The sequence below is a fragment of the Musca autumnalis genome, unplaced genomic scaffold, assembly GCF_047663935.1.
Source record: "Musca autumnalis isolate F117 unplaced genomic scaffold, ASM4766393v1 scaffold_3, whole genome shotgun sequence".
NCBI lineage: Eukaryota > Metazoa > Arthropoda > Insecta > Diptera > Muscidae > Musca > Musca autumnalis.
In genome coordinates, this window is record NW_027411866.1 from 183,084,878 (window position 1) to 183,661,593 (window position 576,716).

Here is a 576,716-nt window from a genome sequence, read left to right on the forward strand (position 1 = left end):
AATTTCAAAGGCGAAAAAGTCTATTTCCCCGTCGTTTCCCGACTATAGTTTCTTCTAATGTTTTATGCGCTTGAGTCTCAAATATCAGATTCAATCATAAAAAATTGCGCATATTTGCGCCATTCCGAAAAAATCTAATTTTTCTCAACTAAAATATGAAATATTTTTATATGGAATTGCAAGGTTTACTCACACTAAATTTTGTTCCGCCTTATAACCTGGACTCTTATTTAACAGACAAAACCAACCCCTATCAAATATGTTTGCATTATTCAGAAACATTCACGGCATTTCTCATGTGAATTGAGAAAAATTTAATTTAAGTAAGTTTCAAAAAATAAAATTTGGAATGAAATATATGTGTATGGGACTATATATACATCTGTTCCGATTTGTTTGAAAATTGGCTCAATGTTTTTTAGGGTAGTTCCGGTTGCATGTGTCAAATTTCAGTGATTTTGGTGCATTTTTATCTTATATCAGATGCGAATATATATGGAAGCTGCATCCAAATCTGGACCGATTTTCATTATTTTCTATAGGATTAATCCTTGTACAGAAGATATGCTTTGTGCAAAATTTTATATCAATCCGACTATAAATGAGCTTTCTAGGGCTTTTGATCAACTTTTAACACAAGTTTCCCCTCTGTGAGCTCGTAAAATATATCATTGGTCTGTTCGACCTTTTCTTCAGTGGGAGCATGAGCGCAAATAAAGCTGATGTTGAAGAATTTAGCTTTTATTCGAATTGCAGCAAGTCTTTCAGTCACTGGGGTGAAGCTGGATACGAGATGTTTTAGTCTCCGACTAACTATAAATCCGCAACCAAAGTCATGCTTTACGTCATGGCAGCTATAATACAGTGCGTCACCTTTAGGTGTTGTTGTGACGCCGTTCCCAATCCATCGTATTTCCTGTATGGCAGTGATATCGGCCTTGTATTTCACTGTGCAATATTTTTAATGTAATCTCGTGCAAACAATTTAAGCTGAGGATTTTTTAAAAGTACAGGCCCAAACGACATAAATACCTAGTTGGGTTTTGTTGTGTCAGATCCAGTTTGGATTTTACGGCCCCATCTAAACATGGTTAAATATTGACTTTTTAAAGCAATTTTAGGCTAAATCTCTGAAACCTATGTGAATCTTCATCTCATCTCTGAAGCAAAGTTTTAGATAAGGGCACGAATAAAATATTTGTAGATGTAATGAACTTGAAAAACTACATTTATTGCCTCACGTTTTATAAAATATCGAACATTTCCATAATTTGAATACATTTCGCACCATATCTCCAAAACTGTTAAATTGTTCCTAATGTTTTCTTCTGGAAACATATTCGCTGGAATATAATACACAACTCTTCAGAAAATGTCATTGTTGTAAAATGTCTCTATCACGTTGTTTTCAGTATATTTTTGAACGACGATTTAATACATGCGAGAACAAACTGTAGATGTGAACTGTGTTTGAAATACGTGTTGTACAAGATATGATATAAAATACCGCTGAAACAACATGAAGTAAGCATTTTAGAGTTTCAGAATGTTCTGAAGAATTGCTGAGAACTTTATTTGGAAGGTTTTTGCAAAACGTTACTTGGTTCAACTCCCAATCGTTTAGCTGACACTGACCAGAATTTCAGCAATTATGTAATATTTTTTATATTATATCGATTTTCATGCCCTAGATGAAGTTTTTCTCATGTGTCTGTTGAAAAGATAAGTTCTACTAGTTTAGGGCTACAATATTGCCCAAGACAGAAAGGCCAAATACCTAATCGTTTCTGAGATAAAGGCCCGATTAATGCAAAAAACTGTAGTTTTAGCCCGGTTTAGATAACACCATAAAATCCGAACTGGATCTCACAGGACAAAACCCTGCTAGGGTTTTTGTAGTCTCAATATGTACTTTCAAAAAATGTATACTAGAAGTTGTTTGCATTTTCAGTGTTGCATAGTGTTTTTCAAGTACGTCTGTCAATGCGAAGACTGCACCTTCTCTATAAAGAGTGCGAACATACCAGGTGCAGATTCGCAGATCATGGTCCTTAAAACGTTTGCAGGGTTCATCAACTTTATAGGGGTTTGTTTTTCTTTTCTTTCGTTTTTTCATAGTAAGCTGTTTTTTTTTTCTAGGGGAGGGTTACTAACCCGACGCCAAAACGCAAGTTTTTAACGTACTTATGGGTGAACGCGCGGCACATGTTAGCTCACTACCTTTAACGGGTGTTAAAGGCAGTTCCCCAGGTGACACCACGGAGAGGTCAGTGTCCACTTGAGATGAAAGAGGGACCAAGATAAATCCTGAGCTTTGCCATGTTAAAACCGGTCAGGACCGTTCCTTGGTATCTTCCATCCCCTACGTCGTTAAAGATTAAAATTTCCAAAATCATTTCATTGATAACAAAAACTGAGTTTTTATTTGATTAATGAGGATTAAACATGCCCCTGATTTCCCATACTTTCGATATAGTGTAGGGGGATGAGTTGCGATTTCTCATTGAATAAAAGACCTCCATACAACTAACCCATTCCACAAAAACTTCAGCCCATTATTCTTCGCAAATGTTCTAATCTGATACATCGCAACTGAAACTCTTTCTTAATAATTTCCCAAATTGATTATTCCCACCACGAAGGCATTCAAATCTCAAATAAGATTAATGCTCTGGCACAACACAACAACATGTTTGGCCAACAAATGTACCGGCAAAAAGTTATGATGCCTAAATTGCAGAAGGTCAACGTGTAGAAGGCATAACTTCAAGGCACGAAAGCGCCGCCACTTTTTTTTTTGGAAAATACACATAAACAAATAAACAAGGGAAGTGTCCTAGACAGACATTTATATACAAAAGGAGCAATAACAAGAAAAATAAAAAACAAGACAGTTGCCTTTGTCCCTTTGTGTAAAGACAATCAGACAAGCCAGTAACAACAACAACAAAACAACATGACACTCATTCACAAAATGCTGTCAAACAGAAAAAAAAATCGTTCTGGAAAATTATGAGGGCCATACAAAGGAAATTCTACGAAAATGTCTTATGGTGGTCTTAAAAAGTGTATGTGTGTGTTAACTTTAAGTGCGTGTTTGGCATTTGCGTGAAATAAACAACCAAGAAGAAGGTAAAATCAAAGTCAACACTTCCTTTAATTTGCTCCTTCTTATTTTTACTACTACTTTTATACATATCTCACACGAAAGGGAAAACTTTACTACCCGCCTGAGACGGTAGACGGAATCATAGATAAAATGAAATTGAAAGACAAAGGCAAAACTCATAAAACAAAGATCTGCTGATGTGATAAGAAAACAATAAAATTGTCGAATAAGGAAGACAATACCACGAAAGAAAGCTCCATCCTTCCGTCTTGTCCCGTGAGCATTAAAAGGAAGCAATAAAATCTGATACAACAAAGAAGATATCGAAGCTACGAATTGTTCCTTAAATATTTGTTAAATATATTTGCTGGTCTTTTCTATTAGTAAAATCATTTAGAAATTATTAAGTTGAAAAAGTTTTACACCGGGATTTATATGTTTGTGCTATTGTTTTTATTCGTGTTTTATTGATTTATGTGAAGATCATTAACTTTAAATTACAATGACATTTATTGGTTTTGTTTTTAAAAGTGTCAATAAAATACTAAAGGGGTGTTACTCTCCTTGGGTGTTATGTTAAATATTGTACCTTAATTAAAATTCAGATCCAGATAAAGTTTCGGATATTCAATTCATATTGGCGGAAATCATTGATCTATAAAATATTAAATATAGATAAAAAGTATAAAATACATACATATTTACCAAAATGATTGTCTCGACAATCCCGCGCTAGAGTTCGCAGTTATAGTTTAATACAGACAAATTTTTAGTAAGTAAGTATTTTGAGTATGTGAGTTATTTTTGAAAGACGATCTCTCGACCTTTCTATATATGGGATTACGTTGATGTTCGTGCTCAGATAACAGAGTTACAGCCTAGTATATACAGAAATTCCACAGTTGTATTTGTGTGAATAGTAACCATAAACGCGCTAGAGTTCGCAGTTATAGTTTAATATAGACAAATTTTTAGACGAAGTAAGAATTTTGATCAAGGAAGATGACAACAATTTTGGATAATGAGAGGATAGTTTTTAGGCGGTGACCTTTCTGTGAAAAATATCCAAATTACATTTTTGGTCCATATTTATACCCTACACCAATATGTGGAAGGGTATTATAAGATTGTTTTGGGAAAATTCATGTAACAACGCGAAATATTCGTCGGAGACCCCCCAATGTGGTATACCAATCTTCATATCTCGACGAGATATAGCGATTTTGAGATCCGTCCGTCCGTCTGTCCATTATAAATTACTAGCAAAATGCCCGCTACTTCGTATGCGGAAAAGGAATAATATTCAAATAAACAATATTTAATATGGTGAACACTGAAAATTTTTATGTACTAATACCTATTTGAATTGATATTTTATTTCTTTGAAGTACTGTTCGTACACGTTTTGTTCGAATCTCAAAAAAAAAGACCTCTACACTTCAACAGCGGCCTACATTTTAAATTTCAGTCCATGTTTTATTAGAAAGGTATGAGTATTTTGAAAATTTTATCTACATTTTCCAACCGAATTTTGGAATTTGTGATATTAAAATGTAGAAAACCGATCGATTCCCCGGTCAGGCAACATCAAGGTTTCAACGGTGGCAAAATACCCCTCAGTAATGTTGGCGACATTTCCTGAGTATTTCAGCCATTTAAAACTTCTCTACAAGTGGTGTCGTAAGGCACGCCGTTCGGACTCGGTGATAAATAGTAGGTCCCATAACATTGAGCTAATATGAAACGGGGTGCACTCAATGATATGAGAGAAGTCTCCCTTGTCCCGTCTGGGATGTTTGTGGAACAATTATTACATTATTTTGAAACTGAATTCGTGTTAACATAGAAACAATAGTACATTATTCAGTACAATTTTTAGAATCTACAACCTTAGTTCATTTGTTACAGTTTTAGCTCTACTTGTTCACCCAATGCCAATGGTATTACATGTAGAAACCTTTCATACATTTAAAGGTGGATTTTAATAAACATTCTGATCCAATCTCAACAGTGATCCTCACAACAAATTTCATTTATCGATTCACTCAATACCAGTGCTTCAATATTTAGTATTACTTAATACTTCTAGTACATTTATTGTACGACCACTTCTAACAATGAACTTAACAAATAAATAATATACCAGAATTCCACTCCTATTCCTTAGCCCAATACCAAATTTATTGCATTTTTTGTACTTTTCACACACTAATTATATAATCCCAGCTTCATTGCTACACCAACGTCAAATTTAATACCATTTAGTATATTTCGTATTTCTCAGGCCCTCAGCCCTCAGGCTAATTTCAGAATTTGTATGCATTTCAAAAAATCCTTATCTAAACACCAACACCATCCCTCATACAACAATTCGAAATTCCACCTTTATCCCTTTAAGCAACGCCAAACTGGTACCAAATTCAGTACTTATAATATGTATAAGTTAAAAAACTACTGGGTGACTTAGGGGATGGAAGATACCAAGGAACGGTCCTGACCGGTGTTAACATGGCTAAGCCCAGGATTTATCTTGGTCCCTCTTTCATCTCAAGTGGACACTGACCTCCCCGTGGTGTCACCTGGGGAACTGCCTTTAACACCCGTTAAAGGTAGTGAGCTAACATGTGCCGCGCGTTCACCCATAAGAACGTTAAAAACTTTGGTTTGGGCGTCGGGTTAGTAACCCTCCCCTAGAAAAAAACAGCCTACTATGAAAAAACGAAAGAAAAGAAAAACAAACCCCTCTAAAGTTGACGAACCCCGCAAACGTTTTAAGGACCATGATCTGCGAATCTGCACCTGGAATGTTCGCACTCTTTATAGAGAAGGTGCAGTCTTCGCATTGGCAGACGTACTTGGAAAGTACAAAGCCGATATTACTGCCATACAGGAAATACGATGGACTGGGAAAGATGTCACAACAACACCTAAAGGTGACGCACTGTATTATAGCTGCCATGACACAAAGCATGAGTTTGGTTGCGGTTTTGTAGTTGGTCGGAGGTTAAAACATCTGGTCTCCAGCTTCACCCCAGTGAATGAAAGACTTGCTACAATTCGATTTAAAGCAAAATTCTTCAACATCAGCTTTATCTGCGCTCATGCCCCAACCGAAGACAAGGACGAACAGACCAAAGATATATTCTACGAGAGCTTAGAAGAAACATATGACCGTTGTCCTGCCCATGACATTAAAATTGTTCTAGGCGATTTTAATGCCAAAATTGGAAAGGAGAATATCTTTGGACAAACAGTTGGGAAATTCAGTCTACATAGTGAAACATCAGACAATGGAATGAGGCTGATAGACTTCGCAGCGGCAAAAAACATGGTAGTTAGCAGTACCAGATTTAAGCATCTCGATATTCATAAGGGCACTTGGCTGTCTCCAGACCAAAGAACAATAAATCAAATTGATCACGTTGTGATAGATGGAAGACATTCATCGAGCGTGTTGGATGTACGATCGTTCCGAGGAGCAAACATAGATTCGGACCATTACCTCGTTGCAGCAAAGGTACGTACCCGTCTAAACGTTGCAAATAAAGCACGGACAGACACAACACGAAAGTTGGACATCGCCAAGCTGCAAACACAACAGATAGCCACAGCATATTCCACTCAACTGACCCAATTGCTTAATGATAGCGCTTCTCGTCCCGATAACATATCAGCACAATGGCAAAATATTGCCCACTCCATGCAAACAGCCGCAAAATCAGTACTTGGATACCAGAGACCTCCACCAAAGAATCCTTGGTATGACCAGGAGTGCCGTGCTGCTACCGAAGAAAAAAATGCGGCATATAGGGCTACTTTACAATCAGTAGCAACGCGTAGCGCACGAGAGAGGTATCGGGAGAAAAGGAGAGAGGAGAAACGTCTTTTCCGCAGGAAAAAGAGAGAAATGGAAAAGAGGGAGTGTGAACAAATGGAGATGTACAGGAGACAGAACGAAGTCCGAAAATTCTACCAAAGAGTGAAGCATCAAACTGATGGCTTTGGTACAGGAATATCCTCCTGTAGAGATCAACAAGGTAATTTGGTAACTGATACAGATAGTGTGCTCAGGATATGGAAAGAACATTTTTCCAAACTGTTGGTATCCGATAGCAGTGAAGACGGCGAAGATACCACAGATCCAATCCCAGATGATGGTATTGAATGTATACCGCCCAGCCAAGATGAGGTAAGGACAGCAATAAACCGGCTGAAGAATAATAAGGCGGCAGGAGCAGATGGCCTACCAGCCGAGCTGTTCAAAACCGGAGGCGACACGCTGATAAGGTGTATGCATCAGCTAGTTAGCACCATCTGGCAGGAAGAACGCGTACCCGACGATTGGAACGTGAGCATCCTATGTCCAGTCCACAAGAAGGGTGATAAGACTGTGTGCTCCAATTATAGGGGCATAAGTCTGCTCCCTATTGCATATAAGATAGTATCTGGCATATTGTGTGAGAGACTAAAGCCTATGGTCAGTGAAATTATTGGACCCTATCAGTGCGGCTTTAGACCTGGCAAATCCACCATTGACCAGATATTTACCTTGAGACAAATCCTGGAAAAGACCCAAGAAATGCAGATCGACACCTTCCATCTTTTCGTCGATTATAAAGCAGCATTCGACAGCCCTATACGTTCAAAGGTGTTCCAAGCCATGTCTGATTTTGGTATTCCTGCAAAGCTCATTCGACTTTGTAGAATGACATTAACTGAGACGAGATCCTCAGTTAAAATTGGAAAGAACCTCTCCGAAGAGTTTACTACCAAAAGAGGTTTCAGACAAGGAGACGGCCTGTCGTGTGATCTATTTAACATCCTACTGGAAAAGGTCATACGAGACGCGAAGGTCAAAAGAAATGGAACAATATACACGAACAGCCACATGTTACTGGCTTATGCCGACGACATTGACATCATGGGTCGATCGGTAAAGGAAGTAACTGACACCTTTGCAAAAGTCGAAAGAGAATCTGCTAAAGTTGGTCTGGCAGTAAACGGCGTAAAAACCAAGTTGATGGTATCGACGCGTAATATGTCCATAAACACCGCACCATCTGTGAATGTTGGTACCTATAATTTTGAGGTAGTAAAGGACTTCGTCTACCTCGGCACCGCCATAAACACAACAAATAACATCAGTTGTGAAATACGAAGAAGAATAGTGTTGGCTAACAGATGCTACTTTGGGCTGAGTAAGCAGTTTAGGAATAAAGCCACCTCTCGTCAAACAAAAATAACACTGTACAAAACACTGATACTACCCGTGCTAATGTATGGTTCCGAAGCATGGGTACTTGCTCAAGCAGATAAGGCAGTGCTTTGTGTGTTTGAGAGAAAAATTCTACGAAAGATCTATGGGCCAATCTGTGTTGACGGCGAATATCGGCGTCGTATGAACATCGAGCTGTATCAACTATACAATGACATCAATATAGTTGAACGAATCGAGATACAACGATTGCGATGGCTAGGCCATGTTATAAGAATGAGTGATGATGAACCCGCTAAAAAGGCGTATAAATACGGGCCGCATGGAGGTTCTCGCAGATCTGGAAGGCCAAAGCTTCGTTGGAGCGAACAAGTGAAACGAGATATCACAAAGCTACACATCCCAGATTGGGAAAATACAGCAGCAAACAGAGAGGATTGGAGATTTTTTCTTAGTTCGGCTTATGGAACAAATGTTCTGTAAAAGGCCAGCTAAGTAAGTAAGTAAGTAAAAAACTACTTCCTTTTATCCAAAACTAAATCCCAATCGCAATTTAGTATTTTTCGTATACATACTAATTTACACAATAATAATTGGAACCAAATTCTTTGCCATTTTGTAATTTTCGTACACTTATTGTACGTATATCCACTACCACATCTATATCTCAACCCTACACATCAAGAGGGTGTATAATACCAAACTTGCGAATTACATCTCTATTAATAATACCATTAATATTTTTCGTATGAAAGTACGAATTTCAATAACTATCTCCAACAGTAATTCCAAATTTCAGGATTCCACCCAATCCGTCCAACCAAAACTAAATTGTACCAAATTTAGTACCATTTAGTACTTTTCGTAACCATAAGTACGAACTTCCAAAACTATCTCAATCCTACACTCCATCAGTAATCTTAATTTCAAATTTCAGGATTCCAACTCTATCCGTTCACCTAAATATAAATTGTACCAAATTTAGTACATTTAGTACTTTCCGTTCCCATAAGTATGAATTTCCAAAACTACCTCAATCCTACACTCCATCAGTAACCTTAATTCGAAATTTCAGGATTCCAAAACTATCCGTTCAACTAAATTTAAATTGTACCAAATTTAGTACCATTTAGTACTTTCCGTACCCATAAGTATGAATTTCCAAGACTAACTCAATCCTACACTCCAAACGTAATTAAATTCCAAATTTCAGGATTCCAGCTCTATCCGTTCACCCAAATACAATTTGTACCAAATTTAGTACCGTTTACTACTTTTCGTACCCATAAGTAAGAATTTCCAAAACTACCTCAATCCATCACTCCATCATTAATTTTAATTCCAAATTTCAGGTTTCCATGTCTATCTAAATCCAAATTGTACCAAATTTGCTACCATTTAGTACTTTTCGTACACATAAGTATGAATTTCCAAAACTACACCCATATCTCAATCGTACGCTTCAACGGTAATCTAAATTCCAAATTTCATGTTTTCAGCTCTATCCGTTCACCCAAATCCAAATTGTACCAAATTTAGTACCATTTAGTACTACTCGTACACATAAGTACGAACTTCCAAAATCATTTCCTTATATCAACACCACTTCCCAACCTTGATTTCCATACCAAATATGAACATTGTAGCTATATTCGCTCAAAATATACAATTGGTATCAAATTTAGTAACTTTTCGTACACTTATAGGTCGAATTTCCAAAAACCCGATGGTATATCTTTCTAACTCTCCATCAGTTACCCTCATTCCAATTTCAGAATTCTAGCTCTTCCCGTTTGCCTAATACAAAGGGTACCATATTTAGTACCTTTTAGTACCTTTCGTACCCTTCTAGGTCGAATTTCCAAAAACCCAGCCTTATCTCACCCCTACACACCGACAGCAACCCACAGTCAAAATTTCAGCTTTCTAGCTTCAGCGGTTTCGTCTGGGCGATGATATTTCAGTCACTCAGTCACTCACTCACTAAGCTCTTTTATATATATAGAATAGATAATTTTGTATGGAGGTCGGGTTCATACCAGAATAGATCCCTATTTTTATTGGTGATGATCGTGAAATATTTAGCGGGTGAAATGGACCAAAAACATAATATTTATACAATTTGTAACGGCTCTGTAGGTCGTAATATTATTCCGATCAACGCGAAATTTTAAATGTGGTAAGATTATATGAAAAAAGATGCTTGCAGGTTGAACCACAAATTTTGTGTGAAAATTATGAAAATTTTTAATATTAAATATAATATTTAATATAGATGTATGGATTTCCTTTGAGTTTTAGTTACTTTCCAAGCATGTGCAAGAATCGCCACTAGTACCAAATTAAAGCCAAGGGCCTGTAGATTCTAAAACTGTTTAGACTTTTTGCGGATATTTGGGTTTTGGCAGTTATGTCCAAAATGTAACACTGTTTTTAGGTGCTGGATTTATATTTATCAGTAACTTAATTATTCTTTCTTACATTTTTGTTCGATATAATGTGTTTTGTACTATTAGTTATTTCTTTTATCATTATAACTTGGAACCGAACTGAAAACTCGTGAATAAAAAATAAATATTTTTTCTTGCTTGGGACACCCTAATGTTGTAAGATGCCAAAATGTTATTACAGGTAATTCTGCAGAAAAAGGTGATTAATTCTTATAAAAACCGAAACACGGATGGTAACTCTATGGAGGCTGAGCTCAAAAGTGGATCGATATCACATTTCTTTTTAAGGTGATTTTCTGAACTATGAGTATTATCTAGAAAGATTTTTGTCACACCTTCTCATGTAAGTGTCACCACTGTGCGTTAGTTGTAACGAAGCTGCGTGGCGGATATTTTCATTCGGAATCCATGAAAAACACCAAACTGTTGTTCATTTGGCAGTTCATCTTGAAAATGGTCAGCGGGTTTACTTTACAAACCAAACTGCATTGCAACGGGCAGCATCACCACCACCTACAACATTGACCGCTTTTTTTAATTTATGTGAAGCGGATACATTTGCAAGAGGATTGTTGTATTCAGAAGTTCCAAAATATTATACATGGAATAAGTCCCTGAAAGTTTTTCAAAGGCGTAAACAAGGAATGCCAGTTGAAGGTCACCGAAATGCTTTTTCAACCGATGCATTAGGACGACTTTACACAGTTCATCCCACCCATAAAGAATGTTTCTATTTACTTTTACTGTTGATCAATGTTCGTGGGCCAACATCATTTGATAATTTGAAAATAGTTCATGGAGTTATGTGTGCAACATTTTGTGATGCCTGTCAAACAATGCATTTACTTGAGGATGACACTCATTGGGATGCTACGCTTGCCGAACCATCCATTATTGCTCCACCTCATCAGATTCGAACGTTATTTTCAATAACAATGGCAAGATGTAGTCCATCAAATCCACTTGAATTATGGAGAAATTATGCAGACTTTATGTCTGATGATATTTTGAACCGATTGCGTAGAACCACTTCCACTCCGTATTATTCAATTACATCGTAAATCCACAATAAAGCATTGATTATGATTGAAGACATTTGTCTTGCAATTACAAATAAAAGATTATCACAATTGGGCTTGGTATAGCCAAACCGTCCAATGCGCGATATCTTAAATCGAGATTTGCAACGTGAACATAATTTTGATTTAAAAAATTAGGTTCATTTGTTCAATCAAATTTGCCAAAGTTGAATGAACAGCAATGATACAGTTACGACACATTGATGCAGGCAATGACCAAAAATAACGGTGGATGCACCTGGTGGAACAGAGAAAACATTCCTCATTACAATAATTTTGGCAACTATTCTATCCCAGAATGAGATAGCTCTGGCTCTTGCTTCATCTGGAATAGCTGCCACATTGTAAGATGGTAGTAGAACAGCACATTCAGCACTTAAGCTGTCTTTGGACATGAATTTCAATGAGAATCCCACATATAATATCAGTAAGACATTTGGAATGGCAAAAGTTTTGCAATAGTGTGCAATTGTCGTATGGGATGAATGCCCAGGTAAAGAAATTAATGACCAATGTTATCGAAGCCACTATTTTGAATGGAAAATTTAAAGGTGTAGAGGTCTTAATTCCACTTATTCCAATAATACCAACAAACATGCCTTTTGAATTTGAACGTTTGCAGTTAACGATTCGACTTGCCTTTGCTAAAACAATCAACAAATCACAAAGAAAATCATTGCAAGCGTCTTGTTTAAATTTAGAAAATTATTGTTTTTCACATGGACAATTTTATGTAGCCTGTTCACGGGTAGGGAAACCTTCTGATTTGTTTGTGTACGCAACAAATGGAAAAACCAAAAACGTTGTTTACCAAAGAGCTTTACAATAAATTAATTTAAAAGAGAAACCATTTTTGTGTATTCAATAAAATTGATCCATTAATTCGATCACATTCATTTCGATTTCTTTAGCGCCTGGATATTAGTGATCGTTCACATGTTTTCACATGTTCCATCAAACCAACTTGGATTTCGATATTTGTATAGGTTTTCTCCTCGGTGAAAACTTTGCCACTACCTTGTACATACAATGACCTCGACAGCTACAGCTTTTCCTATACATCTTGTATTAGACGCAGAAAAACAGACAGTATATGATTTATTGATACCATTCACACACGAGCTATATTATATTTATAACATTCTGACAGAATGAAAAAAAAACAAACCTTACAACTAATATCACACAAAGAAATTCTTTCGAACTATTAGCATATGCTGGTATATAAATGGCTCTATGGGGAGCCGTTGTATGAATGCGTTTATCCATCAACTCTTTCGAAGAATTTCATAAACACATATTAGGTACATAACCGTTTAAGATTACTCTCACATATTCTCAAAGTAAAATATCTGCTTAACCACAAACACTTAAATAAGGAGAAAGCTTGTCACTTTACTTTTAGTATATCTACCATCAAAGAGATTAGAGCAGAATAAACAACCATTCAACCATGAAATTTGTCATAATCAAAGATTAAAACAACATGCACACACACACATGTATACATATTAAAAATTTATTCACACGCACACATGTGTAGGTACATTCATGGGCATATAGAGACACCAGCTTATTCAGACAGGATACTTTGTATATTCACACTCACACAAACACATACTTTAACGCCCATTACAACGGATGACCTTAAAAAGGCGATTTCCATCATAATCGTGTGCATCCTGAACATGAACTAAGCGGCATAACAATCATTGAAGTCTATGGTTGGGGAGAGGTTGTCGACGGTGCCGGAGGCTTTGAAACATGTTATCATTCAAAAGCATTCACACCGTTCAAGAACAGCATAAAGCACAAGATGTTAGAATAAAATAATATAATGAGGCGTACAAAAAGCAAAGGGGTATAAATAAAATAAACAGAATTTATGTAGACGTTTTTTTCGATATTGCATTAATGATATAGAAAATGTATAAACTATTTTTTTTAGGAAAAACTGATCCTTATTAAATCATAATTTCATATCTGGTGAGTAAGTTTTCGTTATCACTTTCATTATACATACGAATATCCAGAGCCGTGTTTGACTTCAGAAATGATTTCATGATTGTTTTTTCAAATAGTCGAACTATACAGCGTTTTATTTATTTATACCAGATTGTCGAGGCTGTTATATGTATGGTAAGGTGTTTCTAAGACAGGAATCGTGCTATGATCGATACCGCATACTGTGTACAGTATAGTCTCGATAATCCGGACAACGCGGTAATCCGGACACTAGAATTTTTTACATTGTAGACTCGGTAATCCGGAAATCTCATATTTTTCTTACCTCGATAATTCGGACATCAACACTTTTTTCCTATATTGAGCTTTAGATTCATACGAGGGCAGTTCGGAAACTTCTTAGCCTAGCACAAAAAGCGCGGTATAAACAGAAAAAAAGTTAAGTGTTTTGGAAACTTCCATCTCTGTTATGAACACATGTTAAATTTTGTTTCGATCTGGCAACTCTTTCATATAGAAACAGGTGTTCAAAAAAGACGCATCCGCAATTTTTTTACGATGGAAAAATTAGAAATGCGTGCTGTCATTAAATATTTACATAAAAAAGGGTTATTTAATTTTGCATGAAGAACTATAGATGAAAAAGCTTTCTGCAAGATTGGTGCCACATTTGTTAACAGTCGATCAAAAATGCATAACAATGAATATTTCTCAAGCTTGTTTGGATCGTTTTAAGCGAAATAAAATGGATTTTAAGCGTCGTTGCATAACTGTTGATGAGACATGGATCCACCACTATACTCCAGAGACAAAAGAACAATCCAAACAATGGACTGAAGCTGGAGGAAGTGCCCCAAAGAAGGCAAAAACAATTCAATCGGCTGGTAAGGTTATGGCAACGGTTTTATGGAACTTCAAAGGTATTTTATTGATTGACTATCTGCAAAAGGGTAAAACAATAAATTCAGAGTACTATTGCAACCTTTTGGATCAATTAAATGTACAAATTCGAGAAAAACGTCCTGGCTTAAACACAAAAAAATAATTTTTCATCAAGACAACGCACCAGCGCACAAGAGTGTTTTAACAATGGCTAAAATCAACGAATTAAAGTACGATTTGCTTGACCACCCACCTTATTCTCCTGATTTAGCTCCCAGTGACTTTTACTTGTTCCCAAATCTAAAAAAATCCTTGCTGGCTAGCGTTTTACCTCAAATGAAGATGCAATTACAGTTGTATACCACTATTTTGATGACCTTGAGGAAAACTATTTTAAGGGATAGAATTGCTAGAAAAGCTTTGGACTAAGTGTATTGAAGTTTCAGGAGATTATATTGAAAAATAAAAATATTTTTGACAAAACTAACTATTCTCTTTCATTCTCTCCTCGTACCAGGGACGTACGCAGGGGGGGGGGGGGGCACAGGGGGCCCGGGCCCCCCCCCGAAATGGTTTGGTAGACCAAAAATTTCTTTAGCTACTGTAACAGATAATTAGCTTTTTCTTTCTCATAAAAGAATTTTATGTTTGGATATTTCAAATGAAAACATAAATTTTCTGAAGTTTCTGTACAGAAAATGTACTTCGTTAACAAATTTTGTAAGAAATAATTTCGATATTTTTGTTCGAAAATTTTTAACTTTTTGCTTGAAATTTTCAAATTTTTCTGTATTATAGTACGTTTATATATAACCGGATTTAACAAACCCACTGGGTTTCAAATGTCAATTCCTTTGCTTATACGTCAGATAAATCCTCATTAAGAAGGTTAACCCTGCAAAAAGCTAATATAAACATGGCCTTACGGCTTTATGCCATATCGTTCCAGTATAAAAAAAAAAAAAATAAATAAATAAATAAATGAACTCGGAGTTCCGTAATGATTACACTCCATCTCTGCTAGTTCATTTTTGAGGTTTATGGTATCCTGTATCAAAAAATATGACGAGTTCAATATTGTGGGAAGGGAAGTGCATGAAATGGGGTTTTCGTGAACTATATATCGAAAACCAATAATATATTTATTTCGACAAATTTGTTGTTCACATTCTTTATGGTATTGAGGTAATACTGGGTACCACGGAAATAATATAAACAACATTATGTCCAGCTTCAAATATTAAAATTTGCGTATGGTAGATGTTTGCAGAAATAATTGTTCACAATTTTTCCTTCAGCTTGTAGGGTTTTCATTTGATCGGTTTGTTGAAATCTGATACCTCTATTCCTTTTTTAATTTGATTATATATTTTTATCGTCTTCTAAAAGCTCTCAGATACAAATTAATATTTAATAAAAATCCTTTTTTAACCGAATTGTTCGATTGTGGAATTTGTTGCCTCCTAATATTAAAACGTTTTCGGTTTCTCAGCAGACTTTCAAAAACCAGATTAATATATTATTACAACGAACTTCCTTAAAAATACTTATCTGTTCTACTTCTGTCTATTTGGATGAAAGCCGGGCGCGATAACTATCGAAAGGAATGACTCTTAAATTGAGATACACTTGCTTAATGGACTAATTCGGCACATTCAGAAACACTCTCCTTTTGCGCTATGAGCAATAATTCTTGCATTTAAAATTTTTTTCTTGGGTAAATATTATGTAGGGTTATCCACACAATAGCAGTAGACAATTTTCGATTTGAATTATTCCATGTCGGATGTATTCAATGTATAGAAATAACTTAAAAGATATTAAAATACCTTGATATATTAAAGTATACCAAATTCCAATTAAAAGGTTTATAAGATTTTAATATGTAATGTATGGACGTCAAAGATTTGTCCACTAAATACTTTTTGAAAAATGGATCTAAAAAAGGGCGATATCTCGATATGCATTAACTACTTTCAGCATAGAGGTTCTCCAACCAAAAAAATTTCAAAAATCCTTATTATAGCCAATATTCTTAGAAATTAAATTAAGATCTTCGAATACTGAAAATCTAGCGAAAACAATTGCGGATATTACAAATTCTGAGATATACTAAAATGTGAGCATATGTGGTGTACAACTTACAAATACCGATAACCATACCGAACGTGGTCTGATATGGTAATTTTCAATAAAAAATACACTGTGCAACATTTTTAAGGTGATCTTATGCAAACAATTCGAACTGAGGATTTTTTGAAAGTACAGACCCAAACGACAAGAAACCCTAGTTGGGTTTTGTTGTGTCAGATCCAGCTCGGATTTTATGGCCACATCTAAACATGGTTAAATATTGAATTTTTAAAGAAATTCGGGGCTATATCTCTGAAACCAATGCGAATCTTCTTCTGACCTCTGAAGCAAATTTGTAGATAAAAACAAGAATAAAATATTTGCAGAAATAGTGAACTCGAAAAACTACATTTATTTCCTCAAATTTCAAAGTTTATTCAAAAATTCAACAATTTTTATACATTTCGCACCGTATCTCCAAAACCGTTAATTTTTTTGAATACTTTCTTTTGGAAAAATATTCCCTGGAATGTAATACACAACCCTTTAGAACATTTAATTGTTGTAAAATGCCTCTATGCCGTTGTTTTCAGTACGTTTTTCAACGACGATTTAATAAAAATATCAATAATGTAGTGAAATCCGAAATTTAGAGTTTCAGAATGTTTTAAAGAATTGTTGAGAACTTTATTTGGAAGATTTTTGCAAAAGGTTACTTGGTTCAACTCCCAATAGTTTAGCCGATACTGACCAGAATTTGACCAATTATGTAAAATTTTCTATATTTTATAGATTTTGATGCCCTAGATGAAGTTTTTCTTAAGTGGTTAGGTGGATAAGTTCTACTAGTTTAGGGCTATAATATTGCCAAAGACAGCAAGGCCAATTTCCTATTCGTTTCTGAGATAAAGGCCTGATAAATGCAAAAAAGTGTAGATTTAGCCCGGTTTAGATGAGGCCATAAAATCCGAACTGGATCTGACAGGACAAAACCCTACTACGGTTTTTGTAGTCTAAATATGTACTTTCAAAAAATGCATACTAGAAGTTGTTTGCATTTTCAGTGTTGCATAGTGATATCCAAGAACCAATACATAATATATATTACTCTGTACCAAATTCCAAAATTGTATTTCAAATTTTTTAAGCTCTCTCTTCATTATTTTATACACCTTGTCTCAATAATTGTTAAAAAAATCGACTAAAAGCCTTTAAAATAGCGCTATGTATCTCTACCCAACATTTTTAAATTTCATGATTTTTGGTCATGTTGGGCCCCCCCCGAAATGAAATCCTGCGTACGTCCCTGCCTCGTACCATGTTCCAAATTTCAAGTTTATATCTAAAACATTCTGAACTCTCTCTCTCTCTATTGAACTGTTATACTTTGTGTCAATATAGCATATAAATTCAACTAAAAACAAGTAAAAAAGTATCAGTCGGCTTTGCCGACAGAGATATACCCTCAGCCTATATATATTGAAATAATTTTTTCCCAAACAACGTATGTATTTAGGGGTTTTTAAAAATTTTGGGAATTTGAACAGACAAAAATGTTCATTATGATAAGAGATCAAAAGTTTTGCGGAGGAGATACTAAAAGGAATGGATCTACATTGACCTTTATGGAAGTGGATCTCCAGCCACAGGGGTGCCATAGGGGGTTTTTACAACCTTCGGGATGTTTGCTCAAGAAGTATGGACTTGCCCCTGAAAAAAACGTATACCATCGTAATTGAGGCAGCAAATGCTAGTTGCTTCAAAAAAATCAAAGTGAATCGATAGCAGGTCTTAAAGTGAACTTATCCGGAAATTTTGTGTGGGAGGTACCGGATGGAGTGGACAAATATAGTCCGTATTCGAACCTGATCTATATTTGGTAGATGTATTAGGATGTGTAAAATATGGACCAAATCGGCCACTCCTTTCAAGAGTAACCGTACGAACAAATTTTCCGAACATTTTTGAACTTTTGTGGGGGAGGTACCTGAAGGAGTGGACCGAACTATGTTTGGACCAAATATTACTAAGGCCAAATTTTGGACCGAATCGACAACTTTCAGGCTATTTTCTCAAGAAGTATGGACTTGCCCCTAACAAAACTTGTACCGTCCTATGGAGGGCAGTGAATACAAGTTGCTAAACCAAAAATCAGAGCGATTCGAGAGATGGCCCTAAACTGAACTTTTCAGAAATTTTGTGTGGGAGGTACCCGAAGGAGTGGTCCAATTGAGTCTATATTAAAACAATATCTAAGTATGGTACACATTTTACGATGGGCAAAGTAGGGACCAAATCGGTTACTCCCTTCAAGAGTTATCATGCGCACAAATTTTTCGAACATTTTCGAACTTTCGTGGGGGAGGTACCGGAAGGAGTGGACCGATATAGCCCATCATCGAACTTAAACTAAGCTTGGGCAAAAAATTACGAAAGCCAAAATTTCATCCGTTCGAGAGTTATCGTGCGCTCCAGCCAGCCAGACAGACAGACGGAGGGAGATTGCTCAATCGACTCCAAATTGTGTGAAACACATTTCGTCCAAACATACTTGGGGTCTAAAACCATTATTTCGATGAGGGACATTTTTCCCGTATGAAAGTGTATATACCCTCGTTAGCATAAATGCTGAGGGTACAAAAACTTTAAAATAGCGTTATATAACGCTACACAAAATTTTTAACTTTTATGGTATTGTCCAACTTTATGTATTTCTAGGGATTTTTGGCAAATAGTTTGTCGAACCGAGATTGGTGTAATATAGTACTATGTGTTGCCTGCCGAAGGATACAGAAGCTCCATTCGTAAAATTTCAAGCATTGTTCCTATTCACATCAATACAGTTCGTGGTGGTGGGTATAACAAATTCGGTCCGGCCGAACTTAACGCCATTCTTACTTGTTTTATTTTAGTTTACGTTGTTTATACCATACACCACTATGTGGGGAGGGTATTATAAGTTGGTTTTGGCCAAAAAGTTTGTAACGCATCGAAATAATGGTCGTAGACCCATACTTATATATACCAAAGTGAATGTCTCGACGAGCTGAGTCGTAGTCACGCTACAGGTCGCAATTTTGATCGGATCGTCACCAAATTTTGGTTGTTGATGAGGGACCCGGAGGGGAAGAAGCCCTTACAGGCAAAATTTCAAAAAATAAAAAACAGGCTGAGCCCGGCTGGGATTTGAACCCACGTCCTTGGAAACATATCAAAAAATGTTGTCACGGCGTGTTAGCGTTCAAAGCCAAAACTCATAACATCAAAGGCAGCGCAAAAAAGCGTTTGCCGTGAAGAAAATACATTTCTGTGGCCAAGTATCCGCGTAAATGTACAAAACACATTTGCATTTGAAAAACGATAAGTTCTAGGACAGAGAAGCCATTACATAGTCGATACGTCCGAAGATTTGCTTTACCACCAATGAAACCAGGTAACGTAATTTGGTGACTATGTGGGTTCGAGTCCTTGGCTTTCCTTTTTCACTTGCAAATAATTTCCGATCATCAAGCTTAACTCTAAACGAGAAAATTAATAAAAGAAGCCTATTGATTTTGGTGATGGTCGGCTAATATCCAGGGGTGGAATGGGCAAAAAACTTATTTGGATAAAAAGTCAACTTTTTATTTCAAAGTGAATATCTCCCCATCGATAAGAAATATACCAAAACCTGCTGAAAGTAGAAAACATCATCTTTACAACGATGTATAGTAGGTTGTCGTAGGTGGTTAAACAACGAAGATATCGATAATACAACCCAACTTTTCATTTTTGCTATTTTAATTATAATGACGAATATCACAACTTTGAATGGGAAACTTCCAAAATCAAAGTCTGACTATGAGAAGAACAAAATATTACCTTTACATTGGTGTAAAGTAGGTTGGCGAAGGTGGTCAAACAAAGGAGATACCACAATAGTCAGTAATGCATCCAATTCATCCATTTTTTATCGTAATTTTGATCGGATTTTCACGAAATTTTGGTTGCTTATGGGGGAAAGACAATTAAAGAGGTATATTATGTTTGGTGGTAGTCGGATTATATTCCCTAAAGAAATGTTTACCAGTGAAAAGCTTATGCACAGGGGTAGTGGTGTAGGGTATCACATGGTCGGCCCCCTTCCAACTTTAGCCTTTGCTCACTTGTTTTTATTTTGTTAACAAAAAACTCGCGTGCCTACGGTGAGCATTGAAAACAAAACTCTAGGCTTTGTAGTCGGACACACACGGTCTGTGCCACCTACTCACTACTTAGTAAGCAGTGAAATAAGTAGTTTTGCCTTCTTACATTACTTTGTAATGGATTACATAACGACTAATTATCCGAATTTTAGCTGGGAATGTGTGTGTGTGTGCAATCGCAAAAGGCTCAAGCACAAATATATGTATGTTATTTTTTTTACCCTTTACCATAATATGGAGGGTATAATTATAACAGGAACAAAACATCCCTTGTAAAAAAATTGGACAGTACAGATCCAGGTTTTGGTATAGTCCTCATATTAGTATACCACACGATTTAAGCTTTTTGAAAATTTTAGTCAAATATCTCTACCGAAGTGGTTGTTTGGAATTTTTGGCTCCCAGAAAATAGAAAACTTCTTGCATAAAAACTATGCATATATTCAGGTTTTAGTATAGCCATTATTGTCTAATTTTATGTATTTCGATGGGTTTTTTGAGGTTATAACTTGGTATTTTTGAACTCTAAATGAAAAGAGAGCCTCCACTGAGAAAATTTTCCTCATTTAATACATTATACTCCTCCAAGAAATAAACCTTAACGTGGAGGAATAGCTGAGTATTTTCATAAGAGAAAGGATACTACATTTTCCTATTTTCTTCAATATAGTTCGGGAAGAGGGTATAACAACTTCGACCCGGCTGAACATTACACCGTTCATAATTATACCCTACACCACACAGTGGTAAGGGGTATTATGTCTTTGTGCATTTGTATGTAACATACAAAAGGAAACGAAATAGACCCACAGTTCCTTTTGGGGATATACATATAATATCTTTCTGAGTCGATTTATGCGTGTCCGTCCGTCTGTCTGTCTGTCCGTCTGTCCATGTATTTTTGTTCGCAACATACAGGTCGCATTTTTTGTCCGATTCAGCTGAAAATTGGGGACTACAACTTTTTTAGCCATAGGAAGAACGCTATTGCTTTTGGTGAAAATCGGTTCAGATTTGGATATAGCTCCCATATATATTTTCGCACGATTTCACGTATTTGATGCACCAAACACTCTATATAAATCCAATTTTGATGAAATTTTGAATGTGTGACTGAATTCGGTCTACAAATAAGAGTGCCAAATTATATAGAAATCGGGTCAGATTTGGATATAACTCCCATATATATTTTCGGCCGATTTCACGTATTTCCTGTACCACACACGCTATATATGTCCGATTTCGATGAAATTTGGAATGTGTGACTGAATTCAGTCTAGAAATAAATGAGCCAAATTATATCGAAGTCGGTTCAGATTTGGATATAGCTCCCATATATATGTTCGCCCGATTTCACGTATTTGGTGCACCAAACACGCTATATACGTCCGATTTGGATGAAATTTGGAATGTTTGACTGAATTCGGTCTAGAAATAAGTGTGCCAAATTATATCGAAATCGGTTCCGATTTGGATATAGCTCCCATATATATTTTCGGCCGATTTCACGAATTTTATGTACCAACACGCTATATTTTTCCCATTTCGATGAAATTTGGAATGCGTGACCGAATTCAGTCTAGAAATAAATGTGCCAAATTATATAGAAATTGGTTGAGATTTGGATATAGCTCCCATATATATTTTCGGCCGATTTCACGTATTTTCTGTACCAAACACGCTATATACGTCCGATTTGGATGAAATTTGGAATGTTTGACTGAATTCGGTCTAGAAATAAGTGTGCCAAATTATATCGAAATCGGTTCAGATTTGGATATAGCACCCATATATATTTTCGGCCGATTTCGTGTATTTTCTGCTCCAAACACGATATATAAGTCCGATTTCAATGATATTTGGAATGTGTGACTGAATACGGTCTAGAAATAAATGTGCCAAATTATATCAAAATCGGTTAAGATCTGGATATATTTTACATATTCACAGTGGTGTAGGGTATCATATAGTCGGCCTCGCCCGACTTTGATCCTTTCCTTACTGGTTTTTTTATTGCCCTCATATTTCCAATTTATTGTATGTTCTAAGAATAGAAGTTTATTAGTAATTATGCAGATTAGCACTAATTCTTCTGAGCATCAAATCCGAATTCTTGTTTTCAATATTAAGTAATATGACAAAATATTGTGTTCAAATTAATCAGAAACTGTAGTCTTCCCTGTTATACCCCTTGCCGAAGAATGCCAAATTTCCTCCTCTAATAAATTAGTTGTTTTAAAATATTAAAACAACAACAATAGGCTTAAGCCAGACTATTTTGAAAAAAAAAAAAACTAATATGTTTAAATTAATATTATATTTTACCCAGTGGTAATGGTTGACCCCGTCAAACTGTATTTGCTATTTATATTACACTAGCTGAACCTGGTGCGCTTCGCACCATTTACATTAATTACATTACATTTACATTAATTCTTAATGTTACCAGGTATTGTGGAAGTGAAGTCGTTTTTATATGTTGACTGAGTGGTACTTCTCTCTATCTATCCTTAAGTATGCATGTAAGTAAGTGGGTCACATCAACCAAGGTCTAAGACTTGTACACTATTTGTTTATAGTAAAAATCGCCAATATGATATTAAAACAAAAACATTAACTGTTGTACTTTGATCCTATGGTGTTACTTCCCCTGTCATTGCCTACTATACATATGTTACCATTCTATAGATATAATTTATAATAAATTTTCCACAAACATCCCAGGCGAGACAAGGGAGACTTCTCTCATATCAGTGAGTGCACCCCCATTCATACTAGCTCAATAATATGGGATCTACAGTTCATCGCCGAGTCCGAACGGCGTGTCCTAAGACTTGTAGCAAAGTTTTACATGGCTGAAATACTCAGGAAATGTCGCCAACATTACTGAGGGGTATTTTGCCACCGTTTGCCAAAATTTGATGTTGCCTAGCCGGGGAATCGAAACCACGACCTTCTGCGTGATATTTGATATTAGCAGGTCAAAGGGGAAAACTGCTCTCCCTGACCCCACCCCGCGTATTTTGTATGAGATGATGTGTACTTACTTCCAACATAATTTGACCAAATTTGGAGACTATATCGCTGCCTTTCTAAAAATATTCGCATACAAAATTTTCATTTATTGGAGGTGCCTCTGATTCTGATGCTATATCTCCAGATCACCTCTGAATTTCAAAAATTAATATGGCCTATTTTAATTTTAGGCGATGTTGTAATGTACTCTGATGTTGAGGCATATACAAACAAACAAACGTACATTTTTCTGTTTTATATATGGGGATTTCTGAGTGAACTTGGACACTTTTTCGAGATGAGATTTTTGATTTTCTTAATTTTTTGCTGTAATGATGCTGCTTATCATCAAAACATTTCAGTATATTTTCAGATTTTTTTGACTAACGGTTCCAGAGATATCACGAACCACAAATTCTGTAAAAACTATGTGCAAAGAAATACTCATAACTTCTTTAATATTTGTCCAAATAAAAAAAAAATTGTATTTTTTTGTTGTTTTATCAGCTATCTGACAACGAATGGAAAAAATCTTTGCACATTGGGCTTGGATGCAATTTTCGCGATTTAACATTTAAAATCAATTTTTATCACTGATTGTACTCTTCGATTTTCTTGAATTTTTTGTATTAAACTACGACTAATTACAACAATTTTAAGTCCTATATTTAACTTTGACCATTTAATATCTTAAATTCTAATCCTCTTTCGTATTTAAATTGTCATCATCTGGTGAAAATATCATTTTAATATTTGGTAGATTATTCGATTCGGGTGCCCATTCATATAATACCCAAGCTGTAGTCTTTTGATCACCAATTCAGTTAGTTTATTGTCCGGCTGGTACAATAACAGCTAAACCATTTTTAATATCGGAAAATTACTAAGTTTTTATGAAAGTAAAAAGTAAAAAACACATTTTAAAAATATTCCATAATATGGAGGGTATAATTAAATTTGTCATTCCGTTTGTAACACATCGAAATATTCATCGGAGACCCTATAAAGTATATTTATTCCTGATCAGGGTAAAATTTTAAGTCGATATAACCATGTCCGTCCGTTTGTAGAAATCAAGATACAGCTCGCAATATTTAAGATAGAGCTTTGTTATTTGGTATAGAAGTTTCTATTACTCCTAGGATGTTTGGTATTGCAAATGGGCTACATCGGTCCACGTTTGGATATAGCCCCCATAGAACGATACATCCCGATATTCGGTATTTTGAAAGTTGTGGTCTCAATATTACTCCGAAATGGCTGAAATTTGGTATTTAGTCTTCATTGGGGGTACGAAACTTTACACCAGAAATTTGTCGGTACAGGTCCACGCCTTCATATAGCCCCCATAGAACGGTACCTCACGATTTTCGGTATTCTGAAAGTTATGGAGATAATAATCCATTAAAATGGCTGGAATTTGGTATTTAGTTAGGGGTATTCAACTTTCCCCTCTAAATTTGTTGGTATAGGTCCACGCCTTCATGTAGCCCCCATAGAACGGTACCTCCCGATTTTCCGTATTTTAAAGGTTGTGGCCACAACAACAAACAGAAATGGCTGAGATTTGGTATTTACTCTACGTTGGAAGTAAAACCCTTTCCGAATGCATTTCGTCAGTATAGGTCCACGTTTCGGTATAGCCACCATAGAACGGTACCTCCCGATTTTCGTAATTGTGAAAGATGTGACGTTAATATCCCACCAAAATGACTGAAATTTGTTATTTAGTCTTTTATGGGGTTATAAAATGTTCCAGAAAAGGCTTATTAGTATAGGTCCACGTCTTCCTATATCCCCCATAGCAGCGTACCTCGTGATTTACGGTATTTTTACATTGTTTTATTTAACTTGCTTTGGTGTACGTTAAGTTCATATCTGGTAACTCATTTTTAAGACAGTTGCAGTTGACCAATCGAACTGAAACTTTGCACACTTTTCAAATATAGATGACAATACATGAATATGGAATCAAAACCAATATTGGTTCATTTTTATAGTGTTTTATTTAAATTGCATTTCGAATCTGGTAACTCAATTTTGACACAGTTGCAGTTGACCAATTAAAACAAAGGTTAGTCCATTTTACAGTATTTTAATGGTGTTTTATTTAACTTTCATTTCAAATCTGGTAACTCATTTTCAACACAGTTGCAGTTGACCAATCAAACTAAAACTTTGCACACTTTTCAGATTTGGATGATAATACATGAATATGAAATCAAAACCAATATAGGTCCATTTTTACAGTGTTTTTACGGTGTTTTATTTAACTTGCTTTTCAAATCTGGTAACTCATTTTCCACACATTTGCAGTTGACCAATCGAACTGAAATTTTACACACTTTTCAGATGTGGATGACAATACATGAATATGAAACCAAATCCAATATGGGTTCATTTTTTCCTATAGCCCCCAGATAGCGGTACCACGCGATTTCAGGTAATTTGAGGTTTTTATCTTCATTTTTGCGCGAATTAGCTGTAATTTGGCATTGGAATTTCCAATGATACAGACATTTACTCACCGAAAATTGTGAACATAGGTCCAGGTTTTGGTATAGCCCATTTATAGCGGTACCACCCGATTTCAAGTATTATGAGGATTTTATCTTTATTTTTAGGCCGAATCGGCTGGAGTCCCCAATGGTACAGAAACTTCTCCAGGTCCCGGTTTTGGTATAGACCTTATATAACGGTACTACACGATTTCAGGCATTTTGAAGTTTTTATCTAAAATTTCGGCCTAAATTGACTATAATTTTGTTCTCAATGGTCAAAAAATGTATTTACTAAAAAGTTAAAAATAACATGTACAAAGTCGTTAAGTTCGGCCGGGCCGAACTTTTTGTACCCTCCACCATAAAATAGTCTTAATTAAAATGGAATAATCCTTTCACAATTTTAGGTGGAACAACTTTTCGACAATGGATAGATGCCTACTGCCTCCCACTATTGCTTAAATTACACTGTGAACACAAATGTTGGGGCAGAGATAATGCCTTTTGGAGATGAAAGCCATTGGTGTGTGTATATTAAAAACCCCGAAGGACAGATGCGCCGTGAGTCGAACTTCCGTGTTATGGCGTGATGAAGTTTTTGCAAGAGACCCTGTAAGCCATCATGAATTAGCATAATATCTTTATTTGTTGTTTTTGTAGAGCACTTAAGCAACAGTGAACACAGATATAACGCTAATTCCTGATTGCCCACAGGGTCTCTAACAAAAATTTCATCACGCCATAACGCCATAACGCGGAAGTTCGACTCACGGCGGATCTGTCCTTCGGGGTTCATAATATACTCACCAAGGCCTTTCTTCTCCAAGAGGAATTTTCCGTGCCCCAGACTTTCACCTCGATTTTGTTGCACAGTGTTATCTAATCTAATCTAATCTAAAAAAATGTGTTCAGCTAGGTGAAAGGTACCACCCACGGGGCTATATCTTTAAATTTTTTGGCGGAAAAGTTTTATAGCTGCAGGGAACTTCAAGAGTCAAATTGAGGGTAGTTTCATCAAAACATGTTTGACGAATTTTTGTGAATTTTCGTGACCACCGAAAATTCCCGAAAATCGGGAGGTACAGTTATATGGGGGGATATACCAAAACATGGACCTATATTGACGATTATTTTTGAATAGACAAAGTTGTAGCTAAAATTCTCAAAATACCGATCATTACAGCTAGTACGGTTACAAATTGCAGCTAAAATTCTCAAAATACCGAAAATCGGGAGATACCGTTATATGGGGGCTATACCAAAACATGGACCTATGTTGACGATGTTTCGTTGTAGATGTTTTATGACCACTGAGAACTTCAAATGTCAAATTACAGCTATTTCGATTAAAAACTGTAGCTAAAATTCTCAAAATACCGAAAATCGGAGGGTACCGTTATATGGGGGCTATACCAAAACATGGACCTATGTTGACGATGTTTGGTGGAGATGTTTCATGACCACTGAGAACCTCAAATGGCAAATTGCAGCTAGTTCGGTTAAAAATTGTAACTAAAATGCTCAAAATACCGAAAATCAGGAGGTACGGTTATAAGGTATGGCCCCAAAACATGGACCTATGTGAAGATGTTTGGTGGAAATGTTTAATGACCACTGAGAACCTCAAATGGCAAATTACAGCTAGTTCGGTTAAAAATTGTAGCTAAAATTCTCAAAATACCGAAAATCGGGAGGTACCGATATATGGGGGCTATGCCAAAACATGGACCTATGTTGACGATGTTTGGTGGAGATATTTCATGACCACTGAGAACCTCAAATGTCAAATTACAGCTAGTTCGGATAAATATTTTAGCTAAAATTCTCAAAATACCGAAAATCGGGAGGTACGGATATATGGGGGCTATACCAAAACATGGACCTATGATGACGATGTTTCGTGGAGATATTTCATGGCCACTGAGAACCTCAAATGTCAAATTGCAGATAGTTCGGTTAAAAATTGTGGCTAAAATTCTCAAAATACCGAAAATCGGGAGGTACCGTTATATGAGGACTATACCAAAACATGGACCTATGCCCATATCCTTTGGGATATAAGTTTGTTGATCACTAGGAACCCTAAGTGCCAAATTATAGCTAATTCGGTCTGCAAATGTGGCGAATAACGTCAAAATACCTCAAATTCGGAGGTACCGTTATATGGGGGCTATACCAAAAAGTGGACCGATATAGCCCATCTTCGAACTAGACCTGCCTATGGAAAAAAGACGCTCGCGTGCAAAATTTCAGCACTCTATCTCAATTATTGCGGACGCTAGAGTGATTACAACAGACCGACAGACGGACGGACATGGCTAGATCGTCTTAGAATTTTATCCTGATCAAGAATATATATAGTTTATAGGGTCGCAAATGATTAGTTCGATGTGTTACAAACGGAATGACAAACTTAATATACCCTCCATACTATGGTGGAGGGTATAAAAAAAAATAAACAAATAAAAAATTTTAAAACAACTAATTTATTAGTGGAGGAAATTTGGCATTTTTCGCCAAGGGTTAAAACAGGGAAGACTATAGTTTCTGATTAATTTGAACACAATATTTTGTCATATAACTTAATATTGAAAACAAGAAGTTGGATTTGGTGCTCAGAAGAATTAGTGCTCCTGGGCATAATTACTAATAAACTTCTATTCTTAGAACATACAATAAATTGGGCTATATCGGTCCACTCTTTGGAATAGCCCCCATATAACGGTACCTCCGGATTTGAGGTATTTTGACGTTCTTCGCCACATTTGCAGACCGACTTAGCTATAATTTGGCACTTAGGGTTCCTAGTGATCAACAAACTTATATCCCAAAGGATATGGGCATAGGTCCATGTTTTGGTATAGTCCTCATATAACGGTACCTCCCGATTTTCGGTATTTTGAGAATTTTAGCCACAATTTTTAACCGAACTATCTGCAATTTGACATTTGAGGTTCTCAGTGGCCATGAAATATCTCCACGAAACATCGTCAACATAGGTCCATGTTTTGGTATAGCCCCCATATATCGGTACCTCCCGATTTTCGGTATTTTGAGAATTTTAGCTACAATTTTTAACCGAACTAGCTGTAATTTGCCATTTGAGGTTCTCAATGGTCATGAAATATCTCCACCAAACATCGTCAACATAGGTCCATGTTTTGGCATAGCCCCCATATATCGGTACCTCCCGATTTTCGGTATTTTGAGAATTTTAGCTACAATTTTTAACCGAACTAGCTGTAATTTGCCATTTGAGGTTCTCAGTGGTCATTAAACATTTCCACCAAACATCTTCACATAGGTCCATGTTTTGGGGCCATACCTTATAACCGTACCTCCTGATTTTCGGTATTTTGAGCATTTTAGTTACAATTTTTAACCGAACTAGCTGCAATTTGCCATTTGAGGTTCTCAGTGGTCATGAAACATCTCCACCAAACATCGTCAACATAGGTCCATGTTTTGGTATAGCCCCCAAATAACGGTACCCTCCGATTTTCGGTATTTTGAGAATTTTAGCTACAGTTTTTAATCGAAATAGCTGTAATTTGACATTTGAAGTTCTCAGTGGTCATAAAACATCTCCAACGAAACATCGTCAACATAGGTCCATGTTTTGGTATAGCCCCCATATAACGGTATCTCCCGATTTTCGGTATTTTGAGAATTTTAGCTGCAATTTGTAACCGTACTAGCTGTAATGATCGGTATTTTGAGAATTTTAGCTACAATTTTGTCTATTCAAAAATAATCGTCAATATAGGTCCAGGTGCCACCGTGGTGCAATGGTATGCACGCCCGCCTTGCACGCAGAAGGTCGGTGGTTCGATTCCCCGGCCAGGCAACACCAAACATTTTTCAACGGTGGCAAAATACCCCTCAGTAATGTTGGCGACATTTCCTGAGTATTTCAGCCTTGAAAAACTTCTCTATAAGTGGTGTCTTAGGACACGCCGTTCGGACTCGGCGATAAACAGTAGGTCCCATATCATTGAGCTAAATATGAATCGGGGTGCACTCATTGATATGAGAGAAGTCTCCCTTGTCCCGTATGGGATGTTGTGGAACAATGTTTTTTTTTTGTTATAGGTCCATGTTTTGGTATATCCCCCCATATAACTGTACCTCCCGATTTTCGGGAATTTTCGGTGGTCACGAAATTTCTTCACAAAAATTCGTCAAACATGTTTTGATGAAACTACCCTCAATTTGACTCTTGAAGTTCCCTGCAGCTATAAAACTTTTCCGCCAAAAAATTTAAAGATATAGCCCCGTGGGTGGTACCTTTCACCTAGCTGAACACATTTTTTTAGATTAGATTAGATTAGATAACACTGTGCAACAAAATGGAGGTGAATGTCTGGGGCACGGAAAATTCCTCTTGGAGAAGAAAGGCCTTGGTGAGTATATTATGAACCCCGAAGGAGAGATCCGCCGTGAGTCGAACTGGCGTGATGAAATTTTTGTTAGAGACCCTGTGGGCAATCAGGAATTAGCGTTATATCTGTGTTCACTGTTGCTTAAGTGCTCTACAAAAACAACAAATAAAGATATTATGCTAATTCATGATGGCTTACAGGGTCTCTTGCAAAAACTTCATCACGCCATAACACGGAAGTTCGACTCACGGCGCATCTGTCCTTCGGGGTTTTTAATATACACACACCAATGGCTTTCATCTCCAAAAGGCATTATCTCTGCCCCAACATTTGTGTTCACAGTGTAATTTAAGCAATAGTGGGAGGCAGTAGGCATCTATCCATTGTCGAAAAGTTGTTCCACCTAAAATTGTGAAAGGATTATTCCATTTTAATTAAGACTATTTTATGGTGGAGGGTACAAAAAGTTCGGCCCGGCCGAACTTAACGACTTTTTACTTGTTTTTTGTAATATAACAAACAAAAATTGTGTTGACAAATTTTAAAAAAATAAGAAAAAGTAGTAATCATTCGAATCCTACTACTAAACAGAACTTAAAATTTTTTTAATAATCGTTGTTTAATACAAAAAAATTCAAGAATATCGAAGATTACAATCATTGACAAAAATTGATTTTAAATCGCCAAAATCCCATCCAAACCACTGTAAAAATTTTTTTCTGTTAGTTATTAGATAGCTGATAAAACAACAAAAAATACAAAAAAAAAGTTTTCTATTTGGACTAATATTAAAGAAGTTATGGGTATTTCTTTGCAAATAGTTTTTACAGAATTTGAGTTTTTCAAGGCGCGATATCTCTGGAAAGGAAATCAAAAACCTCATCTTGAAAAAGTGTCTGATTTCACTCAGAATTCCACATATAGATTTTTTGAAAAACAAAAAAAAAATCACTTTCTTACAAATGTAACTTAGTCCACTTTTGCATTTCACTTAACGATGACCTAGTATAATCTAGCAGGTATTTATCTGTATACACCCGCAATAGTGGATACATATCTAAATAATACCAACAGAATACAACTTTATGTTTGTTTTGATTTGTAAACTTGGTCGGAAAATAAACAGAACAGGACTTGCATTCAAACAGCTGTTTTCCCCTTCTTATTTGCATTGCCCTCAATGCGCAGACGTTGTGAGAGCTGAATATGGTGAGAGGGTAAATGTTGGATATGTTTAACTAAACTCATCTTAACTGTGAAGGTTACAACTGCATACAATGGGAAAACCCAATACAAAGAGAAACATCAAGTTTATTGAATGAATTGTAAAATCTTGTCGAATTCTCATACAAACTCGTCGAATATCCATCCACATTCAAAGTAACACCCAAAATTCAATGTTCATAATAAGTGTGCATGCTAAAGACCCCGTTCAGTTGCAAACGGGACTCAAAACGATGTGGTCGTCTAAAGGAAAAGAGCGCTTAAACAAAAAATTGTTAATTGAAAAACTGGTGTAAACAAAAGAAGTAATTTTAATTAATAATCATAGAAAAAGAAGTGAAAATTAAAAAATAATAAAAAATTATATGTATTTGTTTGAAAAAAATAAAAAAATATTAAAAACCCAAGTGTCAACGAAAATGTATTACCTTGATCTATCATAACGTCATATGTCCTTAGTTGAAAACAAAAAAATATGACAAAATGATTTCCTTATAAATTCATCATCACTCATGAGCTGCTAATGCTTCAACGTTGAACATAAAACACAGGTGCTTATCTCTAATTTATGATGTTAATGCTTGCTCGTGTGGATTTTAATGTTCACATGTTGGCATTGTATTCACAATAAATAATTAATTTCAATGAATTGCAATAAGAACAATAAGGATAACTGAGTGATTTTTAATTTCTGGAGAAAAGTTTTTATGAAAATACGGAATTTGTATTTTTGTTACACTTCTGAGAGAATAGCAAGAATAGAAAAATCAAATAAATTTTTAAATGTGTTCTTTTGAAAAGTATCACTAACCTTCAGCAAATAACTTCTGTTTTGAGAATTTATAAAATTTCCTGGTAGGATTTTTCGTAATCCATTACTAATGAAAATGAAAACGTAATTTATATCTTTGCTACGTTTCCGAGGGATAAAGAGAAAAAGATAAATGAACCGGTTTCTGAAAAGTATCACTAGCTTCCGACATGCAACGACTTTTTTAAGAATTTATTAAATTTCCTAGTAGGATTTCTTGCAATTCATTACAAATTAAAATGAGAATTTGTTGATGCTCAGTTGGTATAAATCTGTTGAAAATGTAAAACTTTCATACGACAATCATTGAGTGTTTCCCGGAATGTTAATTATATTTCTTGAGAAAAATTCATTACTAAAGTTTGTTTGAAGCACACAACATTACATATTCTTTAAAAACATATAAAATCCTTTAAGATAAGGAACTGGAAGTTGGATACGCAACGAAATATATTAACAAAGTGAAAACTGTAAATGACAATTAGTTAATTAAGGATCGAAATGATTAAGCTCTACATCAATACTGTATTAAGATGTCAATGCCTTCAAGCTTTCTCTTTTTTGGAAAGCAATATAAAATATTGGTTGATTGTGTTGAAAATTACAGTGATGGACAAAACAAAGCGGTATAAATTCTTATTCGACTTACTCACCTTTCTAAAAGATATGCTCATCTTTTATTCGTTTAATGCCCTCAATTGCTATGCGAAGTTATCAATGGATTCATAGATATTTCCCGTGTAGTCAACATTTTATAATTTGAACTCACCAAAGATTTTGTATGGTTAGTCTTTGACAATATACTAAAAGTTTTTTTAGTCCTATATAAGAACATTAAAGGCGAACGGCCTCTGACCGATCTTTATTTCCATAGTATATTGAGGAAATCGCTCTAAAAATGTTACCTGTTCATTGATGTGACTTAAAAACCAATCCTACAAATATTTGTGAAAATCGGGCCAGATTTTGATATTGCTCTAATATGCATATTTGGCCAATTATATGTAGGTAATTTGGGCTCCATAATATAGCCAATATTAAAATCCAAGCCAATACTCACAAATCTTTGTAGGATTCGTTTTTTAGCCACAACAATAAATTGGTAAAATTGGGGTGCGGGTTAACGTAAACCGATAGCCGTAAATTTCATATATAAGGGTTTTTGATCTAATGAAAAAAATAGGTGGGAGGCCTTTCAAAAAAATATTTTTTGGCCGCCCTAGGCTGGTTATTTTTTTTTTTTCGTGCACCCACTCTCCTCGGCAAGACTATGCAACAGTTTTCAGGTCATGGTATTCGTTCAAAACTTTTATAGAATCCCTATAATATAACTTTAACCTAAGGCATTGGGTCCCCAATATTTACAGCCATGCTTCACAAAATTAAAAATAAAGCTTAGAAAAATTTTAGAGACCTTTGCAGCAAATGGCCCACGTCTGTCCACTTTTTGGTATAGCCCTCATAACGGGTGATCCAACAAAAGGTACTTTTTTCAACAGCCTTTTTTTGACAGATGTGAGTCGTGTCACGTGTTCATTAGGTTATGGAATTGATTACATTTTTTCTCAAGAACGATTTCCTGTAGCGAGAATGAATGAACTTTTGCCTACTAATGCCTAAAATTACATTCATTCCACTTTACTATAAAAAAGGTTCCGCACAAACCACTTTGAAATTTTTTTTTTTTTTTGGAAGACATTCTATGAAATGAAACTTTTTCTCAAAAAAATTATTTCCAGTTGCACGAATGGATGCTCTTTTACCTATTAATGACTAAAATAACATTAATTCCACTAAAATTTAAAAAAAAGTCCAGCAAAAACCGCTTTTAATTTTTATGATATATGAAATAAAGTTATATATAATATAAAATGATATATATGGTATAATGCGGTGATAAAATTAGTGAGAAACAAACGGTAATGTCATTTTAGTTATGTCGTGTGCTCCTATACCTTGTATTCAATTAAATATCTGCTTACAGTGACTTCAAAAAATTTTCAAAAGTTCTGAAAAATAAAAACTTTAAAAGCTTTTTAGGCGGAAGCTTCTTTTATTGACTCACTTTATAATTAAGAATTTATGTAATCTTAGGTAAACACTAATAAAAATATAATACAGGGTTATGAGGTTGTAAAAAAAATCATAACCCTAGTGTTCAAGTTAGTTTTGTTTAGTACTGTTTGACTTTTTATCATGGGAAAGCTTACCCCTCTACAACGTTTACAAAGCGTTCAATTTTATTACGAAAATTCGCGTTATGTGGGGAGTGTGTCTTGGCCACAACTTAAAGAGATTCAAAAGCTGCCACTTCATCCAGAAAAATAACGGTTTGTGTGTCGGTGGAATCGTCGGACCCTATTTCTGCAAAACGATGCCGGGTAGGACTTCATCGTCAATGGCGACCGTTATTGCGCCGTGAAAACCGACTATTTAATGTCTGAAATTGAAGCTCGTAATCTCTGCGCCATTAGGTTTTAATAAAACGGCGCCACTTCCCACACATCACATCAATCAATGGATTTTTTGAAAGAACACTTGTGTGAGCACATTTTGGACCAGTCGATTGGCCACCAAAATCGTCTCATATCAATCTGTTAGACTTCTTTCTGTGAGAATATGTAAAGTCAAAATTGTATGCGGATAAAGCCGCTTCGATTCCGGTCTTCTCCGGGAAAACATCAGACGTACCATTCGTTAGTTACCAGTCGAAAAGCTTGAACGAGTCATTGAAATTTGGACTCAACGGATTGACCGTCCGAGACGTAGCCTCGGCCAATATTTGTTAGGCATAATCTGCAATAAATATCATCGAATGTTCTTTAAAATGATAATAACATTCCCCATTCAATTTGATTGTTCCGTTTTTTTTTTTCAAATGGATCACCTTTTATAAGGCATACTCCGATTTCAAGTATTTTTGCGTATTGACCGTATTTGCCAACTTATTTCGCAAATGTTGCTATTTTGAGTTCTTTTTAAGTAGAACGGATTTACTGGGTAAGGTTTAGTCCACATAAAATTTAAAACTTTACGCAAAAGACAGTTCATGGGTAGGTATCCGATAATTGCGGAATGTTTGCATAAGGTAGTACTCTAGGTCAATATTACGTTGGTACAGATTTTTCAGGATCTGGTTGATACTTCTTGAGAAAATTTCAATTTTGGCTAAAATACAGATTGAGACCTGTTCGTGGAGAATTAGTATATCTTCAGCCTTTAGGCTAATGAGGGTATACTCACTTTTTAATGCAATGAAAATATGTCTCATCGAAATAATGGTTTTAGGCCCCAAATAGGTTTGGACGAAATCAGTTTCATACAATTTGGTGTCAATTTAGCCATGCCCGTATTTTCAGATATTTTCGCTAAAATGTGCGCAAGAGAAAAGCCTCTCGTGTCCCTTCGGATATGTGTATGGGAACATATGTATGTGGTGCACAAGATTACTCTCAAAAGGAGACTCTGACTTGATCCAAACTTTGCACATAGTAATATTTCTAGCAGATATAGATCAGGTTCGAATATGGACTTTATTGGTCCACTTCTTCGGGTACATCACACTCTAAATTTCAAAATGTTTGGCACAAGTGCAGTCACCGAGAGGTCGACATTGATTAAAATAGTCGTTAAAATTTTTGCGGGGGCAGGTCTATATTTCCTGAGATATTGTCCCAAAAGCTTTAAATAACTTTGCCGACACCAACTGAAATGGCCGATGAACACGAAAACTTACGAATTGAGAACGCGATTTGGCCAAAACTTTGTACATTCTAAAATTTCTTCCCAACGTACATCAAGTTCCAAGTAGGTCAATATTGGGAAATATTTTCAGGTACCTCCCTCACACAAGTTAACAAATTTGCTTAAGGGCTGTTTAAGAGCTCTTCGAGGATCGTTTGCAAATGATTGCCAAAAGTACTTCTTTTGATCCCGTTTACAGTGATATTATGTGTTTAGTGGGCAAATACATACTTCCTGTTATAATGGTCCAAAAGCTCTAAAAAAATATCGCGTCGCGTTAAATGAGTGATTAACATTGCTCAAAGCAATGCGCGCCGTAATATTTCTTTAACACTTAAATCATGGTCGAATATCGATTATATCGGGTCACTTCTTCGGGTACCTGACACACAAAATTTTGAAATTGTTCGAAATGAGGAAAAAACAATCTGTGCTGGGTTTGTTTCTTTGAATTATGTCACATGATAAGGGTATACATATCTCTGCCGGTAGACACAATGCTGTCCTGACTTCGTTGTTAGTTTGGTCGCTTACCCTATATACCAAAATTAATATCTCGACGAACTGAGTCGATCTGGCTATGTGTGTGGCTATGAGCATTCCAAAAACACAGTCTGTTGTTAATGAATGTGGAAAACTTAAAATTTAAAACAATGCCTAGTACGTTGGCGTATTTGGGTAATCAACGGACATATCGCAAAAGTCGGTAACTCAATTCGGTTCGTCACCAAATTTTGTGGGATGATGGGAGTCCCAGAGAGGGAGACGGCTGTTGATTTTTGTGATGGTCATATAATATTTAGGGGTCGGAATGGGCAAAAAAAACTAATGTGGAGAAAAACTTTTGTTTTTATGTTAATATCTCCGCTTCTAGTAGGGACATTCCAAAAGCAAAGCCTAACAATGGAAAAAGATCACCTTGGCATCGTCACCATTTTTCCAAAGGGAGAGCTTGATTGTGAAAGAAGACCATCTGAATTTTAAATTGCTACCAAATTTGTGGCATTGATAGTAATAAGAGTTATTGCCAAATGCACTTAAACGGTGCGCCTTAACTAATTTTAAATGGAAGGTGCTTACACCTGGAAAGTTTTTGCAGATTCTGAAACTACAATGCTCATAGATGAGAAATATCAAGAAACAAAAAAAAAAAAAAAATCGCCGGAGGGATTTTCAAATAAATCGCGATTTAAGTTCACATTTTTAGGGGTTCTTTAGGTTTTCACGATTTTGCTTGGAAACCGCGAGTCCTATGTAAATGGGCCTAAAGAAAATGTTGTAGCTGCAAAATTTCTCCACAAGATTGACCTTCATGATATTTTCGTCGATTTTACCGATTTGAGATATAGAAGTTCAATTTGAGACAATGCACTGACTGTATCGCCTCCTTATAAAACAATGTCATTACTGCAATTTCCCAAATTAAACTTATATATCTTGAGTATGGTACAACCTAAAAAAAAAATAACTCATCCAATCTTGTAGAGAATTTTCCCAACTTCAACATTTTCTTTAGTCCCATTTTGATATGACTTGCGGTTTCCATGCAAAATCTTGAAGACTTAACATAAAAAACTAAACATTTGATCTGAACCTCTATATCTCAAAAATGGTAAAACCCACGAAAAACCTAAAGGTCATTCTTGTAGAGATTTTTCACAGCTACAACATTTTCGTTAGACTCACGCAGAATCGTGAAAACCTAAAAAACCCTAAAATTTCGAATTTTGATCGAGATTTATTTAAAAATCCCTCCGGCGATTTTTTTCTGTTTTTTATTTTTCTTATCTATGAACATTGCTGTTTCAGAATACGCGAAATCTTGCGGTTTTCATCAAAAGTTAGTGAAGGCACACTGAGCATTATATTGTTTTATAAGGAGGCGATACAGTCAGTGCATTGTCTCAATTTGAACTTCTACACCTCAAAAACGGTAAAACCTACGAAAACATCATAAAGGTCAATCTCATGAAGAATTTTCACAGCTACAATATTTTCGTTTCCATTTACATAGCACTCCCAGTTTCCAAGCAAAATCGTGAAGTTAAATCGCGATTTATTTGAAAATCCCTCTGTCGATTTTTTTTTTGTTTCTTGATATTTCTCATCTATGAGCATTGTAGTTCCAGAATCTGCAAAAACTTCCCAGGTGTAAGCACCTTCCATTTAAATTTGGTTAAGGCACACCGTGACATTCGTTTTGCTATTTTTTACCTTTAAGAACGTTTTCTACAGAGTTACATCTTGGAAATTGGTTATTTACTTAAATTTTGATTGGTTCGTAGACCACAACCCGAGAAAAATTTTAAAAGAAATTGGACCTTGCCGATTTTTACCTTGCAGATGATGTTTGATATATTCTCTGTGTTCACAATTTTTATTTTTTAAGACAAGGGCTACAACTTTGCCTCTGAGAGTAAATCAAATTTAATTACGGTTTGGAAGATATGATCCTGACAAAATGATGCCTTTTGACATCAAAGCCACAAACCTTTGGAGGCGAACCACGCATCTTCTCTTCCTTGGTCTTCTATTACACTTCGGTGTCAGAATATGGGTAATAAAATACGACTCAAAAAATACGCACAGTGATACTATAATTAATGTATCGACAAGCTGAGTCGATCTGGCTATGTGTGTGGCTATGAGCATTCCAAAACCAAAGCCTGTTAATGAATGTGTAAAACTTCAAACGTACAACAATGCAAAGTAGATTGGCGTAGGTGGATAATGAACGGAGATATCGCAAAAGTCGGTAATTCAGCCCATGTTTTCAGTTTGGGATTTCAATTCTAATGGCGAATATCACAGCTTAGGCTGGCGCATTCCAAAAGCAAAGTCTGACAATAAAATTAGAAAATTTTGTAATCACGCTACAGGTCCCAATTTTGATTGGATCGTCACGAAATTTTATATTTCCGCTTCTAGTAGGGACATTCCAAAAGCAAAGCCTATCAATGGACGAAAAAAGATCACCTTGGCATCGTCACAATTTTTCCAAAGGGAGAGTTTTATAGTGAAACTAGACCATCTGAATTTTTAATTACTACCAAAATTGTGGCATTGATAGTAAAACATCAGAGTTATTGCCAAATGCACTTAGCTAGCCCAACTTTAAAACTTTGAATTTTTGTTTGCAAAGCTTTCAATCATAACCAAGTATATGGTCGACAGTTGTTTAATATAAAAGTATCAATTATTTAGCGAATATCTCCGCTTCTAGTTGGGGTATTCTAAAACCAATACTGCCAATTAAAGAAGAAAATATCATCGCTATAATGGCGGTTGCTTGGAGTACTTGGCCAAACAACGGAGATATTGCAATTGGACGAAAAAAAGATCAGAGGCATTTCAACATTGGTCCCAATTGCTTTAATAAAATTGGTGAAATACTAGAGATATAGAAAAAGACGCTCAGGTATCCCAATTCCCAATTGGTGGTACTTTTCCAGGCTGATATCTCCGCTTCTCTTTGACATGTGCCAAAAGAAGAAAATGATAATGGTGTTCGATTTTTCCAACAGCAAAAACAATTTTTTACGTGCCTACGTGAAAATGTACAGACAAATTGTGGAGAAAAGTTATTATACCCCTAAAGAAGACTGAATTCCTAATTTCAGCTATTTCTGTAGGATAAAGCGGCTAAAAGCCCCAAATCACGGCTACCACTGACAAATTTCTGGGGCAAAGTTTTGTGGGCCCAAAGAAGTCTTATTACCAATCTTCAGCCATTTCGCTGCGATAATTAGGAGAAAGAAAAAATCACCGATGATACAAAGTTGACTTATGGGATAAGTGCCAGTGTTCGAAATTACGAACACCGTTTTCCGGAAAAACGAAAATGCGAATACCAAATAATGTTCGTCAAATATCAGAGTTATTTCGATAAATAGTAAATTTTATTTTAATATTTTGAAACTTTTTTAGAGAAATGTATATCTGCTTTTATTTTGTGTATTCGAAATATGATTTCGAGAGAGCTGTTATTATTTTGGTTCAGTTAGCCGTAAGTCATCTGATATAAAAGCCTTAGCATCACTCTAAAAAATAATGTTTACCCGTGAAAAGCGTATATAAAGGGGTAGTGATGTAGGGTATCACATAGTCGGCCCCGCCCCGACTTTTGCCTTTGCTCTGTTGTTTTAATGTGTATTATTTTCTATCAGAAATTGTGTCTAAATTCCTTTGCCCAGAGTGGTAACAATTATTACTACCTTGGCGATAAGCCCATTTTATCATGTCGAGCTAACAAATTAGTTCAACATTGGATACCCCTGTTCTCAAAATATGATTAAACTAACACCGTATTGATGTTATTTTCATGATATTTTATGAAAACCAAATTGTTAATCAACATCTTTGTTGTTAATGTTCTGTTTGTAAATATTTAATGTGTTTTGTTTTCTACACACACCATTCACCAAGAATGGTAGTCATTACCCCGGTGACAAACCCATGTTATCTTGTCAAGCGAACAAATTAGTTTTACATACTTTATAGTTCATTGATACGACTTTCCTTTTTGTATGATTGACATTTCTGTCATCTATTGACTTTTAATATAAGAAACAATTGTCTTAAATTGTCTCCCTTAACAAGTGACATTTAAAACAATGCCAATTTAAAGTAGAAATTTAATTAAATTCTATTTAATCGCAGTCCTATTTCTATCTGCCTTGTCTTGATGGAAAATAAAAGATGTTGTTGACGAAGGACCAAATAAAAAAGAAATAAAATAAAAATTAGAAGTGTAAGAATTGGTGTAGCAAATTGAATGAAAATATCTGAGCAGATATTTGTCATCTTTAGACATTTTTACAATGTGTCTTAAATTAGATTACAAAAAGACAGTTTTAGTTGTCTGTGGGGAATAAGCTAAAATGGAAACTATCAAAAATTGACTATCGATTTATGTTTAGCGCAAACATATCGCCGAAGCTCAAAATCACCTTTTTTGTTAACCCCAACTCCTCAATTCCACTAAGCTTATCATCAGAATAGTTTCGAGACTTTTATAATTATATACTGGATTTAGTTATGAGATGATATCGACGCCTCCAAACAATAGTATGCTAAGTCGACTTAGCATGTTTTCAAGTTCTTTACATTTTTATGTTTAACATCCTTTAACTTAAATTCTGTCAAATTTTGGTAATAATCGGACAATCCGAACAGAAGTTATAAACAAATATTTACTTAGCGTAGTAAAGACGGTCAAAGAAATTTCCAAACTTTTAGAGCTTGTCCTGCAAAACTCACTGTTCAGAATTAGCAAACTATTATTTGGAGGTGTCGAGCGTCCTTTAACTTAAATTCTGTTAAATTTTGGTAATGATCGGTCAATCCGAACAGAAGTTATAAACATATATTGACTTAGCATAGTACTGAAGTTCAAAAAAAATTCCACACTTTGAGAGCTTCTCCTGCAAAACTCACTTTTTAGACTTAGCATACTATTATTTGGAGGTGTCGATATCTATGCAACTAGTTCCTCTTTGAAGCTGAAACGATCGTTTGGAAATATTTGTTCAAGGAGTAGAAAAGAATTAGTCTTTTAGACCCTCAGCCTATGAATGTACAACAAAACAAGTAGTTAATAAATATATGTCCTGGACCAAAGGAAAATGCCGACAAAATTCCAGGAATTTTATGTAATTTGATACTTTATGTAAACAAACAAACACGTGGGTGGTACACTGAGAAGATATGTATGTATGTGTGAGTGTGGGAAATTCTTGGAATTCCGTCTGTCCGTCCGTAATGTAAACAAATAACACGTGTTACCATGAGGCAATTCTAGGAATTCCGTCCGTCCGTCCGCGTGACCGTGGGAACTTTTTGGAATTCCGTTTGTCCGTCCGTCTGTCCATAAGCATGCTCAATTATGCTTAAAATCAACGTGGGTGGTCCTCTTTGTCCGTCCGTCTGCTGACCGTGGGAACTTTTTGGAATTCCGTTGGTCCGTCCGTCTGTCCATAAGCATGCTCAATTATGCTTAAAATCAACGTGGGTGGTCCTGTTTGTCCGTCCGTCTGTCCGTGGGCATGCTCAATCAAGATTAAAATCAACGCCTGTACGTCCGTTTGCCAGTTCATTGATCTAATTTCCCAAATACACCACAACAAATTGAATTATTTGAAATGGAAGTTATGAAAGTCTTCTTCCGTATTAAATAAAACTCGAATTATCCGAAAACGTTATAATCTTTATTTCGTCAATCAACTTCTTCTTTTTAAGTCCAGCACCAAACTAAACTAAATCTTTTCGTTTCCATAATTTTATAATTAAACTTAAAGTTGCTCTGCAGCAGCGAACAAAGCTGATCGTATTAAATATCCACAGTTGTCCGTTGATCGTTGGTGGCAAGTGCTGAGTAGACGGTTTGATGCTTAGGATACATATTTGGCTGTTGGTTAGCTGAAGTACGTTGGCTGATGAAATGTGGCGTGATATGGCGTGTGTGCAACGTAGGCACTTTTGGGTGGCGTGTGTTCTACGTTGCCATTTTTGTGATAGTGGTAATGACCGTTACATTATTGTATGTTGCTAACTCCTCCCTCCTTAAGTGTCGGCGTCCCGCTGACCATAGGATCGCCGGGCGTTATTTCGAGTTGTATTTTTGGTAGGTGTAACTTTTTGTTCTGTTGGTACCAAAGCCATCCAATACATATCAATATGGTACACATAAGTGCGAGGTTCCCTCCGAACGAGTAATCAAGCCTGGTATTCAGTTGTTTCAGTCGATGAATATTGCCGGTACTGACTTCGTGAACATATTGTATATCCAGTAGTAAGTCATCATGGGTTATATTGGCGAGAACGGGGGGTAGAGCCTGAATATTTGATGATTCAGTACTTGTGTAGGTGCGATTCTGAATAACTATTGATTCGTTAGAGAGTCGAAGTAGATAGGTTCCATTTAGAAATACAGGCCCTCTTGTAGTTTTTACTTCCCCGTCGAAATTTGATACATATAACACATCCTCATCCAGTAATTCAATAATCTTCTCTTGAGTAAGTTTATATCTGCATTTTGCTGATCCACCCTTTAAAATTTGATTAACGCAGTCATCTTCTGTTAATTTGACGACAGAGGATCTACTGCACACGGTGGAATTATTTATCGAAAAACAGTCAGTTTTGATACCATAAGTTTCCGCTTCATTTATAAGAACCTTATTGAAACCTAAGTCGATTTGTTTTCCTTTGGCAACGGCCGCTCTAGTGATAAGTAGGTTATAAACACTTCTTCCAATTTTTGGCATAGATAGAATGTATAGGAAGTGTGACCCGTTCGTATAGACAGAAGGTGTTCCGTATTCAATGGCTTCTATGATGTTTCCATATGGTAACGTTTCTAGTTCGTCTAGGATCCTTTCGATTTCAGCTGTATTGAGGAGGTTTGTATTGACGATGCCACTTTTGGCCAATTGACATGCTCTAACGAGATCATTAAGTTCATCCTTTACAACAAGAATTTCGTTTATTGTATTCTGCTCGATAGCGTTGTAATTTCTGCCATTTGTTAGGTTGTTGAGCCTGTCTATCATCTCGTTTACCTTTCGAATGGCCTGGTCTGATTTTTGTTGGAGGTTTCGATTTATTTTATATTGCTCATTATTATTGTCCACAATATCGCCTTGACTCTTGAGAATAGCATCCCAGTCCGATGCGTCTGGATTTCCAGCCAACCACTTCCAAGCTGACCCAATCCAATTAATGGACCGTGCCTGCCTCTTATGCCCGCGCGTCAATTCGTTTAGCCGTTCACTTATCTTCGAGAGATGGTACAAAATGAAGCTCCTATTGTTGCTTGGTGGAATGTGCCGCTCAACCATATCCGATATATTAGCCACTATATTCATGTACGATTCCAGATCAACCACGTGTATCAGGCGGAAGCTTCCGTCAAGTATCCACCCATTTCCAACTTTCAGTGACACCACAGATGTGTTATACTGGAATATTTGAACAGCAGTCGTCAACGTCAACAGGTTAAGGACCCAAAATAGGAGTTGTTTAAAAGACATGATCAGCAGTGTAGGTTCTGGAAAGAGCATTAATCAATGTAACTAAGGCAGGAATAAGGTGTGTTAAATGATTAATATAATTTTTTCGATTTTCTAGTAGATACAGGCATTTTCATAAAGTTTTACTGATTTTATATTTTTTCGTTTTTCATATATTTCTTTGATTTCTTGAGACATGTCTTTTTCTCGAACTTGCCATGGGGACTTCGTATTATGCCGGTTTAGTCGGGAGCAGGCATGCCTCCCCCAACCTACTAGGGTACGATTTATCCATCCCACTTACAGGAATGCTCTTGTTAATGACAATGTCTTTTAACTATTATTATTCATTTTATTTTTTCAATTTCATTTTTTAGTTTGGTTGTATATATTCCTTTGGTTTCTTGAGCCATGTCTTTTTCTCGAACTTGCCATGGGGACTTCGTATTATGCCGGTTTAGTCGGGAGCAGGCATGCCTCCCCCAACCTACTAGGGTACGATTTATCCATCCCACTTACAGGAATGCTCTTGTTAATGACAAGGACTCTTAATTATTCATTTTGTTTTTTCTCAATTTCATTTTTTAGTTTAATTGTATAATTTCTTAAATATAATTGCATCATATTTTCCATTTTTTTATTTCAAATATTAATTTCTTTATAATATTCTTTTTTTATCATACTTTCATTTCATATCGTATTTTCTTATTTTGTGTCGTTTCTGATTTTGTTTGATACAAATTGTCAAATCCCTCACCGAACTTCCTTGAGAAAATTATCGGTTAATTTTGCAAGTGGCTTGATTAATTATTAATATTTTTTATGTGCTCCTTGTGAATTTTTCTTCCACTTTTCGTCAGGACGGTAACCCTATTATTTTTCTCAACAATCTCCTTTTTGTAGACAGCTTTATTTTTCCCTTTGATGGTCTTAATGGCCACGTTAATAATGCCCCCTTTTTTATATTTTTTTGGAGTCTGCCTACTCCTGTTCATTCTGGTATTGCGAACAGCCATTGTCTTTTTTAGCAAATGCCTGAGGTCGCTATTGACTTTCTTCTGTTGGGACAATAGTTTCTCAAAATTAGCTTCCCCAAATCTATTAAAAAACACATCCCGCGGTCTTTTTTTGGTTACCGAATGTATAGTGTTATTATACCTATCAACACAAATCTCAACAAGTTCCTTAACTGACAGGTCCGGATATTCCTCCCTTAAACATCTGTAAATTTCCACTAACGTAGAATGTAGTCTTTCAACTTGTCCATTTACTTCACTTCGTTGAGTAGGTGTAAGGTATAACGTGATTCCTAGCGATTTTATAAATGATTCTACTAAAGGACTGAGGAAGCTGCGTTCATTGTCAGTGACCAGGATCTTAGGTACCGTGAAATAGTGTAAGATTTTAACTACCTTTTTCCTAACCTGGAGTAACGATCTATCGTGGATACTAAACAATTTCGCAAATTTCGTGAATTTATCAATACACGAAATAAATTTTTGTCCTTGAATTTCCATGATATCCATATGCAAGATCTCGCATGGGCAACTAGGATTAGGAGTCTCTTGGCGATATATTCGATGAGGTCGGCGGTCGTACTTGCATCGATTACATACATCACAAGTGGCAACATATTTTTTAATACTGGACATCATCTGCGGAAAATAGAACTGTTCAATAATTTGGTCCTTGTTTTCTCTGTAATTACGATGAGCTCTTCTATGTTCTGATTCGATTATTTGAAATTGACGTTCTTTAGACGTAATGTCGGTTACCAACTTTTGAGTAACCCTAATCTTGAATCCAGAAAAATGGTCGATATAGACTTCCTGCATGAGTCCTAATAGAACTTCCGGAATTTTAATACCATTTACAATATTCGGTCTGAGTTTTTCTCTTAGCGCACTGGTGAGTGTTTACTTAGTCCAAGTTGTTGATGATATGAAATGTCGAGTATAATTATTGTGTGGTTCTTCAACTACGACCATGTCGGATCCGATTCCTATTATTATTTGATTCTTGAAGACGTTAATTGGGGCTTCCACATGGGGAATTAAATCAGAGGAATCCTGATCTGCGCTATGAACAGTCCCACTTGTCGAGAACACATCATCTTGACCCTCGGATGCCGATAAAGTTTCAGATGTGTCGTTTTCCGTTGCAGTTTTAGTGCCCTCCGAATCCGAAATTACCCCTTCCCTAGCTGTTTCTGTGGAGGAGTTATATAAATGATTGACATGAGTTGGTAGCCTTGATAAAGCATCCGCCACATAGTTTGATTTCCCTGGTTTGTAAATCAACTCGTGGTTATACTCTTCTATTCTAGATTTCCATCTTTTTAATTTTGCATTAAAATTTCTATTCCCTAATGCAAATGTTAGGGGTTGATGGTCCGTATAAATTCGAATTTTTTTTGCTCCATACAAGTAGTTCCTGAGGTTATCCAGTGCCCATACAATGGCAAGCATCTCTTTTTCATTTGTAGCATAATTTTCTTCTGTCTTGTTAAGTGAGCGAGAAATAAATGCTATAGGTTTATCTTTTCCGATATCACCTTGTGATAGTACTGCTCCTAATGCAGTATTTGACGCATCCGTTGTTAGATTAAATGGTTTTTCGAAGTCCGGGAAGCATAAGACTTCAGCCGTTGTTAATAAATTTTTTAATGCATTAAATGCTGATTGGGCTTCTTTGTCTAGGTGTATTACAACTTTCTTGGACTGACTAGCTTTCACTTGAGCATATTCACCTCTGGTTAGGTTTGTAAGGGGTTTGGCGACTTTGGCATAATCACGAATGAACCTTCTATAATAAGAAGTCATTCCCAGGAAACTCTTTAACTCTTTCAAGTTCGTCGGTGGCAATAAATTTTTGATAGAAGCAATCTTTGACGGGTCTGGTTTTATTCCTTCTGAGCCAATAATATAACCGAGGAATTCCACCTCAGTTTTCATGAAGTGAGTTTTCTCTAGATTAACTTTTAAGTTGGCTTCGTTTAGCCTGTTGAATACCGTTTCTACGTTTTTTAAGTGGTCATCAATATCTTTTCCCATTACAATTATATCATCGATATATACATAGCAAATTCGTCCTATATACTCATGGAGAACATTGTCTATCATCCATTGAAAAATAGCTGGGGCGTTCCTTAGTCCGAAAGGTAATCTCAGGAATTCATATTTTCCATTTGCAGTGGAAAACGCGGTTTTTGGAATATCTCGCGGGTTCATTGACACTTGATGAAAGCCAGATGTGAGGTCAATAGTAGTAAAGTACTTAGTGTTTCCTAAATTAGCAAGTGTAGATGAAATATCAGGAATGGGGTAAGTATCGGGAATTGTTACAGAATTCAACCGTTTAAAATCTATAACCATTGTATATTGTTTGTCACCGTTGGGTTTGGGTTTTTTCGGCACTATCCAAATAGGCGAATTGTATGGACTTTTTGACGGTCTTATAATACCTTCGGAGAGTAGTTCATTTATTTGCCTATCTACTTCTTCTCGCATACAGACTGGATATGGGTAACTTTTCGTGTATATTGGTTCTTCTGTAGTCGTCTTAATGTCTGCTCGTACACTAGTGGATGCTAGTTCACTACCATCCAATGGTCCGAATAGGGGTTTATATCTATTTATTAGTCCTTCAATCCCAATCTTAACCCTAGGAGATAATTCATCATTTAGAATGTAATTTGCTTCATTTGTCATTTTTTCTTTCAGCGGAATCTGTAGGTTATTCCTTAAAATTAAAACGTTACGCTTTCTATCGACTACTGCATTCAGATCCTTGAGTGTATCATCGCCGATAATTCCATCGAAAGTTGTCAGTTTAGGTAAGACATAAAATTTTATCGGTTCGTTTATTCCTATATGTTTAAAAAATTGTCCTATTACTACTTGGTTAAGGTTTATATTTCCAGCCACAGATCGTACGCTTATTGGTTTACGTAAGACCTTACTTCCACGGGACAAATGGTGGCCGCAAAAATTTTTATTAGATCCTGTGTCAATTAAAAATTTCAAAATGTCCCCGGTATGTGTGGAGTATTCTATATAGGGTAGGCTTGAGGGCCTTCTCCCATAAAATTCTCAGAAGCTTTGTACTCAGGGTGAGCACTTTCTCCTGATTCTGTTTCGTACTCAGGGTGAGCATCTGCTTCTAATACTGTCTCAACAAGTTCATCTTCTTCGGCAGGGGTTTAAACATGATAAACCCTGGATTGTTTATTAGCCGATTGGAGCTCCGGTCCTTTCCTTTTTTCGAATGCCCTTGGGTTGTTCATATAGTTTACCTGACGTGACTGCATCGACCGGTCAATGTCCATTGGTTCCTGTCTCTGAAAACGTGGAGGTACTGGGGGTCTACTTTCATTGGCATACCTGGGTTTGTTTTGTGAGTAGTCTTGCTGCCATCCCTTTTTGTAAGAATTTTGGGATTGCCATCCTGGACGTGTCTGAAATTATTTAGTTGGTCGCGGTGGAGCTTGTCGATAGTCTGTATTGCTGGGTATCGAAGTCTTTACGATGGTTGCTGTATTCGTATGTAAGAGATTATTCCTCATAGACAAGTTTTCTAGTTCCAGACATGCTGAATATGCCTCCGGCAGATTTTTGGGCCTCTGGATTACTATCATTCGCGAGAGCTCCGGTTTAAGACCACGTATGAAAATGTCAAGAGACCTATTTCGGTATGTCTCTACTAGTGCGGTCATGGTTTCTGAACTGTACGACTCCGTTTTTAATTTATTAATTATCAGAGAGAGTTGACGATTGACAGTTGAGTAGAACTCGTCAATGGTCGATCGGCCCTGAGTCAATTGATTGAGTTGGTGTTCCAACGTTTGAATGTCGCGCTTGTCCGCGTAATGCAATGACAGCACTTTCTTTATTTCTTCCCAATTGCTGTCAAAAACATTGTAAGATATAAGAGCAGTATCGGCGGCACCAATTATTTTTTGCCGGATGCTCTGAACTATTGACCGAAAAATTGGTCTTTGTTTCACGATTTCGTAGTCTTTTAGGATTGTTTCCACCGAATATACCCACGATATATATTGCGTGGGATTTCCGTCAAATGTTCTCAATTCCTTTACATTGTCAGGCAACCGGTTGATTTCTTTCAAATCCTCTTCTGTTTGAGGGCATTGAAGGTGCCTTTCTTTTTCTACTGGTCGTCCTACTACGCTAACAGTTTCTAAGGATTTCACGCTTGCTTCGAGCTGTCCTATTTTATTTTCAATTGCCCTAATCTGTTCCATGAACATATTAATGGCTCCTGTCAAATTTGTTACGGTAGCCATTAGCTCCTCCATAATAAAAAAGTAAAGGAAAATTCACTTACCTTCAACGGGAGAAAAATGAAATATAATTTAAAAGCAAACTTTCTCAAGGAAGTTGTACAAATCACTTTTTGATTCTTTAACAATTTTTTTACGTTTACAGTTTGTGCTTTGAAAAAAAAAATTGTAATCTATTATTTTTAAATTTTTTTCCTTTAATAAATTTTTCGTAAATTTGGAAAAAAAATGTACACTGTCACTTATGATATTTTTCACTTTAACAACATATCCTTTTTTGATGTAGTTATTACTTCTGGTTCTCAAAAATTTTTTACATTTACGATTTGTGCTTTAAAATTTTTTATATATTATTTTTAATTTCTTTTCTTCCATAAATTTTTCTTTCGTTAGTATGGTATAAGAATTTTTACACTGTCACTTGTGATATTTTTTTTATTTTTACAAGTTATCCTGCAGTTCTACAAATCGCTTTTGATTCTTTAATTTTTACATTTACAGTTTTTTCAATCTATTACTTTCAATTTCTTTCCTTCAATAAATTTTTCTTTCGTAAATATTGGAAAATTTTTTACACTGTCACTTATTATATTTTTTCATTTGACAACTTATCTTGTTTTCTGATAGGGTTATCCTGCTTATCCCTTTTTTTTAATTTATTACTTTTAACATTACTTTTAATTTATTTCTTTCAATAAATTTTTCTTTCGTAAATATTGGAAAAATTTTTACACTGTCACTTATTATATTTTTTCATTTGACAACTTATCTTTTTTCCTGATAGGGTTATCCTGCTTATCCTTTTTTGCAGGTTCCTGTTCTCGGGCGCCAGTTATGAAAGTCTTCTTCCGTATTAAATAAAACTCGAATTATCCGAAAACGTTATAATCTTTATTTCGTCAATCAACTTCTTCTTTTTAAGTCCAGCACCAAACTAAACTAAATCTTTTCGTTTCCATAATTTTATAATTAAACTTAAAGTTGCTCTGCAGCAGCGAACAAAGCTGATCGTATTAAATATCCACAGTTGTCCGTTGATCGTTGGTGGCAAGTGCTGAGTAGACGGTTTGATGCTTAGGATACATATTTGGCTGTTGGTTAGCTGAAGTACGTTGGTTGATGAAATGTGGCGTGATATGGCGTGTGTGCAACGTAGGCACTTTTGGGTGGCGTGTGTTCTACGTTGGCATTTTTGTGATAGTGGTAATGACCGTTACATTATTGTATGTTGCTAACTTGGACTATGAGTTCGAGGCTGCTTGCAGGGACAAAATTATAGATAAGAAGATGGAAATTAGACATAAACCATTGCATTCTCTTCCCCCAGAAATATGCAACAAAAATATTTGTTTATTTCTTATTTATTAATAATCATTTAAATTCAATTATTATTGACATTTGTGATTTTCTCCATCCTTTTTAAAAGCTTAAGGATTCTGTTTCTGATCGTTTTCAAACCATGTGTTATATAGAATTCCGCCTGAATTTCATCCGTTATTCTTAACAAATATTTGTCTGCTTCGATATCCTTCGACTCCCTTAATGTGCTTTCCTTGAAGATTTCAGGAAGGATATATTGAGAATCCATATTGTAACAGTTTGAAAGTATGTTTCTGACTAATAAAATTATTACAATATATGTATGCATTTATAGATCTTAAATGTTAATGAAGAGTGAGATTTTTGTTTTTCATAATTTGTGTATTAAATTGCGGAGAAATGGGGTGATATTTAGATGTTGTGATAAAAAAAAGCAACATAAGCATATTTTCAAATTTTATTTCAATGTCAAGTTGAAGCATACTTTTGCCTCTATTTGATGTTCCAGCCACATTTCTTATCTTTGAAAAAGGTACAATAATTCATAATAATAACAAAATTGGATATTGAGTAATACTGAATGAAAAATCAATGATTCCTTCTTTTGTTTTAATGTAAACATATAACAACATAAAGTTGATGTCATACATAATAATGCCTCGACAATGATCATTGCTTCAATCGAATAGTCGCAGAACAATGCTTAAACAAAGCTTAAAGCAAATTCTATTCTTTCCCTGCATTCCCCCTTCAAATCCCTTAATCATAATGTAACCAGTGTTGCAGCATAATTCCATACTTTCCTCATAACTGTAATGAATAAAACATACACACGCACCCACATTTGTATGTTCCAATAACCCGAATCTTAGTTTGACTTCCAAAATAAACATATCTAAAAGATCTAACGAATTCATGTGGATCATTAATGTCATACATTCTTCACAACTGCAAAGATCCACTTATGTCCAAACCACTCCTACAATTCCATATTCAAGTCTTTGACGATTCCTAGTTTGACTTTTGAAATAAACAAATCGAAAAGAACATGAATTTCACAATATTGTGGAATTTATTAAGCATACATATGTTAAGTCAACTAAAAGTTCTTGTCGATTTCTTATTTGTAAAAATTGATTTTTCGCTATTCCCCTTTCCCCCTTCACTCTCCTAAAATAAACCTATCATCACTTTTCCATACACAGATGTAACGAATTCAACGTTATAATCTTAACATATTCCTTTTCAAGGTCAATGTGAAGACAAATATACATACATATCATACAAACGCTATGCCTCAACAATGGTCATCGATTTCTTATTTGTACACATTGGTTCCCCCATCCCCCTAACTTCCCTAATCACATTTGCATTCATATCCAAATCCATTGCAAAGATCAATTTGAAGCAACCAAAAATTCAATCCACCCTTCAATTCAATATTAAAGACTTTGTCGCCTTCATCGAATAATAATAATAAACAAATCGAAAAGATCGATCGAATTCATATTCAAACACAGCAGATAGGCCCAGCCACTTGTCGCCTTTTGCTTTCTTTAAAGGCGACAATTACGCCTGCTGATTTAAAGGAAAGGAAAAAGAACCAAACGACATACACACAAACATACAATAAAGCGATCGTGGCTGCTGATGCAATCCAAAGCAAAGGAAACATACGGCATACACACAAACATATGTACATATAAACTCATTACCTCAACAATGGTCACTGCTTCAATCGAAGGGCAACATTCATACAAACATATGGTTAATGGTCTAGCTAGTCTTAAAGCATTCGATGCTTTCCCCTTTCAGCCTCTTACTCATAACAAAGTGTTGCAACATAATGCCTCATAACTACAAAGAATCAAACATACACACGCACCCACATATGCTTTCATATCCCAAGCCATCCCTTCAATCCAATATTCAAGTCTTTGCTAATTCTTTACTTGACTTCTGAAATAAACAAATCGAAAAGATCCAAATGAATTCATTTGGATCTTTTTGATTTATGCACTCAAAGAAATTCTTTTTGAGTACAGTTTCATTCATTTTTATTTAAACCCAGCTGATGATGACTCATTTATTTCACAACATTGGGAAATTAGATCAATGAACTGGCAAACGGACGTACAGGCGTTGATTTTAATCTTGATTGAGCATGCCCACGGACAGACGGACGGACAAACAGGACCACCCACGTTGATTTTAAGCATAATTGAGCATGCTTATGGACAGACGGACGGACAAACGGAATTCCAAAAAGTTCCTACGGTCAGCAGACGGACGGACAAAGAGGACCACCCACGTTGATTTTAAGCATAATTGAGCATGCTTATGGACAGACGGACGGACAAACGGAATTCCAAAAAGTTCCCACGGTCACGTAATGTAAACAAATAACACGTGTTACCATGAGGCAATTCTAGGAATTCCAAGAATTTCCCACACTCAGTGTACCACCCACGTGTTTGTTTGTTTACATAAAGTATCAAATTACATAAAATTCCTGGAATTTTGTCGGCATTTTCCTTTGGTCCAGGACATATATGTATTAACTACTAAAACAATAACTAGTCCGGTCAAAATAGACATTGAAATAGCAAAAATTCCCACAAAGCTGAATTTTGGTAGAGAGCTAGGGTTTGCCATTAGAAGCAACGTCCTAAAAGTCCCCATCGATCCCATGTGCGCAAAAAAAATTATTCGGGGTCAAAGGTCAAAATTTAAGAGTTTTTAGGTTTTCGGATTTATTTTTTGAAAACGGTTGATCTAATCAAAAAGTGACTAAAGTAAATATTGTAGACAGAAAAATTACCTACAAGTTTGACCCTTATAATTTTTTTCTTAGAAGAAACCATTCTTGAGATATAGCTGTTCTAAAAAACACATGATTTTTATGCACTAATAGGGAAATATGCACATATTCAGACGAACCGGCTAAAATAAGCGAAGTAATCGGGTCTGTCCCCCAAAAAAATATATATTTTCTTGAAGAGCGAAATTATAGCTATCTTCTAACAACAAAATCGGAGTGTGTTTAGTAGAGTTATTCAATGTTAGAGTCATTTTTGCAAAAAAAGCCCATTTAACCCACATGCATAATCGAAAGCCCAACGGGAACAACCCCAACGAAAACTCTCCGATTTTTTTTCAAGTTTTGTCCGATGGTAGGGTTTGTTGCGCTGATTACGGAAATGTATAATTTTCAACGGTTGCGGATCCGGTTCGCCGGTTATTAGACCCGAAAGACCAAATTTAAAAACCGGGTTAGACCCGGTTCTACTGAACCGATTACTGCAAAGTGGATATCGTTTGAAAGCTTACGGAAGTATCAACACATAGTGTCGTTACTTTAACCGGTTCGCCTCATAATGTACTTACGCGGCTAATTTTTTATTTGACCTTTAGATCGAGATATCTCCAAAATGGTAAGTCGTTTTTAAGAATCATAAAGACCAATCTTGTAGAAAATTATTGAATCTACAACTTTTACTTTAGCGGGCTTTTGCTAAGTATTACCGTTTTTGAGAAAAATTAAAAAAACTGAATAATGCCTCCAAAAATGACCTTTGACCCCGAATAACTTGTTTTGCACACATGGGATCAATGGGGACATTTAGGACGTTGCTTCTAATGGCCAACCCTAGCTCTCCACCAAAATTCAGCTTTGTGGGGATTTTTGCTATTTCCCCCTTATACGCATGTCTATTTTGACCGGACTATAACAGCTTAAATGTCATGTAAACAAATGTCTATGTTGAAAGGTATTAGCATTTTTGTAGGTGAAGTTTCCAGCGTAAATTTTGAGTCGTCTCCCCAAGTGTCGGTCCCCAAGTGTTACGTTATAAAGAATTTCGACTGTAGTCTACAAAAACAAAATCCACAATCTTTCATATATTAAAAGATTACTATCTGGGAGTGGTTTTTGGAACTTTCTTTTTGTTGTAATAGAGACTACAAGAGCTACCTGCAGTAAAACCATGCACATTTTTAAGGGAGTTGTATGACGGACTAGACCCAAATAGTCCACTTGGAGTTTGAGAGTTACTCTTTCTGATAGTTATCTTGTCCACAACCCATTTTATTTGATAGCCGTAGGATTATTTAGAGCCTTCGGCCCATTATTTTGATAAATATGGACTTATGTACGAAAAAATGTAGCCTTATAAATAAGACAAAAAAGAATACCTTCGGTAATTAAACAAAATTTAAGCAGGTGGTTGTCGAATATACTCCATCATCGAACTTAATTTATGTTTGGAACAAAGTTTGAGCCAATGTATACCCACACACATACATATAATTGATTATCCAACGTTTCAAATTTCGCAGGAGGTTAATCTGCTCGATGTCCTTAAGCAAGGTGGGGTCCCTGACAATATCCAATGCTTTCAATTAGACGAACGCCACCAACACTGTCCTATCACACGGCTTGTTCTGGTTGAGTCCTCGACTAATATGTGTAGAGATGTCGTGTAACGCTGTTGTAGTGCCATGACGCTTATGAAACCAATACTGATGATCAGTAACTAGATAGCTCCAAAAGTCTCTGTTGCAGGCGACAAAGGCGAAATGGATCTGTACGATTCACGTTTGCTGGCATCCATGCCTGGCTGCAGTATAGAGACCACCCTGTACATTTTCCAGACTTCGGTCACAATGTGTGTGGCTAATGCCAGGTTGATTGATACCTTTCATGAGATACTTAACTCCTGGCTCATCCAGCTGTTTTAGCATTATCATGGATTTACCTTCCTGAACTATAGCATTGGGTGGTTTAGGGTTCCTTATGGCATACATGTTGTTATTGTTTTTGTAACAATATTTGATATGTATATGGTAAAACCCAAATTTCCTTTGCAATTCCATTTGAAAAAATTTAAAAAAAATTTTCTACGAGCACATCTAAAATTTTTGGCATATTGGTTAAGGAAAAAATTCTGGTTTCAAATCTGTTTGCGTTCACAAAATTGGACGATGCGCGCAAAAGTTATAGCGGTTTTTATTCTCATATGAAGAAAAAATATTTAAAAATATCTTGGTTGTTGTTATGAGAAAATGTATGCATAAATCGTTAACAGCATTCCATATATATTCGTAGATGTTTAAATATTTATTAAATTTATTATTATTTTCGCGGAAAATCAACGAATAATAAAAACATTTTGAAGTAAATCCAATCAAAAAAATTAAGCCGTGCGTGAACGGATAATACAAGATCACCATGTTATATACCGTGAAATAGAGGCATCCTTGGACATTTATTCCACCAACTAACATTTGATATTGTATGAACACCTCGCCGCAAATATACATTGTTCTAGTTAGATCCAGCAAAATTGGACAATCGTTCAAAAAAGGATCTTATGGAGCCTAAAAACCATCGCGGTGCTTCAAACGACGACGAATCATGGATCTATGCTTAGGAGCCCGAAATAAAACAGGAATCGACCATTTAGATCTTCGAAAGCGAGCCAAATCCAACGAAAGTTGTTCATGTAAGAAGCACTACGAAGCAAATAGTCGCCTCTTTCTTCGGCAAAACTGACCGTGTGGCGACTATACAGCTTGATAAATTTTGTCTCCGGGAAATTCAAAAAACGAACAAGAGAAGACGAATCATTCTGCATCATTACAATGCGAGCTGTCACACATCGATTCAAACCAGTGCATGTTTGACGGGGCAAAACGTGGATGGGTCATCCGCCGCACAATGGTTCTGTGAAGCGTCTACACAACATGAGCTATTTTATTTTTGCTCAGGTATTAAATTTTATGGAATTCCAAATTTAGTGAACTAGAACTTTTTTGGAGCAAGATGGAACAAAGTTCTCTTTTCAGAGAAAAATGCCCATATATACTTTTGTACCCGTCCCGTTCCGTCCGTTTAACACTTTTTTCAATTTATTGAAATTACATGAATAAAAATGTCTGTTTTGAGTATATGAGTTTTTATACGAGTTATATAAGTTTTATGAAAACCCAAGGAGAATTTTTTTAATTCTTGAAAAAGTTTTAATGCTTTTGTAATTTTTTTTTTACAAATTTAAAAAAAAACCGACATTTTTTCGATTTTTTTTTTAGTTTTTTTGGTTATTATACCCTACACCACTATGTGGGGAGGGTATTATAAGTTGGTTTTGGCCAAAAAGTTTGTAACGCATCGAAATAATGGTCGTAGACCCATACTTATATATACCAAAATGAATATCTCGACGAGCTGAGTCGATCTGGCTATGTGTGTCCGTCCGTCCGTCTGTCCGTTTGTCCATCTAAATCTTGTAATCACGCTACAGGTCGCAATTTTGATCGGATCGTCACGAAATTTTGGATATTGATGGGGGTCCCGGAGGGGAAGAAGCCTATTGATTTTGATGATGTTCGGATAAAATTTAGGGGTCGGAAAGGGCAAAAAACTTAGGTGTATAAAAAGACAACGTGTTTTTCTAAAGCGAATATCCCAGCTTCTATATGGGATATACCAAAAGCAAAACTTGACAATGAAAGTAGAAAATATAACCTTTCTGATGATGTAAAGTTGGTGCTCGTAGGTGATCAAACAACGAAGATATCACAATAGTAGCAAATAAAACCCCAATTTTCATTTTTGCGATTTTAATTATATTGACGAATATTACAGCTTTGGTTGGAAACTTTCCAAAAGCAATGCTTGACTATGAAAGTAGAAGATCTCGTCTTTACAATGATGTAAACTAGGTCGGCGTAGGTAACCAAATAACGGAGATATCGCAATAGTCGTTAATACATCCCATTTTCCGATTTTTTTGTAATCACGCTACAGGTCGCAATTTTGATCGGATCGCCACGAAATTTTGGGGGTTAATGGTGGTCCCAAAGAGAGAGAAGCCTATTGATTTCGATGATGGTCGGATAATGTTCAGGGGTCGAAATGGGCAAACACTTATTTGGAGAAAGGTCAACGTTTTATTTCAAAGCCAATATTTCTGTTTCTTTAAGAGGTATATCAAAAGCATAACCTGGCAAGGAAAGTAGATATAACCTTTATAACGATGTAAAGTAGGTTGTCGTAGGTGGTAAAATAGCAGAGATATGGCAATAGCCGATAATGCATCCCATTTTCCGATTTTTTTGTAATCACGCTACAGGTCGCAATTTTGATCGGATCGTCACGAAATTTTGGGGGTTAATGGGGGTCCCACAAACGAAGAAGCCTACTGATTTTAATGATGGTCGGTTAATATTCAGTGGTCGGAATGGGCAAAAACTTATTTGGAGAATCGTCAACGTTTTATTTCAAAGCCAATATCTCTGTTTCTTTAAGAGGTGTATCAAAAGCAAAACCTGGCAAGGAAAGTAGAAAATATCACCTTTACAATGATGTAAAGTAGGTTGTCGTAGCTTCTCAAACAACAGAGATATCGCAATAGTCGGTAATGCATCCCATTTTCCAATTTTTTTGTAATCACGCCACAAGTCGCAATTTTGATCGGATCGTCACGAAGTTTTTGGAATTTTATGCGAGTCCCACAGAGGAAGCCTATTTATTTTGGGGATGGTCGGATAATATTCAGGAGTCGGAATAAGCAAAAAGCTTATGTGGAGAAAAGTCAACGTTTTTTTTTCTTATGCGAATATTTTCGCTTCTAGTAGGAGTATTCCAAAAGGAAAGCTCGCCAATGGAAGAAGAAAAGATGTCCATTGGCGGGATTGACGCAAAGTATGTGGTCAAACAAGGGATACCACAATAGTCGGTAATGCATCCAATTCTTCCATTCTACAGGTCGAAATTTTGATCGGATGGTCACAAAATTTTGGTTGCTTATGGGGGTCCCAGAGGGAAAGAAGCATATTTTTTTGATTAAAAACCAAAATATGTTTGGTGGTAGTCGGATTATGTTCCCTAAAATAAATGTTTACCAGTGAAAAGCTTATGCACAGGGGTAGTGGTGTAGTGGTGTATCACATGGTCGGCCCCGTCCCGACTATAGCCTTTGCTCACTTGTTTTATTATTTATTTGTTGGTGTTTGACCATCTTTAATACATAGGAAGATCTAAAAACAACACAAACACTCATATTTGTATGAAAAATAGAACATTGGTGGCGTTTATTTAATTGGGATAGCTGTTACAATTTTGATTTTTCAAAATAGTCTGGCTTAATCCCTTTTGTTGTTTTAATATTTAAAACAACAAGTTTATTAGTGGAGAAGGTTTGGCATTGTTCGCCAAGGGGTAAGGCAAGGAAGACTAGTTTCGATCCACGCCACTGGATCTCATCAGTTCCCTTTGTTTCTTGTTTGTGGATATTCTCCACCGAAGTTATTTTTCAATAACTTCTTCAACAAGGAACTTTTTATACCCAAACATCAATTATACTTCGAGCTGACGATTGATGTTTGGGTATAAAAAGTTCCTTGTTGAAGAAATTATTGAAAAATAACTTCGGTGGAGAATATCCACAAACAAGAAACAAAGGGAACTGATGAGATCCAGTGGCGTGGATCGAAACTAGTCTTCCTTGCCTTACCCCTTGGCGAACAATGCCAAACCTTCTCCACTAATAAACTTGTTGTTTTAAATATTAAAAGAACAAAAGGGATTAAGCCAGACTATTTTGAAAAATCAAAATTGTATGAAAAATAGTTAAAAAAACTCAAAAGTTTATATTTATCTTGAATTTTTCTGCAACTACCAGACGAATTTGACCGAATTTGACCGAATTTGACCGCTTATAATTCGCCTGAAAACTGATTGTGTTATCTGTCTAGCAAAAAAAGAATTATGAAAATATCTCTATCCGTTCAAATGTTACAGAATTTTAGCCGTTTTCAGTGTTGGTACAGATAGTTATCGTGCAGCCCTTGTATGCACATATGTATGTAGGCCTGCATTGAACATTTTGCTACGACAGGAAAGCTAGTCCCCCACTTCTACTTCTGGTGCGATTCTACCTCAGTATCTTTAAACCATAACAACGTTGAAAGTTGCAGTTGTCATTGAGCTGAGTTTCCTGCAAAGCCGCGATCATGGTGCTTCTCCGACTAATGGAGGCAACTTTTTCTGTAATCACCCAGCAAAAATCCTCATTACAAACCTCCTTTCCCACCCATTATTTTAACAAGGACATGTCGCGCGAAATATCTGGTTATTTTGTAACCACTGAAATAAGTAGTCAGAATCTACTCAGTATCTACTTATTTCAGTGGTTACAATATAACCAGATATTTCGCGCGACATGCCCTTGTTAAAATAATGGGTGGGAAATGAGGTTTGTAATGAGGATTTTTGCTGGGCATACCTCGGAGTCCATTGAAATCAAATTGCAAAAATGGTGAATTTCAGAAGTTGCAACGGCAGCAACATGTGTTAGGTAATGCGTGTGCTGTTGCTATTGGGGTGGACTACGGGGGATACTCGTAATGGCGACGACATACTCTCTGTCGTTGTCCCTCACACAGACCAACAGCTGCGATGCACCCACTCCCGACATATATCGCATAACCAAAATCTGTTTTATTAAAACAGAACTTGCGCTCCTGCATGCATTAAAAAAAAAAATTTAAATATTACTGAATCGACCTAGAAATCGATGTTATTCGGAAACTAATTTAAATATTAACAAACGAGGCTTTCAAAAAGTTTTGTAATTTTCCCATGTATTGGTTATATTTATATTATAAATTATAACAATTTATTTAAGTTATTATAGAATATATGTTAATCATTCATATTGCTCTCAATACATAGGTATGTACACGCAAAAAAAACTGCCTCTCTAACATATGTCCCAAACATATTTTGCAGCAAACATATATATGTTTGCAACAGTCCCAAACATAATATATGTTTGGGTCTGCAAACAAATATATGTTTGGGTGGAAACAAATATATGTTTGGGTGCAAACATACATATATATGTTTGGGTGCAAAGATATTTATGTTTGGGTGCAAAGATATATATGTTTGGGTGCAAAGATATATATGTTTGGGTGCAAACAATTTTATGTTTGGGTGCAAACATTGTATATGTTTGGGTGCAAACATTTTATATGTTTGGGTGCAAAAAAATACAAACCCAAAAGGTGTTTGTTGCACCAGTGGGCGCTTACTGAGAGCAAGGGAGCGTAAAATTCAATGTAAAACACTTTGAAATGTGTGCTCACTTGCTCTGAGTAAGAACTCACTGGCTATCTCTAAAGTATACACACAAATGTTGTGGTTTTTTATTAAAAGGCAAAAGAACAACAAACACAAAGGTACATACACACACTTTAATAAAAGAAAAACTGATTGAAATAATTTGTAAATAGTCACACTTTTAAAAAGGAAAAATATCGTCTGCTCCGTCGGAAAAGGTCGTAAGTCCACTTTTTTTGGAAATCGCGTTTTTGTTACAGGATGATAGTACACGTCAAAACACGTCGTATGATACAAAGAAAATGCTAGTATGTCGCGTTTTTCTATATGTTTTGCCCTTATCGGAAAAGGTCGTAAGTCCACAAAACGTACAAATTTGAGTACGAAAAGGTCGTAAGTCCACAGGAAAATGTATACTTTAAAAGAATACTACAGCTAATGTAGTTCAGATATAATGTTTAACGTCATCCATGGTTGGGGTACAATGTAAAGAACTAGCCTACACCTTTGGATGATAATCGGATGATATTTGGCGGAGCCTTTGGACCAAACTTTTGAACAAAAATGTGATAATTTCTATATTGCAACGAAAATTTACATTTGAAATCTATTTTCCCCTATAAGCGAACTGATTATGAAAGATGGACTTCTGGCCTTTTGATTGATACAAATTGGGATGCTGTATGTGTTCAAATACCTCATATATTGAAAAAATTTTAAAAAACAAGATTTTTACTGTTTTACTGTCGTATATCTTACTTAACTTTATTAACTGGTAATTTGTGGTTTCTCGAGGGACATTTATTCACATAACGAGATTAGTTTGTGTTCTGAATTGAATAATACCTTCTAAGGGACGGGTAAGTGCAATGTTTATATTATTAAATGATTCTAAAATAATAATTGATTGAAGACATAATGGTTTTTGCTAACAAAGAGCAGTATGAATTTGGAATGGAATTGGACGATGGTGTCATGGGTCTAGCTTTCTATGGTTTTCACGGTGATTCTGAAAGCTCTTATGATAAACTTCCTAAGCCCAGGAAGATTCTACATGGTTTGCAGACAAAAACAAAAAACCCCAAACGAAGAATAAATACCAAATTTCAGCCATTTCTGATGAATATTGAGGCCACACCATCAAAATACCGTAAATCGGGAGGTACCGTTCTATGGGGGCTATATGAAGGCGTCAATACCAAACATCTTATGGTGGAGGGTATAAAAATCTTCAGAAATGTTGGTGTCGATATATAATTTTAACATACCGCCAAATAACTGATGACTTGAGGCATGCCGACTGTGTTCACCTTATTAAAATGTATCTTATATACCTGATGAAACTATAGCTATCGATATGTTGCCTTCTAATCTAAACACTTTCTTTCCAATAAGACCAAAGCTTCGTTAGGCATAACATCAGGTATTTCCATTGATTTGTAGCATATTTAAGAAAGTTGGGGTGGTCGGGTCTTATTGCTAAAATATGTAGCAGGATTGGAAAATGTATATAGCGCATTTAAAAAATAGGGCACAGGTGTAACCCGCTCCTCCGAAATTCAACAAAATATATAGCCTACTTCCACCATGGGACATCCCTGTGCATAATCTGAAAATTACATGGAATAAGTACTTATGGTCGGAGATTCAACAACAGTTGCCTCGCAAATTAATTGTCTGACCGATATTTTCATAACTTTAGCAAAAAAGCGTTTTTTTTTAAATATAGGGCGTGCCCCCTACCTATTTTCACTCCGGTTGTTCTTTGTATATTCTCTGAAATTTTCAAAAAAAAATCGGTTCAGCCGTTTTTGAGTCGGAACATACAAAGATTTCATTTCAAAAGTTTTGGTCCATTTAACCCGCTAATAATTTTCTCATCACCATGTTAAATTGCAAGCTTATTATTTGTCTTAAACTCAAATCATTTTTAAAATTTCGCTCCGATCGGAATATTACTGCGATCTACAGGACAGCTACAAAGTTGGGTAAAAAATTGTGTGTTTGGTCCGTTTCACACCTTTCGATCATAACCAACATCTAATGGGGTCACTTCTGGTCGGAACCCGACCTCTCCACAAAATTTCGTGACGATCGGCCAAAAATTGAGGCCTGGAGTTTTATTACAATTGTTAATGGATGGACGGACACACATAGCTAGATCGCTTTATCTCGTCAAGATATGAAAAAATGCCAAGGGGTGGGGGTCTACGACGAATATTTCGCGATGTTACGCGAATATTGGACAAAACAAACTTGTAATACCCTTTCCACATTGTTTTGTAAAGTAAAATATTTTATTTTAAAAACGTCCGTAAATTGTAGGAAAAGGTCGTAAGTCCCTACAAACATACAAAAACTGTACAAGGAAAAGGTCGTAAGTCCAAAGACATCCAATTATCTCCCAAACGCGTCGGAACTTTATCAAACAAAGTACAGGTATTGAAGCGGAATAAATAAACGAAGAATACTGCCTTTACCACCATAATAAAATCTTTAATACAGAAAGCGCTGGAATGTTTTTTCTTCCTCCTGAAAAATTTGTTGAGAGGGACTTAGTTGTGAAATAAAACAAATTGTCCTCATAGTTGAAATCATCAGCGGGGAATCGGCATCTAGAATCAAATGATTATGTAATGTAATAAATAAATATGGATATGCCATATTTCAAATATACATAAGTATGTATGTATTTACCAATATTAAATGCGATTTCTTCCTTGTCCAATAAAATAATTCTATTCAATTATAAAATGTATTGGGCATTTAATTTACTAAAAAGCACAATTTCTTTAAGAAAACACAAAACACTGATTTATTCACTCACTTTAACGTCTTGACTCTACAAAGGTAACTAAAACACTGAAGAAAGAAAAAAATATAATTCATATCATTTCTTCTTTTCTTCTTCGCCTGCGTTGGTTAACAACAACAAAACAAGAAACACACGAGTTTGACGCATACACGCCACCAAAGCCCCCTTCGCTTCTACGTCTTCTATTATACAATACACACAACTCTTTATTATAAAACAAGATTCCACAGCCGCGAGAGCACTGTTATTACTCTCGTTGACGAACATCCTCTCTCCACCCATGAAAAAAATGTTCTAACATAAAAAATATGTTTTACCCAAACATATCAAATTGAGATATGTTACAAAATGTTGCAAACATATATTTGTTTAGACCCAAACATATTATGTTTGGATCCAAACATATATTTGTTTGCAACCGGTCCCAAACATATATTTGTTTGTATCCAAAAATATTTCTAACATAAATTTTTCTGCGTGTATGTGTGTGAATTTAATTAAAAGCCATTAGTGCGATACAGTGATTATAAATACAGTATGTAAATAATCAAATATTTATTATATTCATTACAGTTACAAATTCAAAACATTATTGTGGATAATGGCGCCGCGCAGGATATACACACATTCACATATGTGGATGTGTGCATACTCGTATGAATGAATATTCATAATTACTAATTGTTGGTTCGATACCAAAGTGACACAAAACAATAGTTTCAATAATGAATGGGTGTTTATATTTTAGCTTCAATAAATCAGTTGGTAATTATTTATTATTATATTATTATTTTTTGAATATTAATTAAATTTAAAGCAAAGGATCTTATTATTATGACTGTAAATGCCCTAATGAAAGTCGTGTGGCAAGTGTGATTCGTTTTATTAGCAGAAATCTACAATAAACATAACATTTCAAAACCAACCCCAAACATTTTTGGGGTATGCTATAACAATAAAAATACTTTCATCCCAGACTGTCATTTCTATTTTGTTTTCTCTGAGATTTAAAAATTCCATACATTTTAACACTTCTTCAAAGGCAATAAACAGCAACTGTTTCATTTTCGCTTCGTTTTCTTGCTGCATAAACTGTGAAGTTAAAACGTTTCTCTTTATGTCCCTGTTAATGCTGGTGAAGAACGACTAATCACTTCATAAAAAGGAAATAAAAAAATTTTAAATTATCTTGTATCAAATAAAGACATAATAAAAACAATAACAGAGATTTTAAATAAATATCAGTCGGTCCATGCTTTGGACATAATATCAATTTGGTGCCATGGCACGTGAACGACATTCGAAGAACTTGCCTATGTTTGTTGAAATAAATAAAAGTAGGGCAAAAATTTGAATTTATTAAAAACGGACACAATCTTAAAATAGAAATGAAAAAATAAAGAAAAGCCGTTTTAATTTGAAATAAAATTTAATTTATGTATATTATTTTTCTGGGAGAAGGGGTACTCCTAATAGCCGTATTTTCAAAGTACACATTGGGCCTAAAACAAGTCAAAACAAATCAGTCAGGTTTGCTGATACTGCTGAATACAGCCTATGTACAGAAGAAGAAACAATAATAGAAGAAGTGAACCAAACTTCGTCTTTTCTAATTTCTATGTCATCGTCAGTTAATTTAATACATTTAGCTATCACGTCATAAGGGGTTTAGTTGAAGATGATACACCCCCCACAGACTTGGCCAAATATTTTTGAAAATTTGTGTGAGGGGTGTCTAGTTATCTAGATTCTCTAAAGCGGAGTTTGTCCACTTCTCATCACTTCGCTTAATGTTCCCAAGAGGTTTGGGATTCTTTGAGATCACCTTGCAAATTCTTGCTACTGCGTTTACTCCCCAGATGCAGCATCACTTATGTTTATCCTAGAATTTCTCTTAGCTTTCCTGATATCACTCTTATACTTATTGAAATTATAATGTTGGTGGCGTTTTTATTGGAATAGCTGCTGCAATTTTGTTTTTCAAAATAGTCTGGTCCCATTGCACAGTGGTGGCACTTACGTGGGAAGGTGTGACAAAAATACTTCTAAATGCTATATCGAACTGAAATTGTTATCAATGGGTCATAGTGGCCTAAAAACACTCTACGTAAATTATTGGGGTCCTCGGTCCAAAATTTCGCGTGTTTCCCATGAAACGAATCATCTTGAATTTAAGTATTTTACTGTTACCAAGACATTGTTCAACAAAAGTTGCTGTAATCCGGTACCAGGAGTTATTATTGTATTGTAAGCATCCCCACGAAACACTTTCAGTATTGGTCCATGATATTGGTCAATGATTTATATATCGATTTATTTGGGCAGATGTCAACCAAATATTCTAAGCGACTATATTCTTATAATGATCTCAGACTTCAGAACATTATCTTATAAAGAAATGTCGTATCGGTCCACTTTTGACCACAGCCTCCATATAGGGTTACCATCTTTTTTTTGTACTTTATAATATTTAACCACAATTGTCTGCAGAATTACTTGTAATAATGCATTTTTTTACTCAATGCGAGGAAAAATCTCCACTTTTTAGCGTGGTCCAACATTAGGGTGTCCCAAAAATAAAATAAATTATTTGTTAATCACTTTAACCCCAAATCTTTTTTTGCGAGTTTTCATTACAGGTCTAAGTTACCATGACCATAGAAATCGCTAATAGCACAAAAAACGTTATATTGAAGCCAAATTTAAGAAAGGATAATAAAATTACTTAAAAGTATTCCAAAAAATATAAATTCAGCAACTATAAAAGGGTGTTAAACTTTTGGTCATAACTGCCAAAACCACAAATTTCCGCAAAAAGTCTATACAGTTTTGAAATCAACAGGCGCTAGGCTACAATTTGGCACTAGTGGCCATTTGTTCGAATTTGTTGAAAGTGACTAAAAGTTTAAGGAAATCCATACATCTATATTAAATTATTTCATTTTTACCAATATTATAACCAAAATATTTGGCAACCCTTGCAATTTAGAGGAATTTTCATAACTAGAAGAATGAAGCTTAGGCAATTTACTAAATGAGTCGTCTTAGGTTAAGGCGTTAAAAATAGTCCTTTGTTTCATAAATTCGCTTAGAATATAAGTATTTTTTCTCATTTTTAAATACATATCGTCTGCTCCGTCGGAAAAGGTCGTAAGTCCAATTTTTTTGGAAATCGCGTTTTTGTTACAGGATTATAGTACAAGTCAAAACACGTCGTATGATACAAAGAAAATGGTGATATGTGGCGTTTTTCTATATGTTTTGCCCTTGTCGGAAAAGGTCGTAAGTCCACAAAACGTACAAATTTGAGTACGAAAAAGTCGTAAGTCCACAGGGAAATGTATACTTTAAAAGAATACTACAGCTGATGTAGTTCAGATATAATGTTTAAGGTCATCCATGGTTGGGGTACAATGTAAAGAACTAGCCTACACCTTTGGATGATAATCGGATGATATTTGGCGGAGCCTGTGGATCAAACATTTGAACAAAAATGTGATAATTTTTATATTGCAACGAAAATTTACATTTGAAATCTTTTTTCCCCTATAGGGAACTGATTATGAAAGATGGACTTCTGGCCTTTTCATTGATACAAATTGGGAAGCTGTATGTGTTCAAATACCTTATATATTGAAAAATTAAAAAAAAAATCAAAATTTTTACTGTTTTTACTGTCGTATATCTTACTTAACTTTATTAAATGGTAATTTGTGGTTTCTCTAGGGACATTTATTCACATAACGAGATAAGTTTGTATTCTGAATTCAATAAAGTAATACCTTCTAACGGACGGGTAAGTGCAATGTTTATATTATTAAATGATTCTAAAATAATAATTGTTTGAAATGATATTAAACTAAGAAGGCATCATGATTTTGCTAACAAAGAGCAGTATGAATTTGGAATGGAATTAGACGATGGTGTCATGGGTCTAGTTCCCTATGGTTTTAAGGATGATTCCGAAAGCTCTGATGACGTCAATACCAAACATCCTAGAAGTAATAGAAACTTCTATACCAAATCACGAAGATCTATCTTAAAAATTGCGAGCTGTATCTTAATTTCAAAAGACGGACAGACGGTCATTAGAATTTTACTCTGGTCGGGTCTTATTGCTTAAATATGTACCCAGGATTGGTGAAACGGAATCGTTCGTAAGTTTTATATATAGCGCATTTAAAAAATAGGGCACAGGTGTAACCCGCTCCTCCGAAATTCAACAAAATACATATATAGCCTACTTAAACCAAGGGACATCCCAGTGCATAATTTGAAAATTACATGGAATAAGTACTTAGGGTTGGAGATTCAACAACCTTTGCCTCGCAAATTAATTTTCTAACCGAAACTTTCATAACTTTTACAAAAAAAGCGTTTTTTGAAAAATAGGGCCTGCCCCCGCCCCCTCCGAAAATCAAAAAATATAAAGCCTATTTTCACCTCGGTTGTTTCTTGTATATTCTCAGAAATTTTCAAAGAAATTGGTTCAGCCGTTTTTGAGTCTATGCGGAACATACAAACATACACACATTGTCTTTTATATATAAGATTTCACACAAAAGTTTTGGTCCATTAAACCCGCTAATAATTTGTTTTAAACTCAAATCATTCTTAAAATTTCGCTCCGATCGGAATATTACTGCGATCTACAGGACAGGTACAAAGTCGGGTAAAAATTGTGGGTTTGGTCCATTTCACACCTTTCGATCATAACCAACATCTAATGGGGTCACTTCTGGTCGGAACCCGACCACTCCTCAAAATTTCGTGGCGATCGGTCCAAAATTGAGGCTTGTAGTTTTATTACAATTGTTAATGGATGGACGGACACACATAGCTAGATCGCTTTATCTCGTCAAGATATGAACAAATGGCAAGGGAAGGGGGTCAACGACTAATACTTCACGATGTTACACGAATATTGTGCAAAACAAACTTATAATAGCCTTTCCACATTGTTTTGTAAAGTATAAATATTTTATTTTAAAAACGTCCGTAAATTGTAGGAAAAGGTCGTAAGTCCCTACAAAAATACAAAACTGTACAAGGAAAAGGTCGTAAGTCCAAAGACATCCAATTACCTCTCAAACGCGACGGAATTTTATCAAACAAAGTACAGGTATTGAAGCGGAATAAATAAACGAAAAATACTGTATTTACCACCATAATAAAATCTTTAATAAAGAAAGCGCTGGAATGTTTTTTCTTCCTCCTGAAAAATGTATTGAAAGGGACTTACGACCTTTTCCGACGGAGCAGACGATATTCTTCTTCAAAATTAGTAATGTTCATGAGGCGTTTTCTCCTTAAGAACCGCGAAAAATGGAAAAAATAAGTTGAGTTTCGAAAAATTTGGAATGTTTTGAAGCTATTTGCATTTTTCAATTTTTGAAACGACGACATGAATTTTTTGATTTTTGTCGTTGGGCGCATCCACTGTGCGTTGTAGTAACTCATTTTTAGTAATTCATTCTTAACACAGTTGCAGTTGACCAATAGAACTAAAACTTAGCATACATTTTAGATGTGGATGAAAATGCATGAATATAAAAAAATTAAAATGGACCAATTTTTCCCTATAGCCCCAAACAGGGGTACCGCCGATTTGCTGCACCAAACACGCTGTATACGTTCGATTTTTATGAAATTTGGAATGTGTGACTGAATTTGGTCTAGAAATAAATGTGCAAAATTATATCGAAATCGGTTTAGATTTGGATATAGCTCCCATATATTTTCCGCCGATTTCACATTTTTGCTGCACTAAAAATGCTACATATGTATGTTTGTTTCTGATGAAATATGGAATGTGTGACTGAATTCTGCCAAAAAAATAAATGTGCCAAATTATATAGAAATCGGTTCAGATTTGGATATATCTCCTATATATATTTTTGGCCGATTTCGCGTATTTGCTGCATCAAACACGCTATATAGTACATATATGTCTAATTTCGATAAAATTTGGAATTCCGTCTAGAAATAAATGTGCCAAATTATATCGAAATCGGTTCAGATTTGGATGTAGCTCCCATATATATTTTCTGCCGATTTCACGGTTTCCGATGAAATATGGAATGTGTGACTTAATTCGGTGTAGAAATAAATGTGCCAAATTATATATGTTCGGCATATTTCACGTATTTTCAGCACCGAACACGCTATATATATCTGATTTCGATGAAATTTGGGATGTGTTACGGATTTTGGACTAGTAATAACTGTACCATATTATATCGAAATCAGTTCAGATTTATATATAACTCCCATATATGTATATTTTAAATATCCACGGCCCCGCAAGACTTTTATCCTTTCATTACTAGTTTTTTTAGGCTGTTACTTGGCATTTTGAGTTCCAATAGTAAGAAACTTCCCAACCACAAAAACTCGAGACATAGGTCCAGGTTTTGGTACAGCCGATAGCGGAATTTCGGAGCAGGTTGTTCAGAATTTCGGAGGAGGTTGTTCGGAATTTCGAATGAGGTTGTTCCGAAGTACGGGAGTGGTTGTTGTGAAATTCGTAGGAGTGTTTTCGAGGTTATTCAGAGGTTTAGAGGAGGTTGTTCGTAATAGTAAAATATATTTACTTTTTATTTTTAAAGTAAGCCCAGCTTAACCACAGATTTGTTGTTTTCAAATTTTAAAAACAACAAGTTTTTAAAGTGGGTGTAGTTAAAATTGATTTACTTTAGGGAAGGGCAGAGAATAATAACTATTCTGATAGTTTGCCGAAAATAACATCAAAAAAATCGTCCACGTATGTGTCTATTTTGGATTCACTTTGGCAGTTTTGTTGTGATGTGTGTATACTTTTTATACCCTCAGCATTTATGCTAACGAGGCTATATACACTTTCATACGGGCAAAATGTGCCTCATCGAAATAACGGTTTTAGACCCCAAGTATGGCTGTAGCGCATGATAACTCTCGAACGGATCAACCGATTCGGTCCAAAATTTGGCTTTCTTAATATTTTGCCCAAACTTAGTTTAAGTTCGAAGACGGGTTATATCTTTCCACTCCTTCCGGTACCTCCCCCACAAAAGTTCGAAAATGTTCGGACAATTTGTGCGCACGATAACTCTTGAAGGGAGTAACCGATTTGGTCCATACTTTGCACATAGTGAAATTTCTAGCAGGCTTAGATGAGTTTTCAATATGGGCTCAATCGGTCCACTCCTTCTTGTACCTCCCACACAAAATTTAGGAAAAGTTCAGTTTAGGACCAGGTCTCAATTCACTTTGATTTTTGTTGTAGCAACTTATATTCACTGCCCCCCATACGACGGTGAAAGTTTTATCAGGGGCAATACCATACTTCCTGAGAAAATAGCCTGAAAAGTGCAAAAAAACCCTATGATAAAGTGTATTGTGGTTGGAGCGCAAGATAACTATCGAACAGATCTGCCGATTCGATCCTAAATGTGGTCTTCGTAATAATTTGTGCAAATTTTGTTTAAGTTCGAAGATGATCCATATCGGTTCACTCCACTCTACCAGATATAGATCAGGTTCGAATATGGGCTATATTTGTCCACAACTACGGGTACCTCCCACACAAAATTTTGGATAAATTCACTTTAAGACCTGCTCTCGAATCATTTTGATTTTTGTTGAAGCAACTTGCACTCGCTGCCTCACTTATGATGGTAAAAGTTTTTTCAGGGGCAAGTCCATACTTCTTGAGCAAACAGCCCGAAGGGTGCAAACCCCCTTATGGCACCCTATGTAGTGGCTTGCCTCAAAATGGTCAATGTAGATCCATTCCTTTTAGTATCTCCTCCGCAAAACTTTTGATCTTTAATCCTAATCAGTATTTTTGTCGGTTCAAACGCCCAACATTTTTAAAATCCCCTAAATACATACGTTTTTTGGGAAATTGTTTCAATATACACAGGCTGAGGGTATATCTCTGTCGGCAAAGCCGACTGATACTTTTTTACTTGTTATACCCTATACCACAATGTGGAAAAGGGTATTATAAGTTTGTTTTGGTAAAAATTCATGTAACACCGCGAAATATTCGTCGGAGACCCCCAATGTGGTATACCATTCTTCATATCTCGACGAGATAAAGCGATTTTGAGATGTGTGTCCGTCCGTCAGTCCGTCCGTCTGTCCATTATAAATTGTAAACACGCTCCAGGCCGCAATTATGGACCGATCGTCACGAAATTTTGTATGGAGGTCGGGTTCAGATCAGAATAGATCCCTATTCTTATTGGTGATGATCGTGAAATATTTAGCGGGTGAAATGTACCAAAAACATAATATTTATCTAATTTTGTAGCGGCTCTGTAGGTCTCAATAATAGTCCGATCAACGCGTAATTTTAAATAAGGTAAGAGTATATCACAAAGGAGAAGCTTGCAATTTGAGATGGCGATCGGATAATATTTAGAGGGTTAAATGGACCAAAACTTTTGTGTGAAAATTGTGACAAATTTTAATATACAGCCTTTATCTTAATTCCCGGAAGTGATATTCCGCACAAGTGGGATATACTTGAAAGTGGAACGCTTGACCTTTCAATTGATGTCAATTATGTTGGTGTGCATGATTAGATAACAGAGTTACAGCCTAATATATTCCGTTATTTGTTTGTAGTGTAATAATAAACTCGCTATAAGTAGCAATTATACATCAATAGTCACGAAATTTTGCACCGGGTAAGAGTATAGGTCGAAAAAGATGCCTACAATTTTGAATGATGATCTGATATTCTTTAGCGGGTGAAATGGACCATTACTTTTGTATGAAAAATATAAACATTTTATTTGTGGTCGATATTTTAATTCCTTGAGGACATATATATTTCGCAAAGTAGCGTACATATGGAAAAAAACTACTGACCTTTCCTCTGATGTAAATTGCAATTAAGTGTTTGCTAGATAACGGGCCTACTGCCTAATATATAATGGGTTCTGTGTAGAGAACCACATTTTTATACCATGCTACATATTGTCTCTCCAAAAGTTTATGTAACACCACGAAATATTCGTCCTAGACCCCTTATTTGGTATGCCAAAATTCATATCTCGACGAGATAAAGCGATTTAGTGATGTGTGTCCATCCATTCAAAATTGTAAACAAACTTTTAAGGCCGCATATGGACCGATTGTAACAAATTTTTTAAGGAGATTGGGTTCGGGCCAGAATAGAAATGATTAGTTTTTGGTGATGATCCTGAAATGTTCACGGGATGAAATGGACCAAAAACAAAATTTTAACCAATTTTGTAGCGGCTCTGTAGGTCAAAATAATTACACGCAAAATTTAAACAAAGTTTGAGTTTATGATGAAGAAGAAGCGTACAAACCAACGTGAATATCAGATAATACTTAGCGGGTTAATGGACTGAAACTTTTATGTGAAATTGGTAAAAATTTCAATAACGTAGCGGTTAAACAACGGAAGTAGTAGTACTACATAAGTGGGTTTCATTACATTTTAATTTGTGTGAACTAAATGTTCCTTTCCTGCTACAAAAATGTCTTTGTCATGCTAGATAACTTTTTGGTTTTGGTCATAAGTATTATACATTACATCTCTGGTATTTGATAATTAAAATTTCACAATCATTGAAAAGAAGTTCCATGGAGAGCGATCGTCCAGGGATAGTGGTATAGGGTATCCCGTCGGCTCCGTCCGACTATAGACTTTTCTTACTTGTTTTTTAATGATATTTTATTTTTAATTTTTTATTTTTTAGTAAATAGATTTTACTATTCCGAACAACCTCCTCCAAACCTCACAGTCCATTAACAGACTGCAATTGCACAATATCTGGTCCATTAGTTTGCACACCACTGGCTTAGTGGGTCGCGTATTTCATTCGGTATGTAAACCAAGACTAGTACCAGAGTCCTTCCCAAGCCTACTTCCAGCCTCACCACAATAGTATCACCGTCACTGTAATTGTAAAGCTGAATTAAATTAAGATTTATCTGAGCTGCAATACATGTTCTTACCCCATTGGACATATGGAATAGGTAGTACTTAGCGGAATCTGTTTAGCTTCAGTAAGATATTCCGAAAGCTAATTTGTACCTCGGTTTTACTCTGTAATTATTTGCGCCATGTTCTGACGAAGGATAAACCCGATGTAGCTTTACAGGTTAAAGAATTTACTCAAGCTTAATAGAACTTAATGGTGCCTTCGTGTAATTATCCCAGAAATCTGCATTAACCCACTTAGCGCCGAGAATTTCTTATGCGAGAAAACTTAAAATTGTGTATAAAAATTATATTTTTGAGACTTTTTAAACATTTTTTAAAAACATGTATCGGTAAATTTGTGTTGCCGAAACACTATAGAAAAATACAATAAAAAGCATTGATTAGTTGGAAAATACTCGAGTGAGAAGGAGGATGTGTCCGATAGTTGTTTAGCAGAAGAAAAATAAATGTAATTATCTTTTAACATTTATATTTTGTGTTTATATTTTTATATCAAAAACTTTGTTATTTGTTTTTTAAAAAAAGGAAAAATCCCTGATGATGACTTTCAGTGAAAGTCGAAATATTGGAAAATAAAAATTATGTAAAAAACAAAACCCATTGTTTTTTAATTATTCTGACCTAAAGCCAAATAAAAAATACATGTTTAAAACAGTCCAAAGGTCAACTATAAAAATAACAATATTTTTAAAAAAATAACTTTTTTCTCTAAAACGTATAGTTAACTTGCAATCGGGCCTTCTTTTAAAAGTGCTAACAACTTTGGGGGGTAATATAGGTGTATTCTTATATGCCAATCCCTTAGTTTTTGATTGAGAAAATACTCTTACTACACCATGCAACACTAAAAATGCAAACAACTTCTAGTATGAATTTTTTGAAAGTACATATTTAGACTACAAAAACCCTAGTAGAATTTTGTCCTGTCAGATCCAGTTCGGATTTTATGGCCTCATCTAAACCGGGCTAAATCTACACTTTTTGGATTTATCAGGTCTTTATCTCAGAAACGAATAGGAATTTGGCCTTGTAGCCCTAAACTAGTAGAACTTGTCTTTTGAATAAACCACATAAGAAAAACTCCATCTAGGGCATCAAAATCTATAAAATATAGAAAATTTTACATAATTCCTGAAATTCTGGTCAGTAAAAAAATCTTCCAAATAATGTTCTCAACAATTCTTTAGAATATTCTGAAACTCTAAAATGCTTACTTCATGTTGTTTCAGCGGTATTTTGCATCATATCTTTTACAGCACGTATTTCAAACACAGTTCACACCAACAGTTTATTCTCGCATTTCGGATTTCAGTACCTTAGTGACATTTTTATTAAATCGTCGCTGAAAAATGTACTGAAAACAACGGGATAGAGGCATTTTACAACAATGATATGTTCTGAAGAGTTGTGTATAATATTCCAGGGAATATTTTTCCAAAAGAATATATTCAGAAAAAATTAACGGTTTTGGAGATACGGTGCGAAATGTATAAAAATTTTGTCATTTTTACATATATTTTGAAATTTGAGGCAATAAGTGTAGTTTTTCGAGTTCATTATTTCTCCAAATATTTTTTTTATCTTGTCTTTATCTACAAATTTGTTTCGGGGGTTAGAAGAAGATTCGCATTGGTTTCAGAGATATAGCCCCAAAATTTTTTAAAAACTCAATATTTAACCATGTTTAGATAGGGCCATAAAATCCGAGCTGGATCTGACACAACAAAACGCAACTAGGGTTTCTTGTCGTTTGGATCTGTACTTTCAAAATCCCCAGTTCGAATTGTTTGCACAAGATCACCTTAAAAATGTTGCACAGTGCATTATCCCTAACAAATCCTGACTTTATATGATTTAACATTTATGATAAAATTTTTATCGCATATTTAAATTTTTCATCAAAAGTCGAAAATTACAAAAAGTCGATTTTTTGAATAGCTTGGGTTTTAGGTCAATTGCGTGGAAATGCATAGGTCATATGAAGCTTTATAGGGCTTAAATGACAGATAACAGACAATTCTATAACAAAATATAAAAAACCCACACAAAATTAAAAGAAAAACAAGTAAAAAAGCATTAAGTTCGGCCGGGCCGAACTTTTCATACCCTCCACCATAAAATATTCTGAACTAAAATGGAATAATTACTTTTCATTCCTGTCCCCAACTTTAAGTGGGTCAGATAATGTTTATGTACATTTATGCTTCATTCGGGAGGCCCTTTTTTATGGTGCCTATATCTAACTATGTATGTCGACAATTTTTGGTGGGCTAGAAATTGGGAGGTACTGTTATATAGAAGTTATAATAAAACATGGACCTATGTTGACAGTTTTTGATGGGAGCCTTTAATGTCAAAAAACTCCTAATTCGGTTAAAAAATTTAGCTAGAATCTTCAAAATATCGAAAATCGGTACATAACGTGGAAACTTCAAATGGCATTAACAGCTAGTTCGGAGGTATCTGGGCTATACGAAAATATGAACTTAAATGAACCGTTATATGGGGGCTATACCAAAACGTGGACCTATGTCCACAAGTTTTGTCATATAAGTTTATTGACATTTAAGAACTTTAAATGTCAAATTATAGCTACATCGGTCTGAAAATGTAGCTACAAACGTCAAAACACCGCAAATCGGGGGTACCGTTATATGGGGGCTATACCAAAACGTGGACCTATGTCCACAAGTTTGGTTATATAAGTTTATTGACACCTAAGAACCCTAAGTGTCAAAATATAGCTAAATCGGTCTGAAAATGTAGCTAAAACTGTCAAAATACCGTAAATCGGGGGTACCGTTATATGGGGGCTATACCGAAACGTGGACCTATGTCCACAACTTTTGTTATATAAGTTTATTGACATTTAAGAACCCTAAATGTCAAATTATATCTACATCGGTCTGAAAATGTAGCTACAAACGTCAAAACACCGCAAATCGGGGGTACACGCAGAGAAAAAAATATGTTTGATCCAACAATTTTCCAAGAGCAAAATATGTATTGTTAACATATTGTTGGATTCCTCATGAAGTATTGTAAATCCAAAAATAGTTTGTGTCAACTGAACAATATTTCTCTCTTTTCTTCTAAAATTTGTTTCTCTTCTCTCGCTATTCGATGCCGTGTTGAAAAAACAATTTTGGTGAGTTGTGGTGTGTTTGTATGACATGCTGCCTTTACCTTTGTTTTTGTGTGTATGTACTTGTGAGACTCTTGTTTTTTATTTGTTTCTGTTTTGTTTCATTCTTCTTTCCTTTTCATGTTTGTTATGGTGTTTAATTATTCCTTATGTTGTGGTGGGTTCTTGTGGCTTTTTGTTTGTCTTTGTTGTCAGCCAATGCAGCAAACCATGTATTGTGTTCATCAATGATTGCAATATTATACGCGACATTTATATCCAAGTTATGCGAAAAGTGTATATGAGAAGTATATGCACTCAAATCAAAAATTTCTGGGCTGGTTTTCTGTATTGACAATACTTTTTGTAAACAAAATTAGATTATGATAGTTCCTACAATCGGTATTGTTAACGATTTTAACAATATTGCGGAAATTCGAAAGTTGTTTTTGTTTTCTATGTTTGGAACAAAAGATGGTATTTTTGGATTTGGATTACAATGTTTGAACAAAACAAATACATTTTTGGATCCAAAACATATATTTTTGTTCCAACAAAAGCGAAAAATATTTTTTCTCTGCGTGTACCGTTATATGGGGGCTATACCAAAACGTGGACCGATATATCCCATCTTCGAACTTGATCTTCCGACTGCTAAAAAAATGGTATTCCCCAATTTTCAGCGAAATCGGTCAACAAATGCGACCTGTATGTTGCGAACGGACGGACGGACGGACGGACATGCATAAATCGACTCAGAAAGTGATTCTATGTATATCCCTAGAAGGAACTATGGGTCTATCTCGCTTCCTTTTGTATGTTACATACAAATGCACTAACACATAATACCCCTTACCACTTAGTGGTGTAGGGTGGCGTTTAAACGAACAGTGGCTTTATCTGGGTTAAATGAACACTGTAACCCATATTACTCAACCCACCATGGAGGAGGATATTAAAGCTAAAGCCATGCAGTGCAGCTTAAGTTTTTGATTTGACCGAAGTGCCCATGTTAAAACTTAGTGGATGACCAAATTCAGAAGCATTAAACTTCCTGCCGAAGAAATCAGATTTGCTCGATATCGTCCCAAAGTATACACTTCCCTTGGGACACAGAGTGCCCCGTTTCTACTTTTCCAAGATCGTATCAGAGCTGAGGGTTGAGGCCGTTGCTCGGTATGGGCTGCAGAAGTTGGAGTGGTATTTTATACCTGTCTCGGTGCCTCACATGGGTGGACTCTGGGATGCAGATGTAAAAAGTTTGTAAAACTCATGCCTGATCACTGGGTAAATTAAAAATGTAGTTGGAAGTTTGCGACTGCTCCAGCAAAAGTCGACGCTTGTCTCAATTCGCACACCTTTCAAAGAGAACTACGTAACCACTAAATGACAGAAGAGAAAAGACAACCTTCAAGTCAATGACTTAGTAATAGTACATACTGACTCACTAGCTCTAAATGTTAATGAGAGTTTTGAAGTTGTACTATGTACATACAGTCCAGCCACCTCATGATTTTCCCTTTAGGAAGTCTTTGGACTCATTACTGATGAGCTACCATGATGATTTTAAATATCACGTGAACAAAACTCTGCATTCTTTATGTCATTTCATTCCCTGCAGCTCGATCATGCATTGATGACGTGCTTAGTTTGCGCTAGAGTTGGGCAATCTCGTTCAATTGAACGATCCGGATCACTATCTCGTTCAATGGACACCGGTATTTTCTTTGACAAAACTGCGTATACTTAATTTCACACGTTGGTTTTTATGATGTTACTCATTCGTTTTTGATCGAGGATAGTGAACCGGATCGTTCAATTGACCGAGATTGTCCAACTCTAGTTTGCGCTACTGTAGCAACTGCCTTGGCATGGGTCGCCATAGGCCTTTGTGATCGTCGAGCACGCGGTGCCACGTATGTAACAAAGGTCATATAATCTGATTCACCCTTTGATAACGAATAGCTCCTATTGGATGAAGAACACGACGCAAGCTCTCTTACAATTTTAATCAAATGTAAAGGTTAGGATGTTACTAGACCCCTAGCCGAAGATAGTTATGTTTACGTTGATTATAAGCCGGAATTGCGGTCTTACCAGAAAGTAGTATTGACAAGTAATCTTTAGGGTATTACTGGAATCCTCATCCGAAGGCAATTGTACTCGCCGCTGCTAGATAATACCTGTGCCTATCTGTTGTTAAACCAACCATGGCCTTCGAATACCATTTTCGGCTGTGCCATAAAGCGCATAATAGGGATATTGTTCTTTAAACCTACTCCTCTTACTTGAAGACTTCAAGCGTTTAACAGGCTGGTTCCTGTAAAACCATATTATTGAGGTTATAATAAAATGTGTCAATTGAAATTCATCGAAATATTCGCCAGAGTATATATCTGCCCGTCCTTCTGTCGGTATCCGCAGATGGAGATTTACAAGTTTCTGTAGAAGTTTCTAATTGAATTGAATTTGGGATATATCGGTCCTGAAGTTGTGGACTCAATATCCCAGCGAAATGCCTGAAATTTGGCATTAAATCTTCGTTGAGGATATACATCTTCCCACCTGAAATTTGTCGGTATAGGTCCACGTTTTATACAGCACCTACAGAATACTACCTCCTGATTTGCGGAATTTTGAAGCGTGTGGTCTCAGTATCTAACCAAACCTTCCAACCTGTAATTTGTCGGTATAGGTCCACATAGAACGGTTCCTCCCGATTTTTGGTATTTTTAAGGTCTTAGCCTCAATATACTACCGAAATGGCTGAAATTTCGCATTAAGTCTTCGTTGAGATTATAAAAATGTCCAACTGAAATTTGTCGATATACATAGGTATACGTCTTCCCGATTTTCGGTATGTTTAAGGTTGTAACCGCAATATTCCGCCGAAATGGCTGAAATTTCGTATTTAGTCTTCGTTTTGGGTATACAATTTTTCAACAAAAATGTGTCGGTATAGGTCCACGTTTTCATATAGCCTCCCTAGAAGGGTACCTCCCGATTTTCAATATTTTGAAGGTTGTGGCCTCAATATCCCACCGAAATGGCAGAAATTTGTTATTTAGTCTTGGTGCTGGATATAAAACTTTCCGCCAGAAATTTGTCCGTATAGTTTCACGTCTGCTCATATGGCCCCATAGAACGGTACCCCCGATTTTCGGTAATTTATTTGCTTTAGACACATTATTCAACCATTGGAGTTGCAAAACTTTCCACCAGATATTTCCCGGTAACCGTTGTTAAGTTTTAACTCGACCTAAGAAACTGAGGAGAATCCAAATAAGATTTTTCAGACTTTACATGTATTTTCAACAAATGCACATTTCAACTTGGTTGTATTCCAAAAACCTTAAATTGTTGCCGAATATTATAATATGCTCTTAACATAAACACCAACGCTGTTGTATGTATGTTATCCTTCAGCACATATCTTTACTATATCTAACCAATTTTATGGCCTACAATTATATTGTATTCACATCATAAATTAAAGTAATCTTTTGTGAAGTGTCTGTGATTGTCTTAAACATGAGTTTATGGCACAATTCTTTACAATTAGATAATGATGAGTACATATATGGATATATAAATATGTATGTAATTTATTAAATCCAATTCATTAGGTATATTCCCCCAGTGCCACTGTCTCTAACAGTGATATTCGTTGCAAAGCTGTAAAACAATTAGGAGGAAACCAAATATAAAAACTGTCCTCATCTTAAAGCAGCAGCTGGATGGCATGAAGAAGAAAAGGAAGAAAATCCCCAAAAACATTTATATTTCATGAATTGTGTTTGGTTGGCTCGTGTAGACGGCAATACCATAACAACCTAAAATATAAATTATTCTCAACATTGTGTTTTCAGCCTCTGGTTTTTCTTTAGTGGATACGGTAAGAGTAATGTTTTGTCACGTGCTCTGGTAATTTTCATTGTCGCACAAGTAAGAGAAGGTTAGCACAAGCGAAAAACGGACTTCCATTTAACATTATTTTGTGGGAATGCCTCCATGCGTTACGTGGTGTAATGGTGGCAATATAAAGTACAATACGAAAATTATAGAGCTTATTGTAACAAATCTTATTCTTAGCGAAACATTAAACTGATGATAAGGATAAACTCATATTTCACAAAAACATGGTCATATATTTTAAGAAAGTAAAACCCTTTATTATCATTGCTTATATTAAATTGAATTTTGTTGCTGTTTACTTTCTTTACTTGAAGATTGTTAAAGGTTTGGATTAATACAACGTGTTATAATATATAATCTATCTGAATTATGATGCTATTTGTGATTGATACATTGTTTAATTACGTGATTCCTGTGTTGTCCTAGATATTGAAATATATTTTCTTTAAGACAGATATAAACAAAATTAGCCATCAATCAAATACAACGTAGGCCGTCGGCATGGACCGATAAACAATAGTCTTATGGTGGCTACATCACTATTTGATTTGAGGTACCTACAATGGTAGAATTTTCTTCTAATGTTATGATACCGATTGAAATTTTGGATATTTTTGTTTTATGTCAAAAAAGTGGTTGAAGCATGAGTGAAAGTAGTAGTAGTAGTAGTAGTAGTGAAAGTAGATGATGGAACTATGTGCTTATTTTCGAATGGAAGAGCTCTACGCTTTTGCCAGGACTGCTGCGTCAGAGTATACGAGACGGTCCCGAAAGAAACTCGGCCCGTAGTAATCCGAATATTTGCAGCATACTTTTTTATAAGAAAGCTATTCGATAAAATTGTAGCAAAGCAAATTAAATTTCTGTTTCTCTCAGGCGATTTGAATTCAAAATGCAATTAACATTTAAAATTTGGTAGAAGTTCGAACGAATTTGCATTCGAATCGTCTTAGGGAAGCAGGTCATAAATCAGTTTAATTCGGTATCTTTGATTTCTTTGGGTCACTTCGCTTTTTGATTTTATAACGGAAAATATTGAGAAAACGTGGTTTCTTAGATTTTCAACTTTAAACGGGCATAACTTTTTTTCTACGGATTTTTTATTTTTTTAAAGGACAAATAATATTATTCGAACAAGCCATTAATTGTTTAAATCGGTTAACAAATGGCTAAGTTATAGTGATTTAAATTTGATAAACTCAATAAAAAAGGGGAAAAAGAAAAGAAAAATACCTTTCCTCGTAGTTTATGCTGTCCTACAGTTAAATTTTTTTATTCGTAGGAAAAAAAAAATACTAAAAAAGATAACTTTCGAAAGTGGAAAAAATTAATAAATTAGGTTGAAAAACTAAATGAGTTATGAAATTTTTTCTGTTTTAACTTATCGGTTTTTAGTAATACAGTGCTGGGTAGCGCACTCTTTATAGAGAAGGTGCAGTCTTAGCATTGGCAGACGTACTTGAAAAGTACAAGGCCGATATTACTGCCACACAGGAAATACGATGGATTGGGAAAGGCGTCACAACAACACCTAAAGGTGACGCACTGCATTATACTCGTAGCTGCGATGACGTAAAGCATGAGTTTGGTTGCGGATTCGTAGTTAGTCGGAGGCTAAAACATCTGGTATCAAGCTTCACCCCAGTGAATGAAAGACTTGCTGCAATTCGAATAAAAGCTAAATTCTTCAACATCAGCTTTATTTGCGCTCATGCTCCCACGGAAGAAAAGGACGAACAGACCAAAGATATATTTTACGAGCGCTTAGAAGAAACATATGGCCGTTGCCCTGCCCATGACATTAAAATCATTCTAGGCGATTTTAATGCCAAAATTGGAAAGGAGAATATCTTTGGCCCAATAGTCGGGAAATTCAGTCTCCACAGTGAAACATCTGACAATGGTATGAGGCTGATAGACTTTGTAGCTGCAAAAAACATGGTAGTTAGCAGTACCAGATTTAATCATCTCGATATTCATAAGGGAACCTGGCTGTCTCCAGATCAAAGAACAAGTAATCATGTTGTGATAGATGGAAGACATTCATCGAGCGTGTTGGATGTACGATCGTTCCGAGGCGCAAACATTGATTCGGACCACTACCTTTTTGCAGCAAAGCTACGCACCCGCTTACACCTAGCGAACAAAGTAAGAACAGACACAACACGAAAGTTAGACATCGGTAAGCTGCAATCACAACAGATATCCACAGCATATTCCACTCAACTAGCCAAATTGCTTAATCAAAGCACTCCTCATCCCGATAATATATCAGCGCAATGGTAAAGCATTGCCCACTCCATGCAAACAGCCGCAAAATCCATACTTGGATACCAGAGATCTCAACCATGGAATCCATGGTATAATAAGGAGTGTCGTGCTGCCACCGAAGAGAAAAGTGCGGCATATAGGGCTACTTTACAATCCGTAGCAACCCGTAGCGCACGAGAGAGATATAGGGAAAAAAGGAGAGAGGACAAACGTCTTTTCCGCAGGAAAAAGAGAGAGATGGAAAAGCGGGAGTGTGAAAAAATCGAGATGTACAGGAGCCAGAATGAAGTCCGAAAATTCTACCAAAGAGTCAAGAATCAAACTGATGGCTTTGGTACAGGCACATCCTCCTGTAGATACCAGCAAGGTAATTTGGTAACTGATACAGATAGTGTACTCAGAATATGGAAAGAACATTTTTCAAAACTGTTGGTATCCAATAGCAGCGAAGACGACGAAGATACCACAGTCCCAATCCCAGAAGATGGTATTGAATGTATTCCGCCCAGCCAAGATGAGGTAAAGACAGCAATAAATCGTCTGAAGAATAATAAGGCAGCAGGAGCCGATGGCTTACCAGCCGAGCTGTTCAAAACCGGAGGCGACACGCTGATAAGGTGTATTCATCAGCACATCCTCCTGTAGATACCAGCAAGGTAATTTGGTAACTGATACAGATAGTGTACTCAGGATATGGAAAGAACATTTTTCAAAACTGTTGGTATCCAATATCAGCGAAGACGACGAAGATACCACAGTCCCAATCCCAGAAGATGGTATTGAATGTATACCGCCCAGCCAAGATGAGGTAAAGATAGCACTAAATCGGCTGAAGAATAATAAGGCAGCAGGAGCCAATGGTCAGGGATATTGTGCGAACGACTAAAGCCTATGGTCAATGAGATAATTGGACCATACCAATGCGGCTTTAGACCTGGCAAGTCCACCACTGACCAGATATTTACCCTGCGGCAAATCCTGGAGAAGACCCAAGAGATGCAGATCGACACCTACCACCTTTTTGTCGATTATAAAGCAGCCTTCGACAGCCCGCTGCGTTCAGAGGTATTCCAAGCCATGTCTGAATTTGGTATCCCCGCAAAGCTCTTCCGGCTTTGTAAAATGACTTTAACTGACACGAGGTCCTCAGTTAAAATAGGAAAGAACCTATCCGAACAGTTCAGTGCTAAAAGAGGTTTCAGACAAGGAGACAGCCTTTCGTGTGACCTATTCAACATTTTGCTGGAAAAGGTAATACGAGATGCAAATGTCAAAAGAAATGGCACAATTTACACCAATAGCCACATGTTACTTGCCTATGCTGATGACATAGACATCATGGGCCGATCAGTAAAAGAAGTAACTGACAACTTTATGAAGGTCGAAGAAGAATCTGCTAAAGTGGGTCTGGCGGTAAACGGTGAGAAGACCAAGTTGAAGGTGTCGACGCGCAATGCGTCCATTGAGCTCGGACCGACTGTGGAAGTTGGTTCCTATAATATTGAGGTAGTAAAAGACTTCGTTTACCTCGGCACCTCCGTAAGCACAACAAACGACATCAGTTGTGAAATAAAAAGAAGATCAGATAGGGGGTGTAGCAATTTATGTAAAAGCTAATATTAATTCCACATTATTATTAAAATCATCCGTAGGAGATAAAATCGAATACTTATTCATTGAACTAAAAACATATAATACAAAAATGTTAATTGGTAGTGTTTACAGACCTAACAATACAATTCATTTTGTGGCTTTCCAAAACTTACTAGGAACTGTGACTCTGGGTTATAGTGAAGTAATCATTGCCGGAGATTTTAACTCTAATATACTTGTTGATCAACAGTTAATAAATAATATGCTCTCTCGGTTTACATATAACAAATAATAAAAACCCCACTCATTTTTCTTCTACTATAAACACATTACTTGATATATTTTTTGTCAACAATCTAACTAATGTGCTGCTCTATGATCAAGTATCAGCTCCCTGTTTTTCAAAACATGATTTAATCTTTATGACTTATAAACTTAATTTACCAGTGGAAAACCAAAAAATTTCGTTTCGAGACTACAGGAATTTAAATTACACTGATATAGATTCAAAATTTCTCCAAATCAATTGGGATCATATATATGACCTAATCATATATATGACCTAATACTCCTCCCGAACTTCGTTGCCTTTTGGCAAAAACATTCTTGATGCCAGGTTTATTGTATGGGTGTGAAATATTTGCTAATTGCGATTCACTAAGTCGTCATAAACTGAACGAGGCATTTAATAGCATAACACGTTATGTATATGGCTTAAGAAAAAGACAAAATGTCACACAATTCTCCAAATCACTTTATGGGGTAAACTTTGACACTCTTCTTAAAATTAAATCATTACAATTTCTTCATAAGGCTATTTTCAAAGAAAAACCGAAGTATCTCTTTAAAAGACTATTATTTACAAGACTATTATTTACAAGAAGATTATACCTTTTAGACGGAGGACCCTTGTGTCTGAAAGGCAATTTTTTATTGGCACTATACGTCATTGGAATGCTCTACCATCTGTTTTACAACGCATCAACAATGTTACTACTTTCAAAAAAAGGCTTCAAAACTATTTTTCAATCATAACATGAAACGTTTGGTATGATCATAATGTCCTTTCTGCTGTTTTCATTACGGATATGTATCTTAAACATTAAAATTTTTATTGTAATTCAATTTTTAATGCTTATTCATAATCATTTCATATATATTTTTTTTTTATCATAACTTTATTACAATTTATATATCCCCAATTTTTACCCTTATTATAATAGAAAAATTATGTAATTTTTAATGATTTTAACACACGGATATGTGATTATATTTACAATCCTGTACTGTAACTTATAAGACTTTTGTCTTGTTGTGCAGGAGAAACACAAAATAAATAAATAAATAAATATAAATATAAAAAAAAAAATTGTGTTGGCCAACAGATGCTACTTTGGTTTAAGTAAGCAGTTTAAAAACAAAGCCACATCTCGTCAAACAAAAATAACGCCCTACAACGTCAAACAAAAATAACGCTCTGGGTACTTGCGCAAGCAGTCATGGCAGTGCTTGGTGTGTTTGAGAGAAAAATTCTTCGAGATGCAGCGATTGCTTTGGCTAGGCCATATCATAAGAATGAGCGATGATGAACCCGCTAAAAAGGCCTATAAATACGGACCGCTTGGCAGAGCACGCAGAATTGGCAGGTCAAGGAATAGATGGCGCAAACAAGTGGATGATGAGATGAAAAGGCGCGGTGCGAAGCAACAAATAGAGAGAAATGGAGATCTTTTCTTAGTTCGGCCTATGGAACAAATGTTCTGTAATGGGCCAGCTAAGTAAGTAAGTACCAATATGGGGTTTACATTCACCTACACAATTCATCCTACTTCAAACATAAACCAAATGTTTATTTATTTATTAATACATTATATCTAGAATAATCGATTAGTTGTCAATAAGAGCCGTACCTAACATTTTCTGAGCGGCATTTTTGCAGAACACTTCGAAGCTGAAAAATGCCATCTTGCTATACTTTTATAGCGGTTCTTAAAATAAGGGACGAAAAGGACATTGAAGGAAGCGAGTTAGAAGATCGAAATGATCTAAGAAAATAATCCTCATTCGATTTGACTGAAGACAGTCATCTCATAAATAAACTAAAACTACAAAGATTAACAAAGATATAACGCTAATTTCAGATGCCTTACAGAGTCTTCAGCAGAAAATTCGTCACGCCATAACTCGGAAGTTCGACTCACAGAGAATCTGTCCTTCGGGATTCTTAATATACCAACCAAGGGTTTTCGTACCCAAAAGGAATTATCTCTGCCCCAGATTTTCACCTCCATTTTGTGTCAAAGTGTAATTGGCACATACACGCAGAGAAAAAAATATGTTTGATCCAACAATATTCCAAGAGCAAAATATATATTGTTAACATATTGTTGGATTCCTTATGTAGTATTGTCAATCCAACAATCGTTATTGTCACACTGGACTATATTATGTGTTCTAAATATAAATATGTATTGCCACTTTGACACTATAACGCTTTGGACCAAACATGTAAGTACGACAGTTTTGGTTAGAGGTAACAATATATGTTGTTACAATTCACAATAGTTTTGGTCCAAGTGGACAATAAATATTGTTAGAACTTACATTTGTTTTGGTCAGAATTAACAATATTTATTGTTGCAATAGTTTTGGTCAGAATAGACAATAAATATTGTTAGAACTTACAATAGTTTTGGTCAGAAATAACAATATTTATTGTTGCAATTAACAATAGTTTTTGTCAAAATGGACAATAAATATTGTTAGAACTTACAATATTTTCGGTCAGAAGTAACAATATTTATGTTTGCAATTCACAATAGTTTTAGTCAAAATGGACAATAAATATTGTTAGAACATACAATTGTTTCGGTCAGAAATAACAATATTTATTTTTTAAATTCACAATAGTTTTGGTCAGAAGTAACAATATTTATTTTTGCAATTCACAATAGTTTTGGTCAGAAGTAACACTACTTATTGTTGCAATGCGAAATGGTTGGAATAAAAATTGCATACCTACCTTTTTAATGTGTTACATTTAAAAAAATATAAAAAGTTTCATTTTATTATTTATTTTATATATGATTTTTAAAAATTTTAAATAAACCTGATATGAGATAATTTTAATTTCAATTGACGCTAATTTTATTTAGTTTATCAAAGATTGATGTGCAAATAAAGCATGTTGGTAAACTATTTATTGTGATTTATTCGGTCAGGAAAATTGTAAATCCAAGTCGTTAGTACAATTTGAAGCTAAATAAAAAAGAAAATATGTTAGAAATATCGCTTAGTAAAAGTACAAAAAGAAGATACTTACTAATTAATTTTATGCCCAAAACAAAATCGGTTGAAGAAATGTATTGTTGCACCAAATTACTGAATATAACTGGTTTAGAGAGTATTCTTATTAAAAATGTCCACTTCAGCTGTCGTTGATTAGTTTTATGTTTTCTTAACTAAATTTAAAAAGTCTGCAGCAAACCACTCCTTAACCCGCTAAATAAAAAAAATAGCATCATGAAGTTAGTTAAAAACAGACACACAAAACTACGCAATAAAATACAAGTGTCAGCAATAATCTTTTCATAGGTTTTCATTGAGCATGCATTGCAAAAATTATTAGACTGTTGCAACGCGCTCTTTATATTTTAAATTAAAATAGAATTCCGACAATTCGTTCACAAAAACTCAAATTAAGGAAAAAAACTATTTCTATTTTCTCTTCGTATAATAAGTTTCAACCACCTTTTTTGTTTTTAGCTCTCCACAAAACACACACACACATAACAACTTACATACGATAGTAGAGGAAGAGATTCAAAAGAGGTGGTGTCAAACAACAATGAACAATAGTATTGGTAAAATGGACAATAAATATTGTTAGAATTCAGAAAAGTTGAGGTAAAATTATCTATATTTACAATAGTTTTGGCCAAAACTACAAACGCGTGTTGTAAACATTATTCAGTACAAAAAGAACCCAAAAGGGATCGACGTTTTCAAGAAAATTTAATTTATTGTGTCAAAGATGTATGAATTATCGGAATTCTTCTTTAATATCTCCTTGCAACGCAAATTCTGCTTCAACCACCACTTTTATATTTACCGCTTCACAAAAACACATGAGAAAACCAAAAACAAAACAAAAACTACATGACAAAAGTAGATAACGCCATAAAAAAGAAAACACCGACAGTTTTAAAATAATAAAGAATTCAATAGATTTAATAATGTATGACACTTTTATTATTAGACTTTTTTTGCATTTTTGTCTTGGAATGTTGTTTTTCTGAGTTTATAATCACTAATGTTTTACATTTTTTGATCCACTTTCTTTGACTGCCAAACAAAAACTAATTAGGAACAAAGAACGCGCAAACACAAATAACTTCACCGGCTGCCACACATAAACTAAAGAGAGCAAAACAAGAATGCAGCGACTAGAATCCAGAGCAAATACTCAACAAGTTAACGGGAGAGAGTATAGTCAAAAATATGTATTTTTGAACTAATAATAGACATTTTCAATCCAAAATTGTGTATCTACTGAAAAAACAAAATAACAATACGTATTTAAAACTACAACAAAAGCGATTTTTTTAAAAGACAATATTTTTTGTAAAAATTCTAGATTATGATAGTTCCTATCAATCGGTATTGTTAATGATTTTTTCAATATTGCGGAATTCCGAAAGTTGTTTTTGTTTTTTATGTTTGGAGCAAAAGATTGTATTTTTGGATTTGCAATGCAATGCTTGAACAAAACAAATACAATTTTGGCACAAAAGTTGATATTTTTGTTCCAACAAAAGCGAAAAATATTTTTTCTCTACGTGATAGACATTTAAGCTGAAAACACATCCAACGTTTGAGTAAAGTTTTGTGTTGGGTGTTGAAAAAAAAAAAAACAACAACAACAGGGCGACGCCGACACCAAAGTCCAGCGTTGATCTGTTTGCCGGCATATATTTCAAATGAATTTGAATTTTTCGGCATCATGCCCAACAGTGTAAACGCGGCCACAACGACACAAAACTTTACCCAAACGTTGGATGTGTTTTCAGCTTTACTGATTTTCACAGTATGCATGTACGTTTCATGTTGCGTATACATATCATTTATTACTAAAATGTCTGCACATAAATTGCGTATACGTATGTATTAACCTCACATTGCATCAAGTTCGCTGATGACTTTAATTTGAGTCTACCAACTTCAACAAGTTCTATCTATCTATATCATGGGTGACCAAGAAGAGAACAGCCCAAAATGTGAATGTATTCAAACTATTGGTAACTTATGACTGTGTGTCAGTATGTTTTTATGCACGCAAGCTACAAAGCAAAAACAAATCAAAACATTATCTCTCTTTCGTACGCTCTTTCTATGCATTCGGGTCGTCGGTATGTGTGGGTTGCTATTGGTGTGTAGGGGTGAGATAAGGCTGGGTTTTTGGAAATTCGATTTGGAAGGGTACGAAAAGTACTAAAAGGTACTAAATATGGTACCCTTTGTATTCGGCAAACGGGAAGAGCTAGAATTCTGAAATTTGGAATGAGGGTCACAGATGGAGAGTTAGATGTACCAAAGGGTTTTTGGAATTTTGACCTCTAAGTGTACGAAAACTACTTAAAGTTACCAAATTTAGTACCAATTGTATATTTTTAACATATATACCTAGCATCTTGGATTTTGGTATGGAAATCAAGGTTGTGAAATGGTGTTTATAAAAGGAAATGGTGTGGAAAATGTGTACTCATGTGTACGAAAAGTACTAAATGATACCAAATTCAGTACAATTTGGATTTAGGTGAACGGATAGAGCTGGAAACCTGATATTTGGAATAAGGATTACAGTTGAAGTGTAGGATTGAGATATGGATAGAAGTGGAATCCTAAAATTTAGAATTAAGATTACTGTTGGAGTGGAGGATGGTGATATGGAGGTGGTTTTGGTTTATCGTACTTATGTGTACGAAAAGTACTAAATGATACTAAATATGATGCAATTTGGATCTGGTGAACGGATAGAGCTGGAAACCTAAAATTTTAAATAATGATTACTGTTGAAGTTTAGGATTGAGATATGGAGGTGGTTTTGGAAATTCGTACCTATGTCTACGAAAACTACTAAATGATTCCAAAGTTGGTAAAATTTTGATTTTGCATAAAGGACGGAGTTTGAATCCTCACATTTGGAATTAAGATTACTGTTGGAGAGTAGAAATGAGATATGGAGGTATTTGTGGAAATTCGTACTTAAAAGGTACTAAATTTGGTACTATTTGGATTTGATTGAATGGATAGAGATGGAATTCTGAAAATTGGAAATAAGATTGCTGTTGGAGTATAGGATTGAGCTAGTTTTGGAAATATGTACTTACTGCGAAAATAACGAAAAGTACAAAATTGTACTAAATTTGGGTGAATGGATCTAGCTATGATCCTGGAATTTCGAATTATTGTATACGGATTTATGTTGGTGTTTAGATAAGGATTTTTGAAATTTGTATGCATTTCTGAAATTAGGCTGATTTATTGATTTGGTGTTGGAAATACGAAAAGTACTAAATGGTATTAAATTGGACTTTGGGTGTAGCAATGAAGCTGGAACTATATAATTAGTGTGTGAAAAGTACTAAAGTGCTAAAAACTTGGTGTTGGGCTAAGGAATTGAAGTGGAATTCTGATTTATTAGTTATTTGTAAGGTTTACTGTTAGAGGTGGTCGTACAATAAGTGTACTATAGAAGTGTTAAATAGTACTAAATGTTGAAGAACGGGTATTGAGTGAATCGATAAATGAAATTTATTATGAGGATCACTGTTGAGATTGGTTCAGAATTTTTATTAAATTCCGTCTTTAAATGTATGAAAGGTTTCTACATGTAATACCATTGGCATTGGGTGAACAAGTAGAGCTGAAAATGTAAAATTTGAGTTAAGGTAGTGGATTTTAAAAATTGTACTGAATAGTTTACTATTGTTTTTACGAATTTGGTTTCTAAATAACAAAATTATTTTTATTTTTGTTTTCTATTCTAAACGATATAGTATGTTCATTTGAAAAGGTAGTTAAACGTATATACCCAACAAAATTGTTTTTATTTTTGTTTTATATTCTAAACATTATAGTAAGGTTTTTACACCCTGAGAATAAAAGGGCCCAAAATTAAATTTCTCAAAAAATGATCTTTTATATAGGGTAACATCTTTTGAATAAAGCTTTTCTACATTTTGATATCACAAATTTCCAAATTCGTTTAGAACTTCAGTTGAAAAAATTGGATAAAATCTTCAAAATACCCGTACCGTTCTAATAAAACCTGACTGGAATTTAAAATGTGGGCCGAACAAAAAGTGTACGAACAGTACTTAAATGAAATTAAATATCAATTCACTATTTTCATATTAAATATTGTTTATTTGTATATTATTCCTTTACCGCATACGAAGTAGCGGGCATTTTGCTAGTAGATTGTAAATGTAAGCAATATCAGAAACTAAAAAATTTTTACAAAAATGTTAATAACTATTACCTCAGCATATACATTAGCTACGAATGCGAACTTTGGAGATAGCAATGCCATATCTCCTCTGTGTTTTAATATTTAGATACGTGTATTGAATTATTAAATTCTTGGTATCCTGCTAGTGCCTCATTTATATTTGTAAACTTTAGAGGAACATTATTTTGTGAGGAGAACAAGCAACGAAACAAACAAATTCGGAAAACAAACAACACAATGAAAATCAAAAAGTTTTTGATTTTATATTAAAGCACTTTGTCTTCCGTGGTTAGCAATATTAATGTTTTTTGTTTGTTTGTTTTTTTATATTTAGGTGTTAGAGTAGAGGAAATTTCGAAGTCTCTTTCCCGGTAGCAGCTATGGACTTGCCAAAAAGTCCATCATTTATAAAATGTGAATTAAATTCTCTTCTTTTTTCAAGGAAAACATTAGAGATTCTTAGCATCTGATGTTTAATATAAAAAGTAAACAAGAATCAGTGGTTCTAGACGACAGATATATACGCTCAGCCAACGACTGTAAAAATTCCAAGATTTAGCGACCTAGATAGGGGACGGTCCAAGGAGGAAAATAAAAAGTAAAGAATAAATTAAGGTAGGCACATCTCAAGTTAAACTTTTTAAACAGAAATATTTCTGGAAAGACCTTTTTCTTATAATATAGACGTTATTAAGTTAAATAAATTCTTTGTTTACTTTATTAAAATAATTTACACACATTAGCACCTATGTATATTGAATTTTTTATATAAATACACACGTTGCGTACAACATTAAAGCTCAGATTACTACACTAATTGCCAATACTTCTGTGGTGCAGATGATGATGATGATAATAATAACGTTGTTGGTCATATCAAAAGCACAATTCAAACCGCACTCGCACACAAAGTAACCACCACGTATAGGTTAACACCTTTGAATGTGGAAAATAAAAGCAAAACAAAAATCAACAACTATGGCTAATGTAAATACAGTGGCACAGTTAATTATTATTTGGGCCAGACAACCACCATTATTTGTTAATTGCTTCGATAGTCGTTCAATAAAATTTAATAGAATACTACTTGCCTTCGAGTATATGTGGGTGTTTGCACATAAGACAAAACATTCATACGTACATAGAAACACATTGAGAAACAGAATTAAATGAACCTTTAGCAGAGGCATAACATTTGTAAATGAAATCACCAACCAAGACACTAACGAACATGTCAATATCGACGACAATCAAAGAACCAATTTGTTTAGCAAAGAGATTGGAAAGAGACGAAATTATTTTGAATTTATACAGACACAAAAAGAACAATATGTGTTAATTACAAATGTTAGTATTAATAATGACACTCAAAATGAAAATGAATTTTTACGATTACTGCTGTTTGAAGTCGTGTGTAGAAGAAGCTCAGGTTATGGAAAGAGCATTTTTCCAAACATTTGGTATCCAATACCAGCGAAAACGACGAAGATACCACAGATCCAATCCCCGAAGATGGCATTAATTGTATGTTGAGTAAGTAAAGACAACAATAAAACGGCTGAAGAATAAAAAGCCGCAGGAGTCAAGCTGTAGAAAAGGGGACACGCTGACAAGGTGCATCAGCTAGTTGGCACAATCAAGCAGGAGAAATGAGTGCCTGATGTATGGAACGTAAGCATGCTATGTTCCGCCCACAAGAAAGGTGATTACACTGTCTGGTCTAGAAATTCCAAGTCAATGTAATATTATTAGTAGCTAATGGCGATGGGCCTTGGAATATTTCAGACAAATCCTAAAATTCTTGGTATTGATAATGGGTAATGTCGGCCCATACGTTAGTTTATCCCACATAAAAGGGCGCACTTTATAAGGCACCATTATAAATTTCATCATACTACCACAAAGGTAGGGAATATAGGCCTTGGTTGTAACATTATGTGGGGACTGTACCAAAATATTGACCTCTGTTGAACATTTTCTGTAGAGAGATTTTCTACTTTCTGGGACATTCCGAATGCCAACAGACCAATCGATAAGAAAATATAGTGAATGCCTCAGAAATAGCTAAAACATGGAGGTATTTAAGGCCTACATTTGACCATTTTTCAAGGAGGATTCCAAGAATTCAACATAGCGAAAACCTAAAAATATTCCCAACTGTTTTAAGATTTCTGCTACTTCGTACTTATTGCGCGCATCATATCCTCTGAAAAGTTAAATTTTAAGTAAGAGTTCCATCATGTTGTCCAGTGATGGCTACTCCCACAGTTTTGAAATATTATACAATTATTGTGCTGTGTCCAACGTTTTAAGTTGATACATACATGTACTAGAAGTATTGTTGTGACCACAGCGATCCCATTTGCAGGGGAAGGTACGACCTTCCGATAGATCTGATTTTGTTTTCAACTGAGATTCATAGTGAGTTAAAAATAATGTGGCAAAAAATCATCAAAATGGGCATCATAGATAGGTAGAGTCCCCATGTAACTGTACTCCCCGATTTGATGTAATTTCAAGATTATCAGACAAAATTTAATTAGACTGAATTTTAATTTTTCATTCAGAGATCTGTGCAAAAAATTATCATTGTGGGTCCACATTGAGTAAAGCCACCCTTAAAACGTTGCCCCCCATTTGAGATATTTTTACCATTTTAGCTACAATTATCATTCGAATTTACTGAGATATCATATTAGGGGATATGAGGCAGTATAGAACTTATGTGTAAGATGTAAAAAGGTATCCGTTGGCTTTGCCGACATAGATGTACCTTCAGGCTACTAGAATTGATGAAAATGTCATAGCGAATACCGACTACTTAAACTGTCTACCAACAACAACATCTAATAAGCCTGATAATGTTAACCTAACCAGTTAACGAAACAATCGTCGCATAGCGGTTGATATGTATGTAGGACTTCGCTAGAAATCAATTTTTCAATGTAATTTCCTGAGGTCATAAAGCTCGATTAATTAAAAATCTCACAAATAATGGCCTTCGCCCTAAAAAGGCAAAACTGAAAAACAAAATCATTTTCCCCAAAAATTTTGTGTTTAGGAGGTTTCAAATTTTTTACCGACAAAAATATGTATTTGTACTCACACACAAATGCGTTGCGGAGGATGAAGAATGGGCTAACAATAGTCCATTTATAATGTGGTTTTCTCGTCGAATGGGGTATGTCCAGTCGTATTCAGGGTCTTCATAAGGATCCACTAAACCTTGCGAAATAAAAGACTAATTTTATCCCTTCCAAAGGTTCAATCGGATGTTTATTGATTTAAATACTAGTATGTTCTAATTAAATGAAATATAATAGAAATAGAGAATAGAGTTGTGCCAAAGGAACTATATGGAACTATCTAGTTCACTTCGCAGTTCCAATGGCCCACATTTTTTTTAACAAACTGTGTATACTTAATATCCCACGTTACATTTTATGATGTTACTCATACGTTTTGGAACTAGTACAAGGAACTAGGAACTAGATTACCCAACTCTACTTGAGAATGCTTGTATTGTTCTTTCAGTATTGACGATGTTCGTTAATGAACGATGAGCCTGATTGACAATCGGGTTCTGCGCTGGTTGTGGAGAAGAAGCTGGTTGGTGTTCGGGTTCTATGAATTTAGGATGATCGGGAACGTGTTCATTGCTCATAATTCGAATGACGACGATATGATGGAATTCGGAAACTCGGCTACGATGGTCCCTAACTCAGTTGATGATAATCGGGAACGACTGTATTATAGAGTTGAGGAATGACGATGAGAGTTGTCGCTGAACGGGGCGACGAAGCTGATGAAGGACAGAAAACCGAAGCCTCCGTGTTGGACAGAAAGGAACAGGAAACTGAAGTCTCTCTGTGTGGACTGGAATCCGAAGTCTCTGTGGGGGTAATATACAAGAATTTACTGTGTTCAATGTATCAATGGGACAGACACAATGGGTAGTTCCTTTCAAAAATTACCAACACCCTATCTTGGTGGATAGCAATCCCCCAGCAGTAGCAAGCTCAATTCAACGACGAAAACTGAAATACTTATAGTTCAGCTGGTATGAAGTGAAAAATAATTAATCTGCATTAATTACAGCAAGCGAATGGCTTCAACGCATAACTGGGATAGATGGATGTGCCGCTGAGTGTATGCTTCACAGCTACTATGATAGTAGGGGAAGAAGTAGGCATTGTTGTATATATGTAACATTTGTCACGTTACACATTTTGGAAGTGGATCTTATTTTTGTAGCCATTCATTTCGATAGATATCACGTCCACAATTCATTTCAGTTCGTCATCGTATAATTTAGATGGTTTGGACAATCATATCATCATGTCATTCACTAAAAACATGATATCGTTGTAAACGAGACCGCAAGGAACAGCTTCGGTAAATATTTCCAAATGATCCCCAAACAGACCTGTAAAGTACCTTAAGGAGTAGTCGATATGGCAATTTTTCGAACTTAAACTAAGTTTGACAAAATATTATTACATCCAAAGTTTGAACCAAATCGGTTGCTCCGTTCAAGGAATTTTGAGCATACCATTTTAGGGGAATTTTTTTAACTTCTGTGGCGGAGGTTCTGTGAGGATTGGACCAATGAGCACCATCTTCAAACTTTACCTATAAATTGTACCATTGCAGTATCCGATTCGAAATTTGTCGTGGACACTTACTTATTGCTTTCAAGTCATTTTCTCGGGAAGTAGAACCGTCGTAATATGTGCTCGAAGATCAACCTATTGCAAAAAACAATCAATGAAATGTAAAGAAGGTCTTCTTCTGCTATTTTCCGAAATTTTTTGTGGGAGATACCCGATTTAGTCCATTAATGCAATATGAATCGGCGTGTACTCATTGACATAAGAGAATTCTCTCGTGTCCCTTCTGTGGGGGAGTGAGTGGACCAATATAAAACTTGATATATGTTTGGACAAAATATTATGAGGACTAAATTTGGGACGGATTCGGTTGACCCGTTCGCTTCAGCCAATCAGACAAATAGACGCATGAACATGCTTTATACAAATTGCCTGAAACATATTTCGGGTCTAAAACTAAAATCGATAAAATGGCGACACATATATGGGGAACAATTTTTAAAACCGAGTTATCCATTTTAAATATATCCAATTTTTTTTTTTTTGATGCAACATAAATATGGTATATGGATAAAGAAAAGAAATCGTCATTACAAATATGTTTTTGTACCCTTTGCGATGATATAAGAAAAACTCCTGAAATGTCTCAATGGATTCGCGAAAAAATCAAATTTATTACCAAATTGTACGTATTTGAAAATTAAATTTTTGAAATAATAGAGCTTACGTTGTTGTATGTTGTGAGAAATAAAATTAAGCCTATGGCATGAAGGTCGGACCTATAATATTCATTAGGGCTATAACCAAAAAAATACCACCACATAGCCGTGTAGAGCATGGAAAACTATTATGAAACACGGTGTCAATTTTTCTCTATCGCGAAAAAAGTTTCCGCACCAAATGCATTGAAGTTCTGCAATGCATTTTTTAATTTTATCTGTCATAACAACATATTTGCTTTTTATTCAAATTTTTATTTTTTTGTAATCTAATTTAAAATCATTATCAAAGCGTTCTGGACCAATTTCTTCTCAAATCGCGCCATTTCGGACCACATTAGGACTTTTTTGACACTATTGCAATTTTTGGTTTTTCTTTATAAACTCGTGAATTTTATGTTTATATTTTTTTAACCTATCGGACCAGGGAATATGGGGTCATTTGAAACGAATTCGCGAAAGTTACAGGCCGTTTTTGTTGACTTTGCTTGTGAGAATCGTATTTGTTTTCTACAAAAATACAACACCAGTACCATGTGGGGAATTTTGTCCTAATAATGAAAACGCGTTTCTAAGACCGATTTTGTGAAAAAAATTCCCGCACCGGCCGTGATTACTAAAACCCTTTTGATATTTTTTCTACTTACAATTTTAAATTTGCTTTGTTTGAATAAATATTTGTAGAAAAAAACAAGTAAGAAAAGTCTATAGTCGGACGGAGCCGACCATGGGATACCCTATACCACTATCCCTGGACATCGCTCTCCACGGAACTTCTTTTCAATGATTGTGAAAATGTAATTATCAAATATCAGAGATGTAATGTATAATACTTATGACCAAAACCAAAAAGTTATCTAGCATGACAAACACATTTTGTAGCAGGAAAAGAAAATTTAGTTCACACAAACTAAAATGTAATAAAACCCACTTATGTAGTACTACTACTTCCGTTGTTTAACCGCTTCGTTATTGAAATTTTTACCAATTTCACACAAAAGTTTCAGTCCATTTAACCCGCTAAGTATTATCTGATCTTCACGTTGGCTTGTACCCTTCTTCTTCATCATAAACTCAAACTTTGTTAAAAATTTTGCGGGTTATTATTTTGACCTACAGAGCCGCTACAAAATTGGTTAAAATTTTGTTTATGGTCCATTTCATTCCCTGAACATTTAACGATCATCAGCAAAAACTAACCATTTCTATTCTGGCCCGAACCCAACCTCCTTAAAAAATTCGTTACAATCGGTCCATATTTGCGGCCTTAAGCTTGTTTACAATTTGTAATGGACGGACACACATCGCTAAATCGCTTTATCTCGTCGAGATATGAATTTTGGCATACCAAATAAGGGGTCTAAGACGATTATTTCGTGGTGTTACATAAACTTTTGGAGAGACAATATGTAGCATGGGATAAAAATGTGGTTCTCTACACAAAACCCATTATATATTAGGCAGTAGGCCCGTTATCTATCAAACACTTTATTGCAATTTACATCAGAGGAAAGGTCAGTGGTTTTTTCCATATGTAGGCTACTTTGCGAAATTTATATGTCCTTAAGGAATTAAAATATCGACCAAAAATAAAATTTTTATATTTTTGATACAAAAGTAATGGTCCATTTCACCCGCTAAAGAATATCAGATCATCATTCAAAATTGTAGGCATATTTTTCGACCTATACTCTTACCCGGAGCAAAATTTCGTGACTATTGATGTATAATTGCGACTTCTAGCGAGTTTATTATTACACTACAAACAAATAACGGAATATATTAGGCTGTAACTCTGTTATCAGATCATGCACACTAACATAATTGGCATCAATTGAAAGGTCAAGCGTTCCACTTTCAAGTATATCTCACTTGTCCGGAATGTCACTTCCAGGAATTAAGATATAAGCTGTATATTAAAAATTTTCACAATTTTCACACAAAAGTTTTGGTCCATTTAACCCTCTAAATATTATCCGATCGCTATCTCAAATTGCAAGCTTCTCCTTTGTGATATACTCTTACCATATTTAAAATTACGTGTTGATCGGACTATTATAGAGACCTACAGAGCCGCTAGAAAATTGGATAAATATTATGTTTTTGGTCCATTTCACCCGCTAAATATTTCACGATCATCACCAATAAGAATAGGGATCTATTCTGATCTGAACCCGACCTCCATACAAAAATTCGTGACGATCTGTCCATAATTGCGGCCTGGAGCGCGTTTACAATTTATAATGGACAGACGGACGGACGGACAGACACACATCTCAAAATCGCTTTATCTCGTCGAGATATGAAGATTGGTATACCACATTAGGGGTCTCCGACGAATATTTCGCGGTGTTACATGAATTTTTACCAAAACAAACTTATAATACCCTTTTCCACATTGTGGTATAGGGTATAATAAAATTTTCACAGGCAAAGTCAACAAAAACAGCCTGTAACTTTGGCGAATTAGTTGCAAATGACTCCATATTCTCTTGTCCGATAGGTTAAAAAAATATAAACATAAAATTCACGAGTTTATAAAGAAAAACCAAAAATTGCAATAGTGTCAAAAAATCCTAATATGGTCCGAAATGGCGCGATTTTAGAACAAATTGGTCCAGAACGCTTTGATAATGATTTTAAATTAGATTACAAAAAAATAAAAAATTTAATGAAAAGCAAATATGTTGTTATGACAGATAAAATTAAAAAATGCATTACAGAACTTCAATGCATTTGGTGCGGAAACTTTTTTCGCGGTAGAGAAAAATTGACACCGTATTTCATAATAGTTTTTCATGCTCTACACGGCTATGTGGTGGTATTTTTGATATTTGCATAAAAGTGCAAAAAGTTATAACCCTAATATTCATGTTATGTGCAAAAATGCGAAGAAAATATGAGGAAAAAAAAATTATATTATTCTTATTTTTATACCCTACTCCACAATATGGAAAGGGTATTATAAGTATGTTTTCCTAAAAAATCATGTAACACCGCGAAACATTCGACGTAGACCCTCAATGTTATATACCATTTTCCATATCTCGACAAGATAAAGCGATATAGCGATGTGTGTCCGCCCGTCCGTGTGTCCGTCTGTCCATTATAAATTGTAATCAAACTCCAGGCCGCATTTATGTACCGATCGTTGCGAAATTTTGTATGGAGGTCGGTTTCACATCAGAATAGATCGCTATCGTTATTGTTGATGCTCGTGAAATATTTATGGGGTGAAATGGACCAAAAACTAAATTTTCATCCGAATTTGTATATGCTCTATATGTCGCCATCATATTCCGATCAGCGCGAAATTTTAAATAAGGTGTGAACTTATGACATAGAAGAAGCAATTTTACATGATGATCAGATAGTCTTTAGCGGGTGAAATGGACCGAAACATTTCTGTGAATAATGCAAAAAATTTTAATATACATCTTATATCTTTATTCCCGGTAGTTACATTCCTCCCTCGTTAGCTATTTTTGAAAGACGATCTCTCGACCTTTCCATAGATGCCAATTATGTTGATGTACGTGCTCAGATAACAGAGTTACAGCCTAGTATATACAGAAATTCCACAGTTTTAATGGTGTGTATAGTAACCATAGCCACGCTAGAGTTCGCAGTTATAGTTTAATACTGACATAGAGCTACATTTACATTCCATGTTGCAAAATGTCGCAATCATGATAGAAAAGTTTTCAAATCATGAAAGAAGGATTCCCAGGTTTTTAAACTGTTAAAAATTACAATGCTGTACCGGGTCTTGAAGTTTTTGTGATACCTTTGATAAAAAGTAATGTAATAGTACCTCGAAATATTGGTCTCTTTTCATTGATCGATTCGATAAAAATAAACGAAAATTATTTCTAAAAATCTTTTAATATTGGTGTATACTTTCAACATTTAGGTCAACGGGATTATCAAAATAATGATTTTAGACCCCAAGTATGTTTGGACGAAATCCATTTCAGAAAATTTGGAGTCGAGTTACCCATTTCCGTCCGTCTGTGTGGCTGCATGATGCACACGATAACTCTCGAAGAATCACCCAATTTGGTTCAAATGTTAGGTCTCGTAAATTTTGTCCAAACTTAGTTTAAGTTCGAAGATGGACCATTAATTACCCCACAAAAATTCAAAATTGTTCGCTAGGATTATTCGCACGATAGTTCCAGAAGGGACTAACCGAATTGTTTCAAACTATGGATGTGGAAATATTACTTCCAGGCATGTGTCAGGTTCGAATATGGACTATATCGGCCCACTCCTTTCGGGAAAAGTATAGTTTAACAACTCTTCTCGAACCGTTTTGAATTTGTTTGAAACATGTTCGCCTTGCGGCCCCTTTTACGACGGTGCATTTTTTTGCCATACTTCCTGAGATGACGCCAACTAACCTGATTAGTGCCTAAGATAACCTTCAAAGGGAGAAAACGGTTTGGTCTTAATTTTGTACATCGTAATATTTCGTAGAGACTTGGATTACGTCCGAATATGAACTACATCGGAACACTCCTTCCTGTGCCTCCCACAAGTTCGGAAATTTCGTACTTTAACACCATTATGTTGCTTATGGGCACCTCTCGGATCGGGCGGAATTAAAATAAGTAGCCCTTGCGACTTTGCGCACAACGAGATATATCTTTCGGGGGGATGTCCATACTTCCCGATATATTTGTCTTGACATTTCCGAAATTTGTTTATGGGCACCTCTCGAATAGGGTTGAACTTTTTAACGTAGGTAACCCTTGGGGCCCTGAACAGAACGATATATAGCTTTACGGGGGAAGTCCGTACTTCCCGAGATATGGGTTTTGACTTTTTTACTTTTATCACCATTATTTTTAAGACTTATGCAATATAGGACTCGTTTTAAAGCCCACGAGGAGAACTTTCCAATGCCGCCAATAATTAATAAAGATAATTAGATTTTCTAATAATAATTTATTAAATTATTATACGTCAACATAATAAAAAAGTGTTCTTAAGTAGCCGGCCTTCAACCGGGTTTTAAGATTTTCTCCTATGGACAGGAGCAAAAGGGGGCTACGCGAACAAAACTTTCTTTTAAATTGTAAGTGTTCTTAAGTAGCCGGGTAATTAAGACTTTCTCCTATGGACAGGTGCAAAATGGGACTACGTGATAAAATTTTTTTTTTTTTAATTGTAAGTGTTCCTAAGTAGCCGGATTCGCCCAGGAATTTAATACAGGTGTAAAAATACGTCGCTTGCACTCTCCATAAGCTTGAAAACGATACCCATATTGCCCACGTTAGAATTGTAAAATGTCAAGACCCATATCTTGGGAAGTATGAACTTCCCCCGGAGTTATATATTGTTGTATTCAGGGCTATCCACTGTACAAATTTCAGTCCGATCCGAGAGGTGCCCATAAACAACCTAATGGTGTTAAAGTACGAAATTTGGGAAATATCAAGACCCATATCTCGGGAAGTATGGACTTCCCCCTTAAAATTATATATCGTTGTATTCAGGGGGCCATGGGCTATTTACTGTAAAAATTTTAGCCTGATCCTAGAAGTGCTCCTAAACGACATTTAAGCCCAACTTATGTATGTATGACCGGACGGCTAAAATATGTATGTCGCAATCATATAAAAGAAATTCCTTGTAAAATAGTGCACAGGTGTAGTGGATCAGAGTATCACCTGGTCGACCCTGTCCGACTATAACCCTCTCTTACTTATTTTGTTTTATGCTTTTAGAGGAAAAGTTGAAGAAAAACATATTAGAGTTCTTTCTCTTTTTCGTCAGAGTTTCGTGCAATAATGAAGATGTTACGTTGCAATCAATTTTTGTGTTATAGTTTACATAATGGCGAACATTTTTAAATCATTATATTAAATCACAAGGACTTCCAATTGTGGCATAAAATTAAAATAAAGTTAAAGTAAATATTACAACAATTGAAACACATAGAAACCGCGTAATAGTGGAAATGACATGATGCGCATCCGATTTTTAAAACAGCGAATCAATTCATTTTATTTGATGTACACTTTTTGAAATTCTTTTTGGCTACCACGGTATAGCATACATATGTTGCATATTAGGGTGCAAAAAACAGTAAAATTACCATAATTTCCACGAAGTACATTTACAATTTATGCGAAATGCGTTTAAAGTTATTGTTGAAAAACAAGAGTTCCCGCATTATAGTGCCCCAAATATGTGCTTCAACATATGTTAAATTCCTACGTAATTGTCCATATAACCATACAACGCTCAACTAACCACATCCCCTCCATTATATATCATACAATTTTATTACACTTTCTAACAAGGAATATCAATTTTCATCTAATGATTTTACAGCGCTATAATATACCCCATACAGCGGTACCTTCCAAATTGCCTTTATTTTTGGCAGTTGGGACATATTTTAGAACGAATTTGGAACACAAATTTCTAACATATCTTAAACTAATCTAAAATATACCTGCTTTTGATTACACGCAGAAAAATTTATGTTAAAAACTGCAGCAAACATATAATATGTTTGGATGCAAACATATAATATGTTAGGATCCAAACATATTATATGTTTGCAACAGTCCCTAACATAACATTTGTTTGGATCCAAACATATTTTATGTTTGCATCCAAACATATTATATGTTTGCTGCAGTTTTTAACATAATTTTTTCTGCGTGTAGTAATTAGCTTCTTTCATTGTATTTGCCAGGTTGAAAAAACTTATAACGTTAGAGTGTAATTGTTGCGGTAATAATGAAATCGGCTGAAATTCGATTTCCCATTTTGGTCGCTAGACAGAAAATTGTCATATAAAAGAGAGAACAAAATAGGGTTGGCTTTTTTCTATACTTAAGGTTTTCAAACCCCTTGCTTATCGTCACAAAAATTTGTATCGACATAATTTGACATGAACATAAAACAAAAATATGTATTTAAACTAGTTAAAGTAACTGTTGCAACTAAATTTTAAGTACGCATTTACATATTCCTCAAACTAAATTTAACACTTGCATATACATTTATTGCTTTGTAAAAAACAACATGGATGCATGTACGCAAAATTTGTTTAGTTTAAAAAGTTATTGACTTCTTCTTTGGAGTTTCTCGACCTAGCGCCGTAGTAAATTTAACTTTATTAATAAAACTTTGAAAAATTCATAAATGTTTATGGGTGTGTGTGTGGTCTTGTAAAATTTTACAACCAATGCGTAAATTTTTATGTACCCAATATAATAAAACAGTTTATATTTTTAACTATTAAGGCGATTTTTATTCGTTCTATGGAGAATTTTTAAAAAGTCCCATGATAATGGTAAGGCAAATTAAATGGCTATCATTTAATGTGATGGGAATTTGGTTAAATTCATAATGTGTTCTATTAACATGCATATGAATAAACTGTTGTATTTAAGATTACAATCTCTATTTAGAAATGAAATCATTTTATTACAATGGAATTTTAAGCATTGATCCATTGATAATGCCAACAAATGTAAATGATTAATGCTTCTTTTGCCCCCGGAAGACAAAAATCAAAATGTAAACGATTAATCAATTCATAAAAGAGAGGGAATTTTCTTCAATTTCGCAACAATAAAGGAATTAGGTTACCAATGAATGCTGCCGGCAATGGATGTTTCCTACTTGTCTGCACGTGCTAGTTTTTTTGTTTGGCTGAATAGATGAAGATATTAGGGAGTGGGTATTTTTATTCTGGTTGAATGATTGCATTGCTATGATGGAGCCAGATTATCCGCATGTATTTATTGCTATAGAATTGTCCTAATCATTTAATAATATCTATCTATTTGGTGTATTGTATGATGAGCTGTTGCTTTCAAAAGCATTTGAAATTTGAAAAATGATGTTTCTTAAATGTAGTCATTTGTATTTTATATGATTATAGTTGTCATCGAATTTATACCACAAAGGAAGGAGCATTTATTGTGTTCATATTTATCCCGCAGGAATTCAATTTATCATTGGATAATATTTTAAAATATTATTGTTTCATAGCAAAATATTTTCGCCTAATTTATTTTTGGTGACAAAAGTTGAAGTTTTTACAGTGAGCGGTGTTGGTGGGTGTCGGTAGGTTGGTTCCAGAAGAATAAAAAATGGAAAGTTTATTTAAATAAATATGTAGTTAGATTGGCAAAGATATGTTTGTTAAATATAAGTAGTCGTGTAAAAATTTGAACATGAAATATGTTAGTGATTTAATAAAATGTCGTTATGTTGATTATGTTGTCGTGGATGTTGATCTAATAAAATAATAAAAACAAACATACAACTTACTGTTCCAATCAGTACTTATAAGTTGTTTGCCTGTGGGCAACATTGGGCCATTGCACAGTGGTCCAACTGTATGGGAAGGTGCGACAAAAATATTTATAATCGTCGGATCAATCTGATTTTTTCCGTATATGCTAAAAATAAGAAAAAAAAATACTTTAGCCAAAAAGTCATCAATATTGGTCCAGTTTTTCCTATAGCCTCCATGTAGCGGTACCACCCGATTTCAGGTATTTTGAAGCTTTTATCTACATTTTCGGCCCTAATTGGCTGTACTTTGGTATTTGGGGTTCCCAATGATCAAAAACCTTCTGCGACAAAAAATGTGGTCTTCGTACAGGTTTCGGTATAGCTCTCATATTACGATACCTCCCTATTTCAGGTATTTTGAAGATTTTATTAACATTTTCGGCCCGAATTAGTTGTAATTTGCCATTTGGAGTTCTCAATGATCAAAAACCTTCTGCTCTAATAATTGTGGTCTTAGGTCCAGGTTTCGGTATAGCCCTCATATTACGGTACCTCGGTATTTCAGTTATTTTGAGGTTTTTATCTACATTTTCGCCAATAATTGTGGTCTTAGGTCCAGGTTTCAGTATAGCACTCATATTACGATACCTCCCTATTTCAGTTATTTTGAGGTTTTTATCTACATTTTCGGTTCGAATTGGTTGTAAATTGCTATTTGGAGTTCTTAGTGGTCAAAAAACGTCTTCGACTGGTATCGTGGACAGGAAAAGGAAACTAATTATTACATTTGAGTTCAGAATATTTCATGGTAGGGGATATAATAAAGTTCGGTGCGACCGAACTTTACATTTTTGCTTGTTTTTCATATTAAATGTAGCATCACACATATGTATATCAAAAATATACATATGTAAAAAAATACACTCATATGTAGATCCCAAAACAAAAATGTCTAAATCTTTAAAGAAAAAACGAAAACAAACAATTAAAACACAAAACAAAGAAGAAACTGAGAATACACTAATACGGCATATTCACTGAAACGACCATCGTCAGTATTTTTAATTTCACACACGGAAATGCAAATATATGCAGCTGGAACCAAAATTTTTTGTAAACTTGACACTATTTCGAACATTCTTCAAAAAATTTGGAGGGTGGCGAAGGATGGCGAAGTTAGTAAAACTCTACTTCAATTTTTAGGTCTTTGAAAAAAATCCACAAAAATGTATTATAAAAAATGTGATTTCCAGCACATTTTATGCGAATAATGTGTACAAAATTTTATGTACAAGTAATTAGAAAACCTTGTACTAAAACTTCCATTTCGAAGAAAAATAATTGTATCCTTTCAATTTTGAGTTACTTGTTTTGTAAGAAGTCACAACCTTACTGATGTTTTTAAAGTTTTAAGAGATCATACGTAAATTTCAACTTCTTCTGTTTTGTTTTGTTAAATACCGTTATAAATTACAAAAACAGTGCTGGAATATTCAAATATGATATGTTTAGAGACAATTAGCTGAATTGTCGCAGAGATTTGCTGATATCGATTTTTGTCGTAGGTTGGGACCAGTGCACAGTGGATCCACTTGTATGGAGAAAGTGGCCAAAAATATTTAGAGTGTAAAAATCAAGTCAATGCGCCGGTTACAGCTTTGTGCTGCTGCGAAGAGTGTTTTAATAAACCACGAGCGTAACATTCTCCCCCCTTTCCCCTCTGGAGGGGATATACGGTAAGATTTGTTTTATGCTGTTAATACAAAATGACATGAACAAAGGTCCCAATTATCTTATGATGCAAAAATAGGTTTGTGGAAACAAAACAATCTCCAAAACAACATAAAATCCAATCAGTTTAGCGGATTAAAAAAATCAACATTTTTGTCTGAAAATTGGTTAAATTATTAATATAGATCTTATAGCGTTCTTTCTGGAAGGAACGTACCGCCAACGTAAGACAATTTTGGAAGAAGATTTCTTCATCTTGCCACTGATACCAATTATGTTAATGTACGTGGTCAGATAGCAGAGTTATACGCTAATATATCCATAGAAACCCTATTCTTGGGCATCTTTAGTTAGCGGCCCACCATTTATAGTCTGGCACTAGATGGCAGCTGATTTTAATACTGAATAATCTTAAACCCATGAACTGCTTTGGAAAATTATTCCCGAGGTGGGCACTGGTGGGCATCATGACTAAAACCTTAGGTCAAATTTAGGTATATGATCGAATTGGCATTACAAAATACACTAAGAAAATATGCAGCTAACTAGAATTCCACAACACGCTAAAACACTATTTTTTAATGAAAATTAAGCTATTACCTCGTCCTTCAAAATCCACTATAATATTTTGCTATACGTATTAGTTTCGCGATATTTTGAATATATTTACATGCACTTTAAATATAGGTTGTACTCACAACAAAAAATATTAGTCAAATGTTCCGAACTTTGACGCTATTCTTAAGAAGATCGCGTTCGAATGAAACAAAAATTAATATATTTTTAAAAAGGTCCATGTCATAGCTGTCAAAGTTGCCAGATGTTGTACCAAAATTTTGACATCCATTTTTATATTTTTGGCCAATGGGTGGATCCACTGTGCCATGTCGAAAAATGTTTCAACCTAAAATTGTGAAAAGAAAATAATTATTCCATTCATTAATTAAGACTATTTTATTGCGGAGGGTATAACAAGTTCGACCCGACCGAACCTAATGTTTTTTTTACCTGTTATACCCTCAGTAAGCGAAGGCTAAAAATCAGAAATGTACCTAATCGACAATTTGCAATCTATTTAGCCCTGTCCTTCCCGTTGTATGTATAGCAGGTTGGTGTGCACGGCATCTCTCGCAATGGTATAGGTTCACTCCTCCGAGTACTTCCACCACAAAATGTCAAGGATAACCCTCGATGGGAGCATTCGATTTCGTCCAAACTTTGCACATTGTAATATTTCTTCGAGACACAGATCATGTTCGAATATATACTATGTTTTTTCAATTCTTCCGGTACCTACGACTTTTTTTTTGTAAAGTCCATGTCATGTCAGTAATCTTAATATAGCTCTACAAAAAACCTACCGCCAAACTAAATTGTGCGCCACGTATCTATCGAATGTAGTACCCGATTGGGTCGAAACTTTGCATATCGAAATTACCATCAAACTCAAAATGATATATATCGGATACCTACCATACACAATTTTTCGCACGAGAACAGTTTAGGGACTTTTGTCAGATTGGCATGAAACTCTTGTTTCATAATGTCCAGTAAAATGCCAAAAACTCTAAATAATCCTGCCGGCATCAACTCAAATGAAAACGACAACTCTTGATTTGAGTATCCGAGTTCGACAAAAGTAACCAACCAAACGGCTCATCAGACAAATCGCCTGTGGAGTAACTTCTCTGTCATCGAACTTTTTCTCCTTAAAATGCAATTTGTTTTACAGTAGTGGATATTTTTTTCATATGTTTTTTAAGGGCGTGGGTTCAAACCCCACCCTGGCTCAAGCTGATTTATATTTATACTAGCTGACCCGGTCCGCGTTGCTGGCCCGTTGTTTGGGTTCTCCGTGTAAACTTTAGTTATCTATCCAGCATTGATACAGCCATAATTAGGCACCCCTCTAGAAACTTCATAATATAAATGAATGTTTTGGCATAAATTCCATGTAATGGTATCCCCCAACATTAAGATATAAAATCTCTTTTATTATACCCTTCACCATAAATTGACAGTTTAAAGCACTTTGTCACCCACATATAATGATCGGTGCACGTCAATTAACATTGCTATATATTGGATTGTTGGTCTCGGTTGGGGTCGTAATTATTACTGCAGAGAATTGTCAGTATAGGTCCACGTTTTGATATAGCTCCCATAGAACGGTACCGGCTGATTTTCGCTATGTTTGAGGATTTAACATCATTATCACACCGAAATGGCTAAAATTTGGTTTTAGTGTAATTTAAAGAGGAGAGCATAAATATTCGTATCGACCGAAAGACACGCCTTTTTATTTGCGCTCGGTATGCAACAGTTATAGGTTCACGTTTTTATATAGCTCCCATATAGCAGTAACTCTCGATTTTCGATAGTTTGGAGATAGTCGTAAACAGTCTTGCAGAGAATTTTCAGTATACGTCCTCGTTTTGATATAGCTCCCATAGAAGGGTGACCCCTAATTTTCGTTATTTTTGGTGGATTTAACCTCTGGATAGTGACATCTCAAGTTATCGGGATTTTACTGTATTCCAAAATTTGGATTTGATCGCGCTATCCCACTTATTGTTTAGTGTTCAGCGTTTATAGCATTTTTTAGGCACGCAAAATTATGTATATTATCTGAAATAATAAATGTTTGAACATTTTGTGATGACCGCGATATTTCACTTCCGCGAAGACCATTCAGGGTCAAGACGGTAATTATAGTAGTATTGCAAACAATCTGTAAACAATACGTTCAAAAATATCATGGACTTTAAAAAAAATTGAAGGAGAACCTCCGGTCACTACACCTAGCCATATTAAAATAGCTCACGACCGCGCTATTCCACTTGTTCAAGCTAGTGTTCATATCATTTTTGTGTCACGCTTACTAAAATTATGTATATTAATTGAAATAATACATTTGTGAAAACTTTGTGATGACCGCGATCATTCAGGGAAAACAATCTGTAAACAATACGTTCAAAAATATCAAAGATTTCTGATTTTCTTAAAAACATTGTGGGGAGGACCACCGGTCACAATTCTTAGCAGTAAACAACAGCTTACGACCGTTCTAATTAATTGAAATAATAAATTTTTGAAAATTTTGGGATGAACGCGATATTTCACTTCCGCAACGACCATTCAGGGTCAAGACAGTAATTACCATAGCAATGCAAACAATTTGTAAACAATATATTAAAAAGTATCTTGAATTTCGCGGTTTTCTTAAACAATTTGTGGGGATGACCACCGGTCACTACACTTAGCGGGATAAAAAAATAGATTACGACCTATTCTCAGACCTAAAAACTTCACATACAAAATTTCATAAGATTTCCTAATCGATTTTTCCGAATTTCTATATAGTGACATCTCATGTTATCGGGATTTTACTGTATTCCAAACTATGGCGTTGACCGCGTTATCCCACATATTGAAGCCAGTGTTATAGCGGTTTTGTAGTCACGCTTACTAAAATTAGGTATATTATCTGAAATAATACATTTTTGAATAATTTGGGATGACCGCGATATTTCACTTCCGCGACGACCCTTCAAAAAAATATATAGCCTATTTTCACCACCGGTGTTCCCAGTACATTATCTGAAATTTTTCAAGAAAATCTATTCAGCCGTTTTTGAGTCTATTCGGAACATACAAACATACAAACATACTAACATACACACATTGCCTTTTATATATTAGATGAAAAAGTCAAATATCATTTTTATATTAATTTTAATTAATTTCTCGTTGGAGTCGAGCTTAACGACCGATGTTTTTGCAACTGAAAAAGGAAAGCTGAAGATTCGAACCCACACAACCACCATTATGTTGCCGGTTTCGCTGTGGGTAGCGGCTGATCAGATATATTGGCTATTATCACGGCGTGTTAGCGTTCAGAGCCAAAACTCATAACATCCAAAGGCTGCGCCAAGAGTTTGTCATGGACGTCATACTGATAAATGATCTGAGAATAGAGCTTAAATCCTCAAAATGAGGCTATACCCAAACGTGGATCTAAGTCCACAATGTTTGTTGGAAATATTTGGTGACTACTAGAACCCTTTTTACCAAATTACAGCTAATTTTTAGGAAAATGTGGCATAAATCCTCAAAAAAACGAAAATCGGAAGGTACTGTTAAAGGGGCTATAAAAAACATTAGCCGTTATTGTTCATATTCGGTCCATTATTACCCACAAAGAAAGGCTGCGTTTGTGCAAAGTTTCGACCACTGTGCAGCGGCTCATAATAATTTATTATAATTTTATCGGGAGTAGGTCCATACTGACTGAAATTATTACCCTAATATTGTAAAATCCACATGGCCAATATTAGCCCTTCTATACATAAATATGTTCCCATAACATCCCTGAAGGGACATAATATCCCTCATAACAATGAGTGCACCCCGATTCATTCTTTTTATCGCCGGGTCCGAGTGTCATGTCCTACGACACGATTGTAGAAAAGTTTCTCATGACTGAAAAACTCAGGAATTGTACGCCAGCATTACAGAGAGACGATTTACCACCTCCGAAAATTTTGATGTTCTGTTCAGAGATTTAACCTCAGACCTTACGAGTGTAAGGCGGGCATGCCTACCACTGCACCACTAAGGCTTCCTTCTATAGGTTAACCAATATCTGTGCACTTTTATTCCGGTAGAGGTTTTTATGAGAATTCTTTGCAGTCGTTGATGATTTCGATTCCGTCTTGTGTGTTGCTTGTGAGTTTAACATCCTGGCTGTCGTCGAATCTTGCCATCCCTACCTCGAAATAGAAGGCATTTGAGACGTAACACGCCATGCATTTAGTCTTTGTTATACTGGTCAAAAGAGATCGATTGCAAGTTATTAATTTCGCGCCGCTAGATCAGAGGTTTCTTCCACTGTGCAGCGGCTAATAATACGTTATTATAATTTTTATCGGGTATAAGTCAATGTTCCCATAAAATCCAGGAAGGGACAAGGGAGCCTTCTCTCACAACAATGAGTGCACGCCGATTCATATTGGCTCAATGATATGGGTCCTACTTTATATCGCCGAGTCCTAACGGCGCACAGTGGGTCAGAATATTTTTTTCCTGGTTAAAATTCTGTTACTTTTGATTTTTTTACTATTTTCATAAAAATATGAGTGTTTTTATGTTTTTTATTTATTCCTATTTATTAAAGATGGTCAAACACCAATAAATAAACTATAAAAATACCAAAAAAAAACCAAAAAAAAATGTTCAAAATTTAAAAAAAGAATTACGAAAAATTTAAGTTTTTTTCAAAAATTAAAGAATATACTCCTTGGGTTTTCATAAAACTTATCAATATTTGTCATCGAAATCTTTGACAAGTTGATGGTGGCTTAGAACGCTAAGACGCCTGCAACTGTGTCACTTGGTTGTTGGGGTCCCAGGTTCGAATCCCAGCCTGGCTCATGCTGAAATCATTTTTTTCCTTATTAAGGCGAAGGTAATTTTTTTAGAGTGATATTTTGAATTAAATCTCTTTCGAGTTGAGCTATTTAGACCTACTAGGTACATTGAAAAATTAGGAATCCACCGAAGCCCCACACATTCAACCACTATGCTACGTTTCACGGGTGGTTAGACCGATCATTAGGCATATTGAATGGTGTGGGTGGACGAAGGCTAAGCTTGGAAACTAGCATTTATATCACAAATCATTCGAAATTTGTATATTCGAATTATTTATTTATTTATTTTAATGTTAGTCATTTAATTCCAAACCTTTCCTATAGTCCGACTTGGCTGGTAACCCTATTTTTCAATGCTTTATTAGTCCCAATTTACATTAGGCGAGTTTACTTGCGGCAATTGTCAGTTTGTAGGTGAGAGAGGGTGCTGAGAGGCAAAGGGTTACCATATGCCTCACCTCTCTCTCCTACAAAATGACAATTGCCGCAAGTAAACTCGCCCAATGTAAATTGGGACTTACAGTAATTTGTTCAAACTATTTTTAAAGGCCACAATCCTACCGACCTAACAAAAAAACAACAAACACAATATCTGTTATACTTTTCGAGAAATAGCTATAACCATTGTGCGGCGTGTCTTACGATACCACTTGTAGAAAAGTTTCCCATGACTGAAATACACAGGAATTGTAAGCCAGCATTACAGAGAGGGGATTTACCACCTCCGAAAATTTGGATGTTCTGTTCAGACCTTTCGAGTGCAAGGCGGGCGTAGCTACCACTCCACCACGAAGGCTTCCTTCTATAGGTTAACCAATATCTTTGCCCTTTTATTACGGTAGAGGTTTTTAAGGGAATTCTTTGCAGTCACTGATGATTTCGACTCCTGCATTTTTAGGTGGCATTTGAAACGTAGCACGCCATGTACTTTGTCATACTGGTCAAAAACAGATCGCCAAGTCCCACCACCAGAACATTCTTCTTTGTAAAATCGTCCGTCTCTTCATGTCCATCTTCTGTTGTTTGGTTGCCATAGACTTCGAGCATGCCTTCCGTCTCTAGTTTGCTGCCGAATTCTATTACGTACACCGCCGCTTAGGTAAGGTGAAACATTGATAACACTATGCAACACTGAAAATGCAAACAACTTCTAATATGAATTTTTTGAAAGTACATATTTAGACTACAAAAACCCTTGTAGGGTTTTGTCCTGTCAGATCCAGTTCGCATTTTATGGCCTCATCTAAACCGGGCTAATTCTACACTTTTTTGCATTTATCAGGCCTTTATCTCAGAAACGATTAGGAATTTGGCCTTGCTGTCTTTAGAAATATTGTAGCCCTCAACTAGTAGAACTTATCTTTTGAAAAATCCACATAAGAAAAACTCCATCTAGGACATCAAAATCTATAAAATATAGAAAATTTTACATAATTGCTGAAATTCTGGTCAGTATCGGCTAAATTATTAGGAGTTGAACCAAGTAACCTTTTGCAAAAATCTTCCAAATAAAGTTCTCAACAATTCTTTAGAACATTCTGAAACTCTAAAATGCTTACTTCATGTTGTTCCAGCGGTATTTTGCATCATATCTTTTACAACACGTATTTCAAACACAGTTCACACCAACTGTTTATTCTCGCATTTCGGATTTCACTACATTATTGACTTTTTTTTGAAAAATGTACTGACAACAACGGCATAGAGTCATTTTACAACAATGACATGTTCTGAGGAGTTGTGTATTACATTCCAGGGAATATTTTTCCAAAAGAAAATATTCAGAAAAAATTAACTGTTTTGGAGATACGGTGCGAAATGTATAAAAATTGTGGAATTTTTGCATATATTTTGAAATTTGAGGCAATAAATGTAGTTTTCCAGTTAATTATTTCTCCAAATATTTTATTCTTGTCCTTATCTACAAATTTGCTTCAGAGGTCAGAAGAAGATTCGCATTGGTTTCAGAGATATAGCCCCGTATTTCTTTAAAAACTCGATATTTAACCATGTTTAGATGGGGCCATAAAATCCGAGCTTGATCTGACACAACAAAACCCAACTAAGGTTTCTTGTCGTTTGGGTCTGTACTTTCAAAAAATTCTCAGTTCGAATTGTTTGCACAATATCACCTTAAAAATGTTGCACAATGTAACCCAACAAAATTTGAAGGAAGGGGTTCTATGATATGACGTGATTTCATGGCATCTTTTGCATTGGTTCAAACTAAGTCATGAAATATCCGATCTTTTCATTAGCATTTGAAGCAATGCAGAGGAAGTTTGAAAAATCCGATCTTTTCATCAGCATTTGAACCCATACATAGGAAGTCGTGGAATATCCGATTTTACATGCATTTGAACCCATTAAATCGATCCAATAGAGATGAGTTTTGTGTTTTTATCTATACGATTTTTTCTAAATATATACAATTAATTATTTACAATAGGCTTGATGTTGTCGGAGACTCGAAATCACAACCAACATTGCTAAAACTCTCGTCGCAATGATAATGTCATTGCAAAATGTTGGTGAAAATGACATGCCGAAGAATTGGTGGAAATGACATGCCAAAGCATTGGTGAAAATGACATGTCAAAGCATTGGTGTAAATGACATGCTTTGGATCCAAAAATGAATAGCATCTTTTGGGGTCCACGCTCATATAAAGATCATCGATGAAGATGCTAAAAAGATGACATGCCAGCTCACTTGCACCCATGATTGAATGGCATCTTTGTCATCGAACATTTTGCTGGGAAGTTACCTTTAACTACGGAATTTGGGTTGCTTAGCTACTTTGTGTAACCTGTCAGTCCCTCTACTGGTATTGATCACCTCATAACAAAGTTTTTCCCTGGTGTAAGTTGATGGTGTAGTAGGGAATGCCCTGTTGTCACGGCCATATTTTCCCTTTGAAACGACATGGCTTCCCTTTAAGAATCCCCCGTCTTTTCGAAAGATTCAGTAGTCAAGCTCCTTACCAAATCTATTTCCTAGCTACTGTGTAGCCCTTTGGCTTAGAATTCTTGGAACAGTCCTCTTTTGCGTGAGTCTTGACGAAGTTTCCTCGCATCATTTAAAGGCGGGAAGATCTTGAAGGTTTTCTTTGGGAGATGTTACCCTATTTGTCGTTTCCGACGAAGTCGAAGGAGTGTTTTGATTTCCTTGGAAACATCGTTATTCTTTCTTCATGCATCTTTTTTTAAATTTCCTCTTTAGAGTAGGTTTCCACTACGGCTGTATGCAGATTGGGTCAAGATTAAACTTTCTTATGCCATCCTCCTCCCTTTGTCTGCCCATAAATTATGTGCATGTAACAGTAATTTCGACTACACATGACAAGTTACCTACACCTATGAAAGTAATTTTCTCACTATCACAACAAAAATGTGCCTCATCGATTTAAGGATTTTAGGCCCAAGGTATATTTGGATGAAATCCGTTTCAAAATATTTTTTGTCAACTCAGCCATGTTCATCCGTCCATCTGGCTAGGGCGCACGATAACTCCCGAACGGATCAACAGAATTGGCCCAAAATTTGGCCGTCTTAATAGTTTAGCGATTCTTTGTTTATGTTCGAAAACTGCCATGTCGGACCGAGAGCTGGCAAACTATCGACAGTTCGACTATCGTTTTATCGCTTTCGTAAAGCGTTTTTCACATCGGACTCCTAAACCATTATTTTTTAAAGATTTGGTGACAGAAAAACCCAACAGTTTTGGTGGCCGATGTAACCTTTGTTTTACGACAGCAATCAAAATTATAGTCAGATTATCGATAGTTTGCCAGCCCTGATATCGTGTACCTCCGCCACAAAAGTTCAAAACTTTTCGCTAAAATTGTGCGCATGATAACTCTCGAAGACAGTAACCGATTTTTCCATACTTTGGACATACTTTTTTCAATATAGTCAGGCTTAATCCCATAGTTTTTGTTTTAATATTTTATTAAAAAAATTTTAATTTATTAGTCGGAAGAAATTAGCTCGCTCAACTAGATACGTTTCTTCTTGAAAAAAAGAAACAAGGGAACTGATTAAGATCTGTGGCGAGATCTGAAACTACTCTTTGTGGCCCTGTATAGAGCGATATTATGTTTTTTGTGAGCAAGTCCATTCTTCCTGATATAATCGTCCAAAAGTTTTAAATATGAGGTGACCAACTTAAATCACGGGTATCGCGTCCACCCGTGATTTATCGAAATGAATGACTCCAAAAACAAGATCAACTTCCAAAATGGACAATTGGGTATATTATTTCAGGTACCTCCTACGCAACACTATTGAGGTTTAATAAAAATTCATATTTTTTGTCGTCAAGTTCGTACGTTAAAAAATGTCCACAAAATTCTGAAAACCCCCAAAATACATATTTTTGGGGGAAAAGGGTTTTGGTGCTGTAGCCGGTATTCGGTTTGTCCATAGACGTAAGTTTTAAATGGCATAGCCTGATGACATATCTCTGTCAGCAAAGACAATTGATACTTGTTCTTAAATTACTTACGACATACCTAAAGCATATTAATAGCTATTTTATAAAAGTTGTGAGTTGTTTATGGAAACATATTTTAGTAGTACATCCCACAATATTAAGATTAAGTAATTTTTTTTTTTAACCAAAACTATCATTTTTCATTTAATCCACTTTCTTAAGATTCATGTTTCCCTTTCCAATTACTACGATGATATAAGTTTTATATTAAAACGAACTAACGAACATATTGCACCAATTTGTTTATACACAAACAAATGAACACACACATAGACACAACTACAAATACCAAAAGACCAACTAACAACCAACAACATTGATGCTAAAATGAAAAGACAAGAAAAATTTCATAACGATTTAACGACAATTGAGTTTGTAGTTTATCGACTTAAAGATGAGTGGTGTCCCTGCCCGCAACAATATCGATCCAGCGACACACAATGCAACATACAAACTTATAGCAATTGGATCCCTCTCTATGAACGACACGCACTTGATGTTTTTCACGTTTAACGTGTTGTTATCGATGCACACGACACAAGGATACAGCTTAGATTGATGTAATATCCTTGTACAAGATATTCGTACAAATAACCCCTAACAAGGAAACTTTAAGGGGAAGGATAGTTAAGAAAGTGTGATACAAAATTGACTAGAGACATACACACAAACTTATACATGCATCTATGTACGTACATATTGTAATATACAAATATACTTATTTCAAGATGGGAAAGAAATCGTTTGAAAAAAAAAGAAAATGAAATTCAATAGATGTTAGTCCTTGTTAGTTGTATGTATGTACATATCTACAACAATGGTTGTTGACAGAAATATAGAACAGAACATTAAATAGATGCGATATAGAAAGACTCAATTCAACGGAAAAAAGAATTTGAAGGAAATATAATTTTGATTTTGTTTCATTGTCGATGGAAAGCTTATTAATAAAATTCTTAAGAAAAAATTTCACACTAAATTGTTGAATTGTGCAAAGGGTTTTTTCTGATGCCGTTTTGTAAGAAAAAATTAATGCTATTATTACGTATATTTTCTTTTAAAGACTGGATATCTATCAGGCAAACAATACAGAAATGAACATGCCGACAATTTCAATGTGGATTCAAAGCTTCGAATTTTAAAGCAACACTTCCAACACATTAGAAAAAAATAAATAATGTACTGTTTACTTTCATTTTATCCACAATTTTCGACGACCCAAACAAATACCAAAAATTAGCAGTCACGAATAAAAACTCCACATGAAAGTACCGCTGTAAGGGTCAACAAAAATAAAATACAAAATACGAGGGCTGCACGACAACTTTCGGTTCAGGCTACACTTTGTGTTGCCAGGCGCCATTTGGCATTTTTTTTTTTTTTGAAAGTTTGACCGTTTTTAACCCAAACCTACAATTTGACATACGAATGTGTGTTGTGTTGTTTTGCAGTGATTTGAAAAAATCACTTTTGCAAAACAAGTAAGAAAGGCGTTAAGTTCGGCCAGGCCGAACTTTTTATACCCTCCACCAATGGTTGTACTGAAGTAAAATGAAGTAAAATGGAACAATAAGTTTAAGTTCTATTATGAAGAAGACTGAATACCAATTTTCAGCAATTTCGGTAAAACAATGTACAGTAATATGGGGCTACATCAAAACGTTGGTCTATTCCTACAAATTTCTTTATATCCTCCACCAATGGTTGTACTGAAGTAAAATGAAGTAAAATGGAACAATAAGTTAAAGTTCGATTATGAAGAAGACTGAATACCAATTTTCAGCAATTTCGGTAAAACAATGTACAGTTATATGGGGGCTACATCAAAACGTCGGTCTATTCCTACAAATTTCTAGCGGAAAGTTTTTATACTCAAAGAAGACTAACTATCAATTTTCCGATATTTCGGTTAGATAATGTGGTTATAACCTTCAAAATAGAGAAAATCAAGAGGTGCGCTTCAATGTGGGATATAGAAAGATGTGGACCTATACTGATAATTCTCTCCTGGAATATTTTATTACCCCATGGAATACTAAATAACAAATTTCAGTCTTTCGGAGGGATATTGACGTCAAAATCGGAAAGTGCCGTTTATGGGGGCTATATCGAAAAGTGGTACTATACCGACGAATTTCTGTCGAAAAATTGTTGCCTCCAACTTAGATTAAATACCAAATTTCAGACAATTTGCTATTGTACCCAAAGTCTTCAAAATACTGAAAAAAGGCGTGGACCTTTAACAACAGATTTCTGAGGGAACTTTTTATACCCCAAATGAAGACTAAATATCAAATTTCAGCCGTTTCGGTGGAATATTAAGGCCACAACCTTCAAAATACCGGGAATCGGCAGGCATCTTTCTATAGGGGCTATATTAAGGCGTGGATCTGTACCGACAAATTTCTGGGGGAAAGTTATATACCCTATATGTAGAGATGGACAGTGGGTAAATACCCAATGGGTAAATACCCGGTAAATTGGGTAAATACCGGGTAAATACCCATTTGTGGGTATTTATTTGGGTATTTACTATATTGAATCGCCAATACAACATCTTACACCCAATTCTTGGGTATAGGTTGTGAAATCGTTTCAAAATGGATAGTTTTACAATACTTTAAACAAGTGGGTAAATACTTGGGTAAATACTTGCGTATTGGAGTCTCTGGGTCCATATTTTGATATAGCCCCCATATACCCGTACCTCCCGATTTAAAGTATTTTTTCACCTATTAGCCACATTTTACAACCACATTGGCTGTAATTTCGCACAGTGAGTCCTCCATGAGTATAAAAGTTCCTTGCAAACATTTGTCAACGTAGGTCCACGTTTTATTATAGCCCCCATATAAGGGTACCCCGATTTCGAGTATTTACCCAAAAGTGGGTAAAAACTCTTTAACTGACGAACCACCTGACGTAGACTAACAAAATATGGTTTAAATCATTCTTATATCAATGATATTAAAGGTATTGACAATGGAGTCCCTGGGTCCATGTTTTGATACATATATACATATATACATATATATAGAGAAAATATTGATAAACCAAATCGGACTTTGAAAAATTACGTATTTTAGTACTATAAACTAAAATATCGTCATTAGGATAAGTCATAGGTTCCTGATATTGTACGTGAAAATGCGGGTATAGTCTACGGCTATTGTCCAGTGAATATATCCGACATACGAGTCCTAACATCCATGATTTTGGCATGGTCCTAAATACTATAATGACGGCAGCTACTCCTGCTCTGATAAAATTGACTGAATATGGTACCCTTTGTATTAGGAAAAAACTAGAATTCTGAAATTTGCAATGAGGGTCACTGGTGGAGAGTTAGAAAGATGTACCAAATGGTTTTTGGAATTTCGAAATATAAGTGTAAGAAAAGTTATACAATTTAGAACCAATTGTATATTTTGAACGGCTTTAGCTAGAATCTTGAAATTTGGTATGGGAATCAAGGTTGGGAAGTGGTGTTTATGAAAGGAAATGGTACTAAATTTAGATTTGGGTGAACGGATAAAGCTGGAATTTTGAATTCTGAATTTTGGAATTAAGATTACTGCTGGAGTGGAGGATGGAGGTATGGAAGTGGTTTTGGATTATCGTACCTGTGTGTACGAAAAATACTAAATGGTACTAAGTTTGGTACAATTTGGATTTGGTGAACGGATAGAGCTGGAAACCTTAAATATGGAATAATGATTACTGGTGAAGTTTGGGATTGAGTTATGGAGACAGCGTTGGAAATTCGTACTTATGTGTACGAAAAGTACTAAATGGTACGAAATTTGGTACAATTTGGATTTGAGTGAAGGGGTAGAGCTGGAAACCTGAAATTTGGAATTAATAGTAGGTTACACTAGAGTTTTTTGCCGGTTTAACCACTTCATGAGGATTTATTGGACGTTTGTGCTATGGAATTGACATTTGACATTTAGGTTATAAGATTACTGTTGAAGTCTATGATTGAGATATAATGATGGTTTTGGAAATTCGTACTTATGTGTACCAAAAGTACTACATGGTTCTAAATATGGTATGATTTTGGTTTTGAAGAACGGATGGAGTTGAAATCCTCACAATTTGAAATATAGATTACTGTCGGAGTGTGGGATTGAGATATGGAGATATTTTTGGAAATTCTTATTTAAAAGGTACTGAATTTGGTACTATTTGGATTTTATTGAACGGATAGAGATGTAGTTCTGAAATTTCGAAATAAGATTACTGTTGGAGTATAGCATTGAGGTAGTTTTGGAAATAAGTACTTATTGTGTAAAAAAAGTACTAAATGGTACTAAATTTAGTACAGTTTGGATGTGGTGCACGTATCGAGCTAAAATTCTGACAAATAGATTTAAGATTACTGTTGGAGTGGAGGATTGAGATAGTTATTGAAATTCGTACTTTCCTACGAAAGGTATTAATTGGTACTAAATTTGGTATATGAATAGAGGTGGAATTCGGAAATTGAAAATTTGATGTTGGGAATCGAATCGCAGACCTTCTTGGTACAAGGCGGGTATGCATACCATAAATAAAAATAGGTGTTATTAGTGTTCCTTTTCCGCATACGAAGTAGCGGGCATTTTGCTAGTTTTCCTATATTTTACTCATAGAACCTTACTAGCAAATACCCGCTACTTCGTATGCGGAAAGGGCATAAAATATATATGAACTCTGTTGTGTTGTATTAAAACCTATTTTAAATACCAACATTTAATCGATTTAATTCCAAAAAAACATATCTGCCGTATCGCACCCCTACACAGCTACCATATTTTTTATTTCGGATTTCCAAAACTACGACCTCATATCACAGACATACACCAACAGCGACTCATATTGCAAATTTCAGACTTGACTTCTGGTTTTACTCCTTCACTTACACAGCATTCCCTCCCAATACGAATTTCCAAACACTAAACTTTCTCTCACCCCTTCACAACAACAATAACGCACATTCACAATTCAAGGTTCTAGCTTCAGCGGTTTCGCCAAGAACCCGAATAGGTTCGTAAAATTTTCGAAATATATCCCCATATAACGGTACCCCACGACTTAGTGTTTTTTAAAAATAGAACTAATCTATACTGTCCAATTTTCTTTACATTTGGACCTTGAATACTCAGAGGATATAAAAGCTTTATTTAAAAAATGTCTACTTCAATCCGCTTTTATTAGAAGAGGTATTTTGAAGACTTAGAGCATTTTGAAGATTTTATGCACATTTTCCAACCGAACTCCGAACTTTATCTCCAAGTTCAGAGTGATCTTCAAATATTTTTCCATTTCGTATTTTTTGTCCAAATTATATAATCCAAGCTTTGTTCCTACACCCAACACCAAATTTAGTACCATTTAGTACTTTTCGTTCAACTATAGTAGGTATTTCTCACTTTAACCGTTTACACAATACCAAAATGGTTTTTGTACCAACATGTTACCAAACTTTTCGTACACATAATTAAAGGTTTCAAAGCTTACTTCCTTATACTCAACATATATCCCGACCGCAATTCACTTTTCCAGCTTTATATGTTCCGCTGAAAGCAATTATATTACTATTTAGTACTTTTTGTATAAATAAGTGCGAATTTTCAAAACGTCATCCCTACCTCCACTCTAAACAACAATTGCTAATCTAATACCGAATTTCAAATTTAAAAATTCCACCCCTTTACAAAATCACAAATTTCTGTACCATATAGCAAATACCAAAAGGTACCAAATTTTGTACCATTTGCCACTTATCGTATACGGGTTTCCAAAAACTGCTTGCATAACTCACTTCTTTCGTTCACCTAAATCCAAATTATAGCCAATGTACTTTCATTTAGCACTTTTTCATAAGTACGAATTTCCAAAGTAACCGCAATCCTACACTCCAACAGTAATCTGTTCACGCAAATACAAATTGTATCGAATTTAGTACCATTTAGTACTGCTTTGTGCACATTAGTATGATTTTCTAAAGTTACCTCCATATCTCAATTCTAATTCTAACAGTAATCTTAATTCCAAGTTTCACTCACTACCATTTAGGACTTTTCGACCTTTGGTACACCTTTCTTACTCTTTATCAGTGACCCTTATTCCAAATTTCAGCACTATTCGTTAATTCAAATCCAAATTGTACTATATTTAGTACTTTTCGTGCACTTTTAGTTCGAATTTCCAAAAACCTTTCTCTGTTACTCTCCATCAGTGACCCCTCATTCCAAATTTCAGGATTCCAGCTCTATCCGTTCACCCGAATCCAAATTGTACTAAATTTAGTACCATTTAGTACTTTTGTTAATCTTCATCAGTGACCCCTCATTCCAAATTTCAGGATTCCAGCTCAATCCGTTCACCCAAATCCAAATTGTACTAAATTTAGTACTTTTCGTGCACTTACAGTTCGAATTTCCAAAAACTTTTCTTTGTTACTCTCCACCAGTGACCCTCATTCCAAATTTTAGGATTCAAGCTCAATCCGTTCACTCAAATCCAAATTGTACTAAATTTAGTACCATTTAGTACTTTTCGTACCCTAATAGGTAGACTTTACAAAAACCTTTGATTGTTCAAGATTCTAGCTCTATCCGTTCACCTAAATCCAAATAGTACTAAATTGAGTACCATTTAGTACTTTTCGTACACTAATAGGTAGAATTTCCAAAAACCTTTCTTTGTTACTCTCCATTAGTAACTCCATTTCAAATTTCAGGATTCCAGCTCTATCCGTTCACCCAAGTCCAAATTGTACTAAATTTAGTACCATTTAGTACTTTTCGTACCCTTATAGTTCGAATTTCCAAAAACCTTTTATCGTTATTCTTCATCAGCGACTCTCATATCAAATTTCAGGATTCCATCTCTATCCGTTTACCGAAATCCAAATTGTACTAAATTTAGTACCATTTAGTACTTTTCGTACCCTTATAGTTCGAATTTCCAAAAAGCTTTCGTCATCACTCTTCATCAGTGACCTTCATTCCAAATTTCAGGATTCCAACTCTATTCGTCAACCAAAACCCAAATTGTACTAAATTTAGTGCCATTTATTACTTTTCGTGCACTTATAGTTCGAATTTCTTAAAACTTTTCTTTGTTACTCTCCATCAGTGACCCTCATTGAAAATTTCAGGATTCCAGCTCAATCCGTTCACCCAAATCCAAATTGTACTAAATTTAGTACCATTTAGTACTTTTCGTGCACTTATAGTTCGAATTTCCAAAAACCTTTCTTTATTACGCCCATCAGTGGCCTTCATTTCAAATTTCAGGGTTCCAACTCTATTCGTTCACCTAAACCCAAATTATACTAAATTTAGTACCATTTATTACTTTTCGTACACTTATAGTTCGAATTCCAAAAACCTTTCATTTTTACTCTTCATCAGTGACCCTCATTCCGAATTTCAGGATTCCAGCTCTATCCGTTCACCCAAATCCAAATTGTACTAAATTTAGTACCATTTAGTACTTTTCGTGCACTTATAGTTCTAATTTCTAAAAACCTTTCTTTGTTACTCTCCATCAGTGACCCTCATTACAAATTTTAGGATTCCAGCTCAATCCGTTCACCCAAATCCAAATTGTTCTAAATTTAGTACCATTTAGTACTTTTCGTACCCTTATAGTTCGAATTTCCAAAAACCTTTCATTGTTAATCTTCTTCAGTAACCCTCATTCCAAATGTCTGTATTCCAGCTCTATCCGGTCACCCAAATCAAAATTGTACTAAATTTAGTACCATTTAGGACTTTTCGTGCGCTTATAGTTCGAATTTCCAAAAACCTTTCTTTGTTACTCCCCACCAGTGACCCTAATTTCAAATTTCAGGATTACAGCTCTATCCATTCACCCAAATCCATATTGTACTAAATTTAGTACCATTTAGTACTTTTCGTACACTAATATGTAGAATTTCCAAAAACCTTTCTTTGTTACTCTCCATTAGTAACTCCAATTTTAAATTTCAGGATTCCAGCTCTATCCGTTCACCCAAATCCAAATTGTACTAAATTAGTACCATTTAGTACTTTTCGTACCCTTAGAGTTCGAATTTCCAAAACCGTTCATCGTTATTCTTCATCAGCGACTCTCATTTCAAATTTCAGGATTCCATCTCTATCCGTTTACCGAAATCCAAATTGTACTAAATTTAGTACCATTTAGTACTTTTCGTACCCTTATAGTTAGAATTTCCAAAAACCTTTCATCGTTACTTTTCATTAGTGACCTTCATTCCAAAATTACAGGATTCCTGCTCTATCTGTTCACCCAAATCTCAATTGTACTAAATTTAGTACCCTTTTGTACTTTTCGTACACTAAAAGTTTGAATTTTCAAAAACCCTTTGGTACATCTTTCTAGCTCTCCATCAGTTACCCTCATTCCAAATTTCAGAATTCTAGCTCTTACCGTTTGCATAATACAAAGGGTACCATATTTAGTACCTTTTAGTACTTTTCGTACACTTCTAGGTCGAATTTCCAAAAACCCAGCCTTATCTCACCCCTACACCCCAGCAGCAACCTACACCCAAAATTTCAACTTTCTAGCTTCAGCGGTTTCGTCTGGGCGCTGATGAATCAGTCAGTCAATCAGTCAGTCAGTCACTCACCTCACTACTCTTTTATATATATAGATAAACTATTTTTTTGTATTTTAAATGTTTTATTCCACCGAAATGGTTAAACGTGATATTTAGTCTTCATTATGGGTGAAAACATTCCCACAAAAACTTATTGGTATAGGTCCACGTTTTGATAGCCCCATGATAGGTAAACAAATATATAAATAACTGTAGGAGAGATTAACCCATCGCACTCAGAATTTTGCATTTAAGTGCCCTAATTTTTCTAAACGACAAAAATAGTCCCTCTCGTTCTGCAATATGTTTGTAAATATGGAACTGGTACAATCAAACGCTAATGAAAGTATAGACCCCTTATTGATTGAGTGACTCAAACGAAATTACTCCAAATTTTTTAAAAGCGATTCTCGTTGGAAATTTGCAATACGTTGTTACATATTTTTATATGAAGTTGTAAGTCCAGCCAGAGACAACTTTTACATTTATTTTACCAAAATAAATAGTAAATTTAATAGAAATTTAAAGTTATTAAAACAAACACAAAATATTGTTCCACAACATCCCATACGGGACATGGGAGACTTCTCTCTTAAAGTTATTAACAACTTAAATTCACAGTTTTCACACCAAATCACTAATTTTTAATGAAATATATTTTGCTTTCATAAATTAAATCAAAATAAATACGATTTCTTGTTTTTTCACCATTCCTTTCCAGGTATGCGAATCGGATAATGGCAACTTTTTGGCAGCTAAAAACACTAAAGATGAATGTGAAATTAAAGATGAAATTGAATTAGCTCACAAAATGCGTGCAAAACTTGTATTGGCAGCTAAGTCAAAACAAAAAATTAATAAGAACGTCAATATTCCAAATACTTCAATGTAAAGGAAATACACTAAGGTATGTACTGAATACAAAGATATAAAAAACAAAATGCAATTCGTGACTGTTCTTTAAGACATGTAGTTCATTGTAGTTCTCGCAACTACATAGTAATATAGGAAAAACATTAATTTAGGTGCCGTTGTCACATGGGCTTTGAAAGGACAGCCTTTGTATGGTCACCTAACATAAATCCACTTTTTGGACAAATTCTAGCTCTTGATTTCAATATAAATACCAAGTGCTGTATTTACTTTAAGTTTACCATGTGCGTGTGTGGGCGTAAAAAGAGGTTGGTATTTGTTTTGTGGCTTTTTCATTAAATTTGTCTTTTGCCAATATTTGTGTACTTAACCTAGTTGGGATTTTTTTACTAGCCACTTGTTAGAAATTTTAAGACCTGTGGGTATAAAAAAATGAACTACGATTGTTGTTCCCTCCCTATAGCTGGAACCAAAAATAAAACTACAACAAAACAAATAAAAGTAAAGTTTCAAACGAAACTATACAAAAACGGCAACAGTGTACAATGAAACCCAAATGTCCAGACATACAAACGGCCATAAAGACAGATGGATGAATGGTCGGTCGGCCGACTAGATGATGGGTAGCAGTTTGTTATGTTATTGTCACAGTTTAGTATGACAACAACAACAGCAACAAAAACTCATGAATAAACAATTTACTATGTAAACAAGATTGCATGAAGAAGAAAACAGAAAAATGGCGGAAGAACTTAGAAACAAGAGACCCTGTTATGTATTTATGTCAGTGTTGCCTTAAGTCCTGCTTCTCCATGCTTTTTTATTTTTTTTTTATGCACGCACATTAAGGCAAGGCCTCATTCGAGGGTTAAAGTTACAAATTAAGGACTTGAAGTCCAGAGAATAAGAAGAAGAAACATTTTTTTTTTCGTTTCACATTTATTTGTTTATCTGAAGCGTGTAATTTAAATAAAGTGGTCAACAACTGAGACCAGGAAAAGTTTAAATTGATTTTGATGACATAACTGGGATGGATACTCAGAATTCTATTTAAAATGTTTGTGTGTGCAATAGAAAATTATATACTAATTTGTTAGATCAATTTTGTTCAGAAATTTGGAATTAAACTTGTTGAATTAATTAAAATTAGCAGCCACCGTCGTGCAGTGGTAGGTCTAGCTCAATAAATGTCTGAGTTCAATACAAGGGCATATTTTAGTAACAACGGTGACTAAAAATACGCATGGTGCCTCAAGGTAATGCCCTCGACATTTCCTGAGTATTCATTGAAATGTGCTTTTGGTTATGTTTTTGAAAAATTAAAGAATATGATTTTAGACGTTGAGCACTTGCCACTTATTATTTTAAGAAATTTTATACCCTCAGACTAATGACTAGAGAGTTGGCCGGGGCGTTTTGCGTGGTAGGAAAAACCCTTAATGGGCAATTCGCGTTTCTGATTCCTGGGATTGAACTAAAATCTCATTCAATAATGTTCGATTTTGCTGTAATATGACAATTTTATGAACCAGAAGTCCTTTTCACAAAAAATTATTGCACATATTAATGTTTTGGTAAGACCACCGTATAACGGTACTTACTGATTTCACACATATTGAAGGTTTTAGCTACATTTTACCACCGAATTACCTGTAATTGCTTGGAGCTTTTAGATCTCTATGTTAATAGGTAATCTTGTGGAAAGCACAGATGTTTATTAAAAACGCGTCTGTTTTTTAAAAAAGAATTTAAAGGAATATTTATTGTTGAAACAAAATTACGAGTGAAAGTTCTGATGAGACTGAAAAAATTATTTTTAAAAAACAAAAAATGTGTATACTATTTTAAACAAAGGTGCGAAACGCACCTTGAGCTTTCGTCTAGAGGGCGTTTCGGACGATGTTGTTGCGTCCGCTGCTGTATAGGCAGGTTTGGGTCAATTAATGCTCACGGTATCTTCTCTCAACCCAATGCGAATCTTGAAATATTTAGCCTTCCGATCAATAACTGCATATGGTCCTGAGTATTTCGGTTGTAGAGGTTTCTGCACTTTATCACACCTTATCCATACATGAGAACAGTTTTGCAATTCCTTTTGTACAAACGGTTTATTCTTCGAGTGATTTGAAGCCTTAGCAGGCCGTAACTTAGATAAATTATTTCTAAAGTTATTGAGTGTTTCCAAATGCTCGATCGGCGTAGAAATTGTTGGTTGGAAAAATTCGCCTGGAAGATGTATTGCTTCACCGTAAACCATTTCGGCACTAGACGCGCCAATATCTTCTTTAAGTGTTGCCCTTAATCCGAGCATTACAGATGGCAGAGCTTTTGTCCATTTTACGTTTTGGTGGCAAACTAAGGCGGCTTTCAAAGTACGATGAAAGCGTTGGACCATACCATTAAATTGCGTGTGATATGAAGTAGTGTGCTGAACTTTTGACCCAAGAAATTTGGTCATACCCATACGTAAATTGAGCTCCTCTATCTGTATAAATATTGTCGGGACAACCAAACCTTGAAACCCACGCGGAGAACAAATTTTCACAAACTGTAGCCGATGTAATATCTTTAATTGTAACCGCGTCCGGCCATCGAGTATAACTATCAGCAATCGTGAGAATATAACGAAACCCTTCAGATTGAGGTAATGGACCCACAATGTCAAGATGAATATCCGCAAATCTTCTGGTCGATATTTCAAAACGCGACAGTTGAGATTTTGTATGACGAGTAACTTTGCTTGATTGACAGGCTTTGGTTCATCTGCCAACGTCTTGATTCATTGAGGGCCACACAAATCGGTGAGACAGCAATTTTCGAGTAGACCGAATTCCCGGATGTGAAAGACCATGAATTGAATCGAATATTGATTTACTCAATTTTTGTAGGTATGTAAGGTCGATATTTACCAGTTGAGGTGTCACAATATATTTCAGTTTTGCTTCCTGAAATTTGAAAAGGTTTAATTTCAAGACTTGATTTTGATTATAACAGTTGACGTAGTTCATCATCATTTTCTTGTGCCAAATGTAGACTTGTATAGTCAATTGTGGATATATCCGAAATTCTGGACAATGTATCAGCAACGATATTGTCTCGACCAGAAATGTGACGAATGTCTGTAGTGAATTGGCCAATCAAATCCAGATGTCGCCATTGTCTTGGACTCGATTTATCAGGATTTTTATGGAATGCAAAACACAACGGCTTGTGGTCGGTAAACAATGTAAATTGGCGTCCTTCTAACATGTACCGAAAATGGCGTATTGCTTCATAAGCGGCAAGCAATTCCCGATCGTAAGCGCTGTATTTAGTTTGAGATGGGCTTAACATCTTAGAGAAAAACGCTAATGGTTGCCAGTTGTTGTCTACCAATTGCTCGACCACCGCGCCAGTGCCAAAATTTGAAGCATCTACCTTAAGAGCTAGTGCGGCATTAGGAATGGGATGTGAAAGTAATGCAGCATTAGCAAGTAATGATTTGCAACGATCGAAAGCTTCTTCTGATTCCTTTGTCCAAACAACTGGTCGCTTATCCTTTTTTCGAGCACCTTGAAGGTAAGCATTGAGTGGTATTTGAACTTCAGCAGCATTCAGTAAAAAAACGGTGATAAAAAAGGCCAAGGCTAAAAAATATCGAAGATCATGAATAGTCTTCGGTTCTGTAAATTGCTGAATTTTTTGAACTTTACATACTTTCAATTGGCATAATACCTTGGGAATTTAATTTTAATCCGAGAAAATTTACCTCAGATTGTCCGAACTTGCATTTGGTTTAAAACGATGCCGTAATCCTTAAATCGTTGGAGAACAATTCTTAGGTGTTCTAAATGCTCCTCCTGGTTTTTAGAAGCTATCAGTACGTCATCCCAATAGCAGAACTTAAAATCTAATCCGCGAAGAACATTATCCATTAGGCTTTGAAAACTTTGAGAGGCATTTCTTAATACAAAAGGCATTTTTAAAAATGCATACAAACCGAATGGTGTTACAACAGCTGTCTTTTTAATATCATCAGGGTGAATGTCAATCTGATGATAGGCGCGGACTAAATCCAACGTTGAGAAAACAGTACATCCGTTAAGTTTTTGGTTGCAGTCTGTCAATAAAGGAATGTTGTATCGATCCGGAATAGTTTTTTTGTTAAGACCTCTATAGTCTCCACAGCATCTCCAAGATCCATCCTTTTTGGGTACCATATGTAATGAATTGGGTGACGTAGGGGATGGATGATACCAAGCAACGGTCCTGACCGGTTTTAATATGGCAAAGCCCAGGATTTATCTTGGTGCCTCTTTCATTCCAAGTGGACACTGACCTCCCCGTGGTGTCAACTGGGGAACTGCCTTTAACACCCGTTAAAGGTAGTAAGCTAACATGTGCCACGCGTTCACCCGTAAGAACGTTAAAAACTTGGGTTTGGGCGTCGGGCTAGTAACCCTCCCCTAGAAAAAACAGCCTACTATGAAAAAACGAAAGAAAAGAAAAACAAACCCCTCTAAAGTTGACGAACCCCGCAAATGTTTTAAGGACCATGATCTGCGAATCTGCACCTGGAATGTTCGCACTCTTTATAGAGAAGGTGCAGTCTTCGCATTGACAGACGTACTTGAAAAGTACAAGGCCGATATTACTGCCATACAGGAAATACGATGGATTGGGAAAGGCGTCACAACAACACCTAAAGGACAGTGCGTCACCTTTATAGCTGCCATGACGTAAAGCATTAGTTTGGTTGCGGATTCGTAGTTAGCCGGAGACTAAAACATCTGGTATCCAGCTGCAATTCGAATAAAAGCTAAATTCTTCAACATCAGCTTTATTTGCGCTCGTGCTCCCACTGAAGAAAAGGACGAACAGACCAAAGATATATTTTACGAGCGCTTAGAAGAAACATATGACCGTTGCCCTGTCCATGACATTAAAATCATTCTAGGCGATTTTAATGCCAAAATTGGAAAGGAGAATATCTTTGGCCCAACAGTCGGGAAATTCAGTCTCCACAGTGAAACATCTGACAATGGTATGAGGCTGATAGACTTTGCAGCTGCAAAAAACATGGTAGTTAGCAGTACCAGATTTAATCATCTCGATATTTATAAGGGATCTTTGATCTCCAGATCAAAGAACAAGTAATCAAATTGATCATGTTGTAATAGATGGAAGACATTCATCCAGCGTGTTGGATGTACGATCGTTCCGAGGCGCAAACATTGATTCGGACCACTACCTTGTTGCAGCAAAGGTACGTACCCGTCTAAACGTTGCAAATAAAGCACGAACAGACTCAACGCGGAAGTTGGACATCGATAGGCTGCAAACACAACAGATAGCCACAGCATATTCCACTCAACTAGCCCAATTGCATAACGCGAGCACTACTTGTCCCGATAACATAACAACACAATGGCAACATATTGCCCATTCCATGCAAACAGCCGCAAAATCCATACTTGGATTCCAGAGACCTCCACAAAGGAATTCATGGTATGACCAGGAGTGTCGTGCTGCTACCGAAGAGAAAAATGCGGCATATAGAGCTACTTTGCAATCAGTAGCAACGCGTAGCGCGCGAGATAGATATCGGGAGAAAAGGAGAAAAGAGAAACGTCTTTTCCGCAAGAAAAAGAGAGAAATGGAAAAGCGGGAGTGAGAAAAAATCGAGATGTACAGGAGCCAGAATGAAGTCCGAAAATTCTACCAAAGAGTGAAACATCAAACTGATGGCTTTGGTACAGGCACATCCTCCTGTAGAGACCAGCAAGGTAATCTGGTAACAGATACATATAGCGTGCTCAGGATATGGAAGGAACATTTCTCCAATCTGCTGGTATCCAATAGTAGCGAAGACGATGATACCACAGATCCAATCCCAGAAGATGGTATAGAATGTATGCCGCCCGGCCAAGATGAGGTAAAAACAGCAATCAACCGGCTGAAGAATAATAAAGCAGCAGGAGCCGATGGCTTACCAGCCGAGCTGTTTAAAACCGGAGGCGACGCGCTGATAAGGCGTATTCATCAGCTAGTTAGCACCATCTGGCAGGAAGAACGCGTACCCGACGATTGGAACCTGAGCATCCTATGTCCCGTCCACAAGAAAGGAGATAAGACTGTATGCTCAAAATATAGGGGCATAAGTCTTCTCCCTATTGCCTATAAGATAGTGTCAGGGATATTGTGCGAACGACTAAAGCCAATGGTAAACGAAATAATTGGACCATACCAATGTGGCTTTAGACCTGGCAAGTCCACCATTGACCAGATATTTACCCTGCGGCAAATCCTAGAGAAGACCCAAGAGATGCAGATCGACATATTTCACCTTTTTGTCGATTATAAAGCAGCATTCGACAGTCCCCTCCGATCAAAGGTATTCCACGCAATGTATGAATTTGGTATCCCCGCAAAGCTCATCCGGCTTTGTAAGATGATGACTTTAACTGATACTAGGTCCTCAGTTAAAATTGGAAAGAACCTCTCCGAAGAATTTTGTACCAAAAGAGGTTTCAGACAAGGAGACAACCTTTCGTGTGACCTATTCAACATTTTGCTGGAAAAGGTAATACGAGATGCAAATGTCAAAAGAAATGGCACAATTTACACCAATAGCCACATGTTACTTGCCTATGCTGATGACATAGACATCATGGGACGATCAGTAAAGGAAGTAACTCATACCTTTAGGAAGGTCGAAGCAGAATCTGCGAAAGTTGGTCTGGCGGTAAACGGCGAAAAGACCAAATTGATGGTGTCGACGCGCAAAGCGTCCATAGAGCTCGGACTAACTGTGAAAGTTGGTACCTACAATTTTGAGGTAGTTAAAGACTTCGTCTACCTCGGCACTGCCATAAACACAACAAACAACATCAGTTGTGAAATAAGAAGAAGATTTGTATTGGCCAACAGATGCTACTATGGTTTAAGTAAGCAATTTAAAAACAAAGCCACATCTCGTCAAATAAAAATAACACTATACAAAACGCTGATACTACCCGTGCTAATGTACGGCTCCGAAGCATGGGTACTTGCGCAAGCAGATAAGGCAGTGCTTGGTGTGTTTGAGAGGAAAATTCTTCGAAAGATCTACGGGCCGATTTGCGTTGACGGTGAATATCGACGTCGTATGAACCACGAGCTATATAAGCTATACAAAGACATGAATATAGTTAAACGTATCGAGATGCAACGATTGCGTTGGCTAGGCCATATCATGAGAATGAGCGATGATGAACCCGCTAAAAAGGCGTATGAATACATGCCCCATGGCGGTGCACGCAGAATCGGCAGGTCTAAGCTTCGATGGAGCAAACAAGTGGATGAAGAAATGGAAAGGCGCGGTATTCCAAAAAGTCAAGCGAAAAACAGAGAGGAATGGAGATCTTTTCTTAGTTCGGTCTATGGAACAAATGTTCTGTAATGGGCCAACTAAGTAAGTAAGTATTTATACCGAAAAGTCATAAATATCGTTTGTAAAGACTATCGCTTATAGCGTCCGATTTTGGTCGGTCCCTTGACCGACGTTATAAGGGATTTCGACTGTACTTTCTAAAATGGCCAAATCATTTTTTAGGAAAAGGATTTCGGTTGTGTAACCGGTATTGTGTTCACACAGGCTGTGGGTAATTCAACTTGTTAACATTAAAAATAATAGAGTTATACACAATTTCACATTCAGCTTCGGCCACCATAAGAATTTACCATAATAATTATTTACGCCAAATTCCACACGTTAAAATTACCAAAACCACCACAAGCGACATGCGTAGGTCTTTTTCATTTCATTAAACAACAATGTTTACATTATTTTAAACATAATTATTTTTAATTGTTTTTAATTTTGCGGACAACCAACGATGCCACCACATAAACGAAAAAAACGTAATTATTACCAATTCATCTTCATTGGTGGCAGGTGAACAGTAACACCAAATCTGACAGCATGAAATGTTATAGGACATTTACATGTAATGACACAATCATGTTCACGCACAAACATACATACATGTACAAATCGATTGGACTTTCGAACCATGATGTGACTGCATGTGTCAAAATATGAATGACTATTGAGAGATGGTGATCCAACATGACACTAACTTAATTTCCCAAGAGGAATACGGATGTGGTAGTGTGTCGTTGTAGGATGCGGACACAGTTACACTCAAATGTAAATACACAACACACATATACATATACACATGTAATGTCCTAACTTCCCTTTTAAATGAACATTGACAATGTTTGTGAATATTCGATTTGTGACACGACACTCCGATTGCCTTTGTCCCTGTGTGTTATTCGTGTGTTTATGGAGTGTTCATTTTAATCTACACACACCCCCCCCACCAAAAAAAAGTGTTTGGTCAAGTATTACATAATATTGTTGAGAGTGCCATCATGTACCCATCCAACATAATGGTGTAACAGTTTAACGTTACTTTTGTCAACAGCAACAACATCAAACACAAAGGATGGGGAAGGTAGTCCCAACAACAATCCCACCGACTGTCACAGTATGATAAACAAAAAGTTCGAGACGCTCAATTTATATTAAGTGGCGGATTTGAGAAGGCCTCTTAATCTTAAAATTTCTCTACAGACCACGTACGACTAGACAAAAAAAATGGATAATGATGATGAATCAATGATTTTAAACTTTTTTCAATTTAAGTTGTTTTCTTTTTTTCATCTATATTTAAATATAAATCAGAGTTTGAGTTTGGAATTAAATAACAGTTAAAGCGAACACAATTTGCAATCTGTGGCAAAAGTTGTGTGGAGCCGATTTTATTACCGCATAAAAAAGTCATAAATACAAAATGTTTATGCTGAATACAAATTTTGTTTTGCCAATGAGGAAGCACGTTTTTGTAAAATCAATGGAATCCATATATTTCGCAGAAAGAGACACGATAAAGGATGAAATCAATCCCAAAATGTTTGTTAAAAAATCATTGCAATTTGTTTTAGGAGCATTAAATATTTCCTTATGACGAAAGAAATGATCCATGGTCTCTACTCTTTATTTAAACAAATTAATGAGTAAAGTCAATGATGGAAACTAAGGAAAGTCTGTTTGAATTTATTATGTCAAAAACGGATATTTTTAGAAATGTTTAGAAAAATATGGGAATAGATAAAATCTGGATGGTGGAATTTGATACATGTTATATGTTAAATTTTACACCAATTTATCAGCTAGACCACAATAAAACAAAGGGAACTGATGGACTATCAGTTAAACTGGCTGAGACTAGTGGCGACATTCTGATAAGGAGAACACATCGGTTCATTACCAAAATTTGGCTGGAAGAACGCATGACCAACCTCAGTCTCCTATGTCCCATACAGAAGACGGTTTGCATCAATGAAGTGCAAAACTAATACGATTATGCAAAAAACCTTAACTAGCGTAAGATCAGCAGTTCAAATAAGAAAGAACCCCACTGAACCTTTTAATATAAAAAGAGACTTCAAACAAAATGACAGTCTATGAGATATCAGATGCAACAAGTAAAAAAGTATCAGTCGGCTTTGCCGACAGAGATATAGCCTCAGCCTGTGTGGATTGAAATACTTTTTTTTCTAAAACAAACATATATTTAGGGGGGTTTTCAAAATTTTGGGTCTATGAACCGACAAAAATATGGATTAAAGCTCAAAAGTTTGCGGGAATATCGATAGATACCTTTGGTAAAAATGTTCAAAGGATCCTCGAACAGACCCTTAACCACACAAATATGTTGAACATTTGTGTGGGTGCTACCACAAGGATTGGACAGATAGAGCCCAAATTTGAACACAAACTAAGTTTCGACAATATTTAGATACCCAAAGTTTTGGCAAAATCGGTTGCTACGTCTTCGTCTATGAGATAACGCGCGTACCATTTTAACGAATATTTTCGAACTATCTTGGGGAGGTACCGGAAGGAGTGGACCTATAAGCACCACCTTCGAATTTCATCTAACATTTGAAGAAATATTATAATATCCAAAGTGTGGACGAACGCAGTATTCGGTTCAAGCTCTCCGGCCACTACATATGGTGCCGTAGGGGTTTTTTACAACTTTCGGGCCGTTTTCTCAAGAGGAATGGACTTGCCCCTGAAAAAACTTTTACTCTCGTAATTGAGGCAGAGAATGCAAGTTGCTTCGACAAAAATCAAATTGATTGGAGAGCAGGGGCTGGATTCGTGTTCTATGAAAATTTTGAATGAAAAAGATTTGCCTTATAAAATTTTTCATTTGACATTTGCCCATATTTACATTAGGCAATTTTCCTTGCGGCAATTGTCAGTTTGTTGGTGAGAGAGGGTGTTGAGAGGCAAAGGATTACCACATGCCTCACCTCTCTCACCTACAAACTGAAAACTGCGGCAATGAAAATGGCCTAATGTAAATTGGGACTTAATTTCCTTTATAAAACTTTTTATTTCAAATTTGTATAAAACAAGAAATGAGCCCCAGTTCTTGGAGTGAATCGCTCACTCCCATCAAGATTTATCGTGCGCACAATTTTTCCGAAAATTTTTAAACTCTTGTGGGGAAGGTAACTGGAGGAGTGGACCAATATGGCTTATCTTCGAACTTAAACTAAGTTTGCACAAAATATTATGAAGGCCAAATTTTGGACCGAATTGGCAGATCCGTTCGAGAGTTATCTTGCGCTCCAACCACTACACACGGTGTCATAGGGGTTTTTTTGTAGCTTTCAGGCTTTTTCTCAGGAAGTCGTCGTATGGTGGGCAGTGAGTACAAGTATCGTGCGCACAAATTTTCCGAATATTTCCGAACTTTTGAGGGGGAGGTACCCGAAGGAGTGGACCAATGTAACTTATCTTTGAACTTAAACTAAGTTTGGATAAAATATTACGAAAGCCAAATTTTCGACCGAATCGGTTAATCCGTTCGAGAGTTATCGTGCGCACCAACCAGCCAGACAGACGGACGGACATGACTCAATCAACTCCAAATTGTCTGAAACACATTTCGTCCAAACATACTTGGGGTCTGAAATCATTATTTATGAAATCATTATTTATGTTATTATTTATGTTATATTATTTATAATTTTGGCTAATTCGGTCAGCTTAAAATACCTATGTCTTCAATGTTTACCTTTCAGGAAACCTAACTGTCAAACTATAGTTAATTCAGTCTGCAAATAACAGTCTTCATGTGCAAATACCAAAACATGGACCTACATATATCCATTTTTTTCGTACATAGGTTTTTCCGAACACTAAGAACCCTAATTGCCAAACTAATACTAATTCGGACTGAAAATTTGGCTATGTCCACAATTCCTTGTAGATAAGTTTTTTGTGACCACCAAGAACACTAAATGTGAAACTATAGCTATCTGGGTCTGGAAATGTGACTTAAGATTTCAAAAAATCTCAAATGGGGAAGTACTGAAACATGGACCTATGCCCATAATTTTTGGTAAATATACAGGGTGATCCAACCAAAGGTACTTTGTTTTCAATAGCGTTTTTTGGACTGTTCACGTACAAATAGGTATGTAAAAAAGTAGCCGCTTTTAGGTTAAGAGACACCTAAAGAGATTCAAGAAGTGTATTTTCTTCCTGAAAACAACAGTTTCGAGTAGTTTGTCCGCTGGTAGAACCATCAGCCCATATTTCTTCAAAAATATTGTCGGTAAAAACGTAACCTTCAATAGCGACCATGATAGCCAACTATTTGATGCTTGAAAATTAAGCATTTTCCCCACATGACATTAATTAATGGATTTATTAAAAGAAAACTTCGATGAGCAGAGAATTTCATGTTTTCGGACGGTACATTGGTCACCAAGATCGTGTGACATCACACCGTTAAACTTTTTCCTGTGGGGGTATGTAAAGTCTGAAGTGTATGCGGACAACCCCGCTTCAGTACAGGCCTTGAGGTAAATTATCACGCGCGTCATTCGTGATAATGTTCGAACGATTCAGCGAAATTTGGGCTCTACGGACAGAAAGTCTAAGACGTAGACGCGCCAACATTTGATAGACATAAACTTAAAAAATAAATGCCAAAGAATAATCTTTCAAATGATAACACTGTGCAACACGAAAATTATTAACCATATTCTGACACCGCAGCGTGATAGAAGCCCAAAAAGATAGGACACGTGTCTCGCCGTTTTTTCGTATCTCATCAACTATTGCGGTTATAGGCCTCCAAAGGTTTGAGACTTTGATGTAAAATGGGTCATTTTGTCAGGACTATATCTTCCAAACATTTAGGAAATTTGAATTCATCTCAGAGGCAAAGTTGTAGCCCTTGTATTAAAGAACAAAAATTGTGAACACATATAATCCATCAAACTTCATCTGCAAGGTAAAAATCACCATGGTCCAATTTCTTTTAAAATTTTTTTCTCAAGTTTTGTTATACAGCTATCGAACCGATCAAATTTGAAGAAAACAAGCAACTACAAAAATGTACCTCAGATCTCAATAAACATCATTCTAAAATATACGAACTCTATAAACCGTTTAATATTCGAGAAAACAACCAACTACCATTATGTAGTAAAGGCATCAGTAAACAACTTTCTGGAACATGCAAAATGTCCATGAATGGTTTTTAATGATAAAAATAGCAAAACTCTTTTGAAAATATCCAATTTTTATACTTCTTTCTCCGATTCTGGTCCAAAGATATGCAATCGTCAAAAAATTAAGGATACAGTCAACTACAAAAATGTACCTTAGATTTCAATAAACAACTTTTTGGAACAAATGAAGATTCTAGGAACGATTCTTCAAGCTCAAAAATCGATTAGTTTAGATCATTATTTCCTGTTCAGGTTCGTAAGTAACAAACCAGTTAACAGTTTGTTATTTCCAAACCTGAGCATTCCCCCTGCCCTTTTAAAAATAATTTAATTGTTCGTGAATTTCCGCCCTAAGAATCATTCCTGGAATCTTCATATGTTCTAAAAGAATCATTTGAACTTGCCGACAAAAATGTGGATTAGGATTAAAGTTCAAAAGTGTTGCGGGGGAAATGGACCGACATAGTCCATTTTGCAAGTGGATCTTATTTTAGAGTCATATCTTGTTGATAGATGTCGCGCCCACTATCACGATCTTCGAACAGACCCTAAACTGCACTTAGGGAGAAGGTCGATACGGGCCATTTTAGAAGTTAAACTAAATTTGGACTAAATATAAGGAGATCCAAAGTTTGGACCTAATTGGTTGCCCCGTTCAAGAGATACCGTGCATACGACTTTAGTGAAATATTTTAAATATTGGGGGGAAGTACCGAAAGTTGTTGTCCATCTTCGAACTGAAACTAAGTTTGGACAAAAAATGACGGATTCCAAATTTTGGACCAAATCGGTTGATCAGTTTGAGAGTTATTGTGCTCTCCAGATACTACGCATGTTGCCATAGGGTTTTTTTATACCTTTCAGGCTGTTTTCTCAAGAAGTATGGACTTACCCCAGAAAAAAACTTTGCTTTAACCGAAATCAAAGTGATTCGAGAGCAGGTCTTAAAGTGAACTTATCCGAAATTTTGTGTGGGAGGTACCCGAGGGAGTGGACAAAGACAGTCCATATTCAAACCTGACATACACCTGGTAGATATATTATGATGTGTAAAGTATGGACCAAATCGATCACTCCCTTCAAAATTTATCGTGCGCACAATTTTTCCGAACAGTTTTGAGATTTTGTGAGGAGGTACCTCAAGGAGTGGACCGATATGGCTTATCTTCGAACTTAAACTAAGTTTGGACAAAATAATACCAAGGCCAAAGTTTGGACCGAATCGGCAGATCCTTTTGAGAGTTATATTACGCTCCACCCACTACATACGGTGACATAGGGTTTTTTTCAACTTTCAGGCTATTTTCTCAGGAAGTATGGACTTGCCCCAGATAAAACTTATAACGTCGTATGGGGGGATGTGAATACAAGTTGCTGCAACAAAAATCAATGCGATTCGAGAGCAGGTCCTAAACTGAACTTCTCTGAAAAGGAGGATCGATTGAGTCCATATTGGAACATCATCTAAATCTGTTAGAAATTTCACGATATGCAAAGTATGGACCAAGTCGGTTATTCCATTCAAGAGTTATCATGCGAACAAATTTTCCGAACATTTTCGAACTTTTGTGGAGGAGGTACCGGAAGGAGTGGACCCATATAACCCATTTTCGAACTTAGACTAAGTTTGGACAAAATATTACGAAAGACAAATTTTTGATATTTTTACGGCAATTTGTATGTATTTACTACTGCCAAAATATACTGAATCCAGTCATAACTTGGTAATGACATTTTTGCTGGGATTTTTACCTAAAAGAATTTGTTAGGTTTTAGCCACTTTTGTCAAACGAATTAGGTCTAGGTTGATAGTAAGTACTAGGTGTACCTTTTGAAATATGCTGTTTTTTTGGATTGTAAATGTAAAAGAAATGTTAGATCTATTTTTCTCCTCGGAATATGAACAAAATCGAGGTCGGAGATAGTTCCAACAAATAATAAAGTATCAGTCGGTTTTGCCGACAGAGATATACACTCAGCCTGTGTGAATTGAAACTTCCATCTATTGACAATATCGAAACCACGGATACCGATTTTTGGCCCTTTTTGGAATTTGCCGACAAACAATATATTTTGGTTCAAGCTCTAAAGTGTAGCGGAGGTTGTACTTGAAGGAATGGACCGACATAGTCCATTTTGGAAGTGGATCTTACTTTGGAAGTCATTCCTTTTGATATATATTGTGTCCACCGGACATTTCAGCTGGTCTGAAAGCATGGACTTTCGAGCGTTTTTACAGCTTTCGGGCTATTTTCTCAGGAAGTAAAATTTGAACCATCGTACACTGAAAGAAAAAGCTACGTAATATGAATGAAATCCTACGTTGTATCAATTAAATGTATCAATGAAATTGAATAAATGAAAAAAGTTTCATTGAGTTTCATGGAAGTAAAATTAACGAAGTTGTTCATTAATGCAATGAAACTCCTTCATTTATGCAATGAAACTTTTTCGTTAATGCAATTAAACTTTTTCATTAATGCAATGAAACTCCTTCATTGATGCAATGAAACTTCTTCATTGATGCAATGAAACTTTTCCGCTAATGCAATGAAACTTTTTCATTAATGTAATAAAACTCCTTCATTGATGCAATGAAACTTTTTCATTAATGCAATGACATACTTTCATTTTTATACCCTCAGCCTTTAGGCTAAGGAGGGTATATACACTTTGATACGATGAAAATGTGCCTCATCGAAATAATGGTTTTAGACCCCAAGTATGTTTGGACGAAATGTGTTTCAGACAATTTGGAGTCGATCTAGCCATGTCCGTCCGTCTGTCTGTCTGTCTGTCCTGCTGGCTGGAGCGCACGATAACTCTCGAACGGATGAACCGATTCGGTTCAAATTTCGGCTCTCTTAATATTTTGTCCAAACTTAGTTTAAGTTCGAAGATGGGTTATATCGGTCCACTCCTTCCGGTACCTCCCCCACATAAGTTCGAAAATGTTCGGAAAACTTGTGCTAACGATAACTCTAAAAGTAAGTAACCGATCTGCTCCATACTTTACACATCATGAACTTTCTACCAGACATAGATGAGATTCCAATATGGTCACAATAGTCCCACTCCTTCGGGTACCTCCCACACAAAATTTAGGAAAAGTTCAGTTTAGGGCCATCTTTCGAATCGCTTTGATTTTTGTTTCAGCAACTTGTATTCACTGCCCTCCATACGACGGTACAAGTTTCATCAGGGGCAAGTCCATACTTCCTGAGAAAATAGCATGAAAGTTGCAAAAAACCCCTATGACACCATGTGAGGTGGTTGGAGCGCAAGATAACTCTCGAACGGATCTGCCGATTCGGTCTAAAATATGGCCTTAGTAATATTTTGTCAAAACATAGTTTAAGTTTGAAGATAAGCCATATCGGTCCACTCCTTCAGGTACCTCCCCCACAAAAGTTCAAAAATGTTCGGAAAATTTGTTCGTACGGTAACTCTTGAAGTGGCCGAATTGGTCTATACTTTACACATCCTAATATATCTATAGATATATAGATATTATTCAGGTTCAAATATGGACTATATTTGTTGTCCCCTTCTTGTACCTCCCACACAAAATTGCGGATAAGTTGACTTTAAGACCTAATATCGAATCACTTTGATTTTTGTTGAAGCTACTTGCATTCGCTGTCTCAGTCACCATGGTAAAAGTTTTTTTAGGGGCAAGTCCATACTTCTTGTGCAAACAGCCCGAAGAGTGTAAAAACTCCCTATGGCACCATATGTTGTGGCTGGAGATTCACTTCCATAACGGTCAATGTCGATCCATTCCTTGTGGTATCTCCTCCGAAAAACTTTTGATCTTTAATCCTAATCCACTTTTTTTTCGGTCCAAATGCCCAACATTTTTAAAACCCCCTAAATACATACGTATTTTGGGAAAACCATTTTTCAATATACACAGGCTGAGGGTATATCTCTGTCGGCAAAGCCGACTGATACTTTTTTACTTGTTGTAATGACACGTTTTCATTTTTGCAATGAAGCTTTACGTTGGTTCAAAATCAATGACAAATTTCAATTATACAACATAGGATTTCATTCATGTTATGAACAAAAATGAAGTCAATGCTAAATATGTTTATTTCAATTTATTACAATTAGTTTTGACCTTTACTACAACAAGTCATATTTAATACCTCAGGTATTAATGATAATGATAGTATTGGGCGTTATCATCTGTAAGTAAAATTGACACAATAAACAAATTGCTAACAAATTGACTGGTTTTCTAAACCATAACTTACCTCCAACTTTTGCCGCTGAGTCATCCCCTGTGTACGTCCACGATGTTAGGATACCGCATTTTTTCTTAAGGGAGTAGTACTTCATTGGCCACGGACAGTCTCCGTTATTCCACTGATCATTGGATTTTCTTTTTTTATCTCAATTGCAACTATAAATGAAAATTAAAAAAAAGCAAAATAACGAACACATAAAAACTACAAAAAATAATTTAACCAATATTTGAATTTTCATTTCACATTATTAAACACTTCATACTTACTATCAGCGAAGTTAATTATCCTTTTGAATGTTGTTATCTGTAAGCAAAATTGAAAACCATAAAACAGTTTTTAGTAATTTATCTGGTTTTCTTTATCAGCGTACGTAAAAATACTTTAAATAAAATTTCCAATCGTTTCGTTACGTATTTTCCATAGGAACAATACAAAACGAAACATAACCCACGTTGGCCGAGCTTGCTGTTTAGTTTTGTTTTGTTTACATTCGTGAGTGCGAACAAAACGAAAAGCGAAAAGTACTCAACTCCACAAGAGCAGATAGAAAACGGAATAGTACTAAACACATGTGAATAAATCAAAAACGTTTGGTGGTTGATAAAATTCACTGTGGTTGATAAAATTCACTGTGGTATGGTGATGCTAACTTATAGGGTTGTTAAGCAATCACATGTGTGTGTGTGTGTCTGAGTGTGTCATTGACAATACGCACGGCAAACGTTTCCCAAAAATACTTCTTGTTTCGGTGGTGAATGAAACAACTCGGCAAAGCATAGCCGAAGTTAAATATCAGCAATCGTACGGTTTCCATCTTTTTACATTGAAAAGTTTGTGTTTTTGTTTTGGTTGTGAGAATGAAACGATTCAGAGAAGCTGAAAAGTTTGTGGCTTTGTGTGATTGGTACGGGAATCGTTTTGTTTGTTTCCGTTCATTGTTCTTTATAAACATTAACTTACTTTAACTTTCGCCGTTGGACAGAAAACTATACAACATTTTCTTTTTCTAGATGAGAGATGCTTCGTTGGCCAATGGTAATAGTTTCTCCGCCATTCCACTTATCTTTAGATTTTCTATTGTATGCTTCCATTACAAGAAAACTATAAATGAAAATTCACTTAAAAGAACAACTGAACACCTAAAAAATAATATTTACATTTTCTTTTCATGTTAAACGCATCACAGTTTTAAAAGTTGATAACCCCAGACGTAAAATAACTTTTTTCTTCCACACTTGACTGTGGTTTAGCGCAAACTAAAACAATGTTGTTGAACATCGTTTGATGTAGCTAAGAAAGCGGTGGTTGTTTTGCCAACACGTGGTTTTCTGCTTGTTAACCACAAATAAAATTCAATGAACGACAATACAAACAATAACAAAGAACAGAGAAGAGCATACTTTTTAATGTGGATGAATATTCATGCATACATATTTATGTATGTGATTCTATACATATGTATGTAGCCAATGTATAAATGTGTTCTTTTTATGATTGTCAAATTTTAGTTTGTTTAATAACGACAAAATAATTAGAAGACAAATTTTATAACTATAACAGATTTACAAAGAATACAAAACGCAAAAAGGAATTTCAAAAATGTTTAATTTATGTAATTAAACTTTTTCATTTATCTAATGAAACTCTTTCATTTATTTAATGAAACTGTTTCATTAATTTTTAAAGCAAACCAAACACATCGTATATATGAATTTTTCGCCTTTTTTATAAAGATGTTTGCGTACTAGTACATATATTTTTCTTAAATTTATAGAAATTAAAAGTTTCATTGCATCAATGACAAAATATTACGATGGCCAAATTTTGGACCCAATTTGCAAATCCATTTGAGAGTTATCGTGCGCTCCAACCACTACACTTGGTGCCATAGGGATATTTTCTCAGGATGTTTGGATTTGCCCCTGATAAAACTTGTACTGCCGTAATGGGGACGCAAATACAAGTTGCTACAACAATAATCAAAACGATTCGAGAGCAGGTCCTAAACTGAACTTTTCTGAAATTTTGTGTGGGAGATTCCCGAAGGAGTGGACCACTAGAGTCCATATTGGAGCCGCATCTATGTTTGGTATTTATTTCACGATGTGTAAAGTATGGACAAAATCGGTTACTACATTTAAGAGTTATTGTTCGCACAATTTTTCGGAACATTTTCGAACTTTTGTGTGGGAGATACTTAAAGGAGTAGGCCGATATGGTTCATCTTTGAACTTAAATTAAGTTTGGGCAAAATTTGGTTCGAATCGTTTAATCCGTTCGAGAGTTATCGTACGCACCAGCCAAACAGACAGGCAGACGGACGGACATTGCTAAATCGACTCCAAATTGTCTGAAACGGATTTCGTCCAAACATACTTGGGGTCTAAAACCATTATTTCGATGAGACACATTTTGCTCGTTAGCATAAATGCTGAGGGTATAATAACAATCAAGTTTGTTCGGAATAAGGTTTGGTAACATAAACGCATAATAAATGTTTATGTATGACGAACGAGAAACAATGGGAAAGAGCCACAATCATTCCCGTTCGATCGTCTAAAAAGCGTTAATGTTTTTCACAAGCTATCCTTCGACACAATGTTTTATAAATGGGAGCCAAATTATTTTTTTGTGTTTTCTAAAATTAGAAATAAATGATACTGTTAAACGTTGTTTCAAACATTGTATTTGGTTTGAAGAAGGTGCTGCATACGTTTGTATTAAGACATTCTGTATTTTACGCGGTTTTATTTCTACTCGAAAGCAATATCAGTCCGTTTGTATTTGAAAACACGAGTATATATTGAAAAAAGTTAACGTTTACGTGTTTTTGCAATGTTTATTGGTTGCTAAGTTTTCGTTTAGAAGGTGTTTATAAAAACAGAAAATGTTTATATTTCGCATTGGAAGAAAGCGAATCGTTTCGAACGCCATAAATAAATATGCTGCAAGTCAAATGAAAATATTGTTACGAATGTAACTGATAGGTTTAAGTTAATTTAGTTTAATTTCCGTTAATTTAAAAATTTAAATTGTAACGTAAAGTTTTATTACGCAGTTACTTTATTTAAGCAACAACAATTATCATGTAGAATTATCTTCATTATTCTAGATGTTCTTTACCTTTCATTAATGTGCTTTTGTTTTGTTTTGCCACAATCATGTAATTATTGTTTAGTTTGTTACTTCTTTATTGCACTTGTTTGTTGTTGTAGTTACGTCATTACTGTGCTTGTCGTCCAATTGTATTCCCCCATGTATGTATGTGAGTATGGTTGTTCGCTTAGTGCGAATGTGCGTCTGTGTGTTCACTGCACAGATTCGAGATGTTGCCAGATTACTGGATAATTCTAGACCAAGGAGACTGTGGGATATAAATACAGGGGAACTGGCAATGACGGTTGTGTTGTGTTTTAAGCGTTGAACTGAACAGATCGGTTAAAGAATAGCTGCGTGCTAACTAGGTTCCGAATAAGTGTAATAAAGTAAATAAAGCATTGTAGAAACGTAATCTAAAACGAACCCTGTTTTATTTGGTACAAATCGTACTGGGAAATAAAACAACGTCTACACGGAGATTAGTTAAATCTAATTCCGTAACAATATATTGGACGAGTAAGGCAAAAACTAACAATGTGGAAAATATGTTATATAACGAATTGAATAATAATCATCTATGGAATTGAGGCCCCTTTTCACAATGCCTGCACACATGTCAGGAAACATAATACCATATTTGTGTTACGCACAACCTGTAAATTATGCTTGGTTGGTATTTAATGTCGTTCTTCATAAAAGCCCAGCTAACAATTTTTTCCGAGGGCTCTGATATCAGATTTTTTCTGAGATTTTCTGAATATTTTTTAGAATTGTGGCCGATTTCTCTAATATTTTCCTAGAAATTTGACCGATTTTCTATAAGTTTATTTTTAGAATCTCTGCACATTTTCTAAAGAATCTTAAGAATCGTCATTCCGAATTCGTTCCGATTTCTAATGGAATTTCTAAGTCAATTTTTTTTCGTTTGATGTCGAAGAACAAAATGGCTGGTCATAAATTCGCATATACAATTTTAAAATTTTTTTAATATAAATGCTACATATAATTATTCAAGCTAGTGTTGATAGCTTCAACAAATATGTAGAAGTATACTTGTTCTACTGTTAATCATAAAATGATAACAACAGGCAAAATCATTAGAAAGTTTGAAATTAGAATCTTCCATAAATAGCACATTGAAAGAAAATTGTCTCTGAGTGGGGTTTGTTCTGTACAGTACGACACGTGGCGTCAGCATCAGAATTGTTTCCGATTTTTTCAGAAAATCTGAACTTTTCTCCGAATTTTTCCAGAATTTCTTTCCGAATTCGGACGGATTTTCTTAAGAAAATCTAAATTTTTCATCGAATTTTCCATAATTTTCTTCCGAATTCGGACCGAATTCTGTCAGAAAATCTAAATTTTTCTCCGAATTTTCCAAGAATTTACTTCCTAATACGGACGGAATTCGTCGCGAAACTCTAATATTTTTTAAGATTTTCCTTAGAAAATTCTTTCCGAATTCGGTGACCACGTCCATACAACTTTCGTACCGAATTCGGTACGAATTCGGCATCAGAATCGGATATTTTTTCAGAAATTCTGTCCGAATTCGAAACGAATTCGGAAAAAAATGTTAGCTGGGAGCGTCCTACCACAAATCTACTACACACCCACTCAACAGATGCGATTAGGTTTCACTCTTTCCGCACCTATTTGTTGTTGTCTTTGGTGTTGCTGTTAAAGCTCTTTGGGTCATTTGTTGTTCTATATCCATGTGACTACACACATACATTCATACATGTAGGCATGTAGGCATTATGTTGTAATACAATGTCTGTTGTTAAGCACAAAAAACATATATTTTCTTTATATTTTGTTTTGTTGTTTGTGTTTTGGTACTTAATTAAAAGATATGTACAATTATTGTTTTCCCTTCTCTGTTAACATAAGCGCTTAATAACTTTATCTGTTTACAAACATTGTATAGACAATACATTCATACAGACACGTGAAGTAATATCGTTTGTATAGCAACTACATACCACAGGGATATTTGTTTGGTTCTGGACTTGAAAGTATTATATAACAAAACATAGATATTTGGGCCTGCAAGTATTATATAACAAATTACTTTAATGCTTTAGAAAGAAACTAAACATTAAATGAGACGTAACCATATCATTTGGATTACGGTTATTTCAAATACCATGCGTACCCTTAGACTATTTTTTTACAGAAACTTAAGTTGTTGTTGATGACAACTAGGACATACTAAGAAATTCGAGATTGACGCGGATTAAACCAAAATATTGGGCTACCGCAGAGAAGCTTAACTTTAACTTACATCCACCAATTTGTTTAAAAATTAAAAAAAAAAATACTCTTTGGATTTTCATTCTTTGCTGTTTCCAAAAAGTTCTAGCCGATAAAATATGTTATAGTTTCCGAGAAGTGACTTTTCTAAAGAAAAAATTACGTATTTTCGTTGCCGACGAAAAAATTGGAGTTTTGGCCAGGAAAATCGTTTTCTGAAACACTGTGTTCCGTTGGTTTTGGTCCAATTGGTCCATTGGCGACAAAAAAGGGTTCGTGCTAGCTCCGACAGTTTTGACACAAATTTGCAACTAGTCAGCCCGGCAATATCGTGATCATACGTGAGGATTTCATTCCACAGTGTATCAGAGCCTTAGAAGTGGCAAACATACAATATATTTCCCATCCAAGAAAAAAAATTTTTTTTGAAATTCCTACCAACACCCAAATTTTTTATTTCATCCAAAAACCTTATACAGTATAGTCTCGATAATCCAGACACAACATGTTTCGGTGATGTAGGAATTATCGAATTGTCCGGATTACCGAGTAGTTACAAAAACATATAATTTCGTAAGTTAAAACTATTACTTCTTAATTTTACTACTCCAGCGTAAGTTAGGTGACATTCTCTGTGTATTGTTGTGATAACTCTGATAACAGAGTATTTGATGTCTGAAATTGAAGCTCGTAATCTCGGCGACATTTGGTTTCAACATAACGGCGCCACTTCCCACACATCGCACCAATCAATAGATATATTGAATGAACACTTCGGTGAGCACGTTTTGGACCAGTCTATGGGCAACCAAGATCGTCTCATAACACTCCGTTAGACTTTTTCCTGTGAAACTATGTAAAGTCAAAATTGTATTTGGATAAAGCCGCTTCGAGTCCGGTTTGGGGGGAAAACATAAGACGTGCCATTTGCCAGTTACCAGTCGAAAAGCTTAAACGAGTCATTAAAAATTGGACTCAACGGATGGACCGTCTGAAACGTAGTCTCGGCCAATATTTGTTAGACATAATCTGCAAAAAATAAATTCCATCGATTGTTCTTTCAAATAATAATAAACGTTCCTCTTTCAGTTTGATTTTTCTGTGTTTTTTTCTTTAATGTAAGTAGAAACATCTAAATGGATCACCCTTTATATCAAAGAATGATAAGAAAATGAGTCATACGATTGTTTTAAATAATTTCTTAAAATTTCGATACAAATAGTGTGATTTTCTAATATAACCAAACTGCAGGATCGCCATATAACCAAACACAAAAATATAAAACAACTTTGAATGTATTATTCAGGCTTAACTAAAGCCCGTTGTTTCTCTATTGGAGATTATTGAATGTTTGATTGAATTTTTGGGAATTCCATCGAATTTATACATAATTTCTTCAGAGTCAGCAAGTGTCGAGGGATTCCCGCTTAAAATATGGTTGACATTTGACATACAGAATAGTTCTTATATGCTGAGTCTTACAAACTAAAGAGAGAAGAGAAGAGTGGAGAGTTATTCGTCACAACAAAACATTGAAATGGCACGAGAACAACAACAACAATAGCACGCTTGCATTCTAGACGATGTGGCGCTCATATGCAGCCTAAGTAAAATTCACCGTTGGTGGTTTCTTATGAAAATATTCTTTCACGTATTAAATATTCCCGTTGGTATGTGTGACATTGTATTTACGCTACTTTGTTAAACTACACTAACTCATGTTTGCTTTACCAAGAAAAACGACATTTTTCTATAATTTAACGCACAAAAAAGTAGCCGTTAAGTTCTGCCTAAAGCAAGTGCTATCAACTTTTTATACCCTCAGCACATATGCAAAATATGCCTCATCGAAATAATGGGCTTAGGCCCCAGTTATGTTTGGACGAAATCCGTTTCAGACAATTTGGAGTTTATTTAGCAATGTCCGTTCGTCTGTCTGGCTGGCTAGCTGGTGCGCTCTCGAATCGCTTTTATTGTTGTTGTAGCAATACTGCGACCTGTAGCGTGATTATGGTTTCACTACATGCAATTAAAATTGTGGTATCCCTGTATATACTAGGCTGTAAGTATGTTATCTGACCACGAACATCAGCATAATTGGCATCAATAGAATCAAGAGTTCCTCTCCTAAATATAACTTACAGGTGTGGAACTTATCTTACAAAAATAAATATATAGCTATTATACTAACAGTTTTACCAATTGTCACACAAACGTTTTGTTCCATGTCACCCGCTAAATATTATCTGATCATCATATTAAATTGCAAGCTTCGTCTTTCTTGTCGTAAGCCCAAACCTTTCTTATAATTTTATTAGACCATCATTGGGACCTACCGAGCCGCTACAAAATCGGATAAAAGTTTGGTTTTTGGTCCATTTCACCCCTAAATATTTCACTATCACCACCATGATCACGAGGTACGAAAAATATTAGATGTCCGGATACAGAGTCTACAATGCAAAAACTTCTATTGTTGTCCGCATTATATGACATTTTATGGCGATCGGTTAACGTTAACCCGTTCCCACCCCGCGGTCATTGTTTCCTTAGTAACTTTTATAGGGCCAAAGTGCATTTTCACGAAAATTTCATAAAGACCACCATTATGATCCAATCCATAAAAAAACTTTACCAGTTTATTGTTGTGGCTAAAAAACGATATCTACAAAAAATTATGACGATCGGTTAACGATAACCCGTGAACCCTGACAGAGCTTTATTCATATAGTACTTTGTATGGGGTCCAACGGCGAATTTTCAGGAAATCGTTTTACAGATAACTATTATTTTTCAATCGATGAAATCATTTTATCAATTAATTGTTTGTTGCTAAAAAAGACGAATCCTACAAAAATTTATCGTTAACCGATCGTCACAAATTTTTGTGGAAATCGTTTTTTAGCCACAACAATGAACTGGTAAAGTTTTTTCATCGATCGAAAATGCACCTTTGGCCCCTATGGAAACAAAGGTCACGGGTTAACGTTAACCGATCGCCATAAAATTTCATATATAAATGTTTGAATATAATGAAAAAAATTGGAGTAGGAGTTAAAAATAACAAGTAAAAAAGTGTCAGTCGGCTTTGCCGACAGAGATATACCCTCAGCCAATTTGAAGTGAAACTTTCACCTACGGACAGATCGAATGTATTTAAGGTCTCTTCAAAAAATCAAAAATCTGGATTAGGAATTAACTGAACTAAGACACAAATGTTGAACATTTGTGGGTGAGGTACCCTTAGGGAGGACAGATATGGGCCATTTCAGAAGTTAAACTAAATGTTGACAAAATATAAGGAGATCTAAAGTTTGGACCAAATTAATTGCCCCATTCAAGTGATATCGTCATAGCATTTCAGTGGCATTTTTTAAATATTTGGGAGAAGTACCTGAAGTTTTGGGCCGGTATTGCCCCATGAAACTAAGTTTGGATATAATATGACGAAGACCCAATGTTGGACCAAATCGGTTGAACAGTTCGAGAGTTATCGTGTCTCCGACTGCCACATATAGTGACATAGGGGTTTTTTACACCTTTCATGCTGTTTTCCCAAGAAATATGGACATGCCCCTGAAAAAAAACGTTTACCGTCGTAATGGAGGTATCGAATGTAAATCGCTTCAACAAAAATCAAAGTGATTCGAGAGCAGGTCTTAAAGTAAAATTATCCGAAATTTTGTGTGAGAGGTACCAGAAGGTGTAAACAAATATAGTCCATATTCGAACTTGATCTATATCTGGTAGATATATTAGGATGTGCAAAGTATGGATTACGTAGGTCGTTCCCTTCAAGAGTTATCGTGCGCACAATTTTTCCGAACATTTTTGGATATGGTTTTTTTTTGATATGGCTCATCTTCGAATTTAAAGTATGTATGGACAACATAGTACGAAGGCCAAATTTTGGATCGAATCGGCAGATCCCTTCGAGAGTTATTTTGCGCTCCAACCACTACACACGGTGTCAAAGGAGCTTTTTGTAACATTCAGGCTATTTTCTCAGGAAGTATGGACTTGCTCCTGATGAAATTTGTACCGTCGTATGGAGGGCAGTGAATAAAAGTTGCTGAAACAAAAGTCGAAGCAATTCGAGAGCAGGTCCTAATCTGAACTTATCCGAAATTTTGTGTGGGAGGTACCCGAAGAAGTGAACCGGAAAGAGTGGACCGATATAGCCCATATTCGAACTTAAACTAAGTTTGGGTAAAATATTACAAAAGCTAAGATTTGAACCCAATCGGCTCATCCGTTCTAGAGTTATCGTACGCACCAGCCAGCCAGACAGACAGACGGACTGACATTGCTAAATCAACTCCAAATTGTCTGAAACACATTTCGTCCAAACATACTTGGGGTCTAAACATACTTGCTGAGGGTATAATAATTTTTTGGTTCACTTTAATGTCCATATGTCCGATTTCCTTGGTTCGTCAAATCTACCTCTGCTGCTATCATCATTCTATTTAATGAACAAAGAACTTCCTGTGAAATTTGTAATGAATATTAATCTTTATAAATATCATAACTATTTGTTCTAATAAAATACATATTAATCTTTGTTGTGCTTATAAATGCCTTTTTCGAAAATCAATTCCCTTGGGACAAATACAATTAATGACTATAATTCAGATTCTTTTTTCTGTTCATTTCCTTTATCGCCTCTCAGTTGACAATATTCAACATTTACCAGTTAATTTTTGTTTGTTGGTACAAATGAATAGCACAAACAATGTCTGACAAGAAAATATGGGATTTGTGGTTTCTTTTTTGTGTTGAAATCCCTTTTCTGGGAATTTAATTTCGGTGGTGGAAGTTGTCAACAGTTACGCTAAATTATACTTAAATTAATACCAAGGGATATTATTATTATTTTGCGATAGATAGGAGTGTTTAATGTCTGAATTAAGATAATACGATTGCTTTTATGTAAATCGGGTAGAGGATGGTAGAGATATTCAATTTGAAAATTGTCAAGAAATAGTCGGGAAACAAAATTTAGAATATTATAAAGAAAAATACATTTTTATTTTTGCTTAATTCAGCACGTGTAATGTAACTTTGTAAATTAACATTAGAATTAATTCAAATATTAAATTCAGTATTGAAGAAACATCAAAACAAACTTATTTATACATTATTCAAACATTATGTTTTAACTAATTTTGGAAATATTGTGAATTTTGTTTCAATATTTATGTTAAAACACACACTTACATGATGTTTATTGGATTTTTATTACACTATAGTAATAATATAAACATATTTCACATCTAACAAATCGGCAGAAGAACAATCAAAATATAATTGGAAACTAGTCAATTTTACTAGAAAATAATTCCTAGAACTATCACAACAAATAAATCTGCATTTACGACCCTATCGAAGACAATGAATGGACACGTGTAGTAATAACGACAACAACTTAGTTATGTATTTATTTTTCATATCAAATTTAGGAACGTGTTAACAACATTGTCAATATCGAAATACATTTTCATATTCCAAGAACAATATGTACACAAATTGTATAAATACTCAATTTTCGTTAGTTATTTGTATGCATGAATAGTCGATAAGATTTTACTATACAATTTACACCAGTTCAAAAAAGTGAAGTATAACAAGTAAAAAAGCGTTAAGTTCGGCCGGGCCGAACTTTTCCTACCCTCCACCATAAAATATTCTGAACTAAAATGGAATAATTAGTTTTCATTCCTGTCCCCAATTTTAAGTGGGTACGTTAAAATGTCAGGAAATGTACATAAATTCGGGAGGTCCTTTTTTATGGTGTCTATATCTAACTATGTATGTTGACAATTTTTGGTGGGCTAGAAATTTGGAGGTACCGTTATATAAGGGTTATAATAAAACATGGACCTATGTTGACAGTTTTTGATGGGAGCCTTTAATGTCAAATAACTCCTAATTCGGTTAAAAATTGAAGCTAGAATCCTCAAAATACCGAATATCGGTACATAACGTGGGAACTTCAAATGTCATTAACAGCTAGTTCGGAGGTATGTGGGCTATACGAAAATAAGAACTTAAATGAAAAATTTTTGTTGCAGAATTTTTATTGGCTTTTAAATTGGAGAGGTGTTGTGACCACTAAGAACTTCAAATGTCAAATTACTGCTAGTTCGGTTTAATATTGTAGCTAAAAGCATAAAATTACTGAAAATAGGGAGGTACCGTTTATCAATACATCGACCTTTCTCGACAATTTTTGGTGGAGAGGTGTGGTGACCACTGGGAATTTCAAATGTCAAATGTTCAAATTACAGATAATTCGGTTAAAACTTGTAGGTAAATTTCTCAAAATACCGAAAATCGGGAGGTACCGTTATGGGGCTATACCAAAACATGTACCTATGTTCATAATTTTTTCGAATATAAGTTTTTTGGTCACTAAGAACTCTAAATATCAAATATAGCTAATTCAGTCTAGAAATGTGACTTAAAACGTCAAAATACCTGAAATCGGGCTGTAACGTTATATGGAGACTATTCCAAAACACGTCCACTAGTTTTGTTATATAAGTTTATTGACACTTAAGAACCCTAAATGTCAATTTATTGCTAAATCGGTCTGAAAATGTAGCTAAAAACGTCAAAATACCGTAAATCGGGGGTACCGTTATATGGGAGCTATACCAAAACGTGGAACTATGTTCACAACTTTTGTTATATAAGTTTATTGACACTTAAGAATCCTAAATGTCAAATTATAGCTACATCAGTCTGAAAATGTAGTTAAAAACGTCAAAATACCGTAAATCGGGGGGTACCGTTATATGGGGGCTATACCAAAACGTGGACCTATGTCCACAAGTTTTGTTATATAAGTTTGTTGGCACTTAAGAACCCTAAATGTTAAATTATAGCTAAATCGGTCTAAAAATGTAGCTAAAAACGTCAAAGTACCGTAAATCGGGGGGTACCGTTATATGGGGGCTATACCAAAACGTGGACCTATGTCCACAAGTTTTGTTATATAAGTTTATTGACACTTAAGAACCCTAAATGCCAAATTGTAGCTACATCGGTCTGAAACTGTAGCTAAAAACGTCAAAATACCGTAAATCGGGGGGTACTGTTATATGGGGGCTATACCAAAACACGAACCTATGTCCACAAATTTTGTGATATAAGTTTATTGACACTTAAGAACCCTAAATGTCAAATTTTAGCTAAATCGGTCTGAAAATGTAGCTAAAAACATCAAAATACCGTAAATCGGGGGTACCGTTATATGGGGGTTATACCAAAACGTGGACCGATATAGCCCATCATCGAATTTGACCTGCCCGCAAACAAAAGACGCATTTTCCCAAAATTTTAGCGTCCTATCTCCATTTTTGTGGATGCTAGAGTGATTACCACAGACGGACGGACGGACGTGCACAGATCGACTCAGAATTTTACCCTGATCAAGAATATATATACTTTATAGGGTCGCAAATGAGTATTTCAATGCGTTACAAATGGAAAAACAAACTTAATGGAGGGTATACTATGGTGGAGGGTATAAAAATAGTTGAGTGATGATTAATAACGGATAGTCAACTTTCATATGAAACTGCCGAATCTAGAATGAAATTTTGTTTTTTGCATAATCGTTACTAATAGATGTGGAGTAGGTTTTGGAAATTCGTACAAGAAATGTACGAAATGCACTAAACTTAAAACAATTGTATTTCCAACAAGTAAGAAAGTATCAGTCATCTGTGCCGACAGAGATATTCCCTCAGTCAACCACCTAAAGAAATGAAGCAAACACAATACTTCTGACGTCTATAGGTTTTTTCGAGTTTTTGGGCCAATTTCTTTGGAAGTATGGATTCGACCCGATTTTTTTTCGTCAGCATACATAACACGTTGTAAACAAATTAAATACAAACCACGACGAGTCCTTAAATTGCCCTCTTTCTAAACTTTGTGTGGGAGGTACCCAAAAGAGTGGTTCGATGTAGTCGATATTCGGACATAATTCGAGGTTGTAAAGAATAAAACGATGTGCAATGTTTGATCTAAATCGGTTTTTCCCTTCGAGGGTTATCTTACGTACTACCCGTTTCAGTTCGCGCCGGCAGGCTTTTTTGGAGCGTTTAGGCCATTACCTAAGGAAAGATGCCCCATCGAAAAAGATGCCCTATCGTAACAGGGTCCGCAATAAACAACTTTTTGGAAAAACTTTCAAAACGAATCAAGATGAGCTCTTAAACTGCACTTTTCCCAAATTGAGTGTGGGAGATACCCGAAGGACGGGACCGATATATATCTTGCAGATTGGCCATTTTATTTGGTTTTCTTGGAGCTTTTATGCCATTATCTCAGGAAGTATGAACTTGGCCCTGAAACAAATTGTACCATCGCACAGTGGATCCAAACATTGGCCAAAAATAACAAAAACGAAGAATTTTGGTACAACATCTGGCAACTCTGACAGCTATGACATGGACCTTTTATATGTTCAAAATATCGTGAAACTAAAACGTATAGCAATATATTACAGTGGATTTTGAAGGAGGAGGTAATATCTTAATTTTCATTAAAAAATTGTGTTTTAGTGTTTTGTGGAATTCTAGTTAGCTGTTAGCTGTTTTTTTGTAATGCCAATTCGATCATATACTTAAATTTGACTTAAGGTTTTATTCATGATGCCCACCAGTGCCCACATCGGGAATAGTTTTCCAAAGTAGGTCATGGGTTTAAGATTATTTAAAATTAAAATTGCCAGACTATAAATGGTGGGTCGCTGACTAAAGCTGCCCTAGAATAGGGTTTCTATGGATATATTAGCGTATAACTCTGTTATCTGACCACGTACATTAACATAATTGGCATCAGTGGCAAGATGAAGAAATCTTCTTCAAAATTTGTCTTACGTTGGCGGGAAAAAAGCTATAAGATCTGTATTAAAATTGTTACCAATTTTCAGACAAAAATGTTAATTTTTTTTTTATTCCGCTAAATTGGTTGGATTTATGTCGTTTTGGAGATTGTTTTGTTTCCCCAAGCCTATTTGTGCATCACAAGATAATCGGGACCTCTGTTCATGTCATTTTGTATTAACAGCATAAAACAATTCTTACCGTATACCCCTCCAGTGGGGAAAGGAGGGAGAATGTTACACACGTGATTTTTTAAAACATTCTTCGCGGCAGCACAAAGCTGTATCCGGCGCATTGGTTTGCTTTTTACACTCTAAATATTTTTGACCACTTTCTCCATACAAGTTGATCCACTGTACACCGTAAGGTGGTCCTAAAGACAATATGCTGACAAATTTCTAAACGATCCTCTCGGATCTTAACTTCACTTTTTCCGAATTTTGTGCGGCAGCTACCCGAAGTATTATCTATGCCTGAAAGTAATATTACCATATCCAAAGTTATGGTCAATTCGGTTACTCCCTTCGAGAGTTATCATGTGCATCACTTTAGCGAAAATTTTGAACTTTTGTGGGGAAGGTACCGGAGGGAGTTTACCGATATGTCAAATCTTTGAGCTTAAACTAAATTTGGATAAAATATTACGAATGGCAAATTTTGGATCTGATCTGTCGCTTCGTTCGAGAGTATATCTATGTTTGGAAAAAAAAATCGATTTGTACTTTCGAGAGTTATTGTGCTCAAGATTTTAGGGAAACATTTTGAAGACTTGCTGGGGAAGCGTACAAAAAGTGGACCGATATGACTTAAAGTTTGGACAACATATTGGGAGATCCAAAATTTGGAACAAATCTGTTGATCTGTTCGAGAGTTATAATGCGCTCGAGCCAGACAGACTGATGAACTGGAACAAGTCGAATCCAAATTGTTTGACGCGGGTTTCGTCAAAACATTATTTCGACGTGGTACATTTTTATCGTTAGCTTAACGGCTGAGGTTACAATATCTCGGTGCACTTGAACCAGCGTTAAATGAAAGGAGCTTACAACTGGGAATTTCTGCGGATTCTGAAACAACAATGTTCATAGATGAGAAAAATCCAAAAACAAGAAATAATCGCTGGAGGAATTTTTAAATAAATCACGGTCAAAGTTCTTAGGTTTATTTTAGGTTTTCGCGATTTTGCTTGAAAACGGTAAGTCTTATCAAAGTGGGACTAGAGAAAATATTATAGCTGTGAAAATTCTCTACAAGATTGGCCCTTTCCCATTTTTGAGATATATAAGTTTAAGTTAGGAAATTTCAGTCATGACATTGTTTTATAAGGAGACCATACAGTCAGTGAATTGAAACCTATGAAAATATCATAAAGGACAATACTGAAGAGAATTTTCACTGCAACAACATTTCTTTAGTTCCATTTTGATAGGGCATGCGATTTCCCAGCAAATCGTTCTCATCTATGAACCACCAATGAACCCAGGTATAAGCTTCTTTCATTTAAAGTTGGTTCAAGAGCGCCGTGATATACAATACAAATTACAGCAGATTTTAATACAATAAAAACAAAGTTTGAGCTTGAAGTCCGTTTACGGTTGTTTTCAGCTACAAATTTGGCAGTAAACCAATTATCTAATGGGTTTTCGAGGCATACTCCACAGAGAACCCTTGATATCTCGTACATATTGTCCAATAAACATTTAATTTCATGTACTTCTAATAGATATGGGCCATTTTAGAAGTTAAACTAAATGTTGACAAAATATTAGGAGGTCCAAAGTTTGGACCAAATTTGTTGCCCTATTCAAGTGATATCGTCCTAGCATTTTAGTGACATTTTTTAAATATTGGGGAGAAGTACTGGAAGTTGTGGACCGGTATTGCCCCATGAAACTAAGTTTGGATATAATATGACGAAGACCAAATGTTGGACGAAACCGGTTGAACAGTTATCGTTCTCCCCGACAGCCACATATGATGACATAGGGGGTTTTTACACCTTTCGGGCTGTTTTACCGTCAAATGGAGGTAGCGAATGCAAATCGCTTCAACATAAATCAAAGTGAGCAGGTCTTAAAGTGAACTTATCCGAAATTTTGTGCGCGAGATACCAGAAGGAGGAGACAAATATAATCCATATTCGAACCTGATCTATATCTGGTAGATATATTAGAATGTGCAAAGTATGTATTACATTGGTCACTCCCTTCAAAAGTTCTCGTGCGCATAATTTTTCCGAACATGTATCAACTTTTGTGGGGGAGGTACCTGACGGAGTGGACCGATATGGCTTATCCTCGAACTTAAACTAAGTATGCACAAAATATTACGCAGGCCAAATTTTGGATCGAATCGGTTGATCCGTTCGAGAGTTATCGAGCACTCCAACAAATACACACGGTGTCATAGAGTTTTTTTGTACCTTTTTCTCAGGAAGTATGGACTTGCCCCTGATGAGACTTATGCCGTCGTATGGGGACAGTGAATACAAGTTGCTACAACAAAAATCAAAGCGATTCGAGAGAAGGTCCTAAACTGAACTTTTGCGAAATTTTGTGTGGGAGGTTCCCGAAGGAGTGGACCGATATATCCCATCTTCGAACTTAAACTAAGTTTGGAAAAAAATATTACGAAAGCCAAATTTTGGACCGAATCGGTTGATCCCTTCGAGAGTTATCGTGCGATAGAGCCAGCCAGCCAGACAAACGGACGGACATGACTATATCAACTCCAAATTGTCTGAAACACATTTCGTCCAAACATACTTGGGGTATAAAACCATTATTTCGATGGGACACATTTTGCCCGTATGAAAGTGTATATACCCTCGTTAGCATAAATGCTGAGGGTATAGAAATGGAATAAACTATTTTTGTTCTTTTTGCGAGAAATACAGAATATTTTTTCTTCAGTTTCCCCAATAGTCATATCAAATAACTCAGATTCGCAAGTACTACAATCCTATATATGATTTTTTGAAAAACCGGTTAGCGGAATAAAATTATAAGAAAATTTGAAATAGCACTGTAAATCTGGCTTCAAAATGTCAGCATCATTTAATGGTAGAAGCAGTTCAAATATTGAAAAGTGATACATTAGTGAGATAATCCTTATTTAGTTTGCTTCTACTTTTACTTTGACAGGAAAATCGAGAGAAGTGTGGTTTACTCAGAAATCGAGAGAAAACAAAAATAGAAATGTTGGCTTCAACCCATTTTTACCCATTTTTTAACATAAATATAGCCGCAGCTTCCACGCAAATTATGTTTTAAGGCCAATATTTTTTGCCACGTCCAAACACATTAATTTTATCCAAAAACATTTAATTTGCATAATATACAATCACAAGTCGCGTTTTCTATAAGCGTAAGCCTTGGCTTCAGCTATGTTAAATGTTCAAAAATATTGGTGATATACCCTCGTTAGCATAAATGCTGATGGTATAAAAAATATAAAATAAAGCTTTGGGCTTTATGTTCACTTACAATGCGGACATAAAACCCAACAAATTTTTGGCGTTGTGTTCGATATTTATTGGGCCTTATGTCCGGAGTTAAGGCGGACATAACACCCAATTTTATTTTGTGTGTTAAGTCCGAGGTCAAAACGGACATAACGTCCAAATTTAATTTTTGGCATTATTTCCTTGGGCGTTAAGTTAGGTCGCCTGTTCTTCAAGCCAACAACCCTACCTACCTAACAAAAAATAATAAACAAAATATTTGTTATAGTTTCCGCGAAATAACTATTACTTTCTCCGATCCAATTTTTTTGGTTTCCTTAGCTTCAATATGTTTACTATTGAATCCCATATCGACCTTTTTGTAGAAAATTAACTTATGTTGAAACTGAGGTATGGGGTACTGTAACTCGCGAACAGTTGTACTACACCATAACTTTTGAACGCATTTCGGTAAAATAAACTGTTTTAGCTCGATTCACCGATGGGTTTCTTAAAATAATAATTTGAGCGGAAGCTGTGGTTCTTTTAATGTAAAACAAGTAAAAAAGTATCAGTCGGCTTTGCCGACAGAGATATACCCTCAGCCTGTGTATATTGAAACAATTTTTTTCCCAAAATACGTACATATGTATTTAGGGGGTTTTAACAATTTTTGGCGTTTGAACCGACAAAAATGTTGATTAGGATTAAATATCAAAAGTTTTGCGGAGGAGATACTAAAAGGAATGGGTCGACATTGACCGTTATGGAAGTGGATCTCCAGCCACAACATATGGTGCCATAGGGGGTTTTTACACTCTTCGGGCTGTTTGCTCAAAAAATATGGACTCACCCCTACCTCACTTTTACCATCGTAATTGAGGCAGCGAATGAAAGTTGCTTCAACAAAAATAAAAGTGATTCGATATCAGGTCTTAAAGTGAACTTATCCGAAATTTTGTGTGGGAGGCACCGGATGGAGTGGACAAATATAGTCCATATTTTTACCTGATCTATATCTGGTAGATATATTAGGAAGTGTAAAGTATAGACCAATTCGGCCACTCCCTTCAAGAATTACCGTACGAAAAATTTTTCCGAACATTTGTGAACTTTTGTGGGGGAGGTACCCGAAGGAGTGGACCGATATGGCTCATCTTCAAACTTAAACTATACTTGGACAAAATATTACTAAGGCCCTATTTTGGACCGAATCGGCAGATCCGTACGAGAGTTATTTTGAGCTCCAACCACCTCACACGGTGTCATAGTGGTTTTTTGGCAACTTTCATGCTATTTTCTCAGGAAGTATGGACTTGCCCCTGATGAAAATTGTACTGTCGTATGGAGGGCAGTGAATACAAGGTGCTAAAACAAAAATCAAAGCGATTCGAGAGATGGCCCTAAACTGAACTTTTCCGAAATTTTGTGTGGGAGGTACCCGAAGGAGTGGACCTATTGAGACCATATTGAAACTTCATATTACTCTGGTAGAAAGTTTACGCTATACAAAGTATGGACCAAATCGGTCACTCCCTTCAAGAGTTATCGTGAGCACAAACTTTCCGAACATTTTCGAACTTTTGTGGGGGAGGTACCGGAAGAAGTGGACCGATGTAGCTCATCTTCGAACTTAAACTAAGTTTGGACAAAATATTACGAAAGCCAAAATTTGAACCGAATCGGTTCATCCGTTCGAGAGTTATCGTGCGCTCCAGCCAGCAGGACAGACAGACAGACAGACAGACAGACAGACGGACGGACATGGCTAGATCGACTCCAAATTGTCTGAAACACATTTGGTCCAAACATACTTGGGGTCTAAAACCATTATTTCGATGAGGCACATTTTTATCGTATCAAAGTGTATATACCCTCCTTAGCCTAAAGGCTGAGGGTATAAAAATAGGAAAAAATCGTTGAAGGAAACGAGTTTTTTTAAGTCAATTTTAAATTAGCGGCTTTACAATACAATGTAGAGTATAATGTTCAAAGAAGAAGTTAAAGAATACACTTCAAAGATGAAATTTCTAATGTATGATTTTTTAATATAACCAATGCATCAATCTCAAACGGATGCTGACATTTTGAAGACTGAAAAATTGGGTTTTTTGAATTTTTGGTATAATCGGGACGCGCAACTGTACTCGTTTAAAAACTGATTATGAGATTGTAGTACTCGCAATTACGCATTTTGTGATGTATAACTCGAGCATGTAGCCTTCAAAGGTTCACAACAATCTCAGCTTAAAGTCGAAATTTTTGTGTGTAAATTTTTTTAAAAAACCAGTTTTTTGGATTCAAAATTTACAAATGCCATACGATTTCAGTGGAAACCCGCGTGAATTTAGTTTTTTTACGTTCTGAATCTAACAAGCCTTTGCGCGTCTAAATTCATCCACTAGATCGACGGATATGATGCCCCTCAAATTTCGAAAATCTGCAAAAAATGTTTTTGAAAATATCGCGTATTTAAACGTGTTTTAGATGTGTTATTCCTACTTAGATAAATAGAGCGAAACGCATATTTAAAATGTGCGAAAACAGATATTGAAAAACGTTCGCGAATCCGGAGATATAATAGATTTTTTCTAAAAACTGAGTGCGATGCTACATCCACGTTTCTTGATGGATCGCATTGAAATGACATAGGATGATGTATTTTTTAATGGTGATCATTGAAATCGGATGCGCATAAAATGCAAATGCACTTCGTGGAAATTATGGGCATTTTACTGTTTTTTGCACCCTAACATGCAGCTGATGCTACATCGTGGTCGCTAAATGGAATTTCACAAAGTGTATATCACATAAGAGGGATTGATTCGCTGTTTTGGAAAGACGGATGCGCATCTTGTGATTTCCACTATTACGCAGTTTCTATGCTTTTCAAGATTTGTAATATTTACTTTTACTTTATCTTAATGTTATGCCACAATTGGAATTTTTTGTAATTTAATATAATGTTCTAAAAATATTCGCAAATAGGAAAACTATAAGCGAAAAATTTGTTGCAACGGAATATCTTCATTATTTCGTGAAATTTGGACGAAAATGACGAAGAACTCAAACATTTTTTCTTCAACCTTTCCTATAAAACCATAAAAAATAAAATTAGACTAACATGATTTTTATTTTTTTCGTCATATTTTCATTGTATTTTTGCAAATAACACGAATACTATAGCTCCAAACTTCACGACTTAGGTTTCATTTTATTCCTCACAATGTCTGGATGCTGCTATAATTTTTCTATATATTTTTCTGTAAGTATAAGCGGTATTACTTCAAAAATATGTTTGTAAATACGTGAAATTATTTAACAAATTTAATTTTTCGCGAATCCATTAAAACTTTTCGAATTTTTTTTGCAAATTCGCAAAGGGTGCGAATTAAGTTAACGATAATAGGATATAATAGCTTACTATATTAAGTCGCGATTTTTTTAGAATTTTTTCTAATTAGCATAATTAAATCGGTCATATCTTTTGCGCGCAACGATCAAAGTTGGTAACGATAACAGATTTGGAATGACGATTTTTTTCTTAATCTATGTACCAAAAATCATAAATGTAGTATCAAAAATTTTTTTGATTTTTTTGAAATGGAAAAGACGATTTTAGACATTTTTGCCGATATAGAAATGAAATATCAGTGACGACAAAAAATTGGGTTTTTGGACAGGAAAATTGATTTTTGCCCAATCTGTCGGAACTTTTTTTTTACTTTAAATGTAAGAAATTATTTCAGACAATTATCGCGGTTCACATTAGAACATACTATAATTTTCCAGACAATAACCCAAAGTTAAAATCAGTTAAACGTTCAGTCGGCTTTTCCGACAGCATGCCATAGAAGTCACTCTCACAGTCGATATCTCTGATGAGCTGTATCACTATCTGCGAAACCGGTCGGATAATTTGGTTGTTGCGTGGGAATCTCTTCAACGTTCCTTTTTTTCAAGTAATCTTCGATCACTTAGCTGAACTCCAACCAGAAATTAATAAAAATTAATATTTAAAATTATGTTAATACTAACAGGCAATATTTCAAAATTATTTTACGTTGTTTTTTCTCTGTCGATATGAGCTGAACATTGCCACAGTAATTATCACACTAGCAACTATACAGTATTTTCACAATAGATGACGGTGATCCGGGTATATTAAGTGGAGACAATAGTAACTTGGGTGTAAAACGTTTTTTGTTGAATAAACAAATACAAGGGAAATAATGAGGATCTAATCCAATCCAATTTTTCCACTAATAAATAAAAGTTGTTTTAATAAGATATTAAAACAACGCCTACGGGATTAAGCCTTATCATTGAAAAATTAAAAATAAATTATATATGTACCATTGAAGGAACTTAAACGTTTTAGCTTTGTTTCGGATATTTAAATAGATGGCAAATGATATTATGGTCAATTTTATTAAACTTAAAAACCAAAAATTAAGATAGTTAATCAATATTTTAAAAACGCTCAGTTTTAAATATAAACAGTTTTTTTTTCGTTTTATTAACCTACTAGCTCTCTCTTGTCATTTTCTGAACTTTGAATAATGTTTTTCAGCCTACACAATCAATTAATCAATTCAACTTTTCATTTTATTTTGCACTTTTCTATACCAAAATATAACCTTCATGCAGCAAATTTCATAAAACCAACAAAACTACAATCCTTCCCACTTACTTTTCATCCGAGAACTAGATGAATAACATTCATTATGTTGGCTTAACTTAAGAAGGTCAACATTACTTTGGTTTTACATTTATTTTCAAAATTTTCTCGTCTCTTACATTTCGTATTTGGTTGAGATATTTCTACTGTCGACGAAAAAAATACGATGTGACCAAGAACATTATTGCGGTCAACCATCTTGAAGTGATTGCAATATTGACATTGAATGATGTTGTTTTTCGGTTTTAGTCATTTATATTTATTTAGACATTTCGGTTTAAACTACCGAAACAATGGATGACCAAATAGAAAAGAAGACATTAACGCGTGCTCGGTCACTTGAGAAAAAAGGCACAATCCATAAAAATAATTGCTAATGTTTTTGGACTAGATTTAAAGGAAATTTTAATGTGATGGTATGTGGGATAATTTTTTGCTTGAATGTCTTTCTTGACTGAAAATAGTTTATAAGGATTTGCTGAATAGTTCAAAGTGTCGGACTATGAAAATAAAAGAAAATTGGTTGCTTATCGTTTAGGTTAAGTTTGAATTTCAAATAGTTTTTTTTGTTCAAAGTGTAAACATTTTTGAAGTTCTCTTTTGTTTGGGTTTAAAGTTTCCATTGATTTTAAAAGACGAACAATATTCTAATAACCTAAAACTTATATGCAAATTTATTAAAGTTTATAGAAAACTACGTAGACACTTAAGAATGTTTTTCATGACCAATATTATTGTTTTTTTATTTTAGTTTAATGTTTATTACTTTGTTTATGAAATCGAAATCAAATAGAATTTACTAAACCGTTGAAAGTTGTTTACGAACAGTTTGGTTTAAGTTACAAAATATACGTCAAAAATGCCACAATTTGGGAGGTACAGGTGCAGGAGGGAGCTGCATGGTGGCTATACCACAGCGTTGACCAATGTTCGTATTTTAAATGCAAAGGTGTGTTGCCAACTACGAAACATCAGTTTCTAAATATGGCTTATATCGCCCAGATTTGAGGTATCCGAACTATGGTTATATGGAACTATGGTTATATGGAGTTTGTACTCACATAGAACCCAAATATGATATCCCAGTAATGTCGGGTTGTAAATGTGGCTAAAAGTTCACAAAACTTTCAATCGCAAGAACATTTATAACTTCATGTGAACCCAGAGTGGCGAATTTTTTACAAAGATGTTTACTATCCAAAGATGTTTACTACAGAATTTAAAATTCACTATGGACGTTTGTTGAAAATAGTATTATTATTTATTTATTCCTTTTTACTCCATTGAGGAGCATGGGACCACAACAAAATTATTCCATTGTAATCTATTTAATGCTAAATGTTTATTTTCACTCCAACTTCGTCCCATCTGCCTAAACAGACCTTCTCAATGTATTTGCCGGTCTACCTCTTCTTCGGCTACTTTGTGGATTCCACTCAAGCGCTTCTCTGGCAATGTCATATCTACCCTTCCGTAGGGTATGATCTATCCATTTCCATTATCGTCTCCTTATTTCTAGGCTGACAGGTTCCTGTTTAGTTTCCCGCTACTGTGAACTTTTCGATATGGTGTTGGGCCAGAATATGCCCATTATTCTTCGCAGGCACCGGTTTATTAAGACTTGCAAGGAGTTAACCTCATTTGTCGCCTCGTTCTAGGTTTCACATCCACACAAAACTACCTATTTAACATTCGAGTTAAATAACCTCAATTTTGTTTGGCTGCAGATAATTTGGGATCGCCACACTTTTTCCAATGCACCAAACGCGCTGCGTCCTTTTTTCATTCAGCGAACTATATCTTCCTTACTTCCAACATTGTCATTTATTATTCTCCCAAGATATAAGGAAATACTAACAGTTTCAATTTCTTTACTGTCGATGATAATGTTTGATGTCATTGTTGTGTTAATGCACATCACCTTCGTTTTCCCTATATTTATCTTCAGCCCGGCTATAGTTGCATAGCAGTGAATGCTTTGTAAGTTTGCGGCCATTTGTGAATGCTTGTGGATGAGCAGACATATATCATCAGCATAGTCGAGGTCTAGCAGCCTTCCTTGAAGTCCCCCATTATATTCCGCAGAAGTTTCCCATAGCACTGTTCATTATTACGTCCAGTACGATATTAAAGAGCAGCGGGGAGAGAACTCACCCTTGTCTTACTTCTGCTTTTATGCTGATTTAATCGCTTTGCTGGGCTTCGTGTAGGATTCGGTACGAGGCATTATCATACAGGGATTTTATGAGGTTGATCAACTTTGCCGGAATTCCTTCGCAAATCACAGCGCTCCAGATTGAATCGTGGGATATGGTGTCAAATAATATATGAAACCTTATGACGATCGTTTAACGTTAACCCGTGCCAACCGCAGATATGGTCCAATCGATGAAACAACTTTACCGGAAAGCGGTCGGATAATACATAACTTACTGTTCGCAAAAAACTCTTATAGGGAAAAGAAATAGTTATATAAATTATGCTAACACATCCTTTTTTATACCTTCAGCCTTTGGGTTAATTACGGTATATGAGGGAAAGTCAAAAAAAATTAACATTGTTGAAGCCAAGGTTTGCACTGTTATAATTCGCGAAATATTGCAGTATACCACGAAATAGTTGGATCAAATAAAGTGTTTTTGATCAAAGCTCAAAAATGTGGCTAAAAAAGTTGAGTAGCGTGGAAGCTATGATCGCGTAATGAATAAAAATAGGTAAAAACATGTTGAAGCAAACGATTTTTTTACGTTGTTATTAGATTGGCGGTTAAACCGTTTAAATTACGGATATCTGTCCAAAGTAAAAGTAGAAGAATACAAAATGAAGATTACACTTCTAATATATCATATTTCAAAATTGTCACTACATCCACCTTTTCTGGATGCTGACATTTTGAAGCCAGATTTAGGTGTGTTTTGTATTTTTGATCTAACTGCGACGCGCATTCGGGTAATTCAGAAAACATATAATAGTATCAAAGTACTCGCAATTACGCATAATTTGTTATGTATATTGACTATGTAGCCCAAAAGCCAAAATTTAGTGCGATACTTTTTCGAAAAACCCTATTTTTTGGGTACAGTATATACAATATCAATTTGGGGGTAAAATGTTTTTGAAAATATCGCGGATTAAATCGCGTTTTCTGTGGATCATTTCCTTTTCAATGAAGAAACTAAAACATCACTCGCGTTTTTGCGAAGACAGTGGTTTAACAAATTTAGTGGCAAGGGAGCTTTATCCGATTTATCCCAAAAATAGTGTGTGATGCTACATCCACGGTTCTTGATGGATTTTATCGAAATAGGTTTAGATCGATGTATTTTTTCATGGATGATAGTGAAATCGGATGCGCATAAAAAGTGTATGCACTTTGTGCAAATTATAAGCTTTATTCAGTTTGTTGCACACTAAACTGCGGGCGATGCTACATTTTAGCGGCCAAAGTAAATCCTACCAAATGTGTACAAATTAAAAGAAAGAATTCACTGCGCTGGTAAACCGCATGCGCATCAAGTGATTTTGAGGATTTCGCGATTTACACGCATTACAACATTAACCAATACATTTTTATTTCAAGAGTATACCCCATTTAAAGGAACCCAACATTTATTTGAACGATACCCATATCTTCCGCTAAATGTTAGCGTGTATTCGAGATGTGATTAAAATAAACAAGTAAGAAAAGCGTTAAGTTCGGTCGGGCCGAACTTTTTATACCCTCCACCACAAATTTCAGCCATTTCGGTGGATTAATGTGGCCACAACCTTCAAAATAACGAAATTCGGAAGGTACCGTTCTATGGGGGCTATATGATGGCGTGGACCTATACCTATAAATTTCTGGGGGAAAGTTTTATAAGCCTAAAGAAGACAAAATACCAAATTTCAGACATCTCGGTGTGATAATGAGGCTAAAACGTTCAAAATATCGAAAATCTGGAGATATTGTATTATGGGGGCTATATCAACACGTGGACCTATATAAACATTTTAGTTTAGAAATGTTTCTTAGCCTCTGGAAACACAAAATACAAAGTTAGAACCGATTCTTTGGTCAAATGGGTCTAATACATTCAAAATATATTAAAATGACGCGTACTTTATATGGGGCCTTATATGGGGGCTATACCACAACGTAGACCTATATAACCCAACTTTGGTAGGAATATTTTCTGGCCTCTGAAGAGACAAAATAGCAAATTACAACCAATTCTGTGGTCAAATGGGTCTAATACATTCAAAATATATTAAAATGACGCGTACTTTATATGTGGCCTTATATGGGGGCTATACCAAAACGTGGAGCTATATAACCCAACTTTAGAAGGAATATTTTTTGGCCTCTTGAGACACAAAGTACCAAATTACAACCAATTCGGTGGTAAAATGGGCCAAATATCTTAAAAATTCAGTCATTTTGTATGGGGGCTATACGAAAGCGTGGACCTACATAGCCCGCTTTCAATACCAAAAGTCCTACGTAAATATAACATATTTTCCCAAAATTTCATCAACCTACGTCAATCCGTTCGGACGCTAGAGTGATTTTCACAGACGGACAGACGGACGGACATGGCTACATCGATGTAGAATTGCACGCTGATCAAGAATATATATACTTTGTGGGGTCTACAATGATTATTTAGAGTAGTTACAAACGTAGTGACAAACTTAATATACCCCCATCCTATGGTGGAGGGTATAAAAATGTGATTTTTTTTGCGTGAAATTTAACTAAAATAGAAGAATAACTCCGACCTATTTTTCCTACATTTTTTTAACTAACTCACAAAATAAATTTTAATAAATATTTTCTTTTACAAAAAGTGTATAAGGGGAATTCCAAGTGAAATCGGACAGTTCGGAGAAAAGTAATTTTTGATTTCAATTGTTTTTGGTTCAATTTATGATCCTAGCCAACAGAGCATTTTAGTATATTTTCAATTTTTTTTTGACTAACGGTTCCAGAGATATCGCGCCTTGAAAAAGTCAAATTCTGTAAAAACTACATGCAAAGAAACACTCATAACTTCTTTAATATTGGTCCAAATGGGACCATCTTTTTTTTTGATTTGTTTGTTTTTTTATCAGCTATCGAAGGAAATATTTAAAATAAAAATGCACAGTGGTCTTCAATGCTATTTTCGGGATTTAATATTTAAAATCAATTTTTAAACATGATTGCACCCTTTGATTTTTTAAAAAAAAAAATTATGTTAAACTGCGTTCAATTACAAAAATTTTAAGCCCTATGTGGTAATGGGATTCGGACGATTACTATTTTTTCTGAATTTTTTAAAATTTGTCAATACAATTTTCCTTTATACCTTTGTCCAAAATTTGTATTTCCTGTATTTTTGAAGCTAAGAGTGCATATTTATCATTATATATTATATATTTATCATAAAAAATAGAAAAAAATCAACAGTGGACTTTAATGGAATTTTCACTGATGCATTTTCAAAATCGAAAAATGACGCAGTTTTTAAGATGTTTGAGATAAATTCATAAATATAAAATCAAAACAAATATTTATAAATGAAACTTTTAATTTTTTTAATAAAATAATAAATTTTGGACAAAGGTATAAAGGAAAAATTGTATTGACAAATTTTAAAAAATTCAGAAAAAATAGTAATCGTGCGAATCCCATTACCACATAGGACTTAAAATTTTTGTAATTGAACGCAGTTTAACATAATTTTTTTTTGAAAAAATCGAAGGGTGCAATCATGTTTAAAAATTGATTTTAAATATTAAATCCCGAAAATTGCATTGAAGCCCACTGTGCATTTTTCTTTTAAATATTTCTTTCGATAGCTGATAAAAAAAAAACAAACAAATCAAAAAAAAGATGGTCCCATTTGGACCAATATTAAAGAAGTTATGAGTATTTCTTTGCATGTAGTTTTTACAGAATTTGACTTTTTCAAGGCGCGATATCTCTGTAACCGTTAGTCACAAAAAATTTGAAAATATACTAAAATGTTTTGTTAATCAGCAGCATCGCCACAGCAAAAAATAAAGGAAATCACAAACCTCATCTTGAAAAAGTGTCCGATTTCACTCAGAAATCCCCATAAATTTCTTCAATATATTTTTTTTCCACTAAACGGATAAGTATAGTTTTGGTTTCTTTTGAATCTTCGCGATGTTTAGATATTTTTTTATATATTTTTCAGATGCATAAACAGGTTGAATTTTATTAAAACAAGTTGCAAACTACCACTTGTTTGGAAATCTTTCCTAATTTCCGCGAAAATGTACTACTTTTTCACTTAAGTTACCTCTGTAAACATATAGTATGTAGGAAGCCATAAATTAACAATGTTTCTCGATATAATGAATAGCGTTTTAATAAGATTTTTTCTAATAATCAGAATTGAAACCGCCATAACTTTTGCGCGCATTATCCAAAATTAGTATCTCGAACAGATTTGAGAATGGGAATTTTTTCTCAATCCGTGTACCAAAAATCGTTCATGGAGTGTCAAAAAAATTTAATTTTTTTCCAATGGAATATTAAAAAATTCTGACTTTTCCTTATCGAAATAATGGTTTTAAACACCAAGTATGTTTGCATAAATCCGTTTTAGACAACTTGGGGTCGATTTAGCCATGTTCGTCCGTCTGGCTGGAGCGCACAATAACTTTCGAACGGATCATCCGATTTAGATCAAAATGTGGTCCTCGTAATAAAATGTCCAAACTTAAATCAAATTCGAAGATGTGACATATCGCTTCACTTCTCAACATACCTTCCCCACAAAAGTTCAAAATTGTTTGCAAAAAAAGTGCGTACGATAACTATCGGAGAGACTAAGTGACTAATGCCATACTTTACAAATTTCACCCATTCCTTTTTACTATGTCACCCATTCATTCGGGCAACTCCCAACCAAAATTACAACAATTTTCGAAGAAGCGCAATTTAAGACCTGTAGTGCGATTCTCTAACATTTTTTTTTTTGAGTTACCGATAAAAATCGGTAAAATTTTTTTAAGTCTGGATCGTTACCCCCAATGGCTTAAACTTCATTATTACTCCCTATTATAATGTGTAATGAGTAATGTTTTTCAAAACGAACTGACAGTGTTACAAAATTTTACTCATCGCTACCAATATCATGATTTCATCCCGGCGAAGGGAATTATCAATTGGCTTCTGATGAAGTTTAAGCCATTGGGGGTAACGCTCCAGACTTACAGTGGATCCACCCATTGGCCAAAAATAAAAAAATGAATGTCAAAATTTTGGTACAACATCTGGCAACTCTGATAGCTATGACATGGACCTTTTTAAAAATATATTAGTTTTTGTTTTATTCGCATGCGATCTTCTTAAGAATAGCTTAAAAAGTCGGAACATTTGACTAATATTTTTTGTTGTGAGTACAACCTATATTTTAAGTGCAAGTAAATATATTCAAAATATCGCGAAACTTATACGTATAGCATAATATTATAGTGGATTTTAAAGGAGGGGGTATTAGCTTAATTTTCATTAAAAAGTAATGTTTTAGCGTGTTGCGGAATTCTAGTTAACTGCATATTTTCTTATTGTATTTTGTAAATCAGATGCCATCTAGTGCCAGACTATAAATGGTGGGTCGCTGACTAAAGCTGCCCTAGAATAAGGTTTCTATGGATATATTAGCGTATAACTCTGTTATCTGACCACGTACATTAACATAATTGGCATCAGTGGCAAGATGAAGAAATCTTCTTCCAAATTTGTCTTACGTTGGCGGTAGGTGCCTTTCAGGAAGAGCGCTATAAGATGTATTTTAAAAATTTTACCAATTTTCAGACAAAAATGTTGATTTTTTTAATCCGCTAAATTTGTAGGATTTTATGTTGTTTTGTTTCCCCAAGCCTATTTTTGCATCATAAGACAATCAGGACCTTTGTACATGTCATTTTGTATTAACATCATTAAACAATTCTTACCATATACCCCCTCCAGAGGGGAAAGGGGGAGAATGTTACGCTCGTGGTTTCTTAAAACACTCTTCGCAGCATCACATAGCTGTACCCGGCGTATTGGCTTGATTTTTACACTCTAAATATTTTTGGCCACTTTCTCCATACAAGTGGATCCACTATGAATCGGTAAAATTAAAACGCAAAATTATGAATGAAAATTTCAAATAAAAGTTGACAACACTCTTGCTATCGGTAGAACTTTGCGACTCCTTTTTATTCGTCGCTAACTTACCCAAAGCATCGGTAATTACCGAAATTATAAGTATTCTAATTTTACCGACAATTGTCGGTAACTCAAAAAATGAGTTAGAGAATCGCACTACTGCTTTTTTTGGTGTGCACGACAAATTTCGTATTTCATAATGATAAAATGTGACTCATCGATATAATGATTTTAGACCCCAAGTATATTTGGACGAAATGCGTTTCAGAAAATTTTGGAATCGACTTAACAATGTCCGTCCGTCAGTTTGTTTGGCTGGCTGCAACGTACGATAACTCTCGAACGGATTAACCGATTTGGTTTAAAGTTTGGCTTTTATTTTGTTCGAAGGTGGGCCATATTGGTCCACTCCCTCGGGTACCTCCTTCACAAAAGTTCAAACTTTTTCGCAACAATTATGACCTCGGTAATTCTCGAAGGGACTTACTGATATGGTCCATGATTTGCACATCGTGAAACTTCTATCAGACATAGATCAATTTCGAATATGGACCATTTCTTCGGGTACCCCCCACACAAAAATGCAGTTTAAGACCTCCTCCCAAATAGTTTTGATTTTTGTGATAACAACGTTTTCGCTGCCCCCACTAAAACGGAACAAGTTCCACTTCTTCCGGTACCTCACCCTCAAAACCTCAAAAATATTCCCTAAAATGGTACGCGCGATATCTCGATTTGTTCCAAACTATGGATCCTATAATATTTAGCCCAAACTTAGTTTAAGTTCGGAAAAAGGCCATATCGGTACATTTCTTAGAGTACCTCAATATTTTATTTAAGCATAAGGTCTGTTTGATGATCCTTTGGACATTTTACCGAATGTCCTCTTAGTGTTCCTGTATACAGCGATAATATGTTTTTCGTGGTCTAGTCCAAGTTTCCTGATATTACGTCCAATGGTCTAGACTATATGGTGGCCAATTGAAATGACTGGTGGGCGCGATATCTATCGAGAGAAATGACTCACAAAATAAGACTCACTTCCAAAATGAACTATGTCGGTCCATTCCTTTTGGTACCTCCCCCGGCAAAACTTGTTAGCTTTCGTAAAAATCCATATTTTTGTCGGCAAGTTCATACGCCCAAAATTCTGACAACCCCCAAAATATATAAGTCTTTTTGGAAAGAAGTGATTCTATTCGCACAGGCTGAGGGTATATCTTTGTTGGCAAAGCCGACTGATACTTTTTTACTTGTTTTATCAGACCAAACAATTTAGTTTTTCGATCCAATACTAAGAGAAAAATTGTAGTCAAGACAATAACCTAGTACATCGCCAAAGCTTTTTTGAACATTGTTCATCCTTTATTTGTTACTTTATTGTCATATATTTATAAAATTCTGCAATTTTTTCGTCCACGGCGTATGATATATTATTTTTACAGATAGTATGGTAGTTATACGCTAGGGGGTACAAATATAATGAATTCACCGTGTTTCAGCAGCACTTTCAATGATTTGCTTCTAACTTTTATAATTTTTATCGATTTCATTCATCCAAAGTATGTACATTACAATCTTGACTACGTAAACATGCAAAATCTATAAAGGACATATCAAATCCGTGTATAGTAATATTGTATTTTTGCCGACGAAAAGAGATTCAGTCGTCCAATTCAAAGTCGGGAAGATCGATTTTCACAGTGGACATATGGTCTATTGGACTTTTTGTGCCCAGAACAGCCCAAGAATCAGAAACGCGAAGCGCTCATTAAGATGTTTTTCCTTCCATACAAATCGCCTCACCCTAATGCCGGTACCGATTCGAACCAAATTTCACACTTCGTAATATTTTGCCCAAACTTATGTAGTTTAATTTCGAATATGGGCTATATCGGTTCACTCCTTCGGGCACCTCCACCACAAATGTTCAAAATTTTTCTGAAAATTTGTGAAAACTATAACTGTGGAAATGAGCAACCGATTTGGTCCAAGCTTTTCACATATAAATCGCGTAAGACTATATCGGTCCCCACCTTGGAGTACCTCCCACACGAAATTCGGAAACGTGAAATTAAAGAGTCCTCTCGAATCGTTTTGAATTTGTTTCAGCAGATTGTCCTTGCGGCCCCCTTTACGATGGTACAATTGCAATGGCAAGTCCATACTTCCTGATATTATGGCCAAAAAGCTCCAAGAAAACCCTAAAAAAACAAAGAAGAAAACTAACTAAAATGGCAAATCCGCAAGATAACTCTCAAGGGGATTTTCTGATTGGTTCGAACATTGCACATCCTATTATTTCATCCAGTCATGTATCAGGTTGGAATATGGACTATATCGGTCCCGTCCTTCGAGTACCTCCCACAAAAAAATCGGGAAAAGTGCATTTTGAGGACCTGTCTAGGATCTATTTGATTTGTTTCACGGTCCCTATGCAACGGTACAATTTTTCCGGAGTAAGTCCAAAAAATAAATCTCAAACTTTTTCAAACATCAGAAGTTACTTTACTAAAATTGATTTGGTATAGCCTTACATTACGATACCTACAGAAAATCACAAAACTGTGTGCATTGTCACTTGTTGTTGCCAATTGTAGAGAAGTTTTTCATGGCTGAAATACTCAGGAAATATCGCCAACATTACTAAGGGGTATTTTGCCACCATTGAAAATTTGATATGGCCAGGCCTGGGAACATTCAGCGTGCAAGGCGGTTGCACATAGCTAATTCTTACAGGTTGTGGTGTAGGGTATCACATGGTCTGCCCCGTCCGACTATAGCCTTTGCTTACTTGTTTTTTATTTTTCTTATCTATGAACATTGTAATTTCAGAATCCGCAAAAACTTTCCAGCTGTAAGCTCCTTTCATTTAATTAAACCGGCTTAGCTTTAAACTTGTGCCAATTATGTAAATGAACGTTTTGATATGTTTGCTTCGTTGTAAGTCTTCTTCTTCCTTTATCATATTATGATCGTTTCTTTATTGTGGGTTACTTTAACAGATATATCTGTTACACTATTTCTGTATTCTCTAAATGAAAAATGTTGACCATTAATTTCATGCATTTCGTGTTGGATTGTGATATTCATAAGAAAAACCGTATTATAAATAGCATGTTATTATTTTAAAATGAAATGCTAAATCTATTGTGATTATAAAAACTCTTGTTCGCCGAATTAAATGAAAGCATTTAAATGGTTGTAATAGGAAGTATTTATCATTTTAATAAGCATTGTGAGAAACTTAACATAGCTTGGGGTATTTTATGTTACATATTTTTTTAATGCACTATTATGCGTATGATTTATATTAAATGTACAAATTTAACACTCATTCGCACCATTGAATCCATTTGAAATAGAATTTATGTTACTCCCATTAAAATCTCCCCAAGATTTTAATATACATTTGAAAGGAAAGCAGGCATCAATTGTATTTGGCTAATATTTTTTGACCGACTGGCTGACATATCAACACGCTGGAGAGAGGGCTGAAGGTAGAATCGAGAAATTCTGTAACCTACATTTAGGACGTATTGGAGACATAAGGCTCGGTAAGTCTAGAACTGTACTAAAAAGAATACACATTCTACTATATGGTGAACAAAGAGAGCTAGGATATTGATTTTATTTTTAATTTATATTAAAAGTACTGGAAAAGTTCTAAAAATGAATTTCGTACAATTGGTATTATGTGAAAGAATATAGATAGAATCTTCAAATTTGGCATAAAAACCAAAATAGGGTCAATGTTGTTGGTTGAAATATAAAGGTAGTAAAAATGGCACCATTTGTTATTTGTGATTAAATAGACTTGGAATTCAGAAACGTAATGGTGTGCAGCAATGACTTAACCAGTGGGTGGACAATGCGACAGTGCCCCATCCATATTCATATTTTTTAGACATATTTTATATATCTTACCCGTAAAATACATCAATATCTAATTGAATATCTTTTTTTAATTTTTTTTCAGATGTAAGTATCTTGGCGACGATATTACCGTTCGGGCAAGTATAAATATTTCAACAGGAAAATTCCAGATATTTCTAAGATGACCATATTTCATATTAGTCAAATAGTCATACCTTAAGGTGCTTATAGATGAAATAAATTATTGTAACAGAATATCGACAATTAGTATTTCAAGGGCTATCTAGATAAAAGTTAAAATTATATGCTGTGAAGAGTGCATTCATTATAAGAGACATATCGTCGGTGCCATGCTTAAGTGTTTTATAAGTCATTTTTGACTTTTTGAGGTATATGTGGTTTCTAGGGTTTTCGCGTATGCTCTTTTTGAATTTTTGGTCGGTGTTTTCCTATCTACTCTAGTAGAAATATCCACCTTTCGGCCCGAATGCACATATTCCTTGCAGGTATGAAATTAATATTTTAAAAACTTACAAATTTTCAAAGACGTTCCAAAAATCAGAACTTTAATTTTCGATATAAAAGGTTTGAATTTATTGAGGCAAAAGTTTGATAATCTTTTTGTCACATTGTTCCATGTGATTTTCAAAATTTTGCATTTGTGTGATATGTGTGGATATGGAACAACTCGACAAAAATTCTATTTTGAAAAGATTGTCTAAAACTTTTATATTCGACTAGATTTCCCTCTATCCTTTGGCAAATATGTTCTATATACTATTACTATTATTAATAAATCTAGTCAAAGTTATAAAAATTTTTCCAGTCAGATCCGAACTGTTGTGACGCAAACATTAAAGTGCGATTATCTCAAAACGGGAAAATGGCGTATGCACTTAAGCATGACACTGACGATATGTACTGCAGTCATTGGCACAATTATTTTGCCATGTTTGAAAGAGCGATGTTTTTGGCTTTTTGAAAAATATTCTGGTTAATCCTTTAATCCTTTTTCAAATTAGTTATAAATTTTAGCACTTCGAATATACTCTTGTATATTTTTAACGGATATAAAATTTCACTGCGTGGCATAAATATTTTGACAAAAATGTTCTATTAGTTTTTAGATATCAATAAATTAAAATGTTGTCGTGAAGAAAATACATTTTAGCGGCCAAATATCCGCGTAAATGTATAAAACACATTTGCATTTGAAAAACAAAAAGTTCTAGGACAGAGAAGCCATTGCATAGTCGATACGTCTGAAGATCTGCTTTACCACCAGTGAAACCAGATAACGTAATTTGGTGACTATGTGGGTTTGAGTCCATGGCTTTCCTTTTTCACTTGCCAATAATTTCCGATCATCAAGCTTAACTCTAAACGAGAAAATTAATAAAAAATCATTAAAAATCATCTTCGCACTAACAGGCAAAATTCCAAAAAAAAATTAAAATGTTTTATTTATACTTTTGATTACACTGTGCAAAATTTTTAATGTAATTTTGTGCAAACAATTTGAATATAGGATTTTTGGTGTAATATCCAGCTTGGATTTTTTGGCCCCATCTAAACATGGTTAAATATTGACTTTTTAAAGCAATTCTGGGCAATATCTCTGAAACCTATGTGAATCTTCATCTGACCTCTGAAGCAAATTTGTAGATAAGGGCAAGAATGAAATATTGGGAGAAATAATGAACTCGACAAATTTTAAGAAATAATTTTATAAAATATAGAAAATGTCCATAATTTTTATACATTTCGCACCGTATCTCCATAGCCGTTAATTTTTTATGAATATTTTCATTTGAAAAAATGTTCACTGGAATGTAATACACAACTCTTCAGAACATGTCATCGTTCCCAGCAAAAATACTCATTACAAATTTGCCTACTTTCTCATTATTTTAACATGGGCATGTAATAGGAAGTAAGTACTTATCTTCTGTCCACTAAAAAGTAGATACATAAGTAGTTACTCCCTGGTTACTTCAAGTCGTAACTACTTATTTAAGTACTTATTTATTTACTTTTAAGGGCCAAAAAATAAGTACTTACTCCCTATGACATGCCCGTGTTAAAATAATGAGAAAGTAGGCCAATTTGTAATGAGTATTTTTGCTGGGTTGTAAAATGCCTCTATTCCGTTGTTTTCAGTAAATTTTTCAACGACGATTTAATAAAAATGTCAATAATATAGTGAAACCCGAAATGCGAGAATAAACTGTTGGTGTGAACTGTGTTTGAAATACGTGTTGTAAAATATATGATTCAAAACACCACAAAAACAACATGAAGTAAGCATTTTAGAGCTTCAGAATGTTCTAAAGAATTACTGAGAACTTTATTTGGAAGATTTTTGTAAAAGTTTACTTATTTCAACTCTTAATAGTTTAGCTGATACTGAACAGGATTTCAACAATTATAAAAAATGTTGTATATTTTATCGATTTTGATGCCCTAAATGGAGTTTTTCTTATGTGGTCTGTTCCAAAGATAAGTTATACTTGTTTACTAGCTAGAATATTGCCAAAGACAGCAAAGCCAAATCGTTTCTGAGATAAAGGCCCGATAAATCAAAAAAACTGTAGTTTTAGCCCAGTTTAGATGAGGCTATAAAATTCGAACTGGATCCGACAGGACAAAACCCTACTAGGGTTTTTGTAGTCTCAATATGTTCCTTCTAAAAAAAAATATCAAGACAATCGAAGAGACAATCCAAGCCCACTGTGCAATTTTTTTTATTATATAGGTGATGAAAAAATAAAAAATACAAAAATAATTGCTCCATTTGGACCAATATTAAAGAAGTTATCAGTATTTCTTTGCACATATAGTCGAACCTCGTTTATCCGTAATGGATAATGAGGCAAAACAGGCAAAACAGTTTCTCATGTATTTTTAATAAAAAAATGTGGATTCCTGTAAGTATTTTATAAATAAAAGCAATTTTGAATTGATTGTGGAGTTCAAAAGACTGAACTTATTCTAAATAATAAATTTTTGGCATTGTCTTTGTCCATTTTGTCGACTGAATTATAATACCGGATCATAAAGATTTTCGCAGTTACGAGGGCGGTTCGGAAACTTCTTAGCCTATCAATGAAAGAGATTTGTTAGTTTTTCAAAAATATTTTTATTTTTCAATATAATCTCCTGAAACTTCAATACACTTAGTCCAACGCTTTTCTAGCAATTCTATCCCTTGATTAAAAGAGTTTTCCTCAAGGTCTTAAAAATAGTGGTTTACAACTGTAATTGCATCTTCATTTGAGGTTAAACGCTTGCCAGCAAGGAATTTTTTTAGATTTGGGAACAAGTAAAAGTCACTGGGAGCTAAATCAGGAGAATAAGGTGGGTGGTCAAGCAACTCGTACTTTAGTTCGTTGATTTTAGCCATTGTTAAAACACTCTTGTGCGCTGGTGCGTTGTCTTGATGAAAAATTATTTTTTTGTGTTGTAAGCCAGGACGTTTTTCTCGAATTTGTACATTTAATTGATCCAAAAGTTTGCAATAGTACTCTGAATTTATTGTTTTACCCTTTTGCAGATAGTCAATCAATAAAATACCTTTGAAGTCCCAAAAAACTGTTGCCATAACCTTACCAGCCGATTGAATTGTTTTTGCCTTCTTTGGGGCACTTCCTCCAGCTTCAGTCCATTGTTTGGATTGTTCTTTTGTCTCTGGAGTATAGTGGTGGATCCATGTCTCATCAACAGTTATGAAACGACGCTTAAAATCCATTTTATTTCGCTTAAAACGATCCAAACAAGCTTGAGAAATGTTCATTCTTATGCGTTTTTGATCGACTGTTAACAAATGCGGCATCCATCTTGCAGAAAGCTTTTTCATCTGTAGTTCTTCAAAATGCAAAAATTAAATGGACTCGATCATTTGAGATGCCCATGATATTAGCAATTTCACGCACTTTTATTCGTCGATCATTTAATACCATATCATGCACTTTGGCTACAATTTCTGTTGTTGTTGCTGTTTTTGGACGTCCACTGCGTGGTTCATCTTCAATGCTTGTACGACCACGTTTACATTTTTTTTAAATTCAGCAACCCAATTTTTTACTGTTGCATATGAAGGATCACTTTCACCTACAACATTCACCATATCATTATGAATTTCTTGTCCTGATAAACCTTTTTTATGTAAATACTAGGGGACTCGGCGAACTTCGTCTCGCAGTTTGTTAGGTACAGAACTTTATGGCTTTGGTTCAAACCTATAATACTATTATTGCTATCACCTTGTTCAATGGCAAATATTTCTTTGTTTTGAACTGTTTAGGACGATCTTTGAAGCAGATGCTATTAGACAATTGTACTTTCGACAATTGTCAGTTTGACGAAGAGAGAAGGTACTGAGAGGCAAAGTGTTTCTATTTTCCTCGACTCTCTCTTCTATAAACTGACAATAGCCGCGAAAAAATTTAGGTAACTCTAAATCGGGACTAAGATATATTTTTTAAGCAAATAACACGTTTTGCGATGTAAATAAAAATATTTGGTAGCGCAGCTGAAGCAAAATAATATCATAACGCCCTACTCGTTTCATAATCGTTGGTTTTCTGCAATTCTTGTTTCCACCACTGAACACGATATTTCACTCAAGCAATTGAATTTGAAATGAATGCTGAATATAGTGCTTATTTAAATTTGCGTTTTAATCAATTAACCCATTTTAACCTATTTACCCATTTTGATCCGATCGTTATCAGGTAACCACCTTCATCTGATTTTATACCCTCCACCATAGTACGGAGGGTATATTTAGTTTGTTTTTCTGTTTGTAACACATCGAACTAATCATTTGAACATATATTCTTGATCAGGATAAAATTCTAAGACGATCTAGCCATGACCGTCTCTCCGTCTGTCTGTCTGTTATAATCACTCTAGCGTTCGCAATAATTGAGCTAGAGCGCTATATTTTTGCACCCGAGCGTCTTTTTTTCCATAGGCAGGTCAAGTTCGAAGATGGGTTATATCGGAACACTTTTTGGTATACCCCCCATATAACGCTACCTCCCGATTTTCGGTATTTTGGGGATTTAAACTACATTTTTTGACCGGACTACCTGTAATTTCACGTTTGGGGTTCCCAGTGGTCACAAAACATCTCCACCAAAAACCGTCAACATAGGTCCATGTTTTGGTATAGCCTCCATATAACGGTACCTCCCGATTATCGGTATTTTGAGGCTATTAGCTAAAATTTTTAACCGAACTACCTGTAATTTGACAGTTGAGGTTCCTAGTAATCACAAAACATCTCCACCAAAAACTGTCAACATAGGTTCATGTTTTGGTAGAGCCCCTATATAACGGTACCTCCCGATTTTCTGTATTTTGTGGATTTTAATTAAATTTCTTGACCGAACTATCTGTAATTTCAGGTTTGGGGTTCCCAGTGGTTCCCAAAGTATATCCACTAAAAACAGTCAAGGTCCATGTTTTGGTATAGCCCCCATATAGCGGTACCTCCCGATTTTTGGTATTTTGAGTATTTTAGCTAAAATTTTTGATCGAACTACCTGTAATTTGACCGTTGAGGTTTCTAGTAATCACAAAATATCTCCACCAAAAACTGTCAACATAGGTCCATGTTAAGGTATAGCCCCCTATATAACTGTACCTCCGGATTTACACTTTGATATAGCCCCATATAAGGTTCCTTACCGCTTGAATACATTTTTTATGTTTTATACCTTATTTAGGTATCAGAGGTCACAAAATTGTGGACAGGAAAGAATATAATTATTCCGTTTTAGTTCAGAATGTTTTATGGTGGAGGGTATAAAAAGTTCGGCTCGGCCGAACTTAACGCTTTTTTACTTATTTTTTCTGACTTCTCTATTTAATGTGATCTCCCGAATTCTACTTGCACTGCAAATTCGGTATTGGATGCAATGGCTCTGGTAACATGGACAGAGCTATTCTATTAGTTGCCGTTCTTTGTGTGTTTCGGAAACTTGAAGTCTTGTCACAATAACACGTGACTGTTGTCGATTACTTGGTCACCCTATATTTAATTTCGACGTCAAATTAATGTTACAAACTAATTAACGATTAATAAGTATTTACCTACTTATGTCGCCGATAAAGAATATTTGTCAGATAATTCGACCAAAAAAATCTCCAGTACCTCCGATTTCTTGTTTTTGTTCAATTTTGAATATCATCCTTTTTCAAATGACATACATACAGTGTACCAACAGTACCAACCCTGTAGGAAATGTCAATAGTGAATCTATACTGACTTACTACTGACATTGTCAACAGTACTACTGACAAACTGTAGACAACTAATGTAATTTCCTATAGACATTTTGTATGAACGTGTCATTCGAAAGTCAGTACTGACAATGGAACTAGTATGTCAATAGTAAGTCAGTAGTTCCTGAGGAACCATGTGTTGACATTGGAGGTAGTGAGTCAGTATAGACATTGGAGGTAGTGGGTCAATAGTACCAGATTTTCAATACTACATTTTTTAGCTTATTTGGAACTTTTCATAGATAAAACAGCTATATAGTACGTTTAATAAGGAGATGATGCTACACATTTGTTTAAATACTATATTTCATTAAAGAATAAAACAAATAATATTGAAAATGCTAAAAATGTACAAATTGCGTATTACAGTATTTTTATCTTTTTAAATGGCTAGGCCAAAGATTCCACATAAGTAAAAATTAGTAAATAAAGACAATGTTTTCAAGGCTGCTTAAACATTTTAACATATAAATAATAAAAAACGTTTTCGTTTTATTTTCTTGTCCAAGTCGCACCAATGACTTGTCTGCTTAAAATAGTTCTTCTTCTGTTGCACTTAACGTTTTATCAGGTGATTTGCTGAATGTTGATATAGCATCTAGGAATTGGAAAGAATAAACATGTATAAATAAACATAAATAAAAAATATGTCCTTAAATTTGCTTGCCTATCACAGCTGTATAACATTGGCAAAATCTCACAATCGATTTTGCCAAATAATTCTTCAACATTGTATTTCATTATTACGTTTAGTTGCATTCAGCATTTTCAGCGAGACGGGACAATATATACATCAGGCTCCACAATCTTCTCTAAAGGTTCCACATATGTCTAATTGTCGAAATTTCACCACAAATTTTGTTAGTCGCCTCAGAATTCGTACTTTGCTATAGATTTGTTTATTTTTCACATGTCTTTTATATTTTCTTTTGCTCATACTTGTTATTGAAATTATATGCTTTAAGTTTTCACGATATTTTATTGATTTTTACAAAAACACTTTTTTCGCCAACCGCAAAAATTATTTTACGCTAAACAATTAAGAAAATTAAAAAAAATGCTTCGTTGCTATCATCTGTCAATATACACAATGCTTCTTCTTATTAAGGTAAAGGTATCAATAGTTGACAACCTGGTGACAAAGTGTTGACTTTGTCACCATATTAGTAGACAAAGTGGCGACATGTCAACACATGGCCCACACTTCCTACAGGGAATGTACATATGTATGTTTGTATGTATGTATTTGGCCGTTTGTAATTGCCTTCCTGCGGGAACTAAATTGATTGAATTCATACTCCTTTTACAGTGGGGGCATCATGTTTTTTGTATCATGACAGAATCTAAACTAAAGTATCAAAATATATCTGGTACAGCTTAAATATTATACCGCATACATCGGAAGTTTATCTTTCGAAGATGTTTTACCTACGGTTTAAAAGTATACATATATACCACAACTTCACTTCCAATGAAATTACCTTTATTTTTTCCACCAATCTTGTGGATTTGACTTTATTGAAAAAATATTTTTGCAAATTTTCGCGATTTTTTTAGGTTTTATCCTTTTCTGCCATGAGACCATTACGAATTGGTGCGAATTGTCAAAATCTGTTCAGCCGTTCTTGAGTTATAAGCGTAGTAACTAACATCATCCTTTTTTATATATATAGATTTAATGACAGCACGCATTTCTAATTTTTCCATTGTAAAAAAATTGCGGATGCGTCTTTTTTGAAAACCTGTTTCTATATGAAGGAGTTGCCAGATCGAAACAAAATTTAACATGTGTTCATAACAGAGATAGAAGTTTCCAAAACACTTAACTTTTTTCTGTTTATACCGCGCTTTTTGTGCTAGGCTAAGAAGTTTCCGAACTGCCCTCGTATTCGGTATAAAATGAACAAAAATGCTGTGTTTATCATTCCCGGATAATAGAGGTTTACGGATAATCGATTCATGGATAATCGAGGTTCGACTGTATTTTTTATACCCTATACCACAATGTGGAAAAGGGTATTATAAGTTTGTTTTGGTAAAAATTCATGTAACACCGCGAAATATTCGTCGGAGACCCCCAATGTGGTATACCAATCTTCATATCTCGACGAGATAAAGCGATTTTGAGATGTGTGTCCGTCCGTCAGTCCGTCCGTCCGTCCGTCTGTCCATTATAAATTGTAAACACGCTCTAGGCCGCAATTATGGACCGATCGTCACGAAATTTTTTATGGAGGTCGGGTTCAGATCACAATAGATCCCTATTCTTATTGGTGATAATCGTGAAATATTTAGCGGGTGAAATGGACCAAATACATAATATTTATCCAATTTTCTAGCGGCTCTGTAGGTCTCAATAATAGTCCGATCAACGCGTAATTTTAAATAAGGTAAGAGTATATCACAAAGGAGAAGCTTGCAATTTGAGATGGCGATCGGATAATATTTAGAGGGTTAAATGGACCAAAACTTTTGTGTGAAAATTGTGAAAATTTTAAATATACAGCTTATATCTTAATTCCTGGAAGCGACATTCCGGACAAGTGAGATATACTTGAAAGTGGAACGCTTGACCTTTCAATTGATGCCAATTATGTTGGTGTGCATGATCAGATAACAGAGTTACAGCCTAATATATTCCTTTATTTGTTTGTAGTGTAATAATAAACTCGCTAGAAGTCGCAATTATACATCAATAGTCACGAAATTTTGCACCGGGTAAGAGTATAGGTCGAAAAAGATGCCTACAATTTTGAATGATGATCTGATATTCTTTAGCGGGTGAAATGGACCATTACTTTTGTATGAAAAATATACAAATTTTATTTTTGGTCGATATTTTAATTCCTTGAGGACATATGTATTTCGCAAAGTAGCCTACATATGGGAAAAAACTACTGACCTTTCCTCTGATGTAAATTGCAATAAAGTGTTTGCTAGATAACTGGCCTACTGCCAGTGTAGAGAACCACATTTTTATCCCATGCTACTTATTGTCTCTCCAAAAGCTTATGTAACACCACGAAATATTCGTCCTAGACCCCTTATTTGGTATGCCGAAATTCATATCTCGACGAGATAAAGCGATTTAGCGATGTGTCCGTCCATTAAAAATTCTAAACAAGCTTAAGGCCGCAATTATGGACCAATTGTAACGAATTTTTTAAGGAGGTTGGGTTCGGGCCAGAATAGAAATGATTAGTTTTTGTTGATGATCGCGAAATGTTCCGGGGATGAAATGGACCAAAAACAAAATTTTAACCAATTTTGTAGCGGCTCTGTAGGTCAAAATAATAACCTGCTACATTTTAAACAAAGTTTGAGTTTATGATGAAGAAGAAGCGTACAAACCAACGTGAAGATCAGATAATACTTAGCGGGTTAAATGAACTGAAACTTTTGTGTGAAATTGGTAAAAATTTGAATAACGTAGCGGTTAAACAACGGAAGTAGTAGTACTACCTAAGTAGGTTTCATTACATTTTAGTTTGTGTGAACTAAATTTTCCTTTTCTGATACAAAAATGTCTTTGTCATGCTAGATAACTTTTTGGTTTTGGTCATAAGTATTATACATTACATCTCTGATATTTAATAATTAAATTTTCACAATCATTGAAAAGAAGTTCCATGAAGAGCGATTGTCCAGGGATAGTGGTATAGGGTATCCTATGGTCGGCTCCGTCCGACTATAGACTTTTCTTACTTGTTTTTATACAGAATTCGACTTCTTCAAGGAGCAATATCTCTGGAACCGTTAGTCCAACAAGAGAAAATTTGAAATATACTGAAATGTTATGCTGATGAGCAGCATCACCACAGGAAAAAATAAAGGAAATCAAAAACTAATTTTTGAAAAAGTGTCCGATTTCACTCAGAAATCCCCATATCGTCACCATAAACGCCCGAAGTCATATCTCCCAAAAATATCTAAATTATTTTTTTGATTGAATCTAATATATACGACTAAAATACATGATCTTGCAAAATGTCAAGCCTCTACGTTAAAAAATACAGGTCCTATTCAAGAAAATGCAATTCGGAAAATGGTATAACATTGCAGATTTTGTTGTAATGACGGATCCCAAAACCAAGCGTTTCCACGGTTTTGGTTTCATTACTTACTCCCATTCGTATATGATTGATATTATCCCATATACTCGCCTTCAAAAGATTAAAATTCATAAAACAGTTTTTCATTTATTAAGGTTTTTTTTGCTTCTCCTGTAAAATTATTATTTTGTTAGTTACGACTTTATGGTGACGATATACTTTTGAGAGTGCCTCCAACACAACATTTAAAATTTTTGTGCAAATGCGAAGTTTAGGGCCATGTCTAGGATCGTTTTGATTTTTGACTTCAGGTTATCTTAGGGTATCATATTACGGCAGTATCACTTCATAGAGTGTAAGTCCATACTGACGGAGATTATTATCCTAAAGCTGTAAAAACACTACTGCCTTTAACTAAAACGGGTCTTAAAGGGATTCCTCGATTTGTCCAATCATTGCACATGCTAATCGTTCTTTCAAACTCATGTCTAATTCGAAGATAGACTATATTTGTCCACTTCTTCCGGTACCTTCCCCACAAATGTTCATACATTTAGGCTTAAGAAGAGTTGTAGATCTGTTAGCGGACACATTTTAACATTTATCTCTGATAGTTTTAGCAGTGCATATTAAAATAATAATGGAAAAACAACCGATACTGGGTGTGCTTCTTTTAATTGTGTCACAGACTGAGCGTATCTCCGTCAGCAAAGTCGACCGATACTTTTTTACTTGCTTCATATTATTTTTACTTGTTTATATTTCCTTAAATTATTTAGGCATTAGCGAAAACATTATTACATTAAAACAGATTATAAGCTCTGAATAATCTCTTTCCACTCTAATCCTATTTATAAAAAAATGCCAGCTATCGTAATTATAGGATTTGTTTTCACAGTTGTGGGTTTTACATTAGTTCCGAAAATTTAAATTCGATAACTTTATCTCCACTAAATGAAAACGAAACTTTTTAGCCATCGTTTTCCACATCAACCTAAAAATTTGCTATGTTAGTTCATTTTGAAATTTCCACTTTTTAAAACCCCTTTCTTCACCATAATCTTCTTAATGAAATGAATAATAATATTTATGGGATTTAAACATCTGACCTCAAAAATTGCAGTTTCTTATGGAAATTATTTCCGTCAAGCTCATTTCCTAATTAATGATAATTTATTGTCTGGAAACTTTGTTGCTTGTAATTGTGAAAAAAAAAACAACAACGCATAACTAAAACCTAATGAACGTAATATTTCAATAATATTTCTCAGTTACGAGTAATCTCCCTTCATAATGACTACAACCCTCAACTAGTTAACTGTTTTTTTTCTGACAAGATGATTTGCATGTCTGAAGGGATTTGCAAAAGTTAACCGTTTCCTTTGGCCCAGACATTCTCACCGTCATTGTTGTTATGCTAATACCTCGTGGCAAATGTAGTTGTGCATTAGACGTAGTTTACTCTTCCTTTTTGAGTTATTGTTTGGAAATTCTTTTGTTTTTGTAACGCAAACTTTGTAAGAAAAACGAACAGCTTTTAAACGCATATTTTTCACATTTATTATTGTTATTGTTGCTGTTATTATTATTTTAATTCATTCGTTCGTCACTTAAAAGTTTTCTGCATCCGATTACTGTTGTTGTCGTTGTGAAAGAACGTTCGCTTGGGTTGGTCGCTTAACCTTTATATGCGTAAGGTAATGAAATGCTTATCGCTGTGTTTTCATCTTCTGTTGCCATCGTTTTTATAGTGGTCGACGACGTCTCTATTTTCCGGCAGCACAAACATGAATTTGCATTTTAATTACAATGTAATAATTGCTGTGAAATGTTTCAAAGGGCCAAAGATTTCTTTGCGGAGATTAATTTTAATTTTGCTTTATGTTACAAAAACAACAGCAAGAACAACAACTGCATCAACGACCAAAACCTTGTAAAACTAACACGTCAGGGTAGTGATGAGGATAGCCTTTTTCACCCTGACATCGAGTGAAATTAAAATCCTACAATTTATCCAACAATCAAAACAAAAGAAACAGAAACAACAACAACAACAATAATAGCGATGCCAAACGATAACCCCACAAGAGCCATCTTTTGATATAAATCAGAGATGTAGAAAAGGAAAACAGCAAAATTTGTAGATAAGAGAAACGTAAAAAGCACAAACAAATGTGAAAAATAAAAAAGCAATTTCAAAACAAAACAAAAAAACATTGCTCTTTTAAATTATGCATACGAATATGTCATTGTAAGATTGTAGGCAATTTTGTTCTCTATTTCTAAGGCCATTTACATTTTAGCCTTTGCGGATCCCAATGAAGAAAACTTAAAAAAAAACATAACGTATGGGGTTTGGCCTTTTTTCCTGTTGTGGTCATGAAAGCTCAGAGATCATATTAAATAAGTACGATTCACTTTATAATGTCCATGCGTTATTTTATTTATCTTGTGGGTTGTATATTTAAACAGCGTAGGCATTATATATATTCGTTATCATTCCTGACATTTTTAGTTGAACCTTTTCCCATAGTACCTATTGAGTGATTTAAATTACTGATTAAATTTGTTGACTCTTTGATTTGTTTTACTTTTGGAACACATGGTATTTACATTTCAAACAACTTTAAATGAAAGGAGTTTACACCTGGGAAGTTTTTGTGGATTCTGAAGCTACAAGTTCATACATAGGTGAGTAAAATAAAAAAACCTTTTTAAATAACACTGTGCAACATTTTTAAGGTGATCTTGTGCAAACAATTCGAACTGAGGATTTTTTGAAAGTACAGACCCAAACGACAAGAAACCCTAGTTGGGTTTTGTTGTGTCAGATCCAGGTCGGATTTTATGGCCCCATCTAAACATGGTTAAATATTGAGTTTTTAAAGAAATTCGGGGCTATATCTCTGAAACCAATGCGAATCTTCTTCTGACCTCTGAAGCAAATTTGTAGATAAGGACAAGAGTAAAATATTTGGAGAAATAATGAACTCGAGAAACTACATTTATTCCCTCAAATTTCAAAATATATGCAAAAATACCACAATTTTTATACATTTCGCACCGTATCTCCAAAACCGTTAATTTTTTCTAAATATATTATTTTGGAAAAATATTCCCTGGAATGTAGTACACAACTCTTCAGAACACGTCATTGTTGTAAAATGCATCTATCCCGTTGTTTTCAGTACATTTTTCAACAACAATTTAATAAAAATGTCAATAATGTAGTGAAATCCGAAATGCGAGAATAAACAGTTGGTGTGAACTGTGTTTGAAATACGTGTTGTAACAGATATGATGGAAAATACCGCTGAAACAACATGAAGTAAGAATTTTAGAGTTTCATAATGTTCCAAAGAATTGTTGAGAACTTTATTTGGAAGATTTTTGCAAAAGGTTACTTGGTTCAACTCCCAATAGTTTAGCCGATACCGACCAGAATTTCAGCAATTATGTAAAATTTTCTATATTTTATAGATTTTGATGCCCTAGATGGAGTTTTTCTTATGTGGTCTCTTCAAAAGATAAGTTCTACTAAGGTACTAAAGTTAAGGGCTACAATATTGCTAAAGACAGCAAGACCAAATTCCTATTCGTTTCTGAGATAAAGGCCTGATAAATGCAAAAAAGTGTAGATTTAGCCCGGTTTAGATGAGGCCATAAAATCCGAACTGGATCTGACAGGACAAAACCCAACTAGGGTTTTTGTAGTCTAAATATGTACTTTCAAAAAATCCATACTAGAAGTTGTTTGCATTTTCAGTGTTGCACAGTGTAAATCGCGGGCATGTTAACATTTTTAGTTTTTTTTTTTAAGATTTTAACGATTTTGCTTAAAAACCTTAAGTCCTATCGAAAAGAGATTAGATTATAGATTAGGTTTTACTTTTTTCAGATATAGAAGTTCAAATTGGGACAAATCACTGACTGTATCATCTCCCTATATGATTTTCTCTAGTCCCATTTCGATGAGACTTACCGTTTTCAAGCAAATTGTGAAAAACTAAGAAAAAAACTTAAAAATTTGCCTTAAACTTCTATATCTCAAAAATTGTAAAACCTAGGAACAAATCATAGCTGTCAATCCTCTAGAGAAGTTCCACAGCTACAACATTTTCTTTAGCCCCATTTCGATAGGACTTGGGGTTTCCAAGCAAAGTAGGGAAAACCAAAAACAAACCTTACTTACTTATTCCGGACCTCTTTTACCTTGCAGTGTAGAGGTTTTTGCAAAGATTTCTCCAGTTTACTCTGTCTTGAGCCGCAGCTTTGGCTGTTGTAGGTTCTATATTACCTGTTCATCCAGGTTTTCCTTCGTCTTCCTCTGCTTCTTGTCCCAGTGGGTCTAGATGGTAATCTTTTGGTAATCTTGTATCTGGCATTCTTGCCACATGGCCAAACCATCTTAGATTGTTTTTCTCGATTTTGTCGTTAAGGGGCTCGATTTCTAGGTTAGATCTGATTGTATTAATTTTAACCCTATCTCTCCTGGTTTTTCCTGCAACGCGGCGTAGGTACTTCATTTCTGATGTTTAGATTCTGTTCTGGTTTTTAGTTGTGAGTGCCCATGATTCACTTCCATGCGTAAGTGTCGGAACGTAAGTTAATTTGAAAACTGCTACTTTTGTTCCCTTTGCTACTTCTCTCTTACTGATGAAGTTTCGGTTGAGGCTATAGTAGAGATTTGCTGTTGCTGATATTCTACTGTTAAGATCTCTGTCGGCTTTCCCGTCTTCGCTTAGTATTGCACCAAGGTAGCAAAAATGTTTTACTTGTTTTAGGGGTTCAGTTCCGATGCGCAGTTGGTGTTCACATTTATTTCGGCTGATGACCATTGTTTCCGTTTTCTTGATATTAATGCATAGACCCCGTCTTGTCATTTCGTTTACGAAAATGTTTATATTTTGTTGTAGGTTATCTTGATTGTTGGCTAATATAGTCACATCGTCTGCATAAGCTAGCGTTGATATTTTAACAGGTTGCATTTTCCAATTTCCCATATTCAATGCCCGCAGGGGCATTCCTAAAAAGGGATGACGGGTGTAACGACCCCGCGGACCCCACGTTACCGACCATTGGCGGTATAACCCTAATATACCTGTGAGAGCCAACCCAAATAGCTGGTATCTGCGTTTTTACGGCGGACAAGGCAGTAGGGATGGCAGCGGGTGAGCCTATATTGGTCAACGGTGGCGCCCACAGACTTCCAAGAAGTGTACGCTCGTGCTTAGGCAAAAAGTTAATCCTGGGGAACCTTAATTGAGAGCAGCCCTCTCAACCAGGATAGGAGACAGTGGTCCAATCACTCACTTCTACGAATGCTAACTGAAGTAAAAAAATATCACTCGGATTAGCCGACAGAGGTATACCCTCAGCCAGTTTAATCTGAAACACTTTATTCCAAAAAAAAAAAAAAAAAAAACTTCATACGCAAAAATATGTGGATTTCCTAAAAGGATTTGCGGAGGAGGTACTTAAAGGAATGGACCGACTTTGTCCATTATGGAAGTGGATCTTATTTTCAATAGATATCGCGCCCACTAGTCATTTCAGTTGGTCATCGTCATCGACCAAATCGGTTGATCAGTTCGAGAGTTATCCGGCTCTCCAGCCACTACGTATGGTGCCATAGAGGGGTTTTACACCATTTGGGCTGTTTTCTCAAGAGGTATGGACTTGCCCCTGAAAAAACTTTTACTGTCGTAATTGAGGCAGTGAATGCAAGTTGCTCCAAAAAAAACTAAAGTGATTCGAGAGCAGGTCTTAAAGTTAATTTATCCAACATTTTGTGTGGGAGGTACCCGAAGGAGTGGACAAATATAGTAGATAATCGAACTTGATATATATCTGGTAGATATATTAGGATGTGTAAAGTATGGACCAAATCGGTAACTCCCATCAAGAGTTATCGTGCGCACATAGTTTCCGAACATTTTTGAACTTTTGTGGGGGAGGTACCTGAAGGAGTGGACCGATATGGCTTATCTTCGAACTTAAACTAAGTTTGCACAAAATATTACGAAGGCCACATTTTGTACCGAATCGGCAGATCTGTTCGAGAGTTATCTTGCGCTCCAACCACTACACACGGTGTCATAGGGTTTTTTGTACCTTCCAGGCTATTTTCTCAGGAAGCATGGACTTGCCCCTAATGAGACTTATACCGCCGTATGGGAGGCAGTGAATACAAGTTGCTACAACAAAAATCAAAGCGATTCGAGAGCAGGTCCTAAACTGAAATTTTGTGTGGGAGGTACCCGAAGGAGTGGACAGATTGAGTTCATATTGGTACATCATCTCAGTCTCGTAACAATTTCACGATGTGCAAAGTATGGACAAAATCGGTTCATTCCTTCAAGAGTCATCGTGCTCACAAATTTTCCGAACATTTCCGAACTTTTGTAAGGGGGGTACAGGAAGGAGTGGACCGATATAACCCATATTCGAACATATACTAAGTTTGGACAAAATATTACGAAAGCCAAATTTTGGACCGTATCGGTTGATCCGTTCGAGAGTTATCGTGCGCACCAGCCAGCCAGACGGTCATGGCTAAATCAACTCCAAATTGTCTGAAACACATTTCGTCCAAATATACTTGGGGTCTAAGTCCATTATTTCGATGAGACAAATTTTGCCCTTATGAAAGTGTATATACACTCGTTAGCATAAATGCTGAGGGTATAAAAATGTGAACTTTTACTGCGATATATTTAAAAATCCCTTCAGCGATTTTTTTCTTGTTTTTGGATTTTTCTTATCTATGAACATTGCAGTTTCAAAATCCGCAAAAACTTCCCAGGTGTAAACTCCTTTCATTTAAAGTTGGTTGAAGAGCACCGCGATTTGTAGAGGAAGACCATAAAATATTGAACATACTATTGTATGCCCATTCATATTAATTACTTAGATGGCTTTCATACTAAACAGAACGTCTTGTTCCATAAGCCGAACTAAGAATAGATTTCCAAACGCACCGATCTTTTGCTTTACTTCTCCAATTTTGGATGCAATGTTTTGTGATATCTTCTTCAACTTGGTCTTTCCATCGGAATTTTGGCCTTCCCATGGGGCGTATACCGTCGAGTGGCTCGTATTCAAATGCCTTTTTGGCGGGAGCATCTATATCCATCCTGCCGACATGACCAAGCCAATGCAATCGTTGTAGCTCGATACTCGAGTGTGCAGCTGTAGCCTTCGAAGTGAACGGACGTACGTACGCACACGCGCATTAAAAAAAACGAATCCCCGTGTTACAAAGAACAAATATAATATCTTTTAATCCCACGAAGCGATCCAAAAATAAAGTGTATTTGCGAAAATGTCATTTCTTCAAGTGCCAAACAATAATATCTGCAGCCAATGCTCAACAAAAATAAAATCTGTAAATTTTGTGAGATGTTTTAATTGCAATAGACAATACCATTTCAGTCCATGTTGTTCTCTCACAGAAATATCTTATAAGAGCATGGGACAACCAAAAAAAATGGAATGGAAATGTCATGCATGCAACGATGTTAAATCTCCAACAAGTACATGCATTTTTATAGGAAGCAGTGAAAATGAAACACAGCAACCAGATGAAAATAACGTACAACAACAAACTCCACATAAACAACAAAGGGAAGGGAATGATGATGAGAACAACTCAAGTAAACGGTTTAAAAACGCACAAACACCAAATTCATCACAAAAAACCCAAGAGATGTCAACACAACAAAAAGACACTGCAGAAATAAAGGCAGGAATGGCAGACATTCAAAATGTTTTAAAACAACTCGCGCTAAACGTGTCAACCGTAAGCACAAAAATGACCAGTATTGAACAGCACATTGCTGATATCAACAAAAATGTAACAACAATTTCTAATCAAATATCTGAACTCCAATTGAGAGACAGAGAAAAAACTGAGCAAATAAGTGAGCTTCAAATGAGAGACCAAGAAAACAGAAACAAAATAAATGAATTAAACACAAGAGTGCAAAAATTAGAGCAGAAAGCGATTAATAAAAATATTGAGATTAGCATTGTAAACAATGAGAAAATGGAAGTGAGCGAAGTGTTAAAGAAAATAATAGAAGATACTGGGATTGAAATAAAAGATACAGACATTGAGAGATCGTACAAAGTGAAGAACAAAAATAAAATTATCATTGAATTCTCTACGGTCAATAAAAAAAGAGAAATAATGGAAAAAATAAAGAGACATAGAATTGAAGTTGCACACTCGAGTGGGACGAAAAATGTCATCTATATAAATGATGAACTAACACCAAACAACAGGAAACTTTTATGGATGACAAAAACGAAAGCAAAAGAATGTGGATGGAAATTTGTGTGGATAAAACATGGAAATATCTACGCTCGCAAAAACGAAAATTCAAGCTTTACTAATATAAACAACACATCAGATCTAGAAAACATTACAAATTAAATAAAAAATATACAGTCTTTCAAAAAAGTTTCCAAATGAAAAACAGATGCGCAAATATTAAAGTGAATTTAAGAGAAAACGAAAGATTTTGTACAAATATTATAAAAAATACATTAAACATTGTTACACATATATTTAATCAAATTAAAAATAAACAAAAAAAAAACTTTTTGGTTTTTAATTATTCTCAGCTACAATGAATTACACAGAGGATATAATCAACAGTTTCAACGATATAAACCTGAAGTACTTGAATTATAACATGTCGATAATACAGTTAAATATTAGATCTTTAAGGAGAAACTTTTTGCCATTCATAGCAACTATTTCAAAAATAATTAATCAAATTAAAATAATAGTACTCAGTGAAACAAACATCACAGATGAAGAAAATAAATTTTATCAAATCGACGGTTTCAACTCAATTTTCCTAAATAGATGTGGGCGAGGTGGAGGTATAGCAATGTACATTAAAAGTGACATTAATTACTATCAGATACAAACTCAAACAAAATCAGCAGAAACAATGATCGTACAAATTAGAACACCGAGTAATACATGTGTAACAATCGTACCCATCTACCGACCACCAAATAAAAACATTAAATTATTTTTGCAAGAAATTGAGGAATTGGTAAATAGAACAGATCGGAAAGATAATTTAATAATAACGGGAGATGTGAACATAGACATAAAAAAACGTAATGCAACCACAATTAATTACTTAAATATTTTATCGTCAAACGGATTACATTGTATGATCACAAACTCATCACGCGAAGATAGTAGAAACCAAACAAGAACATGTATCGACCATCTATTTTGCAGATGGGGTAGGCAATTGACACAAGCCCACGCATCGGTAGTGAAAATGGACATTTCCGATCACTTTATGATATTTGGAAGTATAGACAATAACAAACCAAACGCTAAAACGAAAATCAACCAAACAACACAAAATAATGCAAACGTCAAAATAAACACCAATAAAGTAAATAACTTAATAAATAACACAAATTGGGAAGAAATCATGGCCAATTCAAGTAACACAAACGAACTCTTTAATAATATTTATAACACATTCAATCAAATCTATAAAAACTCAACATCACAACAGTCAAAGTTCAAAAAAAGAAACGCGTACGCATGGCTAAACGATCACCTCTTAAATTGCTGTAATATAAGAGATAACCTTTATAAAAAATATTCTCAAAACAAAAACAACAAAACCAATGAAAAATTGTACAAAAATTTCAATAATAAATTAAATAAAGCTATAATAAAAGCTAAAAACGAACATTTTTACAAGCAGTTTATTCAAAATAAAAACAATCCAAGAGGAACGTGGCAATTAATAAATGAGATTACAGGGAAAAAAGTAGAAAACTTAGATGAAAATATAAAAAGAAACTTTAAAGATGAAACGTTAAAGGACATTGCGGAAAACTTTGCAATAAATTTCAATGAAAATATTATAAAAATCATCCATCCATGCTCCATAGTTACATTAAACCCAAAAATAGGCAATACAATACAAAACTCTATGTTTATGGAATACACATCAGAAGAGGAAATCCACAACATTCTTAAAACAATCAACCCAAGAAAGAGTGCTGGGGTTGATAACATAAGATCAATCGACATAAAAAACAATGCAGATTCACTTACTCCTATCATTACAAAACTAATAAATGGAAGCATTCACGAAGGTATAATACCAAACATAATGAAGCAGTCAATAATACGTCCAATTTTTAAAAATGGCATCAAATCGGATTACAACAACTATAGGCCCATTGCAATACTGCCAGTAATTGAGAAGGTATTGGAGGAAATAGTTGTTAGAAGACTCAATGGATTCCTAAAGAAGTATAGCATAATAAGCAAGAATCAATTTGGATTCCAGAAAGGCAAAAACATCAACCAGCTTCTTGGCCACTTTTCAAATCACATAAACCAAAGCCTCAGTAAAAAAGATAGCTGTTTAGCCCTCTTTATAGACTTTAGTAAGGCATTTGACACATTGCCTCACGAAAAGTTAATAGATGTACTAGAAAAATGTGGGATACGCGGACAAACGCTGAACTGGTTTACAAACTACCTCTCTTGCAGATCATTCTGCGTTAGAGTGGAAAAAACAGACAGTCTCAAAATGGACACTATATACGGAGTTCCACAGGGCTCAAAATTAGGACCAATACTGTATATAATCTACTCCAATGAAATGATCCTACAATTGACGCGCAGCACAGCATACACATACGCAGACGACACAGCTGTAGTCGTTTGCAATAATTCATTGGAAACTGCAATAACGACTATTCAAAGTGAGCTGAATATTCTATCGAAATGGTGTCATGATAGTGGTTTAATAATTAATGCAACAAAGACCAAAATAATGCACATCAGACCGAGAAACATACCAAAGGCAAATATCAAAATAAAGTTTCATTCTATGAATTGCCTTCACAATAATCAACATCGCGACAATGAATGTGACACTAACATTGAATTAGTTCAAACCTATAAATACCTTGGAGTATACCTAGATGAAAACTTTAAATGGAAAACACAAGTCCAAAGCCTACAGAAGAAATTGAGACAAGCATCATACGCACTGTATCATCTAGGAAACTGTGCACCACATCACATAATGAAACAGGCCTACTTCTCCCTAGTGGAAGCCCATCTGAGGCACGGCATAACTGCATGGGGAAATGCAAGGAGTTGCAGGTTATTACAAACATGCCAAACAAGAATTGTTAAATCACTTTCCAAAAAAACACAAACGAATACGCAACTAACCTCCAATACAAAAACAACGAAGCAAATGTATAAAGATGAAAGACTACTCAACATACAGGAATTATACTCAATATCTATCATCAAAGAGTTTATGGAAAATGAAAACCTAGCTCAGAAATTAAACCACAATCGAAATACGCGTAGTAAATCTCAAGGAAAATACAAAGTCCCGACTTATAAAAATGAATATGGCAAATACTCACTATCTGTCACTCTACCCACCATCTTAAATGAACTGCCAAAGGAATTAATTGAGGAAACCAATACTAACAGCAGAATAAAATCAATCAAAAACTATTATTTAAACAGCTAAATTGAAGTCTACAGCCAAAATGTAAATAAGAAAATGTAAATTATATATATTTATGTATATTTATCACCCACAGACAAGCTACATACAGCTTCGTGGGTTTAAATCTATCATGAAATGTAAAAATGAGTATTGAAATAAAAAATAATAAATAATAAATAAATAATAAATAAATACGTTTTACTATATCCATGCCGTTCGGCTGGTAGAGCTCGTGGTTCATACCACGTAGGTATTTACCGTCAACGCAAGAAGAATTTTTCTCTCAAACACACCAACTTCTGCCTCATATGTTTTTGCAAGTACCCATGCTTCAGATCCATACATAAGTACGGTTAGTATCAGTGTCTGGTAGAGTGTATCTTTTGTTTGACGAGAGATGGTTTTCCTTTTAAACTGTTTGCTTAGACCAAAGTAGCATCTGTTGACCAATATTATTTATTTATTTTTTTATTATTTAAATTTTTGCAAAAGTGGCTGTTACGGCTCGCGTTGATGTACCTTTTATGTCTATATCATCTACATATGCAAGCAACATTACATCTTTATTGTTTATCGCGCTGTTTTCATATTTGGCCGTATATGGATTCGCATCTCGTATGACCTTTTCCAGTAAGATGTTAAATAGGTCACACGATAGACTGTCACCTTGTCTGAAATCTCGTTTTGTTTTGAAAGGCTCGGAGGGGTTCTTTCTTTTTTTTAAGTGCTGATCTTGTGTCAGCCAATGTCATCCTGCATAGTCGAACTAGTTTTGCAGGGACACAAAACTCAGACATGGCTTGAAACACCTTTGCTTTAATTGGGCTGTCGAACCCGGCCTTATAGTCGACGAACAGGTGGTATGTGTCGATCTGTCTTTCGTGGGTCTTCTCTAATATTTGGCGCAGTGTGAAGATTTGGTAAATTATCGACTTACCAGGTCTAAAACCGCATTGGTATAACCCGATTATTTCATTGACCATGGGTTTTAAACATTCACACAGTATGCTCGACAACACTTTGTGTGCGATGCGTAGGAGACTTATGCCTCTGTAATTTGCACAAACCATCTTTGTCTTGTGTACGGGACATAGTAGGCTGAGGTTCCGATCTTTGGGTATGCTTTCTTCCTGCCAAATTAGCTGATGCATACCACTTATCAGCATTTCGCCATCAGTCATGAACAGTTCGGCGGGAAGTCCATCAGCTCCTACTGCTGTATTATTTTTCAGCTGATTAATAGCTGTCATAACCTTGCCTTTGCTAGGTGGTAGACATTCAACGTTGTCATTTACGGGTGGTTCTGCGGTATCGTCATCGCCACCCATATTCGATACCAAGAGCTTCATAAAGTGCTCCTTCCAAATTCGCAGTACGATATCTGTATCAGTTACCAGATTCCCTTCGTCATCTTTGCAGGAGAATGTTCCTGCACCATATCCTTCAGTCTGGTGTTTTACACTCTGGTAAAATTTTCGGACTTCATTCTGACTCACATTTTTCTTGCTCCTTCTTTTTTCACCTGAAAATACGCTTCGCGTTTTTCTTTTCTGCAGCTTTACGACACTCCTGATTGTACCATAAATATTTAGGTGGAGGTTTTTGGTACCCAAGTATAGATTTTGCGGTAGTCTGAAGGGAGTGGGCTATTATGTCTGTTGTGTTTGCAGCTTCTCGATATCCAGCTTCCGTCCTCTGTTAGATCGAACTTTTGCCGCAACATTAAGACGAGTGCGTACCTTGGCTGCTACGAGGAAATGGTCCGAATCGGTGTTCGCACCTCTAATCGATCGGACATTTAACCCACTGGACGATTGTCTTCCGTCTATCACAATATGATCAATCTGATTTTTCTGTTTTCCCACCAAATATATTTTCCCTTTGAATTTTAGCATTAAAATCTCCTAGAACAATCTTAATGTCATGGCCAAGGCAGCACTCATATGCTTTCTCTAGGCGCTCGTAGAATATATCCTTGGTCTGTTCGTCTTTCTCTTCGGTCGGAGCATGGGCGCAGATGAGACTGATGTTAAAAAACGTTGCATTTATACGGATTGTGGCAATTCTCTCATCAACCGGAGTGAAACTTGATACGAGATTTTTAAGCCCCCGGTTTACCATAAATCCAACACCTAGCTCACGCTTCGTTTCATTGCGTAATCCTTTGTGATCTTTACGTCTGCCCAATTCCATCGCATTTCCTGTAAGGCGATAATAAACTGCACCAACTCTGTAGAGAGTCCTGACATTCCAGGTGAAGATTCGCATATCATGGTCCTTAATACTTTTGCGGGGGTCGTCAACTTTAGAGGGGTTTGTTTTTCTTCTTTTTCTTTGTTTTTTTTTCATTGTAAGCTGTTTTGACGGGGTTAGTTAGCACATGTTAGCTCACTACCTTTAACGGGCGTTAAAAACAGCTCCCCAGGTGACACCACGGGGAGGTCAGTGTCCACTTGAGATGATCAAGATAAGTCCTGGGCTTTGCCGCGTTAAAGCCGGTCAAGACCGTTCCTTGGTATCATTCAGCCCCTACGTCACCCCCATTCATATTAAAACCCAAAGTTAAAAAAGTTAACAAATTAGCGGTCTGCTTGGCCGAGAGTTAAGCACCCTCAGCTCTAGAATGTAACGGGTGATCCAACAAGAGGAACTTTTTCAACAACCTTTTTTTGACAGATCACGCGTGAGTCATGTCACGTGTTCATGTTATTTTTGTTTAGTACTGTTTGGCATTTTATCATGGAAAAGCTTACGCCTCTACAACGTTTACAAATCGTACAACTTTATTACGAAAATTCGCGTTATGTGGGGAGTGTGATTCGAGCCTAATTTTGTTCAGTGACGAGGCACATTGCTGGCTTTATAGGTATGTAAAACAGCAAATTTTCCACATTTGGGAAAAAGAGAAACTTAAAGAGATTCAAGAGATGCCACTTCATCCAGAAAAAATAATGGCTTTTGAGACGGTGAAGTCGCCGTACCCTATTTCTTCAAACTGATGCCGGTTAGGACTTCATCGCCGTAATAACAGACTATTTGATGTTTGAAATTGAAGCTCATAATCTCGGCGACATTTAATTTCCACAAAACGGCGCCACTTCCCACACATCACATCAATCAATGGATTTATTGAAAGAACACTTCGGTGATCACGGTTTGGACCAGTCGATTGGCCACCAAAATCGTCTCAAATCACTCCGTTAGAGATTTTCCTGTGAGAATAGGTAAAGTCAAAATTGTATGCGGATAATGCTGCTTCGATTCCGGTATTGGGGGAAAACATCGTGCCATTTGCCAGTTACCAGTCGAAAAACTTGTACGAATCATTGAATCTGAGACGTAGAATCGGCCAATATTTGTTAGACATAATCTGCAAAAAATAAGTGTCATCGAATATTCGTTCAAATGACAATAAACATTCAGTTTGATTTTTCCGTGTTTTTTTTTTTTCTTTAAAGAAAGTAGGTACCTCTAAATGGATCACCCTTTACAAATTATTGGCTTCTTTTATGATATTTCATAGAGAAAAGCGCTAAGAAACATTTCCTTTCTTTTTGATGATACAATCATTTTTAAAATCTCTTATATTTTTATAAATTAGTATTAACTAAGGATTTTTGGTGTTAATTCCGTTGTGAGAAGAAAGGTATTTTTTTCGTTTTTGCATGCCTTTAGTTGATCTCTCTATGTGATGTATAATCAATAATTAGCATGTTACTATGAACACTCATACGCAAGGATGCACCGAGATTTTCATGTAACATATCTTTTGATTTTTGTGTCAATTACAAATTTAAATATGTAACAAGTACCAAAGTTTGCTATTAGTAAACAAATAGTGATTTATATCAAGAGAATGTTAATATAAGCTTAAATTTCCCTCATTAACGTTACATTAGTTGCATTAATTTTAACCCACACATAAAAGCGTCAAGCAGTTTGACCCTTATTAAGTAAATAAATTGAAAATGAAAATATTTTGGATTGTGTACATATTACGTGCGCTATTTTCTGAACCACATGGAAGTTTTATATTAATCCCTTGCATAATGAGTTCCAGGTCCTTTTACTGTTTTCAAATAACGGGTGGCATAAAAAGGTTTAGCACCTTAAATACGTAGGCAAGCTAAATTACAAACTTATTTTTTATGGTACACAACATACAAAAATAAAAATACACACAAAAAATTCTATGGCAAACAGGTCGAGATTTACGTAATATACCAAAGGGTTTCATTAATCAATATCCTCATAGTTAATGGTCCCCCATGTACTAACCTATCATGGGTATTAACGGCAAGCATATATACATGCGGTAAAGCCTATTCACATATAAGCACGTCCCACCAACAACCAAAAAAAAGCTCATGCTCAAGCTATGCCATGGCAACTGAAACTGCCATACTTGTACCCCTTTTTTTGGTACATAAATTCGGAAGGAAAATATGTGGTTGAGTTTGTTGTTTTCAAATATTGGTTACTACCAATAATAGGAAGTAGATACCGGAACAGGGCGCGGGGGAACGTTAATGTTTGTTAGTGTATTATGCTGATTTTATGTTTGTTCAACTAAAAGTCAAATATCATTTCCGCTAAGTGTCGCAGTCACTAGCTCACATACATAAGCACACACACACAATCATACATTCACACATGTTTACCCACAGATGCCATTCAAAGGCCATTCACAATATAAATGATGCGAGTTATGTGTTCCTGTTCGTGTTTTAGTGTATTGCTTCGTTTTATTTTTGTTTTTGTTGGCTTTATCGTTGGCAATGTTCTCCTACCCATTATAGGCTTCTGTGACTACAAGTTTTGCGACATAACTCAACTCTTGCTGCGTACACAACAACAAAGTGGTGGTCCAGAATGAAGAATGTATTCAGAAAACATTAAAAAAATATATCATAAATTTTCCCGTTGCGATGACATCATGACATCATACAAAAAAATAAATTAGATTTTTTCTTTGCATAAGATGTATGTATCATTGTGTGTCGGTGATGATAATGTGTTAGATTCATGATGTACGTTGTTGTTGGCTGCAATGATGTTGTGTAGATTATATTCAACCATTAAATTTGTTCTGTTGTTTGCATGAAATAAATAATTTCTTGAGGGGAAACCGTCCATCATTAGTTTTCCTTTTAGTGTTAAACTATTATGGTGGGTCTAACATGAGTTAGGCTAGGTCAAACTTTATATGCCATCCACTATATAAAGTACAGAAATTCTCTATTACAATCAAAACCTTGAAAACACACCAAAATAATTAGGGTTTAGATAGGACGTATACATACATACATATATACATACATACATACATACATACATACATACGTACATACATACATACATACATACAACTGGTCAAGCGATATCACTGGAACATCTGCAATTTGGTCTTTACAGAAGCCAATGCAAAACATATTTAAACAGACAGGGTTTGTTCGCGCTACGGTCGCAGGTATAACAATATACAGCTGCTACATTCCACCGAGGTATGACATTGAGGAGTATGGGAGAATAGTGGATAAATTAACTAATGATGCTTCAAAATGGAAGCAAATCATTATAGCTGGCGACTTCAATGCGTGGGCAACAGAATGGGGGAGTCCAAGAACCAACGAGAGGGGTCGAGTATTACTGGAATCATTTGCCCGACTTGATAATGAATGATAATGAACTCAGGAACCAGTACGACATTTAACCGAAATGGCGGAAGTTTAATTATTGATGTTGCCTTTGCCAGTACTAGTATATATAGTCGTCTTTCCTGGCAAATTTTTATATGTGTATACCCATAGCGACCACAATGCCATAATAATGGATCTAAGTGAACCTGCACCTGCCGATGAAAAAGAGAAAGCGAGGTGCAAATAAATTCCCAGTATATTGGTGGAACCACGAAATATCTGAACTACGCAAAAACTGTATCCGAGCCAGACGACGATTCATACGAACTCGTAATAGAGCAGATAATGATTTACATCACCAGACGCTCAAAGAGAAGAAGAAGGAGCTTAAAGCTGCAATACGCCGTAGCAAACGCAATTGTTTCCTGTGCATCTGCGATGAGATTGAAAATCAACCCTACGGACTAGCTTATAAACTAGTGACCAAAAAGCTGAAAATCTTCAAAAACAGCGCACCCACAGAAGCTGCAACGTTGAAAAATATAGTAAACAATCTTTTTCCACGCCAAGAGGTAGCATCCTGGGAAACATTCGACCCCGGTGGATGCTTTACATTCCCACCTGTTACTCTCACGGAGATAATGACAGCCGTCTCAAAATTCGAGGATTCAAAGGCACCTGGATTAGACAACATTCCTAATGCTGTTGTTAAAGAAGTTGTTGGATGCTGCGGCGATCAACTGCTACAGTTGTTCAATTCCTGTTTGCAATGTGGATCTTTCCATCAATATGGAAAAGACAAAGGTTGGTACTATTGCCAAAAGAAGGGAAGCCTCTTGACACACCATCGTCATATCGGCCCCTATGTATGATCGATACATTTGGGAAGCTATTGGATAGTGTTCTACGAAATAGACTGCAAGAACATGTCGAAGCTACAGAGGGCTTATCAGAAATGCAATTCGGCTTCAGGAAGAATAGATCAACGGTGGAGGTTATAAAAACGGTCGTTGACATTGCAAGAACCGCAATAGATGGCAGGAGTTGGAAGAAGGGTACAAAAGAATACTGTGTGTTCATAACCCTGGGTGTTAAAAATGCCTTCAATACAGCAAACTGGGAAAACATCGTGAATGTCCTCATTCACCTTAACATCCCACCTTACCTAGTAGCTATAATTAAAGACTACTTTCGACAAAGAGTCTTAATATATGAATCAGACGAAGGAGTCAAAGAACAAAAAATCACAGGAGGAGTTCCACAGGGGTCTGTCCTGGGACCGCTGCTATGGAACATTATGTAAAACTACCAGAAAAATCCAATATAATCGGTTTTGCGGACGATATAGCTTTGGCAATAGTAGCAAAGACTATAGGAGATGCGAAAATAGTGTCGTTAAATCTTGGCTTAACTCAATGGGATTGCAATTAGCAGAACACAAAACGGAAGCCATCCTAATAACAAGCCGCAAAAATGTGGAGTATCTTGAACTGCAAATAGGCGACTGTGTGATAAGAACTGCAGAATGTTTAAAATATCTGAGAGTTATGATAGATAACCGCCTATCCTTCAAACAACATCTCGACTACATAAAGCTGAAGTCGGGTAAAACATGTGCAGCGCTATGTCGAATCATGCCAAATACGAGGGGTCCTAAGTATCTGACCAGAAAGATGTTAGCAGGAGTAATCAAAAATATAATCCTTTATGCAGCACCAATATGGGCAAAATCGTTAAGATTCAAATCGTACTGTGAGAAGATAAATTACGTGTATAGGCTTGTAGCACTTCGTGTGTGTTGTGCATACAGAACTGTATCCGATGATGCTGCGTTTGTTATTGCAGCAATGACGCCGATTGATCTGTTGGCAAAGCAAGCGGAACGCACGTTTGAGCTTCGTCGCTCAACGACAAATGCTAGTGACGTGGAGGCAGTCACAAGTCAAACCATGGAAGAGTGGCAGAGCAGATGGACGCAAAAACTAATACCCAACGTTGACACTTGGTGTAACAGACAACACGGCGATTTAAATTTCTATCTAACCCAATTTCTAAGTGGGCACGGATGTTTTAGGTCGTATCTATTCCGCTTTGGACTCGACAACTCGCCCTTCTGCCCGAACTGCGCAGAAGATGTAGAGGATCCCAGCCATATCTTATTTGTGTGTCCTAGGTTTAATGAGGAAAGGATGAACTTGGAGTGGCAAATTGGAAGTACAATAAGTGTAGAAAACATAATCCAGTTATTGTTGGAGTCCCCACAAAACTGGAATTATGTATGTGATTGCATTAAATCCATAATTTTGGAATTGAAGCGTCAAGATGAGATTCGGAGAACGATGTAAATACTAGCTGAGGTCACTAGTACCATTCCCACCCTACGAAGAAATGCTTTCTTACGGCGGTACCGTAGGGATTGTTGGAACAGCTATATGGGGTTATTTTACGGTGTTAAAGTCTCGCACACCTGGCATGCCGGGTTGCCAAAGTCTTTCGATGATTTTTTCCCACGAAAAAAACATACATACATGCATACATACATTCTCAAAAAAACATCTCCGAAGCGACACGGGAGGCTTCTCTTATATCAATGAATCCACCAAATCTTACTTACTTAGTTGGCTCTCAACTGAACATTTGTCCTATTAGCCGAACTAAGAAAAGATTTTCATTAATCGATCTTTGTTGCTTTACGTTTCCATATCGTGTTTTTCGATTTCGTCGTTCACATAATTGTTCCACAATTCGGTTTTTAATTATACGCCTTTTTAGCGAGTTTAGCATCGCTCTTATTAACGCATCGTTGTATCTGGATACGTTTAAATATACTGATGTACATATGTAGCAAATACAGCACGTGGTACATACAACATCCATATTCACCGTCAACAGATCTTTCGAAAAATTCTCTGAACCACACCAAGTACTGAGTTACTGCTTGCGCTGCGTTTAAACGTACCTTTGCTGCAACAAGGAGGTGGTCCGAGTCTACGTTTGCTCCTGGGAACGAAAGTACATCTAACGCGCTCTATGAATATCGTCTATCTGTGACAACGTGATCAATTTCATTTCATTTCATTTTTTTTTTTTTTTTTTTTTTTTTGATCTAGTGACAGGTGCTTAAATCTGCTAAATCTACTAAGTACTATGTGTTTTGCTTCTACGAAGTCTATCAGCCTCCTTTCATTGTTAGAGATGTCCCTACTGTGACTGAATTTTCCGACTGTTGGAGTAAAAGGTGGGGAATTTCCAAGTTTGAAATTAAAATCATCGAGAATAATTTCAATGTCATAGGCAGAACAACAGTCATATGTTTCCTCTAATCGCTCGTAAAATATATCTTTGGCCCTCGGCTCTAACCTCGGTAAGTCTTCTAGGACGAGCTGATTGGATCAAAATATTATCACATGTTCTAGGATACTTTTTTTGTTCTACGAGAAAAATTTGACATGAAGGAACTATGTTATTTGCTAAGGAATCGTTACCGTCTGTATAAATAACCAAAACTTTTACATGCTGCAAAAATGTTTCATTATTGTATTAACAAACTTGTTTCAATTAGGGTTTTATTAAAAAATCCTTGACGACAAGCAGATCCAGTTATATAAATGATTTAATCTGATTCATTTTCCAATTAAAAATATTTACCTCTAATTGTTGGGGCAAAGACATTTCTCTAATTACATCAATAGATTTGGCCGAAGTTCGCATGGTACATAAACATACTTTGTGCTAAAAATAGGTATTTTCCTCTTCCAGCTAATTAAATAACAAGGAAAAAATCAAATGTCCTTTCAGAGGATTACATTAAATTATACTTGTTGACTGGAAACTATAATAAACAAAAAGAGGGTGGATTTATTTAAATGCTTTACCAGGTGAGTGACATCTTAAGCCGACTAAATTGAAAATATATTAATTAAAATTTTTTTACCGGAAATGGTTGCTAGTCAGTATATTGGAAATTTGGTATACACAATAAAATCTAGAAGATCCCTATGGCCAAAAATACATTTGGCCAAAGATTTTAAAAGGGAAGAAGGTATAACGGAACAACGGTAAAACAGTTTATAAGTCATATAAAACTAATAGGTCTTCTCATAGGATACTCATATAAATTCCCATAGAAGACCAAAAGGTACTCACATAGAAGGCCAACAGATCTTCTTATACATTTGTTTGCCGAATAGTTGGCAAGATATCGCGCTTCGGAAATGTCGAATTCTATAAGAACTATATGCAAAGAAATACTCATAACTTTTCTTAATATTGGTCGAAATAGACAAAATGCTTTCTAGTAAAAAATAGGAAACAAGTAAGAGAGGACTACAGTCGGAAGGGGCCGACCATATACCACTTCTAGGGTTGTGCCAATTGAAGTATATTGAACGACCTATTTCACTGTCACCGGTCATTTGTATGAACAAACTACGTATACTTAATGTCACACGTTAGTTTGTATGACGTTACTCATACTTTTTTGAAATAGTTGTCCAACTCTAACCACCTCTTCTGGGCACTGTATTCCAAGGAAATTATTTTATATGATTGCGACACATCGTTTATTATTGACTGGCAAAGTGCCTCCTACTTCGTATGCGTAAAGGATATAAAAACAAGTAAACAATGGTGAATATGGAAATGGCCAACACAGAAAATTTTGTTGTACTAATACCAATGTTATTCAATATTTATTTTTTATTAAGTACTGTTCGTACCACTTTAGTTCGATTTTCAAAAAAAAAAAAATCAGTCGTATCTCACCCTTACACATCAAGATCGAGCCACTTTTTTGAGGCATTTTAATTAAGGACTTTCTGTACTTAGAAGTTAAAACATTCTTGTAAACAAATAAACCCAAGATCAATTTTAGTACCATTCAATACTTCTCGTATCCTTATAGTAGTATTTTCAATACAATTTCAGCCATTAGCTACCCTCATACCAAATTTGTACGCATTAAAAAAAACTCCTTATATTATCGTTCATGAAATTTCGTACACTTGGGTATGCCTCAAAAAAATTACCTTCTTATATCAAACATATACACCAACCCCGATTCTCATTTCCAGCTCTTTCAGTTCCCCCAGACCCAATTATAGTACTTTACATATAAAACAAGTGAAAAAGCCAATGTGAAGTGAAACTTTCACCTACGGACAGTTGGAATGTATTTAAGGTCTCTTCAGAATTTTGTGGCCCTTTTTGGACATTTGAACTTGCCTACAAAAATGTGGTGTAGGAATTAACTGCACTAACGTTGAACTTTTGGGGGATGTACCCTTAGGGAGGACCGATGTGGGCCATTTTAGAAGTTAAACTACATTTTGACAAAATATTGGGAGATCCAAAGTTTGGACCAAATTGGTTGCCCCATTGAGGTGATATCGTCCTAGGATTTTAGTGACATTTTTTAAATATTGGGAAGGAGTACCGGAAGTTGTGGACCGGTATTGCCCATGAGACTAAGTTTGGATATAATATGACGAAGATCAAATGTTGGACCAAATCGGTTGAACAGTTCAAGAGTTATCGTTCCCTCAGATCGCCACATATGGTGACATAGGGATTTTTTACACCTTTCGGGCTGTTTTCCTAAGAAATATGGACTTGCCCCTGAAAAACTTTTACCGTCGTAATGAAGGTAGCGAATGCAAATAGCTTCAACAAAAATCAAGGTGATTTGAGAACAGGTCTTAAAGTGAACTTATGCGAAATTTTGTGTGGCAGATACCAGAAGGAGTAGACAAATATAGTCCATATTCGAACCTGATCTATATCTGGTAGATATATTAGGATGTGTAGAGTATGGACCAAATCGGTTACTCCCTTCAAGAGTTATCGTGGGCCAAATTTTTCAAACATTTTTGAAGTTTTGTGGGCGAGGTACCTGAAGAAGTTAATTGATATGGCTTATCTTCGAATTTAAACTATGTTTGGACAAAATATAACGAAGGCCAAATTTTGGACCGAATCGGCAGACCCGTTCGAGAGTTATCTTGCGATCCAACCACCTCATACGGTGTCATAGGCGTTTTTTGCAACTTTCAGGCTATTTTCTCAGGAAGTATGGACTTGCCCCAGATAAAATTTGTACCGTCGTATAGGGGGCGGTGAATACAAGATGTTACAACAAAAACCGAAGCGATTCGAGAGCTGGTCCTAAACTGAAGTTTTCCGAAATTTTGTGTTGGAGGTACCCGAAGGAGTGGACCGATTGAGTCCATATCGAAACCTCATATAAGTCTGGTAGAAGTTTCACGATGTGCAAAGTATGGACCACATCGGTTACTCTCTTCAAGAGTTATCGTGCGCACAAATTTTCCGAACATTTTCGAACTTTTGTGGGGGAGTTACCGGAAGGAGTGGACCGATATAACCCATCTTCGAACTTAATCTAAGTTTGGACAAAATATTACGAAAGCCAAATTTTGGACCCAATCGTACGCACCAGCCAGACAGACAGACGGACGGACATTGCTAAATCGGCTCTAAATTGTCTGAAACACATTTCGTCCCAACATACTTGGGGTCTAAAACCATTATTTCGATGAGGCACATTTTGCCCGTATGAAAGTGTATAAGCCCTTTCTAGCCTAAAGGCTGAGGGTATAAAAATTAGTGCGAAGCTACTCCTAAAATTTTAAAAATTTCTGCTAACCGATTTACACTATAACAAAGTACTATTTAGTACTTTGTATGCATTTCCAAAGTCATCTCCATATTTTAACCCCACACACCAACAGTGACTTTAAGAACAAGTTTTTGAATTCCAGCTCTGTTCCTATATACGATAAAACATTTAGACATCTTTAGTACTTTTCGTAAATTTATGGTACGTATTTCTTAAAATACGCCAAAATACCAACGTTACACACCAATACTCAGCCTAACTTCGGCTCAGTCTAACGTTAGTTCAAACCTAAATTGTACGAAATTTAGTACTTTCCGTACCCATAAGTTCGAATTTCCACAACATTCTCATTGCTACACTCGAACAGTTATCTTATTTCCAAATTTCAGCACTCCAACTCAATTCGTTTACCCAAATCCATATTGTACCAAACTAGTGCCATCTGGTAACTTTCATACCCATAAGTACGAATTTCCATAACTTTTAATCCTTTACTCCAAAAGTAATCTGAAGTCCAACTTTGCAGATTCCAGCTCTAATTGTTCACCCAAATCCAAATTGTACCAAATTTAGTACCAATTAAAACTTTTCGTACTCATAAATACGAATTTATCTCAGTCCTACAGTTCAACAGTAATCTTAATTCCAAATTTCGAGATTCTAGCTGTATCCTTTCGCTGAAATCCAAATTTAGTACTTTTCGTACCCATAAGTACAAATTTCAAAAACCTCCTCAATCCTGCATTAAAACAGTAATCATAATTAAAAATTTTAGGATTGCAGATCTATGCATCCGTTTACCCAAATTTAAATTGTACCACATTTTGTACTTTTCGGGACATTGCTAAATCGACACCAAATTGTCTCAAACGGAATTCGTCCAAACATACGTTGGGTCTAAAACCATTATTTCGATGAAAGGCATTTTGCCGGTATTTAGCATAAATGCTGAGGGTATAGCTTGCAAGAACCAACAACAAATCAAAGAGCATTTACAATTGTTATTTCAAATAAGTAAACAATACGTCTGCGGTAACTTAGAGTTATACCCAGCAAAATTTATTGGAAGTTGTTTCTTGTGAAGTAGTGATTGAATAGCTTTTTTTGAAGCAGTCCACGCAGAGTCATGAAAAATGCAGTATGTTCTTCACATTTTGACAATGTCCGATTTGAATCCATTTCATAAATTTTTCACATTTTAGAAATTTCAAAATTTTGCAAAAAAAAACTTAAAAAGACAAAGAACATAATTTGTTTCTTGTTAATTCTAATAACAGCATATGTTTGCGTCCATAAAAAGTAATTTGTATACAAAACAAGTAAGAACAGACTATAGTCGGACGGGGCCGACCATGTGATACCCTATACCACTATCCCTGTGCACTAGCTTTCCGGGCTAGCTTTTGATAAATGATAACTTTTATTTAAATGTATACACAAAAGTTTTGATCAATTTAACCCGCTAAATATTATCCGATCATACCGTTGACTTGCACGCTACTTCTTCATCTCAAACCAAAACTACGTTTAAAATTTCGCGCCGATCGGACTATTATTGCGACCTACAGAGCGGCTACAAAATCGAGCAAAAATTTTGTTTTTGGTCCATTTCATCCCTTTAACATTTCACGATCATCGCCAAAAACTAATCAGTTCTATTCTGGTCCAAACCCGACCTCCATACTAAATTTCGTGACAATCGGTCCATAATTGCGGCCTCTAGCTTGATTACAATTTTTAATGGACGGACAGACGGACGGACGGACGGACGGACACACATCGCTAAATCGCTTTATCTCGTCGAGATATGAAGTTTGGTATACCACATGAGGGGTCTACGACGAATATTTCGCGGCGTTACATGAATTTTTGGGAAAACAAACTTATTATACCCTTTTCCACATTGTGGTATAGGGTATGAAAATAATAAAAGTGATTTCGAACTACACCTTTGTTTGTAGCCAAAGAAGTAGTTGAATCATATGTTGTTGTGATTTATTCACTACAAAGAACTATTGCAAAATGTGTGCTTAAGAAGTAAATTAGACAGTATCCTCGCTGCACCATGCCCTTGTAAAAATCATGACTTCTTTCACGTAAAAAGATGTAGTCCGAAATCACTTGCACTCATGATTTAACTACTTCTTTGGCTACAAACATTTTGCTGGGTAATAACTATTTACAAATATACAATAAAAGGCATTATTATACCCTACTCCAGAATGTGGGAAGGGTAGACCCCCAATGTTATATACCATTTGTCCAGGCCGCAATTTTGGACCGATCATCATGAAATTTGGTATGGAGGTCGGTTTCACATAAGAATAGATCGCTATTGTTATTGGCGATGATCGTGAATTATTTAGGGGTGAAATGGACCAAAAACAACATTTTTATCCGAATTTATATCTGCTCTGTAGGTCGCAATCAAAGTCCGATCAGCGCGAAATTGTGAGCTTATGACAAAAAAGAAGCTTGCAATTTTAAATGATGATCAGATAGTTTTTAGCGCGTGAATTGGACCGAAACTTTTGTGTGATAATTGGAAAAAATTTAATAAATATCTAATATATTTATTCCTGGTAGACACATTCCGCCCACGTGAGTTATTTTTGAAAGAAGTTTAATACTGACAAATTTTTACACGAGGTAAGAATTTTGGTCAAGAAAGTTTTTGTCATACGAAAACTATTTCTAAAAATACTTTTAATATTTGTTTATACCCTCAACATTTAGGCTAACGAGATTATCGAAATAATGATTTTAGGCCCCAAGTATGTTTGGAAGAAATACATTTCAGAAAATTTGTAGTCGATTTAAAAAATTCCGTCTGTCTGGCTGGCTGGCTGGCTGGGCGAACGATAACTCTCGAAATATCAACCTCTTTGGTTCAAATACCCCTTTCGTTAATTACCCCCACAAAAGTTCAAAATTTTTCGGTAGGATTATTCGCACGATAGTTCCAGAAGATACTAACCGAATTGTTCCAAACTAGGGATGTGGAAATGTTACTTCCATTCATATATCAGGTTCGAATATGGACTATATCGGCCCACTCCCTTGGGAAAAGTATAGTTTAACAGCTCTTCTCGAACCGTTTTGAATTTGTTTGAAACATGTTCGCCTTTCGGTCCCTGTTAGGGCGAACGATAACTCTCGATATATCAACCTCTTTGGTTCAAATACCCCTTTCGTTAATTACCCCCACAAAAGTTCAAAATTTTTCGGTAGAATTATTCGCACGATAGTTCCAGAAGATACTAACCGAATTGTTCCAAACTAGGGATGTGGAAATGTTACTTCCATTCATATATCAGGTTCGAATATGGACTATATCGGCCCACTCCCTTGGGAAAAGTATAGTTTAACAGCTCTTCTCGAACCGTTTTGAATTTGTTTGAAACATGTTCGCCTTTCGGTCCCTGTTAGGACGGTGCAATTTTTTTGGGCAGGTCAATACTTCCTGTGACGACACCAACTAAACTGACAAGTGCCTAAGATAACCCTCGAAGGGAGAAACCGGTTTGGTCTTAATTTTGTATGGCAACGGCAAGATAATTGTCGCAGGGAGTTTCTGTTTGGTGCAGACTTTGCACATCGAATTATTTCATCCAGTCATGTATCAGGTTGAAATATGGACTATATCGGTCCAAATTTTGGAAAGAGTGCCGATTTAGGACCCTTCTCGGATTCTTTCAATATTTTTTGTGTTTGTGGCCCTTGCTACGATGGTACTATGTTTTTGGGGGTCAAAGTCAATTCTTCTTGGGAAATTGGCCCAAAATTAAAAAAAAAAAAAACTAGTAAGAAAGTATCAGTCAGCAGTGCTGATAAAAAACCAACCCGTATATAAAAACCCGTATATCATGAGTTTGCTTTAAAATCTGTAGGTACCGCAATGTGAGGCTATACCAAATCATTGACATATGCAAAACATTTTTAGTAACCAAACTTCTTCATAAAGGACTCGAAATATTAAATTACGTTAATCTAAGTTTGGCAGATATTTGTGAAAAAGTTTTAGATTTATATTGCACAATAGCCATTTTAGTACGTGCAGGCATGGTTTTGGAGCTTTTGCGCCATTATCTCAGGAAGTATTGACTTACTCAGGAAGAAATTGTTAACTAGAACAACCTACTGAAAAAAGAATCAAAACTATGCTCTTAAACTTCACTTTTTCCGAATTCGTGTGGGAGGTACCCGAAGGAGTGGACCGATATAGTCCATATTTCAACCTGATACATGACTGGATGAAATAATACGATGTGCAAAGTGGACCAATATAGTTCATATTCGAACTCGATCTATATCTAGAAGGAATAATATGATGTGCAAAGTTTTGCGCAAATCAATTGCTCCCTACAAGAGTTATCGTTCCCAGCATTTTACAGAAAAATTTTGAACTTTTGTGGGGGAGGTACTTAACTTAAACTAATTTTGGACAAAATATTACGATACCCAAAATTTGGTTCGAATCGGTTGATCCTTTCGAGGCTACACCGACTCCAAATTGTCTGAAACGAATTTCGTCCAAACATACTTGGGGTCTAAAACTGTTATTTGGATGAGGCACATTTTTGGTCGTATTAAATTGTATATACCCTTTCTAGGCTAAATGCTGAGGGTATAAAAAACATAGAAACGTTATAAGTACTTAGTTTACTTATTTTCTTTGTGTCCGAGGCTGAGGCTATATCTCTGTCGGCACAGCTGACTGACTGACCGACTATAACCCTCCCCTACTTGTATTTACATGGGGATGTCATAGGAAGGAAGTACTTCCTCAAATATGTGTTTTAAGTACAGTTTTGTCTCGATAATCCGGACACCACATGTTTCGGCGGTGTCCGGATTATCGAAATCTCAGGATTACCGATAATAACCTGATATATAGGGTAAACGAATTCATATCAAGCAAGTATCATGGCTTACCACCATTTAAAGACTGGGATCAGCTTCCCTGGCTACCAAATTTTCTTCTCGTATACCTCCAGCGTAATTTTGGTGACATTTGCTGAGTATATTCGTCATCTAAAACTTATCTTCAACTGGTGTATATTTATTGACAACTTTTTAAGGATATAAAATTAGTAGCCCATCTACATATGTTGATGACACCTGTCCATGGGACATGAGCCTCTTATGACTCGCGATAGAACTTCAGAATTTAAATGCACTTATCTCATTATGGTGAATATTTAGTTATTTTTATGAACATCACCCGATGACTTCATCTCGTCGACGAAACCAATTGATATTGTTTTATCTATGTAAATGCTATAGCTTAAGAATAAGACAAAATGGAATTTAAATCTACTGGTTGCATATAATAATAATAATTGTTCCACAAACATCCCATAATGAGTGCACCCCGATTCATTTTAGCTCAATGATATGGGACCTACAGTTTATTGCCGAGTCCGAACGGCGTGTCTAAGACACCACTTTTGTAGAGAAGTTTTACATGGCTGAAATACTCCGGAAATGTCGCAAACATTACTGAGGGGTATTTTGCCACCGTTGAAAAGTGTTTTGATGTTGCCTGGCCGGGGAATCGAACCCACGACCTTATGTGTGCAAGGCGGGTGTGCATACCATTGCACCACGGTGGCACCCCTATTGGTTGCATAATTACGATAATACAATACAACAATCCTTAAGTGCAGTACACATCGTCAGTTTTAACTGTCGATTTTTCGCAATTATCGATTCTGTCCAACTGTCCAGCAACTACAAAATATGTTATGCTCTGCCTAGTGAAAAAAGTAAAAAATATTTTTTTGAAACCCCCTACCAAAGTTTTCTTAAAATATTTGTAATTGATCGTAGTTTAAAACAAACAAGTAAAAAAGGATCAGTCGGCTTTGCCGACAGAGATATACCCTCAGCCTGTGTGAATTGAAACATTTTTTTTCCAAAAACGTATATATTTAAGGGGTTTTGAAAATTTTAGGAGTATGAACCGACAAATATCGCGTATACTATTTTAGCTAATATTATCCAACTTTGGTGGGGGAGGTACCGGAAGGAGTAGACCTACAAGCACCACCTTCGAATTTCATCTAATATTCGAATAAATATTACGATATGCAAAGTGTGGATCAACTCAGTAATTGGTTCGGGAGTTGTCGTGCTCTCCAGCCACTACTTGGTGCTATAGAGTGTTTTACACTTTTAGGGTTGTTTTCTCAAGAAGTCGTAACTGAGGCAGTGAATGAAAGTTACTTCAACAAAAATCAAATTGATTCCAGAGCAGTTCTTAAAGTGAACTTATCCAAAATTTTGTGTGGGAGGTACCCGAAGGAGTGGACAAATGTAGTCCATATTCGAACCTGATATATAAGCATGGACCAAATCGATCTCTACCATCAAGAGTTATCATGCGCAGAATTTTTCCGAACATTTTTGAACTCTTGGGGGTGAGGTACCTGAAGAAGTAGACTGATATGGCTTATCTTCGAACTTAAACTAAGTTTGGACAAAAGGCCAAAAGGTGAAATTTTGGACCGAATCGGCAGATCCGTTCAAGAGTTATCTTGCGCTCCAACCACTACACACGGTGTCATAGGAGTTTTTCGTAACTTTCAGGCTATTTTCTCAGCAAGTATGGACTTGCCCCTGATGAAACTTGTACAGTCGTATAAAGGACAGTGAATAGAAGTTACAACAACAAAAATCAAAGCGATTCGTGAACAGGTCCTAAACTGAACTTTTCCGAAATTTTGTGTGGGAGGTACCCGAAGGAGTGGATAGATTGAGTTCATATTGGAACCTCATCTAAGTCTGATAGAAATTTCACGACGTGCTAAGTATGGACAAAATCGGTTAATTCCTTCAAGAGTTATCGTGTGCACAAACTTTCTGAACATTTCCGAACTTTGTGGGGGAGGTACCGGAAGGAGTGGAGCGATGTAGCTCATCTTCGAACTTAAACTAAGTTTGGGCAAAATATTACGAAAGCCAAAATTTGAACCGAATCGGTTCTTCCGTTCGAGAGTTATCGTGCGCTCCAGCCAGCAGAACAGACAGACGGACGGACATGGCTAGATCGACTCCAAATTGTCTGAAACACATTTCGTCCAAACATACTTGGGGTCTAAAACCATTATTTCGATGAGGCACATTTTCATCGTATCAAAGTGTATATACCCTCCTTAGCCTAAAGGCTGAGGGTATAAAAATGTAAAGAAAATCGAAGAGTACAACCTGATAAGAAAATGCAAAAAAAAATATTTGCAACAATGTTAAAGATATGAGTATTTATTTGCATATAGTTTTTATATATATGTAGTTCTATTTTTACGAAGATCAATATCTCCGCAAATATTGGCCAAAAACAGTCTGAAAATATGCAGATATATTTTTGCTGAGGAAATCATTAATACAGCAATAAATATAGAAAACAAAAATTAATTTTCTTCAAGATATTCGATTTCATCAAAATTCCCCATATACATTTTCTTCAAAAAAAAACCTATTAAACCATATTAAATACATTTTAAACCCTTTCTTCCTACTCCCATTTCCATTACTCTAAAATACACCTTAATTTAAAATTGTATATGTGTTTTTATTAAAGCAAAATATCATTAATTTTTCAAATCCTTTATAAACACATTTGCCCGTTTGTTTCTTTGCAGATTGTTTAATTATGTGAAAAAGCTCTGCATTAATGCCACAAAAATATCATCATTTTGTTCTCGACATTTTTTCCCTGCACAAGGAAAGCGTTGAGAATAGTTAGAAGCTGGGACAGGTGATTTATAAAATGTTAACTAAGCAACGGTGCCACGTTGCTGCCAGCAAACAGAGTGTATTGCAAGCAATTTTTACACTAACAAACTCAACTAGACTTTTAGCTACGATTTACAATCTCAGTAGCACTAGCAGCAGCTGCAACAGCACCAACACCACCACCAGTAACAGTTCCACCATCAGCACGAAAGGCAATAACTATTTTTGTTCCTTTACTACCCATCATCACGAATGTCACTGCCGGCAAAATATTTCCCAAGTTTTTAGTACTGCTAACGACAGCAGTAAGAGAAGTGGCAACTGCAATAACAACAACAATCACTGCCAACACCGATATACTGCAACAGAAATCAAATGCAACGAGCATAAAACCATGACAAAAAATTCTACACCATGACGGCTATGACTATGAAAAGCAAATAAAGTAGTGACAAAGAAATAAAAATTAAAGAAAGAAAAAAAGACTCGTGAAGAAAACAAATACTAAAGTGTAAGCCAGCAGAAACTTGACAGAGCGAAAGACAGAAAGAGTAACTAAACTAAAGAAGCAACAAAAAAGCAAACAACATTTAAAAGTGGTTAATTAAAAGTTAAGACTTTGCCACTTCTTCTTATTCGTTTTTCAACAAAAAACATTTATTAAGAACTGAACAAGAGCATAAAAAGAATACAAACTACAACTACAATAAAAAATAAACTACGAAACAAGACAAACATCTACAACACATGAACATGCAATTGCTTTCTTTAGTTCGTATTTTCCGTTAGAGATTTAACTGTTTCCGCTTGATAACTACATTCGATGCACATGTAAAGTTTTGCGTTCTTAACACCTTTACATTGCTTTAATTAATTTTTCATGAGTTCATATTGTGTTGCAGTCCGTCTTTTTCTTCTTCCTCCCAACCAACACACACACGGACTTATGTGAATTTGTAAATAAAAGAACAAAATATTATTATTAAGAAAAAAGGTTAGACCTTGAACTATGTTAACACAACTATATACAACTGAAGAGGATCCGGCCTTGTGTTCGATAATCTGGGGTGGCAATTTTACGGTAACGGTTGTACACGAGAATGACAGTCAAGCTATTACCGCTGCCTCAACGTCGCACAATGTTATATCTTCAGGCGCCTCAGAGTCTGCCGTCGGCAACAATGTTGCTGTCGCTGCTGCAGAAAGTTTTATAAATGGTGCAGGAGCTGTTGGCAACAGTATTGTCACAAATAATGCTGGTTCCATAAGTATCGGTGATAATTTACGTGATGATCTTTATGTAACAAATGAGGTAAGTTTTAAAGAAGAGTTTTATATAGATTTTTCTTTAAATATGAGACAATAATGAAACTGAAAGATGGGGAAATATGTAAGTGCACATTGAAAGCTCAAGAAGAGAAGGAGTTATGTTGCCTTATCATATATTTTGAGATCTAAAGTGGATATTTCAAATATAACATTACCAAACTAAACAAAATAAAAGACTTTCTAACCTATAGCCGTTAGACTTAAGAGGTTATATGGTAAAAACCAAATTTCTTTTGCAATTCCATTTAAAACAAGTAAGAACGGCGTTAAGTTCGGCCCGACCGAGTTGTAGTGAAGTAAAACTGAACAATTAATTTCCTTTCATTTATTATGAAGATGAAATAATGAAATAACGGACAGACGGACATGGTTATATCGACTTAGAATTTTACCTTGGTCAAGAATATATATACTTTGTAGGGTCTCCGATGAATATTTTGATGTGTTACAAACGGAATGATAAATTTAATTTAATCCATAATACGGAGGGTATAAAAATTTAAAATTTTTTTGGGGGCACATCTACTATTTTTGGTATAGAGGTTAAGAAAACTATTTTGGTTTCAAATCCGTTCACAAAATTGGCCTATGCGCTCAAAAGTTATAGTGGTTTTTATTCTCATTAAGACAATTTAAATATATTTTCTTTAATATATTTAAATTGTCTTATTTATTATACCCTCAGCATTTATTCTAACGAGGGTATATTCACTTTCATACGGGCAAAATGTGCCTCATCGAAATAATGGTTTTAGACCCCAAGTATACTTGACCGACATGTGTTTCAGACAATTTGGAGTCGAATGAGCAATGTCCGTCTGTCTGTCTGTCTGGCTGGCTGAGCACACGATAACTCTCGAACGGATTAAATGATTCGGTCCAAAATTTGGCTTTCGTAATATTTTGTCCAAACTTAGTTTAAGTTCGAAGATGGGTTATATCGGTCCACTCCTTCCGGTACCTCCCACACAAAAGTTCGAAAATGTTCGGACAATTTTTACGTACGATAATTCTTGAAGGGAGTAACCCATTTGGTCCATACTTTGCAAATCATGAAATGTCTAGCAGACTTAGATGTGGTTCCAATATGGACTCAATCGGTCCACTACTTCTGGTAACTCCCACACAAAATTTCGGATAAGTTCAGTTTAGGACCTGCTCATCAGGGGCAAGTCCATACTTCCGTAGAAAATAGCCTGAAAGTTGCAAAAAAAACCCCTATGACACCGTGTGAGGTGGTTGGAGCGTAAGATAACTCTCGAACGGATCTGCCGGTTGGGTCCAAAATTTTGCCTTAGTAATATTTTGTCCAAAAATAGTTTAAGTTCGAAGATAAGTCATATCGGTCCACTCCTTCAAGTACCTCCCCCACAAAAGTTCAAAAATGTTCGGAAATATTGTTCGTACGGTAACTCTTCAAGGGAGTGGCCGAATTGGTCCATACTTTACACATCCTAATGTATCTACCAGATATAGATCAGGTTCAAATATGGACTATATTTGTCCACTCCATGCGGTACCTTCCACACAAAATTTGGGATAAGTTCACTTTAAGACCTAATATCGAATCACTTTGTTTTTTGTTGAAGCAACTTGCATTCGCTGCCTCAATTACGATGGTAAAAGTTTTTTTCAGGGGCAAGTCCATACTTCTTGAGCAAACAGCCCGAAGGGTGTAAAAACACCCAGGCACCATATGTAGTGGATGGAGATCCACTTCCATAATGGTCAATGTCGATCCATTCATTTTAGTATCTCCTCCGCAAAACTTTTGATCTTTAATCCTAATCAACATTTTTGTCGGTTCAAACGCCTAAAATTTTTAAAACCCCCTAAATACATACGTTTTTTGGGAAATATTTGTTTCAATATACACAGACTGAGGGTATATCTCTGTCGGCCAAGCCGACTGATACTTTTTTACTTGTTCTACATAGATGTCAACACAGCTTCCAAGTAAATTTATTTTAATGGTCGACATTATGGGATCCCTCCTAAAACACTTCATTTTAAAGAATTTCAGTAATACTATATTGAATATGTTAACAGTTCGCGAATTCTGAAAGGTTGAAATTCAGATTCATAGATTGTAAAACAGTTTTGATTTTTACCATATACACTTTAGACCAACTCTGTTTCATATAATTGGTAGTCGATTGAGCAATGTCCGTCCTACAGTCTGTCTGGCTGGAGTGCACGATAAATCTCGAATGGATCCGCCGATTCGGTACAAAATTTCGTAATATTTCGTAATTTTTTTCGTAATATTTTGTCCAAACTTAGTTTAAGTTCGAAGATGTGCACTATCTTCCCGTATCTTCCAGTACCTCCCTCCAAAAGTTAAAAATATTTCTCTAAAATGAAAAGCATAAATACTGTTGAACGGAGCAACCGATTTGGTCCAAACTATGGATCTTCAATTGTAGTTTAACTTCGAAAATGGTCCATATGGGACTTCTACGTAGGGTACCTCCCCCAAAAAATTTCAATATTTTTGTTTCAGTGCATTTTAGGATCTATGCGAAGATCCTGTGGGAAAATTATACCGTTGCTCTTTGCATACAGCGATATTATGTTTTTGGTAGGCAAGTACACGCTTCCTGATATAGTGGTCCAAAACCTCTAAATTATATGGAAACCAATTGAAATTAATGGAGATCGCGCTATCTATTGAAAACAAGACTCCCAAAATTAGATACACTTCCTAAATGGACTATGCTGATGCATTCCTTTAGGTACCTCCTTTTGAGTTTTAATCCAATTATATATTTATACCCTCAGCCTTTAGGCTAAAGAGGGTATTTACACTTTGATACGACCAAAAATGTGCCTCATAGAAATAATGGTTTTAGACCCCAAGTATGTTTGTACGATATCCGTTTCAGACAATTTTGAGTAGATCTAGCAATGTCCGTCCGTCTGTCTGTCTGTCTGTCGGTCTGTCTGGCTGCCTGGTGAGCACGATAACTCTCGAACGGATCAATCGATTCGGTTCAAATTTTGGGTATCGAAATATTTTGTCCATATTCGATCTAAGTTGTACCTCCCCCACAAATGTTCAAAATTGTCGCAAAACTTGTGCGCACGATAACTCTTGCAGGGAATAACCGATTTGGTCCATACTTTGCACATCGTGTAATTTCTACCAAACTTAGATGAGGTTCCAATATGGACTCAATCGGTCCACTCCTTCGGGTACCTCCACACAAAATTTCGGAAAAGTTCAGTTTAGGACCTGGTCTCGAATCGCTTTGATTTTTGTTTACGCAGGTTGTATTCGCTGTCCTCTATACGACGCTATAAGTTTCATTAGGGGCAAGTCCATACTTCCTGAGAAAATAGCCTGAAAGTTACAAAAAACCCTATGACACCGTGTGTAGTGGTTGGAGCGCAAGATAACTCTCGAACGGATCTGCCGATTCGGTCCAAAATTTGGCTTTCGTAATATTTTGTCCAAACTTAGTTCAAGTTCAAAGATGGATTATATCGGTCCACTCCTTCCGGTACCTCCCCCACAAAAGTTCGAAAATGTTCGGAAAATTTGTGCGTACGATAACTCTTGAAGGGAGTAACCGATTTGGTCCACACATTATGAAATTTCTACCAGACTTAGATGAGGTTCCAATATGGACTCAAACGGTAAACTCCTTCGAGTACCACCCACACAAAATTTCGGAAAAGTTCAGTTTAGGACCTGCTCTCGAATCGTTCAAAAATATTCGGAAAATTTGTGCGCACGATAACTCTTGATGGGAGTGACCGATTTGGTCCATACTTTACACATTCTCATAATGTCTACCAGATATAGATCAGGTTCGAATATGGACTATATTTGTCCACTCCATCCCGTACCTTCCACAAAAGATTTTTGATAAGTTCACTTTAAGTCCTGCTATTGAATCACTTGAGTTTTTTTGAAGCAACTTACATTCGCTGCGTCAATCACGATGGTAAAAGTTGTTTCTAGGGCAAGTCCATACTTCTTGAGCAAACAGCCCGTAGGGTGTAAAAACTCCCTATGGCACCCCCCTGGTCTATGTCGGTCCATTCCTTTAAGTACCTTTTCCTCAAAATTTTTGAACTTTAATCCTAATCAACATGTTTGTCGGTTCATACGACCAAAATTTTGAAACCCCCTAAATACATAAGTTTTTTTGTGAAAAAATTGTTTCAATTTGCACAGGCTGAGGGTATATCTCTGTCGGCTCAGCTGACTGATACTTTCTTACTTGTTTTGTCTTCAAGTTTATACGTTCAAACAGGGCCATACAATCTGAAAACCCCCTAAATACATTGTAGTATGTCACCAACACATTATGTTGCCATACATTTAGATGTTCGATATTTTGTTTTGTTATGCTGATCAAGCGCCACAACGAGTTCATTGCTTTGTTTTTCTTTTTGTTTCGCAGCGCCACAGCGAGTTCATTACTCACTCATATGTAGGCCAATGGTTTAGAGTTCCAATTGGAATTCAAGACTGTTGTAATGAGTCAGTTGGCCAATGGGATTGAAGAATATCCCAATAGTAGATTCATTGAGTAAAGTTCTAAAATATGAATATGAGTGAAAGACTCAAATGTATGACAACATTATGTGGAATATTACATATACACATACATATGTAATTGTAACGATATTGAACTCTTTTTCCTATTGGTTGGGAGTTGTTCAATATCGAGTATTTTTGTGAATATTAGTGATTAAGAACTCAATGTAATTACATGTAATGTGAAAAGACCTTGAGGGTTTATTTTTACTTTGCTGATTGGAGCAAAGTGTCGGCTCAGATCTAGTTCTAAAAACAAGTCTGCCTTCTTTATTTTTTCCTCTGATATTTATATAAAATTCTTAAATCTAACATTGAGTTCTTAATCACTAATATTCACAAAAATACTCGATATTGAACAACTCCCAACCAATAGAAAGAGTTCAATATCGTTACAATTACATATGTATGTGTATATGTAATATTCCACATATGTTGTCATACATTTGAGTCTTTCACTCATATTCATATTTTAGAACTTTACTCAATGAATCTACTATTGGGATATTCTTCAATCCCATTGGCCAACTGACTTCATTACAACAGTCTTGAATTCCAATTGGAACTCTAAACCATTGCCCTACATATGAGTGAGTAATGAACTCGCTGTGGCGCTGCGGAACAAAAAGAAAAACAAAGCAATGAACTCGTTGTGGCGCTTGATCAGCATAACAAAACAAAATATCGAACATCTAAATGTATGGCACATAATGTGTTGGTGACATACTACAACATTATAATTGGGAAAAAGGATTTTGGTTGCGAAGCCGAAAGATGAAGCTAAAATCCTCAAAATACCCAAGATCAGGAAGTACCATTATATGGGAACTATATGAAAACATGGACCTATGTTGACAATTTTTGGTGAGGTGACTGCAGGAAACCTCAATTGTAAACTTACCGCTATTTCGGTAAAAATGTATCTGAAATTCTCGAAATTCCGCAAAACCACAAGGTACCGTTATATGTGGCCTTTACCAAACCATTAACATATATTGTTAATTATACACTCCACCATATGGAGGGTATAATTAAATTTGTCATTCCGTTTGTAACACATCGAAATATTCGTCGGAGACCCTACAAAGTATATATATTATTGATCAGCATAAAATTCTATGTCGATTTGACCATGTCCGTCCGTCCGTCTGTCTGTCTGTTGAAATCAAGATACAGCTTGCAATTTTAAAGATAGAAAGTCAAAAATTGGTACAGAAGTTTTTATTACTTGCAGGATGGTTGGTATTGAAAATGGGATATATCGGTCCACGTTTTGATATAGCCCCCATAGAATGGTACCTCCCGTTTTTTGGTATTTTTAAGGTTTTAGCTTCATTATGCTACCAAAATGGCTGAAATTTGGTACGAAGTCTTCTTTAGGGGTATAAAACTTTCCCTGAATTTTGTCGGTATCAGTCCACACCTTCATATAAACCCCATAGAACGGTACCTCCCGATTTTCATAATTCTGAAGATTGTGACGTCAATATCCAACCGAAATGGCTGAAATTCGTTATTTCGTCTTCCAAGAGTTATAAAATATTCCAGAAGAGTATTATCAGTATATGTCCACGTCTTCCTATGTCCCCATAGAAGCGTACTTCTTGATTTTCGGTATTTTTTAAGTTTTAGCCACATTCTCTTACCGAAATATAGGAAATTTGGTATTTAGTCTTCTTTGAGCCTAAAAACTTTCAGTCAGAAATTTGTCGGTATAGATCGACGCTTTGAATAGCCCCCATAGAATGGTGCCTCACATTGTTTTACCGAAATTGCTGAAATTTAGTATTAAGTCTTCTTCATACACGAAAGGAAACTAATTATTAAATTTTACTTCAATACAACTTGTGGTGGAGGGTATAACAAGTTCGGACGGGCCGAACTTAACGCCGTTCTTACTTGTTTTAATAGAGAAGTTTTGTGACTACTGGGAACATCAAAGATACAAAAGCAGGCAGTTCGGTAAAAAATTAGCTAAAATTCGCAAAATACCGTTATATATACCAGAACATGGACCTATGTTAAAAATTCTTGGTGGAGAAGTTTCGTGAGTGCGGTGAATCACAAATTTTAAGTTACAGGTAGTTCTGTAAAAAATTTATCAAAAATCCTCAAAATACCTAAAGTCGGGAGGTAGGATTACACCTAAACATGGACCTATGTTGGTAATTTTTGGTGGAGAAGTTTCGTTACTGCAGGGAACCTCAAATATCAATTCACGGATAGTTCAGTCGACAAATGTAGCTAAAGTCCTCAAAATACCGAATGTCGGGAGGTACCGTTCTATGAGGGCTACACCAAAACTGGTTTTATGTTGAAAATTTTTGGTGAAGGAGGGTTGTGACCATTAAGAACTTCAAATATTAAATTATAGCTAGTTCGGTTAAAACTTGTAGCTAAAATCCTCAAAATACAGAAAAACGGGAAGTATACTTATATGGGGTTTATACCAAAATGTGGGCCATCTTCGAACTTGACCTGCCTATGGCAAAAAAACCTGGGTACAAAAACATAGCGTTCTAGCTCAATAATTGTGGACGCTGCTACGTCACTGAAATTTGGCACAAACTCAGCTTGTACCTGTGGGTAATAATGACCAAATATGAGCAATATCGACTGATGTTTTGGTATAACCCCTATATAACGGTACCTTAAGATTTTCGGTATTTTGAGGATTTAAGCCACAATTTCGTAGCAAATTACCTGTAATTTGGTACTTAGGGTTCCTAGTGGCCACAAAATATTTTCACCAAAAATTATGGACATAGGTGCACGTTTTGATATAGCCCCCATGTAACCGTATCTCCCAATTTAACGTATTTTGAATATCATGACCACATTTTTAAACCAACTTGGCTGTAATTTTTGCATTCCGTGTTCTCACTGCGTATAAAATCTTCTTATAAAACATTTTCAACACGGATTTATGTTTCAATGTAGCCCCTTTTATGGTACCCCCCGATACAACAAAAGATGTATAAATACGGGACACATGGTGGTACACAAACACCGATGATGCTCCGATGGAATAAATAAATGGAAGACGAGATAAAAAACATGATATTCAAAATTGGAAAAGTGAAGCAACAAATAGAGACGAATTGAATGGTTTATAGGGCTAATGTTATGTAGTTAACCACAAACAGACATATGTGGGGTGACAGCATTAGCTTATTAGAGCAAAACTCCAAATATTTTGTGGATTCGCAGGACAAAATTTTTTTTTATTTGAAGGAACCCTTAAAATTAAAACCTTAACGAAAGGCAAAGGGTACCCAAAAGTTCGTGTTATGACGTACATATGTGCCCACAACATCCACAAAGGGACACGGGAGACTTGTCTTATATATCGATACATATTACCTCAGTGATATGGGACCAACTTTCTATCGCCGAGTCCGGCACGGCGTGTAGTACGACACCACTTGGAGAGAAGTTTTTCATTTCTGAAATACTCACGAAAATGTGTAATGCTTCACTGAGGATCAGGAATGGGAACGCAGACCTTCTGAGTACAAGGCGGATGTGCTTGCACCACGGTGGCTCCCAATTTGCGTCATTATATTGGTATTATAAATGTCGACCTGACATAACGCCCAACGAACAATGCTGATCATAAAGCCCATTGGGCATTGAGATCGTTTTCGATGGAATTGTTACTAAGGTAGTAAGTAGGTTATAATGCGTAGCCAGCTTCAAGCCTGCCCAAGTGTGACGGGCAACGTCGGGAAAACATAATATTATAAACCAAAAAATTGAGCCTTGTTACCATCGATATCTCACCAACAATATTGTAATATGGTATGATCCTAAATATTTTCACACCCTTAAAAGGATATTTTTACACAATAATTACTATCCGTGTGCATTTATTAACAAGTTTCAATGTTTATGTTTATAATAAAAACATGCGCCTACCCCAATCCTTCACTTGTCCTTTTAACAATCATACAAATTTATGTTATTAGCACCTACGGATTTTTCTATCAAATTCCAATCATATTTTACCGCCACTTAATTTATCTGCAAAACATGAGTAACTTATTAAACTTCCCCCATATTAACTTTTAATGTTCATCAGAAAGTATGGATTTGCAGGGTTAACAATATTTTGTCAATAACCAAAACGTACAGTAACTATTAATAGCTTAAATAGATAATTAATGTGAAGATAAGTTGCAAAATACCTTCGGACTTAAGTGCCGTCATAAATCTTAATTAAGTGTCGGAAATGTTACTTGGCAAAGGTTAAACTGTAAATGAAACGTTTATTAAGTAATCCCCAATATTATGTCACATGTAAGAAAGACTGACAAGGGATCTTTCGATTGGTATTAAATGTAAGCTTCATAACAACGAAGAAGGATTAGCTTATAGTATGTAAAGCAAATGATATGTGAATGAAGAAGTAATAGAAGAGTAGCATGTGTTTACAACGATATATAGGTGTACATAGAACCATAGATGAGTAAGAGTTAAATAATAATTAATACCCTAGACAGGCGGCAGTCTTAATTTGCATTAACAGCCTTAATTAAAATTAATTTGAAAATATCCACATTTTAATGCAAACTGAATTTATGCTGAATTTAGAAATTTCAATATGGCAATGCTGTTGAAAATCAATAAAAAGGGAATCAAGTAGTGGTCTTTCGCGAATAGCATAGTATTAGTATTAGTATTAGTATTAGTATTAGTATTAGTATTAGTATTAGTATTAGTATTAGTATTAGTATTAGTATTAGTATTAGTATTAGTATTAGTATTAGTATTAGTATTAGTATTAGTATTAGTATTAGTATTAGTATTAGTATTAGTATTAGTATTAGTATTAGTATTAGTATTAGTATTAGTATTAGTATTAGTATTAGTATTAGTATTAGTATTAGTATTAGTATTAGTATTAGTATTAGTATTAGTATTAGTATTAGTATTAGTATTAGTATTAGTATTAGTATTAGTATTAGTATTAGTATTAGTATTAGTATTAGTATTAGTATTAGTATTAGTATTAGTATTAGTATTAGTATTAGTATTAGTATTAGTATTAGTATTAGTATTAGTATTAGTATTAGTATTAGTATTAGTATTAGTATTAGTATTAGTATTAGTATTAGTATTAGTATTAGTATTAGTATTAGTATTAGTATTAGTATTAGTATTAGTATTAGTATTAGTATTAGTATTAGTATTAGTATTAGTATTAGTATTAGTATTAGTATTAGTATTAGTATTAGTATTAGTATTAGTATTAGTATTAGTATTAGTATTAGTATTAGTATTAGTATTAGTATTAGTATTAGTATTAGTATTAGTATTAGTATTAGTATTAGTATTAGTATTAGTATTAGTATTAGTATTAGTATTAGTATTAGTATTAGTATTAGTATTAGTATTAGTATTAGTATTAGTATTAGTATTAGTATTAGTATTAGTATTAGTATTAGTATTAGTATTAGTATTAGTATTAGTATTAGTATTAGTATTAGTATTAGTATTAGTATTAGTATTAGTATTAGTATTAGTATTAGTATTAGTATTAGTATTAGTATTAGTATTAGTATTAGTATTAGTATTAGTATTAGTATTAGTATTAGTATTAGTATTAGTATTAGTATTAGTATTAGTATTAGTATTAGTATTAGTATTAGTATTAGTATTAGTATTAGTATTAGTATTAGTATTAGTATTAGTATTAGTATTAGTATTAGTATTAGTATTAGTATTAGTATTAGTATTAGTATTAGTATTAGTATTAGTATTAGTATTAGTATTAGTATTAGTATTAGTATTAGTATTAGTATTAGTATTAGTAAACTAAAAATTTTGTCTTTACCTCATATAGAGCTTTTGGGCCATTATCTCAGAAAGTACGGACTTATAGGACTGAATGTGCAGATTTGTTCAAATTCTTTTTAAAATAGGGAAAAACTTAAATATCTTTAAATAATCGGGTTTTATGGCGGTTATACCAGGACCAACTCCAATATTTCTTGGAGAGTTTTTTCTGTTCACTGAGGACCTAAAATACCATTAGCCTTACTTTTAAATCGACATGCTTGCTAATATATGTTGAAAACGTAAGAATCCTTTTGAATGCAGATCAGAGATCAGCGGTCCTGAAAAGAAATCAAATTGGAAAAGAAGGGGGAAGTTAGGAAAGAGGTAGGAGAAGGAGGAATGGACAAATATAGTCCATATTCAAGCCTGATCTATATCTGGTAGATATATAAGGATGCGTGGATACAAGTTGTTACAACAAAAATCAAAACGATTGGAGAGCAGGTCCTAAACTGAACTTTTCCGAAATTTTGTGTGGGAGGTACCCGAAGACGTGGACCGATTATGTCCATATTGGGTCCTCATCTAAGTTTGGTAGAAATTTCACGATGTGCAAAGCGTGAACCAAATCGGTACCGGAAGGAGTGGACCGATATAACCCATCTTCGAACTTATACTAAATTGGTTCATCCGTTCGAGAGTTATCGTGCGCACCAGCCAGCCAGACAGACAGACGGACGGACATTGCTCAATCGACTCCAAATTGTCTGAAACACATTTCGTCCAAACATACTTGGGGTCTAAAACCATTATTTTGATGAGGCACATTTTGCCTGTATGAAATTGTATATACCCTCGTAAGCATAAATGCTGAGGTCTTGCTGAACATGAAAATCACATGCGGACAAAATGATTTTGACAATTACGCGATTTACACATATTTTATCCCAAAACTATTGTGTCATACTACGTACACGGTATTGATGTGGATTTACTTGATGGACACTGAAATCAGATGTGGACAAAAAGTATATGCACTCCACGCAAATTAGCGACGTTTTATACGTTTTTGGATACTAAGATGCAGTCGATGCTACATCTTAGCCTTGCTGTACATGAAAATCACATGTGGACAAACTTTAAAAAATGCATATAAATTAAAACAGTTAAATTGAACTATATTTCCGTTAAAGAAGCCTAATGATTTATCTCAAAAACCCGATAATTTTCCTCCTCCGATTACCTTTAAAATTTTGTAAATTTTTTGAAATTCCCCGAATAGTGAGTAACATTTTACAAATATTGTGCAATCTACTCACAGACGTCCCTTCACGATGACCTTTTAATGACAATTGTTCTCATCAATATATTTAGCGTTTTTATAATAATTTATTCTTAAAAGCAGAAGTAAAACCGCGTTAACTTTTTTCCGCAACAACCAAAAATTTGCTCGTGAGCGGATTTGTACTGGGGAATTTTTTCTTAAACTATGTACCAAAAATCTTTGTTGTAGCGCGAAAAGAAAAAATTTAAATTTTTGGGAAATGGAATATGAAAGAACTGGTAATATTACCCATATATACTAGGATATAAATTAGCATCCTTGCACCCCGGAAAGTGGAGTTTTGCCAGTAGGCCTAGAGTCTCTAGAGTGGAGTTCGTTCACGTGCCATCACTTCATTTAAGGCTCCCAAAAGCTTATAAATTATTGGAGATCATATTTTTTCATCACTAACGTTTATCCAAGAATTCCTATTAGCTTTCCTGACCTACCACTAACACTTATTGAAACAAGTGAGCCAAGGCTATAGTCGGGTCGGGCCGACTATGTGATACCCTACACCATTACCCCTGTTCATAAGCTTTTGGCTAATAGAATTCATAATATTAAAATTGGGATAGCTTAGCGCCTTTGCTCTGAATGTCTTCGTTAACACAGGTCAATTTTTTTAAAACGCATTTAAGTGCATTGACAGTACAACCCAAATAAAAAATGGAAAATTGGGATGTATGCCAACCATCAATAGGCTTCTTTCTCTGTTAGACCCCCATCAACCAGCAAAATTTCGTGAGCATCCGATCAAAATTTCGTAGTGTGATTGCACAAAAATGGAAAAAGGGATGCATTACCGACTATTGCGATATCTCTGTTGTTTGACCATCTATGACAACCTACTTCACATCGTTGTAAAGGTGATATTTTCTACTTTCCTTGCCAGGTTTTGCTTTCGATATACCTCATACAGAAGGGAGATATTAACTTTGAAATAAAACGTTGGCCTTTTTTCCAAATATTTTTTTTTTTTGTCACATTCCGACCCCTGAATAATATCCGATCATTATCAAAAATCAAAAAGGTTTTTTTCTGTGGGACCCCCAATAACACCCAAAATTTCGTGACGATCCAATTAAAATTGCGACCTGTAGCGTGATTTTCAAAAAAGTGGAAAAATGGGATGTATTACCGACTATTGCGATATCTCCGTTATTTGGATACCTACGCCAACCTGCTTTACATCATTGTAATGATGGGATTTTTTACTTTCATTGTCAGACTTTGCTTTTGGAAGGTCCGGGAATTAAAGCTGTGATATTCGTCATTATTATTAAAATCGCAAAAATGAAAAGTTGTGTTCTATTAGCGGCTTTTGCGATATCTTCGTTGTTTGACCACCTACGACAACCTATCGTTGCAAAGGTGATATTTTCTACTTTCATCAGCAGGTTTTGCTTTTGATATACCCCTTTTAGAAGCAGAGATATTCGCTTTGAATAAAACGTTGACTTTTTCTCCAAATAAGTTTTTTGCCCATCCGACCTCTGAATATTATCCGACCATCACCAAAATCAATAGGCTCTTCTCTGAGGATCCCCATTAGCCCCAAAAATGACGATCCGATCCGATTGTGATATCTCCGTTATGTGGCCACCTACGCCAACCTACTTTGCCATCACTGTAAAGATGGGATTTTCTACTTTCATAGTCAGACTTTTGTTTTTGGAAGATCCCCAACCGAAGCTGTGATATTCATCATTATTATTAAAACCGCAAAAATAAAAAGTTGGGTTCTATTAGCGGTTATTGCGATATATTCGTTGTTTGATCACCTACGAGAACATACTTTACATCATTAGAAAGGCGATATTTTCTAATTTCATGGCCAGGTTCTGCTTTTGGTATACCCCATATTGTAGCTGAGATATTCGCTTTGGAAAAAAACGTTGTCTTTTTCTCCAAATAAGTTTTTTGCCCATTACGACCCCTAAATATTATCCGCCCATCACAAAATCAATAGGCTTCTTCATCTGTGTGACCCCCATTAACCCTCAAAATTTCGTGACGATCCGATCAAAATTGAGACCTGTAGCGTGATTTCCAAAAAAGTGGAAAATGGGATGTATTACCTACTATTGCGATATCTCCGTTATTTGGTCACCTAGTTTACATCATTGTAAAGATGGGATCTTCTACTTTCACACCCAGGCTTTGCTTTGGAAAGTCCCCAACCAAAGTGTGATATTCAACATTATAATTAAAATTGCAAAAATGAAAATTTGGGTTTTATTTGCGATTGTGATATCTTCTTTGTTTGATCACCTACGAGAACATACTTTACATCATTAGAAAGGCGATATTTTCTACTTTTATTGTCAGCTTTTTGGTATACCCCGTATAGAAGCTGATATATTCGCTTTGGAAAAAACGTTGTCTTTTTATCCACATAAGTTTTTTGCCCATTCCGACCCCTAACATATTATCCGACCATCACCAAAATCAATAGGCTTCTTCCCCTCCGGGACCCCCATCAACATCCAAAATTTCGTGACGATCCGATCAAAATTGCGACCTGTAGCGTGATTACAAGGTTTAGATGGACAGACGGACAGACCGGGACGGACACACATAGCCAGATCGACTCAGCTCGTCGAGACATTCATTTTTGGTATATATAAGTATGGGTCTACGACCATAATTTCGATGCGTTACAAACTTTTTGGCCAAAACCAACTTATAATACCCATCCCCACTTAGTGGTGTAGGGTATAAAGATCCTAGTATAGGTCGCAATCTGCACTATGTTTGGTTCTACTAGCCTGCTAACCTTCCTGAGCTTGGTTACATCCAGTAAATGAATAATTCAAATCATTTCTATTTACATTCGATAAATTTTGTTTTTTTTCTATCATAAGCACATGGAATATTTCTGTTATAAAAAACGACAAATGCTTGGTTTACTTGCTTTGACTTAAAGCCGTTTTAACTTGCTTCTCTTATTTAACTTTGTAAACACTTTATATACAAACATAATGTACAAATTGTAGTATATATTTTCCCATGATATCATAATACATATTATTTTCTTTCCTTGAATTTACACAACCAGACCATTGTCTGACATATGTTTACGACTCATTAAAAGTACAAACACATTGTCTTTAACGTTTACACGAATTATACATGAAATTTGGTGACAAACAGACATACGGACAGACAAACGAAAAAACATGTAATAACAATAAATGAACATATTTCCTTTAATCACTACATTTTTCATTACGAATCTTTCTTTCTTTCTTCCTTCCTTGTTTGTTATTGTTATCTTTTTGTCATTATCTGTCTCTTTTTCAGTCTTATAATATTGATTCTATCCATATCAATACGTATTTTAATGTTGACATTTGAATTTCCTGTTGATGTCATTTATTTCCTGTTTCTTTTTTTTTCTTCATTTCTTCTCTTTAAGGATCCACGCACTGAGGCGTTACGGGAATATTCTTACGGAAATATACTACCCATCATTTGTGCCCTGGGTATCATTGGCAATGTACTCAATCTCGTTGTATTGACGAGGCGTAATATGCGTGGAACGGCTTACATTTATATGAGAGGTTAGTATGTTAAAGATATATGTACATGGGGAAGTATGTATGTACAAATTGGTCTTAAATGAATCTTTATTGAGTATTTGTGTGGATTTGTCGACACACACAGATGTAATTGTAATTTGTGGTATAAATAATCTTCGGATATCGGGCAGTATGTTTTGTTGGACATACGTTTGTTTTACTCAACAATGTAAAACGACATAACATTCTCAGAAGTAGATATGCTTATTGGCTGTATGGAATCTGAATACAAAAAAATCAGCGGTAGTGAACATAAGATTCGATTTGGCCGAACTCAATACTGTTTGCCCTTCTTAATATACACCGAGAAAAGCAATGGTTTAGAATATCAATTTACTGACCTACGACATCATTTGTCCATCCTATACAAAACCATGAGCATTTCATTGGGATTATAAAGAAATGATACCATTATTTTGTTTTTTCAAATAACATTCAGCCACAACAAAAACTTCCAAATGTTAAGCTGCTCTTCATCGTATTTTTCCTAGAAACTGTCTTCCTCAAAATCTCCGTGTATTCATAAACATCCCCACTTTCGATGGTTTCTGGCCTAAGAACAAATCATAAATTACGTCATGAAAGCTGGTATTTATAGAAGGATTTGTCAAACGTAAATAACAGAAATTCGTTGTGTCTGTGTGCACAAATTTGGTTTTCATTGAGTTCTTCGAATAATATATTTTAATAACACATTTTATTTCCCATCGGTATGAGGGGAAAGGGATCGCTTCAAGATTTAACGTGGGCAAATTAAGATTTTGTTATAACATTGTAAATGACACTCACACACACTCATACCGTTTTCATGTGAAATGTTTTTTAAAAAATACCATAGAGAATTAAGCTACCTTAATAAGTACATGATAATAAAAATATGATTTTAAATGGAATACAAGTTGTTGTTGTATACAGTAATCTTAAGTATAGTGGGAGGGGAGGTATTACAGCGAAGTTAGCCTAAATGGATTTCCTGTTTCTAACTAGGGACAATAATATATACATTCAAGCCTCTGATAAAACTGTACAACGCGGGGATATGAACAGATTTAAAAGGAAAATTAAATTTAATGTTTCAATTTTCACATTGAAAAAGCATAAGGGTTCGCCAACCAATCACATTCGAAAAAAGTTATTAGCTCATTATAAAGTATTCAAGTCGATCGAAACAAAAATGACTGCGTGTTGTATGAAAAAAAATCATTGTGTGTATATTACATAGACATTTTAAAAACGTTTTAAACCGCAGAAAGTTTTTTTTTTTCAATTTTATACGGCCAAAATATTCCTAATCGAAATAATGTTTTTTTTTTTTAATAATTTTAAAAAAATAATTTTCAGTGTTTTATTAGAAATGCACTTAAAACTAGAAAATAATTTGTCGCTTAGCCTCAATAAATATATTCTTTCTTTCAGGGACGTAGCCAGGATTTCATTTCGGGGGGCCCACCTGACCAAAATTTGAAAGTTCTTGTTAGCGAAAATTTCTTATTTAATAATGATGTAAACCTTATTTTATACTTATATTACTGATAAAATAATAATCATTACTATTTTTAAATTAAAATGACGTAAGACTTCTTGGCCAATTTCCCCTTTTTTAGAACTTTTTTGACAATATATCAGAGTTAATATATGTTCAAACTATACATATATTAATAATCGCATATACTTTTGGGTGTATCATTTATCAAATAACTCACAACTACAGTGAATGTTATGTAATTCAGTGATATCACTTCGGTAAGACCAAAAGAAAGAGTATACAATCGCAAAACCTTAGAAATATCTTAACCTTTCCCTTGTTTCCTACTTCACAAAAGTTCAAAATCATGGCTTCCATTTTCCACTCCAATTTTATTGAGCAATTTATGGAAGGAAAATGGGATTAGTAGAGCATTGATTTATGCAAAGGGAACGTTCGGATATCATGGCGTTATCCACTAGTATTTTTTATATTTGCTGGTAGATTTAGGAGTTATATAAATAAAGGAAAAATTCCGAGACACGTGTTTTTTTTTTGTCTTTTATCACGCTGCGGTGTCAGAATATGGTCAGTTTTTCAATTTCGGAAAGTCAGGTGTGCAATCGTTGTTGCTGTTACTGTCATTGAAGTTATTCCCTAAAGATATTTTGGTGTCCAATCGTAGATCTTATCACAAAGAAATTCTGAAGGCCGATAGCGGTTTTCTTGATAGAGAACTAATGCTGAGCAATAGTGAGTTTATCCATGATGAAATTCTAGCACCGAATCGTGGGTATGTAATGACAAATACTGTCGCCCAATCGTGCATCTGCCAATAGACTATTTTGGCGTCCAATCGTCGGACTTCTCTTATAGAAATTCTTGTTTCCTATCGTGGATTTTCTCATAAATTGATCAGAAAACAAGAAAACTCTTGTCTTGTCAGTCTTGAATAATTTTAAAATGAAATTCTGGCGCCCAGATTTTTAGCAAAAATCCATGAACACAATTTTTCCCAATCTACATTTTTTATACTCTCAGCCTTTAGTCAAAATGTGCCTCATCGAAATAATGGTTTTAGGGCCAAAGTGTGTTTGGAAGAAATCTGTTTCTGGCTGCCTGGAGAACACTCTTTCGACAACCTTTCACAGAGTATTTGAAAAATTTTCAGAGAAGTACAGTTTAAGACCTCTCTAGATAATTAGTAAATATACCTGTGTAAGCTTAAGACCTCAGTATTCATGGCTTCACTTCCTTTATGCTAATAATTTATAAACATCCCAGACGGGACAAGGGAGACTTCTCTCATATCAATGAGTGCACCCCCTTTCATATTAGCTCAATGATATGGGAACTGCTGTTTATTGCCGAGTCCGAAAGGCGTGTCCTAAGACACCACTTGTAGAGAAGTTTTACAAGGCTGAAATACTCAGAAATGTCGCCAACATCACTCAGGGGTATTTTGCCACCGTTGAAAATTTGATGTTGTCTGGCCTGGGAATCGAACCCACGACCTTTAGCGTGCAAGGCGGTGTGCATACCATTGCACCACGGTGGCACCATGCTAATAATTTAGCTATAACTAAAAATATGAAAAAAATAAATTATTATATAAATAAATTATAAAGACCTCTCTGGAAACGGTTTGCTTTTTTGCAACAATTGTTCTCGGGGCGCCTATTACTACAAGTTTTTTTTTTCAGGACATGCCGATACTTTTAGAGAAAATGGCCCGAAAGCTGTAAGGAACACCTGGGGCCATCATGTGTAGTGGCTGGTGCGCAAGACAACTTTCGAACCGGATACTGCGTTGTTCCAAACATTATTTATAGCAATATTTCTGCGAGCCTTATATAAAGTTCGTAGATGTTGATTTTCGGTCTACTCCTTCTGTTATTTTCCCCAAAATTCATGAATTGTAGCATGTGCGATTTTTCTTGAACGGAGCAACAGATATGTTGCAAACTTTGGTTTTAGTAATATTTTGTCTAAACTTAGTTTTATCTCGAAAATGGGTACATCCCTACAAACCTTCAAAATAGTTGTTTAATGCAGTTTAAGGTCGGTATTCTTTGTGTGTGTATATTTTTTCTTGAAAAAAAACTGAAAACTATACTCTGACGCACTGAAATGAGTTGTGGGCGCAATATCTTTTAAAAGGAATGACTCCCAAAATAAGATATACTTCCAAAATGAACTATGTCGGTCCGGTTCATTTCTTCAGTTACCTCCTCCGTAACATTTGTGATCAATGATAAAATACATGATTTGTTGGTGAGTTCATACTTCCGAAAATGGCTACACAATTCTGAAAATCTCCTAATACATAGCTTTGGGTTAAAGGATTTTGGTTGGGTAGCCGCTATTCGATCTGTCCATAGATTACAGTTTCAGTTCACACAGGCTCAGAGTATATTCCTATCCGCAAAGTTGACTGATACTTGTTGAGATCTGAATCTGTTTCCGATAATTTTTTATTTGATTTCGTTTGTCGTTATAAAGTCCTTTGCCGAAGAAGGAAAAAGGAACAATTCTAGAAATGTGAATCCATTGAAAAAAAATTCCTACGTCGGTGCTTTCTTTAAGTCGGTTAACAAATGGCTAAGTTATAGTGGTTTAAGTCTGAAACCCCCCTCAAAAAAACTATAACTGAATTTCTCATAATTTTGAAAATAACACTGTGCAACACTGGAAATGCAAACAACTTCTAATGGGCATTTTCTGAAAGTACATATTGAGACCACAAAAACCTTAATTGGGTTTTGTGTTCTTAGATCGGGTTTAGATTTTATGGCCTCATCTAAACCGACCTAAAATGAGCCTTTTTTCCAGTGATCGGACCTTTATCTTCGAAACTAATAAGAATTTTGCTTTGCAGTCTTCAGCAATATTGTAGCCCTAAAGTAGTAGAACTTATGTGCCAAGCAGATGAACTAGGAAAAGCTGCATCTAGCGCATCAAACTCGTTAAAATATAAAAACTTTACATAATTTCTGAAATTCTGGTCAGTAACAACTAAACTGTTGGGAGTAGAAACAAGTAACCATTCTAAAACTTTTCCAACTAATGTGACCATCAATTTCTTCAGAACATTCTGAAACTCTAAAATGGTTATTTCACGTTGTTTAAGGGGTATTTCATAACATACCTTTTACAAAACTTATTTCAAACAATGTTCACACAGGCTGCTACTCTCATGTTGGGGATTTCAATGCATTATTGAAATATTTACCAAATTGTTGTTGAAAAATTTGCTATAAACAAGGCGATAGAGGCATTTTACAACAACATAATGTTCTGAAGAGTTGCGTATTACATTCCAGAGAATATTTTTCCAAAGGTAACATTAAGAAGAATTTAACATTTTGGGAGATAAGCTGCGAAATATACACAAATTATAGAATTTTTAGATATATTATAAAATTTGAGGCAATAAATGCAGTTTTTCGAATTCACTATTCCTGCAAATATTTTGTTCTTGCTCTTATCTAGAAGTTTGCTGCAGATGTCAAGACAAGATTCGTATTGATTTCAGAGATACAGCCCCGATTTGTTTTAAAAATTCGATCTATAACCATGTTTAGATGAGGCCATAAAAACCGAACCCGATCTAAGAAAACAAAACCCAAATATGGTTTTTGCCTATTGGTCCTCTACTTTCATAAAATTCTGGACAGAAGTTGTTTGCACGCGATTGGCTCTAAATGTTGCACAGTGTAATTATTGAACAAAACAAAAAAACATTATATTTTTGAAAATTATGAGAAATTCATTAGAAGGTTTACCATTAGAAGCAATATCCTAAAAGTCCCTATCGATCACGTGTGTGCAAAAAGCTATTCGGAGTCCAAGATCATTTGCTTCCAATAATGCTTCCAATTATTCAGTTTTGTTGATTTTTCTTAAAAACGGTAAGGCTGCAAAAACCGACTAAAGAACTTCTTTATGATTTTAAAAAAAATCATACAATTTTCGAGATATCGTGATCTAAGGGTCAAATTAAATTACCGCGTAAATACATTATGAGCTTTCAAACGATACCCACTTTGTAGTAATCGGTTCAGTAGAGCCGGGTCTAACCCAGTTCAGCAGAACCGGTCTAACCCGGTTCTATAATCTGGTCTTTCTGGGTCAAATACCGGGATAACCGCATCCGCCATCCATGAAAATTTTTCATTTCAGTAATCAGTGCAATAAGTCCTACCTTTGCACAAACAATCGAAAAAAATCTGAGAGTTTTTCTTCGAGTCGTTCCCGCTGCTTAAGCCCAACGAAGAAATCTAGAAAAGTTTCTGGCCTTAAAATGAAAACGCGAATATTTTACCATCAAAAATAGTTTTATTAGTTTCTTAAGTAGTCGTCACATTGATTTATACATTTTTTCATGCCATCAAACCAATGATTGAACCACGTTTTCCATTACGATCGAAGCACCTCCAAAACATGGAACGCTTCCACATCACCTTCTGCCAAAGAAAATCGTTGACCACGCCTTTTTTTTTGCTGTGCGGGAGTCGATTGAAATCATTGGGTTTCAAGTCGGCGTTGTACGGCAAATTGCCCATTAACTCCACGTTTTGTCCGGTCAAAAAAGGCGCTGGTTTGAATCGTTGGTTTGAATAATTGGTACACAGTGATTCGTCTTCTCCGGTTCGTTTTCTCATTTCACAGGAGACTTCAGTCGAACAAATTGTAGCGTACCGTCCTATGTTCTTCAAACCGTATAAGTTACACATGGTCGGTTTTGCCGACCATTTGCTTCAACGTGGTTCTTCCATGAACATCTTTCGTTGGATTTGGCTCACCTTCGAAGACCCCCACGGTCGATTGCTGTTTTGTTTGTCGTCAGCCACGAACTTATAAAAGTCGTTTGAAGCACCGTGATCGTATTTAATCTCAATTTATTTGAACAAATTGACAGGAGCCTTTTTTGAGCGATTATATTTTTGCGGCCAGGTATTCATGCAATATCAATTGTTAGTTGATGGAGGAAATGTCCAAGAATTCTACCACCTCTCGGTATGTAACATGGCGATCTTGCATTATCCGCTCACGCACAGATTATTTTTTTTTCTGGCACAACGCCCATTTTTGGACGACCTTCACAATCTTCGTTTTTAGCGGGTGTCGGCCACGATTGAATTCATTAATCAATTTTGCATGGTGTATAGGATGGTCCTTTATCGACATACAAATATTTAATTTGATCGACGCACTCTTGCCGTGATTTTCCGCGTCGGAAGTTGTAAAAAAATGATCGAAGGAATGTTTCACAATAAAATTCCACTTCTTTCCAAAGTGATTTTTTCAAGTCACTGTGACTTGAAGTGATCGTATGTCAAACTATTCTGAGTACGTTTAGGCTAAATCTTTCGAACTTTCTAAAGGCCGCAATTATGGTCCAATCGATGAAAAAACTTTACCAGTTCATTGTTGTGGCTAAAAACAAAAATTTATGACGATCGGTTAACGATAACCCGGGCCCCTGATCGATCTTTATTTCCATGGTACTTTATATGGGGGCCAAAGGCAAATTTTCAGAAAATCGCTCTACAGGCTATAATTATGTGAAACAATGTACCAGTTCATTATCTAATATATAAAAGACAATGCGTGTATGTTAGTATGTTTGTTTGTTTGTATGTTCCGTATAGACTCAAAAACGGCTGAACCGATTTTCTTGAAAATTTCAGAGAATGTACAGAAAACACCAGTGGTACCTCCCCCATGCCCTACTCTTTACATATCCAAAACTACTGAACCGATTTTCTTGAAAATTTCAGAGAATGTACAGGAGTACACGTGGTGAAAATAGGCTATGCATTTTTTTTGAATTTCGGTGGGGGGTTACCTCCCCCATGCCCTACTTTTATATAAACACTATTTTAGCACGCCCACTTTTTAAATATGTTACATATCCAAAAACTACTGAACCGATTTTCCTGAAAATTTCAGAGAATGTACAGGGAGGACCCTTGGTTAAAATAGGCTATAAATTTTGTTGAATTTCGGAGGGGCGGGGTACCTCCTCTATGTCTGATTTAATAAAAACGCTACTTGAGCTAAACTGAAATGAACAATTGAATTAATTCTTCCGAACTATTACCCTCTGAAAACACCGCGCTCCGAACCACCCTGATGCGGAATTGCACCCTCCGAACCACCCCGCTCCGAACTTCCACCCTCCGAATCACCCCGCCCCGCACTTCCACCTTCCTATCCACCCTGCTGCGGACTTCCACCCTCCGATTCACCATGTTTCTCCGAACCACCTGCTTCGAACTTCTACCCTCCGAACTTCCACCTTCCGAACCACCCTGCTCCGAAGTTCCACCCTCCGATCCACCCCGCTCCGAACTTCTACCTATCTAACCACTCTGCACCGACCACCCTGCTCCGAATTTCCACCCTCCGATTTACCCGCTCCGAACTTCTACCCTCCGAACCACTCTGCTCCGAACCACCCTGCTCTGAACTTCCACCCTCCGATTCACCCTATTTCAAAACTTTAACCCTCCGAACCACCCTGCTCCGAACTTCCACCCTCCGATCCACCCTGCTCCGAACTTCCACCCTCCGAATCACCCCTCTCCGAACTTCCACCCTCCGAATCACCCTGCTCCGCGGAGAACCTCCCCAATGCCGTATTTTTTAAAAACGCTATTTTGAGAAAGTTAGTTTGCGAAGCAATTGTCGTTGTGTATTCGACCCTAGGGACTCATTTTGGACCTTAAAACCCGAGCACGTCTCTGAAACTTCTGAGCCAATTTTCCTACAAATTTCAGGAAATGTATCACGATAATCCTGGTGAAAATAGGCAGCATATATGTCCCCTGGTGCCTGGTGAAAATAAATTATATATCTTGTGGAATTTCGGTGGAGCGGGGTTTGAAATTAATTCGATAGACGATGTTGGCCGACCACGCCCACTTTTTAAATATGTTATATCTTCAAAACTTCTAAACCGATTTTCCGTGTAATTTGATTTCCATGTAATCAGATGATGTACAGGGATGGCCCTTGGATACCTAAAGGCTATACATTTGTTAAATTTCGGAGGTGCGTTATAACCTGTGTCCTATTTTTTAAACGCGCTTTATATGTAAAATTTACAAACCATAAGACCCGACCACTCCCACTTTTATAAATATGTTAAAAATCAATGGAAATACCAGGTGTTATTCATAGCGAAGCATTGGTATTATTGGAAAGCAAGTATTTAAACTAGGAGGCAGCATACCTATAGCTATAGCTTGATCAGGTATATAAGATATTCATTATAAAAAGGTGGATGGACGATGCCACTAGATATTCATGTGAATCAAGGGCTCATATGCAGTATTAAATATAAGTTTTCACCTGGAACGAATTTACGATGGCACATAGTAATTTAGGAAGCAATACACCTTTAGATTTCAGACAAACACTTCCAATTATACTATTCCAGCAGATGAAATAAATGTATGCCTCAAGTCATCAGCTTTTTGGCGGTATGTTAAAATTTCATATCGACACAAACAAATCTGAAGATTTTTTATTTTTAGTCACTTGCAGATCCCGACTAATTAGCGATGCAAGAAAACTACAATTGCTGACATAAGGTAACATAAAACTGCTTCAACAACGTGGACCGGGTCCGCTAGTTATGGCTAAAAAACGGATCCTTCAAAAAGTATGAAATCGGCTCGGATTATGATATTATATATATTATAGGGCCCAAATTACCTATAATTGATCCTATATGCATATCTGAGCGTCTTTTTCTATATTTCTAGTATACGACCACTTTTGGTAATGCAATTGGGATCAATTTAAAACTCAGAAGTCATGGTTGTTATTGGCAACTTTTTGCTGAAATGTACCAAACAAAGCTGGGATATTTATTTGTCATTACAATTCAATGGTACGCCAACCTACTTTGCAACATTGTAAAGGTGACCTTCTTCCATTGATTGACTTTGCTTTTGAAATACCCCATTAGAACCGTATTCGATATTAGCATAAGAATAAAACGTTGAACCTTGCTTCACATATGTAAGATGTTTGCCAATTCTGACTATTGAATATTATAAAGACCATCACCAAAATCAATAGCCTTCTTGCTCTATAAACCCCCATCAACGATTCGTTACGTAGGTTCCAATCAAAATTGCAACCTGTAACATGCCCTTTTAATATCTGCAATAGAAGATATCCGCATTGCAAATAAAAATGCACAAATTGGAAATTGGGATATCTATGCGTCTACTTCTATAGTTACAGTATTTTACCACTTTTACACCATTGAAAAGCGGAGATATTACCGTAAGAATAAAGCGTTGAATTTTACTCCACATATTTAAGTTTTTTGCTAGCTCTGACTCTTGAATATTACCCAACAATCTGCAACCCCCAAACAACGCCAAATAATATTTCGTTACGATTCGATCAAAAATGCGACCTGTAGCGTGGTTAGAAACAAATGGGAAAACGGGATTGACTACCTGCGCTAAACTACTTTGAATCTTTGTAAGGGTGAACTTTTCTTTTTCTATTGACAGGCTTTGCTTTTAGAATAGAAGCGGAGATATTTGCATAAGAACAAAACGTTGAATTTTTCTCCACACTAGTTTTTACCATTCCCACCTCTGAGTATTGTCTGACTTCAAAATCAATAGCCTTCTTCCTCTCTGGGGCCCCCATCATCAAATTTCGATCTGTAACGTGATTACAAAACAATGTCATGTATTACCGACTATTACCACATATCCGACGTTTGACCACCTACCAACCGTTGCATTGTTGTAAAGGTGAAGTTTACCACTTTCATTATCATTGCTTTTAGAATACTCGTACTAGAAGCGGATATATTCGCATGAGAATAAAACTTTGTATTTTTCTTCATATAATTTTTTGTACATTCCAATCTCCTCAATATGATCCGACAATCATCAAAATCAATAAGCTTCTTCCCATCCAGGACTCCATCAACCCCCAAAATCTCGTCAAGATCCGATAAAAACTTCGACCTGTAGCGTGATCGCGTGGTTTAGATGGAAAGAGGGGACGACACACATTCCATATCGACTCAGCTCGTCGAGACATTAATTTTGGTATACATAAATATAGGTCTACGACCATTATTTCGATTGGTTACATTTGGCCACAACCAACTTATAACACCCTCCCCACATGGTGGTGTAGGGTATAATGACACATATCAATGCGGCTTTAGAATTGGTAAATCCACCATTGATCAAATAATCAACTAGCGGCTAATCCTTGAGAGGATCTAAAGGATGCAAATCGACATTTTCCATGATTTTGTCACTATATGGATTAATTTTACAGCCTTAAATGATATATGGTATTCCAAGTCGTGTCTGAATTTGGTATATCTGCAAATCTCTCTCGACTGACAAGTGATACTCGCTTTAAACAAGGAAGAACCTCTCCCTACAAGTCAGTAGCAAATGAGCCTTCAAACAAGAAGACAGTCTCTCGTGTGATCTTTTTAATATCATGCTGGAGACATTCACATCCAGCTACCTTTCAAAAAATGGATAACTAATCCGCTAAGGTGGGTTCTGCACTATATGGCAGCAAAACAATGTTAGTGGTATCGGCGCGCAATGCATCCATTAAAACCGGACCAACTGTTGTTGAAAAACACTAGTTTTATTTTCCAAGTGGGATTAACACAACAATTTCTTTACTTGTATCTTACAGCAAAATGTTTGTAGGCAAAAAAGTAGTTGAATCATGAGCGCAAGTGATTTCGGACTACATCATTTTACGTAAAAGAAGTTATGATTTTTACAAGGGCATGGTGCAGCGAGGATAAAGTCTATTTTGCATCCCAAGCACTATTTTTGCATTTGTTCTTTGAAGTGAATAAATATATATTCCATGGTTGTTTGAATTGTTTTTTCGATTCGTTTAAAAATTGATTCTCTGGAAAGCATTTTGGGGCTATCAAAGAAGTTGACATCTATTAATTGATGAGCAAATTTGAATTCGAATCGTCTCAGTGTAATAGGCCATTATCTTTCAATGAACATCGCTGTATTATTTTAAGTTCGAGTTGGTCGAACTTTTATACCCTCCACCATGATATATGCAAAGTCAAAATATATATACCGTACATCTTATGGCGGTAATATGTTATGTTAAAAGATTCGGTTTTATTAATCATAAAACCCAAAAACATCTCCAAAACGATTCACACCAATAGAGTTATGCAAAAGACGTGATTAAGATTCAAAATAGACTGCATCATGCCCTTTTAAAATCATAAATTCATTCACATAATAAGATATACTCACTTGAATTCATGATTCAACCACTTCTTTGGCTACAAACAAAAATGTATTCCGAAAAAATTTGCACTCATGATTTCTTTACTGGTTACAAAAATTTTACTACGTAATTATAATTACATAAAACTAATAGTTTTTGTGTTATTAAGTATTTTAATTGCAAAAGGTTATTATAAATGTAAACATTGCAAAAATGTGAAATTTTCATGAAATGAATTCAAGTCAAAATGTGAAGAACGGAATGTATTTTTCATGACTCTGCCTGGACTGCTTCAAAAAAAAGCTATGCAATCACTAGACAGCGGAAACCTATGCAAATGCAATCCTTTGCAAATGTAATGGCTAGGATGGTTGTAGAGAAAATCTGATTCGACAGAAAGTAGTTTTACCACAAAATAAAACGAATTAAGCCCAGAAATGTTTGCATATTTTGCATATCGTGCATATTTGACATATTTTTACATATTTGCATAAAATGAGCATATGCAACCCCATATGCAAAATATATACAAAGATTTATGGTATAAAAATCCCACCGAAATGGCTGAAATGTGGTATTAAGTCTTCGTTAGGGGTATGAAATTTTACACCTGAAATTTGTCCGCATGGGTCCACGTCTTCATATAGCCCCCATAGAACGGTACCTCCCGATTTCCTATATTTTGAAGGTTCTGGCCTCAACATCACACTTAAATGGCTGACATTTTGTATAAAGTCTTCCTTGGGAGTACAAAACTTTCCACCTGAAATTTGTCAGTATAGGTCCACGTCTTCAGATAGCCCCTATAGAACGGTACCTCCCGATTTTCGATATTTTGAAATTTGTGGCCCCAAAATCCCCCCGAAATGACTGAAATTTGGTATTAAGTCTTCCTTGAGGGTATAAAACTTTCCACCTGACATTTGTCGGTATAGGTCCACGTCTTCATATAGCCCCCATAGGACTGTACCTCCGGATTTCTGGTATTTAGAAGGTTGTGGCCTCAATATCCCTCCGAAATGGGTAAAATTTGGTATGAAGTCTTCCTTGGGGGTATACAACTTTCCACCTGAAATTTGTCGGTATAGGTCCACGTCTTCATATAGCCCCCATAGTACGGTACTTCCCGATTTCCAGCATTTTAAAGGTTGTGGCCTCAATATCCCGCCAAAATGGCTGAAATTTGGTATTAAGTCTTCCTTGGGGGTAAACAAATTTCCACCTAAAATTTGTCGGTGTAGGTTCAGGCCCCCATAGAACAATACCTCCCGATTTGCTGTATTATGAAGGTTGAGGCTGTTGTTATACATTTCTCTTGTCATATATTTCGATTGCAATTTAATCAGAAGCCAAAAATAGGCTCAGTCCCAAAATTTGACATGAATCGGACCAAAAATAGGGGTTGCATAAAACTCCGATGTCTAGCAATCGCTACTTCACATAGAACAACTTCAAATACTTTTTGCTGGACATACATACTTATCTGTGTGTGATTATGTAGAATGGCTGAGTTGAATGACATATTAAGACTTTACCATGAACATTGGCTTCTTGTCAATGATTACTTCAGCCATTAAGATAATTACAAAACCTATGAAAAAGACAGATTCCTCGGCAATAGCTCGTATGTAGATATACATTTTCATTTCTTTACTGGTTACAAAAATTTTACTACGTAATTATAATTACATAAAACTAATAGTTTTTGTGTTATTAAGTATTTTAATTGCAAAAGGTTATTATAAATGTAAACATTGCAAAAATGTGAAATTTTCATGAAATGAATTCAAGTCAAAATGTGAAGAACGGAATGTATTTTTCATGACTCTGCCTGGACTGCTTCAAAAAAAAGCTATGCAATCACTAGACAGCGGAAACCTATGCAAATGCAATCCTTTGCAAATGTAATGGCTAGGATGGTTGTAGAGAAAATCTGATTCGACAGAAAGTAGTTTTACCACAATATAAAACGAATTATGCCCAGAAATTTTTGCATATTTTGCATATCGTGCATATTTGACATATTTTTACATATCTGCATAAAATGAGCATATGCAAAGCCATATGCAAAAATATATACAAAGATTTATGGTCTAAAATTCCCACCGAAATGGCTGAAATGTGGTATTAAGTCTTCGTTAGGGGTATGAAACTTTACACCTGAAATTTGTCCGCATGGGTCCACGTCTTCATATAGCCCCCATAGAACGGTACCACCCGATTTCCGATATTTTGAAGGTTGTGGCCTCAACATCACACTTAAATGGCTGACATTTTGTATAAAGTCTTCCTTGGGAGTATAAAACTTTCCACCTGAAATTTGTCAGTATAGGTCCACGTCTTCAGATAGCCCCCATAGAACGGTACCTCCCGATTTTCGATATTTTGAAATTTGTGGTCCCAAAATCCCCCCGAAATGACATAAATTTGGTATTAAGTCTTCCTTGGGGGTATGAAACTTTCCACCTGACATTTGTCGATATAGGTCCACGTCTTCATATAGCCCCCATAGAACTGTACCTCCGGATTTCTGGTATTTAGAAGGTTGTGGCGTCAATATCCCTCCGAAATGGGTAAAATTTGGTATTAAGTCTTTCTTGGGGGTATACAACTTTCCACCTGAAATTTGTCGGTATAGGCCCACGTCTTCATATAGCCCCCCTAGTATGGTACTTCCCGATTTCCTGCATTTTAAAGGTTGTGGCCTCAATATCTCGCCAAAATGGCTGAAATTTGGTATTAAGTTTTCCTTGGGGGTAAACAACTTTCCACCTTAAATTTGTCGGTGTAGGTTCAGGCCTTCAGGCCCTCATAGAACAATTCCTCCCGATTTTCGGTATTATGAAGGTTGAGGCTGTTGTTATACATTTCTCTATTTTATTGACTTGTCTGAAAAGAATTTTAAACAGAAAAATTGTACATGCAAATTTTATGTACCTATTATTGAAATATTTGTTGCATAAAAATTCATAAATTTTGCATATGCAAAAATGTATGCATTTTGCACATGTCATATGTTTCGATTGCAATTTAATCAGAAGCCAAAAATATGCTCAGTCCCAAAATTTGACATGAATCGGACCAAAAATATGGGTTGCATAAAACTCCGATGTTGAGCAATCGCTACTTCACATAGAACAACTTCAAATACATTTTGCTGGACATACATACTTATCTGTGTGTGATTATGTAGAATGGCTGAGATGAATGACATATTAAGACTTTACCATGAACATTGGCTTCTTGTCAATGATTACTTCAGCCATTAAGATAATTACAAAACCTATGAAAAAGACAGATTCCTCGGCAATAGCTCGTATGTAGATATACATTTTCACCGAGTTTTCTTTCCTTGTCAAATAAAAAAATTTAATAAGGGAAGCCATGCAGTATATACTTGTATTTTATGCATATGCTTAAATTAAAGTAAATGATATTGATGATGACAATTACGTGCTTGATGTTGGTGTTCCTGTTGACGGCTGACAATACATTTTTACTGCCGGTGGATGGATGATGAGTTGGAATGTTTCTTATTTCCTCACAATAGCAATGCTAATGATCTTGGGAAAAATTGAATGGATGCCTTAAACCACAATACATTGTTGTACATTGTAACATTAACACATACACACACACACATTTAAACAATTATCTCCATAAACCGCAATCACAAAAGTCAAATATAATAAAAACAGAACGGTAACCGTAGAATTCCACACATTAACACGTGCTCTCTCTGTTCTGCTGTTTATGGGAATGTTAGAATGGAACGGAAATTAATTAACACAGACTATTTCATGCAGTGAGACTTTCTCAAAAAAGTTAATAACCAAGTCTCTACTTTATGATGATTGAACAAACTATTGGAACACTTTAATTCCGATACCTTAAGAGAACATTTTTCAAAACCCGGAATACCACTTTGTTTATACATTTGTATATATTTTTTCTGCAAAAATATACAAATTTATGTTTTCTATTCTTAGCACATCCTAATATTCAAAACAAGTGAGCAAAGGCTATAGTCGGGATGGGGCCGACCATGTGATACCCTACACCACTACCCCTGTGCATAAGGTTTTCACTGGTAAACATTTCTTTTAGGGAATATAATCCGACTACCACCAAAAATAATATGCCTCTTTCTCTCTGGGACCCCCATAAACAAACAAACTTTCGTGACCATCCGATCAAAATTACGACCTGTAGCTTGATTGCAAAAAATGGAAGAATTGGATGCATTACCGACTATTGTGGTATCTCCCTTGTTTGACCACCTTCGCCGACCTGCTTTACGCCAATGTAAAGGTAATATTTTCTTCTTCCATTGACAGGTTTTGCCGTTGGAACACCCCTACTAAAAGCCAATGTATTCACAAAGAATAAAACTTTGAATTTGTCTCCAAATGAGTTTTTGCCCATACCGATCCCTAAATATTATCCGACCATCATTAAAATCAGTAGGCTTCTTCCTCTGTGGGACCCCCATTAACCCCTAAAATTTCGTGACGATCCGATCAAAATTGCAAGCTGTGGCGTGATTACAAAATAATCGGAAAATGGGATGCATTATCGACTATTGACATATCTCTGCTATTTGACCACCTACGATAACATCGTTGTAAAGGTGATATTTTCTACTTTCCTGGGCAGGTTTTGCTTTTGATACACCTCTTAAAGAAACAGAGATATTGGCTTTGAAATAAAACGTTGACCTTTCTCCAAATAAGTGTTTGTCCATTCCGACCCCTGAATATTATCCGACCATCATCAAAATCAATAGGCTTCTTTTTCTTTGGGACCCCATTAACCCCCAAAATTTCGTGACGATCAGATCAAAATTTGCGACCTGTAGCGTGATTACAAAAAAATCGAAAAATGGGATGCATTATCGACTATTGACATATCTCTGCTATTTGACCACCTACGACAACCTACTTTACATCATTGTAAAGGTGATATTTTCTACTTTCCTGGGCTTTTGATATACCTCTTAAAGAAACAGAGATATTGGCATTGAAATAAAATGTTGACTTTTCTCCAAATAAGTGTTTGTCCATTCCGACCCCTAAATATTATCCGAGCATCACCAAAATCAATAGGCTTCTTCATCTGCGAGACCCCCATTAACCCTCAAATTTTCGTGACGATCCGATCAAAATTGCGACCTGTAGCGTGATTTCCAAAAAAATAGAAAAATGGGATGTATTACCGACTATTGCGATATCTCCGTTATTTGGTTACCTACGCCGACCTAGTTTGCATCATTGTAAACACGGGATGTTCTACTTTCATAGTCAGGCTTTGCTTTTGGAAAATTTTTATCCAAAGCTGCGATATTCGTCAATATAATTAAAATTGCAAAAATTAAAATTGGGGTTTTATTGGCTACTATTGTGATATCTTCCTTGTTTGATCACCTACGAGCACCTACTTTACATCATTCGAAAGGTGATATTTTCTGCTTTCATTGTCAGGTTTTGCTTTTGGTATACCCCATATAGAAGCTGAGATATTCGCTTTGGAAAAAAACGTTGTCTTTTTATCCACCTACGTTTTTTGCCCTTTCCGACCCCTAAATATTATCCGGCCATCACCAAAATCAATAGGCTTCTTTCCCTCCGGGACCCTCATCAACACCCAAAATTTCGTGACGATCCGATCAAAATTGCGACCTGTAGCGTGATTACAAGGTTTAGATGGACAGACGGACAGACGGACAGACGGACAGACGGACGGACGGACGGACTGACGGACGGACACACATAGCCAGATCGACTCAGCTCGTCGAGACATTCATTTTGGTATATATAAGTATGGGTCTACGACCATTATTTCGATGCGTTACAAACTTTTTGGTCAAAACCAACTTATAATACCCTCCCCACATAGTGGTGTAGGGTATAATGATTTGGACCGTTTCCGTTTATACATATTATAACACAAAGAGTTTTCGAAGCTTTACTTTGGTGTTAAACACATAAATATGTACATATGTATGTATGTATGTATGTATATGTGTGCGTTTATGACACACATGTTAGAGGAAATAAACACATTGAGTATATGTATCCAGATTTGACTTCCACCTTTGGAAGATAGTCTTGCCACATATCTCTGGATTTTTTTTAAATTAGTTTAATATTTCGCATTGTTAAAAAAATTGTGGGTGGCAGATGTTCGTGATAAATAATAAAAAAATAAATAATCCATCATTATTTCCTGTTGTATATTTATCTTTCAAAATAACATGATCCGAATACAAACAAGAAAATATAAAGGGATAAATTTGTTAAGTTGCAATTAATAATAAAGCAAATAAAATCATCAGCTGGCCGGAAACTCGGACTCACAGATTAATGAGTTCAAGGCGGGTGAGGTTGGTTGGTTGTTCGTATAGTAGCAACATTGGGTTTATTCTGGGTTGGAAGCCGAAACTCGAAGATGGTGAATCCATTACAAATAACGCTCAGCCATGGATTGGTAGTTGTAGCAACGCAAATATGTTCGTTCGTATACCTGGCTCTGGTTCCTCTAAGCCCACATTCAAAACTTCTGCAACCCGGACTGGCAGCGCCTTAACCTTATGCAAGACATGCGAGGGGAAACTAGAAAAGTTTATGGCCTAGACGCCATTTAAATTTTTTTGGAATGTTTGAAAGTTCTTAGCTTAAACGTACTTAAGACAGTTTGACATACGATCATGCATTGTGTTCTTTACATTGACCTGAAAAAATCACTTTGCAAAAAAATGGAATTTACTTGTGAACATTTTCGTCCGATAATTTTTCACAAATTTCTATGTGGATAATCACGGCAAGAGTGCATCGACCAAATTAAATCTTTCTATGTCGATAAAGGACCATCATATAGCACGATAAAAAACTTGTTAATGAATTCAATCATGGCCGTCTCTGGCTAAAAAGGTAGGGGGTGAGGGTCGTCCAAAAAAGGGCGGTGTGCTATAAAAAAATAAAGCTTTGTGTGAACGGATAATGAAAGATCGTCATGTTATATACCGTGAGAGTTAGGGATCGTTGGAAATTTCTTCCACCATAAGGGCGTAGCCAGGATCAAATCTATGGGAGCGCAACTTCTTTTTTTGTGATGTGTATAGTTTTTACATACAAAATTTTAAAACCTTTATTTAGGTACATACCTAATGAAAAACAAGTAAAAAACGTCCACCATGAAATATTCTGAACTAATATGGAATAATAATAAGTTTTCTTTCCGTTACGAATGTACCATTGCCAACAATTTTAGGTGAATTTTCTTGACCACTGCGTAAACCAATTACCTATTACCTAACCTTATCTGATCAGCTAAAATGTTGTACAATACTTGAAATTGGGAGGTATCGTTGTCTAGTGGCTATACCAAAACGTAGACTTTTGTCCACAAATATTGGCGGAGAAATCGTTTGATCACTACGAACACTTAATGCTAAATTGGATCCCATTTAGAGAAAAATGTCAATAAAAAATTTGAATGGGTGGTACCCGATGGACGGGATTGATATGGACTATATCCGACTTGATACATGACTGGATGAAATAATACGATGTGCAAATTTTGGACCAAATCGATTGCTCCCTTCGTGAGTTATCGTTCACACCATTTTACAGAATGTATACCGAAACAAGCCAAATAGCTGTATATTTGGCATTGTAATTGCTTAACTGATACATATAACATACCTAGAATATGTTAATAATATGTAATTATGTTTATAACTTGATGTCGTTATCCAATATACGATTTGTATCGGAATTCCCTAAGAACGCTCGATTGGTGTTCGATTTTTGCGAACAGTAATATCACTTTTTTCAAAAACAATTTTATGGATGAGCCATGAGTCTCATCTGTCAGCAAATAAAAAAAATTTTCCCTTGAAAACTCCCCCTCCTCCTCGTTGGTAGGGGTAAATTTTTGATACCTATATTTTTGGTTACTTTTTAAATCAAGTTTAAGGTCTACCATTTTATACTCTCCATACTATGGTAACATTGATCATCCACAAAAATTGAGATAGGACACTGAAGTTTTGGAAAGACCGAATTAGCTATTATTTGGCACTTAGGGTGATGAAATCTGCACCAAAAATTATGGACATAGGTATAGCCCCCATATAACGGTTCCGCCCGATTTCAGTTATTTTCAAGATTTTATCCTACATCCATATTTGCTTTATTTTTGAATTTTATTTTTGAAATTGGCTGAAATTTGGCATTCTAAGTTCACGGTGGTAACAATTGCGAACATAGATCCGCGTTTTAGAATGGTATTTTTATACTCTCCGCCTTAGGCTAACGAGGTTATATACACTTTATATACACATTATTTCAGACCCCAATTATGTTTGGACGAAATCTGTTTCAGACAATTTGGAGTCGTTTTAGCCATCTACACTGAAAGAAAAAGCTACGTAATATGAATGAAATCCTACGTTGTATCAATGCTATTTGTCATTGATTTTAAACCAAAGTAGAGCTTCATTGAATAAACGAACACAGTTTCATTGAGTTTCATTGAAGTAAAATTAACGAAATTGTTCATTAATGCAATGAAACTCCTTCATTTATGCAATGAAACTTTTTCGTTAATGTAATGAAACTTTTTCATTAATGCACTGAAACTCCTTCATTGATGCAATGAAACTTGCCCATTAATGCAATGAAACTATTTCATTAATGCAATGAAACTCCTTCATTGATGCAATGAAACTTTTTCATTAATGCAATGAAATACTTTCATTGTTGTAATGACACTTCTTCATTTATGAAATGAAGCCTTACGTTGGTTCAAAATCAATGCCAATTTTCATTGATACAACGTAGGATTTCATTCATAGTATGAAGTCATTTCATTCTCACATAGTGAACAAAAATGGAGTCAATGCTAAATATGTTCATTTCATTTTATTGCAATTAGTTTTGACCATTAATACAACATGTCATATTTAACACCTCAGGTATTAAGCACATTAATGATAGTATTGGGCATTGTCATCTGTAAGTAAGATTGAAACAATAAACAGATTGCTAACAAAACTGAGAAATAGCATTCTTTTTAATGTGGATGAATATTTATGTATACCAAAACCAATCGGCGACAGTATCGAATTTGTGTACAGTTGATGGCGTTTCTGCTAGTTTTGGCAAATATTCATCCGTACATATTTATGTATGTGATTCTATACATACATATATGTATGTAGCCAATATATAAATGTGTTCTTTTTATGATTGTCAAAAATTTAATTTGTTTAATAAAGACAAAATAATTAGAAGACAAATTTTATAACTTAACAGATATACAAAGAATGCAAAACGCAAAAAGGAATTTCAAAATTTTGCATTTATTTAATAAAACTCTTTCATTTATCTAATGAAACTCTTTCATTTGTTTAATGAAACTGTTTCATTCATTTTAAAGCAAACCAAACACATCGAATATATACATTTTTCGCCATTTTTAAAAAAGATGTTTGCGTACTAGCCTTTTAAGTCCATTCTACTTAGTTTGAATTCAAAACATACATATTTTTCTTAAATTTATATAAATTAAAAGTTTCATTGCATCAATGAAATCCGTTTCGTTTATACAATGAAACAAAAATCATTGAATTTTAAATAACGTAAAGTTTCATTGCACGAATGAAACATTTCATTATATTAATGGAACGTTTCATAGCATCAATGAAAAATAATTAATGAGCCCCGTTCATTGATACAACGAAGCATTTTCTTTCAGTGTACTTCCGCACAATGACCCTCGAACGGATCAACCGATTCGGTCCAAAATTTGGCCATCATAATATTTTGTCCAAAAATTAGTTTAAGTTCGAAGATGAGCCAAATCGGTCCACTCCTTCAGATACCTCCCACATACCTATTCCATACTTTGCACATAGCAATATCTCTACGAGACATAGATCGTCCGAACATACTTTAAAGAATTCCATCTATGCGTTCTTGAATGAAACCGTTTTCAATGATTAAATTAAATCTATTTAAAACTGCCACAACACATTTTGACATTACAAATCATTAAGAGGTGGACCGATATGGCCCTCTTCCAACTTAAACTTAGTTTGGATCTATATAATAAAAACTTCTATGCCAAATTATAAAGCTCTATCTTAAAAATTTAAATTTGTATCTTGACTTCGACAGACTGACTAGCATGACTATATCGTCTCAGAATTTTATCCTGATCAAAAATATGTATACTTTATAGGGTTGCAAATAAGTATTTCAATGCGTTACAAACGGACTTAATATACCTTCCATACTATGGTGGAGGGTATAAAATATATATCTCATATACTTCTCGAAAGCTTACTTACAAATAATAAATTAAATATTATAAAATAAGAAATAAAATAAGAAATATTTGGACGAAAATTAGTGAAAATTCTTAATAATTGTATTAATATTTCACTTTATTGCCGGGTTATTCATGAAAACGATGATTTCTCCATCCCTTGCTTGGTGTTACTGGTAGATCGTCCACGACGTTTCTCATTTTTATACCCTCAGCATTTATGCTAACGAGGGTATATACACTTTCATACGGGAAAAATGTGCCTAATCGAAATAATGGCTTTAGACCCCAAGTATGTTTGGACGAAATGTGTTTCAGACAATTTGGAGTCGATTGAGCAATGTCCGTCCGTCTGTCTGTCTGTCTGTCTGTCTGTCTGTCTGTCTGTCTGTGTGGCTGGCTGGAGCGCACGATAACTCTCGAACGGATGAACGGATTTGGTCCAAACTTTGGCTTTCGTAATAATTTGTCCAAACTTAGTTTAAGTTCGAAGATGGGTTATATTGGTCCACTCCTTCCGGTACCTCCCCCACAAAAGTTCGAAAATGTTCGGAAAATTTGTACGTACGATAACTCTTGAAGGGAGTAACCGATTTGGTCCATTCTTTGCAAATCGTGAAATGTCTACCAGACTTAGATGAGTTTCCAATATGGACTCAATCGGTCCACTCCTTCGGGTACCTCCCACACAAAATTTGGGATAAGTTCAGTTTGGGACCTGCTTTCGAATCGCTTTGATTTTTGTTTAAGCAACTTTTATTCACTGCCCACTATACGATAGTACAAGTTTCATCAGGGGCAAGTCCACACTTCCTGAGAAAATAGCCCCAAAGTTGCAAAAAACCCCTATGACACCGTGTAGGGTGGTTGGAGCGCAAGATAACTCTCGAATGGATCTGCCGATTCGGTCCAAAATTTGGCCTTAGTAATATTTTGTCCAAACATAGTTTAAGTTCGAAGATAAGCCATATCGGTCCACTGCTTCAGGTACCTCCCCCACAAAAGTTCAAAAATGGTCGGAAAAATTGTTCGTACGGTAACTCTTGAAGGGAGTGGCCGAATTGGTCCATACTTTACACATCCTAATATATCTACCAGATATATGTAGATCAGGTTCAAATATGGACTATATTTGTCCACTCCATCCGGTACCTCCCACACAAAATTTCGGATAAGTTCACTTTAAGACCTGCAATCGAATCACATTGATTTTTGTTGAAACAACTTGCATTCGCTGCCTCAATTACGATGGTAAAATTTGTTTCAGGGGCAAGTCCATACTTCTTGAGCAAACAGCCCACAGGGTGTAAAAACCTCCTATGGCACCATATGTAGTGCCTGGAGATCCACTTTCATAATGGTCAATGTCGATCAATTCCTTTAAGTATCTCCTCCGCAAAACTTTTGATCTTTAATCCTAATCAACATTTTTGTCGGTTCAAACATCCAAAATTTTTAAAACCCTCTAAGTACATACGTTTTTTGGGAAAACATTGTTTCAATATACACAGGCTGAGGGTATATCTCTGTCAGCAAAGCTGACTGATACTTTGTTACTTGTTGTTACTACTATCAGTGAATGTTTTTAATTTATTGCTTATGACTCAACGTTAGTACGTCCGGTACGTAAATTTCCTTGCATCTATCGATTTAAAAATTTAAGGACGTCTTTGGAATCTGAACATTCCAAAACAACTTTAATTTTTCAAGTATATGAAAAAAATTCTTTCGAGTTTTCTTGAATACCTACTTAAGCTGTCTTTACGCATTTCATCGATAGTACCCGCCGACTTGATAAAAACTTCTAACTTGCACCATCGCCCTATACTAACCATACACTAACTCAAAAATTCAAATTTCTTCTTCCAAAGGGTGTAAATCAATTTTTGTAAACCGATTTCATTTTAAATCATCAAGTCTGCTGAGCAGCTTAACACTGAATTCAAACAACTTTACGACACTCCTTTTGATGAAGTTTTATATAGTCGAAATATTTAGAAATGTATCGTCCCCTTACTGAGGAGTTTAACAACCTCTGAGAAATTTGGTTAATAATCGCATTTTCCAACTCATCATTTGAAAATATGAAGTAATTCAGTAGGCCATATGACGTACACAACAAAATAGTCGGCTACCATCGTAGGAACTTGACATACACGTCTTGTGGTATATTATTTGCTATATATTTTATTAATTTCAGCATCTTCCAACAAAATGCAAATATTCAAAGTACATTATTCTCGATGAAAACTAGAAGATTTGAAAAAAACGATTGTGTGTCTTTTTCATAAAAATTGCATATTGATTTGTACACAAAATTTCCCCATAAAATCCCCAAATTTTTAAGGCTTTTCTCCATCAAATCCCCAGCTCCCCAAACCTAAATTTTGTTCCCCATTTTCGAAAAAATATCCCCAGTTTGGGGAAAAATCCCCAATACTGGCAACACTGTCAGAAGGGACAAGGGAGACTTATCTCATATCAATGTGTTTATCCCGATTCATATTCGCTCAATGATATGGGACCCGCAACTTATCTCCGAGTCCGAACGGCGTGCCCTATGACACCACTTGTAGAGAAGTTTTATATGGCTGAAATACTCAGAAAATGTCGCAAAACTTACTGAAGGATATTTTGCCACCGTTATTTGATTTTGCAAAAAGGTGACAAAGCGACCCATGCTGCAATGTATGTATAAAACTCCAATTGGACAATTACTATGCTAGGGCACCATGTAATTTGTAATAATGTAAATACTGGGAATTGGAAAATGTGGTTCTCTAAACAAAACCCAGTATATATTGGACAGTATGCCCGTTATCTAGCAGACACGTTATTGCAATTTGCATCAGGGGGAAGATCAGTAGTTCTATTTCCATATGTAGTCTACTTTGCCGGCATATGCCCTCCAGGAAATAAAATATGGACCAAAAATATTTTTTTGTATTTTTCATACAAAAGTAATAGTCCATTTCACCCGCTAAATAATATCGGATCATCATCCAAAATTGTAAGCATCTTCTTCTACCTAACGTTTACCTCGTGCAATATTTCGTGATTATTGAGCTATAATTGCGAACTCTAGCTTGATTATGATAACACTACAAACAAATAACTGGGTATATTAGGCTGTAACTCTGTTATCTTATCATGAACACCAACACAATTGATATCAATAGAAAGGTTAAGCGTTCCTCTTCCAAGTATAGCTTACTTGCCTGTAATGTCTCTTCCAGGAAAAAAGATAAAAGCTGTATATTAAAAATTTTCACAATTTTCACACAAAAGTTTTGCTCCATTTAACACTCTAAATATTATCTGATCGCGATCTCAAATTGCAAGCTTCTTCTTTGTCATATACTCTTACCTTATTTAAAACTTCGAGGCGATCGGACTATTATTGCGACCTACAGAGCCGCTACAAAACTGGATAAAAATTATGTTTTTGGTCCATTTCACCCGCTAAATATTTCACGATCATCACCAATTAAAATAGCGATCTATTCTGATGCGAAACCTACCTCCATACCAAATTTCGTGACGATCGGTCCATAATTGCGGCCTGGAGTTTGATTACAATTTATAATGGACAGACGGACACACAGACGGACGGACGGACACACATCTCAAAATCGCTTTATCTCGCCGAGATATGAAGATTGGTATACCACATTGGGGGTCTCCGACGAATATTTCGCGGTGTTACATGAATTTTTACCAAAACAAACTTATAATACCCTTTCCACATAGTGGTGTATTTTATAATAAAAAATAGTACATCAAAATATCTGCAAAATTTTTTTCAACTTTTGTATAACAGGTTATACCCTCAGCATTTATGCTAACGAGGGTATATACACTTTCTTACGGGCAAAATATGCATCATCGAAATAATGGTTTTATACCCCAAGTATGTTTGGACGAAATGTGTTTCAGACAATTTGTAGTCGATCTATCAATGTCCGTCCGTCTGACTGTCTGTCTGGCTGGCTGGAGCGCACGATAACTCTCGAACGGATCAACCGATTCGGTCCAAAATTTGGGTTTCGTAATATTTTGCCCAAACTAAGTTTAAGTTCGAAGATGGGTTATATCGGTCCACTCCTTCCGGTACCTCCCCCACAAAAGTTCGAAAATGTTCGGAAAATTTTTACGCACTACAACTTTTGAAAGGAGTTACAGAATTGGTCCATACTTTGTACATCATGAAATCTCTACTAGACTTAGATGAGGTTATAATATGGACTCAATTGGTCCACTCCTTCGGGTACCTCCCACACAAAATTTGGGAAAAGTTCGGTTTAGGACCAACTCTCGAATCTCTTTGAATTTTATTGTAGCAAATTGTATTCACTGCCCCCTATACGACGGTACAAGTTTTATTTAGGGTAAGTCCATACTTCCGAAGAAAATAGAAAATAACCCTTAAGCCCTGCTCTCGAATCTGAATTGATTTTTGTTGAAGCAACTTGCTTTCGTTGCCGCAATGACGACGGTAAAAGTTTTGTCAGGGCAAGTCCATACTTCTTGAGAAAACAGCCCGAAAGGCGTAAAAACCCCTAGTGGCTGGAGAGCGCAATAACTCTCGAACTGATCAACCGATTTGCTCCAAAATTAAAAAAAATATATACTTCCAAAATGGACTATGTCGATCCATTCCTTCAGGTACCTCCTCCGCATTATTAGCTAGCTTTAGTTCGTACGCCCAGAAGGGCCACAATATATAAAACCACCTTAATACATAATTACTGGGGAAAAAGATTTTGGTTGATGAAGGTTTTAACTCGCGCAGACTGAGGGTATATCTCTGTCGGCAAAGCCGACTGATAATTTTTCACTTGTTTTAGCTACAATTTATAACCGAACTAGCTGTAAATTAACATTTGAGATTCTTAACGGTCACAACATTTCTTCTCCAAAAATTGTATACATGTTTTGGTATAGCACTCATATAACGGTACCTCCCGATTTTCGGTATTTTAAAGATTTTGGCTAACATTTTTAACCGAACTAGCTGTAATTTGACGTGTTAGCTTTTTAACAGTCACGACATTTCCGCACCAAAAGTTATCCACATAGCTCCATGTCTAGGTATAGCCTCATATAACGGTACCCTCCTATTTTCGGTATTTTGAGGCTTTTAGTTAAGTTTTTTGACTGCACAATCCGTAATTTGACATTTGAAGTTCTTAACGGTCATAACATTTCTTCAATAAAAATTGTGGCCATGGGTCCAAGTTTAGGTATAGCCCACAGATAACGGTACCTCCCTATATTTATTATTTTGAGGATTTAAGCTAAATTTTTGCTGAACTTCCCGTAATTAGATCTCTAAGGTTCCCTGCGGTCTCGAAAATTCTCCACTAAAAATTGTCAACATAGGTCTATGTTTTGTTATAGCTCGCATATAATGATACCTCAGGATTTTATGAGTTTTGAGCAATTTGGGTCAATTGTTGATCAAACTGTCGGTAATTAGACAGTTGAGGTTCTTAGTGGTCACAAAACTTTTCCACCAAATTTGTCAACATAGGTCCCATGTGAAGGTACCGCCCGATTGAAGATATTTTCAGATATAGTTCCTGACATAAATTAGGCATTCGAGAAACTTCTTCACCTAAAATTACCGACAGGAAGTATAACTAATTATTAAATTTTATAATAATAATTGTTCCTCAAACTAGGGATAGGTAATGGAAAGCAATAATCGATTTTTCGACTTTTCGATTTTGGTCTAAAACTAAAAATGCGATTTTTCGGTATTGCGATTACTTCAGTTGTCTTAAAACTCGACTTTCGACTTTTTCATAACCGCAGAAAATCGATTATAATCGACTATTCGTCGATTTTCGAGTTTTCTTTTGAAACTGTAAAACAGCCAAAAGTGTAAAACCGCCATGCCATAATCTATGGGCAAACTCGAAAATCGATCACAATATAATCGATTATGCGATTTTCACTCCAGACAAAAGTCGACTACGATTTTTAGATTTTTGACTGCAAAAAGTCGACTAATCGATTAACCGAAGGCGACTTACCTATCCCTACCTCAAACATCTCAGACGGAACAAGGGAGACTTCTCTCATATCAATGAGTGCACTCCGATTTATATTAGGTCAATGATATGGGACCTACAGTTTATCGCCGAGTCCTAAAAACACCACTTGTAGAGAAGTTTTACATGGCTGAAAAACTCAGAAAATGTCGCCAACATTACTGACTGGTATTTTGCCACCGTTGAATATTTGATGTTGCCTGACAGGGGAATCGAATCCACGACCTTCTGAGTGCAAGGCTGGTGTGCATACGATTGCACTCAATTTATTCCATTTTAGTTCAGAATATTTTATGGTGGAGGGTATAAAAATTCGACCCTGGATGGTATAATTACATTTGTCATTCCGTTTGTAACACATCGAAGTATTCATCGGAGATCCGTATAACGTCTAAATATTCTTGATCAGGTAAAATTCTAAGTCGATATAACCAAGTCCGTCTGTCCGTCCGTCTGTTGCTAGAGAGAGCTTTGTAATTTGGTGTAGATGTTTACATTACTCCTAGGATGTTTGGTATTGCAAATGGGCTATATCGGTCCACTTTTTGATATAGCCCCCATAGAACAGTACCACCCGATTTTCGGTAATTTGAAGGTTTTAGCTTCATTACACCGTAATGGCTGAAAATTGGTAATTGCTCTTCGTTGTGGGTATAAAACGTTTCCCCAGAATTTTGTCGGTATAGGCCAACGCGTTCATATAGCCCCTATTTAACGGTACCTCCCGAATTGCGGTATCATGAAGGTTGTGCTCAATATTCCTCCGAAATGGCTGAAATTTGATATTTAGTCATCGTTGGTAGTATAAAACTTTTCCCTTAATATAGCCCCCATAGAACGGCTGAACTGGCTAAAATTTGGTATTTAGTCTTCGTTGGAGGTATTTAACTTTCCCCTCAAAATATGTCGGTATAGGTCAACACCTTCATATAGCCCCCTGGAACGGTAAATCCCAGTTTTCGGTATTTTGAAGAGTTTGTCCTCAATATTCCACGAAATGGTTGAAGTTTGGTACTAAGTCTTCTTTGGGTGTACAAAACTTTCCACCTGAAATTTGCAGGTATAGGTCCACGCCTTCATTTTGTGCCCATAGAAGTGTACCTCCCAATCTTCGGTATTTTGGAGGTTGTGCCTACAATATTCCACCGATATGGCTGAAATTTGGTATTTAGTCTTCACTGGGGGGTATTCAACTTCCCCCCGAAAGTTGTACGTACAGGTCCTCGCCTTCATATAGCCCCCACAGAACGGTACTTCCCGAATTTTGTTATTTTGAAAGTTAGCTACATTGTTTTATCGAAACTGCTGGAATTTGGTATTTGGTATTCTTCATAAACGAAACAAACGAACTTAACGCCGTTCATACCTGTTACTTGTTGTCATTAAGCTATCCATGCGATTATGTCGGAACAAATCTAAAATAACTGCTGAGAACAATAATTTACAAATTAAGAATCCGAATTGACCGCAACATTACACAGCGTCAAATTTCTTCCATACTTATATCAAGTTCTAAAAATATCTGTATCCGACATATCCTACAGAAAAGTTAAAGGCCTATTTGAAGATCTTTCTGAAATTTTACCGAAGGTACTCGTTGTAGGCAGTTTTAATTTTTTAGACCTTCTACAAAAATTAAAAACTGCACCACAAATGTTCTTTTATGTTTTTATGCACTCCTTTTTATATTGGCAATAAAACAATTTAAATCTATTTTATGATAATAAAATATTAGCAATATTCATATTTTCAATATGTTTTTGGAAGATAATAAAATATTTTCTTAAATAAATTAATACCAGACAGATATATCCTTCGTTTCTTTGGTGTATTAATTTTTGTTGCCTTAAAATTGTGTATGACGTCTGGGACTATCTATTCGATTATACTGCAGTACAATAGACAACAGTTTCATGTGTGTGTGTTCGTTTACCTCTGTACAAGAAAAAAGGACTTGAATATTTTTTATTGAAAGGCAATCGATTTTATCATCCGAAATATTGATAATGTCTATGTGATTTTCATTATGACTTTGGGCAACACATCACTTACAGGCTGTAAAAAATCATGACACTCAAGCAAATATTTACATTCTAAACTTCGCACACCCGCATTCACATGCAAACACACACACACAAATTTAAGGTATTTCGTTTGTGTGTGGCATGGAAAGTTTTGTTTTTATTCTGTTTTTTTCAAAAATTTCTATAATAAATATTCCATAAGTATTTTGCATATCCACACCCAGTATTAGCTTAAATTGTTTAAATCTTTTCTATGTGTGAGTGTGTGCGTTTGTGTTTATCCCAAAATAAAGAAAACTTTGTCTTTATGGCTTCATTTAAAATTGATGAGATGATGAAGCAAATTTTATAAATTATCATATTATTATTCTTGCTGAGGCAAGTAATTTGTTATTGGCCATAATGTGTTACTATATTGCTTCATGTACAATGTACATACATATGTATGTATAGTGTTAAGTATGTGAGAAAACCATTAACTTTGTGTATTTAGAAAATTAGCTGTCATGGGAATCCTTTCACTTGAAATCATTTTAATTGCTCTAATTTTTTTAACGTCACCTATATTTGTTCTACAACATTATATAACCTTAAAAAAGTGAAAGATAAAATGAGAAATCAGAATAATCCAATGTCGTAGATAAAAAATGTGCAAAAAAAACAACTGTCGCAATAAATTAGTGTAACGCAGCACTGAAACAGCATTTTTCATTTTAATGTGTGCATTACATTGTCACTCATAGAAGGAAAGAGTTATCACAGGGAACTAGCACAGTGATTAAAATGTGAGAAAATATGAAAAGAGGGAAAAAATGGTGAAATTTTAAAGTATGAAAAACAATAGTATTTAATTGTAAATACGTTGGAAAACTACGTCGTGAACACTGGCCATTTTGTAGTGTCGAAGGGAATGTAACGTCTTCTGTTATATTTTGGGTTCCACCAAAAATTTATGTACAGAGGTCCACGATTTTAAATAGGGGTACCACCCGATTTCATGTATTTTGAAAATTGTTCGACATTTTGCGTACCAATTTGGATGCAGTTTGGTTGGGTTCAAAGTGAAAAAAACTTTTCCAGCAAAAATTGTAAACAGAGGTTAACATTTTGATTAGAACCCATATAGCCGTACCGATCGATTTGAGGGATTTTGAATCTTTTATCGACATGTTAATACCAAATTGGGCTTAATTTGGCATTTAGGGTTAAAAGTGCTCAAAAAGCTTCTCCACCAAAAAATGGTTGACATAAGTCCGCGTTCCAATAACACGGTACCACACGATATCAGATATTTAGGTGTTTTTGTTTATGTGTTCATTCTTAATTGGCTGAAAGTTCAGTTACCAGTGGTCGGAAAGCGTATCTACTTCATAGCTACTTTCGTATCTTATTTATCTGTCGGCAAAGACTGATTTTATACCTACACCACACTGTGTGCATTTGTATGTAACATAACATAAGGAACAGAGATAGACCCATGCAGAAATAAGGAAAAGAGATAGTTCTTTCTAGGGATATGTACTGAATCACTTTCTGAGTCGATTAATCATGTCCCTCTGTCCGTCCGTCCGTTCGCAACGTACAGGTCGCATTTATTGCCCGATTCATCTGCAAACTGGGAATATAATTTTTTAGTAATAACAAGAACGCTATTGCTTTTGGTGAAAATCAGTTCAGATTTGGATATAGCCCTCATATATATTTTCGGCCGAATTCACGTTTTTGCTGCACCTCCGATTTCGATGAAAATTGGAAATGGTGACTGAATTTAGGCCTAAAAATACTTAGTTTTCTATTTATATTTACGTATACCCAAGTTTTTAAAGGGGTTCTATTCAAATGAACCAATTTTTTACCGTAGTTTTTTACTTTAATTGGCATTTTTGTATAACTCTTATATAATTCAGATATGAATAAAAATAATAAACGACTAAGTTAATTCCAAACACATTAAACAACTAATAAAAAAAGTTCATCGCTTCATATTTTGTATTATTATTTAAAAACGGAGGCTGAAAAACTTTGGTAGTGCGTTTTATTAAAGATCAACGCTACTGTATATCTCTCGAACTTTGGTCCAATCGGAATAATAAAATATATAGTAATTATGTAACCCATTACTAGGTAATGTAAACAGGCTACTTACAGCATTACCAGTAAGAACATTTTACGGGGCAAAACTGCTTACTTTTCTGCATACTAACTAATGCGTACGGAGTCGTTTGTGTCCGACTACTAATTCGAGGGTTGTGTGTTCAACGCTCACCGTCGGCACGCAAGTTTTTTGTTAACAAAATAAAGAGTTGGTCGTGCATATGTTAGTTTTTAAACAACCCTTAATGTTCGTACACGTGGCACAGTGTGTAGTGTGTTCGGCTACATGTCAGAAGTTTGGATGATCAAATCCAGCAGAGAACAAAATAAAACAAACAAAAAAAAAACAGGTAAGAAAGTATCAGTCCGTTGTGTCGACAGAGATATACCCTCAGTCCAGGTCCTAAAGAAAAGAAGCAAACAAAATATGAACTTAATGGACCAATTTCTCAGGAAGTATGGATTTGTCCCGGAGAAATAATGTACCGTTTAACTAGGGTCGCATACAAGTCATTTATAAACGACCCCAGACGAATCCCCAATCTGCACTCTTTCTAATTTTTCTGTGTGAGGTACCCGAGAAAGTAGTCCGATGTTGTCAATGTGCCGACATAATTAAGGGCTGTAAGAAATAATTCGATGTATAACGTTTGGACTAAATCGGTTTCTCACTTCGAGTATTATATTACGTTCTACCCAATTTAGTTGGTACCGGCAGAAAATTTTGGAGATTTTGGGCCATTATCTAAGGAAGTATGGACTTGCCCCCAAAAATCAATGCGCCATCGTAACAAGGCCCGCAAGAAGAACCTTTTGGGAAAAAAATCAAACGATCAGAAGGACGGGACCAATATTGTTCATATTCCAACCTGATACATGACTAGATGAAATAATACGATGTGCAAAGTTTGTATCAATCAGAAACTCCCTGCGAGAGTTATCTTGCCGATTTACCATTTTAGTTTTGAAACTTTTAGGCTATTATCTGAGGAAATTATCCGAAAAACGACAATCTGCTGAAATAAGTTTCACAACGAACCGAGGTGAGCTCTTAAACTTCACTTTTTCCGAATTTTGTGTGGGAGGTACCCTAAGGAGTGGACCGATATAGTCCATCAACCAATTTCATACATGACAGGATGAAATAATACCATGTATAATGTTTGAACCAATCAGAAAATATTGCGGATTTTCCATTTTAGTTGGAGCCGTCATAGTTTCTTTTAGACCATTATCTAAGTATGTATGGACTTCCTCTCGAAAAAAATTGTAACGTCAAAAAAAACAACTTCTGCGAAAAATTAAAACGATCCGAGGGAGGTCTCAAACTTCACTTTTTCCGAATTTTTTGTGGGTGCACCGATATAGTCCATATTTGAAATTAATCAATATCTGGAAGCAATAATATGACGTGGGAAGTTTGAACCAAATCGATTGCTCCCTTCGAGAGTTATCGTTCACACCAATTTAGAGAAAATTTTTGAAATTTTGTGGGTGGATGGTGTAGATTCCCGAAGGAGTAGTCCGATATGACCCATCTTCGAACTAAAACTACACGGAGGAAAAAAAGGTCTCTCTAACATAGGTCCCAAACATATTTTGTAGCAAAGATATATTTGTTTGCAACCAGTCCCAAACATAACACATGTTTGGGTCCTGCAAACAAATTTATGTTTGGGTGCAAACAAAATGTTTGTCTGGGTGCAAACAAATGTTTGTTTAGATATAATATAAATACAAAAAGCCACAAAAAACAAACACATGCACCAGTGGACGCTTACTGAAAGCAAGGGAGTGTAAATTTCAATGTAAAACGCATTGAAATATTTGCTCTCAGTAAGGGTTCACTGTCTATATGTAACATATACACACATTTATAAATCGTGGTGGTTTATTGACATGCATAGAAATACCAAACACAAAAGCAACAACAAAATTACAAAGAAATACATAACAGACTTTAGTAAAAGAAAAACGGAATGGAATAACCCAGCAAAATTTGAAGGAAGGGGTTCCATGCGATGACGTGATTTCATGGCATCTTTTGCATTGGTTTAAACGAAGTCGTGAAAGATCCGATCTTTTCATCAGCATTTGAACCCATGCATAGGAACTCGTGAAAGATCCGATCTTTTTATCAGCATTTGAACCCATGCATAGGAACTCGTGAAAGATCCGATATTTTCATCAGCATTTGAACCCATTCCATCGATCCAATAGAGAAGAATTTTGTGTTTTTATACCCTACATCACTATGTGGGGAGGGTATTATAAGTTGGTTTTGGCCAAAAAGTTTGTAACGCATCAAAATAATGGTCGTAGACCCATACTTATATTTACCAAAATGAATGTCTCGACGAGCTGAGTCGATCTGGCTATGTGTGTCCGTCCGTCTGTCCATCTAAACCTTGTATTCACGCTACAGGTCGCAATTTTGCTCGGATCGTCACGAAATTTTGGATGTTGATGGGGGTCCCGGAGGGGTAGAAGCCTATTGATTTTGGTGATGGTCGGATAATATTTAGGGGTCGGAATGGGAAAAAACTTATGTAGATAAAAAGACAACGTTTTTTCCAAAGCGAATATCTCAGCTTCTATACGGGTATACCAAAAGCAAAACCAGACAATAAAAGTAGAAAATATCGCCTTTCTAATGATGTAAAGTAGGTTCTCGTAGGTGATCAAACAACGAAGATATCACAATAGTCGCAAATAAAACCCAATTTTTCATTTTTGCAATTTTAATTATAATGACGAATATCACAGCTTTGGTTGGGGACTTTCCAAAAGCAAAGCCTGGCTGTGAAAGTAGAAGATCCCATCTTTACAATGATGTAAACTAAGTCGGCGTAGGTAACCAAATAACGGAGATATCGCAATAGTAGGTAATGCATCCCATTTTCCACTTTTTTGGAAATCACGCTACAGGTCTCAATTTTGATCGGATCGTCACAAAGTTTTGAGGGTTAATGGGGGTCACACAGGTGAAGAAGCCTATCGATTTTGGTGATGGTCGGATAATATTTAGGGGTCGTAATGGGATAAAAACTTATTTGGAGAAAAAGACAACGTTTTTTTCCAAAGCGAATATCTCAGCTTCAATATGGGGTATACCAAAAGCAGAACCTGGCCATGAAAGTAGAAAATATCGCCTTTCTAATGATGTAAAGTAGGTTCTCGTAGGTGATCAAACAACGAATATATCGCAATAGCCGCTAATAGAACCCAACTTTTTATTTTTGCGATTTTAATAATAATGACGAATATCACAGCTTTGGTTCCGGACCTTCCAAAAGCAAAGTCTGACAATGAAAGTAAAAAAATCCCGTCATTACAATGATGTAAAGCAGGTTGGCGTAGGTATCCAAATAACGGAGATATCGTAATAGTCGGTAATACATCCCATTTTTCCACTTTTTTGGAAATCACGCTACAGGTCGCAATTTTAATTGGATCGTCACGAAATTTTGGGTGTTATTGGGGGTCCCACAGAGGAAAAAACCTTTTGATTTTTGATAATGGTCGGATATTATTCAGGGGTCGGAAAAAAGGCCAACGTTTTATTTCAAAGTTAATATCTCCCTTCTGTAGGAGGTATATCGAAAGCAAAACCTGGCAAGGAAAGTAGAAAATATCACCTTTACAACGATGTGAAGTAGGTTGTCATAGGTGATCAAACAACAGAGATATCGCAATAGTCGGTAATGCATCCCTTTTTCCATTTTTGTGCAATCACACTACGAAATTTTGACCGGATCCTCACGAAATTTTGGGGGTCGATGGTGGTCTAACACAGAAAGAAGCCTATGGATGGTTGGCATACATCCCACTTTTCCATTTTTTTATTTGGGTTGTACTGTCGATGCACTTAAATGCGTTTCAAAAAAATTGACCTGTGTTAATGTCGACATTCAGAGCATACATCCCACTTTTCCATTTTTTTATTTGGGTTGTACTGTCGATGCACTTAAATGCGTTTCAAAAAAATTGACCTGTGTTAATGTTGACATTCAGAGCAAAGGCGCTAAGCTATCCCAATTTTAATATTTTGAATTTTATTAGTAAAAAGCTTATGAACAGGGGTAGTGGTGTAGGGTATCACATAGTCAGCCCCGACCCGACTATAGCCTTGGCTCACTTGTTATTTATACATATTTTTCTAAATATATAGGATTAATTATTTAAAATAGTCTTGATGTTGTCGGAGACTCGAAACCACAACCAACTTTGTTAAAACTCTCGTCGTAATGATAATGTCACTGCAAAGGGTTGGTGAAAATGACATGCCAAAGCATTGGTGAAAATGTGACGTGCGAAGTGTGGACCAAATCGATTGCTCCCTTCCTTCACACCAATTTACAAAAATTTTTGTAATTTCGTGGGTGTGTGTTTTACGTACCCGAATGAGGTGTCCGATATGGTCCATCTTCGAATTAAAACTAACTAATCCGTTCGAAGGTTATTGTACGCACTAGCCAGACAGATGGACGACTCCAAATTGTCTAAAACGATTTCGTCCAAACATACTTGAGGTGTAAAACCATTATTTCGATAAGGCACATTTTGGGTCAGCCTAAGGGCAGAGGGTATAAAATTTCGGATGAAACATAAGTCATGTTGACTAGTGTTGTCAACGCCCTGGCAAAACGCTTAAGCTTGCATTGGCTCCTATTAGGTTGTAAGTGTGTGATTTGACTTGATTTTCGTTGCGTTAGCCTCAATCTTCGTCCGCTGCATTTTTGGTAATTCGTGATAGAATGTTACTAAAAGTACTAAAATGTACTAAACAACATTTGTATGAGGGTCACTGATGGATTGTAGGATATATGTACCAAATGGAATTAGGAAGATTGGTATTAGAGTCATAGTTGGTGCTTAGGGTTGAGATATGTAGCTGGTTTTGGAAGTACATACGTAATACTAAAAGATTACGAAATGTACTAAGTTGTACTAAAATTAATATTGTACTCGTATGTACGAATATATATATATATATATGTATATATATATATATATATATATATATATATATATATATATAGAATTCTGAGTTTTTGTATTGGGGTCAGTATTGATGTGTAGGGTTGAGGTATGAAGGTGGTTTTGGAAATACGTACCATAAGTATGCCAAAAGTACTAAATGGTAGTAAATGTCGTATAGTGTGTAAAGATAGAACTGTAATTCAAGTGAAGTTCTGAAATTTAGTATTAGGGTCAATGTTGTGTGTAGGTTTGAGGAACTTGAAACTAAAAAATACAAAAAGTATTTAACTTACTTATGTAGCTGGCCCATTACAGAAATTTGTTCCATAGACCGAACTAAGAAAAAATCCCCAATCCTCTCTGTTCTTCGCTTCGCTTTTTGGAATACCGCGCCTTTTCATTTCTCCATCGTTCATCATCGTTCATTCTTACGATATAGCCTAGCCAACGCAATCGTTGCATCTCGATACGTTTAACTATATTCGTGTCGTTGTATAGCTGATATAGCTCGTGGTTCATACGACGTCGATATTCACCGTCTACGCAAATCGGCCCGTAGATCTTTCGAAGAATTTTCCTCTCAAACACCCATGCTTCGGAGCCATACATTAGCACGGGCAATATCAGCGTTTTGTATAGTGTTATTTTTGTTGGACGAGATGTGGCATTATTTTTAAATTGCTTTTTTAAACCATAGTAGCATCTGTTGGCCAATACAATTCTTCTTATTTCACAACTGATGTTGTTTGTTGTGTTTATGGTAGACGAAGTCTTTAACTACCTCAAAATTATGGGTACCAACTTCCACAGCTGGTCCGAGCTCTATGAACGCATTGCGCGTCGACACCATCAATTTGGTCTTTTCGCCGTTTACCGCCAGACCCACTTTCGCAGATTCTCCTTCGACCTTCCTAAAGGTATCAGTTACTTCCTTTACTGATCGCCTATGATGTCTATGTAATCAGCATAAGCAAGTAAGATGTGGCTATTAGTGTAGATCGTGCCATTTCTTTTGACATTTGCATCTCGTATTACCTTTTCCAGCAAAATGTTGAATAGGTCACACGAAAAGCTGTATCCTTGTCTGAAACCTCTTTTGGTACTGAACTGTTCGGAGAGGTTCTTTCCAATTTTAACCGATGACCTAGTGTCAGTTAAAGTCATCTTACAAAGCCGGATGAGCTTTGCGGGTATACCAAATTCAGACATTGCATGGAATACCTTTGATCGGATGGGACTTCCGAAAGCTGCTTTATAAACGAGAAAAAGGTGATATGTGTCGATCTGCATCTCTTGGGTCTTCTCAAGGATTTGCCGCAGGGTAAATATCTGGTCAATGGTGGACTTGCCAGGTCTAAAGCCACATTGGTATGGTCCAATTATTTCGTTAACCATTGGCTTTAGTCGTTCGCACAATATCCCTGACACTATCTTATAGGCAATAGAAGAGAAGAGAAGACTTATGCCCCAATAGTAGGAGCATACGGTCTTATCTCATTTCTTGTGGACGGGACACAGGATGCTCAGGTTGCAATCGTCGGGTACGCGTTCTTCCTGTCAGATGGTGCTAACTAGTAGATGCATACACCTTATCAGCGCGTCGCCTCCGGTTTTAAACAGCTCGGCTGGTAAGTCATCGGCTCCTGCTGCTTTATTATTCTTCAGCCGGTTGATTGCCGTTTGAACCTCATCTTGGCCGGGTGGTGTACAATCTATACCATCTTCTGGGATTGGATCTGTTGCATCATCGTCTTCGCTACTATTTGATACCAGCAGACCATATCCTGAGCATGCTATCTGTATCTGTTACCAGATTACCTTGCTGGTCTCTACAGGAGGATATGCCTATACCAAAGCCATCTGTTTGATGTTTCACTCTTTAGTAGAATTTTCGGACTTCATGTTTTTTGCAGCTGCAAAGTCTATCAGCCTCATACCATTGTCAGATGTTTCACTGTGGAGACTGAATTTCCCGACTGTTGGGCCAATGACATTCTCCTTTCCAATTTTGGCATTAAAATCGCCTAGAATGATTTTAATGTCATGGGCAGGGCAACGGTCATATGTTTCTTCTAAGCGCTCGTAAAATATATCTTTGGTCTGTTCGTCGTTTTCTTCAGTGGGAGCATGAGCGCAAATAAAGCTGATGTTGAAAAATTTAGCTTTTATTCGAATTGCAGCAAGTCTTTTATTGACTGAAGCTGGATACCAGATGTTTTAACCTCCGACAAACTAAAAATCCGCAACCAAACTCATGCTTTACGTCATGGCAGCTATAATACAGTGCGCCACCTTTAGGTGTTGTTGTGACGCCTTTCCCAATCCATCGTATTTCCTGTATGGCAGTAATATCGGCCTTGTATTTTTCAAGTACGTCTGCAAATGTGAAGACCTTCTCTATAAATAGTGCGAACATTCCAGATGCAGATTCGCAGATCATGGTCCTTAAAGCGTTTGCGAGTTCGTCAAATTTAGAGGGGTTTGTTTTTCTTTTCTATCGTTTTTTCATAGTAGGCTGTTTTTCTAGGGGAGGATTACTAACCCGACGGACAAACCCAAGTTTTTAACGTTCTTGTGGGTGAACGCGGTACATGTTAGCTCACTACCATTAACGGGTGTTAAAAGCAGTTCCCCAGGTGACGCCACTGGGAGGTCAGTGTCCACTTGAGATGAAAGAGGGACCAAGATAAATCCTGGATTAAAACCGGTCAGTACCGTTCCTTGGCCCATAAGCTATCGGTATTTTAAAATTCTATTTGATGCTCACTACCGTTTTTCCCCAGTAGCATCATTTGTAGACTGACTCCTTATAAATATAGAACTTTCTGCACCCACAATGCACCATAGAACATTTTCCACAGTTCTTTGATTCGCGAAAAAGAAACATTGAAAAAATCACATCTGTTTTTCGTCCTTTGGATAACGCAAATACTTTCATTGGTCGCTTCTGGCTTATATTTCGTGTTGTACATAGTAAAGTAGAATATACGAAAGCTAAGAGCATGGATGCTGGTCATGTTTGTCGTTACATAAAAGCCACAAAGCTATTCCTTTGGTTATTCTGTCCCATCAAAATAATGATGATTTTTTTCCATGCTGGTTTGTTAGTTGTAGTGGTTATTTCGGATGATTCGTTCATCCTTTGTTGGCCATTCACTTGTTATTGCGTACAAATCCTTTTCACAAGCTACAATTTTAATAGCTCAACGTTGAATTTCAATCGCTACCGGAATGAGAAGATTAATGCTGTTTTTATTGTTGGTTTGCGGATACTTTTACAGTTTGGTTTTTTCGTTTTCTCTGTTTCACTTGTTTCCTTGCGCTTCAATCATTGGACCATGCAAAGCAGTGTGTGGTATATTCAGTTAAGGAAAATTATAAATAAGACTTTATTGAGTCCTATGGGACAAACATTATTTTATTTACAAATCAGAAGTTGGTGAAGTATATAAAGGCATAGTCTTGGAGGACTCATCACTTGACTGGCTTTTGGGTTTCGTTTTCGTGGTATTATATAAATTACTTCTACTTACTATTGCTATTGTTAAAACGTTAAAATAATTAAATTTATATACTTACCTCCATACATACAAACTCACTGGTTGGTACTGTTTGTTCAGTCGAATAGCCTTCGGCAAGATAAATGTTGTGAAATGTCCATTATTAAATGTGTACTTCTTTCCGAATGCAGATAATAAACATTGTCTTTTTCGCTGCTGAGTACTTTAACGGTTTGCCTTCGTTCAATTATTCACTTACACACTTCCGTAGAACTGACATGCTTTTTTATTGCATATTCTGTTTTGCACATCATGCCGTTGCCAGCTTTACTTTTGTTGACTGAAATCCTTCCAAAGGATGTTTTTGGATTTAATTGCAAAATAATAAGAGCTGAAATGTTGCAATAAATAATGTTAACTGTGGGGATTGTGAGAAGGCCTTAATACAGCCATTCATTTTCGTAGAATTAATTTTTCTGCATACGAAAGTATGTTAATTAAGAAGCCCATTGGAAAGTTTAATCACATTTTTATTTACTGCGTATTTAAAAGGCCATCCTACCATAAAAATATTTATAATGTTACATACAGATTTCTTAATAAGACACGTAGGATATTATTGAATTAATTTTAAGGCCGATAAGCTTTCAAGGGCCCCGGTCTTCTAAACTACTTTAACTGGCCGTTTTTTCACTTGAGCTTTTGTTAGATGATTGGATTGTCGCATTCTACATGAACCAATACATAATTTGACTTAGCCATCAGAATGCAAATTGATAAGGTACTTTATTTTAAGGGTTGTTTTAGGAAAACAAGTTTTTTGGTCGGATTGGAAAATTTTGAGAATCCTGATTTCTGTTGGATCAATAACACTGTGCAGCAGCATTTTTGGGGGGTGGAAAATTTCTTTTGAATATGAAAGCACTTAATGAGTATACTAAGAACCCAAAAGGAAATTTTCGCCATAGGTCAAGTTTCTGAGATATCGCGCGATGAAGTTTTTGATTTTTTCCCTATAATACTTGGTAAAATAGCTCCATATCTCTATTTGGCGTTGTTGTAGCTTCATTTTGAGGCGACATGTCTTCAGTGAAATCGATTGGCGAATCTTTTTGTAGAACATTTCATTCTTCTAACTCAATGCCTTTCATGTCCTTTTCGTCCTTTATTTCTTGAACCGTAGTGAAAGTACCACAAGATGAGATTTTTCAGCATCCAAATATTCTACAAAAATGTTGATCAGAAGATTTTATATACGGTTCTCTTTGACAGCTAATCGATTCTGTCACATTTTTATTTTCCTTTTTGACATTTAATCGGTGGATATATTATAATATATCCATATCATGCTTTAAGCAATGCAACATTGGTACAGGATTAAGAAAATTGTGCACAAACTGTGGGGTAAAATAACACTTGAATACGGGAAAGAATTATGATAGAATGGATGGCGTGACAGTGACTGACCCAAAGAGGTGCGCCTGTTATTTCTACCGGCAGTCAAAATAGACCCTAGAGTATGAGAGGGCGAAGAGGAGTACTCGTATGCTACGTCGCATAAGAAGAGCCCTCCCAGCCGAGGAGGTACCACCCTAATTTACGATGGGCAATGTTGCAGTCGTCATCCGATAGCCTTGGGCAATGGTAATGCTTAAGCAAATGGATGAAGCCGGAGTTGAATATTCTACAGGTGTACTCATTCTATGGCATGCACCCATATTGTACCAGAAGCCTGGAAAGTGGGTGGTCCCGATACTAAAGCCTGGTAACGATTCTAAGGAGGTAAATCGTACAGTCCGATTTCCCTACTGTGGCCAGTAACAAAGATTTTAGAGACACTAATTCTCCTCACAATGCCCAACATCACCATAAATTCCGGAAATGCATAGTACTACACCAGCATTACACTCCATATTTGCGTTAAGATCAGAAGAAAAACCAGATCCATTTTTGATCTGGTTTATATATAAAATATAAATATATATTATATATAACTGTTCCACAAACATCCCATAACGGACAATGGAGACTTCTCTCATATCAATGAGTGCACCCCGATTCATATTAGCTCAATGATATGGGGCCTACTGTTTATCGCCGAGCCCGAACGGCGTGTCTAAGACACCACTTTTGTAGAGAAGTTTTACATTGCTGAAATACTCATGAAATGTCGCCAACATTACTGAAAACACCGTTGAAAAGTGTTTGATGTTGCCTGGCCGGGGCATCGAACCCACGACCTAATGTGTGCAAGGCGGGTGTGCCACCACGATGACACCCCGATAAATATGATTTAAAAAAAAAACAAGAGGGCTATAGTTGGACGGGACCGACTACGTGATACCCTACACCACAATCCCTAGGCGCAATATCGCAGCTAACAATTCGGAACGAAACCCTACACAAGTTTCCGATTCTGATGCCGAATTCGTTCCGATCAAAATTGTGTTAAGGTGCCCACGAATTTGGAAAGTTTTGTCCGAAAAAAATTGGAAGGGCCATTCGAGTTTCTTTCTGAATTCTAAAAGAAATCGTTAAAAATGGGAAATTCGGAGGGAATTTTCGATATTTTTCACAATTTTGGAAAAAATCAAAAGGATCATTCGAAAATGGACAGAAAATCGGATGACTTTCGAAAAATATTCGGATGTTTGATCTGAAATTCAGAAAATTATCGGATGTTTGATCCGAAGTTCGAAATAAATCTGAATATTTTCGAAAGTTACATGTGAAATCCGGAGCAAATTCTGGTTATTTATAAGAAATTCGGAAATTTTTCGGATGTTTAATGCGAAGTTTTTATACCCTACACCACTATGTGGGGAGGGTATTATAAGTTGGTTTTGACCAAAAAGTTTGTAACGCATCGAAATAATGGTCGTAGACCCATACTTATATATACCAAAATTAATGTCTCGACGAGCTGAGTCGATCTGGCTATGTGTGTCCGTCCGTCAGTCCGTCCGTCCGTCCGTCTGTCCATCTAAACCTTGTAATCACGCTACAGGTCGCAATTTTGATCGGATCGTCACGAAATTTTGGATGTTGATGGGGGTCCCGGAGGGGAAGAAGCCTATTGATTTTGGTGATGGTCGGATAATATTTAGGGGTCGGAATGGGCAAAAGACTTATGTGAATAAAAATACAACGTTATTTTCCAAAGGGAATGTCTCAGCTTCTATATGGGGTATACCAAAAGCAAATCCTGACAATGAATGTAGAAAATATCACCTTTCTAATGATGTAGTGCGGTTCTCGTAGGTGATCAAACAACGAAGATGTCGCAATAGTAGCAAATAAAACCCAAATTTTCATTTTTGCGATTTTAATTATAATGACGAATATCACAGCTTTGGTTGGGGACTTTCCAAAAACAAAGTCTGACTCTGAAAGTAGAAGATCCCCTCTTTACAATGATGCAAACTAGGTCGGCGTAGGTAACCAAATAACGGAGATATCGCAATAGTCGGTAATACATCCCATTTTTCTATTTTTTGGAAATCACGATTCAGGTCGCAATTTTGATCGGATCGTCACGAAAATCTGAGGGTTAATGGGGCTCTCATAGATGAAGAAGCCTATTGATTTTGGTGATGGTCGGATAATAATTAGGGGTCGGACTGGGCAAACACTTATTTGGAGAAAAGCCAACATTTTATTTTAAAGCCAATATCTCTGTTTCTTTAAGAGGTATATCTAAAGCAAAACCTGGCAAGGAAAATAGAAAATACCACCTTTACAAGGATGTAAAGCAGGTTGTCGTAGGTGGTCAAATAGCAGAGATATGGCAATAGTCGATAATGCATCCCATTTTCCGATTTTTTGTAATCACGCTACAGGTCGCAATTATGATTGGATCGTCACGATTTTTTTGGGAGTTGATGCGGTCCCACAGAGGAAGAAGCCTATTAAGTTTGGTGATGGTCGGATAATATTCAGGGGTCGGAATGGGCAAACACTTATTTGGAGAAAGGTCAACGTTTTATTTCAAAGCCAATATCTCTGTTTCTTTAAGAGGTATATCTAAAGCAAAACCTGCAAGGAAAGTAGAAAATATCACCTTTACAACGATGTAAAATAGGTTGTCGTAGCTGCTTAAACAACAGAGATATCGAGATAGTCGGTAATGCATCCCATTTTCCGATTTGTTTGTAATCACGCTACAGGTCGCAATTTTGATCGGATCGTCACGAATTTTTGGGAGTTGATGCGGGTCCCACAGAGGAAGAAGCCTATTTAGTTTGGTGATGGTCGGATAATATTCAGGAGTCGGAAGAAGCGAAAAGCTTATGTGGAGAAAAGTCAACGTTTTTTTCTTATGCGATCTCTCTGGTTGGAGTATTCCAAAAGGAATAGCCATCAATGGAAGAAGAAAAGATCTTGTTTATATTGTATGTTGACGTAAGTGAGATATTGCAAAATTCAGTAATATACCCAATTTTTATATTAATGCATCCAATTCTTCCATTTTTTGCAATCGGATGGTCACGAAATGTTGGTTGCTTATGGGGGTACCAGAGAGAAAGAGGCATATTATTTTTGGTGGTAGTCGGATTATATTCCCTAAAAGAAATGTTTACCAGTGAAAAGCTTATGCACAGGGGTAGTGGTGTAGGGCATCACATGGTCGGCCCCATCCCGACTATAGCCTTTGCTCACTTGTTTTATCTACGTTTTTTGATATCTTCGCATATAACAGCCAAACCATTGAGATTTTCGAGCCAACGCTGAATAATATCTTTGAATAAGCTATTATTGTATTAAATCATTTAATAAATGGCTTAGTTTTAGTGGTTTAAGTCTGAAAACCCCCACAAAAACACTATAACTGAATTTCTTACAATTTTCAAAATAAATATTGAACAAAAAACATTATATTTTTGAAAATTATGAGAAATTCAGTTATAGTTTTTTTTTGTGGGGGTTTTCTGACTTAAACCACTATAACTAAGCCATTTGTTAACCGATTTAAAAAAAATAATAACTTGTTCGAAAGATATTATTCACTCCTTTAAAAGGAAGAAGGATCAATAGAAATCTGTTGTGAAAAAAGAAGATATGTCCGTTTAAATTTGAAAATGTAAGAAACCCAGATTTACACTACTTTTACCGTTATAAAAAATAAAACGAAGTGACACGAACGAACTAAAGGCATTGTCGTTGTCCATGGATCCCAACACGATATAATTTTGCATCAGAACGCTTGAATATTTTTCTGGTCAACTTTTGTAGCACAGTGCCATTTATCGACATTTTTCAAAAAGTTTGTACTTTCTCAAGGCCAAAACTGCCTGAAGGAGCGTTCCAAAGCTTTTGCGATGTATTAGAGAATTCTTAACTACTGTCTTGGCTACAATTTTTGTCTTTGCGTTGGCTAGAAAATCTCAATGGTTTAGCTGTTATATGCGAAGATGTCAAAAAAACGTTGATAAAAAACTTAAAGTCAAAATCGGGAGGCTCGATTTTCATCGTAGACATATGGTGCAGTAGACTTTTTTGCTCAGTTCAATCCCAGGAATCAGAATCGCGAAGGGCCTATTAAGGTTTTTTCCTTCCACACAAATCGCCCCGGCCTACTATTCATATATCATACCAATTTTTTTCAATATTTAAATGGAATACAATTTATTATAGTCAATAATAGGCAAAACTTCATCCATTCCCGCTACAGGAAATCATTTTTGATAAAAAGGCCATAACCCTAATGTACATGCTTACTCTACGCAGTGGAAGAATATTCAAACCTGCCAGAATGTCGAGGACTGCAACAGTGTGCCTCCTCATGACACCTGTCGACTAGAGGTGGGCGATTATCGTTTTCGTGGTACTAGAAAACACAACACAACAACAAATACGTACATAAGCAACGACAACACTTCACCGAAGACTAAGGAGCTTTTAACTTTGTGTGTCGTGTTTTCTAGTGCCGCGAATACGACAATCGCTCACTTCTACTGTGGACCATCTTCATGAGGAATCGAAAGTTTTAGCGGTGCATCAGCACAACAGGATATTGTCGATGCAGTACCTGCTAGGGTGTCACGATTTAATGGACAGGCTTCCCCCAACCAGGCACGTAAGAGATATCTTCATGATCTAGGGAAGGAGATTTCATGGTAAAAACGAGAACCTCTAGATCAACGCGCCAATCAGGCAGACCTGGATAGAATCCACACTGACGCAGTCGCGTATGCCGTACTTGGAGTCCAACCACATCTATCGCAGCAGAACAACGCCAGCTGCCGAGTTTAGATCCAGATGATGCAGCCGCCTCAATTTGTATTGGGCTCGAATTTGTGCCACAATACCAGACACACGTCCGGCATGTGCATTGGTTTAGCTGCCCATCTAAACCCACTCACCTGTCTCCTCATTCCTTATGGACGCAAACAGTCCAGGTTGCATAATTTTTAAGTCTGGATATAGAGGAACCAAAACTTGATAACTAAAAAATTACACGAATGAACATATTTGCGTTGCTACTGCAACGACTTATAAACCAAACAAGCAAGTGGATAGCAAATAAAGGAAACAAAACTGCGATACCACTTTAGGACTGTACTTTCCCCGATAAATATATATAATTGTGCCACAAATATCCCAAAAGGGACAAGGGAGACTTCTCTCATATCAATGAGTGCACCCCGATTCATATTAGCTCAATGATATGGGCCCTACTGTTTATCGCTGAGTCCGAACGGCGCACAGTGGTCGAAACCACTGATCTAGCGGCGCGAAATTAATAACTTGGAAACGAATGAAGATATCTTCCTGAAATTTTGCACAAACTCAATCTGTGTCTGTGGGTAATTATGGACTAAATATGAACAACATAGGCAAATATTTTGGTATAGCTCCCATATAACGGTACCTCCTGATATTCGATATTTTGAGGCTTCAAGCCACCTTGTCCTTCCAAATTAGTTGTAATTTGGTACTTAGGGTTCCTAGTGATCACTAAAGCTTTCCACCAAAAATTGTGGACATAGGTCCACGTTTGGGTATAGGCCCCTTTTAAGGTACCTCCCGACTTTCAGTAGTTTGGGGATTTAAAGCTACATTGTCCGACCAAATTAGGTGTAATTTGGTATTTGGGGTTCCCAGTGGATACAAAAATTCACCACCAAAAATTGCGAACATAGGTCTACATTTTGATATAGCCCCCATATAACCGTACCGACAGATTTTGGGTATTTTGAGGATTTAAGCTATTTTTCAAGACCTTTTATCAGTAAGATTTGCAGCTATATGCAGCTATATTTTGGTTATTCGGAATCTAGGGAGTCCAATTTAATTATTAAAAAAATAACTGGACCGAACCTCGGTGGACCTTTGTAGTTACGCTCCATCCAACAAAAGTATATTGCACTAAAAACATACAAAAAATAATAATTTTTGAAAATTTATTGCTTTATAACTATGTAACTTCAGGCCCCAAACATTTTATTTTAATTTAACTTAAACCCTCCCCTATCAATAAAAAATAAACTTTGTTTAGTTTTATTACGAATTTATTTAACAATTAAACAAATATGAGATCAGGTTTTTAGCAACAATTTTATTAAAATCTGATCCGTCAAAATTTTTTACACTTGACACTGAATAACTGAGTGAATATTTACAACAACAAAAAAGTAAAAACAAAATCTTAGTCAGCAGAGTGTCTGTAATCGATATAATGGAAAACATTTTGCAATTTTATACTTTGATTTTTTTTACTATCGCGCCGCTAGATCAATGATTTCGTCCTCTGTGCGGCGTGTCTAAGACACCACTTTTGTAGAGAAGTTTTACATGGCTAAAATACTCAGGAAATGTCGCCAACATTACTGAGGGGTATTTTGCCACCGTTGAAAAGTTGCCTGGCCGGGGCAGGCAAGGCGGGTGTGCCACCACGGTGGCACCCCGATAAATATGATTAAAAAAAAAACAAAAGGGCTACAGCCCTACACCACAAACCCTACACCACAAACCCTAGGCGCAATATCGCAGCTAACAATTCAGAACGAAACCCTACACAAGTTTCCGATTCTGATTCCGAATTCGTTCCGATCAAAATTGTATTCAGGTGCCCACGAATTTGGAAAGTTTTGTCTGAAAAAAATTGGAAGGGTCATTTGAGTTTCTTTCTGAATTCTAAAAGAAATCGTTAAAAATGGGAAATTCGAAAGGAATTTTCGATATTTTTCAAAATTTTGGAAAAAATCAAAAGGATCATTCGAAAATGGACAGAAAATCGGATGACTTTCGAAAATATTCGGATGTTTGATCTGAAATTCAGAAAATTATCGGATGTTTGATCCGAAGTTCGAAATAAATCTGAATATTTTCGAAAGTTACATGCGAAATCCGGAGCAAATTCTGGTTATTTATAAGAAATTCGGAAAATTTTCGAATGTTTAATGCGAAGTTTTTTTATTTTTTTATTTGATAAACTTCATAAATTGGATTTAATAGTATTCATTGCTGCTTCCTGCTGATATTGTATGCTTACAAAATTATAAAACACAGTCTTTCCTAATAAAGTTTCCATCCTTTTTACTGGAAACGTAAGGTGTTATTTTCCTTATTGTATGATGTACAGACGGACAGGTTTTAGGTAAATGTAGATCTTTGCAAACAAACCAAAACAATGAATGCACCGTCTTATATTTTAGACAGTAGTTCGGTTATCGAACCTGTACTTACATTTGCATCAAGGGAGAGAGATGTCGTGACTGTGTTTTCAAATTTCGTTTTCATAATTTGTAGGAATATGTCCTCCAGAAATTTAAATATGAACCAAACATTAAATTTGGACATTTCCCCCATAAGTTATGATCAATTCTACCCGATAAATACCATTCGATCATTATCCAAAATTATTGCTATTTTCTTTGGTCTAAACTCTTACCTCGTCCAAAATTTTGTCAGTATTGTACTATAACTGCGACCTCTAGCGTTATTACGGTTACACTGCACACAATTAAAACTGTGGGATCTCTGTATGTGTTAGGTTGCAACTCTGTTATACAACTCACAACAATATAATTGTCACCAACAGAAAGGTCAACATAAACCACGTGGGTGGAATATGTATTCTAGGAAGAAAGATATAAGATGTATTTTAACAATTTTGCTATTTTTCACACAAAAGTTTCGGTCCATTTTAAAAATTGCAAGCTTCCAAGTCATAAACTCGAACCTTACTTAAAATTTCGCGCTGATCGGAATATTATTGCGACCTACAGATCAGCTACAAAATCGGATAAAATCTATGTATTTGGTCCATTTCACCCCCTACAATTTTACCTTCATCACCAAAATCTGACCGTTTCTATTCTGGTCGGAACCTGAACACCATACAAAATTTCGTGAGGATTGGTCCATAATTGCGGCCTGTAGTTTGTGTACAATATTCAATGGACGGGCGGACCACACACTAAAATCGATTTATCTCGCCGAGATATGAATTTTGGTATACCACAAGAATTTTGGTATACCACAAGACCACGAATATTTCGCGTTGTTACATTTTCGGAAAAACAAACTTTCCAAATTGTGGCGTAGTGTATAATTATTCATTCAAAAGACATGGAAATACATTGGAGAAATTCTTTGATCCTCATGCAGTTTAATAGAGTCTTGTTCAGTATATATTCTGGTTCGAACCTGACCTCCATTAAAAATTTCTGCACAATCGGCCGGGAGTATGGTTACAAGTTATAATGGACGGACGAACGCAAGCTCATAGCTCGATCGTTTTTTCTCTTGGAAATATGGAAATCGGTATACAGAAAAGGACTAACACTTGGAGGTGTTCCGTGATTTTTTTTTGGCTTTAAAAAGTTATAATATGCTAGAAGACACCGAAAATACGAGATATTGCTACGTAAGTGTAACATATACCACAAAGCTTCCTAGCCAATGCCAACATCTTATATTTAGTTCACAAATATTTGTTGTGAACTTTCATTTATACAAGTAGTTAAGGAAAACATAACAAAATAATCAAACAAGAAATATAAACATAAACCGAATTCCACGAAAACTCGTTATGAACATTTTTTTGTGCTAGGCAACACTTGGTATGATGTAAATTTTCCACATTATAATATTAAACTCTTGGTAAACTTGATTATATAAACAAATTGTAATAATAAAAAAATATTATAGAACTTCCCCAGATGTTTTTTTTTATTCTTTTAACTCCCACTGGAGTATAGGGCTCTTTTAGTTATGTCATATTTCCTGTCGTTGACAACCAAATACTTCTACCGTCATGCTTGAGGATAAATATGTATAAACATGGAAGTGGTGACAAACTAATCATATTTATTGCTTATCTTGTAATCAAACAGTATTTAAAACTAAATGTTCTTAATGGATTTATTTGTATAATTTGTATAAATTTCCAACTAACTTTTTTATTGTTCCTAGATATACGCCCATTTACTGTAATTTATGATTGTTGAAATGATTCTATCAATACATGTATGAATGTATCGGTTTACATAAAATTACAATTTTGGAGATATTTTTTTTTTGTCTTTTATTTCCTGTTAACACATTTTGAGACACATACTGTAAGAACATAAATGTGTTTTTTTATCACTTTCCGTTTAAATTAAAATATGAATGTCACTTTTTGTCATCCATTATATCCCTACAAAAAAGAACAAAATAGTAATCTGACCACTAGGAATCCTAAAAACCAATTACCGAAAATTTATGGCGCAAATCTATATTTTCAAACCTACCAAAACGTGGCCCTGTGTCCGCAAGTTTTGTAAGAGACTTTTTTAAGGCAAAATTGTTTTTCCAATTTTTGGTGCAGAAGTTTTTAACCTGTGGGAAAACTTAGATAAAAGTTTCAAATACCTATATCTAAACCTTTGGGGGATAACTGTGAACCCTAAATGTCAAATTACATTCAACTTGGCCTGGGGGCTATGCCAAAACATGAGTCAACACAGCCCATCTTGGAACTTGCTCTGCCTTTAAACGAAGGACGCGTCAGTGTAAAATGTTAGCGTTCTTTATACATTCAGCATTTATGTTAACAATGGTATATCACCAATATTTTTAAAAATTTAACATGGCTGGAGCCAAGGTTTTCCCTTTATATATTACCCTTATATTATACAAATTAAATATTTTTATACCCTCAGCATTTATGTTAACGGGCAAAATGTGCCTCATCGAAATAATGGTTTTAGACCCCAAGTATGTTTAGACGAAATGTGTTTCAGATAATTTGGAGTCGATTTAGCAATGTCTGTCCGTCTGTCTGGTGCGTACTATAACTCTCGAACTGATCAACCTATTCGAACCCAATTTTGGGTATCGAAATATTTTGCCTAAACTTAGTTTAAGATCGAAGATGGGTTATATCGCTCCACTCCTTCCGGTACCTCCCCCACAAAACTTCGGAAATGTTCGGAAAATTTGTGCGCACGATAACTCTTGAAAGGAGTAACCGATTTGGTTCATATTTTACACATCGTGAAATTTCTACCGGACTTAGATGAGGTGCCAATATGGACTCAATCAGGCTACTCCTTCGGGTACCTCCCACACAAAATTTCGGAAAAGTTCAGCTTAGGACCACCTCTCGAATCGCTGTATTTGCTGTCCCCCATACGACGATACAAGTTACATTAGGGACAAGTCCATACTTCCTGAGTAAATAGCCTGAAAGTTTCAAAAAACCCCTATGACACTGTCTGTAGTGGTTGGAGCGCAAGATAACTCTCAAACGGATCTGCAGATTCTGTCCAAAATTTGGCCTTCGAAATATTTTCTCCAAACTTAAGTCCGATAATAAGTTATATCGGTCCACTTCTTCAGGTGCCTCCCCCACAAAAGTTCAAAATTGTTCCGAAATATTGTGCGCATCGATAACCGATGTGGTCCATACTTTACACATCCTAATATATCTACCAAATATAGACCAGGTTCAAATATGGACTATATTTGCCCACTCCTTCGGGTACCTCTCACACAAAATTTCGGATAAGTTCACTTTAAGACCTGCTCACGAATCGCTTTGATTTTTATTGAGCCAACTTGCATTCGCTGCCTCCCTTACTACGGTTAGTTTTTTCAGGGGCAAGTCCATACTTCTTGAGAAAACAGCCCGAAAGGAGTAAAAAACACCTATGGCACCATATGTTGTGGCTGGAGAGCACGATAAATCTCGAACTGATCAACCGATTTGATCCAAAATTTGGCCTTCGTCATATTTTGTCCAACTTAGTTTCAGTTCGAAGATGGCCAATACCGGTACACAACTTCCGCTACTTCCCCCCAATATTTAAAAAAATGTCACTAAAATGGTATGCACGATATCTCTTGAACGGGGCAACCAATTTGGTCTAAACATTGATCTCTTAATATTTTGTCCAAATTTAATTTAACTTCTAAAATGGCCCATATCAACATTTGTGTCTAAGTGCAGTTTAGGGTCTGTTCGAAGATTCTTTGGATTTGAATACCGATGCTGTTCGGTGTGGTCCTGTTTACAGCGATATTATGTTTTCCGTGGACAATGATTCCTGGCATACTGGTCTCAAAGTTATACGATGACCCACTGAAATGACTAGTGGCGCGATATCTATCCAAAAGATATGGCTTCCAAAATAAGGTCCACTTCCGTAATGGACTATTATGGTCCATTACTTCAAGCACCTCCTCCGCAACACTTTTAACCTTTAATCCTACTCCACATTTTTGTCGACAAGATCAAATGCCCAAAAAGGGCCACAAAATTCTGAAAAGACCCTAAATACATTTAATTTGTCGTAAATAGGCTGAGGGTATATCTCTGTCGGCAAAGCCGACTGATACTTTTTTACTTGTTGGATAAAATGAAACGTTTTTAGACGTAGCAAAAAATATTGGCCTTAAAAGATAATTTGCGTGGAAGCTGTGGCTATGTTTATGTTAACAAGTAAAAAAGGATCAGTCGGCTTTGCCGACAGAGATATACCCTCAGCCTGTGTGAATTGTAACATTTTTTATACCCTCAGCCTTTAGGCTATGAAGGGTATATGAGGAAAAGTCAAAATTTTTTAGTTTCCATGAAGCCAAGGTTTGCACTATTATAATACGCGAACTATTGTAGTTTACCAGTAACTATGACTATTGCTGGATTAATTTAGATGTTTTTGTACAAAGTTCAAACATTTAGCAAAAAAATTTAATTTACGTGGTAGTTACGACCGCGTAAAGGAAAAAACATAGGTAAAAAACGTTGAAGCTAAAAATGTTTTTTACATTGCTATTCGATTTCTGATTTAACCATTCAAATGACGGACATCTGTCCAAAATAAAAGTAGGAGAATACAAAATGAAGATTACACTTCTAATGTATCACTTTCCAAAATTTCCACTGCATCCACCTTTTATGGATGCTGACATTTTGAAGCCGGATTTCAGGTGTTTTTTGTATTTTTTATGTAACCGGGACGCGCATTCGGATATTTCGAAAAACCAATTATAGGACTAAAGAACTCGCGATTTTGCATAATCTGATATGTATATTAAGTATGTAGCCCACACAGCAGCAGAGTAATCTACTGCCAAAGGCAAAAATTTAGTGCGATATTTTTTCTAAAAACCCTATTTTTTTGGGTACAGTATTTACAATATCGTTTTCAGTGTGCTGGTACCCCGCGATATTTTAGTTTTTCGACGATCCGGATCATATGAATCACAGATCGTAAAAATCCATCTACTAGAACGGCGGAAATAGCTACTGCAAAAATTGAAAAATTTGCGAAAAATGTTTTTCAAAATATCGCTGACTAATTCGCGTTTTATGTAGATCGTTTCCATTTCAATGAAGACAGTGAATCATCACTCGCGTTTGTGCGAAAACATCGGTTTGAAAAATTTAGTGGCATGGGAGCTGTATCCGATTTATCCCAAAAATAGTGTGTGATGCTACATCCACGGTTCTTGATGGATTTTATTGAAATATGTTTAGATCGATGTATTTTTTCACGGTTGATAGTGAAATCGGATGCGCATAAAAAGTGTATGCACTTTGTGCAAAATATAAGCGTAATACAGTTTGTTGCACACTAAACTGCAGACGATGCTACATGTTAGCGGCCAAAGTAAATCCTGGCAAATGTGTACAAATTAAAAGAGAAGAATTCGCTGTATTGATAAACCGCATGCGCATCAAGTGATTTTGAGGACTTCGCGAATTACACGCATTTCAAAATGAACATTACCCGATACAATTTTATTTCAAGATTATACCCCATTTAAAGGAACCCAACATTTATTTGAAAGATATCCATATCTTCTGCAAGATGTTAGCGTGTTTTCGAGAAGTGATTAGAATAAAAAATGTGATTTATTGCGTGGAATTTAACTAAAATAGAAGAAAAACTCCGACCTATTTTTCTTACATTTTGTTCAACTAACTCACAAAATAAATTTTAATAAATATTTTCTCTTACAAAAATTTTATAAATTTCCTCAATATATTTTTTGTATTTTTGCTATAATATGCAAACCGCTAAACGGATTTGTATAGTTTTGGTTTCATTTGAATCTTCGCGATGTTTAGATTACGTACATATTTTTTATATATTTTTCAGATGCATAAACAGCTTGAATTTTATTAGAACAGGTTGTAAACTACCAATTGTTTTGAATGCTTTCCTAATTTCCGCGAAAATTTACAACTTTTACACTAAAGTTATGGGACCTCAGTAACCATATAGTATGTAGGGAGCCCCTAATTAAGAGAGTTTCTCAATTTAATGATTATAGTCTTTTAAAGATTTTTTTCTTTTTATCAGAATTGAAACCGCCATAACTTTTGCGCGCAACAACCAAAATTAGTATCTCGAACAGATTTAAGAATGGGATTTTTTTCCCAATGTATGCACCAAAAATCATTCATGTAGCTTAAAAAAAAATTTTTAATTTTTTTTTTATGGAAAACTAAAAAATTTTGTCCTTTCTTCATATACACTTTCATACGGGCAAAATGTGCCTCATCGAAATAATGGTTTTAGACCCCAAGTATGTTTGGACGAAATGTGTTTCAGACAATTTGGAGTCGATTGAGCAATGTCCGTCCGTCTGTCTGTCTGTCTGGCTGGCTGGAGCGCACGATAACTCTCGAACGGATGAACCGATTCGGTTCAAATTTTGGCTTTCGTAATATTTTGCCCAAACTTAGTTTAAGTTCGAAGATGAGCTATATCGGTCTACTCCTTCCGGTACCTCCCCCACAAAAGTTCGAAAATGTTCGGAAAATTTGGGCGCACTATAACTCTTGAAGGGAGTAACCGATTTGGTCCATACTTTGCCCATCGTGGAGCGTGTACCAGACTTAGATCAGGTTTTAATATGGACTCAATCGGTCCACTCCGTCGGGTACCTCCCACACAAAAATTTGGAAAAGTTCAGTTTAGGACCATCTCTCGAATCGCTTTGATTTTTGCTTTAGCAACTTGTATTCACTGCCCTCCATACGACGGTATAAGTTTCATCAGGGGTAAGTCCATGCTTCCTGAGAAAATAGCCTGAAAGTTGCAAAAAACCCCTATGACACCGTGTGAGGAGGTTGGAGGGCAAAATAACTCTCGAACAGGTCTACATATTCGGTCCAAAGTTTGGCCTTAGTAATATTTTCTCCAAACATAGTTTAAGTTCGAAGATAAGCCATATCGGTGCACTCCTTTCGGAAAAATTGTGCGTACGATAACTTTTGAAGAGAGTGGCCGAATTGGACCATACCTTACACATCCTAATATATCTACCAGATATAGTTCAGGTTCAAATATGGACTATATTTATCCACTCCATCCGGTACCTCCCACACAAAATTTCGGGTACATGTTCACTTTAAGACCTGCTTTCGAATCACTTTGATTTTTGTTGAAGCAACTTGCATTCGCTGCCTCAATTGCGATGGTAAATGTTTTTTCAGGGGCAAGTCCATACTTCTTGAGCAAACATCCCTGAAGTTGTAAAAAACCCCTATGGTACCATATGTAGTGGCTGGAGATCCATTCGTTTTAGTATCTCCTCCGCAAAACTTTTGATCTTTAATCCTAATCAACATTTTTGTCAGTTCAAACGCCCAAAATTTTTAAAACTCCCTAAATACATGCGTTTTTTGTGAAAAAAATGTTTCAATATACACAGGCTGAGGGTATATCTCTGTCGACAAAGCCGACTGATACTTTTTTACTTGTTTTTTCCAAAAACGTATATATTTAAGGGGCTTTGAAAATTTTGGGCGTATGAACCGACAAAAATATGGATTTGGATAGAAGCTCAAAAAGTTTTGCGGGGAAGATATCTAAAGGAATGGATCGTCATATTCCATTTTGAAAGTGGGTCTTATTTTGGGTGTCATTCCCCTCGATAGATATAACGACCACCTGTCGTTTAAGTTGATCACCATATCATTCAGAGGTTTTGGACGATTATATCAGGAAGCATGTACTTGCCTACGAAAAACATGATATCGCTGTGAACAGGACCAGGTCCTCTTAAAAATGTTCAAGGGATTCTCGCACAGACCCTCTGTTTATGAGATATCGCGCGTACTATTTTAGCTAAAATTTTGCGAATTTTTGTGGGCGAGGTATCGGAAGAAGTGGATCTATAAGCACCACCTTCGAATTTCGTCTAATATTCGAAGAAATATTCTTTTCTTTCGTTTTTTCATAGTAGGCTGTTTTTTTTTTTCTAGGGGAGGGTTACTAACCCGACGTCCAAACCCAAGTTTTTAACGTTCTTATGGGTGAACGCGCGGCACATGTTAGCTCACTACCTTTAACGGGTGTTAAAGGCAGTTCCCCAGGTGACACCACGGGGAGGCCAGTGTCCACTTGAGATGAAAGAGGGACCAAGATAAATCCTGGGCTTTGCCATGTTAAAACCGGTCAGGACCGTTCCTTGGTATCTTCCGTCCCCTACGTCACCCGTCATTCGAAGAAATATTACGATATGCAAAGTGTGGATCAACTCAGTATTTGGTTCGAGAGTTGTCGAGCTCTCCAGCCACTACATGGTGCCATAGAGGGTTTCCACAATTTACGGGCTGTTTTCTCAAGAAGTATGGACTTGCCCCTGAAAAAACTTTTACCGTCGTAATTGAGGCAGCGAATGAATGTTGATTTAATAAAAATCAAATTGATTCCAGAGCAGTTCTTAAAGTGAACTTATCCAAAATTTTGTGTGGGAAGTACCCGAAGGAGTGGACAAATATAGTCCATATTCGAACCTGATATATATATGGACCAAATCGGTCACTACCATCAATTGTTATCATGCGCACAATTTTTCCGAACATTTTTGAACTCTTGGGAGAAGGTACCTGAAGGAGTGGACTGATATGGCTTATCTTCGAACTTAAACTAAGTTTGGACAAAATATTATAAAGGCCAAATTTTGGACCGAATCGGCAGATCCGTTCGAGAGTTATCTTGCGCTCCAATCACTACACACGGTGTCATAGGGGTCTTTTGTACCTTTCAGGATATTTTCTCAGGAAGTATGAAACTTTCTTCGTCGTTTGGGGGGCAGTGAATACAAGTTACTGCAACAAAAATTAAAGCGATTCGAGAGCAGGTCCTAAACTGAACTTTTCCGAAATTTTGTGTGGGAGGTACCCGAAGGAGTGGACCGATTGAGTCCATGTTGGAACCGCATCTAAGTTTGGTAGAAATTTCACGATGTGCACAGTATGGACCAAATCGTTTATTTCCTTTATCGTGCGCACAAATTTTCCGAACATTTCCGAACTTTTGTCGGGGAGGTACCGAAAGAGTGGACCGATATAACCCAACTTCGAACTTAAACTAAGTTTGGACAAAATATTACGAAAGCCAAATTTTGGACCGGATCGATTGATCCCTTCGAGAGTTATCGTGCGCTCCAGCCAGCCAGACAGACAGATAGACAGCTGAGGGTATAAAAAAATATCATCGTGTGATATAATAAATCTTCATTAATGGACTGAAATGTCATGACAAAGAATTGATGAAGTGTGTGTTATTTCCTTGTCACGTCTCTGGCATCTATTACACTATGCAACACTGAAAATGCAAACAACTTCTCGTATGCATTTTTTGAAAGTACATATTTAGACTATAAAAACCCTAGTAGGGTTTTGTCCTGTCAGATCCAGTTCGGATTTTATGGCCTCATCTAAACCGGGCTAAATCTACACTTTTTTGCATTTATCAGGCCTTTATCTCAGAAATGAATAGGAATTTGGTCTTGCTGCCTTTAGCAATATTGTAGCCCTAAACTAGTAGAACTTATCTTTTGAGAAAACCGCATAAGAGAAACTCCATCTAGGGCATCAAAATCTATAAAATATAGAAAAATTTACATATTTGCTGAAATTCTGGTCAGTATCGGCTAAACTATTGGGAGTTGAACCAAGTAACCTTTTGCAAAAATCTTCCAAATAAAGTTCTCAACAATTCTTTAGAACATTCTGAAACTCTAAAATGCTTACTTCCTGTTGTTTAAGTGGTATTTTGCATCATACCTTTTACAACACGTAATTCAAACACAGTTCACATCAACAGTTTTTTCTCGCATTTCGGATTTCACTACATTATTGGCATTTTTATTAAATCGTCGTTTAAAAATGTACTGAAAACAACAGCATAGAGGCATTTTACAACAATGAAATGTTCTGAAGAGTTGTGTATAACATTCCAAGGAATATTTTTCCAAAAGAAAATATTCAGAAAAAATTAACGGTTTTGGAGATACGGTGCGAAATGCATAAAAATTGTGTATTTTTTGCATATATTTTGAAATTTGAGGCAAAAAATGTAGTTTTTCGAGTTTATTATTTCTCCAAATATTTTATTCTTGTCCTTATCTACAAATTTGCTTCAGAGGTCAGAAGAAGATTCGCGTTGGTTTCAGAGATATAGCCCCGAATTTCTTTAAGAACTCAATATTTAACCATGTTTAGATGGGGCCATAAAATCCGTGCTGGATCTGACACAACAAAACCAAACTAGGGTTTCTTGTCGTTTGGGTCTGTACTTTCAAAAAATCCTGAGTTCGAATTGTTTGCACAAGATCACCTTAAAAATGTTGCACAGTGTTATTCAACTCGTGATTTGTCATCAAACATCAAACTTATTCATGTAGCATAAAAAACTTAAGGGATATTATTTCTTAAATTTTTCCATTGTAATTGGATAATGGGGACTGGGTATTGCTATAGTTACTACTAAGATGTACCACAGCTTGGTTGTTGCTTTCAATCGAAATCGAAATTTATTTGCACAAATTTACATATTTAATTTATTCATTTTAGAAGGATAATAATTGGTATTTTGTATAGTTATGCCTATCACTTGGTTACACATTTTAATTGGGTGTCTTGACATACATATGTATGTAAAATAACAACTAAATGATGTTAGACTAACGACTCCAACAATTGTTTAAATAAATCATTAACTCGAAGCATTCAACCATAATCTCTACTTTAAGTATTATTTTTGTGGCACCTTTTAAATCATAGAATTCTAACAAGAACAACAACGACAACAAATGTCAACAACAACATAGACTTATGCTTTGCAGCAATAACAACAAGAACAATCTATCGCACACAATAATAAGCCATTTCAATGTATTCATGGTAATAGCACAACATTAGGAAGTATATAACAGAAAAAAAATTATATGCCATTAGGAAAAATGTTGGGGAAGTTCAAATTGTTTGTTCTGAGCGACAACAAGGATTCCAACCTTACAGTCTCATCAGCAGCGAAACACTTTAGTAGAGCCGCAAATAGAATTGAAAACAACATTCATATACATATTTCCGTATTGTTTGTTTGTTATATTGAAAATAATTTACCTTCCTTCCTTTTATGTTAAACAGCAGTGTATATTGTTGTTGTTGATAGTGTTATATTTTTGGATTGCGGATATGTACCGACTTGTTTCGCCATGGGGATTTGAGAAAATTAATTACTAAATAGATGTTTGAATGGTTCCTATTGTAGACATAGAAAGATTTTCACGAAAAATACATTATGTTTGTTGATTGTTTTCACAGACAATATAATTTGTATATTTATAACACGTGTAAAAAATTACTTATTGACTGAGTAACCTTCTTAATGTACCGCAAGTAGCCCCATATCTAGTAGTTCACCAAGAATATGCTTAACATTGCATACTGGATACCTACAAGTCCTTCAATCAATTATGATTTCACTCAACAAGTTTTGGCTACATTTTTAATATATTCCATGGTTGCGAGCATATGAAACCACATGAAATCAAGCCCGCCATGTGAGAAATCTCCCATATCACTTCTGGGGTGGTTGTAGGAACATATTTATGTGTATGTAATAAGTTCCAGGTAATATATGTATATGGGCGGTCCTTATTGTAGAAAATAAACATATGTTGAAGCTGAGGTATAGGGCATTGCACACGCGAACAATTGTACTATTCCAGACATTTTGAACGCATTTGTATAAAATCAACTATTTAAACACAATTCACCGAGGTATTTTTTAAAATAATGATTTGCGCGGAGCTGTGGTCATATTAAGGAGTGACCCTCCAGTTGTAAAGCCCAAATTAAGCCATTTTTCATTACTAATTTTTTTCATAAAAAATATGAACAATTTTTAGTAGATGTTTTTTTTTCATCTGAAAGAGCACATCTTTAACTGCTTACTGAATTTCTCTTGTTAAAAAATATTACGAAGTTTTGTGGCAATATAGATAGTAAAACCATGTTTTTGAAGCGTTTTGCGGTGCCAACTCTATCTCGAAAACTAATAGACCGATCTTGAGATATTTTTGTATGCTTATTAAAAACATAAACATCAAGTCCTTTATCGATCGATTTTTACAGTGCTTTATTTAACTTGCTTTGGTCCGTTTAGTTCAAGTCTGGTAACTCAATTTTGACACAGTTTCAGTTGACTAATCTGACTAAAACTTTGCACACTTTTCAGGTTTAGATGACAATACATGAATATGAAATTAAACAAGTAAAAAAGTATCAGTCGGCTTTGCCGACAGAGATATACCCTCAGCCTATGTGAATTGGAACTTTCATCTACGGACATATCGAATGTATTTAGGGTCTTTTCAGAATTTTGTGGCACTTTTTGGACATTTGAACTTGCCGACAAAAATGTGAATTAGGATTAAAGTTCAAAAGTTTTGCGGTGAAGGGAATGGACCGACATAGTGCATTACGGAAGTGGATTTTATTTTGAGAGTCATATCTCTTCGATAGATACCGCGCCCACTAGTCATTTCATTGAGTTATCGTACACCTGTTGGACCATTATGCCAGGAAGCATGGAATTGTCCACGGAAAACATAAAATGACTGTAAACAGGACCACAAAGAACATTATCGGTATAAATTTCCAAAGGATCTCCGAACAGACCCTAACAACACAAATGTTGAACTTTTATGGGGGAGGTATCCTATGAAGAGGACCGACATCGGCCATTTAAGATGTTAAACTAAGTTTGGACAAAATATGACAAAGGCCAAATTTTGGACCAAATTGCTTTATTATTTCGAGAGTTATTGGGCTTTCCAGCTACTACATATGGTGCCATAGGGGTTTTTTTACAGCTTTCGGGATGTTTTCCCAAAAAGTATGGACTTGCCACTTGAGACAGCGATTGCAAGCTGCTTCAGCAGAACTCAAAGTTAGTCAAGTGCAGGTCTTAAAGTGATCTTATCCGAAGGAATGCGCAAATATAGTTCATATTCAAACCTGATTTATATCTGGTAGATATATTGGGATGCGAAAAGTATGGAATAAATCGGTCCTTCCCTTCAAGAGTTATCGTGCGCACAATTTTCCGAACATTTTTGAACTTTTGTGGGGGAGGTACCTGAAGGAGTGGACTGATATGGCTTTTCTTCGAACTTAAACTAAGTTTGGACAAAATATTATGAAGGCCAAATTTTGGATCGATTCGGCAGATCCATTTGATAGTTATCTTGCGCTCCAACCATTACACACGGTGTCACAGGGGTTTTTTGAAACTTTCAGGCTATTTTCTCAGGAAGTATGGGCTTGCCCCTTATGAGGCTTGTACCGCTGCATGGGGGGCCATGAATACAAGTTGTTACAAGAGAAATCAAAACAATTCGAGAGCAGGTCCTAAACTGAACTTTTCCGAAATCTTGTGTGGGAGGTACCCGAAAGCGTGGACTGATTAAGTCCATGTTGGAACCTCACCTAAGTTTGGTAGAAATTTCACGATGTGTAAAGTATGGATCAAATTGGTTACTGCCTTCAAGAGTTATCGTGCGCACAAATTTTTCGAACATTTTCGAATTTTTGTGGGGGAGGTACCGGAAGGAGTGGACCGATATAACCCACCTTCGAACTTAAACTAAGTTTGGACAAAATATTGCGAAAGCCAAATTTTGGACCAAATCGGTTCATTCTTTCGAGAGTTATCGTGCGCACCAGCCAGCCAGACAGACAGACGGACGGATATTGCTAACTTGCATTTCAACTCTGGTAACTCATTTTCTACACAGTTGCAGTTGAGCATTCGAACTGAAACTTTGCACACTTTTCAGATTTGGATGACAGTACAGGAATATGGGCCCAATTTTTCCTACAGCCCCCATATAGCGACACCACCATATTTCAGGTATTTTGAGGATTTTATCTTCATATTTGGCCGAATTAGCTGTCGTTTCCAATGATACAGACTTTGGTATAGGATTTGGTATAGGATTTTATCTTCATTTTTAGACAGAATCTCTCAAATAAAACGCTTGCATTTAAATTATAAATGGTGGCAAAATTAAACGGCAAGCGTTTTATTTGAGAGATTCCATTATGAGAAAGAATATATTTATTGAGGCCAAGCGACAAATTATTTTCTAGTTTTAAGTACATTTCTAAATAAAACACTGAAACTTAATTTTTTTTTAATTATATTTTATTTAAAAAATATTAGGTTTTTGGGGAATGGTGGAACCAAAAATTCAAAACTTCATTTTATTGCTTAAAAAACTGACGTTTTTGGTCAAAAAAAAAAAACGAGCAAAAAAATTTTAAAAATAAAATCGATCGATGTAGGACTAGTTTTTGATGTCCCTGATAAGCCCATAGAATTATATGACAATCGGTTTATTAGTTTATGATCTAGAGTTGGCACCGTTTTCAAAATGTAATTTCGAGAAAAACACATTTTTATTGTCCATGTTACACACAAATCACAATGATTTTTTCCCTTCCAACACTCATATCTCAGTCAGTTTTATTCCGATCAACTTGAAAGTTTTACCACATATTTTATGATACTTATACCAGGTAGTGGTATCGTAAAATTTTGAATATGAAACGTCAAAATGTTCTTAATGTTGTTGGGGAAATTACAACGAACATAATTATACCCTACATCACAATGTGGAAAGGGTATTATAAGTTTGTTTTGGAAAAAGTTCATGTAATTTGAGAGATGTGTGTCCGTCCGTCTGTTCATTATAAATTGTAATCAAACTCCAGGCCGCAAGTATGGACCGATCGTCACGAAATTTTGCATGGAGATCGGTCTTAGATCAGAATAGACACCTATTGTTATACTTGGAAGACGATCCCTTGCCGATCCATTGATGTCAATTATGTTGGTGTACGTGATATATATATCACCAATATTTTTGAAAATTTAACATAGCTGAAGCCAAGGTTTACCCTTTCAGAACACGCGACTTGTGATTGTATATTATACAAATTAAATATTTTTGGATAATATGAAATGCTTTTGGCCGTGGCAAAAAATATTGGCCTTTAAAGATAATTTGCGAGGAAGCTATGGCTATATTTATGTTAAAAAATTGGTGAAAATGGGTTGAAGCCACCATGTCTTTTTTTGTTATCCCTCTATTTGTGAGTAAACCACACTTCTCTCGAGTTTCCTGTCAAAGTAAAAGCAGAAGCAAACTAATTAATGATCATCTCACTAATGTATTACTTTTCAAAATTTCGTCTGCTTCTACCATTAAATGATGCTGACATTTTGAAGCCAGATTTACAGTGTTTTTTGAAATTCTCTTTTAATTTCATTCCGCAAACAGGTTTTTCAAAAAATCATAAACAGGATTGTAGTACTTGCGATTCTGAGTTATTTGATACGTATATTGTGAATGTAGTCTGCACAGCTTCATAGAAATCTGCATCTAAATGCAGAAATTTTGTGCGAACATTTTTCTAAAAATCATATTTTTCGGGTCTAATATTTGCAATTGTCTCTAGAATACCACGTACTCCATTGCACATTTTAGTTTTTTACGTTCCGGATCCAATAAATCATTCCTCGTGAAAATCCATCTACTAAAACGCGAGTTACGAGAAATTCCAAAGTAGAAAAATCACCTAAAATTGTTTTTGAAAATATCGCGTAGTTTATCGCGTTTTCTGCCGATCGTTTCCACTGCAATGAAAAAACTAGTGCGGCATCTTCGTTTTAGCGGAAACAGAGATTTGAAAACTTCACTGATAAGGGAGCTACATTCATTTTATCCCAAAAAATAGTGTGTGATGCTACATCCACGGTTCTTGATTGATCGCCTTCAAATAGATATATATCGATGTAGATTTTCATGGTGGACACTGAAATCGGATGCGGACAAAAATTGTATGCACTTTGCGCAAATTAGCGATATTTTATAGGTTTTTTAATGCTAAGATGCAGCCGATGCTACATCTTAGAGTCCAACTTATATTTCGAAAATATATACAAGTTAATAGATATGGTCTTGCTGTACATGAAAATCACATGCGGACAAAATGATTTTGATAATTACGCGATTTACACGTATTTTAAAATGCATATACATTAAAATGGGTTACTTGACCTCTCTTTCCATTTCAAAAGCTTCGAAATATATCTTTGTCAACCCAATTACCTTCCCTAATGGGAAAGCTTTAATACGAATGTCAATAAAGCAAAATCCGTCTATTTTATTGGGAGATTTAAGCAAAATGAAGGAAGTATTCCTTTAGATTTTTCCAATATTTTCTACTACATAATGCATGTGAAAAAATATTTTTTCAAACAAAAAATTATTTTTTTGACCAAAAAATGTGCTTATTTTGGATGTAACATCGAAACTAAACCACCATTCTGTATGATTGTAGTCTCATTTGATTTGCCGTGAAGTTTTGATTCACATCAAATTTTTATTTAATTTTATGACCACTGAATGGGCCTTAATTTTGAAAAAAAGTTGACTTATATTCAATAATTTATCAATTTTATGGACATTCCGCGAAGTCTGTGTAACATTTTGCAGGTATTATGCAACCTACTTGCTGAAGTCACTTCGAGAGCACTTTTTTGTAACAATTGTGCTCATTAAAATAATTAGCGTTTTTATAATATTTTCTTTCTTAGAAAGCGCCATAACTTTTGTCCGCAACAACCAAAAATTGGCTCGCGACCAGATTCGTAGTGGGTATTTTTTTCTTAACCTACATATCAAAAATCGTTGATGTAGCGCGAAAAAAATTTATACTTTTTTTCTGAAATGGAATATGAAATAATTGACAATATTCGTGATATATATATATATATAGATTTATATATCTTTTTTGTTTGTAGTGTTATCATAAACACGCTAGAGCAATTATAGCTTAGAGGTAGTTTACACTATATATCAATGTCATATGACACGATATAAAAACATTCCATATCTACCCACGGAGGCAATGTGGAGACGTAATTTTATTATATTTATGTTGGGGTTGGCGCACCGAATAAATGGCGTAAGGAAAATCTCCAATATTCCACATATTAGTGAATATTTAACGATGGAAAATTTCATGTCATATGACATTTACATATAGTGTGAACTACCCCTTAATAGTCACGACATTTTGCACGATGTCAGAGTTTAGGTCGAAGAACATGCCTACAATTTTGAATGATGCTCCCATATTATCTAGTGGGTTAAATGGACCATTACTTTTGTATGAAAAATATAAAAATTTTATTTTTGGTCCGTTTTTTAATTCCTGGATGGCAAATATCGGAAAAGTAGCCAACATATGGAAAAATAACTCCTGACATTTCCCCTGATGCAAATTGCAATAATGTGTCTGCTAGATAACGGGCCTACTGCCTAATATACAATGTGTTTTGTGTAGAGAACCACAATTTCCTCCCATGCTACAAATTGTCTCTATCATGACAGAGAAATTTTCAGTTCAGTTGTCCAATTGGATTTTTTACAAATATTGCAGCAAGGGGTCGCTTCGCCACCTCTTTTATACCCCCAGCCTTTAGGATAAAAGGAATATAAAAATACGACCAAAGATGGTTTAATGGTGTTAGACCTGTTAGACCCCAAGTATGTTTGGACGAAATTCGTTTCAGACAATTTGGAGTCGATTTAGCCCTGTCCATTCATCTGTATCTCTTACTGACAAATACCAGAGATATGGCAAATTGCATTGTATATATTTATTTATATTAGGTGCATTTAAGAAAGAAACCTGATATTTAAAGACAATTTAAAGATGTAGCAGGAGATGCTAAAATTAAATTTAAAATAGGCCTGTATTTTTTTTCCGATTTTCTGAAATTTACAAGTGGTGGGTCACGCCTAAATGTAAAAAATAGGAAAAATCGTTGTAGAAAACGTGTTTTTTATTAATTTCCTATAAGTGGCTTTTCAACACAATTTAGAGCCTAACCCTCCAAGAGCAAATTAAAAAATATCCTTCATAGATGAAGTTCATAATGCATATATCCACTACATCAGCCTCTAAAGGATGTTGACATTTGGAAGACTGAAAAATTGCGTTTTTTGAAATTTGTCTCTATTTTGGTCGCGCAAATGGATTTATCTAAAAGATTAATATGTGATTATAGTACTCGCGATTACGCACTCTGGAGTGTAACCTTCATAGGATCAGAGCAATCCTCTCCCAGAGTAGAAATTATTGCACGTAAATTTTTCAACAAAAAAAAAAAATATTTTTTTTTAAAATTTCACAACTGTCATACAAATCCCGTGGAAACCAGCGTGAATTTATTTTTTGCATTCTGAAACTAATAAGCCAAGGCGCGTCCAAATCTTTCATTTAGGTCGGTGGATATGATACCCCTCAAATTTCAAAATATTGCAAAAAAGGGTTTCCCAAATATCGCGTATTAAAATGCGTTTTCGATGTTTCATTTTTAGTTAAATAAATAGATCGATGCGTCTGTTTAAAATTTGCGAAAACTGTTATTTAAAAACTATCTTGAATCCGGAGATATAATATTTTTTTTTTCTAAAAATTGAGTGAGATGCTACTTCCACGGTTCTTGTTGGATCGCACTGAAACGGCATAGAATGATTTATTTTTTAATGGTGATCATTGAACTCGGATGCTCATAAAATGTAAATGTACTTGGTGGATATAATAGCGATTTTACTGTTTTTCGACCTTAACAACTGATGCTACATCCTGGTCGCCAAATAGAATTTCACAAAGTGCATATCAAATAAAAGGTTTCATCCGCTGTGTTGGAAAATCGGATGCTCATGATGTTATTTCCATTATTACGCGGTTTATATGCGTTGTAATTCCTTGTGATTTAATATAAAATATAATTGTTTCACAAACATCCCACACGGGACAAGGGAGACTTCTCTCATATCAATGATTGAACCTTTTTGAACATTTTTCTTAAACTTTTCCTATAAAATTAGAAAATAACAAAATTAGAATAATTAAATTTTTATCCCCAAATTAGTATTTTTGAAAGTAACATGAATATTAAGCTCCAACCTTTACGACATAGGCCTAATTTTATTTTTCACGAAGTCTGGATGCCTTTGTAAGTTTTTTATAAAGGGTGATCCATTTATAGGTTCCTACTTTCTTTAAAGAAAAAAACTCAGAAAAATCAAATTGAATGGGGAATGTTTATTAGCATTTGAAAGAACTTTCTGTGGCATTTATTTTTTGCAGATTATGTCAAACAAATATTGGCCGAGGCTACGTCTCAGACGGTCCATCCGTTGAGTCAAATTTTCAATGACTCGTTAAATTTTTTCGACTGGTAACTGGCGAATGGCACGTCTGATGTTATCCCTCAAGTCCGGAATCGAAGCGGCTTCATCCGCATACAATTTTAACTATACATATTCTCACAGGAAAATGTCTTGCGGAGTGATATCAGACGATCATGGTTGCCAATCGACTGTCAAAAACGTGCTCACCGAAGTGTTCTTTCAGTAAACCCATTTATTGATGCGATGTGTGGGAAGTGGCGCCGTTTTGTTGAAACCAAATGTCGCCGAGATTACGAGGTTAAATTTCAGACATCAAATAGTCGGTTATCATGGCGCAATAACTTAAAGAGTACGAACTCAGTCGCGATTTTTTTTTTTTAATTTTCTAAACATTCAAATTGAAACGGTCGTATCTTTTGCGCGCACCGATCAAGGTTAGTTACAAAAATAGATTTGGATTGACGATTGTTTTTCTTAATCTTTGTACCTAATTTTTGCCCATATGTAAATATGTGTTTTTATAAAAAGTAGAATATTCAAGGCAAAGCTTTAATACAACTAAAATAGAAGGAAAAAATTGTCTCTATAAATGTGGGTGTTGCAAAATAGGAGATTAAATTGAAACATTTACCTGTTATTATTTCTAATATTATTGAAATTTTACGCCGTAAATACTCCATTAGAAACAATAACAGATTGAATATACTATACTTCCAGACAACTTTCAAAAACACTGGCATTTACGTAAAATACAATTTATATTTTGCTTCAGGTGCCGCTAAAATATAAACACGTTTGTAATGTTAGTTGTTATTGAACCAGCAAATAGCAACAAATGATGAACGAACGACTTACAGCGTATCTGGTTTCGCATCAATTGTGAAAAGAATAACAAATTGTATATAACATTGTCTTTAAAGTAGGTAGGAAAATTGGTAGGCCTCAAAATGATGAAAATAACAACAGCGCCTGAACTAACTTTAAATGAAAAGTGCTTACACTTGGGAAGTTGTTTTTAAGTTTCATAAGGATGCGATACAGTCAGTGCATTATGCCAATTTGAACTTTTCTATTTCAAAAATGGTAAAACCTACGAAAATATCATAAAGGTGAACCAGCTGTTTACCATGTAATCAATCAACTATTCCTGCGTAACAACACAATTTCCACTTGCATTATTACACATTTTTTAAATTTTTTCTTTTTTTACTTAAGATGTTAAATAGGTTTTTATTTTTTATAACATTTTTAATACCATACATACGCGCTGCTGTTGCTATAATTTTGTTCACATATATACCTTTCTATGGTCCAAACGGGTAACCATCATAGAGATTCCAAAGACGTAACCAAAAATCTGGTAAAAATCTTAGCCAAACAAAGAGAGGGTTTGAACATATGTCATATTAATTCCCAAAGCTTGATGAACAAACTGGATGAATTCAAATATATATTTGGAAAATCTGACATTGACATAATTTGCCTCTCAGAAACTTGGCTATATTCTTCAATTTTGGATAGCTTAATCAATTTGAATGATTACGCTCTATTTAGATCTGACAGAGAACGACGTGGCGGTGGTGTCGCTATTTATGCGAAGAACACATTGAAAGCCAGACTTCGTTTGAGATCAGCCACTGGTGATAGTATAGAACATATATTTGTTGAGTTATCCAACGGAACGAATAAAATTCTAATTGGGTGCATTTACCGACCAAACAACACAATAGATTTAAATCAGCTTCAAGACACATTGGAAATCGCAAGTTTGGGCTATGAGGACGTCATTATTACTGGGGACTTCAACTCAAATATACTCGTAGACTCGTCTTTGGTAGATAATATGCAAACACTGGGACTTTTCCCTGTAAACAACACAAACCCCACTCATTTTACATCAACAACTTCCACACTTTTAGATTTGTTCTTTGTTAACAACATCACAAACATTTTACTCTACGACCAGATCTCTGTCCCTTGTTTTTCTAAACACGACCTCATCTTTCTCTCTTACAAGTTTTATGTCCCGAAAGAAGAGGTTATTTTTTCATATCGGGATTTTAAAAACTTAAGTCTTGCAAATCTTTCATATGAAATGTCCCTAATTAACTGGAATGAACTCTATACTTTTACATCTGTAGATCAACAAGTTGCATTTCTCCAAGACAATATTATGAATCTTTATAATGCAACAGTCCCTTTAAAAGTAAAGAGATCAACCTCAAAAACAAAACTTTGGTTTAATACCAACGTTAATAAGTGAAAGGGATATGGCTTACTCTAGATGGAAGCGATTCCGAATCCCTGATCTATACGAGGAATTTCGTAATGCAAGAAGAGAGGTCAATAAGTCTATTAATGCTGCAAAACGGGAATATTATTCATCCAAATTCAGTTCCGCTGTAAATTCGAAAAGTAAATGGAAAATAATACAGGACCTTGGAATTGGGAAATCTAAATCATCTGCAAAGTATCAAGGAGACTTAGATGAACTTAATAAATCATTTGTAGACATACCTACTATACATACTGATTCTTCTTTTTACGAAAATATAATTGAACAAATAGACTCCAATGATGATGGCTCCGATTTTGAATTCAGATGTGTCTCCCAAGTCGAAGTTCTGAATTGTTTCTCTCATGTGAAATCCAACGCTGTTGGCATTGATGGCATTGATCCAAAATTTATTCGTATTTTGCTTCCTCAACTTTTACCCTTTTTCACGCATCTTTTCAATTGCATTTTAATGTCAAGCGTCTATCCAACTATCTGGAAGCACTCAAAAATTATTCCAATCCCCAAGTCAAATTTAGAATATCGCCCCATTGCGATTCTATGCTTTTTATCAAAAGTTTTCGAAAAAATTTTACATCTTCAAATGTCTGAATACCTCTCTGACAAATCCTTGTTATCCGATATGCAATACGGGTTTCGATCTGTTAAAGTAATTTGCATGGGGCCAAAGGTGCATTTTCACGAAAATTCTCGATTACACTGTGCTGCAGTGAAAATTTGCCAGGGTTCTGATGCATAAATTCGGTATTGTGGGAGTCCATGGAAGACGAAAATACCTTTGGTTTCTTTGGGTCACTTCGTTTTTTGATTTTATAACGGTAAATGTAGTGAAAACGGGGTTTCTTGGATTTTCAACTTCAAACGGATATAACATCTTTTTTCCACAATGGAAATTTACAGATTATTTTTTATTTAAAAGGTGAAAATCATGGCATTCGAAAAAGCTATACTTTTTAAAAATCGGGTAACAAATGGTTAAGTTATAGTGATTTAAGTGTGACAAAAACGCATTAAAATACAGGAAAATGCGTTTCCGGTTGCTCTAGGCTGCGCAGGAGACACCAAACTGCGTAGTTATTTAATGTTATCCAGAAGTTAGTTAGTTAGCTTTACAGAATGGAGAAAACCAATAAAATCGGTTGAAAATTGCCTGAGTTATGGCATTTTTTGTGTTTTAACTTTTGGGGTTTTCCTTTATAAAAGTTGGTACCTTCGTGCTTATGATTGTAGTTTGAATTTGTCTAGTTAACAATTACGCACAAGCTACCAATCTTTTATAAAGGAAAACCAAAAAGTTAAAACCAAAAAGTTAAAGATGGCATAACTCACGCATTTTTCAACCGATTTCATTGGTTTTTCCCATTTTGTAAAGCTAACTAAATTTCCTCTTCGATAACACTGTGCAACATTTTTAAGGTGATCTTGTGCAAACAATTCGAACTGAGGATTTTTTGAAAGTACAGACCCAAACGAAAAGAAACCCTAGTTGGGTTTTGTTGTGTCAGATCCAGCTCGGATTTTATGGCCTCATCTAACCATGGTTAAATATTGAGTTTTTAAAGAAATTCGGGGCTATATCTCTGAAACCAATGCGAATCTTCTTCTGACCTCTGAAGCAAATTTGTAGATAAGGACAAGAATAAAATATTTGGAGAAATAATGAACTCGGAAAACTACATTTATTGCCTCAAATTTCAAAATATATGCAAAAATTCCACAATTTTTATACATTTCGCACCGTATCTCCAAAACCGTTAATTTTTTCTGAATATTTTCTTTTGGAAAAATATTCCCTGGAATATAATACACAACTCTTCAGAACATGTCATTGTTGTAAAATGCCTCTGTGCCGTTGTTTTCAGCACATTTTTTCAACAACGATTTAATCAAAATGTCAATAATGTAGTGAAATTCGAAGTGCGGTGATAAACTGTTGGTGTGAACTGTGTTTGAAATACGTGTTGTAAAAGATATGATGCAAAATACCGCTGAAACAACATGAAGTAAGCATTTTAGAGTTTCAGATTGTTCTAAGGAATTGTTGAGAACTTTATTTAGAAGATTTTTGCAAAAGGTTACTTTGTTCAACTCTCAATAGTTTAGCCGATACTGACCAGATTTTCAGCAATTATGTAAAATTGTCTATATTTAATAGATTTTGATGACCTAGGTGGAGTTTTTCTTATGTGGTCTGTTCAAAAGATAAGTTCTACTAGTTAAGGGCTACAATATTGCCGAAGACAGCAAGGCCAAATTCCTACTCATTTCTGAGATAAAGGCCTGATTAATGCAAAAAAGTGTAGATTTAGCCCGATTTAGATGAGGCCATAAAATCCGAACTGGATCTCACAGGACAAAACCCTACTAGGGTTTTTGTAGTCTAAATATGTACTTTCAAAAAATCCATACTAGAAGTTGTTTGCATTTTCAGTGTTGCATAGTGTAAAAGTAAATAATTACGCAGTTTGGTGTCTTCTACGCAGCCTAGAGCACGAGGAAAAGCATTTGCCTGTTTTTAATGCGTTTTTGTCACACTTAAATCACTATAACTTAACCATTTTTTACCCGATTTTTAAAAATTATGGATTGTTCGAAAGACATGATTTTCACCTTTTAAATAAAAAATAAGCTGCACTCGTAAATGTCCGTTGTGGAAAAAAGAAGTTATGTTCGTTTTAAGTTGAAAATCCAAGAAACCCCGTTTTTTACTACATTTTTCGTTATAAAATCAAAAAAACGAAGTAACCCAAAGAAACCAAAGGTATTTTCGTCTTCCATGGACGCCCACAATACCGAATTTATGCATCAGAACCTCTGCAAAAAAATGTTGTCCAATTTTGTAGCACAGTGTTATAGTCCGTCCAATCGATGCAAAACTTTACTACACCTTTTTCAGATGTAATTGCAATTATTTTAATTGTAATTCTAGAATTTTATTTGCAATTCGTAACATTTCATTTGTAATTCGAATTATTCCACTTGTAATTCGAATCATTTTTTTTTGTAATTTCAAACAAAATATTTCGATTTACAAATGAAATAATTCGAATTACAAATGGAGATACCAAACATTATTATGTTTATTTACTTGTATCAAAACGGAAAATTAGTTAGCTTTCCAAAAAGGGGAAAACTTTTTTAACTTTTTGGTTTTTTGAATTTTTTCCTTTATAAAAGATTGGTACCTTGCGCGTAATTATACCCTACACCACTATGTGGGGAGGGTATTGTAAGTTGGTTTTGGCCAAAAAGTTTGTAACGCATCGAAATAACGGTCGTAGACCTATATTTATATATATACCAAAATTAATGTCTCGACGAGCTGGGTCGATCTGGCTATGTGTGTCCGTCCGTCTGTCCATCTAAACCTTGTAATCACGGTACAGGTCGCAATTTTGATCGTTTCGTCACCAAATCTTGGGTGTTGATAAGGGTCCCGGGGGGGAAGAGGCCTATTGGTGAAGAAGCCTTTTTTGGTGATGGTCGGATAATATTCAGGGGTCGGAATGGGCAAAAAACTTATTTGGAGAAAAAGTCAACGTTTTATATCAAAGCAAATATCTTCGTCTCTATAAAGGGTATAGCAAAAGCAAACCCTGCTAAAGAAAGTAGAAAATATCACCTTTACAACGATGTATAGTAGGTTGTCGTAGGTGGTCAAACAACGAAGACATCACAATAGTCGCTAATACAACCCAAATTTTCATTTTTGCGATTTTAATTATAATGACGAATATCACACTTTGGTTAGGAAGCTTCCAAAAGCAAAGCCTGACAATCATGCAAAGTAGGTTGGCGTAGGTGGCCAAATAACGGAGATATAGCAATAGTCGGTAATACATCCCATTTTTTTCCAAAGTGCGCTACAGGTCGCAATTTTGAACGGATCATCTCAAAATTTTGGGAGTTAATGGGGGTCCCACAGAGGAAGAAGCCTATTGATTTTGATGATGGTCGGACAATATTCAGGGGTCGGAAAGAGTAAAAACTTATATGTAGAAAAGGTCAACGTTTTATTTCAAAGCCAATATCTCCCTTTCTTTAAGAGGTATATCAGAAGCAAAACCTGGCAAGCAAAGTAGAAAATATCACCTTTACAACGATGTAAAGTAGGTTGTCGTAGGTGGTCAAACAACAGAGACATCGCAATAGTCGGTAATGCATCCCATTTTCCAAATTTTTTGTAATCACGCTACACTTCGCAATTTTGATCGGATCGTGACGATTTTTTTGGAGTTGATGCGGGTCCCACAGAGGAAGAAGCCTATCAAGTTTGGTGATGATCGGATAATATTCAGGAGTCGGAATAAACAAAAAGCTTATGCGAATATTCCAAAAGGAAAGCCCGTCAATGGAAGAAGAAAAGATCTCCTTTATAAGTGGACAAACAACCGTGATATCGCGAACATCAATAATATATCCAATTTTTCCATTTTTTGGTTGGAATTTTGATCGGATAGCCACGAAATTTTTGGGGTTGATGGGGCCCCACATTTGAAGAAGCCTATTGATTTTTGGATAGTCGGATAATATTTAGGGGTCGGAATGGGGAAAAACTCATGTGGAGACAAAGTCAATGTTTAATTCTTTGTGAATATATCGGCTTCTAGTAGGGGTATTCCAACTGCAAAGCCTATCAATGGAAGAAGAAAATATTACCTTTAAATTTGTGTAAAGTAGGTTGGCGAAGCTGGTGAAACAATGGAGATATGTACCACAATAATCGATAATGCATCCAATTCTTCCATTTTTTGCAATCAAGCTACAGGTCGCAATTTTGATCGGATGGTCACGAAATGTTGGTTGCTTATGGGGGTCCCAGAGAGAACGAGGCATATTATGTTTGGTGGTAGTCGGATTTTATTCCCTAAAAAGTTTTTACCAGTGAAAAGCTTATGCACAAGGGCTGTGGTGTAGGGTATCACATGGTCGGCCCCGCCCCGACTATAGCCTTTGTTCACTTGTTTTTGTTTGTTTTGTTTTGGTTGAAGTTTCAATCTCATTTGATTGCTTTTAATGGCCTGTTCTCTAAGACGGTTCGAATTCAAATTCGTTCGAATTACTACCAAACTCCTGTTGCTCTAGGAAATGTTTGTTTGGTTGTAATTAAAAACAATTTAAATATTTTTCAAAAACAGAAGTTTGGTAGTAGCTCGAACGAATTTGTATTCGAATCTTCTTAGTGAAACAGGCTTAACAAAATTTTACTGATTTTTTGGACGAACGAAAATCGAGGTACAGTTTGTCAAGTAATTGTTTTCGAACCCTGAAAACTAACATTTTTCTGTATTAATTAATGAAAAAATTACTGATAATTGTGATAAAAATGTCAGGTTTTTTGCAAAAATTAGTTGGGCGACTTATTTAAGACAAGATAGGATGTATAAATAAAAAATTAACCCACGTAGTCCAACAAAAAATAACGAAAAGCAATAATTACATGTAATGCAAGTTGTCAAATAAATGTTTTCGAAATGTAATGGAGGTTCCAATATACCCCATATTTTCGGTAAATACTTGAAAATCAGGACAATTTATGAATTTTATTTTTAACAGGGAGTAACTACTAATAAGTATCAACAATATTAGTCATCGAATATCCGTACTAGGAGGGTTACCATATGGACCAAGGGAGTACCAGGTCATTTCCATGTAAACAGGGTCCTGTAGGTTTTAAACCGGGAATATTTGAAAACTAAGACTTTTTATGAGTTTCTTTAGTTCACTAGGACGGATTGTCATCAACTAAAATAAATATTACCTTCAGAATAATTAAATCAGGAGGGTTGCCAGATGTACGAAAAAGGTACCAGGTTATATAAACAGTAAATGAGACCACCTGAATCCATAACCAGGGCTTAAGATTTGTTTATTTAACTCAAATTGAATTAATGCATGAAACAATTCTCTAAAACAAATCAAAATATGACATAAAAGTACAAATATCGCTTAGAAATACATATGCAAGATATTGTCAGTCTATACTGATTTTATAATGGACATCCGATGTCAACTGTTTAGAGCCAGTTCAGAGGAATTCTCTAAGTTTTTTGAAGCATTATTTTGCCGCCAGCATAATTTTTCCCTTAAAAAATATGCTGAGTAGTATTGCAGAATACACGAAATGAGTCCAATAGGTCGTAGTAGGCATTTCTGAAAATTGTCGAAATCTTTACCCCATACATTTCTAAGCAATATTAGTCTTCTACTGCGATATTTCCGATAGTTTCGTGAAATGTTATTACTTCTTAATTAATATTAAGTGAAACAACAAACTTCGGTGCCCTGTTTTGAGACACAGGTGGTCTCGTTTACTTTGTCGTACATCTGGCAACCCTCCTGATTTAACTATTCTGAAGGTAATATTTATTTTAGTTGATGACAATCCGTCCTAGTGAACTAAAGAAACTCATAAAAAGTCTTAGTTTTCAAATATTCCCGGTTTAAAACCTACAGGACCCTGTTTACATGGAAATGACCTGGTACTCCCTTGGTCCATATGGTAACCCTCCTAGTACGGATATTCGATGACTAATATTGTTGATACTTATTAGTAGTTACTCCCTGTTAAAAATAAAATTCATAAAGTGTCCTGATTTTCAAGTATTTACCGAAAATATGGGGTATATTGGAACCTCCATTACATTTCGAAAACATTTATTTGACAACTTGCATTACATGTAGTTATTGCTTTTCGTTATTTTTGTTGGACTACGTGGGTTAATTTTTTATTTATACATCCTATCTTGTCTTAAATAAGTCGTCCAACTAATTTTTGCAAAAAACCCAAAATTTTTATCACAATTATCAGTAATTTTTTCATTAATTAATACAGAAAAATGTTAGTTTTCTTGGTTCGAAAACAATTACTTGACAAACTGTATTTGTGTATATTTTATAACAGAACTGGAAAGAATTAATAAAGGCAACACTAAGTATACCAGTTTTATTGTTTTTCTAGGGGCAATATGTGGCAACAACTTTTTATGTTTAGCACAGACAAGATCCTAATATATGTCCCAAAAACACAAATTTTTGGGACATTTGAACTTATACATAAACCCATCGAAGGCACAAACCCTATCATAATAGTTTCTGGTATAACAGTTTTATGCATAGTATAACAGAATGTGTTTTGTTTTCCTTTCAGCATATTCCACAGCCGCATTATTGGCCATTGTCTTTGCTATTCCCTTTGGCATACGAATGCTGGTACACAAAGATAGAGGGCAATGGGAAGAGTTTGGGCCAGCATTTTACACAGCTCACTTGGAGTTGTTTCTGGGGAATGGATGTTTGGGTAAGTGCATGAATCATAATGATGATAATGATTGATAATGATGGTTGTTGATTCGAAATACTTTACTCATGTGGGGGTTTCTTTTATTTCAGGTGTGGGAGTTATGATGCTCCTGGTATTGACAATAGAACGTTATGTTTCCGTGTGCCATCCAAGTTTTACAAGACCAGTAATGGGTCCTCCAGGGTAAGTATATGTTATACTTTGGTATATTCAAGGAGTAATAAATATTTTGTTCGTTTTTTTAGATTAATAGTTTTCCTCACCACACTGATTACCTTTATCATATATCTTCCGAGCGTTTTCCGTGGAGAGCTAATCAAATGTGTATTACAAACCGATGGCCGTTATGTATATTTTCGAAGAGATAATAATGCCTTTATGACAACAATTTTTTATAATGTAAATAGATTTATATTTTTATAAGTCCTTAATAATGAAAATATTTTTATTCAATATTTCATTTTTATCCAATGTTTCAGGTTTACAAGGTCATGTTGGAAGTGATATTTAAATTAATACCCACTGTCCTTATAGCCGGTTTAAATTTGCGCATTATGATGGTTTATCGTCAAACGTGTGAGAAACGTCGCAAAATGACTTCGTCACGTGCCTCATATATTAAGGATGCTGAAGAGAAACGTTTGTTTTTATTGTTAGGTAAGTCATCCGTTTTGAGGGGATGGGGATTTTTACACACATATGGGACTTTTTGAATTTTTCTTTTAGGAAGCACGTCAATATTGTTTTTGGTTTGTGTATCACCAATGGCCATACTTCATATGACAATTGCATCAGATGTACTGCCGAGTTTTTCATTTCAGGTAAGTAATGTTATTAAGGGGAAATTCCCAATCAACATTTAATGTGTATCAATCGCTACATATTTTTCATGATTGTAAGAAGGCGAGAATGCAGTCGGAATTCCCTATAGCGAAGTATAACCAATAGAGTGAGCTCTTGGAAAAACTTTCAGATTTTATTCTGATTCACGTTTGTAGGTCTATTTATGCCCTCAGCCTTTAGGCTAGAAGTGGTATATACACTTTGATACGACCAAAAATGTGCCTCATCGAAATAACTGTTTTAGACCCCAAGTATGTTTGAACGAAATTCGTTTCAGACAATTTGGAGTCGATTTAGCCATGTCTGTCCATCTGTCTTTCTGTCCGTCCATCTGTTTGGCTAGCTGCTGCGCACGATAACTCTCGAACGGAACCAAATTTGGTGTATGGTAATTTTTGTCCAAACTTAGTTTAAGTTCGAAGATGGGCCATATTAGTCCACTTCTTCCCGCACGTCCCCTACAAAAGTTCAAAATTTTCCTGTAAAATGGTTTGAAAGATAACTCTCGAAGGGAGCAATTGATTTGATCCAAACTTGGCACATCGTATTATTCCTTCCAGATATATATCGGGTTTGAATATGAACTATATCGGTCCACTTCTTCGGGTTCCTTCTCACACAAAATTAGGATAAAGTGCAGTTTAAGAGCTCCTCTCAGATCGTTCTGAAATTTTTTCAGTAGGTTGTCCTTGCGGCTCCTCCAAAATCAAATATACGGCATAATTATTGTGTTTGGTTTGTTTTTTTTTTTCAACGACTGTGGGTATATCTCCGTCAGCACAGTTGACTGATCCTTTTTTACTAGTTTTTCTAGAATTTTAGACCTTCTCCACTCTTATTATTTCCCTAGCCTTTAGGCTTTACACTTTGATACGATCAAAATTGAGCCTCATAAAAGTAATAGTTTTGGACCCCAAGTATGTTTGGATAAAATTAGTTTCAGAGAATTTGGAGTTGATTTAACCATGTCCGTCCATCCGTAAGTCTGTTTGTCCGGCTGGCTGGTGTTTACAACACTCGAACTGAAAAATTGATTTGGTTCAAATTTTGGGTATCGAAATATTTCGTAATAAGTTTATGTTCGAAGATAAGCTATATCAATCCGCTCCTTCCGTTACCTCCCCCCAAAAGTTAAAATTTTTGCGCTAAAATTGTGTGCACGATAACTCTCGAAGGGATTAACCGAATTGGTTGTAACTATAATAATAATTGTTCCACAAACATCCCATACTGTTTATTGCCGAGTCCGAACGGCGTGTCTTAAGACACCACTTGTAGAGACGTTTTACATGGCTGAAATACTCAGGAAATCTTGCCTAGACGGGGAATTCATCCCACGACCTTCAGCGTGCAAGGCGGGTGTGCATACCATTGCACCACGGTGGCACAATGCACGTACTCTTTCGTGTACCTCCAGTTTAACAGTTCGTCTCGGATCGTTTTTAATTTTTTGCAACAAGTTCTTCATGCAGGCCATGTTATTCCTTACAGACTCGGATTATAACCGAATATTGACCATATCGGGTCACTTTTCGGGTACCTACCACACAAAGTTGGAAAGATTGTAGTGTAACACTCGCCTGGGACCGTTTTTATTTTTTTACAATTATTTTAGAGGGCAATTCCATACTCCTTTTAGACATCAGAAGTATTGTGTTTACTTCTTTTATTTAGGTCCGAAGCTGAGGGTATATTTCTGTTGGAAAAGCTGACCGATACATTCTTACTTGTTATACCCTCCGCCATAGTATGGAGGGTATATTACGTTTGTTTTTCCGCTTGTAGCGCATTGAAGTAATAACTTGCTTGATCAGTATGAAATTCTGAGTCGATATAGCCATGTCCGTCTGTTGTAATCACTCTAGCGTGCACAATAATTAAGCTACAACGCTATATTTTTGCACCAGAGTGTCATTTTGCCATATGCAGGTCAAGTTTGAAGATGGACTATATCGGTCCACGTTTTGGTATAACATCCAAATAACGGCACCTCCGATTTTCGGTATTTTAGTTACAATTTTGTAACCAAATTTGACATTTAAGGTTCTCAGTGGTCACAACACACCTCCACCGAAAATTGTCTTGCTTTGGTATTTACTTACTTAGCTGACCCACTACAGAACATTTGTTCCATAGACCGAACTAAGAAAATATCTCCAATTCTCTCTGTTTAGTGCTTCGCTTTCTGGAATACCGCGCCTTGTCATCTCTTCATCCACTTCTTTGCGCCATCTATTCTTTGGCCTGCCAATTCTGCGTGCACCGCCATGTGGCTCGAATTTATACGTCTTTTTAGCGGGTTCATCATCGCTCATTCTTATTATATGGCCTAGCTAACGCAATCGCTGCTCGATACGTTTAACTATACTGATGTCGTTGTATAGCAGATACAGCTTGTTTTTCATACGACGTCGTTATTCACCGTTAAGGAATATTTGCCCGTAGATCTTTCGAAGATTTTTTCTCTCGAACACGCCAAGCACTGCCTTATCTGCTTGCGCAGGTACCCAGGCTTCGGAACCATACATCGGCAGGGGTAGTATCAGTGTTTTGTAAAGCGTTATTTTTGTTTGACGAGTTGTGGCTTCGTTTTTGAAGTGCTTACTTAAGCCAAAGTAGCATCTGTTGGCCAATACAATTCATCTTTCTATTTCACAACTGATGTCGTTTGTTGTGTTTACGGCGGTGCCGAGGTATACGAAGTCTTTTACTACCTCAAAATTATAGGAACCAACTTCAACAGTTGGTCCGATCTCAATGGACGCATTGCACGTCGCACCATCAACTTGGTCTTCTCGTCGTTTACCGCCAGACACACTTTAGCAGATTCTTCTTTGACCTTCATAAAAGTATCGGTTACTTCTTGTACTGATCGTCCCATGATGTCTATATCATCAGCATAAGCAAGTAAGATGTGGCTATTGGTGTAGATTGTGCCACTTCTTTTGACGTTTGCCTCTCGTATAACCTTTTCTAGCAGGATGTAGAAGAGATCACGCGAAAGGCTGTCTCCTTGCCTGAAACCTCTTTTGGTACAAAACTCTTCGGAGAGGTTCTTTCCTATTTTAACTGAAGATCTTGTTTCAGTTTGAGTCATTTTACAAAGCCGAATGAGCTTTGCAGGGATACCAAATTCAGACATGGCTTGGAATACCTTTAAATGTAGCGGGCTGTCGAAGGCTGCTTTATAATCAACAAAAAGGTGATATGTGTTCATCTGCATTTCTTGGGTCTTCTCCAGGATTTGCCGCTGGGTAAATATCTGGTCAATGGTGGACTTGCCAGGTCTAAAGCCGTATTGGTATGGTTAAATTATTTCGTTGACCATGGGCTTTAGTCGTTCGCACAATATCCCTGACACTATCTTGTAGGCGATAGGGAGAAGACTTATGCCCCTATAGTTGGAGCATAACGTCTTATCTTCTTTCTTATGGACGGGACACAGGATGCTCAGGTTCCAATCGTCGGGTACGAGTTCTTCCTGCCAGACGGAGCTAACTAGCTGATGCATACACCTTATCAGCGTGTCGCCTCCGGTTTTAAACAGCTCTTCTAATAGGCCATCAGCTCCTGCTGCCTTATTATTCTTCAGCCGGTTTATTGCTGTCTTTACCTCATCTTGGTGGTATACATTCAATACCATCTTCTGGGATTGGATCTGTGGTATCTTCGTCGACTTCGCTACCAACAGTTTGGAAACATGCTCTTTACATATCCTTAGCACACTATCTGTATCAGTTACCAGATTACCTTGCTGGTCTCTACAGGAGGATGTGCCAGTTTCAAAGCCATCAGTTTGATGTTTCACTCTTTGTAGAATTTTCGGACTTCATTCTGTCTCCTGTACATTTCGATTTGTTCACACTCCCGCTTTTTCATCTCTCTCTTTTTCCTGAGGAAAAGACGTTTCTCCTCTCTCCTTTTCTCCCGATACTTCTCTCGTGCGCTACGCGTTGCTACTGATTGTAAAGTGGCCCTATATGCCGCATTTTTCTCATCGGTAGCAGCACGACACTCCTGGTCATACCATGGATTCCTTGGTGGAGGTCTCTGGTATCCAAGTACTGATTTTGCGGATGTTTGAATGGAGTAGCAATGTTTTGCCATTGTCCTGATATGTTATCAGGACGAGGAGTGCTCTGATTAAGCAATTGGGTCAGTTGAGTGGCTATCTGTTGTGATTGCAGCTTACCGATGTCCAACTTCCGTGTTGTGTCTGTTCGCACTTTGTTTGCTACGTTTAATCTGGTACGTACCTTTGCTGCAACAAGGTAGTGGTCCGAGTCTATGTTTGCACATCGGAACGATCGTACATCCAACACGCTTGATGCATGCCTTCCACCTAACACAACGTGATCAATTTGATTTCTTGTTCTTTGATCTGAATATCGAGATGCTTAAATCTGGTACTGGTATGAGGCTGATAGGCTTTGCAGCTGCAAGAAGCATGGTAGCTTATGTTTCTGGCAGCTGCAAAGTCTATCAGCCTCATACCATTGTCAGATGTTTCACTGTGGAGATTGAATTTCCCGACTGTTGCGCCAAAGATATTCTCCTTTCCAATTGTGGCATTAAAATCGCCTAGTATAATTTTAATGTCATGGGCAGGACAACGGTCATAAGTTTCATCTAAGCGTTCGTAAAATATATCTTTGGTCTGTTCGTCCTTGTCTTCAGTGGGAGCATGAGCGCAAATAAAGCTGATGTTGAAGAATTTTGCTTTAAATCGAATTGCAGCAAGTCTTTCATTCACTGGGGTGAATGAACCAAACTCATGCTTTGTGTCATGTCAGCTATAATAAAGTGCGTCACCTTTAGGTGTTGTTGTGACGCCTTTCCCAATCTATCGGATTTCCTGTATGGCAATAGTCGGCCTTGTACTTTTCATTCCAGGTGCAGATTCGCAGATCATGGTCCTTAAAACGTTTGCGGGGTTGGTAAACTTTAGAGGGGTTTGTTTTTCTTTTCTTTCGTTTTTTCATAGTAGGCTGTTATTTCTAGGGGAGGGTTACTAACCCGACGCCCACACCCAAGTTTTTAACGTTCTTATGGGTGAACGCGCGGCACATGTTATTTCACTACCTTTAACAGGTGTTAAAGGCAGTTCCCCAGGTGACACAACGGGGAGGTCAGTGTCCACTTGAGAAGAATGAGAGACCAAGATAAATCCTGGGCTTTGCCATGTTAAAACCGGTCAGGACCGTTCCTTTGTATCTTCCATCCCCGACGTCACCCTATTGCTTTGGTATAGCCCTCATATAACAAAGCCTCCCCTTTTTCGGTATTTTGAGCTGTAATTTTCCAGTTGAGGTTCTCTGTGGTCACGAAACTTCTCCACTAAAAATTGTCAACACAGGTCCATGTTTTGTTATAGCCCCCATATAACGGTACGTCCCGATTTTCGGTATTTTGAGAGTCTTAGCTACATTGTTTGGGGAACTACTCGTAATTTGACATTTGAGGTTTCCTGCAGTTACACAACTTTTCTTCCAAAAAGATAGGTGCACACTTTGATATCGCCCCCATATTAAGGTACCACTTGATTGAATACATTTTTTAGATTAGATTATTTAGGCATTTGAGGTATCCGGGGTATTGGAAAAGGAAACTCATTATTTCATTTTAGTAAAGAATATTTTATGGGGGAGGGTATGAAAAGTTCGGCCCGGCCAAACTCAACGACTTTTTACTTGTTTTTATTATACTTGTCTCGTGTAGCTTCTCGTGTAGCTTCTACAATGCAGCAATTTGATAGCAAAATGAGGCTCCTCTACTTACAACAGGTTTCCAGTAAGCGAACCTTCAGTGCGACATGCGAAGGCGCATAATAGTCTACTCTATGTATGGCTTCAAGCTCTTATATATCGTCAGTTAAATTATATCCCACTCCGAATAGAATTTATAACTTTTCCTACGTCCTTATTGAATACGAATCTAAATGGCACACGTACACATATGAAGACACTTTGTATGTAACATAGCTGTAACACGTTTTCATTTCCGTTGTCCTAACGTTTTTTTTTCTACTTACCGGATTTGCAGAAAAAGTACAAAACTCAGCTATTTCTATTTCCAATCATTTTCAATTAAAACAAAAACCATCCCATTCCATTACTACCAACACACCAAAGCTATTCTATTTATAAATTCTTGTTTTTATTTTTATGTTTCTCTTTTATTTTTGTACAGGTGTTCAGAGCATTGGCCAATCTAATGGAGTTAACCAATTATTCGATAACCTTCTATATTTATTGTCTATTCAGTGAAGATTTTCGTAACACATTGATAAGGACCATAAAATGGCCATGGATAAGAACACAATTGTGTCATCAAGTTGATGAGGTGGGTATAGAACTTCAATAGTAATTTTCATGGTTTTTGTATTATTTGTTTTGTTTTTCTCTTTAATTTTTATAACAGGCATCTGCCAAGCAAACGCCTCTAACAAATTTCGATAAATTGACTTTGCGTAATCACCACATAACCACAACATCCGGAGTCTGTACAGGCATTGGTCGTTCCAGTAGCATTTGATGCAAAGTACCGATTATACTATGATAGTTCGTAAGATTAAAATCCTTTATTTTTTAAATAATAAGTATAAAAGAAAAGAAAAAAACACATTAAATTACCGGTGAGTGTAAACATATTGGGGTTAGTCACTTTTTGATAGAATATTGGTAATTACATTTGGTAGCATACAAGAATGTGCTTTGCCCTTCGGCGTTTCCTGCTCTCGAAAAATAAGCGACTGTATTACACATCGTCGGGTTCAATCCAAATTTTGACCAAATTCGATAATGGGTGTTATTGTTTTTGATACTTCCACAATAGTTAGCATTTTGTCGCTTAAATGCAGTTTAAGAGCTGTGTTAAAGCAACTAATGGAGTCTACAGGAAATTCCTAGATCATGAAGGTCCCTTCTGTCATACCTGGGTTGGGATCGGGGTCCTATCCACAATATAATGATTAGGATGGCACTCATGTTAACACCTGAAGAAGTACTACAACGAGAGTATGTTATTGTATCACTGATGACATTAGGATGCATCCTGTTGCAGTTCTCAGTTTTGAATATCTTTCCATAGCGTTGCACATACATATATTCGCCGAGCACACTGGCGCGGAATAGGTTGCCACCGACCGATCTACCACGTTATGTATGGCCAAGAAGTTTTCTTTATCTGAACCCCAAGTGCTGAAGGCTGGGACTTGAGGACCCTGCTCCTACATCTTAGTTTTTTGTTGTTGTAGCAGCATAGAAACCTACGTAGAATCATAGGTTTGATGCTAGGTGGCAGCCGCTGGCCTGAACTCTATGGTTTCAGATCAATCCAGATTGACATCTCAATTTGTCGCAGATAGCTACATATATTGACAGAACATATTGACAGATTTTTGAAGCCGTGATTAGTCAACTCTCTGAAACTAAACCAATCGGAGGTGATGAAATCGGGCGGTCTGCTGATGAAGGCAATTATGGGGAAATGATCTGACCCAAGAAAACGCCTAAATGTCAGGGGACGTAATTTCTCAGACAAGGTGACACGATTGTTATATCTAAAGAACTTCTGGTGCTTAACCAGCGCCATACCCCTGCTCATTGCCGAGAACCAAATGTCACAACTCATGATGAGCATTAAAGTACCTTAAGGCCAGTCGGTTATGACCTTGCAAGGCATGCTAATGTTTTCCAGTGGCCCAACATCAACATGGATTCCGAAAAATGCGTAATACTTAAACAGCATTACATACTGTATACACACATATCAATAGAGGACTGAACCAGAACAGGCCGTGCGATCGAACAGTCATAGTGGCTCTTGACCTATCCAAGGCCTTCGATACCGTCAACCATGCCAAGCTTTTCGAGGATATAAGGATGAAAACCCTCCAGCCGTGTTTGAAACGTTGGATAATCAGTTATATGTTTGGAATTTAGGAAAGGGCGGGGTGATATCTCCGGAACTGTTCAACCTCCCACTACCTTTCTGGAATTCCACATCGTAATGTATGCGTCGGATCCTGTCGTCGATGGAATATGTGATAGGTTTAATATCTACATAGCTGAAGTAGTGATTTTTTTCCATCTGTGGAATATGAAAATATTCACCGCTAGATCCACTGCAACACAGTTCACCACTTGGACGGCTGAAATGAGGCTGCCACTGAACATATTGGACGATGGTGTACTGATTCCGTCCACTAACTACCCTAAAATATTGGGTATAACGTTCGATAGCATGTTTAAGTCGTCCGTACAAGCCACAGCTATTTGCGATAAGATCGGAAGTAGCAACACAAGTCGCTGGCCGGCGGCACTCGGGGTGCATAAAAAACTTAATGAACTTATAACGAGTGGTTTTCCAAAGGCTGAGGTTTGCTCAGCCGCTGCCAGGGTCGAGTCAAAGACCCACAAACCTTAAGTAAGATGAGACACGATGGAACTGTGCTTCAGAGTTTTATTTATATAATTTCGTTAACATTAGTTTCAGATAGTATGGAGATTAGTTGATGTTGTATGATGTTGTTGTATATGTTGGTAAAGTTGGGGAACAGCCGCGGGTGGAATCGCTTCGAATTGGTCGGTATAAAGTAAGTGGTAATCGGCGGATACAAGATGGAGTTGGTCGTTGACAGTCGGTCGATAACACTCGGCGCGGCAATAGTGGAATCGGCAATCTTCTGATCGTCAGCCCTCGCTCGGCAACACTCGGATTGGCAATGAGTTGGTAGTTCCCGTTGTTGGGGTATCGCACGGCTCGGATTGCTGTTATTCGGATTGCTGTCGGATCGGTAGCCTCCGGTATTGGATTCGGCTCGGCAGTCTTCGGGTGTTGGGCTCGGCTCTGTAGTCGTCGGGTGTTGAGTTCGGCTCGGTAATCTCTCGGGTGTTGAGTTCGGTTCTTTCCTATTCGGATTGCAGTTCTGTAAAGAAAGGAGTCGGATATAGTTAGACAACGGAGCGAACGAATCAACAGGAGCGAACAAATCGACAGGAGCGAACGAATCGCAGAGAGCGAACGAATTGGCAGGAGCGAACGAATCGACAGGAGCGAACGAATCAGCAGGAGCGAACGAATCGACAGGAGCGAACGAATCGACAGGAGCGAACGAATCGACAAAATCGAAAGAATCGACAGGAGCGAACGTATCGCAAGGTCGATGGTTGATGTAGTTTTCGGTTAAATCGAATAGGACTGCGGACAATGCCACACGTCTTCTCTTTCACGTCGGTCAACGCCAGCACTCGACAAATTCAGCGACGAAAACTAAACATCTTATCCATCTGGGTTTACGGAGTGAATGAGAATTATTTGTAAGGCGAGACAACCAGGAAATACACTGAAGTTTAAATGGAGTTTGTAATTATGCATGAAGTTGGGAATAGGCATGCACTTATAATGGAGTTTTGTATTGATACTGGATGTAATATCAGCGGTTTTGCAATGTAGCGGTCACATTACAAACTCTTACAAAGCAATGGACTGGTCTTTGGTAAGCTATGCGGCGCCAGAGTGGTATGCAAATGTTAGCGTACGTATTCATGCCTGCCAGAATGCCGCCCTAAGGACTGCAACAGGGTGCCTCCTCATGACAAAGTGAACCATATTTATGAGGAGATGAATGTTTTTATCGATGCACTACGTGCTTGGGTGTTATCATAATGAACATCCCTGTCACGATTGAATGGATAGGCTTCCCCCACCCAGGCACCTCAGTAGAGACCTTAATGATTTAGAGAGAGAGGTCCAATGGTATAAACGAGAAACTTTAGACCAACGATCCTATCAGACAGGCTTGGATAGCGTATACTCTGATGCAGTCCCACAGGTAGTACATATGTATATGCAGTATAATGACCGTACTTGCGGACCAGCCCGCACTCCATCGTGGCAGCAGCCAAGGCAAACACGATTGACCGGATTGACCCGGAACCATAGCATTAAACTTATGCTTCTAAGTAGGCTTAAATTCTGCTACAACAATAACAACAACAACGAGTGGTTTTAGCCAATTTAAGATCAAGACGATGCAGCCACCTCAATTAGTCCCACAGGTAGTACATAGATGCAGTATAAAAGCCGTACTTAGGGACCAGCCCGCCATTCATCGCAGCTGAATAACGGCAGCTGCCAAGGTAAACACGAGTTGGTACAGAAAGTAGCTTCTATTACTCCAAGGAATTTTGGTATTAAAACTTAGCTATATCGCTCTACATTTTAATATAGCCCCTACAGACCGGCACCTCCCGACTTTTTGAAGGTTGTGGCCACAATATCCCCCCGAAATTGCTGAAATTTGGTACTTAGTCTTCTTTGAAGGTATGAAAGTGTCCACCTGAAATTTGGCGATATAGGTCCAAGTTTTCATATAGACCCCATAGAACGGTACCTACCGACTTTCGGTATTTTGAAGATTGTGGCCTCAGTATTCCACCGAAATAGCTGCAATATGGTATTAATTTTTCATTACAGGTATAAACGTTTCCACATGAAATTTGTCGGTATAGGTTTTCGCCTTCATATAGCTCCAATATACCGATATCTGCGGATTTTCGGTATTTTGTAGATTGTGGCCTCACTACCGCACCGATATGGCTGAAATTTGATATTTGCTCTTCGTTGGGGTATAGATAAACGCCTTCATATAGGGGGTAAAACATTCAAGGAGAGAATTATTTGTATAGGGACATATATTCATATAGCTCCGTAGAGGGGTACCTTCCTATTTTCGGTATTTTGAAAGTTGTGGTCTCATTATCCAACCGAAATGTCTGACATTTGATATTTAATCTTAATTGGACCTTCCATACTTTCCCCTGAAATTTGCCGGTACCTCCCGATTTTCGGTATTTTGAGATGTTAGCTACATCTCACCTGTCTCCTGATTCTTTATGGATGCGACCAGAACAGGTTGCAGAATTTTTGAGTCTGTCTACAGAGTAACCAGATAACTGAAACAATACACGAACATATTTGCGTTGCTACAACATTGTAAACTGCACCGCCGGGATCATGATATACTTCCGATTCATAAAGTCCACTATTTCCTCGATCTTAACTCGGAGTCTATTGCAATTAAATTGCGAAAATAATGCATTTTAATGGATTGAAACAGTTACAACTAGTGTTAAATACTGCGTGTGCGGCTGCTGTTGGCGGGACTGCGGGAGAGTCGCGTATTCTGATGACTATTCACTGGGGTCTGTGTTCACGTAGCAACACATGAACGAATTTAGAGCAATCTCTGAAATTCACCCACTCCCAACATATTTTTTATATTAAGGAAGTTTGTGCGTGGTGTATGTGGATGTGACAAGCCGAACACATTCATATTTGTCCTAGATTTTCCTCTATCCCAGCACGGACCACATAATCCGGAGCAAGCATTGCGGGATATGCTGCTCCCAACAGAAAAAGAAATATACAAATACAAACAGGTGGCGCAAAAGTAAACTTCCGATGTTTTTTGGCTGTAATTAAAAAAAAAAAAACTTTGATTCTTCTTGTGGATTATTTTTTTTTATTATGTCTTTTAATTTTTTTTTTACATCAAGTCGAGAATATGATGTCAGATAAATGGTCGCCGCCACAGTTTATTGCCATTTGAGCCCTTTTTATGGCATTTTCCATCACTTTGGCCAAAACCTCCGCCGATAGGTACTCACATTCTTGACGGATATTGTCTTTTAGAGCTGAAAGAGTCTGAGGCTTGTTGACATTAACTCGCGACTTCAAAAAGCCCACCAAAAAGAAGTCTGGAGCGGTCAAATCAGGCGATCTTGCTGGCCAGTGCAAATCCCCAAAACGGAAGATTAGGCGCCCGGAAAATGCATCCTTCAGCATATCGGTTGTGGCACGTGCAGTGTGTGCCGTTGCACCGTCCTGTTGGAACCACATGTTTTCCAATCACAATTCATCAAGTTGCGACAAAAATAACTCGTTGATCATTGTTCTGTAGCGCTCACCATTCACAGTAAAAGTTTGGCCCGCGACGTCTTCGAAGAAAAAAGGCCCGATGAATACAGCACACCATACAGCGACTTTGAGCGGGTGTGATGTCTCTTCATGGGTTACACGCGGATTTTCAGTATCCCAGAAGCGTAAATTTTGCTTATTTACGTACCCGCTAAGATGGAAATGCGCCTCATCACTCATGATTATTTTTGATGAAAAATCATCTTCCTCTTGGTGGTGATTAAAAATGGCGTTCTGGAGCAGTGAGCGTAACATTGTTTATTAACGTGTATTTTCCATGTGTTTACTACACAAATTTCAAAACAGAACTGACATTAGGGGCCAATCGCAAAATTTATGGCATCTTCTGATAGGAGGATTACTTTTGCGCCACCTTGTATGTGCAGCTAGCTGGCATCTACTGATCTGACGGGTGTTGTGTGGTTCCTGGTCAACTCGGTGTCGGAGAACCCGCCGCCATGTAGTCATGCTTCATTCATTATTTTCGTAATCCATCACTAGTTATTTATTTCTGTGCTAGAGGTTAGTCAAAATACTATTCTAGGGAATTTATTAAGATGCCAAAGGGTTGGTAAATAAGTCATTACACTGGGTTAGTAAAGATGACATGCTTAGGATCTGTAAATAACTTGAAGCTTTTGGGGGTCACGGCCTTGTAAAAATAATGGATGAAGATGCTAAAAAGATGTAATGTCAAATCACTTCTACCCATGCCTGAACAGCATCATCGGCATCGAACATTTTTCTTGTGATCTTTTAAGATGATTTTCTTCTTTAAAGAATGTGTTTCATTCAAAACTATTAAACGAGGTAGAAAACAAAAAACACTTCCTAAAAACACGGGTAATTTGTCACAAATACCAAATAGGTAAATATGCTTTAAAACGGCTAACCCGAACATGTTATATACTCGATAACCTATAAAAACATATGTATAAAAATTTAAAGCAAAAAAGCAAACTAAATTCTGTGTTCATTGTTGATGAAAAAAGAAAATAATATTACCAATAGTTATATATACACAATATATATTTATTTACAATAATTACAAATAACTTACGTAAAAACCAAACCATATTATTTTTGAAAATAAAGTATTTTGGGAATTTACATCAAGAGAAAAAAAGATATATTTTAATAGAGTACCCACAGCCAAACAACCAAAAACCAACAAGCAAAAGAAACATAAAATAATTACCTATTTCAATTACAAAAAATTTAATAAAAACAAAATGAAATATTTTATGTATAAATTTGCTCATATAATACAAAACTATACTTATATTCTTCTATATATACATTCAATATTTAATTACAAAATTAATGTTTGTATGCAATGCAAGAAATTGCATATGGAGTAAAATGCAGTCAACAGATGCCTGAACAAAAAAAATGTTTCATATAATGGAAACGAACACAAATAATATACAACAAAAATGTATTAAGAATTAAATTTGATTTAAAGCAAGACATGAAGGAATATATATTTAAACTATTTAGTGTTTTTTATTCTGCAACTATTAGATATAATTTATTTAAGATCTCAACAGATAATAATTTCGGTACATACTATTACTAATATATGAAAGAACAGAGAAGTAGACGGGTTTGTAAAAATCTATAATCAAAAATAGTTGTAAAGTTAAAAATTAATATTTTATTAACATTAATTAATTTATATTCATCTGAATTATTTTCCCAATTATATATCATTATTACACCCTCAGTATATTTTTAGGTTGTATTTAATATAAATACTTTTTTTAGTTCAAATTAATTATTTTTTAGTTTTAATTGATTAAATCACTAAATATTTTAAAAGTATATTTCAAAAATTGTCATATATACATATATTAATGTTTGTAATAATGTGTATAGTATTAGAAAACAAAGAAAGAAATACAATTTTGCATTTTCGTCAGACGAATAAACAAAAGTGAAATATATAAAATAGCTTTAAGTGTTAACTTTTGGTTTTAAGAATAAGAATTAAAAACAATCTAATTTGTACAGTTTATTTTACTTACCTCAACACAATATATCTCAAATAAACATCCTATGTTTTGTAACGTTAACTGCCAAATCGAAAAAAATATACTATCCTACAAATTAATTTTACTTATATTAAAAACTTCTCAACTTAAAATATTTCGAATTCTTAAAATGTTTCATTAGATCTATAGATGTTCATTTATTTCCGCCATTGACATTTCTTTGTTAATATTTGGTATTTACTATTTTTAATATTTCTATCATAAAACATTTCTCTTGTATATGGGTTTCATAATAACAACAAAAATATATCCTCATCTTAAATTATTACACATTAAATTGGTTTTAATTTCTATACTCAGTATTCACAAAATTCAATCACGCATACATGTTTCAGGCGGTAAGTACATAATGGGAACTAATTGGATTCTTGTGGGGACGAAGACAAGAAGGACCAAAATTCGACAAAATAAAAAAATCTAGAAATTTGCTTTCTATGTCCATATTTGCATTAGGCAATTTTCCTTGCGGCAATTGTCAGTTTGTCGATGAGAGAGGGTGTTGAGAGGCAAAGGGTTACCATATGCTTCACCTCTCTCTCTCCTTCAAACTCAAAATTGCTGCAAACTGTAAATTGTCTAATATAAATATGGAATATTTAAAGTGCATATTTAAAAAATGTCTAATATGGAATATATGGATTTTATACAAGGCACATTTATATAGGGTAGATGCATGAATTACAACATCTAACAAATTTACAAAAACAACATTGATGTTATTGAAAATTAAATATCAAAAAAATCTTGAATAATAGGGTCGTTCTAAAAATTTTCGCAGGAAAAACATAAATACGTTTTGAAAATCCTCTAAAATAGAAAAAATTTAAATCAAACTGTAAAAATAAGGCATTCAGAACTGTCGTAGGTCATTTTTATTATATGTTTAAGAAGGAAAGGAAGTATTTTATGAAAGCATATTTCGAAGTTTCAAATTTCATGAGTAGTCCCTATTACATTTTGAAAACTAAATTTACAATAAATTAAACATACAGATGATTGTAGCTTCTACCTTCTATACGAGTATATGTGCCTTGGATTTTATATATTCCTTCAAAATTCAAAGATAGTGACAATTTTTTTTTTACACCCTCAACCTTATTGACAAAATATGTTTCTTATTATTATACCCTATACCACAATGTGGAAAAGGGTATTATAAGTTTGTTTTGGTAAAAATTCATGTAACACCGCGAAATATTCGTCGGAGACCCCCAATGTGGTATACCAATCTTCATATCTCGACGAGATAAAGCAATTTTGAGATGTGTGTCTGTCCGTCCGTCCGTCTGTCCATTATAAATTGTAAACACGCTCCAGGCCGCAATTATGGACCGATCGTCACGAAATTTTGTATGGAGGTCGTGTTCAGATCAGAATAGATCCCTATTCTTATTGGTGATGATCGTGAAATATTGAGCGGGTGAAATGGACCAAAAACATAATATTTATCCAATTTTCTAGCGGCTCTGTAGGTCTCAATAATAGTCAGATCAACGCGTAATTTTAAATAAGGTAAGAGTATATCACAAAGGAGAAGCTTGCAATTTGAGATGGCGATCGGATAATATTTAAAGGGTTAAATGGACCAAAACGTTTGTGTGAAAATTGTGAAAATTTTTAATATACAGCTTATATCTTAATTCCTGGAAGTGACATTCCGGACAAGTGAGATATACTTGAAAGTGGAACGCTTGACCTTTCAATTGATGCCAATTATGTTGGTGTGCATGATCAGATAACAGAGTTACAGCCCAATATATTCCGTTATTTGTTTGTAGTGTAATAATAAACTCGCTAGAAGTCGCAATTATACATCAATAGTCACGAAATTTTGCACAGGGTAAGAGTATAGGTCGAAAAAGATGCCTACAATTTTGAATGATGATCTGATATTCTTTAGCGGGTGAAATGGACCATTACTTTTGTATGAAAAATATAAAAAATTTATTTTTGGTCGATATTTTAATTCCTTGAGGACATATATATTTCGCAAAGTAGCCTACATATGGAAAAAAAACTACTGACCTTTCCTCTGATGTAAATTGCAATAAAGTGTTTGCTAGATAACGGACCTACTGCCTTATATATATTGGGTTCTGTGTAGAGAACCACATTTTTATCCCATGCTACATATTGTCTCTCCAAAAGTTTATGTAACACCACGAAATATTCGGTATGCCTTATTTGGTATGCCAAAATTCATATCTCGACGAGATAAAGCGATTTAGCGATGTGTGTCCGTCCATTAAAAATTGTAAACAAGCTTAAGGCCGCAATTATGGACCGATTGTAACGAATTTTTTAAGGAGGTTGGGTTCGGGCCAGAATAGAAATGATTAGTTTTTGGTGTTATCGTAAAATGTTCAGGGGATGAAATAGACCAAAAACAAAATTTTAACCAATTTTGTAGAGGCTCAGTAGGTCAAAATAATAATAATAATAAGTTGTAAAAAAATGATCGAAGGAATGTTTCACAATAAAATTCCACTTCTTTCCAAAGTGATTTTTTCAAGTCACTGTGACTTGAAGTGATCGTATGTCAAACTATTCTGAGTACGTTTAGGCTAAATCTTTCGAACTTTCTAAAGGCCGCAATTATGGTCCAATCGATGAAAAAACTTTACCAGTTCATTGTTGTGGCTAAAAAACAAAAATTTATGACGATCGGTTAACGATAACCCGGGCCCCTGATCGATCTTTATTTCCATGGTACTTTATATGGGGGCCAAAGGCAAATTTTCAGAAAATCGCTCTACAGGCTATAATTATGTGAAACAATGTACCAGTTCATTATCTAATATATAAAAGACAATGCGTGTATGTTAGTATGTTTGTTTGTTTGTATGTTCCGTATAGACTCAAAAACGGCTGAACCGATTTTCTTGAAAATTTCAGAGAATGTACAGAAAACACCAGTGGTACCTCCCCCATGCCCTACTCTTTACATATCCAAAACTACTGAACCGATTTTCTTGAAAATTTCAGAGAATGTACAGGGAGTACACGTGGTGAAAATAGGCTATGCATTTTTTTTGAATTTCGGTGGGGGGTTACCTCCCCCATGCCCTACTTTTATATAAACACTATTTTAGCACGCCCACTTTTTAAATATGTTACATATCCAAAACTACTGAACCGATTTTCCTGAAAATTTCAGAGAATGTACAGGGAGGACCCTTGGTTAAAATAGGCTATAAATTTTGTTGAATTTCGGAGGGGCGGGGTACCTCCTCTATGTCTGATTTAATAAAAAACGCTACTTGAGCTAAACTGAAATGAACAATTGAATTAATTCTTCCGAACTATTACCCTCTGAAACACCGCGCTCCGAACCACCCTGATGCGGAATTGCACCCTCCGAACCACCCCGCTCCGAACTTCCACCCTCCGAATCACCCCGCCCCGCACTTCCACCTTCCTATCCACCCTGCTGCGGACTTCCACCCTCCGATTCACCATGTTTCTCCGAACCACCCTGCTTCGAACTTCTACCCTCCGAACTTCCACCTTCCGAACCACCCTGCTCCGAAGTTCCACCCTCCGATCCACCCCGCTCCGAACTTCTACCTATCTAACCACTCTGCACCGAACCACCCTGCTCCGAATTTCCACCCTCCGATTTACCCCGCTCCGAACTTCTACCCTCCGAACCACTCTGCTCCGAACCACCCTGCTCTGAACTTCCACCCTCCGATTCACCCTATTTCAAAACTTTAACCCTCCGAACCACCCTGCTCCGAACTTCCACCCTCCGATCCACCCTGCTCCGAACTTCCACCCTCCGAATCACCCCTCTCCGAACTTCCACCCTCCGAATCACCCTGCTCCGCGGAGAACCTCCCCAATGCCGTATTTTTTAAAAACGCTATTTTGAGAAAGTTAGTTTGCGAAGCAATTGTCGTTGTGTATTCGACCCTAGGGACTCATTTTGGGACCTTAAAACCCGAGCACGTCTCTGAAACTTCTGAGCCAATTTTCCTACAAATTTCAGGAAATGTATCACGATAATCCTGGTGAAAATAGGCAGCATATATGTCCCCTGGTGCCTGGTGAAAATAAATTATATATCTTGTGGAATTTCGGTGGAGCGGGGTTTGAAAATTAATTCGATAGACGATGTTGGCCGACCACGCCCACTTTTTTAAATATGTTATATCTTCAAAACTTCTAAACCGATTTCCGTGTAATTTGATTTCCATGTAATCAGATGATGTACAGGGATGGCCCTTGGATACCTAAAGGCTATACATTTTGTTAAATTTCGGAGGTGCGGGTTATAACCTGTGTCCTATTTTTTAAACGCGCTTTATATGTAAAATTTACAAACCATAAGACCCGACCACTCCCACTTTTATAAATATGTTAAAAATCAATGGAAATACCAGGTGTTATTCATAGCGAAGCATTGGTATTATTGGAAAGCAAGTATTTAAACTAGGAGGCAGCATACCTATAGCTATAGCTTGATCAGGTATATAAGATATTCATTATAAAAAGGTGGATGGACGATGCCACTAGATATTCATGTGAATCAAGGGCTCATATGCAGTATTAAATATAAGTTTTCACCTGGAACGAATTTACGATGGCACATAGTAATTTAGGAAGCAATACACCTTTAGATTTCAGACAAACACTTCCAATTATACTATTCCAGCAGATGAAATAAATGTATGCCTCAAGTCATCAGCTTTTTGGCGGTATGTTAAAATTTCATATCGACACAAACAAATCTGAAGATTTTTTATTTTTAGTCACTTGCAGATCCCGACTAATTAGCGATGCAAGAAAACTACAATTGCTGACATAAGGTAACATAAAACTGCTTCAACAACGTGGACCGGGTCCGCTAGTTATGGCTAAAAAACGGATCCTTCAAAAAAGTATGAAAATCGGCTCGGATTATGATATTATATATATTATAGGGCCCAAATTACCTATAATTGATCCTATATGCATATCTGAGCGTCTTTTTCTATATTTCTAGTATACGACCACTTTTGGTAATGCAATTGGGATCAATTTAAAACTCAGAAGTCATGGTTGTTATTGGCAACTTTTTGCTGAAATGTACCAAACAAAGCTGGGATATTTATTTGTCATTACAATTCAATGGTACGCCAACCTACTTTGCAACATTGTAAAGGTGACCTTCTTCCATTGATTGACTTTGCTTTTGAAATACCCCCATTAGAACCGTATTCGATATTAGCATAAGAATAAAACGTTGAACCTTGCTTCACATATGTAAGATGTTTGCCAATTCTGACTATTGAATATTATAAGACCATCACCAAAATCAATAGCCTTCTTGCTCTATAAACCCCCATCAACGATTCGTTACGTAGGTTCCAATCAAAATTGCAACCTGTAACATGCCCTTTTAATATCTGCAATAGAAGATATCCGCATTGCAAATAAAAATGCACAAATTGGAAATTGGGATATCTATGCGTCTACTTCTATAGTTACAGTATTTTACCACTTTTACACCATTGAAAAGCGGAGATATTACCGTAAGAATAAAGCGTTGAATTTTACTCCACATATTTAAGTTTTTTGCTAGCTCTGACTCTTGAATATTACCCAACAATCTGCAACCCCCAAACAACGCCAAATAATATTTCGTTACGATTCGATCAAAAATGCGACCTGTAGCGTGGTTAGAAACAAATGGGAAAACGGGATTGACTACCTGCGCTAAACTACTTTGAATCTTTGTAAGGGTGAACTTTTCTTTTTCTATTGACAGGCTTTGCTTTTAGAATAGAAGCGGAGATATTTGCATAAGAACAAAACGTTGAATTTTTCTCCACACTAGTTTTTACCATTCCCACCTCTGAGTATTGTCTGACTTCAAAATCAATAGCCTTCTTCCTCTCTGGGGCCCCCATCATCAAATTTCGATCTGTAACGTGATTACAAAACAATGTCATGTATTACCGACTATTACCACATATCCGACGTTTGACCACCTACCAACCGTTGCATTGTTGTAAAGGTGAAGTTTACCACTTTCATTATCATTGCTTTTAGAATACTCGTACTAGAAGCGGATATATTCGCATGAGAATAAAACTTTGTATTTTTCTTCATATAATTTTTTGTACATTCCAATCTCCTCAATATGATCCGACAATCATCAAAATCAATAAGCTTCTTCCCATCCAGGACTCCATCAACCCCCAAAATCTCGTCAAGATCCGATAAAAACTTCGACCTGTAGCGTGATCGCGTGGTTTAGATGGAAAGAGGGGACGACACACATTCCATATCGACTCAGCTCGTCGAGACATTAATTTTGGTATACATAAATATAGGTCTACGACCATTATTTCGATTGGTTACATTTGGCCACAACCAACTTATAACACCCTCCCCACATGGTGGTGTAGGGTATAATGACACATATCAATGCGGCTTTAGAATTGGTAAATCCACCATTGATCAAATAATCAACTAGCGGCTAATCCTTGAGAGGATCTAAAGGATGCAAATCGACATTTTCCATGATTTTGTCACTATATGGATTAATTTTACAGCCTTAAATGATATATGGTATTCCAAGTCGTGTCTGAATTTGGTATATCTGCAAATCTCTCTCGACTGACAAGTGATACTCGCTTTAAACAAGGAAGAACCTCTCCCTACAAGTCAGTAGCAAATGAGCCTTCAAACAAGAAGACAGTCTCTCGTGTGATCTTTTTAATATCATGCTGGAGACATTCACATCCAGCTACCTTTCAAAAAATGGATAACTAATCCGCTAAGGTGGGTTCTGCACTATATGGCAGCAAAACAATGTTAGTGGTATCGGCGCGCAATGCATCCATTAAAACCGGACCAACTGTTGTTGAAAAACACTAGTTTTATTTTCCAAGTGGGATTAACACAACAATTTCTTTACTTGTATCTTACAGCAAAATGTTTGTAGGCAAAAAAGTAGTTGAATCATGAGCGCAAGTGATTTCGGACTACATCATTTTACGTAAAAGAAGTTATGATTTTTACAAGGGCATGGTGCAGCGAGGATAAAGTCTATTTTGCATCCCAAGCACTATTTTTGCATTTGTTCTTTGAAGTGAATAAATATATATTCCATGGTTGTTTGAATTGTTTTTTCGATTCGTTTAAAAATTGATTCTCTGGAAAGCATTTTGGGGCTATCAAAGAAGTTGACATCTATTAATTGATGAGCAAATTTGAATTCGAATCGTCTCAGTGTAATAGGCCATTATCTTTCAATGAACATCGCTGTATTATTTTAAGTTCGAGTTGGTCGAACTTTTATACCCTCCACCATGATATATGCAAAGTCAAAATATATATACCGTACATCTTATGGCGGTAATATGTTATGTTAAAAGATTCGGTTTTATTAATCATAAAACCCAAAAACATCTCCAAAACGATTCACACCAATAGAGTTATGCAAAAGACGTGATTAAGATTCAAAATAGACTGCATCATGCCCTTTTAAAATCATAAATTCATTCACATAATAAGATATACTCACTTGAATTCATGATTCAACCACTTCTTTGGCTACAAACAAAAATGTATTCCGAAAAAATTTGCACTCATGATTTCTTTACTGGTTACAAAAATTTTACTACGTAATTATAATTACATAAAACTAATAGTTTTTGTGTTATTAAGTATTTTAATTGCAAAAGGTTATTATAAATGTAAACATTGCAAAAATGTGAAATTTTCATGAAATGAATTCAAGTCAAAATGTGAAGAACGGAATGTATTTTTCATGACTCTGCCTGGACTGCTTCAAAAAAAAGCTATGCAATCACTAGACAGCGGAAACCTATGCAAATGCAATCCTTTGCAAATGTAATGGCTAGGATGGTTGTAGAGAAAATCTGATTCGACAGAAAGTAGTTTTACCACAAAATAAAACGAATTAAGCCCAGAAATGTTTGCATATTTTGCATATCGTGCATATTTGACATATTTTTACATATTTGCATAAAATGAGCATATGCAACCCCATATGCAAAATATATACAAAGATTTATGGTATAAAAATCCCACCGAAATGGCTGAAATGTGGTATTAAGTCTTCGTTAGGGGTATGAAATTTTACACCTGAAATTTGTCCGCATGGGTCCACGTCTTCATATAGCCCCCATAGAACGGTACCTCCCGATTTCCTATATTTTGAAGGTTCTGGCCTCAACATCACACTTAAATGGCTGACATTTTGTATAAAGTCTTCCTTGGGAGTACAAAACTTTCCACCTGAAATTTGTCAGTATAGGTCCACGTCTTCAGATAGCCCCTATAGAACGGTACCTCCCGATTTTCGATATTTTGAAATTTGTGGCCCCAAAATCCCCCCGAAATGACTGAAATTTGGTATTAAGTCTTCCTTGAGGGTATAAAACTTTCCACCTGACATTTGTCGGTATAGGTCCACGTCTTCATATAGCCCCCATAGGACTGTACCTCCGGATTTCTGGTATTTAGAAGGTTGTGGCCTCAATATCCCTCCGAAATGGGTAAAATTTGGTATGAAGTCTTCCTTGGGGGTATACAACTTTCCACCTGAAATTTGTCGGTATAGGTCCACGTCTTCATATAGCCCCCATAGTACGGTACTTCCCGATTTCCAGCATTTTAAAGGTTGTGGCCTCAATATCCCGCCAAAATGGCTGAAATTTGGTATTAAGTCTTCCTTGGGGGTAAACAAATTTCCACCTAAAATTTGTCGGTGTAGGTTCAGGCCCCCATAGAACAATACCTCCCGATTTGCTGTATTATGAAGGTTGAGGCTGTTGTTATACATTTCTCTTGTCATATATTTCGATTGCAATTTAATCAGAAGCCAAAAATAGGCTCAGTCCCAAAATTTGACATGAATCGGACCAAAAATAGGGGTTGCATAAAACTCCGATGTCTAGCAATCGCTACTTCACATAGAACAACTTCAAATACTTTTTGCTGGACTTGTCTGTGTGTGATTATGTAGAATGGCTGAGTTGAATGACATATTAAGACTTTACCATGAACATTGGCTTCTTGTCAATGATTACTTCAGCCATTAAGATAATTACAAAACCTATGAAAAAGACAGATTCCTCGGCAATAGCTCGTATGTAGATATACATTTTCATTTCTTTACTGGTTACAAAAATTTTACTACGTAATTATAATTACATAAAACTAATAGTTTTTGTGTTATTAAGTATTTTAATTGCAAAAGGTTATTATAAATGTAAACATTGCAAAAATGTGAAATTTTCATGAAATGAATTCAAGTCAAAATGTGAAGAACGGAATGTATTTTTCATGACTCTGCCTGGACTGCTTCAAAAAAAAGCTATGCAATCACTAGACAGCGGAAACCTATGCAAATGCAATCCTTTGCAAATGTAATGGCTAGGATGGTTGTAGAGAAAATCTGATTCGACAGAAAGTAGTTTTACCACAATATAAAACGAATTATGCCCAGAAATTTTTGCATATTTTGCATATCGTGCATATTTGACATATTTTTACATATCTGCATAAAATGAGCATATGCAAAGCCATATGCAAAAATATATACAAAGATTTATGGTCTAAAATTCCCACCGAAATGGCTGAAATGTGGTATTAAGTCTTCGTTAGGGGTATGAAACTTTACACCTGAAATTTGTCCGCATGGGTCCACGTCTTCATATAGCCCCCATAGAACGGTACCACCCGATTTCCGATATTTTGAAGGTTGTGGCCTCAACATCACACTTAAATGGCTGACATTTTGTATAAAGTCTTCCTTGGGAGTATAAAACTTTCCACCTGAAATTTGTCAGTATAGGTCCACGTCTTCAGATAGCCCCCATAGAACGGTACCTCCCGATTTTCGATATTTTGAAATTTGTGGTCCCAAAATCCCCCCGAAATGACATAAATTTGGTATTAAGTCTTCCTTGGGGGTATGAAACTTTCCACCTGACATTTGTCGATATAGGTCCACGTCTTCATATAGCCCCCATAGAACTGTACCTCCGGATTTCTGGTATTTAGAAGGTTGTGGCGTCAATATCCCTCCGAAATGGGTAAAATTTGGTATTAAGTCTTTCTTGGGGGTATACAACTTTCCACCTGAAATTTGTCGGTATAGGCCCACGTCTTCATATAGCCCCCCTAGTATGGTACTTCCCGATTTCCTGCATTTTAAAGGTTGTGGCCTCAATATCTCGCCAAAATGGCTGAAATTTGGTATTAAGTTTTCCTTGGGGGTAAACAACTTTCCACCTTAAATTTGTCGGTGTAGGTTCAGGCCTTCAGGCCCTCATAGAACAATTCCTCCCGATTTTCGGTATTATGAAGGTTGAGGCTGTTGTTATACATTTCTCTATTTTATTGACTTGTCTGAAAAGAATTTTAAACAGAAAAATTGTACATGCAAATTTTATGTACCTATTATTGAAATATTTGTTGCATAAAAATTCATAAATTTTGCATATGCAAAAATGTATGCATTTTGCACATGTCATATGTTTCGATTGCAATTTAATCAGAAGCCAAAAATATGCTCAGTCCCAAAATTTGACATGAATCGGACCAAAAATATGGGTTGCATAAAACTCCGATGTTGAGCAATCGCTACTTCACATAGAACAACTTCAAATACATTTTGCTGGACATACATACTTATCTGTGTGTGATTATGTAGAATGGCTGAGATGAATGACATATTAAGACTTTACCATGAACATTGGCTTCTTGTCAATGATTACTTCAGCCATTAAGATAATTACAAAACCTATGAAAAAGACAGATTCCTCGGCAATAGCTCGTATGTAGATATACATTTTCACCGAGTTTTCTTTCCTTGTCAAATAAAAAAATTTAATAAGGGAAGCCATGCAGTATATACTTGTATTTTATGCATATGCTTAAATTAAAGTAAATGATATTGATGATGACAATTACGTGCTTGATGTTGGTGTTCCTGTTGACGGCTGACAATACATTTTTACTGCCGGTGGATGGATGATGAGTTGGAATGTTTCTTATTTCCTCACAATAGCAATGCTAATGATCTTGGGAAAAATTGAATGGATGCCTTAAACCACAATACATTGTTGTACATTGTAACATTAACACATACACACACACACATTTAAACAATTATCTCCATAAACCGCAATCACAAAAGTCAAATATAATAAAAACAGAACGGTAACCGTAGAATTCCACACATTAACACGTGCTCTCTCTGTTCTGCTGTTTATGGGAATGTTAGAATGGAACGGAAATTAATTAACACAGACTATTTCATGCAGTGAGACTTTCTCAAAAAAGTTAATAACCAAGTCTCTACTTTATGATGATTGAACAAACTATTGGAACACTTTAATTCCGATACCTTAAGAGAACATTTTTCAAAACCCGGAATACCACTTTGTTTATACATTTGTATATATTTTTTCTGCAAAAATATACAAATTTATGTTTTCTATTCTTAGCACATCCTAATATTCAAAACAAGTGAGCAAAGGCTATAGTCGGGATGGGGCCGACCATGTGATACCCTACACCACTACCCCTGTGCATAAGGTTTTCACTGGTAAACATTTCTTTTAGGGAATATAATCCGACTACCACCAAAAATAATATGCCTCTTTCTCTCTGGGACCCCCATAAACAAACAAACTTTCGTGACCATCCGATCAAAATTACGACCTGTAGCTTGATTGCAAAAAATGGAAGAATTGGATGCATTACCGACTATTGTGGTATCTCCCTTGTTTGACCACCTTCGCCGACCTGCTTTACGCCAATGTAAAGGTAATATTTTCTTCTTCCATTGACAGGTTTTGCCGTTGGAACACCCCTACTAAAAGCCAATGTATTCACAAAGAATAAAACTTTGAATTTGTCTCCAAATGAGTTTTTGCCCATACCGATCCCTAAATATTATCCGACCATCATTAAAATCAGTAGGCTTCTTCCTCTGTGGGACCCCCATTAACCCCTAAAATTTCGTGACGATCCGATCAAAATTGCAAGCTGTGGCGTGATTACAAAATAATCGGAAAATGGGATGCATTATCGACTATTGACATATCTCTGCTATTTGACCACCTACGATAACATCGTTGTAAAGGTGATATTTTCTACTTTCCTGGGCAGGTTTTGCTTTTGATACACCTCTTAAAGAAACAGAGATATTGGCTTTGAAATAAAACGTTGACCTTTCTCCAAATAAGTGTTTGTCCATTCCGACCCCTGAATATTATCCGACCATCATCAAAATCAATAGGCTTCTTTTTCTTTGGGACCCCATTAACCCCCAAAATTTCGTGACGATCAGATCAAAATTTGCGACCTGTAGCGTGATTACAAAAAAATCGAAAAATGGGATGCATTATCGACTATTGACATATCTCTGCTATTTGACCACCTACGACAACCTACTTTACATCATTGTAAAGGTGATATTTTCTACTTTCCTGGGCTTTTGATATACCTCTTAAAGAAACAGAGATATTGGCATTGAAATAAAATGTTGACTTTTCTCCAAATAAGTGTTTGTCCATTCCGACCCCTAAATATTATCCGAGCATCACCAAAATCAATAGGCTTCTTCATCTGCGAGACCCCCATTAACCCTCAAATTTTCGTGACGATCCGATCAAAATTGCGACCTGTAGCGTGATTTCCAAAAAAATAGAAAAATGGGATGTATTACCGACTATTGCGATATCTCCGTTATTTGGTTACCTACGCCGACCTAGTTTGCATCATTGTAAACACGGGATGTTCTACTTTCATAGTCAGGCTTTGCTTTTGGAAAATTTTTATCCAAAGCTGCGATATTCGTCAATATAATTAAAATTGCAAAAATTAAAATTGGGGTTTTATTGGCTACTATTGTGATATCTTCCTTGTTTGATCACCTACGAGCACCTACTTTACATCATTCGAAAGGTGATATTTTCTGCTTTCATTGTCAGGTTTTGCTTTTGGTATACCCCATATAGAAGCTGAGATATTCGCTTTGGAAAAAAACGTTGTCTTTTTATCCACCTACGTTTTTTGCCCTTTCCGACCCCTAAATATTATCCGGCCATCACCAAAATCAATAGGCTTCTTTCCCTCCGGGACCCTCATCAACACCCAAAATTTCGTGACGATCCGATCAAAATTGCGACCTGTAGCGTGATTACAAGGTTTAGATGGACAGACGGACAGACGGACAGACGGACAGACGGACGGACGGACGGACTGACGGACGGACACACATAGCCAGATCGACTCAGCTCGTCGAGACATTCATTTTGGTATATATAAGTATGGGTCTACGACCATTATTTCGATGCGTTACAAACTTTTTGGTCAAAACCAACTTATAATACCCTCCCCACATAGTGGTGTAGGGTATAATGATTTGGACCGTTTCCGTTTATACATATTATAACACAAAGAGTTTTCGAAGCTTTACTTTGGTGTTAAACACATAAATATGTACATATGTATGTATGTATGTATGTATATGTGTGCGTTTATGACACACATGTTAGAGGAAATAAACACATTGAGTATATGTATCCAGATTTGACTTCCACCTTTGGAAGATAGTCTTGCCACATATCTCTGGATTTTTTTTAAATTAGTTTAATATTTCGCATTGTTAAAAAAATTGTGGGTGGCAGATGTTCGTGATAAATAATAAAAAAATAAATAATCCATCATTATTTCCTGTTGTATATTTATCTTTCAAAATAACATGATCCGAATACAAACAAGAAAATATAAAGGGATAAATTTGTTAAGTTGCAATTAATAATAAAGCAAATAAAATCATCAGCTGGCCGGAAACTCGGACTCACAGATTAATGAGTTCAAGGCGGGTGAGGTTGGTTGGTTGTTCGTATAGTAGCAACATTGGGTTTATTCTGGGTTGGAAGCCGAAACTCGAAGATGGTGAATCCATTACAAATAACGCTCAGCCATGGATTGGTAGTTGTAGCAACGCAAATATGTTCGTTCGTATACCTGGCTCTGGTTCCTCTAAGCCCACATTCAAAACTTCTGCAACCCGGACTGGCAGCGCCTTAACCTTATGCAAGACATGCGAGGGGAAACTAGAAAAGTTTATGGCCTAGACGCCATTTAAATTTTTTTGGAATGTTTGAAAGTTCTTAGCTTAAACGTACTTAAGACAGTTTGACATACGATCATGCATTGTGTTCTTTACATTGACCTGAAAAAATCACTTTGCAAAAAAATGGAATTTACTTGTGAACATTTTCGTCCGATAATTTTTCACAAATTTCTATGTGGATAATCACGGCAAGAGTGCATCGACCAAATTAAATCTTTCTATGTCGATAAAGGACCATCATATAGCACGATAAAAAACTTGTTAATGAATTCAATCATGGCCGTCTCTGGCTAAAAAGGTAGGGGGTGAGGGTCGTCCAAAAAAGGGCGGTGTGCTATAAAAAAATAAAGCTTTGTGTGAACGGATAATGAAAGATCGTCATGTTATATACCGTGAGAGTTAGGGATCGTTGGAAATTTCTTCCACCATAAGGGCGTAGCCAGGATCAAATCTATGGGAGCGCAACTTCTTTTTTTGTGATGTGTATAGTTTTTACATACAAAATTTTAAAACCTTTATTTAGGTACATACCTAATGAAAAACAAGTAAAAAACGTCCACCATGAAATATTCTGAACTAATATGGAATAATAATAAGTTTTCTTTCCGTTACGAATGTACCATTGCCAACAATTTTAGGTGAATTTTCTTGACCACTGCGTAAACCAATTACCTATTACCTAACCTTATCTGATCAGCTAAAATGTTGTACAATACTTGAAATTGGGAGGTATCGTTGTCTAGTGGCTATACCAAAACGTAGACTTTTGTCCACAAATATTGGCGGAGAAATCGTTTGATCACTACGAACACTTAATGCTAAATTGGATCCCATTTAGAGAAAAATGTCAATAAAAAATTTGAATGGGTGGTACCCGATGGACGGGATTGATATGGACTATATCCGACTTGATACATGACTGGATGAAATAATACGATGTGCAAATTTTGGACCAAATCGATTGCTCCCTTCGTGAGTTATCGTTCACACCATTTTACAGAATGTATACCGAAACAAGCCAAATAGCTGTATATTTGGCATTGTAATTGCTTAACTGATACATATAACATACCTAGAATATGTTAATAATATGTAATTATGTTTATAACTTGATGTCGTTATCCAATATACGATTTGTATCGGAATTCCCTAAGAACGCTCGATTGGTGTTCGATTTTTGCGAACAGTAATATCACTTTTTTCAAAAACAATTTTATGGATGAGCCATGAGTCTCATCTGTCAGCAAATAAAAAAAATTTTCCCTTGAAAACTCCCCCTCCTCCTCGTTGGTAGGGGTAAATTTTTGATACCTATATTTTTGGTTACTTTTTAAATCAAGTTTAAGGTCTACCATTTTATACTCTCCATACTATGGTAACATTGATCATCCACAAAAATTGAGATAGGACACTGAAGTTTTGGAAAGACCGAATTAGCTATTATTTGGCACTTAGGGTGATGAAATCTGCACCAAAAATTATGGACATAGGTATAGCCCCCATATAACGGTTCCGCCCGATTTCAGTTATTTTCAAGATTTTATCCTACATCCATATTTGCTTTATTTTTGAATTTTATTTTTGAAATTGGCTGAAATTTGGCATTCTAAGTTCACGGTGGTAACAATTGCGAACATAGATCCGCGTTTTAGAATGGTATTTTTATACTCTCCGCCTTAGGCTAACGAGGTTATATACACTTTATATACACATTATTTCAGACCCCAATTATGTTTGGACGAAATCTGTTTCAGACAATTTGGAGTCGTTTTAGCCATCTACACTGAAAGAAAAAGCTACGTAATATGAATGAAATCCTACGTTGTATCAATGCTATTTGTCATTGATTTTAAACCAAAGTAGAGCTTCATTGAATAAACGAACACAGTTTCATTGAGTTTCATTGAAGTAAAATTAACGAAATTGTTCATTAATGCAATGAAACTCCTTCATTTATGCAATGAAACTTTTTCGTTAATGTAATGAAACTTTTTCATTAATGCACTGAAACTCCTTCATTGATGCAATGAAACTTGCCCATTAATGCAATGAAACTATTTCATTAATGCAATGAAACTCCTTCATTGATGCAATGAAACTTTTTCATTAATGCAATGAAATACTTTCATTGTTGTAATGACACTTCTTCATTTATGAAATGAAGCCTTACGTTGGTTCAAAATCAATGCCAATTTTCATTGATACAACGTAGGATTTCATTCATAGTATGAAGTCATTTCATTCTCACATAGTGAACAAAAATGGAGTCAATGCTAAATATGTTCATTTCATTTTATTGCAATTAGTTTTGACCATTAATACAACATGTCATATTTAACACCTCAGGTATTAAGCACATTAATGATAGTATTGGGCATTGTCATCTGTAAGTAAGATTGAAACAATAAACAGATTGCTAACAAAACTGAGAAATAGCATTCTTTTTAATGTGGATGAATATTTATGTATACCAAAACCAATCGGCGACAGTATCGAATTTGTGTACAGTTGATGGCGTTTCTGCTAGTTTTGGCAAATATTCATCCGTACATATTTATGTATGTGATTCTATACATACATATATGTATGTAGCCAATATATAAATGTGTTCTTTTTATGATTGTCAAAAATTTAATTTGTTTAATAAAGACAAAATAATTAGAAGACAAATTTTATAACTTAACAGATATACAAAGAATGCAAAACGCAAAAAGGAATTTCAAAATTTTGCATTTATTTAATAAAACTCTTTCATTTATCTAATGAAACTCTTTCATTTGTTTAATGAAACTGTTTCATTCATTTTAAAGCAAACCAAACACATCGAATATATACATTTTTCGCCATTTTTAAAAAAGATGTTTGCGTACTAGCCTTTTAAGTCCATTCTACTTAGTTTGAATTCAAAACATACATATTTTTCTTAAATTTATATAAATTAAAAGTTTCATTGCATCAATGAAATCCGTTTCGTTTATACAATGAAACAAAAATCATTGAATTTTAAATAACGTAAAGTTTCATTGCACGAATGAAACATTTCATTATATTAATGGAACGTTTCATAGCATCAATGAAAAATAATTAATGAGCCCCGTTCATTGATACAACGAAGCATTTTCTTTCAGTGTACTTCCGCACAATGACCCTCGAACGGATCAACCGATTCGGTCCAAAATTTGGCCATCATAATATTTTGTCCAAAAATTAGTTTAAGTTCGAAGATGAGCCAAATCGGTCCACTCCTTCAGATACCTCCCACATACCTATTCCATACTTTGCACATAGCAATATCTCTACGAGACATAGATCGTCCGAACATACTTTAAAGAATTCCATCTATGCGTTCTTGAATGAAACCGTTTTCAATGATTAAATTAAATCTATTTAAAACTGCCACAACACATTTTGACATTACAAATCATTAAGAGGTGGACCGATATGGCCCTCTTCCAACTTAAACTTAGTTTGGATCTATATAATAAAAACTTCTATGCCAAATTATAAAGCTCTATCTTAAAAATTTAAATTTGTATCTTGACTTCGACAGACTGACTAGCATGACTATATCGTCTCAGAATTTTATCCTGATCAAAAATATGTATACTTTATAGGGTTGCAAATAAGTATTTCAATGCGTTACAAACGGACTTAATATACCTTCCATACTATGGTGGAGGGTATAAAATATATATCTCATATACTTCTCGAAAGCTTACTTACAAATAATAAATTAAATATTATAAAATAAGAAATAAAATAAGAAATATTTGGACGAAAATTAGTGAAAATTCTTAATAATTGTATTAATATTTCACTTTATTGCCGGGTTATTCATGAAAACGATGATTTCTCCATCCCTTGCTTGGTGTTACTGGTAGATCGTCCACGACGTTTCTCATTTTTATACCCTCAGCATTTATGCTAACGAGGGTATATACACTTTCATACGGGAAAAATGTGCCTAATCGAAATAATGGCTTTAGACCCCAAGTATGTTTGGACGAAATGTGTTTCAGACAATTTGGAGTCGATTGAGCAATGTCCGTCCGTCTGTCTGTCTGTCTGTCTGTCTGTCTGTCTGTCTGTCTGTGTGGCTGGCTGGAGCGCACGATAACTCTCGAACGGATGAACGGATTTGGTCCAAACTTTGGCTTTCGTAATAATTTGTCCAAACTTAGTTTAAGTTCGAAGATGGGTTATATTGGTCCACTCCTTCCGGTACCTCCCCCACAAAAGTTCGAAAATGTTCGGAAAATTTGTACGTACGATAACTCTTGAAGGGAGTAACCGATTTGGTCCATTCTTTGCAAATCGTGAAATGTCTACCAGACTTAGATGAGTTTCCAATATGGACTCAATCGGTCCACTCCTTCGGGTACCTCCCACACAAAATTTGGGATAAGTTCAGTTTGGGACCTGCTTTCGAATCGCTTTGATTTTTGTTTAAGCAACTTTTATTCACTGCCCACTATACGATAGTACAAGTTTCATCAGGGGCAAGTCCACACTTCCTGAGAAAATAGCCCCAAAGTTGCAAAAAACCCCTATGACACCGTGTAGGGTGGTTGGAGCGCAAGATAACTCTCGAATGGATCTGCCGATTCGGTCCAAAATTTGGCCTTAGTAATATTTTGTCCAAACATAGTTTAAGTTCGAAGATAAGCCATATCGGTCCACTGCTTCAGGTACCTCCCCCACAAAAGTTCAAAAATGGTCGGAAAAATTGTTCGTACGGTAACTCTTGAAGGGAGTGGCCGAATTGGTCCATACTTTACACATCCTAATATATCTACCAGATATATGTAGATCAGGTTCAAATATGGACTATATTTGTCCACTCCATCCGGTACCTCCCACACAAAATTTCGGATAAGTTCACTTTAAGACCTGCAATCGAATCACATTGATTTTTGTTGAAACAACTTGCATTCGCTGCCTCAATTACGATGGTAAAATTTGTTTCAGGGGCAAGTCCATACTTCTTGAGCAAACAGCCCACAGGGTGTAAAAACCTCCTATGGCACCATATGTAGTGCCTGGAGATCCACTTTCATAATGGTCAATGTCGATCAATTCCTTTAAGTATCTCCTCCGCAAAACTTTTGATCTTTAATCCTAATCAACATTTTTGTCGGTTCAAACATCCAAAATTTTTAAAACCCTCTAAGTACATACGTTTTTTGGGAAAACATTGTTTCAATATACACAGGCTGAGGGTATATCTCTGTCAGCAAAGCTGACTGATACTTTGTTACTTGTTGTTACTACTATCAGTGAATGTTTTTAATTTATTGCTTATGACTCAACGTTAGTACGTCCGGTACGTAAATTTCCTTGCATCTATCGATTTAAAAATTTAAGGACGTCTTTGGAATCTGAACATTCCAAAACAACTTTAATTTTTCAAGTATATGAAAAAAATTCTTTCGAGTTTTCTTGAATACCTACTTAAGCTGTCTTTACGCATTTCATCGATAGTACCCGCCGACTTGATAAAAACTTCTAACTTGCACCATCGCCCTATACTAACCATACACTAACTCAAAAATTCAAATTTCTTCTTCCAAAGGGTGTAAATCAATTTTTGTAAACCGATTTCATTTTAAATCATCAAGTCTGCTGAGCAGCTTAACACTGAATTCAAACAACTTTACGACACTCCTTTTGATGAAGTTTTATATAGTCGAAATATTTAGAAATGTATCGTCCCCTTACTGAGGAGTTTAACAACCTCTGAGAAATTTGGTTAATAATCGCATTTTCCAACTCATCATTTGAAAATATGAAGTAATTCAGTAGGCCATATGACGTACACAACAAAATAGTCGGCTACCATCGTAGGAACTTGACATACACGTCTTGTGGTATATTATTTGCTATATATTTTATTAATTTCAGCATCTTCCAACAAAATGCAAATATTCAAAGTACATTATTCTCGATGAAAACTAGAAGATTTGAAAAAAACGATTGTGTGTCTTTTTCATAAAAATTGCATATTGATTTGTACACAAAATTTCCCCATAAAATCCCCAAATTTTTAAGGCTTTTCTCCATCAAATCCCCAGCTCCCCAAACCTAAATTTTGTTCCCCATTTTCGAAAAAATATCCCCAGTTTGGGGAAAAATCCCCAATACTGGCAACACTGTCAGAAGGGACAAGGGAGACTTATCTCATATCAATGTGTTTATCCCGATTCATATTCGCTCAATGATATGGGACCCGCAACTTATCTCCGAGTCCGAACGGCGTGCCCTATGACACCACTTGTAGAGAAGTTTTATATGGCTGAAATACTCAGAAAATGTCGCAAAACTTACTGAAGGATATTTTGCCACCGTTATTTGATTTTGCAAAAAGGTGACAAAGCGACCCATGCTGCAATGTATGTATAAAACTCCAATTGGACAATTACTATGCTAGGGCACCATGTAATTTGTAATAATGTAAATACTGGGAATTGGAAAATGTGGTTCTCTAAACAAAACCCAGTATATATTGGACAGTATGCCCGTTATCTAGCAGACACGTTATTGCAATTTGCATCAGGGGGAAGATCAGTAGTTCTATTTCCATATGTAGTCTACTTTGCCGGCATATGCCCTCCAGGAAATAAAATATGGACCAAAAATATTTTTTTGTATTTTTCATACAAAAGTAATAGTCCATTTCACCCGCTAAATAATATCGGATCATCATCCAAAATTGTAAGCATCTTCTTCTACCTAACGTTTACCTCGTGCAATATTTCGTGATTATTGAGCTATAATTGCGAACTCTAGCTTGATTATGATAACACTACAAACAAATAACTGGGTATATTAGGCTGTAACTCTGTTATCTTATCATGAACACCAACACAATTGATATCAATAGAAAGGTTAAGCGTTCCTCTTCCAAGTATAGCTTACTTGCCTGTAATGTCTCTTCCAGGAAAAAAGATAAAAGCTGTATATTAAAAATTTTCACAATTTTCACACAAAAGTTTTGCTCCATTTAACACTCTAAATATTATCTGATCGCGATCTCAAATTGCAAGCTTCTTCTTTGTCATATACTCTTACCTTATTTAAAACTTCGAGGCGATCGGACTATTATTGCGACCTACAGAGCCGCTACAAAACTGGATAAAAATTATGTTTTTGGTCCATTTCACCCGCTAAATATTTCACGATCATCACCAATTAAAATAGCGATCTATTCTGATGCGAAACCTACCTCCATACCAAATTTCGTGACGATCGGTCCATAATTGCGGCCTGGAGTTTGATTACAATTTATAATGGACAGACGGACACACAGACGGACGGACGGACACACATCTCAAAATCGCTTTATCTCGCCGAGATATGAAGATTGGTATACCACATTGGGGGTCTCCGACGAATATTTCGCGGTGTTACATGAATTTTTACCAAAACAAACTTATAATACCCTTTCCACATAGTGGTGTATTTTATAATAAAAAATAGTACATCAAAATATCTGCAAAATTTTTTTCAACTTTTGTATAACAGGTTATACCCTCAGCATTTATGCTAACGAGGGTATATACACTTTCTTACGGGCAAAATATGCATCATCGAAATAATGGTTTTATACCCCAAGTATGTTTGGACGAAATGTGTTTCAGACAATTTGTAGTCGATCTATCAATGTCCGTCCGTCTGACTGTCTGTCTGGCTGGCTGGAGCGCACGATAACTCTCGAACGGATCAACCGATTCGGTCCAAAATTTGGGTTTCGTAATATTTTGCCCAAACTAAGTTTAAGTTCGAAGATGGGTTATATCGGTCCACTCCTTCCGGTACCTCCCCCACAAAAGTTCGAAAATGTTCGGAAAATTTTTACGCACTACAACTTTTGAAAGGAGTTACAGAATTGGTCCATACTTTGTACATCATGAAATCTCTACTAGACTTAGATGAGGTTATAATATGGACTCAATTGGTCCACTCCTTCGGGTACCTCCCACACAAAATTTGGGAAAAGTTCGGTTTAGGACCAACTCTCGAATCTCTTTGAATTTTATTGTAGCAAATTGTATTCACTGCCCCCTATACGACGGTACAAGTTTTATTTAGGGTAAGTCCATACTTCCGAAGAAAATAGAAAATAACCCTTAAGCCCTGCTCTCGAATCTGAATTGATTTTTGTTGAAGCAACTTGCTTTCGTTGCCGCAATGACGACGGTAAAAGTTTTGTCAGGGCAAGTCCATACTTCTTGAGAAAACAGCCCGAAAGGCGTAAAAACCCCTAGTGGCTGGAGAGCGCAATAACTCTCGAACTGATCAACCGATTTGCTCCAAAATTAAAAAAAATATATACTTCCAAAATGGACTATGTCGATCCATTCCTTCAGGTACCTCCTCCGCATTATTAGCTAGCTTTAGTTCGTACGCCCAGAAGGGCCACAATATATAAAACCACCTTAATACATAATTACTGGGGAAAAAGATTTTGGTTGATGAAGGTTTTAACTCGCGCAGACTGAGGGTATATCTCTGTCGGCAAAGCCGACTGATAATTTTTCACTTGTTTTAGCTACAATTTATAACCGAACTAGCTGTAAATTAACATTTGAGATTCTTAACGGTCACAACATTTCTTCTCCAAAAATTGTATACATGTTTTGGTATAGCACTCATATAACGGTACCTCCCGATTTTCGGTATTTTAAAGATTTTGGCTAACATTTTTAACCGAACTAGCTGTAATTTGACGTGTTAGCTTTTTAACAGTCACGACATTTCCGCACCAAAAGTTATCCACATAGCTCCATGTCTAGGTATAGCCTCATATAACGGTACCCTCCTATTTTCGGTATTTTGAGGCTTTTAGTTAAGTTTTTTGACTGCACAATCCGTAATTTGACATTTGAAGTTCTTAACGGTCATAACATTTCTTCAATAAAAATTGTGGCCATGGGTCCAAGTTTAGGTATAGCCCACAGATAACGGTACCTCCCTATATTTATTATTTTGAGGATTTAAGCTAAATTTTTGCTGAACTTCCCGTAATTAGATCTCTAAGGTTCCCTGCGGTCTCGAAAATTCTCCACTAAAAATTGTCAACATAGGTCTATGTTTTGTTATAGCTCGCATATAATGATACCTCAGGATTTTATGAGTTTTGAGCAATTTGGGTCAATTGTTGATCAAACTGTCGGTAATTAGACAGTTGAGGTTCTTAGTGGTCACAAAACTTTTCCACCAAATTTGTCAACATAGGTCCCATGTGAAGGTACCGCCCGATTGAAGATATTTTCAGATATAGTTCCTGACATAAATTAGGCATTCGAGAAACTTCTTCACCTAAAATTACCGACAGGAAGTATAACTAATTATTAAATTTTATAATAATAATTGTTCCTCAAACTAGGGATAGGTAATGGAAAGCAATAATCGATTTTTCGACTTTTCGATTTTGGTCTAAAACTAAAAATGCGATTTTTCGGTATTGCGATTACTTCAGTTGTCTTAAAACTCGACTTTCGACTTTTTCATAACCGCAGAAAATCGATTATAATCGACTATTCGTCGATTTTCGAGTTTTCTTTTGAAACTGTAAAACAGCCAAAAGTGTAAAACCGCCATGCCATAATCTATGGGCAAACTCGAAAATCGATCACAATATAATCGATTATGCGATTTTCACTCCAGACAAAAGTCGACTACGATTTTTAGATTTTTGACTGCAAAAAGTCGACTAATCGATTAACCGAAGGCGACTTACCTATCCCTACCTCAAACATCTCAGACGGAACAAGGGAGACTTCTCTCATATCAATGAGTGCACTCCGATTTATATTAGGTCAATGATATGGGACCTACAGTTTATCGCCGAGTCCTAAAAACACCACTTGTAGAGAAGTTTTACATGGCTGAAAAACTCAGAAAATGTCGCCAACATTACTGACTGGTATTTTGCCACCGTTGAATATTTGATGTTGCCTGACAGGGGAATCGAATCCACGACCTTCTGAGTGCAAGGCTGGTGTGCATACGATTGCACTCAATTTATTCCATTTTAGTTCAGAATATTTTATGGTGGAGGGTATAAAAATTCGACCCTGGATGGTATAATTACATTTGTCATTCCGTTTGTAACACATCGAAGTATTCATCGGAGATCCGTATAACGTCTAAATATTCTTGATCAGGTAAAATTCTAAGTCGATATAACCAAGTCCGTCTGTCCGTCCGTCTGTTGCTAGAGAGAGCTTTGTAATTTGGTGTAGATGTTTACATTACTCCTAGGATGTTTGGTATTGCAAATGGGCTATATCGGTCCACTTTTTGATATAGCCCCCATAGAACAGTACCACCCGATTTTCGGTAATTTGAAGGTTTTAGCTTCATTACACCGTAATGGCTGAAAATTGGTAATTGCTCTTCGTTGTGGGTATAAAACGTTTCCCCAGAATTTTGTCGGTATAGGCCAACGCGTTCATATAGCCCCTATTTAACGGTACCTCCCGAATTGCGGTATCATGAAGGTTGTGCTCAATATTCCTCCGAAATGGCTGAAATTTGATATTTAGTCATCGTTGGTAGTATAAAACTTTTCCCTTAATATAGCCCCCATAGAACGGCTGAACTGGCTAAAATTTGGTATTTAGTCTTCGTTGGAGGTATTTAACTTTCCCCTCAAAATATGTCGGTATAGGTCAACACCTTCATATAGCCCCCTGGAACGGTAAATCCCAGTTTTCGGTATTTTGAAGAGTTTGTCCTCAATATTCCACGAAATGGTTGAAGTTTGGTACTAAGTCTTCTTTGGGTGTACAAAACTTTCCACCTGAAATTTGCAGGTATAGGTCCACGCCTTCATTTTGTGCCCATAGAAGTGTACCTCCCAATCTTCGGTATTTTGGAGGTTGTGCCTACAATATTCCACCGATATGGCTGAAATTTGGTATTTAGTCTTCACTGGGGGGTATTCAACTTCCCCCCGAAAGTTGTACGTACAGGTCCTCGCCTTCATATAGCCCCCACAGAACGGTACTTCCCGAATTTTGTTATTTTGAAAGTTAGCTACATTGTTTTATCGAAACTGCTGGAATTTGGTATTTGGTATTCTTCATAAACGAAACAAACGAACTTAACGCCGTTCATACCTGTTACTTGTTGTCATTAAGCTATCCATGCGATTATGTCGGAACAAATCTAAAATAACTGCTGAGAACAATAATTTACAAATTAAGAATCCGAATTGACCGCAACATTACACAGCGTCAAATTTCTTCCATACTTATATCAAGTTCTAAAAATATCTGTATCCGACATATCCTACAGAAAAGTTAAAGGCCTATTTGAAGATCTTTCTGAAATTTTACCGAAGGTACTCGTTGTAGGCAGTTTTAATTTTTTAGACCTTCTACAAAAATTAAAAACTGCACCACAAATGTTCTTTTATGTTTTTATGCACTCCTTTTTATATTGGCAATAAAACAATTTAAATCTATTTTATGATAATAAAATATTAGCAATATTCATATTTTCAATATGTTTTTGGAAGATAATAAAATATTTTCTTAAATAAATTAATACCAGACAGATATATCCTTCGTTTCTTTGGTGTATTAATTTTTGTTGCCTTAAAATTGTGTATGACGTCTGGGACTATCTATTCGATTATACTGCAGTACAATAGACAACAGTTTCATGTGTGTGTGTTCGTTTACCTCTGTACAAGAAAAAAGGACTTGAATATTTTTTATTGAAAGGCAATCGATTTTATCATCCGAAATATTGATAATGTCTATGTGATTTTCATTATGACTTTGGGCAACACATCACTTACAGGCTGTAAAAAATCATGACACTCAAGCAAATATTTACATTCTAAACTTCGCACACCCGCATTCACATGCAAACACACACACACAAATTTAAGGTATTTCGTTTGTGTGTGGCATGGAAAGTTTTGTTTTTATTCTGTTTTTTTCAAAAATTTCTATAATAAATATTCCATAAGTATTTTGCATATCCACACCCAGTATTAGCTTAAATTGTTTAAATCTTTTCTATGTGTGAGTGTGTGCGTTTGTGTTTATCCCAAAATAAAGAAAACTTTGTCTTTATGGCTTCATTTAAAATTGATGAGATGATGAAGCAAATTTTATAAATTATCATATTATTATTCTTGCTGAGGCAAGTAATTTGTTATTGGCCATAATGTGTTACTATATTGCTTCATGTACAATGTACATACATATGTATGTATAGTGTTAAGTATGTGAGAAAACCATTAACTTTGTGTATTTAGAAAATTAGCTGTCATGGGAATCCTTTCACTTGAAATCATTTTAATTGCTCTAATTTTTTTAACGTCACCTATATTTGTTCTACAACATTATATAACCTTAAAAAAGTGAAAGATAAAATGAGAAATCAGAATAATCCAATGTCGTAGATAAAAAATGTGCAAAAAAAACAACTGTCGCAATAAATTAGTGTAACGCAGCACTGAAACAGCATTTTTCATTTTAATGTGTGCATTACATTGTCACTCATAGAAGGAAAGAGTTATCACAGGGAACTAGCACAGTGATTAAAATGTGAGAAAATATGAAAAGAGGGAAAAAATGGTGAAATTTTAAAGTATGAAAAACAATAGTATTTAATTGTAAATACGTTGGAAAACTACGTCGTGAACACTGGCCATTTTGTAGTGTCGAAGGGAATGTAACGTCTTCTGTTATATTTTGGGTTCCACCAAAAATTTATGTACAGAGGTCCACGATTTTAAATAGGGGTACCACCCGATTTCATGTATTTTGAAAATTGTTCGACATTTTGCGTACCAATTTGGATGCAGTTTGGTTGGGTTCAAAGTGAAAAAAACTTTTCCAGCAAAAATTGTAAACAGAGGTTAACATTTTGATTAGAACCCATATAGCCGTACCGATCGATTTGAGGGATTTTGAATCTTTTATCGACATGTTAATACCAAATTGGGCTTAATTTGGCATTTAGGGTTAAAAGTGCTCAAAAAGCTTCTCCACCAAAAAATGGTTGACATAAGTCCGCGTTCCAATAACACGGTACCACACGATATCAGATATTTAGGTGTTTTTGTTTATGTGTTCATTCTTAATTGGCTGAAAGTTCAGTTACCAGTGGTCGGAAAGCGTATCTACTTCATAGCTACTTTCGTATCTTATTTATCTGTCGGCAAAGACTGATTTTATACCTACACCACACTGTGTGCATTTGTATGTAACATAACATAAGGAACAGAGATAGACCCATGCAGAAATAAGGAAAAGAGATAGTTCTTTCTAGGGATATGTACTGAATCACTTTCTGAGTCGATTAATCATGTCCCTCTGTCCGTCCGTCCGTTCGCAACGTACAGGTCGCATTTATTGCCCGATTCATCTGCAAACTGGGAATATAATTTTTTAGTAATAACAAGAACGCTATTGCTTTTGGTGAAAATCAGTTCAGATTTGGATATAGCCCTCATATATATTTTCGGCCGAATTCACGTTTTTGCTGCACCTCCGATTTCGATGAAAATTGGAAATGGTGACTGAATTTAGGCCTAAAAATACTTAGTTTTCTATTTATATTTACGTATACCCAAGTTTTTAAAGGGGTTCTATTCAAATGAACCAATTTTTTACCGTAGTTTTTTACTTTAATTGGCATTTTTGTATAACTCTTATATAATTCAGATATGAATAAAAATAATAAACGACTAAGTTAATTCCAAACACATTAAACAACTAATAAAAAAAGTTCATCGCTTCATATTTTGTATTATTATTTAAAAACGGAGGCTGAAAAACTTTGGTAGTGCGTTTTATTAAAGATCAACGCTACTGTATATCTCTCGAACTTTGGTCCAATCGGAATAATAAAATATATAGTAATTATGTAACCCATTACTAGGTAATGTAAACAGGCTACTTACAGCATTACCAGTAAGAACATTTTACGGGGCAAAACTGCTTACTTTTCTGCATACTAACTAATGCGTACGGAGTCGTTTGTGTCCGACTACTAATTCGAGGGTTGTGTGTTCAACGCTCACCGTCGGCACGCAAGTTTTTTGTTAACAAAATAAAGAGTTGGTCGTGCATATGTTAGTTTTTAAACAACCCTTAATGTTCGTACACGTGGCACAGTGTGTAGTGTGTTCGGCTACATGTCAGAAGTTTGGATGATCAAATCCAGCAGAGAACAAAATAAAACAAACAAAAAAAAAACAGGTAAGAAAGTATCAGTCCGTTGTGTCGACAGAGATATACCCTCAGTCCAGGTCCTAAAGAAAAGAAGCAAACAAAATATGAACTTAATGGACCAATTTCTCAGGAAGTATGGATTTGTCCCGGAGAAATAATGTACCGTTTAACTAGGGTCGCATACAAGTCATTTATAAACGACCCCAGACGAATCCCCAATCTGCACTCTTTCTAATTTTTCTGTGTGAGGTACCCGAGAAAGTAGTCCGATGTTGTCAATGTGCCGACATAATTAAGGGCTGTAAGAAATAATTCGATGTATAACGTTTGGACTAAATCGGTTTCTCACTTCGAGTATTATATTACGTTCTACCCAATTTAGTTGGTACCGGCAGAAAATTTTGGAGATTTTGGGCCATTATCTAAGGAAGTATGGACTTGCCCCCAAAAATCAATGCGCCATCGTAACAAGGCCCGCAAGAAGAACCTTTTGGGAAAAAAATCAAACGATCAGAAGGACGGGACCAATATTGTTCATATTCCAACCTGATACATGACTAGATGAAATAATACGATGTGCAAAGTTTGTATCAATCAGAAACTCCCTGCGAGAGTTATCTTGCCGATTTACCATTTTAGTTTTGAAACTTTTAGGCTATTATCTGAGGAAATTATCCGAAAAACGACAATCTGCTGAAATAAGTTTCACAACGAACCGAGGTGAGCTCTTAAACTTCACTTTTTCCGAATTTTGTGTGGGAGGTACCCTAAGGAGTGGACCGATATAGTCCATCAACCAATTTCATACATGACAGGATGAAATAATACCATGTATAATGTTTGAACCAATCAGAAAATATTGCGGATTTTCCATTTTAGTTGGAGCCGTCATAGTTTCTTTTAGACCATTATCTAAGTATGTATGGACTTCCTCTCGAAAAAAATTGTAACGTCAAAAAAAACAACTTCTGCGAAAAATTAAAACGATCCGAGGGAGGTCTCAAACTTCACTTTTTCCGAATTTTTTGTGGGTGCACCGATATAGTCCATATTTGAAATTAATCAATATCTGGAAGCAATAATATGACGTGGGAAGTTTGAACCAAATCGATTGCTCCCTTCGAGAGTTATCGTTCACACCAATTTAGAGAAAATTTTTGAAATTTTGTGGGTGGATGGTGTAGATTCCCGAAGGAGTAGTCCGATATGACCCATCTTCGAACTAAAACTACACGGAGGAAAAAAAGGTCTCTCTAACATAGGTCCCAAACATATTTTGTAGCAAAGATATATTTGTTTGCAACCAGTCCCAAACATAACACATGTTTGGGTCCTGCAAACAAATTTATGTTTGGGTGCAAACAAAATGTTTGTCTGGGTGCAAACAAATGTTTGTTTAGATATAATATAAATACAAAAAGCCACAAAAAACAAACACATGCACCAGTGGACGCTTACTGAAAGCAAGGGAGTGTAAATTTCAATGTAAAACGCATTGAAATATTTGCTCTCAGTAAGGGTTCACTGTCTATATGTAACATATACACACATTTATAAATCGTGGTGGTTTATTGACATGCATAGAAATACCAAACACAAAAGCAACAACAAAATTACAAAGAAATACATAACAGACTTTAGTAAAAGAAAAACGGAATGGAATAACCCAGCAAAATTTGAAGGAAGGGGTTCCATGCGATGACGTGATTTCATGGCATCTTTTGCATTGGTTTAAACGAAGTCGTGAAAGATCCGATCTTTTCATCAGCATTTGAACCCATGCATAGGAACTCGTGAAAGATCCGATCTTTTTATCAGCATTTGAACCCATGCATAGGAACTCGTGAAAGATCCGATATTTTCATCAGCATTTGAACCCATTCCATCGATCCAATAGAGAAGAATTTTGTGTTTTTATACCCTACATCACTATGTGGGGAGGGTATTATAAGTTGGTTTTGGCCAAAAAGTTTGTAACGCATCAAAATAATGGTCGTAGACCCATACTTATATTTACCAAAATGAATGTCTCGACGAGCTGAGTCGATCTGGCTATGTGTGTCCGTCCGTCTGTCCATCTAAACCTTGTATTCACGCTACAGGTCGCAATTTTGCTCGGATCGTCACGAAATTTTGGATGTTGATGGGGGTCCCGGAGGGGTAGAAGCCTATTGATTTTGGTGATGGTCGGATAATATTTAGGGGTCGGAATGGGAAAAAACTTATGTAGATAAAAAGACAACGTTTTTTCCAAAGCGAATATCTCAGCTTCTATACGGGTATACCAAAAGCAAAACCAGACAATAAAAGTAGAAAATATCGCCTTTCTAATGATGTAAAGTAGGTTCTCGTAGGTGATCAAACAACGAAGATATCACAATAGTCGCAAATAAAACCCAATTTTTCATTTTTGCAATTTTAATTATAATGACGAATATCACAGCTTTGGTTGGGGACTTTCCAAAAGCAAAGCCTGGCTGTGAAAGTAGAAGATCCCATCTTTACAATGATGTAAACTAAGTCGGCGTAGGTAACCAAATAACGGAGATATCGCAATAGTAGGTAATGCATCCCATTTTCCACTTTTTTGGAAATCACGCTACAGGTCTCAATTTTGATCGGATCGTCACAAAGTTTTGAGGGTTAATGGGGGTCACACAGGTGAAGAAGCCTATCGATTTTGGTGATGGTCGGATAATATTTAGGGGTCGTAATGGGATAAAAACTTATTTGGAGAAAAAGACAACGTTTTTTTCCAAAGCGAATATCTCAGCTTCAATATGGGGTATACCAAAAGCAGAACCTGGCCATGAAAGTAGAAAATATCGCCTTTCTAATGATGTAAAGTAGGTTCTCGTAGGTGATCAAACAACGAATATATCGCAATAGCCGCTAATAGAACCCAACTTTTTATTTTTGCGATTTTAATAATAATGACGAATATCACAGCTTTGGTTCCGGACCTTCCAAAAGCAAAGTCTGACAATGAAAGTAAAAAAATCCCGTCATTACAATGATGTAAAGCAGGTTGGCGTAGGTATCCAAATAACGGAGATATCGTAATAGTCGGTAATACATCCCATTTTTCCACTTTTTTGGAAATCACGCTACAGGTCGCAATTTTAATTGGATCGTCACGAAATTTTGGGTGTTATTGGGGGTCCCACAGAGGAAAAAACCTTTTGATTTTTGATAATGGTCGGATATTATTCAGGGGTCGGAAAAAAGGCCAACGTTTTATTTCAAAGTTAATATCTCCCTTCTGTAGGAGGTATATCGAAAGCAAAACCTGGCAAGGAAAGTAGAAAATATCACCTTTACAACGATGTGAAGTAGGTTGTCATAGGTGATCAAACAACAGAGATATCGCAATAGTCGGTAATGCATCCCTTTTTCCATTTTTGTGCAATCACACTACGAAATTTTGACCGGATCCTCACGAAATTTTGGGGGTCGATGGTGGTCTAACACAGAAAGAAGCCTATGGATGGTTGGCATACATCCCACTTTTCCATTTTTTTATTTGGGTTGTACTGTCGATGCACTTAAATGCGTTTCAAAAAAATTGACCTGTGTTAATGTCGACATTCAGAGCATACATCCCACTTTTCCATTTTTTTATTTGGGTTGTACTGTCGATGCACTTAAATGCGTTTCAAAAAAATTGACCTGTGTTAATGTTGACATTCAGAGCAAAGGCGCTAAGCTATCCCAATTTTAATATTTTGAATTTTATTAGTAAAAAGCTTATGAACAGGGGTAGTGGTGTAGGGTATCACATAGTCAGCCCCGACCCGACTATAGCCTTGGCTCACTTGTTATTTATACATATTTTTCTAAATATATAGGATTAATTATTTAAAATAGTCTTGATGTTGTCGGAGACTCGAAACCACAACCAACTTTGTTAAAACTCTCGTCGTAATGATAATGTCACTGCAAAGGGTTGGTGAAAATGACATGCCAAAGCATTGGTGAAAATGTGACGTGCGAAGTGTGGACCAAATCGATTGCTCCCTTCCTTCACACCAATTTACAAAAATTTTTGTAATTTCGTGGGTGTGTGTTTTACGTACCCGAATGAGGTGTCCGATATGGTCCATCTTCGAATTAAAACTAACTAATCCGTTCGAAGGTTATTGTACGCACTAGCCAGACAGATGGACGACTCCAAATTGTCTAAAACGATTTCGTCCAAACATACTTGAGGTGTAAAACCATTATTTCGATAAGGCACATTTTGGGTCAGCCTAAGGGCAGAGGGTATAAAATTTCGGATGAAACATAAGTCATGTTGACTAGTGTTGTCAACGCCCTGGCAAAACGCTTAAGCTTGCATTGGCTCCTATTAGGTTGTAAGTGTGTGATTTGACTTGATTTTCGTTGCGTTAGCCTCAATCTTCGTCCGCTGCATTTTTGGTAATTCGTGATAGAATGTTACTAAAAGTACTAAAATGTACTAAACAACATTTGTATGAGGGTCACTGATGGATTGTAGGATATATGTACCAAATGGAATTAGGAAGATTGGTATTAGAGTCATAGTTGGTGCTTAGGGTTGAGATATGTAGCTGGTTTTGGAAGTACATACGTAATACTAAAAGATTACGAAATGTACTAAGTTGTACTAAAATTAATATTGTACTCGTATGTACGAATATATATATATATATATGTATATATATATATATATATATATATATATATATATATATATAGAATTCTGAGTTTTTGTATTGGGGTCAGTATTGATGTGTAGGGTTGAGGTATGAAGGTGGTTTTGGAAATACGTACCATAAGTATGCCAAAAGTACTAAATGGTAGTAAATGTCGTATAGTGTGTAAAGATAGAACTGTAATTCAAGTGAAGTTCTGAAATTTAGTATTAGGGTCAATGTTGTGTGTAGGTTTGAGGAACTTGAAACTAAAAAATACAAAAAGTATTTAACTTACTTATGTAGCTGGCCCATTACAGAAATTTGTTCCATAGACCGAACTAAGAAAAAATCCCCAATCCTCTCTGTTCTTCGCTTCGCTTTTTGGAATACCGCGCCTTTTCATTTCTCCATCGTTCATCATCGTTCATTCTTACGATATAGCCTAGCCAACGCAATCGTTGCATCTCGATACGTTTAACTATATTCGTGTCGTTGTATAGCTGATATAGCTCGTGGTTCATACGACGTCGATATTCACCGTCTACGCAAATCGGCCCGTAGATCTTTCGAAGAATTTTCCTCTCAAACACCCATGCTTCGGAGCCATACATTAGCACGGGCAATATCAGCGTTTTGTATAGTGTTATTTTTGTTGGACGAGATGTGGCATTATTTTTAAATTGCTTTTTTAAACCATAGTAGCATCTGTTGGCCAATACAATTCTTCTTATTTCACAACTGATGTTGTTTGTTGTGTTTATGGTAGACGAAGTCTTTAACTACCTCAAAATTATGGGTACCAACTTCCACAGCTGGTCCGAGCTCTATGAACGCATTGCGCGTCGACACCATCAATTTGGTCTTTTCGCCGTTTACCGCCAGACCCACTTTCGCAGATTCTCCTTCGACCTTCCTAAAGGTATCAGTTACTTCCTTTACTGATCGCCTATGATGTCTATGTAATCAGCATAAGCAAGTAAGATGTGGCTATTAGTGTAGATCGTGCCATTTCTTTTGACATTTGCATCTCGTATTACCTTTTCCAGCAAAATGTTGAATAGGTCACACGAAAAGCTGTATCCTTGTCTGAAACCTCTTTTGGTACTGAACTGTTCGGAGAGGTTCTTTCCAATTTTAACCGATGACCTAGTGTCAGTTAAAGTCATCTTACAAAGCCGGATGAGCTTTGCGGGTATACCAAATTCAGACATTGCATGGAATACCTTTGATCGGATGGGACTTCCGAAAGCTGCTTTATAAACGAGAAAAAGGTGATATGTGTCGATCTGCATCTCTTGGGTCTTCTCAAGGATTTGCCGCAGGGTAAATATCTGGTCAATGGTGGACTTGCCAGGTCTAAAGCCACATTGGTATGGTCCAATTATTTCGTTAACCATTGGCTTTAGTCGTTCGCACAATATCCCTGACACTATCTTATAGGCAATAGAAGAGAAGAGAAGACTTATGCCCCAATAGTAGGAGCATACGGTCTTATCTCATTTCTTGTGGACGGGACACAGGATGCTCAGGTTGCAATCGTCGGGTACGCGTTCTTCCTGTCAGATGGTGCTAACTAGTAGATGCATACACCTTATCAGCGCGTCGCCTCCGGTTTTAAACAGCTCGGCTGGTAAGTCATCGGCTCCTGCTGCTTTATTATTCTTCAGCCGGTTGATTGCCGTTTGAACCTCATCTTGGCCGGGTGGTGTACAATCTATACCATCTTCTGGGATTGGATCTGTTGCATCATCGTCTTCGCTACTATTTGATACCAGCAGACCATATCCTGAGCATGCTATCTGTATCTGTTACCAGATTACCTTGCTGGTCTCTACAGGAGGATATGCCTATACCAAAGCCATCTGTTTGATGTTTCACTCTTTAGTAGAATTTTCGGACTTCATGTTTTTTGCAGCTGCAAAGTCTATCAGCCTCATACCATTGTCAGATGTTTCACTGTGGAGACTGAATTTCCCGACTGTTGGGCCAATGACATTCTCCTTTCCAATTTTGGCATTAAAATCGCCTAGAATGATTTTAATGTCATGGGCAGGGCAACGGTCATATGTTTCTTCTAAGCGCTCGTAAAATATATCTTTGGTCTGTTCGTCGTTTTCTTCAGTGGGAGCATGAGCGCAAATAAAGCTGATGTTGAAAAATTTAGCTTTTATTCGAATTGCAGCAAGTCTTTTATTGACTGAAGCTGGATACCAGATGTTTTAACCTCCGACAAACTAAAAATCCGCAACCAAACTCATGCTTTACGTCATGGCAGCTATAATACAGTGCGCCACCTTTAGGTGTTGTTGTGACGCCTTTCCCAATCCATCGTATTTCCTGTATGGCAGTAATATCGGCCTTGTATTTTTCAAGTACGTCTGCAAATGTGAAGACCTTCTCTATAAATAGTGCGAACATTCCAGATGCAGATTCGCAGATCATGGTCCTTAAAGCGTTTGCGAGTTCGTCAAATTTAGAGGGGTTTGTTTTTCTTTTCTATCGTTTTTTCATAGTAGGCTGTTTTTCTAGGGGAGGATTACTAACCCGACGGACAAACCCAAGTTTTTAACGTTCTTGTGGGTGAACGCGGTACATGTTAGCTCACTACCATTAACGGGTGTTAAAAGCAGTTCCCCAGGTGACGCCACTGGGAGGTCAGTGTCCACTTGAGATGAAAGAGGGACCAAGATAAATCCTGGATTAAAACCGGTCAGTACCGTTCCTTGGCCCATAAGCTATCGGTATTTTAAAATTCTATTTGATGCTCACTACCGTTTTTCCCCAGTAGCATCATTTGTAGACTGACTCCTTATAAATATAGAACTTTCTGCACCCACAATGCACCATAGAACATTTTCCACAGTTCTTTGATTCGCGAAAAAGAAACATTGAAAAAATCACATCTGTTTTTCGTCCTTTGGATAACGCAAATACTTTCATTGGTCGCTTCTGGCTTATATTTCGTGTTGTACATAGTAAAGTAGAATATACGAAAGCTAAGAGCATGGATGCTGGTCATGTTTGTCGTTACATAAAAGCCACAAAGCTATTCCTTTGGTTATTCTGTCCCATCAAAATAATGATGATTTTTTTCCATGCTGGTTTGTTAGTTGTAGTGGTTATTTCGGATGATTCGTTCATCCTTTGTTGGCCATTCACTTGTTATTGCGTACAAATCCTTTTCACAAGCTACAATTTTAATAGCTCAACGTTGAATTTCAATCGCTACCGGAATGAGAAGATTAATGCTGTTTTTATTGTTGGTTTGCGGATACTTTTACAGTTTGGTTTTTTCGTTTTCTCTGTTTCACTTGTTTCCTTGCGCTTCAATCATTGGACCATGCAAAGCAGTGTGTGGTATATTCAGTTAAGGAAAATTATAAATAAGACTTTATTGAGTCCTATGGGACAAACATTATTTTATTTACAAATCAGAAGTTGGTGAAGTATATAAAGGCATAGTCTTGGAGGACTCATCACTTGACTGGCTTTTGGGTTTCGTTTTCGTGGTATTATATAAATTACTTCTACTTACTATTGCTATTGTTAAAACGTTAAAATAATTAAATTTATATACTTACCTCCATACATACAAACTCACTGGTTGGTACTGTTTGTTCAGTCGAATAGCCTTCGGCAAGATAAATGTTGTGAAATGTCCATTATTAAATGTGTACTTCTTTCCGAATGCAGATAATAAACATTGTCTTTTTCGCTGCTGAGTACTTTAACGGTTTGCCTTCGTTCAATTATTCACTTACACACTTCCGTAGAACTGACATGCTTTTTTATTGCATATTCTGTTTTGCACATCATGCCGTTGCCAGCTTTACTTTTGTTGACTGAAATCCTTCCAAAGGATGTTTTTGGATTTAATTGCAAAATAATAAGAGCTGAAATGTTGCAATAAATAATGTTAACTGTGGGGATTGTGAGAAGGCCTTAATACAGCCATTCATTTTCGTAGAATTAATTTTTCTGCATACGAAAGTATGTTAATTAAGAAGCCCATTGGAAAGTTTAATCACATTTTTATTTACTGCGTATTTAAAAGGCCATCCTACCATAAAAATATTTATAATGTTACATACAGATTTCTTAATAAGACACGTAGGATATTATTGAATTAATTTTAAGGCCGATAAGCTTTCAAGGGCCCCGGTCTTCTAAACTACTTTAACTGGCCGTTTTTTCACTTGAGCTTTTGTTAGATGATTGGATTGTCGCATTCTACATGAACCAATACATAATTTGACTTAGCCATCAGAATGCAAATTGATAAGGTACTTTATTTTAAGGGTTGTTTTAGGAAAACAAGTTTTTTGGTCGGATTGGAAAATTTTGAGAATCCTGATTTCTGTTGGATCAATAACACTGTGCAGCAGCATTTTTGGGGGGTGGAAAATTTCTTTTGAATATGAAAGCACTTAATGAGTATACTAAGAACCCAAAAGGAAATTTTCGCCATAGGTCAAGTTTCTGAGATATCGCGCGATGAAGTTTTTGATTTTTTCCCTATAATACTTGGTAAAATAGCTCCATATCTCTATTTGGCGTTGTTGTAGCTTCATTTTGAGGCGACATGTCTTCAGTGAAATCGATTGGCGAATCTTTTTGTAGAACATTTCATTCTTCTAACTCAATGCCTTTCATGTCCTTTTCGTCCTTTATTTCTTGAACCGTAGTGAAAGTACCACAAGATGAGATTTTTCAGCATCCAAATATTCTACAAAAATGTTGATCAGAAGATTTTATATACGGTTCTCTTTGACAGCTAATCGATTCTGTCACATTTTTATTTTCCTTTTTGACATTTAATCGGTGGATATATTATAATATATCCATATCATGCTTTAAGCAATGCAACATTGGTACAGGATTAAGAAAATTGTGCACAAACTGTGGGGTAAAATAACACTTGAATACGGGAAAGAATTATGATAGAATGGATGGCGTGACAGTGACTGACCCAAAGAGGTGCGCCTGTTATTTCTACCGGCAGTCAAAATAGACCCTAGAGTATGAGAGGGCGAAGAGGAGTACTCGTATGCTACGTCGCATAAGAAGAGCCCTCCCAGCCGAGGAGGTACCACCCTAATTTACGATGGGCAATGTTGCAGTCGTCATCCGATAGCCTTGGGCAATGGTAATGCTTAAGCAAATGGATGAAGCCGGAGTTGAATATTCTACAGGTGTACTCATTCTATGGCATGCACCCATATTGTACCAGAAGCCTGGAAAGTGGGTGGTCCCGATACTAAAGCCTGGTAACGATTCTAAGGAGGTAAATCGTACAGTCCGATTTCCCTACTGTGGCCAGTAACAAAGATTTTAGAGACACTAATTCTCCTCACAATGCCCAACATCACCATAAATTCCGGAAATGCATAGTACTACACCAGCATTACACTCCATATTTGCGTTAAGATCAGAAGAAAAACCAGATCCATTTTTGATCTGGTTTATATATAAAATATAAATATATATTATATATAACTGTTCCACAAACATCCCATAACGGACAATGGAGACTTCTCTCATATCAATGAGTGCACCCCGATTCATATTAGCTCAATGATATGGGGCCTACTGTTTATCGCCGAGCCCGAACGGCGTGTCTAAGACACCACTTTTGTAGAGAAGTTTTACATTGCTGAAATACTCATGAAATGTCGCCAACATTACTGAAAACACCGTTGAAAAGTGTTTGATGTTGCCTGGCCGGGGCATCGAACCCACGACCTAATGTGTGCAAGGCGGGTGTGCCACCACGATGACACCCCGATAAATATGATTTAAAAAAAAAACAAGAGGGCTATAGTTGGACGGGACCGACTACGTGATACCCTACACCACAATCCCTAGGCGCAATATCGCAGCTAACAATTCGGAACGAAACCCTACACAAGTTTCCGATTCTGATGCCGAATTCGTTCCGATCAAAATTGTGTTAAGGTGCCCACGAATTTGGAAAGTTTTGTCCGAAAAAAATTGGAAGGGCCATTCGAGTTTCTTTCTGAATTCTAAAAGAAATCGTTAAAAATGGGAAATTCGGAGGGAATTTTCGATATTTTTCACAATTTTGGAAAAAATCAAAAGGATCATTCGAAAATGGACAGAAAATCGGATGACTTTCGAAAAATATTCGGATGTTTGATCTGAAATTCAGAAAATTATCGGATGTTTGATCCGAAGTTCGAAATAAATCTGAATATTTTCGAAAGTTACATGTGAAATCCGGAGCAAATTCTGGTTATTTATAAGAAATTCGGAAATTTTTCGGATGTTTAATGCGAAGTTTTTATACCCTACACCACTATGTGGGGAGGGTATTATAAGTTGGTTTTGACCAAAAAGTTTGTAACGCATCGAAATAATGGTCGTAGACCCATACTTATATATACCAAAATTAATGTCTCGACGAGCTGAGTCGATCTGGCTATGTGTGTCCGTCCGTCAGTCCGTCCGTCCGTCCGTCTGTCCATCTAAACCTTGTAATCACGCTACAGGTCGCAATTTTGATCGGATCGTCACGAAATTTTGGATGTTGATGGGGGTCCCGGAGGGGAAGAAGCCTATTGATTTTGGTGATGGTCGGATAATATTTAGGGGTCGGAATGGGCAAAAGACTTATGTGAATAAAAATACAACGTTATTTTCCAAAGGGAATGTCTCAGCTTCTATATGGGGTATACCAAAAGCAAATCCTGACAATGAATGTAGAAAATATCACCTTTCTAATGATGTAGTGCGGTTCTCGTAGGTGATCAAACAACGAAGATGTCGCAATAGTAGCAAATAAAACCCAAATTTTCATTTTTGCGATTTTAATTATAATGACGAATATCACAGCTTTGGTTGGGGACTTTCCAAAAACAAAGTCTGACTCTGAAAGTAGAAGATCCCCTCTTTACAATGATGCAAACTAGGTCGGCGTAGGTAACCAAATAACGGAGATATCGCAATAGTCGGTAATACATCCCATTTTTCTATTTTTTGGAAATCACGATTCAGGTCGCAATTTTGATCGGATCGTCACGAAAATCTGAGGGTTAATGGGGCTCTCATAGATGAAGAAGCCTATTGATTTTGGTGATGGTCGGATAATAATTAGGGGTCGGACTGGGCAAACACTTATTTGGAGAAAAGCCAACATTTTATTTTAAAGCCAATATCTCTGTTTCTTTAAGAGGTATATCTAAAGCAAAACCTGGCAAGGAAAATAGAAAATACCACCTTTACAAGGATGTAAAGCAGGTTGTCGTAGGTGGTCAAATAGCAGAGATATGGCAATAGTCGATAATGCATCCCATTTTCCGATTTTTTGTAATCACGCTACAGGTCGCAATTATGATTGGATCGTCACGATTTTTTTGGGAGTTGATGCGGTCCCACAGAGGAAGAAGCCTATTAAGTTTGGTGATGGTCGGATAATATTCAGGGGTCGGAATGGGCAAACACTTATTTGGAGAAAGGTCAACGTTTTATTTCAAAGCCAATATCTCTGTTTCTTTAAGAGGTATATCTAAAGCAAAACCTGCAAGGAAAGTAGAAAATATCACCTTTACAACGATGTAAAATAGGTTGTCGTAGCTGCTTAAACAACAGAGATATCGAGATAGTCGGTAATGCATCCCATTTTCCGATTTGTTTGTAATCACGCTACAGGTCGCAATTTTGATCGGATCGTCACGAATTTTTGGGAGTTGATGCGGGTCCCACAGAGGAAGAAGCCTATTTAGTTTGGTGATGGTCGGATAATATTCAGGAGTCGGAAGAAGCGAAAAGCTTATGTGGAGAAAAGTCAACGTTTTTTTCTTATGCGATCTCTCTGGTTGGAGTATTCCAAAAGGAATAGCCATCAATGGAAGAAGAAAAGATCTTGTTTATATTGTATGTTGACGTAAGTGAGATATTGCAAAATTCAGTAATATACCCAATTTTTATATTAATGCATCCAATTCTTCCATTTTTTGCAATCGGATGGTCACGAAATGTTGGTTGCTTATGGGGGTACCAGAGAGAAAGAGGCATATTATTTTTGGTGGTAGTCGGATTATATTCCCTAAAAGAAATGTTTACCAGTGAAAAGCTTATGCACAGGGGTAGTGGTGTAGGGCATCACATGGTCGGCCCCATCCCGACTATAGCCTTTGCTCACTTGTTTTATCTACGTTTTTTGATATCTTCGCATATAACAGCCAAACCATTGAGATTTTCGAGCCAACGCTGAATAATATCTTTGAATAAGCTATTATTGTATTAAATCATTTAATAAATGGCTTAGTTTTAGTGGTTTAAGTCTGAAAACCCCCACAAAAACACTATAACTGAATTTCTTACAATTTTCAAAATAAATATTGAACAAAAAACATTATATTTTTGAAAATTATGAGAAATTCAGTTATAGTTTTTTTTTGTGGGGGTTTTCTGACTTAAACCACTATAACTAAGCCATTTGTTAACCGATTTAAAAAAAATAATAACTTGTTCGAAAGATATTATTCACTCCTTTAAAAGGAAGAAGGATCAATAGAAATCTGTTGTGAAAAAAGAAGATATGTCCGTTTAAATTTGAAAATGTAAGAAACCCAGATTTACACTACTTTTACCGTTATAAAAAATAAAACGAAGTGACACGAACGAACTAAAGGCATTGTCGTTGTCCATGGATCCCAACACGATATAATTTTGCATCAGAACGCTTGAATATTTTTCTGGTCAACTTTTGTAGCACAGTGCCATTTATCGACATTTTTCAAAAAGTTTGTACTTTCTCAAGGCCAAAACTGCCTGAAGGAGCGTTCCAAAGCTTTTGCGATGTATTAGAGAATTCTTAACTACTGTCTTGGCTACAATTTTTGTCTTTGCGTTGGCTAGAAAATCTCAATGGTTTAGCTGTTATATGCGAAGATGTCAAAAAAACGTTGATAAAAAACTTAAAGTCAAAATCGGGAGGCTCGATTTTCATCGTAGACATATGGTGCAGTAGACTTTTTTGCTCAGTTCAATCCCAGGAATCAGAATCGCGAAGGGCCTATTAAGGTTTTTTCCTTCCACACAAATCGCCCCGGCCTACTATTCATATATCATACCAATTTTTTTCAATATTTAAATGGAATACAATTTATTATAGTCAATAATAGGCAAAACTTCATCCATTCCCGCTACAGGAAATCATTTTTGATAAAAAGGCCATAACCCTAATGTACATGCTTACTCTACGCAGTGGAAGAATATTCAAACCTGCCAGAATGTCGAGGACTGCAACAGTGTGCCTCCTCATGACACCTGTCGACTAGAGGTGGGCGATTATCGTTTTCGTGGTACTAGAAAACACAACACAACAACAAATACGTACATAAGCAACGACAACACTTCACCGAAGACTAAGGAGCTTTTAACTTTGTGTGTCGTGTTTTCTAGTGCCGCGAATACGACAATCGCTCACTTCTACTGTGGACCATCTTCATGAGGAATCGAAAGTTTTAGCGGTGCATCAGCACAACAGGATATTGTCGATGCAGTACCTGCTAGGGTGTCACGATTTAATGGACAGGCTTCCCCCAACCAGGCACGTAAGAGATATCTTCATGATCTAGGGAAGGAGATTTCATGGTAAAAACGAGAACCTCTAGATCAACGCGCCAATCAGGCAGACCTGGATAGAATCCACACTGACGCAGTCGCGTATGCCGTACTTGGAGTCCAACCACATCTATCGCAGCAGAACAACGCCAGCTGCCGAGTTTAGATCCAGATGATGCAGCCGCCTCAATTTGTATTGGGCTCGAATTTGTGCCACAATACCAGACACACGTCCGGCATGTGCATTGGTTTAGCTGCCCATCTAAACCCACTCACCTGTCTCCTCATTCCTTATGGACGCAAACAGTCCAGGTTGCATAATTTTTAAGTCTGGATATAGAGGAACCAAAACTTGATAACTAAAAAATTACACGAATGAACATATTTGCGTTGCTACTGCAACGACTTATAAACCAAACAAGCAAGTGGATAGCAAATAAAGGAAACAAAACTGCGATACCACTTTAGGACTGTACTTTCCCCGATAAATATATATAATTGTGCCACAAATATCCCAAAAGGGACAAGGGAGACTTCTCTCATATCAATGAGTGCACCCCGATTCATATTAGCTCAATGATATGGGCCCTACTGTTTATCGCTGAGTCCGAACGGCGCACAGTGGTCGAAACCACTGATCTAGCGGCGCGAAATTAATAACTTGGAAACGAATGAAGATATCTTCCTGAAATTTTGCACAAACTCAATCTGTGTCTGTGGGTAATTATGGACTAAATATGAACAACATAGGCAAATATTTTGGTATAGCTCCCATATAACGGTACCTCCTGATATTCGATATTTTGAGGCTTCAAGCCACCTTGTCCTTCCAAATTAGTTGTAATTTGGTACTTAGGGTTCCTAGTGATCACTAAAGCTTTCCACCAAAAATTGTGGACATAGGTCCACGTTTGGGTATAGGCCCCTTTTAAGGTACCTCCCGACTTTCAGTAGTTTGGGGATTTAAAGCTACATTGTCCGACCAAATTAGGTGTAATTTGGTATTTGGGGTTCCCAGTGGATACAAAAATTCACCACCAAAAATTGCGAACATAGGTCTACATTTTGATATAGCCCCCATATAACCGTACCGACAGATTTTGGGTATTTTGAGGATTTAAGCTATTTTTCAAGACCTTTTATCAGTAAGATTTGCAGCTATATGCAGCTATATTTTGGTTATTCGGAATCTAGGGAGTCCAATTTAATTATTAAAAAAATAACTGGACCGAACCTCGGTGGACCTTTGTAGTTACGCTCCATCCAACAAAAGTATATTGCACTAAAAACATACAAAAAATAATAATTTTTGAAAATTTATTGCTTTATAACTATGTAACTTCAGGCCCCAAACATTTTATTTTAATTTAACTTAAACCCTCCCCTATCAATAAAAAATAAACTTTGTTTAGTTTTATTACGAATTTATTTAACAATTAAACAAATATGAGATCAGGTTTTTAGCAACAATTTTATTAAAATCTGATCCGTCAAAATTTTTTACACTTGACACTGAATAACTGAGTGAATATTTACAACAACAAAAAAGTAAAAACAAAATCTTAGTCAGCAGAGTGTCTGTAATCGATATAATGGAAAACATTTTGCAATTTTATACTTTGATTTTTTTTACTATCGCGCCGCTAGATCAATGATTTCGTCCTCTGTGCGGCGTGTCTAAGACACCACTTTTGTAGAGAAGTTTTACATGGCTAAAATACTCAGGAAATGTCGCCAACATTACTGAGGGGTATTTTGCCACCGTTGAAAAGTTGCCTGGCCGGGGCAGGCAAGGCGGGTGTGCCACCACGGTGGCACCCCGATAAATATGATTAAAAAAAAAACAAAAGGGCTACAGCCCTACACCACAAACCCTACACCACAAACCCTAGGCGCAATATCGCAGCTAACAATTCAGAACGAAACCCTACACAAGTTTCCGATTCTGATTCCGAATTCGTTCCGATCAAAATTGTATTCAGGTGCCCACGAATTTGGAAAGTTTTGTCTGAAAAAAATTGGAAGGGTCATTTGAGTTTCTTTCTGAATTCTAAAAGAAATCGTTAAAAATGGGAAATTCGAAAGGAATTTTCGATATTTTTCAAAATTTTGGAAAAAATCAAAAGGATCATTCGAAAATGGACAGAAAATCGGATGACTTTCGAAAATATTCGGATGTTTGATCTGAAATTCAGAAAATTATCGGATGTTTGATCCGAAGTTCGAAATAAATCTGAATATTTTCGAAAGTTACATGCGAAATCCGGAGCAAATTCTGGTTATTTATAAGAAATTCGGAAAATTTTCGAATGTTTAATGCGAAGTTTTTTTATTTTTTTATTTGATAAACTTCATAAATTGGATTTAATAGTATTCATTGCTGCTTCCTGCTGATATTGTATGCTTACAAAATTATAAAACACAGTCTTTCCTAATAAAGTTTCCATCCTTTTTACTGGAAACGTAAGGTGTTATTTTCCTTATTGTATGATGTACAGACGGACAGGTTTTAGGTAAATGTAGATCTTTGCAAACAAACCAAAACAATGAATGCACCGTCTTATATTTTAGACAGTAGTTCGGTTATCGAACCTGTACTTACATTTGCATCAAGGGAGAGAGATGTCGTGACTGTGTTTTCAAATTTCGTTTTCATAATTTGTAGGAATATGTCCTCCAGAAATTTAAATATGAACCAAACATTAAATTTGGACATTTCCCCCATAAGTTATGATCAATTCTACCCGATAAATACCATTCGATCATTATCCAAAATTATTGCTATTTTCTTTGGTCTAAACTCTTACCTCGTCCAAAATTTTGTCAGTATTGTACTATAACTGCGACCTCTAGCGTTATTACGGTTACACTGCACACAATTAAAACTGTGGGATCTCTGTATGTGTTAGGTTGCAACTCTGTTATACAACTCACAACAATATAATTGTCACCAACAGAAAGGTCAACATAAACCACGTGGGTGGAATATGTATTCTAGGAAGAAAGATATAAGATGTATTTTAACAATTTTGCTATTTTTCACACAAAAGTTTCGGTCCATTTTAAAAATTGCAAGCTTCCAAGTCATAAACTCGAACCTTACTTAAAATTTCGCGCTGATCGGAATATTATTGCGACCTACAGATCAGCTACAAAATCGGATAAAATCTATGTATTTGGTCCATTTCACCCCCTACAATTTTACCTTCATCACCAAAATCTGACCGTTTCTATTCTGGTCGGAACCTGAACACCATACAAAATTTCGTGAGGATTGGTCCATAATTGCGGCCTGTAGTTTGTGTACAATATTCAATGGACGGGCGGACCACACACTAAAATCGATTTATCTCGCCGAGATATGAATTTTGGTATACCACAAGAATTTTGGTATACCACAAGACCACGAATATTTCGCGTTGTTACATTTTCGGAAAAACAAACTTTCCAAATTGTGGCGTAGTGTATAATTATTCATTCAAAAGACATGGAAATACATTGGAGAAATTCTTTGATCCTCATGCAGTTTAATAGAGTCTTGTTCAGTATATATTCTGGTTCGAACCTGACCTCCATTAAAAATTTCTGCACAATCGGCCGGGAGTATGGTTACAAGTTATAATGGACGGACGAACGCAAGCTCATAGCTCGATCGTTTTTTCTCTTGGAAATATGGAAATCGGTATACAGAAAAGGACTAACACTTGGAGGTGTTCCGTGATTTTTTTTTGGCTTTAAAAAGTTATAATATGCTAGAAGACACCGAAAATACGAGATATTGCTACGTAAGTGTAACATATACCACAAAGCTTCCTAGCCAATGCCAACATCTTATATTTAGTTCACAAATATTTGTTGTGAACTTTCATTTATACAAGTAGTTAAGGAAAACATAACAAAATAATCAAACAAGAAATATAAACATAAACCGAATTCCACGAAAACTCGTTATGAACATTTTTTTGTGCTAGGCAACACTTGGTATGATGTAAATTTTCCACATTATAATATTAAACTCTTGGTAAACTTGATTATATAAACAAATTGTAATAATAAAAAAATATTATAGAACTTCCCCAGATGTTTTTTTTTATTCTTTTAACTCCCACTGGAGTATAGGGCTCTTTTAGTTATGTCATATTTCCTGTCGTTGACAACCAAATACTTCTACCGTCATGCTTGAGGATAAATATGTATAAACATGGAAGTGGTGACAAACTAATCATATTTATTGCTTATCTTGTAATCAAACAGTATTTAAAACTAAATGTTCTTAATGGATTTATTTGTATAATTTGTATAAATTTCCAACTAACTTTTTTATTGTTCCTAGATATACGCCCATTTACTGTAATTTATGATTGTTGAAATGATTCTATCAATACATGTATGAATGTATCGGTTTACATAAAATTACAATTTTGGAGATATTTTTTTTTTGTCTTTTATTTCCTGTTAACACATTTTGAGACACATACTGTAAGAACATAAATGTGTTTTTTTATCACTTTCCGTTTAAATTAAAATATGAATGTCACTTTTTGTCATCCATTATATCCCTACAAAAAAGAACAAAATAGTAATCTGACCACTAGGAATCCTAAAAACCAATTACCGAAAATTTATGGCGCAAATCTATATTTTCAAACCTACCAAAACGTGGCCCTGTGTCCGCAAGTTTTGTAAGAGACTTTTTTAAGGCAAAATTGTTTTTCCAATTTTTGGTGCAGAAGTTTTTAACCTGTGGGAAAACTTAGATAAAAGTTTCAAATACCTATATCTAAACCTTTGGGGGATAACTGTGAACCCTAAATGTCAAATTACATTCAACTTGGCCTGGGGGCTATGCCAAAACATGAGTCAACACAGCCCATCTTGGAACTTGCTCTGCCTTTAAACGAAGGACGCGTCAGTGTAAAATGTTAGCGTTCTTTATACATTCAGCATTTATGTTAACAATGGTATATCACCAATATTTTTAAAAATTTAACATGGCTGGAGCCAAGGTTTTCCCTTTATATATTACCCTTATATTATACAAATTAAATATTTTTATACCCTCAGCATTTATGTTAACGGGCAAAATGTGCCTCATCGAAATAATGGTTTTAGACCCCAAGTATGTTTAGACGAAATGTGTTTCAGATAATTTGGAGTCGATTTAGCAATGTCTGTCCGTCTGTCTGGTGCGTACTATAACTCTCGAACTGATCAACCTATTCGAACCCAATTTTGGGTATCGAAATATTTTGCCTAAACTTAGTTTAAGATCGAAGATGGGTTATATCGCTCCACTCCTTCCGGTACCTCCCCCACAAAACTTCGGAAATGTTCGGAAAATTTGTGCGCACGATAACTCTTGAAAGGAGTAACCGATTTGGTTCATATTTTACACATCGTGAAATTTCTACCGGACTTAGATGAGGTGCCAATATGGACTCAATCAGGCTACTCCTTCGGGTACCTCCCACACAAAATTTCGGAAAAGTTCAGCTTAGGACCACCTCTCGAATCGCTGTATTTGCTGTCCCCCATACGACGATACAAGTTACATTAGGGACAAGTCCATACTTCCTGAGTAAATAGCCTGAAAGTTTCAAAAAACCCCTATGACACTGTCTGTAGTGGTTGGAGCGCAAGATAACTCTCAAACGGATCTGCAGATTCTGTCCAAAATTTGGCCTTCGAAATATTTTCTCCAAACTTAAGTCCGATAATAAGTTATATCGGTCCACTTCTTCAGGTGCCTCCCCCACAAAAGTTCAAAATTGTTCCGAAATATTGTGCGCATCGATAACCGATGTGGTCCATACTTTACACATCCTAATATATCTACCAAATATAGACCAGGTTCAAATATGGACTATATTTGCCCACTCCTTCGGGTACCTCTCACACAAAATTTCGGATAAGTTCACTTTAAGACCTGCTCACGAATCGCTTTGATTTTTATTGAGCCAACTTGCATTCGCTGCCTCCCTTACTACGGTTAGTTTTTTCAGGGGCAAGTCCATACTTCTTGAGAAAACAGCCCGAAAGGAGTAAAAAACACCTATGGCACCATATGTTGTGGCTGGAGAGCACGATAAATCTCGAACTGATCAACCGATTTGATCCAAAATTTGGCCTTCGTCATATTTTGTCCAACTTAGTTTCAGTTCGAAGATGGCCAATACCGGTACACAACTTCCGCTACTTCCCCCCAATATTTAAAAAAATGTCACTAAAATGGTATGCACGATATCTCTTGAACGGGGCAACCAATTTGGTCTAAACATTGATCTCTTAATATTTTGTCCAAATTTAATTTAACTTCTAAAATGGCCCATATCAACATTTGTGTCTAAGTGCAGTTTAGGGTCTGTTCGAAGATTCTTTGGATTTGAATACCGATGCTGTTCGGTGTGGTCCTGTTTACAGCGATATTATGTTTTCCGTGGACAATGATTCCTGGCATACTGGTCTCAAAGTTATACGATGACCCACTGAAATGACTAGTGGCGCGATATCTATCCAAAAGATATGGCTTCCAAAATAAGGTCCACTTCCGTAATGGACTATTATGGTCCATTACTTCAAGCACCTCCTCCGCAACACTTTTAACCTTTAATCCTACTCCACATTTTTGTCGACAAGATCAAATGCCCAAAAAGGGCCACAAAATTCTGAAAAGACCCTAAATACATTTAATTTGTCGTAAATAGGCTGAGGGTATATCTCTGTCGGCAAAGCCGACTGATACTTTTTTACTTGTTGGATAAAATGAAACGTTTTTAGACGTAGCAAAAAATATTGGCCTTAAAAGATAATTTGCGTGGAAGCTGTGGCTATGTTTATGTTAACAAGTAAAAAAGGATCAGTCGGCTTTGCCGACAGAGATATACCCTCAGCCTGTGTGAATTGTAACATTTTTTATACCCTCAGCCTTTAGGCTATGAAGGGTATATGAGGAAAAGTCAAAATTTTTTAGTTTCCATGAAGCCAAGGTTTGCACTATTATAATACGCGAACTATTGTAGTTTACCAGTAACTATGACTATTGCTGGATTAATTTAGATGTTTTTGTACAAAGTTCAAACATTTAGCAAAAAAATTTAATTTACGTGGTAGTTACGACCGCGTAAAGGAAAAAACATAGGTAAAAAACGTTGAAGCTAAAAATGTTTTTTACATTGCTATTCGATTTCTGATTTAACCATTCAAATGACGGACATCTGTCCAAAATAAAAGTAGGAGAATACAAAATGAAGATTACACTTCTAATGTATCACTTTCCAAAATTTCCACTGCATCCACCTTTTATGGATGCTGACATTTTGAAGCCGGATTTCAGGTGTTTTTTGTATTTTTTATGTAACCGGGACGCGCATTCGGATATTTCGAAAAACCAATTATAGGACTAAAGAACTCGCGATTTTGCATAATCTGATATGTATATTAAGTATGTAGCCCACACAGCAGCAGAGTAATCTACTGCCAAAGGCAAAAATTTAGTGCGATATTTTTTCTAAAAACCCTATTTTTTTGGGTACAGTATTTACAATATCGTTTTCAGTGTGCTGGTACCCCGCGATATTTTAGTTTTTCGACGATCCGGATCATATGAATCACAGATCGTAAAAATCCATCTACTAGAACGGCGGAAATAGCTACTGCAAAAATTGAAAAATTTGCGAAAAATGTTTTTCAAAATATCGCTGACTAATTCGCGTTTTATGTAGATCGTTTCCATTTCAATGAAGACAGTGAATCATCACTCGCGTTTGTGCGAAAACATCGGTTTGAAAAATTTAGTGGCATGGGAGCTGTATCCGATTTATCCCAAAAATAGTGTGTGATGCTACATCCACGGTTCTTGATGGATTTTATTGAAATATGTTTAGATCGATGTATTTTTTCACGGTTGATAGTGAAATCGGATGCGCATAAAAAGTGTATGCACTTTGTGCAAAATATAAGCGTAATACAGTTTGTTGCACACTAAACTGCAGACGATGCTACATGTTAGCGGCCAAAGTAAATCCTGGCAAATGTGTACAAATTAAAAGAGAAGAATTCGCTGTATTGATAAACCGCATGCGCATCAAGTGATTTTGAGGACTTCGCGAATTACACGCATTTCAAAATGAACATTACCCGATACAATTTTATTTCAAGATTATACCCCATTTAAAGGAACCCAACATTTATTTGAAAGATATCCATATCTTCTGCAAGATGTTAGCGTGTTTTCGAGAAGTGATTAGAATAAAAAATGTGATTTATTGCGTGGAATTTAACTAAAATAGAAGAAAAACTCCGACCTATTTTTCTTACATTTTGTTCAACTAACTCACAAAATAAATTTTAATAAATATTTTCTCTTACAAAAATTTTATAAATTTCCTCAATATATTTTTTGTATTTTTGCTATAATATGCAAACCGCTAAACGGATTTGTATAGTTTTGGTTTCATTTGAATCTTCGCGATGTTTAGATTACGTACATATTTTTTATATATTTTTCAGATGCATAAACAGCTTGAATTTTATTAGAACAGGTTGTAAACTACCAATTGTTTTGAATGCTTTCCTAATTTCCGCGAAAATTTACAACTTTTACACTAAAGTTATGGGACCTCAGTAACCATATAGTATGTAGGGAGCCCCTAATTAAGAGAGTTTCTCAATTTAATGATTATAGTCTTTTAAAGATTTTTTTCTTTTTATCAGAATTGAAACCGCCATAACTTTTGCGCGCAACAACCAAAATTAGTATCTCGAACAGATTTAAGAATGGGATTTTTTTCCCAATGTATGCACCAAAAATCATTCATGTAGCTTAAAAAAAAATTTTTAATTTTTTTTTTATGGAAAACTAAAAAATTTTGTCCTTTCTTCATATACACTTTCATACGGGCAAAATGTGCCTCATCGAAATAATGGTTTTAGACCCCAAGTATGTTTGGACGAAATGTGTTTCAGACAATTTGGAGTCGATTGAGCAATGTCCGTCCGTCTGTCTGTCTGTCTGGCTGGCTGGAGCGCACGATAACTCTCGAACGGATGAACCGATTCGGTTCAAATTTTGGCTTTCGTAATATTTTGCCCAAACTTAGTTTAAGTTCGAAGATGAGCTATATCGGTCTACTCCTTCCGGTACCTCCCCCACAAAAGTTCGAAAATGTTCGGAAAATTTGGGCGCACTATAACTCTTGAAGGGAGTAACCGATTTGGTCCATACTTTGCCCATCGTGGAGCGTGTACCAGACTTAGATCAGGTTTTAATATGGACTCAATCGGTCCACTCCGTCGGGTACCTCCCACACAAAAATTTGGAAAAGTTCAGTTTAGGACCATCTCTCGAATCGCTTTGATTTTTGCTTTAGCAACTTGTATTCACTGCCCTCCATACGACGGTATAAGTTTCATCAGGGGTAAGTCCATGCTTCCTGAGAAAATAGCCTGAAAGTTGCAAAAAACCCCTATGACACCGTGTGAGGAGGTTGGAGGGCAAAATAACTCTCGAACAGGTCTACATATTCGGTCCAAAGTTTGGCCTTAGTAATATTTTCTCCAAACATAGTTTAAGTTCGAAGATAAGCCATATCGGTGCACTCCTTTCGGAAAAATTGTGCGTACGATAACTTTTGAAGAGAGTGGCCGAATTGGACCATACCTTACACATCCTAATATATCTACCAGATATAGTTCAGGTTCAAATATGGACTATATTTATCCACTCCATCCGGTACCTCCCACACAAAATTTCGGGTACATGTTCACTTTAAGACCTGCTTTCGAATCACTTTGATTTTTGTTGAAGCAACTTGCATTCGCTGCCTCAATTGCGATGGTAAATGTTTTTTCAGGGGCAAGTCCATACTTCTTGAGCAAACATCCCTGAAGTTGTAAAAAACCCCTATGGTACCATATGTAGTGGCTGGAGATCCATTCGTTTTAGTATCTCCTCCGCAAAACTTTTGATCTTTAATCCTAATCAACATTTTTGTCAGTTCAAACGCCCAAAATTTTTAAAACTCCCTAAATACATGCGTTTTTTGTGAAAAAAATGTTTCAATATACACAGGCTGAGGGTATATCTCTGTCGACAAAGCCGACTGATACTTTTTTACTTGTTTTTTCCAAAAACGTATATATTTAAGGGGCTTTGAAAATTTTGGGCGTATGAACCGACAAAAATATGGATTTGGATAGAAGCTCAAAAAGTTTTGCGGGGAAGATATCTAAAGGAATGGATCGTCATATTCCATTTTGAAAGTGGGTCTTATTTTGGGTGTCATTCCCCTCGATAGATATAACGACCACCTGTCGTTTAAGTTGATCACCATATCATTCAGAGGTTTTGGACGATTATATCAGGAAGCATGTACTTGCCTACGAAAAACATGATATCGCTGTGAACAGGACCAGGTCCTCTTAAAAATGTTCAAGGGATTCTCGCACAGACCCTCTGTTTATGAGATATCGCGCGTACTATTTTAGCTAAAATTTTGCGAATTTTTGTGGGCGAGGTATCGGAAGAAGTGGATCTATAAGCACCACCTTCGAATTTCGTCTAATATTCGAAGAAATATTCTTTTCTTTCGTTTTTTCATAGTAGGCTGTTTTTTTTTTTCTAGGGGAGGGTTACTAACCCGACGTCCAAACCCAAGTTTTTAACGTTCTTATGGGTGAACGCGCGGCACATGTTAGCTCACTACCTTTAACGGGTGTTAAAGGCAGTTCCCCAGGTGACACCACGGGGAGGCCAGTGTCCACTTGAGATGAAAGAGGGACCAAGATAAATCCTGGGCTTTGCCATGTTAAAACCGGTCAGGACCGTTCCTTGGTATCTTCCGTCCCCTACGTCACCCGTCATTCGAAGAAATATTACGATATGCAAAGTGTGGATCAACTCAGTATTTGGTTCGAGAGTTGTCGAGCTCTCCAGCCACTACATGGTGCCATAGAGGGTTTCCACAATTTACGGGCTGTTTTCTCAAGAAGTATGGACTTGCCCCTGAAAAAACTTTTACCGTCGTAATTGAGGCAGCGAATGAATGTTGATTTAATAAAAATCAAATTGATTCCAGAGCAGTTCTTAAAGTGAACTTATCCAAAATTTTGTGTGGGAAGTACCCGAAGGAGTGGACAAATATAGTCCATATTCGAACCTGATATATATATGGACCAAATCGGTCACTACCATCAATTGTTATCATGCGCACAATTTTTCCGAACATTTTTGAACTCTTGGGAGAAGGTACCTGAAGGAGTGGACTGATATGGCTTATCTTCGAACTTAAACTAAGTTTGGACAAAATATTATAAAGGCCAAATTTTGGACCGAATCGGCAGATCCGTTCGAGAGTTATCTTGCGCTCCAATCACTACACACGGTGTCATAGGGGTCTTTTGTACCTTTCAGGATATTTTCTCAGGAAGTATGAAACTTTCTTCGTCGTTTGGGGGGCAGTGAATACAAGTTACTGCAACAAAAATTAAAGCGATTCGAGAGCAGGTCCTAAACTGAACTTTTCCGAAATTTTGTGTGGGAGGTACCCGAAGGAGTGGACCGATTGAGTCCATGTTGGAACCGCATCTAAGTTTGGTAGAAATTTCACGATGTGCACAGTATGGACCAAATCGTTTATTTCCTTTATCGTGCGCACAAATTTTCCGAACATTTCCGAACTTTTGTCGGGGAGGTACCGAAAGAGTGGACCGATATAACCCAACTTCGAACTTAAACTAAGTTTGGACAAAATATTACGAAAGCCAAATTTTGGACCGGATCGATTGATCCCTTCGAGAGTTATCGTGCGCTCCAGCCAGCCAGACAGACAGATAGACAGCTGAGGGTATAAAAAAATATCATCGTGTGATATAATAAATCTTCATTAATGGACTGAAATGTCATGACAAAGAATTGATGAAGTGTGTGTTATTTCCTTGTCACGTCTCTGGCATCTATTACACTATGCAACACTGAAAATGCAAACAACTTCTCGTATGCATTTTTTGAAAGTACATATTTAGACTATAAAAACCCTAGTAGGGTTTTGTCCTGTCAGATCCAGTTCGGATTTTATGGCCTCATCTAAACCGGGCTAAATCTACACTTTTTTGCATTTATCAGGCCTTTATCTCAGAAATGAATAGGAATTTGGTCTTGCTGCCTTTAGCAATATTGTAGCCCTAAACTAGTAGAACTTATCTTTTGAGAAAACCGCATAAGAGAAACTCCATCTAGGGCATCAAAATCTATAAAATATAGAAAAATTTACATATTTGCTGAAATTCTGGTCAGTATCGGCTAAACTATTGGGAGTTGAACCAAGTAACCTTTTGCAAAAATCTTCCAAATAAAGTTCTCAACAATTCTTTAGAACATTCTGAAACTCTAAAATGCTTACTTCCTGTTGTTTAAGTGGTATTTTGCATCATACCTTTTACAACACGTAATTCAAACACAGTTCACATCAACAGTTTTTTCTCGCATTTCGGATTTCACTACATTATTGGCATTTTTATTAAATCGTCGTTTAAAAATGTACTGAAAACAACAGCATAGAGGCATTTTACAACAATGAAATGTTCTGAAGAGTTGTGTATAACATTCCAAGGAATATTTTTCCAAAAGAAAATATTCAGAAAAAATTAACGGTTTTGGAGATACGGTGCGAAATGCATAAAAATTGTGTATTTTTTGCATATATTTTGAAATTTGAGGCAAAAAATGTAGTTTTTCGAGTTTATTATTTCTCCAAATATTTTATTCTTGTCCTTATCTACAAATTTGCTTCAGAGGTCAGAAGAAGATTCGCGTTGGTTTCAGAGATATAGCCCCGAATTTCTTTAAGAACTCAATATTTAACCATGTTTAGATGGGGCCATAAAATCCGTGCTGGATCTGACACAACAAAACCAAACTAGGGTTTCTTGTCGTTTGGGTCTGTACTTTCAAAAAATCCTGAGTTCGAATTGTTTGCACAAGATCACCTTAAAAATGTTGCACAGTGTTATTCAACTCGTGATTTGTCATCAAACATCAAACTTATTCATGTAGCATAAAAAACTTAAGGGATATTATTTCTTAAATTTTTCCATTGTAATTGGATAATGGGGACTGGGTATTGCTATAGTTACTACTAAGATGTACCACAGCTTGGTTGTTGCTTTCAATCGAAATCGAAATTTATTTGCACAAATTTACATATTTAATTTATTCATTTTAGAAGGATAATAATTGGTATTTTGTATAGTTATGCCTATCACTTGGTTACACATTTTAATTGGGTGTCTTGACATACATATGTATGTAAAATAACAACTAAATGATGTTAGACTAACGACTCCAACAATTGTTTAAATAAATCATTAACTCGAAGCATTCAACCATAATCTCTACTTTAAGTATTATTTTTGTGGCACCTTTTAAATCATAGAATTCTAACAAGAACAACAACGACAACAAATGTCAACAACAACATAGACTTATGCTTTGCAGCAATAACAACAAGAACAATCTATCGCACACAATAATAAGCCATTTCAATGTATTCATGGTAATAGCACAACATTAGGAAGTATATAACAGAAAAAAAATTATATGCCATTAGGAAAAATGTTGGGGAAGTTCAAATTGTTTGTTCTGAGCGACAACAAGGATTCCAACCTTACAGTCTCATCAGCAGCGAAACACTTTAGTAGAGCCGCAAATAGAATTGAAAACAACATTCATATACATATTTCCGTATTGTTTGTTTGTTATATTGAAAATAATTTACCTTCCTTCCTTTTATGTTAAACAGCAGTGTATATTGTTGTTGTTGATAGTGTTATATTTTTGGATTGCGGATATGTACCGACTTGTTTCGCCATGGGGATTTGAGAAAATTAATTACTAAATAGATGTTTGAATGGTTCCTATTGTAGACATAGAAAGATTTTCACGAAAAATACATTATGTTTGTTGATTGTTTTCACAGACAATATAATTTGTATATTTATAACACGTGTAAAAAATTACTTATTGACTGAGTAACCTTCTTAATGTACCGCAAGTAGCCCCATATCTAGTAGTTCACCAAGAATATGCTTAACATTGCATACTGGATACCTACAAGTCCTTCAATCAATTATGATTTCACTCAACAAGTTTTGGCTACATTTTTAATATATTCCATGGTTGCGAGCATATGAAACCACATGAAATCAAGCCCGCCATGTGAGAAATCTCCCATATCACTTCTGGGGTGGTTGTAGGAACATATTTATGTGTATGTAATAAGTTCCAGGTAATATATGTATATGGGCGGTCCTTATTGTAGAAAATAAACATATGTTGAAGCTGAGGTATAGGGCATTGCACACGCGAACAATTGTACTATTCCAGACATTTTGAACGCATTTGTATAAAATCAACTATTTAAACACAATTCACCGAGGTATTTTTTAAAATAATGATTTGCGCGGAGCTGTGGTCATATTAAGGAGTGACCCTCCAGTTGTAAAGCCCAAATTAAGCCATTTTTCATTACTAATTTTTTTCATAAAAAATATGAACAATTTTTAGTAGATGTTTTTTTTTCATCTGAAAGAGCACATCTTTAACTGCTTACTGAATTTCTCTTGTTAAAAAATATTACGAAGTTTTGTGGCAATATAGATAGTAAAACCATGTTTTTGAAGCGTTTTGCGGTGCCAACTCTATCTCGAAAACTAATAGACCGATCTTGAGATATTTTTGTATGCTTATTAAAAACATAAACATCAAGTCCTTTATCGATCGATTTTTACAGTGCTTTATTTAACTTGCTTTGGTCCGTTTAGTTCAAGTCTGGTAACTCAATTTTGACACAGTTTCAGTTGACTAATCTGACTAAAACTTTGCACACTTTTCAGGTTTAGATGACAATACATGAATATGAAATTAAACAAGTAAAAAAGTATCAGTCGGCTTTGCCGACAGAGATATACCCTCAGCCTATGTGAATTGGAACTTTCATCTACGGACATATCGAATGTATTTAGGGTCTTTTCAGAATTTTGTGGCACTTTTTGGACATTTGAACTTGCCGACAAAAATGTGAATTAGGATTAAAGTTCAAAAGTTTTGCGGTGAAGGGAATGGACCGACATAGTGCATTACGGAAGTGGATTTTATTTTGAGAGTCATATCTCTTCGATAGATACCGCGCCCACTAGTCATTTCATTGAGTTATCGTACACCTGTTGGACCATTATGCCAGGAAGCATGGAATTGTCCACGGAAAACATAAAATGACTGTAAACAGGACCACAAAGAACATTATCGGTATAAATTTCCAAAGGATCTCCGAACAGACCCTAACAACACAAATGTTGAACTTTTATGGGGGAGGTATCCTATGAAGAGGACCGACATCGGCCATTTAAGATGTTAAACTAAGTTTGGACAAAATATGACAAAGGCCAAATTTTGGACCAAATTGCTTTATTATTTCGAGAGTTATTGGGCTTTCCAGCTACTACATATGGTGCCATAGGGGTTTTTTTACAGCTTTCGGGATGTTTTCCCAAAAAGTATGGACTTGCCACTTGAGACAGCGATTGCAAGCTGCTTCAGCAGAACTCAAAGTTAGTCAAGTGCAGGTCTTAAAGTGATCTTATCCGAAGGAATGCGCAAATATAGTTCATATTCAAACCTGATTTATATCTGGTAGATATATTGGGATGCGAAAAGTATGGAATAAATCGGTCCTTCCCTTCAAGAGTTATCGTGCGCACAATTTTCCGAACATTTTTGAACTTTTGTGGGGGAGGTACCTGAAGGAGTGGACTGATATGGCTTTTCTTCGAACTTAAACTAAGTTTGGACAAAATATTATGAAGGCCAAATTTTGGATCGATTCGGCAGATCCATTTGATAGTTATCTTGCGCTCCAACCATTACACACGGTGTCACAGGGGTTTTTTGAAACTTTCAGGCTATTTTCTCAGGAAGTATGGGCTTGCCCCTTATGAGGCTTGTACCGCTGCATGGGGGGCCATGAATACAAGTTGTTACAAGAGAAATCAAAACAATTCGAGAGCAGGTCCTAAACTGAACTTTTCCGAAATCTTGTGTGGGAGGTACCCGAAAGCGTGGACTGATTAAGTCCATGTTGGAACCTCACCTAAGTTTGGTAGAAATTTCACGATGTGTAAAGTATGGATCAAATTGGTTACTGCCTTCAAGAGTTATCGTGCGCACAAATTTTTCGAACATTTTCGAATTTTTGTGGGGGAGGTACCGGAAGGAGTGGACCGATATAACCCACCTTCGAACTTAAACTAAGTTTGGACAAAATATTGCGAAAGCCAAATTTTGGACCAAATCGGTTCATTCTTTCGAGAGTTATCGTGCGCACCAGCCAGCCAGACAGACAGACGGACGGATATTGCTAACTTGCATTTCAACTCTGGTAACTCATTTTCTACACAGTTGCAGTTGAGCATTCGAACTGAAACTTTGCACACTTTTCAGATTTGGATGACAGTACAGGAATATGGGCCCAATTTTTCCTACAGCCCCCATATAGCGACACCACCATATTTCAGGTATTTTGAGGATTTTATCTTCATATTTGGCCGAATTAGCTGTCGTTTCCAATGATACAGACTTTGGTATAGGATTTGGTATAGGATTTTATCTTCATTTTTAGACAGAATCTCTCAAATAAAACGCTTGCATTTAAATTATAAATGGTGGCAAAATTAAACGGCAAGCGTTTTATTTGAGAGATTCCATTATGAGAAAGAATATATTTATTGAGGCCAAGCGACAAATTATTTTCTAGTTTTAAGTACATTTCTAAATAAAACACTGAAACTTAATTTTTTTTTAATTATATTTTATTTAAAAAATATTAGGTTTTTGGGGAATGGTGGAACCAAAAATTCAAAACTTCATTTTATTGCTTAAAAAACTGACGTTTTTGGTCAAAAAAAAAAAACGAGCAAAAAAATTTTAAAAATAAAATCGATCGATGTAGGACTAGTTTTTGATGTCCCTGATAAGCCCATAGAATTATATGACAATCGGTTTATTAGTTTATGATCTAGAGTTGGCACCGTTTTCAAAATGTAATTTCGAGAAAAACACATTTTTATTGTCCATGTTACACACAAATCACAATGATTTTTTCCCTTCCAACACTCATATCTCAGTCAGTTTTATTCCGATCAACTTGAAAGTTTTACCACATATTTTATGATACTTATACCAGGTAGTGGTATCGTAAAATTTTGAATATGAAACGTCAAAATGTTCTTAATGTTGTTGGGGAAATTACAACGAACATAATTATACCCTACATCACAATGTGGAAAGGGTATTATAAGTTTGTTTTGGAAAAAGTTCATGTAATTTGAGAGATGTGTGTCCGTCCGTCTGTTCATTATAAATTGTAATCAAACTCCAGGCCGCAAGTATGGACCGATCGTCACGAAATTTTGCATGGAGATCGGTCTTAGATCAGAATAGACACCTATTGTTATACTTGGAAGACGATCCCTTGCCGATCCATTGATGTCAATTATGTTGGTGTACGTGATATATATATCACCAATATTTTTGAAAATTTAACATAGCTGAAGCCAAGGTTTACCCTTTCAGAACACGCGACTTGTGATTGTATATTATACAAATTAAATATTTTTGGATAATATGAAATGCTTTTGGCCGTGGCAAAAAATATTGGCCTTTAAAGATAATTTGCGAGGAAGCTATGGCTATATTTATGTTAAAAAATTGGTGAAAATGGGTTGAAGCCACCATGTCTTTTTTTGTTATCCCTCTATTTGTGAGTAAACCACACTTCTCTCGAGTTTCCTGTCAAAGTAAAAGCAGAAGCAAACTAATTAATGATCATCTCACTAATGTATTACTTTTCAAAATTTCGTCTGCTTCTACCATTAAATGATGCTGACATTTTGAAGCCAGATTTACAGTGTTTTTTGAAATTCTCTTTTAATTTCATTCCGCAAACAGGTTTTTCAAAAAATCATAAACAGGATTGTAGTACTTGCGATTCTGAGTTATTTGATACGTATATTGTGAATGTAGTCTGCACAGCTTCATAGAAATCTGCATCTAAATGCAGAAATTTTGTGCGAACATTTTTCTAAAAATCATATTTTTCGGGTCTAATATTTGCAATTGTCTCTAGAATACCACGTACTCCATTGCACATTTTAGTTTTTTACGTTCCGGATCCAATAAATCATTCCTCGTGAAAATCCATCTACTAAAACGCGAGTTACGAGAAATTCCAAAGTAGAAAAATCACCTAAAATTGTTTTTGAAAATATCGCGTAGTTTATCGCGTTTTCTGCCGATCGTTTCCACTGCAATGAAAAAACTAGTGCGGCATCTTCGTTTTAGCGGAAACAGAGATTTGAAAACTTCACTGATAAGGGAGCTACATTCATTTTATCCCAAAAAATAGTGTGTGATGCTACATCCACGGTTCTTGATTGATCGCCTTCAAATAGATATATATCGATGTAGATTTTCATGGTGGACACTGAAATCGGATGCGGACAAAAATTGTATGCACTTTGCGCAAATTAGCGATATTTTATAGGTTTTTTAATGCTAAGATGCAGCCGATGCTACATCTTAGAGTCCAACTTATATTTCGAAAATATATACAAGTTAATAGATATGGTCTTGCTGTACATGAAAATCACATGCGGACAAAATGATTTTGATAATTACGCGATTTACACGTATTTTAAAATGCATATACATTAAAATGGGTTACTTGACCTCTCTTTCCATTTCAAAAGCTTCGAAATATATCTTTGTCAACCCAATTACCTTCCCTAATGGGAAAGCTTTAATACGAATGTCAATAAAGCAAAATCCGTCTATTTTATTGGGAGATTTAAGCAAAATGAAGGAAGTATTCCTTTAGATTTTTCCAATATTTTCTACTACATAATGCATGTGAAAAAATATTTTTTCAAACAAAAAATTATTTTTTTGACCAAAAAATGTGCTTATTTTGGATGTAACATCGAAACTAAACCACCATTCTGTATGATTGTAGTCTCATTTGATTTGCCGTGAAGTTTTGATTCACATCAAATTTTTATTTAATTTTATGACCACTGAATGGGCCTTAATTTTGAAAAAAAGTTGACTTATATTCAATAATTTATCAATTTTATGGACATTCCGCGAAGTCTGTGTAACATTTTGCAGGTATTATGCAACCTACTTGCTGAAGTCACTTCGAGAGCACTTTTTTGTAACAATTGTGCTCATTAAAATAATTAGCGTTTTTATAATATTTTCTTTCTTAGAAAGCGCCATAACTTTTGTCCGCAACAACCAAAAATTGGCTCGCGACCAGATTCGTAGTGGGTATTTTTTTCTTAACCTACATATCAAAAATCGTTGATGTAGCGCGAAAAAAATTTATACTTTTTTTCTGAAATGGAATATGAAATAATTGACAATATTCGTGATATATATATATATATAGATTTATATATCTTTTTTGTTTGTAGTGTTATCATAAACACGCTAGAGCAATTATAGCTTAGAGGTAGTTTACACTATATATCAATGTCATATGACACGATATAAAAACATTCCATATCTACCCACGGAGGCAATGTGGAGACGTAATTTTATTATATTTATGTTGGGGTTGGCGCACCGAATAAATGGCGTAAGGAAAATCTCCAATATTCCACATATTAGTGAATATTTAACGATGGAAAATTTCATGTCATATGACATTTACATATAGTGTGAACTACCCCTTAATAGTCACGACATTTTGCACGATGTCAGAGTTTAGGTCGAAGAACATGCCTACAATTTTGAATGATGCTCCCATATTATCTAGTGGGTTAAATGGACCATTACTTTTGTATGAAAAATATAAAAATTTTATTTTTGGTCCGTTTTTTAATTCCTGGATGGCAAATATCGGAAAAGTAGCCAACATATGGAAAAATAACTCCTGACATTTCCCCTGATGCAAATTGCAATAATGTGTCTGCTAGATAACGGGCCTACTGCCTAATATACAATGTGTTTTGTGTAGAGAACCACAATTTCCTCCCATGCTACAAATTGTCTCTATCATGACAGAGAAATTTTCAGTTCAGTTGTCCAATTGGATTTTTTACAAATATTGCAGCAAGGGGTCGCTTCGCCACCTCTTTTATACCCCCAGCCTTTAGGATAAAAGGAATATAAAAATACGACCAAAGATGGTTTAATGGTGTTAGACCTGTTAGACCCCAAGTATGTTTGGACGAAATTCGTTTCAGACAATTTGGAGTCGATTTAGCCCTGTCCATTCATCTGTATCTCTTACTGACAAATACCAGAGATATGGCAAATTGCATTGTATATATTTATTTATATTAGGTGCATTTAAGAAAGAAACCTGATATTTAAAGACAATTTAAAGATGTAGCAGGAGATGCTAAAATTAAATTTAAAATAGGCCTGTATTTTTTTTCCGATTTTCTGAAATTTACAAGTGGTGGGTCACGCCTAAATGTAAAAAATAGGAAAAATCGTTGTAGAAAACGTGTTTTTTATTAATTTCCTATAAGTGGCTTTTCAACACAATTTAGAGCCTAACCCTCCAAGAGCAAATTAAAAAATATCCTTCATAGATGAAGTTCATAATGCATATATCCACTACATCAGCCTCTAAAGGATGTTGACATTTGGAAGACTGAAAAATTGCGTTTTTTGAAATTTGTCTCTATTTTGGTCGCGCAAATGGATTTATCTAAAAGATTAATATGTGATTATAGTACTCGCGATTACGCACTCTGGAGTGTAACCTTCATAGGATCAGAGCAATCCTCTCCCAGAGTAGAAATTATTGCACGTAAATTTTTCAACAAAAAAAAAAAATATTTTTTTTTAAAATTTCACAACTGTCATACAAATCCCGTGGAAACCAGCGTGAATTTATTTTTTGCATTCTGAAACTAATAAGCCAAGGCGCGTCCAAATCTTTCATTTAGGTCGGTGGATATGATACCCCTCAAATTTCAAAATATTGCAAAAAAGGGTTTCCCAAATATCGCGTATTAAAATGCGTTTTCGATGTTTCATTTTTAGTTAAATAAATAGATCGATGCGTCTGTTTAAAATTTGCGAAAACTGTTATTTAAAAACTATCTTGAATCCGGAGATATAATATTTTTTTTTTCTAAAAATTGAGTGAGATGCTACTTCCACGGTTCTTGTTGGATCGCACTGAAACGGCATAGAATGATTTATTTTTTAATGGTGATCATTGAACTCGGATGCTCATAAAATGTAAATGTACTTGGTGGATATAATAGCGATTTTACTGTTTTTCGACCTTAACAACTGATGCTACATCCTGGTCGCCAAATAGAATTTCACAAAGTGCATATCAAATAAAAGGTTTCATCCGCTGTGTTGGAAAATCGGATGCTCATGATGTTATTTCCATTATTACGCGGTTTATATGCGTTGTAATTCCTTGTGATTTAATATAAAATATAATTGTTTCACAAACATCCCACACGGGACAAGGGAGACTTCTCTCATATCAATGATTGAACCTTTTTGAACATTTTTCTTAAACTTTTCCTATAAAATTAGAAAATAACAAAATTAGAATAATTAAATTTTTATCCCCAAATTAGTATTTTTGAAAGTAACATGAATATTAAGCTCCAACCTTTACGACATAGGCCTAATTTTATTTTTCACGAAGTCTGGATGCCTTTGTAAGTTTTTTATAAAGGGTGATCCATTTATAGGTTCCTACTTTCTTTAAAGAAAAAAACTCAGAAAAATCAAATTGAATGGGGAATGTTTATTAGCATTTGAAAGAACTTTCTGTGGCATTTATTTTTTGCAGATTATGTCAAACAAATATTGGCCGAGGCTACGTCTCAGACGGTCCATCCGTTGAGTCAAATTTTCAATGACTCGTTAAATTTTTTCGACTGGTAACTGGCGAATGGCACGTCTGATGTTATCCCTCAAGTCCGGAATCGAAGCGGCTTCATCCGCATACAATTTTAACTATACATATTCTCACAGGAAAATGTCTTGCGGAGTGATATCAGACGATCATGGTTGCCAATCGACTGTCAAAAACGTGCTCACCGAAGTGTTCTTTCAGTAAACCCATTTATTGATGCGATGTGTGGGAAGTGGCGCCGTTTTGTTGAAACCAAATGTCGCCGAGATTACGAGGTTAAATTTCAGACATCAAATAGTCGGTTATCATGGCGCAATAACTTAAAGAGTACGAACTCAGTCGCGATTTTTTTTTTTTAATTTTCTAAACATTCAAATTGAAACGGTCGTATCTTTTGCGCGCACCGATCAAGGTTAGTTACAAAAATAGATTTGGATTGACGATTGTTTTTCTTAATCTTTGTACCTAATTTTTGCCCATATGTAAATATGTGTTTTTATAAAAAGTAGAATATTCAAGGCAAAGCTTTAATACAACTAAAATAGAAGGAAAAAATTGTCTCTATAAATGTGGGTGTTGCAAAATAGGAGATTAAATTGAAACATTTACCTGTTATTATTTCTAATATTATTGAAATTTTACGCCGTAAATACTCCATTAGAAACAATAACAGATTGAATATACTATACTTCCAGACAACTTTCAAAAACACTGGCATTTACGTAAAATACAATTTATATTTTGCTTCAGGTGCCGCTAAAATATAAACACGTTTGTAATGTTAGTTGTTATTGAACCAGCAAATAGCAACAAATGATGAACGAACGACTTACAGCGTATCTGGTTTCGCATCAATTGTGAAAAGAATAACAAATTGTATATAACATTGTCTTTAAAGTAGGTAGGAAAATTGGTAGGCCTCAAAATGATGAAAATAACAACAGCGCCTGAACTAACTTTAAATGAAAAGTGCTTACACTTGGGAAGTTGTTTTTAAGTTTCATAAGGATGCGATACAGTCAGTGCATTATGCCAATTTGAACTTTTCTATTTCAAAAATGGTAAAACCTACGAAAATATCATAAAGGTGAACCAGCTGTTTACCATGTAATCAATCAACTATTCCTGCGTAACAACACAATTTCCACTTGCATTATTACACATTTTTTAAATTTTTTCTTTTTTTACTTAAGATGTTAAATAGGTTTTTATTTTTTATAACATTTTTAATACCATACATACGCGCTGCTGTTGCTATAATTTTGTTCACATATATACCTTTCTATGGTCCAAACGGGTAACCATCATAGAGATTCCAAAGACGTAACCAAAAATCTGGTAAAAATCTTAGCCAAACAAAGAGAGGGTTTGAACATATGTCATATTAATTCCCAAAGCTTGATGAACAAACTGGATGAATTCAAATATATATTTGGAAAATCTGACATTGACATAATTTGCCTCTCAGAAACTTGGCTATATTCTTCAATTTTGGATAGCTTAATCAATTTGAATGATTACGCTCTATTTAGATCTGACAGAGAACGACGTGGCGGTGGTGTCGCTATTTATGCGAAGAACACATTGAAAGCCAGACTTCGTTTGAGATCAGCCACTGGTGATAGTATAGAACATATATTTGTTGAGTTATCCAACGGAACGAATAAAATTCTAATTGGGTGCATTTACCGACCAAACAACACAATAGATTTAAATCAGCTTCAAGACACATTGGAAATCGCAAGTTTGGGCTATGAGGACGTCATTATTACTGGGGACTTCAACTCAAATATACTCGTAGACTCGTCTTTGGTAGATAATATGCAAACACTGGGACTTTTCCCTGTAAACAACACAAACCCCACTCATTTTACATCAACAACTTCCACACTTTTAGATTTGTTCTTTGTTAACAACATCACAAACATTTTACTCTACGACCAGATCTCTGTCCCTTGTTTTTCTAAACACGACCTCATCTTTCTCTCTTACAAGTTTTATGTCCCGAAAGAAGAGGTTATTTTTTCATATCGGGATTTTAAAAACTTAAGTCTTGCAAATCTTTCATATGAAATGTCCCTAATTAACTGGAATGAACTCTATACTTTTACATCTGTAGATCAACAAGTTGCATTTCTCCAAGACAATATTATGAATCTTTATAATGCAACAGTCCCTTTAAAAGTAAAGAGATCAACCTCAAAAACAAAACTTTGGTTTAATACCAACGTTAATAAGTGAAAGGGATATGGCTTACTCTAGATGGAAGCGATTCCGAATCCCTGATCTATACGAGGAATTTCGTAATGCAAGAAGAGAGGTCAATAAGTCTATTAATGCTGCAAAACGGGAATATTATTCATCCAAATTCAGTTCCGCTGTAAATTCGAAAAGTAAATGGAAAATAATACAGGACCTTGGAATTGGGAAATCTAAATCATCTGCAAAGTATCAAGGAGACTTAGATGAACTTAATAAATCATTTGTAGACATACCTACTATACATACTGATTCTTCTTTTTACGAAAATATAATTGAACAAATAGACTCCAATGATGATGGCTCCGATTTTGAATTCAGATGTGTCTCCCAAGTCGAAGTTCTGAATTGTTTCTCTCATGTGAAATCCAACGCTGTTGGCATTGATGGCATTGATCCAAAATTTATTCGTATTTTGCTTCCTCAACTTTTACCCTTTTTCACGCATCTTTTCAATTGCATTTTAATGTCAAGCGTCTATCCAACTATCTGGAAGCACTCAAAAATTATTCCAATCCCCAAGTCAAATTTAGAATATCGCCCCATTGCGATTCTATGCTTTTTATCAAAAGTTTTCGAAAAAATTTTACATCTTCAAATGTCTGAATACCTCTCTGACAAATCCTTGTTATCCGATATGCAATACGGGTTTCGATCTGTTAAAGTAATTTGCATGGGGCCAAAGGTGCATTTTCACGAAAATTCTCGATTACACTGTGCTGCAGTGAAAATTTGCCAGGGTTCTGATGCATAAATTCGGTATTGTGGGAGTCCATGGAAGACGAAAATACCTTTGGTTTCTTTGGGTCACTTCGTTTTTTGATTTTATAACGGTAAATGTAGTGAAAACGGGGTTTCTTGGATTTTCAACTTCAAACGGATATAACATCTTTTTTCCACAATGGAAATTTACAGATTATTTTTTATTTAAAAGGTGAAAATCATGGCATTCGAAAAAGCTATACTTTTTAAAAATCGGGTAACAAATGGTTAAGTTATAGTGATTTAAGTGTGACAAAAACGCATTAAAATACAGGAAAATGCGTTTCCGGTTGCTCTAGGCTGCGCAGGAGACACCAAACTGCGTAGTTATTTAATGTTATCCAGAAGTTAGTTAGTTAGCTTTACAGAATGGAGAAAACCAATAAAATCGGTTGAAAATTGCCTGAGTTATGGCATTTTTTGTGTTTTAACTTTTGGGGTTTTCCTTTATAAAAGTTGGTACCTTCGTGCTTATGATTGTAGTTTGAATTTGTCTAGTTAACAATTACGCACAAGCTACCAATCTTTTATAAAGGAAAACCAAAAAGTTAAAACCAAAAAGTTAAAGATGGCATAACTCACGCATTTTTCAACCGATTTCATTGGTTTTTCCCATTTTGTAAAGCTAACTAAATTTCCTCTTCGATAACACTGTGCAACATTTTTAAGGTGATCTTGTGCAAACAATTCGAACTGAGGATTTTTTGAAAGTACAGACCCAAACGAAAAGAAACCCTAGTTGGGTTTTGTTGTGTCAGATCCAGCTCGGATTTTATGGCCTCATCTAACCATGGTTAAATATTGAGTTTTTAAAGAAATTCGGGGCTATATCTCTGAAACCAATGCGAATCTTCTTCTGACCTCTGAAGCAAATTTGTAGATAAGGACAAGAATAAAATATTTGGAGAAATAATGAACTCGGAAAACTACATTTATTGCCTCAAATTTCAAAATATATGCAAAAATTCCACAATTTTTATACATTTCGCACCGTATCTCCAAAACCGTTAATTTTTTCTGAATATTTTCTTTTGGAAAAATATTCCCTGGAATATAATACACAACTCTTCAGAACATGTCATTGTTGTAAAATGCCTCTGTGCCGTTGTTTTCAGCACATTTTTTCAACAACGATTTAATCAAAATGTCAATAATGTAGTGAAATTCGAAGTGCGGTGATAAACTGTTGGTGTGAACTGTGTTTGAAATACGTGTTGTAAAAGATATGATGCAAAATACCGCTGAAACAACATGAAGTAAGCATTTTAGAGTTTCAGATTGTTCTAAGGAATTGTTGAGAACTTTATTTAGAAGATTTTTGCAAAAGGTTACTTTGTTCAACTCTCAATAGTTTAGCCGATACTGACCAGATTTTCAGCAATTATGTAAAATTGTCTATATTTAATAGATTTTGATGACCTAGGTGGAGTTTTTCTTATGTGGTCTGTTCAAAAGATAAGTTCTACTAGTTAAGGGCTACAATATTGCCGAAGACAGCAAGGCCAAATTCCTACTCATTTCTGAGATAAAGGCCTGATTAATGCAAAAAAGTGTAGATTTAGCCCGATTTAGATGAGGCCATAAAATCCGAACTGGATCTCACAGGACAAAACCCTACTAGGGTTTTTGTAGTCTAAATATGTACTTTCAAAAAATCCATACTAGAAGTTGTTTGCATTTTCAGTGTTGCATAGTGTAAAAGTAAATAATTACGCAGTTTGGTGTCTTCTACGCAGCCTAGAGCACGAGGAAAAGCATTTGCCTGTTTTTAATGCGTTTTTGTCACACTTAAATCACTATAACTTAACCATTTTTTACCCGATTTTTAAAAATTATGGATTGTTCGAAAGACATGATTTTCACCTTTTAAATAAAAAATAAGCTGCACTCGTAAATGTCCGTTGTGGAAAAAAGAAGTTATGTTCGTTTTAAGTTGAAAATCCAAGAAACCCCGTTTTTTACTACATTTTTCGTTATAAAATCAAAAAAACGAAGTAACCCAAAGAAACCAAAGGTATTTTCGTCTTCCATGGACGCCCACAATACCGAATTTATGCATCAGAACCTCTGCAAAAAAATGTTGTCCAATTTTGTAGCACAGTGTTATAGTCCGTCCAATCGATGCAAAACTTTACTACACCTTTTTCAGATGTAATTGCAATTATTTTAATTGTAATTCTAGAATTTTATTTGCAATTCGTAACATTTCATTTGTAATTCGAATTATTCCACTTGTAATTCGAATCATTTTTTTTTGTAATTTCAAACAAAATATTTCGATTTACAAATGAAATAATTCGAATTACAAATGGAGATACCAAACATTATTATGTTTATTTACTTGTATCAAAACGGAAAATTAGTTAGCTTTCCAAAAAGGGGAAAACTTTTTTAACTTTTTGGTTTTTTGAATTTTTTCCTTTATAAAAGATTGGTACCTTGCGCGTAATTATACCCTACACCACTATGTGGGGAGGGTATTGTAAGTTGGTTTTGGCCAAAAAGTTTGTAACGCATCGAAATAACGGTCGTAGACCTATATTTATATATATACCAAAATTAATGTCTCGACGAGCTGGGTCGATCTGGCTATGTGTGTCCGTCCGTCTGTCCATCTAAACCTTGTAATCACGGTACAGGTCGCAATTTTGATCGTTTCGTCACCAAATCTTGGGTGTTGATAAGGGTCCCGGGGGGGAAGAGGCCTATTGGTGAAGAAGCCTTTTTTGGTGATGGTCGGATAATATTCAGGGGTCGGAATGGGCAAAAAACTTATTTGGAGAAAAAGTCAACGTTTTATATCAAAGCAAATATCTTCGTCTCTATAAAGGGTATAGCAAAAGCAAACCCTGCTAAAGAAAGTAGAAAATATCACCTTTACAACGATGTATAGTAGGTTGTCGTAGGTGGTCAAACAACGAAGACATCACAATAGTCGCTAATACAACCCAAATTTTCATTTTTGCGATTTTAATTATAATGACGAATATCACACTTTGGTTAGGAAGCTTCCAAAAGCAAAGCCTGACAATCATGCAAAGTAGGTTGGCGTAGGTGGCCAAATAACGGAGATATAGCAATAGTCGGTAATACATCCCATTTTTTTCCAAAGTGCGCTACAGGTCGCAATTTTGAACGGATCATCTCAAAATTTTGGGAGTTAATGGGGGTCCCACAGAGGAAGAAGCCTATTGATTTTGATGATGGTCGGACAATATTCAGGGGTCGGAAAGAGTAAAAACTTATATGTAGAAAAGGTCAACGTTTTATTTCAAAGCCAATATCTCCCTTTCTTTAAGAGGTATATCAGAAGCAAAACCTGGCAAGCAAAGTAGAAAATATCACCTTTACAACGATGTAAAGTAGGTTGTCGTAGGTGGTCAAACAACAGAGACATCGCAATAGTCGGTAATGCATCCCATTTTCCAAATTTTTTGTAATCACGCTACACTTCGCAATTTTGATCGGATCGTGACGATTTTTTTGGAGTTGATGCGGGTCCCACAGAGGAAGAAGCCTATCAAGTTTGGTGATGATCGGATAATATTCAGGAGTCGGAATAAACAAAAAGCTTATGCGAATATTCCAAAAGGAAAGCCCGTCAATGGAAGAAGAAAAGATCTCCTTTATAAGTGGACAAACAACCGTGATATCGCGAACATCAATAATATATCCAATTTTTCCATTTTTTGGTTGGAATTTTGATCGGATAGCCACGAAATTTTTGGGGTTGATGGGGCCCCACATTTGAAGAAGCCTATTGATTTTTGGATAGTCGGATAATATTTAGGGGTCGGAATGGGGAAAAACTCATGTGGAGACAAAGTCAATGTTTAATTCTTTGTGAATATATCGGCTTCTAGTAGGGGTATTCCAACTGCAAAGCCTATCAATGGAAGAAGAAAATATTACCTTTAAATTTGTGTAAAGTAGGTTGGCGAAGCTGGTGAAACAATGGAGATATGTACCACAATAATCGATAATGCATCCAATTCTTCCATTTTTTGCAATCAAGCTACAGGTCGCAATTTTGATCGGATGGTCACGAAATGTTGGTTGCTTATGGGGGTCCCAGAGAGAACGAGGCATATTATGTTTGGTGGTAGTCGGATTTTATTCCCTAAAAAGTTTTTACCAGTGAAAAGCTTATGCACAAGGGCTGTGGTGTAGGGTATCACATGGTCGGCCCCGCCCCGACTATAGCCTTTGTTCACTTGTTTTTGTTTGTTTTGTTTTGGTTGAAGTTTCAATCTCATTTGATTGCTTTTAATGGCCTGTTCTCTAAGACGGTTCGAATTCAAATTCGTTCGAATTACTACCAAACTCCTGTTGCTCTAGGAAATGTTTGTTTGGTTGTAATTAAAAACAATTTAAATATTTTTCAAAAACAGAAGTTTGGTAGTAGCTCGAACGAATTTGTATTCGAATCTTCTTAGTGAAACAGGCTTAACAAAATTTTACTGATTTTTTGGACGAACGAAAATCGAGGTACAGTTTGTCAAGTAATTGTTTTCGAACCCTGAAAACTAACATTTTTCTGTATTAATTAATGAAAAAATTACTGATAATTGTGATAAAAATGTCAGGTTTTTTGCAAAAATTAGTTGGGCGACTTATTTAAGACAAGATAGGATGTATAAATAAAAAATTAACCCACGTAGTCCAACAAAAAATAACGAAAAGCAATAATTACATGTAATGCAAGTTGTCAAATAAATGTTTTCGAAATGTAATGGAGGTTCCAATATACCCCATATTTTCGGTAAATACTTGAAAATCAGGACAATTTATGAATTTTATTTTTAACAGGGAGTAACTACTAATAAGTATCAACAATATTAGTCATCGAATATCCGTACTAGGAGGGTTACCATATGGACCAAGGGAGTACCAGGTCATTTCCATGTAAACAGGGTCCTGTAGGTTTTAAACCGGGAATATTTGAAAACTAAGACTTTTTATGAGTTTCTTTAGTTCACTAGGACGGATTGTCATCAACTAAAATAAATATTACCTTCAGAATAATTAAATCAGGAGGGTTGCCAGATGTACGAAAAAGGTACCAGGTTATATAAACAGTAAATGAGACCACCTGAATCCATAACCAGGGCTTAAGATTTGTTTATTTAACTCAAATTGAATTAATGCATGAAACAATTCTCTAAAACAAATCAAAATATGACATAAAAGTACAAATATCGCTTAGAAATACATATGCAAGATATTGTCAGTCTATACTGATTTTATAATGGACATCCGATGTCAACTGTTTAGAGCCAGTTCAGAGGAATTCTCTAAGTTTTTTGAAGCATTATTTTGCCGCCAGCATAATTTTTCCCTTAAAAAATATGCTGAGTAGTATTGCAGAATACACGAAATGAGTCCAATAGGTCGTAGTAGGCATTTCTGAAAATTGTCGAAATCTTTACCCCATACATTTCTAAGCAATATTAGTCTTCTACTGCGATATTTCCGATAGTTTCGTGAAATGTTATTACTTCTTAATTAATATTAAGTGAAACAACAAACTTCGGTGCCCTGTTTTGAGACACAGGTGGTCTCGTTTACTTTGTCGTACATCTGGCAACCCTCCTGATTTAACTATTCTGAAGGTAATATTTATTTTAGTTGATGACAATCCGTCCTAGTGAACTAAAGAAACTCATAAAAAGTCTTAGTTTTCAAATATTCCCGGTTTAAAACCTACAGGACCCTGTTTACATGGAAATGACCTGGTACTCCCTTGGTCCATATGGTAACCCTCCTAGTACGGATATTCGATGACTAATATTGTTGATACTTATTAGTAGTTACTCCCTGTTAAAAATAAAATTCATAAAGTGTCCTGATTTTCAAGTATTTACCGAAAATATGGGGTATATTGGAACCTCCATTACATTTCGAAAACATTTATTTGACAACTTGCATTACATGTAGTTATTGCTTTTCGTTATTTTTGTTGGACTACGTGGGTTAATTTTTTATTTATACATCCTATCTTGTCTTAAATAAGTCGTCCAACTAATTTTTGCAAAAAACCCAAAATTTTTATCACAATTATCAGTAATTTTTTCATTAATTAATACAGAAAAATGTTAGTTTTCTTGGTTCGAAAACAATTACTTGACAAACTGTATTTGTGTATATTTTATAACAGAACTGGAAAGAATTAATAAAGGCAACACTAAGTATACCAGTTTTATTGTTTTTCTAGGGGCAATATGTGGCAACAACTTTTTATGTTTAGCACAGACAAGATCCTAATATATGTCCCAAAAACACAAATTTTTGGGACATTTGAACTTATACATAAACCCATCGAAGGCACAAACCCTATCATAATAGTTTCTGGTATAACAGTTTTATGCATAGTATAACAGAATGTGTTTTGTTTTCCTTTCAGCATATTCCACAGCCGCATTATTGGCCATTGTCTTTGCTATTCCCTTTGGCATACGAATGCTGGTACACAAAGATAGAGGGCAATGGGAAGAGTTTGGGCCAGCATTTTACACAGCTCACTTGGAGTTGTTTCTGGGGAATGGATGTTTGGGTAAGTGCATGAATCATAATGATGATAATGATTGATAATGATGGTTGTTGATTCGAAATACTTTACTCATGTGGGGGTTTCTTTTATTTCAGGTGTGGGAGTTATGATGCTCCTGGTATTGACAATAGAACGTTATGTTTCCGTGTGCCATCCAAGTTTTACAAGACCAGTAATGGGTCCTCCAGGGTAAGTATATGTTATACTTTGGTATATTCAAGGAGTAATAAATATTTTGTTCGTTTTTTTAGATTAATAGTTTTCCTCACCACACTGATTACCTTTATCATATATCTTCCGAGCGTTTTCCGTGGAGAGCTAATCAAATGTGTATTACAAACCGATGGCCGTTATGTATATTTTCGAAGAGATAATAATGCCTTTATGACAACAATTTTTTATAATGTAAATAGATTTATATTTTTATAAGTCCTTAATAATGAAAATATTTTTATTCAATATTTCATTTTTATCCAATGTTTCAGGTTTACAAGGTCATGTTGGAAGTGATATTTAAATTAATACCCACTGTCCTTATAGCCGGTTTAAATTTGCGCATTATGATGGTTTATCGTCAAACGTGTGAGAAACGTCGCAAAATGACTTCGTCACGTGCCTCATATATTAAGGATGCTGAAGAGAAACGTTTGTTTTTATTGTTAGGTAAGTCATCCGTTTTGAGGGGATGGGGATTTTTACACACATATGGGACTTTTTGAATTTTTCTTTTAGGAAGCACGTCAATATTGTTTTTGGTTTGTGTATCACCAATGGCCATACTTCATATGACAATTGCATCAGATGTACTGCCGAGTTTTTCATTTCAGGTAAGTAATGTTATTAAGGGGAAATTCCCAATCAACATTTAATGTGTATCAATCGCTACATATTTTTCATGATTGTAAGAAGGCGAGAATGCAGTCGGAATTCCCTATAGCGAAGTATAACCAATAGAGTGAGCTCTTGGAAAAACTTTCAGATTTTATTCTGATTCACGTTTGTAGGTCTATTTATGCCCTCAGCCTTTAGGCTAGAAGTGGTATATACACTTTGATACGACCAAAAATGTGCCTCATCGAAATAACTGTTTTAGACCCCAAGTATGTTTGAACGAAATTCGTTTCAGACAATTTGGAGTCGATTTAGCCATGTCTGTCCATCTGTCTTTCTGTCCGTCCATCTGTTTGGCTAGCTGCTGCGCACGATAACTCTCGAACGGAACCAAATTTGGTGTATGGTAATTTTTGTCCAAACTTAGTTTAAGTTCGAAGATGGGCCATATTAGTCCACTTCTTCCCGCACGTCCCCTACAAAAGTTCAAAATTTTCCTGTAAAATGGTTTGAAAGATAACTCTCGAAGGGAGCAATTGATTTGATCCAAACTTGGCACATCGTATTATTCCTTCCAGATATATATCGGGTTTGAATATGAACTATATCGGTCCACTTCTTCGGGTTCCTTCTCACACAAAATTAGGATAAAGTGCAGTTTAAGAGCTCCTCTCAGATCGTTCTGAAATTTTTTCAGTAGGTTGTCCTTGCGGCTCCTCCAAAATCAAATATACGGCATAATTATTGTGTTTGGTTTGTTTTTTTTTTTCAACGACTGTGGGTATATCTCCGTCAGCACAGTTGACTGATCCTTTTTTACTAGTTTTTCTAGAATTTTAGACCTTCTCCACTCTTATTATTTCCCTAGCCTTTAGGCTTTACACTTTGATACGATCAAAATTGAGCCTCATAAAAGTAATAGTTTTGGACCCCAAGTATGTTTGGATAAAATTAGTTTCAGAGAATTTGGAGTTGATTTAACCATGTCCGTCCATCCGTAAGTCTGTTTGTCCGGCTGGCTGGTGTTTACAACACTCGAACTGAAAAATTGATTTGGTTCAAATTTTGGGTATCGAAATATTTCGTAATAAGTTTATGTTCGAAGATAAGCTATATCAATCCGCTCCTTCCGTTACCTCCCCCCAAAAGTTAAAATTTTTGCGCTAAAATTGTGTGCACGATAACTCTCGAAGGGATTAACCGAATTGGTTGTAACTATAATAATAATTGTTCCACAAACATCCCATACTGTTTATTGCCGAGTCCGAACGGCGTGTCTTAAGACACCACTTGTAGAGACGTTTTACATGGCTGAAATACTCAGGAAATCTTGCCTAGACGGGGAATTCATCCCACGACCTTCAGCGTGCAAGGCGGGTGTGCATACCATTGCACCACGGTGGCACAATGCACGTACTCTTTCGTGTACCTCCAGTTTAACAGTTCGTCTCGGATCGTTTTTAATTTTTTGCAACAAGTTCTTCATGCAGGCCATGTTATTCCTTACAGACTCGGATTATAACCGAATATTGACCATATCGGGTCACTTTTCGGGTACCTACCACACAAAGTTGGAAAGATTGTAGTGTAACACTCGCCTGGGACCGTTTTTATTTTTTTACAATTATTTTAGAGGGCAATTCCATACTCCTTTTAGACATCAGAAGTATTGTGTTTACTTCTTTTATTTAGGTCCGAAGCTGAGGGTATATTTCTGTTGGAAAAGCTGACCGATACATTCTTACTTGTTATACCCTCCGCCATAGTATGGAGGGTATATTACGTTTGTTTTTCCGCTTGTAGCGCATTGAAGTAATAACTTGCTTGATCAGTATGAAATTCTGAGTCGATATAGCCATGTCCGTCTGTTGTAATCACTCTAGCGTGCACAATAATTAAGCTACAACGCTATATTTTTGCACCAGAGTGTCATTTTGCCATATGCAGGTCAAGTTTGAAGATGGACTATATCGGTCCACGTTTTGGTATAACATCCAAATAACGGCACCTCCGATTTTCGGTATTTTAGTTACAATTTTGTAACCAAATTTGACATTTAAGGTTCTCAGTGGTCACAACACACCTCCACCGAAAATTGTCTTGCTTTGGTATTTACTTACTTAGCTGACCCACTACAGAACATTTGTTCCATAGACCGAACTAAGAAAATATCTCCAATTCTCTCTGTTTAGTGCTTCGCTTTCTGGAATACCGCGCCTTGTCATCTCTTCATCCACTTCTTTGCGCCATCTATTCTTTGGCCTGCCAATTCTGCGTGCACCGCCATGTGGCTCGAATTTATACGTCTTTTTAGCGGGTTCATCATCGCTCATTCTTATTATATGGCCTAGCTAACGCAATCGCTGCTCGATACGTTTAACTATACTGATGTCGTTGTATAGCAGATACAGCTTGTTTTTCATACGACGTCGTTATTCACCGTTAAGGAATATTTGCCCGTAGATCTTTCGAAGATTTTTTCTCTCGAACACGCCAAGCACTGCCTTATCTGCTTGCGCAGGTACCCAGGCTTCGGAACCATACATCGGCAGGGGTAGTATCAGTGTTTTGTAAAGCGTTATTTTTGTTTGACGAGTTGTGGCTTCGTTTTTGAAGTGCTTACTTAAGCCAAAGTAGCATCTGTTGGCCAATACAATTCATCTTTCTATTTCACAACTGATGTCGTTTGTTGTGTTTACGGCGGTGCCGAGGTATACGAAGTCTTTTACTACCTCAAAATTATAGGAACCAACTTCAACAGTTGGTCCGATCTCAATGGACGCATTGCACGTCGCACCATCAACTTGGTCTTCTCGTCGTTTACCGCCAGACACACTTTAGCAGATTCTTCTTTGACCTTCATAAAAGTATCGGTTACTTCTTGTACTGATCGTCCCATGATGTCTATATCATCAGCATAAGCAAGTAAGATGTGGCTATTGGTGTAGATTGTGCCACTTCTTTTGACGTTTGCCTCTCGTATAACCTTTTCTAGCAGGATGTAGAAGAGATCACGCGAAAGGCTGTCTCCTTGCCTGAAACCTCTTTTGGTACAAAACTCTTCGGAGAGGTTCTTTCCTATTTTAACTGAAGATCTTGTTTCAGTTTGAGTCATTTTACAAAGCCGAATGAGCTTTGCAGGGATACCAAATTCAGACATGGCTTGGAATACCTTTAAATGTAGCGGGCTGTCGAAGGCTGCTTTATAATCAACAAAAAGGTGATATGTGTTCATCTGCATTTCTTGGGTCTTCTCCAGGATTTGCCGCTGGGTAAATATCTGGTCAATGGTGGACTTGCCAGGTCTAAAGCCGTATTGGTATGGTTAAATTATTTCGTTGACCATGGGCTTTAGTCGTTCGCACAATATCCCTGACACTATCTTGTAGGCGATAGGGAGAAGACTTATGCCCCTATAGTTGGAGCATAACGTCTTATCTTCTTTCTTATGGACGGGACACAGGATGCTCAGGTTCCAATCGTCGGGTACGAGTTCTTCCTGCCAGACGGAGCTAACTAGCTGATGCATACACCTTATCAGCGTGTCGCCTCCGGTTTTAAACAGCTCTTCTAATAGGCCATCAGCTCCTGCTGCCTTATTATTCTTCAGCCGGTTTATTGCTGTCTTTACCTCATCTTGGTGGTATACATTCAATACCATCTTCTGGGATTGGATCTGTGGTATCTTCGTCGACTTCGCTACCAACAGTTTGGAAACATGCTCTTTACATATCCTTAGCACACTATCTGTATCAGTTACCAGATTACCTTGCTGGTCTCTACAGGAGGATGTGCCAGTTTCAAAGCCATCAGTTTGATGTTTCACTCTTTGTAGAATTTTCGGACTTCATTCTGTCTCCTGTACATTTCGATTTGTTCACACTCCCGCTTTTTCATCTCTCTCTTTTTCCTGAGGAAAAGACGTTTCTCCTCTCTCCTTTTCTCCCGATACTTCTCTCGTGCGCTACGCGTTGCTACTGATTGTAAAGTGGCCCTATATGCCGCATTTTTCTCATCGGTAGCAGCACGACACTCCTGGTCATACCATGGATTCCTTGGTGGAGGTCTCTGGTATCCAAGTACTGATTTTGCGGATGTTTGAATGGAGTAGCAATGTTTTGCCATTGTCCTGATATGTTATCAGGACGAGGAGTGCTCTGATTAAGCAATTGGGTCAGTTGAGTGGCTATCTGTTGTGATTGCAGCTTACCGATGTCCAACTTCCGTGTTGTGTCTGTTCGCACTTTGTTTGCTACGTTTAATCTGGTACGTACCTTTGCTGCAACAAGGTAGTGGTCCGAGTCTATGTTTGCACATCGGAACGATCGTACATCCAACACGCTTGATGCATGCCTTCCACCTAACACAACGTGATCAATTTGATTTCTTGTTCTTTGATCTGAATATCGAGATGCTTAAATCTGGTACTGGTATGAGGCTGATAGGCTTTGCAGCTGCAAGAAGCATGGTAGCTTATGTTTCTGGCAGCTGCAAAGTCTATCAGCCTCATACCATTGTCAGATGTTTCACTGTGGAGATTGAATTTCCCGACTGTTGCGCCAAAGATATTCTCCTTTCCAATTGTGGCATTAAAATCGCCTAGTATAATTTTAATGTCATGGGCAGGACAACGGTCATAAGTTTCATCTAAGCGTTCGTAAAATATATCTTTGGTCTGTTCGTCCTTGTCTTCAGTGGGAGCATGAGCGCAAATAAAGCTGATGTTGAAGAATTTTGCTTTAAATCGAATTGCAGCAAGTCTTTCATTCACTGGGGTGAATGAACCAAACTCATGCTTTGTGTCATGTCAGCTATAATAAAGTGCGTCACCTTTAGGTGTTGTTGTGACGCCTTTCCCAATCTATCGGATTTCCTGTATGGCAATAGTCGGCCTTGTACTTTTCATTCCAGGTGCAGATTCGCAGATCATGGTCCTTAAAACGTTTGCGGGGTTGGTAAACTTTAGAGGGGTTTGTTTTTCTTTTCTTTCGTTTTTTCATAGTAGGCTGTTATTTCTAGGGGAGGGTTACTAACCCGACGCCCACACCCAAGTTTTTAACGTTCTTATGGGTGAACGCGCGGCACATGTTATTTCACTACCTTTAACAGGTGTTAAAGGCAGTTCCCCAGGTGACACAACGGGGAGGTCAGTGTCCACTTGAGAAGAATGAGAGACCAAGATAAATCCTGGGCTTTGCCATGTTAAAACCGGTCAGGACCGTTCCTTTGTATCTTCCATCCCCGACGTCACCCTATTGCTTTGGTATAGCCCTCATATAACAAAGCCTCCCCTTTTTCGGTATTTTGAGCTGTAATTTTCCAGTTGAGGTTCTCTGTGGTCACGAAACTTCTCCACTAAAAATTGTCAACACAGGTCCATGTTTTGTTATAGCCCCCATATAACGGTACGTCCCGATTTTCGGTATTTTGAGAGTCTTAGCTACATTGTTTGGGGAACTACTCGTAATTTGACATTTGAGGTTTCCTGCAGTTACACAACTTTTCTTCCAAAAAGATAGGTGCACACTTTGATATCGCCCCCATATTAAGGTACCACTTGATTGAATACATTTTTTAGATTAGATTATTTAGGCATTTGAGGTATCCGGGGTATTGGAAAAGGAAACTCATTATTTCATTTTAGTAAAGAATATTTTATGGGGGAGGGTATGAAAAGTTCGGCCCGGCCAAACTCAACGACTTTTTACTTGTTTTTATTATACTTGTCTCGTGTAGCTTCTCGTGTAGCTTCTACAATGCAGCAATTTGATAGCAAAATGAGGCTCCTCTACTTACAACAGGTTTCCAGTAAGCGAACCTTCAGTGCGACATGCGAAGGCGCATAATAGTCTACTCTATGTATGGCTTCAAGCTCTTATATATCGTCAGTTAAATTATATCCCACTCCGAATAGAATTTATAACTTTTCCTACGTCCTTATTGAATACGAATCTAAATGGCACACGTACACATATGAAGACACTTTGTATGTAACATAGCTGTAACACGTTTTCATTTCCGTTGTCCTAACGTTTTTTTTTCTACTTACCGGATTTGCAGAAAAAGTACAAAACTCAGCTATTTCTATTTCCAATCATTTTCAATTAAAACAAAAACCATCCCATTCCATTACTACCAACACACCAAAGCTATTCTATTTATAAATTCTTGTTTTTATTTTTATGTTTCTCTTTTATTTTTGTACAGGTGTTCAGAGCATTGGCCAATCTAATGGAGTTAACCAATTATTCGATAACCTTCTATATTTATTGTCTATTCAGTGAAGATTTTCGTAACACATTGATAAGGACCATAAAATGGCCATGGATAAGAACACAATTGTGTCATCAAGTTGATGAGGTGGGTATAGAACTTCAATAGTAATTTTCATGGTTTTTGTATTATTTGTTTTGTTTTTCTCTTTAATTTTTATAACAGGCATCTGCCAAGCAAACGCCTCTAACAAATTTCGATAAATTGACTTTGCGTAATCACCACATAACCACAACATCCGGAGTCTGTACAGGCATTGGTCGTTCCAGTAGCATTTGATGCAAAGTACCGATTATACTATGATAGTTCGTAAGATTAAAATCCTTTATTTTTTAAATAATAAGTATAAAAGAAAAGAAAAAAACACATTAAATTACCGGTGAGTGTAAACATATTGGGGTTAGTCACTTTTTGATAGAATATTGGTAATTACATTTGGTAGCATACAAGAATGTGCTTTGCCCTTCGGCGTTTCCTGCTCTCGAAAAATAAGCGACTGTATTACACATCGTCGGGTTCAATCCAAATTTTGACCAAATTCGATAATGGGTGTTATTGTTTTTGATACTTCCACAATAGTTAGCATTTTGTCGCTTAAATGCAGTTTAAGAGCTGTGTTAAAGCAACTAATGGAGTCTACAGGAAATTCCTAGATCATGAAGGTCCCTTCTGTCATACCTGGGTTGGGATCGGGGTCCTATCCACAATATAATGATTAGGATGGCACTCATGTTAACACCTGAAGAAGTACTACAACGAGAGTATGTTATTGTATCACTGATGACATTAGGATGCATCCTGTTGCAGTTCTCAGTTTTGAATATCTTTCCATAGCGTTGCACATACATATATTCGCCGAGCACACTGGCGCGGAATAGGTTGCCACCGACCGATCTACCACGTTATGTATGGCCAAGAAGTTTTCTTTATCTGAACCCCAAGTGCTGAAGGCTGGGACTTGAGGACCCTGCTCCTACATCTTAGTTTTTTGTTGTTGTAGCAGCATAGAAACCTACGTAGAATCATAGGTTTGATGCTAGGTGGCAGCCGCTGGCCTGAACTCTATGGTTTCAGATCAATCCAGATTGACATCTCAATTTGTCGCAGATAGCTACATATATTGACAGAACATATTGACAGATTTTTGAAGCCGTGATTAGTCAACTCTCTGAAACTAAACCAATCGGAGGTGATGAAATCGGGCGGTCTGCTGATGAAGGCAATTATGGGGAAATGATCTGACCCAAGAAAACGCCTAAATGTCAGGGGACGTAATTTCTCAGACAAGGTGACACGATTGTTATATCTAAAGAACTTCTGGTGCTTAACCAGCGCCATACCCCTGCTCATTGCCGAGAACCAAATGTCACAACTCATGATGAGCATTAAAGTACCTTAAGGCCAGTCGGTTATGACCTTGCAAGGCATGCTAATGTTTTCCAGTGGCCCAACATCAACATGGATTCCGAAAAATGCGTAATACTTAAACAGCATTACATACTGTATACACACATATCAATAGAGGACTGAACCAGAACAGGCCGTGCGATCGAACAGTCATAGTGGCTCTTGACCTATCCAAGGCCTTCGATACCGTCAACCATGCCAAGCTTTTCGAGGATATAAGGATGAAAACCCTCCAGCCGTGTTTGAAACGTTGGATAATCAGTTATATGTTTGGAATTTAGGAAAGGGCGGGGTGATATCTCCGGAACTGTTCAACCTCCCACTACCTTTCTGGAATTCCACATCGTAATGTATGCGTCGGATCCTGTCGTCGATGGAATATGTGATAGGTTTAATATCTACATAGCTGAAGTAGTGATTTTTTTCCATCTGTGGAATATGAAAATATTCACCGCTAGATCCACTGCAACACAGTTCACCACTTGGACGGCTGAAATGAGGCTGCCACTGAACATATTGGACGATGGTGTACTGATTCCGTCCACTAACTACCCTAAAATATTGGGTATAACGTTCGATAGCATGTTTAAGTCGTCCGTACAAGCCACAGCTATTTGCGATAAGATCGGAAGTAGCAACACAAGTCGCTGGCCGGCGGCACTCGGGGTGCATAAAAAACTTAATGAACTTATAACGAGTGGTTTTCCAAAGGCTGAGGTTTGCTCAGCCGCTGCCAGGGTCGAGTCAAAGACCCACAAACCTTAAGTAAGATGAGACACGATGGAACTGTGCTTCAGAGTTTTATTTATATAATTTCGTTAACATTAGTTTCAGATAGTATGGAGATTAGTTGATGTTGTATGATGTTGTTGTATATGTTGGTAAAGTTGGGGAACAGCCGCGGGTGGAATCGCTTCGAATTGGTCGGTATAAAGTAAGTGGTAATCGGCGGATACAAGATGGAGTTGGTCGTTGACAGTCGGTCGATAACACTCGGCGCGGCAATAGTGGAATCGGCAATCTTCTGATCGTCAGCCCTCGCTCGGCAACACTCGGATTGGCAATGAGTTGGTAGTTCCCGTTGTTGGGGTATCGCACGGCTCGGATTGCTGTTATTCGGATTGCTGTCGGATCGGTAGCCTCCGGTATTGGATTCGGCTCGGCAGTCTTCGGGTGTTGGGCTCGGCTCTGTAGTCGTCGGGTGTTGAGTTCGGCTCGGTAATCTCTCGGGTGTTGAGTTCGGTTCTTTCCTATTCGGATTGCAGTTCTGTAAAGAAAGGAGTCGGATATAGTTAGACAACGGAGCGAACGAATCAACAGGAGCGAACAAATCGACAGGAGCGAACGAATCGCAGAGAGCGAACGAATTGGCAGGAGCGAACGAATCGACAGGAGCGAACGAATCAGCAGGAGCGAACGAATCGACAGGAGCGAACGAATCGACAGGAGCGAACGAATCGACAAAATCGAAAGAATCGACAGGAGCGAACGTATCGCAAGGTCGATGGTTGATGTAGTTTTCGGTTAAATCGAATAGGACTGCGGACAATGCCACACGTCTTCTCTTTCACGTCGGTCAACGCCAGCACTCGACAAATTCAGCGACGAAAACTAAACATCTTATCCATCTGGGTTTACGGAGTGAATGAGAATTATTTGTAAGGCGAGACAACCAGGAAATACACTGAAGTTTAAATGGAGTTTGTAATTATGCATGAAGTTGGGAATAGGCATGCACTTATAATGGAGTTTTGTATTGATACTGGATGTAATATCAGCGGTTTTGCAATGTAGCGGTCACATTACAAACTCTTACAAAGCAATGGACTGGTCTTTGGTAAGCTATGCGGCGCCAGAGTGGTATGCAAATGTTAGCGTACGTATTCATGCCTGCCAGAATGCCGCCCTAAGGACTGCAACAGGGTGCCTCCTCATGACAAAGTGAACCATATTTATGAGGAGATGAATGTTTTTATCGATGCACTACGTGCTTGGGTGTTATCATAATGAACATCCCTGTCACGATTGAATGGATAGGCTTCCCCCACCCAGGCACCTCAGTAGAGACCTTAATGATTTAGAGAGAGAGGTCCAATGGTATAAACGAGAAACTTTAGACCAACGATCCTATCAGACAGGCTTGGATAGCGTATACTCTGATGCAGTCCCACAGGTAGTACATATGTATATGCAGTATAATGACCGTACTTGCGGACCAGCCCGCACTCCATCGTGGCAGCAGCCAAGGCAAACACGATTGACCGGATTGACCCGGAACCATAGCATTAAACTTATGCTTCTAAGTAGGCTTAAATTCTGCTACAACAATAACAACAACAACGAGTGGTTTTAGCCAATTTAAGATCAAGACGATGCAGCCACCTCAATTAGTCCCACAGGTAGTACATAGATGCAGTATAAAAGCCGTACTTAGGGACCAGCCCGCCATTCATCGCAGCTGAATAACGGCAGCTGCCAAGGTAAACACGAGTTGGTACAGAAAGTAGCTTCTATTACTCCAAGGAATTTTGGTATTAAAACTTAGCTATATCGCTCTACATTTTAATATAGCCCCTACAGACCGGCACCTCCCGACTTTTTGAAGGTTGTGGCCACAATATCCCCCCGAAATTGCTGAAATTTGGTACTTAGTCTTCTTTGAAGGTATGAAAGTGTCCACCTGAAATTTGGCGATATAGGTCCAAGTTTTCATATAGACCCCATAGAACGGTACCTACCGACTTTCGGTATTTTGAAGATTGTGGCCTCAGTATTCCACCGAAATAGCTGCAATATGGTATTAATTTTTCATTACAGGTATAAACGTTTCCACATGAAATTTGTCGGTATAGGTTTTCGCCTTCATATAGCTCCAATATACCGATATCTGCGGATTTTCGGTATTTTGTAGATTGTGGCCTCACTACCGCACCGATATGGCTGAAATTTGATATTTGCTCTTCGTTGGGGTATAGATAAACGCCTTCATATAGGGGGTAAAACATTCAAGGAGAGAATTATTTGTATAGGGACATATATTCATATAGCTCCGTAGAGGGGTACCTTCCTATTTTCGGTATTTTGAAAGTTGTGGTCTCATTATCCAACCGAAATGTCTGACATTTGATATTTAATCTTAATTGGACCTTCCATACTTTCCCCTGAAATTTGCCGGTACCTCCCGATTTTCGGTATTTTGAGATGTTAGCTACATCTCACCTGTCTCCTGATTCTTTATGGATGCGACCAGAACAGGTTGCAGAATTTTTGAGTCTGTCTACAGAGTAACCAGATAACTGAAACAATACACGAACATATTTGCGTTGCTACAACATTGTAAACTGCACCGCCGGGATCATGATATACTTCCGATTCATAAAGTCCACTATTTCCTCGATCTTAACTCGGAGTCTATTGCAATTAAATTGCGAAAATAATGCATTTTAATGGATTGAAACAGTTACAACTAGTGTTAAATACTGCGTGTGCGGCTGCTGTTGGCGGGACTGCGGGAGAGTCGCGTATTCTGATGACTATTCACTGGGGTCTGTGTTCACGTAGCAACACATGAACGAATTTAGAGCAATCTCTGAAATTCACCCACTCCCAACATATTTTTTATATTAAGGAAGTTTGTGCGTGGTGTATGTGGATGTGACAAGCCGAACACATTCATATTTGTCCTAGATTTTCCTCTATCCCAGCACGGACCACATAATCCGGAGCAAGCATTGCGGGATATGCTGCTCCCAACAGAAAAAGAAATATACAAATACAAACAGGTGGCGCAAAAGTAAACTTCCGATGTTTTTTGGCTGTAATTAAAAAAAAAAAAACTTTGATTCTTCTTGTGGATTATTTTTTTTTATTATGTCTTTTAATTTTTTTTTTACATCAAGTCGAGAATATGATGTCAGATAAATGGTCGCCGCCACAGTTTATTGCCATTTGAGCCCTTTTTATGGCATTTTCCATCACTTTGGCCAAAACCTCCGCCGATAGGTACTCACATTCTTGACGGATATTGTCTTTTAGAGCTGAAAGAGTCTGAGGCTTGTTGACATTAACTCGCGACTTCAAAAAGCCCACCAAAAAGAAGTCTGGAGCGGTCAAATCAGGCGATCTTGCTGGCCAGTGCAAATCCCCAAAACGGAAGATTAGGCGCCCGGAAAATGCATCCTTCAGCATATCGGTTGTGGCACGTGCAGTGTGTGCCGTTGCACCGTCCTGTTGGAACCACATGTTTTCCAATCACAATTCATCAAGTTGCGACAAAAATAACTCGTTGATCATTGTTCTGTAGCGCTCACCATTCACAGTAAAAGTTTGGCCCGCGACGTCTTCGAAGAAAAAAGGCCCGATGAATACAGCACACCATACAGCGACTTTGAGCGGGTGTGATGTCTCTTCATGGGTTACACGCGGATTTTCAGTATCCCAGAAGCGTAAATTTTGCTTATTTACGTACCCGCTAAGATGGAAATGCGCCTCATCACTCATGATTATTTTTGATGAAAAATCATCTTCCTCTTGGTGGTGATTAAAAATGGCGTTCTGGAGCAGTGAGCGTAACATTGTTTATTAACGTGTATTTTCCATGTGTTTACTACACAAATTTCAAAACAGAACTGACATTAGGGGCCAATCGCAAAATTTATGGCATCTTCTGATAGGAGGATTACTTTTGCGCCACCTTGTATGTGCAGCTAGCTGGCATCTACTGATCTGACGGGTGTTGTGTGGTTCCTGGTCAACTCGGTGTCGGAGAACCCGCCGCCATGTAGTCATGCTTCATTCATTATTTTCGTAATCCATCACTAGTTATTTATTTCTGTGCTAGAGGTTAGTCAAAATACTATTCTAGGGAATTTATTAAGATGCCAAAGGGTTGGTAAATAAGTCATTACACTGGGTTAGTAAAGATGACATGCTTAGGATCTGTAAATAACTTGAAGCTTTTGGGGGTCACGGCCTTGTAAAAATAATGGATGAAGATGCTAAAAAGATGTAATGTCAAATCACTTCTACCCATGCCTGAACAGCATCATCGGCATCGAACATTTTTCTTGTGATCTTTTAAGATGATTTTCTTCTTTAAAGAATGTGTTTCATTCAAAACTATTAAACGAGGTAGAAAACAAAAAACACTTCCTAAAAACACGGGTAATTTGTCACAAATACCAAATAGGTAAATATGCTTTAAAACGGCTAACCCGAACATGTTATATACTCGATAACCTATAAAAACATATGTATAAAAATTTAAAGCAAAAAAGCAAACTAAATTCTGTGTTCATTGTTGATGAAAAAAGAAAATAATATTACCAATAGTTATATATACACAATATATATTTATTTACAATAATTACAAATAACTTACGTAAAAACCAAACCATATTATTTTTGAAAATAAAGTATTTTGGGAATTTACATCAAGAGAAAAAAAGATATATTTTAATAGAGTACCCACAGCCAAACAACCAAAAACCAACAAGCAAAAGAAACATAAAATAATTACCTATTTCAATTACAAAAAATTTAATAAAAACAAAATGAAATATTTTATGTATAAATTTGCTCATATAATACAAAACTATACTTATATTCTTCTATATATACATTCAATATTTAATTACAAAATTAATGTTTGTATGCAATGCAAGAAATTGCATATGGAGTAAAATGCAGTCAACAGATGCCTGAACAAAAAAAATGTTTCATATAATGGAAACGAACACAAATAATATACAACAAAAATGTATTAAGAATTAAATTTGATTTAAAGCAAGACATGAAGGAATATATATTTAAACTATTTAGTGTTTTTTATTCTGCAACTATTAGATATAATTTATTTAAGATCTCAACAGATAATAATTTCGGTACATACTATTACTAATATATGAAAGAACAGAGAAGTAGACGGGTTTGTAAAAATCTATAATCAAAAATAGTTGTAAAGTTAAAAATTAATATTTTATTAACATTAATTAATTTATATTCATCTGAATTATTTTCCCAATTATATATCATTATTACACCCTCAGTATATTTTTAGGTTGTATTTAATATAAATACTTTTTTTAGTTCAAATTAATTATTTTTTAGTTTTAATTGATTAAATCACTAAATATTTTAAAAGTATATTTCAAAAATTGTCATATATACATATATTAATGTTTGTAATAATGTGTATAGTATTAGAAAACAAAGAAAGAAATACAATTTTGCATTTTCGTCAGACGAATAAACAAAAGTGAAATATATAAAATAGCTTTAAGTGTTAACTTTTGGTTTTAAGAATAAGAATTAAAAACAATCTAATTTGTACAGTTTATTTTACTTACCTCAACACAATATATCTCAAATAAACATCCTATGTTTTGTAACGTTAACTGCCAAATCGAAAAAAATATACTATCCTACAAATTAATTTTACTTATATTAAAAACTTCTCAACTTAAAATATTTCGAATTCTTAAAATGTTTCATTAGATCTATAGATGTTCATTTATTTCCGCCATTGACATTTCTTTGTTAATATTTGGTATTTACTATTTTTAATATTTCTATCATAAAACATTTCTCTTGTATATGGGTTTCATAATAACAACAAAAATATATCCTCATCTTAAATTATTACACATTAAATTGGTTTTAATTTCTATACTCAGTATTCACAAAATTCAATCACGCATACATGTTTCAGGCGGTAAGTACATAATGGGAACTAATTGGATTCTTGTGGGGACGAAGACAAGAAGGACCAAAATTCGACAAAATAAAAAAATCTAGAAATTTGCTTTCTATGTCCATATTTGCATTAGGCAATTTTCCTTGCGGCAATTGTCAGTTTGTCGATGAGAGAGGGTGTTGAGAGGCAAAGGGTTACCATATGCTTCACCTCTCTCTCTCCTTCAAACTCAAAATTGCTGCAAACTGTAAATTGTCTAATATAAATATGGAATATTTAAAGTGCATATTTAAAAAATGTCTAATATGGAATATATGGATTTTATACAAGGCACATTTATATAGGGTAGATGCATGAATTACAACATCTAACAAATTTACAAAAACAACATTGATGTTATTGAAAATTAAATATCAAAAAAATCTTGAATAATAGGGTCGTTCTAAAAATTTTCGCAGGAAAAACATAAATACGTTTTGAAAATCCTCTAAAATAGAAAAAATTTAAATCAAACTGTAAAAATAAGGCATTCAGAACTGTCGTAGGTCATTTTTATTATATGTTTAAGAAGGAAAGGAAGTATTTTATGAAAGCATATTTCGAAGTTTCAAATTTCATGAGTAGTCCCTATTACATTTTGAAAACTAAATTTACAATAAATTAAACATACAGATGATTGTAGCTTCTACCTTCTATACGAGTATATGTGCCTTGGATTTTATATATTCCTTCAAAATTCAAAGATAGTGACAATTTTTTTTTTACACCCTCAACCTTATTGACAAAATATGTTTCTTATTATTATACCCTATACCACAATGTGGAAAAGGGTATTATAAGTTTGTTTTGGTAAAAATTCATGTAACACCGCGAAATATTCGTCGGAGACCCCCAATGTGGTATACCAATCTTCATATCTCGACGAGATAAAGCAATTTTGAGATGTGTGTCTGTCCGTCCGTCCGTCTGTCCATTATAAATTGTAAACACGCTCCAGGCCGCAATTATGGACCGATCGTCACGAAATTTTGTATGGAGGTCGTGTTCAGATCAGAATAGATCCCTATTCTTATTGGTGATGATCGTGAAATATTGAGCGGGTGAAATGGACCAAAAACATAATATTTATCCAATTTTCTAGCGGCTCTGTAGGTCTCAATAATAGTCAGATCAACGCGTAATTTTAAATAAGGTAAGAGTATATCACAAAGGAGAAGCTTGCAATTTGAGATGGCGATCGGATAATATTTAAAGGGTTAAATGGACCAAAACGTTTGTGTGAAAATTGTGAAAATTTTTAATATACAGCTTATATCTTAATTCCTGGAAGTGACATTCCGGACAAGTGAGATATACTTGAAAGTGGAACGCTTGACCTTTCAATTGATGCCAATTATGTTGGTGTGCATGATCAGATAACAGAGTTACAGCCCAATATATTCCGTTATTTGTTTGTAGTGTAATAATAAACTCGCTAGAAGTCGCAATTATACATCAATAGTCACGAAATTTTGCACAGGGTAAGAGTATAGGTCGAAAAAGATGCCTACAATTTTGAATGATGATCTGATATTCTTTAGCGGGTGAAATGGACCATTACTTTTGTATGAAAAATATAAAAAATTTATTTTTGGTCGATATTTTAATTCCTTGAGGACATATATATTTCGCAAAGTAGCCTACATATGGAAAAAAAACTACTGACCTTTCCTCTGATGTAAATTGCAATAAAGTGTTTGCTAGATAACGGACCTACTGCCTTATATATATTGGGTTCTGTGTAGAGAACCACATTTTTATCCCATGCTACATATTGTCTCTCCAAAAGTTTATGTAACACCACGAAATATTCGGTATGCCTTATTTGGTATGCCAAAATTCATATCTCGACGAGATAAAGCGATTTAGCGATGTGTGTCCGTCCATTAAAAATTGTAAACAAGCTTAAGGCCGCAATTATGGACCGATTGTAACGAATTTTTTAAGGAGGTTGGGTTCGGGCCAGAATAGAAATGATTAGTTTTTGGTGTTATCGTAAAATGTTCAGGGGATGAAATAGACCAAAAACAAAATTTTAACCAATTTTGTAGAGGCTCAGTAGGTCAAAATAATAACCCGCAAAATTTTAAACAAAGTTTGAATTTATGATGAGGAAGAAGCGTACAAATCAACGATAAGAAGATCAGATAATACTTAGCGGGTTAAATGGACTGAAACTTTTGTGTGAAATTGGTAAAAATTTCAATAACGTAGCGGTTAAACAACGGAAGTAGTAGTACTACATAAGTGGGTTTCATTACATTTTAGTTTGTGTGAACTAAATTTTCCTTTCCTGCTACAAAAATGTCTTTGTCATGCTAGATGACTTTTTGGTTTTGGTCATAAGTATTATACATAACATCTCTGATATTTGATAATTAAATTTTCACAACCATTGAAAAGAAGTTCCGTGGAGAGCGATTGTCCAGTGATAGTGGTATAGGGTATCCCATGGTCGGCTCCGTCCGACTATAGACTTTTCTTACTTGTTTTTTACTATTTTTATTTTATTATACATATGAAAGTTTTATGCTCTATGGTCAGGAACCAGGTAAACCAAATTGTTCTGACATTATTTTGGTATAGATTTCATTAGAGAAATTTCCAAACGAATTAGTGGTAATTCAAATTTTCGGTTTTCACTGGACAGGAAATATTTTGACAACAAAAAACTAAAATATAAACAAGTGAGCAAAGGTTAAAGCCGGGACGGGACCGACTACGTTATACCCTACACCAGGACCCCTGTACATAGGCTTTCCACTGGTAAACATTTCTTTAAGGGAGTTACTAATGTTATCAGCCCTGCCTTTTATACCGAAAGACTTGAGGCAAACTGAACCTTCGACCCATGAATAATATCGTCAATCTACTTGCTATTGTTTTAAAGCTTTGCTGGTCTTTTGATTAGAATGTTACATGGTTCGAATACCCCAAATAGAAGCAGAGATATTTTTCATTAAAACGAAAGCTTTAAAAATATTAAAATTCGGATAGCAACTTTTGTTGAAACGCTATAATATTCGTCAGTATACACCATCCTATTTCGCATTATTACAAAGGTGATATTTTCTTCTCCGATCAATGCGCTATCCTTTTGAAATACCCCTTTACTGACCATCACCAAATTCAATATCCTTCTTCCTCTCTGGGTCCCCCATAAGCCACCAACATTTTGTGACGATCCGATTAAAAGTGCGACCTGTTGTGTGACTAAAAAATGGGATGCATTACCTACTTTTGTTTGTGTTTGACCACCTACACCAACCCATGAATAATATCCCACCACCACCAAAATCAATAGACTTCTTCCCCTCCAGGACCACCAAACTTAATAGACTTCTTCCTATCTTGGACTTCCATTAACACCAAAATTTCGAAAAGATGCGATCAAAAATCTGACCTTTAGCGTGATTACAAAAAAGTGGGAAAATGACATGTATTCCAATGATGAAAAAGTCGGATTTATTTAAAAAAATCAGTGTTCTGAAAAAATCAAGATTATACTATCGGATAATGTACACCGGCAAAAAATGTTCTCAATTCTTCGAAAAAAGTGGAATAATACATCAAAAAACATATCCAAATACACCCGAGCAAAATGGTGTCACCGAACGAATAAATATGACGATTATAAATGCTTATTGACAGTGGATTAGATCAACGTTTTTGGGCAGAAGCTGCGTCTACAGCATCATACTTGATAAATAGAGTACCATGCCGAGGAAATGAAAGATGTCCCGAAGAATTATGGTCCGGCCGAAAACCAAATTTGAAGCATCTCAGAGTCTTCGGATGTCCAGCTTTGGTCCATGTACCTAAACAAAGGAGAACTAAATTGATTCAAAGTCATCAGAATGTATCATGGTTGGATACAGCACGGAAAGTTAAGCGTATAGATTATTTGGCTTATGTGACAAGAAAATAATAGTCAGCCGTGACGTGGTATTTCTTGAAAATTGTCACGCAAATAGTGAAAATTCGCCTTCTAATATGAACTACCCTTTGCTAAGCCAATCTCCGGATGAAGAAAGTCATAATGTTTTCGACCAAACAGTCAATACTGGAGTCAAGCGAATTGGATGGCAATAATGAAATTCAAAGTGAGCCTCGTAGTGATTTTGAAACTGATAGTGAGTTTGTGAACTCAGAATGTCAAGAAAACAACGGCTATATGGACCCAAATGATGAAGAATGGGAACCAAATCAATGTAATCCACGACCAATACTTACTTAATTACTCAGCTGACCCATTACAGAACATTTGTTCCATAGACCGAACTAAGAAAAGATCTCCAATTCTCTCTGTTTTTCGCTTCGCTTTCTGGAGTGCCGCGCCTTCTCATCTCTTCATCCACTTGTTTACGCCATCTATTCTTTGGCCTGCCAATTCTGCGTGCACCGCCATGTGGCTCGCCTTTTTAGCGGGTTCGTCATCGCTCATTCTTATTATATGGCATAGCCAACGCAATCGCTGCATCTCGATACGTTTAACTATATTGATGTCGTTGTATTGCAGATACAGCTCGTGGTTCATACGACGTCGACGCAGATTGGCTCGTAGATCTTTCGAAGAATTTTTCTCTCAAACACGCCAAGCACTGCCTTATCTGCTTGCGCAAGTACCCAGGCTTCGGAACCATACATAGGCACGTGTAGTATCATTATTTTGTAAAGCGTTATTTTTGTTTGACGAGTTGTGGCTTTGTTTTCAAAGTGCTTACTTCAGCCAAAGTAGCATCTGTTGGCCAATACAATTCTTCTTTTTATTTCACAACTGATGTCGTTTGTTGTGTTTACGGCGGTGCCGAGGTATACGAAGTCTTTTACTACCTCAAAATTATAGGAACCAACTTCAACAGTTGATCCTATCTCAATGGACGCATTGCGCGTCGACACCGCCGTTTACCGCCAGACCCACTTTAGCAGATTCTCCTTCAACCTTCATAAAGGTATCGGTTACGTCTTTTACTTATCGTCCAATGATGTCTATATCATCAGCATAAGCAAGTATAATGTGGCTATTGGTGTAGATTGTGCCACTTTTTTTACGTTTGCTTCTCGTATAACCTTTTCTAGCAGGTAAAAAACTATTCTGAGAGGTTCCTTCCTATTTTAACTAAGATATTGTGTCAGTTACAGTCATTTTACAAAGCCAAATGAGCTTTGCGGGGATACTAAATTCAGACATGGCTTGGATACCTTTGAACGTAGCGGGCTGTCGAAGGCTGATTTATAATCGACAAAAAGGTGGTAGGTGTCGATCTGCATCTCTTGGGTATTCTCCAGGATTTGCCGCAGGGTAAATATCTGGTGAATGGTGGACTTGCCAGGTCTAAAGCCCCATTGGCATGGTCTAATTATTTCGTTGACCATGGGCTTTAGTCGTTCGCACAATGTCCCTGACACTATCTTGTAGGCGATAGGGAGAAGACTTATGGCCTATAGTTGGAGCATAAAGTCTTATCTCCTCCGGGACACAGGATGCTCAGGTTCCAATTGTCGTGTACGCCTTCTTTCTGCCAGATGGAGCTAACTAGCTGATGCATACACCTTATCAGCGTGTCGCCTCCGGTTTTAAACAGCTCGGCTGGTAGGCCATCAGCTCCTGCTGCCTTATTATTCTTCAGCCGGTTTATTGCTATTTTTACCTCATCTTGGCCGGGCGGTATACATTCTATACCATCTTCTGGGATTGGATCTGTGGTATCTTCGACGACTTCGCTACTATTGGATACCAACAGTTTGGAGAAATGTTCTTTCCATATCATGTTCACACTATCTGTATCAGTTACCTGTGGTATCTTCGCCGTCTTCGCTACTATCGGATACCAACAGTTTGGAGAAATGTTCTTTTCATATCCTTTTGGACTTCGTTCCCGTCTTTCCATTTTCTGCGGAAAAGACCTTTCTCCTCTCTCCGTTCCTCCCGATACCTCTCTCGTGCGCTGCGCGTTGCTAGTGATTGTAGAGTAGCCCTATATGCCGCATTTTTCTCTTTGGTAGCAGCACGACACTCCTGGTCATACCATGGATTCCTTGGTGGAGGTCTCTGGTATCCAAGTATGGATTTTGTGGCTGTTTGCATGGAGTGGGCAATATTTTGTCATTGTGCTGATATGTTATCGGGACGAGGAGTACTTTCATTAAGCAACTGGGCTAGTTGAGTGGAATATGCTGTGCATATCTGTTGTGTTAGCAGCTTACCGATGTCCAACTTCCGCGTTGTATCTGCTCGTGCTTTATTTGCAACGTTCAGACGGGTACGTACGTCTGCGGCAAAAAGGTAGTGGTTCGTATCTATGTTTGCTTCTCGGAACGATAGTACATCCAACACGCTCGATGAATATCTTCCATCTATCACAACATGATCAATTTGATTACTTGTTCCTTGATCTGGAGACAGCCAGGTGCCCTTATGAATATCGAGATGCTTAAATCTGGTACTGCTAACTACCATGTTTTTGAAGCCGCAAAGTCTATCAGCCTCATGCCATTGTCAGATGTTTTATGTGGAGACTGAATTTCCCGACTGTTGGGCCAAAGATATTCTCCTTTCCAATTTTGGCATTAAAATCGCCTAGAATAATTTTAATGTCATGGGCAGGGCAACGGTCATATGTTACTTCTAAGCGCTCGTAAAATATATCTTGTCTTCAGTGGGAGCATGAGCGCAAATAAAGCTGATGTTGAAGAATTTTGCTTTTAATCAAATTGTGGCGAGTCTTTCATTCACTGGGGTGAAGCTGTATATCTTTCAATGCGAAAACTGCACCTTCTCCATAATGAGTGCAAATATTCTAAGTGCAGATTCGCACTTAGTCCTTAAAACGTGTGCGGGGTTCGTCAACTTTAGAGGGGTTTGTTTTCCTTTGCTTTCGTTTTTTCATAGTAGGCTGCTTTTTCTAGGGGAGGGTTACTAACCCGACGCCCAAACCCAAGTTCTTATGGGTGGCAAGATCTGAAACTATAGTCTTCCCTGCCTTACCCCTTGGTGAACATCGCCAATTTTTTCCCATTAATAAATTAAAGTTGTTTTAATAAAATATTAAAACAACGAGTATGGGATTAGCCTGACTATTTTGAAAAACAAAATATCATATGAATTAATATACATCAGTTGTAGAGAAGTTTAAGCTGACCAAAATAATCAGCAAATGTCACCCAAATTACACTGGAGGAATATAAGAAGTAAGTTTGTTAGCCAGGGAAGCTGCTCCCAGTCTTAAAACGGTCACATTTGCTTACCTTTTATGTCAGGTTATTATATAGTAAAAGTCCGTTATTAATGATTTAAACGTACAAAATTATATGTTTTGTTATTACTCGGTAATCCAGGAAATTCTATATGTAATCCGAACACCGACGAAACATGTGGTATCCGGTTTATCGAGATTATAATGTAGTTTGAAAAAAAAACTAAAAATTATGCAGTGGAAACTGTTTATATTTTTAGATGTCATTTGTTTGGTAAAAACTGCCAAGAAAACACTCTCATTCTGTGAAAACGGAACTTTGTTCCAAGCTGTTCCCTAAAAGATCTAATCAACTAAACATGGATTTTCACCAAAATTTAGTACCTGAGAAAAAATACTTCGGGTAAACGCTACGGTAATTTATTAAAACTAATCTTAAAGGCAACAATCCCACCTACCTAACAAAAAACAATGAACACAACATCAGTTATAGTTTCTAAGAAATAACTGTTTCTGCAGAAATTTGCAAAAATTACGTATTTTCCAAAATTGTCAAACACTTTTCGTCTTTAGGAGCACGCCACGCCCACAGTTTCAATGTTTACTATCGAATCCCATATAGAAATTAACAATCGGTGACAACAACAAATTAGTGTTTTGGTCGTTACGATTCCGAGTGGTGAACAAACATCTCCGTCAAATGTTGTGGAGATAGGCCCAAGTTGTGGTGTAGCCCCCATGTATAACAAATAATGGTACCTCCCGATTTCAGGTACTTTCAATTTTTTTGGCAGACCGCATTTGTAAGATTAGGTATAAGGGGTTCCCAGTGTTTATACTTTCGTAATCGAAAGAAGACTCATTATTATGTATTTGTTCATAATATTTCTTGTTGGAGGGTAATAAGTGGTTATTTTTGACCACTTTAATAAGTAGTTAAATAACTTGTTACTAAAAGTAGTGAATACTTATTTAACTACATACTTCTTTAAGTGGCAAACAAAGCAACTACCAATTTCGCGCTGTATGTGCTTGTAAAAATTATGGGTTAGCAGGGGGTTTTGTAATGAGTATTTTTGCTGGATCATAACCAAATGTCACCCAAGGAACCTGAAATCTGGCGGTACCGTTATATGGAGGCTATACCAAAACCCGGACCTATGTCCACACTTTTTGGTGTGAGCGTTTCCCGATCAATGATAACCCCAAATACTAAATTGCAGACAATTTGGACTGAAAATGTAGATACAAATTTCAAAATACCGGAATTCGGAAGTACCGTTATATGAGGGCTATACCAAAACCAGGACCTGTGTCCACATTTCTTCTTGCAGAATGTTTATAGCTACTGGGAACTCCATATACCAAATTACAACCAAGCCGAAAATGTAGATAAAAACTCCAAAAAAACCTGAAATCGGGAAAGGCTCGCTATCTATTAGTATATTTCTATAAGTTTATGGGCCCATAAGGGGATAAATTTTTCTACACATGTAGTAGTCACTATTAACTTCTACCACATATATATATAGTTTCGCGGATACGTCGCGATATCGAGAGTTACATTAAAAAAAAAAAAAAAAAAAACAAAAAAGTATCCCATCTAGCTTTTTTAAATTCTTAATCGCAATCTTATTTAGCATGCCTTTCCTCGTGATTACCATTAAAAAAGGCTAATTATGTTAACGGCGTTTAAATGTCGAGCGAAACAATTTTGTTCTTCTTTTGATTGAATTTTATAAAATTTTACAATATTTGACAGCCCGGTATGCCATCATAAAGCGTTGTCGGGTTGAAATGTTTTTCTCCAAAGTGTGAAGAATCTAATACCGTTACTTTTTTTCAAATATATGACTTGAAAATTTTTCTTTTTGCTTAAGAAACCTGCCATTGGGCACATAGTGTAAGATTTGGATCAGTATAAATGTCAATGCGGTATTGTGGGTGTCATACTATTTTATCCTTTTCGGTGATTCTATGCCATATGGCATAACCAGTTTTTGAAGCCCGTTTTAAGGCAAAATACTTATGGGCACTCTTTTTTTTAATAATTTTGTATTTTTCCCTGAAGTGATATCTAAAAATAATTCGACAACAATTTTTGATTGGTGGACCCTATACATTGTTATGTCTCAAAGAGCAAGCGCTCCTCGTTCGATTTAAAATTTGCATGAAAATACCATCTTATAATTTTATATATTTTATTAACAAAAATATTTGTTTTGTTAACTTTTTGTATTTAATTTAGTAGATAATCATTGCCTTAATAATTAAAACGAAAAAAAGATCCGAAATATAGTTCAATGGAGCTGCCAAATTTTTTATATTTCATACTATGCCATATGGCATAGATTTTTCCCAACGGAAATGTTTCACTTTGTTTGACTCCCAGATCTTCTATTGTAAAACCCCTAGATCTTCTATAAGAAGACCTCCAGATCTTGTATAAACAGACCTCCAGGTCTTCTATAAGAAGACCTCCAGATCTTGTATAAGTAGACCTCCAGGTCTTCTATACGAAGACTTCCAGGTCTTCTATAAGGAAACCTCCAGATCCACCATAGGTAAACCTCCAGATGATGTATAACAATTCTTGCAGATTTTCTAAAATAACTCCTCCAGATATTATATAAGATGGCCTCCACGTCTTCTACAAGCTGACCTTCAGATCTGCTATATGAAGACATTCAGGTCTTCTATAAGAAGTCCTCCAGTTTTTCTATAAGAAGGCCTCAAATCTTCCATAAGAAGACCCTAGGTTTTCTATAAGAAGACCCTAGCATTTCTATAAGAAGTCCCTAGGTTTTCTATAAGAAGACCTCCTGCTCTTATATAAGAAGACCTCCTGCTCTTATATAAGAAGACCTCCTTCTCTTCTATAAGAATACCTCCTTCTATATGCAAACGTCCTTCTCTTCGACGAGAAGACGTCCTGCTCTTCTATGAGCAGACCTCCTGCTCTTGTATAAGAAGACCTCCTTCTCTTCTATAAGAATACCTCCCGCCTTCTATATGCAAAAGGCCTGCTCTTCTATGAAAAGACTTCCTGCTCTTCTATGAGCAGACCTCCTGCTCTTATATAAGAAGACCTCCTTCTCTTCTATAAGAATACCTCCTGCCCTTCTATATGCAAACGTCCTTCTCTTCTATGAGAAGACGCCCTGCTCTTCTATGAGCAGACCTCCTGCTCTTGTATAAGAAGTCCTCCTTCTCTTCTATAAGAAGACCTCCTGCCTTTCTATATGCAAACGTCCTGCTCTTATATGAAAAGACTTCCTGCTCTTCTATCAGAAGACGTCCTGCCCTTCTATATGTAAACGTCCTGCTCTTCTATGAAAAGACGTCCTGCTCTTTAAGAAGAGGACCTCCTGCTCTTCAAGGAGAGGACCTCCTGCTCTTCTATAAGAAGACATCTTGCTCTACTATAAGAAGACCTCCTGCTCTTCTATAAGAAGACCTCCTGCCCTTCTATATGCAAACGTCCTGTCCTTCTATGAGACGACCTTTTGCTTTTCCAGGAGAAGACATCCTGCGCTTCTATGAGAGGACCTTCTGCTCTTTTATGAGAAGACGTCCTGCTCTTCTATAAGAAGACCTCTTCCTCTTCTGTAAGGCCTCCTGGTCTTCTGAAAGATGAAATTTAATTAAAAACTTGGATATTTTAGTTTTGTTTTTTTTTTTCCTTTAAATACATTCTATGCCATATGGCATAGTGTCTAAAAACCACTTTTCCAAACAAAATGGTAAAAAATTAGTTTTGATTATTCATATAGTGGGCTTAAGGATATATAAAATTGGAAAAATATATTTTTCAGATCAAAAACAAAAAAGAAGCACCGAAAGGGTTATATTCGTTTTGGCTTCCGTGTCAAATGTCTACGAACAGTTAGTCTTCTGGGTCGTTATGATTTTTTCTCGTCCGCGTTGACGTGTAGTGGGTTTCAACAAAAAATGTATAATATTAATATTTAGAAAGATGCCAACGTATTCAAATGGCCATATATGTATATGATTTATATATGTTTTTCTTTACCCTTTATTTTATCAGAAAATTTTGATAATGAAAACAAGACTATTAGATTGAAATTGTTCCCGAGTTCTGCTATCGTTCGCTCTGATTACATTAATTTACATATATAATTTGTTATTAGTTCTTTAATTTAAACAAATCCACAAGCATTACCAAAAACTTATAATTCGTTTAAAATTAAAGAGCTGTTTTCATTAATTACTATTGTCGAACATTTCAAATTTCTGTGACAAACTTAAAGCTAAGAAATAAACTGCATTGATAATTCCAATCCCATGTCCGACAGGCATTTCATTTAGTTTAACAATAAATGAAATTGCAAATATTTTATTCATAACATAATTTGTCTCATTGTTTTCACACAATTTCATAAAATCACATATTTTAATTTGTTCTTTTTTTTGTTATAAAGATCCTGTTACTAATAAAAAACCAATTTACTTTATACAAAGAGAAGAGAAAAACTAACCGAAACGTATAACATGATGCCATGCATAACAACACAACAAAACGTGTTAAAAACTGTTGAAAAATGTACCTATAGAAAAAACAATAATCTATTGAAATATTTAAATGGAAAACACAAACCAGAAATAACAATAGTTTTAAACAAATGTGAACTTGATTATCATGTAAACGAAAACAAATAATAATAAAGATACAAGAAAAAACTACTACTACTATTAAATTAAGTGCAAATGTGTATTAACAACCACAACCGAAAAAAGCGTAAATATTTCTAAAAAAATATTGAACCAAAACACATAATCAGGACGTGATTAGATAAAATTGCAATGACATAGTGGTTTGCAATACGGGCTTAAGCGCAAGGGAATTTTTTGTTACATTTGTATATTGGCATATACATATAAGACATTTGTTTATTTAGATGGACAAATATATTCAAAAGAAGTATAAAATTTCGAAATTTTTGAAATTTTGGGAACGTAATACATATGTTATTATTATATGTGATACTAGCAAAGTGCCCGCTACTTCGTATGCGTTAAATATACAAGACAAATAAACAATATGTAATATAGAATGGTGGAAACAGTTTGTGTACTAATACGTACCACTTAAGTTCGATTTTCGTCGCGCCTACACATCAAGAGCAATCCACATTTTTTGAGATATTTTAATTGAGGTTTTCAGCGCGAATACGGCCTAACCCAACAACCGCCATCCTCATTGCCAGCTCTATCTGTTCCCCCAAAACCATTTATAGAACTATTTAGTACTTTACATGTAAATTCATAAATACGAACCTTCTCCTATTATTTCAAAATTCCCTTTACACAACAACAAATTGTACCAAATCCTGTGCCATTTACAACTTTTCGTATATTTATGGCACATATTTCTTAAATCGGACGTTATAAGCAAATGATAACAGTAATCTGATTTCCAAATCTCACGAATCCAGATCTATCCGTTCATCCAATACAAAATTGTACCATACATGGAACCATTTCGTACCCCTAAGTGTACCTAATTCCACATTTTAGGATTCGAGCGCTATAATTTCACCCAAATCCTAATTGTACAAAATGTAGTACTTTTTGTAAGCATAAGGCCATGTTTATATTATAGCCTTTTGCTGGGTTAACCTTCTTTATGAGGATTTGTTTGACGTATATGTAATGGAATTGACATTTAAAATCCAGTGGGTTTGTTAAATCCGGTTATATATAAACGTACTATAAGTACGCAATTCCAAAACTAAGTACGCATTTCCAAAACTAACCCCAACAGTAATATTAACTCCAAAATTCAAGATTCCAGCTCTAACCGTTCGCTCAAATCCAAGTTGTGCCAAATATACTACCATTTAGTACTTTTCGTACATATAAGTACGAATTTAAAAAACTTCCTCAATCCTACATCCCAACAGTAATCTTAATTCCAAACTTCAAGATTCCAGCTCTAGCCGTTCGCTCAAATCCAAATTGTACCAAATTTAGTACTTTTCGTACTCATAAGTACGAATTTCAAAAACTACTTCCATTTCTCAGTCCTACACTCCTACAGTAATCTTAATTCCAAATTTCTTGATTCCAACTCTATCCATTCGCTCAAATCCAAATTGTACCAAATTTAGTACAATTTAGTACTTTTCCTTCCCATAACTAAAAATTTCCAAAATTTTATCAATCCTAAAATTCAAATTCAAATTCCAAACTTGAGGATGGAAGCTACATCAGATCACCGAAATCCAAATTGTACCAAATTTAGTACCATTAAGTACTTTTCGTACCCATAAGTACAAATTTTCAAAACTACCACAGTGCTATGTTCAAACAATAAGCTTAATTCCGAATTTCAGGATTCCATATATATCCGATAACTCAAATCCAAATTTGGTACCATTTAGTACTATTCGTATCCATAGTACGAACTTCTAAACCTACCTCTATCAACACTCCAACATCAATTTTAATTCCGAATTTCACGATTCCAAATGTATCCTATCACTGAAATCCAAATTGTACCAAATTTAGTACTATTTAGTACTTTTCCTACCCATAACTACAAATTTCCAAAACGTTATCAATCCTACACTCCAACAGTACTCCTTATTCCAAATCTCGGGTTTCCAGCTATATCCGTTCACCAAAATGCAAACTGTACCAAATTTCGTACCATTTAGTACTTTCGTACCCATGAGTACGAATTTCTACAACTACCTCAATCCTACACGCCAACAGTAATCTTAATTCCAAATTTCGGGATTACAGCTGCATCCGATCACAGTAGTCCAAATTGTACTAAATTTGATACTATTTAGTACTTTTCGTATCCAAAGTACGAATTTGCAAACCTCCCTCTTTCAACACTCCAAAAGCAATTTTAATTCCGAATTTCACGATTCCAAATGTATCCCATCATTGAAATCTAAATTGTACCAAATTTAGTACTTTTCCCACCCATAACTAAAAATTTCCAAAACTTTATCAATCCTACACTCCAATAGTACTCCTTATTCCAAATCTCGGAATTTCAGCTATATCCGTTTACCCAAATCCAAATTGTACAAAATTTGGTACTATTTAGTACTATTCGTACCCAAGAGTACGAATAACCACAACTACCTCAATCCTACACGCCAACAGTAATCTTAATTCCAAATTTCAGAATTACAGCTGCATCAGATAACCGTAATCAAAATTGTACCAAATTTAGTACAATTTAGTACTTTTTGTACCCATAGGTCCGAATTTCCAAACCTACCTCTATCCAGCACTCCAAAAGTAATCTTAATTTCGAATTTCAGGATTCCAAATGTATCTGATCACCCAAATCCAAATTGTAACAAATTTGGTACCATTTAGTACTTTTCGTTGCCATAAGTACGAAATTCCAAAAGTATCCCAATCCCACACTCCAATAGTAATCTTAATTCCAAATTTCACTATTCCAGCTCTATCCGATCACTTAAATTCATATTGTACCAAATTTGGTACCATTTAGTACTTTTCGTACCCAAAAGTACGAATTTCCAAAATACCTCTATCCTACACCCCGACTGTTATCCTAATTCTAAATTTCAGGATTCCAGCTGCATCCGTTCCCCCAAATCCAAATTGTACCTTATTTGGTACTATTTAGTACCTTTCGTATCCATATGTACGAATTTCGAAAACTACCTCCATATCTCAAACCTATGCTCCAACAGTAATAGTAATTCCAAATTTCAGAATTCCAACTTTATCGGTTCGCCCAAATTCAAATTGTACCAAATTTAGTACCATTTAGTACTATTCGTACACATGAGTACACGTTTTCAAAACCACCTCCTTATATCAACTCATCTTCTAAACCTTGATTTTCATTCCAAATTTCAAGATTTTAGCTCTATCCGTTCACGTAATACCAAATAGTACTAAATTTAGTAACTTTTAGTACTTTTCGTACACTTATAGTTCGTATTTCCAAAAACCATTTGGTACACCTTTCTAACTCTCCATCAGTGAACCTCATTCCAAATTTCAGAATTCTAGCTCTTCGCGTTTGCCTAATACAAAGGGTACCATATTTAGTACCTTTTAGTACTTTTAGTACAGTTCTAGTTCGAATTTCCAAAAATCCAGCCTTATCTGACACCTTCGGACCAAGAGTGACCCTCACCCAAAATTTCAAGATTCTAGCTTTAGCCGTTTAGTCTGGGCGTTGATTATCAGTCAGTCAGTCAGTGAGTCATCATTACTGAACTCTTTTATAAGTATAGATATAGAAATAGACAAGTAGTCAGTGTCAAATGGAACACATGGCGTGTCTTTTGATTTGAATAACACAAATGACATATTTACTTCAACCTTATCAGCAGCCAGTGGCCGTCGGTATTACAGAAAACACGATAGTTTAGTAAGTGGTTTGGCTAAATTGCCGTGTGTTCATTTATGGAAAACAATATTACCTTTGCGAAATAATAACAACAATTGGGGTGTCTCTTTACATACTAAATGTTGCTGAAACAATTTTTTCAGCAACTTTTCCTTTATACAACTGTCAAAATCTGCAACATTAGTAATAATTATTACTAATTATCACGTAAAAAGACACAGCTAATATGTAACAATGCTAACGATAAAGCGCAGGGGTTGTTGCGATGCATGCAATTCAAGCCGATGTTCTTTGTTTTGTTTATGTTGTGTTTTTTGACATCCTCATAGATGCTTCGAGAAGGCGGTTGTCAAAAGAATATTCGTTGAAACCTCTCATACTTGTTATCAAATTGGTGTAATAAATGGGAATGAGGAGGGAGCAATTCATAGGGCCAAATTAAATCATTTGGTCAATTCTAACTTAAACATCCTATCTTATAGTATATCAATCTTTATATCTCGAAAAGACAGAGAGTACGTACGTATGTACATTATAAATTCTTATCAATGACCAGTCCTCAATTATATACAGATTGCAGCGAAAATTTGAATAGATTTTTGTTCCACTCAGTTTTTGTTAGGGATGTCGAACGGGACAGGTTTTCAAAAATCCCGAGATTCGGGATTTCAAAATTCTTTAAACCGGGTTTTGCGGATTTTTCGGGCCAATAAATAAGTAAGAACGGCATTAAGTTTTGACAGGCCGACCTCGTTATGGAACAAATAGTTTCCTTTCGTTTATGAAGAATAGTAAATACATAGTTTCAGCAAGTTCGGTAAAACAATGTGGCTAACCTTTAAAATACCGAAATTCGGGTGCTGTATCAAAACGTCGATCTATAGTTTTTATGATCAACGAAGACTAAATAACAAATTTCCTATATTTCGGTAAAACTTCTAAAATACCGAAGACCAAGAGGTATCCTTATATGGGGGATATATGAATCCGTGGACCTATACTGTTTTCTTCAAATTTGATTGGTTTGATAGCTGTATAACAAAACTTGAGATCAAATTGTTAAAGAAATTTGACCATGGCGATTTTGACCTTGCAGATGAAGTTTGATGGATTATATGTGTTCAAAATTTTTGTTCTTTAAGACAAAAGCTACAACTTTGCCTCTGAGATTAATTCAAATTTCCTAACGGTTTGGAAGATATAGTCCTGACTAAATGACCCTTTTTACAACAAAGCCTCAAACCTTTGGAGGCCTATAACCGCGAAAGTTGATGAGATATGAAAAAACGGCGAGACAAGTGTCCTCTCTTCATTGGTCTTCTATCACGCTGCGGTGTCAGAATATATTTAATAATTTTCGTGTTGCACAGTGTTTTATATACAAATTTTAGAAATCGACGCACACTTTTTCTATATTTGAAAAATTCTGTAGTTGTAGGTATCTACAAATTGGCTTTCTTGCTTGGGATCACTAAGCAACTGCTTGTAAAATGTATCGAACGGAGTGCCTTTTTCATGATTCCCTTGAACTGCATCCGGACACAGTGTTATGGTAAGATAATGGCCGACATTGAAAGGTACATTCTCACATCATTTTTGAAGAAATATGGACCGATGAAGAAATATGGACCAGCGGACAAAACACATGAAACCGATTTTTTTCTGAATGAACTGACATTTCTTGAACCTGTTTAGGTTGCGCTTAACTCAAATGGGCTACTTTCATTGTTTACATACCCATTAAGCCAAAAATAGGCCTCCTCTCTGAATAAAAGTTGGCTTGAAACACATTCTCAATGAACGTGAATTTTTGTTATGAAGTTCAGCGATTTGTAAACGTATTTCAGATAGAGCTGGCAAACCATCGATATTCCCAACATTAGATATTTTCGATATAATGTTTTAAAATATCGATATCTATCGATATTATCGTTAAGTTGTCATCGCCATTAATTTGAATTCAAATTATGCAAAAGTAGTTCACAGAAATGTAAAGGAGAATAAACAAATGCTTTTATTTTTTTATTTTACGAAAAATACTTTCTTATGCCATGTTCAGACCGGCATTTGAATAACGTCGTTCGTTCTCATAATTACGTACACGAATTAACCCGTTCATACGAAATGGTACACAATTCATAGCAACATGATTCATATTTTCATTATTTTTATTTACTGATTTTAAGGAAAGTTTCAGCCAAAAGACGAGTAAAATTAATTGATATGAACTGAAAAAATATTTGTCCTTTTTACAGCTATCTAATCAATATTAAATTTTATTATTATCATTCATGTTTTCTATTTTTTCTCACAATTTTGGTGTTTTCAGCATATTTTCAAATTTTTCTATTTTAAAAATACACGAGAGAGAGACCTGCCAAAATAACTTTTTGGTATACAGACTTTCCGGCAGGCATTTGATTTTTGTTTCTAAATTTGTACGCGAATTTGAAACGATGGACAAGAAATGCAAATGCAATGAAAGAGAAGACACAATTTCCTATGGTTTGAATATATACTAGTCGTTAAACCGTTTACTTTTCATTCATATTTTGCAGTTTTTCTAAAAATGTTTGGGTTTTTAATAAATTTTTAAATTTTGTATTTTTCCTGTCATAATTAATTTATTTCGATAAATTCTCTCATTTGTTAGAGATGGGACATATTTTATCGTCGTTCTGAGAGTAATTTAAATTGAACAATGTACACAAATCGTTGTTCGTTCTCAATATTTTGTATGGGAAATGAAGTAATTACATCGTAATTTGGGGTCGAACAACGAATAGAGAGCGAAACACCGTCAATCTGAACAAGGCATTACACACACATAAGGGGCAGTTTACACTATATGTAAATGTCATATGACAATAAATTTTCCATCGTTATATATTCGCTAATATGTGTAATATTGGAGATTTTCCTTACGCCATTTACTCTGTGCGTCCACACCAGCAAAAATGTAAAAAAAACTACGTCTCCACATTGCCTCCGTGGGTAAATATGGAATGTTTTTATTTCGTGTCATATGACATTGATAGATAGTGTAAACTACCTCTAACTGAAAAGCAGTGAAATTTCTATTTATTTCAATGGATATCAGGTTAGGTATTTTTATTCCGATAATATCGATAGGCAAAACTATCTATCGGTATTGAATTTTTAAATAACAATCGATATTATCGATAGTGCCGTCGATTTTTTGCCAGCTCTAATTTCAGACGTAAGTCTTTCTATGATGAAATGCCATACAATGAAGACAAATTAATTATTGTGCGTCTAAAACAAAAAACTGCAATAGGTAGCTTAATTTTTTGGATTAGAAAGGTAAATCTGCTGTGATTTGGGGTTAACGGGGTTAACGAGGTTAGATACACTTTATACGATAAAAACATACCTCATCGAAGTAATGGATTCAGATTACACATATTTTTGGTAAATACGTTTCAGACAATTTGGAGTCGATTTAGTCCTGTCTGTCCGTCTGACTGGTTGGAGCGCAATGATAACTTTCGATCGCACCATATGATTTGGTCCCAAATTTTGGATCTCGTAATATCTTATCGAAAACTTAGTTAATGTGACATCGGTCCACACCTAAGGGTACCTCCCCCAATAAAATTAAAAAAATTTCGCTAACATGTTTGCACATATCGGGATATTTTTCTCCCAGACATAGATTAGGTTAGCTTATATGAGTCCATTTCTTCCAGAACCTTCTACACAAAACCTAAAATATCCCATTTGGACGAAACTTTGTACATCATAGAATTATTTCCAAACGTACATAAAGTTTTAAGAGCAGTTTAAGTACTGTTCGAGAATCCTTGGGACATTTTGACCAGGTACTCTTTGTGGCTTTGTTTATAGTGATTTTCTATTTTTTGTGACCATGTCGTTGCCCCCTGACAGAGTGGTCCAAAAGCTCTACATCCTACAATGGCCAACTAAATTGTCCGGTGGACGCAATGACTATCAAAAAGAATAAAAATCACATTTATTAGTTCGCACTTCCAAAATCGTTAAGATAAATATCCCAAATGTTGTAATATTTTGGTTGGCAAGTTCATACATCCAAAGAAGGTCACAAAATTCTCAAAACTTCCTGAATACATTATAGTTGGGAACATATTTTGGTTGTGTAGCCGGTATTCACACATGCTGATTAATGTCTCATTTCTCTGTCTGTCTAAAGTCTATAAATAGTTGGTGGTGCACATGTAAGCATTTAAACAACTATTAATGTTCGTACAAATCAGAAGTTCGCATAATCAAATCCAGCAGACAGCAAAATAAAATAAAACAATTAAGAGAGGGTTACAGTCGGACAGGGTCGACCATGTGATACAATACTCCACTACACCTCGGCACTATTTTCTAAGAAATTTCTTTTATGTGATTGCGACATATTTTAGCCTTTCGGTCATACATACATGGTACATATATACTCCGTCGTAACTAGAAACGTAAGGTATTATTTTCCGTACATTATAATGACAAATCGTGGATTTTTCGCTACATATTATTAAAACAAGTTAGTAAATATCAGTCAGCTGTGCCTCAATACTTATAACGACTCTATGTTTTTTTTATTTTTGTTTGTTTTTAAATTTGGGTCAATTTCCCAAGAAGAATGGACAAAGACAAAAATGTAAAAACAAGTAAAAAAGTATCAGTCGGCTTTGCTGACAGAGATATACCCTCAGCCTATGTGAATTTTGTATATCGTCACCATAAATGCCGGAAGACGTAACCCACAAAAATAAACCTTTACAGGAGAAGCAAAAAACGTTATAAAATGAAAACGGTGTTACAAAATATCGAAAATTTTTAGTATCGTGTTTTAACGCAGAGAAGAAATATATTTTTGGAAAAAAATTAAATTTTTTTCCAGAATGTTAGAAGCTATGTGGGTTACGTCATTTGGTATTGTATTTTTCTGAAATGCCAAACGACGTAACCCACAAGAAAGTAGTATAAATGAAAAATTATAATTAAATTAGAATTAGTTTATTGGCCTACGCGGCTAAGCGAATTTTAAACTAGCAATCTGACGGTGTTGGGTTCAATTCCCAGTCTTGACGTTAATATTGCAATGGACCACAAGTAGGTGAACTGTCTATTTCAACCATCACTATAATTGTATTAGACGATATTAAATCTGGAATATTGTATTTATTGTTGTATTTAAGTCAATTTATGGACAAAATATAGTTCATATAAATTAAGTGATCTGTAACAGTTTAAATGTAACTTTTAATTGTCATAAGGAATGTTGTCATAAAAGAAATGACAATCACTTGGAATTAAGCATTTTAAGTCTTGCAGGTGTTAAAATTTCTTTTTTGAAACTTTTAGCCTGTGTGTGTACACCTGAGGAGGATCCACTGCCTCAAAATTTCCGGAACTTCTCTATGGTATAATCTGGCAGTCGTCTTTGATATCAGTTTTAAAAAAGATTATACTGCTAGGATCAAAAGCCAATGCTCGCAGTGACTGTAGAATCACTTGTCTTTCTGTATAAGTAAACCAATACAGAAAATTTGCGTTTTTCTCTGGACCTATTTGATAACTACAATCAGTTGATCTCTATTAAACCATGGGTTGGTTGACAAGACCATCTTTGCAAACTTACAGCCTAATCGTATCCGTCTTTAAAGAATACATATTTTTACTAGAACGGCGTGAATTTTGAGCGTTTACACGTTTTCGTATCAATGCCTCAAATTTTGAATATCTCCGTTCGTTCTTTCTCTTGGAGAAATGAACAATATCGAGACGAGCATTGCCTTCCTAATAACCACTTCCTTTTGTCCGGTTAACATACAGAGCATAGGTCTTCTGTCATCATCTTCAATTATTTCAATTATGGATTTTTTCTGTAAGACCAGTAAAAACCGTCTAAAGTCAAAGTTATTGCTTTAAAAATTAACTAAAAGAATGGTCTTTGTGATTTTTGAAAAAAGCTACCATTCTTGAAATATCGTCACCTAAGAGTCAAATTACACATATGGAGAAATAATTTCCATGTGGTAGGTATTTCCATAAGCTTTCATACGTTACCCATTTTGTAGTAATCGGTTCAATAGAACCGGGTCTAACCCGGTTTTGAACCTGGACTTTCGGGTCAAATAACCGGTTAACCGAATCCGCCCCCGTGGGAATTATACATTAACTCAATAAGCCCTCCCTCTGGCATTAAAATTGCTGCAAAAATCAATGAATACATTGTTTGTACTGCTGTTTAGTTTTGAAATAATGTGGGTTACGCCTTTTGTGTTCTATGAAAATTACAGTATGATGTTACGTCTATTGTCATTTCTTGAATAGGATCGTTATTTTTAAACGTAGAAGCTTGAAATTTTGCCAGAGCATGCATTTTAGCTTAATATATCAGATTCCATCAAAAAAACGAATTTCGATTTCCATGTCGGTTACGTCTTCCGGCATTTATGGTGACGATATTTGAACTTGCCGACAACAATGGGGATTAAAGTGTTGCGGAGGGGGTACTTAAAGGGATGGACCGATATAGTCCTTTATGGAAGTGGACCTTACATGGAGAGTCATATCTTTTTGATATATATTGGGCTCACTAGTCATTTCAGTGGGTCATCCTATAACTTTTGGAAGCACGAAAAACATAATATGGTTGTAAACAGGACCACAACGAACAGAATTGGAATTGAATCCAAAGGATCTTCGAACCATCTTAAATGAGGCAGCGAATGCAAGTTGCTACAACAAAGATCACAGTGTTTCGAGGGCAGGTCTTAAAGTGAACCTATCCGAAATTTTGTGTGGGAGGTACCCGAAGGACTGAACAAATCTAAACCATATTCGAACCTGATCTATATCTGGTAGATATATTAGGATGTGTAAAGTATGGACCAAATCGGTCACTCCTTGCAAGAGTTATCGTGAGCACAATTTTTCCGAACATTTTTGAACTTTTGTGGGGGAGGTACTTGAAGAAGTGGACCGATATTGATTATCTTCGAACATAAGCAAAGTTTGGACAAAATATGAAGAAAGCCAAATGTTGGACCGAATCGGCAGATCCGTTCGAGAGTTATCTTGCGCTCGGACCACTACACACGGTGTTATAGGGGTTTTTTCAACTTTCAGGCTATTTTCTCAGGAAGTATGGACTTCCCCCAGATGAAACTTGTACCTTCGTATAGAATACAATACATACGGTGAATACAAGTTCCTACAACAAAACTCAAAGCTATTCGAGACAAGGTCCTTAACCAAAGTTTTCCGAAATTTTGTGTGGGAGGTACCCAAAGGAGTGGAGCGATTGGAACCTGATCAAACCCTGGTAAAAAAATTTACGATATGCAAAGTATGGACCAAATCGGTTACTCCCTTCAAGAGTTATCGTGCGCACAAATTTTCCGAACATTTTCCAACATTTGGGGGGGAGGTACCGGAAGGAGTGGACCGATATAACCCATTTTCGAACTTAAACTAGGTTAGGAAATCCAAATTTTGGACTAAATCGTTTCATCCGTTCGAGAGTTATCGTGCGCACCAGCCAGCCAGCCAGACAGACAGACGGGCGGACATGGCTAAATCGACTCCAAATTGTCTGAAACACATTTCGCCCAAAGTAAGTATGGGTCTAAAATAATTATTTCGATGAGGAACATTTTGCCCGTATGAAAGTGTATATACCCTCGTTAGCATAAATGCTGAGGGTATAAAAATTGAAACAATCTGAGAAGAGTCCTTAAACGGCACTCTTTCCAATATTGGTGTGGGCTGCACCCGAAGGAGTGTTTAGATTTAGTCCATATTCGGACGTAATCCAAGTCTCTAAGAAATAATACAATGTACAAAATTAAAACCAAATCGATTTCTCCCTTCGAGGGTTATCTTAGGCACCACTCAGTTTAGTTGGTGTCGTATAAGGAAGTATGGACTTGAAAAAAAATGCACTGTCGTAAAAGGGGCCGCAAGGCGAACATGTTTTAAACAACAAAACGGTTCGAGAAGATCTGTTAAACTATACTTTTCCCAAAGGAGTGGGCTGATATAATCCATATTCGAACCAGATATATCCATGGAAGTAATATTTCCACATCCCTAGTTTGGAAAAATTCGGTTAGTACATTCGGGAACTATCGTGCGAACAATCTCAGTCAAAAATTGTGAACTTTTGTGGGGGTAATTAACGGAAGGGGTAGGCCGACATAGTCCATCTTCGAACTAAAACCAAGTTTGGACAACATTTACGAGACCTAAAATTTGAACCAAACAGGTTGATTCTTCAAGAGTTATCGTGCGTACCAGCCAGCCAGACCGACGGACAGACAAGGGTAAATCGACTCCAAATTGTCTGAAACGGATTTCGTCCAAACATACTTAGGATCTAATATCATTATTTCGATCATCTCGTTGGCCTAAATATTAAGGGTATAAACAAACCCCATGCACCATTGTAGTCTATAATAATTTAAAAACCTGGAAATCCTTCTTTCATGATTTGAAAACTTTTCTATTATGATTGCACATTTTGTAATATAAATATAAATGTGGTTTCGTGCAAAAAACCTTCTTGGAACTTGATGTACGTTTGGAAAATATTTAACTAACTCTGAAGTTTCATACAAATCGTAAACTCACTTTTAGTCATTTTACTTTTTACCAACATAGTTTTTCAGAACTTTTGGTCCATAATTATAGGAAACAACATATTGCGAAAACTGGAAAAAACCCAAACTATGTCTTGAAACTTGATTTTTTCTGTGAAATTATGTAGGGAACTATGGTAGATATTGGAATCAGACCTATGTCTGGAACAAATATGGTGATGTAAAAGTTTGGACCAAATTGGTTACTCTCGTCGAGAGTTACCATCGGCACCAAGTAGCGAAAATTTTGTTGGGGATGTATCGGAAGAAATAAACCGATTAAAAATTACCTAAGTTTGAACAAAATAATAAAAGATCCAAAGGTGGGAACAAATAGGTTGACACTACCATGGTGTTCGTAGGGCTTTTTATATTTAGGACCATTTTCTCAGAAAATATGGGCTTGCCCCTGAAATACTTGTACCGTCGTAAAAAATTAATAAAGAAGTTGAAATTTCAACTGCTCTTGTTTGAAATATCGTGTGGGAGGTAAGGGAATGAGTGGACCGATATAGCCAATATTCGAACATAATCTATGTGTGGTAGAAGTTTACTCCCTTCAAATCTTGAATCAAATTTGAACAGAATGTTACGACGGCTAAATTTTGGGCTGAATCGATAGATCCGTCCGTCAGCAAGACAGAGGAACCGACAGGCCTAAATCGTCCCAAAATTTATGAAAAGCATTGTGCATCTGTAAGGAGTATTTTAAAAGCATTTGATATCGAACATGGACGGCTATCCAAGTATAAAAGACGGAATTGAATTTAGAGGGTGATCCATTTAGAGGTTCCTACTCTCTTTAAAGGAAACAAGTAAAAAAGTATCAGTCGGCTTTGCCGACAGAGATATACCCTCAGCCTGTGTATATTGAAACCATTTTTTCCCAAAATACGTATGTATTTAGGGGGTTTTAACAATTTTGGGCGTTTGAACAGACAAAAATGTTGATTAGAATTAAAGCTCAAAAGTTTTGAGGAGGAGATACTAAAAGAAATGCATCGACATTGGCCGTTATGGAAGTGGATCTCCAGCCACAACATATGGTGCCATAGGGGGTTTTTACACTCTTAGGGCTGTTTGCTCAAGAACTATGGACTTGCTCCTAAAAATACTTTTACCATCGTAAATGAGGCAGCGAATGCAAGTTGCTTTAACAAAAATCAAAGTGATTTGATATCAGGTCTTAAAGTGAACTTATCCGAAATTTTGTGTGGGAGGTTCCGGATGGAGTGGACAAATATAGTCCATATTTGAACCTGATCTATATCTAGTAGAAATATTAGGATGTGTAAAGTATAGACCAATTCGGCCGCTCCCTTCAAGAGTTACCGTACGAACAATTTTTCCGAGCATTTTTGAACTTTTGTGGGGGAGGTACCTGAAGAAGTGGACCGATATGGCTTAACTTCAAACTAAAACTATGTTTGGACAAAATATTACTAAGGCCATATTGTGGACCGAATCGGCAGATCCGTTCGTGAGTTATCCTGCGCTCCAACCACCTCACACGGTGTCATAGGGGGCTTTTGCAACTTTCATGCTATTTTCTCAGGAAGTATGGACTTGCCCCTGGTGAAACTTGTACCGTCGTATGGATGGCAGTAAATACAAGTTGCTAAAACAAAAATCAAAGCGATTCGAGAGATGGCCCTAAACTGGATTTTTCCGAAATTTTGTGTGGGAGGTACCCGAAGGAGTGAACCTATTGAGACCATATTGGAACCTCATATTACTCTGGTAGAAAGTTTACGCGATACAAAGTATGGACCAAATTGGTTACTCCCTTTAAGAGTTATCGTGCACACAAACTTTCCGAACATTTTCGAACTTTTGTGGGGGAGGTACCGGAAGGAGTGGACCGATGTAGCTCATCTTCGAACTTAAACTAAGTTTGGGCAAAATATTAAGAAAGCCAAAATTTGAACCGAATCGGTTCATCCGTTCGAGAGTTATCGTGCGCTCCAGCCAGCAGGACAGACAGACAGACAGACAGACAGACGGACGGACATGGCTAGATCGACTCCAAATTGTCTGAAACACATTTCGTCCAAACATACTTGGGGTCTAAAACCATTATTTCGATGAGGCACATTTTCATCGTATCAAAGTGTATATACCCTCCTTAGCCTAAAGGCTGAGGGTATAAAAATAAAACACAGAAAAATCAAATTGAATGGGGAATGTTTATTATCATTTGAAAGAACAAGGCTACAACTCAGACTGTCCATCCGTAAGGTCCAATGACTCGTTCAAGCTTTTCGACTCACCGGAATCGAAGCGGCTTTATCCGCATACAGTTTTAACTTTACAAGGTGAACCGATATAGTAAAACGTATCTAGTTACAACGCTTGCGTTGGCTGGATTCTGTCAATGGTATGGATAAAGACATCACCATCGGACATATATAGGAATGGGAGCCGAGCCAAGGTAAGGCCAAACTCTGATGGAAATCCATGTTGAAGGTAATACTACCACTAAGCATGGCATCGAAAACATTGAAAGTAAAGTAGTAGTAGATCGGGTGTTTGAAAATATACTCTTAGTACGGCTTATGGTACAACATGTTCTGCTTAAAATAAAATAAAAATAATATGGGTCCTGATTCTTAGGAAATATCTTACCATAATGTTGCGTAGGGCCACTTATTGGATAGGTTGGAAATTTTATTCTAGGTAGTCCTCGTTATCCTGATCACAGCAACATATATCATGTCGGGAGGAAGTCTTAATCAAAATTAAGCTGTATAGTGACCACCTTCGTATCTGTTTGAAATTTCCATCATAAGTAGTGCTTGTTATCTTGTATACAAAAATGTATAGTATTCTGACGGAATTCCTGATGTATGTCTTGACAAAATTAACATTAATAATTTAATAAATTATTATTGGATAATTATATTACTTATTACTTGGCGGCACGAGCTTTAAAACGATGCAGACATTGCATAAATTATTGTGGCTAGTATGCACGGTGCTCTTGAAATAACTTTAAATGGAAGGTGCTTACACCTGGGAAGTTTTTGGGATTCTGAAATTACAATGGTCATAGAAGAGAAAAATCAAAAAAAAAAAATCGCCGGAGCGCTTTTTGAATTAATCGCGATTCAAGTTGATATTTTTAGGGGTTTTTTAGGTTTTAACGATTTTGCTTGGAAACCGCAAGTCCTATCGAACTGAGACTATGAAAATTCTCTATAAGATTGACCTTGATGATAATTTCGTAGGTTTTACCGTTATTGAGATATAGAAGTTCTAATTGGGACAATGCATTGACTGTATCGCTACCCTATAAAACAATGTCATACATGGTGCGCCTTAACTAACTTCAAGACAATACCGCTTATACCTGGGAAGTTTTTGCGGATATTGAAACAGCAATGTTCATAGATGAAAAAAATCCAAACGCAAGAAAAGTTCATATTTTAAGGTTTATTTTAGGTTTTTGCGTTTTTGCTTGGCAACCGCAAGTCCTATCGAAATGGGGCTAAAGAAACATTTGTTGCTGTGAAAATTCTCTAGTGAGATATAGAAGTTCAGGTCACATTTTTGGTTTTTTTGTTAGGTTTTCACGATTTGCTTAAGTCCTATCGGAATGGGACTAAAAAAAATCTTATAGCTGTGAAAATTCTCTATAAGAATGGCTTTTGTAATTTTTTCTTAGGTTGTACCATTTTCGAGATATATAAGTCTAAGTTGGGAAATTGCAGTCGTGACATTGTTTTCTAAGGAGACGATACAGTCAGTAAATTGTCAAAATTTGAACTTCTATATCTCAAAAATGGAAGAACCTACGACAGCATTGAAAAAAAAAACAATCTTGTAGTGCATTTTCAGTGCTATAAAATTTTCTTTAGTTCAATTTTGATAGCGCTTTCGGTTTCCCAGCAAAATCGTGAAAACCTAAAAATGTGAACTTTGACCGCGATTTATTTAAAAGGCACTCCGGCGTTTTTTTTATTTTTCTCTTCTATGAACATTGTAGTTTCAGAATCCGCAAAAACTTCCTAGGTGTAAGCACCTTCCATTTAAAGTTGTTTCAAGAGCACCTTTTATATTCTGTTCTGAACCGCGTTGAAATATGTATCCTAATTTCAACGCGATTCGAGAGGTGGTCCTGTCTGTAATTCACTTTCTAACCAATTTTCCAAAAAGCAACTAAAATTGATTTTATGAAATGGCATCTAAGTAGAGTTATCCGCAAATAATGCAGCCGAACATGATTTTATTTTGTTCACATTTTTTTAAATATTGCAAATCATTATGTTATTGCAGCAAGGTTATTCCAGTTTGACAAAACACTGTGCCAGAAACGTAGTGCTTTAAGCTTGCACTAAGCAGCATGAAGTCTAAAACATCATACAAAAACACATTCATAAATAATTAACCACAAAGTTTAATTATAGAAAATTAAGATAACAAATGAAAACAAACGCTAATAACAAATATTACAAAAACTAAAACGAACATTTGAAATAAAAAGAAGAATCTGTCTAAATTCGAATACGCAGCTAATTAAAAGAATAACAAAAAAATGCCAATATGAATATAAACAAAAAAATCTATAAAAGCACGAAAAACAAACAAGTCAACAAAAATAGAAACTACAGCAACACACCCATCATCATCACAACATCCAGGTCCAGGTCGATGAATATTTACATTGTAATGATTTTTACCACATGGGCATTTGGTGTTTGCGTATTCATTGTATTGTAGTTTATCTTTAGATTTTTAATTTGCTTGTTTTGTTTCTGTTTTTATTGTACTTGTAGGAAACAAATTCTTTTCTGGAGCCTTTTGATCTATAATGTTATTCTTTTCTTTCCCCTTGTCAAGTCTATTTCTAGTTCTACTTCGACTTCGAATCTTATTGCTGTTGTTTGACTTATTCTTCATCATCATCTTCTTCTTCTTGCTTACTTACCCTAGATATAAATAATGTTGTCAGCATAAGGCTGATGTAAAACAGAGGGCATGGCATTATGAAGACCTGCTAAATGACTAAATGAAATTAAAAATAAAAGCAAAAATGTCTAAAAAAAGATTTACTAAAAATAGAAAAAATTCAAAAAATAAAAAACAAACATACATATTATGATGATGAAACCCAAGCAAGGATGGAAAAAGTCCCCAAAAACCAAATTTATTATATTGTTCCAAAAGAAATAAAACACAAATTATATATACACGTATAAATAGGTTTAAAAATAAGAACAGATCCAAAAATTCATTTATTGAAACACATATATTTTTTCGAAATAAAAATAAAATATTACAAAATATATATTTAAAAATATAAGTTTTTTTCTTTGGTATTTTTTGGTGTGTTGGTACAATGTTTTATGGGTAAAAGATTTGGTTTATATATAAAAAAACATATACAAATATTTGCTTAATACTATTGGAAGATTTCGTTTAGAATACATTTTGTTTGGTCTCTTTAATTAGTTTTAAATCTTAAAGCTAATATATTTTATATGTTTTGGTTTTTAATATTTTCGTTTTTCTATTGTATACAAACTTAATTTTAATCTTTGGAAATTTGTTTTTTTTTCTATATTATTAGACAATATTTGAGATCATCTCAAAGTGTGTCTTTTCTTAAAGCTTTTTATTTGGGATTTTTTTTTTGTTTGTTGAACAAAGTAAAATATTGCAGTTTTTTTTTTGTTGGTAGGGACCATTTAATAAAAGTTTTTTTTCTGAAATTGAATTGTATTTGTTGGTTATGGGAAATAGCGTTTTATTTATTAAAAAATTTGAAGAGCGATTACTTATTTGAGATGCGATTTTTATGTGTATTTATTTATATGTGATATTTATGTGAGAGATAAATTTAGAGAAAGGGAGTAAAGAGAGGCACAAACTTTTTTAGTTGGTGAAATTTCTTTTCCTTGCAAGTAAAACCTTTTAAACAATTGTTTGCTTATTTTTATTGATTGTAAAGATTTTGAACATCGCTTGGTATCGCTACGAGTATATGGGTCCAAACATTTGACTTTAGTCACTGGAAATTGACAATGCCAAAATCGTTTGAAAATTCCCTCAATTGTGGCAGATATAGCAACCATAAAGCTTTACTTTTCTCTGAGAGTTTCAAAATACGTTAAATCAAACAATAATGAATGGTATACAAATTATACACTTTTCCTTTCAAGAAAAGATTTTTTGTATCCGGTTTATTTTATCAGAGTAATAAAAATGGATATTATTATTCATTTATTTTACAAAACCTCAATATCCGAATTTATTACTTTGTCTGTTCCAGAACTGCAAGTATCTACTAATTTGTACTATTTTTTCGATATTATAAAATGTTATCGTAGTAAACATTTGTAGATTCATGCAGGTTCTGAAACACACATACAGGGCTATCATGAATAGTTCCCGCGGAATTTTCCGCACGGAAAATAATTTTGAAAAGTGAAATTCTTTTAAAATCGATATTTTAAAGTGTTGAAAACTACTAGAATCACTTAATTATGCAATATTCACGTCGAATCGACAAAAATATTTCCTTTTTGCACATAAATATGGAAATAAAAAACTGAAAATTGGGGAAAGGGAAAAAATCCGCACGGAATTTTTATTCATGATTACCCTGATAAAATATAAATAGACGGTAACGTTAATTTGCATTAAGATGTGCATTTAATTTTAACCTGACAGACGACAGTTTCTGCATTTACGAAACAGCTGTTTGCTGGTAAACAACTGTTTTGTTGTTGTTAGCAATGCAAATTGTGTCTCAGAGCATGAATATGCTCTCTCTCTCTCTCTTCTACATGAATATGGGCTCTCTTTTACAGCATTGCCATATTGAAATACCTATATTCAGTTTAAATTCCCTTTGTGCATTAATAATGTGGATAATGCACGAATTAATTTGAATTAAGGCAGGTAATGCAAATTAACGCTGCTGTCTGTCTAGGGTATTAAGCAGATTATTAAAAGGTGTGGGTAATGTTGAACAATAGATGGAGTTATAAAATAATGCCTAATTTATATTTTCTTTCTAGAAAGGATTTTCAAAAATCCCTCGTTATATTAGCTCAAGTCATCACAACATGGATAAATTTTTCTTTTATTATCCAAATCCACAATTTCCACATTTGTTGCTATTTTCCAAAAGTATACGCATCAATTTATCTTTATCGGATTATAAGAAGGTATAATATTACTAATAGACGGCGTTAAGATTCAGGACTTCATTTCCAGAGACGCTGTTGATCTCATTAATCACCCATCACTCTGTTCAATATATGCAGCTGTAGATCTGACTTAAGGTCTTAAGGCATTCATGCTTAAGTCCCGGTCCACACTAGAGTGGTTTCATTGAAAAAATTTCATGAAAATATGCGTTCTCAGATCGAGTTTCCTACTAAAGTAATTTTATGGCATTGCTGTAGTGGGTAACTCGATCTAATGAAATTATTTTGTTAATTTCATGAAATTATTTTGTTTGGGCATTGAATATCAATTAGTCATCCACCGCTTGAAAATTGTATAGATAACTAACTCTATCATAAATTGTCAGGTTTTTGTCCAAAATAAATAAATAAATAACACCTAAACTTTGCTTTTAATGGTAATGTTGACTTTGTTTTTGCTTCGAAACAATACAAAATTTGAAAATCATACACGAGTTTAGTAGTTTTTCTTTCGTTTTCATTTTCGTTCGACATAGTGAAGCTGGCTGTACATCACCACTTAAAAATTGTTTAGATATTTATCTAATTCATACGTTTTCTGGTGTTTGTCCGAACTAAATATTAATGCCTAAATATCATGAAGTTACATGAAGAATCATGAAGATCTACTGACATCAATGCACAATTTAAGGATCTGCGGTTCTACCGTTAGGTTTAAAAGTCAATCACCATCTAACAATAGCATAGATAGATACACAACTCCGTTAATTATTGTTTGTTTCTCTAAAACGATTCGAATTCAAACTAGTTCGAATTACTACCAAATGCTCTTTTATTGTGGAAAAATTTCGTTTTGATTGAAAATAAAAATCAATCAAATACTTTAAAAAAATGACGATTGCTGGTAGATTGAAAGAATTTGAATTCGAATCGTCTTAGTTAAACAGGCCATAAATTCGTAAATATAGTAGCATTAGAGCTGTAAGACAAGACACAAATATGTGCATGCAGATGGGATATTTAGTTTTTTATACTGCGGTAGATGGCGTTAAAAACTTACATAATGATAAGTCAGGATGAATCGCGATGTGAAAGTATTGGTAGTAGTCCCTTCTTTTAAATCGAATAGAGATTATAATCTTTGGAATCTCTAAGCAATATAATTTCACTGTCCTTTTCGGTCTTGTTCACCTGAAAACGATTTACTGCGAAAATGTTTTGATTATACGGCAGTCATTTACTACCTAAAAAATGTGTATGGGAAAATAACCATCTATTTTTAAGTTTTGCCTTAAAGAAAAATAAATTCCTAACTACAATGAAATCGAAGCTTACAGCAAATACATACATAAATATGTATATTGATGCGGTACATGGAGTTAGAAAATATTCCAATACAATGTGGACTTCATACCTTCTCTGAAATCGAAACTAGAGATTGTATCCATAACGTTCCAAGTACACGCTTCTCTAAGCCAAAATTTTCCTTATCCTTTTCGATCTTGTTCGACAGAATATAATTAACCCTGCGTTTACAAATGCCAGTATTGGCAAGATAATAGCAAAAATACAAACTTTTTCACAAATACATTTGTACATTTTTAAATATCTATAGAGAAAAGTATGAATATATTGGTGAAAATGGTTTGTAACTTTGCTATTGTCTTGCCAATACTGTGTGTAAACGCCTAGTTATTGGTGAAATGTCATATATCAGTCATTCACCACATAAAATATTATAGATATATATTTCATACAGACATTTTCAGGTTTTTGTCCCAAATAAACATTAAATGAATTTGAAGTTCAAGACGAAAGACATTTCATGGTTAGTATACCACGGTAGATGGCGTTGGAAAATACCATAATGTTGTGTCACGATATGGTGGAAGTCGTCGCTTATTTTATGTCGAATGAAATTGTAGTCGTAGAATCTTTCGCCATATATTTCCTATTCCTTTTGGGATTCCGTTTTATTTATTTATTTAAAATATATATATAAAAAATGTGGACATAAAATCCACATTTCGACGATTTGAAATATGAAAGTAAAGAAAAAAGTTTATATTTTCGCTCAAGAGAAATTTGTATAGAAATAGAAAAATAGCATTGAAAGCACACATCAATGCTTCAAAGAGAAAAAAGTAGTAAGAAAATAACTATGCTATACATGTATATAACACATACTGTATGAAAAGAAAAATCTTCAAAGTAAAGATCAATAGATGACAGAAATGAATAAGAAGAAAAGAAAGACACTGAGTAATGTCTGAAATATATTAATACTTCAAAATTATGACCATTACCCAATAGAAGAGAAAAAAGAAGAGTTCTTAGCATGTAACCGCAAAAGAACGACTAGTTTTGACTTCAATTCATTAAGGGTTAAATAGAAACATCGCAGCAAAAAAAAAACCATTACAGATATCCTTACTAACCCATTATTTTAACAAGGGAATTTCGCGAGAAATAGGTAATTATTTTCGTCCAGTAAAATATGTAGGTAGTATATGGCTACTGACAGTCGTAACAACTTATTTTAGTAGCCAAAAATAACTACTTATTTCTCTAGACATTTGTAATGAAATTTGTTGGCTGGAATGAGTTCAAATGATATCGAACTATTTTTTTCTTTACAAATTAACCCTTGGAAGGACTATTGCCCCTCCATGTTCATTTATAGGAAAATTTATGAAAGCCATCTAGTTTAATCGTTTCCTGAGGCTACGCTAGTACCATTGAAGTACCAAATTTCTCAAAAACTTTTTAAGGGGTAGTTAAAAACCCATACCAGCGTATTTGTATTTCTAAAAATATCAAATGGAATAATCAACAAATGTTTAAGTTGCAAAATAACAATAAACTTACAATGATAGACTGCCGTGATAAATTAATATTACACCATTTTTAGGTCTAATGCTTAGAAGTTTAGTTAACGTTTTAATACTTCATTTGAAATTCCAAGGTATGTATTTATTTTATTAAATAAATTAATAAAACTATTTTTTCAGATATTCAAGTTTTAAATATTATTTGAAACATTTTTTGTGGTTTTCCAGAACTGCAAGAGTCTACTAATTTGAATTATTTTTTTTTTTCGATATCATAAAGGAAAATTGTTATTGTATTACAAATTTGTAGATTCGTGCAGGTGTTGGAACAGAGCATTTATTGTAAAGAAATTAAGTTTATTCTCAGTTTTGTTGTTTTAAAATGTTCAAACCTAATTCGAACTTATGTCATTATCGAATTATTTTATTTGTAATTAACGTTTTTACTTCGTCTTCATTTAAAATTATTTTTTTTTTTTTTTTTCATTTTGGATTGAACATTTTTCCATTGTAATTGGAATAAGTACATTTTATTTTCAATTTTATATTCCAGTTTTGAGTTAAATTCAAATTCAAATTAAATATAAAACACTTCAAAAGTAACATTTTTATAATGGAATTAACAAATGACAATATTTAAATTAAACATAAAATAAATCGATTTGCAATTGGTGGTTTTCCAATTACAAATTGATTCCAAATTTAATTTCTATTTCTCACTTCAATGCTTTGTTCCGGCATCTTTTTATTTTGAGTATTTAAATCGATACGGCATTATTGGTTATTATTTTCAAAAGTCTATCATTGAGTTTATTATTTAATTAAAAAATGTCTGGCAGAAATTTCTCATCAGATTTTTGCTTGTTTTAATCCCCTAATGAGAATAACCCTGCCATTTTAAAAATGTTTCCTATTATAGGGTGTAACCATGGTACAAATAAAAGGTATAACAGTGCTTCCATATGATTAAACCTTTATTATGTGTGTGACCGACTTCTTTTAATGTTAAATTTGTAATTTGCCTGTAGGGTTGTATTTCTATAGTTTTTCCGAAGCTGCTCTACCTTCACTGTTATACCATGGTTGTAACTACCCAGCAAGCATTTTCTATCGCCCATTACCCGAAGCAGTCACTCCCGGGCGATAGAAACACACATCCGCGATATCGCATTCTAATTGATGTAGGCACACCGTACGGGAAGAAATGAACCACGCATTCGTTTCCTCATAAAAATATCGCCATCGTGACTCTCGACTCTGGACTAAAGCGATTCTTTCAAAGACAACGCATGAGACACATTTATGAGGAAACGAGTGCGTGGTTCATTTCTTCCCGAACGGTGTGCCTACATCAATTAGAATGCGATATCGGGGATGTGTGTTTCTATCGCCCGGGAGTGACTGCTTCGGGTAATGGGCGATAGAAAATGCTTGTTGGATATAGTACCTTTAGGCGACAAATAAGTACATTGTTTGAAAGATATTGTATATTTTACCATAAAATAGTGGCAATGACCAATAAATAAATAAATAAATAAATAAATAAATAAATAAATAAATAAATAAATAAATAAATAAATAAATAAATAAATAAATAAATAAATAAATAAATAAATAAATAAATAAATAAATAAATAAATAAATAAATAAATAAATAAATAAATAAATAAATAAATAAATAAATAAATAAATAAATAAATAAATAAATAAATAAATAAATAAATAAATAAATAAATAAATAAATAAATAAATAAATAAATAAATAAATAAATAAATAAATAAATAAATAAATAAATAAATAAATAAATAAATAAATAAATAATAATAAATGAGTGTAATAAGTACTGTTGGCACTTTTGAATTTTTGGAATTTTTTCGATTTTTTGTTTTTTTTTCTAATATTCAAATTCACTCTAAATATCACTCACATTATACACAATACATATTATTATTTTTTCTGCTTTTTATCATTCACAATTATTTAGTCACTGCACTTTTTTACATTTCAATTTATAAATGATTAAATATTAAATTATTAATTTAATTTTTTCAATTTCACTTTTCCACGAACCTTTCGCACTTACAATATCAAACTGACTGATATTTTTCTTATTGTTGATATTTGCAAATACTTGGAGTAGCTGTAAAACTCTCACCTTATCTCTCTCACGAGAAGAAATAGTAAAACAATGTAAATTGTTTGTGTAAACAATCAAATGCAGAATTTTCATCTTCTTCTGTGACACTAGGTAGTTCTTGCAGATCGATCTAATTTGAACAGTAATACATTTGTTATTGTAAAATGATAAAGTATCGCTTTTTTATAGAAAAGAAGTTCAGAAAGCGATTACTTTTGGTAGAGGAAGTGAGTAAGTCACTTCCAAATGCTAGCTGGGTAGATACAGATTTCTTTAATAAAACCTGTCTTACTTAATAGTTCTGTTGCATTAACACTAATAAAAATGGATAAAATGTGTTGTCAACTATTTGGGAATTGACAAGTTTCACTTACTTTAGTACAAAAATATCTAAAAGATTCTTTAGTCAGCGATGTATTTTTCTTTTCTAATATTAATAAGAAAATATTGTCTCTACCCAACATGATACTCTGGGAGGAAAATATACAAAATTTAAAAAAATTCAATAAATTTGATAAATATTTGTTTGTCGTTAAGTTTCACTTAACTGTAAGGGAATCGACAAGTTTCACTTACTTTAGTGCAAAAATGTGAAAAAGATTCTTTAGTCAGGGATGTATTTTTTTCTTTTCTAATATTAATAAGAAACGATTTTCTCTACTCAACATGATAATCTGAGAGGAAAATATGCGACAATGTAAATTCAATAAATTTGATAAATATTTGTTTGTCGTTAAGTTTCACTTACTCCAGTACATAGATGTCTAAAAGATTCTTTAGTCAACGATGTATATTTCTTTTCTAATATTAATAAGAAAAGATAATCTCTATCCAACATGATACTCTGGGAGGAAAATGCACGAGATAAGAATAAATATAATAAATTTGATAAATATTTGTTTGTCGTTAAGTTTCACTTACTTCGCTATAAAATTGTTTATCGGATTCTTTAGTCAATGATGTCTTGTCTCATCCAACACAATGCTCTGTGAAGAATTCTAAATAAATTATAACATTTAACTTATATCAGATTTTCTATATAAAATATAATTTTGTCTAAGATGGCTATATAATATTAATAAGCCTTTTTAAAAAAGGCCTTTTCCTACCTAATATTCATATTAGGGGGAAAGTAACTTAAAGAAATTTGTTGAAAGTCAGGATTCTAATGACATAATAATATGCATAGATGCACTTTAACACGGGATGATAATAGAATTCTAAAATTTTAAAAGTCCTTTTGTATTGCTCTTCAAATTGTAAAGTCCTTTTGTATTGCTCTTCAATGTGTAAAGTCCTTTTGTATTGCTCTTCAATTAGTAAAGTCCTTTTGTATTGCTCTTCAATTTTTAAAAGTCCTTTTGTATTGCTCTTCAATTTATAGAACTGAGGATTTTAATGATTCTTTAGTCAAAGATGCATAAGCATTTAACACAATTGTTGAGTTGGACATAACCCTGCAAAAATACCCTTTACAAATCTTCTTACTAACCCATTATTTTAACAAGGACATGTCGAACAAAATAGGTGGTTATTTTTGGGCACTAAAATAAGTAATTGTTAAAAGTAATTACTTATTTTACTATTTTTTGTCTAAGATGGCTATATAATATTAATAAGCCTTTTTAAAAAAGGCCTTTTCCTACCTAATATTCATATTAGGGGGAAAGTAACTTAAATAAATTTGTTGAAAGTTATATTTTTTGTAGTTTATAGTGCAGGATTCTAATGATATAATAATATGCATAGATGCACTTTAACACGGGATGATAATAGAATTTCTAAATTTTAAAAGTCCTTTTGTATTGCTCTTCAAATTGTAAAGTCCTTTTGTATTGCTCTTCAATTAGTAAAGTCCTTTTGTATTGCTCTTCAATTTTTAAAAGTCCTTTTGTATTGCTCTTCAATTTATAGAACTGAGGATTTTAATGATTCTTTAGTCAAAGATACATAAGCATTTAACACAATTGTTGAGTTGGACATAACCCTGCAAAAATACCCTTTACAAATCTTCTTACTAACCCATTATTTTAACAAGGACATGTCGAACAAAATAGGTGGTTATTTTTTGGCACTAAAATAAGTAATTGTTAAAAGTAATTACTTATTTTACTAGGGAAATGCTATCCACATATTTAGTAAGATGATTTGTAAAGGGCATTTTTGATGGGTTATGTCCATCTCAACAATTGTGTGATTTAAGTAAGGGATTTGTAAAGGAATGCAACTGAAAGAAATTTGTTGCTGTTTATGTTGAAAGTTATATTACTAATATGAATTGCTTCGTTTTAACACGGAATAACAATAAAATATATACAATTTAAAAGTCCTTTTGTATTGCTCTTCAATTTGTAAAGTCCTTTTGTATTGCTCTTCAATGTTTAAAGTCCTTTTGTATTGCTCTTCAATTTTAAAAACTGACGGTTTTAATGATTCTTTAGTCAAAGATGCATAAGCATTTAAACCAATTGTTAAATTGGACATAACCCAGCAAAAATACCCCCACAAATCACCTTACTAACACATTATTTTTAATATGAGGATGTCGCATGAAATAAGTGGTTATTTTTTGGCCACTAAAATAAGTAGGGGGCCACCGTGGTGCAATGGTTAGCACGTCCGCCTTGCACTCAGAAGGTCTGCGGTTCGAATCCCAGGCCAAGCAACATCAAATTTTCAACGGTGGCAAAATTCCCCCTCAGTAATGCTGGCGACATTTCCTGAGTATTTAAGCCATGAAAAACTTCTCTACAAGTGGTGTCGAAAGACACGCCGTTCGGACTCGGCAATAAAAAGTAGGTCCCATATCATTGAGCCAATATGAATCGGCGTGCACTCATTGATATGAGAGAAGTCTCACTTGTCCCATCTGGGATGTTTGTGGAACAATTATTATTATTATAAAATAAGTAGTTGTTAAAAGTAATGACTTATTTTAGTGGTAAAACAATAACCACATATTTCCACCGACATGCCCTTGTTAAAATAATGGTTTAGTAAGGAGTTCTGTAAGGGATATTTTTGCTGAGAAGTATGTAATGAATTGTTGAATATAATTATAAGCCTACGAAAAAATACAGTAGACCTTTTCCTGTGAAATATGCTTCTTTAAGAGAGAATATACATATTCATGGGAAAGAAAATAGATTTGTTGGGATTTTCATACCCAGTTAGACTTTTCAGTTTTGTGGTATAACCACAGGTTTCAAAGTACTGTAATGAGAAACGATCATAATCTAATTTAACTTAATTGTTATTGTCTAAAATCAATTTTCGTTTGGAAATATACATACATACAGATTGTCGGGGAAATGTTTTCGAACAATGAAAACAAACAATTTTTATTTTAAAACGGCGCCATTCAATTTAAGTTATTTTGATTTTTTTTTTAATTTTAACCTCATGTCTACAGAAAAACCATGCCTTCAAATAAAACTTTGGTACAAACATATCGCTCATTTACTCAGAGAGTGACACATCTCAAAAAAAACCAGTTTCGAGAAAAAATGCGTTTTAAGTTGGCGATTGAATTTTGACTTCCCAACTTCAAAAGATTATTACACAAAACATAAAGTAACTATTGGGTCGTGTTTTACGAACAGTTAGCCAGATATTAGTACTAAATTTCTGTGCAAGATCAAACATGATTTGAAAACCTTTTTGTTGAATTATATGAGACTTGTAGTAAATGAGCTGTAAATATTTGAGTTTTAGAGATTTCGGCATGAAAATTTGACACAAGATAAAGCAGAAGTTGTAGAAAAAATTGAAAATTGAATTTGAGTTATGCCACTCTTTGGGTAAATGAGCAATATGTATGTACCGCTTGGTTAGAAACCCTGTAGGAAGCATGGGGTCATGTGTCCACATGTCACAACTTTGTCTACTATCTATTATGGTGACTTTGTCAACATGTTGCCAACAATCTCAATTTTTTACCATTTTAAATAAAATATACAACTTAAACAAAAGTGTAGTGTTTGGACTAAGTCCATTATCTTATTGCACATTTAGAAATCCACTGAATTTCTTATGATAATTTTATTGCGTGCATATAGTTCAAATACATCACACAATCGTAATAAATCAAGTAGACTCTATTTGATTTGTACGCTATTGGAGTGACATTTGAAATCCAGTGGTTTCCGTTAATCTAAATGTAGTGTTTGCATCCTTCTTTAAAATCTACCAAAAAGTTCCAAGTAGACCAAAAAATCTAGTAGTGAAACTCTGGTACCAATGTCTCCATATGGCCCTTCAACCACAACATGGTCCCTCAGCAACTAGTGACATACATACTAGTTCCAATGTCACTACCCAGCAAACCAATCGTACCGACATCGTAACGAAATCGGTACGAAATTCAGACTGTACGTCCGATGTCGGATCCGAAATCGTAACGATATCTTAACGAAAGTTGTATGAAGTGGTTGACATAATTTCGGAACGAAATGTCGGAGCGAAATCGGATCGATTTCGAAACGAAATCGGATGAAAATTCTTGGGAAATTCGGAAGCCGAATTTTTTCTTCCGAATATTCGTACAGATTTCTGAACGATTTCGGAATAATGTCGTATAAAAATCGAATGTACTTTACGAATTTTCGAACAGATTTATGAACGATTTCGGAATAATGTCGTATGAATAAAGGAGGAAAAAAATGAGGAATGAGACCTCTTTTATTGACCTACTTTTCTTTTTTATGTTTTTTTTTTTTTTTTTTAATTGAAAGATTGTAATGTTAAACGTTTCTAATGATTTTCACTGTTGTTTTAATTTTGTAGTTATAGTAGAACAACTTAAACTTTGTGTATGAATATATTGAGTCTATCAGCACTAGCTTGAATTATTATATGTTGCATTTATATTTAAAAATTGTATATGCGAATTTTATAACCAACCACTTTGTTTTTGGTAACAAAATAACATGAAACCAACCCCTTTTTGTTAGATACAAAAGGTGGTTGTTGTGCGAGGGGAAATTTGTTTCCGATATTTTGCTCCGAAATCGGAAGAAAAACGTTGGTATATTCCAAGGGAAATTTACTTCCGACATACTCTCCGAAATCGGAAAGAAATCTAAACGAATTCCCCTACGAAAAATCGTATAGAAATCGGAGAGAAATCTGAACGATTTTGCTTCCGAAATTGTTCAGATGTGCCGGAGGTCCGACATTTGGTTTGCTGGGTAGTGACTTTCGAATGACACGTTCATACAAAATGTCTCTAGGAAATTACATGAGTTGTCTACAGTTAGTTAGTAGTACTGTTGACAACGTCAGTAGTAAGTCAGTATAGATTCACTATTGACATTTCCTACAAGGAATATTCCAAAGATTTAAATATTTCGAATACTCTCATGGTATTTCTCTCTCTATCTCTCTCTTTCTTCAATTAATCCTCACACGTAAAACATGCCTAATCAATGCATCTGTATTTGGCATATACCAACAAACATTTCGAGAGCATATGTTTCTCCTTTTTAAATCTTTCTCAAACTTTTTACCACTCTCTTTCAATTATTGATTTTCTTTTTTTTCAAATTGCAACAAATACCATTTGCCTTGAAAAAAAAAACTTTCTTTTAAATGGCCCCGTAAATTTACATTAAAATATTTATGGAAAAAATTCCTTAAATAGGAGTCACAATTTTTCCCCGCCCTCTTAAGATATGTAAATAAATATATCATTACATTTCGTGTGTGTTTTCTACCAAGGTCGCCATACCTGTTGTGCTGCCGCCGAACCATTAAGAGATTGAGGTTCATAACCTTTTTCACGTAAACGTTTACGTTCAAATATTTGATGGCGGATTTTTAGCAAAATATCACGTTTACCATTATGGTGGTGGTGTTGTTGTTGTTGCATGTGCTGTGTCTGGTATTGTTGCTGTTGGCTATGTTCATCTTGTTGGTCCATTGCTGAATACTGTAAACGTTGATATTGTTGGCCATGTTGTTCTTCTTCTCCTCGTTGTTGTAGTTGTTGATAGGCAGTTATTGAAATATTCATGGAATTTATATCTGATGATAGGCGGGTGGATAAAATGTTGTTTGTTGCATTCATAATAGTTACTTGTTGTTGTTGTTGCTGTCGCAATTGTTCGGCAATTATCCTTGTGTGACTTAATAATGGTAAGGGTTGATTTTGAAAGACATTCGTTCGACTACATGTTATTTTTGCAAACTCATCTTCATGGTGTTGTTTATCCAAACATTGCTCATCCATATCCTCACTGCTGTGTTGGCTACCTTCACTGGCGTTGATATCATCATCGTTGTCCTCATCATCATCATAATTGCTGTCATCCATAGCTTGAAATTGAAATTGCTTGTGTGTTTTTGTCAATTTTTTAGGACTCTGTTGTTGTTTGTGTAGATTTTTCTAAATTGTGAAAAACGGAAAGAAAAGAGAAAAACAAAACGAAAACGAAATTAGCATGTGCTTGTTGACATTTGAATTGTATTCTGTGACATTTCCAATAATAGCGCTGCCCGTCCTAAAGACTAGCCCAGTAAAGTGTGTCAGAGAAATTGAACATTTACTGGTGTTTTTTATGTAATTTGTGATAAGTATGTAGTTTAGTATTGAAAAATATATAAATAGAGTTAATGTTATGTATTAAAATTTAAATTCCTGACCTAGATGACCATTTTGATTATATTTTTCACTGTTTTTATTTCATTAAAAAAATGAAAACAATTGAAGAATGTGAGGACCTCTCATTACAAACGAAAATTGAATACTACCCAAAGGCAACATTTTAAAGAGCATAGTCAACCAGAGAGGGAACCAAATTGAGAGCCTTTTTCACAAATTAATTAGGGTATATTGAAATAAGGACTGTTCCATGTTGGCAAAACTAGCATGTGCAATGTTATAATCAATAGGCCACAGAAGAATAAGAAGATGATTAATTTTGGCTAGAAAAAATGTGCAAAGTAATGGATAATATTAAAGGAATTTTCTGTAACATAAACTCTGTCAATAAATGACTTATTACGCAGTGCAACGTGCTCTGGTAACAGGTGAAATGAACTGAATACTTCGCCAACATAATTCCAATGTCGGAAACCATTGATTGATTTTAAGATAAGTTTACGAGCACTGTCACAATGCAGTAAAATTGATTTGAGAGCTGCTTCATAATTTTATTGGATATTTGTAGGGCTTATAGAGCTACATCCTGCATTTTTGTTAGTGAACTTTTCTAACTGCCATATTTAAACTGATTTGACCGGAAAATATATTAGAAACTTAAAAATACCGGAAATCAGGTTGTGCCTTTATATGGTGACTACATTAATAGGTGGAAACTCAATGGCAATAAGTGGAGATATGTATAACGTCATTTGTAGGTAGCGTTGTTTTGTGACTGCTGACAATTATAATGCAACATTGTGGCTGCTTTAGTTGGAAAATGTGGCCTTGAATGACTTTAAAATAAAATGGGGCTGTACCAAAACCTAAACCTATTTCGACAAATTCGAATATTAAAAACAATAATATCAATTTTAATGTAACGCGGTTAGAAATGTGAACACATGGTGAACCCTGAGCCTTATGGCCATTAATGATATTGAAACAGATTTCACCCACTTGGTTGGATGATGTGGCTGAAACTTTAAAAATGCCGAAAATCGAAATTTCCATTTGGGTTCAAACTTAGAACTTCTAAGTACACTCACCATCTCTAAAAGGAATTTCCCACCCACTAACTTTGAGTCCCATTTTGTAGCACAGTGTCATTTATCGATATTTTCCGAAAAATGTACACATTCTCGAGGCCATAACTGCTTGAAGGGGCGTTCCAATGCGTTTGCGGTGTGCTAGAGAGTTCTTAATTTTTGTCTTTGCTACAATTTTTGTCTTTGTGTTGGATCGAAAATCTCACTGGTTTGACTCTTACATGCCAAAATATCCAAAAAACCTTGAATAAAACATCAAACAAAAATCCGGGGGCTCGACATATGTCTAGTAGACTTTTTTGCTCAGTACAATACCAAGAATCAGAAACTCCAGGCGCCCATTAAAATTTTTTCCTTCTATTCAAATCGCCCCGGCCTAGTATACATACATCAAAACATGTACGTTAGAGTGACCCAAAAAACAAACAAGAAAATATTTTTTTGGGAACTCCTATCCCCATATTGTTTTCCATGTGATCCAAAAGCTTTATATATGACATTTTAATGCGATAGATTAAGGTTAACCCGTGCCAACCTAGCGATCTTTGTTTCCACAGTACATAATATGTATGGGGCCAAAGGCTCATTTTCAGTAAAATTATCTAAATGCCACAACTATGGCCCGATCGATGAAAAAACTTTACCAGTTCATTATTTTGGTAAAAACGATTTCTACAAAATTTTTGAAAATCGGATCGGATTATGATATAGCACATATTTGGCAGATTTTGCGTATTTTATGCCCTATAATATAGCTAATAATAAAATCCGATCCGATTTTCATTTTTTTTTTACAAATCGTTTTTTAGGCACAATAATGAACTGTAGGCCTATTCTGTAACTTTTATCGATTGAAATGTTGTTAAAATTTCTTTTGTTTTTGTAGCAACTACAAAACAAACAAATGGAATTGTTGTAAAACAAACAATGAGTAAAGTTGCTAAAAAGTTACTGAATAGGGGGGGCTGATAAAGTTTTTTTCATTGATCGGACCATAATTGTGGCATTTAGAGAATTTTCGTGAAAATTCACCTTTGGATAGATACCGTTGTATGAAGTCTATATGAAAACTTGGACTTGTATCGACAACTTTCTGAAGGAAAGTTTCGCAGCTCCAATGAAACAGAGATTGGATCAGGTGACTAAAGTCTTCAAAAATTCCAAAAATCGGGAGGCACTGCCTTATGAGGGCAATATGAAATCGTGGACCTTTGTCGACAATTCTCTGAGATATTTTTTTACCCACAACGAGGACTCAATAACAAATTTCAGACAAATTAGTGGGATGATGAGGCTAAAACCTAAAAATTCCAAACATCGGGAGGTATCTTTCAATGGGGACTGTATTAAACCGTGGACCTATACTGACAAACTTCTGGTGCCAAGTTTTGTAGCTCCACAAAAAAAAATAACGAAATTTTAGCCATTTCGGTTAGAAAATTTTGTAAAGACCTTCAAAATACCAAAAATTGAGAGGTGCCGTTTTATGGAGACTATCAAAACGTGGACCGATATAGCCCATTTTCAATATCAACCATCTTGGGAGTTATTGAAACTTTTGTACCAAATTACAAAGTTCTATCTATAATATTGCGAACTGTGTACTGATTTCTACAGACAGACAGGCAGACGAACATATGGACATACTGACATCGTACCATTATATATTCCTTATAGAGTGTCTGGCGAATATTTCGATGTATTACAAACGAAATGTAAAAATTAGTATACCCTCTATGTAATACCACCCTCCAGTACCTAATAAAAAAACCCCGATAGATCCCACATACCTATTATAAGATCAAATTCCTTTCTGTCAATTTGGAGAAGTGGATGATCTCAGGTTGGTCAGGCTGGTACGCACGATAGCTCTAGAATGCAGTAACCGATTAGGTCCAAACTTTGTGCATCGTAATATTTTTTGCACGCTATGATAATGGTCGCAGATACAATATATTTATTAAAGCATTTTTGACTAAGTTAAAGTTTTTAAAAAAGTTTACCAAATCCAATTCTTGTGGCTTTCCACACGAAATTGTAACGTTTTTGAGTAAGAGCAGTTTAAGGCCAGTTAACGAATCGTTTTGAATTTCTTACAGCAGGTTGCCCTCTCCGGCCTTATTAAGATCGTATAACTTATTTTCGGGGGCAAGTCCATACTACCTTCAATAATTACCAAAAATCTGTAAAAAACCTACGTCCTGCTTCTAAAATTGAGCCAAGTAATTCAATAAGGAAGGATACTATAGGGTCCAATCTGTACGCACCGTAATAGTCCTTCAGAACTTACTTAATCAATTAATTGTCTATATAGAACCATTACTTCCGGTATCTCCTTCACAACATTTCAAACATCTTAGTTTAACTGCAGTGTAGGGCCACTTCTTGAATCATATTTTAACAAATTAGTCCCTGAGGTGCGGATTACAACGATATACTTTTTTATTGCGGAAAACCATATTTCCCTCTGTAATGAGACAAAAGTTCCACACAAAACCAACTCAAATGGTGTTTTTATTATCTGCCTGTGGAATAATTGGTATAGTTTTTTCTGACACCTCCCGAGAAAAAGGCTAGAAATTTAGGCTTAAATTCAGTTTAAGTTTCGCGGATAATGTGGAAATTTGGTGGGCATTGTGCTCCCACTACAACAAATTTATTTATTATTTATTATTATTTATTTTTTTTTTTTTTGAAGTTGACCTTTCCCAATATAACATGTTCTGGTTCTGCTTCTGATTTTCACTAATTTATTTTTTATGGAGACTCTGAATTATCCAAAATCTTCTACAGTCACCAAAGGTTTATCTGAACGGCTTAAAGTAGACCGAATACTTATTCTTCCCATGAATACCTTAGTCATGCAATGTGAGCTTTATATTGGTATCGTTAACAAGCTCTCAGTCTTTAGCACAGACGGAATGCCTTATCTGTTGTGTTTCTGAGGAATAGGTAAAATGTCCGCCTCTTCCATAAGTCAACATTATAACTTTTCTGCGAGGTTAAATTCCTCAGTGTAATGTTCTGCACACCGTTTCAATATGAATACAAGTCTCCCATTGTCCCTTCTGGATGTTTCTGGGAAACATTTTTTCTATAAATTATAATAATAAATTTTTTGTGTGTTTAAGGTCACAGTGTTAACTGAAACAACCACATTCCAAATTTTTTAAAATTTTTCAAATTGTTGTTATTCTAAAATTGTTTCTAATTAGTTTCTATTATCATTCAACAGTCCTTATTCATTATCCTTACTGGTTCTCTCTCTCAAACATGTTTTATTTTTTCTATTTTCCCTTTGTTTTCAATTTTCATTTCTCACTCTCTCTCATTAACTTACGTTTCTTTTGGATTTTTCAGCTAAAAATTTACACAATTGCAAAATGTGCTCGGCCGTGAAACGTTTTTCTGTTTCCAACTCGATTTTGCGCATTGCTGGGTTGATGTAGTCAACATCGGGGGGACCACTACTCATGACGACATCATTGTCATTTTGTGTGACATCACAGTTGCTAATGTGGCCGGTATTCATCATTTTAGTTTCTTTTGTGGGTGTTGTTGTTAATAAAAAACACTTATCACTTTTCTTTTTTGCCGTTGTTGTTGTTGATTTAATATTTATATCTGAATTCAGACTTTTATGTTTCATTAATTTATACATAATACCCATTTAATAAAATATTTTTAAATATTTGCTTTTTAATGTTTTAAACACTTGTTTTTGTTTTGGGTTGTTTTTATTTTTTGTTAATTCTTAATTTCAGAAAATCAATTTCTTTTCGTTTTTAAACAAATATTTCGTTTTTTCTCAATACAACAAATAAAATCACAATATATTTTTATAGTATCACAAAACACATGTCCCACAGACCAGCTATGAACTGAAATAAAACAACAGTCTTAAAAATCTCTTAGATGTTCACTCCTTGAATACGTTTCTTGTAATGATCATGTCGAGGTTCCTGCCTTTCTACTTATACTCAAAATTACATGTGGTGGTGTATTTTTTGAAAAGTGTTTTCTTGCTGAAAATAACACACGAAATTTTCCCGCTCAAAAATAATTTTCCATTCCTTTGTTTTTGTTTGTTTGCTTGCCTGCCTGCCTTGCACGGCCGACCTCTAGTGAGAGTGTATCATCCGTCTAAAATGAGTGAGAGTGCGGGGAAATTTTTAATTGTATGAACATTGGCCGTGTAAGAATCGAAGTAGAATACAATGTTCGGGCAATGAATGGGAATGGGTTTGTTGAAGAAAATTTTAAGGCATTTTCCGTTCTCAAGGGCATGAGAACACATTGTATATTTGCTATGAAGGAAAAATAAGGTTAATAGTTAACTTTATTTAAGTATGCTAACGCATACACAGTGTGTGCACGTTATGAATATGACTCTGTTCCGGTACCTGCAATAATCTTTGACATTTTTACAATTGTGTACTTTAGAAATTTGAAGAGAATTTTTATATGATTTCCTTTTATTTTGGGGTAACACCCGTGATAACGTCAATAAATCAGTATTACTCACCCTGATAAGGATCCAATGCCTATGCTCATATGTTTTTCGAGACCCATACATCTGACTTTTGCTAATAAACGATGTAACTGCGCTATAGACTCTGAATTTTATTATACCGAAAACTGAAATGTGAAGAAATGTCCATTATTTCTGACTCATGCACCCATGTCCATGCTTCTCCCCTATGACGCGCCGCCCAACCGGTGAAGTACGTATGACTGATATCAGTTTAAAAATGTTACTCACTTTTAGACTTCTCAAAATAAAATTAAATGATTTGAATCATATAAAAAATTATATTTTACAAAATATTGAAGATTTTTGCATGCGCATTGGTTCAGTTGCATATGTTTTAACATTAAATTTGAAGGTGTGTTATGTATTTTCAACTTTTTTCATAAATGTTGTATATCGAGTCAAAACTTTTATTTTCTTATTACTGAAGCATTACACTCTCAAAAAAATATATATTTTAAAGACATTATTCTTAAACGTGCAATTTTGTTTCAAATGTATTGGCTACCACTGTATCTCAAATGTATATTAAAAGCATTCGTATTTACCAAATATAAAAATTTATTTTTTAACTTTTTGTTGTGACTAATAATGTACGCCATTTATAGTGAATTGTGTTGTTGGGCTTCTTGGTCAAAATATGCCTGATGAGCTGGCTTAAACCACCAGCGAAACGATCGTAACATAGTGGTTGAGTGTGTGGTACTTCGCTAGAATTCATTTTTCAATACAAATTCCGTAGCCCATATTAGCTCGATTAATTCAATTAATTAATTAAATTTTATTTCATTTCCACTCGACGTTTCTTTGGGTTTATTCCAACTTTCTCGAGAGTAAAAATGTAATGTAACAAGTAAAAAAGTATCAGTCGGCTTTGTCGACAGAGATATACACTCAGCCTATGTGAATTGAAACTTTCATCTACGGCCAGATCGAATGTATTTAGGGCGTTTTCAGTATTTTGTAGCCTTTTTTGATATTTGAACTTGCCGACGAAAATGTGGATTAGAATTAAATATCAAATGTGTTGAAAAGGAGGTCTTAATGGAATGGGCCGACATAGTCCATTATCGAAGTGGATCTTATTTTGGGAGTCATATCGTATCGATAGAAATCGCGCCCACTAGTCTTTTTAGTGGGTCATCGTACAATTTTGGACCAGTATGCCAGTAAGCATGGACTTGTCCAAGGAAAACATAATATCGCTGTAAAGAGGACCACAACGAACAGCATCGGTATACATTTCTAAAGGATCTTCGAACATATCTTAAACTGCACTTAGACACAAATGTTGAACTTTTGTGGGGGAGGTACCTCCATTTTAGAAGTTAAACAAAATTTGGAAAAATATTAGGAGATCGAAAGTTTGAACCGAATTTGTTCAAGAGATGTCGTGCATACCATTTAAGTGACATTTTTCAAATATTCGGGGGTAAGTACCGGAAGTTGTGGACCGGTATTGCCTATCTTCGAACTAAAACTATGACAAAATATGACGAATGCCAAATTTTGGATCAAATCTGTTGATCAGTTCGAGAGTAATCGTGCTCAACAGCCACTACATATGGTGCCCTAAGGGTTGTTTACACCTTTCGGGCTGTTTTCTCAAGAAGTATGGACTTGCCCCTGAAAAAACTTTTACCGTCGTAATTGAGGCAGCGAATGCAATTTGCTTCAACAGAAATCAAAGTGATTCGAGAACAGGTCTTAAAGTGAACTTATCCGAAAATTTGTGTGATAGGTACCCGAAGGAGTGAACAAATATAGACCTTATTCGAACCTGATCTATATCTGGTAGACATATTAACATGTGTAAAGTATGGACCAAATCGGTCACTCCCTTCAAAAGTTGTCGTGCGCACAATTTTCCGAACATTTTTGAACTTTAGTGGGGAAGGTACCTAAAGCAGTGAACCGATATGGCTTATCTCCGAACTTAAACTATGTTTGGACAAAATATTACGAAGGCCAAAATTTTGACCAAATCGGTTGATCCGTTCGAGGGTTATCTTGCACTCCAATCACTACACACGGTATCATAGCGGTTTTTTGCACCTTTCATTCGATTTTCATAAAAACTATAGACTTGTGCCTGATGAAACTTGTACCATCTTAGGGGGGAATACATGTTGTTACAACAAAAACCAAAGCGATACGAGAGCTAGTTCTAAACCGAACTTTTCCGAAACTTTGTGTGGGAGGTACCCTAAGGAGTGGACCGATTGAGTCCATACTAGAACCTCGTCTAAGTCTAGTAGAAATTTCACGATGTGCAAAGTATGGACCAAATCGGTTACTCCCATCAAGACTTATCATGCGCACAAATTTTCCGAACATTTTCGAACTTTTATGGGGGATGCACCTGAAGGAGTGTACCGATATAACCCATCTTCGAGCTTAAACTAAGTTTGGACAAAATATTAAGAAATCCAAATCTCTGTTCATCCGTTCGAGAGTTATCGTGCGCACCAGCCTGCCAGACAGACAGACGGACGGACATTGCTAAATCGCCCCTCAATAGCATAAATGCTGAGGGTATAAAGATACTTCATGCTTGACATCTGTAGATTAAATTCCGAGCTAAAATTAAAAGGGAAATTTGACCGTGACGATTTTGACCTTGAAGGTGAGGTTGAATGGATTTTATGTGTTCACAAATATTATTCTCTAAGACGAGAGCTACAACTTTTCCTCTACGAGTAGACCCAAATTTTTGGAGGTTTAGAAGATATGTACCTGACAAAATGATCCCTTTTGACATCAAGGCCTCAGGTCTTTTGGGACTCATAACCGCGAAAGTTGAAGTGATAGGGAATAACGCCAGGACACGTGTCTTCTTATTTTTGGTCTTCTATTCCTTTCGCAGGGAAACCTTAACACTACCCTCAGATTTGCTGGGGAAAGTTTTGTTACCCAAACGAAGACATAATTTAAAATTTCAGCTATTTCGATGTTTTAATGAGCGTAAAACGTTAAAAATAGAGAAAATCGGGAGATAAAGTTCTATGGGGCTATGTCTATCTATCACAACGTGATCAATTTGGTTTCTTCACATTTGATCTGGTGACAGTCATGTTGCCTCTTAAATACCGAAATGCATAAATCTGATGCTGCTTACTACTATGATTATTGACGCTGCGAATACCCTGATTCTATTGTCAGATGTTTAGTAGTTGAGCCTGAATTTTCCGATATTTGGTATAACCCACATGTCTAAAAAACTCAAACTGACTATAAAGATTTTACCGGAAAACTTCATATTGCATTGTAGAACACTAACTTATACTACCTTCTAAAATAACACTATGCGACACGAAAATTACTAACCATATTCTGACCCCGCAGAGGGATAGAAGACCAAAAATAAGAAGACACGTGTCCCGGCGTTTTTCCCTATCACTTCAACTTTCGCGGTTATGGGCCACAAAAGACCTGAGGCCTTGATGTCAAAAGGGATCATTTTGTCAGGCACATATCTTCGAAACCGCCAATAATTTGGGTCTACTCGTAGAAGAAAAGTTGTAGCTCTCGTTTTAAAGAATAATAATTGTGAACACATGAAATCCATTCAACCTCAACTTCAAGGTGAAAACCGTCAACGTCAAATTTCCCTTTAATTTTTTCTCGAATTTTAGTCTACAGATATCAAACCGATCAAAATTTAAGCAAATAATCAACTAGAAAAATGTACCTTAGATCTTAGTAAACATCTTTCTAGAACATACGAACTCTGTAGAAATTGTTCGTAATGGTCAACATAGCAACACAAATTCGATTCCTCTTTTCTCGGTTTCTGCTCCATAGATACCGTTCATAATTCAAGAAAACATGACCGGTTCTTTAATGTGAAAATAGCCAAAAACTTTTGAAAATATTCAATTTTTATACTTTTTTCTCCGATTTCGGTCCACAGATGCCGAACCGCCCAAAAATTGAGGATACAGTCAACTACAAAATGTACCTAAGATTTCAATAAACAACTTTCTAGAACATTTGACTTCATGGTCCCAAGTCTTTGTGGCCCCATAACCGCGAAAGTTGAAGTGATAGAGAAAAACGCCGGGACACGTATCTTCTTATTTTTGGTCTTCTATCACGCTGCGGTGTCAGAATATGGTTAATAAATCATGACTCAAAAATTACACACAGTGTAATGCAATATGGAGTTTTTAGTAGTCATTTCAAAAGGTTCTGGTTAGATCTTCATAGCCAGTTTGATTTTTTGGGCATGTGGGTTAGACCGTTTTGGCGCTGAGCACGTCAAATATCCTGGGGTCAAGTGTCGACATGTCCCCACTTTGCACTTATAGGGGAAAAACGCACATATTCAGGTGAATAAAGTCTCCAAAAATTACATTTGATCGATGGGGACTTTTAGGACTTTACTTCTTATGGCAAACCTAGTTTCCACCAAAATTTAGCTTTGTGGGAATTTTTGTTATTTTGCACTTATACACACGCATGTGTACTTTGATTGGACTAAAAATCCCTCTCGATTTTCGGTATTTTGATGGCTTCAGTTATCAAAAAGTATTAGTCGTCTTTGCCAGAGATATGCCTTAGACTGTGTGAGTTGAAAATTTTGTCTATGGACAATACAGAATCGAATACCAAAAACCTTTTCCCCAATAATTATGTATTAGGGGGTTTTCAGATTTTGTGGCTCTTTCTGGACGTATGAACTTGCCGACAAAAATGGTTGCGGAGGTACCTAAAAGAATGCATCGTTATAGTCCAATTTGTAGGAGGATTTTATTTTGGTAGTCATTTCGATATATAGCGAGCTCTCCAGTCATTTCAGCTGGTGACAGTATAACTTAGAGGCTTTGACATAATATCGCTGTAAACTGGAGCATTGAGAATAGATTCGGTATTAATTTTTAAATGATCTTCGAACAGATCCTGAACTCCACTTCCACAAAAATGTTGAACTATTGTGGGGGAAGAGAAATTAAGCCAAAGTTGGACAAAATATTAGGAGATCCAAAATTTGGACCAATTTAAGTTAATTTATTAATTCTGCATACCATTTCAGTGAAATTTTTTGCACTTTTGAAGAGGAGATACCGGAAGGAGTGGAACGATTTCGCCCATCATCGAACTTGAACTAAGTTTGGACAAATATTACGAAAGCCAAATTTTGGACCGAACCGTCTTATCCTTTCGAGAGTTGTCATGCTCTCCAGCCACCACCCATGTTGCCGTAGGGGTTTGTTCAGCTTTCGTCCCATTTTCTCAAGAGTTATGGACTTATGGACTGAAAAAACGTGTGCCTTCGTTGAGGGGGCAGCGAATAGAAATTGTTGCAAAAATAATCATAGCGATTCGAGAGCAGGTCTTTAACTGCAATTTTCCAAAATGATGTATTGGAGGTACCCGAAAAAGGTCAATATTGGAGCTGCATCTATATATGGTAAAAGTACGGATCAGTATGTGCGCACAATTTAGCGAAAAATTTTGAACTTTTGTAGGGGTGGACCCTCCTTCGGGTACCTCCTCATGACCCATCTTCGAACTTAAACTAAGTTTGGACATAATACTGCGAAGGCCAAATTTTGGACCCAATCGGTTGATCCGTTCGAGAGTTATTGTGTGCTCCAATCAGACAGACAGTCTCCCAATTGTCTGAAATGGATTTCGTCCAAACGTATGTACTTGGGGTATAAAATCATTATTTCGATGAGGCCCATTTTGCCCATATGAATGTGTATATACCCTCGTTAGCATAAATGCTTATGGATAGACATCTGTTTTTAGCATATTATTGAAAATTATAATGCAATTAATTCGTTTATTAAACCATAAAAGCTGGAGCTTTGCACGTATTATTGACTATTTTCAATAGGACATCGAACTTCTGTGATTGCAACGATATAATTCTACATAATAACGTAGTTACAATTGGTTGAAATTTCAAAAATATTCAAAAATCCGATCTCTACTTATGGTATAAAAATTAAATTTTGACAACTTATAAATATTTCGATAAGTAATAAGTCCTCTCATTTCTAAAAACCCCGAACAGATGCGAGAATATACAAACGTTTCCAATTCAATGGCCGCAACTATATTCTACCCTATCGTAACGTCGAATTACTTTTTTTTCTTCGAAAAGAAATACAAAACATTTATCTTTGCATACAAACGAAAACAGTGCACTGCACTACTCTCCTTCTGTGAAACTCATCAACGCCAATACACCGAACATGTGTAGCACAAAGACGCCTCAATTTTCTCCAACGATTTATTTTTGGTTGCAATAACTAAATGATTTTTCTGTTTTTAGTTATTGGCCTGAGTGGCATCCACCGCATTTACAGTGAAGGAAGGAAGGCATCACAACATTAGCTCAAGAGCAACAGTATCACAGCACCACCACAGCACAACAATAGTCTTGAAGATCGTTGGGAAACAAAACAAAATGCAACAAACACATGTTTGTTTCTGTTATCGCTTCTAAAAATAAATACCTACATAAAAATTGTAATGGCATAAATAACAAAGCCCATCATTTAAATTAATATAAACGCATATTTTTATACAGATTTGTTGTTGGTTGGCATTGTTGTTATTGTTTTGGGATTGTTGTCTCTTTTAGTATTTTTCGGGGATCCATATGTCTATTCATGCGGTACAATTATGGCTATGGATCTTAACAAACCCAACAACAAAACTATAGGAATATATTTATTATTTATTATTCGAACAGGTCTTCCGGAGGAGATGCAGCAGATGTTGGTCATGAAGGGGAAAGTGTGGAGAAAGGGTGTTGTTATTAAATATAAAATCAATTTGTATTGGAAATGTGGGGAGTGTTTTCTTTAATTAATATAAACCTCAAAGGGAATTTATAACATAAGAGTTCGTTGTAGGTTAATGTAAAATTTTACAATAACATAAAATATACACCAGGCTTGTTGATCTTAAAAACATACATTTCTATTTACTCGTATGACTAAAGATAGATGCGGGTAAGAAAATTCCCTGCAAAATCTCAAACATCTCAGGAATACCAGCACCTACATTTTATTTCAATCCGTCTACAAGTCATCAGCAACGTTTCCGGCTGGACTGACTTGGATTGTTTGATTTGAGCTTGTTCTAAAACTTGTTGGCTTCATCACAAACATTTTCTTTTTAATTATAACTTTTGTGGGATACCAAGGGTCATTACCGCCATTTCAATTCATTTCTTGGCTCTAAGTTGGGCAAAAACATTTTCAAGAAAGTAATAAAAACATCCTTTAGCAAATAATTTCAACCACTCTAGAAAAAGTTTTCCCTTTTCGTCAGTTTTTTAACATGGTTTTGCGGTATGCTGACGTGAGTCCGTACAAAAAAGCTCTTACAAACCCCTTTAAAACAAAATACAAACAAAATAATTTAAAGTATATGCTTTGGTGTGGCTGCAGAACCAGCATACAAATATTCCCCAGATATGCCAATAATTACATTACTTAGTGGGTTAATGGAAAAGTTCTGTACGGCCCACCCTCTTCAAATGTTTTATTAATTAGGGTTTGTCTTAATCACAATGCAGGAAACAAATTTAAGTTTCGTTTAAGGTGTTGTGAAACAACGAAGAGTTAATATCCTGGGGTGATTTTCTATAAGGAATTATGCTACAGTTATTACTTGGATGATGTCATTTGTTGCTCAAGGTGTTGCTTATGCTCAAAAGGTACGAAACATTTAGATTATGTATTTATTAAGGGTGAACGATACATAGGAACGGCCCTGACCATCTTTAACTCTGTAAAGTCCAATACTTAGTTTGGCCATTGTTTCATCTAAAGTAGGCACTGATCTCCACGTGGTGTCAACCATTAAAGGTAATGAGATGACAGGTGCGTTCACTCATAAGAACTTGGGTTAGCGTCAGTAACCAACCCCTAAAAACTACAATAATACGAAAGAAACTAAAAAAACCAAACCCCACCAAGTCGACGACTCCCGCAAGAGTCTGAGAATATGCACATGTTCGGACTCTTTATAGAGAAAGTGGAACTATCATACAGAAAATACGATGGATTGGAAAAGGTGCCAGAACAACAATAAGAGTTCGGTTGAGATCCATGCCCTTACCGAAGACAACGGGTGGCTTCGCCACTGCACTATGGTCTCAAATCCAAATTTTCTGGTCAAAATTATTTCAACGTCAATTTTGTTTTGCAATTGATTATTATTTATAATATTATTATTTATAATAAGACTTGGAAAATTGATTATTATTTATAATATTATTATTTATAATAAGACTTGGAAAACAAAACTTTAATCAAAACAAACATATTATGGATGTCAATGGACAACTTCTGACATCAACTGAACAACAAACAGTCTCTCAGCAACCTTTAATGTAAGCGGACGTGCTAATTTGCAATGACTTCGTTGCCACCTAAATCGTTATGTATTAAGTGCTATAAACCATTAAATGGTGAAAAATTTTTTAGATGCAATATTTGTGGATGTCGCTTTCATTATATCTGCACTGAAGTTGATAATGTAAATATATTTGATGTTGTGAAGAAAACAAAAAATATATTTTATAACTGCAATGAATGCATTACCATTTCGCGGGAGTTGGTTTCATCGGTATCCATGCTCTCTTTTGAAGTCAAAGAGCTAAAAAATATGCTGAAAGAAATTATAAATAAAACTGATAATGAGAAAGTAGGCAATGAGAAAACCATTGCCAATCTCAAAACCGGTTTTGGTGCCGCCACTGCTGATTTGTGTCTCTCAACTAATGCTCATTTATCTGATGTATCTTCGTACCGTGATGTGACTGCTGTCAATGCTGCTACTTCCCGCTCTTCGTCGAAAGTTGATGTTGCTAAAAAGGCGAAACCACGCCGAAATGCTGCTCAGTTGCCACCGTCGAATGCTTCTTCTACTTCCCTTGTTGTTGGTGATAATTCAAATAATGCGCGTTCTCTGTTGTCTAATAATAATGTGGAGAACGATAATGCTGAAACAAATTCTGAGCAAGGTGATTTAACAACAAAAATCTCTTGTCATACTGCTTTATCTAACCCAACAAACACTTCTGATTGGGTTAATGTCAGAAAAAATGTCAAACGAAATAAAGTTGTTTTTGGTCAGAACTCTAATAATGAATTGGATGTTGTTGTGCATAAAAAGTGGATACACTTATCATCATTTAAATCCACTGTTGCAGCTGATGATATAATTTCTTATGTGGCTAGACATTCTAATATTGCCCATGAACTCTTAATTTGCTTTAAGTTGGTTAAAAAAGGGGTTAACGTTGATAAGCTGAAAAGTGTAAATTTTAAATTAGGAGTAAATATAGAAAACTACGATGAAGTTTTAAATCCTACAATTTGGCCTTCGGATGTTAAAGTTCGGCCATTTCATAATGTCTCCAAAGTGCAACTAAATCTGCCTATGGATTAATTTATCAAAATTTTTATAACTGCTAAGTTTTCTTTTATTATTATGTATGTACGTTAGTCTGTAAGGATATATTTCCATAGACTCAATAAATAAATAAACCCAGCGTTGGAAGGAACATTTCGAAACAACCAGCAACATAAATCCAAATGAGGAAAGCGAAGTCGCAACTGGTAATACATATCAATCACCATCGGCGACAGAAGCTATAAACATCGATCCGCCCTGTGTTGACGAAATCGCAACAACAATAAAAGCCATGAAACGAAATAAAGCACCCGGAGACGATGGCATACCATCCGAAATTCTCCAAGTCGACCCACTAGTTGTCAGCTGAAATCCTTTTCAAATTCATAGTGGAAACATGGCAACAGGAACAACTCCCAGAAAGTTGGAAAACGGAGGTTATTATAAAATTGCCAAAAAATGGCAACCTAACTGACTGCAATAACTGGAGAGGAATAACATTACTTAATACAATATACAAAATAGTTGCAGTCATAATTAACACAAGGCTCCAGGAAATAGAAAGAACTCTACGCGACGAACAAGCTGGGTTCCGTCCCCATCGCAGTTGCGTAGACCAAGCTAACACCAGGGTTTCGGAGTCTACGAGTCGGAGTCGAGCAATTTTGCTGGAGTCTGAGTCAAAAAAAATAACTCCGACTCCGGACAAAATTTTTTCCACGTTATAGAAATATAACATTAAATTTGGAACAAGAACATTTTTTAAAAATCATTATTTTTTTTTAAAGAAAGGCATAAGAAAATGTTTATGCAAATTATATATTATACTAAGTTAAAGGACAATTCACAGGATATTTGCTCTGAAGTGTAGTCTATTCATCCCTATTTTGTTGATCCAATTGATTCCTTCCATTTTTGCAAACAAAAGTAAAGTTCTAGGACAATCAAATTATGATTGGACCTTTAACCTCTTTCGTCAGAAGTCTTACTGCTCTTCTCACAAAGGTCTATTGGTATTCTCATCTTGTTTTTTATGAGAGTCATCCTTGTCTTCTATTAAAGACATTGTGGTCTCTATGGGAGATCTTACTGAATACCCTGTGACACAAAATGGAAGTTAAGATCTGGGGGAGGAAAATTCCTTTTGGGCATGAAAGTCCCAATTGAGAACCCCAAAGAATCCCATAGCTGAAATTTCTGAGTTATGACATAGTGATTTTTCTGACTGACCATCATCAATCAGTGAGAAAATAGCTTTATATCACTTTTTGGAGATACTGTTTCATAATTTTTAGATGACAAGTTTTCAGATTCAGCTGACATGTTTCAGCTCAGTTCCTTTCATATCGTTTTTGATCTTGAACTCAAAAAGTAAAACAAAATGAAATGTTCTGCAAAAAATGTCCACCAAAATTATATGTAGGTTTCCCATATCCATGAAATCGATAATGTCACGTTTTCATTGAAATTTATCAGTTTTACCCGCTACTTTCTAAAAAAAAAACAAGTAAAACAGCGTTATGTTCGGCCGGGCCGAACTTTTCATACCCTCCACCATAAAATATTCTGAACTAATATTGAATAATTACTTTTCATTCCTGTCCCCAACTTTAAGTGGGTACGTTACAATGTCAGATAATGTACATAAAATGTTTCATTCGGTAGGCCCTTTTTTATGGAGCCTATATCTAACTATGTATGTTGACAATTTTTGGTGGGCTAGAAATTGGGTGGTACCGTTATATAGGGGTTATAATAAAACATGGGCCTATGTTGACAGTTTTTGATGGGAGCCTTTAATGGAAAATAACTCCTAATTCGGTTAAAAATTGTAGCTAGAGTCCTCAAAATACCGAAAATCGGTACATAACGTGGGAACTTCAAATGTCATTAACAGCTAGTTCGGAGGTATGTGGGCTATACGAAAATACGAATTTAAATGAACAATTTTTGTTGGCTTTTAAATTTCAAATTACAGAAAGTTCGTCCAAAAAATAAAGCTAAGGTACGGAAAATCGGGAGGTTTGTTTTGAGGCTATACCAAAACATGGATCTACGTTCGGTTAAACATTTTAAGTAAAATCCTCAAAGTACCGAAAATCGGGAAGTATCGTTATATTAGGGCTATGTTGAAAATTGTTGATGCAGATGTGTGGTGACCACTACAACAGTCAAATTACAGTTAGTTCGGTTAAAAAATTTTAGCTAAAATTGCCAATTACTGAAAATTGGGAGGTACCGTTATATGGGAGCTATATCCGAAGATGGACCTATGTTGACAATTTTTTATGGAGAGGTGTTGTGACCACTAAGAACTTCAAATGTCAAATTACTGCTAGTTCGGTTAATATTGTAGTTAAAATCATCAAATTACTGAAAATCGGGAGGTACTTTTATATGGGAGCTTTATCAATACATCGACCTTTCTTGACAATTTTTGGTGGAGAGGTGTGGTGACCACTAAGAATTTCAAATGTTAAATGTTCAAATTACAGATAATTCGGTTAAAACTTGTAAGTAAAATTCTCAAAATACCGAAAATCCGTTATATGGGGATACCAAAATCCGTTATACCGAGGTACCGTTATATGGGGCTATACCAAAACATGGACCTACGTTCATAATTATTTCGAATATAAGTTTTTTGGTCACTAAGAACCCTAAATATCAAATTATAGCTAATTCGGTCTAGAAATGTGAATTTAAACGTCAAAATACCTGAAATCGTGCGGTAACGTTATATGGGGGCTATTCCAAAACATGGACCTATGTCCACTAGTTATATAAGTTTATTTATTAAAAACGTCAAAATGCCATAAATCGGGGGTATCGTTATATGGGGGCTATACCAAAACGTGGACCTATGTCCACAACTTTTATTATATAAGTTTACTGACATTTAAGAATCCTAAATGTCAAATTATAGCTACATCGGTCTGAAAATATAGCTAAAAACGTCAAAATGTCGTAAATCGGGGGTACCGTTATATGGGGGCTATACCAAAACGTGAACCGATATAGCCCATCATCGAACTTGACCTGCCTGCAAACAAAAGACGCATTTTCCCAACACTTCAGACAATTTTGGTTTAGAGGTGTGGTGACCACTAAGAACTTCAAATGTCAAATTTTCAAATTACAGCTAATTCGGTTAAAACTTGTAGGTAAAAATCTCAAAATACCGAAAATCAGGAGGTACCGTTATATGGGGCTATACCAAAACATGTACCTATGTTCATAATTTTTTTCGAATATAAGTTTTTTGGTCACTAATAACCCTAAATATCAAATTATAGCTAATTCGGTCTAGAAATGCGACTTAAATCGTCAAAATACCTGAAATCGGGCGGTACCGTTATATGGGGGCTATACCAAAACGTGGACCTATGTCCACAACTTTTGTTATATAAGTTTATCGACTCTTTAGAACCCTAAATGTCAAATTATAGCTAATTCGGTCTAGAAATGCGACTTAAATCGTCAAAATACCTGAAATCGGGCGGTACCGTTATATGGGGGCTATACCAAAACGTGGACCTATGTCCACAACTTTTGTTATATAAGTTTATTGACACTTAAGAACTCTAAATGTCAAATTATAGCTACATCGGTCTGAAAATGTAGCTAAAAACGTCAAAATGCCGTAAATCGGGGGGTACCGTTATATGGGGGCTATACCAAAACGTGGACCTATGTCCACAAATTTTGTTATATAAGTTTATTGACACTTAGGAACCCTAAATGTCAAATTATAGCTACATCGGTCTGAAAATGTAGTTAAAAACGTCAAAATACCGTAAATCGGGGGGTACCGTTATATGGGGGCTATACCAAAACGTGGACTGATATAGCCCATCATCGAACTTGACGTGCCTGCAAACAAAATACGCACTTTCCCAAAATTTCAGCGTCCTATCTCCATTTTTGTAGATGCTAGAAAGATTACCACAGACGGACGGACGGACGGACGGACGTGCACCGATCGACTCAGAATTTTACCCTGATCAAGAATATATATACTTTATAGGGTCGCAAATGAGTATTTCAATGCGTTACAAACGGAAAAACAAACTTAATATACCCTCCATGCTATGGTGGAGGGTATAAAAAACGTATATTTATGTATTTCGGTAAATTTCGCATAATCTATTAACTATATATCAAATTCGGATGGTCACGCTTCTGAATTAGGCATCATAAATTCGTTGTTGGTTAACGACAGTTTCATCCCGCTGTAACTCAGAAGTCTGACAAACAGCGAATCTTTCTTCTAGGATTCATAATGTACTCAATGTGGGCTTTAGATGTAGACATTCAAATAACCGGGTCTGTCCGCCAGGAACAGATATAGTTCATATGTATCCGAGTTTTCTACACAATCAACAGCATATACGAAATTCAATGAAATACATAATCATAGAGTTTTCACGAAAAAGGATCGGGTAAAAGTGATAAAGGACACTGAAAACATGACAATATCGATTTCTTGTCCTAGTGGAACGACCCTACATACAATTTTCTTAGCAACATTTTTGTAGAATATTTTCATGCACGAAATCTCATCGTTTGCTAATTTTTCAGTTCCAGAAAACATCCATCTGCCTACGTGGTGAGTGGTGTACATCATATATCTCAAATATTTCAATAAAATTATCCAAAACAGACAAAAACTTTCTTACTTTGCTATTTTTCAATGTAGGATTCGGAGAAACAGTATTGATATGTTCGAATGTATTCGAACGAATGCCCTTTCTAATGAATATGTAAGGAAAAACTAACACATTAGCCTATATAGGTTAAATATAGGAAAATGTTAAACATTTGTGCACATTTTATTCATTTTTAGTGATATAGGAATACACTCTCGGAGTCGACCCGGAGTTGGAGTCGAATTGTCATAGACCAGTCAATCGAAGGGCGCTCTCCACTCTACCTGGTATTTATTGATTTCCAGAAGGCATTTGACTACATCCGTCGAAGCGTAATATGGACAGCACTGGAAGCCAAAGGAGTACCCCCTAAAATTGTCATCTTAATAAAAGCAATGTACGAGGGAGCCACGAGGGTTCGAAATGGGACAACGTACAGCGAAACCTTTTCCACTAACGCTGGAGTGAAACAAGGCTGTCCATTATCACCTCTACTCTTCGCCGTAATACTAGACAACATAATGGGTGAAGTAAGTAAAAAGAAAAGGGGGATAGTTTGGAATCTTCAAAACCACCTCGAAGATCTTGATTTCGCCGATGACATATGTCTTATGTCTCATAGACACAGTGATATGCGATCTAAACTGGACGAGATAGTGAAGTTGTCTGCAAAGACCGGTTTAACAGTCAACTTAAAAAAAACGTAAGCCATGCACATCAACCACAACAATACCAATAAATTTTTTATAAACGGACAAGGAGAAATTTAATGGGTGACCTCCTTTTGCTATCTGGGGTGTATAATGTCGGACAATGGCGGCATATATGACGACGTCCAATACAAGTAAGGGAAAGCTCACTCAGTCTTTGGTAGATTAAACTATATATGGCGTTCAACACAGATATCCCTTCAAACTAAACTGCATATTTTCAATGCATGCGTCAAACCGACGCTATTATACGGAAGTGAAACGTGGCTAACAACTAATGCAATTAATCAAAAAATTCAAACCCAGTTCAACAAATTTTTACGAAGCATATGCAGAATATTTTGTCCAAATACAATCTCCAACGCTGATCTATGGAGGAAAACAAATGAGACGCCAATAAATATACAAATTATGAAGAAGAAGTGGTCATGTATCGGACACACTCTACGCAGACCGCCACAAAGTATATGCAGAGAAGCGCTTGAATGGAACCCCCAAAGCAGTAGAAGGAGTGGCAGGCCGATAACAACATGGCGACGAACAATCCTCACAGACATCAAGAAACTTAATATATCCTTTGATGAATTAAAAACATATTGTAATGATAGAAATAAGTGGAAACATCTTGTAGAAGCCCTATGCTCCCAAGAGGAGTAATAAAGGAAAAAAATATGTGTAAAAATTGTGATTATTACGTGTTTTCGCCCAAAATTACGAAAAACTGCCAAAATTGAACAGGGTGGTGCGTTGTATGGCATCTAAAACAAAACATTGACATATGTAAACAATTTTCAGTAAAAAGGATTCTTATCTTCCAAGAAGTCGAAGTACCAAATTTCAGCCGAATCGGTTATACAATATCGCTAAAACTTCCAATATATCTTAAATCGGTTAGTCTCGTTATATGGAGTCTATGGCAAAAGTTGGACATATTTAAAAAAGTGTGCAGACTTGTTTTCTGCACTCCCAAACCTCTAAATATGAATTTTAAGGAAAAATCCTGAAAAATGTAGCTATGACCGATCAATTTCAATTGGATCCTACATACAGTCATAACAGGTATTTATAAAAAAATTCTCCCAACGAAATATACTAAAGCGCCTTTTTTTTAAAAAAAAAAAGTGACAAGAAATTACTACTGAATTTGGTAGTACAGACCCCCTGCTAGCTTCCAAAATTGATTTGGCCGAGGTCATATTTGGTACGCTAATTTCACAAATTTGCAAGGAGACAACACAACAAAAAGAGTATATGTATTTTACAACACAAAATCTTTTTTATATTTATACAAAAAAAGTGCCAAGTTTGACATTGCACCACCTAACGGCATCTATCAGTATTAACAACAATTTATTATTTTTGGTTTGATTGAAGTGCTTTTATTATAATTCGCGAAAAAAATTAAAAAAAATAGTTTTGGCCAAAAAATTCTTGATTGAAACCATAGTGTACTGGGGCGCCTTCGCCATCGCCAATTTTCTTTAAAACTGCAAGTGCTAGAAAAAAGTTGTTAAAAGGAAAATTGTGAGCTTAACGAAGATCTATCATATCCCAAAAGTGCGCATTTGTGTCAAAGATATGATTGCAGATGCACGCGGTTTTGTGTTTTTAGAGTACATATTGCGAAAAATATTCATGGTAGGTATATTTTGTGATATTTTGTTTACCTTTGGTGATATTAAAAATATATTTTATACAATTAAGTAGTAGTTGCCTACTGAAGAATAGAAATTCTAACAAATGTTACTATATTCATATTATGAAATATGTATGTAGGGGGTACGGCGCCTAGGCCATGGTAGAGGCGTGGTGGCTTAATGTGAGAAATTTGTCAGGTTTAACCTAAATTATTTATGCCACAGGTATACAATATTATTATGTGAAGTAAAAATCGAATATTATGAAGTTTAGCATTTTATTTTAGTAATATTATGTATTTTGTACCTAAATTCAAAGGTGGAGAGGCTTCGGCAATTTTTAGACATTTTGTAAATTCTTAAAATTAATATTTTAAAAACAAAATTATATTCAGAAGTTTCGATGTATTCTAGGACCTAGAGTAAAATTTTATGGCGTACAAATTTCACAAGAATTCGTCTTATAAACAAATTTGCCTTTTTTTAAATTTTTTTATACATATTTAATTTAATTTTAGTTATTGGTACAAAAGTTAATAAGTGATGTCAAATAAGCCGGGAATCGATTATCCGCAAACCTCCATTATCCGGGAAAGGAAAATACATAATTTTTTGTTCATTTGACACCAATTAATTTTGAAAATCTTTATGATTCGGGATTATAATTTATTCGACAAAATGGCAGTGACAAAAACAATGTGCAAATGTATTACACTGTGCAACATTTTTGAGCCAATCGCGTGCAAACAACTTCTGTCCTCTCTGAAACCAATACGAATCTTGTTTTGACATCTGCAGCAAACTTGTAGATAAGAACATGAAGAAAATATTTGTAATAGTGAACTCGAAAAACTGCATTCATTGCCTCAAATTTTATAATATATCTAAAAATTCTATAATTTGTGTATATTTCGCAGCGTATCTCCCAAAATGTTAAATTCTTCTTAATGTTACCTTTTGGGAAAATATTCTCTGGAATGTAATGCACAACTCTTCAGAACATTTTATTGTTGTAAAATGCCTCTATCGACTTGTTTATAGCAAATTTTTCAACAACAATTTGGTAAATATTTCAATAATTCATTGAAATTCCCAACATGAGACTAAAAAGCCTGTGTGAACATTGTTTGAAATAAGTTTTGTAAGAGGTATGTTATGAAATACCCCTTAAACAACGTGAAATAACCATTTTAGAGTTACAGAATGTTCTGAAGAATTGACGGTCACATTATTTGGACAATTTTTAGAATGGTTACTTGTTTCAACTCCCAACAGTTTGGTTGTTACTGACCAGAATTTCTATATTTTCTATATTTTAACGAGTTTGGTGCGCTAGATGCAGGTTTTCCTAGTTCATCTGTTTGACACATAAGTTCTACTACTTTAGGGCTACAATATTGCTGAAGACTGCAAAGCAAAATTCTTATTAGTTTTGGAGATAAAGGTCCGATCACTGGAAAAAAGGCTCATTTTAGGCCGGTTTAGATGAGGCCATAAAATCTAAACCCGATCTAAGAACACAAAACCTAATTAAGGTTTTTGTAGTCTCAATATGTACTTTCAGAAAATGCCCATTAGAAGTTGTTTGCATTTCCAGTGTTGCACAGTGTTATTTTAAACTTTACATTAACTTCAAAATTGCTCTTTTTAATAAATATTGCCAGGAATGCATATTTTTTGATTAAAAATATATGCGTCACTGCATTATCCGGAAAAATCGAATATCCCTCATGCCTCCGGTCCCGACCATTACGGATAATCGAGGTCCAACTGTATTTTAAAGCTAATGTTTGAAAAATGTTGAAAAAAGTATCAAAACATTCGAGAAATGATGTAAACTTTGACAATATATAATATATTTTTAAAAAGGTCCATGTCATAGCTTTCAGATTTGCCAGATGTTTTACCAAAAATTTGACATTAATTATACCCTCAGCATTTATGCTAACGAGGGTATATACACTTTCATACGGGCAAAATGTGCCTCATCGAAATAATGGTTTTAAACCCCAAGTATAAGGAGTCGATTGAGCAATGTCCGTCCGTCTGTCTGGCTGGAGCGCACGATAACTCTCGAACGGATGAACTGATGCGGTTCAAATTTTGGGTTTCGTAATATTTTGCCCAAACTTAGTTTAGGTTCGAAGATGGGTTATATCGGTCCACTCCTTCCGGTACCTCCCACACAAAAGATCGAAAATGTTCGGAAAATTTGTGCGCACGATAACTCTTGAAGGGAGTAACCGATTTGGTCCATACTTTGCACATCCTGAAATGTGTACCAGACTTAGATAAGGTTTCAATAAGGACTCAATCGGTCCATTCCTTCGGGTACCTCCCATACAAAATTTCGGAAAAGTTCATTTTAGGGCCATCCCTCGAATCGCTTTGATTTTTGTTTTAGCAACTTGTATTCACTGCCCCCAATACGACGGTACATGTTTCATTAGGGGCAAGTCCATACTTCCTGAGAAAATAGCATTAAAGTTGCAAAACACAGCTATGACACCGTGTGAGGTGGTTGGAGCGCAAGATAACTCTCGAACGGATCTGCCGATTCGGTCCAACATTTAGCTTTACGAGTACTAATACGTAGTAATATTTTGTCCAAACATAGTTTAAGTTCGAAGATAAGCCATATCGGTTCACTCCTTCAGGTACCTCCCCCACAAAAGTTCAAAAAAGTTGGGAAAATTGCTCGTACGATAACTCTTGAAGGGAGTGGCCGAATTGGTCCATACTTTACACATCCTAATATATCTTCCTGATATAGATCAGGTTCAAATATGGTCTATATTTGTCTACTCCATCCGGTACCTCCCACACAAAATTTCGGATAAGTTCACTTTTAGACCTGCTCTCGAATCACTTTTATTTTTGTTGAAGCAACTTGCATTCGCTGCCTCAATTACGACGGTAAAAGTTTTTTTCAGGGGCAAGTCCATACTTCTTTAGAAAACAGCCCAAAGGGTGTAAAAAATTGTTTCCATATACACAGGCTGAGGGTATATCTCTGTCGGCAAAGCTGACTGATACTTTTTTACTTGTTTTTTATTTTTATTTTTAGCCAATGACTGGATCCACTGTGGAGTGGTTTGTACGCTGGAAGAATCATCCGCCCATATTTCTTAAAAAAGTATGTCGGTGATAACGTAACCTTCAATGGCGACATAATATTTGATGCCTGAAAATTTAGCTCGTGATCTCGGCGATATTTTGGTTTCAACAAGACGACGATACTTCCCCACATGGCATCAATAAATGAATTTATAAGAGAACACTTTGATGAGCAGTTTTTGGGACGGTCGATTGACTACCAAGATCGTGGATATGTAAAGTCAAAAGTGTATGTCGACAATCCCCCTTCGATTCAGGGATTGGGCCAAACATCACGCGTGTCATTCGTCAGTTACCAGTCGAAATGTTCGAATGATTCATCGAAAATTGGACTCTACGGACAGACCGTGTAAGATGTAGACGCGGCCAACATTTGGTAGACGTAAACTTAAAAAAATAAATGCCAAAGAATATTCATTCAACTGATAATACAAATTTCCCATTCAATTAAAATATTCGATGTTATTTTTTTTAACAAAGTTGGGAACCTCTTTTCATGTTTTCACGATGCCAGTGTCGTCTACATGAGCAAGTAAAATTTGTGTTTTTTTGGTAGTAAACGACGGTTCAGATAGCTTATTTCTTCCAATTTTAACAAGACCACGTACAAGGACGAATGAGGTTTGTAGAGAACCAAATTAAGTCATGGCTTGGAACACTTTTAACCTATCGGATTATCGAAAAAACCATATAGTCTACTCCAGAATTTACAGCAAGATAGGAGACTAAAACCACATTAATAGTACTTTATTTATTGGCCATATGCTTTAATCCTTTGCACAAGCATACGCTTTAATTAAGATCTAACGAATAATTTATGGTAAAGACAATTTCTTTACCCTACATTACAACGTTAAGTTTTATGCATTTGTTTTGCCCAAAAGAACCACCCGAGTTTTTGCTCCTAGACCCAACTTTTTGTATACCGGTATTTATATTTAGACGAGGTATAACGATATATGAGGCGCTCAGTGCACACTTCGACTAACTCCACTTTTTGAAAATTTTGAGATTTTAGTGTCAAAGCCTTTGATATCGCCATATCTATTTATGATTATAATATCTTTTCTGAATAATAAAGATGAGCACCTTTAAATAACAAGTTTTTATTGACCACTGAATAATATGCAACTTTTTTCAGTGCACACTTCGATTAACTCCACATTCATATGTAGCTCTGCTCGCAACGTGTACATTTTTACTTGCAATGTCCTTTCGGCTTTTGTTGAAACCATAGATGGCCTTATTATGACGTATATAACATACATTTTTGACGTATATTACGTACGTCGGAAACGTCGTAAACCTAGCCATGAAGAATGAGGAATGACGCTAACATAAAGCTAACATGAATTAATTACAAATATTGTTTTATAACTGAACTGGCAACATTAATTTTTATGTAAAACCTGTTATATATGTGTAAAAAACTAAGTTTTTCGTTAATAAAAAAATTCAAGACCTAACTTTATTACTTTTTTCAGTGCACACTTCGATTAACTCCACCATTACCACAACATTACTAACGATTGTTTGTTGACTATTGTTTTTATTTTATTTTATATACCGTTAGATGAAAGCTATACCTGCTATTATGCATTCTACATTATATATTTGAATCCATATAATCAGGGGAATTTTAAAAAACAATATACATTTCATCATTGCTTTTCTCAACTTTTTGTTTTATGGAGTTAGTCGAAGTGTGCTCTGAACGCCTCATATGCAATTCATTATTCAAAAAGTGATATGCTTATGTAAATTAAATGATTTTGTTAGCGGAAAACTCAGTCATATAAAACATGTTTAACTTTTTTTCTTCTTCTTCTTTTATAGCTGATGCACATGTTTGTATCGTACATACATATTTGTTTACCATTCCCTTTTTCGATGTTGTTGCCACTTAACATTTTATTAATTCTATAAATAATTAACATATGTTTATCTCAACGAAGCAAATAACCAAAACCCTAAATCTAAAGTGTGGGAAAAGAATTTCTACGAATTAATAAAAAGAAAACATATGTACACAATACCAAAAAATGGAAAAAATCAACGAAAGGGAATCACGACAACAACACACAAAAATACTGTCACTTACTTCAAAAAATATTATCACACGAACAACAAAATTAAATCTCAAGCAATAACAAAGTAAAAGGATATGAAGCCACAGTTAATTGACAATCTTAAAACGCCCTTTTAAGTGTGCGATATACATACACACATGTATACATAAATACACAAAAATTCTTACATTCACTTTTAACTGCAACATGTGAGTACTTTTAAGTACTTTCCACACACTCATCCATCGGCTAAATATGCTGCGCATGCACAACATCCTCATCTCTGTGTATGGGAAAATGTCACATGGATTATCTTAAAGTGTTAACAGACAATATTTTAAAACTGAGATTGTCATTGAATTCGTCGAAGAGAAAAAAACAACTCAAGGAAATTCAGAACATTCATAAAAAATCAATGGAAACTAGATAAATATTATATTCATAAAACAATGACAGCAAAAGAAAGATACAACAATTCGATATGCTTATTTTAAGAATAAGAAGGGTCATAAAATGTAAAATTTGACACTGTTCGAAATTTTATTTATAATTTTCAATGATTAGCTTGAAATTGAAAGCGTTTAGAATTTTATTGATAAAATTTACTTGTGATAATGGATTTTGTATGTAAATTGGTATTTCAGGTTCTAATCGAGTAACAAAACTCATAACAAATAAAGGTTTGTTATTTGGGTTAGATTGTGAAGAAATGAGGGGCGTTGTTGAGCGTTCTAAATGGATTTTTGCTTGAAATCGAGAGTTGTGGTCTTCACATTTTAATTCTGTTTTTCTTATGTTACCAAATAATCCGAAATATATTTTAAACATTATTATATTACTCCTAGGATGTTTGGTATTGAAAATGGACAATATCGGTCATGGTTTTGGTATAGCCCCAACATAATAGTACCTCCCGATTTTCGGTATTTTGAAGGTTGTGGGCTCAATATCGGGCTGAAATTGCGTGGAAATGCATAGACCAAATAAATCTTTATAAGCATGGAATGATAGATAACAGACAATACTATAACAAATGCAAAAAAGGCCACAAAAAATTTCGAAAATGTCCGAGTTTTTCGTAAAATTTCCAACCATTTTTGGTGGCGTTTAAACGGCAAGTTGCTTTAGGTGGGTTAATATGAAAATCCAAATCCACACCATTATAAAATTGAAGCTGCAAATCCGTAAAAACATATCTGGCTAAAGATTAGGACGGTAGGCGACAAATACCCGAAATGTTTAGATTAAGGTAGGGTAATGGTAGATCTAGAATAGAAGAAATGGAAGGACTTATGTTGCTTTTTATGTCCTTCAAAATTTTCTAACTGATTACAAACACCCGATGTTCGAACATAACCGAATCCGCACTTCAAAGGCAATAAGCCGGGTTTTGGTCAAATATTCTTATATTCATTATATTGCGTAGATGCTACTAATTACTGAACAAATTAACAAAGAGCTTTCAACAATATAAATCATTAAAAATCTTGGAGGTTTATTTTCAAAAGGGTTTACCAAACAAAATTGCGAAGCTATTAAAAGAGCTTTGGAGTTTCAATGCCGGATTCTTCATAAGTACTCATTTTAGGAATCTACATATCTATAAATATTATGGGCGGTGTCAAACAATAATTTTCTTATATTCGTAGTTGTGATGGATGAGTGATGGATAAAGCAAAGTTTTTGAACATCAGCCTCATCTGCGCCCATGCCCCGACCGAAGAGAAAGATGAACAGACCAATGATATATTCTACGAGCGGCTAAAGAGAGCATATGACCGCTGCCCTGGCCATTACATTAAGATTGTTCTAGGAGATTTTAATGCTAAAATTGGGAGAGAAAATATCTTTGGTCCCACTATCGGAAAGTTCAGCATTCATGACGTAACATCCGGCAACGGAATGAGGCTGATCGATTTTGCAGCGGTAAAAAACATGGTAGTGAGCAGTACCAGATTCCAACACCTCGACATACACAAGGCCACGTGAATATCCCCAGATGGGAAAACAACAGATTGATCATGTTGTGATAGACGGAAGACACTCGTCCAGTCCATTTCCTTCTAGCAGCAAATGTACGCACTCGTATTAATGTTGTCGAGAAGCTGCAAAACAACAGATAGCACAAGCTTATTTCGCTCAACTGACTCACATGCTGAAAGACGGTAGACTTGTGTAGTTTCGGAACGAAATAGTTCCAAGGAACTATTCCGGACAATAAACTATTGGCACTATATCCGGCTCTTTCATTTATATAGTTCCTTTAGTTAATATAGTTCCAGCCGTGCATATAATTCCTTTCATTTATATAATTCATTTTCTTTCATCGATCTTTCACGTTCGGTTCCTTCATCATTCAGATGCGGCCACGCTGTTAAATAAACGTAAATCATATCCTCGTTACATTGCTGCAATTTATTTATTTTTATGTCAATTCATCCACCAAAAGATGAAAACAAAAAGAAAGAGAAAAAAGATTCGTTAAACTACATCATTCTCGGAACTATTTGAAATGAAGGAAATAAAAAGAACGAGGAACGAGAAAGATGCATTGAACTATATCGGTCTCGGAACTATTTGGAACGAAGGAAATAGAAAGAACGATGAAAGAGAACGATTCATTGAACTACATCGCTCTGGGAACTATTTGGAACTATGGAAATATATTAAGGAACTAGTTCCTTTTGGCAAAAGGAACAAGAAAGATCGATCCGCTCCAGGAACTATATTGCCCAACTCTAGAAGACGGCAGTGTTTATCCCGATAATGTGGGAGCGCAGTGACAAAGAATAGCCCACTCACTTCAAATCGCAAACGACAACGTTGAATGTCTTCCACTTAGCCAAAGTGAGGTCATCACAGCAATTAATCGGCTGAAAAACAGTAAAGCAGCAGGAGCTGATGGGCTGCCCGCCGAACTGTTCAAGACGGGTGGCGAAATGCTGATAAGGAGTATGCATCAGTTAATTACCGAAATTTGGCAGGTAGAAAGCGGTGCCCGGACATAACTCCCAAAATGATTTTGGGCGTTATGTCCGCTGCGCTTTGCGGATATAACTCCCAAAATTCGTTGGGAGTTATGTCCGTGAAGGCAAAGCGGACATAACACCCAAAAAATCGCGGACTTAACTCCCAACGATTTTTTTCTCAATTTATAAATTATTTCTTTTCTTAATTTTGAAATTTATAGTTATACATTCTTTTAAATTTTAGAGTAGAAGTTAGTATGTAAGCGGAATTATACATTTGAGAAGGCCTAAGTGCCAACCAATACCGAAGTATCCACAAAATCCTCCTGAATTCATAAAATTATTTAAAAACGGAATTATGCCCGAAATTATGTAAGTAGCAGTTAGGAGAAGTTTTAAATTGTAAAAATATTTGTAAAGAAAATCGCGCTATTTTTTCAAAACTATTTTCGTTTTTCAGAAAGTATTTGAATATTTGTACAAAAACTTTTTATCTTCTTAAATTATGAACATATTTTTGTAAAAAATCGCGCGATTTTTTTTCAAAAATATTTTCGACCTTTTATCTCCTTAAATTGAGAAAATATTTTTGAATACCTTTAAAAAAAAATTTCATTTTCTTAAATTCTGAAATATTTTTGTAAAAAATCACGAATACTTTTACAAAAACTTTTTATCTTCTTAAATTGTGAAAATGTTTTTGTAAAAAATCGCGCGACTTTTTCAAAAATATTATCTCCTGCATCGCTTTTCGTTTTTCAGAAAGTATTTGAATATTTTTACAAAAACTTTTTATTTTCTTAAATTGCGAAAATATTTTTGTAAAAAATCGCACGATTTTTTAAAAAATATTTTCGCCTGCGGCGCTTTTCGTTTTTCAGACAGTATTTGAATATTTCTTACAAAAACTTTTTATCTTCTTAAATTCTGAAAATATTTTTGTAAAAAATCGCGCGTTTTTTTCAAAAATATTTTCGACTGCGGCGCTTTTTGTTTTTCAGAATGTATTTGAATATTTTTATAAAAACTTTTTATCTTCTAAAATTGTGAAAATATTTTTGTAAAAAATCGCGCGATTTTTTCAAAAAAATTTTCGGCTGCGGCGCTTTTCATTTTTCAGAAAGTATTTGAATATTTCATACAAAAACTTTTTATCTTCTTAAATTCTGAAAATATTTTTGTAAAAAATCGCGCGATTTTTTCAAAAATATTTTCGACTCCGGCGCTTTTAGTTTTTCAGAATGTATTTGAATATTTTTATAAAAACGTTTTATCTTCTAAAATTTTGAAAATATTTTTGTAAAAAATCGCGCGATGTTTTCAAAAATATTTTCGCCTGCGGTGCTTTTCGTTTTTCAGAAAGTATTTGAATATTTTTACAAAAACTTTTTATTTTCGTAAATTTTGAATATATTTTTGTAAAAAATCGCACGATTTTTTTTCAATAATATTTTCGCCTGCAGCGCTTTTCGTTTTTCAGAAAGTATTTCAATATTTTTCCAAAAACTTTTTATCTTCTTAAACTGTGAAAATATCTTTGTAACATATCGCACGATTTTTTTTCAGAAAGTATTTGCGAATTTTAACAAAAACTTTATATTTTCCTGAAGGCAGCATTTTTCGTTTAAAATAGGATTGAAGACAAATTTTGAATATAGTTCGATTTGAGATGGCTACTACTAATTTTGTACTGAATTTTCTTAAAAATTTTAAATCAATTATAAATTTTTTTCTTATACATTTGAAATAAAAATTGTATTTAAATAAAAATTACCTAAAATGTTAAAAACGGTCATAACTCCCATTGGGACTTATGTCCGCTAAGGGGGGGTCGGACATAGCTCCCAAAAATTTTGGGAGTGCGTTTTGGGAGTTATGTCCGTTGGGAGTTATGTCACGGCACCGTAGAAAGCATACTCAACAATTGGAACCTCAGCCTCCTATGTCCCGTACACAAGAAAGGAGACAGGACGGTGTATACAAACTACAGAGGCATAAGTCTGCTACCAATCGCATACTGTGTGAACGTTTAAAGCCCATGGTCATACCAATGCGGTTTTAGACCTGGTAAATCGACGATTGATCAAATCTTCACACTGCGCCAAATACTGGAGAAGACCCACGAAAGACAGAACGACACATACCACCTATTCGTCGACTATAAGGCAGCCTTCGACAGACCAATTCGATCCAAGGTGTTCCAAGCCACGTCTGAGTTTGTTATCCCTGCAAAACTTATACGACTACGCAGGATGACATTGGCTAATGCAAGATCAGCTGTTACAGTAGGAAATAACCTCTCGGAACCTTTTGAAACAAAACGAGGTTTCAGACAAGGTGATAGTCTTTCGTGTGACCTATTTAACATTCTATTGAAAAAGGACTTACGAGAAGCGAATGTATATACCGATAGAGATACAAATAGCACTATATATGTAAATTAAGGATATAATGTTACTGGCCTACGAAGAAGATATTGATATAATCAAGTCGATCGGTACCAGCCACCTTTGCGAAAATTGAAAAAGAGTCTGCCAAAGTGGGTCTGGCTGTCAACGGTGACAAGACAAAATGTATGATATCAACACGCAGGATGTCCAGTAGACTCGGACCAACTGTTGTTGTTCAGAATTACAATTTTAAGGTTGTAAATGACTTTATCTGCCTCGGCACCACCTCTGGGCAAAGAAAACACTCTACCAGACACTGATACTACCCGTACTTATGTATGTATGGATCTGAAGCATGGGTATTTGCGAAAGCAGATGAAGTAGAACTTGGTGTGTTTGACAGAAAAATTCTTCGAAAGATTTATGGACCAATATGCTTTGATGGTGAATACCGACGTCGTATGAACCACGAATTATACCAGCCGAACCAGCCGACCGACATCTATATAGTAAAACGTATCGAACTACAACGATTGCGTTGGCTTGGCCATGTCAGCAGGATGGATAAAGATGGCCCCGCCAGAAAGGCATTTGAATACGAGCCACTCGACGGTATACGCCCCAAGGGAAGGCCAAAACTCCGATGGAAAGACCAAGTTGAAGAAGATATCACAAAACATGGCATCCAAAATTGGAGAACTAAAGCAAAAGATCGGTACGTTTTGAAATCTATTCTTAGTTCGGTTAATGGAACAAGATGTTCTGTTGAATATAAAAGCTATCTAAGTAAGTAAGATGGATGAATATTCAGACAACATAGTTATACAAGCCCACAAGGGGCCCGAAATACTAGACGGTACTATGCGCCACTTAGGGAATGGAAGCTACCAAGCAACGGCCCTGTAAGGCTTTAACATGGCAAAGTCTAGGACTTATCTTGGTCTCTCTTTCATCTCAAGTAGACACTGACCTCTAGTGGTGTCAACCGGGGAGTTGTCAAAGGCAGTGAGCTAACATGTGAAGCGCGTTCACTTGCAAAGCAACATACTGTGAAAAAACAAACCCCTCTAATGTTGACGACCCCCGCAAACGTTTTGAGGACCATGATCTGCGAATCTGCACCTGGAATGTTCTCACTCTTTATAACGAAGGTGCAGTTAACGCTTGGGAAAGGCGTCACAACAACACCTAAAGCGACGCACTGTATTATAGCTGCCATGACATAACGTATGACTTTGGTTGGAGATTTGTAGTTGGTCGGAGGTTAAAACATCTGGTCTCCAGCTTCACCCCAGTGAATTAAAGATTTACTACAATGTGGATAAAAGCAAAATTCTTCTAAATCGGCTTTGTTTGCGCTAATGCTCCCACTGAAGACGAGGACTAATGAGCGCTTAGAAGAATCCATTGTATGTATACCGACCGGCCAAGATGAGGCAGCAATAAACCGGCTGAAAAATAATAAGGCAGAAGGAGGCTATCGCCTACCAGTCGTGCTGCTAAAAACCGGAGGCCACACGCTGATGAGGTGTTTGCCTGTTAGCACCGTCTGGCAGGAAGAACGCTTACACGACGATTGTAATCTGAGCATCATATGAAAGAAAGAAAAGACTGTGTGCTCAAACTACAGGGGCATAAGTTTACTCCGTATTGCTTATAAGATAATGTCAGGGATATTGTGCGAATGACTTTAGCCTATTGTCAACGAAATAATTGAGCCATACAAAAGCGGCTTTAGACCCGGCAAATCCACCATTTACCAGATATTTACGCTGCGGCAAATTCTAGAGAAGACCCAAGATATCGACGCCTATCATATTTTTGTCGATTATAATTGCAAGCCATGTCTGAACTTAGTATCCCTGGAAATCTCATTCGGCTTTGTAAGACGACTTTAAATGATGCTAGGTCATCAGTTTAAATACGAAAGAACCTCCCCGAAGAGTTTAATACCAAAAGGGATTTCACATATCATTCAGACATCATTTCATGTGACCTATTCAACATTCTGCTGAAAAAGTTTATAATTGATGCAGATGTCAAAAATGGCACAATTTTCGCCAATAGCCACTTGTTACTTGCTTACGCTGACGATACCTTTAAAAAGGTCGAAGGAGAATCTTCTAAAGTGGGTCGGCAGTAAACGGTGAAAAGCAAAGTTGATGGCACCGATGCGCAGTGCGTCCAAAAAACTCGGGCCAATTGTGGAAGTTGGATTATAATTATACAATTATATAAGGTTGAGGTAGTTAACGACTTCGTCTACCTTCGCACCGTCTTAAACATGACAAACAACATCACTTGGAAAATAATATGAAGAATAGTATTGCCCACACAGAAAATGTGCTATTTGCCTAAAGTTCGCATTTAAGAACAAAGCCGCATCTCGTTAAATAAAAATAACACTTTACAAATAACAGTAACATGATGTATTGTGGGTTCCGAATCGTGGGTAATCGCGGAAGCAGAAAAGGCAGTGCTTGGTGTGTTTGAGAGAAAAATTCTTAGAAAAATCTACGGGTCAATATACGTTGAATGTGAATATCGACGTCGTATGAAACACGAGCTGTGGTCAAGGCTTCGATGGAGTAAACAAGTGGAAGACTAGATCGAGAAACGCGGTATTCCAAATAGAAGAAATAAAGCAACACATAGAGAAGAATGTTAATCATTTCTTAGTTCCGCCTATAGGACAAATGCCCTGTAGAGGGCCAACTAAGTAAGTACTATGCGCCACTTAACAAGCGCTAAAGCAATAAATAATAAAAACTAACATATACAACATTTTATCATTTTAAAGCTATGTGCCATAAACCTGTTCCGCACTTCCTAATACTGCTGACTTGACATTTCACCTACAGGAAATACGCAGGCTCCTTTTTTATATGCTGGACGTACTTTGAGGTTTTATGGCTCTTCTGGTTAAAGTCGGTTTTACAGCATTATTAACTATTAAAACTGTTTACCTATTTTATCACCATGGATCCATGCTTTATGTCCTTAGGAAGAATGCTCAATTTTATAGCCAGCCAATAAATGTCGATGGACATAGAAATTTCTTATATTGGGGTTCAAGTGTAATTCAAATTTCGTATCAAATGCCGTTTTGTGGTGTTTTTTGTTACACTAACTGCCACTTGTCATCAGCACTATACGGCACCGTTCACAGTCAGACATATCCTTGTACATCAACGTACAGCAAGCAACATGAATGGCAGCGTGGTTGTACGCCGACACTTTGTGTGCATTTTGCGCGTTTTAGTTGTGGTGGGTGCATTGGAGCATTATTAGATTGTCATAAATATTGAGAGGATACACAAGTGCCTTGGCAGACATTATTTTGGGCTAACAGACGTAACGAAGTACAAATCGGTGGTGCGTGGTTCGGTATTCATTGAGGTGGATAGAAAACGAAAAGGTTTTCCAAATATTTTGTTTCAAAAAAATAGAGAATTGAAGAGAATATGTGGCGATATCCGCAACTATAGTCATCTCTGTCTTTTACGAAAGGAAATCAGTGTCAGCTACCCTCCTACCTACAATCAAAAAACTTCTCGTTTTAAATTTGAAACAAAAAAGCTAAGATTAAGCTGAATTTCTTTACATGTAATAACTAATACTCATCTGACCCAAACTGCCATTGGAAATCTAAAAAGTTACATATTGAACTTAAATAAATGTAATTTTTTTAATGTTTCTATTTTGCAACATTTTATAACAGTTTTCATTATTTCAATGAATAACGATATACGCTAATAAATAGCTCATAAATGACGTTATGATATGGTAATGAAAGTGTTTCTATGTCAGAATGCTTAAACGGATATTTGATACTACACAGCGTTGTGGCATTTCAAACTCATTTGGATTCTGAGTCGTAGTGAAACAGTAATAAGCTATCATAAGAGGGTAGACTACAAGAACCAACCAACATGTGTACAATAGTACTGTTCATGTAATGGGTATTAAATGAAATTTTTAATAAATGAGGAAATAAGGAGTCACATGAAATCAATATTGAAATTCTCAATTAATGATAAGTGCAATCGTGTAAATTTAATTGCAGCAGGATGGTAATGTTATCGTTAAAGTTGTAATTAGAAATTTAACTATCATTACTTAAGTATGTATTTTGAAAATTATATTTATGGGTTAATAACATAAATATAATTTTCAAAATACATACTTAAGTGACACAGATTGATTTAGTTTTTGATTGATATATCACACTACTAAAATATATTGGAAGAATTCTTTACAAAAATTAGTGCAAAAAAAAATTGCACCTCCTTACCTTGACCCCATTGTATATGTTGACATTAATAAACGCATTAACAGATACGAGTACAATACAGATTGTGTCAGATTATTGAGGGAAATGGGAAATACTAAAAAAAATTATCTTATCATTGATGGAGGACCCTAATTAGGTAAACGCCCATCATTTATCAACAGAAAGGAAAACAAAGATTCCTATGGAAAAGTAAGTTGTAAACGCAAATCTTTACAACAGGGTTTCGGAGTCGAGCCATTTTTCCTTCGACTCCGACTCCGACTCCAGGCCAGTTTTTTTCACGACTCCGACTCCGGAGTCGACTCCGAGGGTAATTTCCTATACCACTAAAAATTAGTAAAATTTGCTAAATTTTTCAAATTTTCCTATACTAGGACCCTATATGCTTATCTGTTCTTTTCTCTAAGACAATTTGTAATGCAATGCGATGTAAAATTGATGTTCCGTATTGAATCTGCTGTATCTTATATCAAAAAGAACAACAACAGCAGAAAGAATTTAGAAAGTTTCAGTAGATTTTGCCGAAATATATGTACGAGTATACCCTCAGATTATCAATTTAAAACAAAAACAAGTAAAAAAGTGTCAGTCGGCTTTGCCGACAGAGATATACCATCACCTGTATATATTGAAATAATTTTTCCCAAAAAACGTATGTATTTAGGGGTTTTAAAAATATTGGGAATTTGAATCGACAAAAATGTTCATTAGGATTAGAGATCAAAAGTTTTGCGGGAGAGATACTAAAAGGAATGGATCTACATTGACCATTATGGAAGTGGATTTCCAGCCACTACATATGGTGCCATAGGGGGCTTTTACACCCTTCGGGATGTTTGCTCAAGAAGTATGGACTTGCCCCTGAAAAAACGTTTACGATCGTAATTGAGGCAGCGAATGCAAGTTGCTTCAACAAAAATCAAAGTGATTCGATAGCAGGTCTTAAAGTGAACTTATCCGAAATTTTGTGTGGGAGGTACCGGATGGAGTGGACAAATATAGTTCATATTTGAACTTGATCTATATCTAGTAGATATATTAGGATGCGTAAAGTATGGACCAATTCGGCCACTCCCTTCAAGAGTTACCGTATAAACAATATTTTCAAACATTTTTGAACTTTTGTGGGGGAGGTACCTGAAGGAGTGAACCGATATGGCTTATCTTCAAACGTCTATCGTCTATAAACTATCTTTGCACAAAATGTTACAAACGCCAAATTTTGGACCGAATCGGCAGATCCGTTCTAGAGTTATCTTGCGCTCCAACCGCCTCACACGGTGTCATACTCGTTTTTTGCACCTTTCAGGCGATATTCTCAGGAAGTATGGACATGCCCCTAATAAAACTTGAACCGTCGTATGGAGGGCGGTGAATACAAGTTGCTAAAACAAAAATCATTGCGATTCGAGAGATGGCCCTAAACTGAACTTTTCCCAAATTTTGTGTGGGAGGTACCCGAAGGAGTGGGCCGATTGAGTCCATATTGAAACATTATCTAAGTCTGGTGCACACTTTACGATGGGCAAAGTATGGACCAAATTGGTTACTCCCTTCAAGGGTTATCGTGCGCACAAATTTTCCGAACATTTTCGAACTTTTGTGGGGAAGGTACCGGAAGGAGTGGACCGATATAGCCCATCTTCGAACTTAAACTAAGTTTGGGCAAAATATTACGAAAGCCAAAATTTGAACCGAATCGGTTCATCCGTTCGAGAGTTAACGTGCGCTCCAGCCAGACAGACAGACGGACGGACGGACATTGCTGAATCGACTCCAAACTGTCTGAAACACATTTGGTCCAAACATACTTGGGGTCTAAAACCATTATTTCGATGAGGCACATTTTGCCCGTATGAAAGTGTATAGAATAAATGCTGAGGGTATAACACGTAGAACTGACGAGTTTGATTAATTTTTTTTTTGTACGTCACCGTCACATATCTTTTTCGTTTTATTTTTTCGAAATATGAAGATGGGTATGCCAACAGTAATTTGTTACTTACAGATTTTACGAAAGCGAAAATTTTTTGCTGACTCATTTTAAAGTACATGTAGAATAAAATATGTCGAACGGATAAAAATTAGCTGAGATATGAGCGTTAGAAAGAGAAAATTCATTGTGATTTGTATGTAACATCGAAGTTTAAAACACGGTTTTCTCAAAATAGCATTTTGGGATTATTATACGTATAAAAAGATTGAACTTAAGCAAGAGACTTTTTAAAAAAAATTTTGACGGATTTATGGCGAAAAAACTCTCAACTTTTTTAGGTAAAATCGAAATTCTGACTTCTACAGTTCACATTTTTCTTAAATGCATATTTTTTAATTCGTTTCGCTTAAGTACACGATTATTATGTTCTTAATGATCCCACAAAAACATATGCTGATCGGTTTATTCATTTTCGAGCTACAGTGGTCACCGCAAACTGCTTTAGTAAAAACAGTGTTTCGTAGGTGGCCATTTGTCAGAAAACTGTGCAATATTTTTCAACAAAAAAAAAAATTCTGAAAGTAGCTCAAGGTATTATAAATCAGATGAAAACAATATCTTTTGGAAAAAATTGGTAGATTAAATTCATGAAAAATTTCATTTTTCGTGCACAATAAGTGACCATAACCCCTTAATTGTGGACAAAATAAACTTATAATACTTTTTCCACATTATATTGTGAAGTATAAATATGTGAGATCTAAAACTAGTATTCCAGAGTGTATATAAGTTTTGTCATAAATGTGATGGTATATTAAGAAATCGATTCATATTGAAAGATGCAATTATAATTCTATTGTCATGGAACATTACTAAATATAATAAATCCTTTGCTTACGTTAAGTTTACTCATAGATTTCCTATAAAATGAATAAACGATTTGTCAAAATTTTAATAAAGTTAATCTCTCTATCTTAAAAAATAAAAACTCTTTTGATAAATGTAGAAAAAAACATTTTGCCCGGAGTCGGAGTCGAGCTTTTTTTCACGACTCCAGACTCCAGACTCCGACTCCGACTCCGAAGCCCTGCTTTACAACCTATCTCTGACCATGATAGTGAAAATTCTATAAATAATTGTCAGGGTTTTATGTTGAGATCTTCTAGAGCACTGGGAACCCATTTTTCATAATTTTGGTTGATTCGGTCAGCTAAAAACGGGCTGCATCGTTATATGAAGGCTGTACAACAACGTGGGCCAATGCCAACAATTTCTGATAGATATGTTTTTAACCACTGGGTACCATAACTGCCAAAGTACATCCAATTTTGCCCGAAAATGTAGATAAAATTTTTGGAACGTGAAATCGGTGCTACCGTTTATTGGGGCCATAGCAAAAAGTTGACCTATGTTGACAATTTTCGTTTGAGAAGTTTTGGGACCACTGGGAAACTTAAATGCCAAATTACAGGTAGTTCGTCAAAAATATAGAAAAAAAATGTAAAATAAGGAGGTCCATTAAATGCGCAATATACCAGAACATGGACCAATATTGAAAATTTTTGGTGGAGAATTTTGTGACCACTGACTTACTTACTTAGCTGGCTCATTACAGAACATTTGTTCCATAGACCGAACTAAGAAAAGAACTCCAATTCTCTCTGTTTAGTGCTTCGCTTTTTGGGATACCGCGCCTTGTCATCTCTTCATGCACTTGTTTGCCCCATCTATTCTTTGGCCTGCCAATTCTGCGTGCACCGCCATGTGGCTCTAATTTATACGCCTTTTTAACGGGTTCATCATCGCTCATTCTTATTATATGGTCTAGCCAACGCAATCGTTGCATCTCGATACGTTTAACTTTATTGATGTCGTTGTATAGCAGATACAGCTCGTGGTTCATACGACGTCGATATTCACCGTCAATGCAGATGGGTCCAGAGTTCCATCGAAGAATTTTTCTCTCAAACACGCCAAGCACTGCCTTATCTGCTTTCGCAAGTACCCAGGCTTCGGAACCATACATAGACACGGGTAATATCAGTGTTTTGTAGAGCGTTATTTTTGTTTGACGAGTTGTGGCTTTGTTTTGGAAGTGCTTACTTAAGCCAAAGTAGCATCTGTTGGCCAATACAATTCTTCTTTTTATTTTACAACTGATGTTGTTTGTTGTGTTTACGGCGGTGCAGAGGTAGACGAAGTCTTTTACTACCTCAAAATTATAGGAACCAACTTCAACAGTTGGACCGATCTCAACTGACGCATTGAGCTTCGTCATCATCAGCTTGGTCTTCTCGCCGTTTACCAGACCCACTTTATCAGATTCTCCTTCGACCTTCATAAACGTATCGGTTACTTCTTTTACTGATCGTCCCATGATGTCTATATCATCAGCATAAGCAAGTAACATGGGGCTATTGGTGTAGATTGTGCCACTTCTTTTGACGTTTGCCTCTCGTATAACCTTTTCTAGCAGGATGTTGAAAAGATCACACGAAAGGCTGTCTCCTTGCCTGAAATCTCTTGTGGTACAAAATTCTTCGGAGAGGTTCTTTGATATTTTAACTGAAGATCTTGTGTCAGTTAGAGTCATTTTACTAAGCCGAATGAGCTTTGCGGGGATACCAAATTCAGACATGGCTTGCAATACCTTAGAACGTAGCGGGCTGTCGAAGGCTGCTTTATAATCGACAAAAAGGTGGTAGGTGTCGATCTGCATCTATTGGGTCTTCTCCAAGATTTGCCGCAGGGTAAATATCTGGTCAATGGTGGACTTGCCAGGCCTAAAGCCGCATTGGTATGGTCCAATTATTTCGTTGACCATGGGCTTTAGTCGTTCGCACAATATCCCTGACACTATCCTATTGTTGGAGCATAAAGTCTTATCTCCTCTCTTATGGACGGGACACAGGATGCTCAGGTTCCAGTCGTGGGGTACGCATTCTTCCTGCCAGATGGAGCTGATGCATACACCTTATCTCCGTGTCGCCTCCGGTTTTAAACAGCTCGGCTGGTAGGCCATCAGCTCCTGCTACCTTATTATCTTTCAGTCGGTTTATTACTGTCTTTACCTCATCTTGGCCGGGTGGCATACATTCAATACCATCTTCTGGGATTGGATCTGTGGTATCTTCGTCGACTTCGCTACTATTGGATACCAACAGTTTAGAAAAATGCTCTTTCCATATCCTTAGCACACTACCTGTATCAGTTACCAGATTACCTTGCTGGTCTCTACAGGATGATGTGCCAGTTCCAAGCCATCAGTTTGATGTTTCAATCTTTGGTAGAATTTTCGGACTCCATTCTGTCTCCTCTACATCTCGATTTGTTCACACTCCCGCTTTTCCATCTCTCTCTTTTTCCTGCGGAAAAGACGTTTCTTCTCTCCCCTTTTCACCCGTTACCTCTCTAGTGCGCTACGCGTTGCTACTTACTGTAAAGTAGCCCTATTCGCCGCATTTTTCTCTTCTGTAGCAGCACGACACTCCTAGTCATACCATGGATTCCTTGGTGGAGGTCTTTGGTATCCAAGTATTAATTTTGCGGCTGTTTGCATGGATATGTTATATATGTTTGCATGATATGTTATCGGGACGAGGAGTGCTTTGATTAAGCAGTTGGGCCAGTTGAGTGGAATATGCTGTGGCTATCTGTTGTGATTGCAGCTTACCGATGTCCAACTTCCGTGTTGTGTCTGAGATTATGGTGAGTTATATGAGTAATAAGATAGAAACAATCGCGGACACATTAGGGCTTTTGATGTATATGCATTTATGCCAAAACCTGCGAAGGCAATTTACGCAATTCTTAAGTCTTATCGTCCGATGAGCCTAACATCCTTCTTACTCAAAAATATGGAACGTATAGTCGATACCATGATTGAGAGCAGGATCCCAAACGACATGCTTAAATACAAACAATACGCATACGTTAAAGGTAGATCAGTGGAAACCGCATTACATGAGGTTGTACACCACATCGAGAGGAAGATGTAAACTAGACTGGTATTAATTCAAAGGGAAAAAATCGATGTCTGATTTTTTTATGCGGCACACCCTAAAGTGTTTAGTTTTGTTAGATTTTAAGATTGCCAAAGTTCGGGCATAATCGGAATATGTTAACACGTGTCACTGGGGCCTCAAAGTTCTCATAATAATTTGTATGGAGTCAAAGGTGAATTTCCACGAATTTGCTCTAAAGGCCACATTTATTGTCCAATCAAAATGAAAATTGTACCCGTTCATTTCTGTGGCTAAACAAGTAATCCTACAGAAAATTATGAAAATCTGCTGGATTTTAATGTAAGGCTACATTATATGGCCCCAATTGGTCAAATATACTATTGGAGCAATATCAAAATCTTACCCGACTTACACAAATTTTTTTGGATTTTTTTCGAGCCACATCAATTGTCTGGTAAAATGTTCTCTTGGATTGGTCAATAAACGTGGTCCGTAGAGCGATTTCGTGAAAATTTGCTTTTGGTCCCATAGAAATTACTATAGAAACTTTTGGGCCCCAGTGACACGTGTTAACATAGTCCGATTGTGCTCAAACTTTGGTAATCTTAAAATCTGACAAAACTAAGAACTTTTGGGGGGTGCCGTATTAAAAAATCCGATATGGATTTTTTAAAACCGCCCTATTGTATACACTAGCAGTATGCATAAACATCGAGGGTGCTTTCAATAACCGAAACCCTTATCCAATCCCAAGATAAATTTCAGGTGAACCGGGCCCTTAGTGACTGGATAAGCCACATGCTAAGGAACAGGTGGATAAGCCACGGGCTACATGATGTAACAGTACGGGACAAAGTTGGTCAGGGAACACCACAGAGGGGATCTTCTCCCCACTCCTATGTTTCTCTACCATAAGTGGACTATTAAGGACTTTGACCGATGAGGGATTTGACCCAGTCTGCTATAATACTTCAGAGGGGTAAGAATCCAAATTTGCTATGCAGAAGAGCCGAATCGGCCCTAAAACTTGCGCACAACAGGGCTAGACCACGAGGTCTTACCGTAAACGCGGAAAAATGGAAATATATCTTTCACTAGAAGAACAAAACTGTGACACTTTGAAGAACCAGTTTTCCTATACAAGACAATCAGTATTTCCCTATCCAATCTGGGAGTAATCCTGGATATGGAGTAAAATGGAAAGACCATATTGAAGAGAGAGCTAACAAAGCGTATATATGTTGGTCGTAGCGTAGTTAGTCATATTCTAACATACGCTTTAGTAGTCTATTAAATTACTACAGAAAGTCCAACGAATGTGCTTCTTATGTGTAAGCGGCGCAATGAGGACAACACCAACGAGGGCTCTAGAAACAATTCTATATATACACCTAATAGAAATCCAGATAAAGTATGAATCAGCCGTCGCAGCTATACGACTTAAAGCGATGGACGAGTGGATCAAAAAGAAGCACGTAGCATACGATCAAAACATACAACGGAAGAGTCATTGGATAACATTGTAGCGTATACCTGAAACAATTGCAGCTGCCTCATACGAGGCAATAATTCCAGACAGAGATTCGTGGATCAACGGAACTCTAGCACAAATGCCGACTGGAACCTGTTGTTATACAGACAGACACCTCATGTTTCGGCGGCGTCCGGATTATCGAATTGTCCGGATTACCGAGTAGTAACAAAAACAAATAATTTTGAAAGCTTAAAACATTAATAAGGGATGTTTACTAGATAATAACCTGACATCTAAGGTAAACGAATTCATATTAAGAAAATATCACGGGTTGCGACCGTTTTAAGACCGGGAGCAGCTTCCCTGGCTACCAAATGTACTTCTTATATTCCTCCATCGTAAGGTGACATCTGCTAAGTAGTTTTGTCATCTGAAACTTCTTTACAACTGGTAATTTGGCGTACAGAAATAAGGCCCCATGCAATAACACCCCAAATTGAAAATTGAAACAAGTAAGAAAAGTCTACAGTCGGACGGAGCCGACCATGAGATACCCTATACCACTTCCCTGGACAATCGCTCTCCACATAACTTCTTTTCAATGACTGTGAAAATTTAATTATCAAATATCAGAGATGTAATATATAATGCTTATGACCAAAACCAAAAAGTTATCTAGCATTACAGACATTTTTGTAGCAGGAAAGGAAAATTTAGTTCACACAAACTAAAATGTAATGAAACCCACTGATGTAGTACTACTACTTTCGTTGTTTAACCGCTACGTTATTGAAATTTTTACCAATTTCACACAAAAGTTTCAGTCCATTTAACCCGCTAAGTATTATCTGATCTTTACGTTGGTTTGTACGCTTCTTCTTCATCATAAACTCAAACTTTGTTTAAAATTTTGCGGGTTATTATTTTGACCTACAGAGCCGCTACAAAATTGGTTAAAATTTTGTTTTTGGTCTATTTCATCCCCTGAACATTTCACGATCATCACCAAAAATTAATCATTTCTATTTTGGCCCGAAGCCACCTCCTTAAAAAATTCGTTACCATCCGTCCATAATTGCGGCCTTAAGCTTGTTTACAATTTCTAATGGACGGACACACATCGCTAAATCGCTTTATCTCGTCGAGATATGAATTTTGGCATACCAAATAAGGGGTCTAGGACGAATATTTCGTGGTGTTACATAAACTTTTGGAGAGACAATATGTAGCATGGGATAAAAATGTGGTTCTCTACACAGAACCCATTATATATTAGGCAGTAGGCCCGTTATCTAGCAAACACTTTATTGCAATTTACATCAGACGAAAGGTAACTAGTTTTTTTCCATATGTAGGCTACTTTGCGATATATATATGTCCTCAAGGAATTAAAATATCGACCAAAAATAAAAATTTTATATTTGTCATACAAAAGTAATGGTCCATTTCACCTGCTAAAGAATATCAGATCATCATTCAAAATTGTAGGCATCATTTTCGACCTATACTCTTACCCGGTGCAAAATTTCGTGACTATTGATGTACAATTGCGACTTCTAGCGAGTTTATTATTACACTACAAACAAATAACGGAATATATTTTATATGGAATTTTTACCAAAACAAACTTATAATACCCTTTTCCACATTGTGGTATAGGGTATAAATAGGCCCCAAACAGGTATATGGAAAACAACAACAAAACTTTTGGAGCCTATTTTCGTCTTTCTGGGACCTTTTTCATTCAGCTGTTGGGGCCAATTTGTCTTCACAACAAGTAAATCGAAAATTTTAAAATCAAATTGGGGTTTAAATAATATTGGGGTCTAATAGCATTTTTCATTGGGACGTTTTTGCACATGTTTAGGGCCCAAATGCAATCCAGTGTTTAACAGAAACAACAAACTGGGGTGAATTTTCCAAAGTTGTTATTAAGAAAACGAAGAAAAATTAGGGTGCAATTTCATCAATTTTATTAAGAACAAACAAAAAAAAAAAGTTGTCCCACAAAAATAACACCCAAAATTGGTTGGGAGTTTTGCCCGTGAAGCAAAGTGGACATACATAACTATAAAAAACGCGGACATAACTCCCAATGATTTTGTTCTTAATTTCAAAGTTATTTTTTTTTTGCTTTTCGAAATTGTTAATTATTTTTAATTGATCAAAGGACTGTTATAAATTTTAGATGTTAGAATATGAACGGAATTGTACTTTTGGGAACTCTTAAGTGCCAAACAATTGCGAAGTCTCCACAAAATCTTCTAGATTTCATAATATTATTTAAAAATGAAATTATATCTGAATTTGTAAGTAGCAGTTCGGAAATATTAATTACTTAATTTGAAAACAAATTTAAATCGGGAAATTTTTTAAGTATTTTCATTTCTTTACAAAAACTCTGTATGTTTTCAATAGTAAAAACATTTTTGTAAAAAATCGCTCGATTTTTTCAAAAATATTTCGCCTGCGGTGCTTTTCGGTTTCATACAAGTATTTGCAATTTGTTAGAAAAATTCTGTATTTTCTAAAATCGCAACTGCGCTTTTCGTTTTTATAAGAGATGCAATTTTTTAGAAAAACTTTGTAATTCCAAAATTGTGAAAATATTTTTGTAAAAAATCGCGCGATTTTTTCAAAAATATTTTTCTAAAAAACTGCAAATACTTTTATAAAACCGAGAAGCGCCGCAGGCGAAAATATTTTTGAAAAAATCGGGCGATTTTTTTCAAAAATATTTTCGCCTGCGGCTTTGTAATTCCAATATTGTGAAAATATGTTTGAAAAAATCGCGAAATTTTTTCAAAAAAATATTTTGGTTGCGCGCTTTTCGTTTTTATAAAAGTATTTGGAGTTTATTAGAAAAACTTTGTATTTTTTAAAATAGTGAAAATAGTTTTGTAAGAAATCGCGTGCGTCTCTTTTCGGTTTTATAAAAGTATTTGCAATTATTTAGAAAAACTTTATATTTTTTCTCAAAACTGTAAAAATATTTTTGTAAAAAAAAACATATTTGCATATCTTTGCAAAAATTTTGTACATCCTTAAATTGTGAAAATATTTTTGAAAAAATCAATTCAAACAGAATTAGAAAAAATGGAGAGTAGACGTTTCAATATGTTAAAATTATAAAAAAGTATAACCATCAATTAGTTACATATTACAAAACTATTGAATGAGTATCTTTAAAAATCTTTTTTAAAAATACACCCCAAATTTAGGGCTTCATTTACGCCCCAAATTTAAGTGAATACATTTTTTTGGGGCGTAAATGGATAGTTTGGGGCCTAATTGTATTTTCGGTGTTTGGGGTGATACTACATTTGCCAAATGCACCTCAATTTCGAAAATGCATTTTGGCCCCAATGACATTTTGGGGCATAAATGTAATATTGTTTTTTACACATTTTTCAAATTAAAAAAACACCCCAAAAATTGGGGCCCATTTTCATTTCCGTTTGGGGTGTTATTTAATGGGGCCTTATTTCTGTACCCCGGTAATTTAAAGTTTTTAAGGATATAAACTTCGTAGTCCATGTACATATAATGATTTCCCTTTTCCATGTGATACGAGCTTCTTATGACTCGTGATAGAACTTCAGAATTCAAATGCACTCATCTCATTATGGTGAATATTTAGCCATTTCTATGAACATCACCGAATGACTTCGACGAAATCAAAAAGAAACATGATTTTATATAAATGTTTTAGCTTACGAATAAAACAAAATGGAATTCAAATCTTTTGATTGCATAATTACGAGATACATAATACAAAATCCTTTGTCGTCTGTGATTTTGAATGTCAAAGAAAGAGAAAAAGGAAGTCATACGATTTTTTTTTTAATTTATTGAAATTCCCATATAAGGTATCTACTCGTTTCCCTGTTTAGTTATAAATCCCAATAAAAACTAAGCTATTAAACTTGACGCATTAAGTGATTTAAACATTTCTACATAAAATATCCTTGGAATATATTACATGCCCCAAGGGACTTTCTCACTAACTGGAGATCAAATGAACTAATTCCTTTACAGGGAAAAGAACACGCAACATCGATCTTTCAGGGCTACCCAACATTATTTTTTTAAATGCTATTGCTTATCATAGCCAGTCATCAATGGTTGAGCGATGAGAAAATCATTTGACAGATTCAGATAGTTAATTCCATATTGAGTGTCTAACTGAATCAACACTGGCTAGCCAGAAAGTCGAGATTTGGACCGAAAACTTTGAAAATCTTAATTTTTCTTATTTATACACCAATTGCTATTGCTAAGAACGAAAATGTCAATGAAATAAATAAGAACCTTACCCTCAATAGAGGAAAAAATATTGGTGTCCAGATTATCGAGGTAAGAAAAATATGTGATGACCAAATTGCAGAGTCTACAATGTAAAAATTCTAGTGTCCGGATTACCGCGTTGCGATGATAAAATTAGTGAGAAACAAACGGTTATGTCGTTTTGGCTATATCGTGTGTCCCTATATTTTGTTTTCAGTTAAATACCTGCTTACAGTGACTCAAAAAAATTTTCAAACGTTTTGAAAAACAAACTCTTTAAAAGCTTTTTGTGCGGAAGCTTTTTTATTGAATCACTTTATAATTAAGATTTTATGCCATCTTAAGTAAAAACTCATCAAACTATCATACAGGGATACGAGGTTGTAAAAAAGTCATAACCCTATTCTACAACCGATACAACATTTAGACCGCTTAGATACTTTTCGTTAATTTATGGTACTTATTTCTTAATATTCCAAACACTATTCGATCATTTTCAGCAATTATTGGTCATATCCTTGGCCAAAACTATTACCTCGTGCAAACATTTGTCAGTATTGGACTTCTAGCATGATTAAGGTTACACTACCCACAATTTAAACTGAGGGATCCCTGTATATACTAGGCCGTAACTCTGTTATCTGACCGCGTACATCAACATAATTAGCATAAATGGAAAGGACATGCGCTCCTCTTCTAAGTATAACTTACATTGGTTTAACATAGTTTCCAGGAATAAAGATATAGTAATTTTACTAACAATTAATTATACTAATTTTAACACTTAAATAATTTGTATAAAAAAAATATAGTTTATGGTCCATTTCATCACCTAAATATTTCACGATCATCGCCAAAAACTATAGGGGTCTATTCTGGTCTGAACCCGACATATATATACAAAATTTCGTGAAGATTGGTATATAATTGCGGCTTGTAGCGTGCGTACAATTTTTAATGGACGGACACATATCTCAAAATCGCTTCATCTCGTCGAGATATTAGTTTTATTATACGACATGGACGGTCTACGACGAATATTTCGCGGTGTTACATGAATTTTTCGAAAAACAAACTTATAATACCCTTTCCACATTGTTGTGTACGGTATATAAATGCGAAAATCCAATTTGAAATTAACGATATGGTGTGGAATATGGGTCGTTTGGTATATAATTCATAAAACTAAACTTTCCAATTGCTGCACATCTAGAATTTGTCAACTTGTATAGAAATCATGCTTATTTGAACTAAATTCAACGGCAATGTTTTATTTTATATATTTTTAAATACTCCACGATGTTGAGGCTCGGTCCGGTGAACGTGTTTTTCTAATATTAAATGTTGGGCTCTCAGACTGTAATGTTGTCCGTAAAAATATTTAATTTGTTAGCTAACGAACAAAAAGTCCTTCAAGTCTACGAAGGTATTGATAATTGGATTAAGCATTAAAATCACCTCATATGCCAATGTATTCAATATAAAATATTAATACAAAACATGGTTAAGGAAGACCCAAATTTTCTGGCCAAAAATTATTTTTCTAATAAACACATTTAACAAATGGCCCCATTAAAATCATTAATTTTTTTCGAGCATCAAAAAAACCTAAACGCTTTGAACTTCTAGCCCTAAAAATACATTTTTATGCATTTCAACAACAGCAAATATTTTTAGATGTTTCCTCTTTAAGAAGACAAGCATATGAAAAACACCAACAAAAAATGGAACGAATTCAAAACATTGAAATGCAAACATGAAATCCCAAAAATATATTGGAAAACAAACAAATGTCCAAAAATAAATGCAGTTCCAGTACAAAACTAATTTATCATCTAAGAATATGTTTTCTTTTTTCGACAGAATCGAAACCCATACAAGAAAGGGCAGAAATAAAATTAAAACCAAATCAATTCATTTTTGACTGGAGAAAATGGAATAATGTTGCAATACAAATGTCGAACGTCAGTCTGGCAGACAGACGACGATGCTCTATGCACAATGCATGCTTGCAGTCAGTTATAGTCTGTGGCCACATTAAATATTGAAACGTGCCTTAACAGCATTCAAATGCCGAAATAATTTATTTTTGCTTCATGCTCCGAGCTGCAACAACATACGTTTGGTTCTTTTGGGAAATCACAACAACAACAACAGAAGCAGCAGCTACAACAATTGTACTAAAAATAATTATAATTTATTGGAATATTATCCAAAAATAACACTTCATACTTAAACAAATATGCTTGAGTATACAAATATGTGCACATGTAGCTAAGTGTATAAATAAGCATGTGTGTGTGCGTGTTTCTGCCGGAATAGCACTCAAGAGCATTCTCATAAACATTCATATTGCCCTAAGTATCCTGTTAACGGAACATATGAGTATTAATATTGTTTTTATCTCGAAAGGACCGATGATAAAAATAGCACTCATCTTGAAATTCGGATATGTTTATGAATTTGTAATATGGATGAAGATGATGACAAGTGTCTAAGGACAAATTTAAGTGGAAAGGAAAAATAACAATATTCATATGAAATTATTGTAATGGATTGTCTCACGATATGTATTTTGGCAAGTATGGTAATTATTGGTAACAGGATTTTCGAAACGCTTACTAAGTAATCCTCTAATGTATCCTTTCCTTTTTCATTACTGACTTTTATGTATGATACTTTGTTTTTTTTCTTATTGTCGATTTTATCATAAATTCATTTATTTCTTATCCTAATGTGATGTACGTCGAATATCTTCTTATATTTTTATTATTTTAATAAGTTTGTCTATATCCATAATTAACTCTAGAAAGTCCGACATTTTTTAGATACGTAGAAAAACTGAAAAAAATAAGTTAAAATTGCTTCTCAATTAAAAAATGGATATAGCGTGTAAGTATTAGTTAAAATAGAGTTTGTTGCCTTATTAGCCTCGTCGGACTAAACGTCAACTAGATTATAATAAAATTTACATGCTATCATACTTTATTACTTTTCACAAAGTTTAAATATACCAAAAATTCCGAGCCAAACTCGAACACAGTTGAAAGCAATACAAGTATACAACAGTCTTTAACAGGAAAAGAAATACAAGTGGGCAAAACTGTAAGTTTCATACCATTGCACTATGGTTCCAAAAATCTATTTTTTTATACCCTCCACCATAGGATGGGGTATATTAAGTTTGTCTTCTTGTGTTTGTAACTACTCGAAATAATCAATGTAGACCCCACAAACTATATATTCTTGATCAGCGTGCAATTCTACATAGATATAGCCATGTCTGTCCGTCTGTGGAAATCACTCCAGCGTCCAAACGGATTGACGTAGGTTGATGAAATTTTGGGAAAATCTATTATATGTACGTAGGACTTTTGGTATTGATAACGGGCTATGTAGGTCCACGCTTTCGTATAGCCCCCATACAAAATGACGCGTTGTCGTTTTAAGGAATTTTTAAGATATTTGTCCCATTTTACCACCGAATTGGTTGTCGTTTGGTATTTTGTGTCTCCAGAGGCCAAAACACATTCCTACCAAAGTTTGTTTACATAGGTCCACGTTTTGGTATAGCCCCCATATAACGCCCCATATAAAGTACGCGTCATTTTAATATATTTTGAATGTATTAGTCCCATTTGACAACAGAATCGGATGTAACTTTGTATTTTGTGTTTCCAGAGGCTAAGAAACATTTCTACCATAGGTCCACGTTTTGATATACTCCCATAGGACGATATCTCCCGATTTTCGGTATCTTGAAGGTTTTGGCACACCGAAATGGCTGAAATTTGGTATTTAGTCTTCGTTGGGGGTATAAAACTTTCCTCCAGAAATTTGTAGGTATATGTAGACGCCATCATATAGCCCCCATAGAACGGTACCTTCCGATTTTCGGTATTTTGAAGGTTGTGGCCACATTAATCCACCGAAATGGCTGAAATTTGTGGTGGAGGGTATAAAAAGTTCGGCCCGACCGAAGTTAATGCTTTTCCTACCTGTTTTTAATTCTCCTTTCATTGAATTTTTATCGCAATATGAACGTAAAAGCTCCAAAACAACGAAAACAAAATTTGTTTGTTGTAAATAATCATTTACCGTTAAACGAGAAGTTGTCAAGTCAAAGTTTGTTTACTGCCTTGTTAACAGAGGGGTAAGTTCAATATTTTGAAATCATTAGTATAGTAATAAAATCGCAATAAGTACAAGTAAAATAGCGGTAAGTTCGGCCGAGCCGAACTTTTTATACCCTCTACCATTAAATACTCTGATCGGCCGATACAGTTATATGGGGCTACAATAAAGCGTGGACCTATGCCCATAATTTTTGTTGGAGAAGTTGCTTGACCACTGAAATGACAAATTGTAGCTAATTTGGTCTGCATGCAAATGTAGCCAAAACTTCAAAATACATGAAATCGGGCGGTACTGTTATAATGGGGCGATACGAAAACGAGGACCTACATATATCTGCAATTTTTAGTGGAGAAGTTTTTGGTCATTTGGGAACCCCAAATATCAAATTTCAGCTAATTCGGTCAGAAAATATAGATAAAAGCCTCCAAATACTTTAAATGGAGAGGTATTGTTACATGGGGGCTATACCAAAACGAGGACCTCTCTTGTCAGTTTTTAGCAGAGAAGCTTTTTGGTCATTGGGAACCTCAAATGTCAAATTTCAGCTAATTCGTGAAGTATTGTATCTAAAAGCCTCAAAATACTTTAAATTTAAGTATCGTTATATGGGACCTATAACAAAACGTGGGCCTATCTTCACCATTTTTGCCACAGAAGCTTTTTGATCTCTTGAAACTCCAAGTGCCAAATTAGACCTATGTTGACAATTCGTAGTGGAGAAGCTTCTAGTCCATGAAGTCAAATTTCAGTGCTAGTTTGGTCAACTAATGCAGATAAAATCCTCAAAAAATACCTTAAATGGGGTGTACCGTCATATGGGGCTATACCAAAACGTGGACATGTATATAGTCTATTTTCGAACTTGACCTATGGAAAAAAGATACTCGGGTGCAACATATAAGCGTTCTATCTCAATTATTGCGGACGCTAGAGTGAATACAACCGACGCACTGTGGGCGAAATCCAAATCTAGCGGGGAAAAATTAATAACTCCTAAACTAATTGAGATAGATAATTGAAAATTTGTATACATGTTTATTATGCCCGTAGGCATAATTTCAATGAATATGATGTATATAGATCCACGTTTTGGAAAAGCGCCCATATAACGGTACCGTCCGATTTTCGTTATTTTGAAGTTTGTAGCCACATTTTCAAAGCGAATTAGCTATAATTTACCATATGGGGATTCTAGGGGCCGAGAAACTCATCAACCAAAAATTGTGTATATAGGTCCACGTTTTGCAATAGCCCCCATATAACGGTACCCTCCGATTTTCGGTATTTTGAAGTTTTCAGCTATATATTTTGATGTATTTTAAATTTTAGGATTCCTAGAGGTCAACAAATTTCTCCACCTAAAATTGTGGACATAGGTCCATGTGTCTATAGAGCCCCCATATACCTGTACCGTCGAATTTTCGGCATTTTGAAGTTTTCAGCTTATTTTTGACCGAATCAGCTGTAGTTAGAAACTTATGGTCCGGGATTTGTACTTATTTGTTTATTAAGAAACAACAATTTAATAATATAACATAATTGTAATCCTTTTTATTAATTTTAAATCATTTTTTTAAAAATTTATTCAAAATCATTTTTTTACAAATTTACAAATTTATTCAGCTGTGTTTACGGGTATTTCAAAAGTAAAAAAAACTAATGCCAAAACTAAATAGTATTTCTATTCATCTTCAAAATCCGAACATGTTTCATAATTGTTATTAGTAAGAAACTAAATTGTAATCTTTTTATTCATCTTAAATCGTACAAATTTATTCAAAATATTTATATAAACAACTGTATTGACGAGTATTTATTTATAAAACATACTTCAAAACTAAATAAAAATAATGCTTAAACTAAATAGTATTTCTATTCATCTTCAGAATCCGAAAATGTTTCATAATTGTTATTAGGATATAATAAGAGATATCGTGCTTCTTCAGGAAGTGGGTCACTTCTGCCATAAGATGGATTGTTATTTTTAGATATGCATGATATCAATGGATCCGAGGTGAAAAGAAGTCTATGAAATAAATCTTCCATTGTCTGCTGTCTATTCATTTTTCGGGTATAAAACTCTCTGAAATTTCGAAGATCTTTGTTTCGCGATTCCAGGGCTTCTTCCGAAAACATTTCTATTGGTAATGCAGCACTTTCAATAATTTCACTCCCATGTCTTAAAATTTTGTGGACACTTGATGGCATTTTGTACCATGAGTAGTTTTTAATATATAACTCAAACGTTTTTTGACAAATTTCTTGGAATGCCTGTGTATTAATAGCTTGGCCTGAACACATCACGCATAATATAACTCCAAGGTTCTTTATTAAGTCTTTATCGAGTCCAGTAATATCTGCGGCTATGTCAGGCTTGCTGAAAAATATTCTTGCAGTGTTGCCATCATTTGTTGTGCCGTATCCTGGTTTAGGGATGTCAACAAGAATATTCAATTTCTCTTTCAATTTATCGGCAATCATTTTCTTTCTTGCCTTAAATTTTTCTTTATTCTCCGAACTGCGAACTTGCCATGTTTTAAAGTCTAAACACTCAAAACATCGTATTCGGGCGTGGAGGGTTGACAAACCGTATTTATACATTTCAATGTTTGGTTTTAAAGCTGCAAGTTTTTTTGCATCATTCATGTCATTAGGAGTTGCTCCACAAATTCCACATGATTGTGTGGACGATTCCGTGATTGTGCTAAAGACCTTTCCGTCTATCATGGTAAAATAAAATGTATGATTTACTCTTATATTAGTATTCCCAATTTTAGTAGGTGTTATACTCTTGATTTGATTATTAATCTCATGAACTTCCTTTTGAATTAACTGGCTTGTTTCTTGTTCATATATCAATTTAATGGGCCGACAGAATGTGGTTGATGATGGTCGAGGATTTTTCCATATAATACTTTCGTCTATCTGGAGTTGTAATGGAACCAGACAAATAGAAAACAAAAATGCATCAGACGCGTTTTGATTGTTGTCTGCAAATTTTTGTTTATATGTTGAGTGATTAGAACCACCATCACAGCCCCATTTGTATATCATCGTTATGTTACTATTATCACACAAATTTATGGAGAACTCTTGTGCAGTAAATAATCTCTGCAAGGTATGGTCCACAAGAGCTTGCAATTTGACTTCAGCACTGACGTCAGATATATAAATGGAACTACCCTCTGGATAACACTCTCTCTTAGCTCTTTTAATGGCTTCGTATGATGGATATATATTTGCGTTTCGCTCTTTAGCACCCTTTTGCATTAAAATATAAGAACTTTTAGTGTAATTGCCATCAACATATAGAGCCAAAGCTTCCTCGGGGGTATATGGGCTAATTTCAGGCTTATTCATCGTTTTCTTTATTTTTGTGGCGGTTTCTGGATATTCTTCAATTTCCATCATAATTTGTGCTACATCTCGTTTGCCACTTTTGTATAAGCTCATTCTTGTAGCACGGACGAGCTCTTCATTCGAAGAAGATTTAACTAAATCCGATGTTTTTCTTTTTTTAGCAGCTTCACTACATTCTGAGAAAAGCTTTAAAGGTCGTCCGATTCTCTTCTGACTTTGTTCTAAAGATAACCTCACTGATCGGCTAACTGGTTTGGGAAGATCTTTGATATTTTCATTCAACCAATGTGCATTTTTACTTTCAAAAACATCCTTAAAGCGCCTGGCTTCAATCCATTTCTTTTTAAATTGTGAACACAATTTCTTTGTTATGTTTTCAACCTTTTTATATTCATTGCTTCCTTTTTCAATATTCAGTTTTAATTTGTTTAAAATATACTGCAATATCGCTGATAGTTGCGTAGTCGCTTTATCGCGTTTTAGCCAAACTTCAAAAACTTCCCTTCTCTTGATCATCATTTTCTTAAAATTGCGATAACACGAAAAAAGGCAAAAAAAGGCAGACGAACTTTTGGGAGTAGTTACTTCGGAGCATGTAATTGAAGAATAAAAAAACCCTGAAGTGTTTCCGTTTGTTTCCAATTAGTAGAAGCTTGCACAAAATGCCTTAAGAGGAAAAAACCGCATACGAATAGTTATTTTTTTTTTAAGAATATTTACCACAACAAAATATGTTACCTTAATTTTTTTCACTAAGCAGTGGTTCCAAACTATCCAATAAAATTAAATTATACACAGTTTACTTTCAATTTTCGCACATAATTGGCGATCAAAACAAATATTAAAAAAATCAGTTTTGTCAATCCCAAATAAAAACTCTGAATGAATGTACCGTTATAACGGTCAACAACAATAAAATTCGGTAATGTTTATTATTTTTAGAACCAATAACTTGTTTAGAAAAAGACTGCATTAATAATTTTTAAATAACTATTAGTTCATTTTTCGGACTTTTTCCCCGCTAGATTTAAATTTCGCCCACAGTGCGACGGACCGATGGACATGGCTACATCGTCTTAGAATTTTATTCTCATTAGTAGGGTCGCAAATGACTAGTTAGATGTGCTACAAACAGAAAAACAAGCATAATATACTCTCCGCACTATGGTGGAGAGTATAATAAAACGTGTAAAACTCAAATATGAAAAAGAAAAATACAAGTATTTAGTTTCGTTTTCGAAAAAGAACGGAAGAATAATTCGGTGCAACCACAAAGTTATCGACACATTACCAAAAGCCCCGTAATTTATTAATGACCTGTTTATCTAACACGATTCGAATTAGAGATGGGCGCGTGCCTAAAAAATTAGGCACGAACATGCACGAACACGGACCAACATTTTTATGCACATTCACGCACAAACACGGCGTTTTTCGAGAAGGCACGAACACGCACACTCACGCACGAAAACAAAAAAAAGAGAAATCGATATAGGTGTACATTTTTTGTTAAAAAAATTCATATGGGGTTTTCTGAGTGAAATCGGACACTTTTTCAATATGAGGTTTTTGATTTCCTTTATTATTTACTGTGGTGATGCTGCTAATCAACAAAATATTTCACTTTATTTTCTGATTTTTCTACCAACGGCTCCAGAACTCGTTAGAACTCGCGCCATGAAAAAGTCGAATTCTATGAAACATATATGCAAAGAAATACTCATAACTTCTTTAATATTGGTCCAATTTGAAAAAATCTTTCTTGTATGTTTTGTTGTATTTAATAAAAAAATAAAAAACAATTTGGCACAGTGTAATTGGAAAAAGTATTTCGCGATTTAATATTTAAAATCAATTTATAACAATGACCCCTTCGACTTTCTTGATATTTTTTGTATAAAACTACGATCAATTACAAAAATTTTATGTCCTATTTGGTAGTGGGATTCGAATGATTACTATATTTTCTTAATTTTTTAGAATTTGTCAACATAATTTTTCCGAAAATTTTGCCTTTTTTATGCGAAGATAGTTTTAAGTATTATTTTTTTATTAATTTCTCGTTGAATTCGAGCTTGATGATAAATAATGCAAGTGAAAAAGGACGGCAGACGAATCGAACCCATGACATGGCCTGTTTCGCCTTTGGTAAAGTCTCCTCAGACATATAGGATGGGACGGCTTCGCTATCATCTAACTTTTCCTCTTTCAAATGCAATTTGTTTTTTACAACGTTGAATATTTCTTCAATCATTATATGGCTTTCATGCCAGAAGATTATTATTTAGATACGAAATAAGATTTGAATATGAAATACGTAATGTTTAAACATATCGCGGGCAAAAAAAAACTTCATTCACTAATGCTGGTATACCAATTTCTAAACAATTCTTAAAATCGCAAAATAAATATGTTTTTGGTAAAATAAGATATTTTCGCAGTAGTATATAGGAAAAACGTTATTGACAAATTTCAAAAAAAAATTAAAATAGTTATTATTCGAATCCCACTACCAAGTAGGACTTAATTTTTTTGTAATTGATCGTAGTTTGTTAAAAATTAATTTTAAATATTAAATCGCGAAAATTGCATCCAAGTCAACTGTGCCAAACTGTTTTCCATTTTTTATTAAATATGTGATAAAATAACAAAACATCCCTGGGTTGGTCGAAAAAAATCAGAAGATATACTGAAATGTTTTGTTGAAGATGAGCATCACCACATCAAAAAATAAAGGAAATAAAAAACCTCTTATTGAAAAATTGTCCGATTTCACTCAGAAATCCCCATATGTACTTCTAATTTTTCTAATCTTATTTAATTTCTATTCTTATTTAAAAACATTATTTTATCCAAGTTAGAACTCTAGTCTAGTACGCCTTTCGTTGTGAATATATGTGGAAAAATCTCCCCCTGAGCTGACGGGTATAGTCAACAATTTCCTGGCTAATTCTTTTAAATATTTTAGATTAGACTGTTTCCAAAAGTTTAAAACATCAGTCTGGCTAGATACGGCACTCGGTAATATGTACCAATTTCCGTATCAATTGGAGACTTTTTCATTTTTCGTCTTTTTGCCATTTTGATCCAAAAACTCTGAAAATTCGTGTAAATGTGGCATTGTAATTTCCTGCTCATCATTAGAGAACTCTATGTTCTCACTTTGTATATCAAAAACCATTGCTTTTACATTAGCTAATAAAAAAATCGTCTCCTTAGACGGCGGAAATAAAAATGTCCCTATACGATGTGCCATTGTTGGTACAAATCGTTTAAGAAATGATTGTTTAGTTTTAGCTTTCAAATCTTTCATGAATTGAGTTAATGGTGTCAATTGAGCAGACTTTCAAAAGTTTTTTAGACCAAAGGGCAAATATGTGCGTAGTAGGGTACTTTTCCGAGCTTAATTTTTGGGAACACTCTTTGAATATTTTATGAAAACCCAATAGAGGTTCTAGCAAACTTTAAGTCAGATATACGACCCACCTCATTTTTTGTAGGAAAATACTATTAATCTCATTGTGGACTTGGTATATGCTCTCAAGCATGTTTAAAATATCTTACAAGTTTTTTTTTGGACAGTCAATCAGTTTTCCCAATTCGGGAAGAGGATGTTTTTCAATAACACCATCCATAACAGATAATACAGTCAGATAAACATCTGATTTGCAAAGAGAGTATATTGCGTTAACCCTCTGGGTAGTTTTTGTGTTTGCTTCTCTCATGAACAAAACAAATTGGCCTCTCCAAAACAAAACATTAATAAAAACCAGACTAGTCATTTTTTGGTCGGTTTTATATTCTTGTTCGATTTTCGTGTTTAGTATGGTCACTTGCACGTGCAGATCGTGTTTAGTCGTGTCGTGCAAAACCGTGTCGAACAAAAAAACACGATCACGCACGGCCAAAAATGTATTCCGGCACGACACGCACAAACACGGCGTTTTTCGAGAAGGCACGAACACGCACTACTCACGGCACGACACGCGCCCACCTCTAATTCGAATTCAAATTCGTTCGAATTACTGTCAAACTACTTTTGTTGTAGGAAATGTTAGTTTGATAGAAAATAAAACAAGTAAAAAAGACAATCAGTAGGTACTGTAATGTGGGGCTATACCAAATCATTGACTATGAATACAAACATATACAATAGCTCACCCTGAAACTGAACTACCTTCATTATCAAAAATATTTTACATTTAAAATATATTAAATAAGAACCAATTTAATGAAACCTCAAATTTGTTGCTATTGAATATTACTTAGGACTATTGAAAATTTGAAAACTTGACTATTATTCATTTGGCATCGATTTTAAGAGATAAGTTGCTTATTAGATGTGACAGGGAGACAATGTTCTTGCTATAGTTGTTAAAGGATTTTATTGAAAGAAGAAAACAGTTGAAAACTTTACATTATATTTTAGCAACAGACTGGTAGTAATTTTGTTACATATACATATCCTGACCGCAGGAAATGCTGCAAATGGTTCGTAGATGACGATTAATTGCCGTTATATGTATTTTATTTATTATATGTGGTGCGTTTGGAGGATATATGTAGATAGTATAAAAATCAAAAACCTTCTAAAATGTAAATGTTGTCTTTTTCTTTTTATGGCTTTATGGACAAAAACTTAACGGCAAATTTGTACTCCGCTTTTGGAATAAGGTCTAAATATTATAACACTGTGCAACACTGAAAATGCAAACAACTTCTAGTGGGCATTTTCTGAAAGTACATATTAAGACTGCAAAACCCCTAGTTGGGTTTCGTGTTTTTAGATCGGGTTTGGATTTAATGGCCACATCTATACCAGGCTAAAACTACACTTTTTTCAATTGATCCGTATTTTATCTCAGAAACTAATAAGAATTTTGCTTTGCGGTCTTCAGAAATATTGTAGTCCTAAAGTAGTAGAACTTATATGTCAAACAGACGAACTACGGAAAACCGCATATAGCGCATCAAAATTCATAAAATATAGGAAAGATTACATAATTTCTGAAATTATGGTCAGTAACTGCCAAACTATTGACAGTTGAACCAAGTAGCCTTTCGCAAAAATTTTCCAAATAATGTCCTCAACAACTCTTCAGAACATTCTGAAACTGTAAAACGCTTATTTCATGTTGTTTAGCCGGTATTTCATATCATACTTTCTACAAAACATATTTCAAGCAACGTTCACACAGGCTGTTTATTGTCATATTTGAAATTTTAATGTCTTGTTGATATATTTATCAAATTGTCGTTGAAAAATAATATAGAAACAACGCGATAGAGGAATTTTACAACAGTGATATGTTCTGAAGAGTTGTGTATTACATTCCAGCGAATATTTTTCCCAAAGATAACATTAAGAAAAATTTGACGATTTTGAAAATACGCTGCAAAATATATACAAATCACGGAAATTTTAGATATATTATAAAATTTGAGGCAATAAATGAGGTTATTCGTGTTCATTATGTTTCCAACTACATCTTCTTGTTCTTATCTACAAGTTTGCTGCGGATGTCATGGAAAGATTCGTATTGGCATCAAAGATATAGCTCCGATTTTCTTTAAAAAGTCAATATTTAGCCATGTTTAGATAGGGCCATAAAATCCGAACCCGATCTAACAAAACAAAATCCAAAGAGGGTTATTGTCTATTGCGTCTGAACTTTCATAAAAACCGCATTTGAAATTGTTTGCACAAAATTGACTTGAAAATGTTGCACAGTGTAATTGTGATCTTTAACAGGAACAAAAATTTCGTATGAAAGGAAATGACAGTATTTTCTGCCGCCAGAATATGGGTTGCATTTTCTAAAAGAGTACGACCCAAACCTTCGTAAATAGTTGACTTTACCTGTTAGAATGGGCATGATAATAAGAAAAAATATTTAAACAAGTAAGAAAGTATCAGTCAGCTGTGCTGATGGAGAAAAACCCTCAGCCACGGACAAAAAAAAAAAACAACACCATACCAAATACTATAATTGTATATAAAATATATTGATTTTGTATCACGAGTTTGCTATAAAATCAGTAGGTACCGTAATGTGGGCCTATATTCTATATTCCAAATATTTTTGGTAACCAAACTTCCTCATAAAGAACTCGAAATATTAAATTAAGTTTGAAAGAAAATTTGAAAATGTTTTAGAGTTATCTTGCACAATAGCTGGCAGGGTTTTGGAGCTTTTGGGCCATTATCATTGAACGTATTGACTTACTCCCGAAAAGATGTACCATTGTAACTGAGACCGCTCTAACAACCTACTGAAAAAATAATCAAAATGATGCGAGAGGAGCTCTTAAACTTCCCTTTATTCGAATTGTGTGTGTGAGGTACCCGAAGGAGTGGACCGATATAGTTAGTCTATATTTCAATCCCATACATGACTGAATGAAATAATACGATGTGCAAAGCCTGCACCAATTAGAAACTCCCTGCGAGAATTATCTTGCGGATTTGCCATTTTGGCTGGTGCCGTCAGATCTCTTGGAGCTTTAAGCCCAATATATCAGGAAGTATTGACTTACTCCGGCAAAAAATTGTACCGTCGTAAAGGGAGCCGCAAAAAAACTTATTGAAAAAAATTTCAAAACGATCCGTGAGAAGCTCCTAAACTTCACTTTAACCGAATTTTGTGTGGGAGGTACTCGAAGGAGTGGACCGATACAATCCATATTCCAACCTGATACATGACTGGATGAAATAATACGATGTACAAAGCCTGCACCAATCCTTGCGCATTTGCCATTTTGGTTGGTGCCGTCAGAGTTTCTTGGAGCTTTTAGGCCAATATCTCAGGAAGCATGGACTTGCACAAGAAAAAAATTGTGCCGTCGTAAAGGGAGCCACAAGGACAACTTACTCAAAAAAATTTCAAAACCATCCGAGAGGAGTTCTTAAACTTCACTTTATCCGAATTTTGTGTGCAAGGTACCCGCAGGAGTGGACCGATATAGTCCATATTCGAACCCGATCTACATCCGGAGGGAATAATACGATGTGCAAAGTTTGGACCAAATTGATTGCTCCCTTCGAGAGTTATCGTTCACACCATTTGGCAGAAAAATTTTGAAGTTTTGTGGGGGAGGTATCAGAAGGAGTAGACCGACATAGCCCATCTTCGAACTTAAACTAAGTTTGGACAAAATATTACCATACCCAAACTTGGGTTCGAATCGGTTGATCCGTTCGAGAGTTATCGTGCACACCAGCCAGCTAGACAGCCTAAGATTCAAATTCAAATTAAAAAACTTTACAAATCTGTTTAGCGGTTCTCATATTATGGAAAAAACAAATTATATAACGAGCAAAAACGCACATTTACATATTATTGTAATCACTTCCCGAATACATGGTAACACCTTGCGCAAGATATGGAAGAATTTCAAGTAAATTTTGCGTTCCTTAAATTGGGAAAACTGTATCGGGTAATAGAAATGCGAGTAACTCTTTTCTTTCGTTTGTATATATTTACAAAGATGTACTTTGGCGACTGCGATGTAGCATCGTATACTGTATAAAGATTATAATTTGCACAAAGTGTATACACTTTTTGAGCGCATTCGATTTCACTATCAACCGTGAAAAAATACATCGATCTAAACCTATTTCAATAAAATCCTTCAAGAACCGTGGATTTACATTCAAAATCAATTTTTGGGATAAATCGCATACAGCTTTTATACCGCAAAACTTTTTGAACCTCTGTTTCCACAAAAACGCGAGTAGTGTGTCGATTTCTTAACTGAAAAAGAAACGATCCACAGATAACGCGAATTAATTCGCGATATTTTCAAAAACATTTTTCGCAAATTTTTCAATTTTTGCAGCAGCCGTTTTCGCCGTTTCGCCGTTTTGGCGGATTTTAACGATCTAAGATTTATATGATCCGGAACGTCGAAAAACTAAAATATTCCTGGGTAACAGTACACTCAACATGATATTGTAAATACTGTACCCTTGGACAGTAGATTATTGTGATGCTGTGTGGGCTACATAGTTAATATACATATCAAATTATTCGTAATCGCGAGTACTTTAATCCTATTATTGTAAATACTGTACCAAAAAATAGGTTTTTTAGAAAAAATATCGCACTATATTTTGGCCTTTGGCAGTAGATTACTGTGATGCTGTGTGGGCTACCTAGTTAAAATACATATCAAATTATTCGTAATCGCGAGTACTTTAATCCTATTATTGGTTTTTCGAAATAACCAAATGCGCGTCAAATTTAAATCAAAACAAGTAAACAAGAAATATGAGGCGCTTAGCGCCAAAACGGCTACATGCCCAACATCATACTGACTTGAAAATTTTACCGGAAGCTTTAGAAATAAATACTAAAAAACTCCATATTGCATTATTTTAGAAGGTAGTATAACCTAGTGTTTTACAATGCAGTATGGAGTTTATTAGGAGTTATTACAAAAGGTTCCGGTTAGATCTTCATAGTCAGTTAGATTTTTTTCGGCATGTGAGTTAGGGCGTTTTGGCGCTGAGTGCCTCTTATACCCTCAGCCTATATGAATTTAAACTTTCATCTACGGATATATCGAATGTATTTAGGGTATTTTCAGAATTTTGCGGTATTTTTTGGACATTTGAGCTTACCGGAAAAAATGTGGATTAGTATAAAAGTGAAAAGGTGTATCGGAGGCGGTACTTAAAGGAATGGAAGGAGTGGACAAATATAGTCCATATTCGAACATGATCTATATGGTAGATGTATTAGGATGAGTAAAGTAAGGATCAAATCGGTCACTCCCACCGCGAGTTATCGTGTGTACAATTTTTCCAAACATTTTTGAACTTTTGTGGAGGAGGCACTAGAAGGAGTGGATCGATATGTATTATCTTTGAACTTAAACTATGTTTGGACAAAATATTCCGAAGGGCAAATTTTGGACCGAATCCGTTATCTTGCGCTCCAACCACTGCACACAGTGTCATAGGGGTGTTTTGCAACTTTCAGGCTATTTTCTCCGAAAGTATGTACTTCCCCATGATGAAACTTGTACCATCGTATAGGGGCAGTGAATACAAGCTGTTACAAAAAAAATCAAAGCGATTCGAGAGCGGGACCTTAACTGAACTTTTCCGAAATTTTGTGTGGCATGTACCGGAAGGAGTGGACCGATTGAGTCCATAATGGAACCTCATCTTAGCTGGTAGAAATTTTACGATGTGTTAAGTATGGACCAAATCGGTTAATTCCTTCAAGAGTTATCGTGCGCACAAATTTTCCGAACATTTCCGAACTTTTGTGTGGGAGGTACCGGAAGGAGTGGACCGATATAACCCATCTTCGAAGTTAAACTCAGTTTGGACAAAATATTGCGAAAGCCAAATTTTGGACCAAATCGGTTAATCCGTTCGAAAGTTATCGTGCGCACCAGCCAGCCAGACAAACGGATGGAGATTGCTAAATCGACTCCAAATTGTCTGAAACACATTTCGTCCAAACGTAATTGGTGTCTAAAACCATTATTTCGATGAGACACATTTTGCCCTCGTTACATACAAAAAACACCTAAAATCCGGCTTCAAAATGTCAGCATCAATAAAGGGTGGAGCCAGTGGAAATTTTAAAAAATAAAACATTAGAAGCGTAATATTTATTTTGTATTCTTATACTTTTACTTTGAACAGATGTCCGTCATTTGAATGGTTTAACCAATAATCGAATAGCAACGTAACAAGTAAAAAAGTTTTGCCGACTGAAATATATCCTCAGCCTGTGCAAATTAAAACACTTTTTTCACAAAAAACTTATGTTTTTAGGGGGTTTCAAAATTTTGGTCGTATGAACCGACAAAAATGTTGATTACGATTAAAGTTCAAAAATTTTGCGGAAAAGGTGATTCAATAGCAGATCTTAAAGTGAACTTATCCAAAATTTTGTGTGGGAGGTACCGGATGGAGTGGACAAATATAGTCCATATTCGAACCTGATCTGTATCTGTTAGATATTATGAGAATGTGTAAAGTATGGACCAAATCGGTCACTCCCATCAAGTGTTATCGTGTGCACAATTTTTCCTTTTAACATTTGTGGGGTAGGTACCTGAAGTAGTGGACCGATATGGCTTATCTACGGACTTAAACTAAGTTTGGAAACAATATTACGAAGGCCAAATTTTGGCCGGAATCGGCATATCCGTTCGAGAATTATCTTGCGCTTCCAGCCATAAACATGGTGTCATAGGGTTTGTTTTTCAACTTTCGGGCTATTTTCTCAGGAAGTATTGACTTGCCCCTGAGGAAACTTGTACCTTCGTATAGGGAACAGTGAATACAAGATGTTACAACAAAAACCAAAGCGATTCGAGAGCAGGTCCTAAACTGAACTTTTCCTAAATTTTGTGTGGGAGGTACTCGAAGGAGTTTATCGATTGAGTCCATATTGGTACCTCAGCTATATCTGGTAGAAATTTCATAACGTGCTAAGTAAGGACCAAATCGGTTACTTCCTTTAAGAATTATCGTACGCACAAATTTTCCCAACATTTTCGAACTTTTGTGGGGGAGGTACCGGAAGGAGTGGACCGATATAATCCATCTTTGAACTTGAACTAAGTTTGGACAAAATATTACGAAAGCCAAATTTTGGACCGAATCGGTAGATCCGTTCGAAAGTTATCTTGCGCTCCAACCACTACACACGGTATCATAGGGTTTTTTGTAACTTTCAGGCTATTTTCTCAGGAAGTATGGACTTGCCCCTAATGAAACTTACAGCGTCGTATAGAGGACAGTGAATACAACTTGCGTAAACAAAAATCAAAGCGATTCGAGACCAGGTCCTAAACTGAACTTTTCCGAAATTCTGTGTGGGAGGTACCCGAAAGAGTGAACCGATTGAGTCCATATTGGAACCTCATCTAAGTTTGGTAGAAATTACACGATGTGCAAAGTATGGACCAAATCGGTTATTCCCTTCAAGAGTTATCGTGCGCACAAGTTTTGCGACAATTTTTGAACATTTGTGTGGGAGGTACCGGAAGGAGTGGACCGATATAACCCATCTTCGAACTTAAATCAAATCTGGACAAAATATTTCGATACCCAAAATTTGAACCGAATCGATTGATCGGTTCGAGAGTTATCGTGCGCACCAGCCAGCAAGACAGACAGACGGACAGACAGACAGACAGACGGACGGACATTGCTAGATCTACTCAAAATTGTCCGAAACGGATATCGTACAAACATACTTGGGGTCTAAAACCATTATTTCGATGAGGCAGCCTAAAGGCTGAGGGTATAAAAAAACTCGTTAGCTTCAGCGTGTTTTACCCATTTTTATACCTACCCTCCACCATAGTATGGAGGGTATATTAAGTTTGTTTTTCCGTTTGTAACGCATTGAAATACTCATTTGCGACCCTATAAAGTATATATATATATATATTCTTGATCAGGGTAAAATTCTGAGTCGATCTGTGCACGTCCGTCCGTCCGTCCGTCCGTCTGTGGTAATCACTCTAGCATCCACAAAAATGGAGATAGGACGCTGAAATTTTGGGGAAATTCGTCTTTTGTTTGCAGGCAGGTCAAGTTCGATGATGGGCTATATCGGTCCACGTTTTGGTATAGCCCCCATATAACGGTACCCCCCGATTTACGGTATTTTGACGTTTTTAGCTATATTTTCGGACCGATGTAGCTATAATTTGACATTTAGGGTTCTTAAGTGTCAATAAACTTATATAACAAAAGTTGTGAACATAGATCCACGTTTTGGTATAGCCCCCATATAACGGTACCACCCCGATTTACGGTATTTTGCCGTTTTTGGCTACATTTTCAGACCGACTTAGATATAATTTGACAGTTAGGGTTCTTAAGTGTCAATAAACTTATATAAAAGAAGCTGTGGACATAGGCCCACGTTTTTGTATAGCCCCCTTATAACGGTACCCCCCGATTTACGGTATTTTGACGTTTTTAGCTACATTTTCACACCGATTTAGCTATAATTTCACATTTAGGGCTCTTAAGCGTCACTAAACTTATATAACAAAACTAGTGGACATAGGTCCACGTTTTGGTATAGCCCCCATATAACGGTACTTTGACGTTTTTAGCTACATTTTCAGACCGATTTACCTATAATGTGACATTTAGGGTTATAAGTTTCAATAAACTTATATAACAAAAGTTTTGGACATAGGTCCACGTTTTGGTATAGCCCCCATATAACCTTTCCCCCGATTTACGGTATTCTGACGTTTTTAGCTACATTTTCAGGCCGATTTAGCTATAAATTGACATTTAGGGTTCTTAAGTGTCAATAAACTTATATAACAAAACTAGTGGACATAGATCAATGTTTTGGAATAGCCCCCATATAACGTTACCGCCCTATTTCAGGTATTTTGACGATTTAAGTCGCATTTCTAGACCGAATTAGTTATAATTTGATATTTAGGGCTCTTAGTGACCAAAAAAATTAAATTCGAAAAAATTATGAACATAGGTACATGTTTTGGTATAGCCCCATATAACGGTACCCCCTGATTTTCGGTATTTTGAGATTTTGACCTACAAGTTTTAACCGAATTAGCTGTAATTTGAACATATGACATTTGAAGTTCTTAGTGGTCACCACACCTCTCCACCAAAATTGTCTGAAATTTTGGGAAAATGCGTCTTTTGTTTGCAGGCAGGTCAAGTTCGATGATGGGCTATATCATTCCACGTTTTTGGTATAGCCCCCATATAACGGTGCCCCCCGATCTACGGTATTTTGACGTTTTTAGCTACATTTTCAGGTCGATTAAGCTATAATTTGACATTTAGGGTTCTTAAGTGTAAATAAACTTATATAATAAAAGTTGTGGACATAGGTCTACGTTTTGGTATAGCCCCCCTATCACGGTACCCCCGATTTATGGCATTTTGACGTTTTTAGTTACATTTACAGACCGATTTAGCTATAAATTGACATTCAGGGTTCTTAAATGTCAATAAATTTATATAACTAGTTGACATAGGTCCATGTTTTGGAATAGCCCCATATAACGTTACCGCCCGATTTCAGGTATTTTGAGGTTTAAATTCACATTTCTAGACCGAATTAGCTATAATTTGATATTTAGGGTTCTTAGTGACCAAAAAACTTATTTTCGAAATAATTATGAACGTAGGTCCATGTTTTGGTATAGTCCCATATAACGGTACCTCGGTATAACGGATTTCGGTATCCCAATATAACGGATTTTCGGTATTTTGCGAATTTTACCTACAAGTTTTAACCGAATTATCTGTAATTTGAACATTTGACATTTTAAATTCTTAGTGGTCACCACACCTCTCCACCAAAAATTGTCAAGAAAGGACGATGTATTGATAATGCTCCCATATAAAAGTACCTCCCGATTTTCAGTAATTTGATGATTTTAACTACAATATTAAACTGAACTAGCAGTAATTTGACATTTGAAGTTCTTAGTGGTCACAACACCTCTCCATAAAAAATTGTCAACATAGGTCCATGTTCGGATATAGCTCCCATATAACGTTACCTCCCAATTTTCAGTAATTGGCAATTTTAGCTAAAATTTTTAACCGAACTAACTGTAATTTGACATTTGAAGGTTGTAGTGGTTACCACACATCTGCATCAACAATTTTCAACATCGCCCCAATATAACGATACTTCCCGATTTTCGGTACTTTGAGGATTTTACTTAAAATGTTTAACCGAACGTAGATCCATGTTTTGGTATAACCCCAAAACAAACCTCCCGATTTTCCGTACCTTAGCTTTATTTTTTGGACGAACTTTGTGTAATTTGAAATTTAAAAGCCAACAAAAATTGTCCATTTAAGTTCATATTTTCGTATAGCCCACATACCTCCGAACTAGCTGTTAATGACATTTGAAGTTACCACGTTATGTACCGATTTTCGGTATTTTGAGGATTATAGCTACAATTTTTAACCGAATTAGGAATTATTTGCCATTAAACGCTCCCATCAAAAACTGTCAACATAGGTCCATGTTTTATTTTAACCCCTATATAACGGTACTTCCCAATTTCTAGCCTACCAAAAATTGTCAACATACATAGTTAGATTTAGGCACCATAAAAAAGGCCTACCGAATGAAACATTTTATGTACATTGTCTAACATTTTAACGTACCCACTTAAAGTTGGAGACATGAATGAAAACTAATTATTCCATTTTAGTTCAGAATATTTTATGGTGGAGGGTATGAAAAGTTCGGCTCGGCCGAACTTAACGCTTTTTTACTTGTTATTCATTTATGTGGTCATAACTTCCACGCAAATTACATTTTTTTGCCAAAGTTTTGATCTTTGTTCAAAAAACTTAAATTAATAGTTCGTGTATTATAGTAGTGTAAAACTTGGCTTCGTGGAAACTAATTTTTTTTGTCTTTCACTCATGTAAACTGTTTTACGGATTAGAATTTGATCATTATAGGGTCTACAATATAATTGCATTACTATTTAACTGTTGTCTTATTAGGACGAAGGTCATTTATTTGTGAGTGTTTTATTTAATTGAATTAATTGAGCTAACATTTCATTTGATGAATTCAAAGAAAATCTATTGGATTCTTACTTTCGTGCAATTTTACATTCATTAGTCATAGTTTTCAGATGACTTTTATCTTTAAGTTAATACAGAATGTGTCGACCACTCATACTATTTTATATATCAACTAAAAGAATATGTACTAAAAGGACTTCCATCACATATTGTATATTTAACCTTGATATTTAGATGATACCTACATGGTAACATTGGTAACATTGTTACTTTAACTCAAGGCCTTACCACAATATACATATTTCAAAATGTATTTACCAGCATAATGATGTTTAAAGCCACAATGACATGTTGATCTTTTGTAAAGAAAAATCTTTTTGTCACACAAAAAGATACTCGACAAATTTGTCCTATATTCATGATTGCGACCATGCTCTGAATTCCAATTATTTCCAGTGTATCCAGGCGCTTGGCTAAAATGAAAAGTCACATATTGTGTTGATTTATTCTAGCTAAAAAATGCATACAATATTGAGTTTGTTTGTTAGATTACTTAAATATGAATAGAAAAGTATGGATAGGAATAGAGGATGGATGGATGCTTGTTTTTCAGTTGTTATTTTCTTTGTTTTCCCCATTCATTCCATATAATAACAATTTCTTTCTGTTATGGTTATATAAACAATGTACTCTCTACTTTACATATGTGTATGTATGTACAGTAAAATCGCGATTATTTGTAATACGAAAATATGTCTTTTCCTTAAGACACTTTCCTCGAATAAAACCTCGCTAAATCGACAACCTCAACAATTCTTAAAATATAACTGTTCTATTAGATTAGGAATTATCGAGATTCTACTGTACGAGTATCTTCCAGTTATTGTAAAATATCAAAGAAAAATAAACACATTATTAGACACAAAACATTGGCTATAAATGAATGTATCTGCTAAACGGATGTTCTGTTGGGAATAAAATCAAAATTGAAATGGATTTTAACGATGACATGGAAATATTACAAACTTGGGTCGAACAACTCCAACAATATATTTCATTGTATGAAGGGTTACATATTAATAAAATTCGAAAATGTGCCACTTGAATTGTTTTCAATTTGATGACTATTTTTCTATTTTAGGAATATAAGAAGGAAAATAGTTGAAGATGTAGACACATTGTTTCCCACACTATTTGTGTAGGGACACTTTCAACCCTTTCGGAACAACTAGTTCCCACATAAATGTTTTACAGACATGAAATATTTCCATTCACACGCTCTTTATCATTCCTCAGTGCATCAAGTGATAGGAAAAAGTAAATATTAATCCACAAATAGAAAAGATTATTTCAAAAATGTCGACCACATAAAATAAGTGAAAAAGGAAATATAGAGTGATTATTGATTTATTTGGGAATATTTGCCGTAGTCTTCCAATTTGAGTACAAGTACTAAATTAAATTTATTTTTTTTGTGTTATACTTCGGTTGTGGTTATATTTGTTTGCAAGCTAAACCAAGGGGAATTATAATGTGGAAAATATGCAAAATGTGTGGAGAAAATAATTTCTTTTATGTATTACACACTGTGGTAAGGGGTATTATGTCTATGTGCATTTATGTGTAATATGAAAAGGAAACAACATGGACCTATAGTTCCCTTTTACGGATATGCGTAGTATCACATTCTGAGTTGATTTATGCATGTACATTGTAATATTTCTACCAGATATATGGAATAATTGACTTTTTGCAACATTTTGTATTTGCTGCCCCCATTCCGACGGTACAAGTTTTTTAAGGGGCAAGTCCATACTTCCAGAGAAAGTGGGACGGAAGCTTTAAAAATCCCTACGACCATCATAGACAGTGGCTGGTGCGCTCGACAATTTTCGAACTGGGTATAGGGCTGATCCAAACTTTGCATATCGTAGTATTTCCTTCCGGTACCTCCCCAACTAAAGTTCAAAAATATTCGCTATTATGATACGAGCGATATCTCATAAACGGACCAATATAGTCTTCAAATTTGGTCCAAACTTTGGATCTAGTAATTTATGTTGTCCAAAGTTAGTTTAGGGTGCCTCACTCACTTTATTTTAATGTTTTTGTTCAGGTGCAGTTTAGGGTCCGTTCGAGGATCCCTTGGAAAATTTTCCTAATGTACTCCTTGTGCTCCTGTTAACAGCGATAATATATTTCTCGTTCTTCCTGATATAAAAGGCTAAAAGGTATAAATTGGGCGGTGATTAACTGAAACGTCTAGTGGGCGCGACATTTACCGAAAGAATGCCTCCCAAAATAAGATGCACTTCCAAAATGGACTATGCCGATGCACTATTCTTCTCTGCAACACTTTTGAACTTAATTCAAATCCATATTTTTGTCGGAAAGTTCATACGTCCATAATTCTGAAAGCCCCCTAATTACAAAATTTTTAAGGAATTGTTTTAAGGAGACAGAGTTTCAATTTACATAGACTGAGGGTATATCCCTATCTGCAAATTCGCCTGATTGTTATACCCTATACCACAATGTGGAAAAGGGTATTATAAGTTTGTTTTGGTAAAAATTCATGTAACACCGCGAAATATTCGTAGGAGACCCCCAATGTGGTACACCAATTTTCATATCTCGACGAGATAAAGCGATTTTGAGATGTGTGTCTGTCCGTCCGTCTGTCCATTATAAATTGTAAACACGCTCCAGGCCGCAATTATGGACCGATCGTCACGAAATTTTGTATGGAGGTCGGGTTCAGATCAGAATAGATCCCTATTCTTATTGGTGATGATCGTGAAATATTTAGCGGGTGAAAAAACATAATATTTATCCAATTTTCTAGCGGCTCTGTAGGTTTCAATAATAGTCCGATCAACGCGTAATTTTAAACAAGGTAAGAGTATATCACAAAGGAGAAGCTTGCAATTTAAGATGGCGATCGGATAACATTTAGGGGGTTAAATGGACCAAAACTTTTGTGTGAAAATTGTGAAAATTTTTAATATACAGCTTATACCTTAATTCCTGGAAGTGACATTCCGGACAAGTGAGATATACTTGAAAGTGGAACGCTTGACCTTTCAATTGATGCCAATTATGTTCGTGTGCATCATCAAATAAAAGAGTTACTACTTACTTACTTACTTAGCTGGCCTTTTACAGAACATTTGTTCCATAAGCCGAACTAAGAAAAAATCTCCAATCCTCTCTGTGTGCTGCTGTATTTTCCCAATCTGGGATATGTAGTTTACTGATATCTCGTTTCACTTGTTCGCTCCAACCAAGCTTTGGCCTTCCAGATCTGCGAGAACCTCCATGCGGCCCGTATTTATACGCCTTTTTAGCGGGTTCATCATCACTCATTCTTATAACATGGCCTAGCCATCGCAATCGTTGTATCCCGATTTGTTCAACTACATTGATGTCATTGTATAGTTGGTACAACTCGTTGTTCATACGACGCCGATATTCGCCGTCAACACAGATTGGCCCGTAGATCTTTCGAAGAATTTTTCTCTCGAACACACCAAGCACTGCCTTATCTGCTTGAGCAAGTACCCATGCTTCGGAACCATACATTAGCACGGGTAGTATCAGTGTTTTATAAAGTGTTACTTTTGTTTGACGAGAGGTGGCTTTATTCCTAAACTGTTTACTCAGCCCAAAGTAGCATCTGTTAGCCAACACTATTCTTCTTCGTATTTCACAACTGATGTTATTTGTTGTGTTTATGGCGGTGCCGAGGTAGACAAAGTCCTTTACTACCTCAAAATTGTAGGTACCAACATTCACAAATGGTGCGGGGTTTGTGGTAAAATTACGCGTCGATACCATCAACTTGGTTTTTTCGCCGTTTACTGCCAGACCAACTTTAGCAGATTCTCTTTCGACTTTTGTAAAGGTGTCAGTTACTTCCTTTACCGATCGACCCATGATGTCAATGTCGTCGGCATAAGCCAGTAACATATGGCTGTTCGTGTATATCGTTCCATTTCTTTTGACCTTCGCGTCTCGTATGACCTTTTCCAGCAGGATGTTGAATAGATCACACGACAGGCCGTCTCCTTGTCTGAAACCTCTTTTGGTAATAAACTCTTCGGAGAGGTTCTTTCCTATTTTAACTGAGGATCTCGTCTCAGTTAATGTCATTCTACAAAGCCGAATGAGCTTTGCAGGAATACCAAAATCAGACATGGCTTGGAACACCTTTGAACGTATAGGGCTGTCGAATGCTGCTTTATAATCGACGAAAAGATGGAAGGTGTCGATCTGCATTTCTTGGGTCTTTTCCAGGATTTGTCTCAAGGTAAATATCTGGTCAATGGTGGATTTGCCAGGTCTAAAGCCGCACTGATAGGGTCCAATAATTTCATTGACCAAAGGCTTTAGTCTCTCACACAATATGCCAGATACTATCTTATATACAATAGGGAGCAGACTTATGCCCCTGTAATTGGAGCACACAGTCTTATCACCCTTCTTGTGGACTGGACATAGGATGCTCACGTTCCAATAGTCGGGTACGCGTTATTCCTGTCAGATGGTGCTAACTAGCTGATGCATACACCTTATCAGCGTGTCGCCTCCGGTTTTGAACAGCTCGGCTGGTAGGCCATCTGCTCCTGCCGCCTTATTATTCTTTAGCCGGTTTATTGCTGTCATTACCTCATCTTTGCTGGGCGGTATACATTCAATACCATCTTCTGTGATTGGATCTGTGGTATCTTCGCCGTCTTCACTGCTATTGGATACCAACAGATTTGAAAAATGCTCTTTCCATATCCTGAGCACACTATCTGTATCAGTTACCAAATTACCTTGTTGGTCTCTACAGGAGGATATGCCTGTACCAAAGCCATCAGTTTGATGCTTCACTCTTTGGTAGAATTTTCTGACTTCGTTCTGTCTCCTGTACATCTCTATTTGTTCACACTCCCTCTTTTCCATCTCTCTCTTTTTCCTGCGGAAAAGACGTTTCTCCTCTCTCCTTTTTTCCCGATACCTCTCTCGTGCGCTACGCGTTGCTACTGATTGTAAAGTAGCCATATATGCCGCATTTTTTTCTTCGGTAGCAGCACGGCACTCCTGGTCATACCATGGATTCTTTGGTGGAGGTCTCTGGTATCCAAGTACTGATATTGCGGCAGTTTGCATGGAGTGGGCAATATTTTGCCACTGTGCTGATATGTTATCGGGACGAGAAGCGCTTTCATTAAGCAATTGGGTCAGTTGAGTGGAATATGCTGTGGCTATCTGTTGTGTTTGCAGCTTAGCGATGTCCAACTTTCGTGTTGTGTCTGTCCGTGCTTTATTTGCAACGTTAAGACGGGTACGTACCTTTGCTGCAACAAGGTAGTGGTCCGAGTCTATGTTTGCACCTCGGAACGATCGTACATCCAACACTCTTGATGCATGTCTTCCATCTATCACAACGTGATCAATTTGATTTCTTGTTCTTTGATCTGGCGACATCCAGGTGCCCTTATGAAAATCGAGATGCTTAAATCTGGTACTGCTAACAACCATGTTTCTTGCAGCTGCAAAGTCTATCAGCCTCATACCATTGTCAGATGTTTCACTGTGGAGACTGAATTTCCCGACTGTTGGGCCAAATTTCCAATTTTGGAATTAAAAGCGCCTAGAATAATTTTAATGTCATGGGCAGGGCAATGGTCATACGTTTCTTCTAAGCGCTCGTAAAATATATCTTTGGTCTGTTCGTCCTTGTCTTCCGTTGGAGCATGAGCGCAAATAAAGCTGTTGTTGAAGAATTTTGCTTTAAATCGAATTGCTGCGAGTCTTTCATTTACTGGGGTGAAGCTGGAATCCAGCTATAATACAGTACGTCACCTTTAGGTGTTGTTGTGACGCCTTGTACTTTTCCAGTACATCTGCCAATGCGTAAACTGCACCTTCTCCATAAAGAGTGCGAACATTCCAGGTGCATATTCGCAGATCATAGTCCTTAACACGTCTGCGGGGTTCGTCAACTTTAGAGAGGTTTGTTTTTCTTTTCTTTCGTTTTTTCATAGTAGGCTGTTTTTTCTAGGGGAGGGTTATCAACCCGACGGCCAAATCCAAGTTTTTAACGTTCTTATGGGTGAAAGCGCGGCACATTTTAGCTCACTACCTTTAACGGGTGTTAAAGGCAGCTACCCCAGGTGACACCACGGGGAGGTCAGTGTCCACTTGAGATGAAAGAGGGACCAATATAAATCCTGGACTTTGCCATGTTAAAACCGGTCAGAACCGTTCCTTGGTATCTTTCATCCCCTATGTCACCCAATTCAAATAACACTATAAAATTACCTTCTCCTTAATACTTTTTTAACTGTGCGTTACTAAATAACACAATATTTAGGGCTACTCCTTCTTACATCTTTCGCACTAAAGCTTTAATTAATCTTTGTCACAGTTTGCAATTTTATTTTATGTAGACTTTGTTGATCAGGTATTTATTTTGTTATTGTTTTTCCGTCAGTCACATACTGAGGCTATATCGTGGTCGGCAAATATGTTTACTTGTTAACCTATGGTTCGAGTGCAACACTTTTTTGCTTTAGGAGTATACTAGCAAAGTGCCCGCTACTTCGTATGCGTTAAATATACAAAACAATATATAATATAGAATGGTGGAAACATTTTGTGTACTAATACGTACCACTTTAGTTCGATTTTCGTCACGCCTACACATCAAGAGCAATCCGCATTTTTTGAGATATTTTAATTGAGGTTCTCAGCGCAAATACGGCCTAACCCAACAACCGCCATCCTCATGTCCAGCTCTATCTGTTCCCCTAAAACCAATTATAGAACTATTAAGTACTTTACATGTAAATACATAAATGCGAACCTCCTCCTATTATTTCAAAATTCGCTTTACATAATAACAAATTGTACCAAATCCTGTGCCATTGACAACTTTTCGTATATTTATGGCACATATTTCTTAAATCGGACGTTATAAGCAAATGATAACAGTAATCTTAATTCCAAATCTCACGAATCCAGATCTATCCGTTCATCCAATACAAAATTGTACCATACATGGAACCATTTCGTACCCCTAAGTGTACCTAATTCCACATTTTAGTATTCGAGCGCAAGGAACGGTCCTGACCGGTTTTAACATGGCAAAGCCCAGGATTTATCTTGGTCCCTCTTTCATCCCAAGTGGACACTGACCTCCCCGTGGTGTCACCTGGGGAACTGCCTTTAACACCCGTTAAAGGTAGTGAGCTAACATGTGCCGCGCGTTCACCCATAAGAACGTTAAAAACTTGGGTTTGGGCGTCGGGTTAGTAACCCTCCCCTAGAAAAAAACAGCCTACTATGAAAAAACGAAAGAAAAGAAAAACAAACCCCTCTAAAGTTGACGAACCCCGCAAACGTTTTAAGGACCATGATCTGCGAATCTGCACCTGGAATGTTCGCACTCTTTATATATATAGGCAGACGTACTTGAAAAGTACAAGACCGATATTACTGCTATACAGGAAATACGATGGATTGGGAAAGGCGTCACAACAACACCTAAAGGTGACGCACTGTATTATAGCTGCCATGACGTAAAGCATGAGTTTGGTTGTGGATTCGTAGTTAGTCGGAGACTAAAACATCTTGTATCCAGCTTCACTCCAGTGAATGAAAGACTTGCTGCAATTCGAATAAAAGCTAAATTCTTCAACATCAGCTTTATTTGCGCTCATGCTCCCACTGAAGAAAAGGACGAACAGACCAAAGATATATTTTACGAGCGCTTAGAAGAAACATATGACCGTTGCCCTGCCCATGACATTAAAATCATTCTAGGCGATTTTAATGCCAAAATTGGAAAGGAGAATATCTTTGGCCCAACAGTCGGGAAATTCAGTCTCCACAGTGAAACATCTGACAATGGTATGAGACTGATAGACTTTGCAGCTGCAAAAAACATGGTAGTTAGCAGTACCAGATTTAATCATCTCGATATTCATAAGGGCACCTGGCTGTCTCCAGATCAGAAAACAAGAAACCAAATTGATCATGTTGTGATAGATGGAAGACATTCATCGAGCGTGTTGGATGTACGATCGTTCCGAGGCGCAAACATTGATTCGGACCACTACCTTGTTGCAGCAAAGGTACGCACCCGCTTAAACGTAGCAAACAAAGTACGAGCAGACACAACACGAAAGTTAGACATCGGTAAGCTGCAATCACAACAGATAGCCACAGCATATTCCACTCAACTAGCCCAATTGCTTAATCAAAGCCCTATCCCGATAACATATCAGCGCAATGGCAAAGCATTGCCCACTCCATGCAAACAGCCGCAAAATCCATACTTGGATACCAGAGACCTCCACCAAGGAATCCATGGTATGATGAGGAGTGTCGTGCTGCCACCGAAGAGAAAAATGCGGCATATAAGGCTACTTTACAATCCGTAGCAACGCGTAGCGCACGAGAGAGATACAGGGAGAAAAGGAGAGAGAGGAGAAACGTCTTTTCCACAGGAAAAAGAGAGAGATGGAAAAGCGGGAGTGTGAAAAAATCGAGATGTACAGGAGCCAGAATGAAGTCCGAAAATTCTACCAAAGAGTCAAGCATCAAACTGATGGCTTTGGTACAGGCACATCCTCCTGTAGAGACCAGCAAGGTAATTTGGTAACTGATACAGATAGTATACTCAGGATATGGAAAGAACATTTTTCAAATCTGTTGGTATCCAATAGCAGCGAAGAAGACGAAGATACCACAGTCCCAATCCCAGAAGATGGTATTGAATGTATACTGCCCAGCCAAGATGAGGTAAAGACAGCAATAAATCGGCTGAAGAATAATAAGGCAGCAGGGGCCGATGGCTTACCAGCCGAGCTGTTCAAAACCGGAGGCGACACGCTGATAAGGTGTATTCATCAGCTAGTTAGCACCATCTGGCAGGAAGAACGAGTACCCGACGATTGGAACCTGAGTATCCTGTGCCCCGTCCACAAGAAGGGAGATAAGACTGTATGCTCTAACTATAGGGGCATAAGTCTACTCCCTATTGCCTACAAGATCGTGTCAGGGATATTGTGCGAACGACTAAAGCCAATGGTCAACGAGATTATTGGACCATACCAATGCGGCTTTAGACCTGGCAAGTCCACCATTGACCAGATATTTACCCTGCGGCAAATCCTGGAGAAGACCCAAGAGATGCAGATCGACACCTACCACCTTTTTGTCGATTATAAAGCAGCCTTCGACAGTCCGCTGCGCTCAAAGGTATTCCAAGCCATGTCTGAATTTGGTATTCCCGCAAAGCTCATCCGGCTTTGTAAAATGACTTTAACTGACACGAGGTCCTCAGTTAAAATAGGAAAGAACCTCTCCGAAGAGTTTGGTACCAAAAGAGGTTTCAGACAAGGAGACAGCCTTTCGTGTGACCTCTTCAACATCCTGCTAGAAAAGGTTATACGAGAGGCAAACGTCAAAAGAAGTGGCACAATCTACACCAATAGTCACATGTTACTTGCTTATGCTGATGATATAGACATCATGGGTCGATCAGTAAAAGAAGTAACTGATACCTTTATAAAGGTCGAAGGAGAATCTGCTAAAGTGGGTCTGGCGGTAAACGGTGAGAAGACCAAGTTGATGGTGTCGACGCGCAATGCGTCCATTGAGCTCGGACCGACTGTGGAAGTTGGTTCCTATAATATTGAGGTAGTAAAAGACTTCGTCTACCTCGGCACCTCCGTCAACACAACAAACGACATCAGTTGTGAAATAAAAAGAAGAATTGTATTGGCCAACAGATGCTACTTTGGATTAAGTAAGCAGTTTAAAAACAAAGCCACATCTCGTCAAACAAAAATAACGCTCTACAAAACACTGATACTACCCGTGCTGATGTATGGCTCCGAAGCCTGGGTACTTGCGCAAGCAGACATGGCAGTGCTTGGTGTGTTTGAGAGAAAAATTCTTCGAAAGATCTACGGACCAATCTGCGTTGACGGTGAATATCGACGTCGCATGAACCACGAGCTGTATCTGCTATACAACGACATCAATATTGTTAAACGTATCGAGATGCAGCGATTGCGTTGGCTAGGCCATATCATAAGAATGAGCGATGATGAACCCGCTAAAAAGGCGTATGAATACATGCCACATGGCGGTGCACGCAGAATTGGCAGGCCAAGGAATAGATGGCGCAAACAAGTGGATGTTGAGATGAAAAGGCGCGGTATTCCAGAGTGCAACGCAACAAATAGAGAGGAATGGAGATCTCTTCTTAGTTCGGCCTATAGAACAAATGTTCTGTAATGGGCCAGCTAAGTAAGTAAGTAAGTATTCGAGCGCTATAATTGCACCCAAATCCTAATTGTACAAAATGTAGTACTTTTTGTAAGCATAAGTACGCAATTCCAAAACTAAGTACGCATTTCCAAAACAAACCCCAACAGTAATATTAACTCCAAAATTCAAGGTTCCAGCTCTAACCGTTCGCTCAAATCCAAGTTGTGCCAAGTACACTACCGTTTAGTACTTTTCGTACATATAAGTACGAATTTCAAAAACTTCCTCAATCCTACATCCCAAAAGTAATCTTAATTCCAAACTTCAAGATTCCAGCTCTAGCCGTTCGCTCAAATCCAAATTGAACCAAATTTAGTACTTTTCGTACTCATAAGTACGAATTTCCAAAACTTCTTTCATATCTCAATCCTACACTCCCACAGTAATATTAATTCCAAATTTCTTGATTCCAACTCTATGCATTCGCTCAAATCCAAATTTAGTACAATTTAATAATTTTCCTACCCATAACTAAAAATTTCCAAAATTTTATCAATCCTACAATTCAACAGGTATTTTAATTCCAAACTTGAGGATGGCAGCTACATCAGATCACCGAAATCCAAATTGTACCAAATTTAGTACCATTAAGTACTTTTCGTACCCATAAGTACAAATTTTCAAAACTACCACAGTGCTATGTTCAAACAATAAGCATAATTCCGAATTACAGGATTCCAGATATATCCGATAACTCAAATCCAAATTTGGTACCATTTAGTACTATTCGTATCCATAGTACGAATTTCTAAACCTACCTCTATCAACACTCCAACATCAATTTTAATTCCGAATTTCACGATTTCAAATGTATCCTATCACTGAAATCCAAATTGTACCAAATTTAGTACTATTTAGTACTTTTCCTACCCATACCTACAAATTTCCAAAACTTTATCAATCCTACACTCTAACAGTACTCCTTATTCCAAATCTCGGGTTTCCAGCTATATCCGTTCACCAAAATGCAAACTGTACCAAATTTGGTACCATTTAGTACTTTCGTACCCATGAGTACGAACTTCTACAACTACCTCAATCCTACACGCCAACAGTAATCTTAATTCCAAATTTCGGGATTACAGTTGCATCCGATCACAGTAGTCCAAATTGTACTAAATTTGATACCATTTAGTACTATTCGTATCCATAGTACGAATTTCTAAACCTACCTCTATCAACACTCCAACATCAATTTAAATTCCGAATTTCACGATTCCAAATGTATTCCATCATTGAAATCTAAATTGTACCAAATTTAGTACTTTTCCTACCCATAACTAAAAATTTCCAAAACTTTATCAATCCTACACTCCAATAGTACTCCTTATTCCAAATCTCGGAATTTCAGCTATATCCGTTCACCCAAATTCAAATTGTACCAAATTTGGTACTATTTAGTACTATTCTTACCCAAGAGTACGAATAACCACAACTACCTCAATCCTACACGCCAACAGTAATCTTAATTCCAAATTTCAGAATTACAGCTGCATCAGATTACCGTAATCAAAATTGTACCAAATTTAGTACAATTCAGCACTCCAAAAGTAATCTTAATTTCGAATTTGAGGATTCCAAATGTATCTGATCACCCAAATCCAAATTGTACCAAATTTGGTACCATTTAGTACTTTTCGTTGCCATAAGTACGAATTTCCAAAAGTATCCCAATCCCACACTCCAATAGTAATCTTAATTCCAAATTTCACTATTCCAGCTCTATCCGATCACTTAAATTCATATTGTACCAAATTTGGTACCATTTAGTACTTTTCGTACCCAAAAGTACGAATTTCCAAAATACCTCTATCCTACACCCCGAATGTTATCCTAATTCTAAATTTCAGGATTCCAGCTGCATCCGTTCCCCCAAATCCAAATTGTACCTTATTTGGTACTATTTAGTACCTTTCGTACCCATATGTACGAATTTCGAAAACTACCTCCATATCTCAAACCTATGCTCCAACAGTAATAGTAATTCCAAATTTCAGAATTCCAACTTTATCGGTTCGCCCAAATTCAAATTGTACCAAATTTAGTACCATTTATCAACTCATCTTCTAAACCTTGATTTTCATTCCAAATTTCAAGATTTTAGCTCTATCCGTTCACGTAATACCAAATAGTACTAAATTTAGTAACTTTTAGTACTTTTCGTACACTTATAGTTCGAATTTCCAAAAACCATTTGGTACACCTTTCTAACTCTCCATCAGTGAACCTCATTCCAAATTTCAGAATTCTAGCTCTTCGCGTTTGCCTAATACAAAGGGTACCATATTTAGTACCTTTTAGTACTTTTTGTACAGTTCTAGTTCGAATTTCCAAAAATCCAGCCTTATCTGACACCTTCGGACCAAAAGTGACCCTCACCCAAAATTTCAAGATTCTAGCTTTAGCCGTTTAGTCTGGGCGTTGATTATCAGCCAGTCAGTCAGTGAGTCAGTGAGTTATCATTACTGAACTCTTTTATAAGTATAGATGTAGATGGTAGCTTAAAAAAATAATTGCAACAGTTATTACAATTATAACAGTATTAAGCAACTTACACCTAACGTTACTTTGGAAAGAGCTTAATAACTTTCATAAGACTTTTATCAGAATCTTATATATGAAATTGTCAACTAATTTGCTTATTAGAACCAAAGTTATAGTCAATTGCTGAAACCTGTGACAAAGTAAATTAGAACAAATACAATCACAACACAATACATGGCGAATAATCCGGTAATTATAATGGCAAATTTCATAACTTCCCAGCTTATTAAGTTAATTAAATAAACAATCAAAGAAGTCAAAACTAAATTAACTTAACGCCTGTATTTTTTGGGGAACAATTTGTGTGTGTAGTAATTCCCTGTGAATTGTTTCAATTGTGTAAAGATGTCAAGAATTTATGTTGTACGTAGGTCGGTTAATCACTTCCCCACATTCTACTTCGTATTCCAAATTCCACAAGCAGTCTTTGACTCATCTGTCATCAGCCCCTTGGACTGTTTAGGATAATTTCAGTCAAGTTAATGTTAATGTAGGGCGTTGGTGTTCATTAGTAATTGCAAAGCGTAATATTTACTTTATTCTCTGTTTCATTTCCTTCCTATTCACGTGATGTTGCACGAAACAAACTTTGCGGGAGGTTTTGTTTCATACTCACACCCATCTACTTTTGGCCGCCACGTCATTTTGTGATTGTATCAGTATTTGGCGAGTGTGTTTTTTTCTATTTGTCTCTTCCTTTTTTATGTAGTTTGTTGCAAAGACTTTATTTGTTGGGTAAACATCTATAAGGCGGGGAAACTTGATTTTGAGAAGGTTATTAAATAGGGAAATAATATTTTATACACATTTCAAATAGTTCAATTTTAGATTTGGTTCCAGTTTCGGTTTATATTTCTACTTTGAACAAGTTGAATGGAATGGATGACCTAGAATTTCCTTAAAAAGCAAAAATGTTAAACTTCTAATCGTAGTCCATGTTGGAATTGGATCCCATTTCGACAGCCCCTCGGCCATTTTAGTTGCTCATCGCAGGAGCATTTTGAGCTTTTGGGTCATTATGTCAATAACCATGACTACAGACTCTTTCTGAAAGAAAGGGTGTTTCTATAGACCCTTTCTGAAACAAAGGGTGTTTCTAAAGACAATTTCTGAAAGAAAGGGTTCTTCTTTTGACCCTTTCTGAAAGAAGGGGTGCTTCTATAGACCCTCTCTGAAAGAAAGGATGTTTCTATAGACCATTTCGGAAAGAAAGGCTGCTTCTATAGACATTTTCGGAAAGAAAGGGTGCTCCTATAGAACCTTTCTGAAAGAAAGGGTGCTTCTATAGACCCTTATTAAGAGAAAGGGTGGTTCTATAGACCCTTATTAAAAGAAAGGGTGGTTCTATAGACCCTTTCTGAAAGAAAGGGTGTTTCTGTAGACCCTTTCTGAAACAAAGGGTGCTTCTATAGACCTTTTCTGAAACAAAGGGTGCTTCTATAGACCCTTTCTGAAACAAATGGTGCTCCTATAGACCCTTTTTGAAACAAAGGATGCTTCTATAGACCCTTTCTGAAACAAAGGGTGCTTCTTAGATCCTTTCTGAAACAAACGGTGCTTCTATAGACCCTTTCTGAGACAAAGGGTGCTTCTATAGACCCTTTCTGAAACAAAGGGTGCTTCTATAGACCCTTTCTGAAACAAAGGGTGCTTCTATAGACCCTTTCTGATACAAAGGGTACTCCTATAGACCCTTTCTGATACAAAGGGTGCTTCTATAGACCCTTTCTGAAACAAAGGGTGCTTCTATAGACCATTTCTGAAACAAAGGATGCTTCTATAGACCCTTTCTGAAACAAAGGGTGCTTCTATAGAACCTTTCTGATAGAAAGAGTGCTTCTGTAGACCCTTTCTGATAGAAAGGGTGCTTCTGTAGACCCTTTCGGAAAGAATAGGTACTTCTATAGACCCTTTCGGAAAGAAAGGGTGCTTCTATAGACCCCTTCTGAAACAAAGGGAGCTTCAATAGACCCTTTCTGAAACAAAGGGTGCTTCAATATACTCTTTCTGAAACAAAGGGAGCTTCAATAGACCCTTTCTGAAACAAAGGGTGCTTCAATAGACCCTTTCTGAAACAAAGGGTGCTTCAATAGACCCTTTCTGAAAGAAAGGGTGCTTCTATAGACCCTTTCTGAAACAAAGGGTGCTTCAATAGATCCTTTCTGAAACAAAGGGTGCTTCAATAGATCCTTTCTGAAAGAAGGGTGCTCCTACAGACCCTTCCGGAAAGAAAGGGTGCTTCTATAGACCCTTTCAGAAAGAAGGGTGTTTCTATAGACCCTTTCTGAAAGAAAGGGTGCTTCTATAGACCCTCTCTGAAAGAAGGGTGTTTCTATAGACCCTTTCTGAAAGAAGGGTGTTTCTATAGACACTCTCTGAAAGAAGGGTGTTTCTATAGACCCTTTCTGAAAGAAGGGTGTTTCTATAGACCCTTTCTGAAAGAAGGGTGTTTCTATAGACGCTTTCTAAAAGAAGGGTGTTTCCATAGACCCATCTGAAAGAAAGGGAGCTTCTATAGGCCCTTTCAGAAAGAAAGGGTGCTTCTATAGACCCTTTCTGAAAGAAGGGTGCTTCTACAGACCCTTTCGGATAGAAAGGGTGCTTCTATAGACCCTTTCAGAAAGAAAGAGTGCTTCTATAGAACCTTTCGGAAAGAAAGGGTGCTTCTATAGACCCTTTCTGAAAGAATGGGTGCTTCTATAGACCCTTTCTGAAAGAGGGGTGTTTCTATAGACCCTTTCTAAAAGAAAGGGTGCTTCCATAGACCCATCTGAAAGAAAGGGTGTATCTATAGACGCTTTCTTCCTTTTTTTGCGCTTCTATGACTGTTTCTGAAACGAATGGTGCTTTTAAAGACCCTGTCTGAAACAAAGGGTGCTTCAATAGAACCTTTCTGAAACAAAAGTGCTTCAATAGAATTTTTCTGAAACAAAGGGTGCTCCTACAGACGCTTTCTGAAAGAAAGAGTGCTTCTATGACCCTTTATGAAAGGGTTTTCTATAGACCCTCTCTGAAAGAAGGGTGTTTCTATAGACCCTTTCTGAAACTAAGGGTGCTTCTATAGACCCTTTCTGAAAGTAAGGGTGCTTCGATAGACCCTTTCTGAAACTAAGGGTGCTTCTATAGACCCTTTCTGAAACTAAGGGTGCTTCTATAGACCCTTTCTGAAACTAAGGGTGCTTCTATAGACCCTTTCTGAAACTAAGGGTGCTTCTATAGACCCTTTCTTTCTAAGGGTGCTTTCCGTTTCAAAAAAAAAAAATCGTTGTAATTAGAATCGCAAAGACCTTTGATGAATGTTTCAATACTATCTTCGAACATCTCTTAAATTGCACTTAATCGAAAATTGTATTCTCTTTTGTGGAACTTTTGAAGGAAATTTTATAATACACAAAGGACAAATCTGATACTCAATTCGTCGGTAGGGTCGCGAGGGCAGACTGTTGCAAAAATTTCCAAAACAATCCGAAAGCTTATCCTAAAATTCAATTTTGCCAACGTCTTACAATTTTGTATGGGAGGTACCGAAGAATCTAAGTTTAGGCAAAATATTTCGAGGTGCAAAGTTTAAGAATTATTGTGCACACCAACCAATCATATTAACTGATAGCTAGATGAACAGGGCTACATTGACTCCAAATTGTCTGAAATGGATTTCTTCCAAACTTACTTGTGGTTGTTTCAATGTATATAAAAAGCCCAAAGGCTGAGGTTATAACATTTTTTCATTTCCAAAATCTTGAATTTAAGCTATAAAGACTAGAGTTGAGTCGTTCATGAACGAACCGGCTCAAAGGAACGATTCCGTGAAAAGAACGAACGGATCCGTATCCAGCCCATTCTTTTATATCGTTCATTTAGATCCCCTATGGACGAGTCATTGCTGCTTACAAAATTAGCAGCATTGGTTTTGCAGTCAAACTCTAAACAAACGCTGCGTTAGCGCAAACAGCACAATTTCCACACAAAACAAACAATGATTCAGAGAGCTACTCTCGCTCAGTAACTCACCTCGTTCAGTAGCACATATCGGTCATATCTTTCTTTTGCATTATTCGTTCATCTGCTTCTTTCATGTCAAAACCACCACCACTACGTTCAGAAACAAAACCACCCCCATTAGCACACAATGTGTCATTCGTGAACGAACATTTTCAAAAGAACGATTCGGTGAAAAGAACGACAGAGTCATATGCAGCAGAGAACGAACGACTTCAAAAGAAAATAATAAAGTCAAATGTATTGTTGAACGAAAAAGAGCCAACGAACGAAGTAAACGACCCGGATCTTTTTGGTGAACGGAATGAAAAAGATCGATCCCCTCAATGAACGAGATTGCCCAACACTAATAAAGACGTAGACACCAAGAGGTCATCAGGAACGACTCTCTCCAAGGAAGAGGAACCTGACAGACTTAAATACTCCCACCCACCAGTGACCGATAAAAGAAAAAATCGGGTCAAAGTACAGCATCATTGTTGTCATTTTAAGCAGCATCCCATTATAAACGATAAAGAAAAATTCGGGAGATTCGGCCGAAGCTTAATCATATGGGGAACTTGGGGAAATGTATCCTTATATGCTTAGAATCGATGTTTGACTTAAATGACACCTTCAGATTTGGCGTCAATGCAAAGTTTTAAGTTCCTCAACTGGGCCGATGTTTTGTACCAATCTTTGTTCAAAATCCACTTCCATTAAATGAATTCCCGATATGATATCCCTTTCTCCTGTATAGACATGTGCCTACGCTAACTTCAAATGATTTTGTTTTATTGTATAATCTCTTTTCTTTTTTGTTTCATCGTAGATAAACTGTTTGAGCATTTTTTCGTACTTTGAACTGGGTGAGAATTCTTCATTCCATTTGTGTTTCCATTTAATTAAAAAGTTTTTCCTTAAAGATTGTTTGTTCCTGCACTTTTGTTGTTTCTTCAACATATTTACTTTGTATGCTCTTTTTTAGGGGAAAGAATTTCCTAGTGAAAATCATGAGGGTGTTCTTTAAGAGAGGGGTTGTTAATTGGACAACAAAGTATGCAGTTAACTGAGTGTTTGGTATAAAGTTAAGATATCTGCCTTAATGAACTTTCATTTAGCATACGAGTTTGTTTTATATGTATTAGTATATACATATGTATTATTTTTTTTTTAAATATTTCTAAATGTATTCAAACATTTATTAAAATTCCAATTCTTAATTTTATTAAATGTTCTTAATTGTGTTAAAACAATTTCTACATCACTCTATCATTGAGTGTTAGATCATTTTAATTGAATCAATTAACTTTACAACCAAACAAACACCACATAAAGACACTTTAAACGATGATACGTCGTGCATGACCATGTCTGTAGGTATTGTCTGCACATGAAGGAACGACACATTGTTAGTTACCTGTCATTGTATTTAACATGGTCAGAACAATGTTTGAAATTACAATGAAAGAAACTTGGCGTGCACTTGTCAAATTTTACGCTTTTACTTTAATGGTTACTTTGAATCAACCCCTCAGCAGTTGTTTATTGAGACCGGTAAAACTGTGACAGGCAAAAGTGGTGATAAAAATAGTATATTATTGTTGAAATATCTAAAATAAACAAATTAAACTGTATTGATGTGAAAAAGAACAATTAGTTTCCGTTCGTTTATGATAGTACTAAACTCTACTTCTACGTTAAGGCTTATTCCTTCGAGGAGCAGAATAGCATAACTGGTGATAATCAGTTGATATTAATCAATTCCAGCATTGAATTTTCTACCCAATAATATTCCAAAATACCAACTTACATATCTCTTTGCGAGTAATTTTTCTCTCCTCTGGGAACACAATTAACAACCAATTCGGTAGAAAAATGTGACGAAAATCTTCAAAAATTCTTAACTCGGGTTGTACCTTTATGTGGGGGTTATCTATACCAAATCTGGGACATATACTGTCTAGTTTTTTGCAAGGAATGTTTTGTGCCTGTTATAGTATGTTGTACCCCTACCTAGGCCTAAATCCGAAATATTAGTTTTTCCTGTTAAATAACGTGGCTAAAACATTAAAAATACAGAAAAAAGGGAGTACCATTCTGTGGGGGCTGTATAAAAACCTCATATTATACCGATAAATTTCTGTAGGAATTTTCTGTAACTCCTACGAAGAATAAATACAACATTTCATTCATTTAAGTTGAATAATGTGGCTAAAACTAACAAATGACCGAAAGTGGGCGGTATCGTTTTAAATATCGTCATCATAAATGCCCGAAGTTGTATCTCAAAAAACTCAAAATTAGTTTTTTTATTGAATCTAATACATAAGACTAAAATACATGCTCTTGCAAAATTTCAAGCTTCTACGTTAAAAAATAACGATCTTATTCAAGAAAAGGCACTTAAGAAAATGGGATAACATTGCAGATTTTGTTTTAATGACGGATCCCAAAACCAAGCGTTTCCGCGGTTTTGGTTTCATTACATACTCCTATTCGTACATGATTTATATTATCCCATATACTCGCCTTCATAAGATTAGTATTCCACAAAACAGTTTTTAATTTTATAACGTTTTTTGACTCTCCTGTAAAATTATTATTTTGTTAATTACGTTTTTGGCATTTATTGTGACGATATGTATGTATATTAGGGTTATGATTTTCAAAATTTTTTCTTAAAAATGGTTTCCTGTAGCAAGGACGAATAAACTTGTGCCTATTATTCACTAAAATAACTTTTATTCCATAGAAACATAGAAAAAAGTTTAGGCACAAATCAATTTAAAAACAAGTAAGCAAATGCTATAGTCGGACGGGGCCGACCATGTGATAAACTATACCACTACCCTTGCAATTAGCTACTAGCACATCAAAATTCGTTTATTTAACAAATAAACTTATTGTAAGGAATAACTTTGTGGATTCTATCGTGTCCCAAGACTCCACTTGTAAAGTAGTTGTTCATGGCTGAAATACTCAGGAAATGCCGCCAACATTACTGAGGGGTATTTTGCCACCATTAAAAAATGTATGCTGCCTGGCCGGAAAAATTCATATTCAATTATAGGTCAGGAGGCTGTGGGTGCCCTCGCCTTCACCAAAATTAATATTAAACAAGCAAGAAAAGCGTTAAGTTCGGTCGGGCCGAACTTTTTATACCATCCACCACGAACTGTATTGAAGTGAATAGGAACAATTAGTTTTATTTCGTTTATGAAAGTACTAAGCTCTTCCTTTATTGCAGGAGTAGTACACATATCTTAACTGATAATACTCCCTTCAAAACAGTTAATATGGGGCGACATTTTTGTTTTTTCCAAAACATGGACCAACATTTACAAGTTTCCGAATTGAGCGAAATACATAAAATTGGGCAAAACCGACCAGATCTAAACCTGGTTATACTGGATTTGGATAGTTAACAACATCGGGAGCGCCGTTCTATGGAGGCTGTTTAAAACGTTTACCTGTATCGATAAATTTCTGGAGAAAAGTTACGTAACTTCAGCGAATACTAAATACCAAATTTCAGTTATTCCCATTGAATATTGTGGCTAAAACGTTCAAAATACCGAAAATTGGGAGGGATCTTTCTATGGGGGGTATATAAAAACATGGAACAATACCGGAATTTAAATATTAAATTTCATCCGTTTCGATGGGATATTGATGACACAACCTTAAAATACCGAAAATCGGGAAGTACGCTTCTATGGGGTTATTTGAAGAAAAGGGCTTATACTGATAATTATCTTCTGCAATATTTTATACACCCATGGCAATTTAAATACTAAATTTCAGTCATATCGGTGGTATATTGAGGCCACAACTTTCAAAATACCGTAAATCGGAAGTTACGGTCCTATGGTGGTATTTGAGGACGTCGGCGTATACCGGCACATTTCGGTTGGAACGTTTCATACCTCTATCAAAAACTTAATACCAAATTTCAGCTATTTTTGTGGAGAACGAGCTATATGTAGGAAATCGGGAGGCACCGTTCTATGGGGGCTATATGAAGATATGGACTTATACCGACAAAATTCAGGTGGAAAGTTTTATACCCTCAACGAAGAGTAAGTACCATCTTGCAGCCTTTTCCGTGTTATAATGAGGCTAAAACCTTCAATATACCGAAAATTGGGATATACCGTTCTATGGGTGTACCCCCCCCCCTGAGGGAAATTTTTGTAGCCCAGAAAAAGACTAAATACCAAATTACAGCTTCAAAATACCGATAATCGGGAGGTACCGTTCTTTCAAAACGTTGACATGTACCGACAAATTTCTGAGAGAAATTTTTGTACCAAATTTCAGCCACTTCGGTGGAATAAAGGGGCTAAAACCTTCAAAATACCGAAAATCGGGCGGTGCCATTCTATGGGAGCTATATGAAGACGTTGACCTATACAAACTTATTTCAGGTGGAAAATTTTTCTATGTACCAAATTTTAGCCATTTCGGTTTTATAATGAGGTTAAACCCTTCAAAACACCGAAAAATGGGATGTACCGTTCCATGGGGTGTACATTAAAGCGTGGACCGATACAGATACATTTCTGGGAGAAAGTTTTGCATTCCAAAAGAGGACGAAATATCAAATTTCAGGCATTTTGGTAGTATAGTATAGCTAAAACCTTCAAAGATACCGAAAATCGGAAGGTACCGTTCTATGGGGCTATATAAAGGTGTAGACCTATACCGACAAATTTCATATTCGATGTTTTATACCCCAAATTAAGACTAACCACCAAATTTCAGTTATTTCAGTGGAATATTGAGGCCACAACCTTCTAAAAACCGAAAATCGGGAGGTACCGTCCTATGGGGGCTATATTAAGGCGTGGACCTATACATACAAATTTCCGGGGGAAAGTTTTATACCCCCAACGAAGACTATCAAATTTCAGCCTTTTCACTGCGATAAAGAGGCTAAAACTTTCAAAATACCGAAAATTGGGAGATATCGTCCTATGTGGTCTATATCAAAATCTGGACCTATATAAACATTTTATGGCAGAAATATTTCTTAGCCTGTGGAAACGCAAAATACAAACTTTCAACCGGTTCTGTTGTCAAATGGGACTAATACATTCAAAATATCATAAAGTGACGCGTACTATACATATATGAGGCGTTATGTGGGGGCTATACCAAAACGTGGACCTATGTAAACATTTTATGGTAGATATGTTTCTTAGCCTCTTGAAACGCAAAATGCAAAGTTACAACCTATTCTGTGGTCAAAATATCTTAAAATGACGCGTACTATAAATAGGGGCCTTATATGGGGGCTATACCAACACGTGGACCTATATAAACAAAATTTGGTGTAAATACTTGTTAGCCTCTGGAGACACAAAATACCAAATTACAACCAATTCGGTGGTCAAATGGGACAAATATCCTAAAATTTCACTTTGTGTGGGGGCTATACGAAAACGTGGACCTACATAGCCGCTTTCAATACCAAAAGTCCTACATACATATAATAGATTTTACCAAAATTTCATCCACCTACTTCAATCCGTTCGGACGCTAGTGTGATTTCCACAGACGGACGGATATGGCTATATCGATGTAGAATTGCACGTTGTGGGGTCTACAATGATTATTTCGAGTAGTTACGAACGGAATGACACACTTAATATACCCCCCATCCTATGATGGAGGGTATAAAAAACTTTAACGACAGCTACACCGAGTACATTTTGCAAAAAGTGGCTAAGCGACCCCATGCTGCATAAAAATCCAATTGGACAATTAATACGCTGATGCTCCACGTAACTTGCAATAATGCCAGAGCTGGGAATTTCTCTGTCATGATAGAGACAATTTGTAGCATGGGAGAAAACTGTGGTTCTCTACAAAAAAACCCACTATATATTAGGGAATAGGCTCGTTACCATGCAGACACATTATAGCAATTTGCATCAGGGGAAGCGTCAGTAGCTCTTTTTTCATATGTAGGCTAGGTTGGGTTTGCCGGTATACGAGGGGCACAAAGAAACCTTCTGGCCTAGGCAATACGCAGTTTCGCCAGGCATCGTTTGACATACGTACTTAGGACAGTTTGACATGCGACCATGTGTTGGGTTGTTATCAGGAATTAAAATATGGACCAAAATTAAATTTTGTATCTTTCACATAAAAGTAATGGTAAATTTCACGCGCTAAATAATATCAAATCCTCGTCCAAAATTGTAGGCATCTTCTTCGACCTAAACTCTGACCTCGTGCAAAATGTCGTGACTATTGAGTTATAATTGCGACCTATAGCGTCTTTAAGATTACATTACAAATAAATAACTGTATATACTAGGCTGTAGCTCTGTTATCTGACCTCCTATATCAACATAATTGACATCAGTGGAAACGTAAGAGAATGTGGTTAAAACTTTAAAATACCGAAAATCAAGTAGTACACTTCCAAGGGGATATAGGAAGACTGATAATACTCTTCTGGAATATATTATAACTCTTGGAAGACTAAATAACGAATTTAAGCCATTTCGGTGGGATATTGACGTTACAATTTTAGTCGGAAATGGGGCAATATGAAAGCGTGGACCTGTACAGATTTCTAGCGAACAGTTTTATATCACATTGAAGACTAAATACCAAATTTAAGCCATTTTGGCGGAATATTGAAGCCACAACCTTCAAAATACGGAAAATCGGGAGTTACCTTTCCCTGGGGGCTATATGAAGGCGTGGACCTATACCGACAAATTTAAAGGGGAAGTTTGAGTACCCCCAACGAAGTCTAAATACCAAATTTCAAACATTTCCGAAAATCGGAAGGTACCGTTCTATGGGGGCTATATCAAAACGTGGACCGATATATCCTATTTTCAGTACCAACTATCCTGCAAGTAAGTAAAACTTCAGTACCAAATATTGCCTTTCTATCTTTAAAATTGCGAGCTGTATCTTGATTTCAACAGACAGACGGACGGACGGACAGACGGACATGGTTAATTCGACATAGAATTTTATGCTGATCAATAATATATATACTTTACAGGGTCTCCGACGAATATTTCGATGTGGTACAAACAGAATGACAAATTTAATTATACCCTCCATATGGTGGAGGGTATAACAAGTTAGCCAAGGCTATAGTCGGACGGGGCCGACCATGTAATACCCTACACCTTTACACCTGGGAATGAACAAACAAAAATTTCTTTATGGAGCAAATAAACTTATTGTAAGAAGTACATTTGTGGATTCTGGTACTGTATCACACCAAGCTTAAATAATAACATAATAATTGTTTCACAAGCATCCCAAAAGGGACAACGCTCAATGATATAGAACCCACAGCTTATATCTGAGTCAGAACGGCGTGTCCAAAGACACCACTTGTAGGGTAGTTTTACATGACTGAAATACTCAGAAAATGTCGCAAACCTTACTGAACGATATTTTGCAACCGTTGAAAATTTGATTTTGTTTGGCTGGGGAATCGTTTTGAAAAAAAAGGTAGCAAAACGACCCATGCTGCAATGTAAGTATACAAATCCAATTGGACAATTAAAACGTTAGGGCACCATGTAATTTGCAATAATGCAACAACTGGGAATGGGAAAATGTGGTTCTCTACACAAAACTCATTATATATTAAGCAGCAGATCCGTTATCTAGCAAAAATTTTATTGCAATTTTCAGCAGGATTAAGATCAGTAGTTCTATTTTCATATGTAGTCTACTTTGCCGGTATATGCCCTCCAGGAAATAAAATATAGACCAAAAATATTTTTTTGTATTTTTCATACAAAAGTAATGGTCCATTTCACCCGCTAAACAATATCTGATCATAATCCAAAATTGTAAGGATCTTCCTCTACCTAAACTTTTACCTCGTGCAAAATTTCGTGATTATTGAGCTATAATTGCGACCTCTAGCGTGTTTATGCTTACACCACAAACAAAAAAAAAGAGTATATTAGGCTGTAACTCTTTTATCTTATCATGTACACCAACACAATTGACATCAATAGAAAGGTCAAGCGTTCCTCTTCCAAGTATTGCTTACTTGCCCGGAATGTCTCTTCCAGTAATAAAAATAATAGCTGTATATTAAAAATTTTCACACAAAAGTTGTTGTCCATTTAACCCTCTAAATATGATCTCATCATCATCTCAATTTGCAAGCTTCTTCTTTATCATATACTCTTACCTTATTAAAAATATCGAGGCGATCGGACTATTATTGTGACCTACAGAGCTGCTACAAAATTGGATAAGAAATTGTGTTTTTGGGCCATTTCAGCCGCTAAATATTTTACGACCATCACCAATAACAATAGGTGTATATTCTGGTCTGAACCCGACCTCCATGTTAAATTTCTTGGCGATCGGTCCAAAATTGTGGCCTGCAGTTTGATTACAATACAATGACGGACCGACACACATCTCAAAATTGCTTTATCTCGTCGAGATATGATGATTGGTACTAGAGTTGTGTCGTTCATGAACGAACCGGTTCAAAGGAACGATTCCGTGAAAAGAACGTTTTGGTTTTGCAGTCAAGCAGCACAAATTTCCACACAAAACAAACAATGATTCAGAGAGCTACTCTCGCTCAGTAACAACACATCTCCGTCATATCTTTCTTTTGCATCATTCGTTCATCTGGTTCTTTCATATCAAATCCAGAAACAAAACCACCCCCATTAGCACACAATGTGTCATTCGTGAACGAACATTTTCAAAAGAACGATTCGGTGAAAAGAACGACGGAGTCATATGCAGCGGAGAACGAACGACTTCAAAAGAAAATAACACAGTCAAATGTATTGTTGAACGAAAAAGAGCCAACGAACGAAGTGAAAGATCCGGATCTTTTTGGTGAACGGAATGAAAAAGATCGATCCGCTTAATGAACGAGATTGCCCAACACTAATTGGTACACCACATTGGGGGGCTCCGACGAATATTTCGCGGTGTTACATGCATTTTTGCCAAAACAAATTTATAATACCCTTTCCACATAGGGTTACGTGCATCCTTTTGGCACTGGGACAAGCTCTCCGGCTGCTCAAGCTCTCTCAGGTGGAATCCCAACGCGCTCTTACCAGTCCAGATCCCGAACACGAAATCGGTAAGTAACCAACAAAAAAAACTAATATCACTCTGTTCACCTCACCACATATCAGAGGCTTGATGACTACGTCTCACACTGCCCTCCCATCCTAGGCTTTAACATCCGTCCAGCATCTTGAAAAGCCCCTATTTCACACGCACACACGCTTACCTGACTAAGCTTACCTTCGTGGTATCATCCCCAGTAATCACAAACGTAGGGTAGGGTATAAAAATTTTAAAAAATTTATGAAACGAAAAACAATTCTCAAAAATTATTTCCTGCTGCACGAATGAATAAACTTAAGCCAAATTATAGCTAAAATAACGTTTATTCTATTCAAATATTGAAAAAGGAAAGGCAAAAAGCACTTTAAAAAATTTTGAATTTGTGTGTTTTTGTTAAAAAAAAAGAATATCTTTGAAGGAAAGGATTTAGGACATTTTTATGATTCTCAGAAGTAAAGAAAATTAGTGAGAAACAAATGATATGTCAGTTTGGTTATCTCATGTAGTTCTAAGGTATATTTCCAATTAAATATTTACTTACACTTACTTCAAAAAATTGCCCATAATTCTGATAAATTTTAAAATCATTTTGTGCGTGAGGGTTTTCACCGAGTCACCTTATGATTAAAATTTTATGTAATCTTATGTTGGTTATGTTATATAGGTTGTAAAAAGTCTTAACCCTATGGAATATGTCTCTCAGGAATAAAGTTATAGTCATTATACTAAAAATTTTACCAATTTTCACACAATGGACCAACCATTTAACCCGCTAAATATTATCTGATCATCATGCTCAATTGTAAGCTTCTTCTTTGTTGCAAAAACAAAACCTTGCATAAAATTTGGCGTCGATCATTGCGACCTATAGAGACGCTACAAAATCAGATAAAAATTTCACCATTTCACCCCCTAAATATTTTGCGATCATCACCAAAATCTAATCGTTTCTATTTTGATGGGAACGTGAAATACAACATTTCGTGATGATCGGTCCATAATTGCGGACTGGAGTTTGATTACAATTGTTTATGTATGGACGGACACACATCGCAAAATAGTTTTATCTCGTCGAGATATGAATTTTGGTATAACAGGTACGGGGTTTACGACGAATATTTCGGGGTGTTACATGAAAAACACACTTATAATACCCATTACACATTGTGGTGTAAAGTATAAATATATAATTAGAAGGTGTGAATAATTTTATTCGCTACTGAACGTTCATCGTGTCGTATAATTATTCCACTATTCCTTATGTAACTTTTGTCTTTGCACAAAAGTTTTTGTGATAGTTTGCAACACAGAGGTGGAAACATGCATATTATGTTTTATCATAGCTCCGCTTAGTAGATCCATGAAGTAAATTCACACACAAGAGCATATATCACACATACACACCCATATACATTAGGGCTATAACCAAAAAAATACCACCACATAGCCGTGTAGAGCGAATTTGTTGCAAATGCCACCATATTCTCTTGTCCGATAGGCACAAAAAATATAAACATAAAATTCACGAGTTTATAAAGAAAAACCAAAAATTGCAATAGTGTCAAAAGTTCCTAATATGCTCCGAAATGGCGCGATTTGAGAACAAATTGGTCCAGAACGCTTTGATAATGATTTTAAATTAGATTACAAAAAATAAAAATTTTAATGAAAAGCAAACATGTTGTTATGACAGATAAAATTAAAAAATGCATTACTGAACTTCAATGCATTTGGTACGGAAACTTTTTTCGCGATAGAGAAAAAATTACACCTTATTTCATAATAGTTTTTCATGCTCTACACGGCTATGTGGTGGTATTTTCGATATCTGCAAAAAAGTGCAAAAAGTTATATCCCTAATATACATACGTACATACATTTACCACAAAACCACATTAAATTAACTAATTGATCCAAATGACAAGCAGACTAACCAACCGGTAGTCAGAGACTTTTGGTACTTTTTTCACATTACATTATGTGAGTTAGAAAATGGACATTTCCCACGCTATTTGCGTGTCTCTGCTTGACTTCATTTCCTACTGCTTGTTGAAAACTCTTTAAATTATAAAGAAACGGTGCCAATCAGCTAACCCATAGGTGACAATTATCCATACAAGTTAATATACGTGGCTGCGTGCATGCATAGTATATGTGCGTGAGTGAGTCCGTGCTGACACAAATGTTGGTTTCATTGATGATGTGCGTGTTTGCTGTTGGCCGCGACGTTGTTGGCGGAATAAGTTTTCCATGTTAATAAAAAACAAACATTAAAAACAAGTGAGCAAAGGCTATAGTCGGGACGGGGCCGACCATGTGATACCCTACACCACTACCCCTGTGCATAAGCTTTTCACTGGTAAACATTTCTTTTAGGGAATATAAACCGCCTAACACCAAAAATAATATTCCTCTTTGTCTCTGGGACCCCCATAAGCAACCAAAATTTCGTGACCATCCAATCAAAATTACGACCTGTAGCTTGATTGCAAAAAATGGAAGAATTGACAGGCTTTGCCGTTGGAATACCCCTATATACCAATATATTCACAAAGAATAAAACTTTGAATTTGGCTCCAAATGAGTTTTTCCCCATTCCGACCCCTAAATATTATCCGACTATCACCAAAATCAATAGGCTTCTTCCTATGTGGGACCCGCATCAACTCCGATCAAAATTGCGGCCTGTAGCGTGATTACAAACAAATCGGGAAATGGGATGCATTACCGACTATTGCGATATCTCTGCTATTTGACCACCTATGACAACCTAATTTACATCGTTGTAAAGGTGATATTTTCTACTTCCCTTGCCAGATTTTGCTTTTGATATACCTCTTAAAGAAACAGAGATATTGGCTTTGAAATAAAATGTTGACTTTTCTCCAAATAAGTGTTTGCCCATTCCGACCCCTAAATATTATCCGACCATCACCAAAATCAATATGCTTCTTCAGCTGTGAGACCCCCATTAACCCTCAAATTTTCGTGACGATCCCATCAAAATAGCGACCTGTAGCGTGATTTCCAAAAAAATAGAAAAATGGGATGTATTACCGACTTTTACGATATCTCCGTTATTTGGTTACCTACGCCGAACTAGTTGGCATCATTGTAAAGAAGGGATCTTCTACTTTCATAGTCAGGCTTTGCTTTTGGAAAATTTTCAACCAAAGCTGTGATATTTGTCAATATAATTAAAATCGCAAAAATGAAAATTGGGGTTTTATTTGCTACTATTGCGATATCTTCGTTGTTTGAACACCTACGAGCACCTACTTTACATCTCTAGAAAGGTGATATCTTCTGCTTTCATTGTCAGGTTTTGCTTTTGGTATACCCCATACAGAAGCTAAGATATTGGCTTTGGAAAAAACGTTGTCTTTTTATCCACCTAAGTTTTTTGCCCTTTCCGACCCTTAAATATTATCCAACCATCACCAAAATCAATAGGCTTCTTCCCCTCCGGGACCCCCATCAACATCCCAAATTTCGTGACGATCCGATCAAAATTGCGACCTGTAGCGTGATTACAAGGTTTAGATGGACAGACGGACAGACGGACGGACGGACGGACGGACGGACTGACGGACGGACACACATAGCCAGATCGACTCAGCTCGTCGAGACATTCATTTTGGTATATATAAGTATGGGTCTACGACCATTATTTCGATGCGTTACAAACTTTTTGGCCAAAACCAACTTATAATACCCTCCCCACATAGTGGTGTAGGGTATAAAAACACGAGTGGTCGTTAAGCCGTCAATGGCACATGTGAATTTTCCGAACTTGGCAGTGGTGAATTTAAAATGCTTATGTCTATAACAATGTCACACTTCATTTGTTTTGTAAATTCGACTTAATTTGGTGTACAAAATGAGATTTTAATATGGTTTATCATGACATCAATTTGTACTAAAATAACAATGTTAAAAATCTTAAAAAAATAAATAAGTTCATATATCAGATACATGATGTTGTCATTGAATGTTTTTATTAAGGAAATAAAATTGGATGAAATTGGAAAAATGTCGCATATTTTATAAAATGTGTTAGCAAGGAATTGACAAACTTCTTTGCAAAGCTTGAGACTATGTAGAGCATACAAAAGGGAGAATATATTGAAATATACTCAAGTAATATTATTTATATAATGCGCCTTAAAACTTTAAGAAACTCCAAAATATACTATGGAAACATTTTTTCAAACAAACTTTGAATTTGTTAAGTAGTTCAATATCACCAAATTAAAATCAGTCCAGATGTTACAGAATTTTAGCTACGAAAATTCGTTTCTGAATCACTGTGAGGCGTAAGATTAGGTGTAATCCGTGCATTTTAGTTATAAAGTGCCTACTGTTACTGACAGTCTAGTGTCTCAGTTAAGGACCTTTTTGTTCTATGTTTCAACGAAGACTTAACAACTTCTTGAAAAGCGTCTAGCTAAGGCATATATTTTTCAAAAATGTCCCTCTTCAATTTTACTTTTTTGAATACACTGCACTCGATACTTTACCATAACAAATAATACAAAATTATTCTTTTCGCATCTGACACACAATTTCCAGAATATATGGTAAAAACCAAATTTCTTTTGCAATTCCATTTGATTTTCTTTTTGTGATCACATCTACGGTTTTTGGTAAAGAGTTAAGGGAAAAAATTTGGTTTCAAATCCGTTCTCGTTCACAAAATTGGCCGATGCGCGCTAAAATTATAACGGTTTTTATTTCCATTTAGAGAAAAAATATTTAAAAATATCTTATTTATTTTTATGAGAAAATTTATCCATAAAAACATCTTTCCATATCTATTCGTTGATGTTCAAATATTTACTAAATTTATTTTATTTTCGCAAAACAAATAATAAATCTTGAAGTAAATCAAAATCATCCAGCCCCAGAGTCCGTACAAATCTCTAAAAAATAAATCAAAAATATTTACAGAATCTAGACAATGCATAGAAAAGTAGGAAAAGCGAATTTATAGAGATTGGGTATATAAATTGCACATTATCGCAACAATAAAAGAGAAAACCTTGTTGTGGAAATATTATTCTAAATCTATTTTTGGTTCTATTAGAAAAATTAGAAAGAAATATTTTGGAGTTTACCAAATATTTCGCTAAAATCCCATTAATGTACACTGCTAAAACTTTATCAAGAAATGTGGTTTACCATCGCGAGAGCTTAACTGATTACTGTGATAACTTATAAGGATAGTGAATTAAGAGTAATATTGAAATTACAATCATTAAAAAAAATATGAAATTTAAAAATCCTGTAATTCGCGAATTAATTAAATTCGGTTGATGCACATCCGCTTTTGTGTGCAGCGAATCAATCTCATTCAATATCTATGCATATTTCGATGTTTCACTCAGCGGCCAAAGTGTGCCGTCAGTTGCATCACACAATGCAAAAACCCTTAAAGTGGTTAAAAGTCGCGAAATGTGCATACGATTCTGATGCGCGTCCGATTGCCTAAGCACACACCAAAAATACGTCAATATACACCCATTCCAAATAGAATCTTAAAGAACAGTGGATGTGCCTCCACGTTTTATTTTTGGTAAAAGACCCGTATTAGTCTCTAACTTATGACTAGACAGCGGAATCCTATGCAAATCCATATATGGTTAGGATGGTCGTAGAGAAAATCTGATTAGACAGAAAATCGTTTTATTTCAAAATAAAACGAATTAGGCCCAGAAATTTTTGCATATTTTGCATATCGTGCATATTTTTACATATCTGCATAAAATGAGCATATGGAAAACCGTATGCAAAAATACATTCAAGGATTTGTGATCTAAATATCCCACCGGAAGGGCTGTAATTTGGTATTAAGTCTACGTTAGGGGTATTAAACTTTGCACCTGAAAATTTTCAGTATAGATCCACGTCTTCATATAGCCCCCATAGAACGGTACCTCCCGATTTTCGGTATTTTGAAAGTTGTAGCCTCAATATCCCACTGAAATGACTGAAATTTGGTATTTAGTCTTCGTTGGGGGAACAAAACTTTCTACCTGAAATTTCACGGTATAGGTTCACGTCTTCATATAGCCCCCATAGAACGGTACCTCCGGATTTATGGTATTTTGAAGGTTGTGGCCTTAATATCCCTCCGAAATGGCTGAAATTTGGTATTTAGTTTTCCTTTGAGGTATAAACCTTTTGACCTGAAATTTGTCGGTATAGGTCCAAGTCTCCATATAGCCCCCATAGAACGGTACATACCGATATTCGGTATTTTGAAGGTTGTGCCCTCAAATCCCACCGAAATGACTGAAAATTGGCATTCAGTCTTCGTAGGGGGTATTGAACATTCCACCTGAAATTTATCGGTATAGGTCCACGTCTTCATGTAGCCCCCATAGAATGGTACCTACCGATTTTCGGTATTTTGAAGGTTGTGGCCTCAATATCCCAACGAAATGACTGAAATTTGGCATTTTGTCTTCGTTGTGGGTATTGAACATTCCACCTGAAATTTATCGGTATAGGTCCACGTCTTCATGTAGCCCCCATAGAATGGTACCTACCGATTTTCGGTATTTTGAAGGTTGTGGCCTCAATATCCCAACGAAATGACTGAAATTTGGCATTTTGTCTTCGTTGTGGGTATGCAACTTTACAACTGAAATTTGTCCGCATAGGTCCACGTCTCCATATAGCCCCCATAGAACGGTACATACCGATATTCGGTATTTTGAAGGTTGTGCGCTCAAATCCCACCGAAATGACTGAAAATTGGCATTCAGTCTTCGTAGGGGGTATTGAACATTCCACCTGAAATTTATCGGTATAGGTCCACGTCTTCATGTAGCCCCCATAGAATGGTACCAACCGATTTTCGGTGTTTTGAAGGTTGTGGCCTCAATATCCCAACGAAATGACTGAAATTTGGCATTTTGTCTTCGTTGTGGGTATAAAACTTTCCACCTGAAATTTATCGGTATAGGTCCACGTCTTCATATAGCCCCCATAGAACGGTACCCCCGGATTTATGGTATTTTGAAGGTTGTGCCCTCAATATCCCTCCGAAATGGCTGAAATTTGGTATTAAGTCCCCGTTGATGGTAAAAAACTTTCCATCTGAAATGTATCGGTATAGATCCACGTCTTCATATAGCCCCCGTAGAATGGTACTTCCCGATTTTCGGTATTTTGAAGGTTGTGGCCTCAATATCCCAACGAAATTGCTGAAATTTGGCATTTTGTCTTCGTTGTGGGTATAAAACTTTCCATCTGAAATTTGTCGGTATAGATCCACGTCTTCATAAAGCCCCTATAGAACGGTACCTGCGGATTTCTGGTATTTTGAAGGTTGTGCCGTCAATATCCCTCCGAAATGGCTGAAATTTGATATCAAGTCTTCCTTGGGGGTAAAAAACTTTCCACCTAAAATTTTTCGTTTTATGTTCAGGCCTTCATATAGCCCCCATAGAGCGATACCTCCCGATTTTCGGTATTTTGAAGGTTGTGGCTGTGGTTATACATTTCTCTATTTTATTGTCTTGTCTGAAGAGTATTTTAAATAGAAAAATTGTACACACAATCATTTTTGTACCTATTATTGAAAATTGTTGCATAAGAAAATACGAGAAAATCGTATGTTAAATGCATAAATTTTGCTTATCAGAAGCCAAAAATATGCCTAGTCCCAAAATTTGACATGCATCGGACCAAAAATAGGGGTTGCATAAAATTCCGCTGCCTACTTATGACATGCTTTTTCGCAAATGTTATAATCGCGCATAAAGGATTCCATATATGTAAAATTTTTCAAAGAAAATCGCTGCTTGGTGGTTAAATCGACTCCAAATTCTGAAATTGATTTTAATGTTTTTTTCACTCTGGTACCCCCAACTAAGTTGTGTGAACGCTTTGCACGCCGACACCATTAGCAAGGTCCTATCGCTGTTTCTACACCACTCACTTTAGCAGAATCTCTTTTGATTTTCGTAAAACTATCAGTACTTCTTTGGAGGTAACATGTGGGCATTCGAGCATATTGTGCAATTTCTTTAACTTTTGCATTTAGTATAATCGTTTCCAACAGGATATTGATAAGCACGGTAGACCTGAACCACATCAGTGAGAAAAAATTTGGTAAAAATTCGTTATAGAGAGGTTATTTTGTGTGAGAATTCCCACTTGTGCGATAGAAACACTTCGTTATAAAGAATTATTCCTTACAGAGAAGTTCGTTATAATAATTGTTCCACAAACATCCAATAAGGGACAAGGGAGACTTCTCTCCTATCAATGAGTGCACCCCGATTCAAATTAGCTCAATGATATGGGACCTACTATTTATTGCCGAGTCCGAACGGCGTGTCTAAGACACCACTTTTGTAGAGAAGTTGTACATGGCTGAAATACTCAGGAAATGTCGCCAACATTTTACCACCGTTGAAAAGTGTTTTGATGTTGCCTGGCCAGGGAATCGAACCCACGACCTTATGTGTGCAAGGCGGGTGTGCATATCATTGCACCACGGTGGCACCCAATTCGTTATAGAGAGGTTAAAAATGTGAAAAAGAGCTGGAAAACTGTGTTTTCAATTTTTCTTTGTTATAGAGAAAAATTCGTTATTGTGAATTTTGTTATAGAGAAGTTCGACTGTATGTACAAAGGAGCTTCATGAGTGACTGACATATCATCACCCAGACGAAACTGCTAAAGCTAGAAGTTTGAACATTTTAGTATAGGTTGTTGTTAGTATGTAGGGGTGAGATAAGACTGGGTTTTTGGAAATTCGAACTAGAAGGGTAGGAAAAGTACTAAAAGGTACTAAATACGGTACCCTTTGTTTTAGGCAAAAGGGAAGAGTGAAATTTTGAATGAGGATCACTGATAGAGAGATAGGAAGATATTTGGAAATTCGACCTATAAGTGCACGAAAAGTATTAAAGTTACTAAATTTGGTACCAATTTTGTAATTTGAACGGATATGTCTAGAATTTTGAAATTTGGTATGGGAATCAATGTAGGAAGTGGTGTTGATATACGGAAATAGTTTTGGAAATTCGTAATTATGTGTAAGAAAGGTACTAAATGGTACTGAATTTGGTACAATTTGGATTTGGGTGAACTACCTGTTGGAAACATGAAATTTGGAATTAAGATTAGTGTTGTATTGCAGGATTAATGTAGTTTTGGAAATTCGTACTTATGGGTAGGAAAAGTACTGAATGGTACTAAACTTTGTACAGTTTGGAACGGATAGAGTTGGAAATCTATAATTTGGATTTAAATTACTTTTGAAGTGCACTATTCAGATATAGAGGTAGGTTTGGAAAGTCGTACTTATGTGTACGAAAAGTACTAAATTTAGTACAACTTGGATTTGAGTGAACTGATAGAACTAGAATTCTGAAATATGAAACTAAGATTATTGTTGGAATATAGTATTGAGTTAGTTTTGGAAATTCGCACTTACGTGTTCGAAGAAAATTTCATTTTTATGTATTTAGTAATTTACCAATTTACATATTAATGGGGTTGGATAAACTTATTGAGCTGGAAATGAGATTCGCGGTTGGTATAAATGGTTAATATAAGGAGGTAATTTTTGTAAGGTTATACCCAAGTGTACGAAAATTACTACATTGGTAACATTTTGTTATTGCAAGAACGATATAAGGAGTTTTTTTTTTTGAATGCGTACAAATTCTGAAATTCGGCAAAGATGTCGCTGAGGGCTGAAATCGTATTGCAAATACCTACTATAAATTTAGGATAAATGATACTAGAATTGGTACTTTGGTATTTTTACAAGAATGTTTTACCTTCTGAGGAAGGAAATCCTTTAATTAAAATGCTCGGTTTTGATGTGTAAGGGTAATATTTGGCTGATTTTTATTAAAATCTAACTAAAGTGGTACGAACAGTACTTTGGTACGAACAGTACATTGATATTATTACAACAAAATTTTCAGTGTTCACTTTTTCGTATTTAATATTGTTTATATGTGTTTTATATCAGTTCCGCATACGAAGTAGCGTGCCCTTTGCTAGTGACTATAATTTTATTCCTTGAATTGATGCCAATTATGTTGATGTACGTTGTCAAATAACAGAATTACAGCCTAATATGTACATGGATCCCACAGTTTTAATTGTATATAGTGTAGCCATAATCAAGCTAGAACGCAGTTATAGTTCAATACTGACAAATTTTTGCACGAAGTAAGAATTTTGGTTAAGTGCTAATAGTTTTGGACAATGATCGCATATTTGTAGAAAAAATATCCATATTCAATTTTTGGTCCATATTTTTGATTTCTGGGGGACATATTCCGACAGCCTTTAGGGTATCGAGGGATGGTCCGTATCGGTCCACTCCATCGGGTACCTCCCCCACAAAAGTAGAAAAAATTTGGACATCACATTATTCTTTTAGATCTCACACAAAATTCGGAAGAAGTGAAATTTAATAGCTCCTCTTTGATTGTTTCGAAAATTTTTTGTACCTTTACGATGGTACAATTTTATTCTGGGGCAAGTACATACTTCCTGAAATAATGATCTAAAAGCGTCAAGAAACCCTGACGGCACCAACCAAAATGGCAAATCCGCACGATAACTTACTTACTTAGCTGGCCCATTACAGAACATTTGTTTAATAGACCGAACTAAGAAAAGATCTCCAATCCTCTCTTTTTATTGCTTCGCTTTCTGGAATACGGCGCCTTGTCATCTCTTCATCCACTTGTTTGCGCCATCTATTCTTTGGCCTGCCAATTCTGCGTGCACCGCCATGTGGCTTGAATTTATACGCTTTTTAGCGGGTTCATCATCGCTCATTCTTATTATATGGCCTTGCCAACACAATCGCTGCATCTCTATACGTTTAACTATATTGATATCATTGTATAGCAGATACAGATCTTATCTGCTTGCGCAAGATAGCAGATTCTCCAGACCTACTTTAGCAGATTCTCCTTCGACCTTCATAAAGGTATCGGTTATTTCTTTTACTGAGCGTCCCATGATGTCCATATCATCAGCATAAGCAAGTAACATGTGGCTATTGGTGTAGATTGTGCCACTTCTTTTGACGTTTGCCTCTCGTATAACCTTTTCTAGCAGGATGTTGAAATGATCACACGAAAGGCTGTCTCCTTGCCTGAAACCTCTTTTGGTACAAAAACTCTTCGGAGAGGTTCTTTTCTATTTTAACTGAAGATCTTGTGTCAGTTAGAGTCATTTTACAAAGCCGAATGAGCTTTGCGGGGATACCAAATTCAGACATGGCTTGGAATACCTTTGAACGTAGCGGGCTGTCGAGGGCTGCTTTATAATCAACAAACAGGTGGTAGATGTCGATCTGCATCTCTTGGGTCTTCTCTAGGACTTGCCGTAGGGTAAATATCTGGTCAATGGTGGACTTGCCAGGTCTAAAGCCGCATTGGTATGGTCCAATTATTTCTTGACCATGGGCTTTAGTCGTTCTCACAATATCCCTGACACTATCTAGTAGGCGATAGGGAGAAGGCTCATGCCCCTATAGTTGGAACATAAAGTCTTATCTCCTTTCTTATGGACGGGACACAGGATGCTCAGGTTCCAATCGTCGGGTACGCGTTCCTCCTGCCAGATGGAGCTAACTAGCTGATGCATACACCTTATCAGCGTGTCGCCTGCGGTTTTAAACAGCTCGGCTGGTAGGCCATCAGCTTCTGCTGCCTTATTATTCTTCAGCCGGTTTATTGCTGTCTTTACCTCATCTTGGCCGGGTTGTATACATTCAATACCATCTTCTGGGATTGGATCTGTGGTATCTTCGTCGACTTCACTATTATTGGATACCAACAGTTTGGAAAAATGTTCTTTCCATATCCTTAGCACACTTTCCGTATCAGTTATCAAATTACCTTGCTGGTCTCTACAGGAGGATGTGCCAGTTCCAAAGCCATAAAATTCACTCTTTGTTAGAATTTTCGAACTTCATTCTGTCTCCTGTACATCTCGATTAGTTCACACTCCCGCTTTTCCATCTCTCTCTTTTTCTTGCGGAAAAGACGTTTTTCCTCTCTCCTTTTCTCCCGATGCCTCTCTCGTACGCTACGTTGCTACTGATTGTAAAGTAACCCTATATGCCGCATTTTTCTCTTCGGTAGCAGCACGACACTCCTGGTCATACCATGAATTCTTTGGTGGAGGTCTCTGGTATCCAAGTACTGATTTTGCGGCTGTTTGCATGAAGTGGGTAATGTTTTGCCATTGTCCTGATATGTTATCGGGACGAGGAGTGCTTTGATTAAGCAGTTGGTCCAGTTGAGTGGAATATGATGTGGCTATCTGTTGTGATTGCAGCTTACCGATGTCCAACTTACGTGTTGTGTCTGTTCGCACTTTGTTTGCTACGTTTAATCTGGTACGTACCTTTGCTGCAACAAGGTAGTGGTCCGAGTCTATGTTTGCACCTCGGAACGATCGTACATCCAACACGCTTGATGCATGTCTTCCATCTATCACAACGTGATCAATTTGATTTCTTGTTCTTTGATCTGGCGACAACCAGGTGCCCTTATGAATATCGAGATCTGGTAATGCTAACTACCATGTTTTTTGCAGCTGCCATACCATTGTCAGATGTTTCACTGCGGAGACTGAATTTTGGCATTAAAATCGCCTAGTATAATTTTAATGTCATGGGCAGGGCAACGGTCATAAGTTTCTTCTAAGCGCTCGTAAAATATATATTTGGTCTGTTCGCCCTTGTCTTCAGTGGGAGCATGCGCGCAAATAAAGCTGATGTTGAAGAATTTTGTCTTTAATCGAATTGCAGCGAGTCTTTCATTCACTGGGGTGAAGACCAGATGTTTTAACTACCGACCAACTACAAATCCGCAACCAAACTCATGCTTTGTGTCATGGCAGCTATAATACAGTGCGTCACCTTTAGGTGTTGTTGTGACGCCTTTCCCGTTCCATCGTATTTCTTGTATGGCAGTTATGTCGGCCTTGTACTTTTCAAGTACATCTGCCAATGCGTAAACTTCACAGTCTCTATACAGTGTGCGAACATTCCAGGTGAAGATTCGCAGATCATGGTCCTTAAAACGTTTGCGGGGTTGGTCAACTTTATAGGGGTTTTCTTTTCATTTGTTTTTTCATAGTAGGCTGTTTTTTCTAGGGGAGGGTTACTAACCCGACGCCCAAACCCAAGTTTTTAACGTTCTTATGGGTGAACGCACGGCACATGTTAGCCCACTACGTTAAACGGGTGTTAAAGGCAGTTCCCCGCAAGATAACTATCGCAGGGAATTCATATTATTTCATCCAGTCATGTATCACGGTGGAATATGAATTAAATCGGTCAACTCCTTCTGGTACGTCCTCAACAAAAGTTAAACTTTTTTTAAATGGTGTGAACGATAACTCCGAAGGGAGCAATCGATTTGGTCCAAACTTATTCATATTAATTTTGAAATTGTTTTCAATAGCCTGCTGTTCCCTTTATAATGGTAATTTTCTTTCGGAGTAAGTCCATACTTCCTGACATAATGGCCCAAAACCCCTGCCAGTAAGGCTAGTGTGCAAAATATATCTCAAACTTTTTCAAAAATTTCTTTCAAACTTAGTTTAACGCAATTTAATATTTTGAGTTCTCTTTGAATCAGAAGATTGATTATTAATTTGCTTATTAATAAAATCACTTAGAATAGAATTTTTGGTCTACTCAGCCTTGTCTACGTTGGGGTCTTGGGGCATAAACAACATGTGTTAAAAATGTAGCTTTTATCAAAATTGCAACATGTTGATTGGTGTCTAACATTCTTTTCATCACCTTTAGTACACCATAAAATATTTGAAACGATTGAAAACTTTTCCTCTTTAATGTGATATTAACCACAACCACCAGGACCTTTTTTTCTCCAAAAGTTATTTTCAAACCTCCCAGAATTCCTTCTCGATTTGTTGCGTAGTGTAACAGAGGGGACAATTCTTGTTTAAAAAAATATTTCCACTTTTATTATCCTTCTGCGTGCGGTATATAACTTTTAATGTTAGTGGGTGGCCACTACAAATATCCCATTAATTAGTCTTTTAATTATTATTAAGCTCTTAGAATAATTTCCTCAATAGTAGTTGACTATTTTCCGCTCATTTGTTTTGCTTTTTCTCCTAATGACATTGTGAATAATTTTGGAGTCAAGCTGAGCAAATAAGGAAAATAACTTAATGTCTGACCCAACAAAACAGATTTGAAATGACAGACAGTTGGTATTCGTTGTATACGTCTGACGAAAATATGCGACAACAGTTTAGTAGATTTTGTAATTTAAATTAAGACTTCGTCATAGTCTCTCGATGACCTCCAATTAGTGGAACACAACAACTTGTCGCAGAATAAAAAGTGTAACAACAAAAATCCTCTTGTGTTCATTTAAATTTTCCATTTCTTTTGAGCAGTAGATAATCATTTTCTAAAGTCTGTCGTCAATTTGAGTAGATGTCTGAGCGGTGACTTTAGTGCTGTGCTTTTCCTTTTTGTTTTTCATTTCATTTTGTAATCACTCTGTGAAATATGTGAATTTACGATGTTGTTAGATGGCGTCATATTTGTTGTCATCATAATAACTCGAGGCTTCAACATGAAATTATTATGCGCTCGAATGTTTGAAATATTTTAAAGATTTTATTCATTGTGCTTTCAGATGGGTGGCCTTATGTAAAAAGTAACAGTGGGATTTATATAAAATTTCTGATTTAAATTTTAAGCATTCAAAATGAAAAGTGAAAATATAGAAGATATGACATTTCTTATGTTAACACACAAAGCAAGTAAAGGAAATATTCCGTCAGAATTTTTTTTCGAAAAAAATTTTGTTTAATTTTCTCCATGGTTCTCAAGTTGCTAACAAAGTTTCCATGCTTATCCACCCAAAACTTGTAGAAAATGCAAGGAACAGTTACTGCTTGTAAAGTGTTGTCCTACACGTTGTTTATGCCATGGCAGAGTTGACACTGAGTTGCGCGCCAAAAACTATTAATGGCACATGTGCCGCCCATATGCATCCAGAGTCATAGTCATTGTCAGTGAAACGATGGATTAAAAAGTGAGTGGTGCATCACAGTAGAGGGGCTTCATTACTCTTAGCCATAGTCATGAGCATAAATATGAATATGCATATAAATACATACATACATACACGTATGTATGTGACTATAAAACATTGATTGTGTTCCATCTGGCCGGTTTGGGGTAATGGGAAATTCATTTACCGGATTTCGCATAGCAATTTTGTAATCTGTCAAACTATTCACGAACAACTTGGACTACCATGACACCGTAACAGTTCGTCGTTCACTGGAACAGCATACTTGTTTTCTGTTTTTCTTTTTGCTTTTCATCAACTTCGTCTCATTCTTCAGTTTGCAGTGACATACATACATACATTCATGCAAAGAAATAGCAACAGCATGTCGACATCGTCATAGTTTCCCACATTTATACGTTTTCCTTTTTGATGACATATTTGCACTTTGTTCATGGCTGTTTCCCGGGTTCTTGTTCTTCTTAATGTTGGGGTGTTCCCTGTGAATCTGTTTGGTTGTATGTACAGTGCCAATATTCATTTTTATTTCTATGCTGGAGGTAAAAATAATTTCGTTGAAATCACTTGAAGCGGCAATTTTAAGTGAATTTCATAAAGAACCACAAACGTGTGCATATTTTCTTTGTGAACGTAGATTTTCTGGGTAGGAAAGCTTTTTCTTTGAAATCCAATTCAACTGGAATGAAATCATAAAGAGTCAGCATATAAATTACATAAAAATTATATTTTTAAATTTAATATTTTAATCCTTTAATTTTAACTTGTCTAAATGGCTGGTCCTTTGGTTTTAAGCATTTTTAGCACTCGACTGTTATAATTCTAGGAATAATAAACAATTCCTGTGATTTGCAAATTCTACTCTATCTTCCGAAAACCTAACTGAGTGATATATTCTTTATCTATGGATGTGAAACAAAATTGGTCTAAACACATTATATTTGACAATATTCATTTCTTGGTTATGAAGATCCAAAGTACATTGGCTTTGCTCAATGTTTGTCATACCAGTCGTAGACAAAAACGGGGATTGGTTATGGAACACCGTCACGTACGAGGGGTACTAGAAAACTTTCTGGCCTAGGCAATACGCAGTGTCACCAGTCGTCGTTTGATATTTTTTTGGAAAGTTTGACAATTTTTAGCCAAATTTGTACAACTTTTTAACAACCTAGATTTATTATTTAATTATTACTCTTTTTTTCTATTTCAAATGATCCTTGCCTCTGACAACCACAGGTATAGCCCCTATTCCCTGCTAAAAATTAATTTCTTGAAAACTGTTTTAAATGGTTGAGTTAGTCTGCAGATTAAAAAAAAATTCGGCCACAACTAAATTATTAGTGTAAATCGCCCAAAATTGCCCTGAAAATATCATTATTTGGAACTAAAAATAAGAAAAAATTTCTCTTTTTTATTTTGTAGCAAAACCAAACAATTTATATTTGAATTATAAAAAATTAGAATTTTTTATGTGACTTACTTAGCTGGCCCATTACAGAACATTTGTTCCCTAAGCCGAACTAAGAAAAAAATCTTCAATCCTCTCTGTTTGCTGCTGTATTTTCCCAATGTGGGATATGTAGCTTTCTGATATCTCGTTTCACTTGGTCGCTCCAACGATGCTTTGGCCTTCCAGATCTGCGAGAACCTCCATGCGGCCCGTATTTATACGCCTTTCTAGCGGGTTCATCATCACTCATTCTTATAACATGGCATAGCCATCGTTCTATCTCGATTCGTTCAACTTCATTGATGTACTTGTATAGCTGATACAGCTCGTTGTTCATACGACGCCGATATTCGCCGTCAACACAGATTGGCCCGTAGATCTTTCGAAGAATTTTTCTCTCGAACATACCAAGCACTGCCTTATCTGCTTGAGCAAGTACCCATGCTTCGGAGCCATACATTAGCACGGGTAGTATCAGTGTTTTCTAAAGTGTTACTTTTGTTTGACGAGAGGTGGCTTTATTCCTAAACTGCTTACTCAGCCCAAAGTAGCATCTGTTAACCAACACTATTCTTCTTCGTATTTCACAACTGATATTATTTGTTGTGTTTATGGCGGTGCCGAGGAAGCAATCTAAGCAATCTTTAAACAAATATTGTATATATACGTATTTATTAAAACAAATCTATTTATAATTGTATTGGTCGCTAACATTCGGAAAACGAATTGGCAAATAAAGAAGAAGAGGTAGACGAAGTCTTTTACTACCTCAAAATTGTAGGTACCAGCATTCGCAGATGGTGCGGGGTTAGTGGACATATTACGCGTCGATACCATCAACTTGGTTTTTTCGCCGTTTACTGCCAGACCAACTTTAGCAGATTCTCTTTCGACTTTTGCAAAGGTGTCAGTTACTTCCTTTACCGATCGACCCATGATGTCAATGTCGTCGGCATAAGCCAATAACATATGGCTGTTCGTGTATATCGTTCCATTTCTTTTGACCTTCGCGTCTCGTATGACCTTTTCCAGCAGGATGTTGAATAGATCGCACGACAGGCCGTCTCCTTGTCTGAAACCTCTTTTGGTTATAAACTCTTCGGAGAGGTTCTTTCCTATTTTAACTGAGGATCTCGTCTCAGTTAATGTCATTCTACAAAGCCGGATGAGCTTTGCAGGAATACCAAAATCAGACATGGCTTGGAACACCTTTGAACGTATAG

General features: G+C 35.8%; 3 protein-coding genes and 1 pseudogene across 4 annotated transcripts; 3 read left to right on the plus strand and 1 right to left on the minus strand.

The window, feature by feature from the left end:
• LOC141398375 (uncharacterized) overlaps positions 1–11,991 on the plus strand; it is a 130,148-nt pseudogene extending 118,157 nt beyond the window's left edge.
• Positions 11,992–32,289: 20,298 nt separating this feature from the next.
• LOC141398569 (probable G-protein coupled receptor B0563.6) lies at positions 32,290–328,990 on the plus strand. 2 transcript variants are annotated; one of them, XM_073975951.1, is made up of 12 exons: positions 32,290–32,630; positions 67,930–67,999; positions 127,161–127,350; positions 220,335–221,740; positions 236,833–236,977; positions 315,188–315,337; positions 315,430–315,523; positions 315,586–315,739; positions 315,820–315,997; positions 316,067–316,161; positions 322,373–322,525; positions 322,604–328,990. In XM_073975951.1, exons 4-12 carry the CDS (start codon positions 221,438–221,440, stop codon positions 322,715–322,717), a joined length of 1,386 nt encoding a protein of 461 aa, XP_073832052.1. In that variant the 5' UTR covers positions 32,290–32,630; positions 67,930–67,999; positions 127,161–127,350; positions 220,335–221,437; the 3' UTR covers positions 322,718–328,990. The 2 variants fall into 2 exon arrangements, with proteins under 2 accessions (XP_073832052.1, XP_073832053.1); XM_073975952.1 differs by lacking the exon at positions 67,930–67,999 and adding an exon at positions 107,749–107,919.
• A 75,138-nt stretch (positions 328,991–404,128) lies between these two features.
• Positions 404,129–417,953, plus strand: LOC141398376 (probable G-protein coupled receptor B0563.6). The gene is made up of 7 exons (XM_073975662.1): positions 404,129–404,300; positions 404,393–404,486; positions 404,549–404,702; positions 404,783–404,960; positions 405,030–405,124; positions 411,336–411,488; positions 411,567–417,953. The coding sequence occupies exons 1-7, from the start codon at positions 404,129–404,131 to the stop codon at positions 411,678–411,680; spliced, it is 960 nt and encodes a 319-aa protein (XP_073831763.1). The 3' UTR covers positions 411,681–417,953.
• Positions 417,954–460,559: 42,606 nt separating this feature from the next.
• Positions 460,560–467,511, minus strand: LOC141396756 (uncharacterized). The gene is made up of 2 exons (XM_073972391.1): positions 466,900–467,511; positions 460,560–462,255 (listed from the first exon to the last, which is right to left on the minus strand). Exons 1-2 carry the CDS (start codon positions 467,227–467,229, stop codon positions 461,581–461,583), a joined length of 1,005 nt encoding a protein of 334 aa, XP_073828492.1. The 5' UTR covers positions 467,230–467,511; the 3' UTR covers positions 460,560–461,580.
• Between the last annotated feature and the right edge of the window lie 109,205 nt (positions 467,512–576,716).

Coding starts and splice junctions, on each gene's coding strand:
- LOC141396756 (XM_073972391.1), bottom strand. CDS start 467,229: ATGGGTATTATGTATAAATTAATGAAACATAAAAGTCTGAATTCAGAT. Junction 462,256..466,899: donor CTGAAAAATCCAAAAGAAAC/GTAAGTTAATGA, acceptor TTCACAATTTAG/AAAAATCTACACAAACAACA.
- LOC141398569 (XM_073975951.1), top strand. CDS start 221,438: ATGTTAACACAACTATATACAACTGAAGAGGATCCGGCCTTGTGTTCG. Junction 315,524..315,585: donor CCAGTAATGGGTCCTCCAGG/GTAAGTATATGT, acceptor TCGTTTTTTTAG/ATTAATAGTTTTCCTCACCA. Junction 315,998..316,066: donor ACGTTTGTTTTTATTGTTAG/GTAAGTCATCCG, acceptor TTTTTCTTTTAG/GAAGCACGTCAATATTGTTT.
- LOC141398376 (XM_073975662.1), top strand. CDS start 404,129: ATGTGTTTTGTTTTCCTTTCAGCATATTCCACAGCCGCATTATTGGCC. Junction 404,487..404,548: donor CCAGTAATGGGTCCTCCAGG/GTAAGTATATGT, acceptor TCGTTTTTTTAG/ATTAATAGTTTTCCTCACCA. Junction 404,961..405,029: donor ACGTTTGTTTTTATTGTTAG/GTAAGTCATCCG, acceptor TTTTTCTTTTAG/GAAGCACGTCAATATTGTTT.